Consider the following 539,175-nt stretch of genomic DNA (forward strand, 5'->3'; position numbering starts at 1 on the left):
CAAAGCACGCGTTTCTACCGAGCGTTTCATGAGCTTTTTTTAAGGTTTCTTTTTTCGCTTAACTTAGGACCAGCTTGTAAAACATGTTCATATTTTAAGGATTTGTTTTCTTGTTCGTTTTTTTCTTAAGGTTTCTATACAGGCTTTTTGAATGGCCTGTCTTCTCTAGTTGGGCACACATACCAAACGTTTGCCAGAGGATCGAAGACAAAAACTCACCTCCTGGCAGTTAATTAAAAGGCTTTTTCAGCTAATAAACTGATTTAATTGGCTGCAAGCAATGTTTTGGTTAGTTGAGAAAACCAAGGCAAATAGTTAAAGCAAAATCAACAAAAAAGCATTATTTTGGGCGATTTCTAGACACTGCCTTGAGTGGTTTATAAATGGAATAGTTTAGCTAGGTTGATGCTTGAGTTGGTATTTTCTTTTGTAAATGGCTGTGTTGATGAGTTCGTTGTTTAAGGACTAGCTTGAGTTTTTCAACGTTGCTGGGTTTTTTAAAATTGTTTAATGACTTACAAGTCCCTTAGTCCTTGGGCAGCTAGATGTATTGGCTTTTTGCTTACTTAGAGAATCTTTGCAGAGGCAGTTTCTTCTGGGCGTAGCTTCTTGGCTTTGGTAACTCAGTACGGCATGGCTCCCAAAACTAACTCCTAACAACCCCCATCAGTTCGAAAAACCCCTAATTCCCGAATTTTAATGAGTTCCAAGGGCAGTGGTAGCTACTAAAGCTTGGAATAAAAGTTTGGTTTTTAAACCTCCCACAATATCGCTTTGTACGGACCAGAAATGCAATTTGATGGACTGTGAAGTGGTGAACGTTACGATGACACATTTTTTGGGGCTTTAACAGAGCGCATAGCTCTGGCATTTATCAGCTTTGCTTGGTTTTATAGCTGCCTGGACAGCTGAAGACTGGCTTATCGTGACTCTACACACCTGGCCGAGCAATTCTTCCAGATTTGGCCGCCTTTTCCAGAACGCAGTGGCATTTGTGAGTGCGGTTTGTGCTGTCTGCTTGGAGAGCGGACGCCCATTGGTTTATGGGCGCATCTTTCGATGCGTTCTTTAATGTTTATGGGGTTTGTATTGCTTCACCGCTCTCTTTCGGGCCTTGCAGTCCGCCCTATGGCCGTCACGCTCGTCCGCTTGCGATGCAAACGCCTGAGGGGCGCGAAAGAGAGAGAGAGAGAGAGAGGGAGCCGTCTCTCCTTGCTACAGTATTGTTGTCTCGCTCGCATCCGCGTGCCGCCAAATGCGACCGATAGAGGTATGCGTACGCGTCTTCTCGGAACGCAAGTGGCGCCAGGCGAACGCTCTGGGGATTTTCGGTGCTCTTTCGATCCGGTCAGACTTTTCCATCGCAAGCGTTTTCTGGTTCTTAGTCCGGGTTTATCCGGGGACCATAGGGTCTACGTAGGACTGCAAGGTTAGGTTTATGGCGGGCCCATCCACTCCGCCTGCCGCAGCACATGTTACACCACTCGCTCCACAGACGCTCTTCAAGGCAACCGCATCGAAAGACGCCATCCGGAAGAATTGCAGCTCACGCGGAGAATCTCTTACTTCTTGAGGGTTTTTGTTACATTCTTTATAGCTTGATGGTTCTATGTGGACGGAGCTGGACTTGAAGCTGTGTTACTGGTCACAGATATTGATTGGGGGCACAACATGGGTTTTCTAAGAGGGGCCCAGTAGTGGCCACTGCCTCATGGAACACATCTCCGTCCTGTTGCGTTGCTTTGTTGTTTTGACTGCAGTACACTCCACTCTCTATGCTGATTTCACCTCTACAAAAATTAAAGCACTTTAAAAAAAAATTGTAAAAAAAAATATATGCACACTTTGAACTCTTTTGGGAAGAGTTTCCTCCAGAGAAGTAACCACTAGGCCATGCCGCCGACGACTGATGTTCGATTTGGCGGCGAAGGCCAGAATGTAGACTCGGTTTCCTGGGTTTTCTGCGTTTTTGTTCGCCTACCTGGGTCCAGGCCAACCCCTATAAGTCGTTTGGGTTCGGTTGCCCAGGGGTTCTATTGTGTTCACGGGTCTCAAGGTCTCAAGGCTGTGTGAAAACCAGACCTCTAGAGTCTAGACCTCTGAAACGCAGCAGCTGCCGCTGCAGCCCCTTTTTTCGTTATGCATTCCAAATGGCTTCGGCTTTGGCTTTGCCTTCTTTTCGCCTCGTTCTTTGGAATTTTCCGCAGTGCTGGCAATGCCGTTCCATGAATTTTCTTTTTCTTTTACATGCCGTCGCTTTATCTTTGACGAAATACCCCGAAACTTATACTGTTCACGCGATCGCCACGTTTTGACTAACAATATTTGTATTCTATAACATTTTTGAGTGATTTTTCCCTTTGTGGAAATACAACTTTTACGGTGAGGCCCTGTTTCTAAGACTTTTCTGCGGTGACTACGCACATTGAATGCTTGTCGGCGAAAAAACGACGACTGATTTGGGGCTGCCACTTGTCGTGAGCCGAAGGGGAACATCCCCGTCTCAACGACGCCCCTGCATTTTGATATCATCACCGATTTTCATACAGCCCTGGTTTGCAATTACTGACAATTTGCATTAACTTGCCTCACAAACACTTTGCTGATTAACAAAACAACCAATTACAGAGGTTAAATGAAATGAATCACTTTTAGTTTTACTAATTTCAATTTCCAACTTCAAAGATACATTTTCTAACTAGCGATAGTGCGCACTTCAGTCGGCCCACCATTGTATCTTTTTCCATCGAAGTGGCAGCGTCGTTTAACTTCAGTTCTGTTAGCTTCTGTTAGATAACAGCGGCTGTGTAATATTAACAGTAAATGTCACACGCAATTCAAATTTAAATTTGTTTAAATGTGTTTTAATCAAAAATAATAAAAAATAAAAAAATATAAACTCAAAAGCCATATAGCTAAACTTTTCATTGATAAATGTTGTATTTTTTTATAGCCATTTCTGGACATTTTAATGAATACAAATTTCAGTTTGCATTTTAAGATGGTTGATGATTTAAAATCTTCAGTTCAAAATGTTTTACACTGATAGAAAAAAAATAGAAAAATTACCATTTAGAATTAACTATAAAAATTCACAAAGTTTCTAAAGCCTTGGCTTAAATTTGTTATAACCAACTGAATATTAAAATGCCATCCATCTATAATAAAACGTATAAAATGTATTTACAAAACAATTGGGTAAAAAAAGCATAGGTATACAGTATACATAATACTCGTACAAACGAACGTATTTACAGCCGACTATACAAATAAATGCGAGCAAGTACAAATAAAATAAATAGCAGAGTTGACTAAGGCTAAATGCGAGTGGGCATGAGGGTTGTGGGGTTGAGGGTTGTGGGTTGAGTATGGGTTCTGATTTATAAGTACGGGGGCACTCAGGCCTCCGAGAAATCGTTATCGTAGGCGTGATTGCGATAGGCCCCGTAGCCCGGTTCCGTCTCCATTTTGCCGTTTCCCCGCTGGCCAGGCTCCACTGTAGCTGCTGGCCGCTTGTACTGCACTGTACCATCTTCACCATTAACATCATCGACCTCGTCGAGGTCCTCGCGCTGATCCTTGTACTGGTAGCTGCGGGCCAGCCACAAAAAGATGAGCATATCCACCAGCATGAGGCTGGCGAACAAAGTGAACTCCCCGGACTGTGAACTGGTGAACTTGAACTCCGCGATGACCACCACGATCATGTTGCCAATGGCCACCGAGAGCAGCCAGCAGGCCTGCAGCACGCTCTTCATGCTGGGCGGCGATTGGGAGTAGGAGAACTCCAGTCCCGTGACCGAGAACATCACCTCGGCCGCCGTCATCACCACGATTTGCGGCAGCTGCCACAGGATTGAGACGGCGGCACTGGGGGCCACCACCTCGACCAGGTTGTGGCGATAGCCCTGGCTGGCATTTCCCGCCACCAGCAGCGTGTACAGTCCTCCGTTCTTGGTTTCAAAGCTGGCCACGTTCCGGCCATTGATGGCTACCTCCGTGAAACCGGGCGAAACCCTGTGCAGCTGCGACACATTGCGGTTGTCCAGCGATCCGCGGTTTGCTCCACTCGTCAGCAGTACAGGCCCCTCTCCTTCTGGTGTATTCAGCAGGGCCCTCACCAGGGGATCACTACTGATGCTGACGGGCATTTCCAGGCCATCGGCGAACTCAACCAGTTTGTTTTGGGTGAGGAAGTAGCCCGTGGATTTCCCTGGCTGTAAACGCAGTTTTCCCTCGATTTCGGGGCATTTTCCCCTTACAGACTGCGCCCTAAATTCGTACTCCTTGGCTTGTGGGACCAAAACCGATAGATCTGACCACATCTCCAGGGGCTCGATGAAATGTGGCGTAGCAGTCTGCTCACCCACCTTCGTCGCGAACTCATAGCGACAGGGCATGCCATTGTATAGGCGCAGATGGGCCATGTTCGATTCGGTGGGCGTGGCCTGGTAGGCGGCCTGCTCCATTTTCATTTCCAAGGCAGCGGACAAAAAGAAACCCAGGGCCGCGAGTAGCAGTCCAATTGTGAGCTTTTGCAGGGGTCTCCGTATGCCAATGCGGCGCAGAATGGGGTAGACGATATAATCGAACAGAGGCAGGAATCCCAGAATGAGCAGCGGATTGACGACCTGCATTTGATCCGGCTTTATCTGGTAGCCCCACACCGTGCCGTCCATGCGGGTGGCCTGAAAGGTCCATCGCGATCCCTGCTGGTCGAAGAGGGCCCAGAAGACGGGGAAGGGCAGAAAGAGCCGCAGGATCCGGCCCAAGCACTTGGTCTCCCTCACCAGCTGCGCCCCCACCGTTGGCTCTGCATAGTCCAAGAAGCTTGCCATCGGTTCCGAGTGCCTGCGCTTGCGCCAGCCACTGAACGCATCCGCAATGCAGCGCGACACGCCGAAGATCTTGTTCCCCTCCGGCGGTTGGCACCTGTACAGCCGCTTGCCGGCCATGAAGATCAGCACGGAGATGATCATCAGGATGGCGGGCACTCCGAAGGCCAGCGAGAAGCAGTCGTGGTCGCCGAAGCAATGCACATCCGCCCGCAGGATCGGCGTGAAGGTGGTCGAGATCAGGGAGCCGGCGTTGATGGCGAAGTAGAAGAGCGAGAAGAACTTGGCCAGCTGGAGACTTTGGGCGGGCAGCGAGAACTGATCGCCGCCAAAGGCCGAAACGCAGGGCTTGATCCCGCCGGTTCCGATCGCAATCAGCAGGAGGCCCACCACAGTCACAGCTCTAAAAAGGGATTGGATACGAAATATATTAATATTAAATATAATACACAGATAATACAATGAAATAGTACAAACAAATATCTTGCTATCAAATTAAAAATAAATATAAAATCATTATATCTAAAAGTACATAATAAGACCAAATAACAGACTGATGAAAAATGTAATAGTAAAAATAAATACATATATGTCTAATAAATCAAAAATGTTATATTTAAAATGCCTTAAAACACACTGATAAAAAATGTCATAGTTTAATTAAATATCTGGCTAATGTGATGTATTAAATTTACGTTTAATATAAATTAATTTTTAAAGATAAATAACACATTTTTAAATCTTAATAAAATTATATTTAAAAAAGATATATAATAATATTAAATATAACACACTAATAATAAAACAGTAAAATAGTAAAAATAAATATTTGGCTTTTGAATCCAAAATGGTTAATTTCAAATTTAAATGAAATATAAAATCATAGTATTTATTGCAATGCATATTAAATGGCGATAAAAGATTAGAGTTAATGTAAACTCTTATAGATTTAAAATGGGTCTCCATTTGTTTTAAATTAGTTATGTATATGATTAAATTTGATTTAATTGTTTTGGATATTAAAATCTAGTCTGAAAGTAATACTTTAAATTCCTATTCTAATAATATAACATATCTAAAAACAGCCATGGATGAAAACCAAGGCGTTGAATACTTAATAAGAGATTGAAGTACTTGGCTTTTACTGATTTTTAACAGTGTACTCACTTGGTTGGCACCCCCGCTAGGGGAATGGCGCCAAAGGACACGACCATGGCCCCCAGGCTGTAGACCAGCGACAGATACAGTATCGTCTTGTACTTCCCCAGCCAGCCATCGGCGATCAGAGCTCCGATGAGGGGAAATATGTAGACCAGCATGGTGAACGTGTGGAACAGCACCGTCGCGGTCTCCTCATTGTAGCCCAGCTTGTTGGTGAGATACAGCACCAGAATAGCTGGAATATCATAGGATTATAGGGCAGCTCAAAAATAATTATATCGAAAGCACTTACTTCGCATGCCATAGTAGTTGAAGCGTTCGCAGAACTCATTGCTGATGATGAAGGCCACCGATTTGGGATACGGAGTTGTCTAAAAAAAGCAGAAGACGAGAAAAACATTTAGCTATCTAAATCTATCTAATTGGTCCCAAGTCACACACATTTTTATTTATCAGATCGCAGCCCTATCTTTGCCTTTGCCTTTGCCTCTCCTTATCGATGTCCCCAAGTTCCAACCATTGAGAATCTGTGCAATTTTCTACTTCGTTTGAAACTCACTCAACGCTCGTAGTGAAAAAGGTTTTCAAATTTTAAGTGCATATTGGATTTGCCAGAGGTCTGGTCAAACAAAAAAAAACTTTCTAAACACTGCCACTTAACTTTGTTTCACTCTACAAATAGCTTTTTTGCATACTTCTCTGAATTATTATCACAAAGGAACTGTGTCGTAAACTTAATCTTTTATGCAAAGCTTGTAACTCGTAGCCTGCTTATAATAGTCTCGAATATCATAAATAAAACCTTACAACTATTTTCTTTCTATGGCATTAAACGTATTGTTAACACTTTAAAGCTTAAAAATGATTTAGAAAAGTATTATATGGAAAGAATTATATATTTGTATTACATATTTAAAGCTAAAATTTCCGGTTTTACGGTTAGGTATTGACATAAGTTAATAAAAAGGAAAATATTTGTTTAGGGTTCAGGGCAGTACAAAATTAAATAGTTTCAATCGTAATATATATGTACTAATAGGAATATTATTTTAGGTCCAATTTTATTTTCTGGTCTTTATCTACTATGGTTTATTTTTGTAAAAGGGAAAGAGTATGAGAATTAGATAGAGGAACATGACTACTTCTTTAGGGAAACTCATACAAGATCCTCAATTGATCTCAGCTTGGGGGAACTTTCAGAATGGTTACACTGTTATTGCGGTTTTTAATTAATAAAATACTACAACTTTGTATTGGACTACTTTCTGAATTGATTCACCTGGGAATTTAATTTAAATTTAAGCCAAATGTAATTTAAATAAAATGCAAATAAATCTAATAGTTTTTACATTCATTTAAATACTTTAATGTTTAACATTAAAATTAAAATTTAATTTTATCTAAATTATTTTGCATTTAACATTTAACTTAAATAAATAAATCTGGTAATTATTTTATTTATCAGTATAGGGTACTTTTGGGTTCGGATAGGTAAGGTGGGCTTTTCCATACACATTCTCATGGTAATGCGGCTTTCTGTCGTCACTACGTCTCGTTTTCATTTAGCTTTCGATTTTGTTGTGTTTGTTTTGTTTTGCCTGGCTTTTTAGTTAGTTTTAATGCTTTGATGTTTGGCGTTTTGTTTTGATTGCCGAGTCTCTTGGCCAAGGTGAGCAACGGAATGCAAACGGGTTTTGGTCCGCACAAAACTAGCGACCACTATACGAAGTACCTCCACCTGTCAGCCAGACTGGGTTTGGGTTTGGGCAGGTGATCCATTGATGATTGAGAATTCTGCGCACAGCACTTGCGGCTAGGCCAAGTACCCAATTTGGTAGTAGTATTGCCCCTTTGCGATCCCCGATTTCCTCGACTCACCGTTGCTGATTTGCAATTCTCCGGGCCAACAACTGCATTGCCGACAAATGCCATAACTATAGTGGCCTTATGTAACGCTAAAGTTGGGTCTTTTCTTTTTTCGGTTTGGTTTGGTTTGGTTTGGCTTCAAATCTGGCCTAGTCTCCAATGGAACTTCACTTTACTTGGATCCCCGCAGATCTTGAGCTCGTTGTCTGTCGGAGACAGCGTTCGGTATCGAACTAAGAATTCCCCGACGCTGGCCCCGAGCTTTAAAGTTCGATTTGCCACCCGTCTTTCTTCTCGCCCTTTCTTCCGCCCCCCGTAACGCCCCTTTGAGACAGCAACAGTTGTTAAGCGTAGGCAAATAAATTAACAAACAATAGAGGATCGGATCGGTGGAGAGTGGAGAGTGGCCAAGGGGCTGGGATCGAAGGGTACCCAGTGTTTAAGATGGTGAGATCAGAGCCACAGCTGATAGTCTCAGCTTTGTCTAGACTGAATCTATAGCCGGCAATTCTCGGGGTAAATGCATTCGCGTGGCCCGACCAGCAAAGTGGGTCACTATCGACCCAATACCCAGTGTAGCAGGGGTATATACTGTACCGAAAACTAAATCCATCACGGGAAAAAAATATACTATACCAAAGCTGAATCCATTACTGGTAAATAAAATACGTAGTAGTAAATCCATTTATTTTAGACCCAATTCAAATATTTTTTACTGTGTTTTTTTTCTTTTCGGTTTTTAATTATTGTAATATGGAAATATTATTTTTTTCATTTCACTATTCGGAATTGATTTCAGTTTAGATAAACATTTAATTTAAATTTAATATTGAACTTCAATATTATATAATATAATAATCCTATACATTCCAAAATAATTTAAATAAATTAATATGCATGATATTTATTATTAATATTTTATTGTTGATTGATTGTTAAATTCAATAGTAAGATTTTTATTTTTTTTTACAGTGATGCTATTCGTTAATGGTTGTGGAAATGAAATAGTTTGAAGATTTTGTTAGCTTTTAAAGACAAGATCAGAATTCATTTTGAAGATTATACCTTCTAAAAAATAATATGAAATAAAAAAAACTTAAGTTCATAAAAACTGAAAGTTGCTAAAATCAAGACATTTTTTACCGTAATGAACTCAAGAGTTCCACCATATTATATATACATATAAACTAATTTAATAGTGAATGTAATCAGTATTTAAGCCCATTTAAATTAAACGCAATACAATAATTTAAACGATGGGTTTCATGCGACAAATTATGTGTAATCAAAATGGTATAATAAATAATTAATTATGCTATACAATGGATTGGCGTTATGGTCTCTACTTCGTTAAATTCTAAATGATTTGGTTGACATTTTGCACCGAAAAGGTATTCATTGGTCGACCCGTCTAAAAACCACAAACCTCTTCGATTCTTGTTTTGATTCTGACACTCGACGATTAATTCAATAAATGCGAGGCAATAAAAGGATTTCGATTCGGTTGACACACATTTCGCGATCGCTGGGGGGTGTTCAAGGTCGACTGCGCTGCCACTGCGATCAGTGGCCTTGGCGGCAGAAGAAAGTAATGAAATGGGAGAAGAAAGAAGGGGAGGCAGCAGATGAAGAAAAGTCATTGGAACTTCGTGAGTTCGCAGCAGCTTCTTATGTATTTCTCTTTTTCTCGAACGACCATTGCAAGTACACTAATGTGTATACCTTTTGTGTGCACTGTACTTTCTCAATTGACAACTGAAAGTGATAACTAGCTGTTCTCCCTTTTTTCTTTTCTCTTCACACCGAAAGAAAAAGGAAGAGGGCATTTTAAAACATGTTCATAGATACCAGTTAGATGTAAGAAACATCATATTTGTTTTTGTGTAAAAAGTTGCAAATGAAAAGTTCTTGATTCTCATACATAAATTCTCTTCTCTTATTTATTGGATCCCTTATTTGGCATTCCGTTTACCGTTTTTTTAAACCCTTTTTTCCCCACTTACCCCATTTTGGGAATTGGACTCCTCTTTTTGTCCGTTTTTACCGTTGGTTACTTGCTTTTCCATTTTGGCATTGGCTTTGGTTACTTTTTAATTGCGCTTTAATGAGTGCACAAAAGTCGCCGAATCGCTGGTCACTTTGGAATTTTATCGAAGTACCTCCGAAAATTCGGTGAAACTGAAATCACACACGCACACGTTTTGACAAAAAGGTACGTTTTTTTGCACTGATTTTATTTGCCAAAAAAGTAAATAAAAAATAAAACAAATTAACAGAAAAACAGGTGAAAGGGACTGAGGGGGGGATCGTAAAGCGATCGTCGTCGTCGCTGGCCGACGATAAATGATGCTCTGCCCATTTGCAAGCTGCGCTTTTAAACTTGAGCCCCAAGCGCAGTTGACGTCGGCAGAGAAAAAAAAAACAAACAAAAAACAAAATAAAAACACAAATCGAGCAAGAACAAAAACCAAATTAAACTTTTAGATAAACAGGTGGATGAGAGGAGAGCATCAGAGAGTTAAGCTTTGCTCTCGCTTTAAGCTGCGCTCTCCACACTCAGCGAAATTTTATTACTTTGGTTCAAATATTTAAGAAAAGTAAGCGTTGGATCAAATAGAATTATGTGTAAAAAAGATTGTTAATAAATTTAAGCTCGGTATTGGGAAGTGACCTTTAAAAATGTATTTCACGGTTAATTTTCAAGCCTAATAATCGTATTAATTATGAGTTGAACAGAGTTTTAAGCAAAAATAAGGCTAAACATAATTTTAAAGCTCTATGTAAGAAAGTAATTACATTTTGACTAATACTTTTTTTTATTCTTATTTCTTTTAAATAGTAGTTTAGTAATAAAGATAAGAAAATTATATAATTTATAATAACTATAATTACAATTTAAAGTTCTCAGATCATGAAATCGATTAAGTTAATTAGTTAATGCTGTTATTATCCATCCGCTTGTATTATGATATGATGATAATAATGGTTTGAAACTAAAAGTTCTTATTTGACAAATAACATGGAATGACGGTTTTTTTATTGTCCACTACCTTACACAATATATAGCAATTGGATTTATACCATATTATTGCTAATATAACAATGGAATCATGGTGAGTCATAGGGAATGCTCATAATCATATCTACTTGTATTAAATATTATTTGAATTGATAAATACTATTATCATTCTCTTTTATTTTTCCGAGATCATTGCAAATGCAGGGACGTTCTTCTTAGTATAGGGGATAGGGGTGTTCCTCTCTTCTACGAAAAGCTTTTGACAGTCAAGTTCAATGACGCTGGAACGACGAATCTCTACTCTCTGAATAAGTGGATGGCAGAGCCCACCGATTGGCATTATTGGATTGTATGACTGTATTTAGTGAGGGATCAGCTGTCGCTTATCTATTTAAAATGTGTCTTTTCGTTTTTCCAGGAGGTTTGCAGAAACTTACGGAAACCTATCTTTGAATACATTATTTATTGTGGCAACTGTTTAGCTTTTGTTGAGGAATGTTACAAAAATTGATTTTCATTGTCTTGTCCTTGGCTATAACCTGCTTTAATTGAACCTATAAATAGTCGAAGGCCGAGAAGCTATTATTATGTCATCCAATACAAGCCTTAAATTTGTAAGCCAGTCTATCATATTTAATAAAGAAATAGAATTTACTTTTTTATACCTGTTTTACAACGCTTGCCTCTTAGGTAAATTTTTCTTAAGGTCTTATGATCACTTTTCCAGGAGGTTTAAAAACTACTAATCACTCGAATTTCGATTTTTTGTCTCAAATATTTATATATTTTCTTCTTAACCTTTGATATTGAAAGCATGTGTTTTTACACCTACACTAACTTTATTTATGTTCCTTTGAAAACGTTTCTTATTTATAATTTAACGATATCTTGTGTTTATCTTCATTATCTGTGGCTATTCGATTAGTGATCCCTGTCGTTTTCCTTTGCGCTTAGCAAATATACTTAGTCCGGATCGAACTTATGTATCTCGGTTCGATCACATTCCCATTCCCATTCCCATTCCTATTCTAACAATCATACTGAACGAGTGGCAAGTGCCGGTTATCTGTGTTTGTTTTCTTTACGGCTTCGAGTAATTTGTGGGACTTTCCCAGGCTGCCATAAATCTATCCAGCTGTAATGATTTACGAACCGTATTGGCAATGCTTTCGCATCGAGATTACTAAGGTTTTTCACGAGAACAGAGCGCCCTGGTGTATCATTTAAGTTGGGCGATCATAAAAGTATGCGTCTACATATGTATGTACTTTTGAATGTATGTTTTTTTAGATTTCAATTTGGTAATATTCATTTGAAGACTTACCACTGGGATATAATAGGGCCCATCTGCGTCATAGTGAACCTTTAGCAGCGTTTCCTTTCTTCGAGTGCGGCTAAGCCGTTGAACTGCAGAATAAATTAGGTAGGGACTTACTATATAAGGATGCGGGGCTATGGATTTACCTCCCCTGAATTGGGAACCGGTTATCACACGACTCAGATCGGAGCTGCGGCTGCAGAGAGAGCTACAACTGCCGGAAATCTCGGGACTCCGCTGTCTGTAATACATATTTGATATATGACTTTATTAGGAGTCCGGATTGACAGCTAAGGCAAAGGAACTAGCTAGAGAAAACAATAAGTAAGTAAACTAGTTTTGTATCCCAAAATAATTATTAAATTGTGATTTTTATTCTATCACTTGTTGTGATAACCTAAAAACTAAACTTTAGAATTCAAATAAATAGCCATAAAAACAGCCACTCTGCAATATCTTATATATAGTATATATACAAATCCAATCAATTAAGCAAACAATCCACCAGTTATCAGCATCGATATCGGGGTCTTGGCTTCCACAAGTGCCCTTATCTGAACCCATTGAGACACCGTCCCAAGAAATCGATCGATTGGGTATTGGGTATTAGGTGTCTGTATCTGTATCTGCGATGGGGTATCTGTATCTGCGGCAAGGACATCATCGTTATTATTGGCCATATCTTTGTATTTATGGTCCCGGTTACTTAATCGACACAAGTTGCGATTTGCGACTTACGATTAGACCACCGATTAGGCGCGATTAAATCGGAAAGACCTTTGAGTCAGCTGACCACCATATATAGTGATACGCTGGGATTAACCAGGATCACCAAAGAGTTTCTTCCCCCTTCATATTCCTGATAAGTGATATATATATAGTAGACTACTGGTCAACACGCAATCCGATACGATCGATCTACACGCAGATGGCTTTAATTGAGTGTTACCCAATCGATCGCATAGCTGGCATTAAAGAGACTAGACACCATGCAATCGCGGGCCAAATGACAATCGTAAAATCGAGAGCAAAAAGCGAAACAAAAAGTTCATTTGTCGCACAGTCAGGGCCTCTCGTTGAGCAATAATAATGTTCAGCAATAACAATAACAATAGCTATGAGCTATAGGCTATTGGCTATAGGCCGTTGGCTATCAGGAATCGGCAATCGGCTATCGGCTATGGCCAATAGATGTTTATACTTGTTTCTGAGCATGGCCACAATGATAGGCGGCCATAAATACTATTCGCAGCTATCGAGTTCGCAGCGATTAAGTTCATAAAACAAAAACGCCACAAGTGTTGCGGACACACGTCCGATTAGGTGCCAATCAATGACGGTGAGCCAAAAGGGGGTTTAACCGAGCTGATCGGAAATGCTATTTCAGGGAACGTCCTTCAATCTTTCTTCATTTGGCATATATATATATTGTACTTCTTAGACCTTTTACATCGCATACAAATTTACCTAATTAAAAATCATTTAAATAACCATTTAAAAGATTTATGAATGGACAAACGTAATTTTAAGATAATTTCTAATAACGGCAACCTTTTAACCCTTATAGACTTCAAATTCCCCCCTTTAAAAATGATTTAAATATATATTATATATAGGTGCTGTCAAATGTAGTTTTAAGATAATTTCTAGGAAAACTTTCCCTATTTTAATAAATAAGTCATAATAATGCGTTACTGTTCCCGTTTTTATCATTTTTAAGGTCTTATTATAATTTATGGTTGATTTAATAGTTAAAAATAATTGAAATGACTAAATTATGGAACGATTAAATGTAATATTAAGATTGTTTCCGAGAAACGGTAGCCTTTTATAATATTATCACTAATCAAAGATTACTTTTCCCGTTTTAATAGTTTTTAAGGTCCTATTATAATTTACGGCTGTACTTCCGAAAAAATGCCAATCAGTTGGGTGCTAAGTTTAGTTAATTACACACTAAAAGTGGGGAAAAAAGTCACGTTTTTTTTATACTTCATATTTAGAGACTGTAAATTATTAACCCTTCTTCTTTACACTTAACTAATTATTTAGTAAATATTTATGATATTAAATCTGTCTTTTTTAGCCCGTAAATGTCCCATTGACTATCTATTATCTTTTCTGTTTTGAAGTATTATCAGCATATAGACGCACTAGCCTCTTGAATTGTTATCATTAGACAACTTTTCGATTCATGACTTATGGCCGTCAAAAGCGGGAAGCTCTCATCCCACAGATCTGCAAGTAATGCCCACAGATAAACTATAACTCGTTGTGGCGTTGAAAATATTTAGTTAATGACTGCGCGCAATTGCAGCCCACGACAGACGGGGCGTGGCAGGTGTGATAGGGCACAGCCCTCAAAATAGAGCACTAGATGATCTGAAATTGATGGCTAGAACTAGACTGTTATAAATTAGGAACGCGAGAGCTTCATTCATTGTGGGTAAGCGAACACCGGGCCGTAAATACTTCCACCTGCCTGTCGATAACACTGCGATTAGGCTTATCACTAGTTTTAACACATTCTATACCCCATTAATCGTTGGGAAAAAGGGTATGTTGCATTTGCAGCAAAGTATATAACAGGAAGAAGAGAACACCCCAAAAAAAAAAAAGAGAGCAACAGGGGGTGCTGCCCGCTCCCTGCTTCCAGTGTGGACCCTGCAGCGCGGCAGATGGCGCCACCTAAAACCCGATTGTAATCTGTTCTAGCTGAATAACGGGTATCTAGTAGTCGGTGAACCCGACATTTGATTTCCTTCTTGTTTTTGTTATCCCTTAGGCAGAGACGCTGGCAGAGACACTGGCAGAGGCGCTGGCAGCGGCAGCGGCAGAGGCAGGGCACGCGCGCAGTCGCAGCGGGCAGAGAGCATGGAATAACGAAACTGTTAACGGCTTCTTAGCAAAGCTCGTGGGCAATCGACTTCAGTCTGAGGCTGTTGATCGCCGCTGGCGGACGTTACCCACCTCCCGATTCAACCGATTCAACCGTTTTAAAACCGAACCGATCCGACGTGCGTTCCATATATATTATTTTTTTGCAGTTGCTAAATGTTTTAATGTGAGTTACGAGTGCGCGAAATGCAATAAACAATAAAAGCAATAACGATAATGACAGAGAACTTTTCCAGAGAACACAAAAACAGACCGTAAAAATCATTTAAAAACAACACTAAACTTAGCCTTACATTGCTTAAAATATCTAAATATATTGCACAGACAAAAAGTATTCAGAGAATAATTATATTATTAAACCTTGTAAAATTATACAAACTATAGGTGCATTTTATTTTGTTATTTAAGATTTATGTAAACGCTACAAATTTTATGAACAGTGTTACATTTAAATTTTAACAACGAAAACATTTTAAAAACTTATATAGTTTACACCTACAAATTTTATTGACGACTATGAATGCATTTCTCGGAAGAGACTCAGTTCCATTTCGTTTTAAAATGAATTAATAGACCATTCAACGTCAATTTAGATCATATTTATTTCAGCTTGATAAAAATATATTCCGCACGTTGCAAGGTCAAATAAACTATTATTTAGTGGAAAATATTAAATATTAAATAAAACCCAGGCAAGGATTATTACGTTTGTTTGCCGTTGACTCTGTTGTTTCTCCATGTAAATACAAAACAAAAGTATAAATTGTTTTGTAATTAACAAAAAAGAAAGCTTGAGCTTATGCAACTCGTCCTACATATTATACACGATTTTTAAATAAATGCAATTTAAATTTTTCTCTTCGATTTCAAGTGACGCGTAACGGATGTAAAGCGAATTACGGATTCCCAACATGACGGATAAAGAAAATGGTATTTATTAGTTACAAACAAAAACGAAAATGCATAGTTATAGTTTCTACAGAGGGGTGGTAATTATACAGATCACTGAACCGAGATTTATGGGCCAAATGGGTCATTATGTCTATAGATACTATAGTAAGCTGCGATTTATTTCAATTGATTTCGTATCTGTATACAATGTATATTAATTATCAATGAAAAACGCTTTTATTGTGTTTGTAAGCATTTGAATTTGGGATTTGAGTCAGTGTTTCAATTTCTTTATATGCTGTTTATACGAATGAAAAGTCCCCACTGTTGGTACTTTTATTCAATTCAGTCTTCATTATGTCTAATATATGCAGTCTATAGATACTTTAGTAGGCATCGATTTATTTCAATTGATTTCGTATCTGTATTCAATGTACATTAGTTATCAATGAAAAACACTCTTATGGTGTTTGCAAGCACTTGAATTTAGGATTTGAGTCACTGTTTCGTTTTTATTATATTGCAATTTATATGACTGAAAAGTCCCCTTGTGAAAGTGTTGGTATTTTTATTCAATTTACGGCGGGCCTTTCATCCAATCCCCGTCCCGCCGCCCCCGTCTTAAATATAGGCCGTTGGGTAACGTTCAAGTTGTAAAGATTAGCGGAATATCTGGGGACACCTATAGGCACGAGTGAGTGGGGACAAGCTAGAGGAACGATTCCCAGAACTCTTGGCTCAGCGTGTGCAAACCACACATCTAATCGCTCCGATAAGGCACTTTTCGAGTGGTTGCAATCGGTAATCGGTTATCGGTAATCTTGCACCGGGTTTTAGCCACTTGAGCTTGGGCCCCATCACATCAACAACAATAAGCAAACTTTTGCCGGTTACCCGAAAAAAGAACTGCCAAACTTGGTCAAAACAGCCAACCTTGCCTATATAAAAAACTCGAAATGCCTACATTATATCAATATAAGTATTTACATATTTATTTTCTATTTTGTAAATTTGTGCGCTGTGCTTGCATTTCAATGTCAGAGCCGGTCTCATTTGCATATTCATAGAAAACTGCCATTGCGGGTGTTTAAAACTGTGATTTGCCAAGCGATTGCGAATGCGAACGCGATTTTGTTTGGTATTCCCCACGCGAACAATTGCTGACAAATCGCTGGGAGAGCTGGCAAATGCCTGCGCTTGGCGTAACTTACAATTAGTGAGCAATTTGTTTGGCATTCCACCAGCGGTTAGCAGCTATAACTTGGCCAAATATCTACTGGGGCGGTAGCGATGTCGGGTCGTAATTGTCAGCCCCATTCTCATTCCCATTTCGAACGGAACAAGACAATCAAATACACAAACTTATCTCGCTGCCGACAACTTCCATTGAATAATTCTGTTTCTTCATGGCTGCCTTCTGCAGAGAAGAACATTTGTAATTAAAGCTGGGCCGATAACCTGCTTATCAACAACAACAAACTGCTCTCGACCTAATCGCTTGTAAATCAGTCGGATAGGGCTTCTACTTTGGCAACCCCTATCCATGGCGATTACGATTACGATGGCGATTACGATATTGGGTCGGTGTTAAATTTACAGCCGATTCGATGGGCAATCTCTGAGCAATACCGAGTGCGATAACGATGCCGATAGCATTGCAAATGTAGTCAGGGTAGTACCGATCGATCCAATCTGCAATGTCATCCAAAAACAAATACTTCGAGAGGCACGTACGCACTTGCTGGTTTTTCTATTCGTTTCGTATAAAACATGTATGTTGCCAATGAAAATATTCAGCTATCTTATTCCAATATTTTTGACATATCTACCTATCTAAATATATGTTTTTCATTTTTTAGTTAATTTGTAATAATCATTTATTATTAATTCAAACTAAAAAAATTACGATATCAATTCAGTTGCGGAGTCCAAAGTGATTAATCGATTTCTGTTTTTTTCTAGAAACCTTTATAATGACTTAAATATCTACTCAACAATCAATATATTTCTCAATCCCTATCTCCCAAAGCTTTAAAAAAAGAAATCTTGAGAAAGTGAAATTGAGAACACTTTCGAACACATTCACACACTTTTCTCCGACTCTTTACAACTGCACTCGCATACCAGACATGCCAGCAGGCTTATCTTTTTATTTATAGAAAAAAGCACTCGTTATATTTATCTTTTAATTACCTTGCCGTAAATTCCGGCGTAACAGCGACTTCAATTGGTGTGCGCCCATTAAGTAACTCTCGATCGAAGAGTACTCCTCCTGTTTGAAATCCGATTCCCATTCTCCGCGACATTGGCGATTATCTAGTACTATGCTATAACATGAATGAATGAGTGGCGGATTGCTGATTGGCATACCTGGTCTCCCGACTTCAAGCGGCCACCAAAGCGGGTCAATGCTGTACACGTCTGGTACTTTGTGTACTCGCAATTGTGTGTGTTTCCTGCGATAAGGTCTTTTATGTTAATGGATGTTTGATGTGGAATGGAGTGGAGTGAAGTGCGTGCAATAGCATTGTTTCCATAGTTTATGGCGCCATGTGATGGCAACATTGCTGCCACAAATGACGGGCCATAAACGCTGATAGAGCATCGATGGATTAGCCCCGCACCGAACTGAACTGAACTGAACAGAACGGAACCGCTTATGGATACGTCATTAGGGACTTTCCCAGATCGTTTCGCTTCCTGATCCAGTTTCGAAACCGAACATGGCCATGCACTCGGTCCACTCGCTGCACACTCGCTCATCAATCAATGCAATCCTTATGGACATGTCCATTTAGGCGCAACCAGACACTCAGACGCAGCATCGCAATCAGCATGTGATTTATGGAGTGGAAAGCCATACTCTCGGCCAAGTTGGCGCAAGTCGAGTTGAGTAAAGGCAATCCCCGAGAGAGCTATCTGTGTTGGGTTATCTTTCTGGCACGTCAGCTCAGGCAGGGCTCTAATGCTGGCTAATTTATGCCGGGCCACCGAATTCACACGCCCACGGGTAAAGTAATGGCCTGGCCAAATATAGAGCAGTCCTTATCTGCCACGGAGGTGTCAAGCACAAGGCCACAAGTCTCGCTTTTCGTTTCGGTTTACCTGTTCTGATGAAATCTGATAGCTGATAGCGAGCAGATCTAGCAGATCTTACTTGATCACTTGCGAATCTGTGTGGACAGACGAAATGGAACGGCCGGCGGAGCAAGTACCACTGCTGGGTGGGCTCTCCTCACATTCGCGTACTAGAGTCCCATTTTTTGCTGACCTGGATCTCCTTTTCTCCTTCCGCAGAAATACAGCCGGCGGCTGAGCCAGCGTCCTCTCCTGCTGCGGAGAATGCTCCCGCAGCGAGTTCGTCGCCAAGGGTTTCGGTTGGCAAAGACTCTACCCCAAGAGGTTCCCTCGGAAAAGACTCTACCCCAAGAGCTTCGATTGACAAGGACTCCACCCCAAGTGCTGCTGCACTCGTAGAAGACTCTACCCCGACTCCTGTTGCACCCGTGGAAAGCCAATCGACAGCCGAGACCAATGGCAAGGCACTGGTGGAGGCCAAGAAGCTGCCCGAAATCTCCGCGGAACCCCTGAAAAATGGCAAGGAGCCCGAGTCGAATGGCAAGGAACTGCAGGAGGACAATGACTTCAAGAACGTGTCCGAAGCTGAGGGTCAGCAAAAGGTATTTGCTTGGCCTTCATACTAAGAGATTAACCTTTACTAACTAATGAACTATTCTTTACAGAAATTGCCGTACCCCAAGTCCGTGTTCTTCATCATCAGTAACGAATTCTGCGAGCGTTTCAACTACTACGGCATGAGAAGTGGGTGCTTCCCTTGAGACATAATCAACTGAATCCTCACTAACCCACTCTTTCCAACTCACAGCCGTTTTGGTACTGTATCTGAGTCGAGTTTTGGGCTATTCCGATGACACAGCCACCGTGGTCTTCCACATCTTCACCATGTTCGTGTACTTCCTGTGCATTTTCGGCGCCATCATTTCGGACTCCTGGCTGGGCAAATTCAAGACGATTCTGTACCTATCGATGGTGTACATATGCGGGTCGGTGCTGCTGACCCTGGGGGCCATTGGACCACTCAACCTGCCCATGGAAACGTTCACGATGCTGGGCCTGGCGCTAATCGCCCTCGGATCGGGTGGCATAAAGCCCTGCGTTTCGGCCTTCGGCGGCGATCAGTTCAAGGTGCCGGAGCAGGTGAAGCAGATCACCTCGTTCTTCTCGCTCTTCTACTTCTCGATCAATGCCGGTTCGCTGATCTCCACCACGGTGACGCCGATCCTGCGCGAGGATGTGTCCTGCTTCGGCGACATCAACTGTTATCCCCTGGCCTTCGGAGTGCCCGCCGTTCTGATGATCGTCTCGGTGATCGTCTTCGTTCTGGGACGATCGCTGTACAAGATGAAGCCGCCGGCGGGCAACATGGTGGTGCTGGTTAGCAGCACCATCTGGACGGCCCTGACCACCAAGTGCAAGCAGAAGAAGACCAATCCCCGCGAGCACTGGCTGGACTATGCCGATGTCAAGTACGACCGCCAGTTGATCGACGACGTGAAGGTGCTGATGCGCGTCCTCTTCCTCTACCTGCCGCTCCCCGTCTTCTGGGCACTGTTCGATCAGCAGGGCTCGCGTTGGACCTTCCAGGCCACCCGCATGGACGGCGACATGGGCTCCTGGGACATCAAGCCCGACCAGCTGCAAGTGCTCAATCCCCTGCTCATCCTGCTCTTCATCCCCCTGTACGATGTGGCCTTCTATCCGGTGCTGAGTCTCGTGGGCATCCGACGACCACTGCAGAAGCTCACCATGGGCGGCATCCTGGCCGGCATTGCCTTCATTATTTCCGGTGTGGTGGAGGTCAATCTGGAGGTGAGTGTCAAAAGCCACTTAAAGCATAGTTGATTAAGTTCTGTTTAATAACTTCTTATGAGCTTTCCTTAGTTCAAAATGGATGTTTCTCATTTGCTGGCATAAGCTATAAAACCTATGTTTAACTGATTCCAAAGAGGTCCTTAAGGTCCAATGAGAAGAAAATAGTTTGGACTCATGGATAGCCAAGGTCAAAAATGCTGGAGTCACACAAAGCTCTTCGCCAAAGTTGCCTGAGTCTTGCTTAAAAACTTCTCGTTAGCTTGCTAAATTATCTTGCCATTTAAGAAATCAAATCCTGCATTATCAAAACCAAGGATCGCTTTGCCTATATATATTGTATTGTACTGTATTTGCACCTGCTTCTGCACTTTCCCCTCTTTCTGCTCTTTCTCGTTGCACGCCTTGCTGTCGCTAGAAAACCTATCCCGCCCTGCCCTACAGCCAGAACATTCAGCTGCGCGTCTTCAACACGGAGAAATGTGACTACACCTTCACCTCCGATTTGGCGGGCGTGGAGAGCGTGCTGGTGCCGGCGCTGAATGCGTACACCAACAAGGATATCTATGTATCCGGCTCGGTGGACCTCCAATACTCGCTGACCACGACGAATCCGGACTGCACGTTCGAAGTGCTCGATGCCACCCAAACGCTGAAAGAGAAGAAGGCCTGGTCGCTGTTCCTGAATCCTATGAATGCGAGCAAACACTATTGGGAGGAGGACTTCGTGGACAAGCCCAGCGAGAGTCATCCGCTGATCCGCAACGTGGCCAATGTGCCGCAGGATGCCACCATCCGTTGGGAAAGTGTTTCCAAGGGCGAAGTGGCCTACGAGGCGTTGGCCGCCAAGACGCTACTCACGCGCGTCAATTCGGCGAACTACAAGGTCTATGTGGATGAGTCGCTCCTTGGCGAGTTCAATGTCCACACGGGCGGAGTGTACACGCTACTCATAGCCAAACCGGACACCGGGGACTATCAATCCAATCTCGTCGAGGTGACGGTACCCAATTCGATGTCAATCCTCTGGCTGGTTCCGCAGTACGTGGTGATGACGCTCGGCGAGGTGATGTTCTCCGTCACCGGACTGGAGTTTTCCTACGCCCAGGCACCGCCCAGCATGAAGAGCGTACTGCAGGCATGCTGGCTGCTCACCGTGGCCTTTGGCAACGTCATCGTGGTCATCATTGCCGAGGCCGCACTGTTCGAATCGCAGGCCAGCGAGTTCTTCCTTTTCGCCGGCCTCATGTTCGCCGACATGCTGCTCTTCATGGTGATGGCCTACTACTATGTGCCCAATGATCCCAACAAGGCGGAGGAGGCCCAGCCCCTGACGGGCGGCGATGCCAAGGCCGAGATCCCGCCCCTCGAGGGCGGCGTGGAAAACAAGGGCAAGGACATTGACGAGTAGGATCTACGATCTAGGATCTACGATCTAAATTCGATCTGAAATTCGCTCCTGTGTTGTGTATTATATGTATTTGTAGATGTGTATATGTGAATCCTTAGTGGCCACTGTCCATTCCCAGCTAAGTGTAAGTGCGTTGTTGCATATGACCAGACATCCATCTGGTTAATCTAATAAATGAAAACTATTGATATATAACCCGCTGCGTAACGTCTATTTTGTCTGTCCCACAATGTTTATTTCCCTCTGAACTGTGTGCTTTGTGTACCTCTCTGTGTGTAAGTCTCGATTTCAATGGGCAATGGCGGGCATTGTCCAATGATTAAATTCAGCTTTTGAGTAGTCCCCTCAACTAGTTTGTATTTTTTGAACATGCCTAACTGAAGGGGGTTCTCTTAGTGGAACATTCTCACACCAATTCTCCAAGTTCCGACTTTGCACCTACAGTACAGTACCTGTGTGTATATCTTGCAGCATACCTATCCCCTGATCCCCAGTAGTGGCTTCACCCAGCTTAGGGTCTTCAGCGGCATCCCCGACTGCGAGTACCGATTCAACACGAACCTGGGTGCCCGCCAGAGCTTCACTTTGAAGGGTCTGGACTACTTTTACTCGGGCAGTGTGCCCACAAGCGCCGACGGCACCTTTAAGTTGACCTACACCGTGGAGAGCCTGACCGCAGGTGAGTTGGCCACAGCTTCTCCGCAGTTGCCAAAATCGAAATCAAAGCATTAACTTGTGAAATTATTAAAGGTCAACTTAGACCTGGCAAAGCCAACGACTGGCTAATCCCTAGAGATAAGTGAGACCCCGCAAATTAGGATAAGTTTAGTCTTAGCTCATGCCATTAAAAGATATCAGGGGTGCTGACACCGAAACCGCTAGAGATTTAGGATCACCAATCAAGCTGTCCCAAAGAATGACGTCGGTTGCCTTGGAAATACCTTCAAAGAATCCAACGGTGACATACATATTCCCCTCAAATACACACTGTTTTGTGTTCGATTTTTGGTGAACTTGGATAATAATTTTTGCAATTTTTGCCATTTTATATAAGGCAAATCATCATGATTATTTATTAAAATAAAAAACTTTTAGTTGGGAAAGCCATTCGATGGAAATATCCGATCAATTTAGAATAATTAATTTTGTTTTGATACAAAGACCGATTTTTTTAATCAATGTTTTGAAAAATTATCTTTATGACCAATTTTTGCATTTTTGATAAGGGGGTACATCTTCATTTTTTCCGAATTTTTGAAAATCTGAAAAATTTTTAACTGAGAATGCCATTTCATTGGCAATTTAATGACGAGTTCGTCGATGTATGACATTCCATCTGGTGGCCATTTTTTCCCAAGGTTTTGATACTAAAACCGATATTTTAGGTGCCTTTTTTGGGTTTTTGGAGATTTGACAAATACAAAAATTCCTAAAGCGTCCTTTTGTTGTAACTTGGCCAAAATTATAGGTAGAGCCATAAGAGTGACTGTTTTGGACAGCTAGCAACCTATACTACCCATCTAAAATCGGTTTAGAGCCATTTATTTGGTTTTAATAAGAAAAATTAATTTTTCAAAATAGACTTATTGAAAAATTACCTTCGTGACCACTTTTTGCATCATGATTTTTTGCGGAAATTGGCTGATTTTGGGTCATTTGTTTTGAAATTTTGAGACGAGTTCGAAGAGGTATTGCATTCGCACTATTATTTTTGTTAATATTAAAACCGAAACTTCGTGAGATTTTTTTCGGACTCTTGACAGTTGTGTTTTGATAATGATATGGCGTAAACTAGTGATCATGCCAGTCCCTAAAGATAATGCCCTTTTCCCCTTTGGCATAAATAGATTTTAGTAGTAAATAATTGACTCACCTGCATACTCCTTAGGATGCTCCGCCTTGGAGGGCGGCACCCAGCAGCTGTACGAGGCCACCGCCCACTCGCTGTTCCTGCGACCTGCGCACGCGATAGTGAAGTACTGGTACGAGGACGAGGTGCAGAAGTCCAACCGCTCGTGGGCCTTTGTGCGCACGCTGGCCAATCTGCTGGCCACCACGCGAGTGGTCTGGACGGAGGACTCGACGGGCGGCGTGGCCCTGGACCAGCCCGCCCGCAATCACGATCTCTACGAGCTGAACACGGGCGGGTATGCGGTGCAGGTGGCCGATCACAATCTCACCCAAGTGGCACTGCGAGCTGGCGGCGTTTATGCCCTGCTCATTGGCCAGAGCAATGGGGAGTTCGTGTCGCGAATGGTGGAGGTCACCGCCCCGAATTCAATGAGTGTGGTGTGGCTGGTGCCGCAGTACGTGGTGATGACGCTCGGCGAGGTGATGTTCTCCGTGACCGGACTGGAGTTCTCCTACTCCCAGTCGCCGGCCAGCATGAAGAGCGTGCTGCAGGCATGCTGGCTGCTCACCGTGGCCTTTGGAAACGTCATCGTTGTGGTGGTCGCCGAACTCAAGTTCTTCGAGTCGCAGGCCAGCGAGTTCTTCCTTTTCGCCGGCCTCATGTTCTTCGACATGCTGATCTTCATGTTCGTGGCCCACTTCTACCAGCCGTACGACGAGGTGGCCGCCATCACCGAGAGAATGAGGGCCAGGCGCCGGGAGTGGGAACGAAGGCGGCAGGAGCACGACCAACTGAAGAGGGATTAGGGTCCTAAACAGTTATAATAATCTGATTTGTGTTATGCACGTCAATAAATATGATTTCAATTCGAGCATTAAAAAACAAGATAAGTGTTTTTTTTATTTGATAAATTTCTGTTTAATTAGATTCTGTTTAATAAATATTCCCCTTAAAACAGCATTAAGAAAGAAAGTTTTATTTATTATAAAAACATAAATTTATCTAGGTCTTTTAAAGTTCAGTCTTTAAATTAAAGTAATAAACAAATTATTAACAACGAACCTACAAAATCTATAAATTACATTTAACATTTGCTGTTAATAGGTTATATAAATAAGTAAACATAGACTTTTACTTACTTTAAGTCTGAGCACAAGCTAAAGTTTAAGTGTTAAACTAGGAGAAATTAAGATTTTCGTTTTATTTGTTAATGCTTAAAAAGCAGTAAACGAACAAATTAAATATAAAAGGCGAAATTCAAATTTAAATTCTCGAAGCGTTGCCAGACTTGGGGGAAACTTAACAGCGTGCTGTAAGGCGCACGTCACATTTGGCCATTTTTAGGCACTTTTGCGCTGACAGTTGGGCGAGAAAAAAAAACAAGAAGAGGAAGAGTTGGAAATCATATGACTTGTCGATCGATAGAGAAAAAAGGTTGAATTTTCACCGTCGCTCCGTTTCGAACTGCACGCTTTTTGCCACACAATTCGCGCAACTTTCGGTCGAGCGAGAGCAGTCCAATAGAAAGGAATCCGCCAGCGCCAGCCAGGAATCCAGTGGAATTCGTCACCTATTTCTCTTTCTCACTCCAATTTTGTGTGTGTGTGTGCGTAGTGTGTCATCAAGATGAACAGCTCGGGCTTTATGTTCAACATCGATAATGGATATCTGGAGGGTCTGTGCCGCGGCTTCAAGTGCGGCATCCTCAAGCAGGCCGACTATTTGAACCTGGTGCAGTGCGAGACCTTGGAAGGTGAGTACTTTCCAAGCTAAAAACTCTAAAACACCCCCCCGAAAACCCTATTTTCCCACACGCCCCTGGGTCACATGACCGCCGCGATAACAGTGGCGTGCGTGTGTGTGTATGTATACATGCACACGACTGTTAATATATCTATGCGCTGGTGTGTGTAAGCTTGTCTTGTGATTTGTTGACGTTTTTTAACTGGATTCTACATAGTTTTTCCAAGGATTTTTCATGGACTTTACATATCTCAAGAGAAGGCTACCTTAAACCTTACCTACTTTAGCATAAAATTGCATTTGGGAGCTAACTTCATAAACTGCTTAAACCACCCACGAATATGCAAAATTAATTAATCAAATTTTACTAATTTTTCCTGTATATTGTGGACTTCAGAATGTGGGAAATAATATCTAAGGACCTGGTTTTCGAAGCTTACTCCATGGACTTCCAAAACTATTGTAAAACTATTTACTTTCTTTCAAACTATCTTTAAATTTGAATAAATTAAATGAGAATACATGTTTTAACAAAACTTCAGTTTGTGAAAGCAAAGTTTGAACAATATCATGATACCATTCTTGAATTCAAATTGTATAATTGTCTTTAATAGCGACTCCAAAGTGTTCTGCCAAAGTCTTTTCTAGTTAAATCTTTTTAATTTAATCTTACATTTTTTTTAATAAGAGTTTTCACAGTCTTTTTTCCACTCATAAAGCTAGACACAGTTTTGTTTTCATTAGGAACGAATTGTAGGTGAAATCAATAAGATCCTATTACTCGACCTTGTTTGTTTGAGAGTAGAGATTATAAAATATACCCAAAACCATTTCTAAAACCTTGCCGTATGTATATTGTTTAGTTACAAGTAAAATGGTATACTAACCTGTTTCTTCTGGCTTTTACAGATCTCAAGCTTCATCTGCAGGGAACGGACTACGGCAGCTTCCTGGCCAACGAGCCCTCGCCTCTGTCGGTGTCCGTGATCGACGACAAGTTGCGCGAAAAGCTGGTCATCGAGTTCCAGCACATGCGGAACCATGCCGTGGAGCCGCTGTCCAACTTTTTGGACTTCATCACCTACGGCTACATGATCGACAACATCATCCTGCTGATCACCGGCACGCTGCACCAACGCCCCATCTCCGAGCTGATCCCCAAGTGCCATCCGCTGGGCAGCTTCGAGCAGATGGAGGCCATCCATGTGGCGTCCACGCCCGCCGAGCTGTACAACGCCGTCCTGGTGGACACTCCGCTGGCCCCCTTCTTCGTCGACTGCATCTCCGAGCAGGATCTGGACGAGATGAACATCGAGATCATCCGCAACACCCTGTACAAGGCCTATCTGGAGGCGTTCTACAACTTCTGCAAGAACATGGGCGGCGCCACCGCCGACGTCATGTGCGAGATCCTGGCTGTGAGTGGCCATCCCTTCTCTTCAGGGGGTGGGGGCATTGCATGCCAGAACTTTGGATAAGAAAAGCATGGGGGCGTTACTAAGTCAATAGAGTACTTGAAATCTAGGTTTTCACTGTGCAACTTACCCTCAAGAAGGCTTATATTAGGAAAAAGCTTCAATAGCAGAAGCATAATAGCATATTATTATCTCAGTTTACTACTCTTCAGACTTTAAATATTCCATTTTGATTGTTTTTAGACTTGTTAGATCATCACACTTCACAGCAATCTCTGGTTATGCTTAAACCCATTTTAAAAAATTAATAGGGAATTTAGGAAACTTTTTACAGCCATAAATCTAGAGGCTAACACTTTATTGTTTCACTTGTTAATATAAAAATAGTAATGTAACTTAAACAACTTTATAACCATGAATTATTAGGAAGTTTAGGAAACTTTTCATAGTCTAATCTTTGACTTTGACTAAGCTGTGAAGCTAAAAAATTCAATAGAAAACTAAGAAACTTTTCACAGCCATAAATTCAAATGATATCGTTTAGTTACACTTTTTTGTTTCGCTTTAAAATTGTATAATAATTATATAACTTTAACAACTTAATCACAACCTTAAATGGCGCTTTGACCCATGTTGATAAATTAATTAGGAAGTTAGTAAGCTTTTACAGTCATTAATACTTGTTTCACTTGTAGAAATAATAATAATAATGTAATTACAACTTACCATTGCAGTTCGAGGCCGATCGTCGTGCCATCATCATCACCATCAACTCCTTTGGCACGGAGCTGTCGAAGGACGACCGCGCCAAGCTGTACCCCAACTGCGGCAAGATGTACCCCGATGGCCTGGCCGCTCTGGCCCGCGCCGACGACTACGAGCAGGTGAAGACCGTGGCCGAGTATTATGCGGAGTACGCCGCCCTGTTCGACGGATCGGGCAACAATCCCGGCGACAAGACGCTCGAGGACAAGTTCTTCGAGCACGAGGTCAAGCTCAATGTGTACGCCTTCTTGCAGCAGTTCCACTTCGGCGTCTTCTACGCGTACCTCAAGCTCAAGGAGCAGGAGTGCCGCAACATCGTGTGGATCGCCGAGTGCGTCGCCCAGAAGCATCGCGCCAAGATCGACAACTACATACCCATCTTCTAAGCGCACGATCATTTGGCATACACAATAACATAATAATAATATGATACGTTTTTTTCCTCCTGCCTTTTTTCGATATGCCTTTTTTTTTTGTTTGTTTGTCCCCCCACCCATACCCTTGTTATTCAATTGTTTAATGTATATTATATTATGAAACTGTGTCTGTATGTAGTTTTGTTGCGAGTATTATTGCCGGCCCAGGCCGCATATTTTTGTCAAGTGTTCAAACCCAGAGCGGAATTGCCGTCAGCCCCCCATTGGCCCCCCATTAGATAACCATATAATATGTATTCCGGGGGATCTTTAGTGTCCCTTCCAGGGCTTCGTGTTTGTGTACATATGTATAATTATCGAACGGAACGAAATCAGTTCAAATTGAATGTAGAGAAAGAGGAAAGCATCAGCACCATATGTTAACTACTATATAGAAAATGCATACTTATACAAAAACTACATATGTGAATGATAAATCAAATATTAAAACATGTTTTCAAACATTCCCCCAAACGGTTCTGTCTATTAACTTATTTATGTAAATTGAGCATGTAACCCGTGTTTTGTATTTTATCAGCATTTGAATGAGAACACTCAACGTCTGTTTTACAAGATTCATTAGTTGGGCAGCTGTCGCTTAAGCGATCGCCTCTGATATCAACTTTCTTGTTTGTTTTCGCATCAGCTATAAACACTTTTCTTCAAATTCAAATTTAAATTCAACCTTTATACTTTTCTCTTGTCGTGTCTGGGAAGTCTTTTTTTCGATGCTTCATTAGATAAAGCTTGAAATATCAATCGATTGGACAAATAATCACGGGGCGTATGGGGTTACATAAAAATTGGATAAGACGTCAAACGAGTTGTGGGCCAGCGAATGATATTAAGTTTAGTGCCGTAGAAAGCTTAACTTTGCTGCCCTTTAAAAATGTTTTTATTTTATTTTATTTTAACCAATGCTTTTCGGCAGGATTTGGTTTTACTTTTGTGGGAGTAATTTTTAAATTAAAGCTGTTTATGTTTCAAATTATGTGCAATAAATTTGATATCTCAAAATAAGTTGTATATCAGTAAGCAGTTTTATTATATGTTCTTACGATTTGTTAAATAGAGACCAGCTTTGTATGTATTTTTAAAGTCTCAAGATCTGAATGACTTATGATGAATAACTCTGTCATTATTGCTTCATTAATTGTATACCATTCATAAAGAAGTGATTTGGAAACTGATCTTGCAGAGATTCTGAAATTAGCATGCAAGAGAGTGCGTTCACGTAGGTTTCAACTTTTAAAGTGTGGGAGTGTCCAAGGATCTTGGTATTCTTTGTCTTTATGACCGATTTCAAGGTTTCCATACCTTGAGGGTGTGCCCCACTGTAGTGTTACTCATCGGGGGATCTTATGGCTAGACAAAGGAAGTCCTCTGTTGTAATCCATCTGCTATCTGCTGATTCAAGCAAAAGTAACCAACTTGGCACGAGGAAGAGGAAGAGTCACTGCGTGCACTCAAAACAAAAACCTGTTTAAAATTTTGAAAAGGTTTTAAATACTTTTTAACGTAAGTTTTCAGTCGAATACTTTATATATATGTATATGTTTTTGCATTCGAACTTTGAAGTTACATTTTATAACGATTTTGGTTTTATATTTAAAGTAAAGGATTTCAGTTTCTAATTTTCCGAAAATTTGTTTGTTTGTTTGTTCTTTGATTCTCTAGAAATCCACATTAAAAGTCATTAAACATTTTGAATCAATTTTTAATACATTTTGTCTAAATTTTAATAATGTAACCCCATTTAAAAATACTTAAAAATAAATCAAAATTTGTAGGTTGAGGTACTTGTGATAGATAACACCTTTGTATGTAAAATATATATTTTAATGTTAAATGAGCTGAGATCCGAAAGATATAACATTTCTTGAACAGACTATTTAATACCATGTTCTGTTCAATCGAGTTTTTGTCAATTTTTATTGTCAATTTGTTTGATGTAATACTAAATACTAATTTAAGATCTAGATTCAGATAGTATCTAAAAGGTTCCAAACATTCATTGATCAGACTATTTGTAACTATGCGCCGAAGAAGGGGGTCTTGATGATCATTAGCTTACTTTTTGTTTGTACTCAAAAATGTTTTTTTCTGTGCCTTGGGTTAATTGCATGCAGCGTGCTACGTGCTACGTGCCCATAGATCGGCGCACTACCGTTAGGCCTTTCCGTATTGTATCTTGTATTATTGGATCTTGGCCTAGTACGTACCGTACTCTGTGGAGCAGGTGCCGCCAGCAAACCAACAGGCCATCAAGCCATCAAGCCAACAGGCCAACAAACAACAAAGCCAGCAAGCCAACGAACCCCGAACACGTTCGATGCGATGCGATGCGAAAAGAAAGCTGCTGCTGCTGCTGCTGCTGCTGCTGTTGTTGTTGGTGTTGGTGGTGGTGGTGGTGGTGGTGTTGGTTCGATCAGCTGGGGGCCCCACAACCCATGGAATCGCCCATAACTCGGCCTGGTGGCTCCAAGTCCGCGCAGTCGAGTTCCGCGTCCCCGAGCGTTGAGTTCAGTCTTATAAAGAGCAGCGAACAGCCAGCTACCTATACTATCTATACTACAACCTACGCGCCAAGTTCAAATCCTACTTGTTTTTTTTTTATTTTTTCTAAGGCGCGTTGTGCTATAGTTTTTTTTTGTGTTCCAAGTGCAAAAAACGGAAGTGTGACGGGAGCAGAAGCTATATATATACATATATATATATATATCCATATATAAGGCCAATAAATATTGACTGCAGGATACCAGGATAACATACTTAGAGGTAAAGATATGCGAAATGGTGAAATGCGGTCGTCGCCTAAGTGGGCCAATAATGTTGAAGTTGGAAAAACCAAAGCCGAAGCGGCAATTGCACGTAAAAGTGGACAGTCGTTGGTCGTTGGTCGTCTGTCGTGGAATTGTGTCAACCAGTTTGGCCCCCACAATGTCCCCTCGAAGACCCCGCTTCACGCTCACCGCTCACCGCTCCTAACTCTCCAGATCTCCATCTATAGTGTAGTATAGTAGTATGGCCATCCATCCATCCGCTTCTGTTTGCGCCGTTTTGTGCGTTCTTCTTTTCCTTGTCATTAACTTATTTGAATTTGGCAAAACAAAAAAAACGCGGCGAGCGTTCATTCGTTCGTTCATTCGAGTTCTTCGTTCGTTTTACTTTCTACAACCCATCACCATCACTACCGCCATCACCATCAGCATTTACCATCAGCGTCGCATTCTTTGCTGTCTCAGGTGCTGGAAAGTGGAACTGTCTGTCCGTTTGTCCATCTGTCCAGTTGTCCATTTTTTGCTCAGCTGGTCCAAAAGACCAACTCAGGTGGCTCAGGTGGCTGGCTTCTGGGCCGAAGAGGCAGCGGAGGCAGCTGCTCCTAATTGAGGACCAAATCCAGCTACCAAAGACCATTCATAATGAAAATTTGTTGTGCTATATCGGACAGAAAAATAATGATCTTTGTATTATTTTCGCATTACTTTTTTTTTCAAAAATAAGATGATTTTTATCTTCACAACAATTGCTCTTATCATTCAAGATTTTTAAAAGAATTCTAAACAAATATATACCCAAATTATATATATCTTTTATAGATATTTTTAATTTTTATACACACCTAAAAATGTGTTTCAAAGGAAGAAATATGAATTATATGAAGACCAAATAAGAGCTTAAAATAAAAGTATATTTCTACAAAATAAATTCCAAGATAATAATAGTGTTGAAAATAGTGTTAACAAAATTAAAAAACCACCTTAAAAACTTTCAACATTGATTCTTTAGGCTTTTTTGTCCATCTAAGCGCTGAAATCCAAGGTTTTCCAGCTCAAGCGGTCTAATTTTCTGGTCCATCGGATCAGCCTTGACCGGAAATATCCCCCATTAGTATATGTGTTTTAAGCTCCGCCCCCGCTTACGCCCCCAGCCACGCCCATGGCAAACAGAAACAGAAAATTTCACCGTTGACTGCATTAAAGAACTTAACCTTAATTTTGGCATAGGTCTCTCGACATGGTCATCATTATTATCATTATTATTATTATTATGGTAACTTTGATTTTTACCTCCTCTTCGCTTTGTTTTGTTGTTGCTGTCGCTATTGTTGTTGCCCAGCGATTTCACCCACACACACAGGCAGAAGAAAGTGGTAAGCAGACATCTTACAGCAGCCGAAAAAAAAGGCAATACAAATTATGCAAATTTCTTTGGGCCTGTACGAGTGTGTATATGGGTTATATAAACCAAACCGAAGGATGTTAAAGTCTGAAAAACTGTTTAGCATAATCAAAACGAGCTGGTTTCGTAATCACCAAACGTGTGGCTTAGAAGCACAGATCTCAGAAAGAAAAACAACAAATGCCATTATAATAAAAAAAAAAAAAGCAGACAATATCAAAAGAAATTTTTTTCCGAATTTTTGCATCACTTTCGCTGTCATACTGAATAATTAACAGTTCGATTTCGATTCGATGAGCAAACCCCCCTGCCAAAAAAAAAAGAAGAAGCAGATTGTATTATGATAATTTCCGATAAAAGAAAAAAAAGCACTACACACTGTCTCACTTTCTATTTTCCTATGCGTTTAATAATTAATTAATGCTAATAACTTTTCACAACCGTTATAATTTATTAACAAAATTCGAAAATGCCCGACAAGCTAACAAAAACAAATAAGTGGGAGTGAGTGAGAGAGAGGGCATTCACACGTGGGCTTTTTTTCAAATATTTTATTCGGCCCGTTTCCAAATGCCACATGCAAATGAAGGCCCAAAACTGGACTTTCGAAGTATTGGAATTTTTGGCTGGCCTCTGGTGAAATTTTGGTATAAGGAAGCAAAGTGCACCATCAAAGTGCAGTTTCCGTGGACAGACTTGTGGAAATGTCTGCCTAAGAGCACCTTGAGTGGGTACAGTGGGTCCTGCCTACATTAAACAACGTAACACTTAATCTATAAAACCGAAAAAATAAACTGAATGATTTGTTTAAATAATCGTGTCTAAACTACAGACGGTTTTAAAGTATAATTCATTACTAAATAATATTCCCTATACGTTTTAGTTTCATTTCTATATAGAATAACCAAATAAGTTTTATTTTAATTCTTTCTTGGTATTAATTTAACACTCATCTTATTGAGAAATTTCTCATACCCCAAAGTTTAAAATTTATGTAACAAAAGTTTAGTTTCCATGCAAATTTTTTTAGGGTGGACCCACTGTCATTGTCATTGGCCACTGGCATTATTCCGAGCAATTATTCTTGGACTTGTACCCGAATTCAGAGTTTGGCTACAGCAACAGCTAGAGCCATATTCAGCCACACACTTTCTTTACCCAAATAGCCACCGCCACCAACTGGGTCACCCAATGGTGTTCGTGTTTGTGGTTGTGGTTCCACCCAAGCGGAAGGTCATCAATGGAATGTCCAGATACCACATATCACGCTGTGAGCCCACGTACCATGTGAAAGAGGGCCCCAAAAAAAAAAAAAAACAGGGAGAAAAATGAAAGTGGAACAGGTTCAGCTGGATTTCTGAATATTATTAGCCATTCTCAGACAAAAAATTGAAAATGGAAAAGGAAATGATGAGTGATGTAAGGAAATGGGCACCATTATAATGGTATAATAATGGGTAACAGACTCAGATAATACTTGGTAATAAGCAAGTTATGGAAGAGATGGTAATCTACCATCTCACCATGTGGGCCAAAGCATTTTCATTCAAGATTGCACAAGCTGACGATTGAAAGCAATGTCAGTCAGTCAAATTTATTTACTTAATACAAGTTATGTAGTTGAAGTTATTATATAAAGATGCGATTAAAGTGCTATAAGTTTAGCAATTAAAAATAGCGATGAAGCAATTTAAAATTGTTTTTCTTTTTTTGACAGAGTTTTTATAGTTATATTCTTAAATATTGAAATAGATTCAGATACCTAATTACAATATTAAAAACAATTTCAAAAAGTTAATGGAAAGCCTAAATTAAACATAATGTAGTCCAATATTAATTTTACATCCATTTTTGTTTTTACACTACAGACAAAAGTAGTTTATTTTCAAGACACACTAATGAAAACTAAATATTAATTTTTTGTTGTTTGAAGTTCTTTATAATATTGTTTTTCTTTTGCTTAAATTGGGATTATGGCTTTGAAAGAATTAGGGTTTGGGATCATCAGTTAGAATGTCTTGGCCCAGCCCAACTTCTGGGTGTACCGTTATGCATATTTACCTTTAAATAGTTCTGCTATCGGCCTGAACCTTTCGGGTTTCTCCGCCAGTTGAGCTCCAGTTAAGAGCCGCTAATTGATTTGGACATCTTGGAGCGCTCTGAAATTTCCCCTTGCCACCATCACCACCATCACCACCATCAAGCACTTGAGGTAAATGAGTCAATAGCTGAAATTTCACTTTGCCATCGGTGACTCCCCCTGCCACCCCAAAAAGCAATAACCAAAAAACGAAAAAAAAAAAAAAAAAAGAAAAAACAAAAAAGGGCCACAGTCAAGTTTGAGTTGGCAGCGATCTCCAACTTGTTGGCTCTTTGGAAATGAATGAATTCCGGAGTTGGGGCTATTCTAATGTGGCTAACCCAATTCGTCAATTAAATAACTTTGCAGAGAGATTTCACTCTCGTTTTTTGTCTATTCGCGGTCTATTGTTATATTCACATTTTTTTTGTGTTTGGTTTTCAAAGCCATTGATTTTCGCTGCTAATTTGTTTACTTTGCATTTGGAAGCGGGCAGTCGAAACGAAAACGAAGCAAGGTAGCAAACGAAGTGAAAGAAATTACATATGTCAATATTTATTTAAATTCATTTCTTTTGCAAAATACGAGGCGACCAAAAAAAAAAAAGAGGAGAAAGAATGCGGTGAAATTTAATCGCTGGCCACTTGAAAGCGATTTCCGAGCTGTTGACTTTTGGAATACCTCTCGGTGTTTTTGTACCCACCACCTTCCTCAATCGCTCCACTTTGATTTCAATTTCGATTTCCAATTCCGATTCGGATTCTGCCTACGCAGAAATGGCTCTCTTCTCTCTTCTCGAATCACACATACATATGTACATATGTATTTACTGTTTCACAAATATGAAATAGATTATGCTACACTGGTCATTGACTTTTAATTTAATACTCTCGAAACTAAAATATGTAACTCGCATAAAGCAGTGTTTAATGCAGTTGCTAAGCACATTTGTTTTTGTATTTGGAAAAGGAAAAGGAAGATGTGAGTGCCGGCAAAATACACTAACAATTTTTTGTTTCTTCCATTCCTTTTACTGATAAGACCGAGGCAAGGCAACAAAAATTATATACCGTTTTTTTTTTGGTTCGCCAATTTGTTTTTGTTTTACTCTCGACTTACACTATCTTCGTTTTTGTTTTACTCTTTTAATTGTATTGGTAAATGCACTGCCATAAGGGAATTTTGAGCACCCCTGCGCTTTACACTAACAATTTTTCGTTCCTTCCTTGCGGAACATTTCTTTACTGATAAGACCGAGGCCAGGCAACAACAAATTTATAGAGATATAAACAATACTTTTCTACAGAACATGTGGCTGTGGAAAAAGTTTTAAAAAACATACCTATGCTAATTATGGATTTAGTTTAAAGTAGCTACAAATTTTTATGCGGTTCTCTTGTTTTTGGTTTTTGGTTACCTTTATTGATGGCCACATCGTTTATTGCAGTTTGGCGGCAAGATGACCAGCTCGAGGAACTTCCTGCTGATGGTGCTGCTGGTGGCCAGTGCCTGCATCGCCCATTTGGAGGCCAAGACCGTCTTCCGGCGCACGGACAAGATCTCGGAGAACTTCAAGCAGCTGGATCTGCCGCCCGAGGAGATTGACCCCAATGTGGCCCCCCAGAATCGGAACCGCCCAAGGTGGATGCGGATGCGGATGCGGATGTGGTAGAGCAGGCAGTGGTGACGCCAGCCGCTTTGGTGGACGAGAGTGCCAATGAGATTGCCAGCGGGGATGTGGATGTGGAGACACCAAATGCAGTTGCCGCCGAGGTGGCCGCTCCCGAGGCAGCCGCTACAGCGGTGGCCACCACTCTGGCCGCTAAGCCCAAGCCCAAGCCCACCGCCGCTTCAACCACTGCCAAGCCGGAGAATCCCATTAGCAAGTTCTGCAAGTGCACGGAGTCGCACTGCGACTGCTGCCGCAAGTTCGGACTGCCATTGCTGCCCAGTGGACCGGGCTGTGCCAAGATAGCCTATTTGGGCAATGACGAGATGAGCGTGTCCCTGAAGTACGGCGACATCACCCTGGCCTCGCGTCGCATTTCCAGCAAACGGGCCCGTCCCATTTGCGTCGGCCTCCCCGGCGGCTACTCCAAGTTCTGCGGCAAGGTCTACGGTCTCTCCCGGTCCAAGGACTCCAAGGACTTCAAGGCCTGTCTGGCCTTCGAGCTCCGGGCCGACGACGAGGTGGAGGCCTCCCTGCGCGTCTCCTGCTTCAAGTTCGGACCCGAAGGACTCCGCGTCGCCGAGGCGGAGCCGCTGCCCGTGAAGCCCAGCTCCGATGACGACGACGACGACGATGATGATCTCTTTGGATTCGCCGGTAAGCTATGACATACAAATATACGTCCGGGTGTAGGTCTAAAAAATACACTCAGAAAAATATATTGCCTTAATTTTGGGACAAAATTGCCTTAAACTTAGGAAATATTTGCCTTAAATTTGGACCTTCCATAAATAAGTTTATGAAAATTTAGGGAGTCGTTATAGGTAATGTCTTCCTAAATTTTTTATGAAAGGCTCAAATTAAGGGCAATTATTCCTAGTGTTAAGGCAATTTTCAAAGTCAGTTTTAAAAATGCTTCCATATTGTTTTTGGTTTTATTTTGCGAAATCAAAACTATTCATAATTCCTTAAAGTTTCCTTTTACAAATAAAGAAAAGCTATTATAAATACTAGTTCATCTGCACTTTGTATACCAATACGAATGTTTATAATATCTGATCTATTTTTAAAAGTGGCTTCCAAACTATTTTTGATAGCTATTTCCATGAGCTACAAAAATTACTACTATTTTGACAAAACAAACTAAATATTCATAATTATTATTGCATAAAATCATTTTTAAGTATTTGCGTTTGAGTACGTATACTTAATTTTTTGTTTGTAATATTGCGTATTCGACATGTGGTATCGCTATTGAGGGCCAACCTTCATAAAATTGTTTAAAAATGTCTAAAATTTTGTTGTTATCTATTTTTGTTGCTTAACTAAACATTCACTTACGTTTAAATTCGAATCCTATTTTCCAGCTGGTGGTGACGATGACGAGGATGATGAGGATGACTATGACAGCGACAACGATGCGGATGCGGATGCGGATACCGATGACGACGACGACGCCGAGGATTATGCGGATGATGACGAGGCCGAAGCGCCCGAGGATGCCGACTATGGTGGCTTCAGCTTGGCGGGATTGCTGGATGAACTTGACGATGACGATGAGGAGAAGCCGGCGAAAAAGCCAGCTGCCGTGGCCGCCGTGGATCAAACCCGCGAGCATGTAACACCCGATGGGCAGGGCACCACGACCTCCACATCGATTAACGATCAGGTGCAGAGCAAGGACGAATCGGGAGCTGTGGCAACTGGCGAAACCGCCGCTGCAGTTGCTCCAGTCGAAGGCGGCGAAGTGGTGGTGACCCCTACGCCCGACACCGCCACCGCCAACGATGATGACTCCACCACGCCCAAGTCCAAGAAGTCCAAGAAGACGAAAAAGAACAAAAAGAAGAAGTCGAGCGCCGTTGAGGCGACGGACGAGACCGGATTCGCCTACGAGCTGCTGAACGGCATCCTGGATTTTTTCAACTGAGCGGCCAGCGCGAGTTTGCCAACATGCTGGGCAACAGTGTAAATACTTTGTACCGCCGCAGCTGGTCGGAGGAGAAATAAATCAAATGAAAAGAAAACATATAGAGTTAAGAACTACTTAAGGGTCCCCAAATTGACAAATTGCACTTATTTATTTCCTATTTATTCGAACCATTAATTTATTTAAATTTATAACGAATAAAAGTCGAAAATTAAATACCCAAACAACTCACGAGTTTTTATTAGATTTAAATTGCATCGAAATTTCAGTCGGAGGAGAAATAAAATATAGAATTATAGTCTTAGGTACTTCTTTTCTTTATATTTATGCGATCCATTAGTTTGTTTATAACTCAATAATAGCTCACATTTTTCTGCATTTTTGTGATTTTATTGAGTTTGGTCTATGGTCTTAGCTGTTTTTGCTCTTCTTGCTAATTGTTAAAATTAAATTGCATCAAAATTACAGCTGCATTGTGAGTTAAGCCCCAAAACGATTGAAAGTTGCCGCTTTATATACAATAAAAATCATATATTCTTAAATCAGGCTTTTCTATTGAAATATTTCTTTTTTTTTCTTTAACTTTTGTATTAATATTTATTTAATTTTTCAATCTATCTCCAAGTAACACTTATGTTTGATTTAAAAACCAATGAGGCATTTGGTATTCAACTAAATAAAATGTAGATTTTCCATACGTATCTTTGAATACACGTGTTTTACATAAACAATAAAGCCGAAAAGTATGCCGTTAGCTGCACAAATTATCAACGAAAATAAACTTGTCAAACTGCGAAAAATAAGTAATAAATCGAGGTCACGTTACTTTAATCATGAATTTAAACTGCATAAAAGCGAAAATCAAGTTTGATATACTGGTATGAAATTAAAATTTGTTTTAATTATAAATTTTTAATAATTTTGAAGAATTATTTACCAGTTATATTATATTTGCAAAAATTACAAAATCAACTATATGTATTGTTTATAAAATAGTACAAATATTAGCATCATATTATTAAATTATAATACTAGAACAAAAAGTTTTCAAATTGACTAAATTTGTTTTTCTAATTTTACATCCATTTCGAAAGTTTTTAGGTGATTAATCCTAAAATGTAACCAAATTTAATACTTTTTGTGTCATTTTGGTTTTAGGTTGTTTTCTGAATGTGGGAAAAATAATAAAAATAATAATTTCTATACAAATACTTGTCTTTTTTGACTCTTTTCGTCAAGCACAGCAAAAATTGAAGGCACAGTTTTTCAGTTTGGTTCGCTATCAACCACCTGAAAAAATGTTGAGCGTTTATGGATTTCGTCGTTTCCTTGGCATACAATTTTTCAAAACAAGATGTGCACTTTTGATTACCTAAAAGTAGAGTAATGGCTATGTCCCTGCTGTCTGGGTCTAGATTTACGAAGCTGTAATCATTTTCGGCCATTAACTTGCGGACATTGTGAGTGCCAAGTGCCACATTGGCAGTGGCCCATGACTTTGGCCATAAACTTGAGATAATCTGGACACTCGTCCGTTGCAGTTGCATTTTCATATACCTATTTTTCTGATTGTCTGATTTTCAGCACCGGAAAGGGGAAAATCAACCCCCAACTGGGCGCCCATTAAAAAGTAATAAATTATATGCAGCTGGGGGCCCAAAAACAGCAAGTAAATCAGAGCGTTTAATTTATACACAATGCAGGCGGATCGGATAATAAATAACGTTCGAAGTGCATGCCAAAACTCAAATATGATTCGTCTCGACGGAACGTGTTTTCTGCCGGATTCCACTCACAAGTTCGCAGTGTTGGTTTGTACCTAGATACTTGTACCTAGGTACGTACTTAGGTAAGAATTTATGATACCTTATCACCTTACTTATGTTAAAGTATGTGAGAATGCCTTTTACCTTACCAAAGTAAATATGGTTTCTTGTCTTAAAAACTGGTTATGTTAGGTATTTAGGATCTGAAACCACTTCATTTAATTTGACATTATTTTCACTAATATGCTAATACAAATAGCATAATTTGACACAATATAATAATTTATAATTAAAAAAATGGTTTTTACTTTACCTTTTTTGTACCTTTTCCAAGATACTTCTCAAGTTGTGAACCTTTTACCTTACCTAGGTACTTATTTTCTTAAATAGCTTGTACATTACCTAGATCCAAAAAACTAGTACCTTTACCAACACTGCTAGTTGGCCTTTCGTGTTTCTGCTGTGAGGACTAGGCTTATTTAGCCGGACAGTTTTGTCAGATCCATTGTCACATCGTTCACTCATTGCGTGCCCACTAAGTAGCATTTTTTTTGGGTGGGGGATCCCTGACTAGACACTTGTACTTGGACGGAGGGCCGAGCAAAATCGAGAGTCACGGTTGGATCACTTGGAAAGAGGATGGTCGGCGGGGGTCGACCTTGCTGATACCCAGTAGATTATTAGTCCAAAAAAAAACTCAACCATTAGCTTGACATCTCAACGCAATGATTAAATGTATACAATAAATCGTTGGATGGCAATAAAACATTATAAGACAATGGGTTTTTAATAAATTTAACTTTACTTAATTTTAAGATAATTTTTATATAAAAGTTGAATTTTAATTATTTTTAAATTGAATAAAGGGTTCGATTTAAAACAACTAAAACTGAACTTTGAAATTGTTTAAAATGCCTCCCCTTTAAAATTGCTGCAAAATAAGGGACCCCTTTGTTTTATAGAGTTTATTGGTTGAAATTTTCCAATATAATTTCCACAATGCCGATATGCTGCATGGTAACTGCCCTGCACAGGGTATCGCCAAATAAAAGTATTATATGCGAATGGAAAACACGTCTAATTAATCAAAGTGGAACCAAAGTGGCCCAGCAGAACTCAAAAAAAAAAAAAAAAATATCATGGGCTAAAAGCAATTTGTGATTAGAACAGCCACATGCGACCAGCTCCTTTCATCTGGCGACAAGTCGGGCCAGATATATAGTACTACATATATATCGGGGATATAGACATACAGCTAGATAGATGGCCAGAGATAGAGACCTGGATGGACGGATAGATACATGTCGTTGGGTCATTATTTTCAGCTATATGCCGCATAATTTATTGGCATTTTTATTATAATTTTATTTATGATTTCTAAGTTTTCAAATTTGTTTGGATATCTGCTACGCTTTTGTCGAGCTTTTAATGTTATTGTCTTGCAGATACAGATACAGATAGAGAAGTAGATACAGATAGAGATATAGAAAGAGATACAGATTGAAATACAGATTGAGATACAGATATATATATATATATATATATATCGGCTTACTATATCTTTTCGCACAGCCATCTATTAAGATCACGCGATGACATCGACACAGGCTCTCGAACAAATTGATGAGACAGGTGGGGCCGAATTGAACAGGAATCTATATCCATTATATACCATCTATATCCACATATCCAGCTGAAGATGTTTCTGATAATTCCGCAGATTTATTTAATTATCTTCATGTACACGATTTTCGATTTAATGAGCAGTTTACTGGGGCAAAACTGAATCAAATCGAATATTGAATGCGGCAAATGGCCAATTCGCATTAGACAACAAGCAGCGTATAAACTTATGATTATGACTATATGTATATCGGGCATATATATATATTATATATATCTACTCGATCGTAAAGCGGCGGGAGGCGGTTGTGAAGGCGTCGCTGGCCTGCTACGATCAAAAATAGACACGGCCGCCAACTTTAACGGTCGCCCAAAATACTGTCGACTGCAACTTTTAATGGCAAATAAAACAAATGGCAGCAAAAGCAAATCGCATTAAATGGCAAGAAATTAAAAATGTATGAATAAGGCATACAAAGTTGGTGGATTGTTTTTCTGTTTCCTGTGATCGCCAAAAAACTACTTACATTACTGTAATGTTTTGTTTTTATAGACCATATTTTAGGGTCCTTCAAGTGATTTATTTACTTTCAGTTTGGCAAATAGTTAAAAAAACTCTTTTGAATAATCCATAATATTTAAACAAATCGTTTAAACAAATAAAAAAAAAATAATGCAACTTAAATTCTTAAAGAGCAGCGCAATGGTTTTAGAACTGATTATTTTTTTTATAATCCAAGAAAAAATTCACCTACATTTTGGAACAACAAACTAATGAATACACAACATCACTCCTCCTCCAAAACGTAGGGTATTTTCGTTATGATTTCGCAAATATTTCTAGCTAGATGGATTAAAAAACGTTTTGACAAAACGATTCCAAAGCCCCAAGTCTCAACGAGCACACACAATTTTGGCAGACTTTTCCCAGAATTTAGCGCTCGTCGAGTATAATTTGTAATTTATTATAAATAAATAAATAGAAATACAAATACAGATGCAATTATTAAGTTTAGCACACACACAACACAGAACTAGGAGAGGTGATCAGAGGACTCTTGACGGACTATACGTATTTAGCCACATTTTCAGGACCCGAAAATGTTCTGCTTAAAAATAGTTCTGTGTAAGAGCTTTCCTGCTGTAGCATATCCGAAATAAACATAAATGATAATATACAAATTTGAAATAATTTGTTTTATGACCATTATATTTAACACAGGTGTACACAGAAAAAAAATACCACTATCAATTTGATATTCACAATGAATAACGTTAAAATTAATATTCAAATGGGTAATAATATACATTTTTTATTTCTGTGCCAGAGCTTTTTTGCTGTATTTGGTCCGAAAAAACATAAATATAATTATTTTTGAAAGTATTTTAAGACCCTTATTTTTCACACATCTGTATTTTAAGTATTTAACAAATAATAAAGTATAGTAAAGAAATAAAAAAAACCCCTCGAGTGCGGGAAAAGTGCGTCATTGTGCTGTAAACATCTAGGCCAGCTCGGCGGCGGCTGGCAGAGGAGCAGGTGCTGTGCCAGGATCGGCTGTTCCCGCCGATGTGCCCACCTGATCCTGATGCTGATCCGCCTGATCCGCCTGATCCTTGGCCAGTGCCGCCTCCAAAAGTTTGTCCGCCTCGGCCAGCTTCTGCTGCTGCTGCTTGGCGGCCTCCTCCGCGGCCAGCCGCTTGGCCCGGCGCTCCTCCTCGCGACGGAGGAGCTCCTCCAGCTGGGTGCGCAGCAGGCTGTCGCCCAGGCCCAGCTTGTCCATCACCTGGGTGATGTCGCGGCTGTAGCGCAGGCGCGTGTTGTTGGCCAGCTCCTCGGAGCAGTCCTCCCTGCCGACTTGGAGGCGCTGCAGCACGGACATCTTGGCGTCTACCACCACGTAGTTGGAGCTCGGGATGAAGCTGTCGCTCTTCTCGTTCAGGTACTGCACCAGTGTCCGCAGCGAATTCGAGTTGGCCTTGGCGTTGATGGCCCCGCTGGCAAAATCCTGCGACTTCATCATCTGCAAAACAACAAAATAACATTCGATTTTAGGGGAAATTGTTTGAGATTAGCTTGCAAATTGTTTCTTATTATTGTTATTGAATAAATTGAGAAGCCTGCACCGTTTACAAAGTCCCATTTTAGTTGGCATGTGTAATTAAACTATATATGAACTGCTTCACACTTATAATAATACCCATAATTTAATCATCTATAATTTTCAGGAAACACTTAATAAAACTGAATTTTCAGTTATTCTTTAATGTTTGATTTGTTAATTAAAGTAAGTAAATAAATATTTTTTGAACCAACCTGCGCATGCGTGGACTTCTGCTTGCACTCCAGACAGTTCCAGTTGGGATGTGGCAGCCCGGAGATCTCAGGCACCACAAGACCCGTGCAGTTGGTGTCCCGGCAGTACAGGCCCGAGATGAAGGCGCCCTTCTCCTGCAATCGAATCAAGGGGATCAATTGTAAGACATTGAATACAAGCACCGATTTTACCTTATAAATACATGTATGTTTTTTAGAACTTTAAACTAATTTTTTCCACAAAAAAAATTCTTATTCGCATTCTAGCTGCTGAATGAAAATACTTTTTTGAAGTGATTTTCGGAAAGAAATAGCAAGTAATATATTCAACCGAATTTATGACCATATTATTGGGTGATCGACACATAATTATCGGTCCCATTGTTAGTCGATAATCGGCACACTTGCCGGCCCATCGATGACTTGAGAACTGACACAGCACTTGGGATATTTGGCGCGTGAATCATTGGGGCCAAATGTCTTGGCAAATAAAAATATCGTTTTCGCATTTCTGGGATTCCAATTCCAGCTAAAAATAATTCGAAAATCCGAAAATCCGATTGAACCACCTCCACAACAAATGATCGCCGTGTATCATATCTGCTGCGATATGAATATGCTCAGCCCAAAAAATATATAGTTATATAGTATATCCACAGCGAGATCCGCGAGATTGACACATAAATAAATAAAAGAAGATGTCGCTTGTGCCGTGTGCGTTTTAATATGCGCTCGTGCGATCGATAAATATCCATATCCATATCCACACACAGGTTGTTCGTTAAGACTGCCACGTCATCGGCATAAAATTCCCAATCCGAATCGTTCGCCCAATTTGCTTGCTCGTAAATTAACTCAGATAATTAATGGTTCCGATCCGCAGACTGCAGCATAGACACAAAAAATCCACTCTTTTGATATAGAACTGATATTGAAGTGATAATGAAAAATAACAAAAAACAAATATCTCACCATTGAATGTACTATATATATATACTATTTAAATTAACTATAAAATCATAATATAAAATACAATGCATATTTAATAGCATGATCTTATTTTAAAATATTATATTTAAAATATTTTAATTTACTACGTTTTTTTACTAGTGTTTCCATTTTTGATTAAGGCAATTTTTAATTTAACATTTTTGTATTTCTACGAATTACTCTAAATGTTTTTACTTTATTTGGGAATTATTATTTTATTTATTACACAAACTAAAAGCTTGTAATTGAACATTTTGTTTATCCGAAGCGGAAAGCGAATGATGAACACTTGAAGCATAGGAATTCTATAAACATAAACATATAAAAATAAAACTAAATTCCCTTTGCTGGAGTTCGCTGAACTATAGTTAAAAATATATATTTTTAATTAATTACATCAACACATGCCACATACAAGGGCATGAAACTAAGAACAGTCGAGGCTATTTTTGACATTTTACAAATAGGCAATTTAGTGGATTCCGTAAATGGAGAAACTTTGTTAAGGAAATATGTTTAGTAAATTTAAAGTGTCACAGTTCATGTTCTTCTAACTTTGCAGAGGGAATTATAAAGTAAAATATATTCTTGATCAGCACAATTTGTACAGTTTCATTTATTATTATTATACTATTATTATTTTTATTTCGTAATAAATACTACACTGATAACAAAATAAAATAGTAAAAATATATATCTGACTATTGAACTAGTTACTAAATCATAATATTAAACACAGTGCCTAACAAATTGCTTGATATAAAAGTTTTAAAAATAACCATTTTAATATTTTGTATAGTTTTATTAGAATTTTCTTGCCTAACAAAAATCGTAAATTGGGTTAAATAAAATCATTTATATTTTTTTGTAATAAATATTGTTCCATGTTGATAATTAGTAAATGTTTATTTTGGCCAGATTCAGCTGTTTCGGATGATTTTTATTAGCATTTTTATGGCCGCCAGCCCATATTTACGACACAAAGACCTCTTCTATAGTCTCTTTATGGTTAAATTAAGATGATTCCGAGGGTTTTTCTATAGGCATAACACTCGACTCGTAGTTTGCATTATTTGGCCTCTGTGTGTTGAGCGCCTCGCATTCTCGGCGAATGTCAAACGGAAAATTACGATCCGAGGCGCTGTATGTGGCCATGGCCAAGAAAATCTGTTTCTATATGCATATAGAAACAAATTGAAACAAAAAGAACAACAATGCGATGCGAGGCGAATAAAAAATATATTAACATGAGAAAAAATGTGACAAAAGCTGAAATTTGGGCAGCGAAAATCAAAATCAAAATCAAATCAATATGAGCTGAGAATTCCGCCAAACCAAAAATGCCACAAAGATACATATATGAAAACATGTATATGAAAACCGAGAGTTTAGATAATGAATTTTATTTAATTTTTTTTTTTATTCCAACTTTTGCAGGAATTTTTGAAATGATTGCCAAGCGAATTAAAAAGCTTTTTTGGAATCCATCTATTTATTTGTGATTTAATTGAATTGTTTTCGGTCCGTTAAAAATAAACAAAATTGTTTATAGCCATGTTTTGTTGCTGTTTGTTGGCCACTTGTTGCGTCTGGAAAATGGGGGGTGGGAGTGGCTGAAAACCGGGGAAATGAGAACATCGTGGGGAGGAAATCAATCGATGGCCAAAAACAACAAAATCCACAAATTGTAATAATAATAGTGCGGCGGGCAAAAATCGATCTGGCCGATCTGGTCTTTAATTGTTTTCGGATGAATTTTGATGGGCACAGGAAATCCTTAATGAAATTTTTGCGCACCTAAAAATCAAAAAGTCGGCCAGCTTCGCAAATTGTCTTCTTTGATGGATCATTGGATCATGGCCCAAAAATGGGTGAAAATCTAGTGAAATCACTTACTTCAAAACGCCAAGACAATGCAATGAAATGAAATTCAGTGAAACTATAGAGATGTTTGATTATTTCATTGGTTAATTGGTTAAACAGTTTATTCAGCTGGCCCATCGATCATCACTTGGACTTTGGGGGCAGGGGCTGAACTTTGGATTTGCTGGCCAAGTGGTTTTTGGTCAAAAAGATGCGCAAAATAGGAGATCTTGTGAGGAATCACTATGCACATGGACGTTTTTGATTCCCTAAGGGGTCATAATTAATCACAAGCAAAAATTGTAGTAACTACCAAGTATTTATAGAGAATATACTGTATATTACTGATCCTAAGCAAACCAATGCTCAAAGGTATTGTTTTATTAGAAGTTGTAATTGTGGTATTTTAAAGGTTTACTTCAACTCAAAAATATCTTTAATTATATTCTTAAATAAGAAGAAAAATTTCAGAAAAACTAACCAGCTCTAAGGAAACACATATTTACTTAATTACAGCAAATGAAAATATTGATTATTTAATTTGTTTTATCAAATTTATTAAAAATTTTGATCAGCGAATCCCTACACTCAAAAAAAAAAAATTGTCATAGAATCTAAGCTATTAATAAGTATAAGCTAAGATGAGTATAAATGAATGCCACAAAAGTATCGAAATAAAACTTATGTACTCAAAGCCTTAGACTACAGTTTCAGACTCTTTGGTTATATTATTTAGTACACCCAGGGAAAGGGTAAATCCAATTATTATCACTTCGAACTAAATATTATCGGTACTGATTAAGTCCCGAGGTGTGTTGTGTTTAAATCAAAGTGTAACACTTTCATTTTTATTTTCAAGTATGGAAAGATGTTATTTTAATTTAATAAGAATTGAAATCTAAGAATTTTTAATTGGATAAACCAATTAAATATGTTAATAAATACATTATCATGTTTTTAGTTTATTTGAAGTAAGTTAATGTTTTAAAAAACAATGTTACAATGTTTTGCAACGGGGTTTTTCTCTGGGTGTATGTAGTTGATGCTTAAAACTTTTTTAAAACTGTCTGTAGTTTCTTTTGAAGACACACTGTACTCTCGGTTATTTGGGTCTGTCGGACTGTCGGACTGTCGGCTAAGCAGCCACAGCTTACTCACCGTGGGATCGGAGCAGCGCGAGCACTTGCAGGTGAAGCCCTTCTTCATCTTGAGGAAGAGGTGGCGGGCGATGTTGCCGGCGAAGAGCTTGGTGTAGGTGGTGGTGACCTCGAAGCCGGCGGGGATGTCGACGGCGGCGCGGACGAGCATGGTGTTGGTCTTGTCCTCGAAGGTGTAGTAGGCGTTGGGAATGCAGTCGTGGTTGACCACGCCGAAGAGCGGATAGAGGGCCCGGTAGTTGAACTCCTGGTTGTCGTTGGTGCGGTCGGTGGTCTTGTCGAAGCCATTGGTGCGCAGCACGGCGACGGTGCGGTTCATGATCTCGATCAGCTTCTTGTCGGTGGGGAAGTGCTTGAAGCACTTGGCCGCATTGCGCACCTCGGTGCGGTGGTTGTTGTCCAGGTTCGCCTGCAGGCAGTAGATCAGGTCCCTCTGCTCCTTGCTCAGATTGATGGCCCTGGCCACGCACAGCAGCCGTATGATCACCGAGTTGGCCACGTCCGGCTCGTTGGGTGCCCACGACTTGAACAGGTCGCAGTCGCTCTTGTGCTGCTTCTTCTTGGCGCACAGACTGCAGACCGGAAGGCCACATCCCTGGCGGCACATGAACCGCGTGTCGGGCAGCATCTTCAGGCATACACTGCACGCATTCAGGGCATCCTCCTCATGGGCCGCCAGGCCAATCAGCAGCGGACTGTCCCGGAAAATGATCTCGCCCCGCTTGAGGCTCCTGGTGGCCACCACGCCGCGGCCCGCGATCTTCGACACGCCCACCTCCCAGGCCGGATCCTTGTCCTTGAACGGCGCCAAATGGAGGTCCAGCAGCTCCGAGGTGCGTTTCGGGCAGATCATATTGGATATGGATATGGGATTTGGTATATGGGATATTGGATGAACACTCAAAATCACTAAATCAGCAGGCACTCAAACAAAAATATAGTCACTTTCTAATGATTTAATCAATAATCAAATAATCTGCGTTTTTATTTTCACCGCTGTTTAATCACAGATCACTCTATAGTATAAGTACTGATCTCCAAATTCAAAATAATTACTTTTTTCCCACAATCTCCTTTAGTTCTTTAATTAATTCCAGTAAATAAATACTTTATGTTCTAATGATCTACACCAAAATCAAATAATCCTTGTCCAATCACCGCTGTAGTAAAATCAGAGATCGATCGATTTTTATAAGTATTGATTAAAGATCTACTCCAATAAACTCTGATATTTGATTTCTTTTATAAAAAACACAATCCCTTTCAATTATTTAAACAATTCCAAAACGAGCAACGATATTATAAATACTTCGGATTTAATATATCTAAGTCCTTTCTTTTTTAAATCTAATCAGTTTTTAACACAATCTCGTTGAGTTCCTTAGTAAATTCCAAATACTTTTGATCTAATGATCTACACCAAAAACAAATAATCTCTGATATTTATTATTATTTTTTGTTTAACTTTAGTTTTTTAGCTAACTAGTTTAGTTCTCAACCGATCTCCACCGATCTCTGGCTATAGTTGATGATGATTGGTTTTTCTGCCTGGGGAGCGTGTTTCGCGACTGCCGTGAGTAAACTGTCGCCGTTTTCCAGCCTTACATGATTTTTATGTGAAAAGTTGGCGAAAAGCTGAAAATTCGTCGAAAAGCCGAGTGCCGCAACCCGACGATCGCCGATGATCGCTGGCTGCTCAACCAGATTTCAACGATGATCGCCCCCTGATTTTTTGGTCGATGTCTTCGAGGTGGATCGAGAAAGGGGGTGGGCAGGGGGGGAACCCGGGGAGCAGGAGCCCCTGAGACAATCCCCATTTAAATCCTGGTGTTCACTTGGATGGATTGATGAACAGCACATTGTTGCATGTCTTCTTTGACGGGGGGCACTCGGAAAAACATTATTTATATACGGGCTATATTTATTTAAATACTAATGGCAAAAAATATCAAATTATTGGTTAAAAAATGTATGGAAAAACATCAAACATAATTTGATTACATATTTATATATTTTATTTATTTACTATAACAACGTAAGCAATTTTAAAGTAAAGTCTAAAAATGTTTTTAACATTAATAATTTTCAATAATAATATTAAAATAATATTGTTTTGAATATTTTAGCAAATGTTTTTTCTTAAAATTTTTTAATTAAATCGGCTTTATTCTTTTTTCTCATTAACAAATTTTTTTGTTGCAAAAACAAGACATTTGGGTATTTTTGATATTTTGGATATTTCCGCGCCGTGCAGTTGAATGGTCGGTCGGATGGATATGGATGGATGACTTGTCGACCGGCGGATGTACGGATACACATATCCGTACATTCGAAACGAGTGTTCGGGAATGTCGGCATGGATTTGTGCACTTCTGACAGCGCTCTGGAGTTGCGCCAAGAATGCCGCCCATCAGTGGATGATGAACGATCTCCGCCGGATGGCAAGGGGGGGATTGGCAGAGATCCGGCAGAGTTCGGGGCAATCAGCCTCCGGGTGAGTGTCTGGGGTGGCTTAAATCACTCGATTTAACCCGATTTCGCTGGAAACGATCCCAAGTTCCATAACCAGAATACATGCCCGCCACACCAGGCTGGTACAGTGTTCAATGCTGCCGTGAACTAGCCCCGAAATATGGGACAACCAATATTCAGATATATTCATTAAAACTTTGTAATAGCTTTAAGAGTTCAAAAACCGATTCATTTCTGAGTGGAAAACTTCAATTGCCTAGAATATCCTAGCATCTTTGCCGGGCAGTAATCTTTATTGCAGATTTTTATTTTTAAAGAACTACTGTGGTTTATTTTTATCAACATTTCATTTTGCAGCTTAAGAATAATATTATTCAAATTCTCAAACTAAAATCAGTGCTCTAAATATTTGAATCCAAATCAGAAGCATTTTTTGTAAATACTTTTTGTAATTAGACGATAGCTGAAGATATATAGAAACAAGCTGCTAATCCATTTGGGTTCTCAATTAAAAATCAGTGGTCGGTTGCCCTTTCAGTGCCCCACAATCACAATCAACAATTTTTAAGAAGACCAAAATTGTTTATTTTGATTGGAATCGTCGATAACCATGCTCAAAATAATTATGTTTTTAGTCTTATCAACGAGATTATTGTTGCATGAACCTTATCACATATGTGTCAGTAAACATGCTTTGTTTTGTAAACTAATAATACATTTTTGATTGCTTTAATTAAATTTTAGATTTGTCATGCGTAAATATAGAAAAGAATAAAGTTTTAATTTATGCAGGATTGTTTAAGAGCTTGATGTTTTCAATAACTGATTAAAATAATTGCTAATATCATTTGTTGTTGTTGCCTAGCTAAAAATCTGAGTTTCTGTTTTCATTTGGGATGTTTTGTGATGATGACGAGTCGAGCAAGTGCCAGAAAAGCATCTTAATGAATTTGACAAATTGCAAATTGGCCACTGCCTTCGGCGCCCCTTTCGTCACCTATTTCGACACCCCTTTCGTCACCTATTTCGGCACCCCTGTGGCCACCCACTTCGATGCCCCTGGGCCGCAGCAATGACGAAGAACACTCACGTGCATCGAAGGCATCGAAAGCATGGCCAAATTGGCCAACCATTCCGCATTCGCCTTCCGACAGCAGCAGCAACTTTAATTTAATGAAACGCAAAATAATGCCAACCAAATCAAGCGTCGCAACAAAAAAAACCAACTAAAATATTATAATAAAATTCGATGTATGCAAATGGCTTGCAAAATATGCATATGCTAAAATCACAAAAAAAAAACACAAAAGCAAAACAACAATTTATTGGCGCTTTGACGCGTTTTTGCTGTGCTCCGCTGGCAATGAGGAATTTGGCGCCACCATTGGCCATGTCGTCGTCCGTGTCACAAAGTTGCCACCGCGGAATATCCCATCTTCCATCCAATCCCATTTCCCACCAAAAAAAACAAAAATGAAAAAAAAACGAAAAGAAACCAAAGAAATGCATTAATATATATTTTTGTTTCAGCTTTTCACCTGCACTTCCGCTGTGAGGAAAAGTCAGTATGGAATTGAAAATGGAAATGCGATGGAAAAAAGCGGCAACTAATTACAAGTTAATCGAGATGAAAACACTTCAAATGCTCCACTTGCAACTAAAAAAAAGGGAAAATAAGAAGAGAGCGGCAGCCGCTATACTAAAATAATATTTGCACAACTTATTGCAAAATAGAAAAGCAAATAAAAGCCTATTCAACGGTGAAAATCAACTTAATAACACCCTTTAAGTATTGTTAACTAAGAATTTTCTTTTAGATAAACTAAAATAAATAATAAATAAAAATAAATAACAAATAATTTATGTAAACCTAAATAAACCTTTAGCTCTAAAAAAAAAACAAAACTTTATTTGCAAAAAAAAGAATTTATTACTTACGTTACGTATGAGTAATATTCAAACGTATAAGGGTTACTACGTATGAGTGATATTTAAATGTATGTAATTATCACTCATACGTAATATCGATTATACATTTAAATATCACTCATACGTATCGTTGAATTTGTTAGCAATTATTATTTAAAAGCTGTTTGCAATGCCTCACAAATTATATGTTTATATATATGCATTCTTATAAATATAATATAGCTCATGTTATTAATTTTTAAAATACATACAAAATTGTTTAATAATATATTGTTTATATAAATATTGAAAAAAAATTTATATAGTTAGAGAGTCCATTATACCCCTTCGAAAAAATACCCTCGGGCATATGGTCGCACGAAAATAATCTATAAAAATTAGCTGAAACCCGAATGTATGCCATTTTCCCCGCTTTTCCTGTTGTTGGCCGAAAACTTGTGCTTTTTCCTCCTCTTTAATTTTCAGAGTCAATTAAAAATTGTTAATTTTACTTATAATTTTAAGGTAGGCAAAAATGTGCAATGCAATGCGACGACGAAGACCGATGCCGACAAAAAAAAAAACGTAGCAATTAAAATTTTTGCGCGACTTTGTCACGTCGGCGAACAACAGACGGAGGGGGCGTGGCCTGTTGGCGGGGAAGGGGGTTAGGGTGCCTGCAATGGCGGCAAATTTGCCGTTGAATGAACCGCTATATTTCGGTACCACTCACCCATGGAGCAAAGTACTACGAGAACCAGATATCGGAGTGCCATATTGCCCGCTCCACTGCAAGCGGAAAGATCTCGCCATGGAAGAGTAATGCTGCTGATTGGAGTTATGTCACATATATACACTGTAAGAAAAAAAACATATTAAATTCAAGTATTTCACATTCAGTTTAAATATTTTTTGCATTGATTTTCATTTATTTTAATATTTTTAATATAAGCCATATTCAATATTCAATGCATTTTAAATGTAATGTTTTTCAGAGTGTTTCAAATATTTCAATATTTAATCATGCAATTTACTATGCATTGAGTATTATATTGATACTCTTTATTTTTATAGTGTTTTAGACAAATATATATTTTTATATCATCAGACATGAATGGAAATGGTTTGTTTACCTCATAACGCACTCGATTTCAGTTGAATTGCTTTCTAAGAACCCAGACACGAGTAAAATCAAAATGAGGGGTGTAGCCAAATTTATATGTTTAGTTAATTATTATTTCACCCTTGGGTGAAAAGCAATTTCGCTATGATACTACATATAAATTATTCCTTAAGGAAAAAAAAACATCACTGAAATTAAAAAAAATTTTAAATAGTTATCTGCAAATTGCTAAGGTTTTACCAGTTTTATCCAATCTCAAATAAAAAATTATAGAAAATAAGTATGCAGTGTACTAAATTCGCATATGGCCTTAAAAATTGCATGGTAACATTTAATCAAATAAACGGCAATTAAAAACTAATTTTAGTAATAATATAATAATAATAAGTAACGAATTAAACTGTTTTTTATGTCGCCTCCTGTTATTGTGCAAGAAAACTATATATTTTAATAAACTATATTTTGTAATTTATCAACATGTATTGTATAGCACACTTTTTGGCAGTGAGCTTATGAGCCGAATTTTACGTATTATTTTACAAACGCATTTTAATAATGCCAATAATGCTATTTTAAGGGAATAGTAAGAAACTAAATTAAATTTATAATTTACTTTGAAACTTAACCTTTTTTTCGAGGCAGTGGCAAAGATCTCGAAAAACCGATGAGTCTAATATTTTGCTAATATTTTTTTTAATATTTTACCGGGCAGATGGCGGTCATCAGGGGAATGCCAAACTTCATTCACCTCAATGCCAATTACACGGCATGGACATTTTCAAAGCCCCCCAAAGTCTTTTTTGGGCGAATTTCGCATTTGATTTTAATACACTTAAACGCAATCAATTTTATTGCTCTCGTTTGCGGTTGCCTGTCGAATCGAATTCGATTTGATTTGCTTTTGAACAGGCCATGTTTTCTGGTTTCAGCGGATGTGGTTGTGGGTGAGGCTGTTAATATGGGTGAGGATTTGGATTTGGATTTGGATGGGGATTTGGCCTGGTCATGGATAGCGATTCCCAGTCCACACCTGAAGAAAAGTCCAATCGAGACGAGAGGAGACGAGACGAGATGTGGCAGGGAAAAACTTGTTTACAAGCCAAATGCGGCCGTGGAATGTTACGAAAATGTTCCTGCTGCGTTCCATATGCACATGATCTGCGGATGATCATGATCCATATATACTACACACATATTTATATATATATCGGCGACCTATGTGCTAACATAAAACAGATGATGAACGGCAGCTGTGACTGCCAATTTCGCCCCAAAAACTAAGCAGATATCGATTTACCAAGTGCTCTTTTGAAAAAACATTTTCATTTTTCAAAACAGATGCTATAGCGCAAGAATTTCAATATTTGCCTAAAATGGAAAAACATCTTTCTTTCTTTACCTTAAAACATATTTATACATGCCTGTTAAAAACTTTAGTTTTATTGGCAACCTTTAAAATATATTTTGTATAAAATAATATAGATATACATACCTGTTTTAAAGTTACACTTGTTAAAAACGTAGTAACTTAAATAAATAAAATCTTATGTTTTCCACATCAATTAGCATGTATTTTAATTTTAATGTAAATATTAAACATACAATTTTGAATGCAATAGGCAGATATTTTTTTACTTGTCGGTGTAAGTTGTATTCTTTAAATAGTTTGATCTGGTTTTTTTATGGATATATTTAAAGTAACCGCAAGTAAAGTCATATCCAAGCCGATAGGGGTGTCGACATCCCACCGATTTCTGGAGCACTTAGTCCAGCTTTGCGACTGCAACGGAGGAGATCTCCATCAGAATGGCACGGCGATCGCAGATCTGGTTGCTCAGGGTGAGTAAATGAGATTTATGGCCCATTTATGGCCCACTGACAACTGTTACAACTGTATTGTCTGTATGGGCAAGCAAACCGGTTGCCAGCGGAGATTCAGGGCATTATTCACATGGGTCATGCATCTGCGGCTATTCTAGTTTTATTAGATCATTGCCGGCAAACCAAAGTTTACCCAAAGTAATAATCGAGGGTAATAGTAAAGAAAATACCCTTAGTCAAACCAAAAATACCTTAACAAATATGTTTTGAGCGTTCCCAAGTTAGAAGAAAGTCTACTTGAAATGTGTGTAAATATAATAAAAATAATAAATAATAAAAAAACTTTATTTTTTTATTTTTTTGTGAAATCTTCAATTTTCATAGGCAAACACAGATTATTTATATTTATATTTGTGTGGTGATGAGCAATTTGCGATTTGCGGGATCAAGAACTATTAATCTTGCTGATAAGACTACACTGATAAAAACAAGGAACGGAAAATATAAATATATACATATATGCATTTTAAATTGCATGAATAAGTCATTAAAATTAAAAATAATATGAATAATGTGGAAAATATTAGATTTAAAATCATGTCTATTTTATTTAAAGGCATTTTATTTAAGCTAAATATGGTTTAAATTTAAATTAAAATTTTCAGATATTAAAATCAATTCCGATAATTGCCAAACAAAAAATTTAATATTTAACAATTTCAAAAACCTAAAAAAGCCAAAATGGATAAAAATCAAAGCGAAAACATTTGAATTGAGAACGAAATATTTGGATCTCCTCCTTTTTTTACCAGTGTAGCCTTGAAGACAAATCTATTTCTAGGGGCAGATCAGTTATCAATGGCAAGATGTTTTGCTTTGTTAAATAGATACGTATTTCGGTTGCTAGAAGGTTTAAACAATAACATTTATTTATGCACTATGTTTTTTAACCAGTTCTGGTTCGTTGGGACACTTGAAGGTCACTTCGATTCCGTTCTCAAGCCAGGATCGGGACCAAATTTCCACATCGCACACTTTGGTGGCACCCTTGTTGTCGATCAGCTCCACGGAGTAAACGTGTTTGGAGCCGGCAACTACCTGTACCGATGCCGAAAGGATCCTTGAGATGCTAAAGTACACAATAAATATTTATAAATTATTAGCAGTGTTATAAAAGTTGACTAGTTTTTTTGTAACTAGTTAAAGTACGGGGTACTTGGGAGATCAAAATACTTAAAAGAAAAACATAAATATATATATTTCAATACCTAAATACGTAGCTCAGCTTTTTTTTGTAGTGTACATAAAAATCTGTAGGTCGTTTAAGAGGTAGTTGTTGACCTATAGGTAATGTACCTAGTTAAGAGTGTCTAGGTACTAACCAATACTGTGACTTAGAGCTACGGGTTTTAAAGATGTAAGCAATACTCGCAAATAAACAATCTGTACCTGCATAAATTAAAAATAACAAAATCTTTAATTTAGAAAATACGATAAAAATTAAATTTGGCCAGTTCGAAAACAAAAATTCAAACAAAACTTCAGTACCTAAAAACGTAGATCAGCTATTTTTTAAGAACAAACTTTACCTAGGTAAGCTACAAGGTAGCCAAATATTTGTTGAGCTATAGATGAAGTAAAAAGTACCACATTTTGTTACCTATATGTATGTACCTTCTCATAAGAATCTAGGTATTTTCCAGCACTGGGGCTTAGGGAACTTGAGCAAAAGAAATAAAAAGCCAAGTAGTTTTGACTACTCACCGGTAGTGGGGTCCATCGCCAGTGGCCAGCTTAGTCAGGGATGACTGTAGGGTTTGCTGGGCCGCGGCCAGATCCTCACCCTCCAGAGTCCTGGGGCCGCCCAATATCATGGGTCCCCCAAATCCGTGGGGCGTGGCACTGACCAGCACACAGGCGGTGCACAGTAGCAAAATCTTGGCGACGAACATGGCGGATTGCTTTCACTTTGCTTGCGGCGCGAAGACAAACTGATGGATCGCCCGGGAATGCATTGATTTTATATAGGAGTACCCCCCAGATTAGACCAGACGCCATCCCAGCGAGCCTAATTAGCGAGCATCTTTTTCAGGGGATTATCGCATCGGTTGGCTCATATTTGCCCTCTTTTCGAGTGATAAGGCTTTCGGTTTCACTGACCGATTTATTAGATGGCCAAGGCCACAAAGTACGTTTCGTATTGTTTATAGAAAAATTTATAATTGATTTCCTCACATGTTAAAATGTTTAACAAAATCACAACAAAACCCCTTCTTGCTAAATACTAAAACAAGTACTTTAAACTGTCTCATAAAAGTTAGAAGCGAAAATGGTTTCAGTTTTATTAACGCTACATAAAACAATTAAATTTTTAAAAATGTTTAAGCTAAATTTATAAAAGCCAACAAATCTTAAGTGTTGATGTAATTAATTTATCATTATCATTATCATTATATCATTATTTGTGACGAAAAATTATTTAGCACTATAAAAAAAGAACTCTCTTTAAAATGTTCTTCTTCACAAATGGATTTTTAATGCTGTTCCACGGTCATTAAATCGTAAAAAATCATTTAAACCGTTAAAATTGTTTACAAAAACCACAACATATAACGTGTTCTATGTGTTGTTTTCAGTGTTTTTTGCCACTGCTGCTGTTGGAGGGCGTGGCACCGCCCAAGGTCACGGCCATCCGCTCCTCGCAGTCGCTGGCCCTGCTGCGCGCCCGCGATCAGTGCTCCCGTGCCCTCACTCCCGCCCAGCGCCTCCAGCTGGACAAGATGCAGTACGGGGACGCTGCGCACGTGCGCCTCTACCTGCACTGCTTCTGGACGCGGCTGCAGCTCTGGCAGGACGCCTCCGGGTTCCAGGCCCAGCGCATCATCCAGAGTTTCGGCGGCGAGCGACGCCTCAATGTGGAGCAGGCGATGCCCGCCATCAACGGGTGCAATGCGAAGACGAGGTCCAGGGGATCGGGTTCGGTATCGGAATCTCAGGCAGTGGTCGACTGGTGCTTCCGGGCATTCACCTGTGTGATGGCCACGCCAGTGGGCGACTGGTACAAGCGCCACATGTCCGATGTCATCAATGGAAATGCCTAAAAAAAAATAAATAAAAAATTTAAAAAACATTTGATTTTGGGAAAAAATTCCTTGATTTAAGAAATAACATACCAAACATGTCCTTAAAGTTACCTAAAAAATTACCTTTAACTTACGGCTACATTCCTTATTCCGGAAATAAAGGAAATTTTCGCGGTAATAAGCCCTGAAAACCAAATTCTTATACTTAAGAAATAAAATACTAAGCTAATACTATTATAAACATATTAATAAAAATAAATGTATTCAGTATTCATTCATATTTTTAAGTACATAGATTTAAATTGTTATTATATTATGAATACAAAATATATTTCATTATGCTTAGTTAAATAATATGGTATTCTAAGATATATTTATGACATGTTAGCAATCTGTAGGCAGCTAGGTTTTCTGAGAGCGCCTGCTAACGATAACTCAGTAGGTCTTAGTTGCTAAATTCAAAAATATGTTACAATAGAACCTATGAAACGTGTAGCTCTGCTGAGAGATTCGGTTCATTGCAAATAATGAAAAGCCAACCGAAAGAATCCATCATTGGCAGCAGCGATGCGGCAGGGATCCATGGCCAGGGCATAGGCTTTGTCCTGGCGGAGGAGGATCATCTGGATCATCAGGAGGAGGAGGAGCAGCAGCAGCAGCAGCAGCAGCAGCAACAGCAGCAGCAACATCAGGATGTAGCCGAGGAGGAGCAGGACTCAAAGGCGGCGACCAGCAATGAAGCGGCCCAGAATCAGGACCAAAACCAAAAAGATCAGCATACCAATCCAGATCAGGATGCGCCGAAGAAGCGCTGCGACAAGTGCGGCAAGAAGCTCGGCCTCACCGGCGGCTTCCCCTGCCGATGCGGCGGCACCTATTGCGGCACCCACCGGTACAGTGACCGCCATGAGTGCAAGTTCGACTACCGCGAAATGGGGGCCAACGAGATCAGGCGCGACAATCCCCTCGTCGTGGCCACCAAGCTGCCAAAAATCTGAGCTTATCATTTTTGGGTCAAGACCAGGGCTAAGACCAACCAGCTAAATCGAAAACGAAAAAAATAAAAGCAAGTTAAGAACATAGAAAAGGGTCTTTCGTTTTTTGAACGCAAAAAAATGAGTACAAGTCACCAATAAATTAAATTTCAATTTAAATTTGGCGGTTGGCTTTTGAAGCGATCGATAGGCTATTCTCTTTATGCAGCCCTGGTCACAGGGTTGCCATGGTCTTTGGGTTAATTTAAATTAAAACTTCAAAAAGACACTTTCATTGGTAAATGCTTTAGGAATAAATACAAATTTTAAATTTACGACGATTGTCGTAATTTACAGGTTAATTTACCGCCAATTGAAAGCTCTAAAGCTTTTAACACACATTTTTAAATCATTTTTACATTACATTACCTAAGTTACTCACATAATAATCTGTATTTCTCAACATATCTTGATTTTACTGAAGTTTTATTTCCAAGCCAAGCTTACTTTTTCAACGGTATAAACTATTTGGTTTTTAAATAAATTAATAAAAACTCTGATTTAAACATCCAATATAACTGTTATTTATAATGTCTGTTTTACGAAAAATTATTTATTAAAACACAAAATTCATAAAGTAACAGAAACTTTAACTTCCCAAAATAAGCAAATATTTTTGTAAAATTTGTTTATCATTTATTGCTTATTGCAATCGTCAAAACGGATGTTTTATTTTTTGTATCCCTTTTGAATTTTGATGAGTCCCAAATGTAAGTAATAATTTTTGTCTTGACCTTTGACCTGCATTTGTTCATACATATGTACACATAAAAATGAATCTTTTCTTGAAAAAATCCAGAGAGACAATAACATTTAAACGGATGTTATATTTGCTCTTATTATATATTTATTTTTGATAAGTCACAAATTTACCAAGAGACTGGACTCATTCATTAGACGTTATCAGTTTTTTTCTGTAGGTAATTCGAATGCAAGCCTTAAACGGAAAAACCGAATAATTCTGATCTAAATAAACTCTGAGTCACTGTACAAATATTTTGTCAATCCAGTTCAATCCTGCTATTTTTATTAGGTACATATGTACGTACATATATGCTTGTGGGGCTTATTTTAGTGATCAGCAATATGAGAGTCTTTGTTGTTTGTTCAACAAATACCTCGATTCAGTACGTTCCCAAGCTTATACTTCGTCGGTAATATTAAATCAAAATGCCGAGGCTGCCACTATTTTTTTTCTGTATTGTCCTTGCCGTTCAAGGATCGCTTGTAGACTCTTGTAGTCACTCCTTTTGCCTGAGCGCACTACATCCGCTCTTTCACGAAACTAATAATATCCGAAGCAGGTTGGATGGCATCGAAGCAGGGCAGAAGGTCCTGGATTTGTATCTCAAGACAGGGCTTCGGGAGGTACATACAAAGCTAGATTCCTGTAAGATCCAGGAGCAAAATGATTACGGAGCGAGATTAGCCGGAATCGAAAGCCACCTTAGGGCGGTAAGTTGCGAACTGAACAAAAAACTGACAAAATTGCAGAAGGACATGAATGGTTAGTGTTTTAATGCCCGTATCATTTTGTACAGCTCAATACAGCAGTCAACGCCAAAGATAAACTCCAGTGCCAAAATACTATGAAAGAGACTATTGCAAGCTTGCAGACTCAAATCAAAACCCAGGAAGATCTTATCAATGCGCAAAAAAAACAAATCAATGCAGGCTTCAAAAATAGAGATGACCAAATCGCGGAACTGAAGAATCAGATTAAATCGATTGAAGCAGCAAAACTTAACCAGTCCAATGAGCTCTCGAAATGCCGACTAAAACTCGATGAGATGGAACCATTTCAAGTGTCATGTTCGTCGTCTCCACCTGGCTGGACCGTAATTCAGAGACGGATCGACGGATCCGAGAACTTCGATCGAAACTGGGCTGATTATAAAAAAGGATTTGGAAACGTTAAGGGAGAATTTTTCATTGGCCTGGAAAAGTTGCATCAATTGACTGAGGCACGGCCCCACGAACTCTACATTAAGCTTGGGAAGGTTAATGGGTCCACCAGCTATGCTCACTATGACGACTTTCGAATTGGCAGTGAGGACGAATTGTATGAGCTGAAGAGTCTTGGGAAATATTCGGGTGAAGCCGGAGACTCCCTTTTTCGCAATAAGAACAAAAAGTTCACTACATTTGATCGGGATAGTGACGAATATAACGATGGAAACTGCGCTGAAGACGAAAACGGCGGTTGGTGGTATGGCGGTTGTGGTTTTAGGTACAAAACAATTTCAATTAAAATGTAATTCATTGTTACTAAATCAACCTCCTAACATTGCAGTTTCCTCAGTGGAAAATACTATAAAGATGGACAAATATCAAATGAACACAGAATGAACGGAATATACTGGGGCTCATGGCAGAACAACTACTGGACAATATCACTCACCTACGTTGAAATGATGATTAGACCTAAGTCCTCATGAACCGCAGTTGTAAATGACCAAAAATCATAGTTTCAATCCAAAGGATATGAATGAAAAAAGTATAATATTTTTTTGCCGTAGATAAAACGGAGTTGTCGGAGTGTTTAAGCCCGTACCATCAAATTATGTGTGGAGCTGCTTCTGAGCAACTTTAAATCCTATCAGCGAAACTCACTTAAGGTATTTGTTTCATTGCAAGGATTTCTTATCCGTTATTTTTTATTATTTTATTTTCGAAGTTTATGTACATTGAAGAATACACACAAAAAATGTTAAATCGTTCAGGGGAATATTTTGGAAGTTACACGTAAATTTTAAAAGGCGTTTTAAAGAGCTTGAAAGTACAAGCTCAAAATGGTGTTTTCGAAGTCGGTGACCAACATTACTCGATGATGAAAATTGTCAGAACCGATACCCGATAGTAGAAAATATATACCGGATTTTGGTATAAAAATACCATTCGATGAAATACCACCGGGACCGATACATCAATGAGCAAAATTGTATTTAAAAAGCACAATTTTGCTCATTGATTGGAGTTGACGACAAAACGGAAGAAAAAAGCTAGGCTTAAATGTATATGAAATATTTGTTACCAGTTAAAGGAAACAATTGAAATCCTTAAAAATGTAACAAAAAAGATTGAATATAACGTGTGACCGTGAACTTATTGCCAAAAGAATCTAAAGCAGTATGCATTAGTTGTCTCTGTCTCTGAGCTTCAATGAATCCGTCAATGAATGAGGCGAACAATGTACTGTCATACCCGTATGAATGACCAAAATTGTACTTTTAAATACAATTTTGCTCATTGATGTATCGGCCCCGGTGGTATTTTATCGAATGTTATTTTTATTACCCAATCCCGTCTAGTATTTTACTATCAGGTATCGGCTTCTGTCAATTTCCTTCATTCATTGCTCATCGGAATCGTAATACGTTTGTCTTGCTCGCACTTACGTAAAATCGTATAGTTAAAAACATAAATGAGCAAGGAAATGAGGTCAACAATGCAGTGTCAAAATCCCATAAGAGATTTGCAAAAAAAAAACGATTTGGAAAGTGTTGGAAATATGTTGAAAATGTGAAATATAATAATAACTTTTAAGAGTGGTTAAGCAGCAGCAGAGTCTACTTGAAGAGGAGCGGCAGGCGGCAGTGGGGCTCCGTCTCGCTGGGATTGTCCGAGTAGAGGGAGACCGTCCTGCCGCTGAGATCGAAGATGCCCACGGCAATGGTCTTGACCACCTCGTCGCACCTTCTGTTTTCCCGCCACACGCAGTACTCTCCGCCGGAAACGTCGCCGAGCATGTGGCGCACATCCTGCTCGCTCATCGGCGGCTTGTACGTTCCGAAGGTCCGCATCCGCGAGATGCTCGAGTCGATCATCAGTTCGTTGGCCTGGTCCTGCCGGATGCGATCGAATCTGCAAAGGGTGGGAGGGATACGAAATTGCATGCACAAAATAATTTAATTATTGTGGAGAACAACAGATTTAAAATGGTTCATATGTTAATTAATTTTCCATTTTATCAAAAACAATGTTCACATATTAAAATCAATTTCAAAAATGGTCAAAGGAGAAAAAAAATATTAATATTTTCGTATTTAAAATAAATAAAAATTGAGATCTAACCGAAACAAATTGTTAGAAAATCGCGTTTTAAAGTTTATCACGTATACGTACTGTTGCCGTTGATAAAAAATGTATTTACATCTAGGTGGCTAAATTCAACTTTTGTTCTCCATAATTAGACTTTTATCAAAGCAAGACTAACAAGACTGGCAATTTTAGAAATGGGAAAAAGAAAAATCAGGGTGGATTACGTGTCGTATGAGTAATGTTTGTTTAAAGCCTGAGGGCTTTACAATTTTTGTGCTATCCTAAATTCGGTTTTTTTGATTGTGCCGCCAGTTAATAGCAGATATTATGCCCTTATAGCCTTCATAGTTTCCCCGATCTACTCACTGATTGACATGGTAATTATGCTCCCCCAAGGGAATCTCCTTGATGCTCAAATGGGACTCGTTCTTTCGCTCCGGCGAGGGAGCCACCTCCACATTGTAGCACATGTGTCGCGGATCGCTGTTGGGTAGGCAAACTGAATTATTAATGCAAATTCCAAGCACAAGCACACATCACACGCACGCAAGGAAGGTGAAGTTCACGGAACAGGCATCCGCCGCTCCCACTCCCGCGTCCTTGAGCACCCTAAAAGCATCGTCCACATTGCTGGTGGCCAACAGGGCTCTGGTGATGAAGTGACGAGCTGAGCGGGAAATTTAATATAAATAAAAAATATAACATAGTTAAACTGATATAAATACAAAACAAAAAATGTATATATTTTTGAAATGAATTACAAGCTTAACGAGGCATAACATAATGTTATAGGATCATTATCTTAATTTTTTTAGCGACATTTAAACTTTTAAAAACATTGAACATTAAATTTATTACGAGCCAAATAAAATGTATTTTATAGTTTTGTATACTGGTGACAATAAAATACAAATTCCTTTTGGATCTCAAATTATACCAATTGTATGATATAAAATATATTTATTATAATAAATAATAACACATGTAAACTAAGCTTTAAAAGTTAAGAAATGGTCAAGTCAAGAATAACGAACTAATAGTTTGTTTAACGTTCAATTTAAAAGCTAAAACTGAACTTTGGTGTAGATTTTCATAGACTAAGTGGCTTTTCGGGGTACTTACGGGTCTTGCCGCTGCGCAAAAGCTCCGCACTGATCGTATTGATGCTGAAGACCAGTCCGTGGTGGTTCTGACTCATGGTGTAGCCGGGCAGGTGGCCTGCGTAGCACAGGGACATGAAGTGCTCCTCCTTCACGTTGTACTTGCCCTGCGGCTTGTCGCTGATGATGTGGGCCACCACGAAGTAGTAATGGTTGAGGGTCTCCGTCAGGGCATCCTCCGTGTGGCCCAGCAGGCGCTAATAATAATAAATTCACACATTAAAAATACACTCAAAACATACGCAATATAAGTGCTTTACACAGAGAGAAAAATAAGTATCAAATCTAGTCATCTATTGCGTATATTTGCATAACAACAAAAATAAGGCATATTTGATATGTACGAACAAAAGAAATTGATATTTTTATACATATTATCTTGGTATTTTCTCATAGCAGATTTAACCAATTTTTATGGTACTATAGAATGCTGGTATATTTGCATATTAAACTGAAATTTTCGCAAAGTTTTCATAATCAGTTTACATTTTAAAAACTTGAGTACAGTATTCAAGTTTTATAACATTTTGTTGGATCATTTGTGCTCAATTTAAATGAAAAACATTGATTTGGTATGAAAAATACTATCAGACTGGTATTGCTCTGTTTTTCTCCCTGTACTTACGCAATTCTTTTGGTTGACAATAATAGTGGAGCATCCAGTGGGTTGGTTCTTGCTGCGTGGTTGGTGCTTCAATGCCTGCGGCAGAATCTCGTCCAGATGCAGTAAAAATAGCTGAGATATAAAGGAAAAACTAAAGTGAGACCACTAAACACATGCATTTAATCGTTAGCAATACAAACAGATGCAATTTGGCTGTTTTTTTTTTAAACCAGTTTTTTTTAATATAATTTTGATGAATAATAATTGGGTCTATAAAAATAATAATTTATGTTTATCTTATTTTAATGTTAAATTCAATGTCGTTTTTCTAAACATACTTACAGAATTGTTACAAATTATTTATTTTGTTTTAGTATGTTATGTTTTTAGCAATAAACATTACATTATTCTTTATTTAGCAAATACATTTATTTAAATTAAAAGGCACATGAATTAAATAAAGTGTACCATGTAAGTAGGTAAATTAATTAAATTAATATAGATCTTTCCTTAAATCAAGTTTTAGAAGTAAGCATATAAAGTAATTAAAAGGAAATGTTCAAAGCTTTTCCTAGAAAGAGATCATTACTAATATATTAATTAACAACTTTAATGAAGGCGGGCAATAAATTTTGAACAATTAGAGTAGTTTATCCCCGTTGCATACAAAGTCAACCTGCTTATCATGACTTAGCTATAGCCCACTTGCCAGACATAAGTGCGGCTCACAAGATCGTCAATTTTAATGCACTCCTAATGCGGCTAATTTGAATTATAAAAAGCCACCACCTGGGCGCCATAATGATCAATCCCAATCGAAATCCCACCAACAATGAGGTGCGACGCACCGTGACCATAGAATCTGGCCATCTACGTTGAAGTAGATGTATACTTGGCCAAGGTCGCTGCGATTTGCGTGCAATTAATTGGCATCGCAGCCGAGTGCCGAAATTATAGCAGATTATCCCCCTTCGATTTTTATCTGCCTCTGCCCATGGCGAATCTACTTACACTGGTTGAAAAAAATGTAGTACTCTATTTAAATACTTTTCGCTTTGATTTTCACCATTGCGGTTTTTGGTTATTTTAAACATGAATGTATTAAAATTTTTTATATTTTTCATAAGACTATTTTCGAAATTGATTTTATTATTAAATTCAATTTAAATTGAAACCATATTTAACTTAAATAATAAAATTTAAACCAAACTCTACATTAATTAAAATATTTTAATATTTCATAATGCAATTGTATATGCATTGTACTAAATATTGAAAATAAAATGTTTAATTCATTAGTCAGATATTTATATTTACTATTCCCTTTTTTTTATCAGTGTAGCCATGCTAATAAGCCCGTTTAATTGATGGCTTTCACTTCAATCTCATTCCCATTTCCAATACAAATCCACTCCCAATTTAAATTCAAAGAATCGAATCGAATCCCAATTCAAAGAAGCCAACAAAGGGTTGTCATCGTCTTTCGCCGGCTTCTCTTGACGGCTTTTTACTTAAATGTGTGTGCGCCTTGACCAATGACAAATTGGCTTAAAAAAATACGAGAATAATCAATGGTGCCAACTGAATACCCTTGCTGAATGAGAACTAAACATTAAACATTTAGGGCTGTCATCCCAAGTTGTATTATTAATATTTTTTTTTTTTTTTTTTTTGTAAAAGTACCTTGAAGTTCAATAAAATGGTCCACTGCCTCACAATAATGATGAATTTCTACCATATTACTACTATTATAGTATTTTTACCAACGTAGTGATGTATATCTATAGTTTTAGATTATAGCATAGATATCGAATGAAAAAAATGAAAAAGAAACCTTATGGGTCTTTAGATTACAGCACAGTTATGATAGATATGAACCCCCAACAAAAGTGTATAAATTAAGAAAGAGACAGTCAGCTGGCAAAAAGTCCGGCTGACTATCATACTCTATGTATCAATATCGAGGCCCCGAAACGGAACTAGTTCAATGTCTGCGCTCTGCACGGTCACCATTTCGAGTTCTGTTTGCGCAGAACAGTGAGCACTGGCTAATTACCACTGTTCACTGTCCACTGTTCTCACCGACCTGTTGCACAATAGAATTAATTAAAACGGAATTTAAGTCGAACATCTAATTGCACGAGCCGGCGATTAGATAACACCCGATCGAACCCATAAATATGGAATAGGCCGAGGCAAACAGCAGTCACCGTAGGCAATTAGCACTGTACGTGGGGCAGTGCACTCGCAAATTGCATTTATAGTAATGTTGTCATTGGGGTTACAACTTGCCAACAACTGCAAATACGAAGCACGAATCACGCAACACGCAACACGAAGCTCGTGGCGGTTTTGATTTGTTTTGTTTATTTAGGATTGGATAATGGGCACTACTACGGATAGACCCGTTAGAACTTAAAACTTAGAACTTAGAGCCCACTCCCACGACAGGCCTTGCCATGCAATTGCAATTACAATATTTAAGCCGGGCAATTATGTGTGAATTCGTTTTACTGGCCATTTAATTTTGTATTATATTATTAGCTTAGCAGCCAAATAGCTAATGAGCTAATGAGCTAATACCCCGTTGGGCGCCAATTAGTTGACTCGCATCGACACTTCTACTCACCTTATGGAATTCCACCTCCGCACCATCGGCCACGCCCTCCAATTCGCGAATATACTGCGGGAAGCTGTCCTTCACCGATCCAAGGGTCTCGTTATATATTTGCCCTGCAAATCGAAATCGAAATATAGATCATCGTGAACAAATATAGATCATTGTGAATCATAAAGCACTCAAACAACAGTTTAGAGTACTCACTGCCTTTTGGGGACTGGTAGAGCGGCAAGTAGGTCTCGTTGAGAGGCTTCGACAAGATCAGAAAGTTCTTGATCATCGACCCGAATGTGCGGCCCTGCAATTAAATTATTATTATTTCGTATTATGTTACTCAAAACGTTTAGATGCTTTCCCATTTGGACACGATCTCTGATCGATTCGCCAAAACGCTCGCGGTGTTTGCTTAATGGAAGACAAAAACAATGAAGTCGAAACAGAAACAGAAACATAATCGATCACGACCGATCGCAGTGTAAACAAAGCCACCAACTAAGACACAAAAAATATGAATAATTATACAATATATATATTGGAGAACGTTGGCCGATGCAAAGTGTATGGAGTTTGACTGGCGGTAACCTTTCTGTTGGGTGGGTCCCAGACATGGCGACAAAAGTGGACAACACGGATGCAAAGGCACGTCCATCAAAAAATATAAAATATTCATTAACGACCAACACAAAAAATATCCCTATTCAAGCTAAAGTTCTCTGAACTGCGTGATGTGTTTCTTGAAGTGAGGAATACGAAAATTCTAATTTATTTTGAAAAATATTTTAAATTTAAAAATAATTATAATTTTGTTTAAAACAATCATATAATTATTTAGGAACATTTTGTACAACTTAAATCTATTATTTAATAGCTTTAGAAATGTTAGACAGTATTTATTTCTCTTCTTTAAAATATATAAAATATTTAAAATTAAATATATATAAATATTTAACATTTCAGATAATTAAAATTTTGTTTAATATAAGCATAAATTTATGTTGTAATATATGTAGAATTTTTAAAGTATTTATTACTTCCATAGACAGTTTTTTTCTCTGCTTGTATTTGTTTATTTAATTATTTATTTTTTTTATTATAAGAAATCAGAAAGTGTCACCAGGATTTAATGATTTTATTATTTTATTGCTTTTAGTGTAGAAAATATTCTTGGCCCGATTGGCCGGAAAAAAAGACAGTTAGACAAAGCCACGAGAATCACGAATCTGCATTAGTAAACAGCGTCTGGGCTGCGGATTTGTCAAACGAATCAAGAACCGAGGTCTTTGGGGGGACAGCCATTAAGATAAAGCCCAACTGGCTTTAGTTTATAACGATCGCATTCCAGATAAAGCAGCGGGTTATCAGGTAAAGTCGATATATGTGTGATCCACTAGAAGTGCATTAGGTACTTATTTTCTATTCCATCGGTAACCAATTTTTAAGTGATTCTAGAATCAGCCCTTTTGTGGAAATTGTGTCCTGCCTTAAACTTAATAAAGAAATTATAGTAATTTATATAAAGCTTTGTGGTTAGTACACAAAAAATAATAACTAGGAAATATTTTAGATAAATTGCTTTTATACAAATGCTTTAATACTCGTTCTTCTTTTTCAATTTAAATGTTTTATTTTTCTTATTAATATGTTTAAATCCTGATTTTGAACCCAAAAAGTCAAATTTAAGGATTTAAATTTCTCTGTGTATTTGAAACTTTAAACCAGTTTATAAAATATATTGAATAAAGTAATAATTAAATAGGTTATTACCCTTTATAACATAAAAAACGTTCATTAGAGAAATAAGAATTTTAGTTAATTACTTAAATTGCCATATAAACTACGGCAAAATAACCAAAGTATTTGGTAGTTTAATTAATTTTGTAATTTTTCTCGAATGATAATAATTATAGTTCATAAACTAAAGAAAACGTATTTTAATTATATTTTTTTCATGTGATATGTATTTGTGTTTAAAAAACTGTGTCAAAAATGTGTTATAAGATGAGTTGACCAGGTTCTTCCCCAAATGAACTCCCAATAATAGCCCCTAAGCCATTAAAAATGTAGCTGTCGTGACCCACTCACAAATTGAAGGCGAGTTCTTAAAGGTCGAGAAAGTTTTTTTTTTTGGGGCGGGAGTAGGGTGTACTTACCATATCGAATCCGACCTCATAGTGGGTGCCCCTGGTATAGAGTACTGGCACCGCCTGGCGACGTGGCAGGATCTTTCCGGAGGACATGGTTTTCAGTATCGAAAAGGAAGTTTGAAATTCGGTATTCGAAGTTCTGAGATCTCAACTCGTTTCTTATCTTTAAAAAGCTTGCTTGCACTTGATATGATAACAAAACGTAGGTTGTAAACAAAACAAAAAATATATATATGTATATGTTCGGCACGCCAGCTGATTTGTTCTGGAGCGCTTGAAGGCAGAACTCAAACTGATTTTTTTTGTTTTGGCGCCTCGACAGGCAAACGTCGCAGTCGCCGTCGCAGTCGCAATCGCCGCCTCTGCCTCTGCCGCAGTTGCCGCCTTAGTAGCCAACGCAGCTGCGGCGTTATCGATTACCGGCCGTTAGTTAACCCATTAACGACCAAGCACATCTGGGATCCGAAGTCGGGTTCACATAGTGCACTACTCATTATGATGATTATGATTAATTGATCAACTAACATGCCAGTCTAGAGATCGGCAAAGAATTTGTTTTAACATTTTATTTGACAAATTCAATTGTTTTAATCGGTCATAATTGGTAATCGTTGGATTATCGATTAATTGATCAAATAGCATGCCTCTCTAAATGTGTAAGAATTTGTTTTAATATTATATTTTACAAATTTAGTCTTAATCTGCTATTATCGATTAATTGTTTAACTAACATGCCTACATGACTGTCTAATGATTAGAAAGAAATTTTTTTTAAATTATATCTGACAAATTCAATTATTTTAATCGGTCATAATTGGTAATTGTTGGATTATCGATTAATTGATCAACTAACATTCCTCTCTAAATGCGTAAGAAGTTATTTTAATATTTTATTTGACAACTTTAGTCTTAATCTGCTATAATTGGTGGATTATCGATTAATTGATCAACTAACATGCCTGTCTAAAGATCAGCAAGAATATGTTTTAACATTTTATTTGACTAATTTAATCAATATATGATCGATTACTTTTTTACACACATAAATGACAAATTAGTAGTTTTCAACGGTAATAATATAATCTTCTAAAAGAAAATGTTTTTGTATTTTTGATTTTACAATTGTATACATTTTTTATGATTTTATATATATTTAAAACCAATGTATAGGTATAGCTGCCAAACAAATTACAAAATTATTAGAAAATATTTTTAAACCCTTGTTGGACTTACATTCTGTATAAATACGGTTTTAATAAAATCCATTTACAATAATTTTGTTCAATCCAATTACCTAAATTTCGAGAAATCTGTTTAGTTTCTGTTATTAAACAACTATATTTTGCATATGTTAAACCAATTATTAGGTGAAGGGTTAAAAGGGCTCTCGGCACATTCAGATTCTATTAATCACAGATAACTCTGCGATTATAAAGCTCATTCTGTTAATTGTCGAAAGAGTACATTCTATATTAGAATGCTATTGGTTGGTAAGACAATTAGTCGTCGTCTAATAGGCTTTACGGCTTAATAGAACGTTTTTGTCTTATTTTGTTACCCTCTTCTTTTGCGGATACGTAATATGAGTGCTAGAATTACCCGATATACCCCCATATACCCCCCTCCCTTCTTTACCAACAACTGACCATGAATATTTTCGCTTTTGTTTGCCGTCCATATAAACACGTTTTCGATTGTTCCGCCGTTTTCTTTTCTTTCCATTTCCATTTCGATTTATTGCTTTTTAACTGGGTTGGATTTTGCACAATTTCCACGCCAACTGAAAACCGTGTGAACTATAATAATTATCGAATTAGAATTATAATTAATATTCATGAGCGTAGTATAGATTGGTTTCGGTGTTCAGAAATTCCATATATCCGAATTATTCAAGTGAAACGCGAATAAATTAAATTTTTTTGTAGACCAAGCTTCATTTTTTTTATATATATACCCTTGCAGATGGTACCTTAATTTCATCCAGTTTTTTTCGATAATCTTGCAACTTTATTCTGGATTTTTTCAAACATTTTTCAGCTTTTTGTTCATTTTTAATCCAGTAAAAAAAACTTATTTTTCTGATCCAAAGATGACAGCACTGCCAAGTACACCGCTTTAGGGTAAGAAACGAAGAATTTCGAATTGTATTCAATCCATACATATGCCACTTGCATTTTAATTATTTTGTTATATTGTTGTTGTTGTTTTTTTTTTTTATTATTTGGGAGAGCTTTCAAAGTGGCCTATAATCGCAATGATAATAATGATGATCATGATAATGATGCCGCGCCGCAACTTTCTCAGTATATTTTTGCCCATTAGCATCACAATTAAATGTTTACTAACGAAAAACAAAAAACCGTAGAAACGGTGCGAAACTAAAAAATATATTTGCTAAATATATGCCGATATTATATAAGTGAGAATATCAATAATGAATGAACGCATATATGTACATATCTACAGACGCTATTATATTTCACCGAATAGCTTTAAAAGTTCGAACAGATCAGGTCGCTTTCATTATTCAATTTGTGTTTGAATTTGTATTAACTTTCCTTCGTTGTTGTTGTTGTTGCTTGGCTAGCGGCTAGAAAAAAGTATGCATATGCGTCGCATTTCATTTCAATAATAATGAAAACAAAAGTTAAAACAAATGAAAAAAAACGAAAACAAATAAAAAAAACAACCGCTAGTTCAGAGTGAAAGAAATAAAATGAGTAAGAGAAAGAATGAGAGTGAGAGTGCGAGTGAGTGAGATGCCATCGAACGGTGCAAGAAAATGACATTTTACAGTTCACTGCTTTTACACTCACCTGCTTTTGGTTTTTTGGGGTCTTTCGATTCCCCGATGCGGTTGGTAACGCTCTCAAAGCCATAACCTGGAAAAGAGATATATAGGAGAATTTTGGAAATCAAATCATTTTATAAGAGATCATCAATATAAAAACTTAATAATATATGATGTCAGAAAACAATTCCTGACTGATGTTTAAGGAGATTCATAATTAAATACCATACAAAAATATCAACATTTTATTTGAAGAATGAAGTAGAGTCAAGCATCAAGAAAAAAAAATTGTTTTCTGTAAAGTAAAAAAGAGCATTCCAAGGTCGACGCGAGCCCAAGTGTTACTCTATCACCCGGGGGCCCCGTAGGTCAAGATGCTGGTCTTGGCCAGCATTGGCTGGTGTATATAAATTTTGACAAAAGAAAGACTTCGGTTAAAACTTTAAACCAATTTTGGCAAGGCGGCGGCCATAAGGTGATGACCATTCGACGCGACGACATGGCATGGATTACGGGCTCCCACTGGCAGATCCTTGTGATCTGCGTGATCCTACCCTTTCAATTGGCCAGGGGATTTGGCAACGAGTATGTGCACATCAAGGTGCATGTGCCCAAGGGGGAGTCGTCGGCGGAGGAGTCGGCGCACAAGGTGATCCACCACTACCACCACCATCCGCATCCCCATCAGCTGCTCCGTAATCGTGGCAGAGCGCGTCCCAAACCGAGTCACCTGCTGGAGAGCGTGATCCTCTCGGATTTGGACAAGCCGCTGCACCAGAGCGAGCATACGGACTACCTGATTCACGCCAAGGAGCTGGCCAATCATCTGGCGGAGTCGTATGCCAAGAAGGCACCTCCTGCTCCTCCCAAGAAAAAGGTGAACACCTATACTGTTATAGAGGAGCAGCACAGCAGGCCACATGGCGGTTACGACTACTTGGATCACCAGGAGCCCAGTGTGGAGACATACCGGGTGATTGAATCCCGGCCCAAGTACCACCATCCAGCGAAGAAGGAGCCGGAGGAGGAGGAGGATGAGGACGACTATTCCTATCAACATCATCATCGCTCCTTGGGCATTGGCAACTATGCGGAACCCGCTCCCGTGGAGGAGCATGTGGACCAGGAGCCCGACTTGGGCTATGTCTACCCACCACCGCCGCCACCGCCGCCCAGTCACGCCTACATCCCGCCTAGCCACAGTCACAGCCACGGTCAGGCGCATCGCAACTCCAAATCCAATAGAGCACCAGCTTATACCCTGGAAGCGCCGCAAGAATCCTCCTATGGATACGATTACTCCTCCGGCAGTAGCAGCGACTTCCGGCCATCCGTTCAGGTTCCCTTCAGCGATCCAGCGGAGGAGGAGGTGGAGGAGCCGATGGACACCTATGGTCCACCAATCAGGCATCACAGGCCATCCCACTCCCACTCCCATTCCCATTCTCTCGTAGATTGGCCCGAGTCCAAGGGATTCAACAGTGCCGCCGCGGAGACATACAGCGGCGTCGATAGTTACAATGTGGGCCATGTCCAAGGCTATCCATCCGGCGGCTACCAGTACAGTGGGCCCTATCTGTAGGTGGACCGGCATAGTACATAATCTAAGATCTATTTATTGCATTTTTTTTCGTAGTTTTTAAGTCAGCTGTAAGATTAGAAATGATAAATATACAAAAACTAAGAGAAATGTTTGTTGAAAACTAAATTGATATAACACACACTCATCATTTATATTAATCATCAGATATCAAATGATAAATGATGAATACATAAATATGCATAAAAGAAATGGTTTTTGAACTTTGTGTAATGTCTCGTACCTTATTTATAAATTTTAAGGTGGACCAGCATAATCTAAGATCTATTTATTGCATTTTTCGAAGCTACGTAAGTTAATCATGTCAGTTGTAAGATTAGAAATGATAAATATACAAATATGCATAAAACACTGAGAGAAATGTTCGTTGTACACTCATTATATATAATAATATACAAAAATATAAATACTTATATACAATAAATAATATTAGTGATAATATATAAACTTTGTGTTATGTGGTCAACCTTAATTTTAATTTAATAGGGCTACAAGTACAGTGGGACATAAGCACATTAACTCACATTTATGGTTTGCATACTAATTTATATTGCCCATTGTCATAAATTTCTCATATGATCATAAATGATAAATAATACTAAAACATATGGTTTTTGATTAAATAATATAGAGTATATATATTTACAGTGGGCAACTGTATACATAAGTAATATTACATTTTAATACAATAAAGAGCAATATAAGACGCCAATTTTATTTCAACCCAATTTATAATAAAATTTTCTGCACTGAACTATTCATTCAATAACTAGCTTTTATTAGTTTCATTAAATTAACAAATCGATATCCACTTTAACAGAAGTTGGAGTATTACAAATAAACAGGCTGTCCACACTTGAACTTAAATTCAAAAAACTTTAATTTAAACACATAAAAATGTAAAAATAAAAATTAAATTGCTGAACTGATTTCCACCTGTTCTATTAGCATTTTTAATGTTGCAAGTATAACTCTTAGTACTGCACTCTAACCACTTACTTATTTAAATTATTTAACCTTCACTTAAAAACATGATATAAAACGTAGGCAGTTTTAATAAAGTAATTCGTTAATGAGAACTGCTGCGGTCAAAATAATAGTAGTAACATTTTTGTGAAAAACATACTTTTAAGGCATAGCTTTTGAGTTTGGCATTGGAATTTAAAAACATTTGTTTTTGTATTAACCTATTTTAGAAATCTTTGTTAGTTTAGTTAAAAAAATTTCTTGAAAGTGCTATTTTCATAAGCTAGAAAATAGACGTAGTAAATTCAAATATTTTGTACTCAATTTAAATATTTTTCGCGTTGATTTTAGTTATTATTTAGTTTTTTAAATATTACCATTTCTTTAAATTTTTTCGTATGACTATTCTTGGCTTTCATTTTAATATTCGAAAAATTAATTCAAACTTAAATCATATTTAACTTAAATAAAATGCACTTAAATCTAATATTTTTCCACATTAATTTAAATATTTTAATATTAAATCATGCAATTTAATATGTAATTTACTATGCAATATTTAATTTAAATATTATGTATACAATAGTATGAGTTCAGTAGTAAGATATATAGTTTTGACTTAGTAATTTTTAATTCAGTGTACTATTCTGTTGACCGCAGCTGTACGTGTTATGGTGTTTACTATTTACCTTTATTTTTCTCACTGCTCGGCGCTTTTGCCACTTAGGCTAATGGAAATTGGTGACCCGGTTTGAGGGGAGATCAGAGCCTGGGATAAGGTGGCCCAGAAGGATGTGCCGCCAAACAGTCCACGATGAGTGGCCGCCTTGGTCGGATCCTGCAGTTCCACCTGCGGCTCTTCCAGTGGCTCGGCTTCCATGGACTGCCCCTTCCGGGGGATGCGAATCCGACCAGGATGAGGAGGCGTCTGAAGGCCTGGAGCCTGTTCCTGCTCATCGCGCTGAGTGCCCTGATTGCACTGTGCCTGGCCAGCGGCGAGGATTGGCCATTCCTGTTTCGCGGCGACATTTTCGGCTGCGTGAACGATGCCCTAAAATACGTATTCGCCGAGTTGGCCATGGTGGCCATCTATCTGGAGGCACTCAGCTGCCAGCGGCCCTTGGCCAACTTCTGGTGGCTCCACTACAAGTTGTCCCACAAAGTGCACTGGTAAAAAACATAAATAGTAAATTCGAGCATTTCATACTTAAATTATTTGCTTTAATTTTTATACATTGCTATTTTTAGTTATTTTAAGTATGGAAATTATTTAAATTTTATATTTGACTATTTATCTAAAATTTTTAATTTATATTTAAACCATATTAAACTTATTATATTCAAGTGTTTTAAGTTTAAGTTTGTATTATATTACATATGATTTTACTATTTTCGAAATAGATTTAAATATCTGAAATATTTAATTTAAATTAAAACCATTGTAATATAAAATGTTGAATTGAAAAGCCAGATATTTTTTTCACCTTTTCATTTTTTCATCAGTGTGGGTGGTGGTGCGATCAGTCTGAGGAAGGAGCTGCATCAGTATGGTCGCTTTCTGATCACCCTGTATTCGCTGATGCTGACCGAACTGGTGTTCCATTTGGGATTGTGGCAGGTGCAGCCACTGAGTCGCCACATGCTGCTGTTCTGGAGCAGCTACGAGCCGTTCGTGTGCCTCACCTACATGCGGAATGTGCAGTTTGTGCTGCACTTGGAGCTGCTCAGGGAGCAGCTGGCCGCACTGCAGCGGGAATTGGGTCTGCTGGCGGAGTACTCTCGATTTGCCAGCGAAACGGGGCGCAGTTTCCCCGGCTTCGAGGTTTTTCTGCGCCGCAGACTGCTGCAGAAGCAGCGATTATATTGCGACATATACGACATGTTCAAATGTTTCCAGAACGCCTTCAAGTTCTCCATCCTCGCAGTGCTGCTTACCATCAACATCCGCATCGCCGTCGACTGCTACTTCATGTACTACAGCATCTACAAAAATGTGGCCAATATTGGTGAGTTCTACAAATTATGAATTAAAGGCTATTTTGTGTGCTAGAGATTTGGAACTTAAAAATCCTGGCTACGCCCACTTAAATGCCCTTAAATCGCAAAACTCTGTCAAGCCATTCTAAGACAATGTAGAGGTCAGCTATTGACCGGTATATGTTTATTTGCTGAATATCTATTGACACACCAAACATGTTCCAAATCGAACAATCACTTTACAAGTTATTAGGAATGTTTTAATTATGACGTCACTTGGTACTTTATAATAGCCTAAAACTGTTGCAGTACGGCTGATGGCGCCACCCGGAGGCACATTTACTATGGTTTTCCTTCTTGATTTGCTTTGTAAACATAACAGTGATGTAAAATATTTATAATAAAAACTTCCTGTTGTTTTTCCCCTACAGATTACTATTTAATCTTGCCCGCCCTGATGGAGATTCCCGCTTTTATCTACGCCTCGCAGAGCTGCATGGTGATTGTGCCGCGGATTGCCCACCAGCTGCATAATATAGTCACAGATTCCGTCTGCTGCAGCTGTCCCGATCTCTCGCTGCAGGTGGGCTTTCGTACCATTGCTTCCATTCGCACTTTTGCATTTCCAACCATTTTCCTTTGCAGATTCAAAACTTTTCACTGCAACTTCTGCACCAGCCGGTGCGAATCGATTGCCTGGGCCTAACCACCTTGGATTGCAGTCTGCTTACGCGGGTAAATACAAGTTATTGCCATCATAAAATGTCGCAACTTAAAAGCTCAAACATTATTCTAACAGATTGCCTGTTCGGTGGGCACCTACATGATCTACACCATCCAATTTATGCCAAAATTCGGCACTCACTATATCTAGGCCAGTTGAAATCGCTTTTAAAACAAAACACCTTTGACCCAAGGCAGAATGACTCTGACTCTGAAGTTTACATATTAAAGCTTTGTTATATTCATAAAATTATACGTAATTACATAAGTGTATTTATTTTAAGTATATCTTAAACCAAGGAAAGGGCATGGGTGTCGCAAGCGTTCATTAATTTCTTTAACTTCTTTGATTAAATATTTACAAGGGTTCCGGCTGGACGGGCGCGCTGGAGGGGGAGCTGATAGTGGTGGTGATGGAGGAGCAGTAAGTGCCCACCAAACGTTGTGCCGACATTGCCCTATACAAGTTCACTGAGATACTGAGATTATACCCGCCATTGCCATCGCATTTGTTTCTTTGATTTTCCGCAAGACACTCTCTGAACATAGAACATATATATATGTGTATTAATGTATAGTTAAAGAACTAGCTGCTGGCTCAGCAAATGAGTCACACACACACACACACGTGTGTATGCAGTAGTATGCTGCATGCAGTGTGTATAAGACCCCGGGGACTATATAGACTACGGACTAATGCAGGGAATACGGGGGTGATCGTTTTGTAATCGCTCCCTAATCGTACTCATGGCTCGACTCCCGTTTCGCAATCAGGTTCTCGCGCTCATCGTCGTTGCCCTCGATGATGGTGATGCCGCCGGAAGCGCTGCCATGATTGCGATTCAGTGGCTTCACCCGATGGACGGTCTCCGTGAGTCCCGATTCGGTGAGCACCTCCACCACGTCCTCGTCCTCGTCGTCGTCCGGCACGGTGAAGTACGGATGCGAAGACACCGGACGGAACTTGTAGCCCGTGAGGACGAAGAACACGTAGGTGGCCATCTCGCGGAACATCTCGTCCAGCCAGGCGTACTGGAAGACCACCGTCATCTGCAGCAGATCGACGATGATGCGCGTGAAGTAGATGTAGCACACGATCATGATGTAGAACTGGCGGAAGAGCTTCAGCTTGCGCAGATTGATGGCAGCCTTGCCGTCAGTGGCGGATGCCTCGTGCAGATGCCGGATGGACCATACGATCGGGAACAGGATGGCGCCGCAGCACAGCAGGTCCACGAAGAAGAAGATGTTGTGCCAGGTGCGGAACTCGGCGTCGCTCTGGTCCGACTCGTCCGTAATGATCTGGGCCACGTTGGCCAGAACCTGCGCGACAAAAGGATACGTTTATTTATGTAATAACAAAATAAGCAAAACGTGTTCAATCGATGTATTCTATACTCTTTCGTTCAATACGACTGAGGACGTAGTGACGATAAGCACCGCAAAGTGTGCGTAGTCTCCTTACTGTATAATGTCACAATATTGAGAATCAAAATGCCAAATTAAAAACTTATTAAATAAAAGATAAAGTAAATTTGTTTGATAAATATAAAAAAAAAAAAAATAATAGTCACAAAATTTGATATCAGAGGTTTTTTGGATTTGAAGGTGCGATCGTCACTTTATTATTTGGTGTTTTTGTTTAACCATTTGTCATTTGTAATGTTTTTTCTTTCTAATTGCCTTTTGTTGACGATTTAAATAAATGCCTATCTTTCTGCTATGACCAACAGTTCTTCATTAACCGTGACCATGATAAATGGGCGTTTGTATAATTAAATTATTGACCAGTTCGCTTTTCATTAGAATGCTTTCATTACAGATAACGAATAAGTAATGTTACAAAAAGAAATAGTCCGTTTTTTGTAAATGTAAAACAATTTCCAGAAAATATGGTAATAAAAATCTAACAAAAATTATAACAAATTTACTTATCAACTAAGTCACTTTGAATATATTTTAAGATCCAAAATCAAAAATATTTTGTATAATTAAACCACATTGTTAAGTATGTATTTGTATAAAAAAATAATGTTATAATTTGTAATATTAATATTTTAATGATTTGTTTGATTAATAAAATAAATAAATAATGAACAAATAATAATAGATGAATTTTGTTCAACAAGTAAACTATCTTTCTGATATGATCAGACCCTGATAAATGGGCGTTTGTATGATAAAAATATTGACTAGTTTGCTTTTCATTAGCATTCTTTGATTACTGATACCAATAATAGCAAGTTAAAGCAACAAGAAATAAAGTAGTTATGTAAACTAATGTATTCATTGCGATTGAGCCCCAACATTAGTGCTTCACTCACCTGCAGTGGGATCACAATCATGAAGATCTTCTTGTCCTTGTCGGAGAGAATGTGCTTGATGAACGTCCAGCCAGTGCCGATCAGCACGATGGTGATGAAGAGCACGGCGCCCTTAAGCAAATGGGCAATGTAGTAGAGGATGGCCCAGGTCTCCACGTGCTCGCCCCGCTTCTCAATGAAGTGATAGTTGATCGAGTGGAACATCAGCGAGAGCGACTTCAAAAACACCAGCACGGCCATCAAATAATGGATTTTATACACGGTATGCCTGCCACAATGAAAAAACACATTTGTTAATGCCATAAAAACACATGGAGACGGATGCCCTGGCCAAACTCACTTGCTCTTCTTCAGAATAAACACCCAGAAGAGACCGGAAAGAAAGAAGAGCAGGCTCATCATGAAGTACAAGGCGGGCAGAGGCATCTCGCCAGCCGACAAGTAGTTGCCATTGTTGTTCTCCTCAATGTCCACCTGGAATTGGGTTAACTCGTATTAGTTGGTTAGGCTATAGCCTATGTACGGAACTCACATTAAAAGACATTATTTTGGAGCTGTGGTAGTTGGGACAGGCGTGGAAGTACAGATTGTACAGGCCCTCGTCGCTGGGCGTGGCCACCAGCATGGAGAAGTTGAAACTGTAGTAGTTTACATCGTTGATCGTCTCCCTGACCAGCGGCATTGTGGAATCCTTGCACAGATTCTCCTGCGATTGCTTAAACAGGCTGGCCCCATACGCATCCTCCGCGGAGTCGTCGTCGTGTGGAAAGGGATTTGCCGGTGCTGCATCCGGGTCGACAGGGTTCACATCTTGAGCTGGAGCAGATGGTGGTGCCACTACTTTGGGTGCTTCCACGGCTACCGGTTTTACTGGGGCGGAAGCCTCCTGTTTTACTAGTATATCCTTTTCCTCGTCCTTTTTAACAGGCACATCCTCTTTATTAACAGGAGCCACCTCCTTTTTGATGGGTAAATCCTCCTGCTGAGGTTCATCCTTAACCTTTAAGCTGGCTTCTTCCTCGGTTTTAGGGGCCACTTCCGGTTGGGCAGGCGCTTCTTGCTTGACCGAAGAAGCATTCAGACGGGCAGCCTCATCTTTGGGGGCCTCAACATTCACCTCCTCCTTGGGCGGCTCAATTTTACCCGCCACTGCAGCAGCAGCGGCTGGCGAGGAGGACTTCAAATCAGCCGGTAGCGGTTCCTGTTCCAAGGGATCGTCCATGGAATCATCTGGGCCCTCGGCGGAGTAGGCTGGTGGCATTTGGGCCTCGCGCGTCTGGCGGAAGAGAACGGAATCGCTGATCTTGGCCATGCGCGAATTGCGCTTGGTCCGCGATGGAATCTGGTTGTATATGTGCATATTGGCCCACTCCGGTGAGCATTTTACACGGACCCTGCAATACAGCAATATACAGATTAAGAGCTGAGGGAGTGTGGTTAAGAAAAAGGGGTATCCCACTTCAGCTCCTTGAGATCCAGGACAAAGAAGAGTATGGGTCCGCTGTTCTGCTTTTGTGGCGGCTCCTCCAGTATGCACTTGTTCTGGTGCGAGTCCAGGTAGGGATTCAGCTGGTCAATGGTGGTCTTGTCCAGCGACAGGCCGAGCTTTGAGAGGGGAAAATGTGGTTAATGAGAGGGATCACCCATAGAATGGATAACCCACCAGATCCGTGGACTGTTCCAGGTCAATTGTCAGCTTGCTGAGCTGCACATCCAAATGACCATTGGTGTAGAAGCCAAAGGTGCTGAGTGCAATGTACTGCCGCCTGTCATTCTGCGGACATAAAGCAAAGATTACAGATTGGAGGCACTTGCTCCTGGCGGAGACTACTTACCCTAACTTCCAGGTGATGTTTTCGCGCCACACACTCCGGTGGGGCCATGAGCAGCGCCGAAAGTGCCGCCAGCACCACTATTGATTTAACATCCATGCCGGGAGCACGCATTTTGTGGAAAACTCGCCGCGACTTTTCCCCCCAGTTTCGTGGCACTTTGGTGCAACTCCTCGCGCAATGAAAGGGCACCAATTGCTGCGCTCCAAAATGCAGTAATCGATTTAACGCCACCGCCGTCACAGTTCCTATTATTCACACCTTCTCACCTTGATCGGAAAATCAGAAAAACACTCAAACACCCAGAGACATTTCCTTTTTCACCTGGAAAAAAAAGGTTGAGAACAATTTGGCCGAGCCAGTGTGACCGTGCGGCTGTCGTTACGAAAATACCACCCGGCTCACTCAGATGGTATTCAAATATACCGAAATATATACCCACAAATAACGGACTAACGACACTAGGTAACAAGCCACTAGTTTTTTTTTGTAAAAATAGATAGCTTTTTCAAATGGCTAAATTCATAAAAAAATTTAATAAATTGCAGCGATTAAATTGGTTAATTAGTGAATTGCTTGGGGTTGCTGCACAAACTTAAAACAAAATTAAAATGTAAGAACCAAATAATCTAAAATAATCTAAAAATTAAAAGCATATACTTCATTTATTGGGATTTATTTTTTTGTTCCTTAAAAATCGAAAAACCTTTACATTAAGCGGTTCTATTAAATTTGTTTAATATTTTTCAAATTTAAAAGCAAATACTCTTTGTACTGGGATTGAAGGCTGAAATTTTTGAATTCTATATTCTTAATAAATAATAACTAAAATTATTTGGGGTTTTAGTGAAAATGTTTATTCAAGAATATCGCTACTCAAGAAAATGTATTAAGTCGTTAAATTTTTGTTGGATTTTTACATGTAAGCCCGGGACCGTAATTATTATAAATAATAAATTAAAATTCAATTTTTTTGTTGGTTCGTCTTGATTTTTGGTTAAAATAATTGTTGTTTAAAAAAATATATAGCTCAAAAATATTTATTATTTTATGAATATCTTTTTTTCGGTAATAACACTAATCATTTTTTTGTGAGCGACGAAATAATAATAATAATAAAACACTATAAAATATTCACCAAACTGTCAAACACTAAATAACAAACTATATAAAAAAAACAAATTTTTTTAATTTAAATTAATAATTATCATTTATGGTCCCTGGTTTAATCATTTAGTTTATTAATGTTTTTTTCGGTCAATCAATTTCTGCGGACTAGGTGCAGGAGGAGAACCAAAACGAAGGATCCTATTCCATGTAGCCACTGTAGGAGTCGGAGGCGCCGAGGTTCCTGCGTGAGTAGAGTCCCTGACGGGGTTTGAACTTGCCATCGCCCAGGGTGATCCTGGAGGGCAGTTTGCGGCCCCGAAAGGTGGCTGCCTCGAAGGAGGGTGGTGGCGACACCTTCTCCTGCCGCTGCTCCTTCTCGGCCAGCTTTTCCTTCTCCCCCTCGTCCTTCGATGCCAGTGGGATGTGCCAGGCCTGCTTTGTGAGGCTGGTTGCCGTGGGCGGAGCTGTCGAGGATTCCCCCGAATCCGCCAAAAAATCCCCCACAGGACGAACCTGCGTGATCTCCAGTGTGTTCTGCTTCTTCTTGTAGTAGAGCACCTCCATGCCGAGAGTCATCATGGCCAGGACGAGGCCGAAAAGGGTGGCGATGAAGACACCACCCAGACTCTCCAGAGTGATGCCCTCCTGATCCTCGGACAAGGGGCAATTGCGCAGATTCGACTGGTTCCAGTACTTGGCCTTCAGCTCCTCGAAGAAGCGGTCCTTCTGCAGCTCCAGGATGGCGTAGCTCAGCTCGTCGCCCAGGTGACTACCCTGCTGGACGGCCACGGCGTAGGGTTGCTCCGCAAACACCTCACCCACCTCGGTGAGGTTGCAATTCCTCGTGATCTCGTACTTGATCTCCGCCGAGTCGTGGATGAAGGCATAGTCCGCGTTCTCGTGGGCATCCACATTGGCGAATCCCTCGCGGGCATCCAGCACCGGCTGGGAGCTATTGATGGCCAGCAGTATGTGGCCGTACTGCTCCTTGATGGGGTAGTCCCAGATGCGAAACCGCTTGAAGTCCTTGCTCGCGTTGAGGGCCAGCTCCTTCCACATGCGGTACAGTGTGTCCTCGGCGAACTTCATGTTGACGAAGTACTGGTGCGTGTCGGAGTTCTTCACCACCGTGTAGTTGATCCTCGACTGGCGAGCCAGTTGCTCCAGCGACTGCACTGGCGTCTGCATGCGCTCCACGGTGAGGAAGGCAGCCAAATTGGCCGTGAAAGTGGCCAGCATGAGGACCACGAACAGCCAATAGGCTGCCACCAGCATGCGGCCGGAAATGGCCTTGGGTGCTTCGCCACCACCCTGGGGGGTGAACGAGGTGAGGGCGAACCAGAAGCTCTCCCGCAGCGTGAACTCCCGACAGGCGTACGGATAGGCCTCGCGATTGTTGCGCGAACTGTACGGCGAGTACTTGTCCATGAACCAGATCATAATGGCCGTGCCCACCAGAGCGGCCACGATGCTCAGCCAAACCTCCAGCCGAAGTACGGTCATGAACTTAAAAAGCGACGTCTTGCGCACCGGCTTCCGTATGGCAATCGATATGCCCGTCTGCTCATAGTAGGGTGGCAGAAAATCAATCACCTCCTCGCGCTCCGAGTACATCTTGAGGGCGGCTATGGCAAAGTCCGTTTCACCACGAACCAGATCACCCACCACGCCATCCCATTGGCCCTGCTCATTCACCTCACCCATGTGTCCCTGGTTGGGCGCCACTATCTCGTACTCAAAGTTGAGTTTCTGCGACAAGCGCATGATGAAGTCCACGCAGTAGCCCTCCCAAATGGGCGAACCACTGCGATCCCTTATCAATTCACCGGTGTGCTCGTTCCGGCGCAGATAGCTCCACGGAATGCTCTCCGCCGTGCCAATGCGGAAGAAACGGCGAGCCGGACTGATTGTCTCGTTGAGGAGACGCATCTCTCCGGCCACCGACGACCAGGCGGCCAGATCCGTTTTGGCCTCGTGCTCGGAACTGTAATAGCCGGCGGATATGTTGACGGCAAAACTCAGTCCCGGCACTGGACTCTGCGATGAATCCTGATAGTGCTGCACCGGCGTGGCGTATGTGAGGAAGTTGCTCCAGTGCACCATGTCCAGCCAGTTGTGGTCCTCCTCCAAGGCTCCACCTTCACCCACCTCCGCGGATGAGGCGGTGGCATTGCAGTCGTGGTAGCTGGCACTCGGATACACGGGACTCAGCTGCGCCGCATTTATCAGGCTGCGCAGCACATTCAACAGCATGGCGCGCTGCATCTGGAGGGGATTGCGATTGGAGGAGGGATTAGCCAGCAAATGGTTTATGCATCTTTGTATATATATCCTACAAAGTCTTCAAATTTTCGGGGAAAATTAACATATATATATATTGCAAATATTTTCAGTACATTTAAATCCGAAGTACTGTAATGGCGGGTTCAAATACACCGCTATAGTAAATTTATTTATTTATTTTTAATTATATTATTATCTTTCATTTTTGGGTAATATAAAAATATTAGCACTACAAACTATATTTTAATTGTATTATTATTATTTAATACGAAATACTGGAATGGGGGGTTAATATTTTAATACTTTTAATTAATATTTTTTACAAACTAAATTAACTGGCAAAAAATGCTAAGTTGAGGAGCTATGGTACGCTCTTAATTGCCGATAAATAATAAAATTATGAATAATGAGTATTCCCAACTCACCGTGAATCCACTTCCGCAATAAAGATCCGGCATGGGCATCGATCGGCAGATCGCACGCGGACTCAATGTGAACCGGGTGCACAGTTCCGCTTGGCGCCTGTACTTGAATACCCGATCCCGAGTGTCCAGGAACACAAAGTGCCACTCCAAGGGCCGCTGGAACAATCCAGCCTTTTGCACCTGCCGATTTTTAAGGAAGATACATGGTTACAGATCCCGAGGCCAGGAATTACGAACGGAATTAGGTTCTACAATAATTTGGTCACGTTTCCTAGCAATAAAATGCCCTAAGGTTTAACCATTAAGAAAAAATTTAAAAAAAAAAAATAAGAACAACATAAATAAATAAATACTAACCTATATATTCTTATTTATGTTCTTGGTTTATTCCCCAACTAATATACCACTCACTAACCTTCTCAAAAATGCCATTCATGGCGGCAGCTCGGGCAAACAAGGCCACATAAGTGGGCGCCGGACGCAGGGACCGAATGCGCTCGAGGAAATTCTGGCCGGGATCGGTCTGGCTGGCGTCCAGGATGAGCGTGCGGAAGGGATAGCCGACCAGCATCTGCTGCATCGCCTCGCCGGCATCGCGGGCATTCATGAAGACCATGGCCACGTTGTTGGCCCGCTTCTGGCGCATAAAGTCGCCGAACATGTCCAAGAAAGGTCGCATGATCCTCTCCAGACGCACATAGCCGATTCCCAGGGAGCGCACCAGGTTGTATCCCTCCTCCCAGTGGCGGTAAGTCAGGTCGATCACGGCGCTAGTTCCAGCAGTGGATAGGATTTCGCAGACTACCGAAGAAAAATGCAAATTAATAGATAAAATAAAAGATATAAAAGTAAAAAAATAAAACAAAAAAAACCTACTACAAAATATATTACCATTATTTTAAATGAACTTTGTAATATCTATGTATTAATCTTAAAATAATTAAATTGTACAACTAGCACAATAATCAATAAAAATATATTATTATTATATAATTTTTTGCATTTTTAATATAACTTAAAGTACATTCATACATTTTTAAATTAAGACTTTTTTTCTTTTTGACCATAACACACAAAATTTAATGAAACGTTGCTGAAATAAAATGTTTATATTGCTAATATTTTAACAAGGGTAATTTCCTGAGATATTGTTTAAAAAAAAAAAAAAAAATTTCCTGGAAATGCCTATATCCCACCACATGTTAATGTATCAATTTTTATTTACCCCTCTTACTCACATCGCTCCATGTCCAGGCCATCTTGCGATCGGGTCAGGGTCAAGGATGTGTCGGCCACCTTTACATCCAGACGCAGTGCGTCCAGCTCCTTGAGCACCACCACCATATCGGCATCGAACTCCGCCCGCTGAACGGGCTCAATCCAGAAGGCTGTTAGGAGTAATCAGAAATTAAACTGCGCCGCGATGGAGGCGAATTTCCAAGAACACCCACTAATCTTGAGAGTTTCCGCGCTGACTTGGCCAACGGTGAGTGCGAGTGTTGCGAGTAGTAGCAGCTCCATGGCCAACCGATTGCCCCGACTTCTGGCCGGGATTTAAATCCCCACAATGTTAGGACAATGGGACAATGGGGCAAGTGCCTCCAATTTCCGTCCAATTATGTCAATTATTATTCGCGTGCGGTGCCCATCAATGGGCAGTATGCATATTTCAGCAGCTGGCAATGACAGGCCTCCATTCCCACACAGAAAAGTCAAGTCGAAGTCAAGATTGGATTAGCTTCCTTATATATTCACTTTATCCGATAGTGTACAAAATCAAATCAAATCATAAACTTTTGTTCGTTTAGGGCCTTACTAATACATAAGAGAAAAAAAAACGAGCCTTAACAATTAAATCAACTGGCTATCAATGTACAGCGATATATATATTTCTATATAAGGATATTATATATGTACGAATGTGAATAATGAAACATAAATTAGCGATTCTTCTGGGATATTATTGTGAATGTTGTGTTGTGTTTGTTGTGTGTGTGTGTGTGTGTGTGTGAGCAGGTTGTGCTGCTCCGTCTTAACTTACGGCGAAAATAAATACTTTAATGATAACAATGCAAGATTGCAGTTTGCATGAGTAACACACTACGCATGTCGAAAAATTAATTGGTGTAAATGGTTAAATTCATTTCAAAATTGTTTCCGTTTTCGTTTCCGTTTCCGATTTCTACGCTTAACTAGGAGAGCTTAAAAAGCTGAGAGAAGAGTACTCCCCTGATTGCCAACGAGCTAGGTGTACATATTATTAACATCCAAAACTGAAGTGGAGTTGCAATCAGGTGCCGTGCAGATGCGACAATATCGACTCGATGTCCTCGATCTCCACACTGTGGTTCTGGTTCAGCGCATCCTTCTGCTGCGCAGGATTCTCGGGGGTTTCATCGTCTACTTCCTTTCCATTTCCACCTCCACTGCTGCCGCTGCTCGCTTCTTTTGGAGCCGAGTTGCTGTTTCGATAAAAAAATAAGGTAGTATGGCATTAAAACAGAGTTTAATATTATATTTTATTAAGGGTCCCAAGGGAAGTGGATTCATTACTTGAACTTAATATCAACTTAATAGCAACTAATTTGACTGACTTTCAAAACCCTTTTTTAGTGCTCCCTTGGTTGTGTAACCACTTACATGATAGCCACCTCCAGATCATCATCATCGTCTTGCGGCTCGCTCTTGGACGGAGGCTTCCCCGTCAGCGGCGTGGACGTGGCCGAGGGCTGATCTCCGGCGACCTCCGTGCCAGTTGCACTTGCTCCCATTGCAGTTGTGGCTCCACTGTTGCTGGTCAGGCGGCGTATCCGCTTCTTGGGTATGTTGCGAATGACGCTGGCCAGTTGCTGGCCCAGATTGATCATCTGTTCCTGGGCGATGCGCATCGTGCGCAGCTCCTCGTCGTCGGTCATCATGAGCCGCTGGTAGCTCTGGAAGTAGCTGGCCGGCTGGCGCACCATCATTGCTGGATTGCTGGGCTTGGGTCCGTTGTCCGCATAGGTGAAGCTGAAGGTACAACGCTCCTGGCTGCTGCTCAAGCACATGTCCTGCTCGTAGTCGCTATCGGCATGGAGTTGGGGATGTGGATCTGGATGGGTATCTGGATTCTGGCGAGGCAGTGGTTGTGACTTGGCTGGCGGCATCGCCACTTTCCGCTGTTGCTGCTCCGGAGACCGCTGCGTGGATTCCGCCTCCGCCACCATGGGCAGTGCCGCAGCACTGGCGGTCGTCGAGGAGGGCACCCTGGTCTCGGATCGCTTCTTCATCGGCTTCTTGGTGCTGACCTTCGTTGGATCGTCGCCAATGGCTTTGAAGGGCTCCTCGGGGGCAGGAGCTAAATGGAAATTTCAAACATTAGATTGCGAAACAAGAAGGAACGATATAGTGTTGATTGCCTAGACTACTCAACTTTAAATTACATAATATGTATTACCTATGCACATGGAAAACAATAGTTTCAGGTGGCGAATTTTCAAATATCCTATCAAATATTTCAGTACCTAAAAATCGTACCATGGCTTATTCTTAAGTTACAAAAAATCGTTACTTAGGTTAGGTAAAAGCTAGCCTAAGATTTTGTAACCTAGGTAAGTTTTAAGGTACCAGAAAAATGTACCTAAAAAAGTAATTCAGGTACAACCAAACTCTGCATACTTGTACTCTACTATAAACGGGTACAGCAAAGTTCGATTTTAAAACCTAAAGAATAAGGTACCAATCAAATTGTACCTAAAAACAAGTATCTAGGTACTCTAGGTTACTCTTCTAGTAACGGGTATAACAAACTTCTCTGGCACTAAAACCGGTACTCACTTTTATTGTCGATTAGCCGCGAGGATCGACGCATGCAGGTCTTGGCCGGTTCTGCGTTCTGCGGCTTCTTGGGACGTCCCCGCTTGGCCGGCGCAGGCTGTGCCGCAATCTCCACCGCAGCTCGGATCACCTTGGGCTTGGTAATGGTCGTGGTCGTGGTCGCGGTGTTGATCGTTGAGGGCTCCTGCTTTTTGGCCGAAAGATTGAGGGCCATGAGCAGGGCGGGATCCAGTTTGCTGGCTGGTGGATCTGCGGGCGCATCTTTGGATGCCTCCATGGCAGGCGAGGGCTCCGTCGTCTCCAGTTCCTTGCGGGCCCCCTTCGTTTTCAGTGACTCCAGGTGCTCCCGCTTTTTGGGTGACTTCTGGGTGCTGGGATTGGCCAGCTTGGCAGTTTCGCGCATGGCAGTGAGCTTTCTGGTGGCCGTGGCCTTCTTGCTTTGCATCCTGGCCGGCGGCGGCTGTGCTTGCTGCTTGAACTTGGCCATCACGCGTTGCCGCTTCTCGTCCAGCTGCTCGCGTTGGTGCTGCTGCTGGAGGATCGCGGCCTCTGGCCGAGGAGGTGGTGGTGGTGGAGGGTCAACTGCATCTGCTGGCGGAATCACAGGCAGCGGTGGTGCTGGTGGTCGCAGTTCCCCACTGGTGTCCGCCTGCTGCTCCTTGCTGGGCGTGAGCCAGTTGCGTATGGGGTAGCGCACCTCGCCGTCCTGGCTGACCAGCTGACCCGGCAGACTGTCAATGGTGAGCATGGGCAGGCCGGCATCCGCCTGCAAGTCGGTGGCCGCCTTCAGCCACTCCTCGTCCTCCGTGCTGCTGATATTGGACAGCTGGTCAATGTTGAGCAGCACTTGGCCAGCCTCCTTGGCAGCTTCCACCTCCTCCTCCTCTTCCGGATCGCTTTCCCCCTCCTCCTTTTCGCTGTGGGAACTCGGCGAGGAGGAGGAACTGGAGGAGGAGCTGCTGGACGAACTGGAGCTCGAACTGGAGGAGGATGAGGAGCTGGTGGCGGAGGAGGAGCTGGAACTGCCGGAGCCCTCGATGATGGCCTCCGGCAGGCCGGGCAGCAGCTTGTAGTGCGGCTGCTGATCCGACGGATACGAGCCGGCGGCAGCGGACTCGGCGCTGTCCACCGCCTCGCTGCCGAAGGAACGCACGCGTCGCAGGACAGTGGGCTCCAGGGCTAGCACAACGGGTTGCTTCACCACCTCTGGTGCTTGCTCTGCAGGCTTTTCTTTAACCATCTCTTCTTTCTGCATTTCTGGTCTCTTGGGTGTAAGCTTGTGGTCCTCCGGATGCTCCTCCTCCTCCTCTAGTGGTTTATCTGCCTGCTGACTAGGCTCCTCCTCCTCCTCTGTTTCCATCTTCTTTTCCGTGTCCGTGTCCTTGTCCTTGTCCTTGAACCCAACTGCTGGCTGCTTCTTCTCCTGCAGTTCCTCCCACTGCTGTATTGCGCACTGCGCATTGGCATCCGTGTGCTCCGCTTCGTCGGGACGGTAGTAGGAGCTGCCCGAGGAGTAATCCGTCTTGGCGGCACTGCCCACGGGCGTGCCGGGCATCTGGCCAAACGGGGTCAAACGGAATCCGGGGGTAATGGCGCTCAGCTGGGGCGTATCCATGATACTTTTGGTGTCCGAACCGAAGAGAAAACTGCTGCTGGGCAGCTTGCCATATGGCGTGTCCAGCGGTGGAATGGCCATGCCCGGAGTGGGTGGAATGGCAGTCGCAACAGCAGCAGCGGCAGCAGCAGCAGCAGCAGCAGCAGCAGCAGCAGTTGCTCCTTCTCCTCCCTGGGATGTGGCGATGAATGGATCACTGGCTCTGGGAGATGCCTTGAAGGGCGTGTCCAGCAACATGGCCATATTGGGTGGCGCCTGCTCGGCCACCAAGGCTTTGATCTGCTCCCGATCGTGATTCCTCGCCTTCTCCAGCTCATTTGGCTCCTTTTTCGGTTCCTTCTCCTTGACCTGTTCCCTCTCCTTCTCCTTCTCCTTCTCCTCCAGCAGCGTCTCCTCGATGACCTCCTCCTCCAGCAGCGTTTCCTCGATGACCTCCTCTTTGAGTTCCAACGCCTTTTTCTTTTTGAGCGCCTTGGGTTTCTGCGGTGTGACTATCTTGATGTTGATCTTCTCCGTGGCATCAACGCCACTGCGCTGCATCGACTTCTTCACCTGATTCTTGGCCATCACTTTGGTTTTTCGTGCTCGTGCGGCAGCAGTTGTAGCGGGCGTCGATTCCTTCTTCTTGGGACGCCTGGCGCGAGCCGTGCTCTTGACCTCCTCGCGCTTGGAGTTGATCTCGCGCAATCGATTCTCTAGGTCCGAGTTGGAACCATGCAACTGGCGCTGCCAGGCGGCCATGTCGCTCTCGATCAGCTCAGTTTCCCGATTGGCCAAAGAGGAGGAGGATCCTCCTCCTACACCTCCATCGGTCTTTCTATCGATTTTCTGCTGCTGCTGCTGATGCTGCTGATGCTGCTGCTGCTCCTGGAGATTCTCCTTGCTGGCCTCGGCACTGTCATCGTGCGTGGAGCAGGATGTGCTGCAGGCGGATGTGTTTCGGGGCCCATTCTTATCCAGATCCTGTTCCGGCTTGGACTCCGATTCCGCCTGCGAGATGATTCGCTTGCAGGCCTTGACTGCCGCCTGACGTTTCTGTTTTCTTTTGGGCGTGGCCACCAGGGGCACAGCAGGAGCAGGAGCAGGAGCAGGAACAGGAACAGGAACAGGAGCAGGCGGATTGGCCCTGATCACCGTCTGATTGCTGCACTCCTCCATGGCAAATAGAGGTGGCACACCGCCTAAGCCCTCGTTCGAGCTGAGATCGCTGGCGGCGGCTGGCTGTATGATCTCCACATGGTTGATAATGGGCTTCTCTTTGGCTTTGGCCAGCAAACCAGGTCGCCGGGTGGAGAGCGGCGTATTGGGATGCAGGACGCCACCGGCGGAGACCTTGGGGGAGAAAGTTAAAGTTCGTACATGCGAGGTTCTCTTTCGGGGAGTGGATAAGCTACGGAAGGCCTTTACATTGATTATTCCGGCCGTGGAGGGCGTCACGCGTTCCATGACCTGGCGCGACGAGTCCAGGGAGGCGGGCGGCAGCTTCCGCAGCTCCTCCCCCGCCGCCTCCTTCTGGGCCCTTTCGTCCTCCTTTATCAATTGGATGGGCGGCTGCACGCTTGGCTGCGCCGGTGGCTGCTTCTGGGCACTGTTGATGATTATGGAATTGGGCGGCAGCTGATTGGCCGACAGCGTTATCGGCTCCGGCAGGCAGATCTCGATGTGCGAGTCGTCCACGTTGGCGAAGGCATCCGGGCCCAGTTGCTGGGCCACCCACTCGTTGTTCACCAGGAAGGGGAGGTGCGACAGCAGGCCGCCGTTGGAGAGGTACATGGGAAAGGTTAGCTGCCCGGAGGTGGCGTCCACACACACCTGGCCGGCAGCCGCCGCCTCCGCCTCGCTGAGCATCGATGCCGGATCGGCAAAGTTCAGATTCAGGCCGTCGCTGGTGAAGCTCACATTCGAGGTGTCAATGCCGGCCACCATTTTCTGTACACTCTCGTTGGAGTTGAGCACGATTAGCTTCGAGATGGAGAAGTTGGGATCCGCATTGCTGCCAGTGGTGGATGCTGCCACGGCGGTGCGTATGATGAGCGGTGTTTGCGGCGGCACGGGTTCTACGGCATCCACCGGAGGATTCACTTGACCAGCGGCCGCAGGGGGATTAACAGCGGCGGCCAGAGCTAGCTCATCTGCCGCCGGAGGCTCTTCGTCACCGATCACCACCTCCTGGATGATGCGATCGAACGAGGGATCCTTCTCGGTGGCCTCCAGTATGTTCTTCACCAGACCATCGAGCATGGCATCGCAGCTCACCGCCGGATTTGTCACAGTCACCGTTTGCAGCGCCACGTTTATGTTCTTAACCAGCGTGTCCTGGAAGTCCTGGTTCTTGATTATTGCGCTGGCCAGCTCCTGGAAAATGGCGAAATGCTTTAGTCAAACGTTCCATCACCAGGTGAACTAACGCAGCTGGTTGGTGTTACCCCACTTACGGGCATGCTTTGCGGCGTGAGCACGAGGGGATTGGACTCGGCTTGAACCTGACGCGGCGTGGAATTGTTGCGCGGCCCGGGAGGCAGCAGCTCCTCCTCCTCCAAGTCATCGGTGGCCGTGGTGCTCTCCACGTCCTCCCCGTCCTCCTCCTCCTCCTCCGCCAGATCCTCTTGGTTCTCCTGGCTGGCCATAAAGCTGAGCTTGATCTTCTCACGGTTAATGCTGCAGTAGAAGTGCGGCGGCAGCAAACGCGGACGCTTGCTGAACGAAGGCGAGGACAGGTTATTTCCGGGGGATTGAGTGCGTCTGTGGAGGGATAATAATCATGATCAGTAAACATGAGAGTTCTTAGGAACTTCCCAATGTGTAGATATAATTACAAGCGCCTCCTCTTGCGATGCGACTGCGATATGCTGGACTCGGGACCCTGGTTGCTACTGTCATTGGTGCAGCTGCTCCGCTCGGCGCCGGTGCCTATCAGTTCGTTGACCCTTTCGGACAGCTTCAGCTGCTGCAGCTGCAGGCGCGTCTCCAACGGCAGCTTCTGCACGGCACTGGCCACTGCAAAAGGGCAGGAAAAAGAAGAGGAGTTTCAGTCAGGAGGACTGTACCTTAGAGCGGCGGCAAACACTCACCCAAGCCCGTGATCTTCACATGCTCGCAGATGATCTCCTCCAGGCCGCCGTTGAGGAAGTTGTGCGTCTGCAGGCCCTGTTTCAGGGCCAGGAACTCGTGGCGCAGGTGCGGCGAAGTGCGGCACAGCGTGTGGGCCGCCCGCTTCAGATTCTGGTTGACCAGATAGCCTACATATGCATATGATGGATCATGGATGATTCACGGATCCAACAGCAGGAGCAGCAAACGAAACTCACCTAGGACCAAGCGCGCCACATCCGAATGCAGCACAATCGATTCCATGGCTGGAATTTTCCGGCTCAGCGGAGCATCACCTTCCAATCCTCAAACTGGAACACAAATGCCTTTCCTTTCGTTTCCTTTCCTTTGCTTTCCGCTTTTTTTCTGGTTTATTACCTTCCTTGGGCGCAATTCTTAATGGCTTATATATTGCAGTGGATACAGGGAATTGGTTTGGTTGTTTTATTAGCGAGAGCACAAACACATTTTCTTGCTTATTTGCCGACTATTTTCGTTTTGTTGTTGCCGATTGTAGCACTGTACAACACACATAGGTTAGCATTAGCATAGCATCTGTTTTTTTTTTTTTTTGCCGCCCGCCAAAACAACGCAACTGGGCTGCCACCTTGTCCCAATATCGATTTGGGCTCGGCTAAATATCGAGCGTAATCACAGAGCGAAGATATATTAAAAGGTAATATATAAAACAAAATGGATTAACACTTCAATTTTAATATTCAAGATGTGACAAATAAAGTTTTATTGAATTTTGTTTACTTATTTTTAATAAAGTCATTTTTGAAATTTTCAGACTATCAACAAAATTCTAAAAGAAATATCAAAGTAGATAAAACGATAATTTTTCAAACTTCACTATGCCTTTTGAGATGTTATTTAAACCTTGTAGAGCTTGTAACTATTCCTCGTTGAATGTGATCGATATATATATAGAGTACTGCAAACTATCGATAAGGCGGTGTTGCAAACACCTGACAACCCTGCCATTTACAGCTACGCAGCGTTGCCGGCTAGTGCAAAAAGCAAAAACCAATTGCCATAAGCAAAGGTATTTCCGAGTTTTTAATGGTTTTCCGGCTATAAATGGCAGCCAAAAGCACGGAGAAGGAAAAGGCCGATGGCCAGGAACCCGCCACGCCGGTGGAAAAGCCCGATACTGCCGCATCCAGTGAGCCACTCGAGGAAAACGCCAATGAACCGGCGGCTGAAAACACAACGCCGGCTAAAAAGGATGGAGGACGCAAACGGAAGAGGCATTTATTCAACTCGATTCGCGGCCAAATGGAGTTCTATTTCGGAGACGCCAATTTGAGTAAGGATCGCTTTCTGCGTCGCTACGTAGAGCAGGATCCATGTAAGTGGGGCAGGGTGCTCTTCCCAGCCAAAACAACGCTAACAACGGGATCCCGTTTCAGATGTGCCCCTGGAGATTTTCCTCACGTTCAACAAAATCAAGACGCTCACCCAGGATGTGCAGCAGATAGCCAAGGCGCTGAGCAACTCCCAGCTCCTGGAACTGGACGAGACCAAGCTGAAGGTGCGGCGCAAGACCAAGCTTCCGGATCAGCGCGATGTCAACGACAAGACGCTGTATGTGGAGGCCCTGCCCGCCAATGCTAGCCACGATTGGTTGAAGGAGGTGTTCAGCCGCTACGGATCGGTGGCCTACGTCTCGCTGCCTCACTATCCGGGCACCAAGAAAATCAAGGAGTTCGCCTTCATCGAATTCGAGAAGGCCGGCTCTGTGGAGAAGGCTGTGAAGGCATTTGCCCAGGTCCAGGGCGTCCTCTCCGTGGAAACGGATCCTGGCGAACTGGCCAGCGTGCGCTCCTTCCAGCAGCAGCAGCAGCTGCAACAGAAAGCAGAGTCGACAGCCGATGAGAATGATACGCTTGAACCGCCGCCGCCGCCACCGCTACTCAAGCGGAATGCCAAGAGAGAGGCTGTGGCCATCACCGAAACGGGTCCCGAGGTGAAACGGGTCAAGCTGGAGGAGGAGCAGCCCAGCGAGAGCTCCACGGCGGAAGGAACGTCCAGCGAAACGGAGGCAGAGGGCACAGCAGCTGGAGAAGCCACCACCGATCAGGAGGATAAAACAGAGCCAACCGACGGCGAGACCAAGAAGCGTCGTCGCAAGCGCAAGAAGAAGGCCATTGTGGACAAGCCGAACATTGAGCCCAGTGCCTTGGAGCTCAAGGTGCTGCCCAAGACCAGCTGGAGCAGTCTGCGCAATAAGTACTTGAATCTGCAGCGTCGCCTGATAAGCGAAGCCAAGAGCAAGCTGTGGCGTGAGAACCACCCACAAAACCAGCCGCACCATCACCACCACCAGCAGCAGCACCATAACCAGAACCAATCCAAACCCTCGCAGCTGCCCGAGGTGGCCAATAAGGAGGAGGAAGCCGGCGGTCCAGAGATCCCCAGCGAAGGCGGCGAAGCTGCCGGGGAGGCGGCGGTGCCGGTGCCGGCCAAGCGACGCAAGGCGGTGCACAAAATGAACATGAACTTCTACGGCGCCGGCGGCGTGGAGTCCACCAAATCCGAGGAGCCCTCGCAGGAGCGTACGCCCCTTTTCAAATACGAGCCCGGCCTGATTGTGGAGTGCTCGCTGCTGGAGCCCTGCACCAATGTCAAGGAGTTTAAGGCCGACATGCGCCAGTATCCGGACATTAAGTATGTGGACATCAAAGAGGGCGATCAGGTGGCCCAACTGCGCCTGGCCACGCCCGCCGCCGCCGAGGAGCTGGTGCGCCAGGTCAACTGTGCCGAGCGGCAGCTGAAGGTGCTCTCCGGCCAGCCGGAGACGCTCTATTGGCGCAAGATCGAGCAGGATCGCGAGGCGAAACTCTCGAAAAAGGTGCGCGTGCAGCAGAAGCGAGGCCGCGAGAAGATCTCCAAGCTGCTGGCCAAGCACATCAAGTTCGACGATGGCGACGATGAAGTACAGGCGGCCGCCATGGAATAAATCGATTACGGGTCTAGTTATAAGGTCACAAACTGTATGATCTGGGATCGCTTTTAAGCCAAATGAATGGTTTCACAGAACTTTCTAAATTGTTTGAAGAAATTTAGAATGCAAATGTGTAAATGTAAGCATGCGACACGAAAAAGCAGCAGTTTTATAATTTGTTTCTATTTTAATTTTAATTTCTAAAAGGATCTGCCAAGAAACGTAATTCATAATTTAATTGTTAAAAATAATTAAAAGAATTTTAATTTCTATAAAAAAGGAATTTCAAAAAATATACCTTTGATCTTACAGGAATAAGAAAGAGATGGCTATAAATAGTTATAAAAATTCGTATATTTACAAACTTTAGATTATTTGCTTGCAAAACCTATAGTAAGAAGGGAATATAAAGTCCTTGAAAACCAAAAAGTGATTTACAAGGTTTAAAACATTCATACCATATATTTTAAAAGGAGATACTCTAACATATATAAATATTGCAAGAATTTGGCATTTCAGTTCTTTAAAAATCGAATCCAGCCCTTAATTTTCAATTAAAGTGAATTTTGTAGTTTATCCATGATATTTAATTTATATTTTTCTATAGGTGCGATCAAAAGAAATAACAAATAAGAAAAGGTTGTATAATATTGCGATAGTTACAGACCAAAAATTAGCATAGTTAACTGGATAGCTTTTCTAGTTATGTATGTACATGGTTTTGCAAAAGTTGTAAAGCTCTTTGGAACACTCACACCCATGGGTCACCCTCTTACAGTATTTAATGGTTAAATATGCCTTCGTTACTATTTACATGGTAATGGAAATATTTAGCTTACAGTCTACACTTTTTGGCTACTTAATGACTAAACTAGATGTAAAGCGAGCCATCCGCTGGGCCCAGATAGTGCATCGAGATGAGCAGGACATCGATGATGGTCCAGACGCCGAGGCCGCCGAAGCTGAACAGCTTGCCAATGCCCTCCTGCCAGTGGCCCAGATAGAATCGATCGGCTCCAAAGCCGCCCAGGGTGAGGCTTATCAGCAGGGCGGTGCTCCAGCGATAGCCCTGCGTCCAGTTGCAGCGCAGGTTGCGGGTGAAGGAACGATTGCCCAGGCAGAGCACGTCCTGGTGCACCGTGCAGTTGGTGCGGAACAGCTTGTCCGTGGCCGAGTTGCAGCTGGAGCGCTGGCCGCAGCTCTGCTGCCACATCTCCGTCTGGTAGCAGTAGCGACAGCTCATCTGCCGCTGGAAACTCCGCTCGCCCTGGCACTGCACGTTGCCCACGATCTCGCAGGTCACGTTCACGTCCCGGCCGTAGAGGCAGCCGTAGTTGTAGTTGCACCGGATGCACGGGAAGTGCAGGCGATCGCAGGGTGTCTCTTTGTCGTACGGGCACAACATGTTGTTGTTGTTATTATTGCCATTGCTACTACTGCTGCTGCTGTAGGCAGTGATGTTGTCCAGGGGGCCACCGGATCCTCCATTTTTGGCCACCATGCTGGACACAATCGGTGGCACATACACTTCGTTATCGTTGCCATTGTTGCCATTACTCGCATTGCTGTTGTCCTTGTGATCGCCTTTCGCGTCCGACAAGTCCATTTGGTTGCCCCCGCTGGCCGTCTCGCTGTTCCTGATCCCCGTCAGCACAAAGATCATGATCAGGACGATGGCCGATCGCATGTTGACCACAATGCACTGGCGTTGCATCCTCATTTTGGTCAGATTAGGTGGATGGCAAGCCGGAAATGTTATTGTTTTACTTTTCGCAGAGCCGAAGGTGTGGGTGGCAGTGTGACCGTCAACCGGTGGCAAGAAAATACCGAACGTGCATAGCTTCACATTCCAATGCATAGGTAAAAACTTTTATTTTTCAATTTATTTTAAATAAAATGGTTATAACAGTTTGATTTCATAGGTGTATGGGGAAATACCAAATTTTGATCGAAACTAATTTAGTAAAACAAATTTGATTTAAGAGGGAAACGCTTTTTTTTTGTGCAGCATTCTTGAAATACAAAAGTTGTTTGTTAGCTTTCAAACAAAAACAGGCAATATCAAAATATTTATTTTGTTTACATTAAAAAGTATATCAAAAGACAAAATAAAATGTAATTTCGCTTAATAAGCTAACAAAACAATCTCTTTCAAGAAAGTTATCCGACTTAGGAAAAATGTTGATCGGAAAAAATATCTCGTTCAAAATGAAGTAAATCTATTTGGAGTTATTTCTGTTTGGCTTAAAACAATACAAACTGTTAAGTGTTTTTTTTTAATTAAAGAAATTAACATTCTTTTGAAGAACATATAAGGTTTTGAAGAATTCAAGATGACCTAACATTTTTCGGTAATATTTTTTTCAGGCTTATATTTGATTTAAACAAATTTAATTTATATTTGATTTAAAATTTAAAAAAAAAAATATTTTCAAAGCCATTGCAATGCTAAATTTCATAATTTTTTTAAGTGCACTCCATGATAGTCGACAAATTTGAAACGGGATTTGGTTGCACGGCCTGGTCATACTGCGTCTTCTGCGAAGAAAAAAAAAACTAAAAAGTCGGCAAATTTTTTGCAGCCGCCTGCTGTATATATGGTGTAAAAATAAAACAAACTATCCGTTTTGTTATTATTGTGGTCGGCTCGAAAGTGCTATCGTGTGTGCAAAAAAACATAAACAAAAAGGAGTGCACAATTACAAGCGGCTAGACCAACAAACGGAAGTTTTCCACTTGGCCTCCTCCCCCGCGCCGACGTCCCTCGCCCCGCCCCTCAACTCCTCTCTTCGGACGCCACTGGACTGCTCTCTTATCTTTATTTATTTATTTTTTTTTTTTAATTTTTTTTATTGTTTTTGTTATTGTTGTATTCTATAATTGATCGGTGACCACGGAATATAGTTTTAAATAGTTCAAAATGTCGAAGAACAAGCTGAATCTGGTGCTGCCGCCGGTAAATACGGAGGCAACTGTTGCCGCCGCCACAGTGGCGCCGACGCCGCCGTTCAAAACCCCTTCGGGCACAGAGTAAATATGATACATTTGATATGCTCCTTATAAATTACTTGTTTTTTGTCCCTATCCCTCCCGCACTGCCCATCCCATTTCGATTTTGTATATTTATCATTCGAGTAGGGTAAATCCTTGTTCCAGGGTGTCAGGTGGCTAATTAATTTCGGCCAATTGATTGATTCCATGGAATCCAGGAAGAGAGAGAGAGCGAAAGAGAGAAGACTCTTTCGGTTTGTTGGCGTAGGTGTCACTCCTTGAACGTGACGCACACATGCACCCACACACTATAGGCTATAACGGTCACAAGAACAGGTACACCGCGAGAAAAGTTTATTAGAAAAACCTAAATTATTAAGATTGAAAAATACATTTTCTAATGGGAACATTTTTCCAAATTTGGGTATTTTCATATTATCTGTAAAATATAATTCAAATGATTTGAACAGATAGCGTTGAAGTGACTGCGTTTTATTTTGTTAGATCCAACTCTTCTATGAAGACAAAACGAGGTTTAAGAATGTCTTCTTTGAGCTACAGAACTATAGCTTTAATTTTGTTTTAAAATATACTTGTATTTTTTTTCAAAATATAAAAATTTCAATAATGTTCATATTACTTACATTATTGGATTGCTTATTAAGCATGAAGCAAATTTATCCTTAGAGTTACACGGGTAATGATTTCTCTACAATTTCCTTAACTCAGCATCAATATGTAGGCAATTATTTTGTAACCATCTGATGTTTTTAGCATAGGGAAGTACCTAATCGTATAATATTAGCCCATCCCCCACGTTTTCGTTCCATTCCCCATTGCCTGCACACTTTACATTTTCGTTTTGGTTCGCAAAAATTCATTAAGAGGTTAAATTAAAGCACACACAGTTTGCTGGGCAAGCCGAAGACGAGCATCGATGCGCTGACGGAGACGCTGGAGGGACTGGACATGGACGACACGGAGCGCAAGCGGATCAAGGTGTTCCTCAGCCAGAAGGAGAAGATCGGCGAGCTGTCGGACGAGGATCTGGAGAAGCTGGGCGAACTGGGTTCGGGGAATGGCGGCGTGGTGATGAAGGTCCGGCACACGCACACACACCTGATCATGGCCAGGAAACTGATCCACCTGGAGGTGAAGCCGGCGATCAAGAAACAGATCCTGCGCGAACTGAAAGTCCTCCACGAATGCAACTTCCCGCACATCGTTGGCTTCTACGGCGCCTTCTACAGCGACGGCGAGATCAGCATCTGCATGGAGTACATGGACGGTGGCTCGCTGGACCTGATCCTCAAGCGGGCCGGCCGAATACCGGAGTCCATCCTCGGCCGCATCACGCTGGCGGTGCTCAAGGGTCTGAGCTACCTGCGCGACAAGCACGCCATCATCCACCGGGACGTCAAGCCGAGCAATATCCTCGTCAACAGCAGCGGCGAGATCAAGATCTGTGATTTCGGCGTCTCCGGCCAACTGATCGACTCCATGGCCAACTCCTTCGTGGGCACCCGCAGCTATATGTCGGTGAGTAGTCCTGTCTCGGTACCCAGATGCAGTATATAAGTATCTATAAATGTGGATCACAATTGCTATACAAACCCGAGGGATAATCACGATTGGTTTTGGCTTAAAGGCTTTGAAAATAATTTTTAATCACATAAAGAGAGTACAAATTGAATCAGTTTTCAATACAAACAGCTGGGGTCATGAAAATAGTAGTTTTTTAGCCTATAAAAATAGCAATTAAAACAAGTTTTGAAGCAACTCTTGGATATAAAATAAATGGGGCACATGCAAAAAACCCAGATTTAACATAGGTATAATATATAAAAAAAATTTTATATTTAAAAAAAATAGGTTGGATTTAATATAATTGTATTCCAACTCAAAGTGCAGATGCAGGAGCATTTCTTTTTATTTTCTTTAAACAAAAAAAAATTTTAATAGTACATAAATCGATTATAAGCTACATATATAATATCTAGACAATGCAATTTGTTGGTTTAATAGACTCTTTAATATTGTTTTGTTGCTTCTTTGTGTTATTAAAAACAATTACTTAGTTATTTTTATGTTTTGTTTTTTTCTCGACTTTACACTGAGATTTGTGCTTGTTTTTTATAAATTCTTTTTGTAAATGTATTGCCATGGGGCAGTTTTGGGCACTCCCAGACCCAAAGGAGCTACATATTTTTAAAAGGGAAGGGGCGAGCTTAACAAAAGATTGCAGAATGTACACAAAGATATAATATATGAGTAGACATGTGGTAAACTACAAAACAAAATATTTGCACGCACTGCTCTTTGTTGTAGCCGGAGCGACTGCAGGGCACCCATTACTCGGTGCAGTCGGACATCTGGTCGCTGGGCCTGTCGCTGGTGGAGATGGCCATCGGCATGTACCCCATCCCGCCGCCGAACACCGCCACCCTGGAGTCCATATTCGCGGACAACGCGGAGGAGGGCGGCCAGCCGACGGACGAGCCCCGGGCAATGGCCATCTTCGAGCTGCTCGACTACATTGTGAACGAACCGCCGCCGAAGCTGGAGCACAAGATATTCTCCAGCGAGTTCAAGGACTTCGTGGACATCTGCCTGAAGAAGCAGCCCGACGAGCGGGCCGATCTCAAGACCCTGCTGGTAAATCTCATCCCATTTTTATCCCTCACGTCGCAATTTCTGCATATAAACTATACAGTATATATACATATATGTATATCTTTTGTAGAGTCATCCGTGGATTCGCAAGGCGGAAGTGGAGGAGGTGGATATATCCGGCTGGGTGTGCAAGACAATGGATCTGCCGCCGTCGACGCCAAAGCGGAATACGTCGCCCAACTAGACGCAGATGCAGGTGCTGATGCAGATGCAGCCCATCCATATCCCCACTTTCCCACTTTCCCCTTTTCCCCATATACCATTTGCTCTTTGTTCGGCGCAAGGCAAAACAAACTGAACTATTATTATTATTAAATCGAAAATAAAGAAATCGAAGTCATACCATGTACGGTGCGAGAATTTTTGCGACGCGGTTGGGTAAATTAATTTAAATTGGGTAATATTAAATTAAATATTCCTCACACATTTTGTAATTTACCTAGAATTTCCTTTTATTTTAACAAGGATTTTGTGAGTTTCTATATTTCAATATACTTTCTAGAAGAAAATATAATTTTTTTTGTTAATTATGAGTAATGCATGAAAAAGGTTCCTATATTTATTAATACCGTTTTTTATGTTCTTATTTGAAGTTTTAATTAGGGAAATAGTTTTAATGGCATATTTACTCTAAGGAGAAGGCATTCATATAAGTTGTCTTTTAACTTAAGTAAAATTAGTTTTTTTGTTTGAGTAAATAACATGTATTTTATTAACTTCAAAAAATGTTTTTAAATTTCAGTGTTTCAAGTGTAAAGAAAATAAGTAAAGACAGCTGTTGATATATGTACTTATCTCTAGCAGTATTACAAGAATATATGTTCTATACTTCAGGCACATTCGAGTACAACAGCATTTACGAGAAATATATATAATAACTGATTGATTTTAGACTAGCTTGGACTAGTTCTTAGGTGGATATGTAGCATTAAATAATAGTAGAAAATAAATGAGTCATTATGAATTCCAAGGACTAGTCGCTTTCATAGCTTTTTTACAATTTCTAATATATATATTAAGTAATGCTATGTCTCTGATAGATGATAATTTAGTTAGAGTAACTTATAATTTAAGCCTAATTAATCTTCAGTCAGGTCCACGGTGGTAGGAACGTCCACCTGTTGCTTTTCATTGCAGGTTTCGGTTTCAGGTGCAGATGCAGATGCAGATGTGAATGCCATCTCCTTGGGCTGCTCGTCATGGCACTCGATTAATTCCATATCACTATCGTTCTCAGACTCGGATTCGTCTAGGTTTATGCAGCTGCCAGCGCTGTCCTCGCCATCGGAATCGGTATCCAAACACTCCGCGGAGGAATTGGAGCTAACATCAATGGTGAGTAGATGTGGCCCTTCGTCGCTGGATGAACAGGTCAGGGCAATGGGTGTTTTCCTCGATTTTTCCGGCTCTTCATCATCGGACATCAGCTCGCGAACTATGTCGCTCAAGGGAGAAGCTGAACGTTCTTTGGCCAACTTTTGGCCATTGGCTAGGAAGACTTGGCCGTAGACCATGGCCACGGCCGCAGCCATTTGCTTGGAATGTTGGAGGAACATTTCCGAAGGTGGGGCAATGGGCATGGCCTCTCCATGCCTACTACTTCTACTGCTGCTGCTGCTGCTTCTGCTGCTTTTCCTTCGCCTCCTCGTGGACTTCTTGTGCTTCTTGGCCTTCTTTTTGTGCTTTTTCCTGCGACGGGAGCGACTGTGACGGGAGCGGCTGCGACTGCGGCTAGATTCCCTACTGCTGCTGCTGCTGCTCCGTCTCCTGCTGCTGCCTCGCCTTTTGTCCTTTTTGTGGGCAACTCGGCTGCCGTTCCTGTCCAGACTTCGACTTCGACTGCGACTCCTGCTCCTCTGGACATCGCGATTGTAGAAGTGATTGGACTGCCTTCGCTCATATATATCATCCAGATCCTGCAGCTTTTGCCGACAATTGGCCTGCGTGCGCTCGTCTTCCCTTTTATTGTGGCGAATCGCCGTGTTTATGGTGCGGCCCAAAAAGCGCTTATTCGTTTTTCCCAGTGGATTCACTTTGCGTTCGGCTTGTTTGTGGCTGGGTAAACTGGGATTCTGGCCTTCTATCTCGCGCATCAGCTCGGCTATGGCCCGGCTAAAGCCAAAACATAAGTTAATTTAGTTATTTAATAACTTTAAATATAAATATTTACTTTGTTAGTTCGGCATCCATTTCCATGAATGGTGTTTTTGATTAGTGTGACCAAAGAGTGGGAAAAATACAATCCCCTACTGAAAACAAATTAAAGCAGTGCGACCAGAGTGGGACACAACAGCTGTGTAAGTTGTATATAAACACATAAACTAAACACACACGGGAACTCAGCTTGATAAGCGATTTACAGTTACAGAGATCAGATCCAGCACGCAATTCCCGGCCAATTGAAAAGATTTAAAACGCAGAGAAAAAGAAAGAGAGAGAGCGGAGGCGACACCAACACACACACACAGGCGCGATTTGCGGCAGCGTTCTTTGTTGCAAATTACCGTTGGAACCCCCCTCCCACCCCTCTCTTACCTACCACTAGCCAAGCGATCCACGATCCACCAGCCAGAGCCAGAGCTAGTTGCTTCCAGCCAGTGCTCCGATGCAGACGTCTCGCTGAAACAACAACTACTCATCGCTGGACTGGAAAGGAGCGCGCACAGCACAGCTACCATGTCGGCGGTGAACCAGAAGGAGAGTCCCAGCCGGGACTCCACAGCCTCTACATCCGGACACATCTCGATGCTGGCGGACAACACCTTGGAGTCGCTGTCGCGGGACTACAGCTTGGGCAGCTTGAACTCGGCTGGCAGCCAGGACGAGTTCTTCCGGTGCCGCGACCATGCGGACAACATCCTCAAGCGGATGCAGCTCTATGTGGACAGCCAGCAGCTCTGCGACGTGGTCCTCATCGCTGGAATCGATGGCAAGCGGTGAGTTTCGATTGACACTCTCGGTTCCTATTTCCAATCTCCGACTCGATCGCTGATTCCCAATTTCCGACTACATTTTCCAAATGATGTGGTCTTCGATTTATGAAACTAAAATTTCTGTTTGGAACGCCTTTTCCCGATGTCCATTTCCGATTTCGACTTCCAGCGAGAAGGGATCATGGAACTCCTATTCCCGATTTCCCATTCCCTTTTCCAATTTCCACAGAGACAAAGGAATGGAATATGGTCTTTCAAATTGGAAAGTTCATTAGCGATTCTCACCCGCTTCCTCTTTACCCGATCCCGGTCCCCAGGCCCCCACTTACCCACCTCCCCCTCCCCCAACTGACCTTCATTTGTGTTCTTTGTCTGCTCTTTCCAATGCGCTGTCCCCAACGCAGTTCCAACAGTAAACACTCACACGCACACATTCGTTGCACAGTGGTGACCAAGACAATAGCACTACGCAGATGCAGGAAGTGCAGCTGCTGTCAAAATAATAATACCTAGAGAAAAGCACTCAACTAAATGCAAATACAGATAAGTAAAAAAAATATAGTGGTACGTGGTTTTCGACTTCGAACGTTAAAAGAAATTCGATTTCAGTAAATGTTTAGTTTAAATCGACTTAAATCAACTTTATATAGGAAACAGTGTTCAGGTGAAAGACGTAAGGCCTTTAATACTGGTTATAATTCAATTATATTTATCCAATGGTTTTATTAATTTATATTTAATAAATATATATTGATTTATGCAAATGCCTAGTGCTATAACTTAGTTTACACGCAATTGTTAGTTAAATGGACTAATGATCCCGATCGGTATTGTACCGATCCAAAAAATATAAATTTAATGTGGATGCAACTTTATCACACATATAGTTTGTTTGTAGCATATTAGGCATCGTTTATTATTCAATGGTTTTTAATAACATTATTGTTGATATCAAAGTCATTTACGATTTCTTTGCTTATCAACAATTATGGCGATAAGGGAACTTATTTGTTTATCACATTCGCAATAATGTTAACTTGGATAAAATAATTTAAAAGTTTATTGAACTCAAGAAAAATGCAAATGAACAAGGATATTGAGCTTTTAATGCTTATTGGATTATATAATTTAATTAACTATATATGTAAAGAAAAAATCTATGATTATTATGTACAAAAACACAGGCAGTTGAAGCAGTGCAAATCAATTAAAATATGTTCACTGGTAATATCCTTGAGTTTATAACTTCAAATGTTATTTATGCGTCCGCTGCTGTAAACCTTGTGGCAACAGTGCAGAATGAGAGAGCCGAAGAGATTCCGGGCTTAAAAGAGCTGCTGAGTTAGCGAGAAAGAGAACCTTACCCATTTAAACTTTGTTTTTGCTCGCCGAACAATGGCAATGCAACGCAACAGAGAAGGATATATTTGTCTCAAAACAAAAACAAAGACGAAGACAGAGAGCCAACAACAACAACAACAACGAAAGCGACTGCAGCATGAAAAGATATAGATATAACGATTTGCGATCCGAGTGCAGTTGCAGCTTTATTTGATTTCTTCACCCGCTCGCTGCACTCAACCGGTTTTGGATCGTGAAAACCTGTCGATCTGTGCCATGGTAAACAAAGGGAAAAGAATCCACCAGCATACAGTTGCGGTCAGAATAATAGTGTCACGGTGCTCACTCGAAACAGAGTACAAAAAATGATTTTCTTTTGAAGTTACAGAAAATGTCAAGCCCAACACGATAAAGCTATTTATTTTCTTACCTAAAAAAAAGTGTATTTCGGTTACTGAAACAATTGAATTTTATTATAAAATGTAAACAGGTTTGTTTTCTGTGGCCAATTTAGTTTGTAATGACATCCAAAGTGAACAAAAAATAGACTCTAAGCACGTTTAGGTATTCTGAGTAAAATAAAATTAATGAGGGGATTAAAGACGATTTTAAAATGTTCAGCTGACATTTAATTTAACTGTTTACGAGATGAAAAAATTACTTATATAACAAAAATGTATAAGCCTTAATTACGGCCACATATTTTACCTTGTCATTTTGTCTCATTATAAACTATCCTTAATTTAATACAATACAATTTTCTTTGTTCTTTACTTTTTCGGGCTTTGATCAAATTAAAAAAAAAAGTTTTAAGTTTTAAATACATTTCTTTTCGGGCCTTGATCAAATTAAAAAAAAAAAAAACATTTTCAAATTTGAAATATATTTCTTTCGGTGCGATTAATACTTTTGAACTATAATTTGTCTCATTATAAACCATCCTTAAATAGACAAAATACAAGTTTACAGCAATTTAAGTTTTCGGGTTTTGATAAGATTAAAAAAAAGTTGTTGGTTGAAAAAATAAATCCTCTTATGCGCTTAAACCTTCTGACCTATTATAAACTATATGTCTTATTATAAACTATGCCTAGATTAACACAATACATTAACGAATGTTGTATTGATATTTTTAGGGTGCCCGCCCACCGCCTGGTGCTGTCGGCGTCGAGCGCCTACTTCTCGGCCATGTTCACGGGATCGCTGCGCGAGACCAAGGAGCAGGAGGTGACCCTCGGCGAGGTGCACGGCGACGCACTGCATCTGCTGGTGCAGTACTGCTACACGGGCTTCATCGAGATGCGCGAGGACACCGTGGAGACGCTGCTGGCCACCGCCTGTCTGCTGCAGCTGAACGCCGTCGTCACGGCGTGCTGCAACTTCCTGGCCCGCCAACTGCATCCCTCCAACTGCCTGGGCTTCGCCTTCTTTGCGGAGCAGCAGAGCTGCACCACGCTGCTGCGACTGGCGCAGGCCTACACCTGCCAGTACTTCATGCAGGTGTGCCAGAACCAGGAGTTCTTCCAGCTGAACGCCGACCAGCTGGGCAAGCTGCTGAGCAGCGACGATCTCAATGTGCCCTCCGAGCAGGACGTCTTCCACAGCCTGATGTCGTGGGTGCGCCACGATGCCGCGGCCCGCGAGCCGCACATCGCCGAGCTGCTGGCCCTCGTCCGGCTGCCCCTGCTGCAGCCCGCCTTCATCATGGACCACGTGGAGAACGTGTGCAACGCCAACGAGTGCCAGCAGCTGGTGATGGAGGCCTTCAAGTGGCACCTCATGCCCGAGCGGCGCTCCCGCATCGCCACCGAGCGGACCACGCCGCGCAAATCGACGGTGGGCCGTCTGCTCGCCGTCGGCGGCATGGATGCCCACAAGGGGGCCATCAGCATCGAGAGCTACTGCCCGCGCCTGGACAAGTGGACCTCGTGGAAGCACATGACCGGTCGGCGACTGCAGTTCGGCGTCGCCGTCATGGAGGACAAGCTGATCCTGGTGGGCGGACGCGACGGCCTGAAGACTCTGAACACCGTCGAGAGTTTGGACCTGAACACGATGGCCTGGACGCCGCTCAATGCCATGGCCACGCCGCGTCACGGACTGGGCGTGGCGGTGCTGGAGGGTCCGCTCTATGCGGTGGGCGGTCACGACGGCTGGAGCTACCTGAACACCGTGGAGAGGTGAGTACTTAAACCTATTACTCTAAGAGTCAAAGGGTATAATGTATTTCAGACCCTTTAAAGTATGAATATATTTATCCTTTCTGCCTAGTTTAAGCCATAATATAACCACGATTGCAAGAGTCTGTCTAGTCACTTCAAAAAACATGGTTAGAGGTCAGTTATGAAGTTGTATATGTTTATGCGGTCAATATCTATTGATTTATCCAAACATTTTCCAAATCGAGTCATTATTTTAGAAGTTATGAACAAAAACGTTACTTGTTGGTTAATTGAAAAAAGCTTTTGATAGTGACCCGGCAGATGGCGCCACCCTTAAATCAATTGCTTGTATATATTTGTGCTTTAAAATTGGTTTTCGACTTACTTGTCTTCTTATTCCGACGTTATCCCTTCTCCAGATGGGATCCCATTGCGCGCACTTGGAGCTACGTGGCGCCCATGTCCTCGATGCGCTCCACCGCCGGCGTGGCTGTCCTGGGCGGTCGTCTGTACGCGGTGGGCGGACGCGATGGTTCCGTCTGCCATCGCTCCATCGAGTGCTACGATCCGCACACCAACAAATGGAGTCTCCTGGCGCCGATGAACAGAAGACGCGGCGGCGTGGGCGTAAGTAAACTACTGGATTCCTAGTTTTCAGCCGTGCTACCAGTTGCTGAGCTAGATTCTGGATAAAAGAAGGCTTATATTAGCTTACAATTGAAGCTAAAAGCAATCAAGCTATAGATTTTGAAATGGTAATAGTTTTACTGACAAAACTATGAACATGAAACATGTTTTATTATACCTTTTCAACTACCATTTTGAACTGGCAACACTGGTTTCTAGCTGTATTAACTGCTTATTCATTATTTCACTTACCAGGTGACGGTGGCCAATGGTTTCCTGTACGCCTTGGGTGGCCACGACTGTCCGGCCAGCAATCCGATGGTCTGTCGCACGGAGACAGTGGAGCGTTACGACCCAGCCACTGATACCTGGACACTGGTGAGTAGTGGTAGTGGGGGTACTGGGATCTCCCGATCTCCTAGTTATACCCGTTACAGGTAGATGGAAGCGTCTAAAGTATGTATAAATACTTGATCAGGATCAATAGCCTAGTCTAGATCTAACCATGTCCGTCTGTTTGAACGTTTAATTCTCAGCCACGCCACTTGGAGACATGGTTGAAGCCAGTTACTTAGTTGTATATGTTTATTTGGTCAATATCTATTGATTCATATAAAAATGTTGCAAATCAGACCAATACTTTAGAAGTTATCTACATAAATGTAAATGTAGATGGCACCACCTAAAACGATTATTTGCTAATGGCTTATTTATTTTAAAATTAGTAGCTGAGTAACGGGTATCGTATAGTCGAGGACTCTCGACTATAGCTTTTCTTCTTGTCCAAACTCTAATCCCTCTTCCCATCCCGGATTCCGTAGATCTGCTCGCTGGCCCTGGGCCGGGATGCGATCGGCTGTGCCCTGCTGGGCGACCGCCTGATCGTCGTCGGCGGCTACGATGGCAACCATGCGCTGAAGAGCGTCGAGGAGTACGACCCGGTGCGCAACGGATGGAACGAGCTGGCGCCAATGGCTTTTGCGAGGGCCGGCGCCTGTGTGGTGGCCATACCCAATGTCATACCGCCGGCGGCCCAACAGCCGCCGCCCAGTGCTACAGTTTAGTCTAAACCCACTCCACATTCGGTTGCAGTGTAGGCCCGTCGAATGCATCGCAGTGGGAATCCATAGCTATAGGAGTAGCTTTTTAGGAACGATTTGCATTTATAGCCCAGCCAAATTTCAACCTAAGACTAGAGGAAACTAGACTTATTTATAAAGAAAACTAATTAATCGAATTTTATAGAATTTATAATTTGACTGGAAGCAAAATAACTTGTAAATTTCATTATAATCAATTTAAAGACATTTTTTAAGGTGAAAATTAATAAGTTTCAATGGAAATTTGAATTCTATAATAATCTTTCTTGAAGACACATTCCACATTAGCAAAATTCAAATACATTTTACTTAAATAGTTCTTTTTGGTTGGTTATATATATATTTTTTTTTATAAATATAATCATTTTCATTTGCATATATTAAATTAAGAAAAGAAATACCAAAAAACGCAAGGTTTTTTTTTAGACTTCAGAAGGAAAGTAGTTTGTCTTTAAGTAGTTGCATTTTGAAGCCTGAAAGCGATGCACTTGGCGAAAGTACACTGCACCCAATTCTATAGTAGTTGTTGTAACTGTTGCTGTGAGCTGCTCGTGGTTGTTGCTCGTGTTCCCTAACCCGGCCAGTTTGAAATGCAGCTATGCAGCTCACCCCTTCGCCTCGCTCTCGTCTGTGTTCTCTGACATTATTTCCCTTGGAATGGCACATGTGCACCCTGAATTCACCCACTTCCTCCCATGCACCAGTATTTCCCTGTAAATCACCCACAATTCGGCTGCTACCTAAAGAAGTGTAATTGAAAAAAAAAAAAACAAAATCAAAATCTCATAGGTCTTAAGAAGTGCATGCTGTGCGAGGCTTTCAAGCGAAATTCGATCCCTAGTTGTAATTAACCAAACGTATTTTATACGATCCCCGGATCCATAGATTGTAACCATTACTCTCCATCCCACTCACTCACATGGTGTCGTACGCTTCACACACTGCATGCCATCTCGCTCGCACCGGTGACGGGCCCACATTCCATCGATATCGTATATATCCTAGATAAGACTGCGTCAAGCCAAAATTCCAAAAAAATAAAAATTTTGCTTATTTTTGCATGTGAAGTGTGCGAGACCATATAAACAAAAACATAAACAAACAAAAAACGAAAACAATCAAAAAAGACAACTGCAAATGCTTAGTTTTAGTTAGTAAATACATACGTATTCCATGGAATGATTAAATTTCGACTTCTGCATCGTCATTTTGTACCGATATTAGCATTAGCCAGTAAATACTAGATGTGTGTGTGTGCGTACAGCGAGCATTTATTTCTAATTGTTTATTATGTTTTTTATTTCTTTCTTTTCCCCTTTCCCTTCGATTGCATTTAAAAAATAAAGAAAAAGAAGAAGTGGAAGCCAGTGAGATTGGATCCAATCTGCTATAATAGGCGTCCCAGATCTGTCGAGTTTGTCGACTACTATAACATGTAAACATGTAAATGCAAGACAGACAAGACAACAAACTATAAACTATGAACTATAAACATTTAAGCCAAGCTACGAAAAACACAAGAAACAAACTTACAGAAAACAAAAAACAAAAACTAAAAAAAAAAAGAATCCAAATATTATGTATTATTTTATATTTACACATATATATATTTTTACACAAAACATACACTGCATAAATGTATACACTGGATATGTATTTTTTGTAATAAAAACTAAAAATAAAACGGTTATTTCTATGCAGTTGCAAATTGAAAAAATGGAATATTACGATTTTTAATGGTTTGCAATAGGTTTTATTAATAAACAATCTATGATTAAACAAGAAACCTTTCAAAACCTTGTCAAATCTACATAGTTGTTAGTGGATTTAGGAATGGTTTTACTTCAAAGAAATTTTAAGATAACTACAATTCTTATGTATATTTGTTTGATTCCTTAAAATGGAATACAAATCGTAGTTTTGAGATTAAATATTATTACATTTTATTCCTTATTTATTAAATGAAAATGGCATGGAAAGCAATTGAATTCCTTTATCATGTCGACTCTGTCCAATTTTGAACTTCTTAGCATTTTAGTCGTTTTGGGAATCCCCCAAAAGTATTTATGGTATTAAAAATGGTCACTCTGAAAACGAAGTGACGCCAAGACAGAACAAAAAGAAGTGAGATGGGTAAATCCAATATATTTTAGTCGATACTATCGATATATGGATAACTAAACTTATCACCTTTGGCGATATATGCATCCGGCTACATGGCGACATGAAAAAATAATCGACTATTTAGCAATTGAATTACTTGGGCAATCCTCCAAAAGAATTTTAAAAATAGACCTTAAGTAATAATTATTAACTCGATTGAGTACAAAATAATAGTAAGAAATTTAAACTATTATATATTATTAAACTATTTAACTATTTTTGTGCAGCATTCTTGAAAGCAATTATTTTGATAGCTTATCAATTGAAGCAAGAAAAAAATACGAAAAACATACCAGAATTTAATAGAGATGGGCAACTGATAAATTTCTAATCGATACTATCGATATATGGTATATTAAAAGGGTCACAACGCGGTCACACTGGTGGAATTACAAAAATTAATTAAATTAAACTTAAAGAACTTAAAGGCAATTAAGGGCACTTACAGCTGCAATTGGCCATCGGTGGCGACATGGAAGCGGAGCAACTGAAGCGTCTGGAGGCCAAGGAGGCGGACCAAATCCCCGCCATCCTGGACGAGTTCAACACGAAGGTAAGTGAGATCTCAATCTCCTCCAGACTTGCAGTGCCTTTTAGTCCCTGTCTTACTCCCTGTTTTTCCCTGTCAGCATGCGGATCTGCTGATCTTCGACAGCTTCCGCACGGACAACCAGTGGCACGAGCTGTGGCTGGCCATCTTTGGCATCCTCGACGACCAGCAGCTGAGTCACCTGCACACGCAGTGCTTGAATACAGTGAGGATTCTCACGCGCGACGAGTTCAGCCTGCAGACGAACTACATCGAGCAGGAGGTCAATACGCTGCTGCGTCTGGCCAGGATTGAGGCTAGTTCCTTGAAGCTGCCCGCCACGCCGGACGAGCTGAAGCAGCAGGAGCAGAAGCAGAAGCAGGAGGAGGAGCAGCAGCCCAGTCCCGGGCAATCGGAGGTGATAGCCGAGGCACTCAAGTGCCTGTGCAATCTGGTCTACCAGAACGCGGACTGCCGGCGGCAGTGCCTGCGCCAGCACTGCCTGGATGCGATCCTCAAGCGGGTGGCCTCCTCGATGCGCCATCCCTGTGCCCTGGAGTACTACGACATGAAGCTGCTCTTCCTGCTCACCGCTTTAGAGCCATCGGCCCGATCCCGCCTGCAGATCGACCTGAACGGGCTCACCTACATGACCAAGTGGCTGGACGACAAGCTGGGCGAGGAGGTGGCCGCCGGCGAGGAGCAGCTGAACATCATCTGCGAGCTGCTGAAGGTCATGTTCAATGTGACCAGTGCCCCGGACAAGAGTCCCAATGAGTACGAGATCCAGAGCCTCCATTTGACGGGCGTCCTCAGGGAGCTGCTCCTCCGCTTTGGCCAGATGGCAACGGACAAGGAGCGTGCCGTGATCACGCATGCCATCAATCTGCTGACCAACATCTCGGGCAGCTGCCTCACTGAGCTCACACTGCGCTGCTCCAATGCGGATAATGCACTGGAGGATAGGGATAAGGATAAGGATAAGGATATGGCTGGGAATGCGGATGCGGATAAGGGAGCTCAGGCCAAGCCCAAGCCATGCTGCAGTCAATGCTTCGAGAAGCGCAATGTGCGCAGTCTGGCCGTGCTGCTGGGTTACCTGCGGCAAACGCTGGCGCAGCAGGAGGCGGAGGCCAGCTCCTCGCACGAGCTGCTCTCACCGGTGCTCACTGTACTGGTGAAATGTGCGCGAAGCGATCGTGTGATGCGTCACTATCTGCGGCAGGAGATACTGCCGCCGCTGAGGGACGTAAGCCAGCGGCCAGAGATTGGTCAGGAGCTGCGCAATCACCTGTGCCGCTTCCTCACCCTGCCCGCCATGATCCTACGCGATCTCTCCGCCGAACTGCTCTTTGTCCTGTGCAAAGAGGACGTGGGCCGGATGATCAAGTACACGGGCTATGGCAATGCGGCCGGGCTGTTCGCCAAGCGCGGCATTCTCGACTGCCGGCGCGTGGAGGGCGCCGATAGCTACTCCTCGGACAGCGAGGACAGCGACACCGAGGAGTACAAGCGGCAGCAGGAGGGCATCAATCCGGTGCTGGGCTGTGTGGAGCCGCGCGGCCAGCGCAATCCGCTGGACGGGATGAGCGAGGAGCAGAAGGAGTACGAGGCCCTCCAGCTGGTCAATCTGATCGAGCAGCTGCGCCAGGGCGGCATCGTCAAGCCGGCGCTGATCGACAAGGATGGGCGGCCGCAGCCGCTGGAGCACATCCTCCAGCTGCAGGAGGAGCTGCCGCAGCAGCAGCTTGAGCAGAAGCGGAAGACCTAAGCCTCCGTACTCCTCAAACCTCGCATTTATTTGATGGCAAAAGTGGCTTTTTGAATGTGTTCCAAAAGCAGATTGTTATTTGTGTATCCTGTGCGCCAAAAGTAAGGTTTAAATTATTATTTAGTAACACCCAATGTTTTGCAGTGCACTGCTTCAAGTATCTATAATGAGTAATCCTGCTTTCTTGTACATGTTGTAGCCAAACTATTATTGATTTCACTTTAATGTTATCATTGTATCCCAAAGAGTTACGGATCTGCAAACTGTTATCAATTATTTAGCTTTGAGTATAACTTAGTGGCTTTTCCATTAGTTTTGCCAGTGATTTATGCGGAAATCTGGAGCTGTCACTAGATAACAAGCCGCTTGAGTCGATGACTAAATATGCAAAACAATCGTTGGCGTCTTCCGAATTGCAGGAAGTGGGGAGCACATCAACTCGAAACGAAGTGAAACCAAAACAGAATTCTTTTTATATACACACAGTTGGGCGAATTCGACTAATCTTTGTAACAATTAAGTGCATGTATTTATAAAGATTCCAATTATACACTTAGCAACTAGAAATGGGCTAAAATAAATCAAAGCTCTGATGCGCGATTCTCAAAACTGGGCTTTGGATTAGAAGTAATCTGTATCTCACTACCAGCTCTTATAATATAAATGTTGTATGTACTTAACTATAATTCAAGAGTCTAGAATCTAGAGCCTAACTAAACTTACAAGCAAGTCTATCCATGACAAACTTGAAATCCACTTCGATATGGATTTCGTTTTGTTTACCACCTATCCTCACATTGTTTTTTGTATCGAAAGTACACAATTAGGGGGTAAAGGAATGATTCCAAAAACTATTTAACAAAAAGGCACGTGTCTTTGTATCTATATACAGGAAATCCTATATAGAGCTTTATTGTGTTCAATTTTCTATAGCGATAGAGGACCTACTTACATACAAACATCTACATCAGAACTTAGTTATATTTGCTGTCGTTGATGTGTGTGCAAGTCAGTATGTGCGTCTATCCCAAGCTTAACAATAAATCAATCAACGTCTTGCTAAATCAATCGAACTACTTATTTTCATATTCATTTGGGTCCATGTTTCGAAAATGCATATATCTTAAAAATACGAAATATGATAGTTGCGGCTAGAGAAATGATCCCTTTACGATGTAACGTAACGTCTGCATGGAAACTCCCAGATCCCAACGATTGGGACTAGTGCACATTCGTATATATTGGGACAATAAATTGAAAATCAATAGTTTGGGACTAATGCACAGTCCTCTGTATTGAGACAAGAAATTAGGACAGGTCCTTTTATCGACACAAGGAAGATAGATATAACTCTGAATGCAAATTCAGAGATTTGGGACTAATGCACATTCGTATATATTGGGACAAGAACTTTGCAAAGGTCTCATTGGCTATACCAAGAAGAAAAACTCTGTTTGGGACTTATGCACTTTCGTATATATTGGGACAAGAACTTAGGACAAGGACCCGTTTGAGGAGTCCCGGGAGAAGTGCGCCTCCTGGATGTCGTTGTGGCGCAGTCGCATGTGATCGTAGCTGGGCGTCGGCAAATGCTGATGACGATGACAACGATGCGCCTTGTGGTGGAGTCCCAAAGCGGCCTGCTGCTCCTTGGCGGCCCTCTCCTCGAGGTAAAGACGCTTGCTAATTCGGGATTTCTCCAACTGGGCTGCTAGCCTTTGGGCCAAGTTACTGGTGGTAGGGTAGTCTGCGTTTGAGTCGGCGGTCACCACCTGCTCCACCTGGGATGCGGATTGCTTGGATGCCTTGGCTTCCCTGGATTCCCTGGCAAAAGGGCAAATGCTGGAGGCCTTGTAAACGCTGGCCAAATCGGGATGCTCGAACTCATTGGTCTCGTCGCGGGCGAGGAACTCCTGCAGCTGGAGCTGCTTCTGCTTGCGCTGCTCCTCGCGAAAGTACTCGTACGAGTGGTAGCAGGGCTCCCCACTGCCCCCCTTGGACGAGGACTGGCCAAACTGATCCGCCTGGAGCTCCTCCTGGAGCTCATCGTCGAGCTCCTCCTGCTTCCGCTGCAGCTGCTCCAAGTGGTAGCGCAACTCCCGGTGGCCGAGCACATCCCGGTTGTCGTGGACAAAGTTCACCAGCTGCCTCTTGCAATTGTCCATCTCGGCCTGCAGGTAACTGATCGTGGTGCCATAGCATACGTGTCCCGGCGTGTAGAATATATCGTTGTTCGGGTCCGACTTCTCCTGCTCCTCCTTCTGCTCCGTCTCCTGCTCCAGCTCCCTAATCTTCTTTAGCTCTAAGGCCTGGGCCTTGACCTTTGCCTTCATGTAGGCTATCACCTCCAGCTCCTCCCGTTCCGACTTCATCAGCCACAGGTTCTCGGTCGTACGCGTATTTCGTTGGCTATCCTTGTGCTCCCGATCCCCGTTCCGATCCCCGTTCCGATCCCCGTTCCGATCCCCAATCCGATCCCCGTTCCGATCGCCGTTCCGATCCCCAATCCGATCCCCGTTCCGATCCTTATCCTGCACTCTCTCCTTTCTCTGAACCTTTTCCCTGGCTTTCAGGGAACGACTTCGGAGTCGCTCGGTCTGATTGCTGATCTCCTCCGAGCTGGGTGTCATCAGGGGCATCTGGGTGTGGAGCAGGACCTGCGCCTGGGCCTTGGCCTCGGCATGGAACTTGGTCTGGGCGAGGGCCTGCGACTGCCACTTGGCGTGGTGCTTCTTCTTCGGCGCGGTGGCCGCCACAGCTGCCAGTTCCCGGTGGAGCGCCACATGGTTCTGCCGGTTATTGGGCAAGTTTCTTTCAGGAGCAGGAGCAGGAGCTGGAGCTGGAGGTGGAGTTGGAACCGGAGCTGGCTGTTTCCTTGAGACCTCCTTGGAGCGATGACGTGGCTGCTGCAGGGATGAGGAACAGGCTGGGATCACCTGCTGCTGCTGCTGCTGCTGCTGGTCCACCCAGTTTTGGGTGCTCCGATTCCGGTGATTCACCATCTCCAGGGCATGCTGATGAGGATGCGAACTCTCCTTCTTCTTGACCACCACCTGGGTCGTCTGGCTGGCCCTATATGTCCTGGGGGAGGGATTAGGATGAGTCGAACAGGTGATTCTCCCGGCAGGTTAACCACTGACAGACCAAACAGTTGCGCTCAAAATAATAGTAGCTGTTTCAGTTTATGCAAAACAAAAAAACTAGTACTATAAACTAAATGAGGCAAATATACAAATCTATATTTATCATAGGCGTAATATTTTAATATATAAAAAAAAAATTAAAACATTTTTCATACTTATATAATTAAAAAAAATCTTTTTTTTAATATTTTTAAATTTTTAAATAAATAAAATAGCAATTAAAACTTAACTAGAGGCTAAAATATATTTTCAAACATTTAAGAAAAAAAAATTTGTAATTTAAAAAATGGAGCAGTAATGGTTTTTTATATTCTTAAATTGTTATAAAATCATTTACATTGAAAAGTGAAATTTAAGGTTTTATTAACTGTTTTCATAATCCTTAAACAACAAAAAAAATCTCAAAGGTTTTTTAAACCTCATTTTGTTTATTGGTAAGCAAGAATTCAGAGCACTTTACATTGTCCCACTACTATTATTTTGACCGCAACTGTGTATAAGGTTTTCGGTTGGGTTGGGTGCAGAAGTGTGGTTGCCAATATAGGGAGCTAATCTCGTTATGATAGAAAGTTAATACTTGTCTTACAATTGCAAGATCATTTTAGAGTAGACATTATAAAGATCAATTACTGATCATTTTTGTTATTTGGTTGGTTTGGGTCTAAGGAGCTCATTTTTCATTGATTAATTTCAAATCTTGTATCTTATTGACTAAATATTAAAGTACATGATCGTTCAAAACTTGATAATAAAGTATTATTAGTTGACATCATGGCATGTTCGTTAAATTGTCAACTTTACCCTACAAACGTTAGACATGTAATTATAGTAATAGTTGAAATCTTGCTTAATCGAATAAAAAAAAATCAGCTAATATTATATTACATACAATTTAGACTTAGACTTATCTTAAATAGTTGTAAATATTTTTCTACAACAGTGAAACTACACCCAGAGAAAAATCACTTTGAATAAAATATTTTTTTTGTTTTCATTAAAGTGTACTGCATTTTATTTTTTTTTTATGTATGAAAAAATTTTAGTTTTAAATTAAGAACAAAATTAAAGTCTGTAATTTGCCTATAGGATAAAGCAATTATTATGTTAATAATAACATTATCAAGCTATTAGTCTATTTTAAGTAAGTGTATATTTAAAACAAAAATTTCTCTGGGTGTAGTAGTTCGTTCTCAACATACATATATTCCTATGAAATCATTAGAACCCCAAGGGAGAGGCATACTGCCAGGATGATATGGGGGTGTCCTATTGGCTCTGGCGATGATTGAGGCGCCTGGGATGCGGTTGTCTGTGCCGGGAGCGATGCAGTCGCTCCTTCAACGGGGCCGCCTGCACTGTGATGGACTGGAGGCGCTCCTTGGAGGCTTCCTGATGCCGCAAATTGGATGTGGAAGTGTTTGTGGTGGTGGTGGTGGTTGCAGTTGAGGAGTTGGCGCGCCTATGTTAGGGACGACGGTACCTGCAAAATAGGGGGACGAGCAGCTAGAGAAGCTCAGCCCAGTCCAGACCACTCCTCCCAAGTGACACCATCCCAACCAAAACCAACCCAACCCAGCAACCCATTCCAACCCATCCCATCTTATATGACAAGAACTCACCTGGTCCTTGACATGGATCGCTGGGGTTTGGTCGTCGTCGTCGTCGTCGTGGTTGTCGTCGTCGTTGTGGAGGCGGAGGTCTCTCGATTGCTCGAAGGCGTGGCACTTCCTCGCGACCCCAGGCCAATCATGTCGTACAGAGTGCTCCGGTACTTGTCCACCCGGTACCGCACATCGTCCTTCAGCGGCGGACGGATGTCCACCCGCAGCTCCATTTCCGCCGAGGCCGTCCGGAAGCGGCTCACATACGGATGCTTGAGGGCCGCCTTCGCCGTCAGCCGGCCGTGCGGATCCAACACCAGGAGGCACTTCACCAGCGAGATGGCGTCGTCGGAGCAGCTGCGCAGCATCTCGTCCAGCGAGTGGCGGCGGTCGCGATGCACCTTCTTGCACAGCAGCACACTACCGAAGGTGAGTCCGATCGACTCGATGTCCTGCTGGGTCACTGCCGGCAGGGCAGCCACGATTTTCTCTATCTGCAAAAATACAGCATTTCACATTTTATTATTATTATTATTATTAATTTTACTTTTAAGTTAATTTTTTTTTTGTTTACTCACCTGATTGACAGTGCTAGTGCCTTGGAACAGTGGCTTCTGTCTTATCATCTCGCCCAGGATGCAGCCCAAACCCCACATATCAATGCCTTTGGTATAACTGAAAAAAATATAATACATATTTAAAATATTTTGTTTATCTTATTGAAAATATATGCTAATTACTTGCGACTGGCCACCAGAATTTCAGGGGCGCGATACCAACGCGTGGCCACATAATCCGTCAGCATGGCGTCGTCCTCCAAATCATCATAGTCAGATTTTCGCTTCGTGGAGAGTGTGCGAGCCAGTCCAAAGTCGGCCACTTTGAGTCTAAAAAAATCAATTTGGAAATAGGTTATGAATGGATTTGATATTACAAGCATTTCCATTTTTTTAAAGCAAACTTACACTGATATAAAAAACATAGTAAGTACAAGTATTTTATTTTCAATATTAAATCATGCATTTTAATATGCATTCTATTTAACAAACCGTTTTTATGAATAATTTAAATATAAATAAAAAATGTTAGATTCAAGGCCAGATGTTTACTTTTAGCATTCCAAATTTGTATAAGTGTATTGATAGTATTTTTTATTTGGCAAAAGAAATTAAAATCAATAAGAAAATAGTAGTGTGATATTGAAAACACATTTCAACACCCGCTCGATAATTGGTAAAAACAAACCTATTTAAATTTGTATGCTAGAAATTATCTTTATAAATTCCAGTTGGTTTTGGAACTATAGTTTCGATATCCTCTTTTATGGTAAAGTACAAAAAATAGGCTAATTTCATCTGTGGCATCCACTCACCTGCATTTGCTATCGATCAGGATGTTACTGGGCTTCAGGTCCCTGTGGATGACGTTGCCCGAGTGCATGTACTTGATGGCATTGATCAGCTGGTACATGACGAAGCGCTTGTGAATGTCCTTGAGGACATCGCCCTTCTTGATCACGTTGTGCAGGTCGCTTTCCATGAACTCGAACACCAAATAAAAGTCTAAATTGTTGGCAGCCCTGCGGAGAGAAGGAAAAGCATTAATAAGGAAAGTATTCAAAAACGATGGGCTCGTCGTTATATAGTATACCCACTTGCACACATCCATCAGCCGGATAATGTTGGGATGGTGACGAAAGGCGCGCAGGAATATCACCTCGCGGTAAGTGCGCTGGGCATCGGTATCATCCCGGAACGCATCAAAGATCTTCTTCAGGGCCACCGTCTCGTTATGCCTTTTGTCAGTGGCCTTCCAAACGATGCCATAGGCACCTTTGCCCAAGCGCTGAAAAAAGAAATTTTAATTTTAATATTAAACATTTATTTTTCATTTTTTAACGAAAAAAATCAATTTTAAATATCCGGTGGTTCGAAATGAAAAAGTGTTGTGTTTAATTTACTCAAACTTCTTGACCTTCTTTTTTTATTTCATTTTGGTTGAACTCTGCACTCTAGACAACTTTACTTTAAAATTTTAAATTTTGTAAAATTGTAATAAAATATTATTCCCATTTTTGGGAATTTCGAAACAGATGCTCCAGTTGGGTGCCGCTAATACCACTAATAAGTGGTAAATTTTTAGAAATAAAATCATAGATTTGGTACATGACTTTTCATTTATAAAAGGAAATTTAACTGGTTCGGTATAGGAAGTTGTAGGGTTCGAATTTTCTCTGGTTTCCAGGGATTTTGGACTCACCTTTCGGATATCGAAGTTGCGCTCTACATTTTGGTCCAGCTCGTGAATGCGTCGCTCATGGTCGGTACCGCTGGCTTGGCTGGCCATAGTATCCTTGCAATTATGCTTCTGCCTGGCCTTGTTCTTGGGCCCGGAAACTGGATTTGAACCTGCACCTCCTGCTGGCTGGGATGGGAATTCGGATGCTGCAACTGCTCGGGTAGCTTTGTAATGTTTTTTAGCACTTGGGACGCACCGCCGGGTGCCCAGAACTCGAAAAATGTACAGCCCGACTAAGGAGATGTAAATGGAGTAAGAGAGATGTATAGTCGCAGTCGTAGTCGTCGTCAACTATAATTGGCAGCCACTGTAGTTGTTGCTGTTGCGCGTGGCAGTGGCAGTGGCAGTAACGAACGAGTGGTTTTGCGGCACCGAACTGGAGCATCTGGTGGGGAACTCTCGTCCTCGCGTGCTCACTCCCATATGCAAACGGCATCAAGTATGTAAAATAAAATTAAACGCCAACAAAAACAAAACAGAAACTTCACAGAGAAAAAAAGCTGGTTAACTCAAAATTTCAGGATAAATATAATATTTTTGTGACTTTTAAATTATTATTTAATTTATAATCTATAATGGGTGTAATAGATTAAATAATAGTTTAAATTATGAAAAATATAATGCATATGCATTGTTACTATATTATAATATATTAAAACGTCAAAAAAAGCAACTTTACAGAAAAAAAATTAAATTAAGAAATAAAATGCATTAGTTAAATCAAATCTGTACTATATTTTTCAATTATAAATATTTTGATTAAATGTTTTTTGCCTGGACTAAGACAAAGTAACAATAATAATATTGATGAGATAGTGGACGAAATAGTCATATCTTTTCTCTCTCTGTATACAAATGCACCGGAAACGGAACAACGGCCATAACGGGAGCACAAATAAAAAGCTAAAAAAAAGAAAACAAAATAAAAGGAATAAATAAATCGCGAGGCGAACCTGATTGAAACCGAATTATTGTTAGATCGATCGGGGAGAAGGCGAAAGCGAAAACGAGAGCCAATGCCTACAATGTGTCTACAGTGGACCCTTAAGTGCCCAGGGCAACGTTGCCACAGTGCGCGCCCGCTACAGTGAACCAGTCAGAATAATTGATCTTATCGGACGTTAATTAAGCACATATTTATTATTTCATTAATGGTATTTTACTTATTAAAAAATCTAATATCTTATAGTGAAATTAATTTGTAGATGTACAAAGTGGAAACGACAATAAATAAGTATGGCTATAAGTATTAACACAAATTGTGTACAAAAATATTTTTTATATTCCCAAAAATGTATTGTTATTAAGTAAAAAAAAAGTTTCACTCTCGCGTAAGCTAATCAAAGAGCACGTTCATTCGTTATGGTGTTCACTGTATTACTGTTACTTCGCCTTCTTCCGTTATTGTTGCTTTTATTGTTGTTGCTGCAAGAAACGCCGCAAAACAATCAAATGGAAATACACGTCATGCGATTTGGCAGTACGAAAATCAGCAACAAAAGTTGGCAAATGAATTTGTTTAACAAATAAATAGGCACAAGTACTCCTCATATGGCAAAGGTCCTAACACAGGGCAACAAAACTGAAGCTAAATCGTAAATACAACCAATAAGATCATCGAAATGCGCTACTGCGCTGAAAAGTAGGCTCCTAAAAGTGCAGTATCATGCACTGGAAATGCAACCCTGCATGTACAAATCATGTTGCGCAGGTGCAAATGGCTGACGTCACAGCTCAAAGAGTAACGCAAATAACAAACTTCCTATTTTCAATTATTAAGCTCCAAGATATTTCAGTATTGTGATCTATTATATACACATTTTAAATATTATTATGCAGATTAATATATCACGTGCCTGTTGGACCTATACATATCAAAATGATAATTGCAATTTTTTTCTGAGTAGTTGGAATTAAAAAAAAATTAAAATACCCGAAAAAGTAACTAAGTAATATCTAGTTTCTGTTAGCCAGTGTTAGCCAGGCCCAAAAACAACAGCCACAATGGCCCAATTGAATGTGGCACAAAAGTTTTCAAGTGGAGCACGTCACTTACCCGAAAGAGGATTCGGTGGGATGGTGGCTAACTAGGGGTTAGCTGGATGGATGAATTTGTGATTGTAAGTCAACTGGCAATTTGCACAATATGGATACAAAATATATATATAATCAAAGAACGTAACGCGAATCTCAAACTGTAAGGGATACGGGGATTTTAAAAGTTAGTTTTTTGTTTTTTCATAATAATAATCCATTGACTAACCTGCAGTTAATGTGATGAGCGAGCCTGAGGCAGTTCAGCACATTGACTGTGGAACACACAAAACGAAACGTGTAAAATAAAATGCCTCGCGATAATCCTTTTCTATCTGATCCTGTTTTGATTCCCAATTCTGGCACTCGCTAGTCTCCACTAACTTGTCCGGAAAAAGTCCTTGGATGGTTTGGTTTTGGTTTTGGTTTCCCAATCCCGATTTATACCGATTCGGTGTCGGATCAGCTGGCGCCACTTGTAAATTTGAACGTTTCACTCGCGGTTCCATGCGCGTCTTAATTTGCACGGATTTAATTGGAATAGAAAATATATGTAGTACATATGCGTATATAGAGATCGGTATGCTCGGTATACTCGGGCGAGGTCGAGTCCATTAGTCGCCGCAGTCGCCTGCTGGACGATGGTATCTCTCACCTTTGGATTCCGATTTTACAAAACAAGAGACTCTCGAATCGAATACCAAAATGTGTGAGTGTTTTATATTTTGGAATCGAATCGAATCGAAACGAACCGGGTCGTGTGTGAAGTAGAAAAATTCCGGAATATAACTGACAATCGAGAGTTGGTTTTTGTCCCGTCAGCCATAAATCGCCACGACTACTTGGTGCTTCGACTCGTTCGAAATTTCGACTGCACTTCCCCGCCCCCCAAATGTCCCGAAATCCCTCCATAGCCCAAAGTATTCAGCAGTTTCCATCGTTTCCATTGGTTGCCCCCGCCCACCAAAGATGCATATCATTCACCAAAAACCCTCGTTGTAGAGCTTAACAATGGGGTTGAGTACACATTGCCGTTTAAAAAACCAAATAAAGACGCAAGTTTTTTGAATAAGAGTAAATATATATGACGGTTATATGATCAGGACACAGAGAAAATTGCAATGACAAATTGTCTTAATTTTAAAACACGCAAATTCTTTAGAATTTTGAAAGTACACATACATGAAACACAACCTACAAAATATTAATTTTTGCACTTCTAACTTACACCAAAGTACAATCTCAAACTTATATATCATAATCCAATGACAGTTAGAGAACATTTTGTTAAAAGTAAATATATATATGAGGGTTAAATGATCAGGAAAAAATTGCAATGACAAATTGTCTTAATTTTAAAACACGAAAATTCTTTAGAATTTTGAAAGTACACATACATGAAACACAACCTACAAAATATTAATTTTTGCACTTCTAACTTACACCAAAGTACAATCTCAAACTTACATATCATAATCCAATGACAGTTAGAGAACATTAAACAGAGTAGATATATATGAGGGTTACATGATTAGGACATAGAAGAATCGTAATGCCAAATTGTATTAATTTTTAAATACGCAAATTCTTTAGAATTTTCAAAGTAAGCAAACAAGAAATACAGCCTACAAGATTAATATTTACATTTCTAACTTACATATCATAATCCAATGACAGCTAGAGAACATTTAACATAAAAAGACAAATAAAGTTTTAAGTTTTAACAAAATTAATTTAAGGACAAACAAATTTTAACTTTTACTATGAAATATTTATACAATAAATTAAGTCTAAATAAAACTGTCTAGAAAATACTAAACTTAAATAAATTAAAACCTTGTTAAATCTGCAGTGAATGTTAATGTTATTATTTAAAAACAACATGAATGATATTTTTGAGCGAGCGAGCCCAATCTAACCTTTCCCTTTTTATGGCCAGGTTGCTATCAATAAATGCATATTTGATGCTTAGTTTTCGATAACAAACGATCCCGGCGCTTAGCAACCTCCTGTTTTTATATTTTTTCTTTCTTAGGGAACTTAACAATGTGCGATCCGGTTGCCAGGAGAGATATTATTTACATACCATGTGGGGGTTGTGAAAAGACGGCTGGATTCGCGTACCAAAGGGTTTCTTGCATGTCAGTTTATTGCTTTTGTTTTTACGTATGCTTAGGGGAATGGATATCTATGGCTTTCGCTGCAGGTAGATTAGTTTTTGTTGTTGCTGTTGCTGCAGCTGCTGCTGTTGCAGCTGCTGCTGTTGCTGCTGCTGCTGTTGCTGCTGCTGCTGTTGCTGCTGTTGCTGCTGTTGCTGCTGTTGCTGCTGTTGCTGCTGTTGCTGCTGCTGTTGCAATAGCAATTGCTGCTGCTGGTGCTTTTCCTGATTCAGCTTCTGCTGCGCATGCATCTGCTGCTGGTGCGCCTGGCGTCGCTTCTGCTTCTCGAACTCGGCCAAATGCTCCTGCTGCTTGCGCACCAGCTCGTCCATCACCTCGTGGTTGTAGGTGGAGTGCAGCATCAGGCCGAGCAGATTGGCGCGCGAGGTGAGCTGCTGGCGCAGCATGCGCTCCTGCTCCATCAGGTCGTCCATTTTGAGCCATTGACGCACCCGCTCCAGATCGATCTCCGCCCGCCGGATCTTCTCCCAGGCGTAGTGCTTGAAGCAATTCTTCTTCGGCGCCCGGCAAAACTCGCCGGCGGGCGTGAAGACGTCGTTGACCAGCGGCGAGCCGCACACATCCGTGTCGCTTACCTTCGGGTCCTTGCTGTGCTCGGGACACAGCACTCTCAAGCGCTTGCAGTACGTCTTGCTGGCCGGATTGTAGAAGTCACAGAACATATTGTTGCCCTCCATGCGCGTTTGGAATATGCTGCCGAAGCTGGCCTGCGATTCGTATTTGTTGAAGCACTTCTCCATGTGCTTGATGGCCGTGCGCGAGTGAATCTCGTGGCCGCAGGTGATGCAGTACATGCTCTGCTCGTCCTCCATGTCCGCCGTATCGTGCGACCCCATCGCGTCGATGGAGCTGCGCTTGGCCCGCTCCACAATCATGTTCAGCTCCTCGGAGCGCTTCTCCAGCTCGGCGAGGGCGAAGCGCACCAGCGACTGCTTGTGCCGGATGCCCTCCAGGTGCTTGCGCGTATCCTCGGCGGCGTGGCAGGGCGTCAGGTTCCACTCCTGCAGGCGCTGCGGCAGGACCTTTACAATTTGAGAGGTGTCTTCAATGAATATCACATAAACTCAAGTGTGTGGTGGACGAAGGTACGGCTAAATTTATACCTGTTCACTAGTACTAGTCTTCTTACAGCTGTGTTCACGAAAATAGTAGTTTTTAAGCTTATGTTAATAGAAATCAAAACTAGTTTTAAAGCACATATAAAAGTTCACCTTTATCATAATTTGTTAGTTTTGTAGTTTTTAAAATGTTTTAATTCCAAATCAAAGAGAAACAGGATTTTGTTATTTTCTTAAATTTGTTTGAAATATCTTACTACTATTTAATTATTTTAAAAATAATAATTCGTTCATTTGTGTAAAAAAGGGGTTTCTTTTCGACGAAACACTTAAATAATTTCTTAAAATCCAAAAGTTCATTATAGTGTGACACTTAAAGAATGTTTTGCAAGTGCTATATGTGCAAACCTGGAAAATGCTGTCATTGCCATACTATTTAATATTTCTTTATTAAAATTTAACACAATGTACTTTAAATGTCATACTAGATTTTAAGCGTTTTGTCAAAAATGCCCCTTTGTTTTGACACGAACTAACGAACTAAGTGCAAAGCTTGGCACTAGCTTAGCTTATATATGCATACCTGGAAGATGCGGTTGGTGGCCAGATTGAATCCGCACTTGTCGCTGCAGTACTTGCTCTGCGGCCTCGCCTGGCAGCAGCACTTCGGACCGTGGCACTGTCGCGTGCCCTCCAGCTCCGGATTGAGGTACACCTCGGGGCTGGCCGCCCGCAGGCCCGCCTTCGGCTTGCGGTCCTTGGGCGCGGCCTTCTCCCGCTTGCGGCCCTGACCCTGTGGCGCCGACTCCTTGCCACTGGTCGTCGCCTGGGCCTGGGCCACGCACGTGCGGAATATGCAGCGCGGCTTGTGGCCCACGCGGACGCGACAGGCATCGCACTGGTTGCAATTGGGACGCCGGCATCCCTCGCAGGTGCCGCACCGCTTGCCCGCCTTTGGCTCCCTAGCATTGCTGTTCTTCCGCTTCAGCGATGGCAGTTGGGCGGGTCCGGGTGCCGCGCCAGGTGCTCCACTTCCGCCAGGTGCTCCGCCACTTGGAGCCAAACCCAAGCCCTGTGTGGCACTCAAACTGGTGGAGGCGGCGTTCGAGGCGGCCGTCCGTTCGGTGGCCACCAGGCGGAATATGGTCTGCAGCTCCGGATTCTCCTTCTTGCAGCGCCGGCAGTAGTACTGCTTGATGTGCTTGGCCTCCTTCTCGGTGATCCCGATGCAGTCGCCGTGGTACCACTCCTCACAGCCATCGCAACCGCTGGCGGAATCAATGTTAGTTGAGGATCATATTTGTACTGACTGTCCTGTGGAACTCACATCATAAACCTGTCGGAGTCGGAGGAGCGGCAGATGCAGTAGGCCTGATCCTCCTGCTTCAGTATGGTGGCTATTTTGGACTTGCGCTCAGGGAGATCGAACTCCCTCGCAATCTCGCGCCGGATTTCCTCTTTCTACGGACACACAATCGAATAATAGTATTAATTGTGCCATGGTAATCTTCGCCAGCTTACCGTCTTCTTGTATTTCCGTTTGTCCGCCATGCCGCACCAACTTCTTCAAGAATTCAAGTCTATGAATTTACCAGGTCCCAAAAAAAAATAAACTATTTCAAAATGGTGATGGCACTTAAGCACAACATAATGATGACACTTTAGGAGAACATCGATTAGTCGCCTAAATGTGCGTGAGACCCATCGATACGTAGAAAAACAAATCTTTATTGAATTAATTAAAACATATGTATAATATGAATAAAGAAGTATATTAATGAACTCTAATTGAAAACACTTTACAATTGTATTATTATTACTTTGTTGATAAAGAATTTGGTACATATGTGTTTTATATAAAAAAAAATTCCATAATATAAAATAATTTTATAATTATTTTGTAAGATTTGGAAGTAATCAAAAAAAAAATGCTTAAATTTAATTAAATTTAAAAAAATTATTGAAAATTTGTATCATAATAGCTCCATGAATTTGCTGTTTAAATTTTAAACTAAGTTATTTACCATAAGCAATAATCGATAGTCAAGGCAAGCCATCGGGGTTAACCGATATAGAGTTATCGACAGCTAGCGATATTTATCAGTGTTGCCAGTGTTACCGGGAAAACAGATTTTTTATCTGGCAACACTGGTATTTATCACCGCGCTTTTTGCTTGCCGCATTTTTTGTGTTAGAATTCTTGTTGTTCATTTATTTAATGTGAGTAATATAAAACGGATTGCGGAATAATGGCGGCCCTCAGCAATCTGAAGCAGTGTCCGCCGTTATCCACGCAGCCGGACTTGGCCCTGCGGCACAATCACATTCCGGAGCTGGAGCGCTATCCGCGGATAAACCTGACAGGCGAACTGCAGGCCAATCCCGCGGGCCAGCGGTTCTACGGCGGCCAGAGCTTTGTGCCGGTGGACGAGGGCGTCCTCAAGCGGATCACGCGCACTTTCTTCGACGGGGGCTTCTGGGAGTCGCTGGCTGAGGCGCGGAGCGCCAAGACCCGGGAGCAGGCGCCACTGGTGGCCCAGGCGGGCGATCTGATTGCCCGGCTCCTCGGCCTGGCCACCGGATTGAAGCTGAGGATATTTCCGCACACCCAGCAGCTCAGTGCGGAGCGGATAGCGCAGTTCGTGGAGACCAGGTGGGTGTGGTTGCCAGTCGACTAGTGGATACCCTCCACTCAACTAATACAATTACACACTGATGAACAACCCCCGTCCTTCTGCATTCGCATTTCAGGGATTGGCTGAACAGCGATGTGCGATTCCTCGCCTGGAACTGGCACTTCTTCAACCTGGCCGTTGCCGGCGTGGACGATGTGGTGCGCATCTACTGCAAGAACTCAAACGCCGCCTCCGCCACTGTCTTAAAGGTAGGTTCACTGTAGGATTCAACTTCCATCCAAAACGGTCTAATTTAAATGAACAATGTATGCTTATATAAAAACCGATTCGTTTTAGAGCGCCAGTCAAACGCAGATCACTTGCATGGCCTGGCGACCGCTCTGCGCCGCGGAGATCGTGATTGGGTGTCGGCAGGGCCTGTGCTTCTGGGAAGTGGACAGCAGCCTGCACATGGGACGCACCAATGCGCCCAGCAAGGCATTCCAGCAGTATGTAAAACCATTGGTTAGTGTGCTAATGATGTGTGTGTAAACAGTCGCCTGCTATTTTAGTCCCGCCAATCTGCCAGTGACCTCGCTGCAGTGGAACAAGGACGGCACCCAGCTGGCCACCGCCTCCATTGGCGATCGCGCCATCATCATCTGGCAGCCGGACAACGGCACGATGCAGCCGCTGAAGCGCCTGGGTCCGCCCGGCTCGCTGCTCAAGTGGTCACCGGACAACGACTGGCTGTTCGCGGCCACCGTGGACCGGGTGTTCCGCGTGTGGAACTGCCAACGGCAGTGGACCGCCGAGCGGTGGGTGTGCGGCCCCGGCGGTTATGTGCAGGCGGCCTGCTGGTCGCCCTGCGGTCGCTTCCTGCTCTTCGTCAGCAGCGCCGAGCCGATCCTCTATCGCCTGCAGTTCGTGCAGCAGAGTCTGCTCTCCTGTGAGTACTTCAACTTTTACAATTGAGTAATGTAATGTAGTCCAGGGCAGTCCGAGCCCAGTTGTGTCGCTTTCCTTGTGTTGCGGCCAGAGACACAGGGCTGCGGATAGAGACTGCCCCAGATTGAAGCTGTCAGACGCAGGTTGGCGGCTGCCAAAGCTTCCAGACCGCCTGTATAATGCTGACTACAATCGTATTCACTAGTTTATCAGTATTAAAGCTGACTTATAAATCACGAGAGGCCATTTCGCCCAAAATGCCTACATATTTAGTCATTTTCCTTGCTCAAGATCGTTTTAAATCGCACAACTTTGTATTTTATAAACAATACCCATTTTGTTTGCTTAAATATATAAAATTACCTTATCCCCGCAGCTTCGGCGGATGAGAAGGAGATCCTGCCCATCGCCGACCTGAATGCCTGCAGCATCGATGCGAACCGCACGCTGATTGGTGGTCCCGCCCAGCAGTTGGCCTGGGATCCGCACGGCAACTACCTGGTGGTCACGTTCAAGTCGACCAACTGCATCGCCGTCTTCCGCACCTTCGTCCAGAAGTTCGACCTGCAGATCTCGGCGGCCTATTATCTGAGTGGGGAGACGGCGGCCGAGCATCCCAGCTTCGTTTGCTTCCAGCCCCTCTACAGGGATAACGATCGGTCCGTGCTGACCATCGCCTGGTCGTCCGGGCGCATCCAATACTATGCCTTCGACTGATCCTTACTTTGTAATATTTTATTTGATTTGGTTTTTGTAAGCGTTAATACACAGATAAACAGGAGGGAAAGCCTTGTTTTGGAATTGCCTTAAATCCAAAAGGTGTGAAACATCTCAATTGACTTTTGCTATCAAACAAATTGTGTCAAGTATTCGGATCTATCTTAACACATCTCTTTCATTTTCCCTATTCGATTGAAATGTACAAAGCGTTTAACACCTTTAAGCTAGTTGCCTCATTTCCGAACACAATCCTTAATATTTTAATTAAATATTCCCTTAAAATTGGTCCAGCAATTAAATTATTTGATTAAGTTTAACAAGGAATTTTGACAAAATAACTTAAAATCACAAAAGCTGACGTGATTATTGTCCGTAACTAACTCTTCTATAGAATACGATTTCTTATCACTCACAGCTGATTTAAAGCTGCCAAACGCTTTGCACAAACTTGAATATTAATATGTAATATATATATATATATAGAATAGTATATAACGTGACCTTTGATTACATAACAAAACAAGGAGTTAAATATCAAACATAATATGAGGGAAACGATTGCTGAGGCAACACGGGATCACACTTGGAGCAATACTAAGTCGTAATTTACAAAAACACACACAATATAACCACACATATATTTAACACTAATCGAATCGAATTGGTAGCCCATTTTGGTCCCGTCCTAAGCATCGATGCTGCTGCCAGCTGTCATCGATTTAGATGTCGCCAAAGAAGTAGCCTAAGGCGGTGGCCGCCCTCATCCGCACCAGCGCCTGTTCGTCCTTCAGCAGCACGGCGATCTTGCTGGCCACCGTCTCCGTCTGCACGTTTCGCTCGCTAAGGAAGTTGTGCAGGATGCCTGAAAGTGGAAATTGTTATTGGAATTCCAGGTAATATTCTTGCTAACCCACCAATCACGATGGCCGCACTGCCACGCACCTCCGGCCACTGACTACGCAGCTGCGGCAGACAGGAGTCAATGAAGTCCTGGATGTGCTCCGTCAGCTCCATGGCCTGAAAAATGCAACAAATAGTTATATACCTATATAAGCAAACAATTAAACTGGTTTTATGTTCAGCAGTCAAACTGCCTTAACTATCAATGGCTTCCAAAAACAATAACGGACAACTTTAACATTTAAAAAACGTAAAAGAGTAGGTTCTATTTTTGGTTTGTTTTTTGTTTAGGATAGCTCCTCTAATCATCTCTACCATTGGTACAAAAACTTGTATCTAGTGCTGCTTTAGAAGTCGTTTATCTTAGTGGAACAGTAGGAAACGGACTCGGATGTAATCGTTTATTAACATTTGAGTGTTTCTATAATTTATTTTTTTCGCGGAAATGCCCATATTAAATTAGGACACAATATATATATATACAAAAAAACCTATTATTTGCAGTTCCCGCTATAGAGTTAGCTTAGCTGATTTCACTATAAATTTTATTGATAGTCTCTATGGAGAACAGATTGTAAATAAATAAAAAAAAAAATAAAATACAAAAATACTAATATTTACAATCCTCGCTATAGAGATAACTTAGCTGATTTCACTATAAAATGTAGTGATAAATAATAAAATAAAATATATATATATATTATTGACAATCCCCGCTGTAGACTCACAATCAACTTGACGAACTCCAGCACAAAGGAGCTGTAGTTGAGCTGGTGGCCGCGCTCCTCGCCCAACTGCAGCTGGGCCATCTCGACGACCTTGGGGGCGGGGAGGAGGCGGCACACCCGCTGCAGGGTGCCCCGGCAGGCGGCGACGATGGCCGCCTCGCTCTCGCTGAGATGGAGGAGCAGCGGGAAGAGGTTGGCCACCAGCTGCTCCCGCAGAGCCTCCATCGAGGAGGAGGAGGAGGCGGAGGTGGGTGAGCTGCTGCCGCCATCGTCCCCATCATCCCCATGCTGCTGCTGCTGCTGCTGCTGCTGCCTCTTGCCCTCGCAAATGTCGCCGAACAACTGGATGGCCGCCTCGCGCATCTCCAGCGAATAGCTGCCCAGGAATGGCCGGATGCGGATGGCCAGGGAGACGTGGAAGGACTCCACCCGCTGGCTGGGCAGCGCCCTCAGTATGCCGGACAGGCCGCGCATGCTCTCCAGCGGGATGTTGATCAGGCAGTCGCCGACGGGATCGTCCACGCCCTTGAGCAGCGCTCCAATGGCCGTCTCCGCGTAGCGCTTCGCCTCCTTCTCGCTCAGCTGGCCCACATAGCCCATGCCCTGGATGCTCAGTCCGCGCACCACCGCATTGGGATCGGACAGAGCTGCCCCCAGGTGGAGCAGCACGGAGGCAGCCAACTCTCCCGTGGGCTTCAGCGGCACCAGGCGCGAGAAGAGGCCCACGGCGGCCACCCTCTGGCCATCGTGCGGCGAGGCCACGTATTTGCTCAGCGAGTGGACCAGCTGCCTCATCTGCCCACTGCCCGCGTGCAGCTGCAGCTGCTGACCCAATCCAATGGCCATCGGGGTCAGCAGTTCGATGTAGTTGTGCCAGTCCGCGCTGCTCGCCAGTTGACCGTTCACGCTCAGCACGCTGGCGATCTGCTCCATCTCCAGATTGGTCAGAAAGGCCTGGCAAACAAAAAAACAAAGGAGTAAAAATAAACTTCGATTTATGCCAGGTCAACTCAACTCAACTACAGAAGGAAACAAATTTAGCAAGGTATATGTACATATGTAATTGGGGAAAAACAATCAATATATGTTATGTCTATTTTGTATTTATTTCTTATCCCATGAAAATTAAAGTCATAAATAAACTAAATAAAAATGTATGCATCGCTATATCTTTGCTTCTGTCACATAGATATTTGTTCTAAAATAATTGTAAAAATCTTATTTAAATATTTATATGTGTAAACTTGCTTCGCTGGGAAATTAATTAAAATAAATAAAACTAAAGAGTGTAAGCACATGAGAAAAATTAAGAAACATTTTGAGCACATAAAAAATAAATGTGAAAAGTTTTGGAAAGTATCACTTATGTATATATAACAGTTCCCTTTGTTTTCTGACATGATTTTGTAGAACCTATGTTGTAAAATGTGAGCCATACTAGATACTATAGCCCCAAAACGAATTTAGTCATGTAGAAGCACCCACCTGAAACGTTTCCAGTGCTATTTGGCAGGGATTGAGCTTGATCAGCTCCTTGTTGGGCACGAATCCGAACTTGGTTTTGCCCGACTGCGTCTGACTGGGCGTCAGCGAGGCAGGATGCACAGGATTCGGGGCGGCCAGGTTGGTGTAGCTGCTCAGCGAGGTCAACAGCATGCAGAACATGTCCGCAAACCGTGACTCCAGTTGCTATTGGGAAATACATAAAAAGCATAATTAGCATAATCAATCAAAATAACATTGGTGGAACAATTTTAAGTGCTCAAAGGTAAGCATTTAATTTACCAAACTGATCTAAAATAAACCCATTATATTGTCCTAGTTTTTTAAGGAAAATTAAAACTGTTAATAATTCCTGTTGATTTCTTAAAATTTACTTTTTTTTATTTATAATGTAGTAAATTATATTATTAAAAGATGTTTAAGAAAATAATTATGAATTTTCTGGTAAAAAAAATACTTAATATCTGATCAAGTTTTTAAAATATAATAATAATATAATAAACATTTATATTACCAATTTTTTTTTTTTAGAAAAATCAATAAATCAAAAAAATAAGTTCAAAAGCTACTATTATTTTAATTTCTTGAAATTCTTTTTATAATATAAAGAGAATAAATCCTCCGTGTATTGGGATAAAATAGTTTTTAATATATGATCTATTTTTAAAATTATAAAAATATATATTTTTTTAAATAGATTTTTTGATTTGATTTTGATATTTAGTTTAGTATACCATGGATTCTGGATTTACCATGATTTTTCTGTGGCTGTAGCAATCATGGGTAATCCCCTCCGGCTTCAACTCACCCCCTTGATGTCCTTGCAGGGCAGCATCTCGTGCAGGGCGCAGAAGATGGCAAACGGCTGGGCGCTGGCCAGTCGCTGTCGCTCTGGGGATGGGGAGGGGGAGGTGAAGGAGTCTGGCAGCCCATCCTGCAGAGCGGCGCCGCTGAGCAACTGCAGGAAGTTGTCCAGCGTGAGGCCAGTCAGCTCCGGATCGTTGCAGACCAGGTGCCAGTACTCGACCAGGTTGGCGTCGTAGGGCAGCGGCTGGGCCAGCATCTCGGCGCAGACCAGCTTGGGATGGTGCTTGGTGAGGGCCACCAGGGCCTTGAGCACTCCGGACTTGGCCCTGGGCACCTCGCACACCTGCAGCGCCACCAGGCTGTCCTTGACCAGGTCGGGAATGGCATGGAACAGCTCCGAGCCCTTCTGCTGGATGAAGAACTTCAGCACCACGCTGGCCCCGATGGTGGAACTCTGCTCGGGATCGCGCAAGGATTGCAGCAGGGTTTTGCTTTGGAAAACATTAGAGGAAACATGATGAATATTAGAGCGGCAATTGGATTTGACAATGATAACTACAAGTACATCAATATCAATAATAATTCTATAGTCTAATTTAAGCAAGTAATGATACATTTTGCACATTAATTAAAATGTTTCAACATTAAGTCAAGCATTCAATTAATATGCATTGTAATCAACATGATTAAGTATTTAATTTATATATTATAAATAAAGTGTTGAATTCAATAGTGAGATATTAATTTATAAATCTAAAATAGTAATTTAAATTTAAGCTACATTTATTTTAAATCAAATATTTTAATATTAAATCAAGTATTTAATATTCCTTGTATTTGATATTATGACTTAATATTTACTTTAAATATTATATAAATCGTTTAGAGTTTAATAGTCAGATGTATGATTTCGCTATTAAATTTTTTGCTCAGTGTAGAGAGAGAGAGAGAGAGAGAGAGAGAGAGAAAGAAGGGATTCCTCACCAGAACTGCAGGTACTGGAAGCTGGAGATGCGCAGCGCAATGATCTTGGCAATGTCGCCGGCCAAATTGTAGATCTGCTTGGGCTCATCGGTGATGATGTGCTCCTTGATGGCCTCGATCTCCTTCAGCCAGTCGGCCGTGCTGTCGATGCTGGCTATGGTGAGCGTCTCATAGATGCAGGCGATCTCCAGCGTCTTCTGCAGAATCTCGACGGACACCTGGCGCACGGTGCCATTCGAGTCGATGCAGCGGGGCACAATCTTGCCCAGCATCTGGCCCGTCTGATTGAACTTCGATGGCGCCTCGCAGCCGATCTTCATCGCCTTGATGTACACCTCGAGGGTGTTGTTGAACACGTGGCTGGCGCAGATGCGCACCTCCGAGTTGCGGTCCCGCGTCCAGCCCTCCAGTATCCCAATGATCAGGTCCAGCGTCGCCGGCGAGGCGTCCAGCTCCACGATGGCCCGCACCAGGGCATTCAGCTGCGGCAGCGACTCGTTCAGGTGCTTGGCCAGGAAGCTGTTGCGCTCGTCCTCCTCCTGCGAGTCGAACTTCATCTTCAGCTGCTGCGCGCAGCCGAAGAAGTTGCGGCACGCGATCTCGAAGATCACCGCTCCGTCCACGCACTCCTCGGTATCCGGACCACCTGGTAAATGCAATCGTTATCAATCAATATCACCATACCCAACGGGAGTGCTCCTATGCTCACCTATGCGTATGAAGTCGGTGCCCAGCTTGAGGATGGTGGGCAGCAGGGGCAGGTCGTGGAAGGGCGCCTCGATGGGTATGTTGAAGACGGTCTCCATGATCTGCTTGCGGTGGCGCAGCGGCGCCGGCAGCTGCTCCTTGGTGGCGATCAGCTGGTTGCAGATGCTCAGCAGCGTCTGCAGGATGGCCGACATGAGCGTCTGGTCCTTGTGCCCGGCCAGCTGCTGGATGAGGAAGCCCAAAAGGGTGTCGTCCTCGTCGAGGTGCTGGATGGATTGCAGCGGGTCGGCCTCCTCCATGATGCGACCGAAGGCCTTGACCACCAGCAGGTTGCTCTTGTAGTTCTCCAGCTCCTTGTGCGTGTCCTTGATGAAGTGCAGATTGCTGAAGAAGCCCGTCGAGTGCTTCCTCCCGCCCAGCTGGGCCAGTTCCGTGAGCTTCTTCACGAGATGCCCCAAGTGCTGCCGCGATATGTAGCCCAAAGCTCTGGCGCAGGGCTCTATTTTCTGCTCATAGTCCGCATGCCGCACATGCTTGTCCAAACGCTCCTGCCGGGCCGTGGTCACAATGAGATCGATCTTGGTGTGTATGCAGGCCACATCCGTGACCTGGAGCAGGGTGAGGGCCATGGCCTGCAGCAGCATGCCCCTTTCGGCACTCAGGTCGGGCAGGTGCCACTCCGAGTGGGGCAGCTGCATGGGATAGAGGTACATCTGGTCGGCCAGCTTGCTGGTCAGCCGCTGGGCAAAGTTCTCGTCCAGGGAGCCCAGGAACTCGTTCGTTTCCAGGACAAAGTCGTGCAGCAGCTGGCGGTAGGCAGTCTCCCGGTTGATTTGCAGCAGGAGATCGGGTATCCGTCGCTCCCACAGTTCCTCCAAGGCGGGGTTCACCTGGGGATGGTAGTAGCGCAGGAAACTGAGCACATTCGAGCAGCGTTTGATGCACTGCCGATTGCCCAGGAGGGCCAGGCACCTGGCATAGATGGTCTCCGCGCCGGGCACCATCACCTTGCCGCGCTTGATCACACTGCGATCAGTGCGATCCTCGCCGGCGGCCGCTTCTCCGTCCGCCGGTGCTGTGAGTTCCGCATCCTCCCCGCCGACCACATCGTACTCGATGTGCGGCGACTTGGCAAACAAACTGGCCAGGCACTTGGCCAAGTTGCCGCATATGTCCGTGTAGTCCAGCAGTATCAGGTAGTTGAGCAGCTCGCGCTTGAGCAGCTCGTCCAGCGTGCCCACCGTGGAGGCCAGCATGTACAGGGTGTTCTCGCAGCTGAGCACCAGGTTGGCGTGCTCCTCCGCACTGCCGTGCTCCTGGTTGCACTTGGCGTAGCGACAGCTGTGCCGCACCACGAACCACACGAACTCCTTGTCGCGCACGTGCGACTTCTGGGCCAGGGCCACAATGGTCTTCAGCAGCGTGAGCTTCATTTTGATGCCCCGCTCGCTCAGGATCAGCTGCTTGAGGCACTCGATGCTGGCCGGAATGCGATTCAGTATGTGGCCCGCGCAGGAGTTCAGCAGATGGGTGAGGATCAGCAGGGACTTCATGCGCTCGCGCTCGCTGTTGTTCCTCAGGTGGATGAGCAGGGTGTCCATGATGCGCGTGGAGTACGGCTGGTGGCCGGCCAGCAGGTGAAAGCAGCGCAGCACCTCGTAGTGGCCCTTCACCGTCTGCGGCTTCTCGTAGTCGGGATACACGCAGACCAAGTCGAACAGGTGTGCGATCAAGGCGTCCACGATGCCATCCAGAACGGAGGGGTTCAGCGACAGATTCGTTTTCAGCACAGAGCAGAGGAACTGCGTCACCGCATTGCGGTCCACGCTGCGCCGGTAGAGGGCCAGGATCTGGGGCACCAGCCGGGCGGCCTGATCCTGTATCCGATCCTGGGGCAGCAGGGCGTACATGCTGGAGAGGGCCTGCAGTATTTCCACGCACACCTTGGGCTCCCTGGAGTGCAGCCACTGGTTGAAGAGCACGTCGTAGGCCACGCTGATCTCCGTGGCGCAGCCGTCGTGGCCCTTCTCCTCGAGCAGTGCCTCGCTGAACCGGCCGATGGCATAGGCATGTGCCTGCTTGACGTGATCCTGGCGAATCCCTCCCAGATGTGGCTGACTTCTGGCCAGGATCGCCTTTATGTGGGGCACCACGCCAGCGGGATGCTCGGTGGCCAGCAGCCCGAGGCACTGCATCAGCATGAAGTGAGCCACCTCGGAGCCGGAGCTGGTACTGGAGCTGGAGCTGGTGCGCATCTTCTCCTGGAGCGCCTCCATCACCTGCTCACAGCTCTCGGGGCTGCTGCGTCCAATGGCCACCAGAATGCGCTGGGCGGGATTCTGGATGAGGGGAACGTGCTCCGGACTCCTCGTCAGCTCCTGCAGCGCCAGGGCAATCAGTTTCTGGTTGGCAGCCGGCGGCAAAGCAGTTTCCGCACCCACCACGCGACGAATGCAGCTGAAAGATGGGGATTAGAGGTGCAATTAGGAGGGTTCTTCGGTACACACAGAGAAAAATCATGGTATTTTCCCTGGGTGTTGTGCCTTAGATTAAATTGTGTTAAAATTTTGTTTTTTGCAAAGAAAAAATAAGTTATAAATTAAAAAAAATTATATGTACAATTTTTCAATTGTATAAACCAATCAAATATGTTACTAATTACATTATCATATTTTAGGTTATTATAAGTAAGTTTAAACTGAGAAAAGCAAACATTCAAATATTTTAATGTTTCATTTTACTATGGGCTTTTTCTCTGGGTGTAATTATGCCCCCAGCACAGTACTCACTCCAGCAACATGGCCACCGTTTGATCGCTCATCTTGGGCTGCTGCGACCGGTGCTCGCTGAGCACCTCCGCCGCCCGCTCTGGATGCGTCTCCAGGATCTTCACGATCGCCTGCTGCATGGCCAGTCGCACCTGCTCCTCCTTGTCCGTCAGCCCATCGAAGATGTTGTGCAGCACACCTGCAAAGGTAAAGGCGCATTAATAGATGGATGATACTATAATGAATAAATACAATAACTTTTACACTGTAGTTATGCATTAAAACTCGTTTAGAAACGTTTTTAAATTCATTTACAAATGGTTTTATATTCATTTAGAAATTAAATTCATTTAGAAATATTCGAGAAGCCTTTTCTGATGTTTATTTATAATATTTGAATACTTTAACTATCTTTTTTTTGTAATATGTACCTCACATTTGACATTTTTGGAAATATTTTCTGATAATTATTTAACACATTTTAATAATCAATATATATTATATGTATCTAAAACCTGCATTTTATATCGCTTAATAATTTGAATACTCGTTTTGCTAATTTTATGTTACTACATTCAGATATATTTTTGTTATAACAAATATAAAAATTCCATTAAAAAATAATCATTTTCTAATAATTATATTTCTCGGTTTCTGTTTCTCTAAGCAAGCTCTGTAGATGGGAGAAACTATTTAAAAATTAAGATTTTGCCATTGACGGTGACTAATTTTCCCTTTTCTATGCACAATCAGGGCAATTATTTTGACCAAAACAAGGGGCAGCTCTCAAGAAAAACTAGTAACTAGATCAAAGTCAAGTTTACACTATAACTCTATTTATGTAAATGCACACACATTAAGGGTCGCAAAGGCAGCACAGACAAGCTTAGTTCTCAGCTTTTTATGGATTTTTCTTATCAGTGCATTGTTATTTTTTACCCTAACAAAGGGTATTATAGTGTGAGACTTCAATAAAAGATTTTTTGTAATTTTTTTAAATAAACAGAAAAATTGTCGATTTTAAAATTGTATTAAAGAATACCAATTAGAATTTGTTAAAATGTGGAATTATAATATTATAATAGTTAAACACGCAGCAGAGCTGAAGATCTTAAAGCGTTTGACAGTAATATGAAATACACCAGAGAACAACAAAATGCATGATGATAATGGTATGATAATGTTATGGCCAAAAATACGTATGCATGGAACACGTCATCCCAAAGATACATAGTCCAATTGGACCTTTTGGACTTCCAGTGATATTCGAGAGGACTTTTTAAGTTACAATTTCATTCTCTTTTGTTTGAGCTCTAGCTCACAGTTACCTATGTACAAACACAATAAATCAAATCAGATTGAATGCAATTTGTGGGTGTAATTGTGAAATCTAGTATTGATTTGTCATAGCAATAGAGTGTTACTTTTGTTTAATGTAGTGATGAATTTTTAGGGCTTCTCACTCAACAGGTCCCCAAACACACACACACACATGTTTAGTTACCATATATACATATATGTATGTATGCAAATACCCCAAATAGAGTTGTTTCCCTCTCTCTGTCTCTTTCACTCCACCCCCTAGATGTGGGGGCCAAAGGACTCGCCGTTATTTTAAGTGCTCATGTGTTCGTTGTCTAATGCGTAGTTGTATTTTTAGACCAGGATAAAGGCTGCGCTTTATCACTAATCCGAAACGGAGTGGAAAAGAGAGGGGGCGAAACGCCCATTACACATTTAGGCATTTACATATGTGTGTGTGTGTGCCTGTTTAAGAAGATTCACAGATTTATATTGTTTATCTATGGGATTACTGGAGTTCGCTTTGTTTTTCTCTGCTTTTCCTTACCTTCCAAAATCGAGGGCTTATCAACAGGCGCCGTGGAAGAAGAAGACGCAGTGGCACTTCCAGTGGCGGCGTTATTTCCAGCAGCTGATTTGTTGTTGCCCGTTGTGGATCCTCCTCCTCCACTTCCGCCCCCACCACCCCCTCGCTCGTCCATCTTCTTGGTGGAACTCCGTGTTCTTTTCCACTTCTCCAGCTTAGCGGGATTTCAGATAGAGCTAGACTAACGCGCACTTCTCGATCGCGAAAAAACCAACGAAAAACAAGCGTCAAACTCCGTTGCGAAATTGTTTTTGTTTAACTAATAGTGTGCCCACATGCTAATTGAAATAATCACCCCGTTTCCAGTATGTATGCGTTAGTGCCTTTTGGTTGTAGTCAAGCTGCAAGCCATGGTAGATAACTTGGCTGTTATTCCAATTTTGAAATTGTGTTTAAATTTCTAATCAGCGTAATTATTTGTTCCAATCAAATTAGATTTATCGTTACAATTGGGTTCGTTAACAAATAGAATCTAGAAAGTACAAAAGTATTGAGTGGCTTTATTCTATGCTTCAAAACTTTATGCAGAAATATATATTTTTGAAAGAGAATTTAGAATTAAACCAAAAAAAAACAATTAAAAAAGAAAATGGGGAAGATAGACAAATTATTATTATTTTTTATTTTTTAATTACATTGATTTTGTTTTTGAGCCTAATAATTTTATTTAACTTATCAGCGAACCTTGCCATATTCTAAAATTTTTTTTGCTTAGGCTGATAACAGCCGTTTTCCCACGCCATATTCTCACCGATAAGGAGTTGCCTATTTCCTTTCATGTTATAAGCAGCAGATATTTAAAAAAGAATGTCTTAAATAAACACTATTTAAATTACCATGCACCATGTTAGCCCCTCTTTTGCTGTTTTAATTCGATATCAGTATTTCGACCACAAACCAAGGCTAAACCACGATGAAGAACCAATGATAGCCCCTTATCACGACGCCCTTTCCTAAAAAAACACATGTCATATTAAATTCGTGTTTTCTTTTCGCTGGCAACAACACACACTTTTTAATTAATTTTTTACGATAACAGCAAATTTGATAAAAGAAATGTAAGACATAAATATTGTAATAATGATTAATATTTAAATATGTGTAAATATGCAAGTCAGAAGCACATGCATTTGTTTGTAAAAAGAATAAAAAACTTTAAAAATATAATTAAAGCTAAAAATTGAACATGTATAACTTTAACTTTTTTAAAGAATTAAATAATTTGGAAGTTTTCAATGCCAGGATTACTCTTAAAGTTTTTGAAAAGTCTCCGCTCTGCAAAAGCCGCTCTCTTAAATCGAAATTTGCTCAGCTGAATAAGGCAATCCAATTGGAAGTGGCAGCAACCGGTGGTGGATGAAATGGCTCCACCAATGGCCACGTGCAACCTGTGCCACTCGGAAATCCCGGGCCAATCAGAGCAAAGGGGCGTGGATAAGTGGCAGACACTTGCAGGAGCGAGAGAGCGCTACTATACTATGTTATTTATTTTTTGATCAATACTTTTTATTCTGAAAGTGATTTAAATATTTCATTTCGAATTAACAGCTTGCACTTGTGTTTTCTCAATACCGGTTTTTTTTTCAGGCAGTGAAAAACAGAAGGAAAGAGTGTGCGAGCAACTTAAGAGAGACGAGTACGCCCCAACTAAAGAGCGAGCGGCGTTCCATTGGCTCGCAAAATCCAATTCGATTCCGATTCTGAGCCGAGCTCTCTGCTTTCGTTTCATTCGTCTCGCGAAATTCAAGCCGCGCAGTCAAACTGAAAAGTTAAAAGTCAGTTTCAGTAACGTTTTGGAGTACGACGCGCGAGCATTATTGTTTCCATTGTTGACGAAGGTTTTTATTTCAAAAAATATAAACCTCGCTTTGCCCCGCTCTTTGGTGTTGCTATTTTTTTTTTTCAATTTGTCCTTGAGGAGCTTAAAAGAAAAACCCATAAAAACTAAAAGTGAGTGTAAGTGAAATATAAAAACCCAAAAAAAAGCGCGCCAAAAGTTTGCAAGTTTAAACAACAAAATGAATTTCACCATAATAAAGCTAAACAAAGAGAAACACAAGTTTAAAAGTAACTTAAACACAAGTTGAGTTAAACAAAAGTGAAATTAAGACAAAAAAAAAAAATTGTGTAGGATATTTTTTTACTTAACTTTAAACCTAAATAAATGTATTGCAACTTTTAACGAAAAAATAAATTAATGGATAAATTTGATATTGAAAAGTTTCAAGATTCTTAATATTTCAGCTTTACAAGAAAAATCATTTTTTTTTATAAATATTTATTGCATAGAACATGTAAAGCCTAGCTTTGATATAATAAACATTTTGGATGACTTTAAAGCACAGCTCACTAATGAATTGTTTATTCAAGCAAACTTTGTTCATTTAAGTTTAACTCATAAAGCTATTATTTACGTGAATTCCAAGAAGAAATAATGAAATCAAAAACCAGAAAAGGAGGCCCGTCGCATCGAAAGCGAGAACTGAACGCCAAACAAAAACTAAAATAATTCTATTCAGCCAAGTGAAGTGCAAACAATAACAATAACGATAACGAATCAAGTCAAATAAAGCCCAGAAATCATCTGGCTAAAGCATGCTCGAAAAAAATCAACAGAACAGCAGCCGAATCGATGTTAATTTTTGTGACTAATTTGTTAAAGTGCTAAACTAAGACGCCTTAAAATAGACAGCATCACCAGAAACTGCAACTTTGTGACTTTTCCCAGAATCTATACACATTTTTATTTAAAGTTAAAGTTAAATTAAATCATTCAAGAGTTTCACCACAATTTGATACCAAGAAACTCTAATGGCTTAGTTTTTTTTAGTTATTATTTTGGTCATTTGTTTAACAAAAAAGAATTGCTTGAATTGATAAATTAAAAGTTAAAACTAAGAAATAGGTTAGAATATTAAATAAATCCACGAAGAACTCTTAGTTACCTTCATATAAGTGTTTGTTTTCTGAGATATAAACGTTTTTTAAAGAAAATGTTTACTTTTGTATATCAACCAAAACTATAGTTTCTCGAAAGCGCTTTCAATTTAAAAGCATTTCTTTTTTATAAACAATGGTATTTAATTGAAGATTTTTGTACGTTTTTAATGCAAATACTAACTCTCCTATGCCAAGCAACGAAATCAATTGTTATTTGTTTTATTTTTTTTTCTGTGAATCGTTTAGAGATTAGAGTTAATTGATGAGTGAACAAAGGATAGCGCCGCCACAGCGAGTGATAAGCGACCTGCTGCTGCTGCGACCCGCACACTGAAAGAAAAAACGGGCGCAGATCAAAGGGCCGTCGCCGTCGACGAATGCATTTGCATCTCCTGGTGGCAGCCAAGACGCCTCCATCTGAGCATACGGATACGGGCGTTGTGGGGGATACGGATTCGGAACTGCCATTGGGACTAGGATTGTGTGCTGGATCTGGATTGGAAGCGGACCTAGGAGCTGGCACCACTGTGGCGCCCGTCAGTGTCGCCGGTCCCGGCCGCCTGGGTCGCAGCATCAACGGCAGCGGCGGCAGCCACCACCACCACCACCTGCACCACCACTACGCCCCCTACCACGCCCACCACCCGTACCATCCCCATCCCCATCCCCATCCACACCCATATCACACATATCCGCCGGCAGGGCATCCACATCCGCATTCGCATTCGCACACACATCCGCCGGCCATGGTCACCTCGTCGTCTGCCTCGCCAACGGGAAATGGCTGGAGCAGCAGCACCGGGGACTTTAAGGGCATCACGGCAGTGGTCACGGCCACCGATGGTGGTCGCCTGGTGGCCAACCAGGGAGCCACTGCCTCCACGGGCGCCACTGCCGCCGAGGTGCTGGCCGTTTCGAGCAGCGCCAGTGTGGGCAGCAGCTCGCCCACAGGTGGCGCCAGCAATGGCACTGCACACAGTGGACACAGTGGACACACCGGCGGTCACAGCAGTAGCAACACCAGCAATAACAACAATAATAACAGCAATAATGGTGCCAGCAACAGTAACAACAACAATAACAACAACAATAACAGCAACAACAGCAATAATGCAGTACACCAGGATCTGCTGTGGATGGAGCGATTGGTGATCAAGCGACAGCAGGAACATCCCGGAGAATTGGGTGAGTGTTGGAGTTAATGTAAGCAAACAGTTAAACAGTTAAAAACAGTTCAATTTTGAAAATAAAAGTTTTTATTTTAGAAGGAAAAACATTTTTGTATAAGCCGGTTATGTATTTAAGCATTAATTAACGAAATCTTTAAGCTCTCTGCTCAATCACAAGTTTTTTCATAAAGAGCCAGAGCAAAGTTTTCAAAAAAGTGCCAGAAATGGATTTTCTAAACCCTTGTTATTGCCGTTAGTTTTCAAATTTCTTGTTTAATGAGTTACAAATGATGGGAGATTTTAGTTCTTATTCGCCAATCGTTCCCACACAGAAAGAAACTTAACTATTGTTACATGAAATTTAAAATACATTGAAGGCCTACATTATTTAGTATTGAATTATTACTTAAACTTTCACACTGCTTGCAGATTATTTTGAAGGCACACTTATTGAAACTGCCAGTTTTAAATGTTCAAGATTTATAGTTCCATCGTTCCACTTGCTTTTAAACATACTTTCGATGGGTTAAAAAAAGGAATCAACACTTTTAGCTCGTGTCCAAGTCGAGATTGATATTTGCTGGCTGATGGCTGTTGGCTGTTCGATAACCCGATCCCCAAAGGTGAAGCGCACATTCTTTGCCACATCCTTGCACAATGCACTTCTGGGGCTTCCCCATCATCATCTCATCATCATCACGATCACGATTACGATCCAGCCTTATCAAATTCCATGGGGATGTCATTCCCATGATGATGATGATGATGATGATGGGACAGGCCGCGTCGGAACATGCGTAAATTGATATCAATAATTGTTATTGATATCAACGCACGAGTCGTTCCCCTTTTCCCCTTATTTTTTTTGTTGTTTTCTGCGTTTTTTGCAGTTGCCCGTTGAACTTTCCTACCGATCGATATGCTATCATTGGATATCAATGACCCACAGCGAAAGCTGCTAATAAAAAATCTCAGCTCATCGCTCCCCCTGTCGAAACTGAAATCTGTTTGGATAATTAGCCGGGGAAACTGGTTCCACCATTCGTTATATTTTCACTCCGCTGTGTCCTTTCATAACTTTTTAACTCAATGAAGTCGATTCTTCGGTTCTTTGGCTCTTCGTTTCGGGGGGAAATGAATGAGTTGCCTCGATATCAAATTTCAACTCCAAGGACCTCGCTGTTGGGGCTCTCAAGTGAGTTTATCAACATAAAAATGTGGGGCAATATTATACCCAAAGATTCAAGCTATCTTTTCACTATCTATAAATAATCGAAGATGTTTTACTCAAGTTATTGGATTTTAAAAGATTTAAGTATTTATTAATTTAAATATGTTTTAGGAACACTGTTGTTACTAAAATCTCCATTCAATTCATTTTAACGATTATTTTCAATTTTATTAAGGCATATACACATTTAAAGCGAAAATCTATTTAAAATAAAAATCTACATCTATCTACAAAATTTTGTTGTTACTTGAAACTCTATTTATTTCATAAGTTAAAATTACCAAAAATAATACAAATTATAAATTTCAAAGGTTACATAAACCAGAAGTTAAGATGTTAAACTATTCGTTAACCATTTTTGTGAAGTAGAGCCAGTTGTAAAAATTTAATTTAGTGATTATGGCAATTGGATTTGGTATTTTGGGCCAGTTTAGCCGGCAGACAAAGGTGTGTTAATCATTTATTTTGCGCAGCTCCACAGTTTGCTCCACTTTCGACACAGGGTCAACTGTCAAATGTCATCCGATGACAAACCTTTCCTCGCTCATTAATTAATTATGCACCGCCGGATGGCGGACAGCGGTCCAAGGACCCCGCGACTCGACTCGATATGATTGATATTTATGGACCGTACGGCACACAAACTATAAATAATTGAATATTTTTACTATACACAACGATAACGATAACGATGATGATGATGATGTGATTTTAATCAGAGGTCGCGACAATAATTAAAAAACACCCCCTACTATTCCCTCCTCTTTTGATTTTGCAGTGCGCACGAGCAATCCGTACTTCCTGTGCTCCGCCCTGCCCGCCCATTGGCGCTCCAACAAGACGCTGCCGATGGCCTTCAAGGTCGTCGCGCTGGCGGAGGTGGGCGACGGCACCTACGTCACCATCCGGGCCGGAAACGACGAGAACTGCTGCGCGGAGCTGCGCAACTGTACCGCCCAGATGAAGAACGACGTGGCCAAGTTCAACGATCTGCGATTCGTGGGTCGCAGCGGCAGAGGTGAGTACCCGAACAACCACTTGGGAATTATAAGCTAGAGGGTGAAGGTGACATCACTTGTAGTTCTGGGCATAGTGTGGTAAATCCAAAAGAATATGATGAAACACTTGAAAATCTGGGAAAATTCTAATTGTAATAAAAGGCCACTTGGGAATTATAAGCTAGAGGGTCAAGGGTCAATCACTTGCAGATCAGGATAAATTGTGGGCCTTTAAAGAGAATAATAGTTGGCACATTTTAGGAACAAAGGAAGAACAGCTTGGAAATTTAAGGAGCTGAGAAACAGAATATCCCGATTTTGTTCTTAAACGAAGAATTATATCACTTTAAACTTTAAGGTATTTAAGGTATTTTAAAATAAATTCTAGCACATGCGAAAACACTTGCCAGTTTCACATAGCGGAAGTTAGTGACTTCCTCAAGCACTGATGCAATCAGTCAAATGTCAATCATTGATTGACCAAAGAATTCTTCCCACAATATCCTACACTTTGCTCAATGACTTCATGTATTTGGTTTATCCTTTGAAATTTGCCTCCAGTTACACGGAGATAAAAAATTGTTTGTTTTTGGCCAAGTAACAATAAAAAAAACATTTTAATTTTGATTTTCCACTTAAAAATTCCGATTTTTCTTCCAAAAATATCAGTTTTTTGTTTATAACAATGATAATAATTTAATTTTAATTTAAGGTGTTATTTTGTTAACTTGGGCTTTAATAAATAGTTTTTTTAAAATAACTCATCTTAAAACATGCTTTGATAGGCTTCTTATATTTTAGTAAACTAGTTTTGAACATGGACTACAATTAACTTATCAAAGATAAATTGTTTTTAAAAAACAAACATATCTCCTGGCATTTGTGTTCCATCCCGTTTTTTTTCTTGTGCACCTTCCAAAATGAATCGGAAGTGCATTGATTGAGTGACATGACAGAAGTTCTGGGTCCCCAACTCCAATCTTCATCTTCATCTTCATCTCCACCTCCATAACCATCTCCATCTTCAAAATCCATCTCCATCCTGGTTGACTAATGTCTCCTGTGAAAAGGATCAATGGTACAGCAGTCGTCACATTAGGCTGCAGTTGGCGCTGGCCCCGGGGCAACATGCAACATGCAATGTGCAATGTGCGATATGCGGTATGCGATGTGCAGCACGAGGATTCCAGTTCTTACACCGAAAAAAAAATGCACATAGAATCCAAACTTTGGTCAAAATTGATCTTAAGGCCTTAGCATTAAAATCTTCGGTATATAAATTAAACTAAAAAGTATAGAGTTCTTTTTAGTTAGTATTGAAATAATACTTAGAAAGTGTAAGTATTGTAATACTGCCGACGGTTTATTAGCAAGACACACTTCTTAAAAACCAAACATTCAGTTTGTTTTTTTTTTTTGAGTGTAGTTCTGAGCTGCATATGGAAATGTGCTGGACGGAATCGGTTTTGAGCTGGGCGATCACGCAATAGTTGGGCCTTTGGGTCTGGTAATCGATTTGAACCCACAATTAATGCCACATTGCAGGCGATGCGATATGTGTTGCATAGAATTGGCAACAACAGCAACAGCAGCAACAGCAGCAGCAGCAGTTGGCTAATTAGCTGCAACTGTTGCCGCCGCTTCTTGACCCTAAGTCAACCTATGGCCCACCAAATTGACGGCTCGTGCCGCAAAAAAAAAAAGAAACACATACAAAATAATTAAATACGGCAAACGGCAAAAGGGTATGCAAATAACAAGCTAATGATGTAAGAACATAAACGCTGACCAAATTGTCAACGGCAGGCAGCAGCAGCAGCAGCAGCAGCAGCAGCAGCAACAGTTCATTTCATTTCACTTAATAGCCACGCCCCCGTGACCCCCACCGCCCCCACTGACCTTTGGCTGGGCATGAAATCTCGCGGACATCATGCAGCGATTTCTGATTAGATGACAAAGCGAACGAAAACAGATGTAAGCGAAACCATCATCAGCCTGTCAAGGGTCACAAAATGCACACAGAAGACTAACGTCGCTGGTGGTGTTTGAACCGAAATATACCCTGGAAAACTTGTTATAAATTCAAAATATTCTTATATATATATGAATATATATATATATATATATATATATTTCAAAATAAATACTTTCTTAATAAAAATATATATTTTTTTGTTACTAATAAATTAAAAATGTTTTATAGTATTATTTGATGTTCCTTTCAACATTTATAGACTTGTAAAATATATTTTTTTCTTGTTTAAATGTTTAAATAAAAATATATATTTTGTTTTTAACAATCGGGTAATACTTAGGTTATTATTTTAGAAAGAAAATAATATAAAACATAATCTACAGAAAATTTTATGAAGGGTATCAACTATTGCAATTGGCTTTTGTCTTACATTTTTCGCGTTTTTTGTTTTATGTGTTTTTTTTGGAGGGGGAGGAGCTTGCTTTGACCATTGCTGGATTAAGTGAATGGGGCGTGGCAGCTTATCGCCTTTTTATCCTGGTCATGGCATGCGTCGACATGTTTTTAATTTGCCCCCAGTCCGCAGTCAAAACAAAAATCTAAATACGAATCGCCATCTGATTTGGACATTCCCCGTTTTTAACCTTCGATAGGCCCACTTAATTACTAACTTTGGCAAAAAAAAAACATTCACATCGACATCGACATTATAATCATCATCTATCATATCAAAGGACTTGACTTGACTTGACTTTCACTGGCGATGGGATTAAATTTGTGAAAACAAAGCAAATGAAGGACACGCGCCACCGGGAATTTATAAGTCGCATCAGGATGTTTTAGCTGAAAAAGGGTTGATGTACAGACATCTAGATTCCCCGATAAACTTGAACATCGGGGGGACCTGATCCGACTTAGTGGTCGGATGGGCGGAAAGGTTAATAGGATGAATATTTGGAATATTTGGAATATTAAGGCATTTAGACATTTAAACAACTGGGGCAAAGGGAATTCTTTCACTTATTTATAGTTGTGCCATGATTATAATTTAATTAAGCCCACTTACTGGAGTAGCTTTATAGCAGACCCTTGAAAAGACTTCAAATTCACAATCAAATTTAATTCCTAGTGGCTTACGGCAAAGTTAAATCCATTATTTAAGTATTTATTAGTACAAGAAATTAACTATTATTGTAAAAAAAGAGCATTTGCATTTCAATTGATTTGGGAAAAATACATTGCAATAAAAGACTTATGTTATATTTTGTATTAGAAGTAAGTTTTTATTTAACTTAAATTGTAACTGAGTGAAGTCTTCGACTCTGAATGGAATTCAACAATTTTAATTTACAATATAAGGTTCCGTTTATTTTCCTATTTAAAATGCTCACACTACTTTTAACTTACCAAAGTGAATTATTATTTGTGTTTCCATTAAATATATTTTATTCTAGTACTAAAGTAAATAGTTCTATGAAACAATTTGTTGCCAAAGTGTTTTATTTTTTTTAGAATATTTATGCTCGCATAGAGCAAGGCTCTATATTACCATTTCTTATCAGGCTGGGAACTGAATGCTTTATGTTCGCCCTATCAAGATCGCGACTTCCGAAGTTCCCAGCCAAGAACTTGTGCCATTATTCAGTGGCTGTGATGCTATATACTACACATATGTTCCGAGTGATATCGGCACAGGGTTTATCGCCCGAAAGCTCGACACTTGAGGTTCCCACAGAATCATGAGGCTTCTTGCCAGGTCTTATCGTTCCGAAAGGCGATGGCTCATGGATGGATGTTTCTGTGGGTTCCTGGGTAATATATATTTAGATGTATATATATAGCATATATGGAGCAGATTACTGATGCCTCTGACTGACTGACTGACTGACTGACTGTCCAAGTGCGTGAGCCAATGGTCATTGTTCATTGATGATGACTAATTTGTAGGGATCCCTCTTCAACTACATCTCTATTATGGACATTATTGCGCCCATTTAGGGCGCGTTGTCCAAAGACAAAGGGCAATTACTCTGTAACGATCTTTTACATACGATGCTCTATACGATGCTCCATACGATGCTCCAGTTCCAGTTCTATTTTCAGTTTTGTTTGGCCATTTGAAAAATTACACCGAAAAGGAGCCAGCTTCTGCGGCACTTGATTAATTTGGCTTCACCTTTCTTTCAACTGATGCCATATATGTAGTATGAAATAAAAATGAAATACGAAATAAGTCGAACACGCAGGGCCATAAGTTTCCAATTCTCTGGCGTAATGAAGACATTTCGAGATTTGTAGATCTCAATGATTTCGGGTTCACAAAACGCTTTCTAACTGATGGCTATTCCAGTTTCTATTCGTGGTTTCGGTTAATGAACCCATCAAATCTTCAATTATCTCCGTTCGGTTCATTGTGTCTAGTTTGAGGGTTTCATTGTGGCATATAGCATTATAGCTTTGCTGCATTACCATTACCCAAACACGACTGAACTCTCCTATAATGTTAAAAAAAAGCTAGGCACTAATATATACTATAATCTCTTATTTATGCATATTTAACTAACAAAGATTGTTTATTTTCCTGTTATGTTTAGCATGTGATTCATTTCGATTATGCTTGACTTATTCATAATCATTATCTTTGAAAAATAGGCATTTATGGCACTCACAAGCTCGTAACTCATACATACATTATCATATTGCTTTGAGGATAGTAAGCTATTTAAGCTTCTAACTTATTATAAATTAGGATAAGTTTTTACAAAATTATTCATGGGATTTCCACAATAATAATAATAATATATTTTAATAAGATAGTAGAAGGATGGCTTTTATAAAATGTTTTCTATTTTACGTCTTTTACTACATATATATTTCCCACTTTATGATTTTAATATAACATTTCTGACTAATTCAAGCCATATTTATTTTGATTTTTGTTTTTATTTTGTTTACGTTTTCTTCAGATACCTTTGTATTTATTTTTTTGAGGTATTTTAAATTTAAACTCTTAACAATTTAACAATTATTCCCCTCCAAATATAATTACAAGCAAGTAATTGTCATAATTCGGATTTCGTATTTTTTTATATATCTGCCATATTTTATTTATAGATTATAGATTATAGATTAAATGTATACTTATTTTATTAAAATAACAGAACAAATGTTACGGTTTTCGTTTTTAACAAATAAGTAATTCCCTTTTCACTGATATTTTCCTCTGTTAACATTCAGGTTTCTTAATTAAAAGTTAAATGCAATTTGCATCAAATGGTCAAATGGTCACTCACCATTCACCATTCAACATTCACCTTTGACCACCCATCCATCCACCTATATCCTATGTACTATATATAGAATCCTTGTTCAGTCGGAGATGGAAGATGGAAGTTACGAGCTTGGGTTTGGGTTTTGGGTTTTGGGTTTTGGGTTTGGGTTTGGGGATGCGACTGAGGTTTCTGCGGTCAGCTTGGATGGACCTCTCGTGCTATTTTCTCTTTTTGGACCAAACAATGTCGCTTTTGTGGGTGTTTAATTATATGTATACATTTGCAGGCAGACAGACAGACAGACAGACAGTCAGACAAACAGTCTGTGTGACTGCTAAAATATCAAAATAAAATACTGAAAATTCATTTCATATTTACGCAATCGATAAAAGCTGTCCGATGGCCTTCAGCCTTCAGTTTTAGATTTGCAGCCCCTGCAAACGGTGTCTAGTTTAATGGCCATAAATAGTGTAAACATTCGGTGAAGCCCTGAAGAAAGCAACAAAAATGTAAACTCTTTCTGGCCACAATGTTGCCAATGTTAACCAAACGAATTGGGGGCGGCGGCGGTAGTGAAATGAGGGGCGTGGCCGGGCGGAAGACAGGTTGCAACATTTCCACATTTTATGTGCACTTCGAAAACGACTTTGGCGGCAGTCATTAAGGAGGGATAAACCAAATTTATGTCAAGAATGCGAATAAATTGCACCGCCGGCGGAAAGAGTTTTTGTATTGTTAATACGAAGTGCAGGATACCCTTAAAATTATATAATGACTTCAAGTGCTAATACTATTAAACATAGCTTTAAGATTTATCGAATAAATAGTAAAATAAAATAATTTTCTTTGGAATGCCTTAACCCTAAACGATTGTAACCTATATATGTAACATCTGGATGTGTAAATGATGTTCTATACCAAAATTTATAATAATAGTTGAAAGGGTTACAGAGTTCACTCAGACTAGCTACCCTAAGTATGAAACAAACAAATAAAAGCTCTAAAAAATGTATACTGACTTACAAAAATAACCTACAAAATGTGTTATTAGCTAAAAGATTTATCGAATTAATAGTAAGATCACAAAACTAATACTTTCGACAATAAAATCATTCATTCTTGGAATAACCTAAGCCCATACGGTTCTACCCTATATATGCAACATCTGGATGTGTACGCAATGTCGTATACCAAAATTCATAATAATAGCTGAAGGGGTTACCGAGTTCACTCAGACCACAAGCTCACACTTTCGCCCAAAAGCCATAAGAAGTGCAGTCATTAAAGGGGTAGGCCCGCAGACACACGAACGAACGAATTGTGACGCGTGTTCGATGGTTTGGGTTAGGGTTTGGTTTTGGGTTTGCGTTTGGGTTTGGGTTTTTGGTAGTTCTTCCGACTGGCAAATTGATTCGGTAGCCCAGTGAGGTCGTCGCATAAATCCTCCTTCGGACATTTACGACTCAATTTCCGCATTCGCAGCGTTCTCTAATGCCAACCGATGATTTTTGCAGGGAAGAGCTTCACGCTGACCATCACGGTGGCCACGAGTCCGCCACAGGTGGCAACCTACGCCAAAGCCATCAAGGTGACCGTCGACGGACCTCGGGAGCCCCGCTCCAAGACAAGTAAGTGCCACAGATCGTATAATCCTGAAAATATTGCTGAAAGCCTCTAGGAGGTAAAATTAGTTATTCAAGAGTTTGGCAGTTCGTTTAAGTTGAATGAGATCCTCTGTAAAATAAAAAGTAAACTCTCTATGTAAACCAAAAAACCTGACATACTAAGCTGTAACAATATAGCCAAAAAGTATTAAAATTTAATCAAAATGTGGTCATAAATGTGGTTAATCTGAAAAACACAACTGTTAAGAAAGAGTATTTAGTCTATAATCGAAAAAATAAGGGATAATGGACTACTTATTCTTAAATTAAATATTAAATTATTCAAAGACTTAATAATGGCAAATGTGGTTGACAAAATTTGATTTGCAAGATATTTATTTAAATTTCTGGATTACTTTATTATTTCTTTTAGATCTTAATTGTAAATAAACACAAATACACATCAACAAAAATGTAAATTACTTTAAAAGGCTATCCATTTCACATAGTTTTTTTTCTGCCGTGTAGCACCCTGCTCAACAAAGAGTGGCACAACAAACATAAGTGGCTACATTGTTTTGCCAATTAGCAATTATCACTTGCCACAACTATCAACTAAACAACAACAAAGAAGAAAGAAGAAGTGGGGAAAGTCGTGGAAAGAAAAGGCGTCCCGTTGCGTTTTGGGTTTCGCACTGCAACATGTGTCCATGTCCGTGATGTCCGTGCTGTCCGCTTTTCCCGCCGTAATCCGTAACCTTATTCCGGAGTCACTTGGACAAGTGTTTAAGCCGGCTTCAATAGTTAAGCCGATCTGCTCAATTGCCCATAATCGTCCTCAATCCCTAGTTCCTAATCCCTATTCAAAGTCGAACAGACGGTTTCTTAGCTCGATTTAACCAAAAGAAATAGGGGAGATTATTTTTAACTTCAAACTAATAGATCAAAATATCATATCCAGGGAAATGTAATGCTAAGATCAAAATTAAAAATGTACTCACCAAGAGTAGGAAACATAATGATATGCATTGTAATTATTGCTAGATAAATTTAAATATAAAATACAACATTTTGAATTCAATAGCCAGATATATACAACTTTTAATATTTTTTAATTAAAATTGTAATTTATCTAGAAATTTATTTTCTGTGTAGTTTTTGTTCAAGGCTTCTGCCATCGAGATCCTTTCTCTTTCTTTGTGGAGGATCATCGTGAGATCCTGTGACATCCGATGAACGCCATTGTTCGATCTCGATGTTCTGTCATTCGGGAAGGTGTTTGAAAAGTGCAGCCGGTTTTAGCCGACTTTTTGAAAGTGGAATGGGGCAATGCTGCTGCCTCTTACGGTTTCTGAAAATTTTGCGGTTTGCAAAGAAAACCTTTTTTCTCTCTCTTTTTGTTTTTTGCTTCGCATCGAGTTTTTTATTTCGTGTAATGCATATATGAATTAATTTTTTCCTCTTGATATTTCGTTAATGCATTTTTAGGTCTTCGCTGCAGCGTTAATTGCATGTAGGGAAGGTAACACTATATATATATATATATATATATATGTGCATATATCGTTTGGGTTTAGTTTATATTATATATGTATAGAGTACAGCTTGAGTTTGACTTGTGGCAAATTAAGGTTGCAACACTAAAGAGTACTGTGCAAAATGGAGTCGGTCCTTTGAGTTGTTTGGTTTCGGTTTCAAATTGGTTAAATAGTAGTAGTACTTTTTTTTTTTAGCAAACACACAAAAAAAAAGCAAAGCAAATTATCCAAAACTTAGAAAATATGAGCCCAGCTCACAACCAAAAGAAAATTGTCATAGAAACATGACTATGGTTACTTAAATTTTAAATTATTGTGTATGAAAAATGTCTCAATAAGATGAGTATTAAATGAACAGCATGAAAGTATCAAAATAAAACATACTTGGTTTAAAAATAGGGTCTTTGACTACAGTTTAAGATCCTTCGGTATAAAAATTAAACTAAAAGTATAGTGATTTTACTATATAGTATTTAGTATTCAGTATTTATAATTTATACTTATTCTTTTTAAGACACACTTATAAAAACTAAACTTTCGTTCTTTTTTTGGGTATATTTATATTTATTTATTTCAATTTATTTATTATTATTGGGTATATTTTTTCCGAAATTTAAGTTTAGGTAATTTTGTTTCTTAGGGATCCAGTTCAAGTTGCTTATTTTTCTTCGTACTAAATGAGCCCCCACTTTTCGTTTAACCCTTGGCAGGTCCGACGGGTGGGCCGCACTACCGGGCTCTGGGCCTCGGCCAGCGGCCCTATATCGACGGATTCCCGACCAAGGCGTTCCAGGAGCTGGAGACGATCCGGCGCTCTGCCAAAGTGGCGGCGGTAACGACGGCAGCGGCTTCGGTGGCGGCAACCGCGGCAACGGCGGCTAATGCGGTGGCAGCGGCGGTGGCCGTCACGCCCACGGGCGCCAGCGGGGGCCCTGCTGCGGGGGGCGTGGCCGGCGGAACGGGCACTGGCCTGGTGCAGCAGCTGAGCAGCAATTACTCATCGCCGAATAGTACAATCAACTCGGACTGCCAGGTCTACAAGCCAAATGCGCCGCACATCCAAGGTAAGCTGATTGCACTGCACAAAATTTCTCAAAATATTCCTACTCACAAATTTGAAAATAACTAACTTGGTTCTGTTATTTATAGAAATGCAATGTAAAAATGTTAATTTATGGGGCATCAAAAAACATAAGCCTTTTAAAAAAAGACTAAGAGCATCTGTTTCAAGTTTTATGTTTTAAAATAGCTTTTCTCTAACATTTTTTAGGTATTCTTTAATAATTAAGTGTAGGGAATTTAAAGATTCCTTTAAAAAGGGGATTGAAATATGTTTCAAAATTAATTTTCAATTTTATTGATTTAAGTTTCTTAAGCTTTGTGCGACGCATTTTTTAAGCAAACAATAGAAACTAATTTTTTTGACGCAAGTATAAAATAGCTATAAACACTGAATATAAGCAAGAACTTTCTTTTATGGAATAGTTAAAACGAGAGTTAGACAATATTCGGCTTATTTGCTGTCATTTTATTTGGCAGCCGAAGAATTTTTCTTAGTGTACAACGCATTCCCCTCTTCCACTCCACTCCGTGTTTTTAAAACCCTTTCAATGAAGTTGTTAGCGATGAAAGCCGGCCACGCTTTGCAATTTATGTGTGATGTCTGATGTGTGATGTCTGATGTCTGATGATCTGTGCAGCTTGGTTGACTGGCACCAGGCTGCCTAAACGATTTAATTGAGTTAATCAACCTGCCACACACCCTACACCCTACACCCCAGGCCTCATCTTGATTTATTTTTGGTATTTTTATGGCGCGCTTTGTTTTTGGCAGTCGCTCGCTAATTTATTTATTTTCCCAAAGCTCGCCTTAAAAATAGTTCACAGCCGTTGTCGCTGGCCTCAGACGGCCTCTATATATTAATATAAATATATATACATATATACATTTGAAAAAGAACAATTGTCTTTTGTATGTTTTTCTTATTTTCTTATGAAAATAAACGGCAGAGTCAGAAATTGGGAAAACCCAGTGAAGATATAGTAAAATGGTGTCATATTCCTTAATCATTTGGTTATTTTTATAAGGAAGACAATGCCTTATTGAAAAAGACAAAGACAAGACTTTTAAATATTCATGTATCTTATACAGGAGTGGGTGAAAACATTGTTAAATATATTTTTTGATGTAGTTGTTAGAAAAGTCTTTAAAATCTCAACTAAACAATGCTTTTTAAGTTTTACATTTCTTAGGTAAATAAATTGCAAGTTAAATTGTATAATATTTATTTTTTTGTTTTTGTATGATAGGTTTTAGACTTTTTGCAGCGAAAACTTAATTTATAAATAGCGACAGCCAAAACTGTTATGTCCAGGAAATCTTTGTGAACTTGCATAAATAAACTATTTAGAATTAACACTTTTCCTTTTTTCGATCCAAACTCAGAGGCTTGGCCTTGGAAAATTTCATTTTCCACTGATCCGCCCTGGATTTGTCTTAGTATTCAATCAATTGGCATTCATTTCTGTCCGGCCTGTAAAATCTTATCAAAATTCCAGTGAATCAATTGATATGGCCAGAGCAACTGGAACCGGGCTTTGAGTCACGGCTGATGATGAGTCAGTTGGAGTGGCCAGTTTGGAACTAGACGAATCTGAGCCACGAATCGCCGTGTTAAGCCCAGACTAAAGCATTTTGCTTATGCTAATTAATTTATAAATGTTTCTTCTTCACGCACCCTTTTGCAGTGGAGGTCTTTTGACTTTAGTAAAAATCTAAAAATTAAAGTTTAGGTTTAATAAGTGTGTCTTAAGGCATAAGTATTAATGCAATAGTAAATTATATAAATTTCATACTTTTCAGTTTCTAATGTTTAGTCCTGTTTATTTAATATATTTTTGGCCTACATCCGCATTTTGTGATTGTTTCGCAGACTATTCCAAATTCCTAGGGTATTAAAAGCCTTCACTTTCTACGTTTTTTTCGGGTTTTTAAATCAGTGGGGCGGAGGAGGGGGCGGGGCGGGGGTAGTTGATGTCGGAATAAACGCGTAAGCGTATTGTCAATGGGGGAATGACACATCGTTGACTTGGTCGTCGTCTTTCAATTAGCCAAAAGCAAAAGCGGCCAACAGCAGCAACAATAATAGCAACAAATGCAATACGTTTTGGTTTTTATTTTTTTTTTGTTTTTGTTGGAACCGGAAATGCCCGAATCGAAGCGAGAAATTCACGTCTGAATCCGAATCTCCAACTCAATCTCAATCTCAATTTGAATCGGAATCGGAATCGAAGCCTCTATGGGGAAAAAACTTGAGGCGCTTTTGTTGTTGCTGTTAAGTCATAAATATTTAAATGTGGCGCTTAAGCTGTTAATTTACACAATATAAGGCAACAACAAAAAGGCATTCGGCCGGGAATTCAGCGGAAATCGTTGCAAAATTCAAAGAAATTGGGTTGGATGATGTGCAAAAAAAAAACAAAAAATTCAACTGTTTATCCATACATCTGTAAGTTGGTAGAATAAATGGAGCAGAGGATTTAAATAAAGGGTAGCAAAGCATTTAAGCCCATAATGATAATTGATGATAAGTCAGAGCAATAGACAAGAATGTAAATGCTAAAATAAAAATCAATCAAAAGAAAATATGAAGAAAAAACCCAAAAAGTAAATAGTTTGATCACATTTGATTTTTGGTATTTCCAATTTTATCATTTTTACCGAATAGAACAGAAATGCCAAGCTCAATTACGTGAATCCCTTAATTAAGTAATGGAAAACCCAAGATCCAATTCAAGTTGAGTAATAATTTGCACATTGCTTTAAGAAAAAGGTTTACGAAGGCTATAATAACTAAAAAGAAATGGGTTTTTATGTGTTTCAATTGGTTTATTATTTTTTATTTGACTTATTTTGGTAAATTAAAGTAGTTGTATCAATTGATATCTTCAAATATTCATGAATATTTTCAGTTATTATAGGTTTCTAAATTTAAAAAAAAAAAAAATATATTGTTCATTTATAAATTTAAAAAAATGAATAAACATTTAAGCGATTTAATTGATAAACTAAGTGTAAATCATTAAACTTGGCCCTGTTTTTTGTCCTTTTAATTGTTTTGTGGTTCAAACACCTGTGGCATCGAAGTATTCAGTATCCAGTGATCATTATTATTCCGCATATCAGTGCAATTCGGCATCTGCTCCAAACTTAATGCCGAGACTCACGCCTTCGTGTTTGCCTTCATTTAAGTGGAGAAAATATGCAAATTTGGACCCAGAATCTTTGGGTTTTTGGGTTTGAGTTTGGGGTTTTAGTTTTTGTTTGCGGGCTCCCCACTTTTGGCCACAAATCAATCCAAATGCGGTTGCGCAGCTGTTGCAGCTTCAGTTTGGCTGCAAGATGCAGTCATCAGTGGGTGAAGGAGGCCGCCGGGGGGTTAAGAGTGACAACAATGTCACACATATTGAAATGGAATCTTTTTGGCCCATAAAACGGAGCCAACTTCGGTTTGGTTTTGGTTTTGGTTTTGGTTTTGCTTGTGCTTTTGGTTTACATTTTTTTTATTTTATTATTTTTACAACCAATGGCCGCAGTCACTTCCCTGCTCATCAACATCAACTTGAACATCACCATCACCATCGCAAAAACCCAATCCCGAGACCCAAAAAACCACAAACTCACTTCCGTTTCGCATCGTTGTTGTTGTTGCTGTTGTTGTTGTTGTTAATGTACGGGTACTTGTTTCTTTTTTTTTATTTTTATTTTTTTTTTTGTATTTTTCTCTGCCGCCATTTTGCTGCAGACCAAAATAAGTAAAAAAAACCAGGGAACACCTCACAAAAAAATGTTGTAAAAAACGAACTCCATTTACACCAATATAAGCGACTGCCACTGCCACACAATAACAACTTCAGTTATACGCACTTTAATTGAAATTGCTTCAAGACTTGAAAGCTATCATCTGCTTTCACAAGGCATAAAAATGGCCAACTTAAAATTGGATATTGGAAAGAAATCTATAAGTTTTCTATACAATTTTCTTTCTTTTTCTTATGTTCACCCCAGTTTTTAGATAAATATTATTGTGTTTAAAAGTGTAGCGATTATTCTTAAGCAAAATAAGTGTTGATTTTTGTTAATTGGTTTATAAAAAAAGTGGAAACATGTAGATAGCCAACCAAAAGGTTATTTAATTGAAATTATTTATGTGAAATAAATAAATCTAGATAAATGAAAGTTTTCCATACAAATTTATTTCCCTTTTTTTAGGGGCTGCCCGATTTTTAAATATTAATTATATATTGATAAAAAAAATTGGTTATTATGGAAAATAAAAAGTTAGCCAGTCAACTAAAAGTAGGATATTTAAATGCATTTTTTTCCATAAATTAATCTAGATAGCTTGAAGTGTTTCCATCCCTTCACTTCCCATTTCTTATGTTCTTCTTGAATTTTGGCCATGTTTAGCAGAAGCCACCACCTGCAGGCACTTGACTTATCCGCAAAGTTTGTGGTTTCAGTTCGGATGGACTGATCAGGCTGCATCCGCTTTTTCCCCCATTCGTTAGCCCTTTTTCCCTGTTGTTTTTTTTTTTTTTTTGCTGAGCGGATATATGGCCAAAATCGCAGATATCCGGTTGTAGCCGTGGGATCGATTGAAAGTGCAAGAAACTTGGATAGTATTTGGACGGAAAAAAGGCTGAAATTTATATATCTATATGTATTTCCTGAAGCGCCAATTAGTGCGTCAACATTGCGTATACGCAATTTCAGTCAAAACAATTTGTGCATATTTCCACGTGCCAGCTGAAAATTACGAGGTATGAGCAATGGTTGGAGACCATGCCCCTTTATTCCCCGCCCCTGGAATCTCCCCTTTTGCTGCCCCTTCAATCTTTGCTAACTTGGCTTTCATCCTGTTCGTCTCGCTTCATTGCAACCTCATTTGCCTAAGTTTGCGGTGGTCCACCAATACCCCTCCCCCCCCAGCCCAACCCTTCCCCACCCCCTTTGCACCGTCGCCCATGTCTTGGGCTTCAATTTAGCCCATTGTTGTTGCTGCAACGCAATTTGCGCCCTAATTGAAACATTAAAATGTGATAAGTGCCGGGTGAAAAGTTGCATGCAACTTGCAATTTTCCTACCTTTCAGTAGTCGCCGCCCCTGTTTTTTTTTATTTTTAGTGGGGTTAAGGGGGTCTTAAATGAGTACGTGCGTAGTATGCGTACTAGAGTTGATTATTTATTACAGTGCGTAACTAATTTCCCCCTTTACATAGGGTGTTATTATGCTCTTTCGGCTTGGTGACAGGAAAATTATGCACTTGTTTGAGCAAAAACTTAATAAAAATATAATTGCTCAATTAAGTTATATTTCTACGTCTATATTTTCATTCCTTCCCTAATTGCTTAAGAAAGAACATGAATTTTATTGGAAAAATCTTTAATTTAAATGGGTTAGGCTCTGAATTTTAAATATATATTTATTATTTATATTTTAAAGGAAAGAAAGCAAAGGCATAATCATAGCCAACTCAAAAAGGATATATTTTTATCAAAAATAAATACATCATTTTTCTTTAGAATATATTAATTAACTAATTAAGAATCAAATAAGTAACATTTAATATTCTATATTTGCATTCCTTATTTCGTTGCTTTAAATAAAATTAAATGAATCTTATTAGATAAACTTAATATATTCTTGTTTTAAGGGATCTTTTTAAGATAAATATATTTGGACAAATGAATAATTTATTTAATGTTTTTGTTCAATTAATTTAATATTCGTTCCCTATTTGTTATAACCTTCATGAACAGTTCCCTAGAATATATTTCAAGTGTTGTGGGTCTTTCCTTAATATATTTTTGCTACCTGGAAAAGGATTTGCCTTTGGACCATTTCGCTAGTTATTTTTCTTTTATCGCTTCTAATGAATTTGATTAATTACGCGACATTTTTGTCGCTTTGTTGCTTTTGTTGAACAGCTGGCACAGGGCGTGCGGGGGGCAGGGGGTTTATTCGAGGGGGAAGGAGACTGAGATGTTGTGTAATTAATCAAAAATATGCAAGATTTTGGGAATGGGGCTGCGATGTCCCGCTGGTTGACTAGGAAACCCAGTTCCCAATGTCTTGGAATTTTCTTTCGTCTTTTCGCTTAACCCATTGACATGCACTGCAGTCGCCGTGGGGTTAAGGCTTAAGAGAGGGGGTGTGGCTGGTGGGCGGTGAGCTGGTGCTACACACATGCCTCCTTCTTCTGCTTCTTCATTTATGGTTGCCATGCATATGAAATGATGTTTTCAATTATCCCTTCGGCCACGCCCACGTTTGCGACTGACAACTTGGCAAATTTCACGCAGGGGGTTAATTGAGGGTGGGGAAAATCAAGGGTTAATTGGCCCCCCAACTGGCACTCATTTACCAGTTCTCTTACGCATTTTTCACAATTATTTTCCGTATTTCCGTTGGAAAAAGTTCATCCGCTTTTTTTTTAACTGCAATTTTTTATCTACATAGTAGACATTTATATAATTTTTCTTTGTATATATGTTTATAATGATATTTTCTCCACTAAAAGTACATTTTCAATTATTGGTAAGCGTGTGTTTAAGATATTTGATTTAGGGCAACAAAAAACTACTCCTAACACACTATTTTACCCATGTTTTCTCCACTAAAATTCTCATTTTCGCCTTGATCTCTTCCAGGTGCCGACATGATGGGCGCCGGCGAGTGGACGGGCTCCTCGAGTTCGGCGGCTGCCTACTACCACCACAGCCACGCCCACCACCCGCACGCCCACCATCCGCACGCCCATGCGCACGCCCACCTGCAGCACCAGATGGCCCTGCCGCCGCCGCCGCCCCCTCCCGCTGCCGCCCCTGTGTCGGTGGGTGGCAATGGCGGGGCCATGGGCATGAACATGGGCGTGGGCGTGGGCATGGGCATGGGCGTGGGCGTGGGCGTCGGCATGAACCATTACGGCGGGGGCTACGACTCGGAGGCGGGCCAGTATGCCGCCCATTTGCCGGCCGTTCTGCCCGAGATGCATGGCCATGGATTCGCCACGGATCCCTACCAGACAGCCGGCTACGGAGGCGTCTCCAATGCGGTGGCCGGCGGCGGAGGCAGTGCCTCCAAGTCGGAACTGGACTACGGCGGTGGCTACAATCAGGCGTGGTCGAACGGGTATCAGAACTATCAGTACGGCAGCTGCCTGGCCCCCGCCCCGCCCCCCTCAGATGGCGTCGGCGGCCCCGCCCCCGCCGCCGCCGGTGGTGCTGTGTCCGCAGCTCTACTCCACGGTCAACCAGAACCAGATCCACCTGCATCTGCACAGCAGCGAGAAGCTGGAGCAGTACCTGGGCACGGCCAGTGGGGCGGACCACCTGACCATTGGCTCGCTGACGGGCGGCAGTCGCTCCAGCCTCGAGATTGCCCAGGATCAGTATCACCCACTGCAGCAGCAGCAAGTGCACCACACACTGCAGCAGCAGCAGGTGCACCACACACAGCAGCAGGTGGAAGCCACTGGGGAAGTGGGTGGTGGAGGAGGTGGAGGAGGAGGAGGTGGCGGCACTGAGTCCGCCCGCGAGGAGGATGTGGGCGATCTCACGCAGGTGTGGCGACCCTATTGACCCAATCGGATCTCCACCCATCGGCCAGCACCACCCAGCCGCCAACCCAGCCACCCACTTGCCACCAGCACCACCACCACCCACCGCCCACCGATGCACCTGCACATCGAACTGAACTAGGAGGGCAGCAGCAGCAGCATCACCACAAGAACTGTACAATTCTATTTTTTTTATTTTTTTTTCATAGCTAATAACGTATATATATATAATTAACTAGCCGCAACAAGACAAACATAAAAAACTGTACATAAAACAAGGCATACATTTAAGTTACAGACATAATAAATGGGCAGGGGAATTTGTAGAACTCAAACCTCACACAACACTACTCATAAAGACTTTATATCTTAAAAAAGTTTATAATATTTTAAATTTGTATTGTTTTACACAACAATAACCTTGCACTAAGTATTTTTTCCAAAGATATATCATCTTTTTTTTTTCATTAAAAACTTGCTTAAAAATATTAAACTTAAACGTTCCCATAGTCTATACAAAGAAATAAGATATTTATTTTCACAATAATTAAACTTTTAATTAACACTTTTAATCTAATTTCAATTGAAAAAAATCCTTAAATAACTAAATTCTATGGATATTTAATAGCCTCCCAAATTCACTCAATGAGATCAAGATGTTTCTATTATTTTATACCTATTTAGTTAAAAATAATGAAGACTCAAGATAATACTATACTATAATAATGTTTTAAAAATTGAGGTTTGAGTTTGAGAAGTTGAACTGCAAAATGATAACAAAACTTTATAATACTCGTAAAGATGTAAGCGCAAAACAGCTGTAAATAATAGAGTTTAAAGTTAAGATGAAACGTAAAATACTGAATTCGGAAATGATTAAGTCACTGACTCTAATGTAGAGAGCACCCCATCCCCTACAAACCGTAGAGAAGCGTTTTTTTTTGTATAGCCTTAAGCCTAGAACGATACTCGATAAAGCCGCACAACTATATATAAATATATAAATATAGTACCTATGTATACATTTTTTTTCTGTTACTTTGTGTGTGTGTGAATCTGCCAAAGGATTCGAGAAGAAAGTAAAAATCTGAGCGGTGAAGAGAAGACTATAAATAAAGTTATCGTATTTATTTATATGTGAAATATTTTAATTAGGTGTGAAAAATATAGGATAAGGTAAGATTTCTGGTTTAATTTAAATGATGTTTGTCCTATTTCAACTGTATCGTTTTAATGGTCAAATTTAAACTGGAAAATTGCGTTTTGCATTGGGACAAGAGACCTGAATAATATACTTTTTTGCCGACCACAGCGGATACATAATTATGTGCATATTTTAGATTAGAAACAACAATGGCGAAAAAACAGAAAAAGAGTTCACAACAATTGCGAAAAATTGTGGATTTTTGAAGTGCGAAGCCCTAAAAATGCGCGTATGTAAATAATAAATACAAAATTATTGCCAAACAGAACCACAAAGTGTGCACAGGCCATTGCATCGCCTCGTTCCGCGGGAAGATCTCTCCACACGAAGATCTCTAAACTACGATCTCCGGCAGCTCTAGTTCCATTTTTCCATTTTTTCCATTTTCATTTTCGCCTCCTCTGCGGTCGCTGCATGGCATACATACTCGTAAATTGGAGAAGCGGCAGCCGTGGGTTGCTCAAACCCCCCGTAAAATGCCCCCCTCCAAAAACCCCCTTCGAAGAGGCAAAGTGCCAATGGGTGCCGCCATTGCTGCTCTGGACGGGCAAATCAAGACGGGGCAGTCAAGTGTTAAATTGCAAAAGACATTTCCATTGTCGGCAATTGCGAAACGGAAACCCTAGACTCTGGTCCACAGAGACCCGATCCAACCGATACACCGATAGTCTATAGCCCAACCCCATTGAACATCCACTGCAAATAATCGATCGATCGCTCTGTGTTGCTAGAACTGAAATAGTGATTTTTTACTAAGCTACATTTTTAAAATATCTGTTTTATTCTGTTTCTCAGTTATTATAATTGAATTATACATCATAGTCTGAACAATTTAAGGGTGACACAGAAATATCTGCAGATAAAATCTTACTATGGTCTACACACTACAAATAACCGATCGATAGCTCAGCTTTTTTAAAACTGAAAGAAAAAGAAAACTACATTTTTTCAATAACTATTTTTCAGCAATTTTAAACTTGTTTTTTATTACAAATCTGGCAATGAATATACCCTTTGAATATATATATATATTACAATCTGTTTTTGTGGCATTCAGACCTCTGAACAATTTTCGGGTGACACAGACAAAGTATAAAGATTAAAAATTCACTCTAAATGCTATGGAATTTCCGGAATAAAAGAAATTTAATTGCATACTTTTTAGAGACCTTCGTTGAAAGGAGCCTAAGATTAATGTTTCAGTGTAGAAGCCAGATGCAGGCAAGCATTAAAGATATGCTCCTCGATGTTTGGATACCTTTGGCTTTCTTCGGGCAGAAGCCCGACACACGTCTCATCTTCGATGTCCCCCTCATTTTATAGCTCCGGCTGTAATATAGTAAGTGATCCACGTGAAGATCTTGCGGTGGCCCAGAACAAAGGCAAACGCAGGGCTAGTAACTTTGTCAGCAGTTTATGATGGGCGACTTGAATTACCGCTGCGAGGATGGAAATGAAGCTGGAGCTGAAGAATGAAGCCTGAGCCGATCCAAGGGGTAATTAACTCCGAGTTGCAGCGCCAAAACAGCCAGCAGATGTACAGGCTACCGTGTGGATGGGATTCTTGGGTGGTCCTGTCCAGCGATTCGAGGGCGGAAAGTGAAGCCTGCTCATGAATGGATCGGCCTATGAATCGAGCTACGTTACAGAAGAGCCAGGTGAGCTAAAGATAGACGTAGGATATTGACCCACTTAAAAAAAGAATACCATAGGGACAATACGATGCACAATTTTAATTTGAATCTTTATTAAAAGCCTTAACTAATGGCTCTCTATGACTATGTTTAGTCACCTAAAATTGTATAGTTCTGTCGTAAGAAAAAGCAAGAAAAACCAATTTAAGTTATGAGTGGGTCTTCCATGGAAATTATGCTTTATCATTGATATGATATCATCAACCAGATTTGGCCAATTTCATCGCGTTTAACCTTTAAATTAGCAAATCAAATGAATTGTGAATCATCTTAATGAACATTACGCATAAAGATAAAGATAAAAATCAATGGGAGCACACAGGTACTTTGGTTGAGAATCGCAGAGAAAGGCGGTGCTTTTTGTCATCGCCCTATCCCGCTCCCTCATCCTTTTTGGAGACTTTATTCATTAGCTTTGATATGACCAAATACAAAAAAATGACACAAAAGTAACAAAGGCAACTTAAAAGCTGTCATTTCTCTCTCCCTCACTCAGCTTAAGTAATGGCAAAAAATTAACAAAACAACGACGAGTGCCATCTCGCTCTGACACCCCGTTAAGCCGAAACTGTAACAGTAACGGTATATGCAAGTGTAGATGTAAACGTAACGGTAACTGTGCTATTTACAATGCGAATTTCACTACACTGACAAGCGAGCTAAAATAATGTTTTATTTTGTTGTTATTCGCTTGGGGTGCGTGTTTTCCGCAAATAAACCAAAATGAAATCCGCAACAACAAAATCAAACGAAGCGGAACGGAGAGCAACAACAAAAGACAAGCAAGCGAGCTGTTAAGCGCCACCCACAAGTGTGCGCAAAGCACACAAAAATCAAAGAAAAAAACCCCACTCAGCTGAAAAAAAAAACAAATAAAGAGGAAAACACAAGTAAAAAGTAAGAACAAAAAAACACTAAGAGAAGGCAGAAATGTAACCACCCACAAAAAGAGAAACAAAGAGTGCAGCATCAAAACAAGAGAAATGGCGAGAAATAAGAGTAAGTGTTGTGCTGGCAATCGTCTGAATAAAATAACAGTTATATTTAAAATAACTATTTAAAAATTGTTTAGTTTTATTTGCTTGAAATAATAATAAAAGTCTGCAACTTTTGAGCTGAATGAAAAATTACACAAATTTAATTGAAATTATTTTATTTAAACTTTTTATATTAAATTTTTATAAGTTTACTTATTACAACTTTTTAACTTTTACAGTTATGGAACTTAAAATAGTAAAACTATTAGTTTAACATCAGCAAATTCTGAAGTGCGGCTTTATTAATATTTATTATTATTATATTCTGTTGTAACGTTTTAGCCATATATTTTAGAAACAAATTAAATACAAATTTTAAAATTATAAATACTAATACTAATACCTTCTTCAGGTGACTTCAAAATGAAAAACATGTGTAATTAAGCCGTTACTGACTCTCTTTACATTCAGTTCTCTTCTGTCACATTCAGCGCTTCTCTTTTGTCCTCTGTTTATTATTTTTTGTCAGCGGAATTGCGTTGAAAGGCCCAAAGTGATTCAGTGGATGTTTGGGTTTTTGGCCGCACTGAAGTGCGTTACTATATAGTATTGTGATACGAGTGTTTTTTTAAAGCGATGACCCTGGCCTATGACAAAACTCTCCAATCGAACACTTTTGCTGGCCAGTTTTTCTCCGTTAACCCAGTTAGTATTTATGAACGTCCGATTTAGCCAATTTAGCCGATTTATGATATGTGATTTGGACTAAACCCAGACGAGTGGGGGCTTTCCCTAGCTACGTCACTCTGACGTCACGGCACACGCCGCGTATGAGTAACATATTAACATGGCCTTAACACCTGCAATCGGGTGCCTAATATAGGGGCCCATATAGATATATAGATCGTTAGGGTGTCAAAAGGGGCGGGGTATCATTATGTTGTCGGAGCTGGCGGCACGCAGGCCAAAAGTTGATTTTTTGCACGGCCAATGCCAAATCACAGCGCCAAATTGTGGGGCACACCTGGTCCAGGGCCTCAGACTTAGCACCTCGCCAAATATCAGGGCCACACTGAAAGAAAAATTGTATCGATTTTCTTAGAATATTCAAATATTTTTAAAATCTTTTTCACAAGTTAATTGCTAAAAACTAAAGTGAAGTTTGATTTTTTTTTTTAGTTTTTTTTTAGGTGTATAGCCAACACAGTTTATTTTTTTCAAATAACATAGCCAATGTTTAATTTTTTTGTGGATCACTTGATGGTTTTGTTTTACCTTCGCCAAATCTCACATTATTTTAGCATGCTACTCCATGTGGGAGTGTGTAATTTCTCACGGTGCACCTACAATCTGTAGCTTCGATTTCGTATGTAAATTTTATGCTTTGCCTAATTTGCCTTTTTCGACTTTTTGCACCAAATGAAATTAGCTGCGCTGGCCGACAAAAAGCTCCATAGAGGAGCACGTTTTTGGAGGCGGTGGCGGTACAGTGCGGTCCGGGGGGCGTGGCCGGCGGTCGGCGACTAATGTGTTGGCATGTGTCAGACACGCATCAAACGCAGCGACAGGCGGCAGGGCAAAAAAGGCGGTGGTGCAGGATGGGGTCAAATGGGTAAATGGGCAAATGAGATGGCTTTTTGGCATCGCAGCGCGCTCGCCGGGAGGATTCAACTGGAGATGAAATGCTGGCTTAATTAAAACGAAATTGAAACTAATGGGACCCAAAACTAACTTTCGTTGAGTAACTTACCTGCAGGTACAAATATAATGGGACAAATTAATTGAAGGAATGTGAAACATAAATACATGTTTGTTACTCAAAGAATGTTTAATTTAAAAAGTACACATGTTGCATGGAATTTGAAGAAAGTTTTACTTTTGTAAATAAAAGTTGAGTTGAAAAAGGTAAAATGAGCCTAGGGAAATCGCACATATTTAATTGATCTAATTGACTTCATAAAACATGACTTAAGTTGAAAATATTGCTTATTATATTATATTGTTAGAGAGGTTAATTTTCCGTATTATATTATATTTTTAAAAAGGGTAATTTCAATAGGGTTTAAATTCTAATGCATTTGTACTAATTCTTTGATATAAGTTTATTAAAAATTGCTGACCATCTAAAACATTTCGATTGATGAGTATTACTATTATATTATTAATATCATCTGACGCAAAATGAATAAGATCTGCGCATAAAGTATAAAGTAGATGATGAGTCCATAAATCCTTTGTCTGATGGCCAAGATGACTTGGAGCTTCAGGAAAATGAATCAGCTCTAGTCATGCTGGCTCACATATAGTACGGTAGCATAATGCGAATGCCCCTTGATTCACGGATTATTCACGAACATATCGATACCCATATGATTATAAAGGGGTATTTAAATGGGATAATGGTGCGGGGGTTACCAGTTCGTGACACGCCGAGGGATAAGCGGTCATCTCAGGGGTTTTTACATACCTACACTGTGAGACATTTATAAAAACATATTTAACATTTAATCAACCTATTTCATAGACACATTTAAAGTTAATCAAAAATATTTGTGCCAATTACAAAAACAATATCGTTTCTTATTATTGTAATAGGCAAAATTTAATTCAATTTTTTTTTATTAGTTTTTTTAATTTTTATTTGGTCATTCATTTTTTAGTTTTAATTGGTTTGAAGTTATTAAATGGGATCACATATATATGCTTTTTTTTAATGTGTTATTATTTCTATATAAATGTTCTTGTCAATTGTAACCACACTAAATATTTGGCTCTAATAATTGATTTATTTATTGAGGACGTTTCTGTAAGACACTATTTGCTTATTATAGTGATCTGAATTTCATTAAGCATTTGATCTTTCTTAGCAGTATTAAGGTTATATATGACTTTTTAAGTGCTATTATATTGATTAAATTTATGATCTTGTAAGCAAATTTAATGTTGTTTAACTATATATTTATTAATTATTTTAATTTTCTCTCTGTGAATATTGCACTTTCTTATTTAATCTATTTTTGATGTGCTTGTGTGTTCATATTCTGTTTAAAACTGTCTGTTTTTCTCAGTGCACGCGCTGCAACCGTTCTCTGAAGGTCATGAGGTGGCCACCAGAGTGGGCGGGTGTGGGCGAAAGTGCGGTCACCCTTGCGGCTGTTGTTGCTGTTGTTGTTGCTGTGCAGCGATATTGCTGTTGCTGCTGTAACTGCTGTTGCTGCTGTCACCCGCCAGCAACTTTCGATGATGCGTCGATGAGCGATGGGCGGGGTCAAAAGGTGGCCGGAGGCCAGGGGTCAGGGGTCAAAGGGGGAGGCACTGGGATACCTGTGAACTTGATTAGCGGTTTTCTGGCGCCCTGCTTCCCCAAAAAAGCCGCGTCGAGTGATTAGCGTTTGCTAGTTGCTGCTGCTGCTGCTGCTGCTGTTGCTGCTGATGCCACATCATTATAGCTACTTTATTAGCCTTTTGATTATTTTAGCACCAATTTGTTGTTCCCGTTGTTTCGCCACTGTTGCTGTTGTTTATTTCAAATACCCAGGGGGTATTTTAAATTCTGAGCGGGAAGTTTTAAAAGTGGTAAATAATGTGGTACAAAAACGTTCGTAAAAATAAATAATAAGTTCTTAAATCTAAAGCGAGTATTTAAAAACCTAAATCCCTTATTTTTGTTTTATTTTAAAGCCCAAAAAATGTCTTAAAATGAAACAAAAAAAAAAACTAAGTTTCTAAATGAAATTACAAAACAATGTTTTAAACAAATAGATAAATATTTGTAAAACCAACTAGTGGGTATTTCCCATTTCATTCCATTTAATTTAAATCTTATTTCCCGCCAATACTGTTGTTGTTATTGTTGCTATTGCTGTTTTGCACACAACCGCATTTGCTTTGATGTTGTTGCTGGGATTTCGAAACCGCTTATTAAATATACGCAATGCAAATAAAATAATAGGCAGCACTGCAATATCAACGCAAAATAACGAAAATGGGATAAACAAATTTATTTGTTGGCTAATTGAAAAATGAAAATGACTTTTCCCGCTTGGCGAGTGGGTGTGTGTGTGTAAGCCGGTGAAAGTGGAAAAGTGGGGAACATTTTTCGGGGGAAATGGTCAAATAGATTTGGTCAAGACAAATACGAAAATTTAATGGGGGTCAACCAGCAATTTGTATTAAATAATTCAATAAAACTTGAAAATAATAAGATATATGAAAAATGACTACTTATTTACTCATCATTGGCTTTAATATGTTGACTTTAATATGTTGTAATGACTTGTCTATTACTGTTGAATGACATTCTAATTGCAGTATTAAATTGCACCTGACAAATCTTACAAAAATCTAAACTTTAAGTGTCAGGTTTGATTAGGTCAGCTGCAAATTGGCAAAATAAATAAACTGTTGACAGTAAAAATAACGCTTTGTCTATCTTCAGCAGTTGATTATTACTTCCTCTCCATTATAATTTAGCCCAAAACAAGAGGCCATAATCTTAAACTTCTGATAAGCCAATGAACTCAATATATCAGCCAGAATTTGCTGCACGTTTTGGTAAAACCCAAGCTCATTTGTTTATATGGCGCAATCGAGCAATATCAACAGAAAAGTAATGCTCGAACGAAAATTACTCTACGAGACTTAAGAACAAGTATATGATTTACATATTAGGTAGAGAAGTTAATAGAAACTAGTCATAAGCACTAGAGGAAATGTTTTATCTAAGACCTAAAATATCAAAAAAATATAAAGTTTTTAGTTTTTAGCTAATAGCAACATGATTCACTTAACTATGAGCGTTATTTTTTGGTTAATCATCGAATATTCATCAAATAAATATTTGAAAATAGCTCTGTTAAAAAACACAAGTTTATTAATATATTTAAAATGCCATCATGTAATAAAGATAATTTTATGTAAATATAACATGACATTATAATAGCTATGCGATTATTAGATTTCTCTTTATTTCTATAGAAAATAACAAATATATTTTGTTAATAAAATTTAAGTATTTGGTTCTATTATACCAAATAATTTTTGGCAAATTGTAAAAATTATGTATAATACTTGCTATTTGAATTATTATAAACTCCAGAAAATATAAAATTACTTTTAGTCAACTTAAAAATTTGTTATTTGATGATGCTATTATATATATTGTTAATTATAATTTATGAATTCTTTCTGGCCTGTGCTTAAATACCCCGATATTGTTAATGCTGTTAATAGTGACAATTGGCACTTGGTTCCCCCTGAATTGGTAACCGATGTGGCAGTGAATCATCCGCCAAATCACAGCAATGACGATTCGCGATTGATGACAACGCAATCGAATCGGACTCCCCAGTACCCCAGCTATATAGCATATATATGCCAGATCCGGCGATCTAAGCCCGTGCACGTAGCCCAAGCCCACCAAGATCCATCCATGAACTTGGCTCCCATTCTATATTCTCCATTCTCTATTCGCCATTCCCAATTGCCCATTTGTATGCGAGGCCCGATTCGCGATCAATGAGCCGCAGAGTAGTAAATCCAAAGCAAAAGCCCCGGCAACAAAGTTGGCCAAAGCAGCAGTGCACTGCAAGAAAACATGTCATTTCAAAAATTAGTTAAAAAGTGTTATTATAAAATAAAAAAACGGTAATTTGTATATATAAAAACTAGGAAATAAATTTATAATTTAAAGAGAATTATTAAATAAACAAGACTTGATTAATGTATATGGCAACCAATCAAAAATAAAATTATAAATTGCATAGAAAAAAATTTGATAAATTAGTTTTATTTAAAATAATATATATTTTTTGTTCACGGAGTTAGAATGAAAGTATCTAAACTAATTAAATTGTAAATTGCAAAGAATAAAGTGCATTAATAAAATAATTTTATTTGATAAAAAGGATGATGACATTTCCCAAAATAGTACGTAAAAAAGTAAGCACAAAAGTAAGCAAAAAAGTAAGCAAAAAGTAAGTAAAAAAGGAAGTAAAGTAAAAGTAGTGCAAATTTATTAAGTTAACGAATTGGAGTGGCAGTATCTATACTTTATAAAAGTATCTGGCATATAAACAAAATTCTGTAATGAATTTCCCAGAAATACTTACTTTGTAGTAGTAGGTAAAGTAAGGTTAAAGCAAGTTTTCGCTCAGTGCAACAACAATGCAAATTAACAATTAACGCAGGATATTTGGTGCAACCGCAGTCGAGTTGGTCGTTGGTTGACTGCAACTTTGCCGGGTTACGAGCCGCGAAGGAGCCAAATGGAGATTGCCAATTTGGCGGCCTCTCACCTCGTCATTTTGGCTTCAAGCCGCCCATTCATCGTCCATTCACAGCGGCGCAGACATAAATCAAAGCCCGAAAAACCGGTTTCTGGCCAAGAGCAAAGCGGGGGGAAATGGCACTGCAAAATCGGCGAAGGTAGGTTAGGGACCACATACTATATAGTATAGTGTACTACAGATACAGATACCAGATGTAGCGGGTGCTTCAATCATCACAATCACAATCACACTCGCAATCACACTCGCAATCACACTCGCAATCACAATCTGTCGCAGCCACTTGCGCGTGCCAAGTTGACTCATATGAATAATTTCGCCGAACGGGGAATTTTTCGACTCCGAGGTGTGGGAAAAAGCAACTACAACTGCAGAGCTGCAAAGAGCATTTAATTCTAGGGTAATGCGACTAAAAAATACCCGCTAATTGGGAATTTTAGACAGTTTGTTGAGAGAAAGTGTGTCTGTAATTTATGCATTCTTTAAACAGACTCGAATAATCAATTTAGCATGCATTTGAAGTGGTTAAACGGTTTAATATAAAGTGTTTATATAAAGCGGACTCTAATATTGTTTGCTTAATTTATTTAAAGCAGCTTAAATATCTGAGCTGATAAAAAATGCAATTGTAAAAATATGTATCTAACTATTGAACATTTTAATATATTAGAATTAAAATAGTTCCTTTTTGATTTAAATGCATTTTTTTCTAAAGTAAATTATGGTTTCAAGTTAAATTGAATTTAAATTAAATTATTTATATTTGGACTTACTACTATGTTATGACCAGTGTATAAAATAAAACATGTGAAGTAAAGCCACACTAATAATAGTTTTTGTTTTTTGTTTTTGTATATAATTTATATTATTGAATATATTGATATTTAACAATTAAATACAAATTAACATAATAAACATTTTTTAACAGATGACATTGCTTAAAATAATAATATTTAAATGCAGCCAACACTACGTATAAGTAATAATTACTTGTAAAGATTTTTTCTAGTAGAACTTTTGAATACTTTGACAGCTTAAGCGTTTGCATTTTAATAGCTATAACTAAAATAATATTTTAATAGGTGTGTTTACAATTTTCGCGGAAACTTTGACCTGACAAAGCCCTTATATGATTTTTATTTACAAGAATTTCCAGTGCTAGTCCGGTTTTTACGGCCCAACATTCGTAGAAGCGTGCGAATTCTTCGAAATGCATTCCGTAGGTGTTCTATTAATACCACACAAAAGAGCAGGTGGGTGAAAAGGTGGCAAAAGTGGCAAAGTGGGGATGGAATTGGCCGAAGGGCATTTTTCAAATTGAAAAGTGAGGCCGAAAACCGCATGGTTCTTAACTACCTCTATTTATTGGCTCACATAATAGATGCAGAGGGTGCTCTGTCCTGTCACAGGCACCTCAATTCGTGCACTGAGAATAATTGTGTGAGTTACTTTATAAGAAAAATTTAATCATCAGAGAAAAGTGAAAAGTGAAAAATTTGAAACAAATAAAGAATTTAACTACAAAAGGGAACACAAAAAAATATTAAAGATTATTATATCACAAAAATGTTACTACATACAAGTAATTGAAATGTAATTATCATCAATTTCATAAACCTAAAAGAGAAAAACTTGGAGAAAAGGAAAACAGAATAATAAAGATTTAATGGATGACATGGAAAAATAATCTCTTACCAATTTAATTGTAATTCATTAACAATCGTAAAGTTATGAACTCCAAGAGCAAACATTTTAAGGAACAAGTTTATTTTTATTACAACGGTATTGCATTGAACAGTGATTTTTTGAAGCCATCAAAAAATTGAGCTTACTTTTTTTTTCCATTTTATAGTTTACACTTTTATTCTCCATTTTAAGGCAAATTTTTCGGCCAGTGTAGCTCAGTCCTGACTTTTGCTGTCCTTTTTTTTGGGGTTCCTTTGCCAACTTGTAGGGCCAAGTTGGATCCCCCATTTGCAAATGCAAAAACGCACCGGATGTGCACTTGCAGTTCCAGTTGCACTTGCACCCATCGAAAGGGTGCCCCCTTTTAACCCTTGCTCAACCCCTTCTTAGCCCCCTTTCGGACCCCCAATTTAGGTGAGCAGACAACGAAACCTACAATTTGATTATCGCAATGAGAATTGCAGCACTTGGCAACGACAACGATTCTCTTGGGTCCAGGAATCCGGGAATCCTTTCTGGTGTTTGAGTTGCAGGACCTTCAACCAGGAGTTGGGGCAGTCAGTGCCCAGAACATCCAGGACATCCAGAAAAGCCAGAAAATACAGGCACCCTTCCGAGTCGCGTTCGCATTTTGTCAACATGTGTAGCTGTCTGTTTTAATGGTCAATTTCTCACTCTAAATGGCCGCCGGTGCCGGCCAAAAGGAAAAGCCCCATGGAAATTGGGGGCAGGAGTTTCTGCTGAAGCCCCTGGGCTACGAAAAAGTCACAGAGAAGAGACCCCAAAACAGAGCACTCTATTCCATGGATGCGGTTACTTCAACTGCGATGCATAAGTCCTTCTAATTTGACAACATATTTTCAAAAGTACATTTAATTCTATACATTTACATTTTCAAATTAATCTAAAATTAATACTTCTTTTTAATAAAAAACTTCGAAATTGAAATAATAACATGTATCAGCACTAAACTGAACGAGAAAATTAAGAGATTATTTCACTTAAAATTGAGTACTCAGTTACTATGCTAGCATACATACATAAAAAAACCAATTTTTTTTTCTTTAAAAATTGTAAATGTAATGTAAATTGTAATGATAATAGTAATTTTAACTTAAATTAAGTAGATTATTTATATATATTGCCTTATGTAATTATATGGTTGATTTTTCCAAATATTGTTAATTTTTTTGTATTTTTTTTGTATACATTTTTTAAGCGTATACAATAGTCATTTTTGACAAGTTACTTGATTTTATTATAAATTAAATAGATTACTTAGATAAAATTATATGGTTATTTTTTCCAGACATTGTTGATCTTGTTATATTCTTTTTTTTATAAATTTTTAAAGTGTATACCATAGTCATTGTTAAGAAGTGCGCTCCATGGACCTTTGCCATTTTTTCTTGGGCCCCCTTTTGCAGTCCGGAAGATGCGAACGGAACGCATTTTGCGGCTAGCACGCAGGTTCCTCTGCATCTGAATCTGAATGTGAATGTGAAACAGTAACAGTAACAGAAATAGAAACTGGATCTGCATCTGCATCTGAATCGGTATCTCCAGTGGAACAGTGGATTCAAAGGAACAGGAGGATTGGGTCCCATGGAGGAGCCTACGGCATTTGGTGACTTTTGCCGTTGGCCGGAAGTTGCTGCCGTTGGCAAAGGAAGTAGTTAGCCATGGCTCCTTCTTCTAATGGCAGCAAATCATTTACAGATGTCGCAACATTTTGCATAAAAATCTCCCATCTCCCATCTCCTAACTCCTATCTGCTGTCTGCTGGAAAAGTGGGGAAAAGCCAACCATTCAGTGACTGACCTTAAACGCTTTCACAAGCAGGAAATGCATTTTCATTTAGCAGCGGAAGTAGCTGCAAATGAGCTTTTAGTTTTTGCTCACCTTCGATCTCGTGCATCCGCATTTCCGGTGCAACCAGGTCCACCTGTTTACCAGCTCCCGATGCACCCAGATCCACCCACATCCACCCACACCACCCACACCACCCACACCACCCACACCACCCACACCACCCACAACACCCACTCCACCCACATCCACCTGTTGCCGGAGTTGGTCGAGCATTAGCATTAGCGGCCATCGATGTCCTGCTCTTTGGAAATGGATTTGGGTTAGGATGAGGATGAGGATGAGGATGAGGCTTTCGATGCAGCGCCTCTCTCTGCGGAAATGTGCGTCTGCCACACGTCCGCCAGATGTGGCCATGTGTGCGTTAGGCGACTACACTGAGAAAAATGCTAAAAATACTGCAAGTAATGAATTCTAAGAGATTTCTACGCTGTGGTAGCTGTTTTGAGTTTTTCTTGCTTAAGATTGCAACCACATTTTTTATTTATTTTGTAAATTACTAATTTGCTATAAATTATACATTTAATAAGAAATAAATTATCTTTAGATGTTAGTAAAAGTTTAATTTCTTTTCTGCTAAGACCTCTTTACACGTTTATTTATTTCTCATTTGAAATTTATTCTAATTTTTGCTTTAAGCGCTTAAAAACCTGTCTTATTTTTGATTCAATTAAGTTGGGGTTTTAGCTATTTAACAATTGAACCTCTTCCTAAATGTCGAAATCACAATTGAGAAATCAGAATGTTTAAAGAAGTTCTTATTAAGGTTCAACTATTAAAGAACATGATCAAAACGATTATTGACGAAATGAAATAAATTTATAAATCACTGTTTATTTATTTTAAAATATTGACAAATAGATTTTGTGCAGTGCACACGCAATCCCAGGGAGTTAATGGCATGGCAGGCAGCGAACTTCATGGGAGATTGTGCGTAGGTGAAATTTGTTTTTAATCGTGTTAGCAACCACTTGGAATTAGTTTGGTCCACAAAAACCTCCATCAGTTCTCAGCTCGGAGCTACTGCATTGCTGCATTTCCGCATTTAGGGGTCACCACTGCTTAGGGGTCACCTCATAAGATTCTTATGGTTATGGCATAAGAAAAAACGGATCTGGCAATCTTACAATTTGTACAACGCTGAAATAATTATGAATAACCAGTTGTGTGTTTAATTTATTTGTTAAAATAAATCATTTTATAAATTAAGGGAACAATTTTCTCTTGTTTATTGTAATATCATCCTAAATCCATAAAACCTATTCAAATATTAATAAACAAATATTATAGTTAAAAACTTAACAACCTTAAAGAAACAACTTTTAAAAACAACTTTCAAAAACAACTTTTATAACTGCTGTTTAGAATAAATATTCAATACAATTTTTGTAATTAATATCTTAGTGTCTAATTGCCATTTAAATACAAAAATGTGTCTTCAATATATTTATTTAAATAAATTATCTTATAAATAATTACTTGTAATGCAAGAATTTTTCTTATTTGTTATGAAGCAATGCTGAAATATTAATGAAATTTGATACAATTTGATGAATTATATAGAATACATATTTAATGCAATTGCTACTATCCCTAAGTAAACATTTGAAGTGTGCTTATTAAAAATTGTTTTAGTGTGCTAATTACAAAGGGATTTAATATTTAACAATTTTTTTCAATTGCCATTTAAATGCATAAGTGTGTAATTAATTTATTTATAAATATAATTAAGCCTTTATTGGTAATAAATAAGTAATTTTTTTCGTTATTTTATATATAAAAACTGTATTTATTGGAGAAGAGGTCCTCTATTAATTATCGCACTAGATAAACGTTAACTGATTGGCTATTTTGACCCTGACCCCCCCCCCACCTCTTTTAAGCCATGTCATCCCGTTTCCGATTTCAGCCAGAAACGACGATTTACAAATGGCCATTGAGAGTAAATATGTCAAGTGCAGGCGGTCGACCCCAAAAAAGGATGAAAATAAAAACACACACACTGTGTACACTGATAAAAAAAAAATGTAAAAGTAAAATAAATATCGAACTATTGAATTACAAATTGTATGTATGATATTTAAATGAAATATAAAATCATAATATGAATATAAAATTAAAATATTGAAACTAATGTGAAAAACATTAAATTTAGAATAGTTGCATTTTATTAATTTAAATTTAAATTACATTTTCAGGTATTAAAATCAATTTCAAAAATAGTCAAATAGAGAATTTTGATAGTTTATATATAAATAATAATAATAATAATATATTTAAAATAATAATAAAATCATAGCGAATAAGATTTAAAATTTTAAAGTTAGTACGTTTTTTTTACCAGTGTGTGTATGGAACGGCCACAAAAATGCTTTGGCCTTTTCGGTGCCTGCATTTCCGGTTGCACTCAGTGGCCAACGGTTGCAGTGTAAATTGGTCAACTAAATTATGCAGCATCAGTTGCAGTTGCAGTTGCAGCCAAGCTGTTGGTCCATCTCCCTCCAAAATACCCCAAAATACCCCAAAATACCCCAAAATCCCCCAAAATACCCCAAATGCCGGATCCCAGATCCCTGGACAAACCATCGACACCAGGAGCAACAGCTGAGTGAAATTTGCATTCCATAAATGTTTTAAAGCTTAATAAAGTGTCGCCACCTCGGGTCATGTTGCTGATGCTGATACGATGTTGCTACGATGTTGCTGCTGCAAGTGCAATTGATATTGCTGCTGTCTGAAGTCGATTTGGAACTTGAATTTGAATTTGGGCAGTTAGGGCATTGAATTTAAGACAATCGATTGTGCTTAAATAAAATGTATATATACCTTAATCAGAATTTTTAAAGCTTTACTAAAGTGTAAAGCCAAACAAAAATTGGTCTTTAATTTAGGCCAGACTTTTATGATATAATATATATCCTTTTAAAGCTCTTGATTCCCTTTGAAGTTCAATGGGGTTTTAATGTAAATTGTCAAATAATTTTCGAATCGAATTTATTGTATTCTAAATTAAGAAGAAGAAGATAAGTTTGTTATTATATATACAAAATAATATTTTATATATGTATGTAAAACGATTTGTTCACTTGGCGTTACTATAACAATTTCGAACGGAGTACGCCTTGAAATAATTTTTCGGGGTCAAAAGTGCAGCCTCCTGTTTCGCGTTTGGTGTTGGCCATATTCCTGTCGGCCAGAAACATATGTTCGCGGTCTTTATTTGGTGGTCAACTGGTTCACTGTCGCCCACTGCCACGCCCCCCTTAGCCCCACGCTGTCCGGCTATTTGTCACTTGCAACCGCGACGGCCATTTCCGTCGGCCAGTCGCCATATTTATGCAGTTGGTCGGTCGGTCGGCATGTAGTTTTCGTTTTTTTTGTTTGCGCTCTTTTCAAGTTTATGCAGTCGCGAAATTGCTGACAATTGATAGGCCATGGCAATGGCAATGGCAGTGGCAGTGGCAGTGGGTTTGCCATTTGCCAGTTTGCCAGTTTGCCAGTTTGCCAGTGGACCAGGTTCCAGTCTTGACTTGGCCCTCGTTCGGTGGCCACAATTTAGCGCGCGGCGACTACCGAAAAGTGCAGCAGCAACATCAAATCACACTGCGCAAAAAGTCATGTGCGTATAAGTAAGCATACATAATTCAATATGTATAAAAAAAATATTGTAATAAAATTAATTAATAAAAATAAACAAACATCCCTAAGGTGTTCAAAAGTAAGCATCAAAAAAATGATTATCTTAATTTCAAAATAAGTCTAATGGACTTTTTGATATTATATATACATAATATATGGATGCATATTTTAACTCTAGTGATTTAGTGGCACCTTCATATAAATCACATAAAGTTTATGGAAATAAAAATTCAACTTATTATTATATTTATGCTTTGAAAAAAAATTATTAAAGTTTATAAGGAACTGAAAATAGGTATTCCATATATAAATACTATATTAATACCAAGTAGGTTTATCAACTTAAATGAACCCTATTTGAGTTAATAAGATATTAATATATATAATAAAATCAAAATATATATAATATAATATAGAAATGTATTTTTATTTATTCATATTTCCATCACGGCACCTAAAAATATTTGTTTTAGGAACTAAAAATGTAATTTCCCCTTACTGTCCTAACATAAAACAATCTGAAGAGTGAAACCATAATAACAATAATTGGCAAAGAGCTGTTCGGTATATATTTGTCGCAGTGCAGGGAGCAACTTGAATGCAGATTGGCTACGAACTCGAACCCAAACTCGTCTCTTGATGAATGCACAAATAATGGGGATGCATATAATGCCAAACAGGAAATAAATTATGCTCAGTTGGGGTCTCGGTATTTTTACTGCCACTGCAAACTGCGAACTGAAAACTGAAAACTGCGACTTGCAAACTGAAAACATCAGACAGAAGCAGAAGCAGGCAGTAATAACAACAATCATCATGATTATCATTAGCAGCGTCATCACTCCAATACTCCTAATCATCATTGTCAATCACAATCAAAACACTAGACAACACCTACTATTTGTATACCCATTTTTTATGCAGAATTTTTGAAATATTTAAAACTAATTTAATATGGAAATTAATATTTTTACATTTTCTTTTAGTAGAGGGTCTATACATGTTTACATTTAATAACTAGGGATTACTTTTGCTTAAACTGCAATTTTAATGATTTATTATTTATCTCAAAATGTTTCTACAGAAATAATTCTTATTTTAAATTAAATGTAATTACTTGTCATGTTGCTCTAAGAGACAAGATTTGAGAAATAAAATAACATACTCAAATATTAAAAACATAAAAACATTTTATAAACTATTTTTCTAAAAAGCAAGATAAATATTTAAGCAGTTGGAACTTATTTATGCAAATATATACACATATCTTAAATGTTATATTCTATAAAATCAATACAATTGTGAGAAAATCATAAAAAATCGCATTTCCCAACTTTGCTGACCAGTGTAAGAGGATCATCATCGCTTTTGCCGGCTGTGGAAAGGCTAATTTTGTTTGATTTTGATTCTGATCGAATTAGCGTAAAATTGAGCGTTCGTCAACTTTTGGGAGCGGGGTCGCGACCAGTTCCTGATCCCTGCCAGCTTCGGATCTTCGGATCTGGAATCGGATTCGGAGTCGGAACGTGGGCTCATTGACAAAGTCGGAGTTCAGGTACTCGGAAGGCGCAGGCCGCGTGCGGGGCATTAAAGAGGCGTGGAAATCAAGAGCCTTCAGATGATTTGCATTCGCTGTTTCTGCTGCTGCACTGAGCAAAAACAGGGCTACGTTTACGATTTTTGTTCATTTTTTGCATGGAAAATTGGGTTTTGTTTTTAGCCAAAGTTAATATTTAAATATTATAAAGTTCTTTTAGGAAATTGCATTTCTCTGGAGTTATTAAGTTTGTTTTGAGTTAAATGATAATCATAAAATTTGTGTTAAAAATCATAAAATTAATGGATTTCCATTACACATATTTTTCAAAGTTAAGAAATATTCTTGTTCTTTTTAAATTTAGTAAAGGGCAGAAGTGAGGCTTTTCAGAAAGGATTTATGTTTGTCAAATAAATAAATATAATATATATAAATATAGCAATTTTTATAGCCGTGTTGCAACGCTGCTGGGGTCGGCGTAATTGACCAAGTTATTTTGCCCGGCTCCTTGGGCCAAATTGATTTTGCTTCGTGCCTCATCAGCAGCGACAATTGCCCTTGCGATGATCGCCACGATGATTGGGCTTCCTGGGCTTGGGCTTGGGCTTGGGCTTCTTGCGCTTTTCTTCGTGCGCTCACGTAGCCGCTTCCCCATGTTCCCCTGGCCCCCGTTTTGACCCCCCTGCTGACCCCCCTTGACCCCCCAGCCGACCCCCTTTCACATCCTGATCCGCCGCCTCTGGTGGCTGCCGCTTTGTCCCCCGACATCATCGGCTACCGATGTTTTTTGCGGTTTCACACTTTGGTTAAGGTTCCTGCCCTTCGCACTCGGACTCGCACTCGTGGTCAGCCCCCAGTCATTGGGTCACAGTCAAAGTCCGCCAAAAGTGCCAGAAGTACCAGTGCCGATGGCCACTGAGTACCCACTCCCAAAATAGGGTTGACCCCAGCCCGAACTTGAACTGTTTACAAAGACGTTTGCGAAAATATCAACTACTCATCACATGGATTTGAAAACCTCTGGACAGTCGACTGGTTTTTCAGTTGTTCAGTTTCATAGAGCATCTTATCACAGAAATCTATATGACCATGAGTCTTACATTGTCCAATTAAAAACAAAAGGATTTTTTACGATTTTTTTTATTTGACAAATCATTTTTTGCAAAATTTTAAAAAACTGAAAAATAACGGTGAATGCCATTCGATGGGCAATTTAACGACGAACGCGCCGATATATGACATTCCATCTATTGACCATTTCTTCCCAAGGTTATGATCTAAAAACGATTTTTTATGTGTTATTTTTGGGTTTATAGAGATTTGACAAATACAAAAATTCCTTTAGTTGTAACCAAAATGAGAGGTAGAGCCATAAGAGTCACTGTTTTGGACAGCTGTCAACCTATATTGCCCATATAAAATCGGTTTAGAGCCATTTATTTGGTTTTAATATGAAAAATCGATTTTTCAAAATAGACTTTTGAAAAATTAACGTTATGGCCAATTTTCGCATTTTTGATAAGGGGGTACATCATCATTTTTTGCGAATTTTCGAAAATCTGAAAAATTTGTAACTGAGAATGCCATTTGATTGGCAATTTAATGACAAATTCGCCGATGTATGACATTCCATCTGGTGACCATTTTTTCCCAAGGTTTTGATACAAAAACCGATATTTTAGGTGTTTTTTTTGGGTTTTTGGAGATTTGACAAATACAAAAATTCCTAAAGCGTCCTTTTTTTGTAACTTGGCCAAAATGAGAGGTAGAGCCAGAAGAGTGACTGTTTTGGACAGCTAGCAACCTATACTACGCATCTAAAATCGGTTTAAAGCCATTTATTTGGTTTTAATAAAAAAAACCGATTTTTCAAAATAGACTTTTGCAAAATTAACGTTATGGCCAATTTTCGCATTTTTTAAAAGGGGGTACATCATCATTTTTTCCGAATTTTTGAATATCTGAAAAATTTTTAACTGAGAATGCCATTTGATTGGCAATTTAATGACGAATTCGCCGATGTATGACATTCTATCTAGTGACCATTTTTTCCCAAGGTTTTGATACAAAAACCGATATTTCAGGTGCCTTTTTTGGGTTTTTGGAGATTTGACAAATACAAAAATTCCTAAAACGCCCTATTGTTGTAACTTGGTCAAAATGAGAGGTAGAGCCATAAGAGTCACTGTTTTGGACAGCTGTCAACCTATATTGCCCATATAAAATCGGTTTAGAGCCATTTATTTGGTTTTAATATGAAAAATCGATTTTTCAAAATAGACTTTTGAAAAATTAACGTTATGGCCAATTTTCGCATTTTTGATAAGGGGGTACATCATCATTTTTTGCGAATTTTCGAAAATCTGAAAAATTTGTAACTGAGAATGCCATTTGATTGGCAATTTAATGACAAATTCGCCGATGTATGACATTCCATCTGGTGACCATTTTTTCCCAAGGTTTTGATACAAAAACCGATATTTTAGGTGTTTTTTTTGGGTTTTTGGAGATTTGACAAATACAAAAATTCCTAAAGCGTCCTTTTTTGTAACTTGGCCAAAATGAGAGGTAGAGCCAGAAGAGTGACTGTTTTGGACAGCTAGCAACCTATACTACGCATCTAAAATCGGTTTAAAGCCATTTATTTGGTTTTAATAAAAAAAACCGATTTTTCAAAATAGACTTTTGCAAAATTAACGTTATGGCCAATTTTCGCATTTTTTAAAAGGGGGTACATCATCATTTTTTCCGAATTTTTGAATATCTGAAAAATTTTTAACTGAGAATGCCATTTGATTGGCAATTTAATGACGAATTCGCCGATGTATGACATTCTATCTAGTGACCATTTTTTCCCAAGGTTTTGATACAAAAACCGATATTTCAGGTGCCTTTTTTGGGTTTTTGGAGATTTGACAAATACAAAAATTCCTAAAACGCCCTATTGTTGTAACTTGGTCAAAATGAGAGGTAGAGCCAGAAGAGTGACTGTTTTGGACAGCTAGCAACCTATACTACCCATCTAAAATCGGTTTAGAGCCATTTATTTGGTTTTAATATGAAAAATCGATTTTTCAAAATAGACTTTTGAAAAATTAACGTTATGGCCAATTTTCGCATTTTTGATAAGGGGGTACATCATCATTTTTTGCGAATTTTCGAAAATCTGAAAAATTTGTAACTGAGAATGCCATTTGATTGGCAATTTAATGACAAATTCGCCGATGTATGACATTCCATCTGGTGACCATTTTTTCCCAAGGTTTTGATACAAAAACCGATATTTTAGGTGTTTTTTTTGGGTTTTTGGAGATTTGACAAATACAAAAATTCCTAAAGCGTCCTTTTTTGTAACTTGGCCAAAATGAGAGGTAGAGCCAGAAGAGTGACTGTTTTGGACAGCTAGCAACCTATACTACGCATCTAAAATCGGTTTAAAGCCATTTATTTGGTTTTAATAAAAAAACCGATTTTTCAAAATAGACTTTTGCAAAATTAACGTTATGGCCAATTTTCGCATTTTTTAAAAGGGGGTACATCATCATTTTTTCCGAATTTTTGAATATCTGAAAAATTTTTAACTGAGAATGCCATTTGATTGGCAATTTAATGACGAATTCGCCGATGTATGACATTCTATCTAGTGACCATTTTTTCCCAAGGTTTTGATACAAAAACCGATATTTCAGGTGCCTTTTTTGGGTTTTTGGAGATTTGACAAATACAAAAATTCCTAAAACGCCCTATTGTTGTAACTTGGTCAAAATGAGAGGTAGAGCCAGAAGAGTGACTGTTTTGGACAGCTAGCAACCTATACTACCCATCTAAAATCGGTTTAGAGCCATTTATTTGGTTTTAATATGAAAAATCGATTTTTCAAAATAGACTTTTGAAAAATTAACGTTATGGCCAATTTTCGCATTTTTGATAAGGGGGTACATCATCATTTTTTGCGAATTTTCGAAAATCTGAAAAATTTGTAACTGAGAATGCCATTTGATTGGCAATTTAATGACAAATTCGCTGATGTATGACATTCCATCTGGTGACCATTTTTTCCCAAGGTTTTGATACAAAAACCGATATTTTAGGTGTTTTTTTTGGGTTTTTGGAGATTTGACAAATACAAAAATTCCTAAAGCGTCCTTTTTTTGTAACTTGGCCAAAATGAGAGGTAGAGCCAGAAGAGTGACTGTTTTGGACAGCTAGCAACCTATACTACGCATCTAAAATCGGTTTAAAGCCATTTATTTGGTTTTAATAAAAAAAACCGATTTTTCAAAATAGACTTTTGAAAAATTAACGTTATGGCCAATTTTCGCATTTTTGATAAGGGGGTACATCATCATTTTTTGCGAATTTTCGAAAATCTGAAAAATTTGTAACTGAGAATGCCATTTGATTGGCAATTTAATGACAAATTCGCTGATGTATGACATTCCATCTGGTGACCATTTTTTCCCAAGGTTTTGATACAAAAACCGATATTTTAGGTGTTTTTTTTGGGTTTTTGGAGATTTGACAAATACAAAAATTCCTAAAGCGTCCTTTTTTTGTAACTTGGCCAAAATGAGAGGTAGAGCCAGAAGAGTGACTGTTTTGGACAGCTAGCAACCTATACTACGCATCTAAAATCGGTTTAAAGCCATTTATTTGGTTTTAATAAAAAAAACCGATTTTTCAAAATAGACTTTTGAAAAATTAACGTTATGGCCAATTTTCGCATTTTTGATAAGGGGGTACATCATCATTTTTTGCGAATTTTCGAAAATCTGAAAAATTTGTAACTGAGAATGCCATTTGATTGGCAATTTAATGACAAATTCGCCGATGTATGACATTCTATCTGGTGACCATTTTTTCCCAAGGTTTTGATACAAAAACCGATATTTTAGGTGCTTTTTTTGGGTTTTTGGAGATTTGACAGATACAAAAATTCCTAAAGCGTCCTTTTTTTGTACCTTGGCCAAAATTAGAGGTAGAGCCATAAGAGTGACTGTTTTGGACAATTGGCAACCTATACTAACCATCTAAAATCGGTTTAGAGCCATTTATTTGGTTTTAATAAAAAAAACCGATTTTTCAAAATAGACTTTTGCAAAATTAACGTTATGGCCAATTTTCGCATTTTTTAAAAGGGGGTACATCATCATTTTTTCCGAATTTTTGAATATCTGAAAAATTTTTAACTGAGAATGCCATTTGATTGGCAATTTAATGACGAATTCGCCGATGTATGACATTCTATCTAGTGACCATTTTTTCCCAAGGTTTTGATACAAAAACCGATATTTCAGGTGCCTTTTTTGGGTTTTTGGAGATTTGACAAATACAAAAATTCCTAAAACGCCCTATTGTTGTAACTTGGTCAAAATGAGAGGTAGAGCCAGAAGAGTGACTGTTTTGGACAGCTAGCAACCTATACTACCCATCTAAAATCGGCTTAGAGCCATTTATTTGGTTTTAATATGAAAAATCGATTTTTCAAAATAGACTGTTGAAAAATTAACGTTTTTTGTGAATTTTTGAAAATCTTAAAAATTTTTAACTGAGAATGCCATTCAATGGGCAATTTAACGACGAATTTGCCGATGTATGACATTCCATCTATTGATAATTTCTTGCCGTAAAAATGAATGTGTTTAAAGTATTTTGCTATACAACAAATTGTGTGTTGAATAACAGACTGGTACTGGCTTACAAAGTGTGAATTTTAATGAGCAGCTTGGGCGGAATGCCAAAAAAAAGGTTGACAATTGGTTTACTTAGACTACGACGAAATAGCGGTTGAAAACTTAAAGCGAGAGCAGGTGTTGGTTGGTAGGCGCCTATTTGATGTACTTGTCCATGAACTTCTTGTGGAAATCGGAGCGCAGGGCGTCGTTGACGAAGTGCGTCTTCTTCTCGGGCGCCGAGCGGGCGCAGTTCTTGAACACCACGTCGTCGTCCCAGCGGCGTTTGATCTTGAGGTCGCCGCCCAGGCCGGAGGCGCGTCCGGCGGCGGAGGCGGCGGTGCCGGGCTCGTAGTTGATCAGCGGATTGCCGGACAGGATGTTCTCCATGCGGATGCGCTCGTCCTCCTGCTTCTTCTCCGACTCGCGGCGGGCGGTCTCCTGCAGGCGCTCCTGCTTGATCTTCTGCAATTCGGCCAGCAGGGCGGCATCATCGTCATCCGAATCGGAATCAGAGTCGGAGCTATCATTGTCCAGCGGCTCGTCGGCGTCCATATTGGCCGCCTGCTGCTGTTGTTGCTGCTGCAGCTGCTGCTGCTGCAGTGCATCGGGTTTGGCCCGTTTGCCGGCAGCACCACCACCACCACCCGCATTGTTCGCCTCGATGGCCTTGCGCACAATGGAGGGCAGCGCCTTGCCCGACGAGGTGCCTCCGGAACGGGCCTCCCTTTCGCGCTCCTCCAGCTCCTTGCGGAAGTCCCGGTTGCGGATCTCCTCGCTGGTGCCCTGGCCCGTCTCCCTGTAACCAAACATATGCGTTATAAACCCATTTTAGCATAGAATATCCCCTTTATCCAATACAACCTGTATTTCAGCTTGGTGTGGCCTGGCAAGTCGCGACTGGAATACTGCTTGCTCAGCGCACTCAGATCCTTTTCGCCGCGTCCTGATCCTCCGCGGGCGGGGTCAAAGGTCGGTCGCGCTGCTGTGGTCATTTTAGTTTACCTATTTATCGCTTAAATATACAAGAAACGTTTCTCTAAATGCGTATTTCGTTGGCTTGTTATATTCTGCCAGTGTGACCGCAGACTGGAAAGTGAAATATACCACATTGTATATCTGTGTAATATAAGCGGTATTCATTAAACAAATAATCAATTTGTTTTGCAAGTTGTTGAATTATTTTTAAGTTTCTAGGTTTTATAAAAATAATACACTCATGAGTTGCAGCCAAGGTGAATGAGCTGCAGTGTTTAGAAAGGTACAAAGTATTTTCTAAAATATATATTAAGATAAGGTAAAAGTTATGGAAACATATATATATATATATATAAATATGAATAGCTTTGTTTCAAGTTGTTTCAATAAATATAAATAAAATTTAGTGCTATTTAGCAAATTTGAAAACAAAAATAATTAAAAGACACTTCAGAACCCAATACCCAAATAAGTTAAAAGGCAATATAAAAAGTGCCGTAATTTGTTACAAGTTGCAGTAGTTTTCGTTTGCTCTAAATCTAAATAGATTTATAAATATATATACATTTTTCACTAAATTAGATACCTATAGCATATAGCATTTCCAATACCTCTAATAAAAAAAAAATATCAAAATGGTGAGAAACTTGGATAGAGCGGCGTGGAGACTCGGATGGGCATCACTGCCCGATCAGCTGTGCCGCATGGGCAGCACTGTTCTGGTAAACACGCGCGGAACGACCGCCGTTTTTAGCCAAATAAATACGGAAAAGTAAACCCGGATCGTAGCTCTATCACGATTTCCGGTTAACGCAACTCCCATAGCTAATCCCTCCCCCACCCGACGGCCATGCTGGCGAATCTGCAAGGCCGCAGCGGCCACCTGTTGCGTCACGGCCTCCAAAACGCCAGGATTTGGAGGCGCAGCTGGGCGAGCTCATCAGCTGGAAAGGATTCCCCTTCTGCGGAGGACGATAGCCTGACCATTGGCGACGTCAGTGTGCGACTGAGCAGGCCGAAGGATCCACAGCTGGTGCCACAGCAATACGGTGAGGATCGCACTTTCGGGGTTTGTGTTTTTAGCCAGCCAAGATTCTCCAAGCAGTACAAAGGTCGATCATCTGCTTTTCCCTTGCAAACTGGATGACACTTCATCATTATATCACTTCATGGGATCATCTTGAACGGATGAAAAGAGGGAGCATATATATCATTATAGGATCATCTTGAATGGGACAGCAGTGATATACATATGTCTTACCCTCTATAAGGCTGATGTATTAAAGACAAATCGTTATCATTATCACTAGTATCTTTTATTTCTTGCTTGTGGCCAGAATAGAAATACTGTATCTTATCATTTTGACTTCTTTTGAGGGGCAACAACAATGACAATTATATTATATCATTAGAAAATCATAGAGAAATCTTACCCTTTACACTTGCACTTGAAAACATATTATTATTTTCTATCTATTAAATACTTATTTGACTTAGTTGCAACTATATTTTATTATAATCCATCAAAGCTTTACTTTGTTAAAATAAATGCAGATAATGCAAGTGTTTCAAGCTTAATTTAATTTGATTTTTATTCATAGCGTTTACTTATTTTAACTATAACTTTTTTTTAGATTTTCATTTGACTATTTTTGGAATAGACTTTAATATCTGAAAGTATTGAACTGTGTTAAACTTAAATATAAGGCATTTAAAATAAATAAATAAAATAAAGTAATATTTTTCACATTAATTCAAATGTTTAAATATCAAATCTTGCAGTATTATGATTTTATATTTAATTAAAATATGAAATATATAATTTAATAGCTAAATATATAATTATTTCAATTTTTGCATCGGTGTGCTAGTATCTATGCTATGATTTTATATTAAATTTAAATATTGTTTTGATTTTTGCATCAGCGTGCTAATATCTATGCCTTTTTCCATGCCAATCCGCAGTCAAATATGCCGATGATGGCAGCCTGCAGCTGTCGCAGTCGGCGCTGCACCACCTGCGCTGGATGCTGCAGAAGGACGCACTGCGTCAGGACATGTTCCTGCTGGGCCAGCCGGGCCCCCTGCGCCGCCAGCTGGCGCTGCAGTTCCTGGAGCTGACGCAGCGCGAGGTGGAGTACGTGGCGCTCAGCAGGGACACCACCGAGAGCGACCTCAAGCAGCGACGCGAGATCCACGACAAGGCGGCCGTCTACCACGACCAGGGCGCGGTGCGAGCGGCCCTCAATGGCCGCGTCCTCATCCTCGACGGCGTGGAGCACGCGGAGCGGAACGTCCTGCCCATACTGAACAATCTGCTGGAGAACCGCGAGATGCATCTGGAGAGCGGCAAGTTTCTGATGTCCCCCGAGCGGTACGACAAGCTGCTGGAGGTGGGTTATCGAGGATTAGTGGGTCTCTACACTGGTAAAAAAATAAAGTGGGGAAACAAACGTATCTCATACTCAATTTCATAATTTGTAGCTTTTCTTTTTACCTATTGCGGTTTTGAGGTATTTAAAATATTCTTTTTTAATATTTAATTTGAATATTTTCGGAATAGATTTCATTCGTTAGGGTTTTTATAATCAATATAATATTGTTCACATTAATTCAAATATTGTAATATTTAATCATGCTTTTTAATATGCATGGTATATGAGATGTGTTATTAAATTTAAATCGAAATGTGTTTTAATGATTTATAATTATGAAATTAGTCTCTCAGTTTTGTGTTTTCCCATTAAATTAATTATAATTCGAGATTAGTGATGATTTACTATTTCGAAATTAGGGTTTCTATTTCTAATAAAATCAGACAACGAAAGCAAAGTGGTAAAAAATCGAAATATAAAAAACATTTAATATTTGTATATAATCTATAGTATACTAAATATTTCCCATTCTTGCAGAAACACTCACGGAAGCAGCTGGACGAGTGGGGTCTGCTGCGGGTTTCGGAGCAGTTCCGGGTGGTGGCCTTGGGTCTGCCCACGCACAAGTACAAGGGCACTCCGCTGGATCCGCCGCTGCGCTCCCGCTTCCAGTCGCGCAACGTGACCGCCTACTCCTACGGCGAGCTGTTCGAGGAACTGCAGCAGGAGGCGACTTCTGTGCCCGCCGAGCACCTCAAGCAGCTGCTCACCTTCGCCCTCACCTTGCAGCAGGCGGATCCGGCGCTCCAGTTGCCGGACTTTCCACTGCACAACCTGCGACTGGGTGTGAAAATGATGGTGGGTTAAGGTCTAACTGCACTTGAGAAAAAAAAAACTTAGTAAATCCAAGTATTTCATACTCAATTCAACCAAGTTTCGATTCGGTTTGCCTTTAGTTTTTCATTATTTTCAATATGCAAATATTACATTTCTTTTAATATTTATTTGTATATATTTAGATTCTAATATCTAAAAATTTAATTTAACTTCAGACAAAATAGATTTATATAAAATAGTGCATTTAAATGAACAATCTATTTATTATTATGATTTTGTATTTCATTTAAATATGAAATATAAAATGTTGAATTTTTCTATGCCCTTTTTTGGTTTTGGATTTAAATTTGAATATATGAAAATGTAATTTTAATTCGAACACATTTAATCTTAAATATAAAGTATTTCAAACTAATAGGAAACATTTAAAAACTAAAGTTTCCGTATTAATAAAAATAGTTTCATAATAAATAGTGCTCTTTAATAAGCACTGTATGTAATATTATGATTTTGTATTTAATTTAAATATGAAATATAAAGTTTTGGATTTTTCCCTGCAAATTTTAAGTTAAATATTTAATATAAAATTTTGTATATTACTATTCCATTTTTTATCAGTCATTCAGCCCTTTGAATCCTCATTGATTTCTGCCTTTTGTTCTGTTGCTTTCCAGGAGGCCAATCCTTTGCTGAGCCTTTACGACGTCCTCAATCGCCTGTATCCATACCAGAGCATGCTGAAGCCCGACCAAAAGAAGCGCGTGGAGGAGCTGCTCAAGAAGCTGGACATCCAGTTGGTGCCCAGCCAGAGCATCAAGAAGATCGGGAGTGGGCCAGGGGATGGTGGCCAGGTGCAGCTCAAGCTGGACGGGCTGCAGCTGACACTGCCCGGCGGAGAGACGGCCACGAGGAGTTCCAGCTTCGTGGACCTGCCCCACCAGCGGCAGGCGCTGGCCAGTCTGCTGCAGGCCTACGCCGTGGGCGACGTGTGCCTGATAGGCGAGAAGGGCGTGGGCAAGCTGACCCTCGTCCAGGAGCTGCTCCGCCTGCTGCGGCAGAGCGCGGAGCCCATGATGCTCTACGAGGACATGACCAGCCGGGACATCGTGCAGCAGCGCATCACCAGTCCGCAGGGCGACACCGTGTGGCGCGACTCGCCGCTGGTGCGGGCCGCCAAGTCCGGCTCCGTGGTGCTCCTCAATGGCCTCCATCGCCTGCACAAGAGCACGGCCAGCGTTTTGCAGCGGTGAGTACACAGACACCCAGCTGCGGTCGAAATAGTAGTAGTTACACTACTAAAAACAAAACGTAGCCAATTCAAGTATTCATACTTAATTTTCCATATTTTTCACTTTGATATTCATCCTCTGCGGTTTTTAGTTATTTGAAATATGGAAATAATACATTTTTTGGTAATATTTGAAACAGATTATAATATCTGAAATTTATTTCTTATTATTATCAAATATGATTTTCGTATTACACCTGAATATAATGCAATTAAAACAAGTAGTTATTCAATCTAATTTTTTTCATTTGCGAGTAAGCATTTTTTTTGTCAATTCCTTTTTGTAATTACCCAATTATTTTTATTTTGTTAAACTTTTAATATATATTTTTTGTACCAATATGTACTATTTAAAAAGGTGAGAGTAAAATTGCTAAAAAAAACGCTTTAATTTACATAGTTACCCCATTATCTTTATTTTATTAAACTTATATTACATTTATATTTATTTTGTATCAATATGTACTTAAATGTACATAATTACCCCAATATTTTTATTTTATTAAATTTATTTTGTACCATTGCTGCTATTTAAATTGGTGAGAGTAAAATTCCTTATAAAAAGCCACTTTAATGTACATAATTACCCCATTGTTTTTGTTTCATTAAATTTTTATTAAATCTATATTGTACCAATATTTAGAGTAAACTTCGTAATGTACATAATTACCCCATTATTCTTTTGTTCCAGTCTCATTCACGATCGGGAGCTGCAGCTGTGCGACGGCAGCACCTTGCTGGGTGCCAATCGCTACCGGAGCCTGCTCCAGCAGGGCTTCTCCGCGGAGCAGCTGGCCGAGATGGGCTTCCTGCCGCTGCACGAGTCGTTCCGCGTGGTGGCGCTGGCGGAGCCACCGCGTCCGGGTGGCGGCCAGCCCAGTTGGCTGACTGCCGAGCTGCTCGGCCTGTTCCTCTACCAGGAGCTGCGTCCACTGCGCCAGGCGGAGGAGCAGCAGCTGCTGGCCCAGCTCTGCGGCGGATCGCTGCCCGCTGGAGGGGAGGGGCTGCTGAAACTGGCCCACTTGCTGCGCTCCTCGCCGGATCCGCTGCTCCAGGGCCTGGCCGGTACTCTGTCCACCAGGCAGTTGCTCAAGCTGGCCCGCCGCCTGGCCGCCTATCCGCAGAGCGATGTCCACGAGATGCTGCAGAACACATTCCTGGCCAGGTTCATGCCCGCCCTGTCGCGCAGTGCCTTGGAGCAGGCGCTCCGCCAGGTGGGCATTGAGTCCGGAGCCTCGAGAGCCACAAAGAATCACATATCTGTGGAGGGCAACACCTTGAGGATTAACTCCACCCGCTATGAGCGTAGAGAGACCTCACAGGAAGAGCTCTCCAAGGTGCCCAGCACGCTGTTCTACGAAATGCCCCAGCACATCAGGCTGCTGGAGCTCCTGCTGCAGGACTACCTCAACGGGGAGCACCTCCTGCTGGTGGGCAACCAGGGCGTGGGCAAGAACAAGCTGGTGGACCGCCTGCTGGAGCTGATGCAGCGTCCCAGGGAGTACATCCAGCTGCACCGCGACACCACAGTGCACAGCCTGACGCTGCAGGCCACGCTCAAGGACGGCCAGGTGGCCTACGAGGACAGTGCTCTGGTGCAGGCGGTCCGGTCGGGCCATGTCCTGGTCGTGGATGAGGCGGACAAGGCACCGGTGAACGTGACCTGCATACTGCGCACCCTGGTGGAGAGTGGCCAAATGGTGCTGGCCGATGGCCGGAGGATTGTGCCAGCTGGCTGTGGAGGCAGTGCCCCCAATGCCATAGAAACCCATCCCGATTTCCGGCTCATCGTGCTGGCCAATCGCCCGGGCTTCCCCTTCCTGGGCAACGACTTCTTTGCCGCCCTGGGCGATGTCTTCAGCTGCCATGCCATCAGCAACCCGGATCCGGACTCCGAGATCTTTCTGCTGCAGCAATATGGTCCCGGTGTTCCCCTCAAAACACTGCGCACCCTGGTCAACGCCTTTGGAGAACTGAGATCCCTGGCGGACGAGGGCCTGCTCAACTATCCCTACTCCACGCGTGAGGTGGTGAGCATTGTGCGGCACCTGGAGCGCTATCCGCAGGAGCACCTCTCCGAGGTCGTCTGCAACGTGCTGGACTTCGATCGCTACCAGCCGGAGGCACTGCAGCAGGTCAGTCAGGTGCTGTCCAGGCATGGCATCGAGTGCTGTGCCAGCGAGGAGGAGCTGCAGGCCATCAGGGGCAAGAAGACCCGGCTGGAGGCCTCCATCAAGCGGCACAGTGGCCTCGGTGTCTCGGGGCCAAAGTTCGGCAAGCTGGATCCCAAGAACGAGCCGCATGTGGGCGGCAACACGTGGGCGGGCGGCAGTGGGGGCGTGACACCGCCGGACTGGGCGGCAAGGGGGGACCCTTCCGGCTGGACAAGGGCCATCAGGTGCACCAGCTCAGCGACGAGGAGAAGGCCGATGTGCCCGAGGAGATCAAGAGGGCGGCCCGCGAAATGAACCGGCGCGCCTTCGAGGAGAAGCTCCGCGAGATCAAGATGTCCGCCCACGACCACAAGCTCTACGCCCAGTTCAGCGAGCCCAATCGCCGGCAGGTGCAGCAGCTGAAGGCCATTCTGGAGGCCATGCAGACCAAGAGCAGGGAGCGCCAGTGGCAGAAGTACCAGACGCACGGCGACCTGGACGACACCCGGCTGGTGGAGGGCATCACCGGCGAGAAGAACATCTACCGGCGGCGCGCGGAGGCCAATCCCTGGGCCGACCACGTTCAGGAGAAGCCCAACCGGCTCAAGCTGGTCGTCGATGTCTCCGGCTCGATGTACAGGTGCGTGTTCCAAACTCTCAGTACAGTACTAAACAAACAAAGGTGATAAGAATAAGCGATAATTTGGCTAGCAAAAATGACTGTCAAAGATTGTTAGATTAGATCATTAACAACTTTTTTTTTTGGTCCCAAAAAGTCATAATTTTTTACCCAAATTAGTAGTATTAAAAGTCACAAAAACAGTAATACAAATGCCAAATTTAGTCAACAAACATATTTGTCAAAGATCGTTGGATTAGGTCAACTCTTTATCAACACTTTTTTTTGGCCAAAGTCGTAATCCTTATTTTTACAAACAGTGTTTAGTTTAATGGTTCAATACCACTTTGAACCTTTTTGCAAAAAATTATCAAATTATCAAAATTTATGCTAAAGCAACAAAAGTATTGTTTGAATAGTGGAATGCCTACCTTGTTGAACTCGTAATGAATTTCGTTTTTTTTTTTGGCTAATTTTCGCAAAAAAAAGCGATGTAACGCCTTATAAAATATTCAGAATTTGGAGAAAAAAAAACAAAAAAAGATTTTTTTCGAGTGATGAAGCTTGTCAGTCTTACAGCTGTGCGTCTTATTTTGGCCGAGTTAAAACAAAAAAACAATAAAAATATTGATTTAATGGTCGTTAAAATATATAAACTTACGTTAAAAATTAAAAAAAAAAAGAAGTAATGTAAGCCCTTTACTTTACATGTACTAACATGCGTGCTCACAGGTTCAATGGCTACGATGGACGGCTGGACCGTCAGCTGGAGGCCGTGGTCATGGTGATGGAGGCCTTCGAGGGCTTCGAGAAGAAGATCGTCTACGACATCGTCGGCCACAGCGGCGAGGGCTGGGAGATTCCGTTCGTGGCGGCGGGCAGTCCGCCGAAGAACGACAAGGAGCGGTTCGAGGCCATCCGGATGATGCACGCGCACTCGCAGTTCTGCTGGTCCGGCGACTCCACGGTGAAGGCGGCCCGCGAGGCCTGCTCCACGCTGGGGGCGGAGCAAGACTACGACAACGCCATCGTGGTGGTGCTCAGCGATGCCAATCTGCAGCGCTACGGCATCGCGCCCAAGGACCTGGCCGTGGCCCTCAAGAGGGGCGAGCCGAAGGTCAAAGGTTATGCCATCTTCATTGGCAGCCTGGCCGAGGAGGCCGATGAGTAAGTACAAAGTACAACACTAAATATCATACTTAGTTCGGAAACAATTGCTAGACTTTTGATATTCAAAGAAATTTACAACACAAAAAAAAAGATAAAATTGGTGACCCCAATTCTTGATGAAATTTGAAGATTCAATTGTGTAGATTCTAATTATTAAAAAATACACGCTTCAGAAAGTTAGTGCCTTTGTAATGCATTTCTCTTCATTTTGAATTTTGAGGCTTTTATTTTAGAAAAAACCTATGATTGGTGACCCCTATTCTTTTCTTACCTTGATAAAATATGAATCTCTTTTTGAACCTATTTTTTTAACTTATTAAAACAAATAAGTTAGTCTTGCCTTCGATATGTATTTTTTTTATTTTTAATTTTTAGCCAATATTTTTTTGTAATAATATTAGTATGTGATTCCAATGTTTTGATAAAATATGAATCTACTTTTGGTTCTATTTAAAGAAATTAGTGCTTAGTTTTGGAAATTTTGTTTTTGAATGGTAGGTGCGTAGGTCGAAATTGGTGACCCCAATCCTTTTAATATCGATTATATGATATTCAAACCTTGAAGTGGGTGACTCTATCTGACATATCCTTCTCCTCTCTTTTCCAGAATCAATGCGGAAATGCCGGCGGGCCAGAGTTTCGTGTGCATGGACCTCACCAAGCTACCTCACATCCTGCAGCAGATCTTCACCTCCTCGCTGCTGTAGTTACTTGTAGTGCAATTGCAGGATACCCAGGAATGGGGTTACAATAGATAGATTAGGTATATGTTGAACCCAGTGTTGATAAGTCCAGTTGTAGTTAAGCCTGAATTGAGTCTATGAATCGAACAATAAATTGTATCGTACTGACGGTAAATCAAGGAAACGTTGTTTACTTTTGCATTTGTATTTTTATTGTTTATTAATTGCCTTGCTGTTTATGCTTGCTATTTGATTACTTGTCATATAATTTACAAATTACATAAGTATTCAATACACAAAAAAAAAACAAAAAAACAATTTCGAACTCGAGGACTTCTCTGGCAGGGATGCTCATACTCTCATTCTGGCGGGGATTACGGGGTATTACAAAAAATAAACGATTCGTCGTGGTTTTACATTAATTAAATTTGGTATAAAAATCTAAAACAATTTCCTTCGTTTTCTTTTCTTCTTCTATTTCTTTTTTTGTTTCTCATGTTACATTTTACATTACACTTTAGTTTTTCTCGATTTTTGTTTCTTTTTTTGTTGTTGTTTGTATATGCATTTCATTATTTATATTAAATATTGTTGCAAATTCATGAATTAATGTGTGTTAGCAAAAAACCCTTAAATATACGTGTGTATAATATATACTCTTGATCCGATAAATAAGGTGTGCGACGTGTATGTGTGTGTGTATATGGGACAGCTGTACTTTCACCATACACACCTTTTTGCAGCTGGAAGTAAATACTCGATTATTTGTAAATTCTCATAAGTATTAGCACTGTTTGTGTGGAAGAAATCGAACTGAAGAGCGAAATGGGGGCTGTCCCATTTCACTTATGTCGCACACCTTACCACATAGTCTATACAAGTTTTGATCCTTGCAAATTCTCATGATCTATGGGATAGCGATTTCGGGATTCGGAATTGGATAGATCGCGCTTACACATGTATAATTCTCGCTTGCTTTCTTCCGATCGATCGATGGATTGAGTGTCGTGTCTATATAGAGCTAACTTTCTTACAGATATTAATGCTAGAAATTTGCAATTTTTTTAATAAACCGAAACGAGGTAAAAAAAAATCGAACCGAAACACATGCCTTCGAATTGATCTAAGAACACACACACACACAACACACACAACACACACACGCACACACAGTTGTTGGTTTGGGGATCCGGTATAAAAGCTAAGTTCACTTAAAAACATAACAACAAAGTTGGGGCCCATATATATTTAGGCAAACAGGCGTACCTCGAACCTTATTACACTTATGTACAGGAAACTCAAAACACATTTTCAATTGGACGACATTCAAGTTACATAAGGGCTCTTCTCTAAAGAAAAAAAAGACAATGCGTTTCGGGGCTGTAAGGGGGGAAGATTTGTTAATCTGTTAATCAAATATCCTGAGTGAGAAATAAAGTGGGTGGCTGAACTAATAGAAGAATGACTTCGAATGAAACCTTGGGGCTCGACTGCTCTACGCTCCCGAAACGCACTGTACTGGGGGGCTACGATTTCGCTGCACTGGACTGGAGGACTGGAGGAATCGGATAAGAGGGAGGTAGTTCTCTTACAAAACGGGTTTCTATTTACAGATTATGATAGTTAAGGAGTTGCCACGCACACGCACACACGCACAACCCGCAGCAAAGATCCCGTCTAAATTCGCCAGCACATTAAGTATAATCTCTGTATTCTAAGCACAAATCGGTTGCTCCGCCGTCTCCCCCTCCACATTGCTGGATCTTATACCTTCGCTTCACCTATAGTATGTACACAAATGAAAAAAGTTCTCTGCACCTGGGCCCTGACGTAGCATATATCCTATATATGTACATTATATATGGCATAAATAGATATAAATTTATAAAGACTAAACATTAAACACACGCACAAGCACAGACGCACACACAGACAAAGACACACAGACACACACATACACACATACACGCACAAAGGCGTACAAATTTTGGCGATTTTCAAGTTGATTGCAAAAGGTTTCCATATATGTGTGTACTATATGTATAATAGATATAGCAGTTTTACCAGTTCAAATACAGTGCGTGGCATTGATTTTTTTGGGGGTTTTACTTTAACATCTCTTTGCTCCTATACCCACGAAACGCACTGTATTTATCCTGCCTGCTCTCTTTCTCAATTTATCTCATATTCTCTTTATCTTCAAATCTATTTGTTTCATATTTTAAAAAAGCATTTAAAATTATAAATTAATTTTCCAAAGTGCCTTAAAATATAATCATAAAAAACAAAGCATAAAAATTACATAATAAAATTACTTAAAATTTAGCAAGAGCTGCAACAGCAGTGCAACTTATATATATATATATATATATATATACACACACATCTGGTGTAAATAGCTCTGGTTAAGATACAACTTTACAAATCGTTTTGGGTACTATAAAAATTTCAATAAAATAAAATAAAAGCATGCTCGTTCTTCTCTCAAAAGAAGGTTGAAAATTTGCGTTTGTTCTGGTTCTGGTTTGGGTTTGGGTTTGTGTTTAGGCTTGGGTTGTTGTGGTTCTGGTGTGGATGTTGGTGGTGATGCTGCTGCTGCTGCTGCTGCGTTTGGAGCTGATGATGATGTTGGTGATGATGCTGATGACTATTGGGTTCTATTCCATTGCTCATCGGCTTGAGGGGCAAAACAGGAACGCAGGCATACGCAGCCGGCTCCAGTTGGGCATTAGCACTACCACTACCACTGGGAGGAACTGGAGCAGCTTGGCCAACTGGTGGGGGCATCAGGAGCACGGGCACCACCACGGGTTATACGGAGATCTCGTAGTTCATGTCGTAGATGCTGGCCCTATCCGGCGTGCCGGAATTGGAGGCGTTGCCCTGGATCAGTTGCCCGCCGCCACCGCCACCTTGCTGATTGTTTGCCATTGCCATTGCCGTTCCGCTCGTGGGTATGCCTCCATTCTGCTGCTGCTGCTGCTCCAGCGACTGCATCTCCATGGAGTCCGTCATCTCCAGGGCGCGCACAAAGCTCATGGGACGCGTGGGCGTCTGCTTTCGCTTTATCTGCGGCGAGGGCTGCGTCTGGTTGGCATTTCCCAGCGGATTGGGCGGAAACACGGCCACTCCGCCACGCAGGGCAGGCTGATAGACCGGATTGCTGCCCGTCACGCTGGCCAAGCTGCCACTGCTGCCAGCTGCTCCCGATCCCGATCCGCCATAGCGCAGAATATAGCCCTGCTGGCCAGCTCCGGACACTTGAGGCATGGTGGTGGGACTCGTCGGATTGGAGCGATGATATGAGGCGGCCTGTTGTTGCTGCTGCTGCTGCTGTTGCTGTTGCTGCTGGATGGCATAGTCCTGGAGTCGCGAGTGCGTCATGATCAGCGGATGGGCTCCGCCGCCCGCCGTCATGTACTGGGCATGCGGCATCACGCCGGCGGACGCTCCGCTGCTGGACAGCGTGCCCGCACTGCTGCCAATCCCGCTGCTGACCACCTGTTGCTGCTGCTGCTGCTGTTGCTGTTGCTGCTGCTGCTGTCCCACTGAGCTAGTGAATCCCGGCGACGTGTCCTTCCACATGTAAACGCCGCGCTGCGGACTGCCCGCCAGCTCACGTATGTTATCCACCGTGTTGTTGGACCGCGCGTACGACAGCTCGCCGCCGCCGGCCACGCCCATGCCGCCCCCGCCGCCGGCCCCCTGGCGCACCAGTTCGCCCTCGGAGAGGAAGCGTCGCTGCGGACTGCCGCCGTAGGCCGCCTGCGCCAGAGCGGCGTGCTGCGGATGCGCCGCATGTACCGCCACCTGCTGCTGCTGTTGTTGCTGTTGCAAAGCTGGAAAAGAGAGAGAGAGAGAGAGAGAGAGAGAGAGAGAGAGAGGTGAGATTAGGCCAACACTCAGTACAAAGCTGGTTGTAAACGATGCAGCAGTTCTGTTTATAAACAGTTTAAGGGGTTATCTTTTTCGCAAAGTCATAGTTTTGAATATTTTCAAGAACTTAATGATTAACTGTTCAAATTTAACATTTTTTAAGACACAATAAAAAACCGGGCCAGGTGTTCTACATATTTTTTCAATTAGAAAACCTACAGAATATGTATACAAAATTTCAAAATACTTGTATAGTCAAATTTTCTGCCTACTAAATTCTTTATTCATTGTGGCTAACTTGCTCAGCATTATGGTAAACTAAAAAACTAAACTTCATTTGGATATTTGAATTAGACCTTCGGTTAAATTGTTTTTTATTCTTTAAGGACAATTTTCTCGACATAATGGAAAGCTTAAAATTGGCCTTAAACTGAAAATTTGAATTTATCCTTTAGTTAAATGCTTTTAATGCCCATTTCCTCGCCATTGTCTTAGGCTTAAGGAGGGGTTATGCTAATTTAACCTTCGCTTATGCGTGCCCACTCACCCTGCTGCTGTTGCTGGTGCTGCATGAGGACGCGCTGCTGCTGGAGGAGCAGTTGCTGCTGCTGCTGCTGGATGCTGGGCGCCTGCGGGTGCTGTGGCGGAAGACCGCTGGTGTACTCGTAGTAGGCCACTGCTGCCGCCGCCGCCGCTGCCTGTTGTTGTTGCTGCTGCTGCTGCGCCACCGCCTGGGCATTCAGCCCTATGAAATCGGGGCGTCTCGGCTGAGTGGGCGTGCCCGGATTAGATCTGTTAAACGGAGAAACGGAGATTAGTTAAGGGACATGTTAAATATTTTGCAAACGATCGCAAAGCATGCTGAGAAGGCGAGCACAAAAGCTGCTGCAAAGTCAACAAAGACTGGATGTTAGAACTTAACTGACGGTTAGTCAACGATAGCGATCGATGAGCGAGAGACAGAGAAAAAGTGTTTGGTTTTCCGATCCGATCTGATGTTAGCGAATTTATGGCCTCAAGACAGGGGTTAAGACAACAAGATTGGTTTAAAACCACGTTTAGTAACCGAGACGAAAAAATTAACCAACTATCAGTTAGGTCGATAAGCGTTTGCCAGTAGAGCTTTAAGGTCAATGTGTTTAGTTACAAATTTAAATAACCTAATAACCTGATTCTTAGCTTTTTTTTGTAGCCTTAAATCCAATGTCTAGTAATCACATTTACCACTTGCCTATAAAGCCATTGATATGTAAGCCTCAACCAAATAAATGGGTTATCGAAGTGGATTGGAACCTCAGCCCAGGGTTAAAGGTCAATAACACAAACGAAAATCAATGTTGTTCTATTTTAATAGACCACCAAGACATGACAAATGACCAGGTAGTAAGTTGTAGGTTTTAAGTAAGATGGTGGATGTGGAAACGATTTAGATCTGTTGAATCCCATTGTTATCCCCTCTGCATAAGGATCATCGGCGTACGGGGACAGCACTTCGTCCGCCCCGCAGTCCCATGGTGATGGTGCCCAGCAGCCCACTGTTCGCCACTCGCTGGACAAACACAACCACTGTGCGCGGCACATCCGATCGCACCACCTGCATCCCCAGATGCAGCATGCTGAGCACACCGTAGAGCAGACCGCCGACGAGGATCAGCGGAGTCAGCAGCAGCTTGGTCTGCACCGAGTACCGCGTGGTGTCCTCCAGGTCGAAGAACTCCCACAGGTTGGCATGGCCGAGGAAGCGTCGGCGCAGCTTCACGGCCCGCATCTTCAGCCAGCTGAAGTACCAGCAGAGCAGAAAGAGCGCCTGCGAGGCCACACAGCCGAGCACCAAGCCGGCCAGGGTGATGTAGTCCATCTTGGAGGGTGTTCCCTCGCCGTAGGCCCTCAGCAGGGATTGGGCCAGCAGCCAGCTTTGCTGAGTGTTTAGGCCGGGCGATGATTGGCTACTCTCCTCCAGCTCCAGCTCCATAGCCATCGGTGGTTGTGGCTGTGGCTTCTGGCGACGCGAATTCTTAAGCTTCATATCCAACTCCTTCGATGGCTGTGGCTTCTGGCGACGCGAATTCTTAAGCTCCTTATCCAGCTCCTTCGCTGGTTGAGGCTTCTGGCGACGCGAATTCTTAAGTAGCTTTGAAACATCCTCCTCCTTTTTCTTCTTGTCTTGTACTTCAGTTTGAAGGGAATAGTTGGAGTTTGGATTGGCAGCTTTGCTAAGATTCAGCCGCTTGGGCCAGGCTCTCTTTTGGCACTCCGATCGATCCCCGCCAGCTGCCTCAGAGTTGCATTTACCAGGAGTAAGTCTCTCCTGGGAACCACCTCCTCCTCCACCACCCGCTCTCAGCCTAGTGAGCTGCACTTGCTGCGGCAACCCCCTCATCTCGTAACGCATGCCATTGAAGCTAAATTGCCGACGAGTGCGCAACTGTGGTGCGGTGGCCACCGAAATGGGCAGCGTTTTGTCCAGCAGGTTCAGGGACCTTTTGTGACAAGGATCTTCACGCTGGGCATTGATCATGTTGGCTTCTTTAAGACTTGGAATTTATCTCTTTCGATTTCCTTGGAAAATCAATTCAATGTTGCCAGGTTTCTACACAGAATAACTTATGATTTTCCTCGATTTTTCTTCATTCGATTTTATGTGTTATCTAACATTATTCTTGTACTCATCGATTGGAAATGGAGCAGTTTACTTGGCAAGTTGAAAAGTAGAGGAACAAAGAAAGAGCCGAATGCCGAAAGAGTAGTACAAAATAGCAAACAACAATTTTTCTGTAATTTTTTTCGTCACTTTTCAGTACGAGTTCCGTCCGAGATGTACAATACCTTTGTGTGTGTGTGACTTATTTTCGACAAATTTGACAGCTCGCTAGCGCCGACCACTGGGATCAATAAATAAATAAATTTCCAACGCTAAGTTTTTTTTTTCAATTTATAAGGTAATTAAAAAAATCATAATTTGTAGAATATATTTAAAATCAACTATCTTTTCTATCAATCGATATAAAGACAAGTTTCTTGTTAAGCTTGTGCCATCAGTAGGAGTTAAACAATTTGCAAGTTAAAAACAGGTGAAAGAGTTCAAGTTAAACTTCATGTTAACCCTATATTCCATCAATCAATGTAAACACAACTTTCTTGTTAGGTATATTTCCTTAACAATTACCTTCTGCTATCAGTAAGAGTTAATAAGGTTAAAAACAAATGAAACTCCAGGTTAACCCTGTGTTAACTTTTTCTCAAAAAGAGTTGAAAGGTGTTCCATCATTAGGTTGAAATGCAGTTCGATATAAGTCAAACGACCCAGAGATGAGAGACAGTCGAAGGATGGAACATGGTCGAATGGAAAAAAGAAAACCTGAACCGCGGGTTAAATGCGCATGAGTGGGGGTTAAGTTAAAGGCGGGACGCAAAACAAAAACGGCAACCAAATGGAACGGAAACGGTGAGAAAGAACAAAATAATGAAAGCGAAACGGAACGGAAAAAAAGAAAGTAAAACTCACCTCGCGCGGCAGAAAGAAAGTAGAAGGTGCTTAGTAGAGGATATACGGAAAACGGTTTTTCGGTTTACAGGGTGCTCTTGCAGAGTGGTTCAAGTGGTTGCCAGTGGTTTAGTGGTTTGGGTGGAGGTTGGAAAAAGAGCGAAGAGTGAAGAACGAGCGGAAGAAAAAGACGGCTGATGTGCGAAACGGAACGAAACGGTTCGGTTTCCGGTTCTGTTAACTTTTTGATCCCCTCTGCATTTCGATATCATTTGTTCCTCTTTTCGTGCATAACTTACACTTTGTATTTCTTATTTATTTTTTTTATTAATTTTTCTCATTCAGCAAACTTATAATGTATTCGTATTATTTATTTTTGTTTCTTGGTTTTTTCTGTTGTTTCTTGTTGGACTTCTTGTTTTCGGTTTTCATTAAGCTAAGCCTAGGAATTAGTACTGTTCTCAGAGTTTGAGTATTGACTACATCGAGACCAAATCAATAGTTTGCAATCAACAAAATAAGGGAAAAGAAAAAATGGGAAAAAATTAATTAATTAGTTTATAAGATGGACAAGGAGCCCAAATCGAAATGAGTGGTAAAACAACCAAATGGATGAGGGGGACGCAGAGGTGCAACAAATATTTACGAGGGGATGGATGTTGAAGCAGGGTTATTGACCCGCAGGGCATCTCTTTCTTATTCGCGCACTATACCATCCCGTTTCTTTTTACTTATCAGGCGGTGGGTGCGAAAGGGAGAGCGATACAGTGAAGTTTCCCTTTCCTAAGATATTAATTCCAGGAAGATATAAATATATATTTCACTTTTTATCATAAATTTAATACAAGTATATTTGTATGCCACGCCTTAAAGAAAACTGCGAAAGGTGGCCAAGTAGCAAGGCAAATAAACAAACAAACTAGCGGTTAAGCCAAAACTTAAGGTTGGTGGCTTACTAAAAACAACGCAACTAAACGCAGCCACTAAGACACATACTCGAAAGTTCGCACACACACACACACAAATCGCTTAACCCCTTAGAACCCATTAGTTTACTAAACTAAGTTTCAAAGTTAAATATTTTCAAAGTTTCTTATTCGAAAAGTGATTTTTAAAAATTTAATAGCTAAAGGTTGTCATCTTAAATTTATCAACTCTAACAATACATATACTTAAATATATAAGAAAAAATAAAATTAAAATCATAGCCGTATATTAAAAAAAGAAATACGAAAAATAGTACTTGTATCAGCAATCTTTTGGCAAAAAAAAGTTAAACCAAATATAAAAATTAAAAAGGGATTTATTACTTATATAATTTTTATTTTTTGTTTTTCGATTTTTTAATCTTTTCTCTTAGATACCAACCGAAAGTAGGCAAATCTTGTATATCATTTGCTTTGCTTATTATTTTGTAGGACTTTTTTATTTAACTAAAAAAAAATTAAAAGTATTGTTTTACTGGCTGGGCTTGGCTTGAAAACCAATTTTAGATATTTAAAAAGCTTCAACAAAGACTGCAAAGGGTTAGGCTATAGAAGCAACAACAACAACAGCGAGCGGGCGGGACAAGTGGGTGGTGGATAGTGGGCGGTGGGTGGTTGGAAGGACCGTGACAACAGCAGAATTGTGGGGAGGAGGGGGCACACTCACCTTCGCACTGGACTCGCCATCACGAGGGGCGTGGCCACGCCCAGCGGCTTGATCCGCTGCTGCATGGTGGGCGTGGCCGTGGTCGTCGCGCTGCGTTGATTTTGTGCTGCCACCGCCGCCGCCGCCGCTGCCGCCGCCAGCGCCTGCTGTTGCTGCTGCTGCGGTCCGTTCACGCCCACTCCATAGCCGACGGGATGGTCCGGCGATAGGGCGTCACTCGTATAGCCCCGCTGCGGATCCAGGCCCCTGGGAAAACAAGACATTCCACGGTCAAAATCGATGGTTGGCTTAAAAGCAATTTAAAGGACCTATCGCTAACTATAACTGCAATCACTGTAGAAAAACGTGTGTTCCTAAACACCATTTCATTTATTCGAAAGGTGGCTGTGAATTCAGATCAAATGCGTGAAAATTAACTCCCAACAAATAAGGTGGCAACGCCGGACTATTGTTTTCTGAATGTTGATTACTTAAATCTGTTTATTAACCACAATTTAACTTCTAAGCTTAACCAATATAATTGTAACTTATTTTCATTAGTAGACCGAACAAAGTCAGCAATCTGTTCTGTTTAACAGGTCGTATACGTAACTAGGCGTATCGCAATGGTTTCGAAAAATTACTCATACGCCACGTAATTTCAATAAGAATAGTTTTCTTTGATCATGGGCAATAGTAAGTAAAAGTTATCGAATAGGTGAACGTAAACATAAAGGAAATGTTCTATTATGCCATTCTCGGCAAGCCAACAACAATAACATAAAGTTTTTTTTTGCATTGCTAATCCAAATGAAATTTGTTGTTGTCCTTTTCTCGACTATACACTCCTATTCGAGTTTATTTTCAATTTTGTTGGTAAATGCACTGCCATTAGGCATTTCTAAGCACCACTGACATAAGTGCACCAAAGCACATGGCATAAGCTTCTAATTTTCCTACAAATTTGGTCCACCCTAATGGGCATATGTGAGGGAAAATTCCCGGAAAATCGAGGGCAATTGAATGCGTCAAATCAGTAAATTACAGGGTGGTCGGTGGGCGGGCGGTCTAATTAACTTCAACTCACCTGGGCCTCGCGTGCGGACTGTGACGCGGATGGTAGAGACGCATGTGGCGGGGGGAATCACCACCCCCACCACCGCCTCCTCCCCCGCCGCCGCCGCCCGTGGAAACGCTGCCATTCAATCCGCCGGCGTCGCTCACCTGCGGCAGATAGAAACTGCTCGAGTTGTGCCGCTGCAGCGGCGGCGTCGGTTCGCAATCCTGACTCTGGGACGCAGGTGGTGGCTCCAAGTCGGTATCGGAGCACTCCCGTCCAGGCGAAAGCTGCGATGGACACACAATGGTTATCGTAGGAGACGTGATTAGTGATCATTTGTCAGGATATACCCAGGTACAGGCGAAAAAGAGATGAGATCGACACAGACTTAGGCCTACATTTAGTTGCAATCATTTCCAAAGAACAAAAAAAATGATATTGGAAACAATTAAAAAATGTAAGTAAACACAGGTTTGGACAGTAGAGAAATAATGGACTGGTTAAAGTTTCATTTTCACACATTGGAATAGGTTTAGGTTTAAAAAATAATAATATTTAAATTTTTTAATATGCATATTTTTAAAACATTTAAATAGAAAAACTGATAGAATTTTTAAAACAGCACTTTCTAACACATTTAAATAGGTTTAGGTTTTAGAAAAAATTTAACAATTTTAAGAGTTAAGATAAGTATAGTTCATAGTACACACTTAATAAAAATTCACACAAATGTAATCTTCAGGGAAAAATTATTCTTCAGGAATGCCACAAGTTTATATCACTGATTAAAAGTCCGCAAAAAGTCAAATAAAATACTCCAGTGATTTAAAATCCCTAGGCAATTAAAATTCCTAGTCATTCTAAAACCCTGAAAAAATATTACTTCAACTATACAGAATTTTAAATTAATTTTATTTTGAATTTAATATCAAACTTCATACTTAAATAAAATTTGCTAGAGAATTGTCATCTTTTTCTCTGATTGCTTTTAAAATCGAAATATGATATTTTAATATGTGAAAATGAAAACCATAACAGAGAGTACGATAGAAATGAAAATAAATGGAACAAAAATGAACCCAAAATAAGGGAACTGAGGTTTTTTTTATTGGGGTGGGTGGGTAAAAGGAGGTCAGTGGTCAGTGGAAAGTGGGGTGAGGGGGAGTTGTGGTTGGGATGTCTCCTCCTTAGCTAATTAATTGTAGTTTAACGCATACTGTGTCCCAAAGGGGAAGTTATTTCCACAAAGTAATCAACTTTTGAATTGAAAGTCAGCAGGAATAAGTGTGAAAAAGTCAGAGATAAAAGAAGAAGCACTGCGCTAAACACAAACTTTTCTAAAATAATAAACGAAACGGAACGATGGAGTTATATCCTAACGCAAAAGTGTTACATCAAATAAAACATCAACTTAAATCGGATTACTGTTGGAATTTCCGTTCCAATCTGATAATTCTGAATAATATTTTCCTCAAACTGAAGTTAATTTGCTTGATTTAATATTTATAAAAAAGTAACAAAGTAATCTAATAAATTACTGCATTCTGAATAGAAAATTGTAGCAAAACACTAGTAAAATAGTTCCCAATAAATTGAAAAACATTCGAATTAGTTTGTTGTGACAGACAGGTGAGAGAAAGGGAAAACTGGACAGATAAACAGAAAGGGAAACAGGGGTAGAATTACGAAAATTTGGACAACAAATCGGGAAAAGAAAGTATAATGGGTAAATATAAATTTAAAATAAATGATTCTCCGGGGCAAGTCAGGGTCAATCAATCGATCAATTGTTCAATAAAATTAGGTTTAATTTTTGTAGTTAAATTTTTGTTTTGTATTTTTTTAGTTTTTTTATATCTTTTACCTTTCTCGGTGCTTGCAGTAAGTGTAGAGTTTTTGGTTTTGGTTTTGTTTTCTTTTATCTTTTGCTGTTTTTTTTGGAGATGCGACCAATTCTTTTCGATATAAGTATGTATGCTATATACTTCTATATATATTTATACTGATATAACGACAGCTCTGGGCGGCATATACAAACGATATATACGCAGGGGGTTAGGGTGGATGCCCAGCAAAGTGAAAACGAGTCAACAAAATAGTAAAACAGTAAAATAGTAGAATAGTAAAATAGGGGTAAATGCAGCGCAAATAATAGCGGAAAGTGAAAGTCCAGCAACTTAAAATGCCAACTCAACAAATCCAACCGCATGCATGCAAAGTGGTTTTTTAGAGGGGGTTAATGCGCAGATAAATCCGGGGAAAAAGGGAAAATAAAGTGGGCAAAACTAAAAGAGAAATAAACACACCGCCCCGGTAAGTCCGAAGATTCTGATTATAAATGGGAAAATTATGAAAGCTTTTCTCTGTTTACTGTATTGGCAAGACTTAATCTGCAGCAAAGTGATTTTTAATTGGATTTCGTCAAGATTTTTGGAAAGAAAAACAAAAGAGAAAGTGTACAGGTGATTTTCGAAAAGGTTATAAGTATTTCATGTACATGTTTTAGTTTTTTTGAGTTAAAGAAAAAAAAATTAAATTTTTTATAATGATTTTTTTAATAATTGACTGCCAAAATAGTTAAAGCATTACAGTCGGACCGTACTGTATGGCTAAGATTTAATTTGGTTACTATTTATATTAACTAAATATAAAATTAAAAATTTTAAAAAAAATGTCAAACTTATTTTGGATTTTAAAAGCCTCTTAAAATTGTTCGAAAATATTTATAGGCACACAAAATACAAACAGTGACTGATATATTTCATCCTATGCCGCCTGTCCGTTTGGCGGAGCTTTCACTGTATTTTTCATGAGATGTCAAGGACAGTGGAAGGCAATTACAATGGCGAGGTTGTGAAAATAGTGGGGAAAGTGGAAAATGGCAAAGTTTTGAGTGGGTGAGAGCGTTGCTTTCTCTAAATGGGTGTGCATCATTTGGTTTGCTTGTCCTTCAATTAAACGGGCGTGGCACTAACTAACTAACTAACATCCCTACCACCCCCTTTTTTTTCTTTTTTTTGCCAGGGAAAGCGGGAAAATAATAATAAATAGTAAATGCAGCAGCGGCAGAAGAAGTAAAAGTAAAAGCGGCAGCCAAAAAAGTTTTTGCAGTGCAGGGGAAGGGGGAGGTGGAAAATGGTTGGGTGGAAAATGAGATTGAAGGATGTGTTGTGGAGCAGCTGGGAAGGGCGGAAAAACTTTTATTCGCCCACGCAGGACAAAAGTAAAAACAACAAGAACAAGACAAAGATACTTCACACATTTCTCTCCGACATATAAAGCTCTCTACAGACATATAGTATATATATGTAAATATACATATATATATACTATATACTATATATGTTATGTATTTATATCGATTTTGTAGTTAATTAGCCAAAGCATTAAGCGGATGAGGGGCTTTTTGGGACATGGGGTTATTATGGGATTACAGCAAATGATAAATCATACGAAATGAGCTACGGAAAATGTGATAGAAACAGAAAGAAAACCAAGAAAAGGTCAAGAAATCAAATGGAAATTGTTTACAATAAAGCGAGATGAGAAATGAAAACAAAATCAAAAACATAAACAAACAGCTGTTAACGGTTACAAGTACAGTTAAGAATAACACAAATTACGATTACAACAACATTAACTAAGCCAAACAACAACAACAGTAACAACAATAACAATAACAACAGGTGGCTTCAGCAATCACTTAAAGAAAATTAAAACATTTTTCTTTCATTTATTTGTAGAATTACAAAGACTGTAAATTTATAAGCTTTTAATTAAATCGTATTAATGTTTATCCGCAGGAACTATTAAAAGGAAAACCATCCAATACATTGATAAAACAAACACTTTTAATTTATAAATTTAATCATTACAATAGGTACTTCATTTTAAAGAATTTCTTTCGGATGGAAATAATTAAAACATTTTACTCGATGATATATATTTGATGTCAACACTTTTTAATTTGTATTGCTGGCCAACCACCTGTGGCATACTATTCAGGGATATTAGATACAATAGATATAGGATACATAGATATATTTAATAGGAATCTGAGTTTCGCATAGCAACTGCTTCGCTTTTCTCGGTGATATTGCAAAATCTTGTTGTTTACCCACCTTACTGTAAAGCGTTGTGCTGCCCGACCGTTGATTATAACCATTGCCCTCGGCCATATATGTCTTTACCTGAATTCCGCGCTTCTCGCGACTCGCGTCGTAGTAGGAGCGTGGTGAGTACTGCACCGCAGTGCCGCGCATACCGCCACCGCCTCCGCCCACGCCTCCCCCGCCGCCCGCTGCGGCTGCAGCGGTCCCATTGCCGCCGGCCCCGCCCCCGGCGCCCGTCTGCTGGCCGCTCCGGTCGTTGCAAATGGTGCTGATCGCCTGGTTCTGCACTTGCGACCGCCGCGAGGCGTACTTTTTCGGGTTCAGTAAGCTGCAAGCACAAATGTCAGGTTAATAAAATAAGAGCTAAATTCGAACGTATAGTACCCAAAAGTCCCAAAATATTCAAAAAGCATTCATGTTAGCTTTCGAATTTAAAAATAAATATCAGGGGCATTACGTTTATTTTTTTTTACATATAACTGACAAACAGTCGTTCTTTGAGATGTTTAAAAACAAATTAAAAAAAAATGTTTTGAGAATTGTACATAAGAAGATATCGTAAACATGATAATGATATTAATTCTTATCGACAAAAATTTTGCTGCTTACTATTTCCTTAAGTTATGGTTATTTTGTGAGGAAGTTATGACACATACAGAATATAACAAAAACTTTGAGAATTGTACATAGCCATGTTCCTCACATAATTTATAAAAACAAGTGAGTCACTGATATGTTTATAGTACTATAAGGCAAGAGATAAATACTTTTAAATAAAATTGTGGTCAAATTGTGATATGCCTTTTATGTGTCATTTGTATTAAGCACTTTTAAGTGCTTTTTTTGAGGTTGTTAGAAAGGGAAACCAAACCACTTTCGAGCAGAAAGTGCGTCACATTTCCTTTCTATATATAATAATTTCAACAATTTACATCCCTAAGGGATTGAAACTCAAGATATAATTGGCTATCGAACTCGGAAGTTTACAATCTACAATACTATTATTTCAATTTGCAGTCAAATTACTTCCCCGAGGACACGTAATTTGAAGCCAATAATTGGCAGTCCAATTTGGATATTTATTGTTGTAATTTCCCCACTTCCACCGAATGGAAAATTCGGTTGGTCCTTGGTTCTTGGTCCTCGGTATTTTTGAATGAACTGACTCACCTGGGGTATTGTGGTCCGAACTGTGTGTAGCAGCAATTGTGCCAGCAGCCGCGCGAGAACGGATTGTAGCCGCCCTTGAACTTTCCGGTGACCTGTTCGTTGGTCGTGCGACCCCGCGACACCAGCACCATGTGGAAGCCGGTGAGACCGAAGATGGGGATGGCCAGAATGGTCACCAGGCTCATCAGGATCATGCTGTGTATGAAGCGAGTTAAGAGTTAAGCCAAACCAATGGGCGCAATTTAAATATGCCTGCAGATCTTAAATTTCATAAGTATTTAACCCGAACTGTGACACTTTGTTTCGCATTTCTATTCATAACTATATATTACCATAAATAGGATAGATAAAAACATTTTCAAAAAATTCTATTTAAATAATTTAAAGCAAATTGAATAAAAAATGCCCAATGTTACACACCATATGCCTCAAAAATATTAAAACAAAAAATTGACAATAAAATTCCATTTCTAAACAAATCTACTTAATAGGATTAAAAAAAAAAAACAAAATCAAATTACTCCAAATAATTCCCTTTTAAATCTATTTCCACTGACTGAGTTTTTAAATAAATCCATTTAAAGCAATATTAAAAAAACTAAACCCAATTTAATTAAATATTTACTTTCAAATGTTTATAAATCTATTTTTGGTGACTCTGGGAATCAAATAAATGTGTTCAAAAATAATATGACAATGATTTTGCCTTTTTAAACAAATTAAAAAAAAATTAATCAAATATATATATCCCTATAAATCTGTAAAGAGTGACTTCGGGAATTGAAGAAATTTTAAAAAATAAATTTTCAATCCGAACTCTATTCAGAGGAATATTAAAAATTATTTATCTTTTAAGGAAGTGGTGTTTTTGGAAATCAAATAAATTGTTTTTATGAATATTTTGAAAAGCTGTTGGTTTTTTTTTGTGATTGCAAAAGGATACGCGACAATGGGCGCCGTGTCCTTGATGTTGGGCATTATCTTCAGCACGTAGACCAGGCACAGCGAGAAAATGCTGAGCATGTGAATGGACAGTGAGACGAGGAAGAAGAAAAAGAACCTGTAGTTCCGCCTGCCGATGCAGTTGTTGACCCACGGACAGTGGTGATCGAAGGTCTGGGAATGGTCAGTAAAATGATATATATTATACGAGAAGACAAAATATGTATAATAGATGGAAAACCGACCTCTATGCAGTGATTGCAGACGGAACAGTGGGAGCAGCGTGGCGGGCGGTAGAACTTACAGGTGACGCACCATTTCATCTTGACGGTGATGCCGTTGATCTCGGCATTCTTGTAGAGCGGGGCGCGCAGCTCCTCCTCGCAGTCTTCGTCGGGCGAGGCTAGAATGCAGTCAAGTTTAGGCCGTGACGACTGGCGCTGGCCCCTGCTCAGCACGCTACATACCTTTGGGGATGATGCCCGGGTCCATGAAGGTGGCCAGCGTGAAGTTGGCCAGCACGAAGAATGTGATCACGCCCTGGTAGGCCAGCACCCATGGATGGCTCTTCACGTAGTACTGGCAGCTGTAAGTGGTAGATGAACAGGGATTTTAATACAGGATTTTAATACAATATATATAAACAACTAATTTATAACATACTAAATAACCTATTAAATGTGTATTTCATGTGGGGAAAAGTTTAAGTTATTTGTCTTATCTTTTATCTTATAAAAAAGAGATAACCATTAACCAATAGTCAAAAATAATTTATAACCTTTATAGTATTTTATAGTAATTGGGAATAAGATAGGGATCAAGATAAGATAACAATAAATCATAGGATTAATGTCTTATTAATAAACAAAACATGTTAAATAACTATATTTAAATAAAAGCTTAAATTACCATTTATAATTTAACAAATTTAAAATGCCTCGAAAGCTTTTGCATGTGAAATTAAATTGGGGCCGAGCTTGAAAGCCACTCAAATGGCCAAGAACAAGATATTGGCCCTTTTTGTGTCGTCCAGTCTAATTGCCATAAAGTAATACGGCTACCATATGATTAGTGTTCGTCTAGTTTTGAGCCCTGATTAAAACCGCTTACCGAACAGGTTTTGAAGTGGAAGTAGTGCACACAACCGGCTCAAAGTGGCTCCAAAAAGCCACCATTCCTTGCATAACGATGATGGGCTGGATTAAAACTCACAACCGAAGAACTGTGACTACAAATTTGATAGCTTTGCAATCAGCCTTTTGGGGAGGTTGTTGCTGGTTGGTGGTTACATTTTTCATGGATGTCTAGCTGTGTGTGTGTGTGGTGCTCTTTGAGTAGGCCGAAAGTCGGTCGAACATCCGTCGACCACATTGTTGACCATTAGGTGGCCAGGATACTCGTACATTTGGAAAACAGAACGCAAGGACAACAGGAGACAACGGGAGAGCCCAATCCCAAGGCTATCCCTAGGTTATCCAACGAAGCCCGCCCGTTGTGTCGCCGCAATCACTTTAGAGTCTACTGAACCGGAACTGTTTTGTCGGTTGAAGCCCCCCTTCTTTTAACTGTCCATTCCACAGAACTCGACCCGCATCGGATTCAAAACGAACCGGAACAGAACCTTAACCCTTTTGGTCCCTGCAAAAAAATCCTAAAAAGCCCGAATATTTCATTTCAATAAGATTTGTTGTAGTATTCATCACAGACTGTAATTATAAAAAATATGTAGTTCATGTTTTGCTCTATACCAATGAGTACATATGTACATACAAATGAGTACATACATACATACAGTCAAAATAATAGTAGTTTTGGAAATAGCCATAAAAAATAGTTCGAAACCAATATTTAAACATATTTGAATTTAATTCTTGAAGCTTATACATACATTTGCGGGCAAAATAATAGAATTTTTATAGCCTATGAAATTAGCAATCCAAAATAGTTTGAAGCCAATTTTGAAATTTTTTTTAAATTGTTTTCGTGAAGCTAATAATACTTAATGGAGCAAACATAAACATGAACAAGCAAGACTGACAAAATAGTATATTAAAAAGTAAATTTTAGGGAATTATTAATAGTTTTCATAATTTGAAAAATATAAAACAAACCTAATTTGTTGTTTTTTTTATCTTTGTTCACAAAATATTACATTTTAATGTAACTATATAGTTATTCCACACCTATAATTTTCCTTTAACCTTTCTAACTTTGTCAATATCAATGGTTTATTGTTGTCACCACCGTTTTCGTTTACACAGTAGTAGTGCTTAAGGGGTTAAGTCAACCAACCACAAGCCATAGCCATGAATGTTGAATGTTGCAATGTTGCAAGGGCGATGGCGATACACACGTGTCCTCTACTGGCCCATTTCCATTTCCGTCTGTCTTCGCCTTTGCAACTTTGCCGCTTTCCCACTTTTCCCACGTTTCCCGCCTTTCCTCTCCACTCCCTCTGATGCATTTGCAATGATGTGGATGTGCGGAACTTTCTGCTGGTTTCGGTTTACGGGCTTACGGGCTATCGGGGTTCTGTTTACGGGTTACTTAGGGTGAATGTATTACTTTCTTCCGGCATTTCTCACTGCATTACGCCACTGCTCTCCCCGCCTTCCGGCTCCCTTTTCGCCCAAACCCAGATTGATGAAGGCAGACCGCCGATGAATTCTAATGGATAAACTCATCCTTAATGCAACCACCATCGTCATTTGCCAGCTCATCATCAATCTGCACGTTATTTCTCTTTTTCTGCCATTTTCCACAGTGCATTTGTCACTACAGTGGTCACTGGGCAGGTGGGATTATGCCCCCACTTAGTTTTTGTCATAGTAAAATAGATTTGATTTAAATAAATAATTTAAAACTATAAAATTAATGCTAGAATGAAGCCAAAAAAATAACTGAAAGTTTGGTTTAAATAAGTGTGTTTTATAAATCGATTACGATGCCTCATATAGCCTCAAACCCAAGAACTTTAAACTTGCCCCACGACCACTGTGCTGTTGTAGCTCTAAAACTCTACTCCCATTATCATCATCTCCACACTTTGCCTCCCATTGCTGCCATCAACTTCAACTTGATCATCATCGGGCGCAGTCCTTCGCTGCATTATAATTGACAGAATGACCTCAGACTGTCAGTTTTCCGTTTCCGTTTCCATTTTCTTTTATTTTTCCACTGCCCGAAGCAGAAGGTTTTCCGGGCTGAGGAAAGAAAGCAGCGCAGTGAAGTCCAGATTTTCAATTTTCGCACCTTCACTATCTGTATCTGAATCTGTATATGTATAGTATCTGTATATGCATAGTATCTGTAAATGTAGCTAAATCTGTATTTGAATCTGGGATTGTGTCCGCCTGCTTCTGGTTTTGATTTATTTCGGCTCTCTTATCGCATTTGTTTCAACGCTTACAACGCTTGTAACAAAACAAAGAGCTCTATCGCATCCACTGTCAACTGGAATCTGGCATTTGCATACAATTTTTAGGAATGCAAATAAAACCGGAATGGAGCGAGTCTCAGCACGTGCCAGGGATTTATGTTAATCGCTTTGAGACAAAGAAAATAGGGAATCCGGGGATACGACCTCGAAATAGGGAGACAAAAAATGGATAAAAGAATATAAGAATAAAAGCTAAGCGAAGCAAAGATGGCGAAACCTCAAGAATTAACGAGAGCTGCGAGGGTAATTAATTAAACTGATATCTATTATGAAGTGCGCCAGCCACACTTTATTAATTAACTCCTCGCCCATGCAGTTTAAGGAATTTCAACCCCACTTTTTATTTAATCAGTATCAAATGCAAGTGGAAATTTAAACGATATTATGCAGCAGCTTTCCTCATTTAAAGTAATTTATTAACTTATTTTTAAGACCATGTTTCGGAATTTGTTTTCTAAAATCAAGGCATTTTGTTTTCTGATTTAATGGCCAAAGAATGTAAATCTATTTAACAGATTTGATTTATTTCTTAAAACTGAACAAAGACGAACTATTTATTTATTTACAGCAATAGGAGGCACAAACATAGATAGCAACTGTCCAAACAAAACTTGGATTGCACAATTCCCATTAAGGCTGTCGAGCAATAAACCCAAAATTGGATATGGCAATTGGCCAATGTTAATGATCGCTGTGCATTACGCGTATGTGCAGGCATCTGAATCTAATCGACTCGCATCGAATATCAAAATGACAGGCCACCTTCCACCTGCCAGCACCCCATCTTTAATATATATATAAATATATATATATATGATATATAGTAAATCCGCCTAGCATCGTGATTGGCATTGCTAATTGCGTACGGCTCCATTATCTAAAATATAATATAAAATTATTGAATAGAAACTATTAAATATAAAAAGAACGAAATATAGTAGAGAGTAAAAATGCGGTCATTTAAATTCTCAAACTTAAAATTCATAATTTAAACACACAAAAGTAGTAGAGAATAAAAGCGATCTCTTATCTCCCAGCTGATGCCCTATTATAAGTCAGGTGTATAGCTCTATAAACCTAAACCACACATACATAGTACACCTATATATACTATATATATATATTACACTTGTTTGCTTTACTTTTCAATTTAGCAAAAATGTTTGCCAAGTCCCGGGAGGGAAATCTGTTTACATTTATGCAAAGTCAGGCCGAAAAGAGGGTGGCAAAAATCGAGTAGAAAGAGTTTTTGGTCCAGAAATGACAAAAAAAAAAATAATACAGAAAAATACAGAAAAGAAGAAAGGAATGTAATGTAGCACAGAGAAAGGCAGGCGGCTCAAGGATTTGCCGCTGTCTTATGACAAATAATTCATTTCATTTTCCAGAAAGGAGGGCGAACTGGGACAAACTAGCAAATCAAATTAGTGACAAGACCGCAGCAGGGACAATAAACACACACACATATACACAATACAGTGTAATGAGCCTAGAGCCTCCCACAGAGCCACTGAAACCAGCACCCAACCCCACAAGCCAGCCCATACAGGATGTGTTTGACTTCAATTAATGATTTGCCCCATCAAATTGAAACAAATTGCCAAGGAAAACAAATAAACAGTGCTTTGCATTGATTGAAATATAATTTCAGCTAGGCGGTCGGCTCTTGAGCGCTTTTGGTTGGGGAAATAAGTCTTGGGTGGATATAATAGCTTTATAGGGCAGTGAATGACTGTATTGACCAGAGGGTAAACCACTAGATACATATATTGCATTTTAAATGCAAAACCAAGAATTTAATATCATTTGTCAATCATTATGGACTGCTGTGGCTATTTAGGGCTTAATAATTTTAAAACGAACTAACCGACATTCTCAAAAATTTCAAGTAATTTGCAAATTACACTCAACAAAAACTTTTCATAAAAACTAAACTATTGTTACAAGAATTTTAAACTATTTTGTATAAAAATGAAACTAAAAAGTAAAGGGGTTATATTATTTAGTATTGAATTAATATTTATACTTTAATTTTGGATGCAGTTTATTATCAAAACACACTTATTAAAACTAAGCTTACATTTTTTTTTTAAAATTCTTTTTTTAATAATCATTATGAACATGAACTTTGCGTTTGAGCTTAATTTGAAACCGACGTTCTCCGAAATTCTTGGTTGTGAAATAAAATGCGTACTATTCCCAGTAAATGTGTACTGCGTCGAGTTTGTTACGAATGCCTTACTTGGTTCTGGGAAATTAAGCAACTGTTTTCAAGAGAATACCCTCTTATTCCGCACATTTCCCCCGCACCAAACTGTCGGTCGCATCCATTTCAATTTCGATTTCAATTTCAATTCCCGACTAAATTCCAGCAAAGAGTTGAGCTGTTATATTTACTGCACGGCAACGACAGCTTTCTCCCCAGACTCGACCTTCCTTCCCACCGGCATTGCATCACTGTGGCATTGTCAAGGTGAGGGAATCTCGCTGGACACTGCCGCCCACTGCCACCCACTGCCACTTCCCCTCTAAAAACCTCAGCCACGGCGTTGTAAATAAATAAATAAATAGAAAAAGAATAAGAAGTAGAGTATTTTTCTAGGGCCTTTCCGGTGGAGGGGTGACCTAATAAAATGGGGGTTAGTTAGGGTTACAGGTTTAAAGTCGAGTGGTGTGGGTGTTTCAAGGAGACACTTGCTGGAAATTGAATTCCTATGCTAAGTAGTTGCCACAAAAGCAGCTTACAGCGCTTGTGGGCGGAGCAAATTAGAAGCTAAATGGCAAAATGTGTCACATTCAGGCGAAATGCGACAAGTTTATTGGGGTCCATCGTTTTATAACGAAGAAAACTCAATTACCAGGAGGTTCAGGGACAGGTGGGTGGTGGGTGGTAGGTGGTAGTAAAACAAAAACATGTGCCCAAGAGGTCAACTGAAAACCAACCACGAAAACGATTTCAATCGGCAATTAATTGACTCGACACATTGACAAACACACAAGGCACATACACAGCCAGGTACAGGAGCACTCTATTACACTACGTTTCATCTATATAAAATTTAAATAAAAAGGCAAACAAGGATTTAAGTCCCTATAGTACAGAAACCATATGTACACTTTTGGCCAACAATGGTAATTAACTGCATGTTTCAGCAAGAAACCAATTATTTCTAAATATAACTTTGGGAGTGCAAACTCTAAAATGACGTATGAATTTATTTCTTTCGTTATTTCCATGAACAGGACAGTTCCTTTGATATTTACAAATATTTGAAAATATAACTATACAATTGCAAACTCTTTAATATGTGAAAAGTATTAAATCGCATAATTCAATTTCTGTTCTGCATGACATACAAGTAATTTTAACTTATTTTCCTCAGCAGCATGTTTAACTTGCCAAATCTTAGACTACTGAAACGCACTGTAAGCTGTAAGGAAATTCGTCTGATGAGGCGAGGCTGTGTTTAAAATAGTAAAGAGCAAAGACAATTTCGCATTCGATGGCAGCTGCATTAATTAAAAACTCAACAAAAATTGGAATTGCTTTTTATGCGTCTAGCACAAGCAAATGGAAATCCATTTCTGTTTGGGCACTGAGCAACAGGTTTCGGTTGCTTTAAAATATAGAATACACAAATATTCACATTGGGGTTTTTTTTACATTAATATGCAAGGAAATTCTTATTTTTTTAACAATATTTTTTTTTTTAAATTAATTAAAGAAATTACGTTTTACAGTTTAATAAATTTCTTTCGACGAAACAGCTATTAAATTGTATTTTTAATTTTCATTTTTAACCATTTTTTCATGCCTAGAGATAATGAGGAATGGCATTTTGTAGATTAGTGTTGGGCGGTGATGACGAAACCACGGGCAAATCGTCGCTGTCGTCACATTTACCCCTCTGCCTTCAAGTTGTACTCTACTTTCTGCTCTTCTCTTGCACGCAGGGTATAAAAATATCCTACTATCGCCAAAAACGAAAAAATAAGTAAACGTCGGCTAAGCATTAGTCACCAGCACAGTCGAGTACGAAAAAAAGTGAAGAAAAATAAAATAAAAGTACAAAAACTACAAAAAAAAAAACGAAAAAAAAAAAAAGTGCTTCGACCATGGGCAAAACGTCGCCTCGACTTTGCTTCTGACTTATCTTATGGGGGCTCTTTTTTCCCTCGTTTGGTTTTTTTTTCATTTTTATTACACATGTGGCTGGGCTGGCTAGCCCATCCGCATAGTTACAGTGTAGGTCAAAATAGTAGCATAAACAAATCAATTAATTTATTACAATTTTTACGCTTTATAATTGGCAATTATATATTTTTTTGTTTTATAGTTTTTATGTTTACCAAATGTTTTCACATTGGTTTAATATTTTTAAGCCCCAAAAAGTGACATGTTTGATGTTAATATTATAATTGTATATATTATAAAAGTATGTTTATGTTATCATTTTGTTTTAAATATTTTAAAGCCGTAAAGGTGTCATATTGGATGTTTATCTATTCAAGTTTTTATATTGCTTTAAGTTTTTTCCAAGTTTTAACATTTTATGATTTGTAATTATAGATGTTTTAGTTATAAAATTTTGTTTACTTACAAAATGTTTTAAATATTTTTAAATCTTAAAAAGTTGTGAAATAAAAATGAATTACAGTTCAAAATTGAAATTTTAGTTAAATCTAATGAATCTAATGCAATTATTTTAATGTATAAACAAAATAAAAAAAAATCATGTTTATCACAAAAATCACTTGTGTTACCCCTTGCCCTCAAACATTTTTAATTTTGTTTTAACACATTTAGCGGAAGACGTCTTTGGCGCTATTATTCCACCGTCGGAAGTAGCTGGCCTCCAAACGGAGGTTCTTCCAAGCGACCCGATAAAAGGTGCCAACCGATAAGCGGGCGGCAGTGGGTTAAGGGACGTGGTGGTGCGGTGCGGTGCGGGGCGCACATCATTATGAGGTGCCAGTGCCATGGCTCGTTATTTAATTTTGGTTTTTGCCACACCAAGTGGAGGCGGATTTGGGAGGGTAAAATGCGAAGAAGGTTAAACGGCATGGCTTTTATCAGTTACCAAACACAGTGTCGCCGCGAACAGCTGCCAATTGCCACCCCCTCTCTTGCCGGCTCCCCCCCTATTATCCGTATCTCTTTCTAGGGGTTTCCATTTTCTGCAAAATTAGCGATAAATGAATCAATTGCCTTTTACTGGGAAATTGACCATTTGCATTTGCCTGCGGCGATAAGACGAACTGGCTTCTCAGTGAGGATATCATCATCCTCAGCCATATTCATTTCAAGATAATTGGAAGAAAATATTTGCAGGTGTTTTTTTTGGCGCCCACTTTTATTACCATTTAAATGGTTAAATTAAAGACAACAAGAATGCCAGAACTCAACAGATTTTGGCTGCTTTTATTGACTGAAAATCTCTTGAAAAATAAAGACAGCTATTAGGCGAAATTTTAAAGTGAAAAAAACTGTTATTTTGCAAACTCTCTATATCGAATTTATATTTTTTGTTCTAAGGCATAAATAAATATTTGTACGTATTTTCGCAAACTTTTCACTCTTATATTGACTGCCAAATTAGTCTATTGTCTATATATTCCCTAATATTTTTCTTTCAAAATTTAATTTGTTATCCAATTTTTGGTTCACCCCTGGGAAACCCTTTCAATTTGCTGCTCTAATTTGGGCCACTCTAAGCAGTCGGACATCATTTAGCCTCAGGTAAAAATAAAAATATGCCAGCCTGTTTCTTCTGTTTGGTTGGTTTGTACTTCTTTTAGCCGCTTTTATACGCAATTATTGGGCAATCTTCGAGAAAAGCGAGAGTGTGAATCGACAGGTGAGAAGTGGGGATGGGGCTGGAAAAATAGACACAGAAGCACACACTCGAGCAAACAGTACAAAAGCGCAAACGAAATGTAATAACAAGTTGGGGCCATTTTTTTTTGGACTAGCGCAAGTTTTGGCCTCCTAGACACAAAAAACAGGGGTGTGGTTTCTAGGGAGAGGTATATGGTATGGTATGGTATGGAATGGTATGAGCAAGCGGATCTCGAGTTACCAAAAGATTGGGGCCAAAGCGGGATAATCAGGCAAAGTGAGGGAGACTGCTCCCACTCCCATTTTTTTTAATAGCTGTCTATGGCAAGTCCTTCAGTTTGTCATGCGCCCTGTCAAAAAATGTATGTAACTAAGAAAAAAAAAAAACAGTCGGGGGAAGCCAAAAAAAAAATTGATTTTGCCTGATGGGCAGCAAACCAAAAAAAAAAAAAAACTGACGTTTTTGGGCCAAAATTGAATTGGTTTGGGAAATGCTGGAAAAATTTTTGCCAAGGTCAAGCAACTTTGTTTTAGGCCAAAAAATATGGAAGAATTTGTTTTGGGCATATAGACACGCATATATCTACAGTTGGCATGGGGTCTTCCATAACCCAATTTGTCCTCCTTTCTAGGCGAGTTGATGTGCGTTTGTTACAAAATCAACGCTTGAAAGAAATCTATTTAAGAAACAACAATGGAATTCGAAATCATCAAATGAAGACACTTTTATTTTTTAAATCATTTACAAAAGTTCTTTAGCTATGAAATCATTACGTTCCGTTGATTTCATTACTATTTGTAATATTGTGGCGATTTTTAAAGTCTAATCTTTATTATTAGTTGTAAAGCATTCAAGAAACTTGTCACTCTTAATCCCAAAACCAATATCAATTTCAAATGTTGAATCGTAAATAAAACTATGGGAAATCCGCTGAATTTCCCCTTTTTATAACGAGATTTCTCGGGTACGAAATTGAGTATTCTGCTTATAAAAGCATTTTTTTTTTGCCTTTTTTAATCTGGTTTTCTTTTTATATATTCTTTGGATGTTCTTTTTTTTTTTTTTTTTTTTTTTTTTTTTTTGCATTTTGTGCGTATTTATGCCGAGCCGCATGAAATGCGTATGCGTAATATGTTTGAGTGCATACGTATACGTTTTATTTATGTGGGTTGTGAGTTGCGGGGTGTGGCAAACAAATTTTGTGCGTTTGTTTGCCAACTAAAAATACTCTTGTCCCTTTGGAAGTCAACATTTTCACTTTGTTTTCCCCCTGATTTCCATGTTGACATTTTCTCATCCTCAGCGCTCTTTTATATTCGCCCCTTTGCCAAAAGTTTCTTAAACTTTGCGTGAAAATGCACCTTATTAAAAATGTTAATTAATATTTAAAAAAAAGAGTGGCAAAAACGGAGGGAAACGAAATAGAATAAACGCGAGCATCGGGGCGGAAATAGGCATTCAACAGGAAATTATTCAACGGAAAGAAAAAAAAAACCGTCAAAATGATTGCCACTTAATCCGCCCAATAAACAGTAAAGTGATAAATAATTAACGCTCTTTTTTTTTTGTTATGTATGCCCTGTTGTCTGGCCCTGATAAAAAAATAAATCGAACTTAATGGGAAATGTACATACAGAGAGTTCATGTCGGCGCATGCACAAATATGAAGAATATATGATGGCAAAAGTCAGAAAAACGCTGAAAAAAGCCCAAAACGGTTAGCGTCATTGACATTGGCCAACAAAGGGTTAAGAGCAGGCATAATTGCAAGTGAGTAATGGTTAAAAGCAACGCTGTCAATTGAATTTTATCGATTTCCCTAAAGAAGAAAACGATAGAGGGCAAAATACGTAGAATGCATACACTTTTTCTTGAGCTCTTTATAGTACACTTCAACAAATCAGGGCATATATGTGAAAGTTCATATGACATATAACAATTTAAATCTTGTTGTAAATAAAGGTGACTTTCAAGTTCAAGTAACTATATAAAATCAAGAAACGCATTTTTCTAGGTTTTACATTTTTATATAGTTTTTCCAGATTTCCTACAAATTCCATATTATTTGCCAACTTCTTTACAAATGAAAAGAAACCAAATACAAACAGATTGTGGACTAGTTTAAGGTCCAAAAGAAATGAATAATTCTGAAAAAGTTTCTAACAACTTTTCTCTACGTTTTTTTGCAGGTGTAGAGTTAAACATTTTGCCGGCTAAAGTTGAGGGTGGTATATAGCCAAGAAAAACAACAACAATTGTGGCAATAACGAAATGGCATAACAAAAAGAACAAAAACCATTTTCAAGCAGCATTCAAATGACACCCATACATATTCAGACTCAGTGGCGTAGTGAGTTAAAGATTTACTAGCTTCTTTGCAGTAAAATAATTAAAAGTTTTTACCATTGATTTTGTTTATAATTGAGTTTGAAGTATGCCAAATCAACGTATACCATCTATATTTGGCTTATGGTTTAAGTAAACGACATTTTGTCGTGTGTAAAATCATAACAACTGCTCCTTAATTAAGAAAGACAAAATTTGCATAGGTAAAAAAATTTGAAAAACTACTGATTTAGTTCATATACCCGGATTTTAAACACAGAAGAATTGCAATAATCTTAATATCTTATCCCCCTTAGATTCAAACTCAGTAAGCCACTGCCTGTAGCCATAGTTTGTAGGCAGCGTAAAAAATTGAAAACAGGATGAGGGTGGTGTCTGTGGGCGGCAGATGGTGGCTCAAGGGGGCGTGGCAATGGCACCCCGGCTGAGCTCACCTCGCTGAATCCGCTTTTCCTTCTAGTTTAGCAGCTTCTTCTGGGTCGTTTTCTCGCTTTTTTTTTCTATTTTTTTTATTTTTTTTATATTTTTGCCTGCCACTGACATTTGTTCGTTGTGCTTAGTTTTCCTTTTTCCCTATAATATTTTTCTGGCCACGGCTGCTTTTTTGCACATTGCTTTTTATTGCACTGGCCGGCGGATATTATCAACAACACTAAACAACTGCAAATGCTTTTGTTATTATTGTTATTATTTATCAGGGCGACGACGGCGTCAGAAATTTATTTTCATTAACAAGTTGGACTGACAAAATGTAAACAAAAAAATAAAAATCCAAAGCCATAACAAAAAGTAACTCGAGTGCGGCAGACAAAGGCAACTGGCACTGAAAGAGTAGTAAAAACGAAAATAAATCCAGTCATGTGTGGGAAACAGTTCCAGGATCTCAAGTTGCTTCGACTTTTATTTGTCATTAGTTTTCATCAAATTTCTGTTGCTGTCAACCAGAAAGTTATGATTAATCCAGTACGAAAAAGATAAAACAAATTCGGAGAAGAGATTTAATCACTGGAGAAGTTTAAAAACTAATGAGAAAATATTGAAATGATGAAAAACTTTGCCTTTAAAATTCCAGAAAAGTAGTGAAACAGTTTTGTTTTTATTTCGGGGAATGTTGTTGATTGAGATTGTCCAAATAAAACACTGTTTTTCTTAATTAAATCTATGTTTAGTGCGCTTAAAACCTAATTAGTAATTAGAGCTGGTAAAGATTATATGTCAAAGGTAAGCACATCATACCTCAAAGTGATTATAAACATGTCCATAAATATATGAAAAAGAAGATGCGTTTGAAAACACATCAAGGTTATTGAATATGTTATGGTACTAGTAACGCTAGGGTATTTATAACATACATATATTGTTGCTGTTGTGGGCATTTGCAAAGGTTAAAAGACGAAATGTGTAGAGTGCACCGAAGAAAACACTGAGTAACAAACACGATGACAGGAACAATCAAAATTCATATCATTAAATTTTCAAATATAATTTTAACATTGGTTTGAATTCCATCACCATATTATTGTTTCAGGTATTATATTGACACACTAAATGGTGAACTATGTATTAAGAAATTACAATTTTGTTCCGGTGCAAATGTAATGTGAAACGTGGTCGTGTGTGGGTGTTGTTTAGGTGCAGTGCAGCTGCAATCAAGTTGGTATTTATGTATAATTTGCATCGCGTGGCTGCCACAAATTCGATTCAATTAGAAAACGCTCATGGAAAATGCTGAAAAGCCATCAAACAAGCGACGAACGGGAGGAAAAGTCGGGAAAGCCAAGGCCGTTTATTCAGCATCAAATTCAGAGTGGGTGGGCGTGTGCTGTGTGGGCGTGGCTGGCTCAGGTCACGACCTGTGAGCAAACACACACACACACACACGTGTGCGCCAAAGTCAAATGTTTTTTGTTCGTGGAACATGATTAACATAAAATTAAACGATCCAAAGGAAAAAAGCAAAAAGTGTAAGGGGTGCGGGGTCCCAGTAAATTGCTTTGAACCACCTGCCTTCGCATAAACTCCCCATCAATGTTCTCATCAATATTGCCCCGACTTGGAACCTTTGATGACGAATCACTCAACCTATTCATCAAATAATTATTAGGTGCCCATTGACAATTTATAAATAGTGTTTGATAAGAAGGAACGGAAACAATGTGGCTTTTATATATTTAAAAGATTGCGAAATCAAATAATTTTTTTTGTTTTATTTTATATATATAAATACACCATCTTTAGATGCATTCGATAGAAATATATCTAATATTATAGCAAATGTTATATGCTTTTCATGCTGTAAATGCTTTCTTCATCATCACAAGTGTCGCCTAATTGCTGGCGAAAAGAAAACTTTGTTATAATTATAATTAGTGGACAAATACACACACATAATCCCGTATTCTAGTGTTTTGCGGCGATAGAGGGGCCGAAAATCCCACGAGGAAAAACAAAAGCAATACCAAATGAATATCTCAAGTGGATTCGTGTGAAAAAGCAGAGGCAAACTTAGAAAAATAACCCAAATACACTGGGAAACATTTGAAACAGTTTGGCTCTAATAACATTGTAGAGAAAAACCGTGGTTTTCTAATAGAAAAAATCACCCTATTCTTCTTTCATCTTTTAAGGTTTTTTTTCTTCTTGGCAGTAAAACTTATATTTTTTCAGTGTTAGTGACAGTAATAAGCAATAAGTAAAATAAATGAAGAAAATCAAACTTCGGCGGCCGCTAAAACCAAGAGGAGAAAAGTGTGTGCGGGAGAGCAGCTCCACAAGTAAGCAAACTTGGGGCAAAAAAAAGTAAATGCAGTCCTTGAAATGCTTTTAACACAAATTACAAACAACATTTAATTGGGTCGAGTGGTGGGCTTTTCCAGAGGGTGTGCGGAGCGGAGCCTCACTGTACTGACCCAAAGTGGTTACTTTGCCACAGTTCTCTCTTATTTTTGCACTCTGTCTATATTTTTACCCAAATACCTATATTCTGTGAAAGACTAAACTGAGTTTATCCCTTCTGCCAACCTTCCAACCCCTTTATTCTCGTACTTTTCTATTATTTTACGTCACCTGCAAATTTTCTTTTGATGAAAGTTGTCAGAGCAACAAAACGGAAATTAAATTACTTCAATTTTGTGTAATTAACGTCACTTTCACTTGGCAAACACAACCCCTTTTTCCCCAACTTTTTTTTTTTGTTTCCAACCATTTTCCTACAATTATCTAGCTCTTGGCTTGGTTAAGTTTGAGTTAAAGAGAGTTAGCATAGAGTTGAAGTTAGTTTCTTGTTTGATATATGTATAAAGCTGATTTAATTGCTTTAGACTTTTTATTCAGTACATTTTAACTAGTTTTTGAAGCATATGAATTGTTTTCTAATGATAACTTTTTTTTTTTAAGTTGGTATATTATATAAATGCATGCCTAACCAATATAGTTTTAGATATTTACTTATTTGGCGCTAAAAATCCCAGAAATTGTATTGTTCCATGTGTGAAATGGGGGCGGTGAAAGCGGTGGAATTAGGGGGTGGGATATGGGAGCATAGGGGTTTCAAACTTAACGACACAAACAAACGCAAACGCAAACGCAAACGCAAACAGAAAAAGCGAAACAGCGAGGAATAATCATCACTCTGAGTGGCGCGGCTCTTGAATTTCAATGAGGTGTGGGGGTGGTAGTGGGGTTGGCGTGGGTGGCTAAAACTATTGTCCAAACTGTTGTTGTGACGCAGTTGTGTTGCCGTAGTTTTTATCGTTGTTGCTTTCCCACTCCTATATTTTTTGTTATTGTTATGTAGCAACAGTTTTAGTGCCCTGCCATGTTTTACAAAAAATTTTTTTTCCCTGTAGCTTTGTGTTTTGCCTTGCCGACCTTTTTTTTGGTGATAGTAACAAAGGCAACCTGTGGCATTGAGTGGGAAAATACAAAAAAAGAAAATTCATATAAAAAGCAAAGGCTAGCGAAACGGGAAAAACTAGCCCTCATGAAATATATTCCGTAATTGGACTTTTGCCAAACCAACCTGAACGAACCTCTTTATCCGAATTTTCTACACCGCACATACATACACCCATATCAGATGACGTCGCGGGCTAATCAAACAAAAGCTGAAAACTATGGGAGCACTATACACTGTGGAATAATAACCCATAACTATATTTTATTACATTTTATTTCAGTTAATAGTATACTTAAATGGATAGGCTTTCCGTAGCTCAAAGAAGTTGGGTCGACTAAAATCGAATTTTCGAAATTTGAAAAGCGGAATCGTTTGCCCATTTTTTGCCCACTTTTGCCCACCAATTAGTTTTTTTTGCCCACCTCCAGTTTTGAAAATATGGGAAGTTCGAAAATTTTCGAAGATTTTCGAAAACATAAAAGTTGACTTTTTTAAATTTTTTTTTTTTAATCGCAAGAGAATCGTTTGCCCACGTTTGCCCACCTTTTAGAATTTTGAAAAAGTAAAAACTTTAAAAAATATTGAACTTTTAAGTTTTCATAACTTTTTACCAAATAAAAAATCATTTGCCGAAGGCAAAAAAACAATTTTTTCGAAAAAATAAAAACTGCCCATGTTTGCCCACCTCTTAAAATTTCAGAATCTAAAAAAAAATTCGTTTTTCCACCTCTTAAAATATGATTTTTTAGCAAAAAACGTTTGCCGACGGCTTTTAAACAGCCTTGTCCGAAAAAAAAATTTGCCCACCCATTAAAAATAGTTTTTTCAAAAAAATAAAAGATGCCCATGATTGCCCACCTCTTAAAATTTAAGAATTTAAAAAAAAATCGTTTGCCCACCTCTTAAAAATATGTTTTTTCAACAAAAAACGTTTGCCCACCTCTTAAAAATTAATTTTTCCGACAAAAGTCGTTTGCCCACCCCTTAAAAATAGTTTTTTCGAAAAAATAAAAACTGCCCATGTTTGCCCACCTCTTAAAATTTAAGAATTTAAAAAAAAAATCGTTTGCCCACCTCTTAAAAATTAGTTTTTTAACAAAAATCATTTGCCGACGGCTTAAAAATAGCTTTTTTCGACAAAAGTCGTTTGCCCACCCATTAAAAATAGTTTTTTCAAAAAAATAAAAGATGCCCATGATTGCCCACCTCTTAAAATTTAAGAATTTAAAAAAAAATCGTTTGCCCACCTCTTAAAAATATGTTTTTTCAACAAAAAACGTTTGCCCACCTCTTAAAAATTAATTTTTCCGACAAAAGTCGTTTGCCCACCCCTTAAAAATAGTTTTTTCGAAAAAATAAAAACTGCCCATGTTTGCCCACCTCTTAAAATTTAAGAATTTAAAAAAAAAATCGTTTGCCCACCTCTTAAAAGTAATAACAAAGGTTTTTGGTTTTTTTGTCAATGACAGTAACCGGAAAGCAGTGTTCCGTTTTCGAGAAAACCAAAACCTAAAATAGGGATTTTTAGTTGCAATTTTTAGCAGGTAGTTATTTAAATATTTGAATCATTTTTAAACCTGAATGACTTGTTACATTAACGGTCTGCACGTTTTTTACCTGTCAAGGGGTTAAATTTGTTGACCAAAATTTGGGTTTTTTAACAGGTACCTATTTTGCAAACCTGCACAAATTTGGGATTGCATAATTTTTAACCTGAAACACTTGTTGCCTTTTTAAAAATCGTTATTCTCCTCGATTCTCATACTAGGTCTATAAATCGACACCAAGATTGCACAATAAGTCTATTTTTGTGTGAAAAGTGAAGTGAAAAGTTGTGCGCGATATTTGAAAACGCTTACCGTACGGAACTCTTTAAATCGCCTTTTGAAAACAAAGTGAATTAAAGTGAAGTGGCAAAGCACGAAATTCTAATAATCAGTGTTCTTGTTTTCATTTCGAGTTTCCTTGTGAATTTTGTTTAGAGTCTTTTTAAAGACTTGCAAAATTTTTAAGTTTTAATTTCCATTTTAATTGACCTGATATTGAATTTCGTGGCTTGTCATTTTTGTTGGTGCATAAGTGTCATCAGTGTTGTGACTATTCCTTCGTTTGAACACACAAGGAATTTAAGTGAAGTGGCATAGCACGAAATTCTAATAATAATTTCCTTGTAAATTTTGTTTACAGTCTTTTTAAAGACTTGCAAAAATTTTCAATATTTAAAATTTCACTTTAAATTTTTTTAATATTATAATTTCGTGACTTGTCATTTGTGTTGGTGTAGTGACTATTCCTTTGTAAAGACTTACAAGGAATTTAAGTGAAGTGGCATAGCACGAAATTTTAATATAATCAGTATCATTGAGCTCATGTTGTTTCCTTGTAAATTTTGTTTAAAGTCTATTTAAAGTCTTGTAAAATTTTCAAGTTTTAATTTCTGTTTTAAATTTCAATTTCAATCAGTTTTAAATTTATATTTTAAAGATTAATTACATTTTTCTTTTGATAGACTGACTTGGTATTAGAAATTCGTGCCACTGTTACTTGCATTAAATTTAAATTTGTCTACGATATTTATAGTGAAATGTTTTAAAACCAAATCACAAGATATTACTCCTGGACAAACTGCAAGTATATATATATTATATTTTTATAATAATATTACTATACGTTTATCTACCAAAAAATATATATAATTTTTAATTTCTCTTTTTTTAAGCTAAATAAAATTCAAAAATTAAAAAAAAAAATATATAGATATAACTTAAAGTAATACATAAGATAGTTTTAATTCAAGACAAAACTTCTTAAAATTTAATTCCTTATTGTGTGTTTTTTTTGTACTCAATAAGTTTACCTTCTTCCAGTGATAAGTGCTTTAAATTATTTTTTATTTTGTCGCGCTAGCATAAATTATATAGCATACATAGAAAACTTATTTTTAAGCCTTTTACATTTTTTGGTGCACAGTGTTTATAAAGTGTTGGTGTGTGTTTTTACTTAAATTGTTGTGAAGTTTTTAAGGATTTCCTGACACAATGCCGGCCAAGTCAACTGTTCTTCTCCCCGCCTTAGTGGATGTACTTTGCAGCCTAAACATTTTTACGGAAACTGGTGCTCTTAAGCCAAGAAACCATGATGTGTGGATGGAAGCCAGTAAGCGGTTGCAAGGAATGATCAGTGCAAAGACTCTGAATTTCTATGCCCGAGTTAACCGGAACGATGTGGTTACTATGGTAAAACAACGATGTGGCATAACGCAGCCGGACAATACTGCAAATAGTACAACATTGAATTGGACGGCGGCTGAGGACGACCCGGAGTTCCAGATTATAGAACCTAAAAAAAACGGACCTTTGCCCATTCTTTACTTTAACCTGCATTTGGACGAAGAAGTGTGGAGACCAATTGCCCCTAAGGTGGATCAAAAAATGGAATTGCGATCAAAGACCTATCTGCATCCTAACTGGACGGATACTATTGCCAAGTACTTGTATAAAAAAGTTCCCCTGCCTTGTGCCTTCAGTTTTAAAAAGGCTAAAATATCGGACAAAGAGGATAGTATATGGCTACGGATCGAGGGTCACTGCAGTGAGTGCAATTCCACTTTTAAAGGACATTGCCTGGTGGAACCTGAACAAAATTGTGGCATCTTAATATCTGTTTCGGTACCAGATACACGAGGAATTCCACATGATAAAAAACGACGATGCACAGGATCCAGACGACTAGAGATAGGAAAGGAACTGATTTTGAAAAAAGCTGCGGTTTGGAGAAAGGAAGCAACCAAGGATATGAGTGATGACGACGCTGAACCAAACTATATTCCGAAATTGCCCACACTTCGAAAACTTCGTGAAGAGGCCATTAATAGGCACCTAGGAATAACCAAGGATTGGGATCCAATTTCGTCTTTATACCTCAAAAAATATGAGGGTGAATTGGCAGGATGCATAATGGATATCGGATTGGATGAATTTTTCTGCATTTACTGCACAGGAGCTCAAATTAAAACATACATTTCAAGGATCAAAAATATAAAAAAAATTTGTGTCGACGCCACTGGAAGTGTTGTTTTACCAATCGCGAAACCGAACGGGGATACGAGTTATGTGTTTTTATATCAAATTGTGATGCACGGTGATGACAGTATATTTCCAGTGTTTCAAATGCTTTCGGCCAAGCATGATACTGCTAGTATTCAATTCTGGCTCAGTCGATTTATCTCAAAATCTGGACGATTCCCACCGGAGGTTGTGTGCGACTTCTCCTTGGCGCTACTTAATGGAATAAGCTTGAGTTTTAATGACTGCCGTTTAAATGAATATCTAGCGACTTGCTTCCGATGTCTCTCTAACGAAGAAAATATGCAACTGCCTCGAAGCTACATACGACTTGACATCGCCCACCTTATAAAAATGATGTGCCGAAAAAACGTTTTTAAAGGAAAATTACCAAACGTAAAGGATTTTTACATAAGATGCATTGGTGTGGCTACGACATGTGAAACCAAGGAAAGTTTTGCTCGGATGATGAAATCAATGCTGATTGTTGCGCTTAGCGAAGCCTCCGGGGAAAACATTGAAGGGGAATATCTGCCAAGCGAAAAAAACGAAAAGTATCTCCTCACACGCATCGCCACTTTTACTGCTCCGGAATATGACTACCAGGAAAATGAATGGTTACCAGAAGAACAGGAGGAAATGGATGGAGATATAGCCCACTTCATAAATAAAATCCAAAAATCCGCAGAGAAGAAAGCGTCCAAGTGCAAATCTGTAAGCTGTCGACCAAACCCCTATTTTTTGCCTGAGTTGGTGCAGCAGCTTTTGAAATTGGGACGATACTTTATACTGTGGACAAATGTCATGAAGGACAAATTTTCCTCAAAGTACGATGTGGGTTCTTCGGCGCTGGTGGAAGCATACTTCAAGGATTTAAAAAACTCGGACATGAGTATATTCAACCGACCAGTGCGGGCTGATAAATTTGTGGTGCAACATATTCGTTGCATTGAATCGGTCTGCAAACTGGAACGTGCGGCGATGAAACGAAAATGTTACACAGTACCAGTTTTTATTAAAAAAATAAAAGAAAACGCGCTTCAAAATGAAAAGGAATCCTTGGGCGATATTTCAAATGAAGACGACGTGGAATATCTATTAAAAGAAGAGAACTGGAAGGTTAAAAATAACACCACAAAACTACCAGAATATAATATCAAGGAAGACGACTTTGGAAATGTAAATAACAAAAGTAAAAATAATGGATTACACGACGGAGCTAATCAAAAGTCCAGAGGGAAATACCTAAAGGAGTGTCCTAATGTGGATTTGCTGTACAATCGACCACATCGAAGAAAAAGGGACGAGATCTTGCATAACGGCGGAGCAATGGGTCCAGTGTGGATTGGAACACGATCGATCCAATTCAAAAACACTTGCCCATTCGACTCTCTTGTGGAAATATTGTCGACAGCCTATATGGACAATTTTGTTTACAAGCGCCAGATGGACTCGATTTATACGGACAACCTAACAGTGGACTTTATTAAAAAATATGCTTCCGAGGGAATTTCTTCTGGCCTCTACTGCGATAGAGGCTTGATATTAATAAGTTTTTTTGAAGAAAAAAATCGGGTTGTTAAATGTGACGCTAATATAGGCTCATTTATAAGCCAAGTGCTTAGTGGAATACCCAGTGCTTCAATACGCCGGTCGCATGAATTGAGCGAAGTAAGTAAGTGCGACAACCTCGAAAATGTGATAAATAGATTGGAGCTTGTAGACGCTGAGCAAGTGAGCAGACTCGGCCTACACGGTGCACTGGTTGCATTCATAAAGGAATTTTTCTACAGATATAATGAAAATTGCACGAGATGCGGTGAAAAGCTGATCCTTGAAATAGATCCAGGTCCTCATATCATCATTGACTTGGAATTCGCAATGGAAAGTACATTTCACAAAATATTTAAAACGGATGCAACAGGATCGGCAACATTACTGGAACTACCACTTGAAATTTCTGTGAAAAACCAAAGATATATACTGAGCGGAGCTATTGAATACATTCCCTCGACAGGTACGAGCATAGGACATTATATCGCACATTGCCGAAGAATAACTGGATTTTGGGAACTTCATAATGATATGTCCAGACAGTGGCGGAAATCTACAGCATCGGATACTAAGATGGCGATCCACATAGTTATATATACTCGGACCGAGTAGCTTCTCAGCCATACGGATTTATTATAACAATATAACATGTTAATATAAGGTATCTATTTAAGAAATAAAATATACAGTTTTTGTTAAAAACTAAACTTTTTTTTACTGGGTGGGCAAACGACTTTTGTCGAAAAAAGCTATTTTTAAGCCGTCGGCAAATGATTTTTGTTAAAAAACTAATTTTTAAGAGGTGGGCAAACGATTTTTTTTTTAAATTCTTAAATTTTAAGAGGTGGGCAAACATGGGCAGTTTTTATTTTTTCGAAAAAACTATTTTTAAGGGGTGGGCAAACGACTTTTGTCGGAAAAATTAATTTTTAAGAGGTGGGCAAACGTTTTTTGTTGAAAAAACATATTTTTAAGAGGTGGGCAAACGATTTTTTTTAAATTCTTAAATTTTAAGAGGTGGGCAATCATGGGCATCTTTTATTTTTTTGAAAAAACTATTTTTAATGGGTGGGCAAACGACTTTTGTCGAAAAAAGCTATTTTTAAGCCGTCGGCAAATGATTTTTGTTAAAAAACTAATTTTTAAGAGGTGGGCAAACGATTTTTTTTTAAATTCTTAAATTTTAAGAGGTGGGCAAACATGGGCAGTTTTTATTTTTTCGAAAAAACTATTTTTAAGGGGTGGGCAAACGACTTTTGTCGGAAAAATTAATTTTTAAGAGGTGGGCAAACGTTTTTTGTTGAAAAAACATATTTTTAAGAGGTGGGCAAACGATTTTTTTTTAAATTCTTAAATTTTAAGAGGTGGGCAATCATGGGCATCTTTTATTTTTTTGAAAAAACTATTTTTAATGGGTGGGCAAACGACTTTTGTCGAAAAAAGCTATTTTTAAGCCGTCGGCAAATGATTTTTGTTAAAAAACTAATTTTTAAGAGGTGGGCAAACGATTTTTTTTTAAATTCTTAAATTTTAAGAGGTGGGCAAACATGGGCAGTTTTTATTTTTTCGAAAAAACTATTTTTAAGGGGTGGGCAAACGACTTTTGTCGGAAAAATTAATTTTTAAGAGGTGGGCAAACGTTTTTTGTTGAAAAAACATATTTTTAAGAGGTGGGCAAACGATTTTTTTTAAATTCTTAAATTTTAAGAGGTGGGCAATCATGGGCATCTTTTATTTTTTTGAAAAAACTATTTTTAATGGGTGGGCAAATTTTTTTTTCGGACAAGGCTGTTTAAAAGCCGTCGGCAAACGTTTTTTGCTAAAAAATCATATTTTAAGAGGTGGAAAAACGATTTTTTTTTTTAGATTCTGAAATTTTAAGAGGTGGGCAAACATGGGCAGTTTTTATTTTTTCGAAAAAATTGTTTTTTTGCCTTCGGCAAATGATTTTTTATTTGGTAAAAAGTTATGAAAACTTAAAAGTTCAATATTTTTTAAAGTTTTTACTTTTTCAAAATTCTAAAAGGTGGGCAAACGTGGGCAAACGATTCTCTTGCGATTAAAAAAAAAAAATTTAAAAAAGTCAACTTTTATGTTTTCGAAAATCTTCGAAAATTTTCGAACTTCCCATATTTTCAAAACTGGGGGTGGGCAAAAAAAACTAATTGGTGGGCAAAAGTGGGCAAAAAATGGGCAAACGATTCCGCTTTTCAAATTTCGAAAATTCGATTTTAGTCGACCCAACTTCTTTGAGCTGCTTTCCGTGCGCTCACCAAATGTCTGCTATAAAGTTGTAAGCCCATGAATATTATTAACTACTTAGGTTTATTATATTCGTGGGCTTACTTAGAACACTATTATAAATGCAAAACCATCATCACGATTTAAGAAATTTTACTACTCTAACTATATTGTGGAAATTACCATTAATAAGAGTATAAAAAAACATTTTGTTACCTGTTAAATGCTTATATTTATTTAATTTTTTTTTTAAATTTATTTCAATACCATTATCACGATTTATATACAAACTATTTGATTGCAATTGCCATCTATAAAGGTATACAAAGCGTTCCCTATTAAATGCTTATATTTGTTTATTTAATTTTGTTTTCATGCGCTTGTCGTTATTTATTTATTTTAAACAGGAGGTCCACTATCACAATGTTTTCAGTGTGTCTGGAGCCGAGGCTGGCTTTTGAGCCTAGGCGATATTTAATACGTCTGCCGCGTACCCAAAACTCAAGATAACAACAAAGCACAAAGGGAAACCAGCAGGAGGAAGGCATAATTAAATAAACAAATTCCCAAACTAGGCAACAGGGGAGGCAAACAAAGTGCAAAACTCAAGTGTCGCCGCAAGAGTCAAGTGAAAATGGAAAAGTGCGGGGAAAAAGGAGGCGGCCGGGGGCGTGGCCCTTCTCCTGTGACTGTGAATTACTCACCAGGCTAAAACAAAGAGTCAGTCAGCACCAGCATAGATAACAGTAACAAAGGGAGCCCCAAAAAAGGCAAAACCAGAACAAAGGTAGCAGAAAAGTACACAGAAAGAAAAGAATATTGATTACAACATAATTCCTAAGTCATATATTAGTTATGTGACTTTTTATATATTATAGATAATTATTTTGATTTGTATTAGAAGTAAGCTTTTTAACTTCAAAGATTCCAAATCAGCACGCCAACTAGTTAAATATTTTTAAAATAATCAATAAAATCTACATTCTTTTCTGAGTGCTGGAAAAAAAGGTAAGGACTTATAAGCCACACATTAGGTGAAGAATGATAGAGAACCAAAAGTTCTCTAGATAATGTTCGAAAAGCCAAACGGAACAATTGCCATTGCAATTGACCACAAAGAATTCGTCATTAAATGGACGTTACTGGAAAAACGAGAGGGAAAACAGGGGGAAAATTGTGCGGTAAAAGGAGGAAAGAGCTCAGGGGCCACAGACGAAATGTCCGGGGGTCTGAAACTGACTGCTTAATTGCTATTTTGGTTTTGTTTCATGTGCTAATTGTGCACATGCTATGCAAATTTGTTGCTCCCTTGGTCTTCTCGTCGTCTCCAAAAAATACAAAATAACAACAAAAGTGTTTATACCAAGTGAGATATCACGATGTGGCTAACAGCGAAACAACTCAATTTCAAAATAATGAATAATTTAGCGTGAGTCTAAGCTAAAAGTCACAAATTGTTTAAACCGAAAGGAAATCAACTTGAAAATATAATTAAAATGGAATTGTGGTTTCTTGTTAAATTAAAAGTAAAAATATATTGTATTTGTTTTGCAAATTAATGATGCGTTATGCGTTTACTTAAAATATAATTAAAAAATGATTTATTTATTATACCAAATTTCCTTTAACATTCGCACCGAATGATAAAGAAAATGTAGTTTACAAATTACAAATTTTACAAATCATATAAAATCATTTCTTTAACAGATGTAGTTAAACTTAGTTTTTAATAATCATGACTTCTTCATGGCATATACGAAAAGTATGTCAATGTTGCCAGTTCCGCCACGTGCATCATTTTTTTCGATCCATTTTCCCCTCGGGATTTTAAAAACAAAAATTTTTTACGACCAAAATACATGAAAACAATTTGCGAAAAAAAAGCAAAAAGCAAAAACCGCAGAGCAACTGCAAATTGCGTGCCAAATAGGGGGATGCGGGCGGGAAAATGGCGTCTGCGAGATGACTAAGACAAGGAAAATTGACGGGGGGAAAGCGGGGAAAATGGGGGCAGACTGGATAAAAACGAGCTGCTGTCCCACATATAATAATGCATTACAGTCCGACGTTATAATCCACGAAAATGCGAGCAAAATAAATAAAGTGGCAGCAACAAAACTTCAAAGAGGGAGGTGGGTGGAAGACTGGCTGGTGGGTTGTGGGCGGCAGACTAAGGCCGTAGGGTCTTCTTGGATTACGCTACTCCGCTGCCAAAATGCGCCTGTGTGACTTCAGTAAATATTGCTTAAGGCGCATCCAATATTCATGAACTTCTCGCAAACTCATAGAACAACATACAATAGTTCCACTAACAGATTGCTTTAGTTCTATAACAATGGAAAAACTTTCACTGAAAAAGGGTCTTTGAAAATACAAGTGAGGGATGGACACTTGTTTAAATAATTTTTATAAGAATTATATGTAAGCCTCTATTTCTGTCTGTTAAATAGAGTTTTTATTTTAACAATTTAGTGTTTGCACCAATAATAGGAAGATATATAAAGAATATTTTATAGCACTTTATAATTTTAAAATGTTTTAAGGAAATTATTTAAGGTTGTTATTCTTACTTATTTACAATAAGTAATTTTAGAAGAAATAGGAAAGACAGGACAGATATTTTTAGTCAAAGGTATTTTGCCCCCTACAATTACTTTGAAATTACTTTCAAAATTCCAAAAAAATCTATTCTTTGTGTTATAAAATTATTTAAACTTATAATTGGTCTAAAAAAATTGAATAATATAAATTAACTTACGGATAGAAGAAGAAGAGAAATGTGGTCAAAAGCAGCACAATCCAGGCGAAAGTCGCAGGAATGTAGCGCGTTTTCACATCGCATTTGGGCATTTTCTTATTTTCCTATTTGTTGGTACGCTTGTTGTTGTTGTTACTATTGTTGTTGTTGTTCTCGTATCAGTTGTTGTTGCAGTCTCACTTTATTGCTGTTTTGTTATTGTTGCTCTTGGCCAATGTTGTTGCTCTTTCTCTTGCTAATGTTGTTGTTGCTGTGTTGCAATGTCGTTGACCGTTTTTTTTTTCTTGGCAATGAAATGCGTTTTGCTGCTGTTGTTGTTGTCGCCTGATGTTGTTGGTTGATTGTGGTTGTTGTTGTTGTTGCTGTTGCCGCTTGATGACGTTTCTTGGCTTGGCTTTTCTCTCTCTCTCTCTCTAAGGGGGCGGGGGGCGGACAGAAAGGCGCGGGGGTCGGGGCAGAGAGAGAGGGGGGCGGGAAAAGAGCGAGATGGCGAGACGAAGCGGCGACGCGTGAAAACGGGATCGGCGACGGCTGCGTCAACGTCGACGTCGGCAGAGGCAGCGACGCCGGCAGCGCGGCTTTTAGATTCGCGGGAATCGGAAAATCGGGGAATATTTCAGCTACGACTTTTCAAAGTTCTGGCTTTTAAAACGGCTCCTGTTTTTAAAAATTAAAAAAAATATTTACGATTAGGCACACATAAAAAGAATAAATATCACTTGATTTTCACATTAAAAAACACCATATTTTCCATAGATAAAAACACACACACACTTGTATTTCAAAAATTAATATACCTAAAAATAGAACACGAACTTTATTTAAATTTAATTTAGCCCATGTGTTTGCTTTAGAAGATCCCAATATATTAGTGATGCCATTAAATGAACTATTATTTATGGATTTAATTTTGAATCCATTAATTTTAAAAATAATTTTACACGAAACAAAACAAGCAAAAAAACACAACATATATTTCGGAATTTAGCATAAGTTGTTTGTAATTTTTAAAAACATTTCAGAAATTTAAGATTATTTGGTATAAAATGTAAGAAATATTGTAGAACAAAATTTCAAAAATGTGTCACCGAACCACAATTTTTAAATTTAAATTTTTTAATTAATAAAAATAATTTTTCTCTTAGACTTGAATAAAATAGATTGGTTATATACAATCAAATCATTTTTATTTAATAAAAGAACATTCCTTTATTGGTATGAATTCTGAAATATTTTAATTTCATTTGCAAATCATTATATAATTTATTAATTAATAATTTATTTGTTTTGAATGCATGACTACTACTTAAACTTGAACTTAGCAATTTCCAAATATTATATACCGCCCGCCTTCGTTGTTTACATTAGTTTAAATTCCTGCCATTTGAGTTGTTTACTTTATTTTACATTTCTATAATTTATTCCAATTTGTTTGCGTTTCTCTCTCTTTCTCTCTTGTGGTCGAGAGCATAATTCTTGTTTTCCGTTTTTTGCTAAAATTCTCTTGATCTGTTGGTATTAGTGTTGGTATTAGTATTAGCACACCGTTTTAATTTTGATATCCAGGCAACGAAAATATAATACATAGATCGTTGACTTTCCCCTGTTTTTTTTCATACAACAATTTTCATTTTCGTGTGCGTTTTTTGTTCGCCTTTTTCGGTTTTCCCCACCTTTCTTCGTTCTCTTTTCCGCTGCTGCTTCTTCTGCCTTCTATCGCCCTCTCACTCGCTCTCTTTGCTCTTCACATATACCAACAAACACACACACTCACTCGACTCACGCACGCACGTTGTTGCTGCAACGTTTTTTTTGTTTTTTATTTCGGCGTCGCCTGCAATTTCGTTTTATTACTTGCTCTCGTTCGCACACACAGCAATCGGCGAACATTTAACTAGGCACTTTTCCGGTTTTGTGCGATTTTTCATTATTTTATGGGCGGCAGGGCGTGTGGATTACGAAAAAATAAATAAAAAAAAGCGGAGCGTACGCATAATTTCGTCGGTCGGTTCGATTTCGATAGCAGTGGCCGCTAGAGGTGGACAAATATCGATGCAACGTCGATGTCATCGATGTTTTCAAGACATCGGATATACGATACTATCGAGTTTACTTGAGATTTTTGTAACCATCGATACAATTGTCTGGGCAGGAAAGCACTACCGCTAAAAATAAGAGAGAGCGGGCTGCCAGATTGTCAACAAAGATACAAAAGCAGCCAAAATTAAATTATCAAAAAGACTTTAAAAAAAGCAATTTAAAGCTAATATACTCAAATAATTCTAAGCCAAAAATGTATTCTATTTATATAAAGGTACCCGCTTTAAAGAAGCCCAACAAAAACTTTTAACAAATCAATTAAAAATAAATAAAGAACATTTTTATGGTTTTATACATTTTGAAAACCGATTGGCTGTATATATTTTGGTCACACTGGCGCGATATCGATATGTGTAGGCGTTACTATCGAATGCTCGATAGCACGAGTTCACATCACGCCTACAACTATCGATTGTACTTTATTTTGTAAAAATAAATTTGCAAATTTGGCTAGAAAAATTCAAGTCTCTGCTGGCTAAAATCCGGACTGAAAGAACATCGAAACACGAGTCCGCAGCAGTGACTGCCGCTCAAGAGATTCGGCGACCAGGACTTCAGCGTAAAACAGCCGAAAAACAAGAAGCGGCTTTTCGCGACGACGCCGACATTGGCAGAGGAAAAGCGGGGAAAGCGAGGAAAGCGGGGACAGTCAGCGCCATCGAGCTACAGCCATGTCGCGCAGCGTGCGGGCGGAGACGCGGAGTCGGGCGAAGGATGACATCAAACGGGTGATGCAGGCGGTGGACAAGGTGCGCCACTGGGAGAAGAAGTGGGTGACCATCAGCGACACGACCATGAAGATCTACAAATGGGTGCCAATCGCCTCCGCCAGCGAGAAGAAGTCCAAGCTGGAGGCCTCGCCGGGCTCCGCCCTCAACCGCCGCCCGCCCACGAGTTCGGGGGGCGTGCCCGTCGGCGGCGGAGGCAGCGGCAGCAAGAGCGACAAGGAGAACTCGCAGAAGGGCACACCCACGCCGCCCCAGATCACGCCCAGCTACCAGGGACTCACAGCCGAGGACTCCAACACCTGTAAGAACACACTATATGGTCGCCAGGACCTTTCCGGGGACCCTTATCTCAGCTTGTGTACCAGACCCCAAGATACTACCACTTCTTATAAATTGTTTGATAATCATAATTGTACGGCGTTTGCTGAGCCTCTAGAGTCCCCAATTTAATAGAATTTTGCCTCAGACACTTATTGCTCTTTAAGATATGGTCATAATCTTTAACTTTAGGGTTACATTTCATAAAAATTGCTAAACAATCAAAATTTGATGCCCTAAAATGCCTTGTTTACAAACTTCTATACCTGTAAAAATGCAGAATATAGTAATCTGATCCCTAGTCATTTATCTGTTTATTTTTAAAACTTTTCTCTGTAAATTTTGCATTGATTTTGATCCAATATGACTCATAATTTCAAGGTAGCCGTAACTATACCTCAAGATCGTATTCAAGATCGTATTTAGAATCAATAATTGTCTGTCCTAAAATGACTTTAAGGCTGTAGAATATAGTAATCTGATCACTTGTCATTTATCTGTCCATAAGATAGTTTCAAAACTGAATTATTCAAATGTCAGGCACTTAGTAAGCGTAACGATACAGTCATAACTAATAATTGTTAAAAATGCTTTGTTTACAGACAGTTGTCTTTTCAATGTCGAATGTAGTAAACCGAATTCTTACAATTTGCATTGGTTTTTTTAATTTTTAACTCAAAAATGCTTGCTAGGGTTTCTGAAACTCTAGAGTCCAATTTTTAAAGGATTTTCTGCCTGGCATTTATCAACCCCTAAGATATTAACATAATTATTACCTATTGGGCTTCATTTAATAGAAATTCTCGTTTAGAATTCATATTATATGCCCTGAAATGCCTAGTTTACAGACTCCAATACAAGTAATTTTTCGAAATCGCCCGGGGATGAGGTGTTTGAAAACCCAGCTGCGTAAAAAAGTCTTTTCTATGGTTGTCCGTCTTATGTTGACCAAGTTGCAACAAAACGACTTCAAAGAAATGTGTTTCTTTTTTTCAAAACTCTTAAAATGTTTCATTTTATAATTTATTTTTACGATCCGATCTGTATGCTTAATAAATTTAAGCTCACTGTTCATTTTTATGTTTGTTTATTTGAAAAAAATGATGTGTGTTCTCTGTCTTATTCATGTAGGTTCCTATGACTAATTGATTACTAGGTCTAATTACAAGGAGATTTTGTTTGTTTCCATAAAACGTTTTTGGGTCTAAATGTATTAATATATGCACATTGCTTTTTTTAGTGTAAAATATCATTGATATTTTTTGTATTTTAATAGATCAATAGATCTTAAATTTAAGAAACATTTTTGTTACATTTCCAAAGATAAAAGCTGGGAAAGTAAAAAGGTAAAGTAAAGTTACCAGATCCATGCTCATCACTCACCTTTTGCAGGTTTCTCTGTCGTCTCCGACAGCCAGGGCGCCGACTTTGTGTCGAGTATGCCCTTCTCCGAGGACTCGAACTCACAGGGCAGCGACGGACCCGTGAAGCGCCTGAAGACGAGCGACTAGCCAAACATTCGCAGCCACAGCGCCGACAGCAGCAGCAGCAACTAACTTAGAGCCCTAGTTAAGTTAGGATAGCACGAGAGTATCTGCCTCAGCCCAAGACTTAAGCAATTCTCCTACTCTAACAGATTAGGACCGGCCGCTGGCCCGCCGCCAACCTCATTCAATCATCAACAGAGCGGGGCAGCTGCAGGTCGATAGGTCCATAGGATTAAGCTCAAAATGTAACAACTTATTTATTAGCACCAAACAAACCAACAAACGAATCGATCGTAAACGATCTTAGGACGGATTTGTAATAATGTAACAGAGGACTGAGAAACAAAGCAGCCAGCGTGAATGTAACGTGTTTGGATTTTCAATTTCTGTGCGATCTGACAAAAGTTAGTAAATAAATAATTGTACTAACAATGAGATAGCTTAAAGATTGCGTTTCTCATGAAATTGGGCCAACCGATTCATGATGTAGTTTTCCAAAATAAGATTTACCATGTCGATTTTTAAAGTTATTCTACACATTCAGTGAATGTAACCGACTTCAAAATCGAACCTTTTTATATTAAATGGTAATTTCTAGTTTTTGGAAAGGTAATCACGTCCAGATCGACTTAAAAAAAAGCCATTCACCCAACCAGTAATAACCATATAGAACTTACCAAATGGAATCAGACATTATCTGCTAGCAGGCCTCGAAAAACATGATAAGTGTCTACTTAACTTTCAATTTGTGTTTTAAATTTTTTATAATTTTTCTTTAATGAATGTTTTAGGATTCTTCATCTTACAATTATTTCCCGTATGTATAATAATAAAAAAAAGGTTTATTCTTTCAAAAAATAGTTTTTCATTCATTTAAAATAACATTCCATCTAGTGACCATTTTTTCCCAAGGTTTTGATACAAAAACCGATATTTTAGGAGCTTTTTTTGGGTTTTTGGAGATTTGACAAATACAAAAATTCCTAAAGCTTCCTTTTTTGTAACTTGGCCAAAATGAGAGGTAGAGCCAGAAGAGTGACTGTTTTGGACAGCTAGCAAACTATACTACGCATCTAAAATCGGTTTAGAGCCATTTATTTGGTTTTAATATGAAAAATCGATTTCTCAAAATAGACTTTTGAAAAATTAACGTTATGGCCAATTTTCGCATTTTTGATAAGGGGATACATCATCATTTTTTGCGAATTTTCGAATATCTGAAAAATTTGTAACTGAGAATGCCATTTGATTGGCAATTTAATGACGAATTCGCCGATGTATGACATTCCATCTAGTGACCATTTTTTCCCAAGGTTTTGACACAAAAACCGATATTTTAGGTGCTTTTTTTGGGTTTTTGGAGATTTGACAAATACAAAAATTCCTAAAGCGTCCTTTTTTTGTAACTTTGCCAAAATAAGAGGTAGAGCCAGAAGAGTGACTGTTTTGGACAGCTAGCATCCTATACTACGCATCTAAAATCGGTTTAGAGCCATTTATTTGGTTTTAATATGAAAAATCGATTTTTCAAAATAGACTTTTGAAAAATTAACGTTATGGCCAATTTTCGCATTTTTGATAAGGGGGTACATCATAATTTTTTGCGAATTTTCGAAAATCTGAAAAATTTGTAACTGAGAATGCCATTTGATTGGCAATTTAATGACGAATTCGCCGATGTATGACATTCCATCTAGTGACCATTTTTTCCCAAGGTTTTGATACAAAAACCGATATTTTAGGAGCTTTTTTTGGGTTTTTGGAGATTTGACAAATACAAAAATTCCTAAAGCTTCCTTTTTTGTAACTTGGCCAAAATGAGAGGTAGAGCCAGAAGAGTGACTGTTTTGGACAGCTAGCAAACTATACAACGCATCTAAAATCGGTTTAGAGCCATTTATTTGGTTTTAATATGAAAAATCGATTTTTCAAAATAGACTTTTGAAAAATTAACGTTATGGCCAATTTTCGCATTTTTGATAAGGGGGTACATCATAATTTTTTGCGAATTTTCGAAAATCTGAAAAATTTGTAACTGAGAATGCCATTTGATTGGCAATTTAATGACGAATTCGCCGATGTATGACATTCCATCTAGTGACCATTTTTTCCCAAGGTTTTGACACAAAAACCGATATTTTAGGTGCTTTTTTTTGGGTTTTTGGAGATTTGACAAATACAAAAATTCCTAAAGCGTCCTTTTTTTTGTAACTTGGCCAAAATAAGAGGTAGAGCCAGAAGAGTGACTGTTTTGGACAGCTAGCAAACTATACTACGCATCTAAAATCGGTTTAGAGCCATTTATTTGGTTTTAATATGAAAAATCGATTTTTTAAAATAGACTTTTGAAAAATTAACGTTATGGCCAATTTTCGCATTTTTGATAAGGGGGTACATCATAATTTTTTGCGAATTTTCGAAAATCTTTATTGGTTGTTTATTTGGTTTTAATATGAAAAATCGATTTTTCAAAATAGACTTTTGAAAAATTAACGTTATGGCCAATTTTTGCATTTTTGATAAGGGGGTACATCATAATTTTTTGCGAATTTTCGAAAATCTGAAAAATTTGTAACTGAGAATGCCATTTGATTGGCAATTTAATGACGAATTCGCCGATGTATGACATTCCATCTAGTGACCATTTTTTCCCAAGGTTTTGACACAAAAACCGATATTTTAGGTGCTTTTTTTTGGGTTTTTGGAGATTTGACAAATACAAAAATTCCTAAAGCGTCCTTTTTTTTGTAACTTCAGATTTTCGAAAATTCGCAAAAAATTATGATGTACCCCCTTATCAAAAACGCGAAAATTGGCCATAACGTTAATTTTTCAAAAGTCTATTTTGAAAAATCGATTTTTCATATTAAAACCAAATAAATGGCTCTAAACCGATTTTAGATGCGTAGTATAGGTTGCTAGCTGTCCAAAACAGTCACTCTTCTGGCTCTACCTCTTATTTTGGCCAAGTTACAAAAAAGGACGCTTTAGGAATTTTTGTATTTGTCAAATCTCCAAAAACCCAAAAAAAGCACCTAAAATATCGGTTTTTGTATCAAAACCTTGGGAAAAAATGGTCACTAGATGGAATGTCATACATCGGCGAATTCGTCATTAAATTGCCAATCAAATGGCATTCTCAGTTACAAATTTTTCAGATTTTCGAAAATTCGCAAAAAATTATGATGTACCCCCTTATCAAAAATGCAAAAATTGGCCATAACGTTAATTTTTCAAAAGTCGTTTTTGAAAAATCGGTTTTCATATTAAAACCAAATAAATGGCTCTAAACCGATTTTAGATGCGTAGTATAGGTTGCTAGCTGTCCAAAACAGTCACTCTTCTGGCTCTACCTCTTATTTTGGCCAAGTTACAAAAAAAGGACGCTTTAGGAATTTTTGTATTTGTCAAATCTCCAAAAACCCAAAAAAAGCACCTAAAATATCGGTTTTTGTATCAAAACCTTGGGAAAAAATGGTCACTAGATGGAATGTCATACATCGGCGAATTCGTCATTAAATTGCCAATCAAATGGCATTCTCAGTTACAAATTTTTCAGATTTTCGAAAATTCGCAAAAAATTATGATGTACCCCCTTATCAAAAATGCAAAAATTGGCCATAACGTTAATTTTTCAAAAGTCGTTTTTGAAAAATCGGTTTTCATATTAAAACCAAATAAATGGCTCTAAACCGATTTTAGATGCGTAGTATAGGTTGCTAGCTGTCCAAAACAGTCACTCTTCTGACTCTACCTCTCATTTTCGCCAAGTTACAAAAAAGGACGCTTTAGGAATTTTTGTATTTGTCAAATCTCCAAAAACCCAAAAAAAAAGCACCTAAAATATCGGTATCAAATGGCATTCTCAGTTACAATTTTTCAGATTTTCGAAAATTTGCAAAAAATAATTGATGTACCCCCTTATCAAAAATGCAAAAATTGGTCATAAAGTTAATTTTGGCCAAGTTACAAAAAAAGGACGTATAAGGAACTTTTTATTTGACCCAAAACAAAACACCTAAAAAATCGGTTTCTGTATCAAAACTTTGAGAAGTAATGGTCAAAAGATGGAATATACTGCATAGGTGAATAAGTCAATAAATTGCCAAAAAAAAGCTTATTCACCCAACCAGCAATATCCAAACAAAACTTACCAAATGGAATCAGAAATTATCTGCTAGCAGTCCTCGAAAAACATGATAAATGTCTACTTAACTTTCAATTTGTGTGTTTTACATTTTTTATGATTTTTCTTTATTGAATGTTTTAGGTTTCTTCATCTTACAAGTTCCCCCCCGTATGTATAATAATAAAAAAAAGGTTTATTCTTTCAACAAATAGTTTTTCATTTCATTTGTAGTTTTACTCTTATTATGTTCTGGTTTTTCGTTATCCATTATGTAGCTTGACATTAAATATACAATTAACTTCACATATAGCGTTGTATATGGCCCGATTGGCGTATACAGCTTTAGTTTCTTTCATCTTTCACTAAAATTTATGCTAAAAACACGCTTAAATGAAGGGAAGCACAGATTTTGCACAGAGAACGAAAATGAAAAAAAATGCACACACATTACTACGACTTTCGACGAGAAAGATAAATCATAAATCATAATACAATTCATAAATCGATGATATAATTAAAAAATAAAATATGTATATATATATATATATATATATATATTGATGTGTAAAAAAACACGCGCGACAAGTTTCAACTACGCACACACAAAACGAAAAAAAAATAGAAAAGCAGATTGGCTTGCGCGAGAGCCAAACAAAAAAAAGGGAGAAAGGAAAAGCTTCGCTTTTCTTTGCTGCACAGTGTGGGCGGGGGAGGGCGTGGCGAGGGGGTTTTTGCAAATTTTCATTTTTGGAATGTATTGCGAATTTTGAATCTCGAAAAGCCCCTATTTTTCTGGATTATTAGCACTTTCCTGGCTCCTTGTCTCTCTGTGTGTGCTCGAATAAATAATTAAATTAATTATTATAAATATATATATGTGTGGGGAATGCTTGCTTGCTTGCTTTTTTTTTTGTTTTTGTGTCCTGGTTTTAGCACAAAAGTGTTCTCTTTCGCTTTGTTACATTTAGTTTTACACATATAGTATATATTTTGTTGTATATTTTTAGCTCGCTTTTTTTGTTGTTTTTTGTTTTTGTTTGTTTTAGAAAAATATATAGAAATCCTAGCTGGGAATTGTCCCTTAGTTACCTTGTGTATACATATAGATATTTTGTTTTCCGATTTACATATATATATATATATATATATATATATATGTATAGTTAATATTGTCATTTAGCTTTCAAAAAAATATACTTTTTGCCTTAATTTTGTTTCGTTTATCGTTTTTGCTTGCTTTTTACAATTCTCCTTTTGCGCAAAAGTATGGTGATTAGCAAAAAAAACATTAGTTTCACACAAATACAAAAAAAAAAAAACAATTACGGTAGGCTACAAAAAGTTGGCTTTACAAAAATTGCTGTGTGTGTGGCTCTTAGTGTTTTCGTGTACATTTATAGTTTAATTTTTTACGTTTTATTTAATAATAATTGCAACAGTTTTTTTTTTGTTTTTAGTTGGTTTTCTCTTGTGGGGGGTTGCATATATGTTTCTTTTTTGGATATGTTTTTTGCCGACCTCCACCGCTGCCTCCGCCTCTTCTCGTATTGCTCCTCTCCCTCTCCGTGGGTGGTGTGTGTGTGTGTTTTCTTTTGGGGGCAAGGCTAGACCTTGGTGGTGACCTTGCCAGCGGTGGCTACCTGCCAGGATTTGTGATGTTTACTACTAGAGCGTCCCTGTCCCTGCTGCTGATGTTGCTGCTGTTGCTGATGTTGCTGTTGCTGCTGCTGATGTTGCTCCTTCCGCTGCTTGACCAGCTTGTGTTATGTCTGCAGTGGATAGCTATTATCCGACTGGTGCTGCTGCTGCTGACGACGCTGCTGGCGGCAACTGGCCATCGCAACTGCCGCCATCGCAACGGCAGCCGATTGACGGGCTTGATATCAGCACTCGGACTTGTCCTCCTCCACCAGGAACTGCGTGTCCTTGCCAGTGTCCGCCGAGGGGTCCAGCTCCCTGGTGCGCAGCTGCAGCTGCGGCGACGCCTTGTGCGTGATGCTGCTGGGCGCGATGATCGCCGAGGCGGGCTCTGTGAAGGATCCGCCCGCATGGTGGCCCATGGCCTTGCCCTTGGCCGACGGTTCGCCCGGCACATCGTAGATGCCTAATTAAAAGAAAATAAAAAATAGTCGCGAATTAGTCACTTGTAGTTATTATAAAAAAATTAAAATAATCATATTTTAGAATTAGATTAAAATAATCTTAATATATGTCTTATTAAATTTATATCAATACAAATTAGACATTTGTTTAATCATAAAATTTAAATTTGAATAATTAGAGATCCTCAATTTATCTTGTTACAAAATATTGCTTTTAAATAAAAATTTAAATAGTCAGACTTCAAATTTAATTTTTATACATTTTGTATATACAAAATATTGCTTTTAAATAAATACAAAAAATATTGTAAATATTATTATTAATTTGACATTATATAGACTTAATTTTTATTTTGTATTAAAAAATTTAATTGTAGTTATATGCAAAAAACTATTCTGCAATAAAAAGTATTATATAAAATATAATAAATATATTTCATTGTAGTTATATGCAAAAAACTATTTTGCGATACAAAATAAAAAAATTAATTTTTCTACATTTAAAAAAGTATAGAAAAATATTAAAACCTGGCAGGAAGACAACGATATGCAATGCCTGAGGAAACCTAGTTGTCCCATCACTTATGCTTAGGACCCTATTATAGCTTATAGCTTAGACTCACCCGAACCGTTGCCCATGCCCGGATCGGCGGTGGTGCCCGATTGCACCGCATCGTACATCGGATTGGCAAAGTCGCGCGCCTTGTTCGCGTTCACCGTCTGCAGGTTGTAGCCCTCGATGGGCGCCACATCGCCGGCTCCCGGCGCAGATGCTCCGGGGAATCCGCTCTCGCTGAACTCCACATTCGATCCGTGGCGGAAGGTCACGCTCTGCGACGAGGTCATCGCCGGCATGCGAGCCAGTTTGCCGCTAAAAAAAATAAAAAAAAGGATTAAAAAATGAATATTATTATTGGAGAATACTGTTGGAATAAGTTAAGAAGGGTTACCCTGACTTGAAAGTGACTAACTATTTATTCAAACGAATTGTTTAAAAAAATTAAGAAACTGTTACAAAAAAACTTAGTAAATCCAAATATTTCATACTCTATTTAGAGGTTCGCCTTTCGATCTATCTTTTTGTGCGCAGCAAAGCGATTACCATAAGTGAAGGAAGAGTAGGACCTTGAAAACTGCATGCTAATTTGGACCACCCTAATGAACACATTTATTGTGATGACTTTGTCATTGGTGTAGCAACTTTTTTTGGAACCTTGAATTGTTAAAGCTTAACTTTCTAACTTTTATAACTTGTTGTGAGTCCCCTAAAGAAAAAAATTAAAAAAAATAATTAGGAAAAAATTAAAAAAAAAATTAAGAAAACAAAAACCTAAAGGAGGAAAACTCAAGATACAATAAGGTTCTATACATTGTACAATGGAAATACTCAATTTGATGACTTTTCCATTGGGGTAACCCAATGCGGTTGCGGTATACTAAGTCCCATAAGGGAGAAAATTTAAAAAAATAAATAAAATATTGAAGAGAAAAAGAAAAACTACCTAAAGAAGGGAAACTTAAGATACAATATGGTTTTATAATTACGGTCAAAGATTTCTGGAACACCTCTTCTACACATTGTATAATAAAAATCCCCAATATTATGACTTTGCTTTTGGGTGTTGGCATTTGGGGTTTCGTTATACTTACAACGGTCGCTTGCGGATGACGTACCAGGCCCCGGCGGCGGCCATCATCACCAGCAGGATGACCATGATGGGCACCACGACGGCGGTGACATTGGCGCCGCCATGCCCGAAGGCGCCCGTGGTGCTCGTCTCGCAGTGCTCGCCGCGGAACTCGGCCAGGCAGTCGCAGATGAGCTCGCCCTGGGCGTCCTCCTTGCAGAGGCCGCCGTTCTGGCACGGGCAGATCCGCGGAGCCGGACGCGGATGCTCCGCGGCGGCATTGCAGATGACCTCGGCGGTGCTGCGGTGCGAGGGCGGCGGCCCAGAGGCGTCGGGGCAGGCGCACCGATGGCCGCCGGGCACCAGGAGGCAGAGGTGGGAGCAGGTGGAGTTGCCGCACGGATTGGGCAGCGAGGTGTTGTACCGCTTGTCGTGGTACACCTTCAGGCCGGACGGATTGACGAGGTTGCGATGCAGCACCACCTGCACTCCACGCCCGAACTTGTCCTGGCGCACCAGCTCGCCCGTGTCCCTGGTCATCCAGAACATGTTCGACTCGAACAGATCCAGCGAGACGGGGTGCCTCAGCTGGTCACCCTTGACAATGGCCTTGCGCCGGGAGCCGTCGGCCCGCATCGATTCGATGGCATTCAGCTTGGTGTCCACCCAGTAAATGATGTGGTCCTGTGAGTAGTCGATGGTCAGCCCGGCCGGATGGCGTATCTGCTCGGTGATCAGCGGCCTGCGCTTGGAGCCATCCATCCAGGACACCTCGATCTTGGGCGCCGAACCCGCATCCGACCAGTAGATCCTGCCCAGCTGGGGATTCACCGCTATCGAGGTGGGCACCTCCAGTCCCGCGTTCACAATGGCCCGCCGGTAGCGACCGTCGGTCTTGGCCACCATCACACGACCCCGCGGCTTGGAGCCCGTCCGGTCCATCTCCGTCCAGTAGAGATTCGAGGCCAGCCAGTCGACGGCCACGGCCGTGGGCTTGGAGCCACCCTTCATGTTCAGGTCCTGGGCAAAGCCAATCTTGGCCCGGCCGTCGATGGCGTTCACCATGTAGGAGCGCTTTATGGTCTTGTCGTAGCTGTCCGCCCAGAAGATGATCTGCTGCTGGGCATCGTAGTCCAGGGCCTCGATCCGCTTCTCCTCGGCTATCACGTCGAACTCCTCGCGCTTCTGCAGGTCCAGTCCCCGGATCTCCTGGCCATTGGCAAACACCAGGACGACATCCTCCTTTTCGGCCCGGCACACGCCACTGGCCCCGTCCGTCAGCTGGAAGCCCTCGCGACAGCTGCAGGAGTAGGTGCCGTTCAGGTTGTGGCACTGGTGCGAGCACGTGTGCTGCCTGGTCAGGCACTCGTCCACGTCCGAGCACCTCTTCTTGTTGTCCGCGGCTATGATGTAGCCCGGATAGCAGGTGCAGATGTAGCCGCCGTCGGTGAGGTTGTGGCAGTGGTGCTGGCACCCGCCGCGGTTCTGCTCGGAGCAGCTGCTGGTGTGGTGGCAACCCAGCTCGTCGCTGGCGTCCCCGCAGTCGTCCGAGAAGTCACACACCTGGGCCCGCTCTATGCAGTGCTTGTTGGCGCACTGGTACTGGGTGTAGAGGTCGCAGGGCTTCTGCTTGCTGGCGCAGAGCGTCATGTTGTTCTCGTCGCTGCCGTCGCCGCAGTTGTCCACTCCGTCGCAGATTTGGTAGCGGGCCACGCAGCGGTGGTTGGAGCACTGGAAGCGGCGCAGGGTGTCGCAGTTGAAGTCGCTGCAGACACTGGGATCCTCGTCGCTGCCGTCGCCGCAGTCGTCGGTGCCGTCGCACAAGTCGGACAGCGAGACGCACAGGTTGTTGTTGCACTGGAACCGCGACTCCGGGCAGTAGCGTCCGCCCGGGAATCTGGGCGGACAGCCCACCTCGTCGGACATGTCGCGGCAGTCGCGGTCGCCATCGCACCGGAAGTAGGAGGCGATGCAGTGACCCGAGGCGCACTGGAATGTGCCGTTCTTGCACTGATACCCCTCGCAGTGCATCTCGTCCGAGTTGTCGCCGCAGTCGTCCTCGTGGTCGCATTGCCAGCGCGACGAGATGCACTTGCCATTCCCGCAGCGGAACTCCGATTCGGAGCAGTCCCTATAGCGACCCTTGCAGACCGCCTCGTTTTCGTCGCTGGCATCGCCGCAATCGTCCGCGAAATCGCACATCCATTGTCTGTAAAGAAAAAAGAATGTTTAAAGTCTATGTTTTTTTTTAATTTAACTTTTTTTTTTCCTATTTTAGCTCTTTACGTTGTCATCAACGGCAGACCATAAAGGTTGATGTATAACTTCATATTAATCTCTTGATAATGCGGATAGAAAAATATATGAGGTCTATTTTTTTTCATTTATTTATTTTTTTTTATTTTGGCTGTTTACTTTGTCATCAACGGCAGACCATAAAGGTTGTTGTATAACTTGATATTAATCTCTTGCTTGTGAGGATAGATTTCAGTAGATTGAATTCATAACATAATGAAGGCACTTTTCCAAATTCATGGGACTTAGCGTCAGTAAAATCGTAAACCGGCTCAAACGTCGGATTATAATAAATAATAAAATAATCTGGAGATAGTATCGCAATGGGTGTAAATCAAGCCCGTGACAATACTCACTTGGGTATGCATCGGTTGTTGCCGCACTTGAAGTCCGTGTCGGGGTTGCACTTGGGACAGTTCTCCGGCAGCTCGTCACTGTTGTCCCGACAATCATCCTTGCCGTCGCAGAACAGCCACTTGGGTATGCAGCGGTAGTTGGACTGACCAGGACATCTCTGCCAGCCGGTGGTGCAGTTCCTCTGGCGGCACATGTACGCCGGCTCGTCAGAATCGTCGCCACAATCGTTGTCGAAATCGCACATCCACAGTTGCGGAATGCAGCGTCCATTTTTACAGGCGAACTCCGTTTTCGGATCACAGGTGCGCTTGACTGGAAATTTAAAATGAATTTATAAATAAAGATGGAATGCTTTTAAACTGAATCACCATGATGATTAGACTGGGAGTCTATGCTGCCATGGAATAAATTATACATACTGGCGTCACGTTGGGCGCCAAATAAATTAATTAACTTAAGTATGCAGTAGCTAAAATAAAGATTTGTTTCAAAACTCACAGCACACGGCGGGATCCTCATCGCTGCCATCCTTGCAGTCGGCATCTCCATCGCAGCGCCAGCTGTCCAGGATGCACCTGCCGCTGGACTTGCACTTGAAATCGGATAGCGGACAGGGCAGATCGCAATTCTGCTCGTCGCTGCGATCGCCACAGTCATCCACTCCGTCGCAGATTGTCGCCGAAGGTGTGCAGTTGGTGTTCTTGCACTGGAACGTGCCGGCCCTGCAGTGTCGCGGGGCACAGGTGGACGGTTCATCGGAGCCATCCTTGCAGTCCTTTTCGCCATCGCACTTCCAGAACCACGGGATGCACTTCTCGTCCCGTCCGCCACACAAATGCTGTCCGGCCGTACAGTTGGCAATGCAAGTCTTCATGTCCCTGGCCAAGTAGAACTGGTTGGGACAGGCGCACTTAAAGATCGGAGCTCCCTCCTCGATGTATCCCTCGATGTTCAGATAGGTGGATTCCGGTGGCGGAGCTATCAGGCAGAGATGCGAGCAGCCGCCGTTGTTCGTGCCACAGGGATTGGTGTAGGGCAACTGTCTCAGCGGATGATTGATGTGCAAGTCGTAGGGTCGATGGGTGGTATTTCTCAGCACCGTATAGTTGGCACCATGGAACTTATTGGCCCTCACAATGGCCTTCAGGTTCCAGTCACTCCAGTAGATGTAGTCGTCGAAGAGGCTGAGCGCGAACACATGTGGCACCTTACTGCCGGAGAGCACAGTGTGACGATGTCTGCCCTCCAAGTCGGCATAGGCTATGTAGTCCAAGTGAGCATCAGCCCAGTAGATGCGGTCCGTGAAGTAGTCGATGGACAGGGCATTTGGCCAGGCGATGCCGTCGTTCCAGTTCAGGATCCTCGAGAAGTTCGAACCATCCATGCCCATCTTGGCAATGTAGGCTTGCAGATGCCAGGAGGTGAAGTATAGATAGCCGATGCCAGGATGTACGACAATGGCACGCGGATCCACCACCCCACTCCTCAGCGTCTTGCGCTTGGTTCCGTCCAATTCGGACACGTCCAAGTTCTTCGAGTGCCTGTCCAGCCAGTAGAGCTTGCGGCCCACCCAGTCGATGGCAATGCCCTCCAGGCCGTGCGAATCGTGCCTGATGACAGCCTCTCTTTCCGGCGGCATCTCGTCGTCCGCCTCTCCGTACTTGGCCCTGAATATGGTCTTGGCCGTGACGTCGCAGAAGTACATGTACTCCTCGCGGATGTCAAAGTCCAGAGCCACCACGTTCATCAGATCCTGGTGCATCAGGTTGTACTGGTGACCATCCACCGACATGTTGCGTACGTAGTACTTGTTGGTGAAGATCAGCCACGGCGGGATTTTGTCCTTTCGCTTGCACGTGTGCTCGTCGTTCTGCCTCTCGTAGTAGGTCTCATCGCACTTGCAGTAGAATCCACCCGGCGTATTGGAGCAGTGTTGGGAACAGGCCCCTGGCTGCTCCAGACACTCATCCACATCCGCACACGCTTTGCCATCGGCCAGAAGTCTGTGGATTGGAGTGGTTTGAAATGTATATCTCAATAAACCTTCTTTCCTGCTTATAACTCACTTGTAGCCCTCGTTGCAGTCGCAATAGTAACCTGTTAGGGTGTCCACACACTTGTGACCGCACTGGTTGATCTCCACCTTGGCACACTCGTCCACGTTGCAGTGGGCAGGCTCATCGGACTCGTCGGCACAATCCGGGTACTTGTTGCACACCAGACTGTAGTCGATGCACTGGCCATTCGAGCAGGCGAACTGACCCTGCAGACAGGTGTTGTTCTCCTTGGCACAGCCCACCTCGTCGGAGTGATCGCCGCAGTCGTCCTCGCCATCGCACCTGGACTGGTTCCGGATGCACTTGAAGTTCTGACACGTGAACTCCTGCGTCGAGCAAGTCTTGTACTTGGAGTTGCAGAACTTGCCCTCGTCGGTGCCATCGCCGCAGTCGTTGTCATGGTCGCAGATCCAACCCTGATGGAGTATAGGTATTTCGTTAAACTAAGTTTGGATTGGAAGAAGTCTTAACGACTCACCTTGTTGATACAGCGTCCGTTGCCGCAGGTGAACATATCCTCGCCGCAAGGTTGTTGGGTGGCACAGTTGTGCAGGGTGGTGTTCTCATCGGCTCCATCTACGCAGTCCGGATCTCCATCGCAGATCCACTTCTTGGGGATGCACTGCGCCCGTTGCCAAGATTTGTTCTCCACGCAAGTGAATTCCGTTTCCTCATCACATTTTCGGTCATCTAAAATAAAATAAAACAATAATTTATATTTTTGTGAGCAATTAAAAAATACTCAAAAAATAATCTTTAAATTTAGATTTTTTTTTTTTTTTATTATCCTTAGCTCAAATGCGATACTCACTGCACTGATGTCGGTTGTCCTCGTCACTGTTGTCTAGACAATCGTTGTCGCCGTCGCAGATGTAGATCCTCGGAATGCAGTTGCCGTTGTCGCAGGTGAACAGATCGCCAAAGCAGGTGCGTCCCTCCGACTTGCAGTAGTCTGGTGGCTCGTCGGCCCCGTCACCGCAGTCGTCGTCGCCGTCGCAGTACCAGGTGGCCGGAATGCACCGGTGGTTGGGGCAGCGGAAGCTGTTGGTCGGACACGTTCGCTGGCCGCAGTGCAGCGGATCCTCGTCGGAGTTGTCGCCGCAGTCGTTGTCGCCGTCGCACAGCCAGTAGGGTTCCACACAGATGTTGGTCTTCTCGCACTTCAGGTGGTTGGCCGGACAGGTGGTGTTCATGGGGCACCTCTCGTGCGTTTCGTCCGACGTGGCATTGTCCTTGCAGTCGTTCACGCCATTGCACACCTGAGCCTGGGGAATGCAGCGTCCGTTGCCGCAGGTGAACTCGCCGTCCACACAGGGCGGATAGGTGCAGCCCAGCTCGTCGGAACCATCCTTGCAGTCGTTCTCGTGGTCGCACTTCCAGGACTTGAAGATGCAGCGTCCGTTGTTGCAGCGGAACTCGTTGGGGGAGCAGGAGTGGTAGGCACAGTAGTTGGGGTCCTCGTCCGAGTTGTCGCCGCAGTCGTCGTCGCCGTCGCAGGACCACATCCGCGAGATGCACCGCCCGTTCTTGCAGTAGAACTTGCTGGCCTCGCACGTGTTGTTCCTGGGCGCACACATCCTGCCCTCGTTGACCACCTTGGTGTTGTCGTCGCACTTGCACTCGGCCTTGCCGTTCGGCGCAGGATGGCAGCTCTGGGCGCAGCCTCCGTTGTTGATCCTGCAGGGGTTCACGTTGCACTTCTGCCGGTCGGAGCTGTAGATGCGTATGTCCCGCGGCGAGTCCTCCAGCCGCTTCACCATCTCCACCATGTTGGCTCCCGTGTGCTTCTCCGCCCGGTAAACGCCGCGCAGCTGCAGGTCCGTCCAGTAGATGTAGTTCCTGAACACGGTGATGGCAAACGGATAGATGGTGGCCGCCACCAGGAGCTCCCTGTTCTGGCCATCCAGATCGGATCGCTCGATCTTCTCCCGCACCGCGTCCGTCCAGTACAAACGCCGCTCATCGTAGTCGATGGCCAGGCCACTGGGCTGCGACAGATCCTTGTCGACAATGGCCCGCTTCAGCGAGCCCGCCATGGTGGTGCGGAAGATCTTGCCGGAGGTGCCGAACCTGCCCCAGTCCGTGAAGAACAAGGTGCCATTGCAGGGGTCAAGCACTATGGCTCGCGGTCTCTCCACGCGGGCAATCATCACCAGTTCCCCGCCGTCCAGGTTCATGGCGTAGATCGAGTTGTTCGAGCTGTCCGTCCAGTAGATCTTCTGCTGCGTCCAGTCGTAGGCAATGCCCTCCGGATTGATGCCCTTGTTCAGCACCACGGTGATGTCGTCGTGGCCCGGCTTGTTCGCCTTAGTGTAGGCAATCTTGGCCCACGGACGGATTTGGGTGTACAGCATCCGGTTGTCGGCAAAGTCAAAGTCCAGACCGACCACGTTCGTGAGGTTGGTCAGCGGTGTGAAGGGTACCTCCGTGGAGTGCGGATCCAGATTGACGGCCCGAATCTCGGTTCTGGTGGCGAACACCAGGTACTCGTTGACCACCTCGCACTTTCGCTCGTCGGCACTCAGCTTCCCGGTGGCGCACTCGCAGCGGAAGTTCCTTCCCGAGGGACCAGTGGCTCCGCCCTCGGGCGGAAAACTGAAGCACAACTGGTCACAGCCGCCGTTGCCCAAATGGGCACACGGGTTCGTGTCGTCCTGCGGCTGGTTATTGATGTTGTATATGGCGATGTCCCGCAGCTTCTCGAGGTTCGTCCTCACCCTGGTGGCCGTCTCGTTGGCACTGTGCTTGGAGGCCTTGAAGACGGTCATGAGGTTGCGGTCCACCCAGTAGACGTCGTTCAGGTAGACCGCAATGCCCATGGGATTGGGCAGATCCCTGCGGATGACCTTGCGGTTGGCGCCGTTGAACGAGATCTTCTGAATGGTGTCCAGCTTCGAGTCCACCCAGTAGATGTCGTGGGTTTGCATGTCAATGGTGAGATCGCGCGGCAACGATATCCCGGACGTAACCAGTGGCGTCCACTTGCTGCCGTCCAGCAGGGCTTTTCCTATCCTCGGATGCTGACCGTAGTCGATCCAGTAGAGCAACCTCTTGATGGGATTCACGGCCAGTTCGCGTGGCGCATCGGTGGTGGTCTTGACCAGCACCTTCCTGTTGCTACCGTCCAGCCAGCAAACCTCCACGTAGTTCTCGTGCGGATAGACGTTGGTGAAGTACATGTTGCCGGCCACCCAGTCGATTGTCAGTCCCCGGATGCCATTGCTGCCGATGCCGTCCTTGACCACGTGCTGCAGATCGGTGCCATTGGGCCGCGACCTGAAGATGCCGTTCCAGTAGCCACGGTTGTACTCGGCCCAGTAGATCCACTGCTCCCGGTACATGACGTCCACGTGCAGTATGTGGTGACCCGGACCACTCACCGGCACCATGGCCTCGGAGCTGTCGCTCAGACTGTAGCCCCGGATCATGTCCAGTTGGGAGACGACCGCGAAGGTCTTGTAGGCCACGCAGTTGATCTCGTTCTCCTTCCGGTAGCCAATGCCGCAGGCACAGGTCCGGGTGGCAGCCGGTCCGGGGATGCAGAGGTGCTTGCAGCCGCCGTTGTTCGTCTGGCAGGGATGCTGCATCAGGGCGCGCTTCTTGTAGATCATCATGGAGCGCAGGTCGGACTCGTTGTCCACAATGGTCTTGGGGTTATCGCCGTGCGGCAGGTCCACCCTCACGATGCGCTCGTACAGCGGATCCAGGTAGTAGAGCCTGTGGTCCAGGATGCCCAGGCTGCGCGGTTTGGCCATCGGATGGGAGTCCTTCATGATGATCGTCGTGTGGTCCTCGCCGTTGTAGTCCATCGAGCCGATCACAGCCGGATTGCTGGCGCTGTAGTACAGCATCTTCTTCTCCGTGTCGACGGCCAGCGACTCGGGATGGGCAAAGTCCTGGAAGACCACCACGGGGTTCTGTCCGTTCATGTCCACCCGGCCGATCTTAACGGGCACCTCCAGGACGCCCTCGTCGATCCAGAAGAGCTTGCCGTCGGTGGGGTCCAGCACGATCTGCTTGGGTCGCGACACGGAGTTGGCGTAGCCGTCGTTGGCCAGCACAATGGTGCGGTACTTCTGCTTGCCGTCCACCCGCACGGCCTCGATGTTGCTGGCCACCCGGTTGCCGATGTACAGGTTCCTGCCCAGCCAGTCGAAGGCGATGGTGTAGGGGGCGCCCACAATGCCGCTCTCGGTGCCCAGGAAGAGGGTCTTGTTGCCGCCGCCGTAGGGCGTTGTGTAGATGGTGCAGTTCTCGTCGTCCTCCTCCCGGCCCTGCACCCAGTAGAGCGTCTCGCCCTTGCGGTCGAAGTCCAGGCCCGTGCTGCTCTCAATCCCGATGACCGGGGCCAGGGCTCCGGCTCGGGCATCGCCTCCGTTCAGGGGCAGGTCCACTATCTGCGTGCCCTTGACGACCATCAGGAAGGGGTTCTCCTCCTCGATGCAGCGACCCTCGCTGAGCAGCTTGAAGCCGGGCTTGCACTTGCAGGAGTAGCCCTCCGGGGCACTGGGACTCAGCAGGCAGAGGTGCTGGCAGCGGGCGCCGGCGCAGGGATTGGGGCTCATGGGCTGCAGCGAGGCGTGGTGCACGTGTATGGACAGGGGCTGGCTGATGAGGTGCGAGACGACGGTCTGGTTCTTGCCGCGGAACTTGTTGGCCGAGAGGACGCGGTTCAGCTGCCTGTCCGTCCAGTAGAGCGTGTCCTCGAACAGGGACAGCGAGTGCGGATGCAGCAGATAGTGGCTGCTGGCCAGGACCTGCTGTCTGCCCGTTCCATTGTAGTAGCAGAAGTCGATAAAGTCCAGCTTGGAGTCGGCGAAGTAGACCCGCTTGGTGGCTATGTCCAGGGTCAGGCCGTTGGGCCAGTAGATCTTGGTGTTGATGATCGTCTGCCGCATGGTCCCGTCCATGCCGATCCGCTCCACCCTGGGGTTCTCGCCCCAGTCCGTCCAGAAGATCCACCTGGCGCCGGGACTGGGGTCTATGCACATGCCTCTGGGTTGGGTGATGTTCTCCCTGACCAGGACCAGCCGGTTGGAGCCGTTCTCCGCGGACACCTCAATCGTGTTCAGCTTGCTGTCCAGCCAGTAGAGGTTCTGGGCAATCCAGTCGTAGGCCAGACCCTCGACCAGGTCCAGACCCGTGTTGATGATCTCCTGCGGCTCCATGCCGCGGTCCAGCCGCGAGATCTTCTTCAGCTTCATGTCGCTCCAGAAAATGGTGCCCGTGTGCATGTTCGAGGCCGTGGCCACCACGTTCTCCACTATGATGGGCACCCGCTCCAGGCCCTGCTCCTTGAGGTCGGCCACGAGTATCGAGTGGCGGTTCGAGATGATCAGGAAGGCGGCCGTGTGGTTGACCGCCTTGCAGGTGTGCTTGTTGGGCTCCAGCACATAGCCGTCGGTGCAGGAGCAGAAGTAGGAGCCCTTCGTGTTCGTGCACTGCTGCGAACAGAGTCCGGGGGGATCGCACTCGTTCGTGTCCATGCAGGTGTACCCATCGCCGCCGATCTCCGAGCCCGGCGGACACACGCACAGCGCTCCGTTGGGCGTCTTCTGGCAGAAGCTCGAACACTGGCCCGCCTGGTGCTCGCACTCGGCCAGGTCGCAGCCCTCGCCCTCGTCGGACCCGTTCGGGCAGTCGGCCGTGTCGTCGCACACGGCGGTGATGTTGACGCACCGCTCGGAGACCCCGGGACACTGCCACTGGCCGTGCGGACACTTGAAGGGCGGCGGCACACAGGCGTGCTCCGTGCCCTCGTCCGAGTTGTCGCCGCAGTCGTCCTTGCCGTCGCAGATGTAGGCCTTGAAGACGCAGTTGGTGTTGTTGCACTTGAAGAAGTTCTGGGCACAGGTGATCTGGCCGCAGTCCTGCTCGTCCGAGTGGTCGGAGCAGTCGTTGGAGCCGTCGCAGTGCCAGGCAATGGGGATGCAGAAACCGGTCGACTTGCAGCGGAAGTGCTTCTCCAGGTTGCACTGGTTGGGGCCCATCGAGGGGCAGCCCAGCTCGTCGGAGCCGTCGTTGCAGTCCGGAATGCCGTCGCACTTGTACGACTCCTCGACGCACTGGCGCAGGTCGGCGCACTTGAACTGGTTCGCCAGGCACGAGATCGGCGGGCAGTCCTTCTCGTCCTGCTTGTCGAAGCAGTCGTCGTCGCCGTCGCACACCCAGCTCTGTGGGATGCAGTGGCCAGTGCGCGGACACGTAAACTGGAAGTAGGCGCACGTCTTCTCCGCACAGAAGTCGCCCTCGTCGCTGCTGTCGCCGCAGTCGTTCTCGCTGTCGCACTTCCACATGTTGGGTATGCAGCGGCCGTTGGCGCAGGCGAACTGCGAGGTGCCGCAGGTCACGTTGCCGCACTCCTGCTCATCCGAGTTGTCGCCGCAGTCGTTCTCCTGGTCGCAGCGGAAGTTCTGCGGGATGCAGCGCCCCGACCGACACTGGTACTCGTTGGAGCCACAGGTGGGTTCTGTCATTTGGTAGCAGAGAGAATGGTGGTTAGGCTAACTCTAGGGATCACACACAGAGAAAATTCTGACGTTCAGAAATTGTGAATTCGAATTCCTCAACTTGAGGATATACTCATTTTGAGTACTGATTTTGCCCAAAAACTCACATTTCGAATATTTGTACTCATTTTAAGAAAAAAAATACTTCAATTGTGGGTATATATTGAATTTGAGAAAAAAAATATGCTAATAATGAGGCAAAATGTACTCAAAATCCGTGGTCTAGCGGTCTGAGATGTCCGGATGTCCGGATGATTATTTATGTAACTCTTTATCAAAAAAAAATACGGCAAATATTTTGCTTAAAACTACGAATTCGCCTTTTGAAATAAAATAGTTGTGCGGCTTTAGTTTACTGAGAAGTTAGTAATAAAACATAATGTAAGACAAACAATAAAGTTGAAAGAAAATGTTAGTTACATTTTTGGCCGATTTATTTGGGTAGATTCTCATTTTGAGTTTTTTCATTCTTGAACATTTGTACTCAAACTGAGCAGAATTGTTTTAAGAGTGAGAATCTTTGCTCTTGGATTTTTTTTGAGTACGAATATTCTCAGATTGAGTGCAATATATGTTACTTGATGAATTTTCTCTGTGTAGGCACATGGCCACTGCCATTACTTACTTGTGCAGTTCTGCTCCTCGTCGCTGTTGTCCAGACAGTCGTCGTCGCCGTCGCACACCCACGACTTGGGTATGCACCGCTGGTTGTTGCACGTGAAGTCCCACGAGTTGGGACAGGGTTGCACTGGGGGCTCGGCACTGGGGTCAGGTATGCAGCTCAACTGGTCCTCGGCCAGTCGCTCGCCGTAGGGACACGAGCAGCGCGCCTGCAGGCGACCAAAGGACGGGGGTGAGGAGGTGGTGGTCACCTCACCAGCAGCAGCAGCAGCAGCAGCCGTTCCGTTGGACGCTCCTATGGGCACGGCAAAGCAGATCTTCTGGCAGCCGCCGTTGTTCCGGTGACAGGGTTGCGTATCGGCGATCCTCTGGACCTCGTGGCTGTAGACCTTGACGCCGTAGAGCCTGTTGGTTTGCGGCTCCCTGACCATCATCTCCTCCTGCTCGCCGGTCAGCTTGTGTAGCCGGATGATGGCATCCAGGCGCCAGTCCGTGATGTACATCCAGTCGTTGTGAATCACGATGGAGAAGGGGTGGCGCACCAGGCGGGAGTTCACTGTCTTGATGTCCGTGCCGTCCAAGTTGGCGTGCTGCACGTGATCCAACAAAGCATCGCACCAGTACACCCGGTCCTCTTTGAAGTCAATGGACAGGCCATTGGGCCAGCCGAGGGTCACGTTTTTGAACACCAGCAGACCACTGCCATCCGTGTTGGCCCTGGTGATGTTCGCCGGACGATCCCACTCGGAGAAGAAGATGAACCCGCGGTTGGGATGCACGACAATGGCCCGGGGACGCTTCAGGTTCTTCAGCAGCGTCCGGCGGTGCGTCACGTTGCGCGTGGACAGGACGTTCAAGGTGCCCTTGCGCGAGTCAATGTAGTAGAGGTTCTTGGAGGCCCAGTCGACGGCCAGACCCTCAACGCCCTCGTTCTGGGAGGCCAAAACGATCTCCCTGCCGGTCCCGTTGCGGTGCACCCGGTAGATGACGTCCTGCAGCACGTCCGAGTAGTAGACGAACTCGTCGCGCGCATCAAAGTCCAGGCCGACGAAGCGCGCCCGGCGCGAGACGACCGGCATGATGGCGTCGCTGAAGCCCTCGATCACCGGCTCCAGCACCTTGCCCTTGATGAACCGCTGCTGCGAGTACATGAGGAACTCGCTGACCGGCTTGCACAGCTTGAGGTCCGTCTCCAGCTGGTAGCCCGTGGAGCAGGCGCACCGGAAGCCCAGCCCCGTGGGGGCGCCCTTCACGGCCGTCACAATGCACATGTGGTTGCAGCCGCCGTTGTTGTTGCCGCACGGATTCGACACCCTGGGCTGGCTGAGGGCGTGCACGGCAATGATGCCCTTCGGCTCCCGGATGTCCTTGGCCTTGTAGGTCACCTGAATGGAGGTGGGCCCCTCGAACTTGTCCACCGACATGATGCCCTGCTTGGTGGCGTCCGTCCAGTAGATCCGGTTCTCGAACAGGGCCAGACGCGACGGACTGGGCACCTGCTGGCCCCGCAGCACCATGACACGGTTGGCGCCCTCGTAGTCCACGGACTCGATGTAGTCCAGCAGGGAGTCGCACCAGAAGACCCGCTTGCCGATGATGTCCACCGTGACGCCACTCGCTTTGTACGCCGCCTCGGACACAATCGACCGGGCGTGGGTGCCGTCCATGTGGGCGCGCAGCACCTGGCCACCGTCCGCCACGAACATCAGGCCCGCCGTGGGGTCCAGGGCCAGGTCGGCGGGCGAGGTGAGGTTGGAGCCCAGGACCACCGCGTGCCACTGGCCACTCAGCTCGAACACGTCGATCTTCTGGCCCACCAGGTCGGCCACGTAGATCTTGTCGCCCACCCAGTCGACGGCCAGCGCCACTGGCGCCCAGGTGCCCGGCAGCGTCTGGTCGAAGGGCGTCACCGCCCTGCTCTGCGCATCCAGCGGCAGCGACTGCACCTTTCGCGTCTTGATGTCCGACCAGTAGAGCGTGTTCCGCGCATAGTGGAAGGCCACGCCCGCCGCCGCCGTGGCATTGGCCAGCACCTTGGGCTCGCTGCCGTGGTGCAGCATGCGCATGATGGCCCGCTCGTGGGCGAAGATCAGCTGCAGCTTGTTCGCGTCGGGGGCAATGCACTTGGAGTCGTTGATCAGCGTGTAGCCCTGCGCGCACTGGCAGGTGTACGAGCCCAAAGTGTTGGTGCACAACTGGTCGCAGTGGCCCCACTCGGCGCACTCGTCTAGGTCCACGCAGGTGCGGTTGTCGGGGGCCAGCGACTGGCCCGGCTTGCAGTAGCAAACGCCGCCGGTCAGCGAGGGTCCGCACTTGAACTCACAGCTCAGGGCGGGACACGAGGCGATCGCTGCAATGGGATAGGATGGGTAATTAGCATGGCATTATAATATATATATACTTGTATATAGGAAAAATATTCAAATCATTAAGACATTGTATCGAAAGTGGAGCCACAAGTAAGCCATGTCTAGATTGTCAGATAAAATAATTTGAAATACCATAACCACAGAGCTAAATGTTCAGTTGGATTTGGAATTTCAAACAAAAATTATCTGTTTTTATTTTTTGATTTTTTTTCAATGGCAAAATTTAACTAAAAATCGAGGTTAAGGATCGGCTTTTTTGGTTTTCGCTTTTTACGCAGTATCGTTTTGAATTTACCACAAATCTTAGCAAACATATGGAGAAGATTATGTCCATTGGAAATTAAAAAGGTATGTACAACTAATAATGAACAAACTATAATGATCAATGGAATGAAGGTCCACACTTGAACTCACAGCTCAAACGGATATGAGGCTATCGCTGGAATTGAAAGAGGAAAGAAAATTATATCGGAAGAGGATTTACAAGAAAGTCTTGTTTAGCTTGTCAACTAAAATTATTTAAATTTAAATTTGTAAAAAGTGAAGCAGATTAGGCTCATTGGAACTTTAAAAAATGTACACAAATAATTATGAATAATGGTATAAAATTTATACATATGAACATTAGAATGGATATTTTAAAATGGAATCAAGAGGAACAAGTGATAATGAACAATGGAATGAAATCTTTGCGAATGAACATGAGGAACAGTACACTGAAGAGGGGAACATAACTAAACCCAAAAAATATAGGAAAACGTGAATGACTCAATTAAATCAAGAAAGTAAATGAACCCTAAATGATTATTACTGAACATACATTTAGCGGCTGAAGATACATAATACTGTTGAACATACATAATGCTAAAGAACATACATTTTGCTGCTGAACATACATTTTGCGGCTGATAATACATAATGCTGTTAAACATACATAATGCTAATGAACATACATTTTGCTGCTGAACATACATTTTGCGGCTGAAGATACATAATGTTATTAAACATACATAATGCTAATGAACATACATAATGTTGATGAACATACATTTTGCGGCTGATGTTACATAATGCTGTTGAACATACATTTTGCGGCTGAAGTTACATAACGCACACATAATATATGAACATATAAATGAGAATGAAAACAAATACTTTAGGAATAATATAAATATGAATGAAGATGGAAACACTGTAAATGAACATCAAAGCAGAATACATTCTTGGAGCAAACTCGTTTGGAATTCCCGCAGAGGATTAGCTCAAGGAACTATGAACTAGATGTAGATGAAGAAGAGAAGGATTCGATTTTCCCCTGGGGTACTCACAGCAGTTGGTCTCCTCGTCGCTACCGTCCTCGCAGTCCCGCTTACCGTCGCACAGCTGCGACTTCAGGATGCACTTGGGCGTTCCGCTGGCTCCGCCGCGCGGACACAGGTGCTTGTTGTCCGGACAGGCGATGGCCGTGCAGTTGGCCTCGTCACTCTTGTCTGCACAGTCGTGGTAGCCGTCGCAGTGGAAGTTGTACGGGATGCACAGCGCGTTCGAGCACCGGAACTGCGCGTGGTGGCAGGGCGGAAAGTCTGGAAAACACATAATAGAATACATAAATATGTGTGCATTACAATTCTGCAAACACTTATTTGACGCCGATAATCCGCATCGACCAAAAATTAGAAATTTAACATGGTTTTTGATATATTGTTATTCATTAAAAATGAGCCGAATCATAGCTCATTTTTGAATATATATATATATATATATATATATATATTTGTACTGTATTCAGCTAATTGCTTAAATCTAAATCTACATGTTTTAAACTTCTGTTATGTAACAAAAATACACCAATTCTATAAATGTTACCGACCAGCTAAACCCTAAACTAAATAAATATACAACTTTAAAGACTGAGATATTTAATTGTAAATTTCTTTTCTAATGACGCAGTAAATGGGGAAATCCTTTATGGATAAAATAAATATAAAATGTATACACTGATAAAAAATGGCATAGTACAAATTAGCTGGCTAATACATCTAATATATAATTTATTATTAATATAGTTGTATTAATGTGGAAATATTCAAATTTAAAATGGGTCCTTTTTGATTTTCCCATTTGTAATGATATTTGGTTTCAATTTAAATATACTAAAATATTTTCCGAAATATGAAATATTATTTTATTAAACAAAATTTTTTTCAAGATAATCTAGTTGTTGGAGTGTTAAGTACTTACTGCATCCCTGTTCGTCCGAGTTGTCGCCACAGTCATCGCGATGGTTGCACTTGAGGGCGGCGTCGATGCACTTGTGTCCGTTGGCGCAGCGGAACTGGTCGAGGCGGCAGGACGCGCCGCTGCAGTTGTCCTCGTCCCGCCCGGTGCGGCAGTCCAAGTAGCCGTCGCAGCGCTTCTCCTTCGGCACACAGGGTCCTGCGAGGCGGGCGCCCTCCGCGGGGGCGGCTCCGTTGGGGGCGTTGCAGAACACGTCCGTGTGCTGACACTTGCGGTAAGCTGCAAAACGCAAAGGAAATGCCAAAGTTGTTTAGCTCATTTGTTTTATTTATATAGAATTTTTGAAAATTTCTCATCATATGTGCAGTAGGTTGTAAAAGTCAAGGAAATTCCACAATTGACAATTAACAATTAACGTTCTATAAATTTATTGTTTCTTTTAGTTGTATAAATAATTCATTGACAGCGAATCTAAAAACTGATTCATTTCCAAATGAATTCTGATATATTTAATTATATACGGACAATAAGACAGTTGCAAAAATAAAAAACAATACAAATATTTTAATACTAACTTTATTTTATTAAAAGCTCAATAATATCCTACTTATAAAAGTTATTTTATGTTGTGAAATGAATACGTTTCTTCATGTTTAGGATAATATTAATATTTTTCAAAAAGTTTTACCCCTCAATTATTATTTTTATCTGCATTTTGATTTGCCAACATGCAAGTAAACCTATTACACATTTAGTTGGTATGTTTTTGGGGTTTCAGCCACCCTATTGCTTGACATTTTGATAAGCAGCCCCAATATAATAATCTGTACATGACTGCAGTCAATTAGGGATAATTTTGGGTGCCCTCCCATTGTGATTAATTGCATTTGCATTGGGAGCCAAGCTCTTGACCCATCATCCAAAGAAGATTTGAACTGAACTGAATGGCTCCATGGGGTTTCCCTGGATTCACAGCCACTGTCCAACAGACAGAAGCTGCTTCTCGGCTCATCAGTTCCATGCTCTGTGCCATACATGTATTTTAAAGGGATGGCCTTAAAAATGGCAGACCAAAACTATTTGTGCTGCCAAAGACATTAAATTTTGATGCCAGACATGCGAGGGGAGAATGGCTGGGCACGCATGGCGTATACATAATGCATGGCCGGCCGCTGTACGAATGTCGGGCGTGATTGTCTGTCCGCTCGACCCGTCCGTCTGACCGTCCATCTGACCGTCCATCTCCCCCGGATTGTGCACTTGAGTTGTGTGTGTCGGCAGGCAGAAGTGCTATAAATTATCGAGTAGTTGGTTGCCGTACCCTCCTCCCCGAAAGCCACACAAAAATGGGATGCCTACCAGTAAAAGAAATGGCTACGAGAAATAAGTACCCCTTGCTTTAAGAAATTCCCTGCTTAAAATTAAAAATAATCTTGTAAAAACCTTATTTATTTCAATTTAAATTTGCCAAAACATGCATTTTTTTGTATTTTATCGTTATTTTTTTTTAAGTTTGCAAAACAGTTACAACAAAAATGACATAGAAGAGGTATACTAAAAAAGTATTAGGCTTATTTATTTATGATCTTCAGAAATGAAACTATTTTAATTTTATATTAAAAAACAATCATAATTAATAATAGATTTTTTCAGCCTGATGGCTTTTCAATATTAATGCATTTAATTATGATTATATACGATTGTATTGTAAATGTGGCCAAGCCCGAATCTCAATGTGTACAGGGTATCAAGCGGATGCGAAAGGGTGTGTAGGTCTGTCAAGGGTTCGGTTAACAAGAAAGAGGTAGCAGGAAGAGTCGTGCATTTGAATGACTAAATTAGAGCAACTGCTGGCGAATCGGGTCTTTAAGAAGATGATATATGTGCCTTTTGACATGGGCATATGTGTATGGACATTAGGGTGAACCGGTGGCATGATTAAAAAAATACAACTTTTTTTTACTTTTTACTTTTTTTTTAGGAAATCACTGATTTTTCGTACGAAAATCAGGATTTTCGGGTGGTACAACAAACTTAGCACTTTTATAATATAAACAATATTGTCAACATTTTTTTTCGTTTGATTTGATTGAATTGTTATGACTTAAACTCTAAATTTGATTTGTTAATGAAAGAAAAAGTTCTTAAAAAAGTATAATTTTGAATTTATTTTTATTTTATGTTTTTGGTTTATTAGTTTCTTTAGGTTCCGACTTCATATTTTTTTGCTTTGCGGATGCCCCGCCCCGTTGATCTATGCCCGTACCCCCCCTCTCTGGACATCATAAACTTGGCAACGAGTATTTTATGCATGTCACCCGCTCCTTGAGTCGCATTCCCATCACCATTCCCAGTTCCAATTCCCCCCGATTAACTGCCGGAACATTAGCGACGAACTGGGGCCACGGGACCCCAACAGGACCCCAACAGGAGCCCAACGGGAGCATCCGAGTGTGGCAGGGCAAACTTAATTAGTGCAAGTTAAACAAGCCAAGTTGTATAAATATTCCCCGACAGCGCAAAACTTTCTCCAAGCAAAACAATGGAATGCGTATCCTGCGCCCTGCGTCTGTGTAAGTCTGTATAAGTGTCCCTGTCTGTGAGTGTCCTGGATGTGTGTGTGTGTGAGTGCAGGTAAGAGCGGTACAGAAAAAAAAAGTATAAAACATACACTTAACAGGTGTGTGAGGTGGATTTAGTTTACTTTAAATGCTTAAAACTCTCTCCTCCATTATGAATTAAGCTATTTTTCTATTGGGATTTTAAAGCTATTTAATTTAAGTTTTTTTTTTACATTTTAAAACTTTTTAATAGTTGAAGTTTCCAAATGCAGCTTATTACATTAAAGTAATTTACATCAACTGACTTATTTTATGTATACAATCAAGGTTTTTTTTTAATTACGCATACGCCTAGTTGGACAGCTTTTCTTTCTTCCTAATTTTTTTTTATTCTATTGCTAATTATTTTACATTTTGAAACTGTATATTAGTTGACGCTTCAGCTAAAGTAAACTAATTTACAACAACTCACTAACTATATAAATACAGCCAAGGCCTTTTTTTGTAAATTACGCATACGCCTAGTTAGACAGCTTCTCATTCCTTCTCAATTTATTTCTTATAATTAAATTAAAATTACTAACAATTTTATTAAAACTATGTGATAGTCCCTAAAATATATATATTTTTTTAATATGTGTAAGTATCGTTGTGACATGTCATATTTTGTAAATGAATTTAGTTGTGTAACTATCTATTTTGTTTGCTCCCTGCAGCTTTTTCTATTGACAAAGTAGCGGAAGCGAAACTTTGTGCACTCAAACTCCGGTGATCATAAAAATGTGTCACGCACTCCGGTAGTTCATTTCTCCCATTTCCCCCAGACTTTCTCCCATTTCCCCCATACTTTCTCCTCTTTCTCCCCATCTATAAAGCATTCCTTTTACCCGGACTCTCTGACATTAACATGTTCCCATTGCTAATCTGCTTCGACCCCTTGCAATTTGGGGGCGTGGCTGGCCAAAAGATTTACGCCAAACAATTTGTTACAAATTCGTTAGATGTCTCGTTTTCCCCCCTCGTTTCCGCACTTTTGCATTGCATTAGAGGCAAATCATAATGACAAACGAGGGGCGTGGCCAGTTGTGCGATTTTGCAGATGCAGTTTTGCGCTTTAAAAAGTATTTGGTCCCTTAAATGGGCAGGATGATATAATACTTAAATTTATTTAACTCTTTATAGCATTTAACATACAAAATTACATAATTTTAAAATACAATATTTTTGAACTTTTTGAATAACAAAATCTTAATTTAATGTATCTTAACAATTCTTTAAGCAGATTTCAATCTGGCAAATATATGTTTTTAAAAGTTGAGTTAAGAATTACACCTTAAAAAACTTGAATTAAGTAAATTTAAAAAACAAGTAGTTTTGAATGAAATATGAATTTTAAACAAGAAAGAAAGCAAACTTCGGCAAGCCGAAGTTCATATACCCTTGCAGCTATCGCAAGAATTAAATATTTTTGAAAACATTAAAATTATGATTTACTTGCGTATATGTTTAAAAACATTGAAGCTATGACGATTTGCAGCTTAATTATTTGATTGTTCTTTTATATTTTTATTACTTGTATGGGAGCTATATGATATAGTCGTCCGATTTTGATGAAACTTAAACCATAATTCTGAAATATTTAACCATTGCTTTATGTCGAAGAACAAAACAAAAAATTAAAAAACAGCAAAGTTATAATTTTTTTCAATTATTTTTCCGATTGTTCCTATGGGAGCTATATGCTATAGTCGTCCGATTTTGATGAAACTTAAACCATAATTCTGAAATATTTAACCATTGCTTTATGTCGAAGAACAAAACAAAAAATTAAAAAACAGCAAAGTTATAATTTTTTTCAATTATTTTTCCGATTGTTCCTATGGGAGCTATATGATATAGTCGTCCGATTTTGATGAAACTTAAACCATAATTCTGAAATATTTAACCATTGCTTTATGTCGAAGAACAAAACAAAAAATTAAAAAACAGCAAAGTTATAATTTTTTTCAATTTTTTTTCCGATTGTTCCTATGGGAGCTATATGCTATAGTCGTCCGATTTTGATGAAATTTTAACCATAATTCAGAAATATTTAACCATTGCTTTATGTCGAAGAACAAAACAAAAAATTAAAAAACAGCAAAGTTATAATTTTTTTTCAATTATTTTTCCGATTGTTCCTATGGGAGCTATATGCTATAGTCGTCCGATCCGGCTCGTTCCGACTTATATACTACCTGCAATAGAAAGACAACTTTTGGGAAAGTTTCATGCAGATAGCTTTAAAACTGAGAGACTAGTTTGCATATAAACGGACGGACAGACGGACAGACGGACGGACAGACGGACAGACGGACGGACAGACGGACATGGCTAGATCGACTCTACTAGTAATGCTGATCAAGAATATACTTTATAGGGTCGGAAACGTCTCCTTCACTGCGTTGCAAACTTCTGACTGAAATTATAATACCCTCTGCAAGGGTATAAAAAGGTAAAAAGCATTTGGTTCATAAAATGGACATGACGATAAAAATATCTAAATATATCTTTCTCTATATAGCATTTAATATTATATTAAAAATGTTTGTCATTTCGACATTATATTATTATTACCAATTTTATTCTAGCTCGATATAGCAATTAATATTAAATAAAAAATTTAATTCTCGGTTATTTCAACGTTACATTTTTCATTACAAATTCCCACCAATTATTCCTACTTTTCACACTTCCCTCTTAACTTAATTTTTCACTCGCTTCCGTTTGGCTGCAAAACTTTTGGCCCTAAACTTTAATCAAAAGCCGAGAAGGAGTTTTGCTGCATTGTTTTTGGCACTTTTGAAAAACAACAACACCCAGCCAGCCATCAAACTCTCTTTGAGTTTTTCGTTTTCCATTTTTTTGTTTTTCATTTTAACCAAACACTTTCTAATTGGGTTCTCTGGTTCTTTTGCTCGCTGTTTTCTCAGCATTAACTTTTATTGCAAGCCAAGACTTTTATGCGTGTACCAAAACTTGGGTGTTTTTTTTTTTGGTTTTGAGGGGTGTGGTGGGGCCGAAAGGGGTTGTGTAATTACGCGCGACAAGTGCCACTCCCCCTCCCGAACCCCGAACCCCGGAACCACCGCCCCTACAGTCGCGTCACGTTTAGCTGCAGTCAAATAAACGTCAGCTGCAATTGTCGCCACTCAGAGAAACTCAGAGAAACTCAGAGAAAACGCGAAAACTTTAGAGAAAGGGGGGAGAAAGCAGGAGAAAGGGCGAAGCGATGTTGACAGTTTATGAGACAGTCAGCGGTGCCCAAGAACTTGGCTTTTAAGCCACCAAAATATGGAATATTTAAATACAGAAAGGGAAATATATAACAATATACGGCCTTATAATGTAAAAAATACTATTATAATCAATTATCTTAAGTATTTATAGAAAATAATTTAGACATTTTTGGGATAAAGCTCACTTAACTTTTAATCACATACAAAATATAAAACAAAAGCTCATCTAGAGACACTTTTAGACTTTTGCACTATCTTTTAATGAAATTATCCTATATATCTTAAATTAAGGCCACATGCCCCAACAAACCTTCAATCACTTCAACTGAGAAATTTAAAATAAATCAAACACAAAATTTAAGAAATTATGATGGAGGAAAGTTCTAAGCAATATTTCTTTTTACTTAATTGCGGTTGTAATAAATCTTTTTTTAATTATTGCTTTGCAAAATGTTTTTCTAAAAATGCTTAAAAAATGACCTATTTAAAAACTGTAAGTAATTATAATGTAAACAAAGCTAATGCAAGATATTTTTGTAATTTAAATTAAGCTTTTTTCGTCATCACTGGATGAACAGTTAAACGAAATGGAGGCGACTATAACACTTAAGTTCTGCGGACAGGTACTGAAGTTGGATTTTCTGTGGGGTTTTCCGGGAGTTCCTGGTTACGACGATTTAAGCTCTTCGCTCTCTTTGCTTTTACGCACTTTTTACGCAGCAATATCTGCCTCATTAGATGCTGCCAGCAATTAAGAGCGAAATGCGAAATGTCCGCCTGGAAAATTCCAGTAACACATCCCCCACTCCCCTTTTTTATCCCTTAACAAGTGAGGGTGCTTCAGCCTGTGTTTATGCTTCAGTTTCAGCTTGTTGACTTGCGACCGCAACGCTGGCGAAAAAGGTAGCGAAAATAATCGGGCAAAAGTGGGCGAAAGTGAGCGGGCTAGGTCGGTGGATATATAGTAGTAACTTAAAAGTGTCTTTCACCGCAGCAGATGTCTGCTGTTTGTTCTCACGGTTATTAGTTGCATTCAGAGGTGTTCTAAGCAATGCACACAAGTCCTAAAACATTATTACACCCAGAAAATATATAAGCCATTTTAATAGTTCTAATAATTCAAACAAGCAGAGATGATATAAATATAATTCACAAAAAGTGTTTGAATAATATATAATGTGTTTTTACAATTCTTAAAGCAGATTTCAAATCTAGCAAAAAGTTGTTTTTAAAAGTTGAGTTAAAAGTTAAAAGCCGAAATAATTTTAATAAAGCACAAAAATAAAGAACAAGTAATTTTACTGAAATATAATAATTAAAAGCTTTCAAAATTATTTGAAAACAAAATGGCTTTACTTAAATTTATAAATAATAAATATTATTACAAAAATAAACATATACATTAAAATATTATTAAAAAAATATAGTTTATAGGTTTTAGTCTTAAGTCAATAATGTTTGTATTTAATTTTTTCATAGTATAATGACCAGTGCCTTAACAATAAGCATATGCTTGTAGCGCAGGGCTAAAATATTGCATAAAATTAAATTAAATCAAAGGTTTTGTTTTATTTGAAAAGTTTTTTTTAATAATGCAGCAAATTTCAAAACGCTGCTTACATTATTCAAAGTCTAAACATATAATTCGCAGGCAAACGATCTGTTTTGGGTTACAACCACATGCGATGCGAATCCCTTGATTTTAATTGCACACATCTGGGGAAATGTGTGTGAGTTTCCATCGCTATGACTACCTGACTATCCTGGGTATCTATTATCCTGGCTGTGTGTGTATGTGGCCTATCTATATGGCTCTGTTCCCATCTTCCGACATTCGCAGCCATCTATTTTCCTGCTCGCACAACACCTGAAGTAATTAAATAGTTGAAATAAGCCCGCTCTAATATTTATATGCCATAAATTAAGCAAACAAAGGCGAACGAAGGCAAACAAACACACACACAAACACACACACACACATACAGACACAGTTGAGAGGTTAGGGACTGGTGTAAGGGGGCGTGGCACATGGGAGGGGAAAGACGGTCTACTGTCACCCAGACTGAAGAAGACGACGCGTTGACACGTACGCAAAATAAATTTGCTAAGAACGCAATAAGAGTGAACATTTTGTCGCCATTTAAGCGCGATAAATTAATGTACAACAAAAGTGCGACAGGGTCAGCGCAGTGCAGAAAGAGATGGCGACAGTGTGAGAGGGAGAGAGAGAGCCTGCTTCGCTGTTCCCAGCAACGTCTTATTAAATTAAAATTAAAATGAAATTTAAACTTGATCTTGTGCCGGCAAAAGTTTCTGCGCCAAAACGGAATGACTATCTGCCCAACTCTTCTACGTTTCAGGCATCAGAGTTGCTGGGAATATTTCTAAAATAGCTAGAAAGAGTTTTACCCAATACCGATTATAAAAAAAGGGAACACATTTATTACCTAAGCAAATTGTATTTTGTTTCTATTAATGACATTATGAGTTTTACGTTAGTTTATGAGGGAACATTTTTATAGGCTTATTTATTTTAAAGTATTATATTCCATATTTTCCCTACTAAGTTATTTAAATCATTGGTGAGATTTTAAAGATTTAGTTATGTTATGTATTTTTTTAATAATCTTATTTATTTTTGAGTACTCGTTTTCATATTTTTTGGAATCAGCTTTCTTATTTTGTTATTCTTATTTATTGTTATATTATAATGTTAGCTAGGATAGACAAAGCCAAGCTGGCAGTTCTCATGTAAGCGGACAAATTGCCCTTCTAGTTTAGCTTAGGTGTGCAAGCGGGACGGCCTGCTTCGGTGCGAAAGAGAGAGGGCGAACGCAGGACAAAGTTATGTCTAGTCGTTTTCCACATTTTCCACGTTTTTCACGGAGTTTTGGAGTCTCGACGAAGTTGGAGTCGTCAAAGCTGCCAGCTGAACTTGCACAAAAGGATGCCGACTGAAGGAGGGGGAGCGGAGCGGGAAAATTCGGGGGGGAAAGCAGGAAAAGCAGAGCGGGACACTTTGAAATTGGACGCCTCAAAGATATTTAAATATTTGTTTGCTTGTCAGTGTGTGTGCGGGTGCATAAATCTTAAATAACAAGCAATAAATGCTCTACAAGTCTCGGGCACTTTTCGGCGATTTGCATTGGACATGTTGCCGTCCCGCTCTGGCCACTATCCCCCTCTCTCGCTCTCTCTCTCTCTTTGCCAGGACTCCCTTTTCTTTGGATTCTCACTCGGCAAACTTTTAATCAAAATGTGCGGCTCACAGTCTGCTGGCTGAATGCACTTGAACTTTATGCCAAAAAACAGAGGGGAAAGGCGGGAAAGTCCGGAAAAAGCGGCCGGGGAAAGCGGCAGAAGCGGGGAAAAGAGAGGCACCGATAAGTCTGAGAAAGAGATGGCTATAGGCTATAAGGCTATAAGGCTTTCCACCATACAAAGTCCAACCGAGCGAGAGCTGTTGAAAATGCATTAAATTCTTTGGCCAACGAGCAGACAACAGACTTTCGAGTTGAGGTGCTGGAAGAGCGGGCAAGTGATGGGTTAAAGGCAGGGCAACAGTGGGTTAAGAGACGGGAGTGTGGGTGGACTGCAAGCGGATTATTAAAGTCATCAGCGACGATGAATAAATGCCAAGGGCCAAACTTAAGAGGTTTTCAAAAAAAAACTCAGAAAAAGAAAACCGCATAAAATTAGTCATTGAAAAAAAAAAACACCAAACATAAATATTAATTTTAAGTTAAGAAGCTTAAAAAGATATATATTTAAGCCTTACTTTTTTGCAAAACAAAAATGTATATTTAAAACATTTCAATAGTACATTTGTAATGCCGTTTCCTTAATATTTTTATGAATATTACTACTACATTTATGTTTTAAAATGCAAGTACATTTTGGGTGTATTTCGAAACACTCGAGCTAAAGCCTCGTTCTTTGGCATTCATTTTAAGTATAGACCTACGCCAAGTGAAGATATTTTTAAGACCGCTTACTTTTCATCGCTTTTACCCCTCAACTCAACCAAAATGTACTTCATTTGCGATTCCAGCCATGAAGCTCTCAACAGAAACAACTTTGGCCGGCCATCATCAATTCCACTAGCTAAAGGGTTAACCTTTTAACCCTTTGCCCTTAACCCCCCGCTGGCCTAGGCAAAAATTTATAACCCCACATCAAATTGATCCATTTCCGTTCGCCCTGAGTTTTCCTCGCTAATTTGCGGCCTTTACCTTGGGGATCGAATGGTTTGAAAGTTCTGTAAATGTCTGTAAATATGCTGTTTATGTTTGTACGCTTGTGTAGTTTAGTTGGGAAAACAAGAACTACGGTCTTCGGTTACATCCCCGTGTTGAAATTTGCATAAATAAAATTGGCATAATAAAATGTAAACATTTTGCAAAGCAAATTGTTACGCCACCCTCTTGAAAGGATTCATCTTAGCTAACCAATATTTGCGGAGTTCACAAATTTACATTGAAAGCGAGAAAACTGTTTTGAGTTTAAATTAGCTTGTATCCCCTTTTATGGTATATTTATGTATATAGGATGTATAGAATGAGTGTATATAGTATTATATATAAATTATACTCACTGCACTGCGCCTCATCCGATTTGTCCTCACAATCTTCGATCATATCGCAGCGATAATGCGGAGGGATGCAATAGGTCTTGTTGAACACATACTGCCCGCAGTTCAGCTGCGGCGTTTCGCATTCCGGTGGAGCTGCAATAGTGAATAGAATTAGTTTAAAAGATCATCATTAAAAAATTAATAAAATGGGAGAAAAGTAAAATTTTTTACCGCCGAATATATAAACAAAAAAAAAGTATTAAAAGTATGCAACAAAGCATTAAATATAAGATTTGTTGTTGCACCTGAATAGTGACAAAAAGAAAAAATAAATAAGGTATTTCTATTATATTAAAATTTTTTTTATAAGCCCCCACAAGCATTAATATAAAAATTAGTTTTTAGAACCAGGCCCAATCATAATAACTTTGAATAAACTGAACAAAAGAAGAAAATTAAGTAAGTCTTAACTAAAATTTGTGTGTAATAATCATATCTCTATTGAATATATTAAGCGTTCAATTTATTAAATAACTGAAATTCCTGCAGAGCATAGTTGGAGTGTAATTCGATTAATTCGATTCATCGAAATGCCATTTCTTTGGTTTTTTGGCTGTCGAAATTGCACGGCCCACTTAATTACTGTCTATAATTTCGAATTTTAATTATGGTTTTTCGCGAATTTCCCCAGTAGGGTCGCTGTTTGTTGGTCTGGTTACTGGTGGTCTGGTGGACTGGTGAACTGGTTAATTGTGTCTGGTACTTACGGCATGACTGCATCTCATCCTCGCCGTCGTCACAGTCCTTCTGGTAATTGCAGACCCAGTGGTGCGAGATGCACTTGCCGTTGTTGCACCGGAACGAGTCCGTCGGACACTCGGTGTTGATGCCACTGCCACTGCCACTGCCACTCGCACTTGTGCTGCCCAAGCTGCCACCTGGAAAATGGAAAATGTTGGGGGAAATCGGAAAATTAGTACGGGCTTCTTTTTATCGAACTAATTGGCATGTGACTGCCGCTTTGTCATTCGACTTAAACGAAAGTCGGACAGAAGCTTTGATAATAACCAATGCAGTGCTAGTCAACAAACTGCCAAATGGCCACTACACTTATACAAAAAAAATAGATAAATTAGCTGAAAGGGTATTTAAATGATTGGCTAAATAGTGTGGTGATCGTTAATAAATTTTAAGTACATTTGGTTTTATTTTGAATGTGTAAAGTATTAAGTTTTCCTAAAACTCATTAAAAAAACTTTTAAATAAACGAAACATATATTAAGACTTAATAAAAAATACTTTAACATAAACGAAAGTGTTTTAAAAATACATTTAGACTTATTTTTAAGTTTTTTTTTTAGAAATATTCTCTTTTATTGGAACTAAAAAATGCTGTCCTGCTAATAAAAAGCTGAGAATGCACTTTTTTCCAGTGTTTTTAAAACGGAGCTTGGCAAAGGGAAGCTTTGGCTGCAGACAACAAAAGACTGTCATAAAATGGCAGCTGCAAGGATGCGCCTCAACTTTTGTGGCTGCCAAAGCCGCCGCGGCTAATGGCCTTGTCACACACACATTGGCAAACAGTCACACACACTGGCACACACACACACATGAGGAAAAAGTGCGGGAAAAAATGCAACAGCAGAGGCCAAGGAAAATGGAGCAGTAAAGTCAGAACGCGACCGGAAATGCTTAGCTGGGATTTCTTCTCGACGGGGAAAATGGAAGGGAAAATGGTGGAAAAATAGAATAGGGTGCACTGATAAAAAATTTTAAGAGTAAAAATAAATATCTGACTATTGAATTCGAAATGTTATTATAAATTTAATATTAAATCATATTATACCAAATTGTAATATTTTCGTATTTAAAACAACTAGAAATAGCAATAAATGAAAACCCACAGCGAAATATGTTTAAATTAGGTACAAAATATTTCAATTTACAGTGTGTTTTTTTTTTTTACAGTGTAGGGGCTAGGGGTCGACTGTTCAGTTTTTGGGGCCAGGGCGCCGACAATGTCATTTGTTTCCGGCTACGTGCACTCTGCACGTGCCCAACTTTTTGTGGCCAAAACTGGAGAAATGGAGAGGAAAGAAAGGCGGAGAAAGGCGGCGAAGAGTTCCATGTTCCCTTTATTTTGTTGGCACTTTTTTCTTCTGGTGCACCTGCTACTGCTGCAACTTACAATGCCGCATCTTCGATGCAAGTTGAAACCGAACTTCAATTAAGCCCGATTCGAAGTGAAGTTAACTGAATTGGCACAAATAACAAACTAAAGGCAATACCTGAAACTGCTCTGAAAGCGGAGTCAACAAAAAGCCCTGAAAACCTGTCAAAAGACAATAGAAACTGAGGAACAAAAAGGGCTTTCAGCATAAAAGGTATTCCAAAATAATTTCAGAAAAAACTTGTAAAACAAAAAGCTTTCATTTTAATTACATTGCTTTAATTTTAAATTGGTACACAAAGTTTGAATTGCTTGTAATCTAATGTAATGTAATCGAAATGCAAATAAAAGCTTCCATTTTAATTTCAAATTGGTCTATAAAATTTTAAATCTCTTGTAATCTAATTCTTAAATAAGTCTTTCAAATTAATATTTATACAGATTTTAAATTTTTTGTTAATCTAAACAATAATTTTGTGATTATTTAAAAGCAACTCTTAAATTTTAAATGAAAAAGGAAAAAAAATAAATGCTTTAATTTTAATTTGAATGGTTTAACTTCAATCTGGTCCATTTTCAATCGTTCAGCCATAAACAGGTTAGAAATATGAATACTCTGTTAAACCACTAAAGTTGCGGGCTGGCCTGCAGGAACACACACACACACACACACATGATCCACATCTTCCTCCGCCCACCTTTGCAATCACCCCGAATACATCATGTCTAATTATGCATCTAATTAGTGAGTGCATTCTCCGTTTGGTAATTCATGCCGAAATTATTTTTGCGCTTCCGAGCCATAATCAGAGGCAAACCGCAGACGGCAACCAGCTAAGCCCCCCTTTTCACCCACGCCCCTGTTTGCAAAAAACCCCAGCCACAACTTGTCATGCAATTCAGAGCAATTTTCGCCGCAGAACGAAAACGGAGTCGTGTTTTATCACAGCGCATAATTCACATTCACGTTTCACCAAGGATTCACATTCACCCTTTAATTGTGCGAGGTAAAACCTTTCATGGCATTATCTTACTCAACTAATAACCATATAATAATGATAACAATTATCATAATTGGGCATATGCCAACGATGGTCTGCCCAAAGTGGGGCAAAAGCAAGTAAATTAACTTCTTTTATTTGAATTTTTAAAAAAATATTTGTTATTCATTGTTTTAAATGTTGTGAACACTTGAATGTCTAAGCTATTTGGTTGTATTGTATTTATGACAATATATATATGTGCTGAATTTTAATATTAATATTAATTTGATGAACTTCAAAACTAAATATTTTATTTTTAACCAATTATATACTTTCTAACCCACCATGTTATTTTTTTGGACTTTTAAAACTATAACAATTTTTAATTAAAAATGTCAAAGCTAAAAATTGTATTTTCAACAAAATATTTACTTTGTAACACACCATGTAAATTGTTTTCGACTTTTAAAATACAAAAAATCTTAATTTAGAAATGTCGATTCTATTCTATTCTATTTTCTAACAAAATACATACTTTCTAAAGCATCATTTTACATTCTATTGCCTTTAAAAATGTTAAGAATTTTAAGTTGGAAATGTCAAAACTTAAAATTATATTTTTAACCAAAATATATACATTCCAAATCACTTTATTACATTTTTCTGTCTTTTAAAATTATAACAATTTAGAATTATAGAAATTTAGTTGTAATATTTTCAGCCTTTTAAAGTGTTAACAATTTGAAATTAGTATAGTATTTTGAACCACTGTTCACAGAGTCGTCCCGCATCTGTTTTTGGCAACTTGTCTTACTTCGTTTGTTTGCCACTTTTGTTGTGGAAAAAGCGTCTTGGAATAGTTTTTGGCTGGCAGGAAAACTATTTTGGTGTCCAAGTGGCGAAAAAACGCCTTTGATGTGCCCGCACAAAAGTTGTTTGGCATAATGACACAGGGAGGAGTTGAAGCTGACTCCCTTCCGTTCCGGATCGAATTTCCCCATGGTCCATGGTACCAAATCCAACTCCAACTCCAACTCTGGAATTTCCTGTCCTTGCCATCAGCCGCGACAACATCAAAATGCACGTTATTAAGTATTATGTGGCTGTTGTTGCTGCTTCTATTTGTTTTTATTGTTATGGGCCATGTTATGGCCATGTCCTGGTCCTTGTTTTTTGTGCCATTTTCCTGGCAACAGCAGCATCAACGGTTTTAAGAGCTTACAAAATATTTTGTAATTTTGTCACGTCTCAGCTTTGGCGACGTCACTTAAAATTACATTTAACAAAAGGCAGGCAAAGGCAAAAGCAAAAAATATCCAAACAAATATCCTTTTTTTTGGTAGGGGTAAATCAAAAATAGATGAATGCTTGGCTAGACGAAATAGATGGATGGGTTTTAGGGAATTCCCCCCGTGCCACCCAAAAAAAAACAAACAAGGCGAAATACACTTGAAGACAGTTGGAAATAGTAATGATTAAAGGTTAGGTTTGAATTTGAATTAATCATTCTTTTCTAAGCAGATTAAAAACTCTGTTAACATCAGTTTTATATTGACTTTTGAGTTGTTTAAAACTGATTCGCAATCTTCTTAAGCTCGGACAGGTAAGAACAATAGTGTTGGCCCATGGAAATTGGGCACTTTCAGCCAATCCATTGTGTTTCTCCGGTAGCATTTTAAATTTTTGATTTTCCCATCCAGCTTAGCACCAAACACAAAGTTTTTAGGCATTTCCCAGTGTACACCTGATTTTCGCCAAAACAAGCATAAATCAATGTTTAGATTTTAATGGAACAAAAAAAAAAGATTTCGAGCAAATCGGAATGGAAATAACCATTTCTGTTCTAAGTATGTCATGAATGGATAAATACTTTACTATTTTTCCACACCCTCTTACTATATAAAAAAGGTGATTTTGCAGTGAGAAAAATTGGCTATTGGTTTGGGGATATAACCTTTTAATAAAATATTAAAATGTGAGATTAGTTTAAAAGTGATTGTTTGACTTAATAAACAAAAACTTTATAATTTATAAGTTTGGATATACAATAATGTATTACAAAGTAGTGTAAGTATGTTATTCAATCTTTGAATATATTACATAGTAATGCAAACATTACGCAATCGATAAGACGACTTAATAAACGATATTTTTCTGGGTGGATCAATGCCCATGACCATGGCTTTGGTGGGATAAATTTGGAGATATACCAGACTGATGCCAACAAAAAGTGCAAGGAGCATTCGTTCTTTCGCCTGCACATCCATACATTTATTACCATGAATTTCCATTACTCACTTAAAGAGGGGAAAATCGTGGGCGGGTGGGATTGTGGGGGCGTGGCCGCAAATATGGCAGTCAGACAAACGCGTTATGGGAGCACTCTCTTTCCCTCGAAGATTCATCAATGAATTTATCAGTTTTTATAGGCAATTTATTATTTATTGATGGCTGTGCCACTGGGGGGCTTATGGAGCACGCACCCCGTATATATGTGGGTATATCCATCTGCACATAGGATGGCATACATTTGAGGGCCAGAGCCAGCCAATAACTGGCAACAGCTTTCCAAACTCCAAACGATCCTTTCCATTCCCCCCCTTCCCCTTTTGCATCACTTTTTTGGGACTTTTTGAATAATGGCATGGGGCATGTGAGGGTTTAAGGCAGTTTGGTCATGTGGAGAGTGCATTTGGCAGTCATAAAGAAAGCCAAACCGAAAAGCAGTCGTAGCCAAAGAGAATAAAATAATGGCTAGTGCAGAAAGTGCCAGACAATTCGATTTTTGAAATGCCCTAATAAAAGTATGATTAATATATTTTAACAACTAAATGTAATATATTCAAGTGAAATGCCCTTACAAAAATGTTTTATAATGCAATGCCTAATATATTTTAAAAACAATGTATTAAATGAATGAATGAAATGCCTTAAAAATAATATGATACACCTAACTGCTTATTATATTATTAAATATATTAATATATATAAAGTGGAAATTTATAGCATGAAATAGAAATAAATATATATAATATTTAGCAAAGTAAATAGCAAACAATTTTTTCATCTCATTAGAAAATAATATATGATTTATAAAAACTTTATAATAAATATATTCAAATACATATGCCAATTAAAAATGAACTACAAATCAAATATCAAACAATATGTAATAACACTTTATTGGAAAAATATTATTGAGTGTATTAAATACACTCAATTTATACAAAAACTACAAATTCATTATTTAAGTAAAAGGCAAACAATTCAATTTAATCTTATTAAAAAATAAATTGTTTATATTATTGCTTCCATTATTTTACAAAATTTATTCAATTATTTATTTAAATAAATATGTAGACTAAATAAATAGAAAAAACCTGGCAATCAGAACAGTCGTAATATTTATTATAGCAGACATGCCTTGTTAAAAAAAACACACGAAAAGAAAAATCCGAAACGCCGCAATATTGAGCCGGAAAATGGAAAACGGAAAACGGCAAAAGTAATGCGAAAGCGATGAAGCCGCGTCATAATGTCCGGCAAATTGTTGCGGCCATTTGTACCGAGGCACGTCTCAGTTTACAATGTTTGCCTTTGATTTCCATTCAGCGCATTAAAATTCCTTGGGCGGAATACGTGGGTGGGTCTTTTCCAGTGGTGGGATCGATTTCGATATTTAGCAATATTAATTTCAGTGAGTATTATTCAAAATTAAACATCTATTTTAAATTTGTTATATTAGTTTAGATAACTGATTAGCATATTTCAATATCTCTGTTGACACTTAGAGTTTAACTTGGTTATTAAAAATATGATTTCAATTTATAATATTAGTTTAGATTGCTGATTAGCTTGTTTCGATATTATACGTTGTACTTAGTTGTACAAAATCATTATAAATTGTATTTATTTTTAAGTAAATATACATCTCTTTATGGCTTTTTAAATATTTAACATTTTCAAATCGATTTCGTAATATTGGGATTAACCCATAAATTCTACCAACCAAATGGCCAAGTATCGATGACCGCAGCCGCTTAACCCTCCCATGACCAGTAATGTGATTTCGTACGTGATTTCGCAGCCTGACAGCAGATGTATGAGGGGCGCTGAAGGGCGTGGCACACGGCTCGCTCGTGATTAATTTATAATTTAAAATAAATAATTAATTGCGCTGCAGAAATGCGCCATAAAATGCATATTCCGGCATTAACTTATAAATAAATTCGTGACACTAAATCACATGACAAATTTTCCAGTATTAAATGTGATAAATTTCCAAATCCGACAACGAAATGGAAAAAATGGAAATAAATAAATATGAAACAAATGCATACGAAAAAGAGCAAGTAAACGAGCAGCATAATAATAATTTATTTCTGTGTGAGAAACATAAAAGGAAATAAATTAAATATTTATGCAGCATAACCTGGCCGGCAAACAAAGGCCAAGGAGCAAAAGAAATTAAATAAATACAAATATAAATAAGCGAATAAATAAAGCATAAAAAGGGGAAACAGACAAGGGATCCCAAAATAACAAAAATGGCCAACAACCGAATGCAACTTGGCCAAACAAAATGCGAGTAAAGCAACAACAAACAAGAAAAAAGAGGGCTTCAGCAGAGATGCCGTTAATTATGCCACCAAAGTGAGACTCTTTTTTTTAACGAGTAAATTATTATACGCTGTCATGCAAATAGTTGCAATAAAAAAGGCAAAAACCCAGACACACAGGCGCCAGAGCATGGCCATAAAAGAAAAGGGCATGCGGTGCAGTGGGATGGGCTGAGTGTGGGGGTGGGATAGGGGGGTTGAGGTTGGGGATGGCATAATTGCATGCTCGAAGCCAACCCCCAACCCACCAAATTTCGGGCTAGCCCCCAGTCCCACCCAAAAACCACACCGAAAAATGTTTATTTCCAAAACGTTACAAAATTTGTCTGTCCGTAAGGATTGGGTTAATATTACAAAAATATTTATATATATATACTATATATATATATATATAGTATTAAATATTATTATTAAACTATTTCCAAACACGTTTTAACTGATTATCATTAAATAATATGCAAAAAATTTGGAGGGGTTCTGTCTTTATAATATTTGTAACATGTTTTTCGTTTTCAGAGTAAATAGCAACACATGGCTTTAAAATAAAAAGTAAAAATTACGTTTTAGTTAATACACATTAATTAGTTTAAAAAAATTATGGCTTTTGATGTACTAAAATTCGATACACTGTATTTATATCATTATTACTTAAAAATATGTTTAGAAAAAGCTATAAAAACTTGAATTTTATTTTTTTTTTTACAGATTATGCTTACAAAAAAACAACAAAATTTTGAATTCTAATTTTTTTTTTTACAGATTTTGCTTAGAAAAAACTCTAAATACTTGAATTTTATTTTTTCATACAGTTTTTGGTTAAAAAAAAAATAAAAACATGAATTTTATTTTTTCTTACAGATTTTGGTTTGAGTTATGTTTTTATGTTATGTTTATTTTTATATTTACATTAGGAAATCACAGTTGTAGCTTATAATTTTTCGCAGTGCACAGAGTGCTCTGCCCTGGGACTCATTTGTATGCACACAGGCGGCCTATTATTTTTAGCGCTGACGTGGGCGACGGCGTCATCGCCGACCCGCAACGGCTGTGAAGGGTTAATGCGACCGCGGCAACAAGCCAATGGATGGATTCCGTGAACGTGGATGTGGATGTGGATGTGAATGTGGATCCTGAATTCCAGCATCCCGCATCTCCTGTAACGTGTGGATGTGGATGTGGATATGGACCACCGATGCGAACGATGACGTTGACGGCGACGTCACAGCCGGCGGGCAAAGTAAACAGCAAACGGACAGCGAGGGCTGTTCATTAAGTTCGAATTGACAATTGCCAATCAAATCAATATTCCGACATTTCAATAAGAACAGATTAATATATTTATTTAAATTATATTTTCTTTTTTTGAGTTTGACTTATTTTATGTATGCAGCAAATGTAAGGTTTACTAGAAAAATCTAACTAATAAATCAATACTATAGCGAAAAAAAATTCATTGACCTTGGGAAAATTTTCTGAATTTAAGAACCAAACATGGCAAAATGAGCCTACCATATATATTAAAAAAAGGTTTAAGTGAATGTAAAGGTAATTTTTTTCCATCATGTGTTTAGTGTATTATTCCTTAAATTAGGACCTTTCCATAACCATTCCCTAAGCAAATAAAAATATTCAAAAACGTTTACAAATTTTGATACAGCACTATAAAATCATAATTTATAAAGCCTCCCTCGCATTTGCAGCTTTCAACTGCAGGCCGAAAAACACCGTTACATACGCAGAAGGACGCAGACACCCACAATTTATATTTGATGTCCTTACGCACATTCAATAAGCAAAACAAGGGCGAAAAGTACTTCAAAGGACTGTCAGGCAGGATCCCGAATACAGAATCCACGAACCGTGTCCGTATTAAAAATAATCCCATCGATCCGAAAAGCTGGCATAATTAATGGCAACCAAAAAAACGAGTTCATAAATTTGGTACTTTTAGGGCAACAGAAAAGTTAAAAAAAATATATATACAAAAAAAAATCTCAAATATTAAGTTGTAATGGAAAATTGGAAAATTTAAAGTACAATATCAAGTACTTATTTCTATTATTTCAAAAGTTTTTAATTAATAAGAAGAAATAATTATTTTAAGTACTAAAACCAATATTCATTTTTATTATTTAAATAGATTTTAATTAAATAAATGGAAGAAGCAATATTATTATTATTTAGTGAACATTATTACTTATTATATTATTATTATTAATTTGTATTATTTAAAAAGCTTTTGATAATTTTAACTATCTTCAAAATGTAAATATAAATTTAGTTAAAACTGTTTTCCAGAAAAAATGCATATTAGTTTCAAATAAAATGGAGCTTTAAATCTAAGCCCAATTTAAGCAATTAGTTTGTTTGCCAATAATGGAGGAGAAAGGGCCCAATGGGTACGGATAAATGGGCGGGAAAAGCGGGTAACAAATATGTACGTGACATTGCAGTCGTGATGGGAAAATGCGAAAGTGACTCCATAAACAAGTTGTGCAATCAAAAACACCAAGACCTACAGAGAGAGAAAAAAACCAACAAACAAGTTCAGACTAGCCCAACAAACACAAATAACAACAAAACTTAAACATAAACTGATGGGCAATAATATAAATTTGAGGCGCTAACTTAGCTTCTTAGCCAATCAACGTGTTTACTTTTTTTTTTAATGAAATATACATTTTTCGAGCGAGCTTAAACTTTATTTGTATTTGGCTTTTTTTGTTGATATATGCCAGCACTGAAAACCAAAGAAAAATGAAGAGGGCGAAGGGGAATTCCCTTTATGTGACACTCGGGAGAAATTAATGCCTGCCAAAATGCGCGCCAGCCTGCTTTCCTTTTTCGTTCCCTCTCTTTCTCTGGCACTCTACCTGTCTCTCTCTACTCCTCTGCACGTTGCCCAAACAAAAAGAGAGACGGGGATAGGGAATAACGTGCTAAAACCAGGGCACCCAAAACAAAAATGGAAAAATCAAAGAAAACTCAGCCATCCAGATTTTTTTTTGCTATAATAAAAATAAAAAACAACTTTGCGCCAACTTTAATGTGCGACAGAGAGGAAGAGAACAACTCAAATGTGCGACAGAGAGGAAGAAATGATTAAAGATTTTGAAAAACGTGTTCACGTCAGGAACTATATGCTTTTATATTAAGCATTTTTTAAGCATAATTTTATTTAAACCCTATTTTGGTTAACTCTCTAAAACCTAGCTCATATGTTATTTTAAAGGGTATAAAAACAGTCGACTTTTGATTTTATTATTTTCTGCGCTTTTATATTGTTTTCATAGTTCAACTATTTTTCAACCCAACTTCATTTATTTTTAGTTTTTTGTTGGCTAACTCCCTAAAATCTAAATTATATTTATTTTTTTAGAGAGTATTTCAACAGTCGATTAATATATCTTCATTGCATTCCTTAACACTTGCTTGTTTTGTTCCCTCGACTCAGCTTTAAAGTTGACACAAAAGGATTTTTCCACGTCCGAGCTTGCGATTCTTTCTGTTCGTTGTTGTTGTGCGGCTTTATTATGGCTTTCTTTTGCATTTTCCCTTTCCCTTTCCCCTATCCCTGCTCTTATTGCCTGGTTGTTGGTGAAAATCCTTTTGTCCTGGGCCCAAAGGACAATGGCAATGGCTCGATTCGGAGTTGAATGCAACCTGGCATACAAAATGCAGGGGAATTCAAGAAAACGGCGGAGTATCTTTAAGTGGCTGTGAGCACGGTGCTCTGATCTTGATGTGGATAATGCTTAATGACCTTGAAAATAAGGGCCCGTTGTCATGTAATGAAGAACAAAAGTAATTGCAATTTGAGGAATTTTCGTTTACGTGGCGTTGAAAATAAAATAAAAAAGGCAGATGACTGCAATAAAATTAAATTAAATATAAAGGTATTATTTCAAGCTTAATTTAAATTAAACAAAAATTTGTAAGCTTTAAAATAGCTATTTTTAGCTTAAAAGCTTTAGCTTTTAACTAAATTTTCACATTAAATTTTCAGTACTGAAAAAATGTTGAAAAACATTCTTCTTAAAATTATGGAAAATGCCATCCAATACTTAAAGCAAGATAACTTTAAAGTCTTAAAAATTCGTTTATAAACTTAATTCCAATGTATATAAAAACATTAAACGTGGAGAAGTACTTATATTTAGCTCTTATTAATTCAATACCATTGTATTTAAAAACATTAAACTTCACCTTAAAGTACTTAAATTTAGCTTCTCCGCTGGTTTTTTTCTATTTTCCTTTTTTCGTTTTTCTCCGTTTGATTTTCTGCCACCCAACTTGCCGTTTCCCTACTGTGCACATTTGCGACGCATTAATTTGAATTTGAAACGCGTTCAAAATGAAATCACGCAAAAGAGTGAGGGGTTTTTTGAGGGGTTAAGGGGTCAAGGGGTTAAGGGGCAGTAGTCGGTGTGACCAGGCCTGATGTTGTTTATGGTGGCAGACGGCGCGAAATTAGCATTAGGCCAAACGATGCCAAACAATTTTGCCGGCGTTTTGTGGCCCCCCTCCTCCTTCTCCTCCTCAAAAAAAAAAAAAAAACAATGGGGGTTAAGGATTGGGGACTGGAGGGTTGAAGGGTTGAAGGGTTAAAGGACCGGTATCGCGTTGCATGCCAGCATTATTGGAAAATGCAATTCGGCTTTTAATTGCCAGCAATTGATGGCCTAGAGGGAAAACTTTAAACTTTAGGAGGAAAAAACGAGGAATGTGAGTGGATGTGCGGTTGTGGGTGTGTGGGTGTGTGGGTGTGTGGGCGGATAAGTGCGCTAAGGGGGCGAAACAAGCCCCTCGGGTGTCGTTGGTCAATCGCAGCCAAACGTGGAAGCGTTAGCCCACACACACACATCCGATTTTAACTCGTTTGGAGCCCTCAGCCAAATTCTCGTTTTCTCATCGCCTTTCGCTGTTAATAATCGATGACTGCAGCAGTGTCAAAGGGTTAAGGGAAGAGGAAGAGAAAAAGGGTTGAGGGAAATTTGGAGGGGGGTCAACTGTGGCCAACTGTCGCTGGCCGTACAGTCGGGGCCAGTGATTTAGGGTCACTAGCCCGCAAAATACCCCACCTTCAAGCCTTCATATAATCCACTTACACCCTAAGCAAAGCAACAATAGTTACACTCCCTTTATTTTTGTTTAACCAACTAAGTGTTTTCGTTTAATTTAAAAGTCCTCTTTTTGCAATTGAACAAGCTTATCTTTTCCTTTAAGTCCTTAATTTAATTTACTTTATTTTTGCCAAATAAATGTTTTCCCATTTTAATTTGAATTCTTGCCAGACAGTAACTTTTTGCAAATGTAGAGTATACGCCATGTTGCCACCTTTAAAATAGCGGTGAAAACAAAGGGGTATTAGCAGTAGTTGCACCCCCTTTTTGATGCATGGGTGGTGGCTTTATGGCGTTGCCTTGTGGGCGGGGCAACTTGGCTTAGTGGTGCGGAAATATTAAATGCGCCACTTTGCCGGCACCATGCATTATTTTTCACTTCCGCCGCTGGAAATGGCCGCCGATCAGTCATCGAGGGTTTGTCCCACCTGCCAAATGGCTTACGACAAAAAAAACAGTCCCCCAAAGTTAGACACTTGACATAATGCAAGGCATTAATCGGGACATTATGGTGGGGTAAAACTTTAAAAAATACCCAAGAAAAGTATATTTTAAAGTTATACAAATCTTGTGCAAGCCAACCAATTAATTTGTTTATATTTTTTGTAACTGAAATATATGTTATAAAGAGACCAATAATTTTTAAATTATAGCTTCATTAGTACTTTCTTAATAAGTCTTAATAAAATGCAAGCTTTTATCTGAAAGCAAATACTTTTTCTTTTTATATTATAGCAGTTCACCTGGCATTCTTAAGCACATCTTAATGGCCTACTATATTCCATTTTTTTCTTGTCATTTTGTTTACCTGGAAATAAAATAAAATTTATAAAAAATTAGTCTTAGCAAAATGAACGTTGGCATGGATATAATTCTAAAAACCATTAAGTACTTTTAATAATAAAAAAACCTTATGAAACAATCTTTTTTCTTCTCATAATCCGGGATAAAGAAAAAAAACTTTTCTTGGCACAATTTTATATATTTTTATTCTCTTTTGAATCATCATATATAATCCCGAACTTTTGATATGCAAATGGAAAGAGCACTTTCGGATTTGGACAAAACCCTATGGCGAAACCTGGACTGGAAAGTCAATTGCAGCCGAACCAAATAAGCAAATGAGAATTAAATGGAAAAATGGAATAAAATGGCTCAAAGCGATGGGTTGCTACCCGAAAAGAATGCCTTAATTAAAAGCATATTATTCCTATGAATATTTTGTGGAGGCCTCGAAAACACACACACAAAAACACAAACCCAAAAGGATTTACAGTCCTTTTGGCCATTGTTTTCTGTTATGGCCATTGTTGCTCTGCTCTGCCGCTTGCAGATTTTGCCATCATAAAATATTCAAAACATTTAAGAAATTTTCTGTGACAATGGCAATCTCCTTCCTCCTTTCTCCTTCCCTTTAATCCTGGCCAGCCAGCCAACAAAACATAAAATGATACAAACTAAAACAAAAGCTGAAAATAATAACAAAATTCCACTTAAATTGCGCTTTTAGTTTTCCTCAAACACACTAGCTCTTCTTCTTTCGGGTTTCCCATCTTGATGCAGCGCCATCTTGCGGCCATTTGTATAGAAGGAAAATGAAAATGAAAACAAAATTGAAGGGTCAGGCCAGGAAAAATGAATTCAATTATCTGACTGCCAGAGAATGGCTTCTTAAAATATTAATTGAAATATAGAAATGTGGGAGAGCAAGTGCCGAAATGTCCAAACAGTAAAAACGTTTTCAAATATGCCTTTTTCATTCGATAATTAATTGAAATTGTAAATTGTAAAATAACCGATTCTTGAAATTCCGATGGGAAAGTAAGAACATTATTAAACAAAAAATTGGAAGTTGTTTATATGTGTAGAGAAAAGGTTTATTCTGCTTTTTAAACTCATTTACTTCACTATTTTCAATGCTGGCAACATATATAATCTTTTTCTCTAAAAGATCACTTTACAAAATTACATTTTCCTCTTTCTTGTCAAATTTTCCTTCAATTTTCTCTTTCTTTCCCTACTGCAGTATCGATATAAACAGAGCAGCATAAACAAAATGCAAATGAACAAAGGCTTAAGTTAAAGGAGCAGCAAACAAGTAAGCATAAGCATATAGAAATTTTTGGAATTCTATATCGTATATCTAAAAATATGCAAGGGTCATGTCACACACACACACACATGTGGTAAGAGAAAAGCGAGGAAATTGGGATAAAAATGGAAAGGGGAGTGCCCCAAAGCAGTTCATAAACTTTCGAGTAAATTGCAAACTTATGCACTTCGTCCGTCGCCTTTTACCTGAGTTTGTTTGCATGCAAATCAAGAGCGGTTACCCGTTTACCCTTTTCACCATTTTCCCTATTTGCCCATTTTCCCGTTTTCCCAACCGAATTTTGACTGTTTTCCCGCCAAGTTTACTGACTAGCAGCCACTTTTCATGTGTCGCTTCGCTTGTCATGCAATGCTCGCGGCAGCTCCTTAGCCGCATTTCCCCATTTTCCCAGCATTTTCCCTACTTTCCCAGCACTTTTCCCCAACTCACCCCCCCCAACTGAACTCTCTACTCAAATGACAACCAGCCATTGTTGGCAATATATGGTATAGTATAGTATACCACACAGAAACCCTATGCGACTGCATTTCAATGCATAACATCATAATATGGCAACGATTCTATCTGAACACATGGGCAAAACTAAATGGAAACATTAGTTTGGGGCGGGGAATTGGGCATTAAGGGGTTAAGGGGTTAAGGGGCAGTGCAATAAAAGTTAAGTTCCATTTGTGGCTCTACTGCAAAATGCAGAATGCAATAACAAAACTCAAACTCAAACTCGAGTCGACATTTTTATGCATATTTATGGCATGGTCATAATAGCAACAACCACACTGCTCACAATAGTGCGGCTAAGTGGGTTAAGGTATTACGTTGCACCACGTGGGTTAAGACATTATGAAAAACGCACTTGTAATGTAAGAACAATAAAGAAATTGTTAATAATTGGTTTATTTTTTAAGTCGTTTTAAAATAGCCTAAGATCAGTGTTTAAAATTTAAATAGACCATTATAAGCCAAAAGTCAAAATATTAAGACTAGGTTGCGTAAAAAATTAAAATTGAATAACAAAAAATGTTTCTTATGATATATTAATTTGTTTAGTATAGTAATAATATTAAACTTAAGGTGCCTAAGATTATATATATATTGATATTTTTGCATTTATTATATTTTTAAATTATAATAAAAGTAAAAGTTAAAGTTATTTATGAATTTTTAAAGGTTCAGATTTTAAACTGTTTTATTTTAATCTCAGTGTACCCAATAACGATAGTGCGTTCCAAGGGATACTCTTAAATTTCAGTGCCCAGTTTATGATAATGCCCCGATTCCTGTTGTTTTTGTTAAAGCAAAACAATTTTTACTTTAAATGCAAAACAGCGAGGAAAACGAAAGAGATGGCACGAGTGGTGGGCGACAGAGAGGGGGATAGTGAAGTAAGTGTGGGTGGCGGCGAGCTAAAGACAAAACAAGAAAAAAAAAACGATATAGAGCAGAGAGATCCTTGACACAGAATGCAATGAAATTCGCGATTGCTGCTGTTGGTGAGAAAATGAGCGGAGAAAGGCGTGGAGAAATGGATTGGAGAAAGGGGGTAGTAAATGAAAGGGCGAGGGATCCAGAAACTTTCAGTTCGTGCTCTTTGCTTCTTAGTTCTTTCTAGTGTGAAGTGGTGGAAGTGAGCGACGCCAAATGAGTTTCTTGTTCTATAGTACACCCTATACACCGCAGGCCCTTCAAGGGTATGCCAAATTCGAGTTAACAGAAACAAAATGTATGCCAAACAACAAATAAAAGCCAAAAAAAACCTTTGAACTTGTAGTAGCTATATTTTTAAACACACTTTCAGGCTACGATTATGCAAAAAATGCCTTAAGAAATGTAATTTTTTTAACAAAAACTTGAAATTAATACTTAAAAAAAAATTTTTAGATAACTAATAGTCCTTTTGTTGTCCCCACAAAATCAATTTTTAAGTTTTTGTTTGAAAATTATGATTAAATTAAAGATCTAAAGTCATATAAAAAAGTATTTTATTTTATTATATTATAAACATAATAATAATGGCATACTTTAGAAAATTTTGTTTTTGGTTATTTTCATATCTTTAAATTCAGTGCGATTATTCTAAAAATGCATTATAAATTGTTTTCTAAAAAAAACATCTTAATTGTTTTTTGTTAGATAAGAAATTTATTTCATGTTCAATTAACTAAAGATCTGAAATTCTTTAAATTGCATAAAAACGTTTTTTGATGTCAAAATCATTATAAAGATTACAATCACATGCTTCAGAGAATTTTCTCCATTTTGTTTCTCTAATCAAAGCACTTAGATTCAAAGGGAATAGTGCTTTTTTCAAATTGCTTTACATAAATCTAATCACTTTATGTTTAATCAGAGCGTGTAAAAAACAGGTATTAGCATGTGCCGCAAAGCCGCTTATTCTTGTTATTGTTATTGTGTATGCTATTGTTGTTGTTGTTGGTATTTTTGGCTATATGATGTCACACGCCAAACTACACGAACAACAAACATAAAAACAAAAACAAAAACAAGGAGCTGTTAGCCAAGTTAATAGCAAGCGAACGCATTAAGCAGGAGCAAGGGGGAAAAATTGAATTCAATTTTCTTGCATGGAAGTGATGGGAAAAGTGAGGGGTGGGGAGAAAATGTGCTTGAAATTGCTTTCGCTGTTGTTGCAGCGCTATTAAACAGTGTTGGAAATAACACATTTCTGACACCCCAACTCCGGATCGAGCCGAAGCAAAAGCAAAGGCTTTTCAGGTCGCCAGCGGGGATTTTCACCACTACAAACACCTGCCCCCTCCCCCCCTCGTTTGAGTTTGTCGAGCACCGGATGTGAGCGCATTTAGGGCGGTATTTATGAGACACGCTCACCTCCCCTCAAGCCCCCTCCCAATAGGTCTTAGTGTAAAAGGTGCGGATAAAGTATTTAAAAACATTCTAAAAACTTATATTCCTGTCAAAACTTTATGGCAAAGTCAATAAAGTTGATGATTTTAAAACCTAAAACCCTTTGAAACTCAAGTGATTAAATAAAGTAAGGAAAAAACCTTTTTTAGTAAGCTAAAGTGTCTTAATAAACTTGTATAGTTAGTTAAATTAAAAAAAAAATACAATAAAGGCAATACAATTAAATAATGTGTCAATAAAAATATGAAATTAATTATCCAAAGCCAAAAGTAATCACTTAAATGTTTTAAAAAAAGGTTTAGTCAAAAATGGTATAGAATTTTCAGTAATAAAATAGATAAATAAAATAAATAAATATAAAGGTGCAAAAATAGTGTTGCCTGTTAAATGATTACAATATAAAGACCGCGATTTGATTGATGGCGTCAACAATTTCCCTGACTTTGGATTACAGTGCTGCCAGTGTGAAATTCCCCTAATCCAGCAGTTCATGCGACTCCGCCCCCTTCTACGGAACTACGGAAAGCCAATTAACAGTCCGTGCCGTGACTGTAAGTGCATGTTATGCTGTTGCCGCCACGCACAGTGTCTACCCCTTCCATTTTTCAGGGGGTTCTTTGTTAGTGCAATTCTAGCATAGTAAAAAATAATTGAAATTTCGCACAAAACATAACAACACATTGCGGTATGTGCGTGTTGGCAAGTTTCATTTTTGCTTGAACTTTCATTTCATTTGAGCCCGCATTTGTCGGCTATTTTTAAACGGGGCATGCTGGCATTCACATTTTCCGCGAAACACCTTTGTGCCACCGCCCCCCCTCCACTTTTGTGGGCGTGGCAATTGTTGTAAGGAGTCCAAGTGCAAACGATTTGTTTTGTTGGCCGAGATTGGAGCGAGCTTTTGAAATATTTATGCATGCAAATTCAACCGAAAAACATGAAAAACGAAAGCGACGTAAATGAAATGAAAGGAAAACTACCAGCACAAACAAAATAAAAACGTGCAAGTTAGATAACACGAGTGGAATATTCGTAGAAGTTGGGGAAACTTGAAGATATCTCTTGCTAATTTAACTTGATATTCTATAAGAGAAAATATGCATTAAATACTGTGGACTTTTTGGGAAAATACTTTTAATAAATGAATTTTATAATTAAGTAATTACAGTAATATTTAAAAATCAGTTGACTTAGAAGGACTACAACATTTAAAAAAAGAACTAAAAACTTTAAAATATAGCTCATACGCAGTGTTGCCTTTGTACATACAACACAATATTAATGCAATTCAATATTTTTTTATTATTTTTAATTAAAAATTAAGAGAAATAAAAATAAAATATCACGTATACGCAATGATGTCCATATAATAAAATTAATAAATAATGACCGTAATTCAATGAAAGTTGCGATAGAGCTAGCAACAACAAATACAACCGAAAAAAATTAAGAGATAAAAACTTTTAGTTCAAATTTATTCAACAAATAAATAAAATGTCACATATACGCAGTGGTGTACATGCAATACAATTCAATTAATAATAACAGTAATTCAAAGAAAATTGCTGATAAAATTTGCAACAATAATTACAAGCGTAAATTAAACATTTTAGATCAATAGCATTTGGATTTTCCAGCTGGCTCAATGCAAACAATTTACCTGCTGCTAAGTAACACTCTTCTTTGATTTTCTTTTGCCAAATGGCAATCGTATTCGACTAATTTGCCATCCAAAGAACACACACTCACACACACCCACACATATATAGTGATATACCCGCAAAAGCACACAAATACACGCCCACATAAATGGTTGTCCAACTTTGGTTTTGGGTTCAATTTGGTTTTTGGGGGGGGGAGTGGGAGCTTTCAACAAATCTTGCCAATCAATGGCTACGTGAGTGCCAATTACACACGCATACAGAGACACATACACCTAAACACACCTAAAAACACCCACACACAGAGACACACATACCCACACAGAGACAGCGATATCCAAACGCCTGCATTTATATGTGTGCGTACTTGGATAGACCAAGTGACTAAGCATCTATCTGCATCTCCTTTGGATGATGTTGATGATGATGGTAGTTGTGATTAGGCATTAAGCCCACACTCACACACACAAACACCCTAGCCCGCACGCACACACACACATAAGCACACAATCCAATACACCGTAGGACACATAAATAAATTATGGAAATTAAACATGAAATTGTACAAAACCTCGACACGAATGCGACAGCAAAAAGGATCAGGCTGCCATGCGGGGTTTTGTGGCAGTGTGTAAATGCACTGAGACAAAATATTCGTCTTCAAGTTTCAACAATAGATGTTAATTATGTTTTTCACAATTAAGATAAAGCATACCAAATAATGAAATCATTTCGTATTCTTTCTTTACACACAAAAAAATATACATAAAAAAAAAAATTATAATAAATTTTAAGCTCACCCAAAAATGTATGCTATGATTTGTGAATTATTTGGTTTTTGTTTTTTATCAAACATTGGCGAATTAATAAATATGTTTAAGAGTTCTTTGTTTTATTTATCTCCTCTTCTAAGCACAAAAATATCAATATACCTTTAAAATATTTGTATTTAAAAATATAGTTTTCATAGATTCGTTAATTTTTTGAGTCTTAAGTCATAAAGTTGTATGTTGTAAGCTTTAAAAATAATTACAACAATCACCACATTTTGCAAAATTAAAAAGGTATGCCTTTAACTTATTTGTATTTAAAGATTTTTTTTCAAATCATTTTCATTCTTTTATTGTTTCCGTTTTAGTTAAACTATTTTTTGTGGCTTTTAAAAATATTTTTTTACAATATTTTCATATAGTCCACTTTCTATTTCATTGTAGATTTTTTGCTCAGTTTTGCGGCTTAAGGTGCTGTCTTTTGGAGAGCCTCAGATAAGGTTTGCAAATTGACGGAAGCAACACATTTGCAGCAAAGACAGCGGCGGAGCGGAAGGGGGGTTTCTCTTACGGAAGCCAAGGAAAATGCATGCAAAGCAGCTGCTTTCCCCTCACACTTTCTCCCCCCACTTTCTCCAGTCTCCGAACCATTTTGCTGGGGTCTTCTCGGAACTCAATCTCCTGGCAACTGCCAACAACTTTGTCAATGTGGCAGCACATCTGTGACCAGGAAAAGGCACAGGGCACCAGGGGGGGTTGAGAAGTGGGTGGCGTAGAAAGGGTGGTCGGGCAATTCCTACACTGGCAAAATAACGTCGAACTATTCCATACTCATTTAAATAGTTTTTGCCTTGAATTTTGTTATATTCTATATGTAAATATATTTAATCTGTTTTTTTTGATTGTTGACGGAATAGATTTTAACATAATGGCTTTAAGTAAAATATAACCCAATTGAATTTAATACTTTATTTAAATATTTGCATATTATATTAAGCATTTTATTTTATAGTATGATTTATTTAAATGCTAGATTTAATACGTAGTAATCTAAATATTATTTTACTTAACTTTAGTATTTTTCGCTTTAAACCAGAAATTTTTAGATATTTTAAATATCATTGTTTCAATTAAAATTATTTAACTAATTTCGGAATTGATTTGAATATCTGAAAATTTAATTTATATTTAAACTATATTTAACTTAAATGAAATGCTTTTAAATCAAGAAATATTTAAATGAAATCTATTTAATCCAGATATTTGTTTGTACCATGCCATTTTTCGATCAGTGTAACTCACTTTACCTGTCTCTGCTGAGTTTTGTCAACGTGTTGACAGCTATGATGATGACGATGACGATGATGATGATAATGATGTGTCCCTGCCTTCTGGAAAATCTTTCAGTCCCTCCTGGACATTCGCCACCCGCTTTTCATGGCCCTTTCACCACCCCTTTCTCTCTTTTCGCAGCATGTTAACAATGCACGACAAAAGCGCATTAGAGGCATATGTGCCTGTCTCTCTGTTTTCTAAGTAAAGTAAGTGTGTGTGTGTGTGTGTGTGGTGGGGTGCGTGTGTATGCATATGTGTTTGTGGCTGCCCAATGCTGGGGGTCACCAAACCCCTTGCTCTCCCCGCCCCTCCTGAACTTCTGCCCTCAGTTGTGGGCGTGGTCCGCTTGGCTGACTGCATTCAGCATGTCGCAACGATTTGTTGCAAATTGTCACACACACATGGTGTGGTAAAAAAGGGGGGGGGTTTCCCGCAGGAGGCGTGGCAGGCTGAAAATGAGGGGGTGGTAAAGGGTTTTGGGGTTTGGGGTTTGGGGGCACTGCCACCTCGGCTCTGTTGTTGCATTTAATTACGCGTGTCTGCGCGCCAAAGTTTACTTTGTCTCGCCATCACACACAGAGAAAACGAAAGAGACGGGTCTATATGCGAGCAAAAGAGACGGCCAGAGCGATGCACGTGCAACGTGTGGCCTGAAGTGTGTCTGTTTGACTTTATTAAACATACCCCGGCTGCACTGTTACAAAATATTTAAAGCCTCAAAAGGACAAAACAAAAATTGGTTTTTTTTAACAAATAGTATAAACTTTTTTTTAAAATTATTTTTGCCTAAAATGACTGCTTTTAGTACGTTAAGATAGTTCTATAATATAACATGTTCAGTAAGGTATAATCGACATTGTCATGATCTAACAGTCTTCTTTCAGAATTTTTCGAATTAGAAAAGAGTTGTTTTTGGACCCTACTTAAGAATATTGAAATGCTTTTTAATTCGAAAATAAAAGAAATGCCTTGGCTTGTAAGCGAAGTTTAAAAGTTATCAATTGTTTTACCTTTTACATCATTATCTTATATTCAAAGTGTTTTTTTAATGTTTGATTGAGACTTAAAAATACAATTCCTGGCAGCGAAATTAATATTTTTAAATATATGATATATCATAATTGATTTTAATATATGATAACTCAATTTAAATTTAAATAATATTTAAATTTAAATCAATTAAATCAATTTTAAATCAAATATTTTCCACATTTATTTATGATATATATTTTTTTTAAATATTATATAATCAGATTTTTATTTGTACTATTACATTTTTTTGTGAGTGTACACTCTGCGCTGCAATGTCCTTTCTCTAACCAAAGGCGAGCTGTACGCGCAGCCACGAGCGCTGCCTTTGAGTGACAGCCTAGATTGGGCCATGTCCTGTCCCGGGCACGTACAATTGAATGAAATTGCCGGGACAACGTGGGATCAGGGATGCCAGGATGGCAGGATGCGGGGCAGGACATCTCGGCAACAATGCTGTTGGTTAATGTGTTGCAAATCAAAATTAAACAAGACAGATGCGAGCAGGCAGGCAGGCAAGCAGGCAAGCGACCTGCCCCAAAACGGTGCAGTTAATTTAAAATGTCAGATTAATTAAATGCAAATAAATGTCAATCGTGGGCAGCCGGTGCCGAGTTGGTCAATTACAAGCCATGGCCCCTTTCCTTTAACCCATTGAAGACCCCCGCTCACTGACAGTTGTAAATTGAATTTCGGGCCGTGTTAAATGGGCCGTGAAATGTGTCAAAAAAGCGTAGAGGCGGGGCGATATGATGAATGCTCCTTTTGTCCGTTTGTCAGTTTGTCAGTTAGTCAGTTTATTTTGTAATTAACGCGGCTCTATCGCCAGCTGTCTCTATCTATCGCAGGCATCCATCTCGCTCTCACCCCCTGGACATTTCTCATTAGAGTTAAACACATTTTTTTTGCTGCATAACTCAAGGCGTCCAAGCAGTTGAAAACATTGAAAAATGCATGAGATTGAGAGGGCGAAACGATTTGCATACTTTTTATACACTTTTTAATGTCCCAAGGCTTTGGAAACAAAAGAAGAAAAACAGCAATTGACGACATATTTTCATCGAAATTATCGACAGAGATATAAAGTCCGCCTCTCCTGGCAATAAATAATAATTTGCCGCATAAAATCTCATTTTGTGTAAACATTTTCGGGCAAAAAATAAAAACTACGTAGCGAAAGTGTTTGGCATGCAAAGCGGAATGCCCCCAGGGGGGCTGTGGAAAAACGGGGGGAAAACGTGGCGCCCCAAGCTGGGAAAACTTTTCGGTTCACCCCCAAAAAGCTACAGGGAAATCCACAAATAAGGGATTACTCTTAAAGCTTTTAGCTATATAAAACATAATTTTACTATTTATAAAAAATATATAAATAAATTAAGTTCAAGTTTATTTGCTGGCCAAAATCGAGTTCATATTTTTTTTAACACGACTTTTTTACTTCTTTTGTCTGCCCATTAAAAAAGGGGTCTACTGTAGCCCAAGGACATGGACATGAAGCGGCGTATGCTGTGAGTTATGTTGAAACGAAAAACATCAGGGAAAAAAGGACTGACAAATCTTTGGCCGCAAAAAATAGGGCGGAAAACTGTTGGAATGCCAAGTGAAGGCAATGCCAAAGCCAAAACCAGAGTTGGGAATACTTTTAGGCGTTTGCAAAAACTGCACAACATCCCATCAGAATTTTCATTCCCCCCCCTCCCCGAAATCCCCCCGAAACCCCCACAAAACGCGGTGTGGAAATGAAAATGTCGCGGTCTGGGCAAGTGGTCAAAAGTTGTTCGTTGGGTGCGTCATAAAAGCGGTGTACCCCTATGACCCTTGACCCCCCTTTGACCACCATCAAAAAAAAGGGAAAATTATAAAATAAAAAATAAAAAACATTTCGGGGTGCTTGGATTTATGGTCATGTGGATTGCTTAAAACGCCCAACACCATGACCATGGCCATCAAGTGGAGACGACTGTGCGACCAACAAAAATATGTTGTGAAATATTTTACAATTTTTTATTACACCCCTTCCGCAGAACAGCTGGCGGTCGAGGGTGTGTGCAGCGTATGTGCAGGGTAAGCCTTGTTTACATATATTTTGAGATATATTTTAGGGCTGCTTTTTAAATTAAAAGATATACATCATTTTTAAGGCCATGTTTAGGAATTTTGGTTCCTTAGTGTATAAAATATATTAAAGCCTTGTTATTTGTTATTAATATTAAAATAATTATAGCATAAAACGAAAAATGTGCGTTTTCATTATATTTGTATAACTAAATAAGCATTTAGCAAAACACCAATTTGTTTACGAGCTTAAGGTATTTCATTTTCGTTTATTTCCTGTAACTAGACTTTTTTTTAAATGTACAAGGCAATTTAAAGTTATTTTTTAAAAAGTTAATAGCTGTTTCCTGTGTTTTCTTCTTTTATTGGAGTGAAATTTTGCGTGTCGTTTCCCCTGCGGAACTCTTTCTTCTTCTTGTGTTTAATTTTTATGCAGTAACGCGCCAGTTTTACTAGCAAAGGGGGTCAGGGGTCAGGGGTGTCCGGAGAAGAAGGGGTTGGGTCAGGGGTCAAAAGAGAAAGCGGAGGGGTGTGATTCGTTTGGCCACTCGGGGCAATTGAAATGAATGTTTGCCGTGTTAAAGGCTGCGATTTCGCTTTGTTTTTCATTTTTGGAGGGTACTTCGTTTCGCTCCCCGCCCCCCAAAAAACCACCTTGCCACGCCCCTTTTAGCCCCTTGCAGTAGTCAGTGGAGTTGTGTAATTAACAGAAACGTGGGCGCAAAAGGTAGGAGTTTTCCCGTAAGCCTGACAAATGGCTTATTTAGGCAAAGGCAAAGAAAGGCATTTTCCCAGGCTCCACTACTATATTTTCCACCTGTTCCAAAATTTCTCGTTCGGTCCGCTTTTACGCAGGCCATCAAAAATCTTAAATCCCCCGGAAAATGGGAAGGCCCTAAAGTTTCCTAATCAAGTTGGTTCAATGAACCACGTGCGATTCATAAAAATATAAAAAAAAACAGGGCAAACGGTAGGCGCTAGTGCATGGGCCCTAAAATTGAAATAAACAAAAATACATAAAGCCAGTGGAGTCAGTGGACTTTGAGCCACTGGTAAAAGCACCGAAAAGCCATAAATTCAATTGGAAAATTTACTGTAAAAGGAGCAAAGGGATGGTCGTTCTGTTGATGAACACTGAATACAGAGCACAGAATACAGAACACAAAACACAAAACTGTTCTCGACGCTTGTCAATAATGTCAATCTATCGGTGTTATTGCTGCTGTTGCTGCAATGTCGCTGCGGGTCATAAAAATTTTGACATTTCAAATGCGACACTAACAGTGGCAGCAGCAGCCACAAAAACACTAAATAAAAATTGATACAGTCACAGAATTCATGTTCTATTTTGATAAAAATACCAGGACATCAATAGCACACTCATAAAATAAAAGCAGACATTTAAATGTAGTTAGAGCAAAACTAGGTACATATGCTTGTGTTTTACTTCATAAATATTTCAAATAACTATTAAATTGTTGTTATTCTTAAAAATACAATGTTTCTCATATTAATAAAAATAGCAGGACATCAATAGCACATTCATAAAAATAAAAGAGGCATTTGAATGAAGTAAGGGCATCAAAAAGAAGCAAAAGAAAGGTTTTACTTCATAAATATTTCAAACAGCTATTAAATTGTTTTTCTTTATGCAGTGATTGCCAAAACTTTTATTGATTACCTTAAATACAAAAACAAGTAAAAAAAAAAAATTGAAAACAAAATTAAACAAATTAGCAGAATTATCAGGGTTTTCAAAAACCACGACCATATTATACATATATATGTTAACTTTTATTACTATTTACTATTTAAGTGCTTAGTTTGCTCAGTGTAGAAAATAAAAAAAAATTTAAAATCAGTAAAAAATCTTCAATAATTTAATTTTCTTCATAGTTTTTTTTTGGCTTTACGCTAAAGCTTTTAGACGAATAGGGCTCGAAACAGTGTTTTACTGTACGTCTGCGGACGAGCATAAAATGTCCCCAAAAATGTTGCCCAATAAATTTGGGGAAAAAACACAGCGCTTACCATTTTTTCCCGTTACTCATATTGCAGCGTTTCATTTTGGTCATACTTTTTTTTTTTTTGGTGGCCAAAATTTACTGCACAGACTTCAAACTGGCCAACTGTCAGCTATAAAAGCTTCCACTTTGCTGCTACTGCTGTTTTTTGATGTTCTTATTGTTGTTGTTGCGCAAAAGTGGTCATCGCAGTGGCGGGTTGAATAAGGGGGCGGGGTCGCAAATGTTTTACCATGTTCTTCTGGGGGGAGGTGTGGCTACTTTTTCTTTCTAAATCGAACTTTGTTGGACGGAGGGGCTCAACTTTTAGTTGTTTTCCTTTTTTTTTCCTTTTCGATAAAAACTGATTTGGATTATTTATTTGGTGAGCTTTAATTTGTAATATACAGGGGATATAAATGGCCTTTAAAATTAAAGAAGAAAAGAATTTTAATTTTTGTCTGCCTCTCTTTCTATGGCTATATCTCTCTCACTCCCTCTCTCTTTTGCTCGGCATTTCTCCGCCTTTCTCCGCCTTTCTCCCCGTTTCTCCTCGTCTGTCTCTGTGTGCAATAACAATCCGACAGTTGACATGAGCGTGACATTGCATGGTAGCATCAACGCCATCATCACATGCAATCAACGGCGGTAAAGGGGAGTGCAAAATGGGCGGGTATAAAAGGGTGTGGGGGGGCGTGGCAGGACCCCCGTGCCACATGGCCAATGTCAAAAAGAGTCCTTGCTCAAGAGGCTTACAAAAGAGCCCAAAAACAGGGATCGCAAGTGAAAACAGCCAAGACATTTTGAAGACTTTGAAAGTATCCTTGAGATAAATGGCACACAAAAATTATATTAAAATAAAAACAAACAAATCTATATGTTATTGTTTGGGAAAATTTAAGTTAAAGGTTATTAAGTTTAATTGATTATTACCATTATAAATTATTTTTAGTTAAAAATAAATATTTTCCAAATCATTCAAATAGAAAGTAAGTTTGAAATAGACCTTAACCTTGGAATTTAATATATTTTAACATAAAATAATATTAAAAAAATACAATATTGCTTGGAAAATTAAAGCTAAAAATAATTAAGTTTAATAAACTATTATCATTATGAAATAATTGTAATTAAAATTAAATATTTTACAAATTAATCAAAAAGGAAAGAAGGTAAAGAACTAAACCTGAACCTTAGACTATCTTTTAGTAGTTTTGTTTTAATATATTTTAGTTTTGAAAAGTATTATAAAGATTTTTATTTAAACGAAAAAGCAAATGAAACTACACAGTTTGCTATAGGGTACAAACTGAATTTTCCCACAAAAGCGCACGAGCCCAAAAACGGTAAACACTTTTCCTTGGGCTTAGGTCCAGGTATCTCCTCTCTGCTATGTCACTTTATTTCCCCATTTTCCCAACGACCCCGCCCCGCCCCCTTTATCATCGTCTGTCGACCCCGCCCCCCGCTCCCCACTTTACTGGCCATTTCGCCTGGCAGTTGTCATTATTCATACGCACCGTGGCACACCAAGTGGCAGCGCAGCAGCAGCAACAGCAGCAACAATAACAAATCGCTTTAACAGGCTCGAAAATTGTTTTCGCCTTCTACGAGACTCCTTGATAATTCTCTTTTTGCCTGGTAGCGAAAATGTCCCGTGAGGCTTGAACATTTTTCAACATTTCATCTGTCTGCTTATTCACCAAGTTTTTGCTCGTTTAATGTTACATGCTCTTACAGCATGTTGATCGTTTTTTTTTTTTGTAAATGTTGTTTATGAAAATTTAAAACCAAATGTGTTTTTAAATACTATACTAATTATACTATTGTATAATAAGGATTTTTAATTGGCTTTTAAATACCTGTTTCTTTGTTATTGACACACAAGGTAAAAAAAAAGATAGCATTCACTTTGAAAAAAACGTAGTTAACTTGTATTTTTTACTCAATGTAAATACTTTTCGCTTTCATTTCATTCTTGCTGTATATATTTAAATTAGGTGAAATTCATTTAAATCAAATATAAATTTGAAAATCTAATTGAACATTATGATTTAACATCTAGTTAAAATATTAAATCAAATTTTGATTTCAACAGTTATATATTTATATTTACTATTAAATTTTTCAGTTCAGTATTCGATTTTTAATGCTTTTCCGTTGCCTACTTATGTGGATAAAATAATTATGCCGTATTACAGACCGGCAAAAGTATTCCCAACTGAACTTAGCTGAGCTGTCTGCTGCGCTTTCATGTCAATGTGGGACACATCCTCGTATCCTGTCGCCTGCGATTTCCGCTTCTGCTCCTTGCAATGCCTTTTGCCGGCCAAAAGGCAGATGGAAAATCAAGAAGGAAAACTCCACTTCACTCGCATTTTTTCGCCTTTATTTCCCATGCTCTGTGTGTGTGCGTGTGTGTGTGAGTCGTTCAAGCGAAATCAAAAGGAGAATGAATTGAACCGTTTGAAAGCGATGTGGGGGGGAAAGTGGTGAAAAACAAGTGGAAAAACTAGCCATTGAGCGAACGGCAGTGGAAAAGCGAAAAGCCTTTTCCACCAGCGCCAACAAACTAGGCAACAGTCCACTCCCCAGCGACATTTGTTGCCATTACGTCTAAATTGGCTGCCAGGATTGTCTCGTTCTCGGTTCGAGTGGTAAACGCTCTGTTATTGTTATTGCCCTCTATCTACTATATAGTCCTGTCTATCTCTGTTCTGTATCTCTATCTGTATCTGTATCTGTTTTCGCCCTTGTTCTTGACAAAAAAAAGAGAAAAGGAAAAAAAAACGTTGCAGAAAAAAAGTGGGAAAAAATGAACAAACGACGTGAGAATAAATTGACAATTTCATCAATTTGTCGTGTCGACGTGTTTACCATTTTAGCTGCCATCAACCAGTCGCAACTTAAAGCCAATCGCAAACCAAGTTATCAGCTGCAACTGGCTATCTCTCTCTCTCTTTTTGCCCACCTTGTAATGGCAAAAATTTAAGGAATCAACATAAAATGTACATTAAATTATAAATTAAGTTTCCAAAGGTTTCCATTAGGTTTCAAATCTAATTAAAGCCAATCTCAAATCAAGTTATCAGCTGTAACTGGCTGTCTCTCTCTCTCTTTCCTTGCCCATGAGGCTGTCTCTAGCTGTGTTTAATTTTTGTTGAAACTTTTTAGGAAAGCCTTTGAAATAGACTGGCTTACAAGAGCAGAAATTTCTAGAATCAACATCAAATTTACAACACTTTGCAAGTTTAGTTCCAAGGGTTTAGGTTTTAAATTAAGTTATCAGCTGTAATTAGCTGTCCCTCTCTCTCTCTCTCTCTCTCTCTTTTTTTTACCCATGAGGCTATCTCGCTCTCTCTCTTTCTTTGCACATGAGGCTGTATTTTTCTGTGAGTGTGTGCTTGGCGAAAGCCTTTAAAATTGACTAGTTCACAAAAGCAAAAATTAAAAGAATCAACATCCAATTTATATCCAATTGTAAGTTAAGTTTCTAAAGGTTTTAGGTTTTAAATCTAATAAAATTAGTGCAAATAAAGTCGTTAAGTGAAAGTGCATCAAGGGTTCTTGCAAATTCTCTACCCATCTTTGCCAAGCCCTTAAGAATTTTTTCTTTTTTTCAAGTGTTGGAGGGAAACGGGCAGTAAATTGCAAACAGATTCCATAAGCCCGACTTGACCGTGTCGGATTTCCTTTTGTGCTGCGAGTCTCGAGTGCAGATTGTCCTTAAGCCATTGCCCCAACTTTGTCAGCAACAAGTCTAGTGCTCGTCAATCACTATAGTTGGCTGAACTATCATGCGAACTACCCCCATGTCCCATACACCACCCATGAAACTCACACCACACCACACTGCCCCCTTTTTGCTGCGAGGAGCGACGTGCATGTCAATTAAAGGCAAACATCCAGGTAAGCCTCGGGCCAAGAGTCGTTGAATTTAGTCCTTTAGCTAATAATTAAGGAACACAAAGGGGTTAAAGGTTGTAAGGCATACCGTTCTATATACTACCTAATGACTCTTAAATGAAAAGCTTATGAAAATTTAATTTACTTATTTAACATTATTTTAAAATGGTATTTTAAGGCGCTTTTATGATTAATTTTTATTGCAAAACATTTATTACATTTTGTTCCCTTTTTGTTTTAATTACAAAACTGGAGGGTTTTCATGTTTTTGTTTGTGAAATTTGGCGATAAATAAAATTGTTCAGCTGTGATTGCACATAGATTTTTGTTGTAGTGATATTTTGTTGAGTTTTTAGAATTTTGACAACAAAAATAGAACATTTTCGAAATTTATGATTGTTTTGTGCAGATTAGCGATATTTTTTTTCAAATATATCACTAAAAATAAACAAGTTTTTGTCCTTCAATTTTTTTTGTGGGAACATCTTTTTCCATTGTTTATAGTCTTTTATTTCTTCCATCGTGTCACGCCACCATCTCACAGCCAGGAAAACAACAACAACAACAGCAACAACAGAAAGGAGGTCAAAATGCGACAACGGAATCTGATGGCCGAAAACAAAGTTGGTGGAAAAAGTGTGCCGGAAGGAAACCGCTGAGTTTTCCGCTGTCCCCATAAAATGTTATACATCCTGAACTGGGGACGCTGCATATTTAGCCGATGCATCCAGCTATCTCTTTCTTCCCGGCCTATCCGTTCAGCTGCCATCTCTTTCGCACTTGCCGACTGCTGTGTGCGTGAGTTTGGCGAGTTTAAACGCAGTTTTTATGACCCTACTTCCGTTTTGTTTTATTCATTCGCGCACAATTTGCGCTACATTATTGTTTTTATTATTCAGCCGCACACACACACATACATATAAACTCACCCTTTTTTTTGTATATTTAATTTTCAGTCGATTTAGCAAAAGGTTTAAAAAGGGCTTTCAGCGACACCTTTTCTTACAAACTTTTCAAACTGAAATACTTTTTATAATGTGAATTTTTGCTTGAAAAAGTCTTAAATTGGGTTGAAAAGTGGAGAAATTAATTTTAATAGTCATTGATTTTTAGTGGGTATAATAATAATTTGTGATGATACCTTTTGAAGAGATCGCTGAAATTAATAATTAATAATATTTATGACTCGATTTAAATTTTTAAATTTAAATACCATTTTTAATAATGTTTTATTTACTGTAAAAAAGGAAAACCATAGTGCATTATTTTTGCAAGTCTTCAAAAAAATATAAAGCTAAGATCAAGATAAGTAAAACCTAAAGTTAATTAGGCCAAAATTTAATTACTAGAAAATTTAGTCGAAGAAAAAAGTGAACTTTGCAACTTGAAGAAGAATAGCACCTGCCACGCCCCTCGTTTTTTATTTTCTGTGTGTGTGTGTGTGTTTTTTTTGGCAAAGTTCCATTACGTTGAGTGTCAATTAAGTAATCGCTAAATTGAAATCTCATCGGAAGTGATTTTGTGCGCTTGGCTGGCATTTTTGGCTTTGGCCTCATAATGGTCCGGGGGCGTTAGGTGGGCGTGGCAGATGGGGGAAGTGAATGAGGAAGTGAAAGAGGAACTGTGCTAGCTGCATTCCAACAAACTTCCGCTTCCGCTTTACACACCTTAACACACACACACTAAGATTACAATTCAATTTGGCGACGTCAGCTTCTGTGGAGGAACTCGGATTTTCCACCGCCCACTTTCCGGATTTTCCAGCCTCTTTTACCAAGGATTTTGAACTGAAAAAAGCCCTAGCTTTTTCCACTGCTTCTTGCCTTTTCTGCTTTTACCAACCGCTTCCTATAAACGGCAAATACTTTGTTATAGACAACCGCCCCCTCAGCATCCCTCATTTCCCCCGATTTCCCCGTTTTCCCCCGTATTTTGTGTTTTTCCCTTTACGTCAAAACCTTAATCCCCATTCTTTCACAGGCAGAAACGAGCAAATTACCAACTTTGGCGGAAATTAAGTGGCAGACGGGCCAAAAAAAATTGAATGAATGGCAAAAAGGCAGGAAGAGAATAGAGATTGGATGGGAGCCATGGATGGGGCTAAAATTGACAGGATTCCGGTAGCCGATCACTGAAAATTTGCTAGCAGAAACAGTCAGGAATTTAAGGGATTAAGAAAACATAAAATATATACAAACAATAGATTAAAGATAACAGAAAATACAAGAAAAAGCATGCCTTTATTTTACCATTTTTATTTTTAATGGTATGTCAATCAAAACAAATTGTTTAAAAAGTAGAAAATCTACGAAATTGCATTAAAAAATAAACTGAAAGCAAAATATGGAATGAAAATGAAATAAATTCCTGAAAATTTTAGAAAATATAAACAAAGCATGCCTATATTGTGAGCCAATTAAAAAACAGCTGAAAAATTAAGAAAATATATGAAATTACAATACCAAACAAATATAAAACAACAATTTCTTTGAACCTTTGCTATCAATTTAAAAATTTGGAGGCATAATAATTTCAATTTTGCCAAAAGAAAGCCAATTAAATAGCCGGATAATTTATGCATAAAAATATGATATTTTTTTAATAACGAAGTAAAATGCAAGACAGGAAATCAACTAAATGCAAATAAAGCCATAGAATCGAGCCACCCGTTTAATTATATAATGCAAAATGTGGCGGAAAGCAAAGACAAGCTGCAGCCAAATAAAATCGCAGGAACCTTAACCCAAAGCGAACCCGGAACCGAAAACCCAGAAGGACCTGAAGCACTTAAACAGTAAAACACTGAAACAGTAAAACACTAAAACACCCGCAGTCAGTCAGATAGTCAAGTGAATTTAATTTTCCACACGAATGCGGCGATGCTCGCAGCGGAAGAGAAAGCGAGCGAGATGGCAGCAGGGCGAAAGAAAGGGAGGGGACTATGTGGCTGGCATGCGTTGATTACAAAAACCAAAGCGACGGCAACGCTGCACAAAAGTAGGCAATGGAAAAAAGTCAGTGCCGCAAATGCTGCACTAAGAAAAAAAAATGAAATACAATCAAAATCTTTAAATAAATTTGGAAATTAAAACAAAAAAATTAATTCTGAAATTAAACACATTTAAATATTGTTAAGGTAGCTTAACGTTAAAAGCCTCAGTAAGAATTACATTGACTAAGAAAAACAAAAATAACAAAATAAACTAACAAAACAATATTGTGTTAGTTAAACTACTTTAAATATTATTTAAGAAGCAAAAATTTAAAAACTCATTTAAAAATTAAAATTTATAAATTGCAATAATATGTATATATATTTTTGTTATGTACCTGGTTGAGATGTCGTGACTGTAATCTAAAAATGATTACTTTTGTCTCGGTGTGCGATTAATCTATGTCATTGTGTGTGTGTGTTAATTATAAACTTTCACTCGGTGTTTTCTTTTAGCCAGCTAAATCATTGAGATACCCTTTTAAAAGTGTAAGTAAATTGGTTGAAATTGGATATATTAAAAAGCAATTTACGAATAGATGTTTAAAACATTATTGCCTTCTATTGGTTTCTTATTAAAAAGTTATATTACAACATGAGAATAACAATCATGTAAGTTAGTGGAAGTAAACAAATTTCACTTTGTGGAACATGGAGATTATATTTTGTTAAAGCCAATAGAAATGATAACTTCAATAAAGCTTTCTTCATAGATAGTTCATATAAAACATTTATGTTGTGGCAGAATAAAAACGACATGTTTTGTTAAATTATTTCACCACGGTTTTGTTAACTTAAAATGCATAGTTTTTCTTATAACAACCCAATGGAGAGGGTATTTATGGCATTTATACTTGTGGCGAATTTCCTCTGATAGTTTTTTTGTAAGGCGCTCTCCTTTGTGGGCAGCTCCTTGCACTTGCAACTTTTTTGGCACGCCCACAGCTCAGGTAAGCACTTAATTTAACAATTTCCCTTTGTTGGCCCCGCCCCCGGCACTCTGCCGCCCCCTCGCACACATACACAGATACACCTGCATAGTTGAAGAATTGGTTGGGTTTTGTTTTTTTTTTGTTTTATTTTTTTCTTGTATTTTTCAACTCTTCAAAGCTTATGCTTTTAGGTACGGAGTGCACTTTGGCCTGGCAGCTGCCTCTTCTGTTTTGAGCTTCTTGCCCCCGCTTTTCCCATCTTCCGACCTTCGCCCTCTGACCCCAGATGCCCCCACTCCTTCTTGGGATGCTGACAAATGCTTTTATACACTGTGTTTATGCGATGGCCATTTCATGCAATTATTTCATGTAATGGGGAAAAAGTGTTTGCATAAGCACCATTTTATGAATTCAATTACACACTAAAGAAAGGATAAGTGCTTAAAATGGTGAGGAGTAACCAATTTAACTCATTATAAACTAAGTGGCAACGCCAAACGCAAAGAAAGCAATTGAAGAGGAATTGAATTTCCATTCTTTCTATTCTAAGAGTTATTTACTTTGAATTCAAAACGGTAAAGTAACGGAATGGAAAGGCACAACCAACTTAACTCGCCATAAATAAGGTGGCAACGATGGACGCAAAAGTAAACAATTGCAACTAAATTCTTCTCATTTATTGTTTCCTGTTTGCTTTAGTGATGCTAAAATTACTGATAATGAGCTAAGATACTAATATGTATAGAGGTGCCAGACATGGAAATTAAGTAGGTTCCTAATTTTACAGGTCTGGCACCTCTGCTAATATTGTTTCATGAATTCGTCTGTATTTTAATTTTATGTAGCAAAAACATAGTTTTCTGTTTCTCTTTCTCTGGCATTACTGCTAATATAATTTAATGAATTCATCTACATCGCATAAACATAAACAAGGAAATCATGAAATGCATAGCATAAACATAGAAATAGGGAAACTGCTAGCATTGCTGTTGGTTTGGGATCTCTTTTGCACCATTAAGGCAAGCAGTTCGTCTCAAGGGCCATTCGAGCCGGGAAAACTTTGCTCAGAGGAAAAGGCATTTGGCCAAGTCTGCGGCGGGTCTCTCATAAATTTTAATAATATTTGACTTTACAGAATGGATCTTGGTGCTGCAGGCGGATGGTGGGGATGTGTAAATGGATGGGTAAAAGTTAATGAAATTGTTTAATCACTTTGGGGCAACAGCAACAGTTAGGCCAAATCGTTGCCAGCGGCAACTTTCAATAAAATACTAATTAAAAGGATATTTAATGGGGGGGGGGATTGAACCGTTTAGCTTGAACCGCAATTAAGTGCGAAAATAGGCAGCCAAAAATGCACGAGTCACAGCAAAATAAACAGGCGGCAGGCAACAAGGCTATATAATAAAGTTACGAATAATAACATGCAAATTATCATAAAACAAGGGCACCAAGAGGGATGGTTGAAAATCTGCTGTCACTGCAGCAGCAACCAAAGTAAGAACAATAGCAATAAAAGTTCCAGAAAACGGCAGCTACCATGCAACAGGAGCAACATGCAACATGCAGCATGCAACCTGCAAAAACAACTTCCTTTCTGGTTGTACAATTTTTGTCATTCCAACCCACACGTCGAGACACGCCAGGTAGGGGGGGGAGGGGCCACGCCCCCTTGGGGCAGCAGTAATGCGTATACGCCACGTGACCAAAAACAGAACAAAAATAAAAAGAAATGTCGACGCGGCGGAAAAGCGGACCAAAGAAATTGCCGGGAAATTGCCAACGGCGGTTGCATTTTCATGGCTCGCCGGCTTGCTTTATTTTTATTTTTATTTCCATTTTCATATTTAAATATTTCTCTTAATTGATTACCAAGCACCAAGAAGAAGCAGGGGCAATGGAAGTAAAGGGAGAACGACAAAAACAGTGAGAAAATGGTATGGAAAATTGAATGAATGAATAATATATAATGATGATTATATATGTATAAAATTCTTTGAAAGATTTCTTTATTATGTATTATAGTTATATATAATAATTTTTTAAAATGCTAAATCTTTCATATAGTTTTATTTAAATAAATCTACAAATTAAATATTTTATTATAACTAATAATATTTTAATTCAACTGATTATTAAAAGAGTCATAAGTTTTTAAAGCCTTTAATTGGTCAAGTTTTGGTGTCACAAAATGCAGTTTGGGATCACCACTTAGCAAGTCAATAAAATTTTACAAAAAGACAAAAACAATTGACCAAAAATTTAAAACAAAACATGTCCCATGGCATTGTATATCAAGGAAAATTCCCTTTTTGTGTATTTTAACAATTCTCATTTCAACATTCTCAAATATCAGAAATCCCAGTTACCATAAAGAAAATCTTGGCTAACACTGCTCAAAAACCGACAATTGTTTTGTCCCTCAAAGGAAAATCGCATCGAATCAAATTCGCGAAATGCGCGAAAATCTCTTTTTGGAGCTGAAAACGCAAACGTAAACGTAAACGAAAACGAACCGCATGGCGGCTCATCGGCAGTCAATGCGCAGAGTAAACCGCAGTGGCAGTTGCCCAGCTGCAGCAACTGCCAGTTGCAGGCGTCGTCGATTACTGGTCACTGGTTACTGGCCACTGGTTACCGGTAACCATCTACCAGTTGCCAGTATTTATGGCCGCAAATATTGATTCAAAGGCTTCCACACGCAGCCGCCTTTCTTATTAACCCAACGTTTTTTTTATATTTTTCATTATATATAATTAAGTTGGGCTTTTTGCCCGGCATCAGCAGTTAAAAAGTGCCTCGTAACTTTGAAACGTAACTGGGATAATGGGGAAAAGAGTGAAGAAAATAGCGGGGGGCACGCGGCGTATGCGTAATGTGGCCAAGAATGAGTTGCACAATGAGTTGGGGCAATTTTGTGGCATAAGTTAAGTGTTTAAAGGCAGCACAGTGGAGCTTATTTGGTGGCTGATTTTTGTTTCTAATAAAATATAATTAAATAAAAAAATATTCATTCGCTTTTTGTATAATTTGTTTTTGTTTAAGTTTCCTTTTTTAATTTTTACGATAAGCCCTAATTAATTTTCAAATTATTACCATAAAATATTAAATCAAATATTTTTAGTTGCCTAACTACGTGAGATTTGTGAGAAATGAATTAGAAAAAGATTCAACGCCCAATTTTTCCTTGCCTTCCAATCAAAGGGATTACTTTATTTGTATGAGAAATTTATATATAAAATATACAATGATGATTTGGCTTTCTAAAATGCTGTTAATTACCTTTTTTAGGATGAATGAATTCGGTTAAGCAATTTGTTAAGCCAGCAAAAAGAATATTTGGTTGTTTGCTCTATTGGGACTCATTTGGGCTGGCTAAAGACAGCTTGAATTCGGTGTTCTCGAGGGAAATGGATCTGCTTTTGCCCACATTTTTGGCGTTTTGTTGTTTTGTTGGTGACCACAACACAATAAAGCCGGCAATCAGTGCATCACAGGCAACTGCATCAAAGTTCAAATCCCACATGCACTTTTGACCAAAAGCCCCAAGGATTCGCTTGGCATCTATTTGAAATACCAGCGTCGTCGTCGTTTTCCTTTTCACCTTTTCTCGTCGTTTTTCCATTCTTTTATTTTTTCTTTATTATACTTCTTTTTTTTTTGGCTAGCGCTAGAGAAAGTTTCAAGTGGCGGAAATGCGTTTAACACGTAGCCCATCGCGTAACAAGTGTCACGGCGGTTTCTTGTCTCTTTCTGGCTTCTCTATTTGTATCTCTGTCTCTCAGGTGCACCGCATTGTGGCAACTGAAGGACTTTTATTTGCCCAAGATTAAAAAAAGGAAAAAAAGAAAAACGGCGGCGGCGAAAGAAAACTTTGTGCCAGGTGAAAGATGTTGAAAGCGAGCGATAGTTGAAGTCTGGCATTTTTTTGTTGAGTCTACACCGACGAAAATCTAACAATTTTTTGTTCTTATTGCAACAAATAAATATTGTTTGGTAACAACTTACTTCAAATAATAGATAAATTGTGTTCATTACAGTTTATGATTTCAATTTGTGTAACCAAAAATAAATAAAAAAAAATATCCTTAAAATTTAAGATTCTACTTTATTACTTATTGCTGATTTAGATGGATAAAATGTTTATATTTTCTTGTTTAAGGACAAAAGAATTGACATAAAAATACTTTTGACAATACAGATACAGAATTTTAAGACCAATATTTTTAGCAGTGCTATTTTAGGCAATCGAATTCGACAGTTACACGCTGTCTTCGTGTCCTTCGCTTAACCCATTGCAACGGAACTTAACCCCTGGCAATGTGGGGAGCTTTTTATGGTCTCAATCAGGACATGTGCGTAATGTGTGGGAAATGTGGGAAATCTGGGAAATGTGGGAAATGGGTCATCACCACCACCACCGACTGTTTGATGAGGTGAAACCTTTGCTATTGACACATGGCCACCCTTTGACTGCCGGCAACTGCAAACTTGAGTGGTCCTTTACTTAACTCCGCTTTTTCCTTTTTCAATCGTTTTTTTCTGCATGCAAAGCGGGGCAAAAAATTGGATGGGCACAACAAGACAGAGATAAAAGGCAATGAAACAAGAAGAAAAAGCTAAAGAAAATCGAACAAAAAAGGAGTGCACAATGTTGACAAGTCGAAGAAGTTGATGCTCTCTTAACTGAAAAAACAGAAGGTTTGAACAGAAAACATAGCAAACACTAGAATCATCAAGTTAAAAAGGCGCTAAAGGAAAAAGTTCTGGGCAAACATTTCGCATTAATGAATGGAAGAATCATTTTTTTAGGAACTGTTGATCATTATAGACTTTATAATAAAAAACTAAATTTTTAAACGAAAACATTACTAAATTACAAAAAATAAATAATTATAATAATAATTTTACCGATAACTTTTTGATCAAAATATTTCGCTCCAGCTATTATTGATATATATATATATATAAATTTTAATCGGAATTTTTTCATTTCCTTCAAGAAAGCTGCACAAAAAATAGTTATCCAACTCTGAAACACATTTTTTGGTCAAAAATAATCCTCATCAGCAGTTAAATAACACTCAAAAAGTAATCATATAATTGTGATACATTTTTTTTTAAATCAAATTAATAATTATTATTTATTTAACTTTCTGAAATTTCAATTCTATTGGAATAAATATGGTGGTTGAAGGGCATTAAAATATATATTTTTATATATTGCATATAAAAACTTTGAAAAACTCTTTTCAAAATGGTTGTAATGGTGCATCTTGTTTTTTAGGATTATTTTACTAAATTGTTTAAGCAACTTTATAAGCATGCATACTTTATAGATACTCTATCATACATGCTGCATTTTACAATCGATTTATTGCGTACTTGGTCACTTTGTTTTAAAAAACCAGCCGCTTGCTACTTACACAAAATCACGCACACTCGCCGGATGACATATTTCTAATCCTTTTCAATGTCTCTGCTGTTTGAACAGAGACCCCATTTCCCTTGGCAACTATGCTATGCAGTAGTATGTCGATATATAGTATGCTCCATCTAACATTACTCCCACATTTATTTTTGCCAGCGGATGGGGGAAAGTTTGCTTTTGGCTCGGTGACCAACTTTTACTCACAAGTGAATAAGCCCCGGCGATTGCAGATGAAAATGGGGAAAATGGGGGAAATTGGGGGCAGGGGGCGTTTTCAATCTGGGCGTGACAGTTTCCTCAGTCGATTGTGCCAAAGACAAGAACGTAGCTCAAATATTTGCTGCCAATATTTACCTGCAATGAAAGAGAGAGAGAAAGCATTTAGTGCAAAGTGTTGAACGGAAGACAAGTGCTTAAAATTATATTACGCATACGCAGTGTGTTGCACATGCTGCGCATTAAATCCTTAAAGTATATATCGCTTTTTATCAATGATTCTTTTTTTTGTTGTATTCGCAGACTTAAATTAAAAATGCCTGGCAGCTGCTACCCCAATGATGAAATGGGCGGGCTAGGGGCGGAAGGCGGCGTACCACGCCCCCTTTTCAGCAAAAGGCTGAAGCGGTGTAAATTCAATCGAGAGCGGAGAAAGCCGCAGGCGGTGCAGGTGCGTCCTTATCGACGGCGTCGTCTTTCTCCACCACCCACCCTTTCACCATCTACCTTTATCCTCCCAACTTTCCCCTACCCCCCAACTTTCCTTCCACGGCTTTTTAGGCATCACGTGCCGGCGAGTTCGCACAGTGGTTCCACAAATTGCTTTTCCCCACCATTTAAGTAATTTCATTTAGTTTCCCTTTGGCTATTTTAGATGAAATATGTATTCAACAATATGTTTTAAAAATTTCATAAATGTTTTAAAAACAATTTTCGTTCACTTGTGATTTTTATTTTGATGTTGTGACACTATTTAACTCAACAAATTTTTATAAAATTAATAATACTTAATTTAATAAGAGCTTGGGAAAATGTTGAAGTGTTAAAACAAATAAATTTTATTGATTATAAATTGGCCACATAATAAACAAAATACATTCATTTTCTCTCTTAGCAAATTTAAGGTGTATTGAATTGGTATAAGAGTGAATTAAGAATTAAAGAATTTACAAATAAATTTTTGTGCAACATAAATTTAAACCAAATTTGGTTAGATTCGTTTTGTAAAATGTACAATACATGAAAACACATAAAATATTTATTTAAACCAAAATCTTGGGGCTTAAACATTTTTTTAAACATGCTTTAAGTCTGTAATATTTGCTACGCATCGAACCACTGTGTTATGCCATCAATGAGAAGGCTGATGAAGCAAGGGAATGCCGAGGGTTAAGGGCAGTTGAAAGGTAGCGAAGCACATTCAAAAATTCGTTTTGCTGAAGAAATATCAATTGGAGTTCATCGTAAAACGTTTTTACCTCGCGAACGTGAACCAAAAACGACTTACGCAACATTTTAAATTAATATTTTGTGGAAGGGACTCAGGGAGATGTCTTTCAACATTGTGCCACTATTTACGCTTGGTTCGATATTTATCTATCGATTTTCTTTATTTCTGGGAATTATAATTTTTTTGTATGTAAAAGAGTGTAAAATAAATTGAAGCTTTGTCGGAAATACATCCATGGCCTGGCAACTCTGGTGTGCTGATTCGATTCGATTCGATAGCACTTGTTTTCCTCTAGCGACGCTGATTAAGTCTGCATCGATAGACATTTTTGCCCCCACAAATAAAATACAATTAATATATTAATTGTTATTCTGTCAATAATATATATGCCAGGGGTGGGAACTCTGGCGGGCTGATTAAATCCGCTTCGATAGCGATTGTTTTCCTCTAGCAGCGGCAGTTTAAATTGCAACCCATTGTTTGCTCATCGGCTTTCTTTACACAATTCCCTTTTTGACTCGGAGGGAGACCGAATGGAAATGCTATATCCGCGGCCGCAGTTGCTCCACTTTTCCACTTGGCAGTCACTCCACTTTTCGGTTTGACCAACTGCCGGAAGTTGGTTTTGTGGGTGACGGCTGCCTTGAGGCTTAATTAAAATTTATGCCAATCTTCAAGGATACCCAGTATGCCGCCCAGCACTTTTTCGGCGGGCGCGTCTGTATCGCATTTCCTGCGATGCCATTCAATCCGCATCCGCAAAGAAGATGCGAAACAAGATCGCGAATGTGAGCCAATTAAAATTGCAAAAAAACGGGAGTACAAATTTAAATCACTCGGGCTTCCAGTGACGGTCCATCATCAATGCATGTACTATATATACATATATATATATATATATATATATATATTTATATATAAATATATATATATATATATAAATATATCTTAGTCAGGAGACCAAGACATTTCCGCCAGTTGACGACGTTGCCAGCTCTCAGTTTTCTATGTTTGATAAAGCGTATTATGCCATAGCACACATACCCCCATTTTCCCACTTTCCCATTTTCCGCCCCCCTTTTGGATGCACACAAATCGAGCGCAAGGGAATACAAAATACAAAATAATGGAGACCAGAGCAAAAAGAAATGAAAAATAGGAGTACAAAAAGTATAGCAAAAATATAAAAAAAATGTAAAATAAAAAGAAAAGAAAAGAAGGCCAACATAAAACCCCAGCTGGAAGTAAAATCAGGCTAGAGAAATTGGTAAAATGCGAAGGAAAGCAGCCAAAAGAGTCAACCGTAGATAACAGTAAATCTGGCCAGAAATGACAAAAAAAAAATGGGTTTTGAATATTACGCGTTGATTATAAGCAAACTTTTTGCTTACACTTTCGTGCTGGTGAAAAGGCAGAGAACGATTACAAGATTTATCGCATTTCGTTTTTTTTTTTGCAATTGAAAAAGTAATCACTTTGACCAGAACAATAAGAATGAGGTAATACTAAACGATTGCGCACGTTTCTAAAGACTTTAAGACTGAAACTAAGTTGACGATAAATATTCTAAAGATTCGTTTTTGATTTCATTTGAAAATCGCTTTTTTGATATTTAATGTTAAAGCTTTTAAATTGAAAATTGCAAGACAAACATAAGCAAAGAATTAAATTCTTAAATGTACACTGGTAAAAAATAAACCCAAATATTTTGTACTCGATTTTAAATATTTTTTGCTTTGGTTTTGATCCATTGCAGTTCTTAGTTATTTATTAGAAAATATTAAAATTTTATATTTGACTATATTGGGAATTTGTTTTAATATCTTAAAATTTAACAACCATCTTTAGCTTAAAGAAAATGCCTTTAAATCAAATTGAAACTATTTTTAATCTAATATTTTCCACAATTTTTGAAATATTTGCAAACGTAGTCATGGAATTTAATTTGCATACATATTATGATTTTATATATAATTTACATTTTAAATATATTTACTTTTACTATTAAATTTTTGCATCAGTGTAAATGCTGCCTAAGCTAAAAATGCTTGTGATTTCTTTGTATTCTTTATTTTATCAATTAATCTTGCCTTGCTGTATTAAATGTTTGATATATTCCTGTAAACAACAAGAGCCTTAAAGCTTATCATACTTCCAAATGTAATTGCATTGGTTGCCCTACTTCACCTTTATTATCTCAAGTTTTCTGCTAATCCGATGGGGGGAAAAGTGCATTTCTTTATTAAATTAAATTTGATATTTTCCCCAGAACATTGCAGATGCAGACATAAATATCTCGTTATGATTATGCTCTTAGGGCGAAAGACAAAACAATGCTTTGCATATGCAGTTGTTGATGTTGATGTTGTCGCAGTGCAGCAGGGGACGCAGGATGACAACAAAAAATAGCAACAATAAGGACAACGAACAGCGAGCAATGAACAACGAACAACGGAGCAGGAATGCTGCAGGCAACAATAAAAGAGCAGCCAAGGATGCAGGGGGGGTATAACATTATCAATAGCGCTCATCACACGGAAAACTGGGGGAGTTTTTGGAATAAGGGCCAAAAGGGGGATATATATATTCCGGGGATATAGTGGGGATATAGCGGGGATATAGCCACATACTCATCTGCAGCACAGCGACAAAGAAATGTAAAGGAAATTCTACTTTGTTGCTGGGCTACGTTTTCCACTCGAGCGCATTATTATTATTTCTCTGCTGCTTTTCTGCTTTTTTTGTTCTCCTTTTTTTCAATGCAGTGTAGGCATGATGAAGAGCCATCGCTATATCTGTAGTCCCACCTATACACAGAAAAAAAATGAGAGGAAACTTTACTCGAATCACATTAACATTTTCAAGCGAAAAATTAATAATTTTTTAATATACTGGTAAGTGTTTATTGACCTGTAAGTATCAAGTTGATACGTACAATGTTTTTTTCAGTGTAGCCATGCACACTCTATAATGAAGTGAAAGCGCCTTTTTTGTTGTGTTTTTTTTTTGTCCATCTTTTTTAAAGTTGAACAGTGCATTTTAAATCTGTTATATATTTAATATTCATACATATATCTCTAAGACTTGTTGTTTTAGCAATTATATCTGCGCTTTGGTCACACTTAAATGTTGATGGATTTTTGAATTACTTAGCCTTTTGAAAATGCAGTTTGATGTGCGTAAACCTGTAAAAAGTGAATCTCCCAGAGCTGAGTACTCCAAATTGAAGGGTGAAAAGCAGGTTTTCCTTGAGACGAGCGGGGGAAATGGTAAAAAGGAGGGGAGTGGAGGGTCCGTTCGCTTTCCTTTTCCCTCATTTCCTGCAGGACCAAAATATGCTTGCTTATCTGTATGTGTGTGTATGTGGCTGAACTGAAAATGCCAGTTTAATAATGCTTTGGCAACAAAGCATTTGCAGATTGCTTTCCCAGCCCCTCTCGATTTCACCAACCCCCCTCCACCCACGAACGTAGAGGCATTAGAATTGTTGCTGTTGCATTTTGCATGCCACAAAATTATGCAATGGTTGGATAGATCTCTGGTTCAGTTTCTGTGGCGCTTCCTTTTTTTTCCTCCCTCTTGTTGTGGGGCAAAATGCATCGATTGATGGATTCAGAGGGGAGATTTGCAAATGTAGGGGTTGGAGCACCAGAGCACCAGAGCACCAAATCGAACTGGAACTGAACCGGAACACTGAGCCACTGAACCGCACACTCCAAGGCAAGCCGACAACAAGTTTTTCGAGTGATGATCGAGAATTGTAGGGCGTGCGAAAGACTTTTGATTTGCTTGCCACCAAACCACAACGGAAAATGGAAAAATCTACTGGATTAAAGAGCGGTTTATCTCTCTCAAGGTAAATTACAAGCCAGTAACCAAAAGCTTCATTGGCAAATCTTTAAATACGAATATTTATAAAATAAATTGTTCATAAAGAACCAACGAATTTTCATCATACATATAAATGTCCTTCAATGAAAACTAAACTTTTTATATAAAACAATCTTAAAACCATGTATAAAATTATAACAATTTGGTTATATTCACAAGAATATTTCTGGTTAAATGCATATATCTTTGTATTTGTATTTACATGGAAAGGTAAAAGATAAATATTTTTAGTTGATTGCCTTCCATAAACACATACAAAACATGATAAAATCAAAAAACTCTTTTGAGTAGGTTTGTTGTGAAAAGGCAATACATTGTATTTAGAAAATGTTGAGCCCGAAGAAATTTAAAATAAATTACACAACATGGTAGTTAGGCAGTATGGTGGTGTGTGCTTTACCTCAAGCTGAAAATATAAAATACCAAATAATAAATAAGAAAAAAGCTGCAACAAAGACACCCACTGAAGGCGAACCACTGAACCGAACCACTTTAAATTGAGCCGTCTGGGAAAAAAGCGCCTTGTTAATTTGAGTCACATGCGAAGAAATATTGATTATTTGGGCCAAAAGCGGAGGAGAAATGGGTGAAATAGGTGAAATGCTGGTGCTGCCAGGACCAGAACCACTGAACCGGACCGTTTTGCCAACATTTTGCCAGCCATAGTTTGCATACCTGCATTGTCTGTTCGCCAGAGACAAAACAACACAAAAAAACAGGAAAAACTGACAGAAAAAAAACTAAAGGAAAATTCAAATTGCGACACAAATTTCCCATGAATGCTGTGCCTTTTCAATGCGATTTTCCTTTCGTTCTCTCTTGTTTGTTACATATTCCTTTCCTATCGCCGGCCGCTTTGCGTTCCACTTTGCAAATCAATTAAGTCTAGTTTCCGCCTAAAAGTATGCCAAACGCCTCCGAAAAAAGCAAAAAAAAAAACTTAGAACTGGCGCCCAAAAAATGGCAAAGTTTTGCATGTGAAATGCACTTTCCCACACTTTTCCGCCACATTGTTTTGCCAGCATGTAAACGTAAATGTCACAAAAAAAGAAAAGGGTAAAAAGGGTAAAACGGAAGGAAGGCCGGTAAGAAAACACCTGGTGCAAAACGAAAGAAACCGAAATGGAAGCATTTGCTTTATGGCACATGCAAAACTTTAAAGTCCAAGCAAAAAGTCGGCAAACGAGAAGTTTTCTATGTGTCCTGCTATGTTGCATTTGAGGCTCTGCAACTGAAACTGAAAACTGCCCCCAAAACTGCACAACAAATAGACAGGCAGACAGAAGAACCAAAACGCAAACTGAGCTGAGTTGAGCTAAGCAAACTTGTGTATTAAATATATATTTTGTAAAACTGTTTTGTGGCCTGGCTGGGAAAATTGAAGCAATCCTCCGGCAATTCTGCACACCCCGCAGAGGCTTAGAGCTTGAAAGGAAGTTGGATCTGTGGATTTGGATGAGTGGACACCTGGCAAAGGGGAAAATTCGGCTTCGGGTGACCGCAAAAACAATTATCCCAAAAATAAAAATAGAATACTGCAAACAATTAGGTGGGAAATACCAATGGCATTTTCAATGAAAGAAAATTTTATTTGTGTGATTGAAAAAACCCTGAAAATCAGATTTTTTTAAATATTCAATATATATATAGTATTTTAGTGCTTCATTATGTTGTAATTTATAAATGGATTTTTATTATTATAACTTTGTATATAATGAAAAGTTTATTTGTTATCTCGAAGGTAACAATAGAATAACAATGGCATGCCAATAAATGAAAATATAATTTAAGTGATTAAAAAAACATTGAAAATTTGAAAAATATAACTAGCCAAAAACATTATAAGTAAAATACAAAATTTCCAACAGTATATAGTTTTTGTATATATTTATTGATTTGTAATAAAATTGCAATTTATAAATGCATTTTTATTATCACTTTTAAAATAACGATACGTTTATTCATTGTGTTTTGTTTTTCCTCAATTTCCCTTTAGATAAAAAAGATCGTCGTGCAAATTCCATATTTTCCTTACTATCATCCCTTTCATTTTAGGTTTTTTTCCCCCAGCTGGTACAATACCACCTTGTTTTCCCAACACTTTCCTAGTATTTTCATCTGCATTTTTGCTGTTGTTTAATTTACAGTTTTTAGTGAGTTTCCCTCTAACTCACCAGAAACGTTACCAGAAAATCTTTCCTTTGCTGCTGCTGTTTTTGTTGTTTTTTGTTGTGCAAAAATGCATTTACGTGCGTTATTTACTTATGCAATTCGAGAGAGTTTAACAAGAAAAAAAAGAGAAAACGGAATTAAAAAGGGGAATATACATATATATGTATGTATATAGTATATAGTAAATAGTATAGTAGAGTACAAAGGCAGGAAAACAAAACAAAACTGTAATAAATTGCTGGGCAATGCTAAACGGGATAGCCAAGCTTCTAACCGGTTTCTAACCGAGTTAAAGACCAGGACTACGGCCTTAACCATTACCCTACCACTTTTGCAACCCTGCCTCTCTCTATCTCTTTCCCTCTATCCAGACCAAGAGGTTCCGTCCCTTTCCCTAACGAGCACCGAGTGCAAATGAAAGTTTTGCATTTTTCAGCAGGCCAAAAGAGGCAAACAACCCAAAGAGCAGTTTAGCATTGCCACTCGGAATGTGCGGGGTTAAGGTTTGGGGGTTGGCTTGCTGGCTGGCATGGGTTAAGTCACTATCTCAGTGCTCATATGCCAGGAACGGAAGTGCACGGAAATGAGGCTTAAACCGCACACACACTCACGGTCACAAACGGATGGACAATTGAAATGAGAATGGGAATGGGAACTAAGATGATGCGACTCAGTCAGACGATTGTGCTCTTCATTGGTGAAAGTCACCAACTTGAAATGATAACAAAGATATGGTTAACCGGATACTACGACTAGAGTAGATTAAAAGAACGAGACGAAAGTGTGATAAACACTCATGTTAAGATTCACTTGGCTTTCTAGATGCTTGTTGGAACTTCTTGTGGAATTCACGAACATAAATATGATTAGAAATCATTATTTTAACAGTGTTGTTGAAAATCGATTCATGACTTTCCTGGCTATCAGTTAATGTAACATTATTCGTAGCCTGTAAACTATTTGCGGCATCTCTAAAAATTAGGCTTTCACGTTCGCATGGCTAACATAAAAACCGCAAAATTATGCGGCTGCATAGAGCTTATCCCTCTACTTTTTCCCTCTCGCCGCAACTCCGCAACTCCACAACTCCATAGTCCTTGTCATTCGCCAAAAAAAAAAAAACCGAAAATAGAACCAAAATCAAAATGTTTGCTAAAATTTCAGATATTTTCGTGCTACCATCATTTGCAACATTTTAGCATGCGCCATTGTAATTATCCAAATTCCATATAATTACCAAACATTTTTCCACGTCGTCAGCATCAAATTGGAAAAAAAAGCGAATCGGAGAAAAGGGGAAAGAGATGAGTTAGTGGCTTGCCAACTGAGATTTTGGCAGCATATTGCGAATGAATTAAGAGCAAAAAGGGGAAGGCAAGCATGAGTTGGCAGCCAGGGAGTTGGTAATAGAAAAGAAAACCAAAAGGGGGAAAAAGGGGAAAAGGCGGTCGCAAATCAGACAAATTTATCAACTCGAACTGCAGAATAACAAGGAATGGCCACAGCTGTCTAAATGGGTTAACATGGCAAAAAGAGAACTGGAAAATCGCGATAATTAAATTGAGACATAAACGAATGTGAATCTAACAATTGAATTGACTTTTTAGAAAAGCAGCCATTGATAAAAATCCAAAGATACTCAATATAACAATTAATTAAATTAAAAAATTACTATTAGCACTTTTTTATATAAAATTTAAGTTAATTTTTCACTACCCACTTGTCCATTTAATTTAAGTTCATGCCCAGGAAATTAAATAATATTTACTTCACGAATCATAACTTTTAATTAAATTTTTTTGTACCACCATTTTATTTCCAGCTAGACTTTTGTTTTGGCTTGTTTACTCATTTTCCGCATCCCTGCCCTCCTCATATTTTTTCCATAAGCAAGTTTTCCATTTGATTTTCATTTTTATTTTCTTGCGCTTGCCATGAGATCTTTTCGCACGCCAAAACTAATATTACGCATACGCCATGGCAACCGCGGAAAAGGGTGCTGCATGCAAATGCATTTTGAGAGCATTTCAAGTTGACTACAAGGAAATTACACTCTGCGCGCGGTGAAAACTTTGCTCCTCGAGCATTTAAAATTGGAAGGGGCTGGGGAGGGGGGAGGGGAAATTCTCTTTGCCGGCAAAGCCGCCGCCCTTACCTGAACGACCGTTTTCACGCTAAAGCGCTTTTTCAAAAGTTCTTCAAAACTGAATTCGCGCTCGGCATTTTCCCCCGCTTTTCTGGCAACCAGACCTTGAAGGTGTTTCTCCTTGTTCTTTTCCTTTTTCATTTTCATTTTTATTTATATTTCTATTTTTTTTGAGCAAAATTCAAAAAAGGAAGAAAAAAGTTCTGCTTGGTCTGTCAAATAAGCCAAAGGCATTTAACATTTTCCTCCACTTCCCTTGCAGCATCAATCGCATATTCGTGCATGTAAATATTTTTCGCTCTTTGGATGATACGCCCAAAAAAGTATGTGAGAAATAGATAAAGTTGAACGGATGAAATATGGTTAAATATACTGGTAAAACAAACCTAGTAAATCAAAATATTTTGTTTAATTATTTTTCGCTTGAATTTAAATTGTATCGTTTGTGGAGATGTAATTAAAGAGATGATTAGAACTATGTATTCTCACTCCTTGATAATTTTTTTGTAGGCCACAATCCCAATAAGCAGAAAAGGGTATGTTATTTACCTGAAAAGAAAAAAAAAATAGTACAAATTGATTAGTGAGGAAATATTACATATATTTAAAAACATCTGAAAGAAGAAAAGAAAATCTGTATTCTTCTTTTTTTACAGCCGAATCGCTTTGAGTTTCGAAAATGTTTATACAAGTCCATAAATTCCCCAATGAAGGGTAGCAAAAACTTTAAACGAGGCGAACATTCTGCCGTTTATTTTTTGCGGGCTAACAAGAGCACACAGCAACCCAATAAACCCCATCAAAAAAATAAGAACCAAATTCCACAGACTCATTCGCAACTAATCAAACGCGAGGGCCAAACAAAAAAAAACGCACAAAAACTCACTGCCTACACTGGTAGAAATTCAAGGATAGTCATTTCCCCGGCCCCCAATTTTTGTTTTTCTTTCTGAGCCAGGCTTGTTCCTATTAAGATGTTGTAATTGTGGCCAAAATCGCTGCCAAGAATATTTCTGAATTGGCAGAAAGCCGAAAAGGGGGTGGCAAATGGGTGGCCAGGGGGTTAAAACATGCGGCCAAGTGGTGAGCCAAAAGCCTGTTAGTCCTTTGCATATAAATATATATATATATGTGTGTACACTGGTAAGAAAAACGTAGTAGCTACAAGTATTTCATGGAACATTTTAATATTTTCTCTTTGTTTTTCATACCTTTCGGTTTTTAGTTATATTAAATATGGAAATATACAATTAAAAAGGTTTTAAAATCTAAAAACTTAATTTAAATGTTAACTATTTTGAAATATGTATAATATAATATATTTCAAATAAATATATATAATATATTTAAAATAAATAGACCAATTTAAAATCTTATATAAACCACACTAGTTCAAATATTTTATTATAAAATAATGCAATTTATTAAGCTTTGTATTTAATATTATGAATTTGTATTACTACTATTACTATTCCAATTTGAGTCAGTGTACATATATATGTATATATGTGTATGGCCGCCTCCCAGCCAATCTGCGTGCCTTTGTGAGCATTTGCCAAGATGCAATCCGCAGGAAGATTGGATTTCCCCCATCATTTTCCACATTTTCCATTGCCTAACTCCCTTTTTGTTGACCCGCCGCCGGCGTGCGAACATGTTGGGCCTAACCGACTGCCAAGAAAAGGCCACAAAAAAGATAGCTTAAAAGAAAGAGGCAAGACGAAAGGAGAGAAAGAGACAAAACAAGCCTATAAATTCTATGAATGATTTAAAAACTATATAAAATACTGAACAACTACACTCAAAAATAAATTGTCATAGACTAACTAGGACAATGTTACATGAATTATTATATTTACATTTTCCCTAGACTGTCTAAAATCATTAGACATTTTTTGCATTTTTGTTGTTATTAATGCATTTATTTATTCTTTAACAACTCACCCTATTGTGTGAATAAGCTGTTTTGACTATAAATTAAAAATGTGATCCTTTCTAATTACATGCACTTATTAAACTCCTCATTAAAAGTTTACATAAGCATTTGATCCATTGTAAAGCATACTTATTCAACTGGCAATTAAACATGCAATCCCCTTTAGAGAGTTGAGCATTTTCTCATGCCAATTTAAATAATCATTGGCTTATCGACCCTTTTATTGTGGACGGAGAATGTTGCAGGTGAGAGGCAGCAAAGTCCATGACCGCAATGATGCGTTAAAGTGTTGCCTGCCCCTTAACCTATTGCTGCTGCAGCTCTCAAAGAGGCTAAAAGGAGATGTGCTTTCGCAACGTTTGCATATTTTTCAATAAGAAAATATCCTTCGATGCATCTGAGTCTGTTCTGGAGAAGGATGAGTGTGCCGAGTGTGTGTGTGTGGATGAGACCAAATCAGTTTACTAGCTTAAGCTACTCGATTCCATTGCCCGCTGTCTGGCTTATGCCGCTGGCCACTTTTCCACTTTTCCACATTTTCAAAGCAAAAAGTCATTTTGAATGAAATTCAAAGGCTCATCGTCCGGCCATTAATATTGCCACAAAATAATAAAAGTTCAAAACAAATTGCACTTTGAACCAAACCACAGAGAAAAAATATGAAAAGAGCTTGCCGGTTAGGAATTTTAATTAAAAATATTTTTGTTTGATGTACAAACAATTCTACAGTTATTAGAAATATTTTTTTTTCTATTTTTGTCATTAGTTATTCATAATAAATATCACTTTAAAATGTGTTATTGATTGGCAAACACGGTTGGCAAATACAAATACAAATATATAATTAGTTTTTCGTTCATTTCTTTAAAGTTTCCCCTAAAAAGCCATTAAATATTTGTCACAAACTTTTGTGTGTGCTCGTGCTTATAAAAAACCACTCACAAACCAGAGTTGCCCTGGTCATGTTCCAAAAACAAATTTTTAATTACAAGCAAATCTGTTGACTCCTTTTTTGTAAACACATAAAATGTTGCCAACAACTTTATTATTGCCATAAATAAACAGGGGGCGAGATGCAGGGTTGCCAGGGGTGGCGAGATAAAACACTGCGGATATTGGGCCACGTAATGCGATAAGAATTATATTTATAGGCGAAGCAAGTGCATTTAATAATTATATTTTTCGCCAACGAGCTGCAAAAAGTGTGTGTGCAATAAACTGCATTGGCGCAGGGGGGGTGCGAAAAAAAGGGTTGCCAGGCTAAATTATGATGCAGTAAACTGTCTTTTGCCACCCACTGTCGCCCCCCCCCATGGTGTTTGCATGATTTTAATGTTTATTGCCCTAGCGCAACCTGTTTAAGTTATTATAATTACATCATCCCAGCCACCTTTTTTTTGCATTCCATGAATGATTTAATTGTTAAAATTAATCGTTGCCTGAAGATTGATAAATATGTGTTAAAACACAATAGTTAATATTTAAACCTTTGTATTTCAATAAACTATGAGAAGCCATTCGGTTTAGTTAGTTTTCTGTCTGATTATATTTAAAAAGTCTTTAAATTTAAAATGCAAATATGCAACCACATGCTTGGAATACTTTTATTATTTATTTTTTACTTTAAGCAGGGTATTTACTTTCTAATTAGCCACAATTCCAGTCAGCAATGTTTAATTAATCTGAGCCAATGCTTTGAGATTAAATTCGACCCAACCGAACTTAAATATCCACCCTGCACTCTATAGCAGACTTATTGAATGGCATTATCTTATGACGGTCGAAATGAATTTCACCAACACAATGGCCCCTTAAATTTACCTTTATGGCAGCTTTATCTCGGGATTAAAAAGGGGCTGAAATCCAGAGGGCTTTTGGCCAGTGAGTAGCTAATAAACACAGAACACAAGACCAGGGTTGCCAAACTTCACTATGAAAATTCACAAACTTCTGACTGAAATCCGTTGTGTTTTTTCTTATTTCGCTTTTGTTCTTGTCGCTGGGTGCCATATTTAAGCAATTTACTTTGCCATTGAGTGGCGGTGTGTGAATGATATGCAACACAAACAATGCACACACACACGCACAAAATACACACTCACAGGGGGATAGAGATGGGTATAAGTTGTGCGAGAGAGAGAGAGAGAGAGATGGAGAGCTCTGAAATTTATGCTGTAAGCGCCGCATGCAAATAATGTTAATTTAAATGCGAGTATCATCGTCAGTGGCAGCAGCAGCAGCAGCAGCAGTACAGAAGCAACAGCAACATCACAGCAGCAACCTGCAACACCAGCAGCATACTAACACTCTCTCACTCACACACACACACACACATTTACCCACCACATATGAGTTGACAGTCAACAGAAAGGGGCAACATCGAATTCCCAACGGCCAGGCGAAGTTTGCTCTCGTTGCTCGGCCTACAAATGGATCCAGGGTCCTACGAAATTTACCCAGAATGAAAGACAGGACCCCAAGACAAGTTGATGACCCATTTCGTGGGGGTTACATTAAACTCGTACATTACTTTTTTTTTTTTGGAATTTAATTTAATATATACAAATTTGTTTAAGCTCTCTCCCAACATCGATGACTTTCAGCATTGATGTGTTTTAAAATAAAGGATCTTTCTTATATAAGAAGTATTTATTTACCTAATCGATATCAAAAAAGCATTTTTAGATCTGCAAAATTTAAATCTAAGAAATGAAAACAGCATTAGTTTGTCAATTGATATTTTTAAGAGCACAGCAAATTATTGTAGCCTTCGTTTCAAATCCAAATTAAAAAAATAATTAATAGCATATTCAATAACAATACATTGGTATTTTCAACAATATTCAAAAATAACTAAATACAAAAAATAAATGATTTGTGTAAAACAAATTAAATCAGACCTGTACAAAACCTCAAATCAGACCTGTAAAACCGTAAATCTTCTTAAGATATTTAATAAATAAATAATAAATATTTTTTTATTTTGTAAAATAATCTAGACTATATTTTCTCAATTTTTCTAGGGTACTACACACTTTTCATTCGATCTGACTCTAGTTGTTTTTTGTGAAGTTTTAGTTGGCGGCATAGGTTTTATAGTGGCTGTTGTTCGCTGAGGTTTTTGCTCGTTTATTTTAAAGTGCTTTAACCAAACGCCAAAAAACACAAACAAACATGGGGATAGGACATAAGTGCTATATATATAAACACGGGTATGGTATTTTATGTATAGAATGTGTGTATATATATATACCCCGACAGACAAATTTAAAGCGCAATTAAGTTTTGCGGCCTAGACGAGACAGAAGTCAGTGTTTGGTGATAAAGTGAACCGGTCACAGGTGAGCGACAGAGAGGGATAGTTCGGGAAAATGGAAAATGGCACAGATGCGGCCTATATGGTCAATGGCTCTTTCTCTGTCTGCACCATAAATGCCCTAAATGCCATACAGTTGCGGTCAAAACCATAGCATAGCTTATGGAAATATCAGAAAATATAAAATTATTTTTACATTTTCGTGAAGCAAATACTATAAACTAAATGGGGCAAAAAGAAAAATTCTCACTTACCGTAGACTTTTAAATATTAGAAAAGACTGATTCAAAAAAATGTTCTTAAATTTTGTAATTTAAAAATGTTGTTCAAAAATCATTTATTGCAGTATTTAAATATACTGAATTTTAGCGAATTATAAATAGTTTTCAATTTCCGTGAAAAATTAAAACAATATAATTTTGTTAATTGGTTGTTAAGCAATATTAAAAATTAAAATAAAAGTTGTAAGTTGCCTTCAAGGAATGTTTTTGAGAACATTATATTTTCCCACTACTATTTTTTTGACCGCAGCTGTAAATGCCATTTGCTTTTGCTATAACTATTGCTCTTCCTGTCCGCAATACTTGCGATTATGCCGATAATGACGATGTTGATAACGTCCGATAATGATGTTGATAACTACGATGTTGTTGCAATAATGCCACCGTTATTAATGCTTCATTATAATGCCGTCAAATGTCCGACAGACTGGGATTTTGGAGCGTGCCAAGAACCATTCGCAGGACTTAAACACCTAAAGAGCATTTGTCTGCAAATCCCCGAAAGAACTTTATTGGTGTAATAACTCCCGAAGAGTAGAAGCCATGTTACACGGACAAACGATCGTCATTAATTTAATTTAAAACCAACAGCTTTTTCCTTAAAAACTAAATACAACTTTTAAAATACGTGGGGGATCCGCAAACAAACTCTTAAATGCTGTTCAAAAATTATGCAAAAATATGAGGAATACTTTAAGGGTTATCCAAACAAAAAAAAAAACAAGGATAATTGTTTAAAGTCTTAAATGTTTCACATTAATTACAATATTAATAATTAATGTGAAATTATTATAATAATTGATATTAAATCATTTACTGTTATATGAATCCTATTTGATATAATGATTTTATATTTTCCTTAAATAATATGTATACAATTTTTAATTCAATATCAGATATTTATTTTTACAATTCCAATTTTTTTAACCAGTGTATGCATTACGATAAGAATCACATAAATGTGTTTTGTATAATATATATGAAACGGAAATTTAATTAGTAGGCAGCACACAGCAATCAATCTCAGCAAATCTGGCGAATCATCATCTTTCTTGGCCAGATGGAAAAGGCAACAAGGGAAATTTTGTGTAAGCCAAGCTAAGCTCAAACGAAAATGAGGGAAAATATGGCGAAGAGAGGTGCAAACACACGAAAAATTAATTATCTGTCCGTCAAGTGCGATGATATCGATGATGGAGTGGTGACGACAAAATTAAAGCGAATAAGATACGGCAAAAGAATTTGACAACCCATCCTTTAGAGAGATCATTAGAAGTAATTAATCATCAACATGTTATTCGAGTAATTTTATATCTCATATATTTTAAAGGTATATTTATCTAGTCGAAGGCTTATGCATTCTAAAGGTGTTTTTCTTTTGAAAAATATTTCATTCACAATTTTTGTTTGAATTGCGCTTAGAAATTGATTTTTTTGTATTGACTCTGCCATTTTAGTTTACTTTTCTGCTTCTTGATTTGCATAGTATTTTCTATCAAACGTTGCTGCTGTCATCGAATCTCTGTCTTGTTGCCTAAATTTACATTTTCTGCAGAGAAACTTCTTCAATTTATCTAGCTATTTGTTCATATTCCTTTTGCCAACCAAGTCAGGTGCAAAATATCTGCAAAAATCTTTGAAATTGTCAAATAAACAAACACACGCAACACGAGAAATTATTGTTATTTTTGAGCAGAACAAAAATATATATTTCGGTGTCCACAAAAGTAGGCCACTCACAAAAATCCTTAGAATTGTGTGTGTGTGTTTTTATGCATTTGTTACTTGTCATGTTCCCAAAGGCAAGTACTGGCCATTTTGGAATAATTGTTGGTGTTGCTCTCGTCCCACTTGGATTGGCGGTCTGCGGTGGGCAAATGGTTAGTAGTTGGGTGGTTGGGTGGGTGGTGGTCACTAGCCAGAAACAAGAAACAAGAAGCAAAGGACCAAGGACGAAGGCCCAAAAGCCAAAACCAATGCCAAGCTGCGCCTGGTTGTTTGGTTTTGCTAGTCAAATTACCGAAAATAGCAAATGTGAATCGGGCGGGACAAGAACATGAAAACAGACAGCGGCAACACCAGCAACACCAGCAACAGCAGCAGCAGCAACACCAACAGCAACACCAACACCAGCAACAGCACCAACAGCAACATGACAGGCCATTTTCCGTTTCCATTTCTCTTTTACTCACTGCGCTATGTGGCTAATTACTTTCGAAAGTCAAGTTATTAGCGTGATTACAAAGGCATTGCACATGAGCCAGGACAACAGCAACAGCAACAGTAGCAACAAGCAACAACGAGCCTCGGAAGCCGAAGAAAGAATAACAAGAAGTAGAGGAAGATGCACAGATACTATGTTTATGCTATGAAATTCATGAACTCTCGAACACATGAATTTAAAAATATGCAATACATACGAATTCATGAAATAAAAATAAAAGTCCCAAATTTATCTGTCACCTCTGCTAGCATTATTATTTTAGCTGATTATAGTACTTTTTTCACCGCCAAAGAGAACAAGAAAACAAAAACAATTAATAAAGCCTTTACAATACGGGAAGAATAAGAAATCAATTCAGCTTCAATTGTTTACTTTTACGTTCGGCGTTGCCACCTAATTTATAGAGATTGAAGTTGGTTGCGCATAGCCATTTCATGCATTTGGTTTTTCTCATGAACTTTCGTTGGAGAAATAATGGTTAAGCAAACATTTTTTTCGCATTTCATAACATGACTTCATGAAATGGACATCTTATAAACACAGTAAGAGGGAGTAAAGGAAAGGGATAGAAGAGGGAAGAAACTGTGGTGGAAAATTCATGGACCAAATTCAAAATTTTGTAAAACTATTATAAAATCTTATTGGGAACTCAATTTGAATGTACAAAATATTTGGTTAATTTGGCCAAAAAATTATGATGTAACCCCCTTTTAAAAAATGAAATTATACATATAGAGGGTTTGAATTATTTAGCATTGTAGTTTATTTTCAAGCCACACTTGTTAAAATTTAACTTTCATTTGTTTTTATTTTTGGGTTTGTGGTATTATTTATCAGCTTGCAGGACCACGGTGCAATGTCCTTGCAAGGCAGCGGCAATAACAACGTCAACAAGGCGGCAGCCTTACACGAAAATTAGCCAAGCGCTGCCAATTGGGGCAGGGGCTTACTATAAATTGGGTGGTGGGTTGGAGGGTTTGGGTTGAAAAGCGGTTGGGCGAAGGGCAAGTGGTGCTGGCGGTGCGCCCATGTGGTTGCCGTGGCAATTTCGAGGAGGCTGCTGCGGAGCACATAATCATGAAAATAATCATAAAAAGGCAACAGGATGTGAGGCGGGCAAGCGGGCTGAGCTCGAATTATTTTTGGGCTACTGCAACAAGGATGCTAGGGCTGCGTAATTGGCGCCCAACCAACCGCCTCCATGTTGCATGTTGCTGCTTTAATTGTTGCCGCCATCGCAATCGCTGGCTGCTAAATGACGCCATCGTCATCATCAGCAGCAGCCTTTCTGATTTGATTATCAAATTTCACTTTTTTTTTACTTTTTAAATTTCCCCCTTTTTCGTTAAATTTGCATTTCTTTTTTATGTATAAACGAGTGTGTGGGTGTGCTGGTCACATTTAATTAGCGTGGAAATTAATTGCCACCAATTAAGAGACATTTTCAAATGGACAAATTGATAATTAGAGGGAATCACAGAGAGAGCGGGAATGTAAAAAAGAACTAGATTTGTTCAAGCGTAGCTTAAATGCGACCAAAAATAGATGTAAGCAAAAAAACAAGAAGGGCAACAAAAAAATTGGAAAACCAAACATTCGCACCATTATTCGGATAAACATTCTGTAAATAGCTAGAATTTTGCATGCAAATGAGAAATTACTCTTAAATTACTTAGCAACTTTTTAAAATGTTTTTTTTATATATTATTCGAGAAGCTAATAAAAATTACAAACTGATATTGTTCAAATATAAAAATCCGCACTTATTACAGATATATTTTTAAAAAATTTGTGTAAAGATTGTTTGAAAATAAATTAATAAGATATTAAAAACACTTAAGTTCCATTAAAAAGTGCAGATGAAAGAAGATTTATGGGTATTTTAATAAGTTGTTAACAAAATCATTTACTACAGTATATTGAAAAGTACATTTTAAGGAATTCTTTAAAAAACTAAATCAATATCAAAGGGTTTTTAAAGTATCACTTTTTTTTAAATGTTAGTAATCATTATGGTTAACTAAAGGAAAAATGGTCCTTTAGGTCAAAGGTATGTTTTTTAGCTTTAACTTTATAACATTATTTTTTATGTATAATGTATACTGGATTTTCTAAGCTACTGAAACATTTTTCCACAGTTCTTCCAATCAGCCATTAGCTTTAATTAGCTAAGTTCTAAGTTGAGGTTCTCTCAGCTTCCTTTATTTTTTCCTAGAGTAAATTGCATTCTATTTTATGCTGTGTTTTTGTTGTAATTACATTAACACATTGTGCTTGTTAACAAACAAGTTTTGGTCTTTGGTGCGTGTCCCGTAAGAGATTCCATGGAGAAAGTTTTTCCTAGTCGCCCATGGAATTTCCCATTTCCATTTCCCTATCCCTTCGTGGTCACACATACATTTAGTACATAGTTTGGTGTGTGTGTGTATGTGTGTGTACTGGAGGCAAGTGCAAGTCAATCAGGCAACATAATGAACTAATTGAAATAATTGCCAGGCTGCTTAGTTAAAATACATAAACAAAGTCAGTAAACAGAGACAAGGGAAAAGCATCCCACTTTCGAAAACTTGTGGGCTTTTCCAACAAAACAAAAAGAGTATTTAGGTTTCAAATACCCTCGAAAAACATTTTGTCAGGATCTGGTAAACAATCACAAGCTGCATTTTTGCAAAATAATATATTACTTATTGTATAGCATCTTAATAGGTGAAGATTTATAATTTTCAAAATTATTTCAACGTAAAAAAAAAAAAAGAAATAATACTTTTGGATTAACTTCATCCGAAAATGTTATATTAAGTTATTTTTGATTAACATTTTAGGTAATGTATTTATTTTTTCTGCTATTTTCATTTAGTTTTTAATTGTGATGACAAATTCAACATGCATCATTACATACATACTTATTTCTTAAGTAAAGTGAACAATTCTCAATAAGAAAATTATTTTAAAAGCAAGTAATATACAATTTTGAACTTGATTGGGTTAAAAAAATAATAAAAATAATAATGCAAAACGGAAATACCCTTCTTGAGTGCATAACCAATTTCCATAGCATACTTTGCTGCGCTGCTAAGCTGAAAAAGCGGACAAACAACACAACTTGAAAATTCATTTCATTTAAACGCTTTCCTTACCCAAACTGACGGCAGAAAGAGAGGGCGACAGCGTGTGCGACAGGGACAGCAACACTTAATGGACGCTTGCCTTCGCAAACTTCTTTTCACAGGGCAAAAAGTGGGGGCGGGGTTTTTCTGGGGCTTAGGGCAAAAGGTGACTAGTGGATAAAAAGGATGGGATGTCTATGTGGGCGGTGGGCAATGGGCGGTGGGCGGGGCAGCTTGGGCTAAGGAGCCGTTGACGCCGGCCGCATTGGCGCTCAAGCTGAAAACGTTTTCAACAAAAAATAAGGAAAAAAAAACTTTTTTCCCCAAAAGAAATGCGGGTAGAGGGAGGTCACGAGGGCAGCCGAAACTTTTCACAGCAATCTAACCGTTTATGCACTTGAAAACTCCCGTGCACCTATGCACAGTGAGCACTCGTTCAAGTGAATAAAGTGGCAGCAAATAAAGATAAAAGGCTAGCAAAAGCCAAGAACAAATAAAGATAAAAAGCTGGAAAAAGGGACTGCACATTTAAAAAATATTTAAACAGTAGAGGTGAAAAAATTAGATTAACTGAGAATGAGGTTTAAAAAACATTAATGTATTTAAAAAATGCAAAAAAACGTTTTTTTTTAAATTTTTTCTTACCAAAAAAAAATTGGTTTTCAATTTTTTTTTTTTTTGATAATATTCAGTAATATACCTTATTAAGTGTTGTTATAATCAAAATATAAAAATAAAAATTAAATATTCACATTTTTAAATAAAATCTTACAAATAAGCTATTCTGTCAAAATTAAATATTTATTTTCAACTATTCTATTTAATACAAACTTTCCAAAGTTTCATTTAATCACAGAATACTGTACTCTCTAAGAAGAAAATCTTAGTTTGCAAAGATACATTAAGCACAGATTGGACACTAATTCACAGTCATCACCCAATACAGGTAACGTTACTATTTATAATTGTTTTGCAATATTTTAAATGTAATAAAGAAATGTAATAAATGTAGCACAATCAAATATGTAATGATAAATCATAAAAAATCCATAAATGCCAATGAACTGGACCCAAATAAAAATGCCGCTTAGTCAGCATTCACTGTGCCAGCCAGCCAGGAGGTATGGGGCATAGGTCAAAGCATTTTGGGGCACTCAACCGTCAATACGTGATAAAAGTTTTGCTGCTGCTGCCGTTTCCGTTTCAGCAAAAAAAAAAAAAATCCGACAAAAAATACATAGAAGCGAATGCTGAAATCCAGTAAAAATGCACTAAAATATTTGAAATGTGCGTGCAGGGAAAATTTGAAAGGAGCGGGCTTTTACTTCTTCCCATGGAAACTTGTTAAAAGGTAATTGATACAAAATGACGTTGAAATTGAAGTTGAGTTGGAGTCCTGCCGCATATGTCCATTCCCCCTATCCCCCCATCTCTCTCTAACTGCCATACAGCTATCTCTTTTCACTGGCCAGTCGAGCAAAAGTTTCATTTGCGAGCATTGGAGAATTGGAGAATTGAACGTCCGCAGCAATTTTCTATTTAGAAATTCCCACAAAACCATTTTAAGTTATCGATAATAGAAAACTAGGTGAGGAAATCGTGGCAAGGGAAATATATATATATATATATATATATATATATATATATATATATATATTTGATATGCTCGTAAAGTCAAATTTAAAGCGGGGGCCAAACAATAGACAAACAAATGAGAAAAGCAAACCCAGAAGTTTTTTCAACGCCCCTCCCCAAAAAAAAAGGAAAATCTATAGTATAAACGGAGTAAAAATGGAATAAAAGAAATAGAAAAGAAAATTGGAAAAAAAGGATGGCAGCAGACAGTTTTGCTAATAAACAGAACTCGAAGAGTGCAGAAAATTTTCATAGCAAATTGGTTTGTGCTGCGATTGCGATTGGTTTGGACTTGAATTGGAAGAAAGAAAAAAAAACTAAATCAAAATGCAAGAGCACTCAGCGAAATACCACCTATAAAAGCTCATTGTGAGTTTCTTGTTGGAAAACCGAAAAATCCATTTGATAAAAAATACACTTGGAAATTTGACTCACTTTTAATTAATTTAAAAGCAGAATAAGTTGATCGCGTTTGTATGTTTTAAATATATTTAATTAAAATATGTATTATACAGAATACAAGTAAACATTTTTTTATGTACATTTTTTTTTTCATTTTATCCAGTAAAATATTAATTTATATCATCTCTCAGTTTTTTAGGATTCATCAATTATTTCCCCCAGTGTATGCAGGTATATAATGAACGGCTAGAAAAAAGAACGAACAAGAGGTCCCACTGCTCAGACAAGCGGAAATCCTTTTTCATGCCAATTTTTACGGAAGCGGCCATATTTGTGGTAGATAATCGGTTTGCGTCTTCCACTTCGCCACTATACTATATATCCGTCTCTTTCGGCATGCCTCAGGCTGTTTTTTTCGCTGCTGACACGGCATCTGTTGCCTTTTGTTGTTGTTGTTATTGTTGTTTTCTTGCTTCAGTGAACTTTGACCGCAGAACTGCCGCAAATGAGCGAAAAGGTCCACTTTTCTGCTGATGTCTGGCGAATATTTTTTTTGGGCCCAGCAAATCTCTCACTCAAATCTGAACCCTAGGCAAATATGCGAATCAAAGACCTTTGTTTTTTATGCGTACTCTCTTAATCGAATTAATTGCAATTGGCTAAAGAGATTTCATCCTCGTTAGATGAGCCTTTTGTGGCGTCTTCAAGTTTATGAAATTGAAATTGCAGTTGAATGATTTTCATTATTTCTTGTGATTTCTGGCCTAAGGATAGCAGTCAAGTAAACAAAGTAAGCAAAGGCATCCATCCTCTTGACCTTTTCCGGCATTCAAGTGGCCATCGATCAATCCATTAGAACAACTTCTAGAATCGAATTTATGTTAAGAAATTGGTTTGCAGAAACTTGCCCAAAAGTAGGCCAACAAGTTGACAAGAAAACAAGAATGGCAAAGAAAACCGAACATTCGGGCAAGACATGCAAACATATTGTATTTAAGATATTAAACTAGAGGTACAAATTCAGCATTTACAGTTATACAATATTTTACTGACTTTTGTGAAAAACACTTCTATCAAAGCATACTAAGGATTTTGGAAACATTAAAAGAAATACTAATTTTACTGCCCATTTGGGGAAAACTTTTTGGAAAATGTGCAAGAAACTTTCCAAGAATGTTGTTAACGAAACTATTTACCAAAGTCTAGCCAAGACCTCTGGCGCATTCCACATACGCCCCGTAAGCCAGGCGAAAAATGGGGAAATAAAAGCCACACAGGTGCACCGGCTACATGGAAAGTAAATTGCATTTTATATATTTTAATTCGCACATTTATGGTTTGGCAAGCAAAACTAAAGTTGGCATAGTCAAAAAAAGAAAAAATGAAAAAGAAAGCGAAACGAGAATGAGAATGAGAACGCAAACGAGTCTCGACTAAAATCCTAAAGAGCATCTCTGCTCTTGAAGCACATTCGCAAAAAAGCTGGACAGAAAGGCGAAATTATTATAGGAATAATATGCACTTTATGTGCCACACAGAGAGCGAGCCACAGGTCGAACAAGTCCATATCCCTCGCTTTTAAACTCCATTTCCATTCCACTCCAAGTCCCATTCCACTTTTGCCAAAACAAAAAAAAACTCCTAAACGAGCCAAGAGTCGGAAGCCGAAAGCCGAAAGCTGAAAGCCAAAGCCAAGGGCATTGCAGGACCAAAAAGGATATGGATATGTGTATATGTGCCCAGCATATTGTGAAGAATAGTACTTCTGGACATGTTCGTTGCGGCTGCCCAAGCAGACAATTCCATATTTTCTTGCGGTCACACCACCGGCAGTATGACCGAATAGGCAATGAATTCCAATTTCAAAAATTTAAATATTTCATTTAAAGTTTTAACAAAAAATGCAATACACCACAAGATGTATAGAAAAAAACTGAAAGTTCTTATTGGAGAATGTAGCTAATGTAAAGAAGTAAATTGACATTGTTTCTGTCATTAGTTAAGTTGGGAGACATATTTATCATTAAATTATTTGAAAATATGTTAGGCAAAAAATAAAATAAGAAACTGATGCTGTTAAATAATTAATATATGTATATACTGTTTTATTTAAAATTAAATCTTTAAATTTGGTTACAAAAACAGCCCACACTGTTTCAAGTTTAATCAATTTAGGATAAGTAAATGTAACATTCGTTTTGTTAGTGATGCATACATAGCCCTGGTCACACATATTTCTAAAGTCTGGCCACACTGTCTACGCTTTGCTTTCCCTTTCGCTCTCACTGGGCAAACGAGACAAGAAACCAGTCGGACGTGGCTTAACTTTAACAGTTATGTGTTTTTTTTTTGCTGCTACTGCAAGTAAATTTGCATGTGTAACGGTCAGTCGTCAGCTGTATAACGGCTGCATTGCAACCCAGTAACATCCGTCCACTTTCCAAACGCCCATCGCCCAACCAACGCAAAAAGCCAGAACAGAACAGCTGACAGTCCTTGTGTGAAAAATGTAATTTCAACGTTATCCTGACGTAATGCCAACGTTATCTGCTTGCACACGCCTCTCAATGCGGCAGAACGAGAAAGAGACGGCATGTGGAGCGGTAGAAAGAGATGGACCACAGGTTATGCATATGTTGTTGCCGCTTTGTTTGCTACTTTTCTCAGTGTGTGCGCGGTTTGCACAGAAAAAAATGTCATCAGTTGTCAATTACATATGGAATTACCCTTTTAAGTTGCATTCTTTCCCTTTTTTCAACATTATAATTAAATAATTTTAATGAATTTTATTTGTTTCAATTGAATCCCTGATTAATAAAAAAATTGCATCTTTGTGGTTCTGCAATTATCAAAAAAAAAGTCAAGAGATTTATGCTTATTTTAATCAAACATTTTTTATATTAATCGAAAAGTCAATTTACAACTTAACACCTTATTGATTATTCAATTGCAGTGGTATGGATTAATTAAATACATAATTTAGTATACATGTAAATAAAAAAATGTATAGAAAGATAATACAAAAATAGTTTCTGATTATGGGAAGATTAAAATGCAACAAAAAAAATGTATCAACTGTAAATAAAAAGAAATAATTAAAATTTGTCAATAGCATTGACAGTCTGCCTTGGTTTTTTATAAATCAATCAGTTCTTTTTTTTTGTAATTAAAGGAACAATAATAATTTTTTTTGGTAAATAACAGGCACAAATATATTTAAAATTAACCAATTTTAAATCCCTTTTTTTCGACTTTATCTTTTGGATCAGTGCACTTTGGCTATTTACTTTAGCAGTTAACTCTGTCACACATCTCAGACTCCCTCTCTTTCTCTCTCTGATTCTCTGTCTCTTTCTGTTTGCCTGTGGCCATCTCTGTCACATTGTTGGCAACAAATTTTGGTTTATATTTATTGCATAAATTTTGATGGTCATAAAATGGAATTTGCCATAGACGAAATTGTTTTGAATTTTAATTTACTTGTCAGTCCGGACAGGAACAAGAACAATAATAACATGGGCAGCTGTTGGCAGACAGGTGCAAAAGGCAATGTAATAATAAACGAAATGGATTTTGGATTGTCAGCAAGGGTACGGAGTAGGCCAGCGCCCATCACCCACAAATCCTTTTCGAATCCTCTTAGTCCTGGTCATTATTAATTGGCAATTGTGTTAATGCAGCAAATGAAAGAGAGGATGTCAGACGGAAGGTATCAATCTTCTGCCGCTGCTCCTCAAAGAGGGCGTATAAATTGCACTTTGATTCCGCTCCAAAATAACAGCCAAATGGCAAAGACAAAGCAACTGAAAATACTTGGAAAATGTTTTTGGTAAAAGTTTAAGGGCAATTATAAGTAAATATAAATATGCAATGAATTCGGACAATTACGGCAAATTGGCAGTGAGACAAAGGAAAAACAGAAAATATAAAGTTTTAGATAAACAAAGGGGCAGCAAATACAAAAAGTAATGCAATAGAGTTTTTAAAAGTTTTCAAAGGAGAGTCTTAAATTTTTAACAATTTTAAGATGAAGGATTTTTTATGCTGTAAAATAATTATTTAAAAAGTAATGTGGCTCTCCAAATTTGTTTTGCATTTTAAGCCAACTAAACTATTTCATTTATTAATCACAATTTATTTGCCCAACTAGATGGATTATTGAAACCCTTCAAGACACATCTAGTTCCACTTTTTTTTCATGTAATCCATTTTTTTGGCTACAACAGAGTTCTTCTGTTTGCTCAATTTTCGGGTTAATTCAATTTGTAGTTTATATATGTGTTTTATCTTGTACATCTGCACAAGAAATGAATTTAATCCCAAGCCTGGGCCTTTTATTTGCCATTTACTTTGAGGAGCCATGGAAATCACCACCCACTTACTCGCACACCATCGTGCCCTCTCTGTCGCCCTTTTTTTTGTCCCTTTCAATTGCTTAGTGCTAATGTCAAAGAAAGTCGACCGCCTTTTGTTGACTCCTTTTTTGACTGCCAGTCGCCATCGTCACTTTTAGTGTTAAGCTAATTTTGTCAGTCAAGTTACTTTTGCACTTAAAAAATAAAGGATTTTGGAAAGATAAACTTAAAGAACAAAATTTTATTTAAAGTTGTTATTCAGAGAAAAAGTACTCTGATTAAAATTTGTTTATAAAAGTATAATACTATTCACAGAAAATAGTACTCATAATGAAAAAAATTGGTAAAAATTAGTTAAGTTTAAAACAAACAATAACTTCATCAATCATAAAAGTTATTAAAAAGCACTACATTTTGAAGTTCGTTTAGATTTTTAATACCATTCAAATCTTTTTTTTAAAGGTATGCAAGCAAGCAAGCAAGAATATTCATTTCAATGAGTTTCTGTCTCTTTTAAGCTTAATTAAAATTACCCACGCAGAAGTTAGAAAGAGAGAACGATGGCGACAAAGAGAAAGAGAAGGAGAGAGAGAGAGGAAGAGTAGGAAGTGCTTTTAATTGTGTCCGATTACACTGTCGCACAGGATATTCGGTCGATTTGTTCAATAACCGTATCCAATGACTTGCTCAAAGTTGGAAAATATGTAAATGATTTAACTTACCTCTCAACGCAAATAATCACACGCATGCATGTATTTGTGTGTTCATAATTGGAAATAGTTTGGTTGAGTTTGGTTTGGTTTGGTTATGTAAAGTTTTTTTACCTGAAATAAAAAGGATACGATATTTGCATGAATATTGGGTTTAATTAATACTGGAATTTCAAAGTAATTACATTATATGTATGTGTGCAAGCAAATGATAATTGGTAATGGAATCCGCTTGCAAGTAATTTCGACAATTTCCTAGCAATAATCTGTAATTTGCGTACCGTTTTTCGACAGCAGGGAGTTGAATCGATTTTTTGCCCCCTCTCCCCTGCCCCCTCCGTTTGCATAAACCTAATTAGTTTGCCCACAAAGAGCCAAAACAATGGGAATCCCAGTCACATCTTCGATTTGCAGGCTCTGTATAATCCACATGACCAGTGGCAAACTGGAGGAAAAAGCAATGGGAAATCGAAGAGCAAGGAGTGAAACGTTTGAAAGGACTGCAAATATTTTCATAGAATTTATGGTTGAACTCTTATGTTTCACTGTGTGGCTAAGTCAAGTCTTAAAATGTGGTCATAGCAATTTCTGCCCAAGAGCAGTCATTATTCGTACGGGATTTATTTAAGGTGAAGAACAGTGAAGTCTGCATATAGGCAAAAATTAGAAAACTACTCCAACTTGATTAATTTTACGGATAAATTATATTAACTTTTTAAATCTTTAAATTTGTTTTTATGCATGGTTCTATATTGTTTTATGTTTTAATTAAAAATTCGTTTTTTTATTAAGATTGTTGATAAGTTGGGATCACCAATTTAAACCAATATCTTTGAAATCAAGTTTAAGTAAGTTACATGTCTGAAACATAATGCAAATTTGAAACAAGTTAACATTAAATATTTAGTTTTAGAGCAATAAAATACTTTATTATAGGCCATTAGATTAAAATATACGATTTAAGAATTTTTTTTCTTTTATTTTATGTTGTATTTACGAAACTCCTTAATGGAACTTTAAAATTAACATTCAATAATGTGTAGGATTCTAGAAGCTTAGTTTTAGATTACCAATAGTGACGTCGTCCAAGTGGACTGACAATTGGAACTTCTGTGGAGTTCGTCGATGCCGTGTGCCCACTGTACTTACATTTGGACATTTGTCTGCGACTAAAAAGGCGCGCTTCGCTGCACTTGAAATGAAGTTGTCTGTGTGCTGGTGCGTCTCGATGTCAGTGTGTGTGCGTGTGTCCTTTGTGCAATGTCTTCGTGCTCATGTCCTTTCCGCCCTGTCTATGTATGGGTATGCAACTCTGTGCATGTGTGTGTGTGTGTGTGCTGTGGGCTATATTAAATATTTTTTCTGCTCGCATTCAAAGCAATTGCGAACTGCTTTTCATTTGCAGTCATCGTGTTGTGTGTGTGCGTCTGCAACTAATCTCATAAATCCCAAAGGTAAATATACAGAAACAAGGAAAAACGCTTAAAAAGAATTGCACAAAAACTTCTTCACTTGGTGGCCATATGTACATGTGTGTCACATCAGCTCAAAAGGGGGAAAAAATAAAGGGAGGTGGTTTTCCGCCTGGCTGTCACTCTATATAAACAAATGCACCTCTATTTATATACATTTTTATTTACTCGCATGCCCCGAGTGGAGATGCATTTTATTTCCATTTAATTTGCGGTCTGCAGCGCTCTGCAACTAAATGTTTTCGACTTTGGACATACTATGTATTTATCCTTGATACTCGAGCCAAAATAAAAAAAAAGAAGAAAAAAACATGTAGAAACGGGAAGAATATCTCGGGGGAATTCACAGCACACAGCTCAAACACTTCAGATGCAAATATTCAGCCGGCAAATTCCACCGAGACATTGACTATTCAAATCGATTGAGTTGAGTTGAGTTGAGTTGAGTTTTTTTTACTTTCGAGCACATAATCGAATAATTTTCGACTGCCTCGGTGGGGATTTGGCCAAATGTAGTATACGAAAGTATAAGGAGGCCAAGAGCCATTCTTTGTGCTCATAAGTTGTACAAAAGAGCAAGTCAAAAGCTGGCTTAGCAGGGTTATCAGGTTATCAGCTAGGCGAGAGATATGCAGAATGCGACTCTGTAGCAATTTATCGATTTAATTACACAATACTTGAATTTAGTTTAGCTGATTAAAAAGATTGTGCGTAAATAAAAAGAGCCCATATTATTAAACTAGATACATTTTCACTTGCGTTTAAAGTAATATAAAAAGTAACATTTTTGTTGATTTAAAATGATTTACGTGTAAAAGCCAGCGTAACAATCAGGTATGTTTTTGCTTTTATCTTTCAATTTCATTTTATTTTTCTACTCCATTTGTTGCCCAAGCCATTTTCGATTGAACTACAAGGGGGAAAATTTGGGAGTCTGTCACTGTGTTTATGCGATGGCCATTTCCGGCAATCCTTTTGTGAAATTTTCATCTATTCTCTTACACACGAAAGTGTGCATATGCATATGTAGCTTAATTCTAAATTGTAAACGGTTATTAATAGCTTCAGCTTCATTATAAATACGTTCTCCTGTTCGGGTAAAAGTACTAATGATCAGCTTACGTTATGATACTAGTAGAGTTGCCAGACATTTATATTATTATTGTTTCAGGAGTTCCTCTGTATTAACCTCAAGTATTTGCAGAATTCATGATATTCTTAGCATAAACATGGTTTGCGTTTGGGCATCAACCCATGTGTTGGGCAATGTCAACACCTCCTCGCTGAAACTGAAACTTTTTTGTATCCCCTTAACACCCCCCTTTCGACAGTTGGGTGTGTGGTGTGTGCGACTTATTTGCTGAGTGACACACAAATTCGGTTCGGCGACAAACGCTTCGACTTTGACTGGCACAAAGTTATTGGGTTTGTGGGTGGGTTTGAGTTTGGGTTTGCGTTTCCCAAGGATGTTTGAGTTGTTAAGCTGCTTTGGGGCCCTCACATGTGCTGGAAAGTGGTCAAGAGCGTTGTCCATTCAGTGTTCACTTTGTTGTCCTCCTTTTATCCGCTCCTTTCGCAGTTCCTTCGTGCCCATCCTGTCATGTTTTCCGTGTGTATTTCTCTGCAATTTTTATGCGATACTAAATTTTGTGTGTGTGTGTGTGTGTGTGCTGTGAGCGGCGGAAAAACGAATCTGCAATGTGCAGCATCATTTAATGGTTGAATACATGTTTTATTTTTTATTTTTGCTGGCGCCAGGAAATGCTATATCGGGATTTTGTCGAAAATAGCAAGCGATCTTAAGTGTATGGCAGGTTAAATTTATGGAGTTTGAGACGATTGAAATCGATTCTTGAGTAAAAAGATTAATACGTTTTGTTTTGCATGTACGACATTCTTTATGAATGGTTTATTTTGGAACTAAATTGTGACATTTTATAAGGAAATTAAAGAGATGTTTTCTAAGTTTCTGTCATTATTTTTTAAGATATACAGGTTATAAAACCAAATTTTTTTTTCAACTTTATTTTTTTTAAAATTTAAAAGCTCTTGTAATTCTAAAAATGCAATACAATTATTCAAAACATTTCCTAAATCAATAATAAATAGCCATTTAAAAATTAAAGCATTTTTGCTTCAAATATTTTCCCTGGTTACAAAACACATTACTTCATAATTTGTTTTTGAATTATATAAAATCGTTTTTATTACCGTAACGGAACCGCTGGTAAACTGCTTTCACTGCTTGCAATGCTCTTTTAACCCCCCAATGACCGCTTGCTCGTTTTCTGTCTCGGATTTCGCCCCTAACTTGTCACTTTGTGGGGATTTCTATATGGCTTTTCGCGTTTGTTTCTTTTTTGCTCCTTAAAATTATTTGATACACATGCGAATGGTTCCTTACATCTTGCTCATTTCGCTCTAGCCCTCTCACTCACTCGCACACATCATAAATATGCTCGCACAAAAGTGCCGTTTTGTCACTCTACCTCGCTCTGCATCTCATTTCCTCCACGCTTCCGTCTCGCTCGCACTTGCTGCGCTTGTTGTTGGCCTTGCATAGAAATTACTTTTACTGGGGAAATGGGATTTTCGTTGTTATTCTTCTGGTTGCAACACTGCGGTGATTATGCGACGCCAAAGCAATTTTTGGCCAGAGCGAGAGGGGCATAGTACGGAAGAAAGAGACGGGTAATATGGCTAATGCTTTCAATCTTTTTTGGAATTCGTTATGCAAAGCAAACAAACAACATTTATATACTAAAAGTTAGTGCCAAAGCATCCCTGTTTTTGGAATATTTTAAAAACATATCTTGTATCTTAATAAATCTGAAAGATTATTTTTACTTGTGTTTGCTTTAATTTTTCCATTTTCCTATTTTCCTTTTCGTTGCATTTAATTTGATTATTTTTTTTACATATTTGTGTTTGCAATTTGCAGTATTCTCCCGCACAAAAGTTGCATATGCAGCACACGTTGCGTATGCGTGATGTCAGCAATGATTAATTAATGAAACAAACAATCGAGTGCGCAAGCGAGGTGGCTACACAGATAAAGAGCGGGACAGCTATAGGGCATAATCATTAAGAGTAAAACGATTAAATGCTCAAAAAATAACGACAAAAAAGGCATTATAATTTAATTTTAATTTGGTATTCACACGCATCGCTTAGTTATAGATCCACTAGGTACAGTGAAAACCAGTAAGGATGAAGGCTTAATAGTAAAAAATAAACAATTTCATTTATTTCTTCGGTAATCGTAACTAATTACCGTTACACGTGAAAAATAACAGATTTTCCTAACGATATTTTTTGCTTGTTTTTTTTTGTTTTTTTTTTTTGTGCCCTAATGGCTGGCCGCAAATTGAATAATTGCATGAGTTACACACAACGCGAAAAAAAGACGGAAAAACCAACCAAAAGCTTGTTAAATTTCCCACGCTTCTTGAAAGAAGCAACAAAAAAAAATAAGTAGCATCAGAAAAACGGCGACAGAAAAAAAGAAAATTGCGGGGAGGAGACTGCACCCACACACACATTCAAACAAAATCATGATAATTGAATCAAATTGCATGTCAACAGTGGATTAGCAAAGCGAGAGAGTAGAGGGAAAAAATTATATAAAAATTGCATTGAAATGTTTATTTGAGAAAGTAGCAGAGAAATTGTTGCAGAAACCGCAACTTGTCCTTGTTCCCACGCACACACTCCATATAGGTTTTATATAAAACAATATATATATATATATATATCTATATTTGAGGCTGAAAAAACCAACAGCAAACAAATGACAACACGAAGAATAAAAAAATCTGGAAGAGAAGCCCCCACACTGATAAAAATAAATATCTGACTATTGAGTACAAAATTGTACATGAAATATTTAAATTAAATATGAAAGGCCTGATTTAATATTAAAATATTTAAATTAATGTGAAAAATAACAGTTTTTAAAAAATAACTATTTGATTTTAATGCATTTTATTTAATTTAAATGTTGTTGAAATTTAAACTACATTTTTAGATAGTAAAATCAATTCCGGAAGTAGTAAAGTATACAATTGCAAGAAATTGTAATATTTTTATATTTAAAATAACAATGGATAAAAATCAAAACGAAAAATTAAGTTGGAAATATTTAGATTTCCAATTTTTTTTTTAACAGTGAAGTGAAAAGCGCGGAGAAATGGGAAAATAAAGGGAGAAAGAGGTAAAGGAGCAAAGGAAACGGAACAGAGGAAGAAAGGTTCGTTGGCAGAATGGGTTGATGTGCTTGCTTCTCTCTTTTCTAGCAAAAAAAAATGACTGCTAGACTGGGTTAACCCATGTCCTGATGGGGCACACTTCGGTTACTCTCCCTTTCCCTTTCCATTTCTCCACCGCCCGCCTTTCTCTCTTAAAAACAATGAACTGCAAATTGTGCGCAAATTACATACAAAAAATAAACAAACAAAACAAAAAATGATGGCAAAAATATAAAGAATAAATAAACAAGTAAACAAAAGGGCAACCAAATAAAACCAAATAAAAGTGCGGCAAGGCAAGGCAGCTGGTAACTCCAGTGAATGAGCAGCCCCGAATGAGTCAGCAGAAAGAAGTACATTTCGCATAATGCACCACACATGGCGTATGCTTGATATGTGAAGCATACCAAAGTATAAACACAAAATTAATGGAAAAACCGCGAGCTGAACAAAAAACACGAAAATAATTTTCCAAAAGTCAAGGGCTTTAAGGAAAGTAAATAAATTATTTACCGAGCTAAAGAAACTCTGAGTGGATGACAATTAAAACGAATCGCAACTAATTTTCGGCAATAAGTTTTAATAATGTAGCAATAAACTTATTGTATACAATTACAAGTTTTAATATACAAATAAAAATGTTAATGGAAACAATTGTAACAAAAAGGCATGAAAATTATTTTAAGCAGAAATAGTACTTAAATTTTATAAACTCTACACAACATTATTTTTTTTAGTTAAATAGGTAATATTTCTTAAACTCGTGTTCTACCTAACTTAAAACAATTTCACAAATTCAAAAAAAAATTTTACTATTTTTCTTAAAAAATATATAAATAATTAAAAAATCACTGTTTTATGGGTGTACGAATATTTCTTCTTCATTCATTGAGCAAATTAATAAATACTTAAAATTGATTTAATTTTGCTAAATACACAAATAACGAATTCACCAAGAAAATTGAATTTAACTTAATATTATATTTTGCTTTTTTCTTGGTTGAGTTGAGTTAATTCAGCGAAAAGCAAACACTTAGCACCCTCTAAAGTTAAATCGGTTTAAGAAATCGCTTCTTGAGACATTAAGCAAATATTGAAACATAAATTTCAATTTGTGTTATTTATTTTTTTGAGCGATGTTTGTTTATTGCTCGGGCATATCAATTTTGCCGGTGAAAAACTTAATAAACACACACAGAAATGTGAGTCAGAATTTGGGTGAAAGGAGTGGGAGTTTGGAAAAAGTGCATTGGCATATTAAGCGTCTGTCTGCAGGGCACAAACTCCAACTCAAATACAAACAGAAAACAGCAAAACTAAAAACAGAAAACATAAATACAGAGAAACAGAAACAGAAAACAGGCAAACAGGCAACGTGTGCACACATTTTGTTTTATTTTTACGATTTTCACCATGTCTGAAAGTTTTCTTTCAATGTTTTCTGTGTGGCAACAACGGCGGCAAGAGGCAAAAGTTTCAATTTCAGCAATTGTTGAATTTTTGCACGCACAAGAAATAAAGATGAACGAACACACCCATGCGGGGTTACCTCTCGGCACATGCAACGATAATGTGAATGACCAAAGACCAGAGACTCTCAAATACCCAATACCCGATACCGAATACCCAACACCGAATGCCGAACACTGAAGAGCTGCATTATTGACAATGGGACTTAAGACGAACGCACCAAGTCGCAGAAAATTGCATTGTCCCAGCATAGTGGAGAAATGTTTTTTAGAAATTTAGCCAAATGCAAAAAATGTGTTACGTTTTAAATTAAATAGATTTCTAAAGTTTAAGCTTAAAAATATATTAAAAGTTTCAAAATGGAATTCGGCAAAGATCATTTATTGTCATAAATAACTTAACAAAATTTGGAATGATTAAGAAATCTTAATCTTAATACAGAAAATCAAAATTAATAATGAATATGAGGAAATGTGTATGAATTAAAATCAAAAAATACAAGGAAATGTAAATAATTTGTCATCAGGCAAAATGTTTAGAAACATTTATTAAAAATACAAAAGAATGTAAACAATTTGTCGACATACAAAATCAAATTAATTAAAAATAAATAAATTAGCAAATTTGATACAGAAAATCAAAGTCTTAATATAAAGAATTGTGTATAAGCTTTAATCAAACAATACAAAATAATGATGAGAATTTGTTGCCAATTTGACATTAAAAATACAAAACATTGTAGACGATTTGTTGCCAGAAAAAATAGCAAAATTCAATAAAAAAGTGTATAAACAAACCGAGACATAGGCATTCATCTACTCTGTAAATTAAAACCGGTTTGAGCAATTCAAGGCGTCGCCAATGGACCTTGAACCACTGTGGCCGGTGGGTCGGTCATAACCGGGCTCAATGCGAGCCAGTTGCATTTTCCATTGGCCATTGGCCACTGGCCATTGGCTCGAGTACGTGCTGGAAATGAGCAAAAGTCTCAATTCGAGTGCCTAATTAAATCAGCATCGCCATCGCCTCACCTCCGCGCCCACTTTATGAGGTCGACCACTGCAGGCGATCAATCGAACAACGATCGAACAGGCGATCGTTCCGAATTCAATTATTTCAATAAGCCAAAGTGTCAAAAACAAAGTGAAAATACAAAAAAAGAATCTCTCTTTAATTGACTGAAAGCGATCGTTAAAAGATATGCGAAAAATATCTGTCTGAATATTTGATATAATTAAATGCAAAAGGTCAGTTAAGAGTTAACTTTTTGGCTAATTAAGGCCACAGGGCGTATACTTGATTGATGCACTATAGAAAATAAATTAATTGCCATTTGATCCTTAGAGTTATACAATGTAAAACCACGTTTTACTTTGATTGAAATAAATGCACTATAGAAAATCAATTAATTGCAATTTGAACCTTAGAGTTATACAATGTAAATATATACTTTTTGTTTCAATTAACTTAACTTAAGTGCTAACTTTTAATTCCAATGATCAATGACCTTTTATATATAAAAAAATGATTCCCAAATTAAATATAACCATGATTTTAAACTTAATTCTATTTTCTACTTTTAAAACGTTTTTATTTCAATTAAATAAACTTAAATTCTTACTTTTCATTCGAATTCTTAATACTCTTTAAAATATTAGGAATACATTTCAAAGCAAAATACTTTACTATTTATTAAACAAAAAACAGAAAATGTTATAATCTATAGTTCAAATTTATATTACATACTTAATAATAATACAAATTCTGTTCAATTCTTAACCAATGACTTGACTTGACGATTTGACTTTTTAAAGTCCCCACATACTTTTTCACAATTTTCCTGTTGATTTTTCCTTTTTTCCGTGACACAGTTTCCTCCGAAATTCATTATCACTTTTCCAACTGGTTCGCCTTGTACACACACACACACACACACACACTCACACACACCCATCTAACCGTCTATCTCTCGCATTTTTCCCCCTTTCTTTCTGCGTATCAATTATGAGACTTTGACTTGGTTTAGCTTTAAGAGCCTGGCCAAGAAAAAGAAAAAAGAAAAAATAAGCAACCATAATAACCCAACAATTTCCGCTGTTTGGCGGGGTAAAAACGAGTTTTTCTTGACTCCTTGTGACTCCTTGGTTTTGGTTTTGGATTTTGGTTTTGGCTTTTCATTTTAAGGCGATGCGGTTATTAAGTTCGCAAACGGGAAACCGACCCCTTCCTGTTGGATTTGCATAACCTGCTGCTGTTTTCTGTTGATTTAACCCCTTCAAAGAAATGGACAAATCAATTTGCTTGACAGCCGCACAGAACACACAACCCACACACACACACACACACACACTTGGTCGAAACCGAATTGAGTGTTGATTTATTGGCCATGATCTGATTTTGAACAAACAAGAAAACCCATTTAGCGAAATGTCCAGGAATAAATAAACATACAACCGAAAAAAAACATAAGCAAAATAAGCACTGATAAAAACATTGAATAGTTAAAATAAATACATGACTTTTGCATTTATAATTGTATAATTAATATTTCAAATAAATATTAAATCATAATATTAAATAAAATGCATTTTTAAGGGCAGGATCTTATTTTAAAATATTTAAGTGAATGTGAAAAATATTAGATTTAAAAATGTTTCTATTGTATTTTAAAGTATTATATTTAGGTTAAATATAGTTTAGAATTAAATTAAAATTACCGGATATATATATGAAAAATAATATTTTTTTATTTTAAATTACTAAAAACCGCAATGGATAAAAATCAAAGCTACAACTATTTAAGTTGACTAAAAATTATTTGGATTTACTACGTTTTTTTAACAGTAAGGGGGGAGGGGAGGGGAGAAAAGGGAAGGGGAGGGGCATATCAAGTGGCGCACATAAATCTAATTGAATTAGCGTACGAAAATCAAATCAAAAGGCAAAAGAACCCCAAAAATTGACACTCTAAATCGAAAAAGAGCAGGCAAGTGTGAAAAGCATAGAGTTGAATGACCGAATGTGCCGATCGTTGACTTCTTTTGAGTAGCACCATATACTCATAGCTTGTATGCACATTTATATGCAATATTGGTCAAATTATTTGGCCACGACTTTGATAAATTCGATTGCAGACGACAGAGATGAATGAAAGGGTGCCAAAAATGGGTCACAGTATTTGAACAATCTGCTTTCCAGCGGTCCTTTTTTTTCAGCTTTTAACATTTTTTATATATTTTCAATGCAGACAACTATTTGCAAAATAAATCTAAAAAACCTTACAAATTTGTATAACTTAGGGTTTACAAATCCCAAATGTACCTACTTTAGAATAGGATTGTTGAAGTTTAGTAAAAGCAAAATATTAAAATGAACAGGAACGCATACAAATATTTACAAAATAAATCTAAGAAACGCCCTTAATAATCTGTATCCTAAGTACATATATTCCAATTGCAGCTCAAAAAGAAGTCTTAAAATCGGTGTAAAAGCAACTTGCAATTAAGATGACATTGCAGAGTGAACATGACTTTGAATTTCGGCAACTCAATTTAAAGTCAATTAAACTGTTCAATTGTTCATAAAACATTTGACTGCACAAACAGTGGGCCACAAGAGTCAGTCGAGCGGATGAAAACGCAGTGTAAGACCGCAACTTTTTGCGTTCTTTTGGGGGCCCTGAATTATTTAGCAATTTAGCCGATGGAAAACACAGTCCCCCACCCCCGAAATGTCACATTAACACTGCTTAGCAAGCAATGGAACACGTGTCTGACAAAAGAATCTTCTTCAACTATCCATCAAAAAGTGCCCCAACCACCCGAAAAAAGTCCCATATATGGTATCGACAAACACAGCTGCGGTGAATGTAATAGCACCGGAAAAATAAAAACTTTTCTTTTCATTTACCAATAAACAAATTGGTTTTCAAATAAAACCTTTAATAATGTATTAGTTTTTAACTTAAACTAAAAACTGTTGATAACTTCCTAAAATTTAGTTTCCAATATATTTGTATATTTGTATGTATAATTAAAAATTAAATTTTTTTTTAAATTTATTTCTAGTATAATTTTGACCGCAGCTGTATATTTATACCATTCTCTTCGCATCAGTCATGCCTCGACCCATCTCTTTTCCACGCCCCCTGCTGTCTCTTTCACACTTGCTGCGTAGACAAATGCTAATAGCATGGCAAATTTAATTTTCACACTCACTTTGTGCGTTTGTGCTTGGGCTTTGTGTGTGTGTGAGTGTGTGTGTGTGCGGTTGTGCGAGTGTGTGAGAAGTGATTTTGGGTATGATTCTTCGTCGCCTTGCGGCTTTAATTGAATTTGCAGCGGTTTTGTTTTGCTCTTTTATAAGTTACAATTTTTCGGCTCAATTATGGAAACGTTAATTCCATTTTATAAAACTACAGTGGGCATTCGATAGCTCGATTTTAGAGGGCGCAAAATCTTAAAGAATCTGAATTTTTGTTTTATTCCGATTGTGCTATATATAATAAATAACAAAATTACCAATTTAACTTTAACTTATTTGTAAAATGCTGTAAGCTTATGATAAAAATTTTAATTCAGTATAAAATGTGTGTCAAAATATTCATCGCCATAATCAACATTAAGTCAACTTAGTTTTTGTTTACCATAACGATGCACTGTTTTTTAAGGGGTTTAAATAAAAGTTATTTCAAATAATTTGATCTGTTAATGTTAGCGGCAGTTTGACATATTGGATCTTTACTGTACTGCTTCTACCAATGTTCAATGTTTTCTAGATTTTGATGATGCTTCTTTGCTTGTTGTTTCTATCTCTCGGCTTTGTTTTTGTTTGTAGCGAATTTTTGCGTATGCTGTAAGCGCCATTTAAGCCGTCTCCTTTTCGCCCGCATCTCCCGTCTCTTTTTATCTGCGAGTCTATTTGTTTGGTGTTATATATTTTGCCATGAATGCGTGAGTGTATATAGTAGGTGTGTAACTGTTTGGGTTTTGTTGTAGTGCTTTTAATCGCTGGACGGGAACAGAAACAAAAACTAAAAAAAAATGAAAAAACTTACATAGCATATTGTCTAGTTTGTTTTATTCCCTTTGTGAATTCCCAACCAAATTTGCTATTTTTCCTCCTCCGAAAAAACTCCTTTTTTCTGCTTTAATAAACATATTTAGTTTGCATTTGACGAGTATTTTAACAATGTTTTTGTTAAAGCACTAAATACTAATATTTTACTATCCTTATTTCATTTATATAAAAAATTGCAAGCCAAAAACAATACATCTCAGTGATCGATTTGCAAATAAATAAATTGTTTTGCTATAAACTTCAAAATATTATTTTAGTCCACATCAAATTGTGACTACTTTGATTTCCAAATACAGATATGTATACCTACAAGTTTAAACTGCCAAAAATGATTTACAAGCCAAAATTGGAAAATTACGTATACGCCCAGCTGAACAGCCTCATCAGCGTAAACTAAATATCATGTGACCGCTGTTTTGATTTAGGTCTCGCCTCGTCTCGTCTTCCTCTGTTACATTCGTCTAATTATGATATATATATCTGCATTGAACAGCCCTCCAAATTAGAGCTGTCACATATCACGCATACGACTAGGTGAACATCAAAATCACTCAAAACTGTCAGCGGTTGATTTTTGTGTTTTGAGTGCAAAGTCGTGTTTTTCGGGAATACTGCGATTTTCAGCTGGCAGAGTACATTTCGTTTCTAGACTAAATTATTTTGTAAAGCAGTAGGTTTTACTTAATTCACAAGTTACTTTTACGAAGAAAAAGAAAATTTTCTTTTATTAGCTTAACAACCTTTAACTTTCTTTTAATTTTATTTTGTAACTTAATCTTGATTTTATCTTCAAGCTTACATATTTTTGAAATATTCAATAGATTCATCTGCAACTAGAGCTGGTTTTTCCGGCCGACGGCATTGTGTCAAGATTAAATATTTGTGCCCTTTTCTAAATCCTTTTCTTGTCCTTTTTTCCATGCCTGAGTTTTTGTTTAACCGGTTTTTCCACTATCTGCATTTTCTTCATGTTGGGTTGGTTTTTCTGTTGTTTTTCTTTTTTTGTTCTGTTTTGTTTTCTTTGGGCGGTCAACCTGACATGTGAGCCACAGGCACGAATACAAATGCTTAAATTGTGGCGTATTCGGTAGCTGCAGGCTTTAATGCACCACACCAGAGTCACAAGACAGGATGGCGATGGCGATGGCAAAAGGGGGAATTTCCACATTTTCCCCCTGTTTAGTAGTGTGTGAAAAATGCGCGCCACAGCCAAACAAATTAACAATAACACTTGCAAAACGGAGAAGAAGAAATAAAATCCACACAACATACCAACACATACAAACGAGATGTATAGAAAAAAAAACAAATAAAAAATGGTTAGAAATTGGAACAATGACCGCCAAGTGCTGCCAACTCTCTTTCCCACATTGTTTTGGTTCATTCATACATTTTTGTAATTTTTTTGTATTAACGTTTGTTTGGTCGTTTTCGTCTGCCACCTTTTTTTTTTTTTTGTTTTTTTGGCTACATATTTAAAGACTTGAATTTCACGGCTGTGATTACAGACCCCTTTTTTTGGCCACACAAAGTTAAAAAAAAAGTTTAAAAGCCTTTAAATATGACTTGCAAAACTGTTTTTGAACTATTTTTGGACAAATCTTTTTCACACAACTTTTTTTCTTGGTCAGAAAAATATTTAAAAGATGCAAGATTAACAAGAAAGAAAGCAAACTTCGGCAAGCCGAAGTTCATATACCCTTGCAGCTATCGCAAGAATTAAATATTTTTGAAAACATTAAAATTATGATTTACTTGCGTATATGTTTAAAAACATTGAAGCTATGAAGATTTGCAGCTTAATTATTTGATTTTTCTTTTATATATTTTTATTATTTGTATGGGAGCTATAGGATATAGTCGTCCGATTTTGATGAAATTTAAACCATAATTCTGAAATATTTAACCATTGCTATATGTCGAAGAACTAAAAAACAAATTAAAAAACAGCAAAGTTATAATTTTTTTCAATTTTTTTTCCGATTGTTCCTTTGGGAGCTATATGCTATAGTCGTCCGATTTTGATGAAATTTTAATCATAATTCTGAAATATTTAACCATTGCTATATGTCGAAGAACTAAACAAAAAATTAAAAAACAGCAAAGTTATAATTTTTTTTCAATTATTTTTCCGATTGTTCCTATGGGAGCTATATTCTATAGTCGTCCGATTTTGATGAAATTTTAACCATAACTCTGAAATATTTAACCATTGCTTTATGTCGAAGGACAAAACAAAAAATTAAAAAACAGCAAAGTTATAATTTTTTTTCAATTATTTTTCCGATTGTTCCTATGGGAGCTATATGCTATAGTCGTCCGATTTTGATGAAATTTAAACCATAATTCTGAATTATTTAACCATTGCTATATGACGAAGAACTAAACAAAAAATTAAAAAATAGCAAAGTTATAATTTTTTTCAATTATTTTTCCGATTGTTCCTATGGGAGCTATATGCTATAGTCGTCCGATCCGGCTCGTTCCGACTTATATACTACCTGCAATAGAAAGACAACTTTTGGGAAAGTTTCATGCAGATAGCTTTAAAACTGAGAGACTAGTTTGCATATAAACGGACGGACAGACGGACAGACGGACAGACGGACGGACAGACGGACATGGCTAGATCGACTCTACTAGTGATGCTGATCAAGAATATATATACTTTATAGGGTCGGAAACGTCTCCTTCACTGCGTTGCAAACTTCTGACTGAAATTATAATACCCTCTGCAAGGGTATAAAAACAAATAAAAGAAATAAATTTCCCTAATAAAATTGTTCACATATTTTAAGCACTTCCAATCATGACATGTAATTTAATTACAATTTTGGTTGTATTTTAATTAGCAAATCCAAATCCAATTTATTCAATTACAACTCTGTGGCCGCAAAATTTAATTATACAAAATTATTAAGGAAGTAATAATATAAAAATGAAGCTTAAGCTTAAGCCGATTATTGGTGCTATTTATTGAACATGTTTTAAATATTACGTTTAATAGAAAAAAACTTTTGTAAGAAAGTTTCACTATGAAATTGACTCCGTTTTCCTTGCAGCCATTTAAATTTGCATGCTAATTTGATTGAAACTTCTGTTGATTAGCTTTGTTTGTCAGCGGATTTGTTTATGTTTATTTCAACTCTATCTGGATATTACTTTACTGTCTCTGTTGGGAGTATTCAATGAATTACCCGACGGCTGTGTTTGCTCAATTTGAGCATATTTAAATATAATTTGATTTGCCAGTTAAATGGAAAATGATTTATTAAATGTGCGTGCATGTGCAATTTTTTTTTTAATTTTACACAGTGTCTCCCCTTTTGCCTTCTGCTGATTGTTATTGTAGTTCAATTAAAATGTTTATTGTTTTAATTTGTTGCATGTTTTCACTAAAATTGCTGCGAATTATTATAATATGAAAAAAAGGTAAACAAGCAAAGACAGAAAGGAAAATTAATACAGTCCATTTTTATCTGCTGAAATTTAAATCAGTTTCGATAGCGACTCGGGACTATATTTTATTTATTCTTTATTTAATTTAATTGTATATTACATAGGCAAAAAAAAGGTAATGCTTTCTTAATACATTTACAGATGAGCAAAATAGATCGTCATTTGAAATTGCATGCTGTTCAATCTGGTCTTTTGATACATATATATTAATATATAAATAATATATATATATGTGCTTTATTAACTGAAACTGAACTCTCAAGCCCCTTTGTCTCCCGAAACGGTGAACAATTTGGATTTTGCGGTCACCCGGGTTGATTGTTCGTTAATTCGTTTGAATGCCTTGCAACCGCACTGCGCCTCTGTTCTCCATTGTTTCGATTTGGTTGTGGCAAACATCCCGTCGCCATTTTCCACCTACCACCCATCTCGCCAACTTTTCCAGCCCTCTTTTCCGGAAAGGAAGTGAATTTGTTGCACTTGAACTGCCCAAGAAGTGATTTGTAATTGCTTTCTTTTTTTAATTTTTCTATTGAGATTCAAACGCAACATTTCATATAATTTATTATTAAACCTTTATTTCCGATTTGTTTTACTTGTGTTATCATAATCTTATACTTTCCCTTTTCCTTTTGAGCTTTTGGTCTGCCAAGAATAACCATAGCTTAAACGTTTCCGCATAATTTATTTAACCCAAAGTCAAAGTTTCCCAAGCCGCTCAATGAGAGAGAGAGATGGGGAGAGTGGTCAGAGACAAAGAGGGAAAGAGGGAAAGAGGGAAAGAGACGGCATATTCAATTGTCAAGTTTATTATTGTTATTATCCGCATATTGTTGATGCTTTTGTGAGTCGTTGACTTTGTCCAATTGAGCTCGATGAATTTGTTAATTGCGTTGGTTATTGGTATTTATTATTAAAAATAATTCACAGTATTTGCCATTGTTGTTAATTTTATAATTATTCTTTGTTGTTATTGTTGTTGTTGTTGGTCTCTGGTGGCCTTTGAGTGGGCCAAATACTTGTGCGTATGCCGGCAAAAACATGAGCCGCAACAACGATTTTGACTACATGGAATTGCAATTAAAGGCCGACGCCCGCAAGGCATTTTATGCATGAAATAGTTTGACACGGTGGGTAAAAGGAACTTTACAAAATTAATTTATTAAAGTTGAAGTCAAAAATTTTAGCATTCGAAAACCGATAGGTTTAATAAAAATTTTGAACTATTTTTTTTGTTTTGATTTTATAAATTTTTTTTACGCTTGCTAACATATTTGCTCCACAGTTCAACGAAAAATTTAAAGAGCTTAACGTTTATGGAACAATTAGGAATTCATGTAAATAATTACATTTCCTTTTCAGGCCTGTTTACATTGACTTAAAAGCGGAAACAGTTAATCATTAATAATTTAAAGACTGCTTATGAAATATTGAAAATATAAATGTAAATTCCATGCACTAACAAAATTTATAAACGGCAGTACAAATGTGAGATGTTTTAGCTATAAATATTTAAGAGGTTTATCTATATCCATATTTTATATACAATATATGGCAAATTCAACTACAAATGTCTGTGAATGCAACAGTTTGCCACTTTATAATTTCTTTAGCTCTTATAATTACGCAAATAACGAGTAAAAAGAATTTTAAAAGACTTAATGGTATTACTGCCGACCAAAGCTTACATTTTTCATACTCTTTTTTTGCACTCCGAAAATTAAGCCCCCCGAAAACTTCCAATTTCCGAAACTAAGCAAATAGACGGCAGTAAAGTCAATGCAAGACCAAACCTGCCATCTCCCCTCTCGCTCCACACAGCTCCACCCATCTCTCTCACTCCACGGCACTGCCGTCTTTTTCACCATCTGCATGTGGTCGCCTTGGGTCATTGATACGTAAACGAAAAGCATGAGAAAATTGACAAATAGGCGACACTCAAATATTTGCACACTCAAAACCCACACACACGCACACACCCACACACACACTGGCTTACCAAAAAGAGAGGGAGAGAACTTGGGCGGCAGAGATAGCAATATCAGACAGTGAACTTCATTCAACGCTTTTACCTTCTTATCTTTTCCAAAATTTGAATATTTACTTGGGAACCGAATAGGAAGCAGATTATTTCTACACATTTTGCATATTTATTTGCACTGTATAAGCCGCAAAAACATTTCCACATTTAATGCGTGCAATTAATTTAAGTACTACATTATTTAAAGAACAATAAATGTTGCGAATTCGGCGAAGCTACAAAAGAGAACAGAATTCCGAAATTGTTTTATGGCCGACGAAAAAGTTTAGTTATGGAAAATTAATTCGTTTCCGAATGGGTAAGTACTATAGTTCACATGACTAAATCAGCGTGATTAATGGACTTAGCGAAAGCGGACAAATTAAATTTGAAAGAGAAATTTTTTCAAAGGGAATTTAGCTAACCCCTTGCCGCAGATCATTAAAATTCTAAAGGTTTTTAGAAGTTTTGCAGATAGTTTTTAAAACAGTAATATGTTAAATGGATTAAGTTTAAGTATTAAGTTATTTGACAAGGGAATAGTCAATTGAATTTAGATTAAGGATTTACGTATAAAAAAGAATTATGACAATCGAATGAAAATTTAAAGAATTAGTATAATAAAAAAAAACAGTATTTAAGTACAAGTTTTAATTCAAGCTTAATTTAATCGTAATATCTATAGCAAAGAATTTAAAACTAAAACTTTACTCTTGTAATTAAGAAATTGTTCATACCCAACAGTTTAAATTAAATGTTATAATATTTTATTTTCTATGACAATATTTTATTTTATTTTTTGGCTGCAACTGCATATTTATTTTGCCTGAAATTATTAGCTTAATCTTGCCATTGTTACTTACTCAAATGTTTTATTAGAAAAGCCAGGCTAATAGAGTGTTATCCGTCTCTCTCTCTCTCTCTCTCTATCTCTCTCTCTGGCCAGATGGCCAGATATCTCTTTCTGTGTGACACTGAGACAGCTTTGATTTTAATTGCATTTCCATTTTGCCCCTGAATCAATCGCCACTGACATTCGACTTCGATACTCGATACTCGATACTTGACATTCGTAATTCAATTGTCCAATTGTTCGCTACCCCCCTCTCCCTCTCCCTCCCCCTTTTCCCCATAATAGGGGGGGATAGAAAGAGATGGGGAGTTTGTCGAAAATGTTGATTCAATTATTCAAGGTGACGACGCATCTCAAATAATTGAGTTTCGCTTTTATCATTCGCTTTCGAGTTCCCTTTTATTTTATGCCATTTTACAATTTGATTACGCCAGACGTCCCCGACCCCGCCCATTCCGCCCACTCCGCCCACCGCCCATGGCAACATTGTCAACTTTGATTGACACCCAACTTCGACTGACAATTGACCGTCAACAATAAATTGTTGCATGCAAATTGTTGTCAAATCAACAAAATCGGCATGAAAATGGCACAAAAAATGGCACAAAAATGAACATTTTTGTAAAAACAAGAAAATTAAGTAAAAGCGAAAAAAAAAATAATTTGGATGAAAAATTTACACTTATTATTCACTTGCCTATTGATTATAATGGCTTTGGAAACAATAAAAAAATATTTCCATTTTTTGCGATGGAAAAGGTCAGATAAAAATGTGCATATTTTTATATAGAAAAAATTAAAACTAAATCGGTTGTAACGCTTTTATTTCATGTACAAAAAAAGTACTCAAATTTCTTGTTCTCCTTTAAATAAACTGATTTAATTTTAAACATTTTTTTATAAATTATTTTAATTAAATAACTTTCTTAAGCTATATAAAAACTTGACTCTTCCTGATAACCAAATATTCCACATCGCAGTAGTTAAGTGTAGCAATTTGTGAATTAATATACTTTGATTAGAATGTTTGTGGACAAATACCCAAACAAAGGCCGAAACACACAGAGATTTCGGGTACCATAAATAGAGCAAAACAACGACAATGGCAACGACAACGACAACAACAACAACCGGGTCGACCAACAACAAAAAGGCAACAAATAGCAACGATAATGTCAATTATTATTAACACGAAAAGCGCACGCACTCGATCCACAACCGCCACAGCCACGCCCCCCATTTTCCCACCGCACCACGCCGCCTTTTTTGGCCATGCATGAGCAATTTTCGTGGTCAATGGCGTCGAACAACCCAAATTCCCCACCCACTTCCTCTTTTGACCACAGGCACGGATGACAACTACAGTGAAGATCGACTGTGTTAGACCGATTTATGCCATTTCTAAGCACATTCATTATTTCAAAGAGAGAACACAAAATTAACTTGTAGTTTACTGACTTCTACAACATATTGCGTATACGCCCAGATGTTCATTGTTTTTTGGTATACAAAAGATAAGCGTAGAACATAACAACATTGTCTTATTTTAAGGCACATTCTTAACTTTGCTTCAAATAACGATAAGTATTTATATTAAATTTTTAATGACAACCAACTGACTTGCACAATAAGTTACGTATACGCGCAGATGTATCTAATGTTTAAACAACAAATGTTTAAATGTTTAATGGTAATAATTGTATGCTTTACTATTAATAAAGAAACAAAATGAATAATTGCTTATTTGCCATATGTATTAAATATTAAATAATGTTTAACTTTAGCAAAAAACAAAAGAATTAAATTGTTAAACGTTACAGCTTGGCTTTTTTTACTGTAGGTTGTGAGGTAGTTACGCTAGCGATACAATCGGCTACTGTTGGTGACCGGCACCAGACAACAACTGTGGCAACAACAGCAACAACCAGCAATAACCAGCAACAACCAGCAACGACAACCAACAACAACTGGCCACAAATCAAAAAATTTTTAAAAATTCTCTTTTTGGGCTTTCCATTCACCCCCAACAACACCCTATTTAATTTTGTATTTTGTGCTGTTTAAATAGCCGAAAATTGCCAACATTTAAATGCAGCCAAGTGCCACGCCCTTAATTAGGCGGCTTATATAATTTTGGAAAAACAAGAGGGCTGGAAACCCCCCAAAAACTAGTTTGTTAGTTCGACTGACTTCTGGCTAATTAATAGGCGCGTGTTGCCAACAATATGCGAAATCTACGTGGCCAACATGGTTTTTAACAAACTGTCCAAAAAGCACAAAACTTTGTCAAAAAAAAACAAAAAAAACATAGCCCCGCCGAAAAGTTGTTCAAACTTTTTTTCGGAACCTAGATTTGACTTTTGGCTTAGCACAGGTAAATAGTTTAGCACACCGAAAAAACAAACCAAACTATTGTTGCATGAATTTTAAACTATTAGGTATGAAAAATTTCTCAATTAAATAAGTATTAAATTAATACCATGAAATTATCAAAACAAGGTGGTTAAAAAAATAAGGCTTTAAACTCTTGTTTGTATTATTAAGTATTAAATTGTACTTATGCTATCTATAAATTATTTTCAAGACACACTTATTATTAAACTGAAAGTCAAAGACAAACTATACCTTAACATTAAGTTTTATCTCTAAAAGTATAGAAATAAATTATAATTTTTTTAGTACTAAATTGTTTACGTATTAAAAATCTGTTTTTTGTATGCCTATTTTCAAATAGCTCCGCCAACGAAGCTATCAACAGTGAGTGTGTGTGCTTTTGATAATTTATTAACCAGGCAAATGGAAAAATAGAAAACATTTTAATTGAATGTAAGAGAAATAAATTGAATCCGCCTTAAACAAAACCCTCATCGCATCGAGGGCCTCAACCAAATTAAAGATTTATGATCCCCAGGCAACAAAGAAGGAAAAAAAAGCACATCTAGACAAGACAATGAATATCAATTAGGGGGCAAGAAGGGGGTTAAAGCGGAGGGTTAAAGCGGGTTCGGGGGCGAGTTGGACCCCAGCTTGATTAGATCAGCGGGCGGACAAAGGAAAAATGGAAAAGTAAAATGAATAAATATTTTCTGTTGCTTCTAATTGACGTAAATTAATAAGCAGCAAAGTCACTGAAAGTCACATTCACAGAGCCCTCGAAAAGGTCAGAGGTCGGATATCTTCGTCAATGTCAAGGAGCAAAAGGTTCCGTATATCAACACTCGAGGACCAAAAAACGGCATAATCATTAAAAATGTAAGCACTCTCTCTTTAAATTTGATTTAAATTCCTTCGTTTTTTTATTTAGAATTTTTTAATTTGTTTCTTCTTTCGTTGGCCAGCATTTCATTTTCGTATTTTAATTTCTACTTATACTTTCTGTTCGGGCATTTCGTTTATTTTTATTTTTTGTTGCCTTCTGCGGGCAGCGGGAGTCATTAAGTCAGCTTTGTTCCGCCTCAATGCCGACCCCGCCCCCTATTTACCGCCTCCCCACCCCCAAAAGTGGGAGGGGAACTAGAATCAAAACAAAGGCAAACAACAACAGCACTGGAGAAACAGAGGAAAAATTAAATAAAAAATACAAAAAATGTGACAGCAATTAAAGCAGGAGTCTTCTTTTTGAGTTGAAAATGAAAAAAAAAAAAAAAAAAAAAAATATACAAAATGGGGGACATTTTCAATTGCAAATGAGACACAATCAGTTGAGGCTGCCTCCAAAAAAGCATAGGCAAAAGGGAAAGGAAAATAAGGAAAATATTCGACTAGAAAATTACATTTGGAAATTTCAGTGAAATTTGAGATATGAGCGATAATATTTAAATGTTTTTATTAAATGTTCATATTAAAATGTACAACTATTTTAATTTTATACCTATATATACCTATCCTTTTTTTCTTAACTTTATAAAAAGAATAAGAAATGTATAGCAAAAAATAAGATAGAGAAAATAGCAATTATATGCAAATACTGTAAAAATAATAAAAGAAGAATATTCAAATTCTATTATTAAAAGTAAAAGAAATATAATTTGTCAAACTTTAGGTAAATTTATATATTTTAATTAATAAAACTGGAGAGAAGTCCAATATATTAACGTTTTCTATTTTTTAAGGATATTTCAATTTATAAACTTCGTGTGTATTATAGTAACTCATAAAAGTTTGGTTGTATATTTAAAAATATTACTTTATAAACAATTCATAATTCTTAAGAATAATTTTATACACATTACTTATGCAAACTTTGAATTTCTTTATAATTCTTTGGCCAAACGGTGTCCAATAAAAATTGCATAATCGCGAAAAGATGTTTTCGGTACTCTACATTATCATTTCATTAATCTCCGCTGCTCTATTTAGGCTGTACTTAAGCATTAAAAATGAAGCAAAAAAACAAAAAAAAAAGGAGTGAAAAATAAAACAGAAGGCGAAAAGAAGAGAAACTCATAATTGCACGCTAAACGCCATTTGAGTGGACATTTTTGTAAAAAACAACTCCAGCAACAATGTCAAAGGAAAGCGCTGTGGGCGGAGAAAAAGGGGTGATAAAAGGGGGTGAAAAAAGGGGTGGAAGTGGGTGGCAAAAGGTGGCAGCATGGAATCTTAATGAGTGGGTGGCAAATGGCGAGAGCAGTGCACCAAACGTATACTAAAAACTGGGAAAAACAGCTGGAATGGCATAAAGTAAATACTTCGAAATTAAATTACCCTTAAATCTTAGGTAGTTATACTTTTTTTAACCCTTTTATGTAAACCTCAATACTAACTCTAAAAGAAAAACATTTACAAATGCAATTATTAAGTTGTGTGTGTACCTTTTAACTGAAGTATTTAATAAAATACTTTTAAACAAACACTTGAATGTTGTTTTACGTATTTATATTTCCATAGTAAGTTAAAAAGTAATTACCTGCAAAGAAAGAAAAAAAATTAGTAAGCAATTTTGAATATTTATATATATTTCGCTTACACAAAATGTAAAGATTGTTATTAAAATTCAGCTTTAATATTACAAAAAATATATTATATATATACCAAGCACCTGGAATTAGCAAAATGTTTATGTTGTAATTAACTTTAGCGATTTCATTGATAAAATAATAGATTAGTAAAAATATATATCTGATTATTGAATTAAAAATACTTAAGTATATTTAACATTTAAATTAAATATTAAATCATAATATTATATGCAATGCATTTAGAATTACATGATTTAATATAAAAATATTTTTAATATTGTGAGAAATATTTACTATAAAAAATTTTAATTAATTGAAAAATATTTGGATTTACTACGCTTTTTACCAGTGTTGTAAGCTTTGTTTATACTAATATAATGTTATATTTAATTAGCTCAAGCATTCGCTGCTTTTGGTTGTAATAATCGTAATACCCTCGTTATTCCTGGATGGCCCAAAGCTAAGTGGGCGCCAGTTGCAATAAGGGGGCGTGGCACTGGCGAGGTGGTTGTGCGGGTGGTTTGTGTGATTAACGGCGAGTTTCGCGTGTTTTCTCGGAGAGGTAAGAGTACTGGAAAAGGCAAAGGCAAAGGCAAAGGTGATGGTGCCTGCATCGGATGGAATGTGAAGCCAAGTTAATTTATAAACACTGAAGATACTTAAGGGACTACAGAGGAAGTCAACCAAACTGCCAACTGATGGCCAAGAGTTGAGCAGGAGCAAGTTGAAATCCCAGCCAGAAAGGATGAAGTTGCAATAGAAGCGAGGAGGAATAAGTGGCAGATGAAGTGCAAGATGATATTACGAAGTCACCTTGACTAAGGGGGCTATCAGTGTGTAATCAATCATTGAAGTGACTTCCCCGGAAAAATGGGGATTTCAATCTAGAGTCTCCTCTGGCAAGTAATTAAAAACTTTGAGCAATTTGTAAGGGGAGAAAAAAGCAAAGCAAAGCAAAAAAACAAACACTAGGCTTTAAGCTACATTGAATGCGATTTTTAATGGAGTTTTATAGAGTTGTCCTAATGGATTTCAACACCCAGAACAATTTATGCTGGTAATTTTTCCAAAAACTTTCCAAGGGGGGGACTTTGGCATTTTCAATTGGCCTTTTGCCATTTGCATTTCGCATTCGGCAGTCGAATCTGTGATTGAGCAACTCTGAGGCTGGGTTCTTCTCCTTCCCATAGAGAGTGGTTATATACTGTGTTTATGGGGAGCCATTTCATGGAATCAAATGCGTGTGTGTATAAACACCATTTCATGTATTGGGCCAAAGTTGACTATGAACTTAGACCATATGCGTGAAATGGTGAGGCGCAACCAACTTGACAACTTAACTTTTGACGGTCGTAACACCAAATGATCAAGTTTCCCATGGTTTCCCTGCTAAAAGAAATAGTGTGACCATGTTTTGACAACACAAAAAATACCTAATTTGCTGATCTGGCAACTCTGATAAAATCAATGCGTAAATTCGTTTTGTGCCGCATAAACAAGTATTCAAAAGTTCATGAAATTAATAGCATACAAACAGTAATAGCAGATAGTTGGTCAAGAGATGTGGCCCATAGCATATGGCAATATGGCAAATATAGCCACTCTTGCCACAAAGGTTGAGTGTGTACGTTTGCCTTTTGGAATCTATGATTGAAGCCAAGCCGGCTAATGGTTATGGCCAGGCTTTAACGGAGCAACTGGTTCTGCTCTGCCATCATCATTATCAGCTCTTGGCTTTGCTTGCTTTTTTTTGTCAGCCATTTGAATGTCATCTACACTGAAATTAACTATATTAATTTGGTACTTTAAATAGGAGTTGCAGACAAAAAATTCTTTAATAAATACATCGACTATATATAATTGTAGGTAAGCTTATTGGCAGTCCGTCTATTTATGGCCGAGTTACAACAAAAAGACCTACACACCTATTTGTTTGTAGTGAAAAGACCTCGTTTAACTAAACTGCATTCAGTTTAAATGTGTCACATGGCGAGAAAGAGACCGAATGACTGGAGCTACTTGAAATTTGCATTGCAAAGTTGTTCCCTCTTTTTCCATTTCTTCTCTATTTTCTATTTTGTGTGTGTGCGTGTGTGTGTGTTTTTCAGGTTTGGCCGGAAGGTGAAAATGCCGCCATTTCGCGTTGCGTGTGTCGACTGAGTGTTGACTTTTATGGTCATTGACTTGTCCACTCCTGCTGACTGTGGCACACAAATATTGCAGCCATGCTGCCGCCACGCCCATGCTGCTTCCGCCTCCGAGTGAGCAGTATTTTACAGGAGCTAATCAAACGATTGCTGGAAAAAACACTAATTCAATAACACCAATGCGAGGCCCTGTTTCACATTTTTAAGAGCACTTTTAGTAAAAAAAAACCTTTCAGTAAAACTTTGCCAAGCTTTTGATATTCACAAAGTATTTTTAGACCAATAAAAAAAGTAAAAAATGTAATCTTCTATATTTTAACAATGCACAAGACTACCATAAAAAGAATACTTTTTTATAGATTACGATAAAAAGATTTTAGCGATTTAAAATCACTAATAAGCTATTCTCATTGCAAATTTTAAGCTCACCTTTTGCCAAACGTTACTACAATAAGTTTTAAAAAAATATTAAATCCCCTTAACGAACTACAGTTGCTCTTTGATCTACAAAAATTATTTTTAAAGCCCCAAAGACTAAGCTGCTGTGATCTAAACCAAAATTTATAAAAAATAAGACATCAAAAATGAAAAAATGCACAGATCTTCTATTGAAAAACATTTGCTATTAAAACATAAGAGGGAGAAAAATATGAAAATCTCAAACTAAGAATTGTCTTTGAATTTTAAGATAAAAGAAGATCAATTAATTATATACCTTATATAAAAATATATGCAAAATTTTAGTATTTAGAGTCTTAAGCAATAATTTTTACTTTCTATTGGTTAACCCATTTCGATTATATTCCTTCACAAAGAAACTTTTTCGAGTAGCCACCATTCGACACTCGTATGCAAATTTAAATTGTGTCCAGTTATTCACTGTTTTTTATCTTTATTTCATTTCACTCGATTTAATTTTTTTTTTGGCGACGGTACCACTAAGAGCATTAAAGGGGCGCAGGGGCGGGGCCGATCCGAAAGGAGATGCAAAAATAACGTTAAATGTATAAATTCTCGCATTTATTTCATCGCATCGACGATGCAAATTCGTTTATGCAACCCGAGTAAAACAAAAAAAAAATAAAACAAAAAATTAAAAAAAAAATAAAAAAAGAGGGGTTTGTCCGGAAGGTTTTCCGCCGAAAGGGAGTTGCAAAAAAGTATTCATAAAAAATCACGGGCCAAATGGTTTTTCCCCTCGTCCAAAAAGAACACGCGTGTTGATGCCTATGGGTTTGAGTGCTTTTTGCGCTTTTCACCCAGAAAATTGTGCCATTCAATTAATTTTGCTGCTGTTCTTGGCATACAGTGCGTTTCGCAACAGTGCATCGCTCCAAAAATGAAAACTCTAATTTTATTATAACAAACTTGGCTGACAATAATTGATTGTAGAATAGTATTATTAATTATAAAATATATATTTAATGAAAATATACAAGTTGAATATGGCATTTTTAAAATAGGAAATCCACAGGTGTCCCATAAGGATGCAAATAAATTTTCATTTCTACCCAATTAATAGAGAAAGAAGCTGCACTGCGAACTCTTCATTAGTTGGACCAAAAAAAAGGACCAAAATAAAACTTGTATTTTTCGGCAAATTAAATTCGTTCCACTTTGGTGGAGAACCCAATTTAATGGTTGATTAAAAAATAATAATAAACAACGACGAAAGACAGCCCGGGTGTCCAGGGGGTTGAAAATCGATTTAATCCTTACTTCTGCCTGCCCCAAAGGCTTTGCCAAACTATTTGCTCAGCGCCCATCGACAATAAACGCAAAAAAATTTATATCTACTGTATGGCAACATAAAAGGGAATATTTTAAAACTTAATAATGTTTGGGGATATGACGGAACATTCAATGACAAAGGGTCAAAGTGCTGGCTTAATCGAGTTGCTATTAATTAAATCGAAAGGTTGCCTAAATGTGGGAGATATATATATATCTTTTTAAATTCTTTAATTTACAGATTTTCATGGGCCTTAAAATGACCTAAAATAATGGACTTTTTCATATATATGTTTCACCATCAAATTAATCAATTATTCAGGAATTTTTGAAATTTTTGTTTTGGATTACTTTAATACTTAAAGTTAAGATATACATATATCTTTAATTTGCCTACTAAGTTCAGATAAATTCTGATTTTAATGTGGTATTTAAAACTCCCTTTTGTTATTTAGCCTTAATTTCCAAGTTTGCAAAATGTCCATCAAAACCCCAATCAAAACCTCATTATTGACTTTGATGGCGGTTTACAATCGTTAGCCTGTTATTATTGTTTGGGGAACTAAGGGAGCCCCCTTTTTGTCCCCACTTTTCCCTTTTGGCGGCACACACCGTTTTTCTATCAACTTTGTTGGTTACATAAATTTGCATTGTTGTTGCTGTTGCCGCGCAGCAGTGTGTAATTAATTATTCAAAAACAATTAACTCTGCAAGCCGGCACTCCCACACAGCCAAAAATATACACTCGCACACACACACATACTAGCAAACATCGAGGACAAGCATTAGAAAGCACAGTTAGAATGCATAAAATATGCGGCGTTTGTATGTGTGTGTGTAAAGGTATGTAAAGGTATGCATGTTGCCATATTGTTTGCATATAGAGAGAGAGTCTATTCGCTGAAATAAACCCTCGCATTTCTCCCCATTTTCCGCCCCCTTTTTTCACCACCGGAGAAAGTTTACCAAAACCTGCCGAAAATTAAATTACATTTCAATTAAAATAGTTTCAAACAAAACACATTAGTAATTTTAAAATATGTTTACATTTCAGAACTAAACATATTTAGTCGACTTATTATAAAAAAAGTCAAAAAATTTAAATTGCTATTAATCGAATATTTAGGGATGGCGCCATATTTGAATTGGTACAATTATCTACTAAAATATTCAAATAAAAACAACGGATCACAAGGTCAAGATGTGTGAGCTAGATAGTTAATTAAACAAGTTACAAATTATTCGTCGATTTTTAATGTTAAAGAATGAAGCCAAAATTTAATTCGAACAAAATCGACGCAAACAATCAACAATATTTCCAAAAGGCTCAAGTCAAACCGAATTGTGTGATATCCAAAAACAATTAATTCCAAGCAGAACATTCAAGGCTTTCATCCTGAATGCCTCCTCTGTTTCACTGTTTGATTAGTAAGCTTATTTATTTATTAAACATGTTTCGTTATTGTGTACATATTGGCTTTCGCTTTTGTGGTCGGTCGGAGATGGAAAACGTAATGCGATACCAAGTATTAATTTATTATAACAACGTTTTGCGTTTAACAGTCATTGGAGGAGGGATTGCTAATTGATTCGTTTCGTTTAAAAACATACATATGTATGTATGTACATACATATTATGAGAGGACCAACTTGAAGTCGAGGGCAATTTGCCTGTCAATCCGACGGGAATTACTACAAACAAAATTGGCAAATACTTCTGTTTTCCATTTTAAATTGCATGGTCATGCGGTTGATGTCTGTTGCCAAAAACGTTATTAACCAAATGTTTCGGTTTCTTTTCCCCTTTGCTGCCATAATTGAAACGTTATCGATCCAAATGCAGTATTTATTTAAATTAAAATGCTGCAAACTGCAAAACTCAAAAGCATTTGCAGGTGTTCCCCGAAATGACAACCAAAAAAAAATAAACAAAAGAAACTAAACTGCTGCGCAAAAAAATTAAAAAGGGAAAATTTCCATTTAGATGCGCCACACATTCGTGAATGTGGAAAAAAACCTGGCCAAAGCAAACTGAAAATATTTTCGTTAAGAATTTATGAGCCACACAAATTAAGTGAACTTTGTGCAACATTTTGGAAAAATCCCACTTCCCACTCGCCTACAAAACAGAAACAAATAAACTAATAAATAGGTAACTTAATCTGTGGCCAAATTGAAAAGGGGAATTTAAAACGAGTTTTCATTTTACGGCGTCGGTTTCCCGGAATTTTCGTTATATTCACTTTGACTAGGGCTTAATTGGTTGGGATTTGAATGCTTTGCCATTAAAGCCTCAAATGAATCGTTGAAAATGCTGAGAAAATAAATCGAAATGCAATGAAGTGAATAAATTGCTGGCCAAACAAACTTAAATTGGCGATAGAAAACTTGAAATTGAAAAAAAGAAGCAAAATTAAACGAGAATACGAAGCAATGAATACTTAACGGAATAGGTATAATCTTGATACGTCATTTCTACAAATATTAATGGAATTAAATAAATACCTGTTAGCTCTTCGATTCCATGAAGTGATAATAACGATCAATGTTAATTAATGAGCAGCCTTTTACTATAACCAGTAGTTTTTGCAATTTAAAGTTATTATTTTACATTTTTAATATGCACATCCAATTGGTTTCGCTACAAAATTGCACAAAGATGACTGGATTTTTTCCAGGTTATCTACATTTCGATCTGCACATACTTCTAACAGTTAAATGTAAAATATTTAGAGTGGACCTTTTGTTTGCTGTCAGCAGAAATTTGTATTAATGTTCAAAACTCATTTTTTCGATCGATACACTTTAAAACTTTGTTTTTTTTTTATTTTTAAGCTAATTAAACTAATTTTAAAATATTTAAAGTTAACTCCTTTAGTACGTTCTTAGACCATTTAATTATCTTTTATCTTTTTGTAGTTTTTGGTCCACTCTAGTGCCACTCTTTTTTTTCCTTCTCTCTGCTCTCCCGCGGGCCCCAACTCTCTTGCTCTCCCCGCTATCCCCAACTCTCACCCAACGCTCTCCCCGTAGACAGTGCACATGCACTGAGAGCAACGATTGTCTGGCTGTTGTTGTTGTAATTGCTGTTGCTGTCATTGTTGCCCTTGTTGTTGTTGCTCGGTAGTATGTGGTTGTTGTTGCTTGAAACGGTGATCGCCGGTGCCTGGCACCAAATGCTGCACATCGGTGGAAGCGAGATAGAGCGAGAGAGGCGAATGAAAATAAATAAATGAAAGAAAGAAATACACAGAAAAGCAACAACAAAACGACGACACACACACAAAGGAGCAATAAAGAAATCAACAACAACCACAAGGCAGACAACGAGAGTGAAGAGCAAAAAAAAAAAATATATAAAATTGTTAATGCCTGAAAAATACCTTTGCGAGAAAGAGACGGAATACTAATGGCGGGTAAGGGTAGACATAATAAAATAAATTTAAAAAAAGAAAATCAAAAAAATCAAAAAAACAACCGGCTGACCTATGATGTTATTACCGGCATTCGCCTCCCGCACCTTTTTTGCTCCCCTCACCCTTTCACACACCGATCGTCTTTCTCTCTCCCTCTCACACTCTGCGAAGCGAGACGAAAGATGAAGAGAATGCAACAAAAACAAAGAATCATTGTGATAAAAACGAGAAACATCGGAGCTGAACTCTTTGACGATTTCAAGATAAGCCTAAATAAATATTATATGTAATTATTTGCAGGCAAGTTGGTTTTTCACATTTTTAAACACATTTTAATCTAAAAATAATGCTTATTAAGTGAACTATTAGAAAATGTATGTATGTATATAAAGTATTATTTTTGTGTCGACATTATATTGTTTTTTTAGGGCTAGCTTATGTTTACCGATAAAAATGTTAATGATTTTTCGAATATTTTCAAAGCAAAGGATTCAAGCTACGAACTTAAAATTGTTGATTATATTTTTGTAAATATAATTTTTTATTCCAATTCTGCAAATATAATAAAAATAAGTATTTGTGCCAGACAGGTAAAACATACAATTATTAAAATATGGTGTATATATTTTGTTTATATTTATTCAACTATTTTTTTTTTACTACAGTTGGGCAACTCTGAGAGCAAGAGCAACAATTAGAGCCGGCCGGCTAGCCAGAGGAAAAAAAGGCAGCCAAGCATTAAGCATTAAGCAGCGACTGCAAAAGCAACTGCAAATGCAACTGCGTTTGGAGATTGCAGTTTGAACTGGTTTTCACCTGAGCTTGTAAACTCGGTTTGGAAGAAGAAGAAGAAGGTTGGAGACGCGAAAAGCCGCTAGATTTGCCTACAAATTGACTGGGATTCCATTTCAGATCGCCTTGGCGACCGGAATACACCAATGAGCATATTTATTGACATTGGCATGCAATTTAAATGGCCGCGACAGTTGAGCATTGAGCAAATGCCAAACCGTTGGGCGAAAGTCGACAGCAGCGGTCACAACAATAGGTGAGTTGAATGAAAAAAAAACTTATGGACTTTACTTTATTTGTAGTGTAATTTTTGTGTGTTCCTCGTGTAAGTGTACTTCTTTAAATTGCCTTTCTTAGATATTCAAAATATTCAAGTTAAAAGTTAAAAAATAATTTTTATACCACTATTATTGCAATATTTTAAAGATTAGACAAAAACTTAAAGGGATTTTGATTTTTCTTTAGCGTGTCTTAGTAAACTTATAACATTTAATGTTCTATTTTTATTATTTTGAAATATTTTTGTCATATTTGTTGTAATGTTACATGTGACTGAGGCGCTTAAAAGTTTTTTTTATCTGATTCCAAAGGGCTTTTCCCTAATTTTTGTTTAACAGTTTAGCGTATCTTTGCTTAATAATGCATGGCATTAAAAAAATGTTTAAATATTTTTGTTGCAAAGTTTGAGACTAAGAGGCACCATAAAGGATTTGATTTTGATTCTGAAGGGCTTTTCTCTGCTTTGTTTTTTTTTGCAGTGTAGGCCTGTGTGTGTTTGCCTTTAGTGGTAAAGTTTGCCAAGAGCCTTTTGGGTTGGTCAAAGTATTAGCAAAGTTATTTGCCCGCAACGGGGCAAGCGACCGCAACAGCAGCAACATCAGCAGCAGAAACAGCAGCAACAGCAGCAGCAACAGCAGCAGCAACAGCAGCAGCAACAAAAGGCAACTGCAACACACACTGCAATTAACTTTGCGGTCAACAGCCACCCACTGGCCAACTGCCTTTGTGTGTGTGCCTGTCAGTGTATTGGTGAGTGGAAAGAAGAAGCAGTGGCTTTGGCTGCTGATGCTGCGGTTGCTGCCGGCGATGCTGCTGCTGCGGCCTGATGTTGCTGCTGCTGGTGCTGCAACTGATGTTGCTGCCGTCGTCTGTGATTAAAGGCCAAATGACAACAGCAACAAGCGAGTGAAAACGAGCTGCAGCTGTGATTTGGAAAGGTTGAACGAATGGCAAATGCTCATGGCATGAGTCTTCAAACTCCAATCTCCAAGCCTACACAGAAATCTATATAATATGTACCTTATAGAACGGAAAGCATTGACTGTTTTGAAAGGAACTATTATAAATTGTAATTAAATAATTCAATTTGTATTTTAAACTACCTTTTTTTTATTTTGTAAAGAAAAAAATACTAGTGTTTGTCTCGAATTACAAAGAAACAAATATTTTTTTTTATTTAATAAGAAAACATGTAATATTTCCCAAATATTTAAAAAGAAACATAAGAAAGTTAATTAGGAAACAGATTTCCAAAAAACAAAGAAAGTTTAGCACAATTTAAATAGAAAGCCATTAAACTCAAAATTAGAGTATCAATAATTGCCACAAAAGTCTTATAACCATACAACTTTAAATATAAATAGGAATTTTTAATATTTTCCGACTACCTTTCGATGGTAGGGTATCAACGACATCGTCGTCCACTGCTTTGAGTTTGCTTGCAGTGCGTTGAATTGCATTGCATTGCATTTCATTGCATGGAAATGGGTGTCACTCTGTAACTAGCACATTCGCGATGATGATAATGCATAATAATAATGATGATGATGTTGATGATCATAAGGCTGATTACGATGAGGCAAGCGACTCCTTAAAACTGCGGCATTCTCTCGCTGGCTCGTCATCAACAGCAGCAACAGCATTAGCAGCAACTGCAATATCACAGAAGCAACAGCAACAGCGGCGTCATATTGAAACTGGAATTTGAATCCGGTTGCCGGTTGTTATGAGGTCCCCACTCAAAGACTCTCCCCCCTCTGTTACCCCCTCAAATTTTGTTTGTGCCATGTTTATTAAATGCCATTAAAGCCATTTCTTCAGCCTTTGGCTTTTGCTCTTTGAATGGTAACTGCAGGGGGGTATGGGTTTTTGGGCCTACGAGGACACGGAAGTGTGCGTCACACTGTGGCAGAGCTGCATTGTCAGCAGCAGCAGCACTGCTCAAATGTCAAAAGGTACCATCAGCACCAAGAACGACACGAGCAACACGAGCAACATCAGCAGCAGCAACATCAGCAGCAGCAGCCAAGCGCAATCAGCAAATTGTATTAAATGACTTTATATTGCAATTGCTGGCCCTTTCTTTTTGATATATCTTTGAAGTACATATTGCATATAGTAGGAGAGCAAGATAGTCTCAGTAAATAAAAAAAACATCTTAAGATAAGGAAACTGTATCACATCAATTTAACTAAACAGTCAAATCTTAAAAAGCTGAGACTTAAAGCATTCAAATGGTTCTCAAAGTTTAAAAGTTAATGGTTTAGTTTAATAATAAGAAATCTTTAGAATTATTCATTTATTTGTTCAAGAAGCACCTTGAAACATATTTAAAATTGCAAGCTTATTATGAGTAATTTTTGAAGAAGGCACCTTGAAAAATATTAAACAAATTTTAAGAACCCTACACATTTTACCAAGTACATCATTTTAATTGGCTTACAATTCACGAAAATTTAACGTTTATATGATTTAAAATACCAAACATTTACATGGTAATCAAGTTTGACTAATGTTGATTTTATGGCATTTATAAGCTTTGCATGTTTTTCTGCCACAATTATCGATTTGCCCCCTTGCTAAGCCCAAAATCATGAAGCATAAACTGACAACTGGCTGACAGCCGGCTAAAAGCGTTGAAAAATGTTTTATTTTGTTTCTTTTAAACGGATTATCTTGTGAGTTTCATGACATTTGTTTAATTCCCCGGGAAATCGTTGGCTTGGACATTTATCAACGCTCTTTGCTCAGCATTCCCTTCACCATTTATTTTCCTACTCATTTTTCATTTGCCTTAATAAGCAATTTGATCGCTTGTCTTGACATTTACTGTTTACACATCTCATTTTTTTTCTGTTTTTTGCTCTACACACTGTAAATACTCATAGAGTTGCCCATGAAAGTCCAACATAATATAGTAGTAGTACCGCCTGCATCAAGGGCAGAAAATCTGAAAATCTGTGGCGCACATTAAAACGTTTCACTTAATTAAAATCAACGGCAAACACAGGGACCGCTGCAAAATGACCGCCCCCATATATGTACATATAAAGTATGGTATTCTGTAGAATACAGGCGCTAATAGCCAGCGATATGTGTGTGATTTGTGTGTGTTCGTGTGTGAGAAGGAGAGCTCTGACAAAAAAAAAAGAAAATAAGAATTCAGAGCACTGCCAAAGACGTGGCTCGAGAGCTTCCAGCATTTTTTCTACTTTGTGTGACTAACGACTTGAAATTGCGCTTATTAAGACTTCCTGATTCATAATTTCTGGCAGCACTAACGGCAACAACATCAGCAACAGTCACTACAGCAGCAATAACAACCATAAAATGGCTTACGAATGGGTATTACCCCTTATCTCAATGTAATACAGAAACAAATAAAATACAACTTGCTGATATTTGCATTGTACAATATTGTAGCAACTGCTGTGGAAACATTGTAAAATCAGTTATACAAATTTACTGCGAAAAAAAAAAAATTATAAATTAAGTCATTTTATTGCCCCAAACTAGTTTTTTACAACATTACTAAGTTGCTAATTATGCAGATGCTTTATCAAACTCAAGGGAGTATTTAGAGAGTTTTAATGCTTCAGAAACATTGGAAAAACAATTGATCAAATGTACTGGAAAAGGCTTTAAAAATAAAATACGAACTTGTAATGAATTAAAGCCACTTTATAGACCCAAACCAGTTTTTTACAATAATACATAGTTGCCATCGAGGCAGATGGTTTATTATGTGGAATACAATTATAAAAAATTTCTACGTCTTGCTTTTGTTTAAGTAAGAGGAATACGCGAATTCTTAAGTTCCAGCCATCGATGAGACAAGCTTTATCGATTGTATGCTGAAACATATTTTACGACTTTGGAACATCCAAAACTATTAAAAATAAAATCATTTTTCTTCGATACCCTGTATTTTAGGCGGCGATAGCAGAAACCAAAAGACAGCAAAGAATTTGCGGGGAATGTGGCGAGGGATTCGCTTTTCTCTCACCCCCCACTCGGTTTTCTCTCCTTACATTTTTTGCTCAACCTTTTTTTGTTTTGTGTTGTCTGGCTTTTGTTTTCGGTCTGTAACGATTTTTGTAATTTTATTAATTTTTTGTTTTGCCATGGAGGGCAGCTCGGTTTGAATCTCAGTGCCTTTTTATATACGGTTTGGTTTGGCTTTGGTTTTGGGTTTGGTTTTGCGGCCTGGCTGCTGACTGCTGACTGCTTTCTTTCGATTGTCTTGCCGGGGTTTCCTCGCCCCTCACGGCGTTCATAATTTTCGTAGGAATCGAGGGGGGAAATGGGAATGAGACTTGGAACGGGAATGGGAATGGGATATGGAAATGTTGGTCATGCTGCGGGCAAGATTTTCAAGTGACACGACCAGTTACCGCCACTCACACAAACAGTTCGCTTTGTGCATTAATTTGCTGGTGTGAAGTGCTAATCAATATATATATATGGAGGCGACAAATTAAGGAAATGCAATTTCCACACAGTGAGCCGAGCGGGAGGGTGGAAAAAGTCACAAAGTCTCCCTAATTTATAAGTCAAACATGTCGGGGAATTTCGAAGAGGAATGTTTTGCGAGTCAAAGCAAGGAGATCAATGACATTTTGAATGGCGCAAAAGGATGGTGGGATAGGCGAATGTTTGGAATTTTAAATGAAAATCTACTTGACAGCATTTATAAATAATAAACTTCAGTACCTAAACGGCATTTTAAATTAACAATGGGCTTTAAGTTAAACGCATTGACAGCAGCAGCCAAAAACAACTTAATCTAGTATTGTGTTTATAGAAGAATTTTATCTGTAAGATCCTTAAAAATATTTCAATTGTGTACAAAATTTTTTAATTTACTAGGTTTTTTTTTACCTTTTTTTGATATTAGGATATACTTATTTAAAATATATAAAACTTTAAATTACCTGGTGATCCATGGCGGTTGCGTGGTCCTTCGGTGCGCACGGCGAGCAGGGTTTCCAGGTTGCTGAGGGCCACAAGGGCCACTAGCAGCAGCGCCAGGGTTGTCAACTGGTCGCGCTGGCGGTGGTGCTGTGGTGCGTGGTGGTGTTCCAGCTCCAGCCTCGGCGCGGTGGCTCGGTGGTGCTGTGGATGGCGGTCGCCGATGGGCGAGGAGGAGGAGGAGGATGATTCTGATTCCTGCAGCGGGTCGGCGGCAGGGTTGTCACCCTCGGCGGGGTCTGGGGTCGGGGTCAGGGTCAGTGGGACTGTCGCCGGGGGTCGCCAGCGGGAACGCATTCTGGCCTTGTTGGGCGGCTTGCGACCAAATCCGAATCCAATGCCCACGGGCGTCGGATTCATTTTTGGTTCGTTGGTCGCTACCCTGGCTTCGCGGCTTCTTATCCTGGCGTTTTTAGTCCTTGAATTCGGATTTTAGATGTCGGTGACCCCTTTTCGGTGACCTCTACTGCTCTGCCAACCGCTCTTCTTCTTCTTTCTTTATTATTTTTAATTTTATTTTTTGGTGGGCTGCTTTAATGAAATAAGCGGAAAATTATCGCGTTTAATATTTGTAATTTATTTCTTTGTGGGCGTGACTGGGATCACTTGAAAGAGCAATTAATTAAATTTAATTCGCCCCGTCGGCCCGTTTTCGTCTTATTCCGTTTGCTCTTTTGCCTGCCAAACTTTTTTGCTTATGAAAGATAATTGCTGGCTCCCTCGCTCGCACTCTTATAGCCCCCTCTCGCTGTCTCGCTCGCTCGCTCGCGGTGGCCCTATCTCGTTTTAACACTTTTTACAATAATTGAAAAACTTTTTTCGGCTGCTTTATGTGAACTTTTGCCTTCGGCGTCTTTAAACTTTTCTCCTCTCTTTTTTCGTATTTATTTTTTTTTTTTTTTGTATTATTTTTTCGTTGTTTGTTGTATTTCAGACACTTGAAAAATAAAAATTAATATGGTGCAAGGGAGCTGGCATCCTGTCGACTGTTGTTGTTATTGCTGGCTTTCTTTTTTTTCATTTTTCATTTGATAAGGAAATTGCATATCCTTAAGAGTTTTCACTGCGCTCTTTGCACTGCAATCCTGCAAGAAGAAAATAGTGGGGAAAAAGTTAGAAAAATGTTTATTCAGAGTATTTTTCAATTTCTAAGTGAAGTACGATTCATTTTTGCGGAAAGTTTTCAATCAGGAATTTGCCCTGGCTTAATATTGTTAATTTGTTTTATAGAAATATTTTAAATGTCTAATTTCGCTTACAAATTTCACTGTTATGCAACTGTTTTTAATATCTATTCTCCCCCATTATCTTTAAACACAATTTGAAGACTGTGACTTGGAATCAAGTGCCATTACCGCATCGAAAGCAAAAAAAGGGAAAGAAGAAAGCGACGTGGAAACAAGGAAGAAAATAGAACATTGAGCTGATTACATTAATTTAAAGCACAAATGAATTGCTCGACGAAACGAAAGCGAAGAAGAAGATGATGAAGAAAAAAACTGAAAAACGTGGATGCGAAATAAATAAAAAGTAAAGTATTAAAAAGTGAGCAACAATCAAATACAATAGCTGGCGGAGATCATATTAAGGAGGGTTTCGATGATTTGGGATGCCTACACGGGTAAAAAAAAACGTGGTAAGTTCAAGTGTTTTATGCTCAATTTAAAAAATTTTAAGCTTTGAATTTCAACCATTACTGTTTTGAGTTTTTTTTATTTAATTTGACTACTTTTGAAATAGATTTTAGTAACCGAAAATTGTATTTAATTTTTAACTTAAATAGACATTTTAATCTAATGTTTTTTTTAACTAGTTCAAATATTTTAGTATCAAATCAAGGACTTTAAAATTGATTTTATTTATATTCTAATTTTGAGTTTAATTTAAATGTAACATACAATGTTTACTGTGTATTTAATTTGTATTTATTTTTATTTATTTATTTATTTATTTATTTTTCCGTTTTTGTATCTGTCTACCAGTGGAAAATCACGCACATCGTCTCCGAGAAAAATGTGGGGGACGAAAAGAAAGCCGAAAAGGGGGTGGTGGTTGGGTGGTTGTGTGGTCTGGTACAATAACAATAAGTGGGTGGTTCATGCGGTTAGGTCAGATTGAGGAGTAGGCCTGACGATGCCAACGAGTCAACAAAAGAAATTGCTAATGTGGGCAAATAAAAATGGAACAAAACAAATACAACCACACACACTCACACACACTAAGGCAGCCCAGCACACACTCACACACACACATTCCCAGTCAGTATTAGACAATTGAAATTGAAAATCAGTGAAACCTGTTTTCACACACAAAAGCTCACGCACGGCAAGCTTAGGCGCACAAAATTGCAAAAAAAAAAAATAAAAAAAAAGAAATAAAAAAAAACGAAATGAGAAAATGGCAAATAGAAAATGGAAAACAAAAGAGGAAAAACCAATGCACAGACACAGAGCCAAAGTTGGGGTCAAAGATGAAATGCACTCAAAGCGCAGAAAAAAAGAGAGCCAGGAAAAAAATATTATATAAATTGTCAACAACTTGGAGGAATTTTAATAAGGCGGAAAAATATATACATTGCCATCTTAGATATTTGCAAATGATGTATTATTATAAACACTTTCAAAAATAAACAAATCGAATATATGTTGGAAATTGATTAAAAATAATGCTCTAAAATTTAAAAATAAAATTAAAATAAAATATGAAACCCAGCTTTTATTAGCAGGAGATTTTGGTTTTTTTTTCAATCCAAATACACTTAAAACTAATTTCCTATACTCAAAGAGTCTTTCTAAACTTTTAAGAATTCTTTGTAACATTTTATATTTAAAGGTGTGTGTGGGTTTTTTATCTAGGACATATGGAACCATTTTGCACATATTTCCCTAGGCCTCGTTGAAAAATCACTCGCACCTCTGCCATGCAAGTCGCTGGAAAATGCAGAAAATTTCTGCAGGGAAAATCCAACAACGCCTATGGGCGTTGGGCTATCATCAACATGAGCATTTAGCCCGTGGCCCATCATCATCAGCGACATTTCGCTACCCAAATGAAAAGTTACGCAAATCAGCAGCAGCCGCAGGGATGCACAGAAAAAAAAAGTTGATACAAAATATAGTACAAATAAAAATCTGACTGTAGAATTCAAAATATAAATATTTCATGTATAAATTAAATATTAAATCATTATTTAAAATACAATGCATATTAAATTGTATGAATTAACACTCAAATGTTCTATTTAACGTGTTAAATATTAATTTAACTTTAGTTTTAATTATACTTGAAGTTTTAGGTAATAAGTCAAATGAAAAATTGTAAAAATGTTGTATATTTTTATATTTTAAAAACTAAAAACAGCAGTGTATGAAAATCAATGCGAAAAATATTTGAATTTACTACGTTTTCTTTACCAGTGTATCAATTTGATGTTCTCAGGCCATTGAAAAATGAAAAATTTATATTTCTTTATTTATTCGAACATGTTTAAAACCAAATTGAAACGGAATTTCATCAAAACTAGTATAATTTCTCATCAATTTTTTTCTGTGTCATGAGGGGGTGGTGGGTGGCCTATTGATGGAGGGGCGAGGTGATTTTTTTTTTGGCCAGGCCTTGCACACCTGTCCGTTTTCATTACGCGGCAGCCAAGAAATTGCCAAAGCCATTTTCGAAAATGGCCAGAAAACACAGAGGCGGAGGTGGGAAAAATGAGCCAAAGGAGGGGACATCGTCATAACTTGAAATGGAAATAGGGGCAGAGGACTGGAAAGGGAAAATGGCCTGCCTAACGATCCAATCACGCGACCATCTCAAAGCACGGCTCCCCCAGAAAATCATTTTGGATCTGGATTTATTGCACTCCCCGCTTGAAAACCAGAGAATCCCGCTAATGTTCGCGCTGAAAAGCTCTCAGGAAAAACAAAAAAAAAAATGAAAAAATGGAAAACTAGGGGGACGAAATGTGGAAGAAGAAGAAGGTGTGTGTGTGTTTGGTGGCTTAAAAGATATCCAAAGACGGCACCGCAAAATGTGTTTTTCGGGCATCAGGTGCGCATTATGTCAGGAATAAGAAATATGATAGCAACAAAACCAAAACCAAAATAAATATAAATATAAATACAAATTTACAACAATCGAAAGAAGAGGCCGTCGACAAGCCAATAATAAATAAAAATAATGCCATGAAATATATACTTCAAAGTAGAGAAAAGTTGCGAACAACACAGCAAAAACAGGCAGTCCCAATTGAAATATTTAAATTTTTTGTTTCACATTAAGGAAAAGTATTTCAGGAGGAGGAGTTCAGTGGCGAAGAAATAAAGCGGAAAATAAATGACAAATTGAGGAAGAGTCAAGGGAAAAAAGGAAAAGCGTTTTACACAAGGGAATTGGTTGACATAATATTGAGTTCCTACTCAAGACTTGAAGGCAATTTAAACAGACCTTGTTTAATAAACAAATTAAGTTCTCATTTAAAGTTATTTGAAATTTTTTTTTTAAATAAATGCACAAATTATTAAGATAGTAAGACAAAGGTTATTTATTTCTGAAACAAATTGTTGTGAGATAAGCATACATTTTGGATATTATTAATAACTAATAAACTTTTTTAAACTTTATAGTACTTCGATAAGATTTGTATATGCTTTAAGCAGACTTAATAAACAAATGAAGTTCCTTTATTTTAATTATATTTTTTTTAAGTAAATGTACTAATTATTAAGATAATTAGACAAATGGAAATTTCTTTGTGAAACATAATTTCGCTATTAAAATATACAATTATTTTTTTACTCGCCAAAATAGTTATATTTTTTCTTTTATTTAAAACTTTTGTTAAAATTTCACTGCCCTTAAGGTCACATGAATTGAAATATTCAATTGGAAGAAAAAAATGTTCGACCAATTTCCCACACCCAATTTTTCGTTTTTTTCTTTGACCTTCTGCCATTGTCAACCAAATGCTGATGGAGGTTGATACGCCTCCTGATCCCTGACCCCCGACCCCCGACCCCTGACCTCTGACCCCGACCCCGCGTTTCTTTGAGTTTTCCTTCAGCTGGGCAGCAACTAGTCAGCAATTTTCCACCGCCGCCCCATTTTTTTGCCGGTTCTCACCTTGATTCATCATTGTTTCGTGTGTTCTGGCTTTGATATGCTTTGATATGCTTTCATTGCGAGATTTGCGATTTTCGCATGGTGGAAAATGGAGGGACTTTGTATAAAGAGCGGGATGGTATTTTGTTGGCTCTGCTTTTGACAAATCGGGGCTAAAAATTCAATGGTTTTCCAACGTTTTTGCATGCAGCGACAGCAGATAAAAAGACGTTGTGTGATATCACAGAAAAAATATTCCATTCAAATAGGATTTTAGCATTTAAAAATATTTCCAAATGTAGATTCTAAAGTTTAGTTTTTGAAGTAAAAAAACATTATGATACAAGAGATGAAAATAGTCAATGAAAAAGTGGAAATTAGTATTTAAACATACTCCCATGTTTATATTCTAAAGCTTAGATTATTTACTAGACGGTTTAAAAAAAATAAATAAATATCTGATTATTGATTTCAAAATGTTATATTTAATATTTAAATAAAATATTAAGTCTTTAATAATAATACAAATTACAATGCATATTGAGTTGCATGACTTAATAATAACACTTTTTAATTTAATTTATTTTATTTAAAAAAAAAGGGAAATTGAATACAAAATATTTTTATTTACTATGTTTTTAGTATTAATATTCCTATTTAAATTTTCTAGATTTGCTATTTATTTTATCTATTATTTTATATCTTTAATTTCATTTTTATAATCTTAAAATATTAATAAAATTAGATAAAGCATTTTTAGGCTACTTAAAAACATTGTTCTGCTAAATTTTGTTGTACTGCGTTTGAGCCATGAGAAAACAGGTAGAGTCACCTTGTTCGCCCCTTTTTCGAATCTTCTTGGGCTTATTCTTTATTTAAGCAAATCTTTTTGCTTTCCTCTTTTTTCGCAAGCTTTAAGAAATTCTTCGCTCTTCATTCGTTTTTCTTGATGTGGTGACGACTTTTGCTGTTTCATTCTTCGGCTTTTCCTCGTTCTTCTGTCTTCTGTCTTCTGTCTTCTGTTTTTGGTCTTATGTCTTCTGTCTCTCTGGGTTACTGTTATTTGGGTTAAATATCCGAGTGAAAACTGTGTTAATGGGTGAAGTTTATATATATATCTGCATATGACCATTTATTTATGTTCGCAGCTCGCAGTTTTCTAGCTGAGTTTGCATTTGGCCAGCAGTTTTTTTGGTCAACGTTGCAGAAAATAAGTGGAAAAATAGTTTGGTAACTTTTTTAAGCATTTTGAAAACTCTCATAAAAAATTGTACAAAAATTGGCTTAGTTCTTGGTAAATAAATAATAAATAAAATCTTTTTAAAAAATATATTAAAATAAATACCAAAAACTTGACTAGTAGAAAATAAGAACAGAGTCTTTAAAAAATAATAATTCAGACTTAAAAAATGAATTAATTAAAATACTTTAATTTTGTATTGAACTTTTACCCTGAACTCTACTTAAATGAAGAACAATGATAATATGGTAAAGCATTTTGCCGATAACATTTAGGTAATTCAGCTTGAAAGGAAAACAGAACGAAAGAACCCGAAATAAATCTAATTCCTTGCCTTTCCATTTACACACTCGAACACAGTGCTGCATAAAAGTTATGCAACGGCAACATAAATCAATTGCCCTCGTCATTTTCATTTATTTATTACGATGTTTTTTTTTCCTTTTTTGTTGGTCATTGAAAAGGAGGTGCAAGGCAGCTTTTTTTCCCCGCACAACCCCTGTTAGCCCACCCCCTGAGCCCCCTTTTAACCCTTTTACACTGCCCGCCTCACCTGCGCGACGACAATGGTAAATATTTTTATTGTATTTCCTTGGTGTTTGTGTTGAGCTCGTTTTCCAGGGACCCCAATTGCGATTGCGATGCCGATTTCGATGCCGATCCGGATCCCGATCCCTTTTGCCACTGCTTTACGGCTTCGATTTCAATTTTCGGGCCCAAGGGCAGGTTGGGCTTGGCAAAAGGAAGTGACGAAGGGGGCCTGCCAACAGCCAGCCAGAAATCCCTTTTGCCACTTTTGGACATTGCCATTTTTCGCTTGCCACACACAGGCAGTTATACATCCAACTGATATTTATATGGTTGGCTGCACAAAGCGGGGTATGTTGAACTTTATTCCACATAGGTATATAACTTCTAGTATACTATTATTTTAATAATTATATGGTAAATAGAATATTAAGCAATGGTTCCATTCTTTAAGTTATGTTTCAATATAATTAATTATAAGATAATACATATTATTACTTTACAATTGTTTGTAACTTTGCATGAAATGATAAAATTGTAAAAACTTATTTCAAATTTTAATTATGGGTCTCAAAAAATATATATAGGAATAAAGTTTAGTCATTATATATAAACTTCATTTGCTTAAAATTTTCTTCTCCATGTTTTTTTTTAATTATATATTGGTTATCATGTAATAAATTTAACAAATTGTGAAACTAATATTAAATTTGAATATAAATATAAAGTTCTAAAAATTGATTTGCTTGAATTACACATTTTTTATCAATATTTATGATAAGGTATTATTAAATAGCCATTTGTTATATATAAATAAACTCTCTAGCATAAATAAATTTAAACTGATAACTAAGGGTACTTTAAAAGTCTTTTAAAAAGCATTTTCCCTGTTTGTTTTTTTTTGTAAGTATTTTTCCGGGTGTTTTACGTTGTTTGGCTGTACAAACACCAAAATTCTTCGAATAGACTCCGCATTTAACTTGCCTTTGAGCTCTGGCGCACTAAAAACGGGAAATTCGGAACAGAAATCGAAGATTTCATCGGTTCTTTTCTTGTTTTTCTTATTTTTCATGTTTTTTTTTTTTTAATTTTTTTTTTTGGGCAAAAAGGATGAGTGTACGTGAGACGGTTGAAAACCTTTCGGGGCTTTTCGGCACGATTATCCCTTTTCTGTGCACTCAATTTGCTGGGTGAAAACGCTGGAGTGGGAAATTCGTTGAGGTGCTTATGCCCTTTGAACCTTTGCCCACTGACTGAATGAATGACTGACTGAACGACTGACTGCATGACTGACTGACTGACTGAATGACTGACTGAATGAGTGAGTGAGGGAGTGAGTGACAGCACATCGCTGCTGCCTGGCATTAAATGGCTTTCCAGCCTTAAGCTATAGCGTTTCGCTTTTGTTTTCACACGGCATCGGTTTCGGTATCGTTGCTATATATACACCTATACACCCGTACACCATATTCTATATGTGATGTCTAGCCATAAATTAAAACCGAACAAATAATAGTTCCGAAGACCTCGAGAGCCGGAGAGCACAAGTCCCCAATACCCCAAATCCAAAATCCCAAGTCCAAAGCCATTAATCACAATCAGCAATCGGTTAAGGGGAGCCAAATCATGCCGAACAGCAACCAGATTAGTGCCAATAATAATAATAATGGGAATAATAGCTCAACTGTCATTCAAAGATTTATATACCCAAAAAACTTCAAAAGGGGGGGTGGGTGGCACAGTTTTTTCTCATTTTCCGTTTTTGCTCTTCTTTACAAAAACTGAAGCGGAAATTTACGCATCAACCAGCATAATTAATGTCCAAATAGCAATGGCAAAATGACAAAATCACAAAAAGATTGTTCGGCGGAAATTTCGGGAGCGGAATGGTTAATTACAGTGCAAGAAAGAAAGCTTTAAGATCAACTCAAGATTAGAAAAATCTCTTAAAATGTAGTAAGCGCTTTAAAATGCATGAAATAATATAAGCAAAGATACCAGACGTGTAAAATGAAGTCCCAACTTAACATGTCTGGCAACTCTGCTAGTAATATTATTTCAGCTTATTATAAGAACTTTTACCATCGGCAAGGCCAATAATAAAGCCAAGTGAAGACAAAAATAATAAATTGTCGTCAAAGGGCGAGAAGAATTTAATTGCAATTGGTAACTTTTACGTCCGGCGTTGCCACCTATTTTAAAGCGACTTAAGTTTGTTGCGCCTCACCATTTCACGCATTTGGTCTCAATTCAAAGTCAGCAAATACATAAAACGTATTGTCGCATTTTAAAAATGATTTCCCATTAAACATAGTTTATAAAATCGAATACTATCTTATATATCCTTCCAATTTCGCCAAGTGTAGTTTCAGATTGGCCCTAGACAAAGGTCAATTTCGGCCTCGTTGTTTTTCTTCATTTTTGTTTTGTTTAAAGGAAGTCGAAATGATGCGGGCCCCCAGAAACGACGACGACGCTGATGGAAAATTGAGGGAGAGGCAGTGGTGGAGGCAGAGGAAGGCGACGAACTGCATCCGGAAAAATTAGTGAGCGGAAAATGGGAAAAAATCTGCGCTCAAAGTGAAAGCCATAGCCAAAGTCAGAGTCAGAGTCAGAGCCAATAGATAGGCATACAGAAACCGGGCTGCAGTTGAGAGTGATGGAATGAAATGGACTTGACTCGACTCGACTCCAGTCGAGATGACTTGACTTGACAGCCGGCCCAGCTGAAGTGTCGAATGTTGTTGTACATTTGCCTGATTTTCACAGATTTTTCCCTTCTTGCCACTGGCTTTTTAAAGGTGCGACAGCCGACACACCCAAAAATAAATCCCAATGAAGATAGACAGAAGCCTCAGCCAAGGCGGAAATATGCTACACTGGAGTCTGCAAAAAAAAAAAAAATCATCAAAAAAAAATGAAAAAATGGGGAGGAGCAGTCACAGTTCCAGCCAGCTGCGCCCAATTTCAATTTCAACTTCTTCTTCTCTCTCTCTCTCTGGGCAGCAAAATAACAATTTTCAATAATAAAAATGTTGGCCAAGGGGAACGAAAACCAAAAACTGATTGAATCGCGGGGTAAAAAGGGGCCTGAGTGGAGCTGTTTTTGGTGGAGAGATGACGATCTATTGCTCAGCTGACCATGGTTGGCATCTAAAGTCAATCCAAACTCTAAACAAAAAGTAAACTGAAGCAAAAAGAAATCGACTGAAGATGTAAGTTTATAACTGATGGATGTCATGTGGTGTCTGGGGAAATAAAGCCAAAGAAAATAGTGACACAAGTTGGTTGGAAAATACCTTACATTTAAATAATCCGAAATTTAAAACTGGACATATTGATTAAATTGTTTCTATATCTAAGTAACATAGCTTACTTATTCTCCGCTAAATGAATCTCTTTGTCTTAATACAGTTAATTTTGTATTTATATTATTTCTCATTTGGTTAAATAAGAATCGAAATTAACTTATTACTATTAATAAATTCATTCACACTTTCTTCCAATGTTTTTGAACGAATTAAGCACATGAGCAACAGATGTTTTATCTAATAAATCAAGGAAGAAAACAATTTTGAATTTTATATTTTACATTATATATGGAATTAAAAATCATGTTCTCTTTGATAGGTCAAAAGTTGAAAGTTTAGCAAAGTTATCTTATATAAATTCCAATTCAGAATGAAACGATGGGAAATGCAGTTGGTATTGTGGAAATATTTGATTTGTTCTGATACCAGATATTGAATTGTGGGCAATAAATCACACTTGAAAGAGCACTTAAGCGAAAGAATCTCACTTAATAATTCTCGAATAAATGAAAATGGATGTATCACTTAAGTGAAAGTATATCACACGTCCAGACAACCCACATATGTGACAATAACAAATTTCGGTTATTTAAAAATAAGATTCCATGCCACTGTTTTCTGGCGGTCGCACAATCATTTCTATTTGAGGGGCATTTTTTTCTGTTCCTGCAATTGGTTTGCTCGTTTTTTTTTTTCTTTTTGTTTGTTGGCAACATTGAACTTGAATGTGTTTGGCCTCGGCAGTGCGTTCATATCGAATTTATTGGCAAACATACGTATACGTATACATAGACAGATTTTGAGTAATATGCTTTTACAAACACAATCCAATCAAAATGTACGTTTGGCAAAACAATAAAACGGACAATGGTGGATAGAAGCTAGCAGAACCAGAATCTACAAAATCAAATCAAATCCATTAGAATGCCATGTAAACGATTCGAAAAATGCGTGCAAATTCTATTAGATTGTACACTGGTACAAAAAATCGTAGTATATATATTTATATTTTTCGCTTTAATTTTTAAGTTATCGTAAACATTTTGAAATTTGTGCTTGACTATTTTGGTAATTGAATTTAATAAATAAATTAAATAAAATTAAATCAAATATTTAATATTATGATTTAATATTTAATTTAAATATTCTATATAAAATATTGTACAATACAATTTTTGTTTGAGTGTAGAGTTGTTTTATGCGTTTTTGTTGTTATTCCTGGCCACCTAATGCGATTTAATGGCCGCACATTTTCGAGGGGATCTGCCACTCCCCCAAAAATATATGGGAGGCACATATGCCCCATGCCGTTAAGTCCACATACAATTAATCACGGCTTGGCGCTTCTCAGCACAACAAAACAACAAAACCAAAAAAAATAAAGACAGTGGAAACAATTTGCCCTCCACATGTTTCATTGAAATATATATCCAGATGTTCAGACTCAGACTCAGCAAATGTTCAGGCACTCGTAAATTATAATGCCATCGATAACTGGATACTCTGTATGCAGTTCAGTTATTCAATACCTTTGATTTCACTTATGCTGAAATAAGCAATATGGCTCGATATCCATTTCTTGGGTTAGTCATAAATATATCGCATTGCAATGCAGGATGTCTGCAAAATGAGAAAAATCAATAAATTTGTTAATCGTGAGTCAGTAAATTCGAAAAGATTTTGTTTTGATTGTTGATTTAAAAACTACACCAGTAAAAAATGGAATATTGAATTCGAAATTTCATATTTAATATTTAATTAAATATTATATGGATTTTATTAAATATGGTTTGAATTTAAATTACGTTTTAAATCAAATGAAAAATTTTAATAAAAACCGGAATGGATGAAAAATAAAGCGTAAAACATTTGAAATTAATATTTAAATATCTGTGTTTAAATATCTGTAAATTAAAACATTTATGAAGTTTCAATCTTCTCCAAATATCTGGTAAATGAAGTAAACTTCAACTGAATTGGAAGAGCATTTCGTTGACCAAGTGCAAACACGAAATGAAGGCAATAAAAGCAATTTATTAAATCGTCACATGATCGCAGAACATTTTTGTTTGTTAACGATTGCATTTGTATTCTTTTATTTCATTATTTTTCAGTTTGTTTATTTTTTTTTTGCCTTTGGTTTTCTACCTGTCTGTCGGTTTTGCATATTTACTCACTCACTTATCTCGATGCGTTTACCATTTATGTTTCGAAATATTGTATATGAAAGAGAGGACTTGAAATGAAATTCATCGGCAAATGACCAAAAACCATATTTGTGTTCCTTTTTTTAATTTCCAGTCACGTTCGGTTATTTGCTTTGTCTTTTACACATTTTACGACTTCTAAAAGGTTCCGAAAAAATAAGGAAAGCTGCGGAGTGGCGGACTTCCGATGGCAATCGATATAATTAGCTTAACCCATTTTGGCGTGTTCTTAAAAAAAAACAAACATCAGCACAGCCACTTGGAAATCAAGTGGGTTTCACAAGATGCTTTTGCACAACGAGACATTTTTTAATCACGTGGTTTTTATTTAAACCTTTTATTCAGCAGAATGGCTGTTAATCTGCTAAATTGAAATATGTTAAAATATATTTAAATATGTTTATATTTTGGTTTTGGCTAACTAAGATACTGCATCTTTTGTCACCTTTCTACCCCAATGTTATGAATGTCGATATTTAGGCTCATTTAACTGAAAATGTACCTTCACTATAAATTCGAAACTTTCCAAATTGAGTGCATGTCGCTCGAGGGCTTCTAATTACCCCGCTTAACCCCTCCTTAACCCCTATTTTAACAGCCCTGGCACACATGCAAACATTGCAAACACAGATTTTCTGCGAAATGCGAAAATGGGAAAATGGGAAGCCATAGGAAATGATTGCAGGCCAGCCTGCATCGATAATTATTTTAATAGATCACCCTCGAAACGCGATTGTCTTCCTACTACCTACTACCTAGTACCTACTACCTGTTGCCCAGTTGGTCGCTTTTTTGCCCCTCGCGGCAACTGGGTAATGTGAGGTTTCGCTTTACATACGCTGGCGCACTTCGTAATTTTCAACTATTTTCCATTATTTTCCCTGGCCAAACACACACACATACACAAACAAACACAACACACACAGCTTAGGAAATCACTGTAGATGTAACCGCACAACAACCAAAATAACAAAAACAAGAGGACTGTCGGGTGTGCCGCCTATTAGATACCCATTACTCAGCTAACTAATTAAAAAAAACAATTCCATTTTAAGTGGCGCCATCTGCCGAACTGTAGGGTTCTATTTATCAAAATAACTACTGAAATAGAGGCCCGATTTGGAACATTTTTTATGAGTAGATGGATTTAGACGGAATAAACATATTCAGCTTATTTACTGTCCTCTACCCTATCTCAGAGTGACATGACAGGCTTTTGCGATTTGTGGGCGTTGGAGTGGGCGTGGCAAAATTTGAAAACAAAGTTTTGCTGCATGGACATAACTAGTATATGCATGATTCCATATGTCTAGCTAGTATAGTTGTCAAGATATCGAAGTTCAACTAAGAACAACTTCAAGCTAGTTTTTAAGGAACACAACATACTCTTCTACTCTACAAGTAACGGGTATAAAAAATACACAAAGAGAAAAACCAACACAGTGCGAAGGAAATGGGGAAGGCGAACGCGAAGACGACAAAAGGGTCATTCACATTGCGGTGTGCGTGGCCCCCCCGCTTTTTTTTTAAGGCCCGTCTGAAAGAGGGCTAAAAGAGGGGTGGGTTGTGGGTTGTGGGTAGTAGTACCAAGTATATAGTACCGGGGAATTACAAGTAGCGGATACCGGGCTGGCTTCAAAGCAACAGGCGAGAGACAACCAAACGGCAAACCAACAATGCCAACAAGTATCTGGATCTTTGTCTGTCCACGTTTGTTTGCTGCGGTATCTTGTGAATACATTAGCGACTCAAAAATGTGTAGAAACCAACGCCGCTGAAGATAGGTAAAAACAACAACAAAGTAACAACAACCATTCCAAGCCAAACATGTGCGAAAAGATGTTCGATGGCCGCTCAGAAATAGCAAAAATTGTGTAATGAAAGCTCGTCAAGCAAATCACTTGAGATGCAGATACGCTTAAATGGTCCCGCAAAGGTTGAAGATACTCTTGGAAATTGTTTTCGGGGGAAAAGTCCATCTGTTTATAAAGTTATTTTAGTGTTATTTGTTTTTTAAAAACTTTTATAGGTATGAACAGGGTACCATTTCTTAAATTATATCAAATTTAATATCCACAACTTTGGTAGTCTCCCTGAAGTCCTTTCTTATTTCATTTTTTATTTCCCCATAACAACACTCTATAAAATTTATAAATCACAGAAAAAAAAGCTTATATTTTCCTATACTTGGTATCCATATGTTTTAGTTGTCAAACAAACACTAAGAACAGAATTATGTATAAAATAGAACTAAGATTTAACCATCATCATTATCCAATATGTATCCACAACAATATTCTGCTTCATATAATAGCCCCACAATAATATAAGTAATTTGTTTAATCTTTAGCTTCGCTGCTCATATATTCTTCACTTCGACTTCTTATGCTTTTTCGTATTTTTTGTTTATTTTTTTTGTGGATTGGTAATTGTGGCCAGCGTATCTAAGTATCTGAGTATTTGGGTATCTGCCGCCTGGCGCTCGTGTATCCGTGCGGCCGTCGCTTTCTTTTTTCGGACAGTTTAATGAACACAGGAAACGGAAATCGTTTCGTGAGTGTCTGTGTGTGTGTCTGCCAAATGTGTTAGAAAGAGACAAAAAATATAGAGTGAGAGAGAGAGAGATGGACACTTTGGGGCCTTGGCAAATGCAAACATTTTCCATAATTCACGTCTCGAAAATTTTCCAAAACATATCTGTTTTATGTGAAAAGTTTTTCGGTTATGCCAGAGTTCAGTTTTCGTTTGATTTTCCGCTTGCTTTATTTCAGTTGTTCATTAATTAATTGCATTTGATTTTGCCCGCGCCGAAAGCGTATTAAAAACTTAGTTTTAAAACTATTTAAAACACGATGACTTTGTTCTGTTTGAATTTTTTTCTTTTTTTAGTTGTTATGCCGCGAGCGTTTACCGTGCATACTAACTGGCCATAAATGCGAGCAGCAGCAACAGAAGGAGCAGCAACTGGCCTGGCGGCAACACAAAAAGTTTCAACTCCATATGGCAGTGGAGAAAGAAGCAGCAACAGCAACAGCAACATCACCAGCAGCAACATCAACTCCAGCAGCAACATCAGTGCAAACAACATCAACAACAAAAACGCAATTAGCAGCAGTAACAACGCCAGCAACACTTACAACAGCAACAGGCAACAGGCAATAGCAACAGCAACAGCAACAGCAACAGCAGCAACACAACTTACAACAGCAACATATGTGCATAAGAGCAACATCAACAGCTTGAGATGAAAGCGGCAAGTGCAATCCAATTTATAAAATCATAAAACTATGCCCAACAAGTGGAAAATAAAGGAAATCCTGCACTTATAAAGTTTGTTTAACAATAAAAAAAAGTAGGAGAAACTTGATGAAATTTGAAGCGAATTTGGAAAAATAGCCCCCGTCACCCAAAAAAAAAAAACAAACGTTTCTGAAAGCATTTTAAAGGCAAAGTAAAGCAAATGTTTTTTATTTGATATGTTCTCACAAAATATTGGTTTTTCTGAAAGTTAAAAAAACTTTTTAAGCGAAAATAAAACTTATATTTATTTAGTTAATATATAAAATTATTTGTGACAATTACAATTACTGAGATTACTGAAAAAAAATGTTCTGCTTTAATAAAGTAATGAAAAATCAATACTAAAAGTATACATTTTATCCTCAATAAAAATTTACTAATTTAGGATAAATGAGAAATATATTTCTTTGAATTATTTAAATATAGGAACCTATATCGAGTCTGAAATAAAAAACTTGTGCAGAAACACAGAAGTGAAATGAAAACTAAAGCGAAACCGAAACCGAAACAAAAACCAGCAACCAAAAAAAGGGACAAATTTAAAGTGTTTGCCTTCAAGCCATAAACAAGAAACAATTGCTTTTTAGCAAATGAAAAAAAAGTTAAATACAGGGAAATGAATACATCGAAAAAAACTAGTGCAAAATGTGTTAAAAAAAAACAATATCTTTATTTATTTTTAGAATCAATAAAATTGTAAACTTACAAACAATTCTTACTAAGCAAATTAATTTATTTTAAATTTTGTAATGCCTTTTCTTTACCATCTTTATTGTTTTTAATGTATTTTTCAATTGCATCTCAAAAGATTTTAAATGCTCTGGAATAAGTTTTTTTAGCAAAATCATTAAAATGTATATTTATTTGTTTAAAAAGACATTGAAAATGATAATGGTAATATTTTTTCACTGCTTTAGTTTGCTGCTGACTCCTCTATCTTTTCCCGTTTCTTTGCTTTTTGTTGTTTCTATAATTTAGCTACCTACGTTTGTTGTTGATGAGGAGGATGCTGCCAGCAGCAACAATAAAAACAACGAAAGACAACAACAACAACAACAGCCAGCGGTAGCAGTATTAAAAACAACAACAAAAGCGAAGGGAGAGTTACGTTGACGGGCTCCCAAGCCCATTAAAACTGTACGTAAACCAAAAAATTAGGTTGCCACCAAACACACTCTTACACATACATACAGATAATCACACAGATACTCAGGCACCCAGATACTCACTTACACACACACAAACACACATGGCAAACTTTGAGTCACTTGAAAATTTTTGGATGCCAGACAACAACTCAGAGAACCGAACAACAATTGTAGTTTTGGGGGGAGAGCAGGACAAGGAGTTGTGGGTGTACTACAGGGTTCGGGTTCAGGGTACGGCGGTGCAGAGTTCGAGACCAGGGGCCCGCACCTTTTTGCCATATCTCTCGCATAGCCGAAAATAATGAGCATACAAAATTTATGAAACACATGAAACACCATGGAGGAAAGATGGATATGTGGAGATGAAGAGAGATGAACACAGATACGACGAGAGTTAGGAACACTACATATCGAAAAAAAAGGGAAAAAATTAAAATACAATTTTTTTTTCACATTCTATAGTCCTAAGGCTTTGCTTAAAATAGGTCAAGGAAAGAAGGACAAAACCTTTCCTCCAGGTATAGGTATTTACCAAAATTTAATTTGATAAAAATACATTTTCAATAATTAGTATTTACCAAATTTGAGTTAATACAATTTGTATGTTAATGGGCAACTTAATTATAAAAGTTTTGAGCTCACATTTCTGCGAGTGCATCTTTGCAGCATTGCACACGGCCTGGCATTTGAAATGTTTCTAGTTTTCGGTTTTGGCCAGATACAATTGCAGATGCAGCAGAGGAAGATGGGGTCGGGAGTGGGGATGATGACTGTATGATGATGATGGTAGAGGTTCCCCTGTCCGCATGTCCGTCAGTGTCCAAACTGCGAACGCGTATTCATAATGAGACTCCAATCTGACGGTTGTTATACCCTCTTTGGCCCCATGGAAACCAACCACCTATATGTATGCCGTACAATGCTCAGATAAATTGCTAGAAGTAGCTACTAATTTGCAGTTAGTCGTTTCACAACAACAACAGAACAACAACAGAGACAAAATAGCACAAAATGGAGTAGTCGTGGTCGGCGAGTAGATGGGAAAAACCGGCAGAAGACGAAGGAAAACCGGCAGAGAAAATGACGTGAAGTGGGGGGCGGGGTTTTTCCTGAAGAGAACATAAAGTAGAGTTTTCTGGCATCGCATGGCCAGCATTTGCCGCTCCATGCCGTGCGCTTTGACTGCATCTAATGACACTAATAAAGTTGCCCACTGATGATAATCTGTCTCTGGCACTCTACTACTACTCCGCTAAAATCCCCACCAGAAAACCCCTAGGAGCAGGTCCAGAACAGAAGCATAAGCAGCAGGATATAACTACAAAAGATATCCTAGCAGCGAGCAAAATAAGCTCGAGTAATGCACAAGATTCGCTTACAAAAAAAAAGAAAACTGCCACCCCAATACGACTGGAAAAGTGCCCTAAGAAATGCACATTATCAAATATATTTGTATTTATCATAAGATTTCAGATTAAGATTAATAAAAAACAGATTTTAAATAATAATAATAGTTGAAAATAGATTATCATATATTTAATAAGTCTAATTTGTATTTTAAAATATCTAAACTCAATTTTTGCCTTGGGCTCTTAAACAGGAACTCAATTAATTTAAGGAGAAAACATAAGAATACATATGAGAAACAGATAAAATACACTGGTAACTCTAATATCCAATGTTTGAGTAGTTCCAAAATATGGTTTTTATTTTGAAGAAAATGTACAAACAATTTGTTATATGAATTCGAAAATATAATAAAAATTAAAATGTAATATAATTAATTCTGTGTTGAATAATTATTTCATACCTTACATTTAAAATATTGCAGTAATTTAATATCCAAAATTGAATCTGTTATATATTTTATATTATTAACCAAATTTAAGAAGTAATATAAAAATTCAAATCCAATATAAACCTCTGTGCGGATTAATTTTTGTTCTTCATTTTTAGTAAATCTCCTGATAGACATAAACGTGCCAACTTTAATAAAGCGCCACAAAATACGCAAGAGAACTGAAAGCCAGCAAATTGATTGATCCCCAGATATGCAAAAATAAGCTAGCTACCCTAGCACTCCACCAATAAGTTTGCAGAAAATAAAAAATAAAAAAGTAACGAATACAACAAAATTAAGCTGTTTGCGGCACTCAATTCAAAGCAACTTTTTGCCCCATTGCAAGTTGGGCCAATAAATCTGCTCGCCTTATCGCAGGTGACTCCAATGTCTGCCACACCCGATCAGGTACACCTCTAAATATATATAGATATATTAAGTGCACTGATAAAAAATTGAAATTTTCTGACTATTTAATGTTTGAATTAATTTATGTTATGGAAAGTATAAGATATAAAGTAGTATTTGATTTAAAATTACTTAATTTGAGTTAAATATGGTTTAAATTTAAATTACATTTTTAGATAATAAAATCAAGTCCGAAAATAATGAAATGAAAAATTCAAAGAAATTTTAATAATTTTATATTTGAAGTCATCGTGGATAATATTAAATTTAGGTGCAAAATACTTGGAGTTACTTCCTTTTTTACCAGTGCACATAGATAAAGAGCAGGGGCTTTTGGGGGCCGTTGTCTTCGGGCTTGTTTGTCTGAATTTTGGGTGGTTGCCGCAGAACAATTTCAAGGTGCACTGACTGTAACAAATATCTTCATTTAACTTCCTTCTTGTTTTCTGTGTGCTTTTTTGTTTGAGGTAAGCATCTGGAGGTCCTGCCACAATGTCTGGTGCCTTCTTATGCAGCTGTTAAAGGTCCTGGGCCACCGTTATTTACATTTTATGGCACACAAATTTTTTAGCTCGACGGCCAACTGAAGCTGATGGCTAATTTAAGTTTGCTTTGTCCTCTGGCTCCCTGGCTTTGTTGTTTAGGCAAATATTTATGATCGACTTTTATTTGGCACTCGGGGCAAGGTCGCCGCATCGGCTTCACTTGCTGCTTTTCGCAGGCTTCTTCGTTTTACTGTCTTTTGACATTTTGGTTGGGTTTCTCAGGGGTTTTTTTTTGTAGATGGTTTGGGTTTTTTTAGGGGGTTTGCGCCCCAGCAAGTTTGCAAAAGTTCATTGTGGTTAGTTGGCGTTGGCTCTTCGCTTCGCCTCCATGTTGCACACACACACAAATTTGCTGGCATTGTTGCTGCGCTCTGGTATCAGCCACAGTTGCGATTATGTCTATAAGTTTGGCCAGTACTATTTTGAGTACCCCTCAGCAGCAGAGTATGAAAGTGTTTTGAGCTCGAAACAGTCCACAAATGTGGCTTATGAGTGCTTTGATTTGCTCAACATGGCTTGAATTCAATTCAAGACAAAACAGACATTTGATTAAATGTATAATGTTACCTAACTTATGTGCTTGTCAATTTTAAAACATTAAAACATATAAAATATCATTTGAATTTTGGGTTTATAGTAACCTTCGTAGATTACAAGTCTTTCTAATGCATTCGCAAAAATAGTTGGAGGTTGGTTCATTAATATTTTAGCAATGACTTTTTTCAGCATATTGAACTATTTATAAACCATTCTTGGCAAATATGTAGACATTTCTATATAGATTTTCGATCTTCTTAAGTAACTCTTCACAAAAATAATTTGAGATTCGTTCAATAATATTTTTTAATGACTGTTCTTTAAGCATATAAGCTTTATATTAATCATTATTTTCAATTATGCAAAACAAATGTTTGTTTAAATTATAGTTTCTATTTTCTTAAGTACATAAAATTATCATATGAATAATACTTGAAAAAAATACAACATTTTGTTTGGCTTGCAGTACTCATGTTGTATTATTGAATACTTTCACGAAATAAATACATTTAGACATGTTTCCCTTTTTAATTTATTAAACTCACGTTCACAGTACTATATTTTACACAAAAACGTGTCAGTAGCCAATAGAGGTAATATGAGCATTCGATTTATTTTTCCGTCAGTTTATTTTTTATGGCAAAGGGCTATTCTAGGGACGGTGAAACTTTTAGTTAGGCAACTTTTTCGGTACGCTCTCTGTTTTGTCATGTTACTTTCTGCTTTTCGGTACTTTTAATTTGTGTGTAAACCCGATGCAAACCAATATTTGAACTTTTGCCATAGCTCTCAGCCCGAAAAAGCGGACCAAAGCGAACCAAAGCGAACCAAAGCGAACCGAATCCGAAATGTCAGCTCATTCATTAACTTGCGCAAAGCAAAGCAACGCAAAGCCAAGCAAAGGTTCACAAGTTTCGTCTTCCCTGCTCGTTTTCATTATTCCATCGGACAGTAATTCAAATCCAAATGGCAGGCCACCAAAGTTCAGACTTTGTTCGTTCCACATTCCCTCCCCCGAAAACACACGTACGTAAAGTATGGCATTCGACCGGAAAATATATTCAATTACAAACGGTGTATCGGGTTTGGAGGAGCTGGAAAAAGTTTGTGACATCGCAAATGTGCTAACAATTGCTGATTCTGGTTCTAATTGATATCGGAGTGGCCAAAGGTGTATCGATATCTCCGATAACAGCCGGCAATTCAACTGTCGCCATCGCTTTTGGGGTCGCGAATTCAAAAAAAGTGTAAACTACGTATGACTGCACTTCCGATGAAAAATTGTCATAAATATCCAAATAAAAGGTGCAGGAAACGCAATAATAAACTTATTTAAGAATACCTTAACCTTTGAAGTTCTTTTTGATTTTTATAATAATATTGTATTTCATTTTTATTGCTAAACAAATATAAAAATGTCTTTTAAAACATTTATGTTCATTATTCAAATATTTTTTTGAAATTTTTTTAGTATTCATTTATTATTTTGTTTTAATTTAAATTTAAAACTTTTTTTTACCTATTACAGTTTTTCAACATCACTTAGCATAACTAAAAATATAAAAAAATCAGTTACCCAGTTTCTGATTTCCATCAAGTTCAAATTGAAAATAACCAACAATTGATTGATGGATTGCATTTACTTAAAAACAATGCCATTGAGTTTATAGAAAAGTTAATGATAGGCCATTGATGTTACAAATTATCTGGCTAATAAGACACTGACTAAACCGAGTCCATTGATTAATCAAGTCGACTTGAAAAGGCTACTGAAATCTCTCAACTACCAGATGGCATTAGTCACCTTTTGAAAACTCCAAGCCCCCAGATAATGATATCATTATTGACTTTGTTCGACAAAAACAATACAATCTATTGATCCCAGGGTACGAATCTCGACATTGACACATCAAAGCCACACAATTTTTATTTGTTTTGTTATTCAGGGGGTTGGCCAAATAATTATAGTCGAATTATCGTTGCCATTAGACGTATTCGGCCCATCTTCGCGGGCTGGCAACAATTAAAGCTACAGTGAAATATAAAATAAAATTAGCATAAGCCATTCACATGACTTCGACTTCGACTTCGTTCGCAGAAGCTTTTTATAAACTTTTTTTTTTTTGCTTTTTGCAAGAGAATAAGAAATAAGAATAACAACAAGCGCCAAAGCCAAAGCCAAAACCAAAGCCAAAGCCACGTATCCACTACAGATGCTCAACAACTTTAGCAACATTTCAAGATTTCTAATTTTTATTTGCCCCAGCCGCAGCCGCAGTTGTTGCTGTTGTTTCTAATTAAGTTTGCTGTAGTGCTTGATTTTTTTTTTTCTCGCTAAACTTTTATACACATATATTTTTACTTTGAAGCCTCGAGACCTGTTTTCGAACCTGGGCACCCGCAAAATTCCCAATTGGAGAGCGAGAAGGGGAAAACTGGAATAATTCTGGGCTCGGGGGAATTTCTACTCGAACATCTATATCTGTATATACGATATACGTGTAGGTATCGTATGCCGATTCGATTGTATCAGCATTATTGTGCAAATTGTGGCTTTAAATAATTAACAAATAAATTATATGTATGGATTAGAGTTGAGTGTTCCTGGAAAACACAATCTGACGTTTGTTTCACGTGAGTATCTGAACATCTGAACATCATCATTTACCCGAGTGCAGCTGTTAATTAATAAAAAACTTAATTATCTGCTGCCCCTGGAGTAGTTATATTATTCAAACGGAACTGGCTTTGGGATAAAAAACAAATTAACGTCGACTGGGGTCATTTAAATCGTGGACACCCGATGTGTTGACAGGTTTTCATAAATTGATAGTATTTCTCAAACTTCTTAGATGTAACAACACATTTTAGATTGTTTAATGACAGAAAAACCCCAATTGAAAAGTGATAAACAAAGCTTTAATAGTTTATATATAAGTCGTATTTTTTCCTACTAAGAATGAACTTTAGTGGTATTTCCTAAACTTCTAAGAAGTAAAAATATTGGTTTATTGTAGATTGTTAAATTTTCGCTTTAATGTTTAAATAACAGGATTTCTTAACTAGCATTTGTGACAGAAAAAGTATTATTTATTAGATTACATCGATATTAAAAACTTGATCCTCTGCTGCTAAATATAGTAAATATGTGTTTGTGGTTTAACTGCATAAAGAACATAATGTTATTAATTATCTTATTCCAGTCAGTTCACGGCCACAATAAAATAAGCGAATGACTACAAAAAACAAATGCTGTGAAAATTGAATAAAGCATTTGAGAATAAATCAAATTTTGCCAAAGTTCGAGGTCACAAAATTGAAAGCAAATATCTCAAGCCATTCAATTATAAATTTTGCAAATTAATCTTGGCAATCTTTTGGTTACTTCCTCATACATTTGAGTACCTCAAAACAAAAGGGGCTTTCGTGAAAATTATCTCCGGTATCTGCTACAAAATGTCGCTCACGTTTCGGCAATTTGTTTTCAAATTTCTGTTGCTTATTTATTTTGCACCAAAAACCAGAGGGAACTCTCCTTTTCCTTGGAAAAACAAACAAGAGCTCTGTTTGATTTCGATATGTGTAGTATGATCTCATCCAAATTCAAGACCCAAGCAAAACCACAAGATAAATAAAATAAAGTAAAATAAAATAAAACACGAAACATATTGCCGATAATTGCAATGCACGAAAATCAGCACGTTCTCGAAAAACGAAACGTAAATCTAAACGTAATGCGTTGTGCCGTTGATAAAGCGATGGAAATCAACTGCTTGATTAGCATTTTTGGGGCACAAATCGGCGCAGATATCGGGGCATATATAGCGGCGAAAGTGCCGCAATTGTAACTGCAATTTGAACTGCAATTAAAATGCACTTGTTCAAGAGCAATCTGTAACACCCGCCCGGGAATGTGATGTACTAAACGAAAAGTTATACAGCACAATCGAGTTTGAATTGGTTCGAAATCAGTGAATTTGTATGCCCAATGAAGGTTTAATTTTGTTTTAGGTCTGTACTACACTTAAAGAAAATATGATTCATAAAGGTAAATAAAACTTAGGAATTTCAAATAGTAAATATAGACTTTGATTACACTACAGCAGAGAATTGAAAGAAATAACAGGGGTCAAATATAAAATTGATGGAAAGTAGATAAACAAAATCGAAATATTTAGTCTAAACTTAAACCAATAATTTCTGGCAAAATTGATTAAATACTCATTTTTAATTTGAACACAAAAATGTTAAAAATGTGTGATAAAAACAAAAATCATAGCTCTTTAAAAGTACTTAGCCACAACGAGCAACTCTCTCTGCGCATGAAAACAATGCAATTATGCAGTGCCAATCAATTCACCATTTACAATGCCAATTTCTAATTAAATCTAATCAATTGAATAATAATCAATTAATGACTGGATTTCTCCCGGTGCATTTAGCCAATGCAAACGAGAAAAAAAAAAAAAAGATTGTCATGCAGATTACCTGCGCCTGCCCACCTGTCAATGGCATTTGCATATGGATTTGGGGACTTGTGAGTGGCAGCCCCTCAATCGGCACCCCCGATATCCTTGGGTTCCCCGGAATGGTTCCACATATGTTGGCTGGCATTGCAATTTGTCAACATGACAAATACCAAAAAACTGCAGTCGAGTTGACTTCCGGACGGACAAAGAGATAGGTTGGTTGGTTGGCTTGGCGTTGGGTTGGGGTTTTTGGCCCAGAGAAACACAGACAGGCTTCAAGTAGCGGCATCGTCTGATTGGCGAACGTTTGCTAAATGTATGCATGAAAAATGCATTAGAGCCGCCGCAGAAACAGCAGAGCAGCTGCAGTCAGGAGTCGGCGAAAATCGGGACAATTGGGGATATCCGGCTCGAAGGACCACGAAAAAGTTCGAAAAAGCTACCCAAATACAACAAGTATCTAGGTGTATATTGTTTTTGTAAACCAGTGATATCCTTTAGGTGTCAACTTGCCAATTAGAATATTTTTTGTTAATCTACAACAGTTTAATTACTAAAAATAATTTGTGTTTGCCCTTTTTAAGCATATCATGATTTTTTGCGACATTATGTAATACTACATTTTTATAATGAATTCTATAATGTTTTATATTTTTACATATTATTTACCAGGGATTTAATACAAAAATAGATTTCCACACATTTTTTTTAAACTTTCATTTGTTCTTTTGGAAAATCGGCCAAAAATAAAATTGTTTTCTTGTAAGTGCCGTTCGATTAGTAATTATATGACCAATTTAAATAGGTGTGGCATTCCACACTTGGAGCATTATTTATGTTTTGAAGAACAGTTGTTTTAAACAGAATCCCCCTTATATGCCACGTTGTCCCTCTTTACAGGGTGTTAGCCGATTTTATAGTGCACAGACGACATTCTAATGATGGCATGCCACACGGAACAACAAGAGGAGACGACGATGATGATGCTCCTGGTGCTGGTGCTGCAGCTCCTTCTGCTTCTTGCGCTGCAGCAGCATTTCAATTGCCATCAGGGCCTGGAAATGCATTAGAATCGAAGGTTTCAAGGAGGTTGAAGGTGCTCCCCGGCATTTCCGGGCCCGAAAAGGGGGCGTGGCTGTCATGTGAAGTGAGCGAGAAACAATTGAGTAAGTAGGTCTGTTATTCTGTTATGGAGACCCATTTTGCTGCGATATAAGTGGGTGGGAAATGGTGTGGGGAGGTGAGTGGACAGGTTTTGAGGATTAGGCCTGAAGAGGAATGATTCACCTTTGTATCGTGCGATACCGGAAAAGGATACTTATCAATTGTGAAAATTTAATTGTATCCCCTGGAAATGAATAATCAAAAACTCTTTGAACTCTAAATAATTTGCTGTATCACATATTTCCAATTCAATTTTATCTCTTCTAAAGTTTAAAGTTGGTTTGTTGAATATTATGGCCAAGTTGCTCGTTAAAATGCGTTCGGTTCTTCTTCATCTTTCTTAATCTTTCCTACCCCGCGCTCATCTCCACTTCAGATCTGAATTTTCCAGCAACTCCGAAAAGTTCTAAGTTAAATTTAGCTAGGCATTCATCAGTCTTCAACCGCCCTGCACTGAGAAAAATTTAATCTATTAAAAAAATACTCTCTTTTATTTAAAGAACAATTTCATAATTCTTTTCAACTTTTTTCTTAATTAATTTTTCTTATTAAATATTTTGAATTTTAAAGGCCTTGAAAAATGATTATAAGTTAACTTAAAATTTTAATGTCGCTTAGAATATGTATTTCTACTTTCTTTTTTTGTAAAATAACTTTAAAGTTCAATTTTATTGTACACTCCCTACAACAATAATAATGAATTATTCCATTATATTACTTATATACTTCTTTTCAGTACAGCAATCTTAAACAATAGCATTTAAGTTTTTTAACAGGGAGCTGATATATATATTCCACACGATTTATGCAACCTATATGAACTTATGTTGCTTATTGATTTTGAATGGCTTTCCGAATTGATTTTCTGGCACACCTTTTTTTCGCTCTGTGTGCCCCGCCTGCGCATCTTTTGAGCTTTGTTTGGGTTTTTGTGATAAGCGGGTCCCGCTGAGCTTCGTAAACTGCCGCAAATTTAAACGAGATAAATGCTGCCTAATTGCACACAGAAATGAAACTAAATACTGTGGGCGGTGGGTGAAAATTTCCAGGAGAAAGTCGTCGAGTGGGTGGCGAGTTTTAAAGGAGGGGGCACATCAAATTATAAACGAAAGTTTTCAAACAATTTAATCAGCGGCAACAAACAACAAGAACATTTCACACACACACACATATACTATAGAAAGATGCTGGCTCGCCCCCTTTAAAAATCTTGTAAGATCTGGATACAAATGCATTGCCATCGAAAAAAAGGACGGCAAACAAGGGGAAAATCAGCAAGTTCCTGGTGCCGGGCGGGGGGGTGGAAAACCCAAGGGGCAAGGGGGAAGGTGGTGTGGACACACAGTGAAAAGCGCAGAAAATGCAGCCCAACAACAAACGAGTTGATGAGCGTAAAGGGAATGCAACTAAAGTTGGGAGCAGAACGAAAACAAACAAGAAAAGAACCACAAATTAGATCCAGTCTTAGAAAAGCGACTTCAAGATGCCTTTTTCTGTGAAACTAGGACTCTGGGATTTTAGGTGAGAAATGATTCTTCATTTTTTGTATTACAATTTTTTTTCAACTGAGTTGCAAAGCTAGTTAAAACAACTCTTAAATAAAAGACCATCTCGTTTTGTTTCAGCAATTAAGGAAATATATTTGATAATTTTTCTAGAACTGTGTTAAATAGATTCTAGAAAAATTCGCCTTTTTAGAATATATTGTTTAAAGAACAATATGTTGAGATATAGAGCTTAAAGCTAAATATATTTCAAATAAATTTTTAAAATTGTTATGACCCTTTTAATGTGTAAAATGTAAACATCATATTTGTATATTGCATAACAAAATTGGGTACATTAATTTAAAAGTCCTAGAAAAAATCGTGTTTGCAAAAATGTTTCAAAAAAAAAAAAATATGGATATTTGGGAAACAATATTTCAGGCTTTTAAAATTGTTAGGTCTTTTTAAATTTGTAAAGTTCAAACATCATATTTATATAGCGGGTTGCATTTAAAAAAACTGCATACCAAAATTGGGTGCTTTAATTATTCTGGAAACAGAGTTACAAATGGCACAGTAAATCCACAATAAAGAAGGAGGTAGGGGGTGGCTGGGTGGGGACAACTTAATTTATCGCTCGACCGGCAAGCGACAGCTTCAACTTCTTCTAGTTCACATGTCTTCGTTTGTCTAACATTTTCTTAAAGATTTTCCTCTTCAGTTTTTCACATTTTTTTGTGTGCAACGTAACACGTTTTCCAATTAAAATTACAAGAAAATTGTTTTTCATTTTTTTTTGTTTTCTGATTTTCTGGTTGTTATTGTTTTTGCTTACCTGTCACTGGCAAAAAGAAGAGCGTAATCCAGAGACAGAGCGGGTGAGAGTGAGCGCGAGAGAGCGACAGAGTACGAGGGAGAGAGCGAAAATCCTTGTGCTGGCACTTCTCTTTCATTTCATTTTCTTTACAGATCCTTTTGTTTCTGTTGTTGTTGTTTGTTGCAGGTCTAAGCAACAGGTAAAATAAAGAAAATATGGGAAAAACAGAACCAAAACAGAAACCGAAAACGCAAACGCAACAGGCAAAAGGGCAAACACAAAAACAGGCATATAAAAGAAAACAAAACACAAACTTTGGCAGCACTTGAAAAAAAATCGTTTTTTGTTTCTAATTGACGAAGAAATTTTCACGCATGCGGTTATATTTTTTCTCGACGCGTTTTTCTTTTTATGGGTTCGTTTGTAATTATTTAAATTTAATTGCTGGTGTTTATTCGCTGGCGGGAGCCGTGTTTTTCGAACTGCGACGGCGCGCCTTTGGAAACCAACTGAAAAAATGAAAAAACTGAAAAAAACACAGAAATCAGAGAGCGTGAGGGAAGGAGAGTGGGAGAGTGGGAAAGAGCGGCGACGTCAGCAGAGCGCGAGACACGTATGTCGTTTAAGTCTTTCGTTTTGGTGGTTCTTGTTCTTGCTGCTGCTGCTGCTTCTGCTGCTGCGTTGGCGCAAGCGAGAGAGAGCGAGTTGAATTTCAGGTGTGGCAACCGGCAAAATCACAAAAAAAATTCTGATTTCACACAAGTACAAAAAAGAGAGAAGGAGAGAGAGAGACAGATACAGAGTGAGACGGGACGAAACATCATTATGATCTGTTGAGAACTTAATGAGAACAGTTTTACATATGAAGACTACTTGTTCTTGTTTTTGCATACCGATTTTCGGCCTATATATATGTATGCAGGTCTTGAATTCTTCAATTTAGGAGGCTTTAAGATAGAATTTCAACTATAGAAGTTAATAAAACTTATTAGGAGAGTTGAAAATCTGTTCAGAAGCACTGCTAATATTTTTCATATAGTGCAAACGTAGTCACAACACCGATGTACTATAAATACTACAAATATATAAGATTGCTGAACATGTAAATGTCATAAACTTTATAAATGAATAAATTATGTTAGTAATGTATGTGGGCTGGGCTTAAGGGGTCGTTTTAAGTTTTAGGAGAAAACATTGTCAATTAGAAGTTGGGAAATCTAAAAAAAATCGCTTATCAATGAAAATGCCTTGAGCGTTCTTATTTTCTATTTAAAATCTTTGGATATTGACTTAAATTATAATTTAAAAGTGTTTGAACTTAATAAATATTTATTTATGGCGGTAACAGTTGATTTTTTTATAAAGCCAGCAACATTTAATTTAGGCAACACGTGTCCTAAGAAATATTGTTTCAAATGTTTGAGGTAGCTAAAGATGACTTTGTTTGAATTTTCTATAATTTAATTCAAAAGCACTTTGTTTAATAATCTATCTTTAAAAAACTGGAAATATTTGGATTATACCAATAAAATCTGTGATCTCCGTTATAATCCCTGGCGGTTTTGTAGAATCGTGGTAGATTTGTTATAGATTTGTAATACTTTTCAAGCGCATGGCATGGATTCTTGGCTCGTTTTCTTCTCCCACTCTCTCTCTCTCTCTCTCTCTTTCTTTTTCTCTCTTTTGAAAATCGGGTCGCTGCTTAGTTATTCCACACAGGTGTAAGTTTTAGTGTATATGTGTCTGTGTGTGCGTGATACCTGTTTTGTCCACACACAGACACACACACACAGATTTAGACTCAGAGCCATTAAGAAACAGTCATCATCTTCGTCTAAGCCAAGTTTCCTCTTTTCACCTTTCCTTTGGCCATCAAATTCCGCTCTCTCGCTCTCGCCCCCTCTCTCTCTGATACCCTTTGCTCGGGTGGGTGTGGAAGGGAGAGAGATAGAATTCTCCACTGTCTTTTGTGCTCGCTTCCTAATCCATTAACTTGTCTCCTCTCGCCACCTCTCTTTTTCTCCAGCCCTCCCCCTCCCTCTATGTTCCTGCCCTGTCTTTCTTCTCCTTCTAGGGGCTCTGATAATTCTTCTTCTTACTCAACCATTAAATGATGACGACGCACTCGCAAGAAATAACAAAAAAAAAACCGATCAAAAACAAAATAAATCAAAATTCAAAGATTTTTATTAAAATTCAATCAATCAATCGCATAAATGACAGATCGATCTTCACAATGATGGATGGGTGATGGGCGGTATCGAATCTAAAATCTCAAAAATATCACCCACTCCCAGTCGCAACTTTTAAGTATTAATCTTGTAAGGTTTCTTTATTTCAACATTTCACATTTCATAATTTGCCAATTATTATTTTTTTTAATAATTGAAGAAGATTTAAAATTTATTTATTATGTAGTGGCTTTTCTTAAAATCAAAATTGTATCATCTTAAAGTACTAAAAAAAATTGTTTCAAGAAAAAAATCAAAAAAAAATATCACCTTAAAAATCACAATAAATAATATCACCTTTAAGCAAGATCTACATCTCAATTTTAGAAAAGATTTGATTAAAACGTCATTGATAAAAGCGTTTTCTAGACAGCTAAAAATCCACGCAAATTGACGACCAATTTTGGTGACAGGTATTTTCTTTGTGCGGCGTTGGCCATATAAATAATATGTGTATTTTTTTGCCACGCTCAGCGATCAGCAGCGACAACAATTTAGAAAATTAGTTGCACACTCAACAAAACTCGTTCCATTGGCTTTCTAACCGGCAATGAGGCAAGCAGATCATCGGTACAGTTAGGGGGTTTTTTCCAAAGGGGGGTTTGCAAGGGGGTTTCAGGGGGTTTTAGGGGGCTATATGTGGCAAGGGGTGGCGAGTGGGCCGAGTGACTCTCCCATTACATCTGCATATGTGGCATGCAATTGGATCTGCCTGGCATATTCCAGATTGCCATTCGATGTGAGTTGTGGAGTGCGCAAAATACGGAGAAAAAAATCAAGAGCTGAGCATTCTGAAGCGGGGGAACCAGTGTTGAAATGGCAACTAGAGGTGGCCACATACGCCTTCTATGTGTAAAGCTGGTAACCTAACTCATATAAACATTTTTTAAAGCGAATACAGATTTAACTTGTAAAATATTTAAATAAATGTTAAAAGTGTTTAAATTTGATTTCAAATAAATTTATAATCAATTGTCCAACTATGAACTATTTACCATCTATGTGTTTGACCATTTAAATTGGTTATATATCTACAATATTTGATATTATAGGGTATACAATTTTATTTCGAAAGTTTTGTGGCCTATACTCCCCAAAATATTGCAAACAATGTTAAAAATCAAATGTCTTACTTATATGCTGTTATCAAATTAGTTTCACTCCAAGAAACATTTTTAAAATTTGCTTATTTGCTAACATTTTTAAAATTATTGACTTTAACTGTTATTGACTATTAAAAAAAACTTTTACTGATGTTATGGCATATATTTTTTTTATTTACTATTTTTTATAGGCCTAAGTTATGAGCTATAAAAACGGGAATGTATTATCAGCAGATTAAACTAGAAAGTTCAATGGAAACACTATGAAACGAAAGACTTTTTGCAATCGAGTTGAAATTGATTTCCGAAGAAACAATTGTTTGTGGGAATAAATAATCAATGTTTTTCGGAAATAGTAATTGCTTGGGCTTCTGGAATATTTTCGAATATCTAAACTTGAAATATCGCCATGGGATTTCCTCAATTGCCTCTTCGTTTTTTTCTTCCAAATCTCTGGCACATTTTTCACTTTTCCAGCCAGTCAAATTTGCTCTCGAAGTGGCAAACTTTCGGCTGTAAGTGTTTCGGGTGTTGTGGCAAATATATAAATTTGTGAAATTGTCAGTGCCACAAACAGAGATGATTTACCGCCCCGGGGGCTCCTATGCCCAACGACTCATTTATCAAGCAAAAAAAAAAAAAAACAAAAAACTAAAGAAACCCGAAAATGAAGAGAGTTCTAAGTTGCGACTGGGATTGGGAATGGGAAACTTTCACCGGGTGTTTTATAAGAGATGAAGGTGGGGCGGGGGGTATCGTATTTGAGAATGTCTGGCTGGGAAGTCGTAGCAAATCATTTTCGTAGCCTCAGGTTTCGAGTCTCAGGGCTTTGGAGCTTATCCTGGCCAAGAGTAATAAACAAATACGTTCGCTGTTTTGTTTACATTTGCAATGCTTGCAACGTCTTTTCGGCCAGAGGTCTCGTCGTTGGCCAGACTGGTTTTTCTCTTTTTTTATTGGCCAAAAAAGGAAGTTGCTCGTAAAGTGGCGAAAGCCGCCAACTGACTGACCCAACAACAAAGTGTGTGCAAAGTATAAAATGCAAGCAGAAAAATCGTTAAATAAAATAATAAAAGCGCTTTCTTTCCGCTGCGTTTCATCTTCGATTCGTATATTTTCCTTATTTTCCATATTTTCTTCTATTTATTTTTTTAGGGATTTCGATGTGTTTCACTGATTTGTTTGTTTTTCATTTTTCTCTTTATTTTTTGTTTTGTGGCACAGCAAAAAAAATATATAATGGTCGAAATATTTACCACCGCACTCACTCACTTGGAAAAAAAAAACTCGAAACACTCAGCAGGAGATTCAGCGTTTTTTGGCTTCGGTATTGTTACTGTTCTGGACTGCCCACGCTGGACGTATCTGTGGACTTCGGATTCGGGTTCGGAATTAAGTCGGTATCACTTTGTCTCACTATAGTTGTCAGTTAGTAATTAGCATTAGCCGCGCTGGCTGACCGTTCACGACGACGCTCCGCGAGCGACTGACCAGCGGATGCCAGCGGATGCGGATCCAAGGCGCCCTCCAACCAACCGACCTCATCGAACCTGCGCCGGCCGTCGAGCCATCGAACATGTTGCGTTGCACCCGTGTCTTCAAAGCACAGGGGCGCCGCTTTCTAAGGGGGTGGCCCTTTAAGATGATTTAGTTTTAATTTCCCTAATTACCCATACACTTCTTTTTTGTCAGGTAAAAAAACTCAGTAAATAAACGAGAAATGACTAAGTGTGTTTCTTTAAAAACAATATACAAGGCCGATTTTTTATACTATATTCATATAAATTGCAAAGCTTTAGGAGCCGTATGATTTAGTCGTCTGATCCAGCCCGTCCCAACTTATATACTACCTGCAACAGCAAAAATACTTTTGTCAATGTTTTATCAAGATATCTTTAAAACTTAAAAATATACAGTGCTCAAGATCGAAGTAGCACTGTCGAAAATGTAAAGAGCTCCAGTATTCCATTAGCTCAGTTTAAAGATAAGATAAGATAAATGAGGAAGGCATTTTAAACAATGTTCTTTATTTTGTTTTAAGTTGCTTTCAAATATTAAGCAAAATAGACATTTAAATACATATAATTATTTCGAATTTAAATATAAGCCTAGCCTAAAGTTCTTTATTTTAGATTTTTTAAAGTTGTTTTGCTTTTTATCTGATAGGTTTTAGAATTCGAATTAAATTTTAAGCCATTTCTGAAGAACTTGGTTTCATTTTTATTTTATCTTAATACAATTTCAAGGTGTTAATGAATTTAACAAAAATATTAGCTATAAATATATTTACCTAGCAATAATAATGCATTTAAAATGAAGCCTTTGTTTAAGCACTATTGCCGTCTTGATTTTCTAAGCTTGGTGTTTTTGTTTAAAGGTTTTTTTTAACTTGATTAAAATTGATTGATCTAATATTACAGAATAATACAAAATTTCGTATTTATTCTCTTTTAAACCTTCTACGCCTTTGAGAAAACTTGATTCCAGTGGCACATTCGAACGAGTTCGACACGTGCAACATGTTGCATGTTGTGTTTTCATTCGGCGGCAATTGTTGCTGCCACAGTGCGTTGGTGGTGTGGTGGTTGGTGGTTCTAATTGACAGTTTGCCAGAACAACTTGTTGAGTTTATTGTTGTCTTAATGGGGTGCTTATCTGCCTCAGTGTAGTGTGCCCCACGATCTCGCGGATTATTGGAGGACAATTCCCCCCCTCCCCCCGGCTGCCCGGGCAAATTGACGATTTGAATATTTACATAAACGATTCTGATTACAATTGAATTTATTATTTAGAGCAGCTACTTAAGCCGCACACATGTGCATAGGTACGCACACATATACATATACATTTCTCGGCTCTCGCTCGACAAATGATATCTTTTCAGGGGGGCCCATCCAATGTTTATTTTTTTTTGTTCTTTCTGGAGGCGAAATCTGCGGCACGTCGAGAATATGGAGTAAACAATTGCCAGCCGCCGCTTGCCACCTGCAACATGTTCGACGGCGAACGCGGTTCGAGTTGCGTCTGCAGGTTGCATGTTTCAAGGTTCTGCAACAGGTGGATCCCAAAAAAAAAATTCCAAATCTTATAAGAACCTTATGTAAATAATGCAGATACAGCTAAAAACACAAACAAAGTAGTCGGTTTTATGTAATTAGGGGTTAATTTAACTACAATAAAAGCGTGGCGCTAATCTTTTATTTTAAATAAATAAAAAATTTACATATCATTTAACTGTAAACCGTGTTTTAACTGCTTAATATACTTTAAGCAAATTTAAAAGTATTATTAAACTACAATGGAAGAGTCATGGTCAATAAATTTTTGTAACCCTTGGACAATTTGCATGTTTCTTAAGAAAATAGGATTTTAAAAAAGAATTGTTAAATTCTTTGAAAAGTTTGCATTACAAAATTACCTTTTAGTTATCCAGTGTGGGCTATAAATTTTGTACTGTGTTTTTATGATACGAATCGTTTAATGGATTAAATTTGTTTAAAATACCATTTTGAAATCTTAAGCAGACCTCCAATGTTTATTAGTTATTTTAACAACAAATTGAATTTTAATAGAAAAATTATAATAAAAAAATTATATATAAATAAAAAATTATATATAAAAATAAATTTAAATTACTTGATTTAAACTTTTTTTTTTTTAATCAAAGTCATGGTATCGCCTTATTCAATTTAAACGAAATCTACATCTACTTTTCTTCTATTAATTCAATTTAATTTACCCTAACGAAAGCGTAGTTTATTGAGGAATTTGTATACACCTTTGGAGTGTATCTTAACTATTAACTGTGGACCCCTTTTTTCCGCCTCACTCCTCGGAAAATCGCTGTAATTGCCGTAAATGAACAGCTGTTTCGGCTCCTAAAAAACTTTTCCCTGCCTTCTGGGATTCCGCATTCTTGGAAGGGGAATCGTTCAAACAATTTGAGGCTTTCGCTTTCAGCTGAGTGAAAAGCTGTTTCGCCTATCAGGTGGCCAAAGTCGCAAGATATATACCATATACCGGAGAAATGCATTTGCAGGCAGGCCAGATCACTTTCAGTTCAGCGACATTACTGAACGTTACGGATTATAAAGAAACTTTGTTATCGCAGTGTCTAAATGGGTAAAAAAAAAGTAGAGTTCCTTCCAAATATACCCATTTGCACACTGCTAAAAAAAAGGTAGTAAGTCCAAGTATTTTGTACTCAATTTATTATCATCCATTACCGCAATTTTAGTTATTTTATACATGAAAATATTAAATATTTCATATGTGTTGTATTTGACTATTGTTGGAATAAATTTTAAAATCTAAAAATTTTATTTTAATTTTAACCACATTTAAACAAATCAAATATGAACTATTATATCTTATATTTTGCACATTAATTTAAATATTTTAATATTAAATCATGGAATTTAATATGATTTGTATATAATATTATGATTTAATTTTTATTTAATAACATTTTGAATTCAATAGCTAGATATTTATTTTAACTATTACATTTTTTTAACAATGCATTCCCATTCCCAAAATAAAAACATTTTCATTAAGATGTTCCGCAGTGAAAGGGGATAGACCAGCGAAAACAATTGGCAAATCGGAAAAGCAAAACAACTTTTCATGCATAGCCCAAGGCGTGCATTTTTTTCAATATTTATTAAGCCAGAGATTCTCGCGCGTTTTGAGACCAGGGTCAGCGACGAAAGCGTGACCCGCCCGAAAATAATCAAATTAAATGTATTAACCATCCAAAGTTGAACCAGCCGTTAAGCATGTTCTTGAGTGGCGGCGCGCCAAGGTTGGGCACTTGATCGCAATTTAGCTCGTTTTGTCAGCTTATTAAGTGACTGAAACTTTTACGGCTTACACAAATTAAATAAGCAATTAACAAAGATTTTGTTCAATAGAAGTTGTTGGTTGAGAATTTCACAAAATACAATCATAAATCAATAATATTTAAATTTAATATTTCAATGAATAAAATCATAAATTTATTTAGCTAAAACAGCAATAAATTCTTCACAACCAAATTAAAAAAGTTCGTTTTAAAGTTCTTTGTTGATAATTACTATATGCCAAATAGTAAGTATTTAATACATAATTTTAAAAAAATAAAATGTAAATAATATTTAAAAAAAGACCAAAATCATAAATTTGTGTACATGTACATGAACATGTACATGTGTAACAATAAATTCTTCACTAAATGTTTTTAGAAAAAATTAATGAGAGTACATTTTAAACAAGTCATTAAGTTATATAAAAGACCTTTTTTTATTCTACTACACAAATAGTCACTCAACTTACACATTTTTTTCCCGTTTAATACGATATTTTGGGTTTATCGTGTAAATCATCATGTAGTTCATTCCCAAATCGGGTTTTACTACCATATTGTTCCGGAAATGTAATGCGGTCCAACGGATATGATATAATGTCAATTATTGGGAGGGGCTATGTGCATGTTAATAATTGGAAAACTGACAATTACACGACACATTTAGGCTGAACGGATTACCGATTTTTTGAAAAATTAATTTTATACGTTACCAAGGGAATTACAGCGTATAACTAGTTTATTTTTTAAAAAGGCGTTTATATATTTAAAATAGAAACTTAAAATGCCTTTAAGCTTTTCCCCAAAGCTTTGTTTTAAGCCATATATGGTGGAAAACCATATATTTGATACTTTTCCATTATTTAATGTTAACATTTTTAAGCTTTAAGCTTTGCAGAGAGCTTTGCAGAAAGTGTATAACTGTAACTTTGGTTAACTGCCATTTAAAGCTCTCAGTTTTCCTTGAACAGTTATGTTAACGTCATGTTAACCCATTTTGAACTTTTCATAAAATGTTACACCAATGTTAATTTAAGGAAATCGTTTTCTTTATTTAATCTTTGTATTTCTTAAGTCTACTGCATGTAATCGTTTTAATTATTAATTTTATCAATGTTGTGGATTTTGTTCTGCATTTTCCTCCGTTTTTGGATTCTCACTTTTCTTTATTTGTTTGCTTTAGTTTAGTAATAATATTCATTATAAGTTACGAGTATTCTCAAACACAATAGAGACAGAGACAGAGCGACACACACGTTTTTTGTATTAATTTATATTATTATTGCTAAGACAAAAAATAAGTAACGGTCTATCAATGAATATTAACAAAAAAATGTATGAAAAGTGCCAGTTCGGACCATTTTTTATATAGGCTTTTGTGACTTTTTAATTTTTGTTCTTTTATTTTTTAAAAGATTTGAGGGTTGTATAATTTGAATATTCATGGTGGAGTATTAATTTGGCGGATACAATAGATTTACAAATGGGCTTAATGAGAAACTAGAAAACTATCCAGTAAAGGTGTACATCAAACATTTTTCTGGATTTTAAAATATGGCCACACAACTTCCGATTTTTGGCAAACATAATGGCGAAATACAAAGTACGTCTATTTTTTTATTATTCTTAGCTTCACCTACAAATTATATGTATAGAATATAATCTGCAATATATAGGTATATCTGTATATATTTTCTTTAAGTATATTTATTATTTAAAACTCTTTGTAACATTTAATAAAGTTAAACATTGATTGCTCTTGCGTTGTGACAATAAGTTACTATATAATCATATAATCAATCTGTCAGTATGTATACATATAGTTCATTTCTATAAATATATCTTTTGCGTCCTTTGTATCTCATAATCATTCTGCCAGCCTTGGGTTTCTTTGTCCCCTCGTCTCTTTGTTGATTATCCTTGACTATGTTTAATAATAAAAAAATTCTCTAGCTTTTCTGTTTTACATACGTCTCTCCTTTTATAAGTTTTTCTTCGTCGTCCAGCGACATTTTCTTAGGTGAAAATAGAGGCAAGGGATTTTGCCTTTTTGGGAGTTCTTTAGTTTCCCCCCTCCCCCCCTTTTTTTCCATTTAATGTTGGGCATTTTCCTTCATTTTTCCGGAGTGCTAAGAAGGCGCAAACTCGTTTTCCGTTTTCGAATGGAGGAACACGAAGAGTAAATTAAATATTCGAGTATTTTGTTATGTACATTCTAAATGTAATTATGACGAGGCTGTACCCTATGTTTATGTGTATATACTCTATAAGCAATAACAACATCGAGACCTATATAAAAAGAAAACTGCTGCGACTCGAGAGCCTGCTGATCTCTTCAATTTGAATTTCCATTTTCAGTTGCGGTAACTTTAATTAAGCTAGGCAATGGTCTAATATTTAAGAGGGGTGGCAAACGAATTAATATAAATTTAAAATTGCGACAATAAAATTTACTCTTTTTCCTTATAGATAAATATATATATTTGTTAAATGTACTGAAAAAAAAAAATAGTAAAAAATACCGGACTATTGAATTCAACATTTAGCACTCAATTTTTAAATTAATTGACATGATTTACTATTAAAATATTTTTGTGAATGTGGAACATTTAGATTTAAAGTAGTTCTTATTTGTTTTTAATGCATTTCAATTAATTAAATAAAACATTTTTAAACATATTATAAAACAATTTCAAATATTCTGAGGGAAATAAATTTAAGGCGTAGCTAAGTAATACATTTGTAACATCTTTACAAATAAAATATAAAGAAAGTGAGATCAGTGTCGGGAAAAAATATTTAATTTATTCTAAAAACTTGTCTTGTTCTTGGACACCTCTTCGTTTGATTTTAATGAATTGCCTTTTGTCACCCCACAACACCGAAATAAAATCAAAGAAATCTCCAAACTCTCACAATTTCTCGCTGGGGTTTTAGATTTGTTATTTTTTTTGGGGATGGCTACTCGAACTAAAGGCTGGCTGACCTGCTGGGCTGGGCAAATCAGCAGCAAGCCCAGTTCAAAAATAGTTTTAGATTGATTTTCAATTCGATTTATTGCTGGTTTTGCGATTAAACCTTTTTCTCTTAGCCTAAGGTTTTATATTAATTTTGTATATTCCATTTTAAAGTTTAATGTTGGGTTTTTTTCCTCTTTTGTTTTTAAGGTACATGGTACATTTGACAACTCTCTTGAATTTCGATTGCATTTGTTGATTGAATCAATCGGGAATAAATGGCATAACTGACGAATGGAAAAACAAGCTAGATCAAAAAGCACCTGAGGATATCCACTTCTAATTGAGTTGGATTCTGCTCTATAGATATAAAGTCTGTGGGATTGTATCTTAGTATCTTCATTGGTGGTTTCATCTTTTTCCATGCGGTGGTTCACGAGTCTACACAACATCCAAACAATGAGGAGCAACTAGGTCCTAAGTAAATAGTTATTTTTTATTCCGTTTTTTTTTTGTTTTTTTTTGCTTCGTTTCGCTAGTAAATCTAATTTATCAATTCCTGAATATACAATATATAGATTAAATTTCATGTGTCATTACAGTTTGATTACATAGAGTTGTATATTATATTTAAACCGGATGCTGATGGAACCTGTTGAGAGAAGAGAATGTATATGTGATTTATTTTATATTTCTTATAGAAAAACTTAAGTTTTGGTTAAAGTGGTCACTTTTGTTGCTTTATAGAATTTTTTAAAATAAGATTTGCTTTTTAAAAGAGATTGAATGCAAAATGGCTTTAAAATGATTTGAACATGCGTTTTTTAAAATGCTACACTGATATAAAAATTGAATAGTAAAATAAATACCTTACTTTACTAAAATAAATACCTTACTTTTAAAATTTAATTAACAATATTAAAATTAATTATAAATCATAACATTAAATATTTTATTGAAGGTGGAAAATAATAGGTTTAAAATAGTTCCTATTTTATTTAAATTAACCTTAAAAAAAAATCATATGAAATTTTAAAAAATTGTTACATTTTTACAATCTGAATTAACTATGTGCGGCGAGCACATGATGAAAATCAAAGCGAAAAAAATTTAAAATTGAGAACAAAACATATGTATTTACTCCTATTATTGTCAGTGGACTTTAATTGTTTTCTAGACTTTAATAAAATAGAATCTTTTTGTGTTGTGTCTTTTAAGTCTGTTTTTTGAAGTAGAGTTAATAGGAAATGGCTTTGAAATTAATTTTTAACGCTTTTTTAAAAGCTACTAATCAAAACCATAAATTGTAGAATCAAAAATCTGGATAGCAACTTTCCGGCAGCTATTAATCGTTTATAATTTCCGGCCATCTGTTCAGAAACTGTGCACTCTGAACCAAAGGACATTTGCTGATTTCAGGCCATTAATTCTGCCCAACACGATTATGGTGCTCAAGCGGGAGGACAAACTAAATGTTTGCCCACATTTTGCCAACCAAACGGCCAACGGCAGTCAGCCAAATGCTGTTCAACGCTGGCAAATGCAAAAGCAATTGCATTTAGATTTTCTATAATTAGTTTGTGGAATGGAATGCAAACTAACACGCGTTTCAATTAAGAAATGACACCCCACCGCCCCCTTAAATTAGCTATTATAGGGGGCGTGGCATTGGGCGTTGGTCCAGCGGACAAGTCATTAAAAACACGACCCATTTATCCATTTCTCCTTGATCATGGCATTGGCATTGTCATTGATGCAGCTGTTGCTGCAGAATATTACTCACACGCCATGTTGGCCGCGTTGGAGTCAGGGCTGCCACGTCCTTGGCCCCCATTTCCACATACCACCCACTATCCACCACCCACTTTGCAATGTCCTTGGGCCAAAGCTGCATTTCATTATGTGTGTTTTTATGTGTAATGTGTATAGCTAGCCGGATTATTAAAAATGCACACAGCCCATTGACAAATGCTAAAAATAAAATGCGAAATGTGCCACAAAAAAAACCAAGCCAGAACTTGGATTTCATGTTAACACCTCTGCACCTGCAATTAAATTCAAATAATTTGCGGCGAAAGTATCTTTAAATTATGAAATAAATATGACAGAAATTGTGGTAAGCTATTGAAATGTATTTCTTAAGCCCTTTTAATTTTTGTTTGGTGTTTTTATTAGATGGGTACTTTCAATTTAAAAATAAATACTTCCTTTTTGCATGTCTTAAAAAAAGTTTTAAAAGAAACTTTAAATTAAAAACGAAGTCATAATAATCAATATAATACCGAACGTTTCTTTCGACAACAAATGCTTTAGATATATTGGTTAAATGAATAAGCAGTATTTATATTTGTTGACTATCAGTTAAAAAAATAATAAATGTAAGTCGACATGACAAAAAACTAGCTTATATATTATTGTTGATTTAAAACTATAAATAGTTTATAAATTAAAATGCAATAAAAATATAACCATAAACAAAATACAACTTTATAGTAAAACCAAATAACTAATACAATCAAAATGTAATTAATTTTTTGTTTCGAAAAAATTTTTGTTCATCTGCACTTTGTATTGGAATAAAATATAATTTTTTATATCTGACTTTTTTTTTTTAATTTAAAAATTAACCAAATAATTTTTTTTCAATATTTCAATACTTGAATATTGTACTTATGATAAATGTGGATTTCTGTTAAAAAATATAAAATAATCTTCAAAACTAGTTTTGATTGCTACTTCCATAAGCTAAAGAAATACTATTTGCATGACCGCAGCTGTATATATTTTTGTATACAAAAAATCAGAAATACAACTTACTGTGGTTAATTGTTCCTTGTTTTTTTTTCGATCATCTAAGAAATGGAAATGCCATTATTTCGTGGAAGTGGTTTCGAGTTTCGAGTGTTGCGCGCTATCTTTGCTTTCCTTTGTCATTCTTCTTTAACACTCCAATTAAATATTATTTGCAATTATCCTTGCAAAAAAAGGGGTGGCAATTGTTAAGTCGCAAGTGTGGGGGTAGGAGTGAGGGGAGCGTTTGGGGACTGGCGACATTGGTGGGCGTGGCACGTGGCACAGGTGTTAACCGAAATTGCTGGCAATCAAAAATGGTCGCGATGCGTTTTTCACTGTTTTCTTTTCATTTCGTTTTATTTTGTTTTCTCTTGCCTTCTTTTCTTCTTTCATTTTTATATTTTTTTTTCTCCCATTTCTTTTTATCTTGAGCTGCAGTTTTTCATTTTTTTCGAAGTTTTATCATTTTTGTTTGCTATTTTCTTTTCAGTTTTCCCGCTCTGCCATTTTTCGTATGATTTTTTTCGTGCGGGTTTGCGGCTTGTTTGTTTGTTTGCTTTATGCGGCAGCCGCGAAAAGCAATTTCCCAGCGCGAAATCGGGATTGGGGTGGGTGGGTGGTTGGTATGTTTGGTGGGGAAGTTGTGTCGAGGAAAACAGGAATTGTTGTTAATAAGGTCCAGTTGCAGTTCGTGTGGCGGTGTTTGTATAGTGACCACCCACCCCCCCTCCTTTTGCCAATCCACCCAACCATCCATCCATCCATCCAACTAGATGTCCTGCGTGTCCTTTGGCCAACCGCTTATGTCTGCACGGGCACATTGCTGTCGGCCTCCTGGAGAACGGGCGCTGTCCAAACGCCGCTGCCGCTGCGCGTCTTCCGCTGCTGCACGATCCCGTCCATGATGTCCAGCTGCAAGTTGTGCACGCTGCCGCGATGGTCGGTCAGCGGCGGTCCGGCGATCACGCTGCCCCGGCGACTGCCACCACTGCAAGAAATGCAGGGTATTAAAATTCACATTAAATTGATTTTTTTTTAATATTCAAAAACCAGCAAAATAAACAATTAAATTATGAAAAGACATTTTATGCATATGTGATGAAAAGTAAGTACACAATTTAACAATTTTTATTCCACTGCAAGAAATGCGGGGATTGAAATTCACATTAAATTGATTTTTTTTTTAAATACAATAAAACTATTATACCACATAGATATACCATTAAAACAGGTTGAACAAATATGAAAAGACATCTTATAAAAATGTGATGCAGATATTAATAACTGTGAATAACTTTTTTTTTTAAATTAATGCTTTATTATTTTTCACTGTGATATCTTGTTTTGCACTTTATTGTAGGCCATTTTTTATTTATCCTTTTTTTGGGTGCCTAGACAAGGACAATTTGACATTTAAGCTGGGGCCGCTTCAATTTTTACTTTACTGCCCACATCCACATACATGTGCACCCATAGTAAGTGGTTGATGGGTCTGCGGTTATCACTTTAGCATAAATTATACGGCCCGTTGGCCCGTTTAATGTTCGGTGGGCTGCCATTTAGATGGCCACCACGGATACACAGAACTTGGACAAAGTCAGGTTGTACGATAAATGTGGTTACAATGTCACTAGCTTTTCGGCAGGAAAGTCGAGCCAAAAATGCTCTAAGTCACTAAAACGAAAACCAGACTAATAAGATAATGAAGTATAACTAACAAATATCTAACTGTTGAATTCTTAATTGTATACTTAATATTCAAAATTTGTTAATATTTTTTTTAAGTGCATTTTATTTAAGCTAAATATGATTTACATTTTTGTTAAATTTTAGGATTTTAATAAATATTTGTACTCTTATTTATTATTCATATTTAAAATAACTAAAAACCGCAATGGGTGAAAATCAAAGCGAAAAATATTTAAATTGTTCCACTTAAAATCTTTTTAAAACTTATTTTATGATATCTTTTGAGCAACAGAATAACGTTAAACAAAAATTATCAAAATAGTTTTAATTAATTTTAAAGTGGTATTTATTTATTTTCTTTAACTTTATAAATATCAATAATCTCCAAAGAAAATTAAAGTTTTGGCTTCACTTTTCTAAAAATTTGTTAATTCCTTTTTTCAGTTATTTTGCGATTAGAAAGTAATTCCTACCATAAATAGCTGGCACATAAAATCGTCATTCAATGAGGCCCCAAAAAAATATGCTCCTAACTATTCTTAATCCCCAAAATTTTATTGCATCTTCGCATTGATTGCCGGACTCGTTATTTGGCCTCATCATAAGGCAATGACCGGGCGCAGTTTATGACAATCTCATTATGCCCCCGGCAGTTCCCTCCCCGAAATCTGCTGTTCCATCGCCTGGCCACGCCTACTTCCGACTCCGCCCTCGCCTCCATACCCAGTCGTTTATCAAAATGTTGCTGTCACAGCACAAAAGCTTGAAAACACCCGACGGCCAAATTCAATTAGGCCCGGTACATAGAGTTTGCAGATGGGTAAAGGGCAAGAGAACTCCAAATAGAGGGCTAGTTGCACAGAAAGAAATATCGTGCATAAAAAATGAAATCATAATTTTTTGCAGAAATTTGACAATCTAACTGTGAATGCCATTCGATTGGAAATATTATTACGAATTCAACGGTGTATGGCATTCCAACATTTGACTATTATTTCCCAGAGTTTTGACCCAAAAATAATTAATTTTTAATTTTTGAAATAACTGCAAGGGTATATGAACTTCGGCTTGCCGAAGTTTACTTCCTTTCTTGTTTTAATTTAAAACTATGTTTTTCCATACTTAAAAATAAAAATTATTGTGTATCACACTTTGATTTAAACACAACACTTCTCGGGGCTAAATCAGTACCGAAAATACTTAATTCAAAGTAAAAATGTTTGGATTTACCATGATTTTTCTCTGGGTGTACTTATCTAATTGCGAAAATTTTAAATAGTTTGAAATTCATTTAATTAAAGTTTAGTTTCTATGACAATTTTTTGTTGGCTGTGTAAGGCTGCGGTTGAACCGCTTCACTTCCGCCGGCTAATGGCAAATGGCTAATGGCAAATGGCTAATTGCTACTGGCTAAGTTTGGTTTTTTTTTGCGTACCTGAAGGACACGCCGGAAATGGACTCGCGGCGATTGCGTCCGAATAGCGTTGGCGGCACCGCCGAAATGGTGACCACCGAGTGGCGCCGTCCGCCGGCCGAGGGATTGGCCTTCTGAGAGAGGGTGGCCAGGAACTCGACCTCCTTGGGACTGAGCCCGCCGGTCTCGCCGCCCACCTCCGACAGGCGGCGCACCTGGCTGGCGGTGATGCCCTCGGTGATTTGGAGCGAGGGCAGCGAGTGCTTGCGCCGCTGCTGCATGTCGGGAAAGGGGCAGAGCAGGTACGGGTTCACCGGCGAGTCCGGCTCCGAGTCGTCGCTGTTCGAGCGCCGAGTGCCACCCGCGTTCGGGTCACAGCCACCGGCCGCCCCCTCAAGGTCGTCGCCATCCTCGGCGGTGTGCGACTCCTCCACCACAATAAGCGGCTCCTGGGTGCTCAGATTGAAGACCGGCGTGAACGAGGAGCGACGCATTCTGACTGACCAGCTATTTCTGCAAAAAACAACAAAATATTGGTTTACTGTAGCGTATTGCACTCTTTCAAGGAAACACATGTGACAATGTCAATATTTTAAAGGATAAATATGTGACAATGTGTTCAATGGTCACTAGGGTGTTAAGGTTGAGCACTCAATACTTTAGATTATCTGAGATTTGCAACATATACAGGTTATTTTAGAAAGACATATAAAAAACACATATCCTTTCTTTTAAATCAAATCAACACTTCGAGAGCTTGCTCATTTGTTTTATTTAATTTATGAATTATAAAAAAAAAACATTTATCATTTGCCTAATATTAAAAAATGGTGAAATCACATCAGAAACCTGCTGAACTTACTCATTTAAATATTTAATATATTTTATTTAATAATTTTATTCAAAACTTTATTAGTTTGAGTGCCGCTAAAGATCGTAGAAGTGCTGTTGACATTTTGCGGTCACTGTGCGCGGGCGGCAGCTTTGCAGCAATCAAATTCGGTTAGCAAAAATTGAAATCAACTGCGAAAGTTAGCCGCAGCTGAGCTTGATTTTTGCGGTTACCAACTTTTTGTTTACTTTGATTGTGGGATTGTCCAATGGAGGCGTTGTAAAAATTCGATGGCAAATATGCAAAAGCCATAAAGACGAAACAAAAATAATGAAAACATTGAAAGTGTCATCAGATAAACACTGAATCAATTTGTCGCTCCATAAAGCTCAAATGGATTATGACTAAATTGAAGTTATTAGTTGTGATATGAGGCTGCATATGTAACCTAAAATAATATAAGAAATTTAGAAGTAAAAATAAATATCTGACTTTTTAATTCAAAATTGTATGCATAATGCTTACAAAACATTTTAAAAAAATATTAAATACAATTCAAATTAAATTGCATGATGATAAAATTATTTTAAAAAAAATTAGATTTAAAAAAGTTGTTTTTATATATAAATATATTTTATTTAATTTATATATGGTTGAAATTTAAATTAAATTTTCAGATATTAAAATCAATTCCAAATGTAGTCGAAAAATTTTAATATTTTCATATTTAAAATAACTACAATGGATGAAAATCAAACCGAAACATATTTAAATTGAGCACAAAACAATGAGAATTACTACGTTTTTTTTTCCAGTGATAATGATAAGAGGGAAATAATTTGTTTTGAATAAAATCTCTTTCGTTGTATTCGTTTTTAATACAATTTATACGACAGTTTACAATCTTTTACTACACGAGAAAATTGTTTAAATAATTACTATTGCATTATGGCAATTGTGGAAAATTGTTAACACTGATTTGAAAGTTAAGAGCTAAACTGAAAATGTGCATATAAATGGATAGCCAATTTGAGCACATTTAGAGCGGGTTAAAATCAACAGTAAGAATGCTGCCCACAATTATACTCCTGCTGACTAGTTGTTTGGCATTTGGAGCACTCATTCCCAGTCAAGTGAGCATTTGGATTAGTTTTTGTTAAATATATATAGTTATACCCTGGCAGAAGGTCCGTTTGTGCTTTTGTCCGCTTTCTATCAGTTTTAAATCTATCTGCATGAAATTTTCCTTAAAGTTGTCTTCCTATATACGAACAATCGGGAAAAAATTATAATAATTGTAACTTTGCTCTTTTGTTTTGTTAGTTCTTCGAGATATAGTAATGGTTTTGGTATCTCAGAATTACTTTTTAAATTTGATTAAAATGGGAACAATCGGAATGTTAAAATAAAGAAATTAAAAAAATAGATCTACGCTTTCAATTTTATTAAAATCAGATTACGATATCATATAACTTAAGAACCAAATTTAAGCTAGATATGTTTTCTTAGACAAATACGCTTATAAATCGAAATTTAACTACTTTAAGGAACATTTAATTTATGTAATAGCTTTCTTGCTTAATATATATTTTTATTTGTTAAAATTGAAAACAGAAAACCTGGACATATGTGCCACGATCGATTCAAATGACGACCAGCAATGAGTCGCTGGCCGGTGGCGATTGTCGACTGGAGCGAATAAGTCGCGGGGAGTACGGAATGAGTGGTACCCTGTACTTCAACATCGACGTGCCCAAAGACCTTGAGGCGGAGGTGAACATATATCGCAGCAGCGATGGCGGCGTCACCTACAAACTCGAACCCTATTCCGTGCCGCGCAGGGGTGCCTACGAAAATTTGAACACCTTCTACAAGGACATTGCCATGAAGTCCGCCGCCAGTTGTTCGAATTTTCCACAATTCAAGGACACTCTGGAATTTGTTACCGCACAAAAATTTGCTTACGAAAAGTGCACTATGGACACCTCCGGATTTCCCAACTACCTTTCCGACGGCTACTACAAGGTCGAGATTAAAACATACGGCGTAGTGCAGATTATCTGGGACGTAGTCGTCGAAGTAATGCAAAAAACCTTCTAGAGGGGTTACATATATACATACCATTGGCAGCATAAGTCATCTAATTTATATTCTTAATTTTTTTTTGGGCACAAAATACACTATCACCTTTATGGGTTACAAAAAGTATGCAGTGAAAATTGTAAACCTGTTTTTTGGAATGAAATATAAAGGGAAGAATATATTGTTGCATACTTTTAGACACTTTTATAAGTAACTTGAAAATCCAAGCGAATTCACTGATAGACCTATATTAGAAACACCCATTACAATCTCAATATGAGCAACGTTTTAATCAAATATTAAATCATAAACGTTTTATATACCTAAGAAATATGAATATTATTTTGATTGTGTATTTATTAGCCATCCCTTAAGTTGTTGTTTTCCTTTTCTTACAGTTAATTAACTTAAATTGGGCCTACAATTAATGTACTTAGTTTTAGCCTATACTTTATAAGCACACATAAAATTGGGAAAAAAACAAAGCGATCGTATAAAAGTTTGGTTGGGCTGGGCAGCTCTAATTAAAACCGGCAATTTTGTGGTACATTGCGATACTTATCAGCCCCTTATGGTAATTAAGTGACACTGTATCAGCAAAAAGAAAAAAAATAATGGCTGTATTGTTACCTTGTATTTTTAACTTCAATACAAGACCCAATACATTGTTCACCTTTATTCCCCAGTTTGCGCTTTAATTAGCCTTTGTGCATTATAATTACGTTGCACTAGGGACAAAGCGAATATCCTTGGGGGGCGTGGTCAGGATAAGGGCGGTGGCAAAGGTGGAGGTGGGGGCGTGGCAAATCCCAAGTCCAAAACGAAACGAAACAAATAGAAAAAAAAACTCGACTAAACGAAATGTCTCAATTAATTGAATTGAGTTCAAAAAGTAGGCTGAGAATGGAAAAATCATAAAATGTATAAGTAAAACCCTTTTGTGTGGCTGTGAAAAAAACAAATAAAAACAATACCTTTTCGGCTCCGGGACATTGCGCATACGCCGCTTGGGCCAAAGCCGATGTGAAATGTACCGAAAATGTAAATGAAATTGTTATTAAGCATTAGGCCCATCAGAATCACAAAAAAAAGGAAAAGGAATCCCATTCGTGTGTGGGCAACAAGACGCCGGCTTAATTCGAGGACTCAAGGACCAGAGATTCAGAGATACTTTGACAAGTCGCCAAGTCTAGAAGCTAAAAAATGGCCTGATTCATTGAGATAACAGTTACTCAAAGCTTTGACAATTTATCAAGCCAAATGGTTAAGCAAAACTCATTTTCCCAATTGCGCAGGTGAAATATTAGCAAAGATTAATTTGAATTCAAAACATTTACAAAAATTTAAAGTTATTTTACTTTTTTGTCTCATTTTAAAATTATATATCCGCTTTTTCAATGTAAATATTTATATGTATAAGTAAATCAACAAGGTTTTTAATTTAAATATATATAAATATTTCGACGACTACTCCCAACTGTTTAAGAAAATTTTTAAAATTATATGATAAGCATTTATCGCTACCCAAAAACAAAAAATATTTTTGGTAAACTATATTTTTGTAATATTTTGTATTATTTTTCCTTATTTTCCTTTTTTATGGCACTGAAGCAACGGCAAAAAAACATACTTTAAAAACACAAATATCTAACTTTTTTCTTTAACAATTAACTTGCTTCTATTTTGACCTCAACTGTAGATACTTTTGAGACAGTCTCACATCTCTGTGACTTTGCCTGCTTCACTGGCGCCAAAAATCTGGCAGTTGCCGGAAAAAATAGAAAAACACCCCCTGACTTTGGCCAATGTCAAAAATGCCCATAATGAGCGTCTATAAATAGCATAGTCGCTTGCCATTACGATTTGCAGTGATTTGATTCGAATTCGTAACGAATTCGGGCATAACCTCTGGGGGAATGCCCCCTTATCCCTTCATATATCCTTGGTAAGCAGCACGTAATTAGCAAAAGAGCCAACACGCACACACACACACACACACATACACACGTACGCCTTTAAGCCTGGTAAACAACAAAAGGAATACACACACAAAAAAAAAAGGAAAAAAGGGAAAAGATTGCCTCATTTAAATTTCCCTTTTCGCTTACTCGCGATGAAAATGAAAATTGACAGGCGTCTCTCTCTTTGTCTCTGTCTCTGTCTCTCTACGACTGTCTGGCTCTTTCCAACGCAATATAGCCATCTCTTTCGTGGCAGAGAAACGGATATAGGTTGTTAGGGGTTAAGGCAGCGGCTGCCGAAAAATTCAAATCGCTTTTTGTCCCTGTAGTACTAAGTACTCATCGTGTGAGCTGACAGATAGACCCACAAGGGAAAATTCCGGGGAAAATGCGAGGAGGCAAAGTGCGGGGCACTTTGGGGAAAAGTTCTGCTGATTACAGGAACTACAATGGAACGGAAGGCAAAGCAATCGAGTAGCTCAATTATGATATACTCCCTTTTTCGTCAAATTGATTCCCGGCAACAAGGTCACGATTCGGTTTGTCGGTTATATAGCTATATATACGAGTATATGCCTGTTCAGGAACTTTAATGCGATTGGAAAAGTTAGCGTTTATTACTGCTCTGAAAAATCACTAATGAAGGGTACGGGAAAAGCTTATCCTCAATCAAATAGAAAGCGTACAACGGTATTGTTTAAGCTAAGCCAAAGAAATCATTTTGATCTACTGAGAAACTTATTGCAAGTCATTAAACAAGTTATTTGTTATAGAATTGGGTTTCAATATGTTTAAGAAATATTTAAAGTAACAAAAAAATATGCTCGATTAAATTAAATTAACTGTTAAATTATTTATAAAAACAATTGTCTCTAAAAGTCAAATTTTTAAGTGTATTTTTGGAACAAGAAACTAGTTTGGAGTATGTGCCATTGAACAAATTACATGTTGGCTTAGAACAAGAAATCAGTAACTTTTTAAAGTATATACTAATCAGAGATAATATAAATTTTAATATATTGTCAAAATTAAATTTAATTTGCAAACATCGCTAAATAAGCCATTACTAATAAGTCTTATTTAAAAAGACAGTATGCATTAACACAGAATCCCAATTGAAGCAAAAAAGAACTTTATGTAGATTGTTTTAAATGCGATTCGAGGTGGGCTGAATTGCTTTGAGCATTCTGCTCCCTGGAGGCCACCGGAAAAGAATTTAAACAACGGATTTATTATGTATTTAAAAAAAGCGAATACTATACAGATTCCAATTCCAATGCGAATTCCCCGCGCGACCTTCAACATTTTTGCGTGGCGTGTGTTCGATTCGGGTTTTTTTATTTGGTTTTTTTGGTTGGGGGGAGGGGGCGGTAAAAGTGGGCAGTCAATTTGAGCAGCACTCAAACATTCAAATTTGATTTATCGGTGGAAAACGGCAGCGGGAAAACCTCGTACTGAAAACGCAATCAACTTCAAAATGGTTTAATTAGAACAGAATGTAACAAACCTAAGCGTGACCCTTGAATGCGACACCCCAAAAAACGGTCCCAGAACAGATGGGCGATACGGTCAATCAGACGCGAAACACCCAAATCAGACCCCAATCCCCAGGCGATTGAGTCGTCCCAACTTGCCTCACTCTAAGAAATATCGACCCACAGTTTTTTTTAAGGGGTTTTCTATATTAAATAAATAATACAAAATTCTAATATATTAAAAAAATATTATTTTACAGAATTTTATATTTTATATTTATTTTATATATATTTGTGTTATAAAATTAATAATACAAAAACTATCTTGATTTAAAGTGTTCTTATTTTAAATATATATTAATCCATAAAATCATAAATCTTTCGTTCGTTATTTAACATATTTTTGTTAAGCAGTCTAATATTTAAGATTTAAATCTTTTTTGGTCACTTCCTAAATTTGACAAACGTTTTTCTGCACTCAAAATGAGGTATAAGCTTAAAATAAAATAATTGAGCATTTATCTTTTCAGTGTAGCAAGCACCATGTTCTGTCTATGTTTACATTGGCAGGCTGTTCAAGTCTGTCTACAAAAAGCGTATTTCAATTTAAATTTATTTTTATTACATTTAAGCGGATTTTCAACGGACCAGCGTCCGAACGAATGAATAAAATAATTACTGTGACAAATTGCAGGACTTCAAATTCATTTGAAATGGTCAGATTATATTTATTTGTTTAATGAAATATTAATATTGTATTTATATATTGGTAACCTTTTTAGCAAGCCATCAACTACTTAAAATATGCTAAAAATGCGTTAAATTTAAAAATAAAGAAATGTTGCCAAGAATTCGCGTTCAAACAATTATGACAAATATTTGTCTATTCTTTCGTAGAATTATAATGATAAAAAGTTTTAAATCTAAATATAATTCTTCTGTTCATTTGTTAATCCCCAAAAAATATAATCCATGGCAGATATTATTATGAAAAATCAATTAAGTTCCGCGCAAACGTCAACAGGTTGCCAAAATATATTATTATTATTTAATTAGTGCAATGCATTCGGTAAAGCATGCAAACTCATTCTTCGCTTGTTTTCTCTCTAAAAAAAAATAATAAACATTTCATTTCCCTGATCAATTGCATGTGATAAATGTAGGCAATTGATAACAATTAATATAAATATATAAAGACTGCGGAAGTACCCTTGTAAACAGAATTTTTTATACAAAATGTTGCCCACAAATAGATATGTTTCCACAAAATCACATGAATAAATGGGTATGGTTGCATTGATTAAGACGGATGATCCAAAGACTATTGTTAATAAATGGCCAAGAATGTCAACAAGAGAAAATGTTTGGCCAAAAGCGATATTGACAATATAAACAAGGCTATAAATTTTCACCACTGCCCGTAGATCTAAATGACATGGGTTGGGTTCAGTGCTCAACGGTTCAGAGGTCACCGAACCCAAAACAAGTGCCATTAATTTATTATCCAGAGTGATCGACTTGTTGCGCTTAGAATTTTCCTGGAAGTTCACAAATTCACCAATTCGGTCTGAAATCTTTATTAAAATAGTAGTCGGATTCCGTAAGTACACTACACAAAACGTTGGCAAATTATGGGTTTTACAATTGTTTTTTAAGAACAACTCTACTTTTATCAGATCAAAACATAAGGCATTTCATATAACAATAGTATGTTACTTGTCGTTTAGTTTTTTAAACTAAGTTTGTAACAGTGTTTTAAACAGTTTTTATTTGGGAATTATGTGAAGTATTTTAATGAAAATAGCTCAATTGATTTGAAAACATTGTTTATTATTTGAAATAAATCATTTTTATGTAAATATTATTTTTTGGAAACGCCTAGCTATCTGGAAATGATACATTGAGCTCTCCAAATTTCATGTCTTCATCTAACGATCTAATTTTTTTAATGAAAGTAGTTCGATGGATTTATAAACATTGTATATAATTTAAAATAAATATGTTTTTGGGTAAATTATTATCTTTATTCCAAGTGCCTTATTCTCTGGAAATGATAAATTGAGCTCTTCAAATTTCATATCTTCATCTAACGCAGGCCCCAAACAATTTGCTGACCTAACCAAATGGACGAGGGAGAAAATTCCTGGGCAGTGACATTGGACCTGCGTCAAGGAAAAGATAAAGCGGAAGTGGCAACTCCATGAGAGGTTTTCCCATTTTCCGCCCTTTTTGTCCTGCTAATAAATGACGGCGCAATGATTTTGCGTGATTGTCGGCACGTGATGGCGCTGCAAATGACTTCCAAAGAGTGTGAAAACCATAAATGCGGAATGAAAATTTCCATTGCCATCTCGTCCAAAGCACTTTCGTCATATATTCTTTGAAGCTCAGTTTTTCTCGGTGGCAAAGTGAGGAGAAAATGTGAAAATGTGCTCGGGCCGACATTTATTGATTTCAATTGCAGGCGGCAACAGGCAACAAAATATCAAATGTTTTACAAATATGAACTCGAGTGAAAGGCACATAAATAAAATCAAGACGAGGGTCTTAGCCCATTGATATCCCATAATAAAGTATGAAACATGACTGCTGTCATTTAAATAAAATCCTTTAATAAATTCGCATCTTCTGTTTGAAACATAAAGCTTTGGGATGTCAAAGGGTTACGATAATAATAAGTGTCAATCCCAATATTTCTACCCATAACAATACTTTCTTAAAAAAAAAAATCAAATTTAAAAACAGTTTCTGTTAAATAAAACAGTTTTTTTTTAAGTCCTAACAACTATTGAATATTGAATAAGTATTGCCAACATCAGTTTGATACTCTGTTAAAAAAAGCGTTGTAAGCCCAAGTATTTCTTACTCAACTTTAATTTCTCTTTGATTTTCAGTCAGTTCGGTTTTTAGTTGTTTTATATATGGAAATATTCAATTATTTGTAAATATTTTATTTGACGTGTCTCGGTATAGATTTGAATATCTGAACATTTGCTTTTAATTTAAGCAATATTAATTTTAAACATAGTACATTTGCAACAAAAAGGACATATTTTTTATTTAGTTTTTATTAGTGTTTCTATAAAAGAACAATAAAATTGATTCAAAACTAAAGCATAAAATTATGAATATACGAGGTTAAAACAATATTTGAATAGAAAGCTCAGTTAAAATAAAACATAATTGGAAATTTAATTATTGTAAGCAGACAATTGTAGCATTAAATACAATACATTATATATAATATAATTATAATAATAACTAAATAATTTTTGTTTCAATAGACAGGTATTTGTATTCCATTGAACAGTGTAAACTTAAGCTGGAAGTGCAGGACTTTGAAAGGGTCAAAATGGGATCCTGGCCACTTCCGCTTCCGGTGGGCAAAAGAAACGAAAAGCAGCTTCTGATGGCCTGATTGAACGGCAACCAACACAAAAAAGCCAACCCAAAATAAGGGAGTCGCCGGGACTGAGTATTTAATCACGGATTAGTCGGAAAGTTTGTGCCTCCGCAGGACTCTTGTAATGAGTTCTGAGCCCAGGACTCTCAAGGCTTTACAACGAGCAGCTTGACAGGAGACAGGAGACAAGACGAGGAGGACACAAGAAGTTCTCGAATGCCGAAAGTTTTTCGTTTATCTCTGCAGTTGGCTTGCCGCCCTCAATTATTGTGCCGAAATTGGAAAACTGCAGTCTGACCCACAGATTTTCTTTGTTTCCCCCAGAACTATTTCACATCAATTTCAATTACTTTGCTGGCAAACTAAAATTTAATTAGATTTTTCTGTCAATGATTTGTAGTTTCCAAAGTACAATGATACAAAAATGTAATAAATATTTATTTAGCATTTAAATTGAATATTTAATCAAAATATTAAACATAATGCATTTTATATGACATGATTTAATTTTAAATTATGCATTTAATTTAAATTGCTTAAGCAAAAATTACATTTTTAAATATTAAAATCAATTCCAATATAGTCAAATGAAAATTGTTCAAAAATGTTAATATTTTCATATTTTAAATAACTAAAAGCCGCACTGAATGAAAATTGAAGCACAAAATAATGAAATTGAGCAAAAAATAGTAAGAACAAGTTTTTATTTTAAATAATTGCGCAAAAAAGCAGAAATAGTTTTCCTGTATTAAGTAAAGTACCCCAATGTTGTATTTAATTTTGTTTTTAAGGCTTGCTTGTACATCATTTACTTCACTTTTTAGTATATTAAATGAAGTCACGTGCATGAAACTCTCTTTTCATCTAGTTCTTCTTAATTTGACTTTCATTAAGTATATTATAAAATATTTTTTGATGATGATTACACTTATTAGATGAGAAGGTTCTCGTTTCTTTTAACTCACGTTTTCATTTTCATTTCCCTTTCACTTTCCATTTCATTTCACTGCGTTTTTGGGGTGCTCCCTTTTTATGGCCCATTGTCAATTTAAAATTTGGGTTTGACATTGTCCTCATTTGAGTAAATCAAATGGTTGTCGTAAATGTCTGGCATCTTCTTTATAGCCCCCCATATAAATCCTATTCTTTTTATCTGAATTCACCCAATCCGATTTTTTTTTTGCCCTCTTCCACAAAATCGATAAAGTTGTGCTTTATTTGAAATTTCCATTAATTCCGGCTCATCAAAACAAATTCTGGTATTGATTTTATTTTGACGATGTATTGCCTGCGGGAGTCTAATCCCAGTCCAGAATGTATGCCATATAGCCGTGTATATTGATATGCTCAAAGTGAATATTAATTTCAATTTGAATTGAAAAATTCAATTGAAAGTGCGCCATGGAAAAGCGAAAAGAAATGCGGCTTGTGGAAAGTGGAGGTGGAAAAGCGTTAACTCGGGTCTCCTTTTATTATGAGTGACTTTCAAGAGCCATTCCATTTCCATCGTTTTTTCTTTTTCCTTCTCTTTCTCTTTCTCTTTTTCTTAAATTTTATTTTTATTTTCATTTTCTTTTTGCTTTTTATTATTTTTTTTGGCCCGCTTAGCACATATTAATTTTGACCCACAAGCAAGGAGCACTTTTTGAAAAACAGGAAATTGCTCAAATTGAATTCTGTGATTTCCCTTTTTGGAGATTTTCCGCCTGCATCCTGTGGAAACGCTCAAGTGCATTTTAATGGATTTTTAGTTTTCGGGAGCTAAATGTATATATATAAAATGAAAATTTATGCATGCCAATGGTAGCTGGAATTCAATATCATCAAGTGTTATGCTTCTCTGTCTTCGTTTCTAATTCAATATTCTTTTTTTGTTGTTTTCTCTATGCTAAATATATTTTTTTAACAACTGAGTAAAAAAAAACTTTTAAAAAATAAAAGTAAAAACTTTTGTGACTGCTTGCTTTTGCTTTTTTAATAAATAATTAACTTTTAAATTATGGACTTTATTATTTATTTATTAAAGAAGAAAAGCTTAAAAAGAAAAGCTTTTAAAAAATTAAAAGTTACAACTAAGGTTAAGGTTAATTCAAATTGTTTATGTTATAAACTATAACTCAAACATTTCATTAGATTGTAAAATACATTACTCTGCCCACTTGAACGTATTTATTTCTTAAATAATAATATTTTGTTTAATTTAAATTAACTTATATATATATAATTCTTTTGTACCTATTTTATTTTGTTATTTTTATAATGCTATTACCTGCATATTATTTATCCCATAGATACCAAATGCATGAGCTTTCTCTATTCAATAGAGAATAATAAAATCTGTACACTGGTAATACGTAGAATAGAAGCATCGATTTAAGCAACGACATTACATTTAAATATAGAGTGCAAGCCTAGGAAGTTCCGGCAGCTGTGCCGCCCATTTCGAGACCATTTCATTCAGGGCGTTTCAGTGGGAAGCATCTACGGCGAACACGGCGTATACTTAATGGCCAATTGGTCCCGGGACCCAAATACGTCGACTACATTTTCATGACTTGCCTGGTTTTCCTTCCTTGTAGGCTTTTCGCCGCCCATGGCTAAGCCTTTGAGGCATTTTAGGGCGGGATAGTGAGGAGGGGGTTGTGGAGTTGGGGGTTCGAAAGGATTTTCCCAGAAGCTGTTGCTGCCGCTGCTGCAACGACACATCGTTATCCCTAATGCCTGATGGCTTGAATAAAAGCTTAATAAATATTGAGAGCACCCAACTTTCTGTTTTTTTTATTCTTTTTTTTTTTGAAGGACAAGCCATGACGAGGACAAGGAACGAGGACATCGCCTGCTCTTGGTTGTTTTGGTTGTCCTCGTCCGCTGACAGCCACCAAAAACATCTCTTTAAACGCCGAAGCTTTAAGTTACCTGGCCAAAATTCAAAGAAATATTGTTTTTCATTTTAAAAAGACACGCTACGTAAACAAATTGAAATATTGAAGTATTTTTATTAATATTATTTGGTTTATCAAATTAAGCTTTCATATAAATACAACAAAAGACATTTTATTTAAATAAAATTACCAACTTTAAAAGCATTTCCTTTATTTAATCTATTATGTATGAATATAAAATGTATCTTTTGATCATTTGTATGTTGTATAAATATAAATTTTGATTATTATTATATTCCACAATTATTTTTCATCAAATATTGCAAGTCAAATGTCTAACAAACAACACAGGAAATATTTTTATTATTGTTAAGTTAAGAATTTATCATAAAATTTATTAAATAAGGAAGATTTTGTATATTTTTAAATTAAATAAAAGGAATATTAATATATGATATGACACATATTTATTGATATAATCATGATACTCCGAAAAAGGGTATCACAAATTTACGATGCCTACCAGGTTGTCATGCGAGTGTATGTGTGTTTAAGTATGTATGTATTAGGCAAGACAATTTTTGTCATTTGTCTTAAAGCCACAAAGAAGAAAAAGGGAGACAGAGAGAGTTCCTTAAACTTTGCTTACTGTTTTCAATACGCAACAAAAAATAATGAAGAAGTTGTGGTCAAAAGGGGTAAACAAAAGTATTAATAATTTGAAAGCTCCTTAAATAAATAATTATATAAAATACCAAAAATTGAGATGATAAAATCAAGCTAAAGTTTTGGCATCTATGGTTTCCGCCGCTCATTAAATTTCTGCCATTTCTAAGATCCTGATTTTAAGGTCTAGTGAAAGCTAGAGAAGCACCTTCGTACCGAAATTCGATAATTACCGCTTTATGAAGCCAATATTTAGATAAGCACATTATGGGCGAAGAGGAGGAAAATGAAAAAAAACGATACTCACACACATACATGCCCAAAAAATACAGGGGGAAATTCTTGTGGCCATGGGCGAAAAGTCAGGAAAAGTTTTGCTGCACGGCGCTTCAAAGGTGAACAGCACCTACTGCTAATTGCTTGGAAAATGGAAAATCAAAATTTGCCGAAAGGAAAATTCATGAAAATTGTATAATGCTCGCTAGTTAATTTCCCCCATTTGACATGACGAATCGAAATGGAATCGAAATCAAATCGAAATATCATAGAAACACATTTTTGTGGTGACATTTTGTATGTCAATTTTCATATGCAAATCGAGTGGCGCAACAATAGGCAAACTTTGTCTAAGGCAACAATAAAAAACAAAATGATAAAATGGTGTGTGTAAGAAAGGAAAAGCGAACGAGGAAAAATCAACAAGAATATAAATATGCAAATGAAAAGGCAACGCAGATGTTCAATCAACAGTTGACTGCCATTCTCCATGGACTCGCCGCATAGCCAAACATACACCTAGTGCCAAGTCAATATGGTCTCCTCAAAAGATAACAAGGAAAAGTATTATTCATAGAATCCAATTGGTATTTAATATTATTATTTTACTAACTCAAAGTTGAAAACCAGCCTTTGAAATTGCTTGAAAAATTCAAAACTTTCGTACTTTATTAGCAATTTAAACACAAAACATTAGTTTACTATGCCCTTTTAATCCAAGCACATAAATAATCAAACTTTTGTAGTAAATAATGGTATACCCAAGCGATTTTGTTAATTTCAGCATTTAAAACTTTTATACTGGTTATCTTTTTTCCAGCTCACATTTTCCCTGCCGCCGGGCAACAGTAAAAGAGAGACAGGGGAAAGGTGAAAGGTAAAAAACTTTCTTTCATTTCACATTCTATATAGCGCACCTTCGCTTATTTTTCCACAGATTTGTACTTTCAGCCTGCTGGGGCAATCGTTTTATGCTGTTGACAGTTCAATTTTCCTAAAAAAAATTTAAGAAAAACTTTACTCAAATAACACTGTGGCCAAAACCAAATAGGAATTGGGAACAGTTCACTTGGCCACATTTGTGGCAGTATTATGAAAAAAAAATTTATGCGATGTATTTAGATTTTTACACAGAAGAAATAATTGGTGGAGATTAATATAATAATTATGTACATTTTTGAAAATTCGAAATAGCTAATTGAAGTCACAAAAAATAAGAAAGAATAAAAAGAAGAATATTTTAATCAAAACTTAGCTGTATTAAGATTTTAACTAATTTATTTTAGTGACTTTGATAGGTTTTCTTTTAATGAATTAATTAATTAATATTCTCTAGTGGTTCTAAACTCCTTTCGGAAAACACATGCGGCACCCAATTAAATCCTTAAACAACATGAGACTTTATGAAAATCAATCTCTACAGCCGTCGCAACAGCCTTAAAATTACAAGATAATGTTTTTGCATTATAATTGAAGTTTGTAATGTGAGGAGTTTTCGCAGAGCGTAAAACTTGGCGACACAAGTTGTCAAAGCAATCAACTTTATTACCCCGCAGCGCACATGTGTCGCCGTCTCTTTCTGCACCACCCACAAAATCCACCCAAAAACCACCTGCTTAATTTTATGTTATTGTAGTCAAATAATGTCCATGTGTGTATGTGCGTGTGTATTAAAAAAAAAAACCGAGTACTACAACTAAATAAATATAACTTTTAAAATAAAATAAAATGTATTTTGATTAGGTTTTAATTTAAATTGGATTTTCATTTCGAAATTGAATAAGAAATGCAGCTATTAAATTCAATTCCCGAAATGTTCATTTAATAAAATTAAATATTTCCAGTTTTAAAATATATAATTAAAAAAATTTATATAAATACATATAAAGCAATGGATGAAGGTCAAAGCGAATTATATTGTTTTTGAATACGAAATACTTGGATGAACTGCGTTTTTTTTACCAGTGTGTCATTTCACAGCTTCAGACGCTTTTTTCATTATTTTTCACTCATTTTACACGCAAACGAGCAACCAAACGGATGGGGGGAAAAACTGTTGCCACATTAAAATGCACATAAAAATCATTAACCCAAAGACGCCTGACAACGCCAGCCAGGCAATTGTGTTAATGGCTACCCCGCCTTCGCCCCTGCCCCGCCCACTTTTTCCGCGCATTTTCGCCGTGTTTATTTCGACATTACAGTTAACTCAATAATTTTGCCTACTTAATGCACAGATGTGCTTTGTCTGCCCATCAACAGGTAGGAGTTGTCACTGCCGCGCTTGAAAGCACTGTAAAAAATATATATATATACAATAATAAAATAGCGAAAATAATATTATAATATATATCCTAGGAAATATATAATACATATATAATATATATAACTTGACCTCGAGTCCTCTTACAAAAAAACTACAAAAAAGTGGAAAGGATGCAATAAATCAGCTTTATAATATAAAATAGTTATTAACTCACAATAAACTTTATGAATAAATCACTAAACTTAGCCTAAATATAGGTTTAGGCTTTAAATAAATTTAAAACATTTTAATTCTTTTGTAAAAAATAATACACTTTAAGTTTGATTAAGTCTCATAAAAGTATGCTTGATACCTAGCTTATAAAAAATCGTTACACATTTCGTTACTCAAATTTATTGAAATATGTTATTTAATTTTGTTAAATTAAATATTAAAGGATATGTTTATTTCTTTTAATATTAAAGGATATATTATTATGGTACAATAAAAAGTGCAAGAGACTTTGCATAGGCTTTAGATTAAAACCAAATGTTTATATTCTTTTTTTCGAATTTCGAATTTCACAAAAATAAAATATAATTTTTTGACCAGCTAAGTGAGTATTTTTTCGCTCAGTGCCTGGCGGGAAAATGTTGTTTTTTTTTTGGGCATCCTCAAAATGAAATTACAGTTATTTAAGTTCGCTGAGTTTGTTTCTGATTTTATGTATGTGTGTGAAGAAAATCAGAAAAAGGTTAATTTGCAATTATGTTTTATGTGTTTGCCTCGGTCCTTTGTGTATGTGTGTGTGTGTATAAAAACACTTGAGGCCAGGTGTCCATTTTGGGTTTACCTGTCCGCATTTTACTCTCTTTTGCTGTGCCACACTCATTTTGCCAGTTTCCGCTTTGATAATTTCTAAAGCATACTTTTTGGGGCAGAAAGTGAAAGCCCGTGAATGCGAATGCGAATGTGAAAGTGAAAGTGAAGGCAAGCGGAATGAGAACGAGAATGGGTCGGCGGGGAAAACACAAAACTTGGCGTCTGTTGTCGGCAATAAAATAAATTTCATTTAATATTATAGTTGTTGCTACTGTTGTATCGTACTTCTGCTTATTGTTCTTCTTTATGTTGTATCTCAATTGTTGTTTAGACATTTCGGAATCATAAAAGTGGAGAAGTTGAAGGAAAGAAAAACTTTCAAATGCTTGCCATATACCCTACACAAATTATTTTGGGAGTTAATACTTTGTCGTAGGACTTAGAAGTAGTAAATACTAAAAAATTAACTACCATATTTAAGGATCTTCAATATATCTGCTATAATTTTTGTATTACAAAATAATATATATATATTCAACCCTTTATAAATAATAACATTGAAAATTAATTACAATATTTTGGGATATATATGTTATTGCTTATTATTTATAATTTTTTTAAGAGAATTATATTTGTTCGGAGTATCTAGTGAGAGTATCAATTGATGTCCTGTTGACCCCATAACTTTCCCAGTCTTTTTCTCATCTTGTTTTTCTCCATTTCAATTGTTTATCCACGCACATTTCATCACGTATCCATTTGACTTTGAGACGTTCTCTAGCAATGAAATAAGTTGCGTGTCCTGCGTGGAAGACATTTGTTTCAGTGTGGCCAACGAAATGAATTTGACACGCGTTAATTAAGTTGCCTCCGGCCATTCAGTTTGTCCTGGACCACAGCAACATGCTCAACAGCCACAGTAAAATTCAAATAATTAAATCTCAAGATTGTTTATCGTATTAAAAAGAGGCAAGCGGGCAAAATTAAATTAATTTTTTAATTTTTTCCCATTAAATGTGTGACATTTTGGGCTTATATATGTAAAACACCTTTAGTTTAGTTCAGTGTTTTATCCAGATTTTCCTTAGATTTAATTTGTAATTAAAAGTCACTTTATAATTCATATGATTAAATCTCAAATAAATCAATCCTGCTTATAAATATCAAGTGGATATTCAGCGTTTTATCTAAATATGAATTATAAATAAATATTAATAAAAAATAATTGTCCCAACTTAAAAATACATTTAAAAACTGGTATCCTTAACTTTATAACGTATCCTTCAATTCTAAATAAGGTTTTCATGTGTAATGAAAAGTCACATAGCCACAGTAAAATTAAAATGATTAAATCTGAAACCAATTAATTCCTATTTTTAATTCCCAGAAAATATAAATAAATCTAAATTAATATTATATGTGAAATATTGGGCTTTTTTCTCAAGGAAATAATGCATTTTATAATTGTTATCTTTAACTTTTAATTAATATTCTTCAATTTTGAATAAGCTTTTAATTTGTAATTCAAAGTCAAGTTAAAATTATTATTGAATCCAATTATAATATGAGAGTGGTTTCAAATGAAACCAACTTTTGATGGTGATTTGGTTTGGTTTCATCTTTCAAATGGGACCTGTCGAGCGGGGATTCCATGCCAAGGTTGCAAATCAATTTGAGGCAGCTGACGCCGCCAAAGGGAAAAGCGGTCTACGGTGCGGTATGCAAATGAAATGAGCAAAAGGGCAAGTGAACCCTTTTTTAATTGCACACACGACGGGGCCGGAACAAAAAAAAAAAAAAACGAAAAAATGTGTGAGTGCTCTGCCAAAAAAAGGTATCCAGGGAAGCGTGAAAAACCGCAAACCGAAACTCAAAAACATTTTATGATGCCACACACACACACACACAAGGGGGCATTTAAAACGTATTCAAAATGCAAGTTTAAAGACGCCCCAAAGTATGCAAAGCACTGGCAAATAACATAAAATACGCACCGCACAAAGTATTTCCCATAAAAAAAGCGCCAAAAAAGAAAAGCCACTGAAAACTCAACCACAAAAGGAGCCCAGGACATAATCGCACCTCCCTATCGCACCCTTTACAAAGCACACACTCTTAGACACATACACACACACACACACACATCAATCCCGGCCCTTCTGTCTGTCTATGCCTGGTTTACAGACCCTCGAATGCAAATTAGCTTCCTTCGCGGACTGAAAAACCCTTGCCATCCTTGCCATGTATGCAAATGTGCCGCAAACTGGCTTACATTTCCACATTGCTCATACGCACCGGAGGCCGCCATGAGAACTTGCCCACAACAAGGACAGCAAACTACAAGAAAGAAAAAAAGGAAGCAAAGAGTTAAACGAAGCGGTTCAACGGGGACGCAGGGCTAAATAAGTGTTTTTTATTAATTCATGTTTAAAAATCAGGTCGAAATAAAACTGTTTGAATATAAAACGGATGCGAAAAGTTTTATGCGGGCTCCAAAAGGGATGTGTACAGAGTGAAATCTAGAAAACTTTTATGTCGACGCAGGAAGCAACATTAATTTCTGGTTAGATAAGCCTTTTTTACATAAAGCAAATGATAAATGCCATAAAAATGGGGGGATATCGCAGAAAAAGAGCTCAAAAGAGTGTTTTAAAGCAGGAAGATGGTAAGAAAACTGATAGATAAAGTTCGTCGCTCAGTAGCGGCAACCAATTAGGCCAGAACAACATACGGCCAACTCAACCGAAACTCACCCCCTGAATTTCCCTCGAATTTCCCCCGAATTTCCCCCGAAGGCAGATTTTGGCTTGCCAACCGAACGGAAGGATACAGCATCCAAAAATCTCCTTTGGGGGTGGGGCTGCCACTGCTCATCCACCACCCACTGCCCATTGCTCACCCACCTGCCACCCATCCACATTTTCCCAGTGAAGTTTATGCATATTAAACAGTTATCCAAGCGGAATGGAAGAGCTGACGGGAAATCTGGCGGGGAATGCGGGAAAATTCGGGGGGAAAGCTGGGTGAAAAGTGGGAAAATACGGGGGGAAAAGGGCGAAAAGGGCGAAAAGGGCGGAAAAGTGAGCGAGAGTGTGTAACAGGAAATGAGAGCCATGTGAGCGGAAATTCCACATTACAAATTATGCAAATCACATGCGCTTTGATTGTTTCACATTTTATTTTCATTTCTCTTAACCTTCGACTTTAACTAACCTGTTCGTTTTTGGCCATTATTTAGTCGGTGAAACTCAATTTGAGTTGTATATTGTTCAGCGAAGTGTTTGTGGGCAACGTTTGAGCAAGAATGGATTGCAACAGCAGAATACAGCTCCTTATAAATATTTATACAGCAATGTAAAAATAATCTTGGATTGTTAACTCCTCAGGAATTGAAAGCAATATTTTTCAATATTTTTAATTTATTTTTAATTAATAGTTATGCAAATTAAATTAATCAAGTTCCCAAAATAAAGCTATTTCATCCAGAAATATAAAACCTATCTTGGATTGTTAAATTCGCAGGAAATAAAATCAATATTTTCCAATAACTTCTTTTTAAATTGTCTGAGGAATAAATAATTTCATATTTAAACAAAACCTATTTCGTTCAGAAATATGCAAATAACTTGAATTTTTAAATTTTTTCAATTCCAAAAGCAATATTTTCTATCGAGTTTTCTTAAAAACTATTCTTAAATTGTGTTCTATGATTCTGTGAACTAAATAAGTCAAGGAGCTTCTCCCGGGAATAAATTCAGAAAATGTTTAGCATAAACATGACACTTAAAGCCATTCTGTTCATCAAAGGAACACCAATACTTTGGCTAAAAATAAACACGAGCCGAAGACAAATGAAACGAAATGGAACGAATCGAAACGAAACGACAGCCCAAATGTATTTCTATCGAATCTAAAAACTCTTCATTTTTAAATCGGAACGTGCCTCGTTTGACTTTGGTTTCGATTTACACTTGGTTTCATGTTGACCTTTTTTATGGCCAAGATTTAGATTCATTCTTTTGTCGTAAAGTGCGTGAGTTTTCCTGTTTTTATTGAACCCAATTTTGGCTGCTTCTTATATACATATGTGCAAATAAACACACATATACTTGTATGTATGTATATCTGAAGGATACGAAAAATTGGTCTTGGCTGATTTTGGCTTGATTTTAGGTACAATTTTGTCAATATTTCATTATGGCCTCTGCAACATTTTTGCTTAATTTATTCGAATATTTATGAGCATTCGGAATTTCACTAAAATCCCTGTCATCGAACAGGTCATATGCGCTGAGCTCATTTTGTTTTCGTATATATATTTTTCCATAAATTGCGAATACGCCATGAGGGCCAAGGTCAAGGACAAGGATCCATCTACTCGTCTCGAAGGTCCCACTCTAACATCTGCCATTAACTTTGTGTATACGAGAATGGGAATTGGGACCCAGGTTGGTTTGATTTCACCTTGAATAAAACTATAGGCTCATAATTGAAAGAGGTTTTGGCCCAAAATGTTTTGGGACTCCGAATAAAAGCTTTCTAAAAAATGTTAATTAGTCTTAAAATAAAGATAAAAGACGTGTAAAAAATGTTTTAAATAAATACAACATTTCTAATTCATTTACTCTAGAGACGTTTTTATTTTGCAGCAATTATTATTTTCTTTATTCCTAAACTAAATTGAATTTAAAAAATACAAATTACACAAAAAAAAAATATATATATATATACATATTAGAAAATAAAAATGTTGCTTGTAAAAAAGTTAAGGATTTATTAAGTACCTTTATTAGCTTGTGAAGTATCATTAAAAATGTTTTATTATAATAGTAAAAAAAAAGAATATTTCATCAATTTAAATCTTCCTTAATTAGCTATAGATAATTATGTTAAGTTATATATACTTTCATTAGCAGATTTTATTACTTTAAAGGTGTTTGTTAAACAGTTAAAGAACTATTAAATACCTTTATTTAATTTTTTTACTTTAATAAATTGTATAATTGTATGCTTTCATTATTATTATTAAATTTTTTTTTTTAATTATTAAGATCAATTTTTATTACATTTTTAAACTGAGATCTTCTTTTATTATTACTAATAGATATACACGTATATGCTTTCTGAAACGATTGTTAAAATGTTTAAAAGGTGAACTGTTTAAAGAGCTTTAAATGTTTTCAGCATTTTTCGCCACCTTTTAATTTTCCGCTCGGTCGAGCATTTAATCACCTTCAATTGCCGCTCCTGATGCGATCAACATAAGGGTACCCCCTTCCCATCCATTCGCTTCCATTCGCATCCATTCGCTCTTCAAAATGGTTGGAAGTGACATTCAGCAAAACTAGATTCGCTGTCAGGTTTTGTTGCTTAAGCGATTTTCACTGTCCAAAAAAAGGGGTGGTGAATAAAAACGACTTTGAGGGATGGGGAGGTTGAGGGTGAGGCGGAGTTGGTTGAGTGTGTTGAGTGGGTGTAAAATTCACTGGCAAAATGCAACAACTGCGTTGACAGCATTCTGAAGCCGAGATTTTGCGTGGAGGCCGCTGCCAGCTCTTGTTTTCATCGTCGCTTTTCTTTCGCCTCCCGGTTGCCTGCAATCCTTTCCTGAGCCATTTTCCCCATTTTCTTCATTTTTCTTATTTGCTCTCGCTTGCACAACTGTCATATTAAATACTTTTTCGAAATTGCAATTTAACTTTTATAGTAAGACAGGAAGGCGACAGTAGGCGGTGGGTGGAAGAGCCCTGAGAAAAACAAATACCGGGCGAAAAAAGTTACAGAGGGCCATCCCAAATAATGGACAAATAATTTGGATATAAATAATATAGTAAAATACCCAAAACAAGTGGCCAAAAATGTTTAAAGTACAATAATTTCATTTCAATTGATTTCATATTTATTTATTAATACATATATTTTAAATAAACAAATTAAACAACAAATTTTTTAATTAGAAAAATAGTTTTCAAATCAATCAAAACATATATGAAATTTTCTTTTTAAAAGAAATAGTTTCTTTCTGTCAAAGAAGAAAAAAGATTTAAACAACAACAATTTTAAATCGATTGATTTTATATTTTAATCACTATAAAAACATGTTGTTTGTCAAAGAAAAAAAAATAAAAAATAAAATTCTTAAAATAAAAAATAAAATTCTTTGAAACTTTTTAAATAAATAAATAATTTAAATTAAGTATTCCAAAAAAGATTTGGAAAGAAGAAGGATAAAGAAATATTTGTTTTTAATGTAAAAGTATTATATTTATAAAGCAATAATATATTTAATGAAAATAAATAAGGCATAATCCAAATTAAATAAAATTCAAATGTTTTTTTTAATTTTGCCTCATAGAAATATTTTATAGGCAGACCACACTGTAGGTCCAGTAACTTTTCTCATGAACAAACAAATAGTCCAGCAAGTTCTGCAGTGAACAAATCTACTGGCAAATGGCGTTCAAACCATTCGCAGCTTATCAATGCCAAACGGAGAAAGGGAGAAGGGGACGAGTGAAAACGGGAGAAAGGGAGAGTAGGGAGAATAAAGGATATGGAGGGGATTGCTCTAACAATATAAAAAATAACTCAACAGTTGGCAAGCGGATATGTGGCATGTGTGCGATGCGATAGTTTATTGAAAAGTTTCCCGCACACCACTTTCACCCTATTTACTTTCCCCCCGCCCCGTTTTCCCTGGCTAAAATTAAAACTTTCTCCATCGAAAAGTGGACGATAGAACAGGAAGGATTGTGTCGCAAAATAGTTTTCATTTTTTGTTTTTTACACTCTGCTGGTAAAGTAAATACTCATCCAAAAAAGTAACATAAAAGTGTACCCTCAAAAACGTGAAAAATAAATAGAAAACAAATTACTTAAGGGAAGAAAGTGAACCCAAAGTTTGCAGCACCAAAAATAGATGGCAAAGACAGCCAACAACATTTTCCAGGCAGGAAAATACGAGCACTTCAGTGCAGAGGAAATTTAATATGGGAAATTCATGGGCAATCGAAGGAAATCAATGGCAAGCAAACTCCAATTGAGACAACTTTACAGCCAATCAATCCAAAAGGAAATTAACCTCCAATATAAAACACCAGTGGAAATGCGAGGAAAATAGAGGAAATTAAGTGTGAAAATAAAGGAAACTATTTTATTAAAGCTTTTATATAGTTATTATTAGGGTTATTTTCGATTTCCTTATTCTTTTAAAGTAATGCTGCCAAGTATTGATCAAACATTTTATGTATTCAAAAACTGGCTTTGCTTTATTTAAAATTTTAAGTGTAAAATGTACACTGGTAATTAAAACGATGCAAATGCAAATATTTTTAACTCCAGTTTTTTGTATTAGTGTAGGGAGTAATGATACCAAATAACTAAGCAAAATATCATAAATTCAAACACATGGCTTGTTTTATTGAACTTGCTAAATGTAGTATTCGTTTTATTTTAGTTATATTTATCCCTTCCTCCATTTAATTAATCAGGCTTTCATGCTGTTAAATTCCAATATAAAATGTTTGAATCAAGTAATTGTGTGTGTGATTGCTGTGAAAAAAAAACTTAAATAAATGTTTGTGCTTTTATTCGTGAAATACGCCATCATAGACCGCATTGTCCTGCTGAGCGAGATGTAATGAGTTTTTTAATAAAAACTGACGAGGCATTGAGCACAGTATATAGCAGGACATAATGCCCACCCACTAGGTTCCCCACCCCTCACCCCTCCCCCCTCCCCTAAACTTTCACATTCATCAGAGCTCGCCATTGAAAATTCAAATATACAGCGTCACCTTACATTGGAAAATAAGGCAACAAGGGTAACTGAAAATTATGGCGGAAAATAAAGGAAAAGAAAGGACGTAGAAGTCGGAGAAAGTATGACAATAGAAAGGCAGGGAAAAGAATACGAACAAAAGTCAAAAAAGGTTTGCACAACTCAAAGTAATTGAAGCAAGCCTTTTTGACTGGCCGCTCTAGAAATAAAAATACAAAAATTGTTCCAAGACAGTGCGTTTCAGGGCTGAAAAATTATTAAAAGTATTTTTTAGAATGCCTGTTTTATAAATTTATTGTAAAATGATTTTCAATTTTTTTCCCTTATTTGGAAATGTGTATATATGATTCAAAACTAAAAGTCCTTTGATAATGATCAGTTTTTGGTCCCTACTTTTGGAAATTTTTTGAATTGGTTTTAAAATCCTAGTTATAATTCTATAACCCTTCAAAAGCTGTAGCTTTAAAATTTTATTAAATACAGAAAAATTGTGTGTTAGTAAAACTTACTTTCAATTAAGTTTGTTCTTTTTTTATTTGTAATCATGACTCTTACTGTTTGCAATTATTCAAAGTAACCATATGGGAATATGCTTATGTATTATTTATATCTTTTATATTTTTTCGTAGCTGACCGAATCAGTTACCTGGGCACTTGGGCATTTGTTGACCTTTTGCTGAATTTTAAACGCCATTCGCCGCAGGTGCGAATGTCGTGACTTGAATTCCCGGCCTTTTCTTGGCGCGCACCCAAACTTTTCTTCAATTCTCCTTCTTTTTTTGCGGTTGTTCCCACCAAAGAGGAGTGGCGGAAGGTCAACAGCCGCAAGGCCTAGCAATCAAAAAATAAGAATGAATTCTAACAACGAAACAAAGACGAGGGCGAAAGAAAAGAAAGTTACTTGGCGGAGAAATTTACATTTTATTTATTGATTAAATTTACCTGCACAGACAATCAGCCAGCTGAATTTATTACAATATTTCACCGCAACTTTAGTTCAAACCAGAGGCTTAAAAACGTAATTAAAAGCCATCTGTGTGTAATATATGGAATGTATGTGCGTAATATATTATCAGAATGTGACCCTTAGCCATCGGACTAATTAATTTAAATAGCTCATTTCACAGCGTTTCAGTTTTCACGATGATTAATCAAACGATGCAGCAGTATTGTGAAAAATATATTAGCATGAAACAAGCGGTATAAAAGGTAAATAAAAAAAATAGATTAAATATTCAAAATGTTGCAGCAATTTAAATGATCAAATTAAGTGACTAAGAAAAACAGTTCATAAAATTTACCACAAATTGTAAGGTTTTATATGAAATTTAAATTTTTACTCACATATTAATATATTTGTAGGAATTTGGTTAAGTCCAATTTTGTTGATATGCTTACCTAAAAAGAGATATACAAAAGTGTTAAAAACGTGTTATTTCCAAAGCTATACAAACTATAAAAACAACAATTTTTCATATCCAATAGTTTGAATTTCGTGTAACAATTTTTGTTTGGGTTTGCTATTCATTTATAAGCTGCATGTCACACAAACAATGACCATCAACTTAGAGAGTAATTCATTTAAATACCTATTTTTAGCTAGATGATTAAATTAACGTTGGCAAATAAATGACGCAGTTTTGTGAAAAATATCCATGCATAATAATATTGTTCATCAATTGGAAGCGTATCGCATTACGGGCCATGTAAATGCGGATGAGGACCTTCGACTTTCGCATCCTGCGGCAGGAAGTGAGTGGAAAGGGAGGGAAAAGGGGGGAAAAGGATAAGCAGGTTGCCCAAGCTCCGACCTTCGAGTTCGTTGCCTTTGATGTCGCCCAAAATGGTTAAAAATGCATATTAAATGTGTGGACTGAGTGGATTCATTCGACTACTTGACAATTAGCTAATAGGAATACGAATATAAAATTATATGGGTAGAGCGGGAGAAAAAGACACAAACTTAGGAATAAATAAAAAGAAAATAAACTGAAGGTTTTCCTAAAAACAGCCAAGTGAGTATTTTGTAAAATAATGAATTACTTCTAAGATTGTTAGTCTATAAAAGTTTTTAATTAATAAAATGTTTATTAAATGCCCCTTATATGCCTAGGTAAAATTCAACAATAAAAATGTAACTTGTTTAAAAATTGCTTAAGAATTATTTATTGTTGAAAAACTTAAAACCCTAACTCGAAAATTTCAAAAAATGAACAAGTACTAGAGAACGAAATATAAAAGCTTGTAAGAGAAAATAAATGATTTTGAAACAAAAGGAACAGCTGCAAACAATATTAAAAGAAATTTTTTCTTACATTTTTTCTTTTTTCTTTCTCTTTAAACACACTTCCCAAGAGTATAATATTTTTCAGTCAAAATTTTGCAACATAGTGAAGGACTTAATTTTACATCGCCAAAGATAATGAAATGCAAGATGTGGCACAGCTTTTTTGTTTTTGAATATAATAAATATAAATACATTTAATTTAAATACACTTTAATACAGTAATAAAGTTTAAGTAAGGCCTTTTGAATTTCATTACAATCGCACAAATAGCTGACACTGGAAAAATCAGTCCACTATATTTTCATTGTTATTAAACTTGTAACTCGTAATGCACTAGTTTTATTGTGTTGCTTTTTTTGTGTAGTAACTGCAAGAGTATATAAACATCAGGCTGAGAAAGTTTGAGTTCTTTCTTGTTTTCTCTTAATGTTCGTTTTGATATGAATTGTTGTTGCTATTGTTATGCTTCCATAATTTTCAGCTTCAAAGTTTCCATTTCTCATTTTTATATGCACACGTTAACAGCCAAATGTTGAAGGGTAGCAAAGAGTTATATGGTATATAACTTCTATTTAAATTTTAAAAAGAGAAATGTATAAAGAAAGCAATTTATCAATGCCCAAAGATGTAAAAGATTACTATGAATCTTTTAACATTTTAAGAATTCAATTATAATCAATTTATAATTGATAAATGATCTTTCATAAAATATTATTTTAAAATAATTTCTCTTATATTTTTAGACTTAAACTTTAACCTATTTAATCTTCAAATGAAAGTTAATTGTTTTTCTAATTTTCAGTACCAAATAGTGCCACAAAATAATGAAGTATTTAAAAAGGGTATTTCTTAAGGTATATATTTTTCTTTTTGGAATCTTATTTCATTTTTTTTTTTTTTTGAGCCAGCAGTTGCAGTTGGCTGGGACATGAATGAACAATAACGTAACGAGACTTGGGAAAGTTGCGTTAAGCAAATTAAAAAGGAAATTCGTTCTCGCACCCACCCACACACACACGCACTCATTCCGAAGGGTGCGGGGGGTGTGGCCGGATATTCGGAGGCTGGCAAGGATGAAGTTTTGTGTTTTTTTTATTTTTTGGGGGGCCTTGTCGGTTGCTCTGGCTATTCCATTCTTGAAGTGCGCACTTCACTCGAGTAATTTGCCACGACACGCGCACTCACACACAAACAAAAATTGTACACACACATGCACAATCACGCACGCACACACGCACCCACTCACAGCTGGCAGCCATTTTGACACACACACACACGCACATGTGCTGACATTTAGATTGAAAAACGAGCCAAAAAGCAAAGGAAACATATAATCGAAAAATGCTTCGCCAAGGGGAAATGATACAAAGCAATGCTTTCGTGTAGCTGCCGCCAGGGGGCGTTACAGGTGTGCATATGCACAGCAGCGGCCAAAATAATAGCAGTACGCATAGGGAGAAGTCCGAAAATGTTATGGCAATCTTAATGATTTTAAAAAATTCACTTCACTTCACTTAAAAGTTTTATTTGTCAATTTTATGACGAATTTAACGGTTTATGACACTGCAACTTTTACCCATTACATCCAAGGGTTTTGATACTAAAAACTGTTTTTATCTATCTATCCCCGATCGATTGAGAAAAATTAATTTTGTTTTGATACCAAACCCGATTCTTTAAAAAGCGCTTTTTGAAAATGTATTTTATGACTCATTTTTAAACTTTGGGTAAGGGGTTGAAAAATGTTAGCTGTGAATATCATTTGGTTGGAAATGTTATGATCAATTCAATGATGTATGACATTCTACTTTTTGATTATTACTTCGCAGAGTTTTGACATAAAAATTTATTTCTTAAATGTTAATTTGAATTTTTTTTTTTAACGGCAAATATTCGGGAAAAATAAGATTCATTAGCTGTGAATGTCACTAAATTGGAAATTTGTATTGCACGAATTTGTTATATGCATTAAACCATATCCTAAGCACGTTCAAAAACTTAACTTTATACAAATTTAGCTAATATTTTTTGACCTCCCCTGTACACATGTGTATGTGTTGGTGACCGTGCGTGTGGCAAGTGAAGTGAAGTGAAGTGAAGCGTATGCTAAGTTTTTATTGAAGTGCATACAAACAAACATGCCCGAAGGCGGTTCGTTCGGCCGGAGGGAAAACTGTTGACACTGCCCCCGTAGACTTTTCCCTCCCTCTGCCCCTGCCTCTGTACCACCCGCCCCCCGGCCCTTTGGACCAAGTTCGAAGCTTGTCGCTGGTAATTTTCCTGTGTTACAACAACAAAAGCGAAGGTAGATAAAGGAGAAGTGGCAGCCAAAGTAGATAAAGCCGCCGGAGTCGAAGCCACCTTAAATACAATTTAAAACCGTAGCCATCATGCTGAAGAACACTGCGAGAAAATGTGTACTAAAAAAATATAGTCAAAGCAAAGATAAATATTAAAGTCTATTACCCAAAATTTCGTAATAAATACAATTTTGTATATTTAAAAAATCATAAGGAAGTTAAAAAGTCAAATTCTAATAATAACACAAACAATAAAAGAATAAAAATGTATATAAATATTGTTAAAACAAAGAAAAAAAATAAAATCTCTTACCTAAAATTTCTTTGAAGAAATTTGATTTGAAGAAATCAAAAATATTAAATTTTAAAAATATATTGCTTATTAACAACAACCACATTAATATTTGTTTTATGAATTTATATAAACACGTATGCTCTTTGTTAATCTTTTTTATCATCATAAACGTGTCTTTTCCAACAATAATGTGGATTATCAAAGCTAGAACAGGTAGACAATGTTACGCGTTTTTACGTGAAAACCGGAACAGACAGTTTGGACAAGATAAAGAGACTTAACTGATTAATTAGTTCGACGCAATATCATTTTTTTCATTAAGTAAGTACTTGTAGATATCATGCTTCGCAATAAAAAGGTGGGTAAGAATTGTTTTCCAAATCAGTTTGGTGTCTTCGTCATTGCGAAATAGTTATCAAACATGAAATATCCCACAATTATTTTGTTCGCGCTTGCCGCATACGTTTTGCCAGCTTTGGCAGGAAATGACTATCTTTGGGGCGAGATTGGTGCCAATGACTACAAATTGGCCAAGGATACGGTTTCGAAGGCATTCTTCGTTGGTCTTGTGCAGACCAAGAAATATGTGTTCAAGCAGTCGGTAAATATAATATTATATGATATTAATTATATTAAAAATAATAATATGTGTGATTAAACAGGAGAATCTGAACGCTTTAACCATTACGGCCATTCGTGTTACCGACAAAAAGAAAAGCCATGGAGCAACTGTAGTACTCGCCAGTGGCGGTCCTGGATCGAAAGGTGCCACTCTTAAATTTACATCTGAAAGAGGCTATGGAATCAAGGATGTAGTGGAGATATGGGGTCGTTAAAATACATTCCCAAATGAATCCGTAAATAATGAGATCCTGTGCAACGAATCCTTATGTGCTTGTGTTTCTAAATATACAGCCAAGACGAGGCAAAAATAAGGACATTTCATGTCCTAGCAACTCTTTAAAATAAAGCCTTTATTATTATTTGATTAATAGACCAAGTCACCAAGGCAGGGATTTTATGTCTAAAACCAAAAAATCAAGCGATGTCCCTATTGCTTTAACAAGATAAACTTGGCCAAAATCGGTTAAATTGAAATTAAATCGATTTAAAATACCTTATTAAAAAAAAATGTATTCAAAACAATCAATTTTGAACAGTTTGAAAATACTCTTTATTGGGAAGAATATTTTTGTATCCGGCTCGAAGGACCAAAATGATGTAGGGGGCAGCTGTTGATATTTTATCTAATTTTAATCAAATTAGTTCAACAAAAAACTAAATCTAAATCGATATTGAATACAATTTGTCTCTGTGTTGTCAGGTTACATTGGTTTCACCAGAAACGCGGTAGGTAGAAAATGAATCCAAACAAATCAAGAGCCCCAACAGAGTTAGCAACAAAAGCGATAAAATATATATAAAGAGGGAAAGTGAGTCGAAGTTGAAATACACTTTGAGTGCTGTGTTGACAGACGACAAAAACTGTTTGTAAAAATAAACAAATTAAGAACAGTGGGCACAGCTGATTGCGAAACTATGAAGAAACTTTGCGAAAATTTGCTGTAGACTAAGAAAATTAAAATTGCTGACTTTTTGGGTTGGTTTTTATTTTGGGGTGGTGTTTTTAAGGGTGCTGTTTCCCCATTTTATATTCCACAGCCACTGATGACGGCGATGCCAACGACACAAAAGTTGAGTTCAAACACTCAATCATTTTTACACCCGACTATGCACACACACACACACACACACACACACACACACACACACACACAAACAGGCGCACACTCTTACACCAGCAAACATCTGTTGTGTCCACACAAACACAGACACACACATACACGCACAGAGACACACACACAGGTGCAGTGTAGCGTATTTGGCTATAAATAAATTTTCAATATTTTTCCTTCTCGCCAAAAAAAAAAAAAAAAAAAAAAAAAAGGGAAGGGAAGGGAAGGGAAGGGGCGGTGCTCGATGGTAGGGGCAGACATTTTGAATTTTCTATCACCATTTTGCTTATTTTTTTTGTGGCTGTCCCGCGTTAACTGAATTGCAATTGAATTTAATTATTTTTAGCGCAAACACGGCGGTGGGGAAAAAAAAGAATGCCAGCAACGCTTATAAAATCCTGTGGGGGAAATTTAAAATGTTTTCAGCTGCGCAACAAAGCAGAAATTATCTCCAAGCCCTGTGTATCAGCCAAAAAAAAGATATATATATTTATATATATTTATATATATATATATATATATATATATATATATATATATATATATATATATGAAAGCAACTCAATCAATGTGCTCCAACGACTCAATTTCAAACTAAGGTGTGTGTCAACACTTTCGGAAAAAAACCAGCCAGGTTGTTCAAAGCAGTGCGAGCGAGAGGAACGCTGATTGCTTTGTTTATTATTAAATATAAATAATGAAAAATCAATAGAAATTTATTTATACATATTCATCAATATGTATACGAATTGCGCCCAACCGAGGACATCGCCAACAAAATGAACAACATCCCAACTGACACACACAAAAATACAGCAGACGACAAAAAATAGCACTAAATATAAATTAATATCCAGGGTATGCTTTGAAGTATTTGCTCTAATTACACCTTTTTTAAGTTTCCTAACTAAACATTTTTAGAACCAACATTTTTAGTTTTTTTAATTAAATTTAAAGAATTTATTGGTTATAAATAGAAACAAAAAGTAAGTTAAATTTAATAACCTTATAAATAAAAGTATAAATAAAGGTTTCCTTTTGTAAAACATAGTATATATCAACAAACAGTTTATGGCTTAATAAAGCAAATGCCGAAGAAAAGTATTGTAGTTATTTAAATAATTCAATAATAGTACAACAAAAATTCCCTGACCTATTTTTTTGACACCAGTTGTACTTTTAGGCCAAAGTTCATGAGACAGGGCAAAGGGGTCAGCAGCCACAGGCGCGGGGCTTCTGTTCTGAGTGAGGGAATTAACTTTAGGATAAATTTGTCATGTTGTCGAACCAAAAAAAATGAGAACGACAAACACCGAGGGATAACTCAATTATTTATGTTGTATGCATGTGCATGTAGCCGGCTCTAAACGGATTAAAGGGTTCGGCCCAGAGGTGTTACACTCGTGACTGTTGCACCCACTTTTCCACATTTTCCAAACAATTTCGTACTCTTGAGCTGTCCAAATAATCTGCTTAAAACCTAAGCCAACTCTGACATATATCATTACACTTCTCTCAATATTTTTTTTATTAATTTATTTATTTATATCTCACTTACTTAAAATTGTTGCCAATCAACAAATACTTTAAAGTCAACATTGATATCACTAAGATAACTTGTATTGTTATGGCTTACTTATCTATGAGCTGTATACCAAATGCTAGATTGCCTTCAATTGCAAGTAAACTATATTACATTTAATAAAAATTTTGTCATTTTAAATGTTTGGTCATTACTTAAATATAAAGTAAAAAAAAGTACTTAAAAATTGCAAGTAAACTTTAATAAATTCGATACAATTTTGGCATTTTATATGCTAATTTAATAATATTTCAAGTCAAAACTCTTATTTCTCCTAATAATTGGTATATATCTAGACATACACACAAAACATAGAAACTAAACTTTTATTACATTAACTTTAAACCTTGGGTATGAAAAATTTAAAATTTAAATTTAAAAAATTTAAAATGATTTTTAAATTAATAACAGTAAAAGTATCAAAATAAAACTAATGTGGCTAAAAAATAAGGCTGACTAGTTTTAGACTCTTCGCTATAGAAATTAAACTATCAAGTATAGGGTTTAAAATATTAAGTATAGAAACAATACTTATACTTTAGTTTTTATATTTTAGTTATTATTTCCAAAACGCATTTATTAAAACTAAACTTTCACTTTTCTTTTGTGTATACAGTAAATAAATCTAAATATTGATGTACCGAGAGTAGTAATTTAATCTTTTTCCTACTCAATCACACCCTGTAATCCAATCACCTTAATAACTTTCTAACTAGTGGCAATGCAATGCAGCAGATAACAAAGTCAACAAATTGTTGAAAAAATGCCACCCAGTATCCCACAATAATCGGATTCCCAGAGCTCCGGTGGAGAATGAATATATCTTTTAAGTTGATTACTTGCCCAGGAATTCCAGCTGGATAAAACAGATCTTTGTGCAAATTGAACACTTTTCACCCCTTTTTCCGCTCAGCTTTGCCCACTCCCCAAAAATTCAACACTCAAGTGGCAATTAAGTAATAAGATTACAAGCACTCCATTTCGTTTGTAATGTTGCCAAACGTGTATTTAAATTAATTGCTTGAAATTAGAATTTTATTGGCAGTCGTCATGGCGAGGAATGAGTTTTTTGGATTATTCTGTTTGAGATTCACATCGATTACCCTGCTCCTTTGGCTTATATCCGCACTCTGTATAGTAATTGAATGAATACGCAATTCAATTTTCGTTGCATTATTCATGGCGATTTTTCGGTGGATGCCAGCATAATTGCGGTCAATTGAATTTGCAAATTGCCAATTATAATTACAGCAACAGCTACCAAAATGTAGGGGGATTTCTACATAAATTGAACTGAAAATTGTCATTTCAATTAACTGCAAGTCTGTCGCTCTTTTACACAATGAGTTTTGCCTAATAAATAAATTAGTTTAAATAATTGCGGGTCGCTGGAGGAATATTAAAAGGAGTGCGCATAAATTTTAGCCTTTAGGAAATTATCAAATTTGAAATATCAAATTAACCCCAAAATATGTTAATCCTTTCATAACCAATCTTGGCAATTACCGACCTCTTAATTAACTGCTAATGCATCAATTAGTTTTCTATTCTGTTGGTTTTCCATAATTGGTTGTCTTTTGCCCGCCCACAAATTGAGGTTCTCTTGATTAAATGAAGTTGCGATTACATAATCATCCATCCTTCAGCTATCCAGCAATCGGGGCAATCCATCTATATTTCAGCAATTAAAATGCATTATCAACTGTCAATTGCCTACTGATCCAAAATGTATGCTGCAGAAATGCTCAACTCAATTATCCCAGTTAATTGGCATATGCCAAGAGAGTGCTCAGTTATTGTTATTGAACATTTTATAACCACTGCACTGGGAGCAAAAAAAGACATCTCTAAAGTTATATCAACGTTAAGAACATATATTTGTTTTATTTTCAAAATTAATTTGCTCTAAAGGCTATTAAATTAGCTTACTTTAATTTTAAGACTAAGTAAATTCATTTTTTAAAACAGTTCATTAAAGTTCCCTTATAAATCATAAGTTAAAAATGCTTAAATTATATTTTTTCTTTCATTCAAAAACCAAGCAGTTTCCATTTCAAAATCGTTTACTTTCTCTTAAAAAACTTTGGTTTTTAAAATCTTTTATGTTTTATTTAAAATAGAAATTTGAATTATTAAAAAAATATTTAAGGGTATACATAAAATATTCATATACGAATAACTTTCAGTTAACATACATTTCAAAAACAAAGCAAATTTAATTAAATATATTTTTAAAACAATTGTAATTTTATTGCTTAATTAAATCTTGAAAAACTAGTAGCTTGTTAATTAACTTTTAGAGTATTCCTTTTTAAATTTTTAATTAAATTCTGCTATTTTTTTCCTCAGTGCACTTGTGGTTATTGATGCATCCCCAAAATATTGAAATTCGACCAATGATGATCATCATCAGATGATGAAAATGATTTGTCGTCAAGCCACTCAAATGCAAAGCGTTTAGACTGAGGTTATTTTGGGTGCAAGAAGGTTGAATGGGCGGATGGGTGTGCTGAAGGTCACAGTTTCCAGGGGGGAGTGGGGGGGGGGCAGACTATAACCCGCCCCCACCACCCTCTGTTGGGGCTTCATGTTTCATTTCATTTCGGTTTGTTACGCAATCAAAATGACTGACAGCTAAATATGCATATTCAATTAGAGAGCGAGCAGTTGAAAGGAAAAGGCAAACAGAACTGGGCTGGGGATTGCCTTTTGGCGATTCACAACCTCACCCACACACAAACACAATTACACACACTTACACACGCGCACTCGCACACAGACAAACAATACCAAAGAAAACACAGAAATTCACTGAGAATTTCGCCTTGAGATTCTTCTAATTGGAGAAAAGCAGACGAAATTGCAGTTGCTCAATTTCGGTGGTTACTTTGCTGCTGAATATTTCGGCTTAAATCAAAGAAGCCACAAAGTAAGTAATATTCAGTTGTTGTTTAAATAATAAAGCTTATTTTCTTATATTTCAGTACACTTACACATTTAACCTTCGACCTTTGAGATTTATTAAAAGTAATAAAATGCTAACATTTGCAAAACCATTTTACTTACATATTACACAAATAAAAACGTTTTTTGGTTTTATTTTTTGAGAAATTTACACTTAACAAATTGTAAGTATAATATTTAAATTATATATTAAATCATAATAATAATTATACTGCATGATTGAATTTTAAAAAATGTGTATATTTAAAAAAGTTTCTATTTGATTTAAATGCATTTTATTTAATTTAAATACTGTTTAAATTTAAATTAAATTTTAAGATATTAAAATCAAGTCCGAATATAGTCAAACTCAAAACAATTAAAAATTATAATATTTTTGTATATAAAATAACTCAAACCGCAATGGATGAAAGCAAATAATATTCAATTTGACTACAAAATATTTGGGATTAACACTTTTTTACCGCTGTACATTTTATGAAATTTAGTTTAGTTTTAAATTAGTTTTAAATTTTGGGAGTATGAATATTATTACTACCTTTCCCTTGATGTTAGTTGTTTAATTTAATATTGAAGGTAACCGCACTGGATTACAAGCTGTTTCCCCTATGAAATGTCAAATTGATCATTTCATCTGTAACTTCTTTTCTGTCCACTGCCTTTAGTCCTTTCTGAAGTTCTGAAGAGCGGCGTTAAGGAGGCGGACAACTGGCAACGAAGTGCTGACGAGTGTCCTGGCCACGGGTAATGGAAGCAAAAGGAGGCGAACAAAGGGCCAGAACCCCCTCAGAAAGCTTGAAGTGCACACACTTCTCGACACTTGTAACACACAGGGCTTAAGAGGGCAGATGGCCAAGTCAGAGGGCACTGCGTATTCCGGGAAAAAAAAACAGCTCAAGAACCCAGCACTTTAATTCTTCGATTTTTTAATAGTTTTTTTTAGCAACCAAATATTTAATTTCGTATTAAATCCTTTGTTTGCTTCTCAAAGCTATATATCATCTAAAATATATATATTTATAAGTTTTTGCTGTGCAAATATGAAAGAATGAAATGAACATTTAATGAAATTACAGTTCTAAAGTCAAAAACAATATTTGAAGTGTAAATCTACAAATTTTAAAATTATATAAACTTTTACCAGCTTTCTTTAATTTTTTTTTAGTAGTTTTAAACATGTTGTGCCTTTTTGGCAGCCTGAAACTGAGCCAAATTAAATACTGGATATAGCAATTTGTTGACCCTTAACCCTGTGTGTGTGTAGCAGAAGCAATTCCTTAAATAGAAAGACACACAACCGTGCGAAGCCTTAACCCTTGGCTGTCCAAATGGGTCATTAATTGACAGCGGGGTCCCCGATGCGAAACTTCATAACCGGAGTAGTTATGGGTTAAGGATATGGACACCCCCCATCGCCCATCGCCCAATGCCACCGCCACGTCCTTCAGAACTCATCACCTGTCAGACTCCTCGCTTTCATTACACTGGTAAAACAATGCCATTTTATATGTATTAATTTAAAATTTATTATTTTATTATTTTTCATTTAAACATAAAATTTACAACCTTGGGTTAAATAGCAAGATTTAATTTAAACCTTTCCATTTTTTTTATCAGTGTTCTTTCCGAGGTGTTTATACCTTATTTAGATCTAATTTCCACAACAATTTAAATACTAAATTATGCAATTGAAAAAAGGAATTGAATTTAATATTGTGAAAAAAAATTTTGCATTTAATAGCAAGATATTTATTTATACTTTTACAATTTTTATATCTGTGTATTCGAGTATCCGAGGTTCCGAGCTGACCACTTACTCCTGGGGGCCATGTGCGCTTTATGGCCTCGCCCACACACCACGCCCATAAATACGCCAGATGTGCGGGTCCCTAACGTCCCAACATCACCCATCATCATCATCATCATCTTCACCCATCATCATCATGATCATCATCATTGTCCTAAGCTGAATCTTTATTTCATTTCATTTTCAGCGCCATTTTTGTGCCAAGCTTGCGAATAATAGAAATCATAATGGAAACGCCAACGGGCAGGAAACGGAAACAGGACCTTCACCGCACGTGAATTATATATAATCGTCTGAAAATTGCAGTTAATTCTAGGAAAATAAAATCTGAAATATGTGCAATTTTCTTTGGTATAATGTATTTAATGTATCCATTGAATAATATCTGATATTTATTTACCTTTAAGAACCGATAAATCCATTTTTATCGGTTAAAAAACATCACATATATTGTTTTTAGGTTTTAAAAAGTCTATTCGTTAAATTGGTTTAGTTTCTTAATATTTTTTTATAAAAAAAAAACAATTTATTTTACAAATCAACAATGAATTTGTTCCTTGCAAACTTGTTATATTACTTTTTTTTAATTCGAACTTTTTTTGAGCTTAGCACATTAAAGTTTATCATCACACTTAATTTTTCTAATTGTTTTTCCATGCAAGGGATAAACTGATTTGTTCCAGCTCTTTAATTTCGCATTTCTCAGCGTTTAGTAAAGTTTTAAAGCCTTAGTTCTCCGGCCACACCCAAGTTGGCCAACACACACACACACACACACACTTTGATTGTTTTGCCTGCATTGGGGGATGCAGTGAAAATATTGTTGCCCCAGTGCGATTTTTTGTTTCCCCATTTTTCCGTTTTTCCCATTTTCCCGACTGCCTGTCGGCCGCTTCCTTTTACTTTGCCTTCCTGTTTTCCTTATATATGTTGGGTTTTTTTTCTAGGTTTTTTTTGGGTCCAGCGGTGCATCGATGTGGCCCCTTTTGACCTGAAAAAGAGAGCTATGTGCAGTCTATAAATCATCCAAACCCCACCGCAGATGCTTCCACAAGACACTCAATATATTTTTTGCCAATTTTTAGTTCGACCACCACGGGAGTAATGATCCCACGGGCAATAAAAACGAGGAGTCCCAGCTGGCGAAGCACTTGAAAAGCCAGGAATTTGAACTACTTTTAGTCGCCTTTTGAAACAAAATGAAGCTACAAAAGAACATGCATCGCTTACACTTTTAAGCCATTAAAATAAAGAAGAATTACAAAAATTCCAGAATCATTGAAATATAACTTTATATTAAGCTTCAAAACCATTAAATTCAACTATAATGCTGAAAATTAAAATATTCCAGAACCAACAAAATGGAATTTTTATACACAAGACGAGTTAAAACAGAAATAAATTTATTACAATAAATCAAATAAATTTAAACTTTATAAAAAACGGGCATAGTTTTGAAAAAGATAAATATTTTGTTCACTCATTTATTAGTTATTATGTGTCATAAAAAAACAATTTTCCATATTAAAAGAAAATTGTCCTTTAAAAACACTTTAATGGTGTTACTCAACGTGGTCAATGGATATTTCTTTTGTGTAAAAAGTTTATAATCCTATTATATGATTTCCCGAGCTTAGTAAGTTGCGCTAAGCAGTTCATTATTCTTCTTAATTCCAGTTTCTTTCATTTTTTTCTGTTATTTCTCTCAAAAGTTGGTTGACAAAAAAAAAGAGAAATGGCAGAAACCGGAAGCCTAGTCATAAAATTCGTTTAGCTGGCGACCAAAGGAGAAAGTGGACAATGGGATGCACCGGATGGCGCAGGAGCAACGAGGGCGGGCGAAGTGGGGGATCGGGGGAAAGCAATAGTCTCCGGGGAACAAAGGCGAACTGCAAATTTAGAACCATTAGGCAGGATGTTTTCGTCTATTGCCACTTGTCACTTGGCCGAACAAATTTGCAGTCTCAGTCTCGTCTTACACACAAATAAAATGGAGTATAGACAATTTAAAACTTCAGTTGTATCTTCATTTATATTAAAATAATTCCTTTAAAATTACGCCCAAGAAAATTGACAAAACGACAAATCAAGGGTTATAATAAAATATAATTGTTTGCTATTTGTAATTTATAATTCGTAATTTGTAGTATATTTATGAGATTTGAGTGTTTGAGTGTAAGTATTTAAATAGTTTAGTATACATTTTTGAGACCTTTTTTAAATAGTTATGTTCTTACATATCCAAAACCTATTTTGCTGAAAAGTATAAGGATTTCTATTTTAAGGCCCCACCTCTCACTCAAAGCCAATGCGGCGTATACTTGATAAGTGTTGTTTACCACTAGTGAGTATCAAGTAGTTTTTTATAAAATATATGCCATAGACTTATCTTTATTATCTACTTTCAGGTCATGTTGTTTATAGATCTAAGAAAATAAATACTCAAGTATTACAAACTAGTAAGTACCCTTTTTTGAACTACTTCTGCTTTGATAGAGTTTTTCTGCGAGGAAAAAAACGTTTCTAATACCTATGAAAGGTGTGACTTTTCTGGTTTTCTTGAAAATACTACGATTTCCCTATGCCCCGGCGGCGTATACTTGATAAGTGGTGGTGTGTGCAAGTAGTGTGTATCAAGTATACGCGGCATAGGCCCGGCGAGAGTTGAACATACTGCAATTGTAGCCCCAATGGAAATTGCTTTTCCCACGAGAGGGGGGCGGAATGGGTGGGGAAGGGAGGGATAGAGCCAATCAATGCGCCTGCCATAAGTATGCAATGTTCACATTGAAAGTTTCGAGCAAACAAGTTGCAAGTTGATATTTGCACAGCCTTGATTGTGGGCGGAAGGCGGGCACGCCCCCTTTTGGGATGCTTTAGGGGGTTAAAATCAATTTAGACCATTGTGTGCGGAAACAACATAAAACCAAAACGAAAACGAAACGAAACGCACTCTGAAAAACGAATTGTAATAAGCTGATTATCTTCTGCATGCATGACAATTTAATCCTTTTTGTCTTTCTCTCCTCCCAAGTTGCCAAACGAAGCAATTAAAAAATCACAATCACATAAAAGTTGATCCCATTGAGGGGTGTGTCACGCCCTCTCAGCTTAATGAGTGCCAAAAAAGGAGCAAAAAAGCTGCTGGTGTTGAATTTCGAGGTCGCAAATAATCAAGGTCCCAGCCTTGGGTGCAATGAAAAGACCTTTCATTTAGAGCACTGAAAAAAGCTTAAATTGAATAAAAATTCTAAAATAAACTGACTATAGAATATATAATATAATCTTTAAATATGCAATTTCGGTAGAAATGATACAAGGCACATACATCATCGCTCATAATAATTTAAAGTGCTCTTAAACATAGATTTAAGGCATAGAAAAACTTTTCTTTTAATTTATCTTAATGTTAAGGTAACAATGAACAAAATTAGGTTACAAAACAATTCATTTTATTCATTAATTTAAGTAAATTATCCATGAGATTTATTCCTCAACAAAAATAAAAAATCTCAGTAGTCTAAGCAGGCTCTGAACTTAAGAGCACTTATACTTAAGATGAAGAAGAACACTACTCGATTACACTATTTTAAGCACAAGAGAGAAGAGTGAAAAATGTGTACAAAAAGAAAAGGCTGCTTAATTTGAGAAACATTTAATAAACAGGTTATTAATGATGTGGATTAAAACAGCAACAAGCAAAGCACAAAAACTAACTGAATAAAATGAAAATTTTGTCTGGTTTTTCAGTCAATAAAAATGTAATAGTTATAATTGTAAACTGAAAACAAACAAAAGCTGAAAATAACTAGTAAATGTATTTAAAATATATATTGGCAAAGCACAAAAACTAACTAAATAAAAAGAACAATTTCTCTTGTTTTCCAGTCAATAAAAGTGTAATAATTATACTTGCAATATGAAAACAAATAAAAGCTGCTAGTAAATGTATTTAATTTAGCAAAAAAATGTGCCCTATCTCACATGATTTCCATTGCCATTTTTCTCCATTTCATGCCGACTTTGTTGCCGATTTTTGGGCCTAGTTATTGCCTTTGTTGCTGCCACATCAAGCGTAAAATATTTGGCCAACCACACAAGGACCCTCAGCCACACACACATTGTGTAATTAAAAAAAGGGCCAGGCGTACCAAAAAAAAAAAAAAAAAAGGAGCGAATATACAGCACGGCAAATTAAGCCCAAACTACTACACACATTTATCTGGACGGGTAATTGGTGTCGTTGCAGACAGACTTTTGTTTGAAGTTAAGCAAATAACTGCGGGCTAACCATACAAATATATACACGCTATATATCTATACACGAACAAAAAAACATTTGTAAATGAAAACTAATGGCCACTTAAAGCCCATAAAAGAATCTGGCCAAAAGTAAGAAGGGCATACGGGAAATTCGGGTGGTTAAAGCGAACCAGAGATTATCAAAAAAAAAAAAATCATACAAAAAGCGGCTACAAATCAAGTGTGGCCTCCACAAATCAAGTTTTAGGTTTTCCATCAAGGAAAATGCTACCCAATGTAAATGTTACCATGTTACATATAATGAGGCCGCCCGAAAAAGTAGGCTACAAATGGATTGCATTTCCAGCAGCCCTTCGGACTCCTTCAACTAATCGAATTAGTTCCGCCCACTTTTTGGGCAAAAGGCATGAATAAACTTAGGGCTTATAAGACTTTTTGTTACCCAGTACTACGAATGGTGAAATTATTAAAATATAAATAAAAACATTTAATTAATTTCTGATTTAATAAAATTAAACTAAAATTCGAGTTTTTTTCTATCCCATCTCGACTTTTCAAAAGTGTTGATGTTAAAAACATTCGTTAGTAATTCATAAATTTTCAGTAATGCGGGTAAAGATATATAACATAAGATATATAACATAAGCTTAAGTCACCTATTCCGATTAAAAAAAAAAGTATTAAATTTATTGATTATTGTATATTGTAATTGTAATATTTCAATATTTTTATTAAATATATGAAATACAATTTTGTAATTCTACATAATCTTTAAAATTTGAGTTAATATATTGGTCACAACTTTCCCATTTACAGCACCATTACGGGGTATCAAAAGTGGTACAAAATTGTGCACTTGGCAGTGGAAGTCGGGTAAATAGCATAAACGAATCAGCTAAAAAATGTTCGAGGAGCAGTGCTCAACGGATGCACTTATGCAGCTCAGTCCACTTGAACATTGATTCCCCCTCTCTCTTTCACTCCCTTTCCCCGCACCACATCGCCCTGTCTCTTTCTTGGGCAAGTAGACCCGTCTCTTTCTACTACTTCCTTTAACAAGAGCGCTCACTTTGCTGTCCGGCACTTTTATTTTTTGTAAATATTTTATTACAGCAGCTTGATATTCCTGCTTCCCCTAGTTTATATTTTTATTTTTAGTGCTAGCCATGGAAGGAAAGTGTTAAATTGATGCTGCGCTGCGTTTGGTGTGCAATCCCTATGAAATATGCACAGGACTCGCCCGGAAATTCCCTTTGAGCTTTGCCACTCACTAGCTCACTATCCACATATCTCCATTTCCAGGAAAAGTCAAAGAGTTAATCTCTATTTTCAGGAAAAAAAACAGAGAGATTAGACCAAGTACAATAAGTGTTAATGGAGCCAAGCTCATTTTAGAATGAGAATTGAGAACTAAACTAAATTAAACTAAAAGCGGACTAGATGGAGTAAAAATAATAACATTTAACATTTTTAATTAATAAAAAACAGGGCAGATAAAGTTTTTCTATAAGTTGTAGGTTGTCAGATTTTAAAAAAATGTATTCCTAAAGCAGCTTTCTTTAAAGATTTAATAAATAATTTAATTAGCGTTTGTCACTGGCAATTTCTGTTGTTCTTTTTTATAAACCCACCATAAATAGCTTTTTAAACAAATGAAATATTTTATTTATTTCTGTAACACTGAAAAAGTGCCCTAAGAAAATATAATTTAAAGACTAAATGAAAATTTATTTAAAGCAATTTGAAGTGTAATGAATTAAAAGTTAATGTTAAAATATTAATAGTTACCATTGCTAAAGCAGCTTTTCTTTGACAAATACGAAAGGCAAAACTCAAGCCAGCAATGTGGCAAGTTGACGACTTAATTTGATGACGAGCTGCGGAACTGTCGACCGATAACCGATTGCGATTCGAGGTGACAGCTGTGAAAGGAGGGAAAATTGAGGAAACTCTTGCGTATACGGCCACGCATTCGATGCAAATGAAGGGGCATGAATAAGTAAATGAACTATGTGCCATCCTCGCAAAACACACTCACCTATGCAGATGAGCTAGACTAACACACACACACACGCAGCCATTTTCGCGCCATTCAGGGATATATCTCATCTGCATCAAGTGCGTTGCGTAACAACAAAAGGGGAAAAAAATATAAAAAAAAAATAAAAGTGAAAAAAAAAACAAAATAAGCAAAATCGTGCAAAGTGTCTGTAAACATTTATTTCAAAAATTTATGAATATTGCTCTCGCTCGCCAGCAAAGGCAGCGGTGACAAACAACAATTCCTTTCTCCTTTCGCCCCCGTATTTTCCCATTCGGCTTTGAAATTGTCCAGGCAATGCCATTGTTTACCCGCTTTTCTCTGTGTGTATCTGTGTACGTATGTGTGAGGTGTGTGTGTGTGTGAGTTATTGTTTCGAGACATGATATTTTACTGTTTTGTTATGGAATTCAACAGGGTAAAACCAGGCACAGCCATGTACATTGCAAAAAGTCACTTAGAGTTCGCATTTTAAGTTACAGGTTTAAATAAAGCTGACTTTGTCACTATAGTGCTCCAAAAATTGTATAATAAAATATTTATCTGACTATTGAGCTTAAAATGTTTTATATAATATATAAAATAAATACAAAATCTTAATATTAAATACAATGCGTATAAAATTGACCGATTTAGTATTCAAATATTTAAACAATTAAAGTAGAAAAAAAAATAAAATATTTTCATTTTTATAACAACCAAAAACCGTAACGAAATTATATCAAAGCGATAAATATTTAAATTGAGGTTAGTTAGGTTAGTTTTAATTTCACGTGAATCAAACAAAAATACAAATGGCTCACTAAAACATTTACTTAGGAATTTTTCATAAAATAAAGCTTGGCAGAATCTTTTTAATGGTTTATAAAAGTCCTACAATGTGTCTTTTGGTGAATTGCTACCAAAAATAAAAGTTTTTATTGAAAAAAAAACATTATTGCAAAAAAATGTATACAAAATAATTTTAAAAATCAAGCTTACACCTTTGTTTCTTTTGAAATTTCGATTACAGCGCTGCTTTTTCATTTTATTCATACAAAAAAAACTTTTTACAAAAAGATAACAATCATTGTTTATTGTCTTAAACATAGACAAAGTAATAAACAATTACAATAATGGTAATGTATATAAAATGCAACAAGAACTAATCCCTGCACTAGTCAATTATAAACGAATAGAAAGACAAGAGTCCCATGCAATTTGTTTAAACTGTCAAAAGTTGTTTAATGCTTGGATGCCTTTGGTTATCCTTTCGGTTGCTTAACACCTAATTGTTGTGAACTATTTTTAGTTGTTCTACGTATTTGTATCATTAGGGGTTTTCTCTGTTTTCCGCTCGCGAGGAATCCAAATGTCGGGAAATAGTTTCCTCCTCGTTTTTCTTTGCCACTCCTTTCCCTTTTGGCCCCCTTTCTTTCATTTTTTTCTTGTTGCTTGGCGCATTACAAATGACAGCCGCCTGTCACACACATGTGCACCGGGGAGAAAGCCAAACACACACATAGACACACAAAGATGAACGGGGAGAAAGCCACATAGACAGGCACATGTGTAAAAGTCGTGCAAATACATACATGGCCATTAGTGTTGTGCTGTTGTCGTTATCATGCACAAAAAAGTTGTCGTCTCTGCTTAACTTTACGCTGCCTTACTCCACTTTACTTGTAGGTCTTTCTAAAAACCTCCTCCTTCCCATCCCCTGCTTAACACCCCATTGCCCCACTCTTAACCCCTCATTACCCGATTTGGCACAGTTGAAAGTATGTGAAACAATATCAGTACCATGCAACGCCTGTTAAAAATGTATAAAATATTCTTGTTGTACATATAAAATCAAGGAAAATAATTTATAATAATAATAATTTTTGGAAATTATGCCTTTTAATTGCCTTATTGCCTTGTTTATTATTATTAGAGTCTTAAAAAGAGCCTTTGAAAATAGCGCAATTATGTTTTCACAAAAAAAAAAATACTTTTATTAAACACAAATTGGATTTAAATTTGTTTTTAACTATAAAGAAACATTTCTAGAGACTTTAAAATAAACTGAAGAAAAGCCTTTATAAATTAAAAAAAATATAGTAATACAAAAAAAAAATCTTTTAATAAACCATACATAAACTTTTAAATTTTTTTTCATAATAAAGTTTATAAAATTCTAGATATTTTAAAATCTATAGAATTTTACCTTTCAGATTTGAATTAAGATATAATTTTACAAAAAAAAAAAAACTATTTAAAAAAAAACAACATTGGTTTCTAACTTTCTAAAATGATAAATAAAGTGGCAAGTATGCAATATGCAATTTATATGAGAGACAACGTACCTATACTTTTAGACACATTTTAGGTAATTTTGAAAACCCTTGCGTTTTCTGTGGCACCCCCGAATAATAGATTTAGCCACAGCTTTTCCCCGCCCATATCGTTGACAACTGCTGGTCAAAATGTTTGGTAGGAGAAACTTTAGTTGGTCAGTCAAGTGAATTACAAGCTCAGCCCTTAACCCTCGGCTCACACCTCGTTTTGGCAGAGTTTCCCGAGCCATTTTTCTTGTCCAGCCCGCACATTTCGCCTGTTAGTTGTTATTTAATTATCATTTTACATTCTTGTTTCGGGTGTGGAGAATGTTGTCATCGCACATGTTTGTAGAGCTTCGGAATGGGGGGTCAAAGGTGAGAGTTGGGGGGGTTAGGGGGCTAAGGGAGTCTCGACTCATCTGGGGGACTTTTGTCTGCGAGTATTTTTGGAAATCCTTTGTGTTAGTCCGCCCAGTATGCAAATGCAATTATAATTTCATATTTCAATTCGGCTACAGTGCGGTACATAATGGTAAAATCAGGGCTTTCTGATAGGTCGGGTGAAATTTAACATTGACATTGTATTTAATGGTTTTTGAGTTCTCATTTTTTTAGCTATTTTAAGTTAAATAATATACACAATTTACACTAAAGCTGCTTTACTATAAATAAATTTGATCAAAAATACAAATAAAAAAAAAACTATTACTTCTTATTAGTTTTTAATTTCTAATAAATAGTCTTCATATTTATATTTAATGCTTTTTAGGTTCTCTTTTATTATATATTAACATAATCAAAAATACAATTTAAAAAACAAATGTTATATTATTATTTTTTTAAAATTAGTTTTTATACTCTAATATATAGCCTTCAATATTTATAATACTGCAATTTCTTTCCTCAGGTCAATTTACTTTGACTTTGTGGTTTTTATGCAACAACAGTTCCATTGCAGTTTTTTTTTTGGTGTTTTCCAATTTCCCCCTTGGCGCATAATTATTCCCATTTTTTTCTTTTTTTCTTGTTCTTGTCATTTTTCAATTTCCTATTCTTTCCGAATTTTCCGTTGACTTTAAGTGTTCCTTGCCTTTCATAAATCGATTTTTCTTTCTCACTGGCTTGTCGTCGCTAACCAGTATTCATTCGCTTTTGGGTACTTTCTTTTTCCCAACTTTTTTATTTTGCAATTTTTGCTGTACTTTAATCGATCAATTTCACATATCATTATGCAAATTACCCAAAAGTAATTCACAAGGCAACGCAAAAGTAAATAGATTGTATTTCTTTTTGTTTCCTTTTTTTTACTGAGGTATTTGCACAGAGTATGGAGTAAATAAAGTCAAGAAAACAATAAAATGTCAACTTCAATCAATTTTTGGCCCAGAACACACCTTTTGAGGGCGTGGTCGAAAGGGTTTTCAGTTTTCCCCGCTCGATTTTCTTCATTTCCTCAAGAACTTGGCGAACATTTTAATGAGATTTTCGAATTCCAAAGAAATTCAAAACGTAGCTTATTCAACTTTTTCTATGTGTGCGAGACACACTTTCTTTCTTTGCCTGTGTTTGTGTAAGTATATGTGTGTGTGTGTGTGGGCTGTGGATATGTCTTTGTCTATATTTGTATTTGTATTTGTATTTGTGGCAACAGGCAACAAGCCAAGTTAATTAGCAAAAAGCAGATAGCGTCACACAAAAAAGGAGCAACCTAAACTAAGGCCATCTTAAGTTCTGATTGAGCAGCGAGCGAAAGTGGGTGAAATGCGGGTGAAATGGGGATAAAAGGGGGGATGAAAGGGGGTGAAAGTGTGGATAAAAAGGGTGGCCAGCTTGAAGGCCAACAAAAATGTTAGGTGGCTGAATTCTGCGGAGACCTTCACTTAAGTGCGGGTTTTTGATGTCGGCGCAAATTGCAAAGAAAATGATTTATTATCTGCAAAAGGCAATTAAGTAAAATTGCTTGAAAATTATTTGGCACCCACCACCCACCTTCCCGAAAAAAAGAAAACGAAAACAGTGGCAAAACCAAAATAAATACACAAATGACAGCAGCTCCTTAGCCAAATCCCGAAATGACGGAAAACAATTGAGCCAAAAACGGGAAAACTTGGTTACTGAAATTCCTTTAATTATCTTAAATGATTACAACAATTTTTTTTAAGATTTGGTTTTCAAAAGAGCTTTAAAAACTGGCTTTAAATTAATATATATTCAAAAACCAAACATGTACCTTTAAAACTAAGGGTTTAAAATAAAAAAACTAAATATTATTATTAATGTACATACTCTTTTAAATTTAATTTAAGAAACAGTTTAATCGATTTAAAAGTTTTGTTATTAAAACTCAGAACAATTCAATTGTTTCCAACAAATGTCAAAAACTATTTTTTTTACTTTTATTGCTGAAGGTGCATAAAATGCAATGGTTTAAGAACCTGTTTGGTCGCATTTTCCAATTATGGCAAAACAAAATTCCAATTCCAAAGTTTTGTGGAACACTTTGATTTTTAGCAATAATTGTGAGAACAAGATGGGAATTTTGTGACACTTTATTTTGCGTCAGAATTATCTCCTTTCCCACAGATTTGCGACGACTTTAAAATGCCTTTGCATTTCAAATTGGTGTATACCGTACCGCCAAAGGAACTCACCTTTCCCGTCGCTCCTCTAATTCCACCGCTCATCCAACATGATTTATAAGTCGAATAAGAAGGAGCCACACGACGGGCAGGAACAAAAACAAGAACGAATTAATTACGAATTCAAGCCCGAAGAGGTAATTAATTCACTTCAATTTCTTCCCCCTGGAAAGTTGGCTGAAAACCAAACCAAACCAAACCAAACTCGTCTCAGCCATTCTGTTGACAGACAAACAAATGCTGGGCTAAATAAGCAAACATGTGCACGCACCTAATAGGACATTCATGAATTCATTGCTTACATTATGCCAAAGATATTTCAAATATTTCTTTTAAGATTTTCCCACCGAAAAGTTATAATTGCTCAGGTATACAGGTATATAAAAGGAGTTTAAAATGCTACACTCGTTTAACAATAATATTTAGATTTTCTTTGGCATTTTGAGGAATTAAACAAAAATTGTTTAATCTTGATTTTTAGTTTACTTACAAAAAATGACAAACAAATTTGAAAACATATTTGCTAGGCATTTTAAAGTTAAAATAGTTATATACATAGTAACTAAGGATGAAGAGTTGGCCTCAAAATTTGTATATTTGCTTATATACCAATTTAAAAAAATTCCAAAAAGTCCCAAAACATAACTGTTATGCCTTTGCAATTTTAAATAGTAATACATAAAAATACTTATGTGTCTTAAGGTCAACAAATACTAATTGATATTAAGATATTTATGTATTTAAACATTGATTCAAAGATTGTAATTTAATTGGGGTTAGAGTTGGCTTAAAAATTTGTATATTTATTTATTTTTCAATCATAAGTTTTGGTAAGAAGACGGCCTGATTTATGTCCTTTGGTTTTCGGGTGGAAAAATGCCCTTTTCCACGATGAAATTCGCCATATTTACATTTGTCAAACACTCCACTCACCTTTGACTGCGGTCTTTGCTCTTTCTTTTTTTTCAAGCTTGCTCCGCTTAATCCTTCGCCGATTCGGAACGCAAATGGGATTCAAATATTTGCCACACACACTTTCACTTCGGCTCGGTCGTTACTTGAATTGGAAAAACCCTATTCAAAACGGTTGTGGCCAAAGCTCTAATTTAATTTCAATTTCAATTTCTTAGCTTAGCACAAAAACAAAAAAAAATTTGTTCAACACTTTCGAAAATTGTTTCGAAAACCGGAAAAAGCAGTGCGACTGTGAACTGTGACCAGTGACCAGTGACCAATGACCAGTGACCAGTGATTTGAGTTGCAGAATTCAGAGGCTGAGGCTGAGAACCGAACCGCACGAGAGTCTGTTGACGAATGAGTTGAAATGGGCGAACCGAATCCTTAACAGCGGCAGGACAACAAGTTGTTATGCCCTTAACAGCGCTGCTAACTGGCTAACTGTTGATTTTGAAACGGTTAACAGCGATGAAAGCTGCGCAAAGAAAAAGTTTAGCCGGTGCAAAATCAAGCATAAAAGTTGGAATGTCTACCGCCAGATGGCGACACTTAGTACAAAATATTGCCAAAATATTTTTTACATAATGAAATAAGTAAAAGATTTGATTTGTTAAAATAAAATTAATGAACATCGAAGCGAAAAATACACAAATTGAGTATAAAACAATTGCACTTAAAATGTTTTTCCATAAGTTAAAATAATATAATTTTTCAGATAATGGTTATAGATTGTTATTAGCCTAAAAGACGAAAAATTGAATCGAGATTCTGAAAAATACCCTTAAAAAAGGCGAGCATTCCATATAAGAACTACAAAGATTAATTTTTTTTTAAATTTTATTATGTTTTTTTTTTGTTGTTGTTGTAAGAAAATTTTTCCTTATTTATTGGTCGACTTCCTGCGACTTCTCTAGCTAAAAAAAAGCTCACTTCAACATCTTTCGTTCCTAACAGAAAAAAGAATGACAATCAAGATCGGAATTGGTTGGGCAAACACGCAAAATAAAACACAAATTGATTTGTAATAATAGGACTAATTTAAAATGTATCGTACAAATGGAAGGTTTTTTGTTTTTTTTCGCCTGTCTTACATCTCAATCAATCGGTATTTATTTCATTTTCGCTTGATATTTTCAATCTCTAAGCTGCTCTTCTTTTCTATATAATGTGTCTTCAACAAACGAAGACAATTTCACAAAGGAATTTCTTTAGGTTTCATTTTTTGTTGGCTTTTTTTTTGTCGTTGGAGTATGTGTGCAGTTGGGCATTTCAAAGTTCAAATTTCTAAAACAAAACTGTGGAAACGTTGCTTCGTTATTTTTTTCCTTTCGTTAAACACTAACAATCTCGCGATAGACGAAAAAAAAATTATGATAGTATCTCTAGAAATGATCGAACATGATAATAACATAACTAATTAATTACGAAACTGTATGCTCTGCTCCCTAAAATAGGATGAAAATGGTTTTTTTTTGTTGTTGTTGCTGCTTTGGCCAGCTGCCGCTGATGTTGTTGTTGTTGTTGTTGTTTCTTGGGCTGCTGCATTTCATTCGTTGGTGTTGTTGTTGCAGTTGTTGTTGTTGGTGTTGTTGTTGCAGTTGTTGTTGTTGTTGTTGGGATATGTGCAGTCTTGAGCGGATTGACTTTAGTCATCGCCGGCGGAACGCTTCACCTTTCGCTGCTTGGGACTCTGCTGGCTGGCGGCCTTGGGACTGGCCTGCTTGCCCGGCTTGGGGGAGGTCTTGGGCGTCTTCGACTTGGGCGGAGATTTCTCTGTAAATGGGGCAAATGGGTATTGATAAGTAAGTTTGAGCGAAAGATATTTAAAGGCAGTCGGAGTGGAAAAGTAGAAGAGCACTTTGAGAAACCCCATCCCTTTTATGACATATAAATATATCCTTTAAGCAGCTATTTTGCAAATAACAGAAATGGTTTATAACTTCATCTGCCAATTTAAACCATTTAAAAAATCATTGAAAAATTTGGTGATTTCTGCAGATTACTGCCCGATTTTTGCAACTTTTTAGCTTGCAATGCTTAATGGGATTTTTTAATTAACAACAATGGCCTATTAACTAACCATTCTTATTGTTACATCTGCCTATTTAAGCCATTTCATAAATTCTTTAAAAATGTTATGATTTCTGCAGTTTTGAGTGCTATTACTGCGCGATCCTAATTACTATTTGACTAGCAGCATTCTTTGAAGTAAAAGAACTGGCCTCTAAACTAAACATTCTTATAGTTACATTTGCTTATTTAGGCCAAGCCATAAATTCTTTATAAATCTATTCATTTCTTTAGTTTTGAGTGCTATTTCTGCCCGGAGTCCTTCCGCTTCTTTGGCTGGCAATGCTTACGCAGGGCTCGCAGCGTCTCCTGGGGCACCCAGTCGTAGTCGATGGTGCTGTCGTTGGCCGTTCCGGTCTCGATCACTTTCTTGGCGGCGGCACGCTTGCGCTTGCCGGAGCTGCCCAGCAGGTACTGCTGTCCGATGACCAGAAGCAGAACCACAATGCCCGCCAGCAGGACGTAGAGGAAGAAGGTCTCGCCGTCGAGGCCCTCATCGACCTCGGAGATCAGCACCGTTTCGTTGAAGACAGCCTCGTTGTACTGAATGCCATTGGCATCGCGATAGGCCAGGGCAATGTTCAGGCCAAAGGGACGGCCGGCAAACTGATCCGATGGCAGGAAGGTGTACGAAACGGTCGACTCGAAGCCCGGCTTCACCTCCCGGTTGTAGGCCACCGCCGAGAAGTTCTGGATGAAGTAGTTGAAGTCCATGGGATAGCGGAACGAGGCCTCCACCGTCTCGATCACGAACTCCTCGGCGCCCTTGTTCGTGAATCCGATGAGGAACTCCACGGGCTTGCCGCCGGGCAGATCCAGCTGCTGGCCGGGTGTGTACAATGGCTTCGTGAAGAGCAGATAGGTGTCCGCATTCGGCGAACTGCTGCTGCCCGTGTCGCTGTCCTCGTCCGCCTCCGCATCCTCGCCAGTCACAGCTCCCTCCTCGCTGTCCACGTCCACCAGGTCGTCCTCCACCGCCTCGGCGGCATAGGCACCGAACTTGTTGGCTGCAAAATAGAGACAGAAGTGGACTATTAAACTTTGGAAACAAAATAGTAGTAGCCTAAAAATTGTGCTTTTAATTCCACAAAAAAAATACAATTAAATATTTTTAAAAATATAGTTCTAAAAAATAGATAACGATAGAATAGATAAAAGTAGATTATGGGCCAACAATAGTGCCTTTAATTCCATAACAAATACAATTACATATTTTAATAAATACTTTGAGTTTCTATGAGACTTTTACTTTGGAGCACACAAATATTAAGCAGAACTTCAAATGGGTTATGAAATTTTTGGTCTGTGTTCCTGTCTTACAAGAATATATTACAAAATTTAATATTTAATTTAATTTAATATCTTGAACTCATAAAGTGGGTTGATAAAACAACCTATTAATAGCTAACTTTTGATGAAAAACAAGTCAAAAGTGTAAAACAACTACTTTTCAATCATCAATGATTTTGTAAATGGTTTTTGGTATATCTTGGTTCCAATAAAATAATATTTGGCTTCATAATATATCATCACCTTTCAAATCACTAAAATATACTTGGCTGTAAAGTCTTAAAAACTTTAACAACAACCTGTAAGACAGTATTTCAATGTATCTTTGAAATCCAGATTTTATACATATCTATTTATTTAAGTTGCAAATTAGTCTATAATGTTGGTATGATGTTCATGTTGTAAGTAGGTCATATAGTAATACGATTTTTGTGAAATTTGGGATGAAGACTTGGTAGAGTAGAGTTTGAGGACCTTGAATTGAAGAAGCAGTCAAATAAATCACATTTCTAACAGGTAGTTTATAAGACAGGTATGGCATATGGTTAACCGACTAATATGAAATTTGGCTATATTATGGGAAATCCTTTAAAAACACTATGCTACGGAGTTTAAAGCCTTGATCTTGAAAGACAACCGAGCTATATGTCCCATCCAAAACCCGCAAAATCACGAGTAAGAGCGAGAGGGCGAGATATGTAGGTATAGGTCTCATGCCAACTCAACAGTTTTTCGATGGGCTCGAGAAAATCTGGCACTGAAGATGAATGAAAATCGCCGAAATACGTTGATAAACGTGAGTTTTCTTTGATTAGAGTAGGTTAATGTATAATCCACGTAGCATATACGGATGCGCCACGTAGACGAAACGCGATTGTTGTTCCTTTTCCCAATGGGAATGGGAATGGGAATGGGAATGGAAATGGGAACTCTACTTACGCGTCGAGAAGGTGCAAATGACGATGGGCAGGACCATCAGCATTAGGAACATCAGATGCCTCATCTTGTTGGCTGTTTTTCCTTGCCTGATTTTAGCTTCAATTAAATACGCGGCACACACACGGAATTTCGGCTGGGAAAAAACGGGGGAAAAAAAAACGCACACGCACACACAACCTTCGCGATCGAGTGAAAATGAAAGAGTGACGAAAACGCGATGAATAGCGGCGAAAACAGAGGGCCGAATGGGCACGAAGGCGACACGAAGTTGACACGACTTTCACTGTCAAATGTCTACGTGGTGCCACGTCTAGGGTTGCCAGACCATCGCTATTGGGGCGGAGAGTTTATCTTTCGCTGCTAATTTTTCCTTTGAAAACCTTGTCTCTTACCAAACCATCAATTAAACAGCTAATTAAATAAATTCAAAAACATTATCACATACATAAAATACCTAATTGAAACAACTTTTGAAATATTTTTGTATTTTTCCGCCTTTTCGGCAACTCTGACTGGGGAGGCAGTGCTGCAAAACGCCACAGCTGTCAGTGCTCGTGTATTAGCAATTCATTCACTTAAAAAACAAATAACAAGAAATATTTATACAATTAGTAAGCCAAAATTAATTTTTTTATATGATTGTAATAGCCAATGACCATTTGCAGCCACTATTAGTACTAAATGTGGCGTTTAACAGCACTACTCTCCTATCGATATGTCACTGTTAGTGTGCTGCCTACTTAGCTAATTCTACTTAATGTGGCATTTTTCAATAATAAATTTGTAGCTATTTTGCAAATTCAAAATATATATATATAGCTTAAAAGGCATATTTTTGAAGTGAAAATGTTTTTTTTTTTAACAACGTTCGCTTCATACATTTAAATGAGCTATTTTATTTTAAATGAAATCCGCAATTTCCATATCGAGTTCATACGGTATTTACAATTTAAGGTATTAGAAACATTGGTATTTATTAAACAGAGACATAGTAAGAAGAAAAAATATGACAACTAGAAGTTTTAATAGTATTAATATAGAAACAAACATTTTATTAGGTTTCATACCTTAAAACAGGAAATTAATTCTTAAGGTGAACAGCAATGTATTTCGATTGCAACACTTTTAAGCATCACAGGTAATAAACAAGTTTTTTTAACTTTTAATTATATAATAACATGGTGCAGAAAAATAATATAATTTTAAAGTGTTAGTTTACTCTAAAGATAAAGACTTAAGTAAGCAACATAAGATGGGGATTACATTATCTAACAATGTAATTAGGATTTCGAATTTGTACATTCTTTAACAATTATCATTATGTTGTTTATATAAAATAGCTAGTTTATAGCCATCTCCTGATATCATAATAAGTACAAAAAAATAAATTCATTTTAGCGGGTATGAAGTTTTAGTTTAGTCTATGGTAAAAATGGTAGAAATTATAATCATTATCTTTAATATTAGTTCAATAGCTGGTACTTAATAATTTAGCTTTTTCATAGCCATCTTCGTTCTAATCGATAGTTGGCAGCCCTGCCCATCGCACCTATCGCATTTTTGCAAGCGCAGCCAACTTCACGTCGCCGCACCGATAACCGCTGAACTTCCTTTTTGCTTGCGGCTGTCAATTGAAGCGCAACTTGCACGTGAATTCTCTGCGAATTTAGCGACTTAATATGGACAAACCAGTTGTGTGGGCACGCGTCATGAAGGTACTGGGCCGTACCGGATCCCAGGGCCAGTGTACCCAGGTGAAAGTGGAGTTCCTCGGCGAGCAGAACCGCCAGATCATCCGCAATGTGAAGGGACCCGTTCGCGAGGGCGATATCCTGACCCTTTTGGAGTCTGAACGCGAAGCCAGGAGGCTGCGCTAATTGGCGACCCACTCGAGAAGGTACTACCCTTTAAACCCTTTAATATGTATATATATTATTAACAAATTACTATATCCACAGATCTTTTTACACACACACACTGTTTTTGCACGCGGCTGTTTTGTGGAGCGAAGGAAATGGCGTAGAAATTCTACGGAGGCGGCTGCTGCTGCATATTCGTTATAAACAAATGAAAATACACACCTAATTCGCCCGAAAATCAGCCAAAATGTGTTTTAAATAAATCTCGAGAGCATTGGAGCGCCTTTGTACGAAAAGAAAACCAATCAAAGCTGTGTTTTGGTTTCATTATGGGACCCCTTTTTTTTTGTTTTGTTTTTGTTCAGTGACTAGTGAAAATGGCCAAGAAAAGCGAACTGATTTGCTGCCAACTAAAATCTTTCTTGGAAAGCAAGCAAGCATATTAATTGGTATTCAATTGACAAAATGTGCATTGAGTGGACTGCTCTAAATCGATGTAAAGATTTTCTTTGTGCATTGTGCAATTTCTTTAGTTTTCTTAAAAAATATATACGTTTTTCTTTGAATTAAATGCGAGTGCAACTGAGTTGGGACCTATTGTTAACGATTTCCGTAAAGAAATTCGATTTGAACATGTGTAAACACGAGGAAGATCGCTAGTTTTATAGAGTCCCAAAATAATTGCTTATTTTCCATAGAAATTCACATAAGTTCATTCTCTCAATGCATGGGAATTTCCAGTTAAACAAACATCGACCAGTTTTCAAATAAAATAAATGTTTTACAAATCGTGTAGTTGAAGATGAAGATTTGTTTATTTTTTTAAACATCAACTTCTTGCTTTTTAAATGCTGTTAAACTACTAGATTTTCTTTGAAACTTAAACAAATTTGCTGAGTTTCTTATGAAATCGAACTAAACACGCTTATTTCTAGTTGGTCATGGTTAAATAACATATATGGTTTCCATGCCATAAATAGGGATACATTGTTTCAGTAATTAACTAGGTTTTTCTAGTGATTCCACTACAAAATCAGTGGAATATTGTTAAGTCTCTCGATTTTAGCCAAGCCCAGGGAAATTCGGGCTTCTGCATATTCCGGCATTATCAGAGCAGATTTGAAGGCCTCCAGAGATGTTTCACAAGCCATAAACTTGGGTTGCAGTTGGCAAAGATTAAGCTCCATATATTTGACGTGGTTTCGCAGTAATTCCAGGGATGCCCCTAGGAAATTCCGTACTTCTGTTAAGACTGCAGGCGTTTTGGTTTGATTTTGCTCTTGATTCAAGGTAAGGCACTCTGTCTCGAGCTGGTTAACTTGGACAGATATTTGCACTAGCTCAAAATCGAATGTTAATCTTTTAAATAAACAAGGAAATCGAATCAGATAAATTTGTGGCACGGATTTGCATTAAGCCACTTACATGCCGTCCCGAAGGCTTTGGTAAACATCCTGGCAAACAGAAAGCAGGCCAAAAGCGGCAGCTTGATTGGTACTATATCGAAAAGATATATTAGCTTGGTTTTATTGGTTTAAATTGGGTTCTTTACCCTTTCACCAGTCGATATCGTTGACTCAATTCCCACAAGCGATTCGCTTGATTCAATAATTCCGGTATATTAGCTGATTTAGCCGCCTGATAACTACGAAAACTGGATGCCAAACGCTTTAGCTGTTGCTCCAAGCTGGTTTTATAGTGCTCTAAACGGTCTGGCGGCAAAACCATCGCGAAAATGCCAAAATATGTAACAAAAATTAACTAATTTGTGCGGCACATGGCACAGTGTTAGTTAGCGGCAAGAGTGAAACATGCTGTGCTTAGGTGTTGGTAAACGTCCCGATGGCGATATATATCGCAAGAAATTATAAAACTTATAACTAAAATATATATATAAATAAATATTTATATCGAAACAAATTATTAAGAGCCATTTAAGTGTAAAACCTTTTTCAATTAAAATTTTTTAATTTTCTTCGCACAGAAAATTAATTTATAAATAAATACTTAATATGTGTAATTTGATATATATCGCTAGATATTGTAAAATGTATGCATTTATTTATTTTTAAAATTTGAAATACATTTATTTATGTCGCAACAAATAATTAAGTTTCAAACATTTAAATTAAAAATATTTTTCAATATTAATTGATTAACATATCTTTGAACAGAATACAAATGAATAGATTAATACTGATATATGCTTAATTTGTAAAATTATTAAAATTATTAATATAATTTATGTTGAAACAAGTAATTAAGAGCCAATCACTTAAATTTAAACAAATTTTCAATATAATATAATATAATATAATATAATATAATATAATATACTTATTTATTTATTTATTTATAATATATTTGTAATTTATTTTTTATAGAAATTACTTTGCAAAATTGTGAATACTTTTCAAAGGTTAAACCCCTTTTTTTTTACGTTCTAGAAACTTTTTTGCTGGACCGGCTGGCTGCCTGTGTTTTTACAAAACTATAATTATAAAATAATAATAAATTGCGTTTTCTAAAAAAAAACGATTCCTTATCTTATCTTAAAATATACGTAACGACTAAAGCAGAGCTTATAAAATTGTACCTATATATGAATCGTAATTTTCTTTGTTTAAATTCAGTTTAGTTTGAGTGTCGACGAGAAAACAGTTTTAGCATAATGAAAGCCCTATTTTCTGTGCTTTTTCTGACGTTTTTGATTTTGGAGGAGCTATCCTTTACTGTTGCGGATTTGCAACAAGAAAATTCAAACGAAAAAGGCGAATGTAATGGGTATTGTTTTTCAATTTTTAAACCCGTTCTCGATCATTTTGTACAGCTAAAACAATCAGGTGATAAGAACGACGAACTGAAGGGCAATATAAATACTATGGAAAAAACTATTAAGGATTTGCAGAGTCAGTTGGAAATGAACGAAAAGCTTCTGAATGTGAAAAATGAACAAATCTCTAGCCTAAGGAATCAGATAAGTTCGATTGAGACAACTCTTTCTGCAGTATCTAATCAGCTTTCGGAATGCCGAAAAACTGATGTCAATTTGAAAATTTCCGAGAGTACAGTGAAGATCAAAGATGAAATCTCGGATCTAAAGATTTATATTGAATCGATTAAGAAAACGATATCAGAAAGATACGATCGGAAGGAAAATTTACCAGAAACATGTCCCAGTGGTGGTTCCAATGGCATTTACGAACTAAAGCCTCGAGGCATGGAATCCTTTAAAGTGCCATGTGTTTCGCCTGCCCCAGGATGGACGGTAATTCAGAGACGTTTTGACGGATCCGAGGACTTTAATCGAACCTGGGCGGACTATAAAAATGGATTTGGGGACATTAAGGGCGAGTTTTTCATCGGACTGGAGAAAATGTACTTGCTGACCAAGACACAACCATACGAGCTTTACATCAATCTTGGAAAAGTTGATGGATCCAGTGGCTACGCTCGATACGATGATTTTAAAATTGGAAGCGAAGCTGATTCATATGAGCTTAAATCGTTGGGCGAATATTCTGGTACGGCCGGAGACTCATTAAAAAACCATAAGAATATAAAGTTCAGCACAACTGACCGGGACAATGATCAGAACAAATTAAATTGCGCTAAAAACCACGGTGGAGGTTGGTGGTTCATTGGTTGTGCATATAGGTATGAATATTAAATAAAATCAAACTATTACTTTAATTATAGCAATTTCTTTCACAGTTTCCTTAATGGCAAATTCTTTAGTGATGGTAAAAGAGAAAGCGTAGAAAGGCATGGAATATATTGGGGCTCCTTTCATAGCTACGACTACCAAATGTCACTTACCTTTGTGGAAATGATGATTAGGCCTAAATCCCTTTAAGTACAATTGTACATTTTTAAATAGTTCAATAATAAATAACCTTGTTATAGGATATGAATTTTAAGCCAAATCATTTTTGTAATACTCAATAGAATATTAATCAGAATTTTTTATTTTTTTTTGTGAACCAACATTTTTAACAAATCGTTACATAAAAAGCTTTTAAGGTCTGAAAAACATTCGTTAAATAAGGTCTGGCTGCATCTTAATATAAAATCGGGAGAAAGTATTTTTATTTAAGAAAATAAAAACATTTAAGCGTTAAAGAATAACTAATTATTTTCTTTGACTATTATATTCTTTATTTTCCTTGACTATTAAAATCTTGTTAGACCTGAAAAATATTTAAAATTATGTTTATTTGGCTGGCTTTTGAATATTGACTTGGGGGATTTAGCCGCCCAATAAATATCTAGGTATTTGGTAGTTGGAGTAGACCCCGGCGAATCGAATCACCCAGCCGATGCCATCGTAGTTGACCGTCTTGTGGAATCGGACCATCACTTGGCTGCGCTGGCTCTTGTATACCTTGGGGTTGTCCTCGCCACAAAAGCGCCGCATCTCGAGCTCCTCCCCAGACTCATTCCGCTCCAGGATCAGCAGATAGTCCGTGTGGCAGGTGCTCTTCGAGCCCAGGTTGAAAACTGAAAGGTTAGGGGAAAAACATTCAAATCAGGACACTTGTTTCAGGCAAGGTCTGTAAACGATGGAGCGGCTGCATCGTTTACAACCAGCCTTAAGGCTAGACTAGGGTGAAATCTTGTAAAAGGAGGATACTTTTTTATGTTTAATTCTTTTCTTAAAAACCAATTGTGCACTATAATACGACAATACAAATATGTTGTAGGTACTTTTCTCCACACTCACCCTCAAAATTGAGCAGTACTATATTGTTGCTGGGCACTCGGATGTTCCACTGGCACTCGGAGTTGTTGCGCACATTGGCCGGGTAGAAGGGGTTGGCAAAGACGCCCTGGGTGTTGTAGAACTCACCGCCGCAGCCTGGACCCTTTTCGGCGGGACTGGCCAGATAGGTGAGATCCAGGGTGGTCAGAAACGAGCCCGTCTTCATGTGCAGCCGCAGTTCGCTGGCCGAGCTGAACAGGCTCTTGCCCACATCCACAAAGGAGCACACGTGCTGCAGGGATCGATTGGTGCTGTCGAAGACGTCCAGGCTCTCCACCTCGCAGTCGTAGGTGCCGAAGACGAGCTCGTTGTAGTACAGACTCAGGGTGTGATTGGGCGGTGCCCGGATGGTGATGTCGCAATTGGAGGTCTGCGACAGACGCACCCTGCCCTGCAGTCCCTCGTAGTGGCGCTCGGCATTGGAGGTCAGTGACACCTGCACCTGGAATCCGGTCCGCCGCTCCATTCCCTTCGACCAGAACTTCAGATACACCTCGTTGGCATTCGCATAGTACGTGTCCGGCTTCACGTTCCCGCAGTACACGTGCTCCGTGGCGTAGTTGATGAAGTCGTGACCGGAGGTCTGGCCATTGAAGACCAACTCGCTGCCGAAGCCCTGCTCCACCAGTTCGGCGTCCTGGAAAATGTATTACAATGGGTATTAATAAAAATCATTTCTTTAATAATAAAAAAAAAATTAAATAAATATTAAATACCAAAAATTTCCACTTAATTCATAAATTAAAATATTGTTTAAAACTTAACAATAAACTATTAGAGGCGTTTCACTTTCAAATCGAATTTGAGTAAGTAAAGTTAATGAGTTAAGAAGGTAACTTTTTCGTCAAATCATTTAACCGAATTTAGAAAACGACCAACAATTAGTTAATTATTAAATATTTTAAAGTGCTAAAAGTATGATTAAAATGCAGATATTTAGAGAATTGAATCAAAAGTTATAACAGATAAACCACTTCGAAATAGAAAGAAAATAGAAAATAGAAAGCCAGGATTTTGATAGCTTTTTCGAAAAGTAATTTTTTTTAACGTCATTAAAAATTAAAAAAAAAAATCTATCAAAAATTTTAAAGCAAGATTTAAATTTGTTATTTTAGAGCACTGAAAGACAAGCTATAACAGATATAACATGTCAAAATTGGATGCCTGTAAGAAAAGTTGTGACATTAGAATTATAGGTTTTTAATCACTATTGAGAATTAAATTAAATTTTTTACATATTAAAAGTAATTCCAATAAAAGTAAAATACATTTTAAAAAATTGTAAATTTAATATTCAAAATAACTAAAAAACAGTGAAAAATATTTGCGTTGAGAACCAAATATTTGGTTTTATAACGTGTTTTTTTTTGCCAATGTAAGTAATGTATTTTCGTAGGGACACTCACCTCGCTGTTGTAGATCTTGAGGTATTCATCCACGCAGCTGCCGTTGGCATCGGGTCCATGGAGATCGAAGCTTAAGAACTGCACACTCAGTGGCACATCGCCCAGGATGCGCCAGTGGCAGGCCACTCCGTTGCCGTGGATGCCGCCCGACGATCCCGGCGGCGTCTCAATGGTGACCTGTTTGACTCCGTCGCCGGCCAACTGGTGGCTGGCACTGCCGCACTGCCGGGGCACCGCGTTGATGGTGAGCTCGAAGCCGGAATCATTGATCCGCTCGTCGGTGTGGAAGCGCAGGAACAGTGTGTGCCTGGTGGTGGTCATCGTCGGCGGCTGATCCTGACCGCAGAACTTGCCAATTAAGTCGGCAAAGGGTCCGGCCCCATCGCGCAGCTCCACGAAATCCTTGGCGCAATTCAACGACTGCTCCACATGGAAACTCTGGAAATTCAAACTGATCTGCCGATCCGAGCTCGCCCGAAAGACGATATTACAGTCGAGATCGTGCTCGTAGCCCGCCGCCTGGTTGCTGAAGTTCCGGAAAACATAACGCGTGTTGTCATTCAGTGTGATTTGCTCATCGCAGTTTCGCATCACTCGAACCAAAGCGCTGAATCCCCGCGACGGATCGCGATCATCCGAATAGCTGTGTATGATGCCCCGCTCCTCGGGTATACTAATCACGGGCAGATCCTCGTTGATGTGACCACAGAAACGACCACGTCTTTGCCGGGCATCTGGAATGGGTCCGGAATACAGCTCCACACCATCATAGTCGCAGTTCGTATGCGGCTCGAAGTCAAGCATTTCGAACTTGACCGTGAACTTATGACCCACTGGTGCCGTTAAATTCCAATAGCAATCACTGCCGGGTGGCACATTATTATCCGTATGCTGACGCGGCGATTGAATCTGTGTCGTTTGGGTAATCAGGCCACCACAAAGCCGACTGCTGTAGTTCAGAACGAAGCCGCGACCCGAGAAACTGCTGTCCGTGCGGAAGAGCAGGTTGATCGATTCCTTGGCCCGGTATGTGTGGCCATGTTTCACGCCACAGAGTGTGGTCTGTACGGGCTCCTTGTCCTTTTCCTTGGTGGTAATGGTTAGATTGTCAAATAGGCAAACCGAAATGGGTGCCTGTTCCAAATCGAATTGCTCGAAGGTGATCAGTACACCACCCGTCGAAGGATTTCTGGGCACAATGGTCCAATTGCATTGCAAGTTCTTCTCATAGCCCGCCGGGTAGCCCGGACTGGTCAGCTGCTGCCCCTCGTCATCATCGTCGTTGGCGAACAGCAGGCCACCGCAATTGCGCTGGAATTTGGCCAGGAAACCATCGCCCACCATTTGGTCGTCGGAACGGAAGATCAGGCGTAGGTACGGCGATGTGGTGTTGATCATATCCGGCGGAGCACGACCGCAAATGCGCTGCAGATCGGTCCAATTGCCAGTGGAGTCATTACGCTGCTGTACGAGAAGATAGTCCTTGGTGCAGCCCGCGCTGTCCTCGATGTAGAAGCGACCATGGAAGGTGAGTCCAATGTGATAGCCCGCCGTGGCCTCCACCTCCCAAATGCACTCCACATTGTTCTTGTACTGCTCACTGAAATCGATGGGCCGATACGGATAGGTCAGCTTGCCGCCGCATCCCGATCCGTACTTGATGGACACGTTGAAGGTGGCGTTGGGCGAGAAGCTATCCGCGTGGTACTCCAGGAACAGACCGCGCTCCACCACTATATTCACAGCGCTCGCCTGGTTGCAAAACACTCCCAGCGATGGCGAGCTCTGGTCGGGTCCATTGTACACCTGCACAGGATAGGAATTTACATCAGTTTTATGAATTTACATCATTTTGGGTTATGGCCAGCAACAGTTTTATGATTCTACACAGCATTTTTGACTATATCCTAACCAAATAATATGTTTTTTATTCAAAAATATCAAGCTGATTGAATAGAAATGTATATAAGAAAAGAATTTACATGAATTTGATGATTTTACATATTATAATAAAGACGTATTTTTTGAATATACAAATCTTATTCAACAGGCATTTATATTAGAAAAGAATTTGCATCAGTTTAAGGATTTTACATATCACAATTATTACGTCATTTTCGAAAATAACAATCTGATATGATAGTAACTTATATTAGAAAATAAATTACATCAGTTTTATGATTTTACATCTAATTTTCCTATCATAGTCAATACGTCATTTTCGAACATAACAATCTGATATAATAGGAATTTGTATGAGAAAAGAATATATATATTTATTTGATGATCTGCAATTCTATGTAATTTTGTTTTTTATATAAATTTGATCAAATATCAAAATAATATTTATAATTATTATTTCATATTTTTAAACTGATGTAATATAAAAAGTTATATATTAAAATACTATATTACCCTTAATACTAATAGCACAAAAAAGCTTATTCGGTTAGCAGTGGGATTTGAACCTGGACCTTTTTAACTGTAGTTAGGTAGTTAAGAAGCATGTGAAAGAAAAGGCAAACTTACATTGAGGAAGTGGTGCTGACAGGGGGATTCCTCGGATCCTGCTGCCGGAGCCGGCGTGGGCAGGTTGACCTGCAGCGACACCTCCAGCTGGATGTCCTGGGGCATCACCTCGTCCTCGCCGCCGGCATCCAAATAGGGTCCAATGGCCCAGGCACAGTCGATGGCCCCCACAATCGCCTCCATTCCCGATGGCTGCTGCACCGTCATATTGTCGCCCGGTTCCAGAATGTTGACGCCTCCGCAGTTCTGCATGTTGTAGCCCAGCACGAGATTGGACAACGAGTTGCGGGTGGTGCCAGAGACGACCAGTTGGAGGGGGAAGGGCACCCGGATGGATGGCGGCAACTTGCCGGGACTGGGCGGCGCATAGTTGCAGAGGATTCGCTGCATCAAAGCCTCCTCGTGGTCCAAGCGATTCATCTTGAGCGGTGAGAGCAGCGAGCAGAGATGCGAATTCCGCATCATCACGGAGGTTGTGTTGTACTGCTTCACCTGCAAGGAAGATGAATTGATCATTTTCTTGTGGGTCATCATTCACTTGTGAATGAACTCTTGTTCGTTTGCTTTGCTCGTTCATTGGCTCTCTTCTTGATTGGCTCTCTTCTTCATTGGCTCTCTTGTTCGTTTGCTCTCTTGTTCATTTGCTATCTTGTTCATTGGCTCTCTTGTTCATTTGCTCACTTCAAAAATCAAGTAAACAAGAGACCCCATAAGCAGAGGAGCAAATGAATGACAGAGAAAGTGATTCATTTAAAGAAATGAGGTATTGAGCAAAGTGAACAATAACAGTTCATCATGTTCATTTGTTCATGCATTTAGTGAAATGAGTGCCAATTCCCCACCGAACTCACCTGAATCAGAATGGTGTGGTTGACCTCCGGCTTGAAATTGTAGCTGCAGTGCACGGGATTGCTGACATTATCGCGCCTGAACTCCATCTCCTTGGCGACGTTCAGCTCAAAGGCGAACTGCTGGCACGAACTGGTCCCATAGGCACTGAATCGCAGCTTGACGCCACGACCGCGGCCAATGGGCAGCAGGAAGGTGTCGATGCCCATTGTGTTGTCCGAGGATATTAGCTCGGCGGGCGGATCATTGTTGTACCGTCCCAGGATGGACTGCATCCGATAGTCGTTGGCCACGGTGAGTCGACCACGGAAGGACATCAGGCCGCCGTTGCCGCCATTGTTCCTGCCATCCCCACCCGAATTGAAGTCGAGTATCTCCAGGCGCACCCGCCTGCCCTTGGGCACTTCCAGCCGCCAGACGCAGTGCACCGGACGGGGCACACCCACCGGATAGCCGGGTGTCTGGAGGACGCCCATCGAGGCACGTATCGTCTCACCGCAACGCGAACCCAGCGAACTGTAGACGAAGGCGAAGCCCTGATTCTCCGCCGGAATGCCGTCCAGAAAGCGATACCGGAACACTATCTTGTTGGTCTCGCCCATCAGGTGATGACCATCATCACCGCACATCATTAGGGTGTCCACGATGCGCTCCTCACCATCCAAGCCGAAGGCATCGATCTCCTCCAGCAGCAAATGGTGGCGCTGCGAGCAGCTGCCATTGGCCAGCTTGGGTATGTCCATGTGTGTGGTGGTCATGTCGATGGTGCTACCCTTCTCCAGCTCAATGGTGTACACACACTCGTCCAGCTGCTTGATGGCCCGGTGAACCTGGAGGAGTTCCCGTGGCGGAGAGGCTATTGTGCCCTCCGGGCTGGAGAAGAAGCCGCCGCATCGGGCCAACTGCACGCTGGCATTGAAGCCCTTGTGCGGTTCGGAGACATCTGTGTAGTAGCGTATCCTCAGCTGATTGCCGGTGGAGTAGAGGGTGTCCGGTTTGCGACTGCCACAATAGCGACCAATTTCCGGTTTCAGCTCCGTACTGCCATCGTTCACGAGGACGAACTCCCGCTGGCACTCCTTGCCGCCCTCCTCCGCCTCCACCAAATCGAAATCGCCCTGGAAGTGCAACATTATGCGATGTTCCGGCGGCGCCTCCACAATCCAAATGCATTCCGAGTGTGGGTGTGGCAAATTGGGATAGTAGGGTGTTGTTATGGTCTGCGTATCCTGACCAACAGTCAGTTGTAGGCGAGCGGAGCAGGCATGACTCAGCTCCTCGAAGCGGAAGGTCATCAGGAAACGGGGTAGCGTGGTGAAGTGGAACTTCACATAGGCCCGATTCGAACTGGTCTCCAGTACTTCATGGGCCACATCCTCGCAGTACTTGCCACGACCCAAGAAGGGTGAGTCTTCGTCGTTGCCATTGCGAAGCAGTAGGTAATTGCTGCAGTCATGGGCATTGTTGGCTCCATTGTTGTTGTTGTTCTGCAACTGGAAGTCGGGGAAGTCCAGCTTGATGCGCCTGCCCTGACGCACCTTCAAACGCCAAATGCAGTCCTGCGTTTGGAAGCCACCGCCAGCGCGTAGCAGCACGTCCGTGATGTTGACCTGACCCCTGGGAGCCGCTATCTCGGAACCGCACACGGTGCGCACAATGCCATTGAATCCGGTTTTGTTGATACTACTGTCCGTGATGAACTCCACCCGCAGGTAGGGCTGCCCGTGGAAGATCCGCGCCTTCGTTTCGCTCGGCAGGGTGCACAGTTTGGCCAGATCCGACCAGTTCTGCAGATCGCCACTGCTCGAAATGCGCACATAGTCCGCTATGCACTCGTTTTCCCCGCCAAAGACCTCCAAGTCCATTAGAATGAGCTGCAGAACGGCATGCACGGCCGGATTGGACGGGACCAGGCTCCAGGCGCACTTCAGACCCTGCTCGTAGCCATTGGGGTAGCCGGGCGAATGGAGGCCAATCACCGAGCGATCGATGGTCACCAACTGCTGGCCACACAGACGCGTCTGCTCCTCGGCCGTGCGATTGGAGCGCAGTGCCTCCTTGGACAAACGCTGCCAGGTGAGCTTGAAGGGACCTCTCTTGGCCGTAAAGTACAGCACATTCGTGCTGGAGCGAATGGGTGCCTGCACATCCGTTCCCCACGCAATGCGTGCCCCAATGTCCGAATAGCCGTCGTAGAAGCTCAAGTGCGGCTGATCCAGATCCCTGAGGTGACGCACTTCCAACACCACCACGTAATCCTTGTCCACGGTGATGCGCCAGCTGTACGGCTGCGTGTCCTGGAACTTGCTCGGGTAGTGCGGTGACTCGATGATGCCATCAGTGCCGTTCAACTCGTTGTGGTGCTCTAAGGGCATTTTAAAACGAAAGAAAACACTTTAACCTCATGTTTACCCAGTGATAAACAACGCCCAAGACCCGAATTAGATGCACTTGAATAAATGATTAAAAGAAAAAAAACATAAGAACGCGAATTCTTCAGAACAAGATGATTCCATAAAGAAATGTTAATAAATGGAATCATGTTAGAAAATCGGGAGCAACGTTCTGTAACTGCACTGATAGTTAAAGAAGTGGTAAATGACATAAAGCCCATGGATGTTAATGCACTAAAATTAATGTTTTTAAATAAAAATATAAACGCGAATTCTTCAGAACAAGATGATTTCACATAGGTCTTTATCATATCGAGTTTAATGAAAGCAAAAATCGGAGTTTGTGCGTTATTGCAAGCATTTGAAATATTTAAAACGCGAATTCTTCAGCAAAAGAAAATTTAACAAAGGTCTTAATAAAATGTAAGTAATCGAAATTATTAAACGGAGTTTTTCCCAATAAAAATAACAACGCGAATTCTTCAGAACAAGATAATTTCAATCTGGATTTGGAAAGCAATACTCACCGTAATTGTAGGAGGCCAGGAATCCCTCGCCCACATTGTCGTCGTCGCTCTTGAACTTCATCCAGATGGAGCCGCGCGAGTGAATGGCCCCGGGCACCTCTGTGCCGCAATATACCCCGATGAGTTTACCCCTCTCCGAATCCTCGCGCACCTCCAGATAATCGCGATTGCAGCCCTCCGACCTCTCCATGTCCATTGACTCCAAGGTGAGACTCAGGGAATTGCCCACACTGGCCTCCAGCATCCAGATGCACTCGATATTCGGCGGATACGAGCCGGGATAATACGGCGAACTGAACCGACCGGACAGGGCGTTGTACAAGCTGCCACACGACGTGTCCATGGTCATGTAGTGACCCTCGAACTCCTCCACCAGCTGCAGCGGCACACTGATGGTCAGCGCCTGGCCGTTGGAGATCAAGGCCGGCGGATGGGAGCGACAGTAGCGGAGGCGTGGTGTGCCCACCGCCTCCACACCCTCGTAGATCTTCACGCCCACCGGCATGCAATCGCCCTCCGTGGGATATAGGCTATTGGCACCATCGCGCAGCTTCACATGGGTGGGCGTGAAGATGACCCGCTTGTTGGCCTCCTGTGCCTGGAGCACCCACAGACAACTCTCGTTCCGCGGCGCCTGTCTCGCCATCTGGATGTACTCGAAGTCCGTGTCATCGATGATCATCTGGCAAGAAACGATGGTAAAGTACATTCAATAATAAATGAAATAATATTATTTTGACCAGTGCAATAAATATAAGCTTAACCTTCTCGCACTAGGATAGTAAACGAAAAAAAAAAAATAAATAATAAAAAAAAATAAAAAAGGTTGGGTTTTAATTAACTTCAAACAACTCTTCATTATTGCAAATGCTAAAGTGTACTAAATAAAAGCAAACAACTCTTCAACATTGCCAAATAGGCTGTTGTACTGCAAAATAATTGTATATATACAAAAAAAATCTTCCCGTCATGGGTATTGAACTCGGTGGGACCTATGTACATTGTCAATCAAGAATACAATGTAATGACTGTAACTTATACAACTCTTCACCTAAAGCTATACTGCCAAATAAAAAAGAAAATATCAACATAATTATGCATACATAAAAAAAAAATTCTCATAGGTATTGAACTAAATTATAAATTATATTTATCATTATTATAGGACACCTTCGTAAGGCAAATTTTCATTCGGAAATTGTCTTTATTTTCTTAAAAGTTTTACTGGAAAACTTACCGTTTGGCCACAGGACTCGTGGAAGTGAAGTCGGAAGCCCTTCCTTGTGACGGAGTCATCGCTGACGAATCGCACCACTGCCAAATTGGTGGCGGACATCAGCAGGGTGTCCTCCGTCTTCAAATCACCACAGAGCTTGAACAGTCTCCGACCCTCCGTGTCGTCCTCGGCCAGATCGTAGGCCTCCAGATAGTCCCAGGCGCAGTCGTAGCCCGACTCCAGTTCAAGGTCCTGCATCTCGAAAACGATCTTGTGATGGGGCGACACCTCCACCTGCCACTCGCAGTGGCTGTGCATCGGATAGCCCAGCGGGTAGTTGGGCGATTCGATCACTCCGTTACGCGTTGAAATTTTGCCACCACAAGCTAGGGAAAGTAAAAAGGGTAACCAGTAAAGCAATGATTTTATATTCCATAGTTATGTTGCAATACCCTCTTACTTATTATAAAATATTCATGTTGGATAATCATAAAATTCAAGAGCCTCGGAATGGATTTTTTTTTTAATATGAAAAAAAAAACGTTTTCCAATATTGAGGGTTTCTGCATTAATAGTCACGTATTTTCAAAAAAAAAAAAAAAAAGGAATATATATAATTTATCATTTAAATATTTATAAAAAGTGCAAGGGTTTTCCATTTACTCACATGCTTTCACAGTTCGATAGGTGGCTGAGAAGCCTCGTCCATTGTGGGATTCGTCCGAGGTAAAGCGCACGTGCATCCGGTACCCGGAACTGGTTATCACCAACTTGTCCGTAGAGCCACAATGACGTTCGTGGGTTTCCGCAATGTCTTTATGGTTGGACACCTTAAATTAATTAGTATTAAATAATATATATATTTATATGTAATCACTGTACTACAAATATTAAAGTTCGTTATAATATGGTGTAAGTTTATTATTATTGTTGTATATTTTGTTGGGCAGTAGACAACAAAATGGATTTCAAACTTCCTTAAAAAAAAAAAAAAATTATTTATTTTCACTCATCTTCTGAACTGCTGTACTACAAATTACTATATTAGTAATAAATTGGAATTATGCAATATTATTGAAATATATATATAAAACGCAGTAGAAAACATAATAGAACCTCAAAATTATTTATAAAAAAAATATAATAGTAATTATATATATTCAATGATCTATCATAATTGCTGTACTATGGAAGAATTCATTATTATTGATATATATATTATAAAAAAAGGCAAAATTATTTATATCAAAGAAAAGAAAAAAATCATCAATCTCACCGTTAGTGCATCCTTGGTGCAGTTGAGGCTCTCCTCAAGATCCAAGTTGGTAATCGTCAGCTCGACGGATCTTTCCGGTTGGACAGTGATTAGCCAGTAGCACTCCACATTGTTGGGATACATATTTGGGTGGTTGGGTGACTTGAATGAGCCACTCTCGCCGCGCAGCTCCTCCAGACAACCATCGATGCGGTAGTCCAACTGGAAGTTCACAGTGCTGGCATTGTGTATGACAGTCAAGACTTCTCCGCTGGCATTCACCGCTCCTGGGCCGACTATCTCCTGGACCTTCCTGCCATCCGCAACGTACAATCCTTTGGGAATATCAGCGGTTCCCATGTGCTCCTCATGCCGCTCCCAATGTGAGACCTCCAGGCGAATGGCATTCCCCTTGGGGGCCCGTATCGTCCAGCTGCAATTGACGGGTATGGTCTCCCAAAAGGGTTCCATGTAGTTCAGACTTTCGATGGTACCCCACGTGGCCGTTAGATTTCGCACGCAATTCGCATTGAAGGCCATGCGGAATCCTCGCAGAGCAGTGCTCGAGTCGGAATCGAAGGTTACGGTCACCTCACTGGACTCCATTTGAATGAGCCGATCTTTGGGATCATCCAGTTCCTGGCAAAGAGTTCGTTCGGCCATCTGATTGGGTTTCCTGCTGCCTGTGAAGATCTTTACGCTGTCGTAGTAGCAATTGCTGAGGCTCTCCAACTGCAGGTCCTCGAAGGTGAGCGAAACACCCGATCCGGGATGCATGTTGATCCACCAGTCACAGTGGGTCGAATGGGGATAGGGATTGGGGTAGCGTGGTGAGGTGATCACACCCGTATTGGAGCGTATGTGACCACCGCAACCGAAGGCAAAGACGCGCCATCGCAGCCGGAAACCGTGACCACTGATGGCGGCATTCGTGTGAAGGATCAACCTCATCTCATGCGTATGACTGGGTATCCTGGTGGGTATATTCCGACCGCAAAAGCGTCCAATGAGCGGTGAATCCGTGTTGGCGCCATTCCTTATCTCCAGATAATCCGAACTGCAGTTGCTCGACAATTCCAGGTCAAAAACGTCCAACTGAATCTCCAGCAGTTGACCCATTCCGCCGGTCAACCGCCAATCGCAGTGCAAATTGTTCGAATAGTTGGCGGGGAAATCCGGCGAGGTCAACTCACCACTGTTCGCATGCACATGTCCGCCACACTGTGCGGGCTCCTCGAACGTGAAGACCAATTCGAAGCCGCCCTCCGATTCGCTGTAGTCCGAGACGAACTTGACCACCACATGGCCTGCATGGACGATCAGGTCTTCGGGCACACGGCTATCACAGTATTTGGCCAAGGGTTTGGCCTTCTCATCGCCCGTCTGGGCATTCAGACTGTCGTAGATCTCCAGATAGTCGAAGCTACACTCCGACGAGCTCTCCGTGCTGAAGCTCAGCCAGTGCAAACGGACGGCCTTGTGGGCCGGCACCACAATCACCCAGTAACAGGAGGCGTCCGAGGCATATTCGCCGTCCGAATCGACGGGCATTCGGATGTGGGTACCCGACTTGTAGAACACTCCCCCGCAATGGTCGCTTCCCACGGGCGGATAACTCCACTCCAGCTTCACGCCACGTCCCGTGCTCCTCGCATCCGTGGTCAGTTGGATAACCAGATCGTTGGTCTCGCTGACAATGGTCTCCGGCGGCGGATTCTTGTCACAGTAGGGCCCCAGGATCCGGCGATTCTTTCCGTCATTGAACTGTGGAAATATGTGGATGGATTAAGGTGTTATACACACTTGTAAAATTGTATACCCTGTATTAACAAATTTTTTTTTTTTTTTTTTTTTTTTGTAACATTTGTTAGTAAGGGGTAACATTGAATACTTTTTGAGACTACCAATTAAGGGAAAAGGATTTACATAAGAAGGCTATATTAACAAAACGCAATTTGCGTAAAGAATTCATATATTTTTTTTTTTTTATTAAAACTTGTGAATACTGGTTTAGACGATTCAGAAGTGACGATTTCGACCCAGAAGACAATGAAACGTCTGGTCAGACAAAAAGTTGTTGTCAAACGCAAAAAGATATAGCAAAAGACCTCAGAGTTTAAAAACAACGATTAAAAATCGGGGCATATTTATAGGTCATGGGCTAAAAAGGTTTAAAACTCACCCTCAAATTGGTGGTCAGACATGAATCGTCGTCGTCGTCGCCGCTGCTTAGCTGAAAATCGATCACCTTAAAGCTGATCAAGCTTGTGGCCGCCATAAACGTAAAGGGGCACATGCGATCGACCCTGGTGACATTATTGGGATATCCCAAAGAGGCGATCGTTTTGGTGGCATCGTCTATTATCCAGGTACAGGCCAAGCGGTATTGCAGCTCAAATCGGCCAGCACGGCCATAGAACTTCACCCTCAAGCGATTGCTCTGGGAGGTTTGCGCCGGTGGTTTGCGGGGCGCATTTGGTCCGCAGTACTTCTGGTGCATAATGTCACCATCGGGGTTGGGTTCCCAAATCTCCAGGCAGTCCAGTGGCCCCAGCTCCAGACTCCCAAACGTAATTTCTACCGCCTCGCCCAAGGCCAATTGAATTTCGTATTCGCAGGAAATGCCTTCGGGTTCCGCATAATCCAACGTTGATTCGGAAATAGTACCCTGCTTGGTGGTGTAGGTGCCTCCGCAGCCGGGCAAACCCTCCTCCGCGGAATAGTGAAGCTGGAAGCCCGTATCGCTGCCATCTGCATCCGAGTGGAACTGGATCTCTGCCTGGTGGGTGGGCAACAGCAGCGGTGCCGGCGCTCCGCTGGTGCAGTACTTGGCCAACTCGCGTCCGGAAATGGTGTCCGTGATCTGGAGGGAAGGTTATTCAAGATTAACAGGAGAAAACAATAATCCACATTTTTAAACGAATTAAAAAAAATATTCTCAAATGTAATATATTAATATACTATAATTTTGTATTGAACATTAATGAAAAAAGAAAAAAAAAAACAAAAAATAAAATTCATAAAACTGTTTTTTTTTTTTTATAAAAATAAATAATTTGTTTTTCACAAAAGAAAACTCTTCTTTAAATGATATGTTAGCATATTTGTAGTGCAATAGTCCTCTGTGAGAGTTTTAATAAAAAATGAAACCCTTAAATGAGAAAACTCTTATATCGGATTTGATTTTTTTTTAATTTTTTTTTTTTAATAAAAAAAAATAATAACAATATTCAACTGCATTTGTGTTTTTTTAGAAACCCATTTCAGCAGGCAAAGTGAAACCGAACAAATAGCACAGGGTGGTTTTGAACCCCTAGAAATGGCACTTACCTGCACATAATCGAAATTGCAATTGGCATGCTCTTCCAGCTGCAGACTGAAGAAGGTCAGTTTGATGCGCTTGGTTTTGGGAGCCACCAGTTGCCACTGGCAGTCGCGATTCTTGGGATAGTTGCCCGGCGAACCGGGCGAGGCGAGGGTGCCATGGGTGTCGAACTCGAGGCGACCACCGCACTGCGGCTGCATTGAGTTCCAGCTGAGATCGAATCCCTCCTTGGACGTCGAGTTGTCGGACCGGAACCAGAGGTACAGCTGATTGCCGGAGGAGACGATGTTGCCGCCGTGTGGCAGATGACTGCCACAATAGCGTCCGATGATCTGGGCTGCCGCCGATCGGCCATCGTTGATCTGGAGCCAATCGAACCGGCACTCGGTGGCGTCCTCCACGTCGAAGCTGTGGAATGTCACATTTACCACCAGCGATTCGTTGGTGCGGATCACCCAGGCGCACTGGGCATTGTGCTCGTATCCGGTGCCCTCCGGCGGGTACCGCAGTCGTCCGCTCGGCGCACTCAGCATCCCGTTGCAGCTGCTGAATCGCGTCTCGCAGAGTCGACCCCTGTAGCCCGGTGTACACTGGCACACGAAGTCGTTTTGGCCACCCGTCACCGTCTGGCGACATCGGCCTCCGTTCTTGCAGGGATGCAAGTCGCAGGGACTCGGCACCGGCTCGCAAATCGGCAGGCGGAAGCCACTGGGACATATGCAGGTGAAGTTCGAGGGTCCGGCGTCCAAGCAAATGCCATCGTTCTATTGCAAACAGGAACCATAGTCATTATAAGTTTTATTTCAGGCATACAAAAACTTTTTTTTTTGATTTTGATTGTACTCTTCAAAAATAATCATAAAAAAAAAAAAAACAATAACGAAGAATTAAAAAAAATAATAATAATATTGAAAAAAAACCTGGGAACGTAAGAATTATAAGTTTTATTCATTATTTGTAATTTTTATTATGCTTTTCAAACATAACGATTATTGTAGAGAAAAAATCATAATTTTTGAAAAAATAAAATGGAAAACAAAAAAAAAAAAAGAAAATCATTATTTTTGATAAAAAGTAAATATAACAAATATACTTTTGGCTACCTAAATAACAAATTTATAACCCCTAAAAAATCTGCAGAGTCATGGTTCTGCAGTAAAGGTAGGCAATATAAGGCTTACCAGGCAGGGATTTCCCAGGCAATTGGTGGTCGTGCCATTGACGCAGCCCATGAGGCCATAGCCAGAGCCGACCATGCCCACTGGGCAACGACAGGAGGCGGTGCCGGAGATCAAGAAGCAGCTGGCTCCCGGATAGCAGGGATTGTTGCCCGCCGGACAGCTTCTCGGCGGTTGTCCACCACTTTGGGCATCGAAATCCTGGGCACTCCGCTCACACTTTCGGCCATCACCCGTCCAGCCCAGCGGACACTCGCCGCAGTGATACGATCCGTAGGAATTGATGCAGTCCACCTTTGGACTGAGACTGCAGCCCCCGTTGTTCGTCTGGCACTCGTCCACGTCGCGGCAGCTCACCCCGTTCCCGGTCAAGCCGGCTGGACAGGGGGCACAGGTGAAGCTGCCCGGCAGGTTGATGCACTTGGTGGAGCAGGGCGTGTGGGCCGCCGTATCGCTGCACTCGTCCACATCCTCGCCACAAACGGGCGTCAGGCCATTGGTCTTCCAGCCCGGCTCGCACAGGCACCGATAGCTGGCCTCGTCGGAGCTGGGCACACAGGATCCATGGCCACACAGCTCCCAGGCACTCGACTGCGAGCAGTCCGCCTTGCGCTGGCTGCAGTGCATCCCATGCCAGCCCGGCTGGCACAGGCAGCTGTACGATCCGAACTGGTTCTGGCACTGGCCGCCATTCTGGCAGCCCAGGTCGGTGCCCTCGTACAGGGCGCACTCGTTAACGTCCACCTCGCATTTGGTGCCCTGCAAAAGTGGAACATCAAAACATGTTATCAATGTCATGTTATTTATATACTGCACAAGTATACTTTTGAATAATAATCTATAGAATTCGCGTTACCATTTGTTCATTTATTTTAATTTAAGTTACCTACTTACTTACCTACGTGGCGAGTTGAATCTAAAGAACTTGCGTTGGTACTTTTCATTAATTTAAATTAATTAAATTTTTTTTAATTTTTCAATATTTTATTTAGTATGAAAATAACTAAATGGGACTATAAAAAACCTATTTCAGTTTAAAATTAAAACGTATATATATTGTTAAGCCTGGCCAACATATTCTTAAGTGATTTAATTTAATCTGCTAGCGTATTTTCTCATTATTTTTTCATGTGCTGAAGAAAGGGCGTCTTGGGTTTATTTTTATAAAATGATATGAAATTAAATAGAGAGCAATATTTAAGCACACGTTTGTACATTTTTTTTTTTCAAAGCTTTAAATTGCAAATTTAATTATAATCAATTTTATAAGAAACAATATTTAAACGGTAATCATTGACTTTTTTGTGGACAACACTTCCGACGCCCCTAAATACTCCCCTTTTTCTGTGTTATCAAGGGGAATTTATTTTAATGAGATTGTATATATACCCACCTCAAAGGCCGGCCGGCATTGGCAGCGAAAGCCATTGAAGGTGTTGTAGCAGGTGCCTCCATTGTCGCAGGGTCCACTTGCACAGCTGTTCGTCTCAATCTGTGTCTTCAACCGATCCACTCGATTCTCCACCGCCCTAAGTCGCGTCTGGAAACGCCGCATCAGGGCCAACGATCCGCGAGTCCTGTCCCAAAACAGAGCGCATTATGAAGGATATGTCTTTACAAGCATATTTAACATATTGGTATAATCTTTATTGAATAGTACAAAACGTTTGTTAAACAAATTTGATCAACGAATTTTATGTTAGAGCTCAAACTCCTATCCCATTTCGTATTTTAAACTGTTGTTTTGGAGCTGACTAAGAGTTTACAACCTATACCTTTTACATTTTCTTTCATATTTCATGTATAACCTTTCTTATCCATCCTATTTATCCCACTATCTTCTTTCTGACTATTATTTTCAAGTTGTCTAGGATTATATAGTAAACCTATACAGGAGGTATATATAATTTTGATTTGTTGATTAGTTATAAATATTAATAATAAATAATAATAAAGCATATGCTCAAACTCCTTCGTGACAATTAGATTTTCTTAAGGAATATAAGCATTATAATTGCTTAGCATATTTAAGAATAGACATTCAAACTTGCATCCCAAAATTTGCTATTCGAACTCCAACAGTTTCAGAGATCTGAATGGGTTTATTCACTTTTAATGCTCACCTGTTCTGCTGCAATCGTAGCTTATCATTTAAGCCATTGGGTCCAAAGGCTCTCCGTTGGAAATCAGCCAACTGATCGGACAGCTCTCTCACATCCACGAAATCTTCGGCAATGTTCCATTCATCCTTGGCACCGCCGGATCGCTTCTTGGCACCACTGCTGGCTGTTAAAATCTCCATCACATCGTACTCATCGTTGATCGTGAGCCGTGAAATTCCGTTCAGTCGAAAACTGATATTGCGATTGGCTCCGGACTCGAAAATCAAATTGCCATCTTTGCTTATAATTTTGGGCCTAAAAATGGGCGGTATCAAAATCTACACTGAAAAAACAATTTTTTTTTGCGGTAGTCCTTACGAGTTGACAAAACATTCGACCCAAGGCCAAATGTTTGTAATGAGAAGGATGGATAGGATTCTGCTTCCCGCAGATCCGTTCATTTCGTCACTTTAAAAAACAACTTAAAACAAAAACTTTAACACCAGAAAAAACAAAAAAAAAATAAGATCCGATCCGTTGGAATATCAATGTCAGACTGTGCTGCTCCCGTCGTTCACTGCATTTCAGATCAACTCTTGATGGTGCCAGGGGCGTTTCCAGAAAACGCCCATTAAACCCATTCCCATTGCCATGAAAATAAAATGAAATAGAAAATAGATAGACAGAGGATGGCTTTAAAATCGTACACACATATATATTTATATATTTTTCATTTTTTTGAGCAGATTTCTCAGCCGATTTGGGTTTGCTCTCGGTGCTGGCTTAGGGCGCTAATAATATCTATTACAATAGCACATACATACATAAATAAGTTCTTTTTTAGCTTAGGTTTAGTTCTTCTCAAAATGTAAAAACTACGGAGTTCCTTCTGTTGTTGCTCTTTCGATATCATAATCAAATTCGAAAGAGCCACGTTCCTATTGCAGATTTTTTCTTTGCAATTACACATTTACTGGTGTTTTTTCTTTTTCAATAACATATATAGAACAGACTCTCTGTGTGTGTGGGGGGTGTTGTTTTGTGTGTTGACTTAAGTACGGGCTGTGCTCTACATAGATTTTTGCTCTCGGTGCCAGGTGCAGTTTTGAAAGTCTATACATAAGTTCGCCGTGTGGTTTGCAAATGCACAAGAAATGTTCGATAACAAAATTCGATAACAAAATGACTGATCATTTGCTCTCAGGACACATAGAACTGAAGTTAAGTGTAAAACAGATCAGAGATCCTTAAAATTCAAATTCAGCAAAATGAAGTGTTGCAAAATGTTATTAGAATGCTCAAGAACAAAATATTAAAATTAAAATATTCTAGTGCAGGACAAAAAGTTAGGTTCATATTTGATACAATCAAGTCCAAAAGAATACATTATACATCAATAATGATTAGAATGCTCATGAACAAAGCTAAAATCTTATAATCGCCAAATTAAATAGAAATAATCTAGTGCAAGATCAAATGTAAAATCGAAATCTGATGATTAACAAGTCCAATATCAATATCATCAATAATTTAATTCAACTAATAAATTTAGTTGAGCTAGAGTTTAAGTTTAAAAAGCATTTCTGTGACATTGGTCTTTATACTTTTTAGGATGGTTTTACAATATGATTTCGTTCAGTGTGCTTGGTGGTTGTTCAGTTTTGGTTGGTTGGTTTGTTGGTTAGTTAGTGGTGTTGGTTATGATCGTTTTCGATCGCAGTTCCATTGTTCTGTGTGGTCTTCTTCTTGGTGGTGTATTCTGGCGATGAGTGGGATCAAAAAGGGAGAGCTTCTGTTATATCTTATACCTATGGCTTGCCATACAATTCTTTGTGGTTTCTTTACTCATTTTTGGCCATGGAAATGGGGCTGCGATGGTTGCTTCGCCTGCCGCCTGCCTCTACATAAAATACAAACTTGTTTACATATGCTTTATATAATTAAGTATATGTGTATATATAACGTAAGTGTGTATAATAAGAATCACAAAGATGAAATGACTTGCGTTTAGAGTCCGAGTATAAATAATAAAAAAGCTGGTCGCAATCAGATCCGAAACTCTGTGCTCTGAGCATTTGTTTTACAAGAAACTATGGTAGTAATAATAATAGAAATAATATTAATTACAATATATGGGTGCCAGGACACGCGCGTTACACGATAAATAAATATTAAAAATATACACTCGACAGTTGAACATTCTGCTTAGGTTGGGTTCTTCTCTTCTTGGTTACTCCTCGTCATCGTCATCGTCCGCCAGCTTCAAGGCCTTTAGCCTAAATCGCACACAAGTGTGCTCCCTCTTCAGTTGTTGGCGGGCGTTGTGACTGCCTTCGGTCGCCTTATGTGCTCCGATTTGTGATAGAGGAATTTATAGCTCGATTTTTGCTTCTCCGTGTGCTCCACAAAGGTATCTGGCGATTATGAATTTCATATTAGATCGAAATGAGTTGCTTTGAAAACGTTCACACCACACATAAAACTTTAACTTTAACTGGGGGTTAACTTTTAAAAGATCAACTTATCAAAGCTGATTAAAGGAAAATGTTGAATTTGTTTCAGAGGGTTCACACCACTCTTAAAACTTCAAATATAACTGGGGCCTAACGTTTGCAAGACATTATTAAAGGAAATGTCCTTTTAACTGGGGGTTAACTTATGGAAGATCTCTACATCTGGGAATTAAAAAAAAATTTTTGAAAGAAATTGCTTTAATGGGTTAACACCACACTTAAAGCTTTAATGTTAACTTTTATAAGATCGTCGTACTACAGATGATTTTAAGTTATTTAATAAAGGTTCAAAATTAAATAAAAACAATAGAAGTGAGCCATTTATCACAAGTTTAGGGTTTAAATTAATAGTAAAATACGCACCAAAGGAGACATAGCCCAGATTATCAGTATCAAGCGCATAGAAGAGCGCCTGCGCCTTTTGTTCATTTAGCTTGCCGCCAGCATGTCTCATTAGGCGAACAAAGCTCTCCCTGTCGATTCGCTGACTAGATTCGCTATAGAGCTATAGGGTATATATCAAATAAATAAGATTAAATATATATTTTTAATTTAGGACATAGTTTATTACGTGGATGAGGGCACGCAGGAAGGTCAACAGTTCGGAATTCTTCAATTTGCAGAAGAGGGAGCAGAGCAGGAAGCTCTTCAAACTCACTGTGCCCATGCGTCGCTAAAAGAAAAGAGATGGCGAATGCCGATCAGAAAGAGAGAGCTTCAACAAGATTTGATTTTTTTGGTACTTGCTTAAATTTAAAGGGTTTTATTGCATTATTCCTTCCTAAATTATTATTAGTTATTAAAAGCAGTAATTTTAAAGGCATTTAGAAATCCTGAACACCAAGGTTTCTGAATTTTTCTGACTAGATGATTTTTTTTAAATATAAATAATACACTTTTTTATATATAATACTGTATATAATATATAATGTATGTTATATAATTTTTAATTTATAATTTATATGACCAATTGATTTTTATTGCAAAACAACGTATTGTTCTTATTAAAAAATAAAAGTTTATTGAACAAAAGAAACGTAAAATTTATCCATTAGCAGCAAGATGTATACTATACAGCGTTGCAAATATCCGACTGAAGTTAAAATAAGAACTTACGTGATCGAGCAGGGCAAAGAGCTTGTGCAGATTGGTGTTTTTGAGATCCACCTGGAGCAGCTCGGCAAACGTGATGATGTCCAGCCTGTCTGTGTTGGCCAGCCGGAGGAATTCCTTGGTCAGCTCCGCATCGCGATGACTCTCGATCAGGCCCAGCTTCTCGATGGTCCTCTCGATCTCCACGATGTCGCCGGGAAAGGGGATCTTCATGTCGCGGGCCCGGCTCATCACAATAACGTCCTCGAAGGAATAGTCTGAGGTGGGTACTCCCAGGGCCCTTTAAACATATATAATTAATATTCCAAAAATCTATTTAGCTACGTTTATAGTCTATTTATGGCATAAACCAACAATAATTGTTATACAAGTAATATTAAGTTCTTTTGGCCAAATCAGTTTTCTTCAGAAAAGTTTCAAAAATATCTTAAAGACAAAAAAGTTACCGGAAAGTAATTGAATTAATATTTAATTATATTAAATGATTGTCAATATTATAAATTTTATATTCGTGTCAGGCTTTGTAATTATTAATTTACAAATACATAAGTAGCACTTAAAGCAACCGAATTTGTATGCTTTTCAATGGAAGTAAAGACTAAAACTAGAACAAAGCTGCTAAAAATAGTAACAACAAAGGAAATGGCCTATTTAACTTATACAAATTATGTATTTGCAATTTTTCCACTTACTTGGCCATCACCTCGCGCACATTGTTGGCATACAGATTGGCATCGGCAATTTCTTCCACCGACGGCGTGTACACGGGCAGATACTCAATCTCGCACCGGTTGTAAAACTGCGTCATCGTCAGCCAGAGAAGACGTAACCTAGATACAATTGGGAAATCGTTAATATTTGACACATACATGTTCAAATAGTGCAAAACTAGCATCATTTATTTACGCTAAACTTTCTTAAAATAGCACTATTATTACTACTATTAATTACTAATGGAATGTAAAGACCTGTAAAATTATTAAATGTACTACTTAACGACTTTTCGACTGTTTCCCTTATCAAAACTCCTTTTCTAGATATTCCACAATCCTTGGAATATAAGTATTGGACTTTAACTGAACCTAGGTTCTGCATAATGATATGACTAAACATTATTTTTGAAGCACTTTGAATTTCAAAGACCTTGAAATTATTTTTTGTAACATTTCAGGATCTACATTTATTATATTGCCACGCTTTTTATGAAATCTTTTTTGAAAAAGCAAAAACTTTGCTACTCACACGCCGGGTCCATCCCAAGTCCATGTGAAGGTGTCATATTTGTTGGGATATTTCAAGAGCACCGGTTGCACGGGAACACCGGGATAGAAGGCACCTGGCTTGAACTTAATCAGGGCGGTGCGGTTGGTGCAGGTGCCCTCGGCGAAGATGACCACCTGCGGCCAGTCGTCCGAGGAACGGGCCCGATCGACAATGTCCTTGATGGTGTTCTGCCGCGAATTGGGATCCTCGCGCTGCACATAGATGGGCTGGGCATAGTTGATGATGCGCCCCAGCAGCGGTATGTCCGCCGTCTCCCGCTTGGCCACTATCGAGGGCGGGCCACTGGCCACGACCAGGATGGAGTCCACGTAGGAGGAGTGCGGCGCCACCACCAGAATGGGTGCCTCCTTCGGTGTCGCCGCTCGTCCCTTCATCGACACATAGTGGAACGATCCGAAGGTGTACACCATTCGCATTCCTCGGGCCGTCATGCATTGCATATGTCTGAAAAGCATGATAGCATATTAAATATTTTTTTAATTAGTTAAATGTTCAGAAGAATATATGCTGTAAACTCACTTCCGCCAGCCGGTAAGGGGTTTCTCCTTGAGGTCATCCAGTGTCATCCCATAGAGACCAATGCAGGCGAACATCCACGCGGAGATCAGGGAGAGGACGCAGCCCACCACGCGGATGGGCAGCAGCAGCACTGTCAGCACATAGATCTGTAAAAGTATTATTCATTTAAATATTTATTTAAATATTTTTTATACAGTCAACGGCTGCATCGCTTACAACCAGCTTTAAGGGGGGAGCTAGGGTTAAGGCTACATTATATAGTATACCATTTAAAGAGTATTCTGTTCAATTTTAAACAAATATTTTACAATTTTTATAAATATAAATATTTTGTATATAATCCTTAATATATTTAAATCAGCGGTTACATCGTTTACAACCAGTTTTAAAGGAGGAGGTATCGTTAATTCGTGTAGTCCATTTAAACCTGAAAACGCAAACACCAAAAAGATGACCATCATTTGGTTTATTTGAAGTTCCGTGATTTACATTTACATTTGACCAACAGCTCAGAGAAATATGCATCTTAAAATCGTCTTCCATTGTCTGGAGTACACTTTTAAGACTATATTTACAACACACTATTGCTCCCAGACGAGAAGTTCATTTTGGCATGACAACAAGGTATCATTACACTCAAAAGCGGGCTTCTTCAATAAGTAAGTGGCTACAGGATGAGGGAAAGCCAGGCGGCCATCAGGCAGAATCCTCCCATGGTGGCATACGGCTGCATCCATTGCTCACCGGTGAGAGCGCGATAGTACATGGAACCGCTGAAGCAGAGCGTGCCCGTGATCATCAGAGTGCCCGTGAGCAGGGGATAGTGGGCCAGGGGCATGGCCATCATGGCAAAGGAGTGCAGAAAGTGGATGCGATTGGCCACATCCGCATACGCCTGCGAGTCCAGCTGATCCCGCACATCGTCCAAGTCCCTCAGCACATACTTGCAGTAGGCGCCCATAAAGATGGCCGATGCTCCGCCAATCCCGGCCAGCCTCACGAAATGGTAATGGCAACCGGCCAGGCAATACAGCGAGCTATGCGATCGCACATAATGATGCGACGATGGGTGCAACACCAGGTACGACTCCTCCAGCGGCATCTTGCGCATGTGCCATCCAATGCTGTCAAGGAAAGCCATGACCGTTGACAGGATCGTCTCACTGACTGGATTGCTCACGATTAGGTAGTCCAAAGCCTCGGCCAACGACATGGTGCCTGATTTGTAACTACCTGCTGCCACAATAATTTTGACGCAAAGCCAAAAATGTACAAATACAGTATACAGGGGATACAAATCACTATCACTATCTAAGTTTCAAATACATCGATAAACACTGCAATCGATTGTCGGACAATCGGCTTTGGAGTCGAAACAAAGCAGTAAGAAACAAAGCATACATATTATACTCAAAGAAATATATAAAATTAAATAAATTAATTTTAGACTGTAACCTGTTATTCAAATCACTAACTCTAGTGATATATATAGTTGCAAAATAAGCACCGATACAAACTGCAATCGATTGTCTCTATATCTCTAGAGTTGCATACAGACTGCCTAACAGTTTTTAAATCGAAAATTTTGATAGTAGAGATTATTCATAAGGTGACTTTGAAAACAAAGCATAAATATTATATCTGAAGAAATAATATATGTACATAAAAACTTTTAATGATTTAAAACTTTTCCAAATTTTAATTTATAAGATTAGGTTCATTAACACAAATCAGATAGCTTTGCTTTACTACTTTTTGTGTTTCTTTTAATAAGAAACTAAACCAATATAAGACAAGGCCTCTTCCTGGTGCACTAGTACTCAATCAAAACAGCCTATCACAATTTCTCAAAGCAACAAAAACCTAAAAATAATCACGTATACGTTATTCGCAAGCAGACGGCTATTAATGCAGACCTCCAAAATCAATGGGCCTCAAACATTTCCATGTTTACATTCGCCGACCGCCAATAAACGGCCATTAATCGTCGATTACTGATGTTTATCAGTCAAGTGAAGGCCCGCCAAAATACGCAACTGAACTTTGCTTGTCGATCCGGCCCTCTTGATAATTTCGGTTCCAGGAAACAGCATGGAAATAGTCTAGAAAAGCCCACATAATATGTCTGGGAGCTGACTTTATTTCAGCAATAATGCTCTAGCGATTATCGCTTAGTTTTATAATCTTTTCAGCTGGTGACAGTCTTTGGGTTTAGAGTTCTATTTTCATATTTCTAGCATTCCAAAGATCCCCTATTTTTATCTCTTCTAATAAAAACAAAACTCATTCAGATGCCTTTTGTTCGTATATATTTCAATATATAAATACAAGCAAAACAATGTCAAAAATCTTGGTAAAAAAAAGTGTTCCCCTCCCATTTTATTAAAAAAACCCATGACAATTCCACAACATACTACTTTCGCAGGACGCTTTTTATTACTATTTAATTAAATAAGGTAATATCATTTTATTTGATTGTAGTTTACTAATAATTTGAAACAGTAATTAAACTTTCAAAATCCAAACTTTTATACCCATAATTTGCCGTTAATTATCCGTAAATGATTCCGATACGGATAATTAACGCCAAATTCCTGCAAAAACATTTTTGTTAAAGTTAATGTTTAATGTTGGATAACTTTCAAAAAAATTGAGCTCCAAATTTGTTTCTTCCCCGAATTATTTGCGAATAACTAACGCCAAATTATGGTTAAAAAAAAAGTTTTGGATTTTGAAAGTTGTACTGCTAAATTTATATAAAACATATATAATATATACAATATAAATTATATAAATCAGGTAATAATTCCATGACTGTTGAATTGCTTTAGAGCCTTGATACTATTTTTTCGACCGCAAGTGTTTATGGCGACATGGCCAAAGTAGCTGCATGCCAACTCAGTGGGAAGCAGCAACAATGTCAGGGCCAAACGAGTGCCTTGAACTTCGGACGGAAGCGAAATGAAAGCGAAACTGGTTTTTGCATTGTGCACGCAGTGATATTACCCCCCTACACCACAAAATGCAAAACAAAAAAAAAACTTTATTTATTCATATTATGTTATTTTAGTGGGTCAATGGCTCAATGAGTGCAGCTGATCTCAGACTCTCAACGTTGTATATATAGCTATATTATACACACAAACCTGACTATTTATACGCCTCACTGCAGTTATCAATTTTGTAGCTGTTTGGAACAATTGTCGTTTATTGTTCAAGACTTTGAAACTTGACTCAGCGATAGCGCCACTTAGATGCGTCACTGAGATCGGTTATAGCACGATTCCTACTGATTATATAGTATTCGTTTACCTCACGTGATTGTTAAGTCATTGTATAATATGTAGGTTAATGGGAATAATTGAATACTGAGATTTAATACAAATTAAGAGCATTTAAAGTAACAAGAAAGTATACATTTATTTTTTATTATATATTAAATGTATTGTTAGCTCAACTTTTACCCAGTTAGTCTCTGGAAAAACATCTAAGGTTCTTAGTCATTTTACTCTTAAATCCCTATTTATTTATAGAACCCATAAACATATACTGCAACTAATGTCAACTTATGAGAAGCCCGATTAATCCCGTCACCAATGACTACTGCTCATTTGAAACACACCACAGACGGTGTGAATCAGAAAAACAATTTATCAAATAGTGAAAAAAAAGGTCTATGTTTGACTTTTAATTATTAAGCTTGATATGATGTAGTGTCAAAATGATAGAGGAAATGATGTATTAGAATAATTGATAATGAAAAAGTGCGACAATAGAACTCAAGTTTCAGAAATTAAAAAAAAAATGTGCAATCGAAAATCGACATATTTCCGCTTTTTTCGCCGTGCAACTATTAACCGAAATTAGACAATTTCCCGGGAAAATCTGCACTGATCCGTAAACAAGCCGAAACACTTGTGCTGTTCATTGTATTTGCTTTTGTTTATTATTGTGTTATTGCCAATCGCAGCAATTAGTGCTAAGTGCAAATAGCGAGCTTAACCAAAATATGGGAAGTATGGAACGTTACGTACGGTACGTTCCGTTCTATACGATATACATACATACGTATGCATATATTTAGCAGCTGGCGAATTCTCCGATATAACCCACGTGCAAGAAACTAGAAGCGTTTCGCTTTAAAACCAATAAAACCCCTGACGCGGCAATGGGAGTTAGCGATAAAGTGTCGGGTTAATCGATGGGGTGATACATATTGTTATGGGGTTTCAAGAGGGCTGGGAATTTAAAACCCGAACCTTATTACATGACCATAGCAGGAACTGTACAAAAAAACTCGAAGAAAGAACAAAGAAAATGTTAGATACACCATAAATATACCCGGTAATACATATTTCAAGCCTAATAAAAATAATATATTTGTAATTACTTTGAGTGACGTCATTGGTATAAGTTATTCAAGTTTATTTCAATGAACAAAACATGTGTCCTATCAGGGCGAAACTAATTTCAAAACATTTATGATTCAATAAAATTGCAAATTCCATTTTAAAATCTTTTAAGGGATGAACGCGTGGGTAACATTTGTATAGTTTTATTTTAGATGGAATTTGCAGTTTTCAGGGTATAATTCAAATATTTGATATTTGACTGTACCTTTTCCTATATATTTTTGCACTTATAGATCTTTTCCTTTTAATTCCTATTAATGGTATTTAATGGATTGCTAAGTTTTTAAGATGTTTAAGAATTACAAGCTTATAGGTTATATATATCAATGGGTTGCATAGTTTCTTGGAAAAATAAGTCGTGAATTTTTACAAAACGTATTTTTAGTCAGTATCTTTATGATTGTTTTGTCTATGTTTTTAATTTATGACTTAGAGGTTGTATCTTTAAGATACCCTATAAACAAATTATTGTATCACATATAAAGTGCTGATAAGATCTTTATATTGCTGAAATGGTTATATCTGTTTTCCGTTTTCTTTTTCCACCAGAATACCCTTTAGTAATGTCTTATCCCAGTATACCCATTCATCTCTTTAGAGCACCCATTAAAAAGGCATAATAGATACAAGAAAGAAAACGGGAATAAAGCGGAACAAGAGCCCCCCATATGATTTGGTAAGTGCGAGGGAGAGGCATGGATTTCTGTCAATACCAACAATAACAACTATAACGGCACACATGCCAAAAGAACCGGCGTCGCAGCAGCAGCAGCAGCAACAACAGCAACAATCCTAGTGGGGCTTAACAACAACAAAGAGAACAAGAAAATCATACGATTCTCGCTGCCGCCAGCAAAAAAAAATCGCTGACGTAGGCAGAGAAGTCGACAGAGCCAGATAAAAAAAATAGAGGAAAAAGGAGGTAAAAGCGGCAAAAAAAAGGAAAAAAAACAAAAACAATGCGATAAAGAACAAAAACATTGACCAATGTAACGGCATAAATGCATGTCAAGTGCAATGCGAAGGCGAGAGAGAGAGAGGAAGAGATGAGGCGATAGAAAGTTCTCTCCCGCTCTCACTCTCCAGTGGAGATCGCCAGGGGCGTACGAAAAGTAATACTTTTTAAAGCAATTCCGTTTCCTTTTTTCTATAGCTATTATGCGGATAGTAAATAGCAACGTTTTGAGGAAATCCATAACGTAAGCCCCCTTTGGATGCGCGCCTGGAGATCGCACATGTGCCCGATTTGCATGAATGAAAAAGGGAGATGGAAAGAGGGAGGAGAAAAAACAGAGGCGTGGGAGGTGGAGGGGGAGGGGGGTCTGGCTCACTCACCTTGGCCACCTCAATGTGACTGTCGATTTCGATGCGATGGACGAACGGATTTATGTAGTTATACCCCTTGGAGGCCCACGTATCCTCCTCGGAATCGCGTTTGGACAGGCTGGCGGCCACTCCCACATCTCCGACACCGCCCATCACCCCCGCCGGTGGCACTTCCTCGCTGCCCGATGGCTTGATTGTCGACGTTGTCATTGCCTCTTTTCTTCGAATTCACTTCTTTCTTCCTTTCACTTTAATCACACCACGCACTCCCGCACAGCGGTTAAAAAAATAAAAAATAATAATAACAATGATGGTTTGGCCTTCACTGGGACTTGACTGGTTTTCAACCGCTGCTTTTCGAGTGCTTTTCGTTTTTCAAATACGAATCGGTTTTATATTCGCGTGCCAAGCGGTGCCATAGATAAACTAAAATCCCGCAAACTAAAATTCCATAGTATAGTTATTCGATTCGCTCGCGAGCGGAACAACAACAAAATACCTTTTGCAAACTCTTCGCTGCGCAGTTTCGCAGCACTTTTTCCGCGGCGTCTCGCAACACTGCTGCGGCGATAGTGTCGATAGACACTGGAAAAAATACCAAAAGAAACACAACCTTCCTATTCTGCTGATCCGGCAACTATGGCTGTCGACTTGAGATGGCAATCATTGTGTGATGAGTAAGTTTAAAAAAAAACGTTATAAGTATAGAATTTCAAGTTTTATAGGTGGGATTTAACAAAATGATAATAATAATATATTACAAATTTGATGTAAGTGTTGATGATTTTAACATGTTAAATTTGACTTCACTTCTGGCAACGCCTGCTAAAGGCGCCTTAAATTTAAAATCTGAAAATGCAGAGCTCCTTTGACCGTTTGCCTTTCACGTGCTTTTGCCTTTGCCTTCCAGACGCAGCATCGCGCCACCCAATACTTTGTATGTTGTATGGCACGAGTCAGTCTAATCTGGCAGCAGACCCACAGTTCACGGTCCCGCCGTCTCATGTGTCCGAAACGTGTTTTTGGTTTTCGTCCAAAATAAAAATCAAACTTTACGATCTTCATCGAAAACGTTTCCAAGGCAAGACACCTTCGGTTAGTCTAGTAAACATACAAATGTCTAGGCTATTTGGGCTATGCTATAGCTTTATCAGCGGACCGATCCAACCAGTTTTATTCCGTTGCGTCTTATGGTTAGTTTCTCGAGATAAAACGGGTTTTTCGGTGATGTGATGATCACTTGCAATAATCTTATATTTTATAGTGTCGAGGGGGCGGCGAGGCGGTGTGGCGGCATCAACTGTTATACGCTTGCGCCGGTGACCTTGACGAAGTTTATTCGCCGCCCTTTACCCCGTGACCTTGCCCAACTCGATTCTGTTTTGCACGAAAGCGAAAGGAGTGCCGGATTGCAGGGGGACTTATGTATATAGTAGTAGTTTAGAGGTAGTTCTTTTGGTTGACCAAGCCCCCCTCCCCTTTTGCCTCCCACCGCCCACCGCGTAATCAGCCAACCAACAAGGCCAAACGAGCGATTTTTATTGACTGGCTGCGTTTTTTAATGGAGTTCTTATCCATTTATACATTTTAGTTTTGATATTTTTATTAACCAACACATGGATTCCAAATTGTTTGAATTTAAATTGTTCTGCACAATGTATTTAAATACAATTTTTAAAAATAAAAACAACCTGTATATAAAAAGACAACATCCTTATAAATATTTTTGGTTATTTTTGTTTATAAGACTTAACTAAGACTTTTTATATAATATATATTTTTTGTAGAACAACTTTTCAAAAATCAACTATGAACAAAAATCAAAAATATTTGATCTTGTTCTTTTTTAAATATGAAAAGCACATTAAATAGTTATTAATTCGTTTATTTTATGTTTTGATATAAATTTGTGTTATTTATTGTGAGGATATGTAAGAGCTCACAGTTTTTATTATACCGCCAAAAGATTGTTTTGATAACTATATTTTTTTTTTTAACTTAAAAAGCGGTACTTCTGTTCTTGCCATTTACTTTGTTTATTAAAAGTGCGTATGCCTATAAGCTTTTATAATAATTTATTTGTGTGAGCTATAAAGTTACGTATAACATAAACATGTGCGTTTATTTGTCTTTTTATATTATGTGGATATTTTTCGCTGAATTTCTCTGGGCGATTTTGAACATTTTTTATGGGTTTTTTGTCGCTAATTTTGTTTTTATCTATTTTTCCCGTTTAATGTGGTTTTGGATTTTTTTTGCCTTTTTTCTGTCAGATGAATTTTCCGGCTTTTGGCCAGGCGTCACGTGAAGTTATTTACAGTTGCCAAAAACGTATTATAATTAATGACTTTTGTTTATAAACCGAAGGCCGACGATTTTCACAAATTTTCCACGCGCTTTCGTTGGCTGCATTGACCCCTTCAAGTGAGAGCGAGATGGCGAAGAAAAGAGAGAGCGATAGAGAGTGGGCGACGTCATCATCATTGACGTCACAGTCGACATACTGAGAGAAGAGCTAATATCATACGATAAAATGCTGTAAAAAATCGATTATTCAGTACATACAACACAAAGGCGATGAGCAAGCGCACATGGGCAAACCCCCAATACAATCGCAGAAACACCCACACACGTACACAACGAGCATATTCAGTGTGTTTGTGTGTGATATGGGGCGAGCCCCCAAAACTGGATTCCCAAAACGTGTACTATTAAATGAAAGAGCACCGGGGGCGAAGGCGCAAGTATGACAGTTGAAGGTGACACCGGAGAAACAGGCAATGGGATATGTATAACAGTTCTGTAATCCCCACTTTGGCTGACGAAATCATTGGAATTCAAGGCGTGGTTGGGCGGTGTAAAGGGAACTGCCCGAACCCCTTACAAAAAATCCAACTGGAACCAGTTGAATTTTTTTTCTGCAGCTTTTGTCAAAGGGGTATTACCTTAAAGAACCTGTTATAAAATTCAGAAGCATAGCTGGAATTTCTTCAAGTCCACTCATCTATAACACAATAAAGTGTTTTATTTATAAAAATAATGCATTAAATTGCAGTACTTATTGATGACGATATCGGTGAAATTTAAGACTCACTTATTAATAATTTCACCAGTATTCTTCCTTTTGGATAATATGCATTTGTGCACACGTACACCTGTGATTTCAATAATATAAAGTTTTTAGCCTGTGAAAAGGTAAGTGTAAGTATTTTTTAAAATTTTTTAAATATATAATTTCTTAAAATATGTACAAATGCGTGTCACTTATTCACTTAATATGTAGTCAAATTTTTCTTTGTCTCTGTTTTTAATGTGTTTTTTTATAGATCTTGATCATTTACAAACGAAGTATAGCTGCACTTGAAACTCATTGCTCATTTTCAAAGTGCTGATTCATCGTGCCAATGCACCTATTTTTTTGTGGTCTTATCATACATATGTATGTATATCACCACAGACATACATATTCACATACATTGCATGTATAGAAAATTAAACGATCATATGTGGAAACCAGTACAGTAGGAACTCGTTTGTTAGCTTGTAGATCAGTAACAATTAAACACCTTTTTTTAGGGACCTCAAGGGGCATTTATTTGTGCAGCTCAAAGGTATTTTTATAACTTTAAGATTAAGTCATTGAAGGATAAGATATTTAACGATGACTGTTGCGGCACTTGATGGAATTGAATGACACGCCCCCTTCTTTGGCCCCCTCTTAAGTGACTTGGCCCCTCTTTCCACCCCTTCTTCCTACTCCCACCCTCTTTTTTTATTCTATTTCGCATTTCAGCAAAGCAATTTCCGTGACTGCAGATAAGAAAAAGAAACAACGGCGTTTGCCATTATTATAATGTAGCTACCTTTTTATGTACCCTAAAAGAGATTTATTTGAATTTTTCAGCCAGTTGGTAAGATCCTTAAAATCTAAATAAATCTTAAAGGTCCTGGATGCGTTTAAAGAAATATTACCTATGGTAGAACCTTCTTTGAGTTTTTAATTTATCAAACACATATGTATGTATGTATGTACATATATTGGGAATGTGCACTAATTAAATCCTACAAATCCAATTTGGTTTACTAAATTCTTTAGTTATTTACGTATTAGAGTATTTTTTTGTACATATGTTTTTATTTGATTATAGTTTCCTGTTAAAGGATCTCATAAAACGCAGATAATAATGGTGCTCTAAAAGAATATTGATTGCAATTGGGTAGATTAACATATTACTGTTTCAATTTTGTACTTCTAAATATGTAAAATCATTTCCCAAAAGGTGTTTATTGATTTTAAAGGGTATCCCTCACTTTGGCTTTAAATATAATAGTATTTTGTTTTTTTTTGCGATTGGTCTCTGTGTGTTCCTGAGTAACGGAACGTGTAACCAAGCCAGATAAACAATTAATCAATTCTGTCGCACCAGTTAACACACACTGACGCACGCAGACACACCTACACTTGGAAATATATGTATGTACATATGTACGAAAAGAGACGGGGGAGCGTCTTTCCATATATGTAGAAAACAAAACCTTCTTAAAATCGTCAAAAGTCACTGAATTTTTAATGCACTTTGCACTTTGAGATTTTTGGATTTTATTTTTGGAGCTTTATTGCCCCCAACTGGCGTAAACAACTAATGAATTTTATTATTGTTGCGAAATAATTTCGCAAGACACGTGCAGCACGGAGTGAGAGGGGGATAGACAAACGCAGAGTGAGAGGGAGTTGCAGTTGTTGCTTTGCCCCAAGACGTCATCGCACTCGCTCTCTCTGCCCACCTCACAGCCTCTCTTTCCCCCCAGGGGGCGTGTACCGTGGCTGTGAGTGAATGGAATATGCATACAGCGGGGTGTAAGAAATTAGCAATGCTGTGAAAATCCCCTGAGACATTTTTGGGAAAAACTTTATTTCTCACTTATTGAAGTGTCTGTTTTTAAGCTTGCAAATTATTTAGATTTTAAAACTTTTGACTGTTTTTTTAAAATTTGAATTTCCCAAAAACTAATGTACAAATTGTTTAGCATGATTTTCAGTTTCTATTTGTTGCTCTTCGACTGTTGGTGTCTGGTCTTGTATAACAGTTATGAGGCCACATGCCAGCACACACGTTTGCAGACATGCCCACGTACATACATATGTATGTACATACATATGTACTCTCACTTGCTGCAATTGCGGACGAGCCTCTTTGCAAAAAGGAAGAACAAAAAATGCTAGGCAAAAACAATTTTGCAAAAATGCAGCGACCAAATGAAATTGCACATGAAATCTAGTTGCAAAAAATGAAAAATCCATGGGCAACAACAAAATTCCATTGAACCGAGAGCGAGTAAGAAGAACTTCGAGCTTGGCGGCGCACGTACACATATGTACATACATACATATGTACAAACAGAAAGGGAGGCGGGTGTGAAGAGTAGCGAAGCGGGTAGACGATCCCCACGGACACTGTAAAAAACATTTATAAATAATAATATGTACATACATATACGACGAGGATGTTGACGCGTCGCCAAAACTCGAGAATTTCAAGAAACTGTAAAAGTAGAAGTGGAAAGGGGGGCGGTGGCGAGCTCGGCCAACAGCTAAGCAAACTGAGAGAGAAAGCTGCTCTCTGTCTCTCCCGTTTCAGCTGGAATGACACTGTTATAATGATACCATCAGAGAGAGAAAGAGAGCGCAACCCACAAGCTCTGCTCAAAAATGAGTGTGGGATCGGGGCGAACACGGATAGGGAAAGGGGGTTCAAGGAGCGAACCCAAAACGCAGACAGCAAAAAAATGTACCATCATAGCAATTTTTGAATGCGCTTCTTTCATCAAGAGGTTCTGTAGCATATGTATGTAAATATCCTTTCATGCTTAGAAACAGTAAATGGCTAACATGTCGTATGAGTAATATAATCTTATAATCTTATCTTAATTATGGTTTTCCATTAAATTTTAATATGGTTAAGTAAATACCAATTTGCATATCTTCGAAATAGGGTATATTACCAAACTTTATGTATAAGTATGTACATATGTACTATTTAAAAGAAAGGACGAATTTAATTATATTAAGACACATTAAAATAATAAAGATATAAAACAAGAATTGGTAAAATAATTAAAACCAAACAAGTCATATAGTACATTGTACCCTACAACGTGTAGGGTATCATCAAACTGCTGACGACGGCAAAACACCGCTCTCTCATAAGCGGAAGCGAAGAGAGCCACCCAGGCCCTTGTAGTTCCTCGTTTATGCGATGGAAACAACGAGGTTTTTAGGCTAAACCTGGGAATTATTTAAAATTAGCTTATATGAAAATATTAAAACGTTTTCATGTTAGGTATTAATTACTAATGAATAAACTTGTAGTCAAATGGTTTAATGAGAAAACTGTTAGTTAGTTATACACAAAATAATACAATAATGTCCCACATATGTGTATGTAATATAATGTAGTTAAAACACCTAAGCGTAGTTGTTGGTAAAGTTTTTAAAAATGTACGATCACGATATCGTATGCGCGATAAATTTTTAAATTTACGGTCACGATATTACGCATATGACATATTTTTTTTTTTACCGCATAAACGAAAATTGCCGCTCTCATTCTCTCATTTTCATATCGCATTTGTAGACCCAGAAATCGGCGTACATATACGCGCCATATCTCCAACCAGCCCGCCCCAAAACCGATTTTCAGTTTTTGACCTTCAAGGTTCCTTCACGACGCGAAAGAGAGCCAGCCGCAGTCGCAGTCGCGGTCACAGTCGACGTGGGCAGAGCGCAGCAGCAGCGGCAGCGAAAAGTGAGCAATAGTCGGCGAGTGGATTTAATTCCGTAAAAAACGTTTAAACGTAGCGGACGCGTTCAGCGGACAAAAATAAAACACGGAGAGCGAACGACGACGACGCGTTGTACAAAACTCAGAAAGAAACTCAAAAACTCAAACACTCGAGCGAGGAGAAGAGCAGAAATAGTCACTGAAAATTGCAGAAAAATCGCGAAAAGCCACAGAACAGATAAACGGAAAACTGCTAACTGCAAACTGCAAACTGAAAACAACAACGCTAGTGTGTAAATATACAAAATATATTTGTTGCACCATTTTTTTTTTTGGCGTGTGTGAGTGAGCGGAAAAAAGAATGGATCGGGAGCTGAACGGCGCGATGAGGAGCGTTTCCATAAATAGCGCCCAACAGAATGGTCACAATAACGGCGTTGGCGGCGGTACAGATGAAACGGACCGCGTGGGCGTGGCAAGGGGAGGCGTGATCGAGGCGGTACTGAGTGCAAGCAAAACTACAAATGCAGCAGCAACGGCGGCGGCAGCGGCGACGGCGGCGGCGGCGGATACTACAAATGCAGCGACAAAATTAACAACACACAGTCCGCAGCAAATTGCACTCTTATCCGCTGTAGAGAAAAAGAAGATGGTGCACGAGTTATGTCAGCAGCTGCTCTTAACGGACGAACAGGTTCAGGAGCTGTGCTACCGCATCCTGCACGAGCTGCGACGCGGCCTGGCCAAGGACACGAACCCGAAGGCGAATGTCAAGTGCTTTGTAACGTACGTGCAGGACCTGCCGAATGGCAATGAGCGTGGCAAGTTCCTGGCCTTGGACCTGGGCGGCACCAACTTCCGGGTGCTGCTCATCCATCTGCAGGAGAACAACGACTTTCAGATGGAGTCGCGCATCTATGCCATACCGCAGCACATAATGATTGGGTCGGGGCAGCAGCTCTTCGATCATATCGCCGAGTGTCTGTCGAACTTCATGTCCGAGCACAATGTGTACAAGGAGCGCCTGCCGCTGGGCTTCACCTTCTCGTTCCCCCTGCGCCAACTGGGCCTGACCAAGGGTCTGCTGGAGACCTGGACCAAGGGTTTCAACTGTGCCGGCGTCGTCAACGAGGATGTCGTCCAGTTGCTGAAGGATGCCATCGCCCGCCGGGGCGATGTGCAGATCGATGTGTGTGCCATCCTCAACGACACCACCGGCACGCTGATGAGCTGCGCCTGGAAGAACCACAACTGCAAGATCGGCCTGATTGTGGGCACCGGAGCCAATGCCTGCTATATGGAGCGCGTGGAGGAGGCGGAACTCTTTGTCAACGAGGATCCGCGCAAGAAGCATGTCCTCATCAACACGGAATGGGGCGCCTTCGGCGACAACGGCGCCCTCGACTTTGTGCGCACCGAGTTCGATCGCGACATCGATGTGCACAGCATCAATCCGGGCAAGCAGACTTTCGAGAAGATGATATCTGGCATGTACATGGGCGAGCTGGTGCGTCTAGTGCTGGTGAAGATGACCCAGGCGGGCATACTGTTCAACGGCCAGGACTCGGAGGTGCTCAACACACGCGGCCTGTTCTTCACCAAGTATGTGAGCGAAATCGAGGCCGATGAGCCGGGCAACTTCACCAACTGCCGCCTGGTGCTGGAGGAACTGGGCCTGACCAATGCCACCGACGGCGACTGCGCCAATGTGCGCTACATCTGCGAGTGTGTGTCAAAGAGGGCCGCCCATTTGGTGTCCGCCGGCATAGCCACGCTGATCAACAAAATGGACGAGCCGACGGTGACGGTGGGCATCGATGGCAGTGTCTATCGCTTCCATCCCAAGTTCCACAATCTGATGGTGGAGAAGATCTCGCAGCTGGTCAAGCCGGGCATCACCTTTGACCTCATGCTGTCCGAGGACGGTTCGGGACGTGGAGCGGCCTTGGTGGCCGCTGTCGCCTGTCGCGAAGACATCCTCAATAGCAAGAAGTAAGATCTGAATCTGGAGGAGCATGGAGGAGGATGACGAACCAGGAGGAGGAGGAGGAGGAGGAGGAGGAGCAGCAGCCGCCGGAGCAGCTGAAGCAGTCCTAAGAGCAACACACACACACACACAACAGAAGAGCAAAGAACACCTAGTAAACGGCCACGGTGGCGAATGCGTAATTACAGTAGAGCCTCGCTAACTCACAAGGGCCTTGCCAAAAAAACAAAAAATAACAAGCTGCCACAAAGAAAACGGAATCGAAAAGCTCCCCCCCCCAAAAAAAAATAAAATTGGGGCCTTTTTGAGTTAGCGCGGCTTGGCTTTAGTATTTTAATTAGGCAAAAACCAAGTTTTTAACAGAAAAAGCCCCCACTAAGAGACAGAAGATCTGTGGCATTCTATCTCTTTCTCTCCTAGTTCAAACAAAACAAAAAAAAAAGAAATACGAAAGACACTATGCTTAATGATTATGGATCGATTTTCGATTTTTGTTGAAGATTTGTTATGCTATTATATATATACATATATAATATATTTTACAAAACCATAATATACACACACACACAAACAACATAATGTATGAATATGTTTGCGTATATATAGTACAATTTGTGAAGCGAATTTCTTTTCGATTTCGATTGAGGCAACAAATTTTTGGTAATTCCCCGCCCAAAGAACCCCTCAAAATAACCCTCTACAAAAACAAAAAAAAACGAAAAAAAACAAAAAAAAAAACGGAGATACTTAAGAGCAAGCGAGAGAAGAAACTGTTATACTACTGTGCTACAAGCATTCTAGCATATCCTGCAGGACAAACGGAAAGAGAAACTGTAAGACCGCACATTGTTAAAGCAAAAACGAAAAAAACAACAAAACACAAGCCGCTAGAAGAAGAGACAGAGAGGGAGAGAGAGAGAGAGAGAGGAATACTAGGTAAAGCTAACGTGTCCTTTCTGTAATTGTAAATGTTTATATAGAACCTATTACGAAGCGTTATATGATAATACTGCATACATATATATTTACATAAATATATATATATATATATAAATATAATATATTTAGCCACTATATTACTGATTTTTTTTTGTAATGTATTGCTTGTCTTTGTTTAGTGAATTTGTTTGTTGTTAACACTTAAGCAGGAAAAAACTAAACAAAAAAAACTGTTTTTTTTTCTTTTGATATAGAAACGCACTTTGTGAGCTATTATTTATGTAATTGTACATTTCATCTAGTTTAGTGTTTAGTTTTTATCTTAGTTTCTAAATGTCGTCGAAGAAGCCCGCAATACAACCAATTTATATCCCCCCACCCCAACGTCCGACCCACAGAGCCCCTTAATTATATTTAATTATTGTTTACAAAAACAACAACGGAGAAAATGCGAAAAGCAAAAGGCAAATATGCGAAATGAAAAGCAAATAAAATTTGTTCTTAATTCATACACAAGTAATTGTTATTTATTTTCAATGATTCTTTTTGGTACTTTTTAGGTGTTTTTTTCGGTATGATTTGATCTATTTCCGGCATCATTTGGTTTATTTTAATCATCATTTTTGCAGCTGCTGGCCGGCATGCTCAGGCAACAACAACAACAACCACAACAACAACATAAACAATTCGCAATCATGGCAAAACGAAGATACATTTTTTTGGTCTAATAATAAGCAGAGGAAGCCTAAGAAATATGTTAGAAAGAATATATAGAAAAAAAGCGAACCAGTGTTTCTATTTTTCAACAAAAAGATTGTAAAATAAACTTAGCCCATGTTATAAAAAGATAAAACCTATAAAAACTCTCGTTATCAAACAGCGATTTAAAAATAAATTACGAACAAAAACTACACACATAAACCACAAATCGAATGCTTGGTGAAGAAGATGAATTTAGTAAATGATATTAACAAATGGAATGTTTGTGTCGACCGTGAAACAAATAAAAACCGATTGAACCAAAAAGGGGAAAAGAAAATCTAATGGAAAACAAAGTATATGCGTGGAACGTGTTCTTTTGGGTCTGTCATTGCGGCTATCTATTTTGTTTAAAATTGTATTCGCGTTTGATAGCCTCTGCAGTTTTTATTATTGTTGCTGCAGACTAAAATTATACATCATCAGGGGCAATAACAATCAGTCAGCACTTTGCTAGCTCAATTTTGTTATTTATATTACTTGAACATACCCTATACGCAAATATGGGTGTTTCTATTTCGCCAGAAGTATTGGGTAAGTGACATAGGAATTATTATTTTTATGTCCGCACTACACAAAAGGATTTATAATTTATACATTTACTACATATTTTATACACTTTATATATTAATTTTTTGTGGATATACCTGGGATCGTTTTTAAATAATTTCTTTTCAAACATATCAAAATTATCCGCAGAAGAGCAACAAGTTTTAAGTAAATTGGTATGAAATTAAATAAATAATGATAATAAATATAGTTCTTGTCAGGTACAGGTTTTTAAAGTTAGTGATTTTATATTAAATTTGTTTAACGATCAAATACGACCTTTTTTCTTAGTTACAGAACGAAAGTGTTGCTAATCTCCCCCATTTTTTCCAGGGTATTACCATCGCCGCAATCAGCCGGTGCACTTGAGTCTTACGTAGCTTTTCGCTGCTTTTGTAGTCCATTTTAAATTGAATCATTTGCAGTTGAGTTTTCGTTTGACGCATTTGAATTACAAGTGCTGGGATCCGAGGCAGACAAAAGGCTTGATTGAGCCATTGATCGCAAGAGGGAGGGGTTTAATGATGACTGATGAGGCGGTTGAGCAAGCCTTCGATAGCCGCTCGTGCAAACGCCAAAGTCTCTGTGTAATAAAATGGGGAAATGAACGGGTGGCGAGGGAAAAAGTACTTACTTTTTCTATTATAAAACCTCACAGAGCTCGAGTTCCGCGAAAGTTGTTTATAGAATTTGAAATGAAAACGATTCTCAGGCCGAAAGAGATGGCGATACACTGCATTCTCATTTAAGTCGCGATCACGTTTTACTGCGGCACAAACCCAATCTAAATATCTTGAATGCAAATTTCCATTTTTAATGCTTGTCTGCGGCTTCGGCGGGAATCCCAAATTGAAGATACCCTTTGGGTATTAACCAGCTCGAAAATTAGATGTTTTGAAGGCATTTACACGGTGAAAATAAATTTCAACTGATTTGGTATTTCTGTGGTATTTTTCTTGCCTAAGTTTGGTATATATTTCCCTACGTTTAGATATACTATAATGAAATATAAATAAATTCTTAAACATCATAAATTTGGCTAGCAACCTATCTGCTGATTGACACCTCTACTTAATTCTTGTTAATTCAATGGTATGACCATGCCAATCAAAATCTGTCGTAATTTACATAGGATGCAAGGTCACACTTCAATACATTGAAGATACCCCTTGGGTATTAACCAGCTCGAATTTTTCTAGCAGTATGCTTTTTAATGATTTATCTTTAAAGAGAGATTTCGAGTTTGGATATTAGTAAGATAAGCCATTAATCTTACACAAGGGAAACATTGTTCAACACGTTTTTACTGCTAGTCTTATAAGTCAATCGCTTTCAATCCTATCGCACTTGAAATTGCATTACAGTCGCCTTAACCCGCCCCAATGATTTTACGGCCCCACTTAGCCCCACTTAACACCTGATGCCCTTGACTGTCGCTCCGCCAACCCCCTGCCACCACCACCCCCTAAGCAACCCACTCAGCTTTTCTTATCTCTCACATTTCCTGGCTTATCAGTGGCTCACGCCCTTCAGATGCAATTGCAATTGATTGTTCGTTTTGGTAAAAAAATTTCTTGCGAACAACGCTGCGTATGCGTAATTTTATATAATGTAGCAAGTCTTTGCTAAGAACTTACTGATAAATAATTTTTTAAAGTATACTTTTAAATTCTCGAGATCTTTCGTCCCAAACAGTATTTTCGATCCAAGCCAATACAGTAAAGTTAAATAATTTATCAAAATATCGCGTATACGTCACGGTATCCCCGAATCAGGTGGGCGGTGACCACGCCTCACTGCGTCAGTTGTGAAAAGATTTATCATTCGGCGATTGGCGAGACACCGAAAATTCTTTCCAACATTTTTTAAATCCCTGACAGTTTTTTGTTGTTGTTGACATTTTCGCGTTAATTTCGCGGCAATTTTACAAAATATGCTCTGTATTTTCGGTGTGCCTGGCAAAATAAATATCGAAACATTTTTTTCTGAAATAGTTTCAGTGCGCGGTGAGCTAGAGAATCGAAAACCAAATACGCAATAATAAAAATCTATAGGGAAACGGGGCAGAGATTGAGGGCTGGCACATTTGCTCACTTGATCTGCAACTAGCTCGTTCTTCCCCCCCCCCCATTTTTATGCCTCGCTCTCACCTTTTAGAGCTGCTTTTGTTGTTGTTATGCAAATACTAAAAAGCATTTCAAACGATAGCAAAATGCAATTTTCGAAAGTGTGAAATGGAAATGCGAAAAAAGGCAAACAAAAAAAGGCAACAATCATGTGAGTGCCAAGCAACAAGAATTGCGTCTCGCCAATATAATCATGTTCAATATTTATACCCACAATGTTCTTTGTCTATATTGTTTTTATTCTATATTTTTCTATATTCTATACACAATTTACATGAGAACGATACCTACAGTGTTCTATAAAGATATTCGTCGTTGGTTGATTACAAAAATGATGCAAAACAATTTTGTTTTAATGCCTAAGACTCCATTTCAAATAATGTTATACTAATACCAATTTAGTTTTGTCAAAGTGTGACCTTGCATCCCTTTTGTAGATAAGGACAGATTTTGATTGGCATGGTCATACCATTGTATTAACAAGAATAAATTTGGATTGTCTTAGCAGATATGTTGTTACCAAAAATGTATGTTTTTGTTTAAAGGTGAATGTAAAATTATTTTTATCGTTTATAGAACTGCAGAAATATAAATCCAAATGTTTGCCATTCACTCGGTGGTAGTAAATTAAGCTTTCACTTGCGGATATGAAGGCAAACATAAATAGAAATCTTAAAGCAGGTCGGGAGACTTAAACCAGTTTAGACAAACGCAATGCACATATAATCATGGCAGCAATTTCAAATTACAGGAAGGAGCTGCGGCAATAGTAATGTTGGGGGGCTAAAAAGGGGTGGACCATTTTCTAGGAATCAACTGCCCAGTTGCCAATTTAGCGCGGTTTCGTTTCTCTGATGCCACTGCTCTTAAGTCAGGAATAACCAATCCTTAAAATCTATATAGAGCTCTGATACCTTATTATAACAAGTATATACAAATTTCATTAAAATTAGACCGACTATTTGATAAAAAACCACTTGAAATATTAAACCACCAAAGATCGCATTTCAGTTCTATTTCTGGTTTGACATTCTTTGTCATTCTCTTTCCCCATAAGCGAACTATATCTCAGATATCAAATCTTATCGTTTGGCAGAAAGATAAAACCGTTGATTTCGCACTTGGTAGCTTTGACTTGACAATTGCAATATTCTACGATTACCCAGATACGGCGAATAAAGATTTCTTAGTTATCACAATGATATGGGGTAATTGGAAAGAGTTAAAAGCATATCTTAAAAGATTAAGAAAAAACCTTACACAAAACCTCTATAATAAAATGGAAGACTGTCTGTCTGTTTAAATTATTTCACAAAAAAAAAACCAAAATGAATGCACATTTCGAGTAAATTCGCCATTGGGTTTTACACTTTTCTACACCAACATTCAACATTCAACAACCACAATCAACAACCATCCACAGATGGTTGCCGTCATTTCCTTCTGCGATCTTTTATTATTGATGTTGTTTTTAGCGAATAATTAGGGTTATTAGTTTATAACTCTTTTGTTTTTTTTTGTGCCACGAAAAACAATTTGGTTTGCCTAATTGTAGTGGCTTTTTGTGTTGTTGAATACTTTTGAGTGCCGGTGTCAGCGATCGTGTGCCTTGCTGGTAACTTGTAGCAATTAATTTGCTGCTAAATTGCTTTAATTACATCTCGATTTAATCCCTCAAATAAAACTAAAAATAAAAACTAATTATTTGTACAAAAAAAAAAGCCCAGAAAAAATGAGTAATTAAAATACCAGGGAAAGTACACACAAAAACAATATGAGATGCCAACAATGAGATGAACTAAGTTGAGTGATATAATACGGTTAATAAAGATGAAGATTTCATGGGGATCATCAATCATGGGATTGTCACCAACTTGTTTTTGAATTACGTAAAATCGTAAAGTGAACGGGATTCTTAAAATACTTTTTATAAAGGCAGAATGAATTTTAATGAATTTTATCTTTTGTGTTTCATTATTCCCTATGTTAAAAATAAATATATTTAAGTTTGTTGATAAATATTGAGTAAACTACAAAAACAATACATTTCAAAAGTATGAACTTTATTGTCCAAACTTTTTTATGTCTTACGTATGTTATTTTATAAAATTATCGAAATTGTGCAAGCAATATTATTTATTTATTTATTTCATCCTAACGCAAGTGGTTTAGTGACACAGTGTAGTGACAAAGTGTAGCAAATATTTTTTTTTTTAAGTTGGATTTATACTTACATAAATAAACAATAATAATCATAAACATTTTTGTCGGTTATTTGAAATACAACAGCGCTTACACAAAAACGCTTAAAAAGAAAAACAGCTAATCCTCATAAACAATAATAAAATAAAACGATTTCTATATATAGGAGTTCCTTTCTTAGCTCAAGTTACGAAAACAATTTCGACTAAAGCTAAAGTCTGAATAATATTGTGCCATAACAAAAACCAAAACAATAAATATATAATTGGAAAACTTTATGTTGTGTGTTCAAAGTGAGTTGATAATACGAAATCGAGCTACACTTAAAAGAAAACACTAAAAGTTTAGTTTTAATAAGTGTGTCATAAAAATAAACCACAGGCAGTATTAAAGTATAAGTTTTTTTTTCAATACTTAATAATATAATCTCTGTACATTTAAGTTTCGTAGATTCTTAGTCTTAAACTGTAGTGTAACCATAATTTTTGAACCATATAAGTTTTTTTGGTGATACTTTCGTGGCCTTAATTAAATGCTCATGTTATTGAGAAATTGTACATACCCAATAATTTCAAATTCATGTAATAATAGATTAGAAAGTAATTTTGTTTTGGTGTAGAGGGCTGGCTTAGAATCTGTCTAGGGATCTGTTTATTTCGTAAAGCACCCGATCGAATCCGGAATTCAAGGTAGCCATGGCAAGTCGATGTTCTGAAGGCCAAGACAAGGGTACAGTTGCCTCCGGCGATAGTGAGACCTTACGATGGTCATGGCCACTCAATTGATGATGTAAGTGAATGATTGAATGAAAGTCTCTAATCGCCAAATGCTAAACGAGCCCAAATGCAAACCAATTGAGCTCGGAACGAACCGCCAGAAACCGCCTGCGATTGCGAGTACCGGGGTATTTTCGTCTCAATTAATGGACGACATCTCGAGCAACTTGCTGGGCATACAAATTCATTTGATCCAGACACTTGAGTCAATTTGCAGACAGCCCAAACACGAGACTTTGGTTAGCAGTTCCTTTGAATTTGTTTGCTGCAGCAAGACGATCTATTAATGGAAGAATTGATGAGATGGGCAGATTGAAAGGCATCGCTGGCACAATTGAGATGGATGTCATTTGCATTGAAGGGACAGCAAAAAGGGGCGCTTCAATATATATAACCTCTGGTTTAATTAGTTAAGTGTTTTTCAGACTATTTATATAACTTTAAATTAGCTATTGCTATATCTCAGATTGATATTATAAAATATAAATAAAATAATCTAATATTCAAAATTTTTGTGGAATATTTTGTATCAATGTCAAAGTATTAAAGCCTCTGGTTAAATTCTTTCTGCTTTCAAATTACATTTTTAAGTTTTTTGTTTTTATGGTCTTCGTTTTTTTAACCTCCGGTTAAAATTGTTTTTAAAGGTTATGATTGAACTCTGAAGTGTTAACTACTCGTTATTTATAAAAAATCTATTTCAACTAAAAAGTTATAGTTGGAGTGTCTATAATTAGCATAAATTGTTGTTTATAGATGCAAGAAATGAGAACTCAATAAATTTCCATACTATGGGATCGATCGTGTGCAATTCGTGGGAGACTGGACGTGTGTGGTATAGATTAAACACCTTTTCTGGAGTGCTATAAACAATAACAACAGAATCGAGAGCTAGCAAAACAAATCGGAGCAAAACAAAAAACAAATATCGAATAGCGGCAAACGTAAACGTAAACAACTGAGCCAATTTCAGTGCAAATGGAACACACACAGCTCGGCTGATAACCACAGAGAATGCCAGTGAGACAACCTGGAATAGATCACGTTTCTGCATTTCTCATACGGGCCACGCACCCTACACCCCGAAACCCGAGGTATTCCAATGTCCAGACGCTTATGTAAGCCTACAAATGGACGGCGGTTGCAGAACTCACCCGGATCGGATACCTATATTTCTTGGAAACTCTACTGTGATAAGGTAAAGGAAAAGCACTTTCGATAAGGTAGAGCTAATATATACCTGGTTTTATATTCTTCTAACAAGTGCAACAAGACTGCAATTATTAAGTAAATTTTAGTTGTGGAGATACAAAAAGATACCTTTTAAATACAATATTGGCCCATTTTAGTATATTATCGAAAGGTATTTTTATACCGAAACTTGGCTGGTGTTTTTGTTTTCTTCATTAATTGCTCACCGCACTTACTCAAAACTGTATAATTTGAGAAAAAATTGCTGCAATGAATAAGGCCAACGATGTAGTGTCATAACACTTTTACTCATAACTCAGTTTCGTATTAATATTGATTACAGGTGACTAGCCAGACGACTGTGACCCATGTCAGCACTTTGAACCGAAATACAGGGCGCACTTTTACACCCTCTATACTGGTTCATTCATTCATTGGCCAACAAAACACACTGCCCACTGCACTTGCACCCAGTCATTTAGCAACTATTCAGCCAGGGCCATATATACTACGATAATTACCTGAAAAATGTACGGCATGTTAGCAAACGAAAACAAACAAATACAAAACACAAACACACAATATACAATACACCAATGCAATTCGAGATCTCGAACTGGATCTCGTTGTCTTCCGCTTCTCAATTGCTGTCTAAAACGCAGTTTGAATGGGGATTGCATAAGAGTACTAAGAGTACTATAAGATGGAAATCGCGAGATACATTGCGATTATAGAGTATTGACTGGGGATAAAATAATCTGGGATGGGGCTTTAATTGGCTTTTGGGAAGAAAAAATATATATCCTATAAATTTAGAACTAATATGATGAGTTTTAAAGTTTATAAACCTGTGACAATCTGTAAATGATGATTGATTTGATGAGTTTATACATTTAAGAAAGACACAATCATTAATTTCTAATCATATGACATGATCTATTAATTAGAATCATTTTCAAAGTTTAAGAAAAACAAAGTTATGTATAATAGTTCCAAACCTGCGACACTTTTTTTCCCTGTGTAATCTTTAGTACATCAAGCAAAACAACAAAATATTCCCGATCCCCGATAAGCGCAGGTCAAGTGGCAAGGCAATCTATATAAAGTCAGCTGAACGTACCCCCCTCTTCATATTTTTAACACCTCGAAGCTGAACCCATTTTGCTCTTTTTTCTGGCGTTATTTGTTGACGATTATAAACAATAAACATATTTATGATCGGT

The 539,175-nt window shown here is 38.1% G+C and overlaps 45 protein-coding genes and 2 long non-coding RNA genes across 66 annotated transcripts; 24 read left to right on the plus strand and 23 right to left on the minus strand.

The window, feature by feature from the left end:
* Positions 1–3,159: 3,159 nt before the first annotated feature.
* Positions 3,160–10,207, minus strand: LOC108137428 (peptide transporter family 1). 2 transcript variants are annotated; one of them, XM_017259091.2, is made up of 4 exons: positions 9,866–10,207; positions 6,289–6,367; positions 6,003–6,231; positions 3,160–5,238 (listed from the first exon to the last, which is right to left on the minus strand). In XM_017259091.2, exons 1-4 carry the CDS (start codon positions 9,926–9,928, stop codon positions 3,399–3,401), a joined length of 2,211 nt encoding a protein of 736 aa, XP_017114580.1. In that variant the 5' UTR covers positions 9,929–10,207; the 3' UTR covers positions 3,160–3,398. The 2 variants fall into 2 exon arrangements, with proteins under 2 accessions (XP_017114580.1, XP_017114581.1); XM_017259092.2 differs by lacking the exon at positions 9,866–10,207 and adding an exon at positions 7,875–7,943.
* A 4,914-nt stretch (positions 10,208–15,121) lies between these two features.
* On the plus strand, positions 15,122–22,484 carry LOC108137418 (peptide transporter family 1). Of its 3 annotated transcripts, none has more exons than XM_017259079.2 (6): positions 15,122–15,263; positions 15,969–16,027; positions 19,286–19,668; positions 19,732–19,810; positions 19,875–20,878; positions 21,297–22,484. In XM_017259079.2, exons 2-6 carry the CDS (start codon positions 16,009–16,011, stop codon positions 22,287–22,289), a joined length of 2,478 nt encoding a protein of 825 aa, XP_017114568.1. In that variant the 5' UTR covers positions 15,122–15,263; positions 15,969–16,008; the 3' UTR covers positions 22,290–22,484. The 3 variants fall into 3 exon arrangements, with proteins under 3 accessions (XP_017114568.1, XP_017114569.1, XP_017114566.1); XM_017259080.2 differs by having other exon boundaries at positions 15,130–15,216; XM_017259077.2 differs by lacking the exons at positions 15,122–15,263; positions 15,969–16,027 and adding an exon at positions 19,141–19,212.
* Positions 22,366–25,026, plus strand: LOC108137407 (peptide transporter family 1-like). Its single transcript, XM_017259065.1, has 3 exons — positions 22,366–22,413; positions 22,686–22,968; positions 24,178–25,026. The coding sequence occupies exons 1-3, from the start codon at positions 22,366–22,368 to the stop codon at positions 24,945–24,947; spliced, it is 1,101 nt and encodes a 366-aa protein (XP_017114554.1). The 3' UTR covers positions 24,948–25,026.
* Positions 25,027–25,528: 502 nt separating this feature from the next.
* LOC108137429 (V-type proton ATPase subunit d 1) lies at positions 25,529–28,954 on the plus strand. Its single transcript, XM_017259093.2, has 3 exons — positions 25,529–25,894; positions 26,794–27,302; positions 28,034–28,954. The coding sequence occupies exons 1-3, from the start codon at positions 25,768–25,770 to the stop codon at positions 28,448–28,450; spliced, it is 1,053 nt and encodes a 350-aa protein (XP_017114582.1). The 5' UTR covers positions 25,529–25,767; the 3' UTR covers positions 28,451–28,954.
* A 2,006-nt stretch (positions 28,955–30,960) lies between these two features.
* LOC108137431 (nucleolin) lies at positions 30,961–38,565 on the plus strand. Its single transcript, XM_017259094.2, is given in 4 exon segments — positions 30,961–31,258; positions 36,190–36,355; positions 36,358–37,068; positions 37,779–38,565. Coding segments are annotated over 3 exon segments (1,428 nt in total). The 5' UTR covers positions 30,961–31,258; positions 36,190–36,201; the 3' UTR covers positions 38,342–38,565.
* A 4,446-nt stretch (positions 38,566–43,011) lies between these two features.
* On the minus strand, positions 43,012–49,641 carry LOC108137432 (SET domain-containing protein SmydA-8). Its single transcript, XM_017259095.2, has 3 exons — positions 48,059–49,641; positions 44,048–44,182; positions 43,012–43,754 (listed from the first exon to the last, which is right to left on the minus strand). Exons 1-3 carry the CDS (start codon positions 48,908–48,910, stop codon positions 43,236–43,238), a joined length of 1,506 nt encoding a protein of 501 aa, XP_017114584.1. The 5' UTR covers positions 48,911–49,641; the 3' UTR covers positions 43,012–43,235.
* Positions 49,642–55,190: 5,549 nt separating this feature from the next.
* On the plus strand, positions 55,191–58,738 carry LOC108137436. The gene is made up of 2 exons (XM_017259101.2): positions 55,191–55,399; positions 58,018–58,738. Exons 1-2 carry the CDS (start codon positions 55,367–55,369, stop codon positions 58,480–58,482), a joined length of 498 nt encoding a protein of 165 aa, XP_017114590.1. The 5' UTR covers positions 55,191–55,366; the 3' UTR covers positions 58,483–58,738.
* LOC108137437 (sarcocystatin-A) lies at positions 56,282–57,379 on the minus strand. Its single transcript, XM_017259102.2, has 2 exons — positions 57,146–57,379; positions 56,282–56,510 (listed from the first exon to the last, which is right to left on the minus strand). The coding sequence occupies exons 1-2, from the start codon at positions 57,331–57,333 to the stop codon at positions 56,312–56,314; spliced, it is 387 nt and encodes a 128-aa protein (XP_017114591.1). The 5' UTR covers positions 57,334–57,379; the 3' UTR covers positions 56,282–56,311.
* A 164-nt stretch (positions 58,739–58,902) lies between the features above and the next one.
* LOC108137411 (AN1-type zinc finger protein 6) lies at positions 58,903–59,618 on the plus strand. Its single transcript, XM_017259070.2, has one exon. The coding sequence runs from the start codon at positions 58,992–58,994 to the stop codon at positions 59,460–59,462; it is 471 nt and encodes a 156-aa protein (XP_017114559.1). The 5' UTR covers positions 58,903–58,991; the 3' UTR covers positions 59,463–59,618.
* Positions 59,619–60,609: 991 nt separating this feature from the next.
* On the plus strand, positions 60,610–62,213 carry LOC108137427 (fibrinogen-like protein 1). 2 transcript variants are annotated; one of them, XM_041710678.1, is made up of 4 exons: positions 60,610–60,953; positions 61,040–61,728; positions 61,792–61,945; positions 62,018–62,213. In XM_041710678.1, the coding sequence occupies exons 1-3, from the start codon at positions 60,669–60,671 to the stop codon at positions 61,934–61,936; spliced, it is 1,119 nt and encodes a 372-aa protein (XP_041566612.1). In that variant the 5' UTR covers positions 60,610–60,668; the 3' UTR covers positions 61,937–61,945; positions 62,018–62,213. The 2 variants fall into 2 exon arrangements, with proteins under 2 accessions (XP_041566612.1, XP_017114579.1); XM_017259090.2 differs by having other exon boundaries at positions 61,792–62,213.
* LOC108137426 lies at positions 62,149–70,355 on the minus strand. Its single transcript, XM_017259089.1, has 8 exons — positions 70,074–70,355; positions 68,128–68,221; positions 67,933–68,036; positions 65,325–65,435; positions 64,662–64,896; positions 64,086–64,206; positions 63,906–64,022; positions 62,149–63,362 (listed from the first exon to the last, which is right to left on the minus strand). The coding sequence occupies exons 1-8, from the start codon at positions 70,158–70,160 to the stop codon at positions 63,068–63,070; spliced, it is 1,164 nt and encodes a 387-aa protein (XP_017114578.1). The 5' UTR covers positions 70,161–70,355; the 3' UTR covers positions 62,149–63,067.
* A 2,817-nt stretch (positions 70,356–73,172) lies between these two features.
* Positions 73,173–74,980, plus strand: LOC108137410. The gene has a single exon (XM_017259069.2). It carries the CDS (start codon positions 73,337–73,339, stop codon positions 74,438–74,440), a length of 1,104 nt encoding a protein of 367 aa, XP_017114558.1. The 5' UTR covers positions 73,173–73,336; the 3' UTR covers positions 74,441–74,980.
* Positions 74,981–76,121: 1,141 nt separating this feature from the next.
* LOC108137425 (gustatory receptor 8a) lies at positions 76,122–78,275 on the plus strand. The gene is made up of 5 exons (XM_017259088.2): positions 76,122–76,573; positions 76,928–77,430; positions 77,833–77,984; positions 78,047–78,136; positions 78,201–78,275. The coding sequence occupies exons 1-5, from the start codon at positions 76,239–76,241 to the stop codon at positions 78,273–78,275; spliced, it is 1,155 nt and encodes a 384-aa protein (XP_017114577.1). The 5' UTR covers positions 76,122–76,238.
* Positions 78,276–78,341: 66 nt separating this feature from the next.
* On the minus strand, positions 78,342–82,656 carry LOC108137423 (protein GPR107). 2 transcript variants are annotated; one of them, XM_017259087.1, is made up of 8 exons: positions 82,550–82,651; positions 82,284–82,478; positions 82,112–82,222; positions 81,908–82,053; positions 80,981–81,842; positions 80,789–80,922; positions 80,449–80,716; positions 78,342–79,447 (listed from the first exon to the last, which is right to left on the minus strand). In XM_017259087.1, the coding sequence occupies exons 2-8, from the start codon at positions 82,392–82,394 to the stop codon at positions 78,860–78,862; spliced, it is 2,220 nt and encodes a 739-aa protein (XP_017114576.1). In that variant the 5' UTR covers positions 82,395–82,478; positions 82,550–82,651; the 3' UTR covers positions 78,342–78,859. The 2 variants fall into 2 exon arrangements, with proteins under 2 accessions (XP_017114576.1, XP_017114575.1); XM_017259086.2 differs by having other exon boundaries at positions 82,284–82,656.
* Positions 82,657–83,464: 808 nt separating this feature from the next.
* Positions 83,465–87,619, minus strand: LOC108137406. The gene is made up of 5 exons (XM_017259064.1): positions 87,550–87,619; positions 87,337–87,486; positions 86,514–86,899; positions 86,099–86,278; positions 83,465–85,655 (listed from the first exon to the last, which is right to left on the minus strand). Exons 1-5 carry the CDS (start codon positions 87,617–87,619, stop codon positions 83,589–83,591), a joined length of 2,853 nt encoding a protein of 950 aa, XP_017114553.1. The 3' UTR covers positions 83,465–83,588.
* Positions 87,620–87,827: 208 nt separating this feature from the next.
* Positions 87,828–95,189, minus strand: LOC108137422 (titin). 2 transcript variants are annotated; one of them, XM_041710657.1, is made up of 8 exons: positions 94,838–95,189; positions 94,601–94,768; positions 94,346–94,526; positions 93,965–94,271; positions 92,937–93,884; positions 89,915–92,861; positions 88,739–89,435; positions 87,828–88,560 (listed from the first exon to the last, which is right to left on the minus strand). In XM_041710657.1, the coding sequence occupies exons 1-8, from the start codon at positions 94,881–94,883 to the stop codon at positions 88,389–88,391; spliced, it is 5,466 nt and encodes a 1,821-aa protein (XP_041566591.1). In that variant the 5' UTR covers positions 94,884–95,189; the 3' UTR covers positions 87,828–88,388. The 2 variants fall into 2 exon arrangements, with proteins under 2 accessions (XP_041566591.1, XP_017114574.1); XM_017259085.2 differs by having other exon boundaries at positions 89,915–93,884.
* A 417-nt stretch (positions 95,190–95,606) lies between these two features.
* Positions 95,607–97,797, plus strand: LOC108137435 (la-related protein 7). Its single transcript, XM_017259100.2, has 2 exons — positions 95,607–95,973; positions 96,035–97,797. The coding sequence occupies exons 1-2, from the start codon at positions 95,703–95,705 to the stop codon at positions 97,582–97,584; spliced, it is 1,821 nt and encodes a 606-aa protein (XP_017114589.1). The 5' UTR covers positions 95,607–95,702; the 3' UTR covers positions 97,585–97,797.
* Positions 97,798–98,199: 402 nt separating this feature from the next.
* On the minus strand, positions 98,200–99,373 carry LOC108137408 (TM2 domain-containing protein almondex). Its single transcript, XM_017259066.1, has one exon. It carries the CDS (start codon positions 99,287–99,289, stop codon positions 98,441–98,443), a length of 849 nt encoding a protein of 282 aa, XP_017114555.1. The 5' UTR covers positions 99,290–99,373; the 3' UTR covers positions 98,200–98,440.
* Positions 99,374–100,092: 719 nt separating this feature from the next.
* Positions 100,093–103,573, plus strand: LOC108137434 (dual specificity mitogen-activated protein kinase kinase dSOR1). Of its 2 annotated transcripts, none has more exons than XM_017259098.2 (4): positions 100,093–100,599; positions 101,460–102,099; positions 102,889–103,215; positions 103,304–103,573. In XM_017259098.2, the coding sequence occupies exons 1-4, from the start codon at positions 100,490–100,492 to the stop codon at positions 103,415–103,417; spliced, it is 1,191 nt and encodes a 396-aa protein (XP_017114587.1). In that variant the 5' UTR covers positions 100,093–100,489; the 3' UTR covers positions 103,418–103,573. The 2 variants fall into 2 exon arrangements, with proteins under 2 accessions (XP_017114587.1, XP_017114588.1); XM_017259099.2 differs by having other exon boundaries at positions 101,469–102,099.
* Positions 103,574–103,971: 398 nt separating this feature from the next.
* On the minus strand, positions 103,972–105,497 carry LOC108137420 (splicing factor, arginine/serine-rich 19). The gene is made up of 2 exons (XM_017259083.2): positions 105,404–105,497; positions 103,972–105,345 (listed from the first exon to the last, which is right to left on the minus strand). Exons 1-2 carry the CDS (start codon positions 105,427–105,429, stop codon positions 104,313–104,315), a joined length of 1,059 nt encoding a protein of 352 aa, XP_017114572.1. The 5' UTR covers positions 105,430–105,497; the 3' UTR covers positions 103,972–104,312.
* A 312-nt stretch (positions 105,498–105,809) lies between these two features.
* On the plus strand, positions 105,810–113,086 carry LOC108137419 (kelch-like protein 5). 2 transcript variants are annotated; one of them, XM_017259081.2, is made up of 6 exons: positions 105,810–106,169; positions 108,644–109,687; positions 110,089–110,296; positions 110,552–110,674; positions 111,118–111,354; positions 112,743–113,086. In XM_017259081.2, the coding sequence occupies exons 1-6, from the start codon at positions 105,910–105,912 to the stop codon at positions 112,833–112,835; spliced, it is 1,965 nt and encodes a 654-aa protein (XP_017114570.1). In that variant the 5' UTR covers positions 105,810–105,909; the 3' UTR covers positions 112,836–113,086. The 2 variants fall into 2 exon arrangements, with proteins under 2 accessions (XP_017114570.1, XP_017114571.1); XM_017259082.2 differs by lacking the exon at positions 112,743–113,086 and having other exon boundaries at positions 111,118–112,583.
* An 833-nt stretch (positions 113,087–113,919) lies between these two features.
* On the plus strand, positions 113,920–116,927 carry LOC108137417 (synembryn). Its single transcript, XM_017259076.2, has 2 exons — positions 113,920–114,112; positions 114,189–116,927. The coding sequence occupies exons 1-2, from the start codon at positions 114,032–114,034 to the stop codon at positions 115,857–115,859; spliced, it is 1,752 nt and encodes a 583-aa protein (XP_017114565.1). The 5' UTR covers positions 113,920–114,031; the 3' UTR covers positions 115,860–116,927.
* A 385-nt stretch (positions 116,928–117,312) lies between these two features.
* On the minus strand, positions 117,313–125,738 carry LOC108137415 (extracellular signal-regulated kinase 7). Of its 2 annotated transcripts, none has more exons than XM_017259074.2 (10): positions 125,591–125,738; positions 125,165–125,450; positions 124,958–125,096; positions 122,863–123,134; positions 122,258–122,448; positions 121,976–122,182; positions 121,344–121,490; positions 121,182–121,278; positions 120,622–121,097; positions 117,313–118,940 (listed from the first exon to the last, which is right to left on the minus strand). In XM_017259074.2, the coding sequence occupies exons 4-10, from the start codon at positions 122,947–122,949 to the stop codon at positions 117,353–117,355; spliced, it is 2,793 nt and encodes a 930-aa protein (XP_017114563.1). In that variant the 5' UTR covers positions 122,950–123,134; positions 124,958–125,096; positions 125,165–125,450; positions 125,591–125,738; the 3' UTR covers positions 117,313–117,352. The 2 variants fall into 2 exon arrangements, with proteins under 2 accessions (XP_017114563.1, XP_017114564.1); XM_017259075.2 differs by lacking the exon at positions 117,313–118,940 and adding an exon at positions 120,137–120,482 and having other exon boundaries at positions 125,591–125,732.
* Positions 125,739–127,066: 1,328 nt separating this feature from the next.
* Positions 127,067–129,826, minus strand: LOC108137433 (CXXC-type zinc finger protein 1). The gene is made up of 4 exons (XM_017259096.2): positions 129,695–129,826; positions 129,501–129,634; positions 128,757–129,441; positions 127,067–128,137 (listed from the first exon to the last, which is right to left on the minus strand). The coding sequence occupies exons 1-4, from the start codon at positions 129,722–129,724 to the stop codon at positions 127,124–127,126; spliced, it is 1,863 nt and encodes a 620-aa protein (XP_017114585.1). The 5' UTR covers positions 129,725–129,826; the 3' UTR covers positions 127,067–127,123.
* Positions 129,827–130,302: 476 nt separating this feature from the next.
* On the plus strand, positions 130,303–132,517 carry LOC108137413 (aladin). The gene is made up of 5 exons (XM_017259072.2): positions 130,303–130,826; positions 130,925–131,057; positions 131,146–131,297; positions 131,361–131,737; positions 132,113–132,517. The coding sequence occupies exons 1-5, from the start codon at positions 130,423–130,425 to the stop codon at positions 132,451–132,453; spliced, it is 1,407 nt and encodes a 468-aa protein (XP_017114561.1). The 5' UTR covers positions 130,303–130,422; the 3' UTR covers positions 132,454–132,517.
* On the minus strand, positions 132,457–142,990 carry LOC108137412 (maestro heat-like repeat-containing protein family member 1). The gene is made up of 9 exons (XM_017259071.2): positions 142,704–142,990; positions 140,876–141,053; positions 138,088–140,543; positions 137,379–138,024; positions 136,396–136,885; positions 135,570–135,773; positions 134,085–135,038; positions 133,371–133,473; positions 132,457–133,318 (listed from the first exon to the last, which is right to left on the minus strand). Exons 1-9 carry the CDS (start codon positions 142,855–142,857, stop codon positions 133,176–133,178), a joined length of 5,328 nt encoding a protein of 1,775 aa, XP_017114560.1. The 5' UTR covers positions 142,858–142,990; the 3' UTR covers positions 132,457–133,175.
* Positions 142,991–144,515: 1,525 nt separating this feature from the next.
* On the plus strand, positions 144,516–167,206 carry LOC108137404 (protein lozenge). The gene is given in 7 exon segments (XM_041707074.1): positions 144,516–144,692; positions 145,929–146,867; positions 148,861–149,100; positions 155,842–155,955; positions 158,180–158,533; positions 165,183–165,715; positions 165,717–167,206. Coding segments are annotated over 6 exon segments (2,445 nt in total). The 5' UTR covers positions 144,516–144,692; positions 145,929–146,059; the 3' UTR covers positions 166,113–167,206.
* Positions 167,207–190,676: 23,470 nt separating this feature from the next.
* Positions 190,677–191,738, minus strand: LOC108137409 (protein CWC15 homolog). Its single transcript, XM_017259068.2, has 2 exons — positions 191,520–191,738; positions 190,677–191,454 (listed from the first exon to the last, which is right to left on the minus strand). The coding sequence occupies exons 1-2, from the start codon at positions 191,648–191,650 to the stop codon at positions 190,812–190,814; spliced, it is 774 nt and encodes a 257-aa protein (XP_017114557.1). The 5' UTR covers positions 191,651–191,738; the 3' UTR covers positions 190,677–190,811.
* A 581-nt stretch (positions 191,739–192,319) lies between these two features.
* Positions 192,320–200,942, plus strand: LOC108137421 (von Willebrand factor A domain-containing protein 8). The gene is given in 8 exon segments (XM_017259084.2): positions 192,320–192,682; positions 193,599–194,026; positions 194,546–194,866; positions 195,520–196,091; positions 196,825–198,470; positions 198,473–198,926; positions 199,638–200,072; positions 200,683–200,942. Coding segments are annotated over 8 exon segments (4,155 nt in total). The 5' UTR covers positions 192,320–192,483; the 3' UTR covers positions 200,783–200,942.
* Positions 200,943–203,215: 2,273 nt separating this feature from the next.
* Positions 203,216–203,545, minus strand: LOC121466767 (uncharacterized histidine-rich protein DDB_G0274557-like). Its single transcript, XM_041707162.1, has one exon. It carries the CDS (start codon positions 203,543–203,545, stop codon positions 203,243–203,245), a length of 303 nt encoding a protein of 100 aa, XP_041563096.1. The 3' UTR covers positions 203,216–203,242.
* Positions 203,216–245,203, minus strand: LOC108137403 (palmitoyltransferase app). 6 transcript variants are annotated; one of them, XM_041707159.1, is made up of 11 exons: positions 244,848–245,203; positions 243,175–243,831; positions 217,502–217,620; positions 217,280–217,422; positions 217,036–217,208; positions 216,093–216,287; positions 215,001–215,250; positions 210,838–211,097; positions 209,772–210,017; positions 205,182–205,426; positions 203,216–204,597 (listed from the first exon to the last, which is right to left on the minus strand). In XM_041707159.1, the coding sequence occupies exons 2-11, from the start codon at positions 243,264–243,266 to the stop codon at positions 203,570–203,572; spliced, it is 2,751 nt and encodes a 916-aa protein (XP_041563093.1). In that variant the 5' UTR covers positions 243,267–243,831; positions 244,848–245,203; the 3' UTR covers positions 203,216–203,569. The 6 variants fall into 6 exon arrangements, with proteins under 6 accessions (XP_041563093.1, XP_041563091.1, XP_041563092.1 ...); XM_041707157.1 differs by having other exon boundaries at positions 214,932–215,250; XM_041707158.1 differs by having other exon boundaries at positions 217,280–217,437.
* LOC108137414 lies at positions 205,966–208,113 on the minus strand. Its single transcript, XM_017259073.2, has one exon. It carries the CDS (start codon positions 207,150–207,152, stop codon positions 206,103–206,105), a length of 1,050 nt encoding a protein of 349 aa, XP_017114562.1. The 5' UTR covers positions 207,153–208,113; the 3' UTR covers positions 205,966–206,102.
* Positions 245,204–245,655: 452 nt separating the features above from the next.
* Positions 245,656–248,665, plus strand: LOC108137342 (B-cell CLL/lymphoma 7 protein family member A). The gene is made up of 2 exons (XM_017258979.2): positions 245,656–246,303; positions 247,713–248,665. Exons 1-2 carry the CDS (start codon positions 245,946–245,948, stop codon positions 247,829–247,831), a joined length of 477 nt encoding a protein of 158 aa, XP_017114468.1. The 5' UTR covers positions 245,656–245,945; the 3' UTR covers positions 247,832–248,665.
* A 3,372-nt stretch (positions 248,666–252,037) lies between these two features.
* Positions 252,038–415,337, minus strand: LOC108137245 (low-density lipoprotein receptor-related protein 2). Of its 2 annotated transcripts, none has more exons than XM_017258827.2 (15): positions 415,168–415,337; positions 387,012–388,133; positions 283,292–283,462; positions 282,546–282,677; positions 272,116–272,391; positions 271,203–271,457; positions 267,510–269,855; positions 261,187–266,844; positions 260,854–261,065; positions 260,385–260,791; positions 258,817–260,321; positions 258,318–258,630; positions 255,689–257,875; positions 254,662–254,909; positions 252,038–254,040 (listed from the first exon to the last, which is right to left on the minus strand). In XM_017258827.2, exons 2-15 carry the CDS (start codon positions 387,406–387,408, stop codon positions 253,820–253,822), a joined length of 14,328 nt encoding a protein of 4,775 aa, XP_017114316.1. In that variant the 5' UTR covers positions 387,409–388,133; positions 415,168–415,337; the 3' UTR covers positions 252,038–253,819. The 2 variants fall into 2 exon arrangements, with proteins under 2 accessions (XP_017114316.1, XP_041566513.1); XM_041710579.1 differs by lacking the exon at positions 415,168–415,337 and adding an exon at positions 398,757–398,847.
* On the plus strand, positions 269,864–270,752 carry LOC108137247. The gene is made up of 2 exons (XR_001774029.2): positions 269,864–270,222; positions 270,291–270,752. It is a non-coding gene; the product is annotated as an uncharacterized LOC108137247 (long non-coding RNA).
* On the plus strand, positions 381,274–402,489 carry LOC108137246. Of its 2 annotated transcripts, none has more exons than XR_001774028.2 (4): positions 381,274–381,860; positions 381,919–382,054; positions 388,376–388,684; positions 402,324–402,489. It is a non-coding gene; the product is annotated as an uncharacterized LOC108137246 (long non-coding RNA). The 2 variants fall into 2 exon arrangements; XR_001774027.2 differs by lacking the exon at positions 402,324–402,489 and adding an exon at positions 389,031–389,691 and having other exon boundaries at positions 381,286–381,860.
* Positions 415,338–424,357: 9,020 nt separating the features above from the next.
* On the minus strand, positions 424,358–482,504 carry LOC108137296. Its single transcript, XM_017258917.2, has 4 exons — positions 481,751–482,504; positions 432,201–432,692; positions 429,101–430,064; positions 424,358–426,935 (listed from the first exon to the last, which is right to left on the minus strand). The coding sequence occupies exons 2-3, from the start codon at positions 432,671–432,673 to the stop codon at positions 429,878–429,880; spliced, it is 660 nt and encodes a 219-aa protein (XP_017114406.1). The 5' UTR covers positions 432,674–432,692; positions 481,751–482,504; the 3' UTR covers positions 424,358–426,935; positions 429,101–429,877.
* Positions 434,074–435,368, plus strand: LOC108137297. Its single transcript, XM_017258918.2, has 2 exons — positions 434,074–434,144; positions 434,626–435,368. Exons 1-2 carry the CDS (start codon positions 434,079–434,081, stop codon positions 435,109–435,111), a joined length of 552 nt encoding a protein of 183 aa, XP_017114407.1. The 5' UTR covers positions 434,074–434,078; the 3' UTR covers positions 435,112–435,368.
* LOC108137298 lies at positions 461,870–462,451 on the plus strand. The gene is made up of 2 exons (XM_017258919.2): positions 461,870–462,086; positions 462,148–462,451. The coding sequence occupies exons 1-2, from the start codon at positions 461,907–461,909 to the stop codon at positions 462,319–462,321; spliced, it is 354 nt and encodes a 117-aa protein (XP_017114408.1). The 5' UTR covers positions 461,870–461,906; the 3' UTR covers positions 462,322–462,451.
* An 89-nt stretch (positions 482,505–482,593) lies between the features above and the next one.
* LOC108137299 (translocon-associated protein subunit alpha) lies at positions 482,594–486,292 on the minus strand. The gene is made up of 3 exons (XM_017258920.2): positions 486,074–486,292; positions 484,135–484,851; positions 482,594–483,547 (listed from the first exon to the last, which is right to left on the minus strand). The coding sequence occupies exons 1-3, from the start codon at positions 486,135–486,137 to the stop codon at positions 483,420–483,422; spliced, it is 909 nt and encodes a 302-aa protein (XP_017114409.1). The 5' UTR covers positions 486,138–486,292; the 3' UTR covers positions 482,594–483,419.
* A 1,374-nt stretch (positions 486,293–487,666) lies between these two features.
* Positions 487,667–488,237, plus strand: LOC108137331 (40S ribosomal protein S28). Of its 2 annotated transcripts, none has more exons than XM_017258963.2 (2): positions 487,667–487,966; positions 488,030–488,237. In XM_017258963.2, exon 1 carries the CDS (start codon positions 487,753–487,755, stop codon positions 487,948–487,950), a length of 198 nt encoding a protein of 65 aa, XP_017114452.1. In that variant the 5' UTR covers positions 487,667–487,752; the 3' UTR covers positions 487,951–487,966; positions 488,030–488,237. The 2 variants fall into 2 exon arrangements, with proteins under 2 accessions (XP_017114452.1, XP_017114451.1); XM_017258962.2 differs by having other exon boundaries at positions 487,670–487,970; positions 488,032–488,237.
* A 488-nt stretch (positions 488,238–488,725) lies between these two features.
* On the minus strand, positions 488,726–489,729 carry LOC108137330. Its single transcript, XM_017258960.1, has 3 exons — positions 489,485–489,729; positions 489,358–489,429; positions 488,726–489,291 (listed from the first exon to the last, which is right to left on the minus strand). The coding sequence occupies exons 1-3, from the start codon at positions 489,658–489,660 to the stop codon at positions 488,958–488,960; spliced, it is 582 nt and encodes a 193-aa protein (XP_017114449.1). The 5' UTR covers positions 489,661–489,729; the 3' UTR covers positions 488,726–488,957.
* An 854-nt stretch (positions 489,730–490,583) lies between these two features.
* Positions 490,584–491,852, plus strand: LOC108137271 (fibrinogen-like protein 1). The gene is made up of 2 exons (XM_017258866.2): positions 490,584–491,589; positions 491,647–491,852. Exons 1-2 carry the CDS (start codon positions 490,604–490,606, stop codon positions 491,786–491,788), a joined length of 1,128 nt encoding a protein of 375 aa, XP_017114355.1. The 5' UTR covers positions 490,584–490,603; the 3' UTR covers positions 491,789–491,852.
* A 147-nt stretch (positions 491,853–491,999) lies between these two features.
* On the minus strand, positions 492,000–510,040 carry LOC108137269 (cubilin homolog). The gene is made up of 15 exons (XM_017258863.2): positions 509,853–510,040; positions 509,496–509,789; positions 508,766–508,949; positions 507,376–508,131; positions 506,200–506,958; positions 505,052–505,732; positions 502,891–504,633; positions 502,282–502,444; positions 501,636–502,000; positions 500,399–501,080; positions 497,481–499,843; positions 496,630–497,121; positions 494,101–495,906; positions 492,656–493,331; positions 492,000–492,432 (listed from the first exon to the last, which is right to left on the minus strand). Exons 1-15 carry the CDS (start codon positions 509,933–509,935, stop codon positions 492,182–492,184), a joined length of 11,298 nt encoding a protein of 3,765 aa, XP_017114352.1. The 5' UTR covers positions 509,936–510,040; the 3' UTR covers positions 492,000–492,181.
* Positions 510,041–510,168: 128 nt separating this feature from the next.
* On the minus strand, positions 510,169–521,366 carry LOC108137270 (lysophosphatidylcholine acyltransferase). 2 transcript variants are annotated; one of them, XM_017258865.2, is made up of 9 exons: positions 521,141–521,366; positions 520,651–521,082; positions 514,904–515,049; positions 514,343–514,828; positions 513,793–513,930; positions 513,104–513,380; positions 512,559–512,660; positions 512,351–512,492; positions 510,169–511,888 (listed from the first exon to the last, which is right to left on the minus strand). In XM_017258865.2, exons 2-9 carry the CDS (start codon positions 520,849–520,851, stop codon positions 511,779–511,781), a joined length of 1,602 nt encoding a protein of 533 aa, XP_017114354.1. In that variant the 5' UTR covers positions 520,852–521,082; positions 521,141–521,366; the 3' UTR covers positions 510,169–511,778. The 2 variants fall into 2 exon arrangements, with proteins under 2 accessions (XP_017114354.1, XP_017114353.1); XM_017258864.2 differs by having other exon boundaries at positions 520,651–521,366.
* LOC108137272 (transmembrane protein 256 homolog) lies at positions 515,079–516,195 on the minus strand. Of its 2 annotated transcripts, none has more exons than XM_017258868.2 (2): positions 516,084–516,169; positions 515,079–516,027 (listed from the first exon to the last, which is right to left on the minus strand). In XM_017258868.2, the coding sequence occupies exon 2, from the start codon at positions 516,012–516,014 to the stop codon at positions 515,571–515,573; it is 444 nt and encodes a 147-aa protein (XP_017114357.1). In that variant the 5' UTR covers positions 516,015–516,027; positions 516,084–516,169; the 3' UTR covers positions 515,079–515,570. The 2 variants fall into 2 exon arrangements, with proteins under 2 accessions (XP_017114357.1, XP_017114356.1); XM_017258867.2 differs by having other exon boundaries at positions 515,081–515,330; positions 515,399–516,195.
* A 6,095-nt stretch (positions 521,367–527,461) lies between the features above and the next one.
* LOC108137309 (hexokinase type 2) lies at positions 527,462–531,400 on the plus strand. The gene has a single exon (XM_017258934.2). It carries the CDS (start codon positions 527,785–527,787, stop codon positions 529,417–529,419), a length of 1,635 nt encoding a protein of 544 aa, XP_017114423.1. The 5' UTR covers positions 527,462–527,784; the 3' UTR covers positions 529,420–531,400.
* The last annotated feature ends 7,775 nt before the right edge of the window (positions 531,401–539,175 follow it).

The sequence above is a fragment of the Drosophila elegans genome, unplaced genomic scaffold (genome assembly GCF_018152505.1).
Source record: "Drosophila elegans isolate 14027-0461.03 unplaced genomic scaffold, ASM1815250v1 contig_149, whole genome shotgun sequence".
In the NCBI taxonomy this organism is placed as follows: domain Eukaryota; kingdom Metazoa; phylum Arthropoda; class Insecta; order Diptera; family Drosophilidae; genus Drosophila; species Drosophila elegans.

What these genes read in the sequence shown, in the direction of transcription:
- LOC108137412 (XM_017259071.2), bottom strand. Translation starts at nt 142,857, where the DNA reads ATGGACGAGCGAGGGGGTGGTGGGGGCGGAAGTGGAGGAGGAGGATCC. An exon ending in TTCCAGTACCTGCAGTTCTG is followed by an intron (nt 136,886 to 137,378) that starts GTGAGGAATCCC and finishes TGTTTTCCAAAG; the next exon opens with CAAAACCCTGCTGCAATCCT. An exon ending in CCTGCAAGGACATCAAGGGG is followed by an intron (nt 135,774 to 136,395) that starts GTGAGTTGAAGC and finishes ATTTCCCAATAG; the next exon opens with CAACTGGAGTCACGGTTTGC.
- LOC108137270 (XM_017258865.2), bottom strand. Translation starts at nt 520,851, where the DNA reads ATGACAACGTCGACAATCAAGCCATCGGGCAGCGAGGAAGTGCCACCG. An exon ending in CCCCTTACCGGCTGGCGGAA is followed by an intron (nt 514,829 to 514,903) that starts GTGAGTTTACAG and finishes CATGCTTTTCAG; the next exon opens with ACATATGCAATGCATGACGG. An exon ending in TCTTTGCCCTGCTCGATCAC is followed by an intron (nt 512,661 to 513,103) that starts GTAAGTTCTTAT and finishes CTTTTCTTTTAG; the next exon opens with CGACGCATGGGCACAGTGAG.
- LOC108137423 (XM_017259086.2), bottom strand. Translation starts at nt 82,394, where the DNA reads ATGCGTGCTCCCGGCATGGATGTTAAATCAATAGTGGTGCTGGCGGCA. An exon ending in CTGGATCTCAAGGAGCTGAA is followed by an intron (nt 81,843 to 81,907) that starts GTGGGATACCCC and finishes GCTGTATTGCAG; the next exon opens with GGTCCGTGTAAAATGCTCAC. An exon ending in TGATTGTGATCCCACTGCAG is followed by an intron (nt 79,448 to 80,448) that starts GTGAGTGAAGCA and finishes TTTGTCGCGCAG; the next exon opens with GTTCTGGCCAACGTGGCCCA.
- LOC108137272 (XM_017258867.2), bottom strand. Translation starts at nt 516,116, where the DNA reads ATGTCGTTGGCCGAGGCTTTGGACTACCTAATCGTGAGCAATCCAGTC.
- LOC108137331 (XM_017258963.2), top strand. Translation starts at nt 487,753, where the DNA reads ATGGACAAACCAGTTGTGTGGGCACGCGTCATGAAGGTACTGGGCCGT.
- LOC108137429 (XM_017259093.2), top strand. Translation starts at nt 25,768, where the DNA reads ATGAACAGCTCGGGCTTTATGTTCAACATCGATAATGGATATCTGGAG. An exon ending in GCAGTGCGAGACCTTGGAAG is followed by an intron (nt 25,895 to 26,793) that starts GTGAGTACTTTC and finishes TGGCTTTTACAG; the next exon opens with ATCTCAAGCTTCATCTGCAG. An exon ending in TCATGTGCGAGATCCTGGCT is followed by an intron (nt 27,303 to 28,033) that starts GTGAGTGGCCAT and finishes TTACCATTGCAG; the next exon opens with TTCGAGGCCGATCGTCGTGC.
- LOC108137415 (XM_017259074.2), bottom strand. Translation starts at nt 122,949, where the DNA reads ATGGCCAGCCAAGCCAGCGGTACCGACCATGAGCGACGCATTCACGAG. An exon ending in GCACTAGCACTGTCAATCAG is followed by an intron (nt 121,098 to 121,181) that starts GTGAGTAAACAA and finishes GTATTTTTGCAG; the next exon opens with ATAGAGAAAATCGTGGCTGC. An exon ending in CGATCCATGTCAAGGACCAG is followed by an intron (nt 118,941 to 120,621) that starts GTGAGTTCTTGT and finishes TCCCTCCCCCAG; the next exon opens with GACATATAGGGCCAGCCAGA.
- LOC108137414 (XM_017259073.2), bottom strand. Translation starts at nt 207,152, where the DNA reads ATGATCAATGCCCAGCGTGAAGATCCTTGTCACAAAAGGTCCCTGAAC.
- LOC108137428 (XM_017259091.2), bottom strand. Translation starts at nt 9,928, where the DNA reads ATGGAAAAGCAAGTAACCAACGGTAAAAACGGACAAAAAGAGGAGTCC. An exon ending in CAACTACTATGGCATGCGAA is followed by an intron (nt 6,232 to 6,288) that starts GTAAGTGCTTTC and finishes ATGATATTCCAG; the next exon opens with CTATTCTGGTGCTGTATCTC. An exon ending in CTAGCGGGGGTGCCAACCAA is followed by an intron (nt 5,239 to 6,002) that starts GTGAGTACACTG and finishes ATCCCTTTTTAG; the next exon opens with AGCTGTGACTGTGGTGGGCC.
- LOC108137417 (XM_017259076.2), top strand. Translation starts at nt 114,032, where the DNA reads ATGGAAGCGGAGCAACTGAAGCGTCTGGAGGCCAAGGAGGCGGACCAA. An exon ending in TGGACGAGTTCAACACGAAG is followed by an intron (nt 114,113 to 114,188) that starts GTAAGTGAGATC and finishes TTTCCCTGTCAG; the next exon opens with CATGCGGATCTGCTGATCTT.
- LOC108137406 (XM_017259064.1), bottom strand. Translation starts at nt 87,619, where the DNA reads ATGGAGCTGCTACTACTCGCAACACTCGCACTCACCGTTGGCCAAGTC. An exon ending in CGCGGAAACTCTCAAGATTA is followed by an intron (nt 87,487 to 87,549) that starts GTGGGTGTTCTT and finishes TACTCCTAACAG; the next exon opens with CCTTCTGGATTGAGCCCGTT. An exon ending in TGGCCTGGACATGGAGCGAT is followed by an intron (nt 86,900 to 87,336) that starts GTGAGTAAGAGG and finishes TTTCTTCGGTAG; the next exon opens with TCTGCGAAATCCTATCCACT.
- LOC108137433 (XM_017259096.2), bottom strand. Translation starts at nt 129,724, where the DNA reads ATGGCGGACAAACGGAAATACAAGAAGACG. An exon ending in GACTCCGACAGGTTTATGAT is followed by an intron (nt 129,442 to 129,500) that starts GTGAGTTCCACA and finishes TGATTCCGCCAG; the next exon opens with CGGTTGCGATGGCTGTGAGG. An exon ending in CCACCAACCGCATCTTCCAG is followed by an intron (nt 128,138 to 128,756) that starts GTATGCATATAT and finishes CAAATTGTAAAG; the next exon opens with GTCCTGCCGCAGCGCCTGCA.
- LOC108137299 (XM_017258920.2), bottom strand. Translation starts at nt 486,137, where the DNA reads ATGAGGCATCTGATGTTCCTAATGCTGATGGTCCTGCCCATCGTCATT. An exon ending in CATTTGCACCTTCTCGACGC is followed by an intron (nt 484,852 to 486,073) that starts GTAAGTAGAGTT and finishes TCTATTTTGCAG; the next exon opens with CCAACAAGTTCGGTGCCTAT. An exon ending in GGAGACGCTGCGAGCCCTGC is followed by an intron (nt 483,548 to 484,134) that starts GTAAGCATTGCC and finishes CCCCATTTACAG; the next exon opens with AGAAATCTCCGCCCAAGTCG.
- LOC108137432 (XM_017259095.2), bottom strand. Translation starts at nt 48,910, where the DNA reads ATGATCTGCCCGAAACGCACCTCGGAGCTGCTGGACCTCCATTTGGCG. An exon ending in CGCGCTGCTCCGATCCCACG is followed by an intron (nt 44,183 to 48,058) that starts GTGAGTAAGCTG and finishes ATTCGATTGCAG; the next exon opens with GAGAAGGGCGCCTTCATCTC. An exon ending in AGAAGTCCACGCATGCGCAG is followed by an intron (nt 43,755 to 44,047) that starts GTTGGTTCAAAA and finishes GTTGTTTTGCAG; the next exon opens with ATGATGAAGTCGCAGGATTT.
- LOC108137245 (XM_017258827.2), bottom strand. Translation starts at nt 387,408, where the DNA reads ATGAATCCGACGCCCGTGGGCATTGGATTCGGATTTGGTCGCAAGCCG. An exon ending in TGAGGATCCCGCCGTGTGCT is followed by an intron (nt 258,631 to 258,816) that starts GTGAGTTTTGAA and finishes TTAAATTTCCAG; the next exon opens with TCAAGCGCACCTGTGATCCG. An exon ending in GGGCATGGGCAACGGTTCGG is followed by an intron (nt 254,041 to 254,661) that starts GTGAGTCTAAGC and finishes TCTTTTAATTAG; the next exon opens with GCATCTACGATGTGCCGGGC.
- LOC108137426 (XM_017259089.1), bottom strand. Translation starts at nt 70,160, where the DNA reads ATGTCCTCCGGAAAGATCCTGCCACGTCGCCAGGCGGTGCCAGTACTC. An exon ending in TTGTCAACCAAAAGAATTGC is followed by an intron (nt 64,897 to 65,324) that starts GTAAGTACAGGG and finishes TATTATTATTAG; the next exon opens with CGCCTGCTGGGCCACACGGA. An exon ending in TTTGCGCAGCGGCAAGACCC is followed by an intron (nt 64,207 to 64,661) that starts GTAAGTACCCCG and finishes TTTCCCGCTCAG; the next exon opens with CTCGTCACTTCATCACCAGA.
- LOC108137413 (XM_017259072.2), top strand. Translation starts at nt 130,423, where the DNA reads ATGGCGGCCCTCAGCAATCTGAAGCAGTGTCCGCCGTTATCCACGCAG. An exon ending in GCGCAGTTCGTGGAGACCAG is followed by an intron (nt 130,827 to 130,924) that starts GTGGGTGTGGTT and finishes TTCGCATTTCAG; the next exon opens with GGATTGGCTGAACAGCGATG. An exon ending in CCTCCGCCACTGTCTTAAAG is followed by an intron (nt 131,058 to 131,145) that starts GTAGGTTCACTG and finishes GATTCGTTTTAG; the next exon opens with AGCGCCAGTCAAACGCAGAT.
- LOC108137309 (XM_017258934.2), top strand. Translation starts at nt 527,785, where the DNA reads ATGGATCGGGAGCTGAACGGCGCGATGAGGAGCGTTTCCATAAATAGC.
- LOC108137403 (XM_041707156.1), bottom strand. Translation starts at nt 243,266, where the DNA reads ATGCCCAAATGCGATGTGAAAACGCGCTACATTCCTGCGACTTTCGCC. An exon ending in TCTGCAATCACTGCATAGAG is followed by an intron (nt 217,209 to 217,279) that starts GTCGGTTTTCCA and finishes GACCATTCCCAG; the next exon opens with ACCTTCGATCACCACTGTCC. An exon ending in GCACAACGCTTTACAGTAAG is followed by an intron (nt 211,098 to 214,931) that starts GTGGGTAAACAA and finishes TGTCCATCGCAG; the next exon opens with CTTTCGCCTGGACGGGAGTG.
- LOC121466767 (XM_041707162.1), bottom strand. Translation starts at nt 203,545, where the DNA reads ATGCCCCCACCAGTTGGCCAAGCTGCTCCAGTTCCTCCCAGTGGTAGT.
- LOC108137434 (XM_017259098.2), top strand. Translation starts at nt 100,490, where the DNA reads ATGTCGAAGAACAAGCTGAATCTGGTGCTGCCGCCGGTAAATACGGAG. An exon ending in AAAACCCCTTCGGGCACAGA is followed by an intron (nt 100,600 to 101,459) that starts GTAAATATGATA and finishes GTTAAATTAAAG; the next exon opens with CACACACAGTTTGCTGGGCA. An exon ending in GCACCCGCAGCTATATGTCG is followed by an intron (nt 102,100 to 102,888) that starts GTGAGTAGTCCT and finishes TCTTTGTTGTAG; the next exon opens with CCGGAGCGACTGCAGGGCAC.
- LOC108137437 (XM_017259102.2), bottom strand. Translation starts at nt 57,333, where the DNA reads ATGTTCGTCGCCAAGATTTTGCTACTGTGCACCGCCTGTGTGCTGGTC. An exon ending in GGCGATGGACCCCACTACCG is followed by an intron (nt 56,511 to 57,145) that starts GTGAGTAGTCAA and finishes TGTGTACTTTAG; the next exon opens with CATCTCAAGGATCCTTTCGG.
- LOC108137330 (XM_017258960.1), bottom strand. Translation starts at nt 489,660, where the DNA reads ATGGTTTTGCCGCCAGACCGTTTAGAGCACTATAAAACCAGCTTGGAG. An exon ending in CGATATCGACTGGTGAAAGG is followed by an intron (nt 489,430 to 489,484) that starts GTAAAGAACCCA and finishes TTTTCGATATAG; the next exon opens with TACCAATCAAGCTGCCGCTT. An exon ending in CAAAGCCTTCGGGACGGCAT is followed by an intron (nt 489,292 to 489,357) that starts GTAAGTGGCTTA and finishes TTTATTTAAAAG; the next exon opens with ATTAACATTCGATTTTGAGC.
- LOC108137271 (XM_017258866.2), top strand. Translation starts at nt 490,604, where the DNA reads ATGAAAGCCCTATTTTCTGTGCTTTTTCTGACGTTTTTGATTTTGGAG. An exon ending in TTCATTGGTTGTGCATATAG is followed by an intron (nt 491,590 to 491,646) that starts GTATGAATATTA and finishes TTTCTTTCACAG; the next exon opens with TTTCCTTAATGGCAAATTCT.
- LOC108137418 (XM_017259077.2), top strand. Translation starts at nt 19,179, where the DNA reads ATGGAACGGCCGGCGGAGCAAGTACCACTGCTGG. An exon ending in AAGCTGAGGGTCAGCAAAAG is followed by an intron (nt 19,669 to 19,731) that starts GTATTTGCTTGG and finishes TATTCTTTACAG; the next exon opens with AAATTGCCGTACCCCAAGTC. An exon ending in TGGTGGAGGTCAATCTGGAG is followed by an intron (nt 20,879 to 21,296) that starts GTGAGTGTCAAA and finishes TGCTGTCGCTAG; the next exon opens with AAAACCTATCCCGCCCTGCC.
- LOC108137411 (XM_017259070.2), top strand. Translation starts at nt 58,992, where the DNA reads ATGAAAAGCCAACCGAAAGAATCCATCATTGGCAGCAGCGATGCGGCA.
- LOC108137408 (XM_017259066.1), bottom strand. Translation starts at nt 99,289, where the DNA reads ATGAGGATGCAACGCCAGTGCATTGTGGTCAACATGCGATCGGCCATC.
- LOC108137419 (XM_017259081.2), top strand. Translation starts at nt 105,910, where the DNA reads ATGTCGGCGGTGAACCAGAAGGAGAGTCCCAGCCGGGACTCCACAGCC. An exon ending in TACCTGAACACCGTGGAGAG is followed by an intron (nt 109,688 to 110,088) that starts GTGAGTACTTAA and finishes TCCCTTCTCCAG; the next exon opens with ATGGGATCCCATTGCGCGCA. An exon ending in GAAGACGCGGCGGCGTGGGC is followed by an intron (nt 110,297 to 110,551) that starts GTAAGTAAACTA and finishes TTCACTTACCAG; the next exon opens with GTGACGGTGGCCAATGGTTT.
- LOC108137407 (XM_017259065.1), top strand. Translation starts at nt 22,366, where the DNA reads ATGTGTATATGTGAATCCTTAGTGGCCACTGTCCATTCCCAGCTAAGT. An exon ending in CTGTCCATTCCCAGCTAAGT is followed by an intron (nt 22,414 to 22,685) that starts GTAAGTGCGTTG and finishes GGGTTCTCTTAG; the next exon opens with TGGAACATTCTCACACCAAT. An exon ending in CGTGGAGAGCCTGACCGCAG is followed by an intron (nt 22,969 to 24,177) that starts GTGAGTTGGCCA and finishes CATACTCCTTAG; the next exon opens with GATGCTCCGCCTTGGAGGGC.
- LOC108137298 (XM_017258919.2), top strand. Translation starts at nt 461,907, where the DNA reads ATGAAATATCCCACAATTATTTTGTTCGCGCTTGCCGCATACGTTTTG. An exon ending in AATATGTGTTCAAGCAGTCG is followed by an intron (nt 462,087 to 462,147) that starts GTAAATATAATA and finishes GTGATTAAACAG; the next exon opens with GAGAATCTGAACGCTTTAAC.
- LOC108137435 (XM_017259100.2), top strand. Translation starts at nt 95,703, where the DNA reads ATGGCAGCCAAAAGCACGGAGAAGGAAAAGGCCGATGGCCAGGAACCC. An exon ending in CTACGTAGAGCAGGATCCAT is followed by an intron (nt 95,974 to 96,034) that starts GTAAGTGGGGCA and finishes ATCCCGTTTCAG; the next exon opens with ATGTGCCCCTGGAGATTTTC.
- LOC108137269 (XM_017258863.2), bottom strand. Translation starts at nt 509,935, where the DNA reads ATGAACGGATCTGCGGGAAGCAGAATCCTATCCATCCTTCTCATTACA. An exon ending in AATGCCGGCCGGCCTTTGAG is followed by an intron (nt 508,132 to 508,765) that starts GTGGGTATATAT and finishes CCACTTTTGCAG; the next exon opens with GGCACCAAATGCGAGGTGGA. An exon ending in CTATCGAACTGTGAAAGCAT is followed by an intron (nt 502,001 to 502,281) that starts GTGAGTAAATGG and finishes TACTTTCCCTAG; the next exon opens with CTTGTGGTGGCAAAATTTCA.
- LOC108137342 (XM_017258979.2), top strand. Translation starts at nt 245,946, where the DNA reads ATGTCGCGCAGCGTGCGGGCGGAGACGCGGAGTCGGGCGAAGGATGAC. An exon ending in AGCCGAGGACTCCAACACCT is followed by an intron (nt 246,304 to 247,712) that starts GTAAGAACACAC and finishes CACCTTTTGCAG; the next exon opens with GTTTCTCTGTCGTCTCCGAC.
- LOC108137410 (XM_017259069.2), top strand. Translation starts at nt 73,337, where the DNA reads ATGACCATTCGACGCGACGACATGGCATGGATTACGGGCTCCCACTGG.
- LOC108137297 (XM_017258918.2), top strand. Translation starts at nt 434,079, where the DNA reads ATGCTGCCCACAATTATACTCCTGCTGACTAGTTGTTTGGCATTTGGA. An exon ending in GAGCACTCATTCCCAGTCAA is followed by an intron (nt 434,145 to 434,625) that starts GTGAGCATTTGG and finishes AATTGAAAACAG; the next exon opens with AAAACCTGGACATATGTGCC.
- LOC108137296 (XM_017258917.2), bottom strand. Translation starts at nt 432,673, where the DNA reads ATGCGTCGCTCCTCGTTCACGCCGGTCTTCAATCTGAGCACCCAGGAG. An exon ending in ATTTCCGGCGTGTCCTTCAG is followed by an intron (nt 430,065 to 432,200) that starts GTACGCAAAAAA and finishes CATTTCTTGCAG; the next exon opens with TGGTGGCAGTCGCCGGGGCA.
- LOC108137420 (XM_017259083.2), bottom strand. Translation starts at nt 105,429, where the DNA reads ATGGAAATGGATGCCGAACTAACAAA. An exon ending in ATGGATGCCGAACTAACAAA is followed by an intron (nt 105,346 to 105,403) that starts GTAAATATTTAT and finishes TTTTGGCTTTAG; the next exon opens with CCGGGCCATAGCCGAGCTGA.
- LOC108137409 (XM_017259068.2), bottom strand. Translation starts at nt 191,650, where the DNA reads ATGACCACAGCAGCGCGACCGACCTTTGACCCCGCCCGCGGAGGATCA. An exon ending in CACACCAAGCTGAAATACAG is followed by an intron (nt 191,455 to 191,519) that starts GTTGTATTGGAT and finishes GTTTGGTTACAG; the next exon opens with GGAGACGGGCCAGGGCACCA.
- LOC108137436 (XM_017259101.2), top strand. Translation starts at nt 55,367, where the DNA reads ATGGCACGGCGATCGCAGATCTGGTTGCTCAGG. An exon ending in CGCAGATCTGGTTGCTCAGG is followed by an intron (nt 55,400 to 58,017) that starts GTGAGTAAATGA and finishes TGTTGTTTTCAG; the next exon opens with TGTTTTTTGCCACTGCTGCT.
- LOC108137422 (XM_017259085.2), bottom strand. Translation starts at nt 94,883, where the DNA reads ATGGAATCGATTGTGCTGCATTCGGATGTGGCGCGCTTGGTCCTAG. An exon ending in TGTGGCGCGCTTGGTCCTAG is followed by an intron (nt 94,769 to 94,837) that starts GTGAGTTTCGTT and finishes ATGCATATGTAG; the next exon opens with GCTATCTGGTCAACCAGAAT. An exon ending in CATCGCAAGAGGAGGCGCTT is followed by an intron (nt 94,272 to 94,345) that starts GTAATTATATCT and finishes ATCCCTCCACAG; the next exon opens with ACGCACTCAATCCCCCGGAA.
- LOC108137425 (XM_017259088.2), top strand. Translation starts at nt 76,239, where the DNA reads ATGAGTGGCCGCCTTGGTCGGATCCTGCAGTTCCACCTGCGGCTCTTC. An exon ending in CAAAAATGTGGCCAATATTG is followed by an intron (nt 77,431 to 77,832) that starts GTGAGTTCTACA and finishes TTTCCCCTACAG; the next exon opens with ATTACTATTTAATCTTGCCC. An exon ending in ATTGCAGTCTGCTTACGCGG is followed by an intron (nt 78,137 to 78,200) that starts GTAAATACAAGT and finishes TTATTCTAACAG; the next exon opens with ATTGCCTGTTCGGTGGGCAC.
- LOC108137427 (XM_017259090.2), top strand. Translation starts at nt 60,669, where the DNA reads ATGCCGAGGCTGCCACTATTTTTTTTCTGTATTGTCCTTGCCGTTCAA. An exon ending in TCGAAAGCCACCTTAGGGCG is followed by an intron (nt 60,954 to 61,039) that starts GTAAGTTGCGAA and finishes CATTTTGTACAG; the next exon opens with CTCAATACAGCAGTCAACGC. An exon ending in TATGGCGGTTGTGGTTTTAG is followed by an intron (nt 61,729 to 61,791) that starts GTACAAAACAAT and finishes CTAACATTGCAG; the next exon opens with TTTCCTCAGTGGAAAATACT.